Below are 576,716 nucleotides of genomic sequence, written 5' to 3' on the forward strand. Positions count from 1 at the left end.
ATAACATCAGATGCTGTTTGCACAGTGCCATAGCGGGTCGGAGTTTTCTGGCTTCAAAGGCAGATTTGAACTGTGAGATAAATTTTTTCTGCAGCTTTGCTTTCAAAGACTTTGTACCATTTTTCCTTTCAAATACTACCCCTCTGAGGATATGTGCATATGTAAAATGAGATGGTAACCTGAGGGCCACAGTCCCAAGTCACCCTCCAGTGCTCTCAAAGGCTGTCAGAAGCTCAAAGGGTTCTCCTTAGAAAACAGTAAATGAGATTCTGGCTCAGAAAGACAAGCTAGGCAGAAATTTCCTGCCTAGGTTTCTTTAGGAGTGTTTCTGATTCTGCTACCGGGTCCAAAGGGGTGGGACCAAATGTGAAATTGTTTTTTGATCAAAGTCTTCAGTGTTCCATCCTGCCTGTCAGCAGCTGTGCAGCTTCATTTCAGCAGCACTAGCTTTGTGAAACAGAGCACGAGCTGTGTGAAGTCAGCTTCACTTCTGAGGGGTTCTTACTGGTCTTCCAGACTAAACCTGTTCTCCTAGAACCAAAGACACTCTTTTGAGATCTTGATAACACAGGTCCAGTTTGCAGGTAGCACACCTAGCTGGGAATAAGTTGATTAAGGGTAGTTTTTCTGTTTCAATGCCACATCCAGCAGAGTCCTTCTCAGACCTGGTTGGCCTATTTGGATTTGAGGTGGCGTGCCTGGAGACTCAAACCCTTACAAGCCACGTCAGCACCTGTGGCAGTTGTTGTTCTAGGATGCAGAAATAAACTTCCCCATCCTACACAAATGCTTGGATGTTGAGGCCAGAGGGACTTACCAAGATCATTTTGTCTGGCATCTAGAGCAACATGGACTAAAAGATTATGCTAAGTAATTCTTATTTGAAGTTTCATAGCTGTGGTTGAACAACAACCACAATAAATATGCAATCGTGGAAAATCTACCACAATCCCTAGTAAGCTGTTCCAATGGTAAATCACCCTCACTGTTAAAAATGTGGACATGGTTTTCAGTCTGAAGGTGCTGAGCTTCAACTCCTGGCCAACAACATATTGTTACAAGTCTACTGAACTGCAGAACCCTTCCTATTGCATCGCTGATCCTTCTGAGGTATCTTTAACTTGTAGCAAGGGGCTGGTTTGAAAGCTAAATAAGTAGAACTCCCCTCCCATCTTTTGCTGTCATGAGGGATTTTTTTTTTGGTTTGTTTATTTTCACCCAGTTGCTTTTGTAACTTTCCCCTGAACCTTCTCAAATTTTTTAATATCCCCCTTGAAACCAGTTGTGAAGCTTTCTGAAATGTAAGTGGCTCTCTCAACATTCACAGAGCTAAACCACCTCCTTAGGCTTTGTTCCAAAAATTTCCAAATGCGTTCATGAAGTCCTTCCAGGCTGTATTTTAACCAGCCCTGAAAGCTACAACAGCATTTCCAAATCTCTGAGACCAAAGTCATATTAAGTGACATTAAGATGAAGCAACAAGCCCTTGAGCCCCCACATCAGAAAATTTAGAAAGAAGCAATCTCACAGCAGGAATGAGTGAGGAGACTGATCCGTCAACTTCTCCCATTTCTGCGGGTGGGCAAGGGCTTTGTAGCTACTGTCTGCTCATTCATGCTGATGGCTGCAAGTTCACAGGGGCTTTGCCATTGTGACTTTTAGCACATTTCCTTCTATCTGTCACTTTCAGGGGAGATGCAACATGTTCCAGAACAGCTTTCTTTTTAAATCAAAAAGCAAGCAAGTCTGCATACACATTGGCTGTTCATACCTAAAACACTGACCCAGCCAAGTAGAGTCAGCAGAAATGGCAGCTACATTTGCAGCTGCAATACCCTTGCAGTGACACATTAAAGAAAGGCCTGGACTTTTCTAAAACCATGCATCTAAATCCTATGTTTTCCAGTGGAAACATATGATCTGATCTCAGCTTATTTTGTGGCAGAGCCTCGTGGACGTACAACTAGCAATATAACCCAACCTTCTGCTTTGAATGTCAAGATTGTAGTCCAGAACTCAAAGAATTTTCCCCTCTTTTCCCCTAATAAGTACTTCTGTATTGCAGCAGCACTTCCACCTAGTGCAGTCAATGCCTACATGCAACTTCATAGCCTGCAATGGTGCAACTAAAAACCAGCCATGGCTGCCTCTTAAGCCAAAGATCTGTGCTGGTCTGGCTGCATGGGCCATCTTTGTTTAAGGAAGGAAGAAGAGAAGATCACCACCACACCCCAAATCCAGTCTTTCCCCATACACAGTGCCACTGCTCTCTGAGTATTAATAAACCAGGTGTTGAAAGAGAGGCTCAGCCTGAGGCATGCTCAGTGCTACACTTGTCGCTTGACCCACCTCCTCATCCTAGAGATTAATTAGGCCCGGCCCCTCCCTGCTAAATTGCCTCTCAGGCACATTGCTCAGTTTTCCTCCTCTTGCCTCTGGCATATTCACTCACTAACTTTTTATTTCAATATTCATGTTTTCCAGTTTGGAAGGCCCTCCACTCATTTTCAGTAGGCTGCCCCAAGAATTCTGTTCCACTAATGGGACGTGGGGGTGGAAAAATGTCTGGAACGAGGGAGGATGAGCACAGCTGGGTTGGGATGCGGAGATGGAGCTTCCAATCTCCTCGCTCTTTCCTCTCCAAATCATCCCCATTATGCTGTATTGGGAGAAATGCACTAGCTGAGCTGAGACAGCATCACTTCTCATCTCCTGCAGATGCCCTCTCACCCCTGGGTGTTCATTTGAGAGATACAAGTTCAGAGGTTCTCCAGTAGGGTTGTGCATGCAGCCAGCTGTCCCCTAACCTGGTTAGAGCTTACATCTAGGGGTATGGCTGTGATATTTGGCTGCAGGTTCTAAATCCTGCCTGGGGGAAGAAAATGGAGTAAATGTGAGGAGTAAAACTTCCCCACATTTTACCAGCTGGCTGGCGTAGTGCTATGTAACTGCTGCCATTCCTTGCCTTAAATGTCTTATTCTTTTTGTGAAGTTCACACACCTCACCCAGACCTGAGGATCACACTTTCAGCTTGGCACACCCTTGGCTAAGTTGAAATTTTTGCTCCTGTCTCCATCCCTGTTCATTTATGCCATCTGGAAAGACTGGAAGCTCTTGGGCCAATGCCTGCCTTTTGCTCTACGTGTACAGCAAGAAGCTCAGTTTGAACTTTAATCGAGATCTCTGGATGCTGTTGTAATACAAAAAGTAAATATTAATTAGTAGGATCAGCAGATTCAGTACCAGACGTATTGCAAGTCACACCCCCACTATATTTATGCATGCTGATATGTGAATGTGCCTGCAATGGTTAATACCCCCATATATTTGTCTATACACTGTGTTTTTCATGTAATATCCATTCCTTTCATAATCATGTGTCACTTTATTAAGTGATCCTGACTAAGACAGAACATTCTGTAACATAGTAGCACGTGTTTGGGCAGAATAGTGAAATTATCTTTGAAATATAGCACAGATGGAAAGATCAGATGACGATCCTCCTTCCCATTTCTCTAAATTTCTACTGTGGCTACTGTGTTTTAATATTCTAAGCCATCAACGAGTTCATTCTTCATGCCTGTGATGAACTAAGTTATGCTCACTGCTATCTGATCCTTGTGTGTGAGTTGCACATTCCAAAGAAAATCCATAATGGAAAACATAATTGCAGTAACAAGCACCCTACAGGGACGCAAAATTCCTCCAGAGGATCATCAGGGGTTAATTGGGTTCTTCTTTGCGCTGTTCCACAGAGCCATTCCTATTCATATCGACTGAGCACTGGAGGGAAAGCAATAAAATTACCAGCTAAAGCCCAGATTCCTGCCTGTTCAGTATGCCATGCTAACTCCTCAGACAGAGCTCTGATTGTATGGCTGAGCCAAACAGGAGGGCTGTTTTTAACACCCTTCTAACTTATGGTAACCATTAACTACAACCTGACTTCCCATTACAACATACCACTGTGAACACCTATTAGCAGCTAATTGAATCATCTAAAAATGGTCATAATTCAAACCTGTGCTTGTGTTTTCATAATGGTTCTCACAGCTTTTGCTGCAGTACAAAAGAATATGCAAATCAAGGCTCTGTTTTAAAGCTCAGGCTAAGATGGAAGTTTAAATGGAAATCTAATGGAGTGACAAAGCGGAATAAAGCCATATTGTATTTTTGATGTTACCCATGAGACATGATAGGAGAAACTAATAACAAGGCTCCCTATCTCTAAACGTTTTCCAGCTGTGAGCCACTAAAGAGCCAAAAGACCTCTCTGAGTCAACACCAACAAATGCGTACACTCACATCGTAATTTTCTGCAATTTCTATTCACAATTTCAAGCTGTACAGCATTTTTCATTCTCCCTTTTATTTAAAGAAATAGAAGCACTTTCTCTCAGAGGCATCATGGGTTGTTTTCCATCCCACTATATCCTGAAGCCTTCACTTTTGTTGTAGTTCTTTAAACATGAGTATGCTTTTATTGTAGTATGAAAGGCAACCAAGTACTTGTTTGCAAAGTGCAAACAAGCACAGTGTTATTGACAGGTTTGCACATATTTGCTGCCAGGGATTTTTAATTTGACTTACAGCTTTATTTTATAAAGAGTTTTCATTAAATCTATGGAGAAGCTGTTAGGCACTATTTTGTGTAGAAATATGGCTACTTCAGATTAGCATAAATTATCCTAAACAGGGAAATCACTTTAAACCATTTACTTAAACTGAAAGAAGAATATATTTCACCAATTGTAATAGAACACTTGAGAGCAGATAAAAAAGATATTGTACCTCAGACAGAGGTAACTGTATCTCCAGGGAAAAGACCTGCTCCCTTTTGCTGAATTACGGAATCACGGCGCTTCCATGCCCTTGCAATGCAAAGTAAGCTGCAATCACTTAAAGCTCCCTCAAGATGTAATTGAGGTTTGCATCAGTAAAGTAAATCCAAACTCGGTGGGAGGGCAGGGGAGGAAGGGATTTAGGCAAAACTATGGCTGCTCCCTCCTATGACGAAGCACCCAACACCATCAAGTCTGTCTAATGTAGATATCTATTTGCACAAAGAGGAGTGAATCTCATCAATATATATGTGAAGCCCTAAACCTGTCCCACCACACCCTTTTTACACACTATCCACTGGTCAGCCCAGAAAAGGGCTGCTCAGACCTGCAGACTTGGCTTCATTGCAGGACACACCTGGCATGAGGTGTGACCCACAATCAGCATTCACTCTGCCAGCTCACGTATCACGTTCTTTCCATATTTATTAGATGGGGCAGATGCTTATGTCTTGCATCAGCATCTGATGCACACTGTAGCCTTCTTGGAATAGCCATCAATTTTCAACCAAAGAAGTTTTAAATCACCTGCCATTTGTCAGACTGTTTCCCACCACTTAGCACAAAATATTTTGATGGATAGGGAATGGTGGATTGTCTCTCCAGTGAATGTATAAGAATTATGTGTTTTACATGGGAGATGGGAATTCTTTCCCGCAGACACACATGTGCAGCCCTGCTGCCTTTCTTGGAAGCTGTATACATACTTCTGAGCAAACAACCACCACATTACTTCTCACATGCTCAGAGATTGTGCTAGGTTACTTCAGCATGATTAATAGTGTGCCAAAAATAAGCAACTGAACCCTTATTTAGGCAATTCAAACAACAGTATTTTGAATGTCCAAACCTTTGTTTCAATCCTCACTTCTAACATTATAAAATCTGCATTTCTTAAAAACCACCAGAATTTGTCAGAGCAAGTAGCATAGGGAAGGCAGTGGCTGGGACATCTATGGCAATTGCCCTCTGGCTGCCAGATGGGCTTGTAACCTGTGTGTGTCTCACTCCAGTTTTGGGAAGCCCCTACTGCCCTTGTTACCACCAGAGCTCTAAGAATTTCTTCCATTAATCAAGCTGTGGAAACTTCTTTTTTTTTAAAGCAGAAGACCCTTCTTGTGCCAACATAGTTAATGACCAAGGCACCAGTGCTGCACAGTGAAGTCATCACCGAGTTGGTAGCACTGACCTATGGAGGGGCACAGCTGCACTTTGAAGCATGTGTCAAGAACCAACCTGTTTGACATATAGGAAGGCTCCTGCCATTGTGAAAAATGGCCTCATCCCATCTCCTAAACTGTAGTGAGCTACCAGGTTTCACATTTTTCATTCTAGCATAGATGGTAAAAAAACCCTCATTGGAAGAGGAAAATTGAGGGCAGAAGCAGACTGTGTGCCAGCCATTATTTCCTTTGGTCCCCACTCCACGGAAGAAAGGATTTTTTTTTTTTTTTTTTTCTCAACTCTGACCTACTAAGCTTTAGGGTCATGACCCCCATTTGGGAAAACCTGCACTTTCTCCTCTTCCTCCTCTCTCTCTCTCTCTCTCACACACACTTGGACGCCATGAAAACATTATCATAACGTCTGCTGACAAAACAATGCCTGAAGATATGTGTCAAATGCAAGCATCCAAATAACAAAGCCAACAAAACATTAATTTCAATCTCAAACACAGGTTAATAGAAAAAAAAGCCCCGAAAAGCTTTACATTTTTACTAGACAGGCATTGCAGCATTACATAAATTGACTGAAAATGACTGAAAATGAAATAAAATGACAGCACCCAAGAGTAACCATTAATTCAGGGTTCTTTCCTTTCCAATTCTTCATTCATTTTTCTTCCCCTTGACTTAATACTTGTATTTTTCTTCTCTCTTTTAGATGCTATCTTTGGCTATTTCTTTACCTCTCTTTTCCATATTTGCTTGACTTTCCTCTCATTTTCTGTGGAGCCTAGCTCTGGGTTCCCCATGGAGTTCATTCACAGTCAAATGTTTCTTAGTCAGCAAAACCTTCCACATCATCACGTTTTTCAGTGCAGTTCCTCCAGCTTTCATTATACCCTTGGGCTAAGGACCATGTGAGCCCCAGTCTGGGGAAAGGAAGTTCACTCTTCCTGCCGTCCATGACAGCTGCCTTCAAGCACCCCAGCTGGCTTTCTTGAGCCCAGATTGGGAAAACTACAGTCTAGGTTCAGTCCATGAGCAAATTTTCTTCTCATCTCAGATGTGCCATGATATTCAAAATTTCTGTCCTGGATCCATTGCTAGAAAGGCCCTGGTTATCATTTGCAGAGAGGTTCTCTCCACTGGGAGACAGCAACAAATAGAGGTGTACCCAGATCAGCCCTAGTACACCCAGATATACCATAAATCTGATGCAGAGATCCTGCTTACAGATATGTTTTACTCTCCCCTTTCTGCATCTGTATATAACTGCCCCTCCTAATTGAAAAGGAACAAAATGTTAGATGGTATCCCTGAAGAGCAATTCAAATTCCTGAGCAGCACTTGAGGGAAAATGTCCTGCTCATCATATTACTGAAATCCCCCAGCTCCATGCAAATTCTCAATTGATTCCATAATATTTACTGTTGGTCACTTTCAGGTCTTGCTGCTTTTCATCACTACTGATAGTAGAAAAGCAGTATTTTTCTAGTACGTTACTATTAGTCTTCAATGTGCTGTTGTCTATCTTTTTTTGGAATGCCTTTTTCATATAATGCAATTAATATTGTTTATCGCCTCCACAACTCAAGGAACATGGTGTTTGCTAGTCCAGAAAATATCCACTAGCCCTTGAAAAACCACACAGCATCATACATGCTAGGAATGTATTCATGCCAGTCCCAGTGGGGGCTCGTGTGCAGGTGCAAGTTAAAAGCTTGTTTTGGTCCTTTTCACCATAAAGCAGTAAATCTCTGGATCCCTTAATACTCCCACCCAGCCTCACAGCAGGCATGTCTGAGGAGACATTAGTGTAAGCATCTTGTAGTGCTGCTGAGGTACTTAGTTAAGCGTTCCCCTTTTGGGCCTCATTTTTGCTACTATGCACAATAACGCTCAAGGCTATGCAGCTGCACTCCAGTTCATGCAGGATCAGGTTCCCCTGCCCTCTTTCTCCTGGCTTAGCAATTCTCTTTTTTTTTTTTTTTCTTTTTCCTTTTCTACCCTACACTCATACATGAACATTTCAGAGCACAGAGCACCATTAAGCTCAAAGAGAACATGCACGAGCATTTCATAGCTCTCTGCACAGCCCTTTTGCCAGCCTTTCCTTTCAAAGAAGCTGCTCCAAAAGTTGACTGGAGCCAGCAAAAGTCTTCCCGTTGGCCTTGGATCAGACCCAAAGCGAGGGACACATTTAGATGGGAATGGAGGCACTAAAGAAAGGCAGCTTGCCTGCCAGCAGGCAAAATGCAGGGAGACCTCCATGAAGAAAGGAGTATTTGAGGGTCAGATTTGAGAGACGAGCCTCTGTGCGGCGGATGCTCTGCCAAGCAATCTGCGCTCTTCGTGACTTCCATTCAAGCAGCCTGTTGAGGCATTCAGCTTTGGCTTTGAACTGCGTGGTGAAGACAGAGTATGGGCACTGCCTCACTTTTTTTAATCCACCAGATTTATTTGTTTAATATATTTTTGCTGTCCTGTTTATTCTTTTTATAAATCTTATTATAACAAAGCAGGATTTTTAAATGGCAGTGGAAAATATGTCAACTGATGATGTTTGGGAGAGTCAAAAAGAAACCCAAGTAAAAGCCTGTATTCAAATTTTGTGAATGGGCAAATGGGTATTGTTCTTCTCACTCCCTATTTTCTTCTGGATGCACCAGTCAGCCCAGGAGGAGATGTCTCAGAGCAATTATTTCCATCTCTTTACCAACAAACAGGGCAATACAAGAGTCTTCACAGCCCAGCAGTTCCTACTGCCTGTTACTCAATAATTTGCAAGCACACACTGTTTTAACACCACCCAAGTCAAAACAGAGTCTTCACTCAATGCAGTTGTCCATGGCTCTCTGTTTTTCAGAATGGCCTTGCTTGAAAATATTTCCATTGGAATGATTTATCTACCTTGTTTAGATCTCAGTGCTATATACTCACATTAACATGCAGCAAATACAATGAACTATTTAATCCAAAAGAAAATCCAACAGATCCTTTTATCAGAGTTGTAAGATGATGTGTTTAGATGAATTGTCTAGCAAGGTCCTGACAGAGCTCTGGTTTGTTTAACATTTTCAGCTGTTATCTGGAAGCAGAAGTAGAAAAAATCATTAGTTATATTAGCAGTTGACACTCAGACTGGGGGAGACGAAAGAAAACAAGAAATTTATAGGGAAAATGGAAATCAATTGAGAAGGGTTTGAGAATTAGATAAGCATTATCCAAATGATACAAATTTATAATCACATATGTCAACAAGCAGACTGGTTACTTATCGTGTCGGGATAACCTAATGCTACCTTGGAAGATACTTTGCATGGAATGACAATGGTAATATCTTCTACCCAGAAAATGGGTTGCCCATTCTTTATACAGTATTTCAAATGTTGTAGAAATTCATAGAGATGTGGAGATCACAGCGGGGGGAAAGCACCTACCACTGAACAGGAAAGAACACAGATGAAGGAAAAACTTAAAGCACTATTGCATGTGCATTTTGCCCCTCCAGGCTAATGAGAAGAATTGAGTTCATTTACTTAATGACCACAAATCTTCTGCAATGCTCTGTTCTGGTTCATTGTGTACCTAAATTATGGTTTTCTGAACGGTACATAAAGTACAGTTCACTGCAACCCAGATTTGTTTACATGTGCAAAAGAAGAAGAGATATCTAGACAAAGGTAGCTGTCATGCATGAGATATCTCAGGAGCATCACTCCGTGGTGGAGTCCATGTGCATTACAGACTGGGCTCTGCATGTGCCAGAGGCAGAATTGAACCTCCCTGCTGGAAAAGCTTTCCTCAGTACTGTGAGCTCTTGCACTGTGAGCCATCGCAAAGTCCCAGAGACCTGCAGAGGTTGGGTAGGAGGCAGTGAGCCTTGTGAGTGCCACTGCCTAGCTGGAGCGAATCCAGCATATCACAGCTGGTGTGCACGAGCAGTGGATTCTGTCCCATATCCAGCTTGATGGCCATCAGACAGACATCAAATGAATATCTGAGCCTGAAACTGCCTATGAAACTTCCCTACTCTGGCTGCAGACTACTATTTGTCCCTGGCTCACCATCACCAGCTCACAGTCCCCTGTCTTCCCGTTCTCTATTTTCACTGTCAATGATGCAGTGGTTCCTGTCCCAAGCTCACTCCCTTTGCCTTTTGTTTCACCCCCACAGGCTCCCTGCCTCTATCACAATCCCTGGGCATATCCTGATCTTTCCTCTTCTGCTCTCTGAGTCTGCAGGACAGAATTACATGGTCTCCTTTTTCCCAAAACACTCCCGAATTCCTGTCCTGGACGTTCACTTCACAATCAACCAAGCACTCCTGGAAACCATTACACCTCTGAATACTACAGGGGTTTTTATCTTGCAGCCCTAAAGATACTCTCTACACAGCAATACAAATCTATGTTAAGATGATGAATATACAAAATCATGTCAAAATCTCAGAATGCTGCCTTGATGATCAAGGAACTACTAGAGTGCCTCAGCACATTTTGGACAGAAGTCTTGAGCTTAACCTCCCTAGGTGTATATTCTCCACAAGCTGTCTTGAGTTGCTAAAGCAGAGGTGACTCCAACTTGGTGCCATGGGCAGAGTATTCCATGACTGTAGAACAGCCACTGGGAATGAGATGGTACCATGGAAACTTGTTTGTGGTTTTCCCTTCTCATCCTTCAGTGAATCAGTTAGGGTTTGTACTCATTTGCAAGGATCTTAGGTTGGCAAGGGCCAACTGAATACACTGGGCCTTTGGACACCTCCATCCTCGCCCTGTTAGCATGTTCCCAAGACTCACCTCAATAGGATTTGCCCCTCTTGTCTCATTTCTTCCTCTTCCAAGTTAAGAAAGCACAAATGTCCAGGAGCTTTACTGAGGTATATGCACAGACCATCGAATAGCTAACATGCTCCATACTGAATTCCAGTGTGGCCTCAACAGGCCCATGTTGGGTTATAGTCAGGCTGTGTCCAGAACAGTGAACTAGACCATTGTGGCATCGGGACCAAACATGCAGGCCAGTTGGAGGAAGGACAGAGAACAGTGGGGTAGTGATGACCCTCCTAAAGAAGGTGGCAGCCAGCAAACCATCTGCTGGGTATGGTGTCTGACACACTCCTATTGCCAGACCAGACGCAAAAAATGTTCAGTCAGTTGGAATGGGCCATGCTCATGCCAGGGAATGTGCTAGCATTGTGCTAGTACAGACTGTCATCTTCCAGGGCCAAAGAAGGCTGCCAGTCCTTCTTGGATTCACTAGCACAGACTGAGTCTCAGCGTTTGATTTTTCTCACTCTGAATAATGACACAACAACATCCTAGAATGCGGTAACCACAAAACTAGAAAAGCTTCTGGTTGCATTCTCTCCCTGGGAAGGTGGGAAGGTATATACCGAGTATTTCCTTCCCACTTGATCTCCCCAAGATGAGATTCAATCCATCAGCACTTTTGCCAATCTGCTTGGGATAGGTATGAAAATATACTTGATTACTTTCTTCAGCAAAAATTTCTTTGGTTTTAAGGTTACTTTTGAAGTTTGTTCAGATTCTTCAAGAATGCTTCACCCACGCATCTTTCTCAGTGTAAATATATTTTTATATGTAAATATATTTTTACTAACATGCTTTGGCAAATGACACTCAAAAATTGCTTCCCTGACACCAGTGAAGTTTAGAAACAGCTGAATGCAACTTTGGATATATATATCTGTTAAGGACAAAAAGCTTTCCTCTCAGACCTGCAGAGTTACACATGGAACAAAATATATGGCAGATAGAAAGGCCTCACTTTGTTGTAATTTATCAGTGAGTCTCTCAAAACCAGAGTTGTCTACCTGCATAAGACTAGTATCACAAGCAGAGCAGTAGGTTCAAAGCTGAGTCTGACTTTACAGCCATTCTGGTCAAATGCTCCCTTCCAACCAGCTGTGACATCCACAAAAGCCACAATCTCCATTCTCCTTGCCTACATGTCACTGCTACCAGACACGGGTCTTTTAGCTCAAGAGAGTCCTCAGGCATCCTTAGCACTTTAAACCCAAGTAACTCAAATTATTTAAATTACAGGGTTTTTCTAAACCAGCTCATTTGACTGAAATGGTTCAAGAAGTTTTTATTTCAGCAAATCTTCCAGGAGATTGAGACAGACATTGAGAAGATAGATAACAATCTACAATTGAAAATTGCAACGTTTCCCATAAATGGGGTTCTTCGCTCAGCATCCTAGTTCTTAACACAGTATTATGTCCCCAGCTGGAGGATAGTTTTCCTGAGGCATCACCTCTTGCACCTTCCCACCACGCTTGTGGGGAGGTTGCAAGGAGAGGAAGTGCAGGGCAGGCAGCTATGCCTGAACTCTCGCTCTCACACATCTCCTTTGCCACTTTCTAGAGCCTCTCCTGGCTTTTTAGAGAGGCTGCTAACCTTACCTGCCACTACTGAGCCTACTCAGACCACTGCAGCTGCTCCCAAAGGAGCTGAGGCTGTGAAGGGCGTGGCAAGGACAAGAGCAGGCCCCAGAAAAGCACAGCTTGTCCTTCCCCTTCCTCCCTGTTCCTGCCCAGGATGGTAGCACTTGGCAGCACAAACAACACGGTCCTGACCTGCTCATTCCCACACTTGGAGTAATGTCTCAGGCAGTGGCAATGAGTGAAGAAAAGGTTTTAAGACAGAGGGGGAGGAGGAAAATGTACCTAGGATCTGGCACTTTCTGCTTCAAACTCAGATTGCTCATAACAGTCCTGGCATCTGCTGAGCCTGCTAGGGAAAGGGAGGCACATAGAGGCAGTGGCAATGGGGGTAAGGAATGTAATCTCTTAGAAGAGACTCAAAGAAAGGGGAAAGGGGAAGGCAAGCAAGCCTGAGACCCCAAAGCAGCACCTTACACATCAGTCTTCTTCCACATTTATTTCTAAACCTCATCCTTGAGCTGAGCTCACCCCTCAGAGAGGGTATTGGCTGAGGCAAGTGTGAACTGAAGTGCCCATGCTACAGCTGGGTCTCTACCACTTGTTTCCCTCTATGGTGTATCTATGCACTCACCGCTTTGCCACTTATTGTTATTGCACCATTTCCAGCTCGGGATATCTCCATCACTCTCCTAGCCTAGCTTATGAGCTCAGGACAGCAGTTGCTGTGCTGCCAGGACCCTATTTGCTTTCTTTATCTACCACTATTTCCAATACAACTGGCATGAATGAATAAAGAGAAATGCCACAATGCTCCTAGTTACTGATATGCTCCTTTCCTGCTGAAGATCACTGTGAGTATTTAGGAGATGTAAGATATTTTGGTATCTGAAACAAAGTCATATTCATCTGTATTGCAGATTAACATGACATCACAGTCCAGACTGCAAGGTTTGGGTTTGTCTGCTTGCTGCTGGCAACAGGATCAGTGAGTAGTTACCTAACCATGGGTCAAAAGCTGCATTGCTGACTCAGGCACTGAATGGGGTTTTCAAAGTGCCTAGGGAACTTGAGTTCCAAATGAAAGTAGCACTTGTAGCCACAGCCTCATTCAGAGTTATCTTTGGCTTCAATAGCAGATAGGGACAGAAAGATCTTGATTTCTCTGACTCACGTGTCTGTCGTGTCCCATAGATACTTCAATGAAGAAAAAAGCCAGCTAGAGCCCCAACATGCAACCAAAAGCAGAAAATACTTTATAACCACAGACTAGTCACTCTTACTCCTGAGCAGCTCTCAAAGGTAACTATATTTTGTCTTAACAGACATCCCAAGAGATAGGAGAGGTATTATCTAAAGGTAGGTTCCTGGAGCTCAGACAAACATCTAATGTATCAGGCTGTGATACACCCTAACCCACCTAGGGTTTTATGGATCAAAAGCAGAAGATAAAAAGGAGAGGTCAGCAGGTAAAAGTAAGCTTCATTAAATTATCACTAGATATTATATCTGTAGACTCAACCCAGTTGGAAAATGACCTACAAGTTGGCCACAAAGTTTAAAAAATCTTAATCCGTCAGTTTTAATAAATGAAGCTGAAAATGCTTTCCTCCTTTTCTTTGTGTTATTTTTTAACTCAAGATTGATGTATATTTTGAACTTTCATTCAGACTATGAATTCAAAGACAGCAAGATACAGAGTAAAAGTCAAAGAGGTTCAGCCATGAAATCAAGTCCTATAGGACTACTAAAATGAACAGGACTAGAGGGCTGGCTGATGCTAAGTGTCTTCAATCCTTTGAAGCCACTGACTTCCACTTTCTGAGGTAGTTCAAGTGCCTCATCAACTCTTTGGAACCTTACTGCCAAGATCACAAAAAGCTCCTGGGCCTAACTGGAAGTCATATGTAACCTTGAAAAAACAAACATATAAAAGGTAGAGGAAACCTTCTTTGTCCTAGGAAATGCAGAGAAGCCAGAGAAAGGAAATCAGAAATTGCTTTTTTACACCTCCAAAAAAGAAGGCTGAGACCTCCACTTGTGTGACAGCTGAAGACTCTTGGACATGTAAAATAGCTTGTGGCAACAGCCTGAAAGTGTCTTGCAATATCGTGTCCTCATTTTGCCTGGACAGATGATGAAACGGCATTGCACTAACTTGGCTCACTGCGGGCATTGTGCTCCAGCTCCACAGGCTGTCATTCCATGATGTGCTGCCTCCTGCCTCTGCTGCCTACATCTCCAGCTCTGAGCACAGGGCAAGGCACAAACTTTCAGCTGGTGTAAAATGGCAGAGCCCCACCAAATTCCCTGAGACTTCATTGATTTATGGCAGCTGAAACTATGGCCCCTGCTATGCTTAAAGTCTGAGGCAGGCTTTCATTGGACACGAAAGAATACGCTTTGGGACACTTTGAAACCTGTGCTGTGCGCAAGCAAGGAGCTAAACGATTCCCAAGATTTTCTCTTGAGCCATGTACAAGCACACATTGTGCATCGAGCACAGGCAGGCTTCACCAGACACACAGACACAGAATACGCTCCCTGGGATGTGCCAGGGTGAAGAAGAGTTTTCTAAGTCACTTCATTTTTACTGGAAACTCCGCGCCAGTCCTCCCACGTACAACGCAGTGTGCACTCCTCGTAACCAGCATTGTCTGAACTTGTGGTATTTTAATAAACCTTCCTGCCAAGCCAAAGACGCTCTAAGACACATCACCTTTGTCCAGAGGAGGATCCCAGCTGCAGTGAAGTCCAGAGAGTGTCAGCTCTGCTGCAAACCAACACATAGGTATGTCAAACGAGTTCTATTAAAAATAACTGCTCTCTGTACTGCCTGGAGTAGAAGGGGGCACAGGCTGTTTTGAGAGTGCACATGAGAGTGACAGATTGCAACAAAAAATCCTTTCACTGCACACAGAGGAAAAGGAGGCAGTAAAAATGAATGCCTCTTTTTTATTTCAGAGGGACAGGTTGGCAAAAGCAGGTTATTGGGATTGGGCTGCACAGAAGAGAGGAATTTTCTTTTTTTTCTAGAATCACGATTCGTCTTCATTATTCAGTCACTCAAGCTTCCTTGGAAGCAGAGTGCCACTGAGTTATGGCAGTCATAGATGAATTCAGCTGAAAAATATACATAAAATAATGAAAGAAAGTAAAGCTGGTCTTCTTGTGCAGCCCTACCAAGAGACAGCCAGACAAAAGTATGAAAAAATTGACTGTCTGGCCAAGAATGAAATTGCTGGCAAGTCTGTTTCAACCCTGCTATTAGCTTTCTTGCAGCTGCTTCAACTACCCAAGCAGTACTGAGATAAGTGCATTGTCTGAAGTCCTTTTTCTTTCTAATTGGGTAGTATATTTATTTGCATATAGCCCATTTCTGATTAAAACCTCATCTGCAAGAACTTAGGAGCTAACAGTCAGCCACCTTAAACAAAACAAAACAAAAATGAAACAAAACCCAAGGGTTTTGATTCCAAGCAAGGCACTCAGAAGCACTCCTGCGTTTCAGGGTGAGCGTCGCACTTCCTCTGTGGGCAGAGGCCTCTCCAGCTGCACTGCACATGGGGCAGTCCTGCAGTGCCGAAGGGGCAGGACACAGGCAGCTGCACAGGAGGTGGCTGGGGGAGGCTGTGTGCTCTTGCAATCTCTTTCCCTTGTGCAACAGATGGATGGGCAGAAAAGAGTGGCAGGAGTGGATCTGCGTCCCTGTCCTGGCACTGCAGCCACCTCCGTGACACAAGGAACTCTGAGCACAAACTTTGTGTGTTTCTGGGGCGACAGGGGGGCTGGGGTAAAGGCTGGCTTGCATCTTGTCCCTGTCCCAGGAAGATCGAGGCTGAGTGCTGGTGGATCGGGTCAAGAGAGGTCATGCTCAGGGTCTGGCCCTCAGGAATATATTTCGGACCCGATCTAATGCTGAAGTGTGACATTATGCCAGCCTTCAGGCTCACTCAGCTCACAGGCATGTCATTAAGGCTTCCTCTCTTCGGAGGTGTAAAGCACTTCTGTTGCAAGGCAGTAAAAGGGGGTACTGTCTCAGGGTGGAGCAGAAAAGGTTGTGGAAGATTTGCCAAGAAAGTGCCTGTGCTCTTCTCGGTCCAAAACACGGCAGTGCTTAAAAAAATTGAAAAGTTTCAAAAGGCATCCAGCAATTGTTTTTCAGGAAACAGAAGAAGCACTTATGGGTTAGGTTTTCCAAGTTAACTGCATTAGTAGATACACTAAACATCCAGCTTGATCTGGATGAGTCACACAGCAGAAGAGGAACAATGACCTGTGTGTTCCTCCGGTATAAATTGTTCATTTTTTTGCTGTCAATAAAGACTTTTAAAAATATAATTGCATTTGGGCAGTCAATTGGGAGGGTGTGGCTATCAGAAGATCACCCCCTCCCCCAGGGAGTCAAGTATTTGGCAGGGTGTCAGAATTTCAGGATACCCTAAGGCAGGCCACAGCACCTTAAAATAACTTCAACACACCTCATACCATGCCTGGATGTTGAATCACCCCAGAGATGTCAATCACATACTGCCATTCACGGCAGAATCACCTCAGTTGCTCTGAACCTCACTTCTGAACTCGCAACTTCCCTTCACAGGAATCAGAGGAGGTGTGGGTATGTGTGAGTGTGCCTGTGTGTGCCTGTGTGTGTGTAATTCCTCAGTCTTCACAATAACAATTCCACCCTTTCAGCCTCCTTGTTGGGAAACAGCCCTTGTGGAACAGCAAGTTCCTCTTTCACAACAGCTGCTGAAAGGAGGCAGCATAGCTTGGCAATGGCAGTAGGAGACAGCAAACCTGAGCCTTCCCCTTAGAAGTTTATAGGGCTTTTGATACCAACAGGCCTGTCAGCGTGATTTAACCCCACCTAGTAATCCTCAGCTTGGCCCCTTCAACTCGTTCAGAAGTATCTGTTCATGAGATGAGCAGGTCTCAGCTCCCTGAGAGCTTGGCTTGAGACACTAGGTCTGGTTTTCAGAGGGTCTAAGGTTCCCCTGGTATTACATTGCACACTGCTGTGGTGGTTATTTATCTGCCCTGGAACACTATCCCACAGGCCAGGATTCTGCCGTGCTGGATCCATATGTGCTATAAATCCTTACTGACTTCAGCGCACTGCTCAGCTTCCCTCCAGAACAGCATCCCCAAGCAGCACCCAAAACCAAGGATACAAAAGAGATACTACTGGTTGAGGTATCTGCCATAGTTCCTCATATCTTTTTTTTCCCCAGCTGTAAGCTGGGGGTGAATACAGATGTGTAAAGTGCTGTGGGATGCATAGGTGGGTGCTAAACACTTTGTACGCACAGCACAGTATGCATTGCCTTGCTCTGCAGTTTAGGAACACATGATTTTCCATGCTTCACTTTGCTTTCACACCATCCCTGAACTTGTCACCTAACAAATCACATCAATTTCCACGGAATTAAGTCCCAAAAAATTGCTTTCACGTACAAACAAAACCCGGATTACCGTGTTGTTCTTTCTGGAATGTAAGCAAACCACTGCTTCATATTACAGCAAGATTCATTGTTTCAGAGATTAACTTCAAGATTTTGTTGCAGAGTAAGAAGCCCCGAGATTGGAGAAATTGCTTTAATTTGTCCAGACCACTAGGTGGAAGTGCTGCTCCATCTCAGCCTTGACGTCCTCAAGGCCTCTGGAAGCAGCAACCAGAGCTAGAGCAGCCCTTGACAAAACCTCGTTCTCAAGGAAGCAAAAGATGAGGAACCAGAAGCCTCAGTCCTCCTTTTTTCCAAAGCAGAGATTCGGTTCCAGAGCACCCGATTATCTCAGGAAAAATTTATCAAAATCAACATATCATGGAATCATAACAGCAAGGTTTATGACAGTGAGGCGTAAAACCTAGAGTGTGCCTTCAGAAGGAGAGACAGACAAAGTTACCAAGCATGCCATAATACAAGCCATTTATGAATTATTAGTAATTTATAATGAGTTTTTAGGGGAGACTGCAGAACCTGGGGAAATGAATGGGCTTCCTTGGCTTTTCTCTAAAATAGCAAATGTCTTTTCTATCCCATTTTCCCTCTCCCAACTCCTAGGTTCTAGCCTCTGCCTATAAGCCCGCTTAGCATGAGGTAACACTATACCTCCTTCTTCTGCTCTCCCCAAAACAAATTATCTCTTATAGCAGCTGGCCAGGGCAGCATGTGCCAGAAGGCAAGTTCCAGGGGTAAAGTCCTGCCCTATGTTTGTCTGCTCAAAGCCATTTGCCCTGCAGTGTCCCTCAAAGCTGACCTAGTAAAACCAGACAAACAACTCACTCCTCTCTGCTGCCTTCTCCCCCTCTTCCCTATCTGCCTTCTGTGCTCTCACTCTCTCACCTCAGCAATTTCATTTTGCTTACTCTGAAATCCTCCTGGACCACCAGGCACTTCATATGTCCCTCACAGGCCAAAAGCAAAGCAGGGTAATCCTGAAGGGAAACACAAGAAAGATGCCAATACAGGAGGGTTAAAGGCGGGCTGAGCCTAGCAAGCATCGTCTAGACTTTCAGTCTCATGATTCAGTGTGTCTGATGTAAAAGTATTTAAATAAGAGTTATGTAAATAACATGGCAGACAGATAGATTATTTAATATAATCAAAGTGAGATAAGGCCCAGGCCCCAATCCTTCCCTGAAGTAAGGTTGCTTTGTGCCATCCTCACAAGGCAAACAGCCCCGAGGCTGGAAGACCCAGCCAAGGGAGGATCACCCCAGTGCAAGGAGATCATCTCCTGGCCTGCCACCAGCAGAGCAGCTCCTGCACAGCTCCTCCATCCCTAGCGCCAAGCAAAGGGGCATTCGTGAGAAACCTCCATATCTAGCTGGTCTCCGCTGCCATATTAGCACCTTGGAGACACTGTTATTTGGGATCATTTGGAGCAGACTTCCTCTGAGCTACACTGGAGGCTTTTGCCTGCAACTGAGACAGCTGGAGACTGCAACCAGTGATAACAAAATGAGCAAACTTATTCCTCACCTCCTCACCTTCCAGCAGGGTTAGCCTCAAAAACGGAGTTGAAAATGGCCCATCAGGCAGAATAGAACTTCCCTTTCATTATCCAGTTAGCACCTTTAGCATATTCATCTGAGTTTTACCTACTTTTTAGTGTCCCAGGGCATGTCTGCACCACAGAAGTTGACTGTAGGATGGGCCCTGCTGAGCTAGCTTCATATCCCCTTACTGGGGGACTGATGGCAGTGTAAACACAGAAGCAGAGGGTTGCTACAGTCTGCAAAACCTGCTGGAGAAGCCATCCCTGCACACAAGCAACCAGGGACCACAGCATCACACACAAGAACGAGGCTCACTCAAGTTTGCTGACAAGGAGCAGGAGCTGCTGCAGTGCAAATGTGCCCTCGTGGTGTAATTGCCATCAGCTCCCCTAGGACACAAACTTGGTTTGTTTTAATCTCACAGTGAGGTGATGCCGCTTCCTTAACGTTGCCCCTCTGTTTCCCGTTAAATGTATAGGCCTGACTCGACCGTCCTGATGCTAAAATCAACACACAGGCAAGTCTAAATAAAGTTTAAGTAAGGACTGTGCTACTGGCACTTTCCACAGTACCACACCCTCTTACCTCTTCTTCCCATTCAGGTTGCTCCTAGCTCTTCTGACTACATCTTCTTTTTTTCCCCCTTTTTCTTAAGTTACTTGGTATCTGCTCCATCTAATCTTCTCATCCACTTTGAATGGGACCAACCAGTTGTGCTTCCAGACACAACCTGACCCACAGATAATCCTTGCATGATTATGTCAGTCAAAGACAATTTATTTGTTTGTTTTTTTCAAGACAGGAGAGTTAAACCTATCAGGGACAGGTGCACTGAGGCATGAATGTGCTTTGTGCAGGTACACTGTAGTCTCCCTCCCACAGGGAATGCAGGGAGTTGGAGCAGTGCAATGGAAGCCAGTGTTGATCTTTTTTGCATAAGCACATCTGGCATGCATGGCTTTTGCACACACACAAAACCAAGATGAGCACACGTGGGGCCTCTCCCTCTCTGCCACAGTCACTCAGAGGTGGGCAGCAGCTGAATGCATCTTCTTTCAGCCTGCAGACAACGGTGACCATCTAAAGGCAGCTCGCATGAGGAACAGATTTGCTCAGACTTCCTCCACTCCTACCATCTACCCAAATTAATGTTGGAGTAGATAAGGTTGGAGAGCACTTCCCTCCCCTTTTTTAAACCTTTCCTTAGTTTTAATGGTCTGACTCATCAGCAACACGAAGATGACAAAATGTCTATTCTCCCTCCCTCTTCCCCCCCCCAAATATTTTGGCATGATTTTGCTATCAAATTAGGGTACTCAATCCATGCCAGCTGGAAAAAAAAATATATGGGCTCCCAGCACACTCATTGTATATGATTAGGATTTGGGGAGGGTGCGGAGCATAACATCATCATAGGCAGAAAGTGAAAACAGCCAAAGGAAACGCCTACACTCTTCCTTTACAAAAGCTGCTTGTTGTGTCTGTCTGAACAATTGTTAAAAAACCTGGAGGGGAATTAGAAGGGAAAAGATAACCGACTTTATTAAGAGCAAAAGATTGATTGAGCAATTGATTGCACTTAATTGGAATGGTGTGAGCAAGGGAGATATTTCAGGGTTGGTTGTTCTTTTTTTTTCCTCGTCTTGTAGACAGTCCTGCCACAAAACTGTACAGGCAGGAGACTGAGTTACCAAGCTGAGAGCTTAGGTCTGCTCCTTCTCCCAGGGCAATGCTTGCCTGGAAGCAGCTGTCTGGAAGAGCTACCCCTTCCATAGCACTGCCAATTGTAATAGTTGAGGCCTCGGAAAGAAGGAGGAACTTAAGAGTCACAAGGTTAAACTACAGAGGTTGGTTTGTTCATGAGTTTCTTCCCAGGGTTTTTTTTTCTTTATTTCTCTTTTTTTTTTTTTTCTTTTTTTTCATTTTGCTTTTGTGGTATACTCACACTCATGGGATGCTTTCCTCTCAAAAAATAAGGTCTAGAAATTCTCTTTTTTTAACAGAATGGAAAGACCCTCTTCTCATCATTCAGGAGTGGAGTTCTTAGAAGAAAAAATGTTATTCAATTCATAACAATAAAAACTGGAAGAATTACATTAGTGAAACCTCACAAATCAAAAAGGACCAAAGGGACACAGAGAAAATTCTTATCGGGAATATTTTCATGAAGTAAGGACTTCATTTTCTGGAGCGATGCACATATCAATGAAGCTGCAGCACAAGAGAGAGCTAGCTCAGAGTTTCACAATCTTTTTCCCCAAAACAGAACTCAAGGGGAAAACAATAATGTGCATGAACAGTTAAAATAAAAGCAAACCCTGAGCTAGCCCCTTTGAATGAACTGATTCCTGTTAATGTATTGTTATTACCTTACTATATATCACCTTCATTTTCCTCTTAAGCAGCAGGAAGGACAGACATTCATACTGCACAGATAAGAGTGTGATTTACAGTAAAAACAAAGGTTCCAGCAGCTAGGTTTGTATTTGCTTTGTTTAAAATCAAATTACAAGGTATGTGGGCCCCAAATTATCTAAACAGTGCAGTCGGTACACAGACTCACAGGGTCACTGGAGTTGGAAGGGACCAGATCAACACCACCTTGTTTTGCCAGGATGATGTGATGGCCTCACATTAATAAATACAAAGATTTCTTGCAGTGAGGGCAGGGAGTAGAACTGGATGGTCAGGATGCCCTGTGTAAGGCTGTGCTCTGCCCTCCCAGGTGCTGGCAGCTGGTACCCTGTAGAGCACATCCACTAATCTCATTTGCCTACTCTAAGCAACAACAGAGGTATTACCCAAGTACTTGTGGATGAGCAATCTTAGTAAGAACGAAAAACAAGAGAGAGCAGAGGGGCACCATTGCAAGAGCAAATGGCCAGTGTTGCAGAGACGATAATGAATGGACAGATGGCCATAGAAATGGTAAGACTGAGCAAGTGTCTTGTGACCTTTCTGCTCGCAAAAAAATGAAGTCTTCTGTCCTTCTCCTTCACAAAAAAAAAAAAAACAACAAAAAAAAAAACCCACAACCTGAAAGCGAAAATATTAGAAGCAGCCCAGATTTCTCCACTACCCTTTCTCATTTTCTACTGTGAGCCAAGGACTACATGGGTACAGCAAGAAGACAAAGGAAACAAATAATGCCTTTTACAAGGGACAAACCAAAATGGGGATGAACCAGCATGAGCTTGTCTCTCTTGGTCAGATATACATCTCCTGTGCCAGCTGCCACCCCTGCCAGCCTCTCACAGGCCTCATTCAAGCCTCCCCACAGCCACTTCTTTTCTGTCCATCTGCCAGGAGTTACCAGTTTCCCAGGTCTGATGGCTGAGCTGCTCGTTCAAGCACTCCCTCATCCATTCCAGCGAGAACACAGCAGGTCAGCTAACATGGTTTCTCATTTAAGTCTTTCCTAACCAAGTTCATTGGGACTGAAATGGATTGGGAAACCGTAAGGTGAGTGATTCCACCAACAGACCTGATTTAGTCAGCGACCTCTGGCAGGGGGACAGCGATCAGTCATAGGTAAAAATCAACCCTGACAACCAAGGGATTTCATGTCTTTGGGCCTTTACAGTCGTTTGCTCGGTGCCCACCCTGCACAGGACTACTGGAGCACTCATGCACACAATTCTCTTTTTCTTGCAGACGGCCACATCACTCTGCAGCTACAATTACCTGTACCTAGTGCTCGTTAAGTGCTTTGAAGATTAAAAGCTCAGATACAAGTGTTAAATATTGTAATTATTCGTACTACGTAACATTGGTGCACTGAAAGCAGGGAGGGGTTGTTTTTTTGTGTTTGTATGTGGGAATACCATGACAGCTGCTCCTTTCTGTATGTGAATTGCTGCCAAGGACCTTGATAAGGGATTGTGCTTGAAGGAAAAGAACTGAGTCTGGGAGTTTTCTTGGAGTGCTGCATACCACAGTGAAATTAAACTGTGCTCTTACCAAGCTTCCACTGTCAGAGCTTATTTCTGTATGTGCTGATTACCCTGAGCTGCCTCTGGCTCCAGGAGGAGCAGAGGTGACTCTCTGCAGCACGGCAGGTCTTGGTCCTACATGCAGCGTGCAGAGGGAAGCACACTCACCTCATCGGAGCAGCCCCTGCAAGCATCAAATCCTGAAGTCCACGTTTCTGGTGTATTCAGTTCACACTCGGGATTTTAGGGAAGAGCTATCCCTGAAAGAGTCCAGGGCAGATAGGAGTTTAGTCTCTTCTTTCTGTTAAGGAGACACCTTCTGACCTTCCAGCACAGCAAAAAAAGGCTTGAGCCTGACCATGGTTTTCCCACACGCTACACTCCTCTCCTGCACTCTCTTCCTGGCTCTGACTCACCCAAATGCCCAGGAGGAGCAGCCAAGCTAAAAGCCCCTGGCTTCACTCCGTTCTTCTTTATTGTCAGTAGCAGGTGGGAGGATGAGCTTGTGAGACCAGCACGTAGTTCATTACTGCCTTGCTACTGTTCCAAATTATGCCAGGAGCCGGGCTGACACCTACCTGGCTCTCTGTAGCCAAATACAAATAAGACTGGTTTGAATTTGGGTCATGTCTGAGGTCAAAGCCATGAGTGACCTCTTCAGTCTGTGACATGGTGTTAAGTGTATTTCTGTGCACTCCTGGTCTCTGTGACACAGCACATATGGCCAAAGGCTGTAGCACTTAATCAGGCAGTGCTTCTCTAGGTGCACTGGAAGTTCATTTGAGCTAAGATCGAAAAGAAATCCTATGAACTGCTGTTTACATGCCTCATACCTTTCCTTCCCAGTTCTGCAACAGCCCTGACCAGCTCTGAGCCTCCCTGCATGAGGAGGCAAGTAGATCCCATGGCCCAAGACGAAATGGTGCTGTGACCCAACTCCTTCAGACTTCAGGCAGCTTTTGGGAAGAGATGAGAACTTGGAAAGGCTGGGGAACAACTTTGCCTCCCCCTTCTGCACTCTCACACATACACAGTTCTGAAGATATAAAGCCACAAAAAGGGTGGCTGTTCCCAATGGAAGAGAAAATATCAAAGTAAAGTAAGCACCTGAAAACTTACCCTCTCAAAGAGGATAAATGTAAGCAATTGCTTATGGGATGGGCAGGCATGAAGCCAATAGGATCCCATTCAAGAGTAGTTCAAGAGCCTGCAGCTTCCCCCGACTCCCATAGGGCTTGAAGGTGCTCTGGGAAACCAGTCATGTTTCAGTCCCATGAAAAGCCCATGCTTTAATCTGAAACCTACTGACAGCAACAGCACTGGATTTGGGATTAGAGATTTGGGAGTGGACCTTCAGTGTTTTGCACAGAAAGTATATTTGTATGTCTTTTAAAAGGCTGAGGAGGACAAAAAAAAAAGTGTTAAAATATATATTCACTTTAGAATACTTTTAAGCTCATAGAGCAGCTTGGGAGAAGGCAGGAAGGTAGCAGAGGATGAAGGACTAGCAGAAAAGAAGCCTGGGTGTGTCACAGGGGAAGGGAAAGGTTGTAGGAGGAAGCGTGGGAGGCAATGCAGACAAGCTTACTAAATTGCAAGGCAAAACGTGGATTTTGTCCCCAAGCAAAACACCTCGGTAGTGCTGTCAGGTCAAGCTAATAAAGGGAGCTCTTCAGAGACTCCGACGTCTGTCTGTATTTCCTTTCTCACTATGAGGAAAAATAATTAATAAGCACCTTCTGTCTGGCAATCAGCAACCATTTACATCAGCCTATGTGAAGATGGCAGCCTTCCTGATCACAAGGCACACCTTCTCTTCAGCAGTGCAGCTCCTGCTCTGTCAGCCCTGCAACACCGCACCTGACTCATGAGAAGCCCCTTTCAGAAGGGGCTGAAGGTGGGCAGCACCCTCTGGACAGGCTATAAAGAGAAACTCACTTTAAAGGTTTCTAAAGTCTCAGGAGGTTTTCTGCAGCCATGAAAGCCGAGCTCCAGTATTGGCAGTCTTTACAACAGTGGATTTGCAGTAAAGTGTAAATGTTACTGGCAGTGCAAAATTCACAGTGAATTCAGTAACTAATAGCACAACTTCCTTTGTTTACTATGCAGAGGACACAAGAAAATTAAGCTAATCTGGTGCTTGTCCAAGCCACTGCTTAAAACATTTTTGACAAAAGCTGACCTCTTTGCTCCTGAATAAATATTAGCAATTTGTTTGCGCGTTGTGCAGCCAATTTGGTAGACAGGCAAGAAAAAAACGAGCAAAGAACTTATTCGGTCATTTTTTTCCCGCACCAATTGTCAAATAAATTATTCACAAATACAAGCTTCCATCATTCATCCAGCACTAGACTAAACACTTTCTACTAAACTTAGTTTTCAGCATCATGTTTCAGTTTATAGTTACGTTTTTCCCTAGGCAAAGTGAGCCAGTCATTAGACAACTCTCATAGGTTTCCACTAAACATGCTTGATTAAGTCTTTTAAGAAGGAGTAGGTGGAGGAAATTGTGCTTTAAAGTCAATGGGAACATTTCCATTCGCTTCAATGGGAAATGCGCTGGAAGAGATAACATTATTTTGAAGAGTTAATGAGCATATTTAAGTCTGTACAAAAAAAACCTATGCCACAGTAGCACACTGCACTTTGTGAGGGACAGTTTTCAGAGTAAGAAACCAATCTCAGCACTGGAACTGCCTAAACCAGCAGTTTTCCCTAACACCACCCCATGGTCCTTCCTGGCACATAATGCACACATATGAAATCCAGCAGCATCATCCAAGTTCTAGTTTTGCTCACTCTTCAGTGGCTGAACTTCTGTGACTGCATCCAGCATGGTGGTGCTGAGCTGGTACAAGTGCTCATCTTTAATTTCTCCAAGCCAGAGCCACAACTGATGCAATTTGGTTTAATGGCTTGAGGATCTGGCCTCATTTGAAAGGCAAAGAATATAAAAAAATAAAATCAAATAATTTTAAGCATTAATTTCAAACACTAATTCGAATATGAATTTCTGGTCTGATTTACTGCAATGCCACACAGCTGTGCAAGGTCAGGATGACACACAAGCAAGAGACCTCTGAGACAAAGTAACTTCATGAAGCTACTGCATTTGGAATTTCTACGGGTAAGCAAATTGAAAAACAGGCACACATCAAGAGCACACCTTCGCTGCAGGTCAGTAAGGAAACTCCATGTCATCATTTTCTTCAAAGGCATTTAGATGGATGCTGCTATTCCCCTAAATTTAGGAGAAAGAGGGACATGATGTACTATTCAGTCTATGCAAATCCATGATGAACACTACTGAGTGCAACACCTCGGTTCACTTCTGCAGAATGCAATCATTTTAAAAGAATGGTTATCATGAGCCCTTTTCTTCCAAAGGAAGTGGTATATTTTGTCCCTATTCAAATCAGTTCCACATTGAAGAGTATCCCCCAAGAAAATTATGCTTATTCATTATTGGCACATCAGCGCAAGATCCCTGGCACAGTCAGTGTACAAATGTAGAACACAAGGTAGTCCCTACCCTGCTGAGATTAAAATCTCTAAAGTCATAGGTCAAAACAAAACAAAACAAAACAAAAAAAAACCAAAACCAAAATAGACAAACAGGCTCAGCAAATGTTGAAAGCTAGAGGTGTGGTGGAGGGCTCACATTCCTTCCCTTATTGTGTAGATGCAAGACATGCCCAGCCTCTGGATGGAAACAGATTCATGGGAGAGACACAAAACTATTCCCATGGCCCAGGTTGGCCATCCCTATCACTGCAACCTTCTTTTGCAGAGCTCACTCCTATCCAGAACTGTTGTTTCAGTTGTAGAAGTGCCCATGGTGAATATTAGCACAACATAACTAGATGTAAGACTCATAACATTCTCTCCTTCACTCAGCACACTTGACAGGTTCAGCTCAGAGCTTTATAAAGGGCCAGTGTTTGGAAGTCTTGCTGTCTGCACTTTTTTTCCTAGAACCTGCGCTTTAGACCTTCAAACTCAAGGCCTGAGGAGAAAGGCAATAGTACAAAAAGCTATGTGACTCCTGCCAAAACGTGTCACTTCAAGTCACTCCGTCCAAAAACCACGAGGATCTGGCCAGAGTTGAGACCTGTAAAATACAGAGATATGTGGTGCAGAGCTGATAAGAACCTTCCCTTCAAATTTGTCCCAAAGCCCAAGACATTATCTATTGAATCAGACCCTGCGGGTACTTAGACGCCACTCTGCCTACTTTTTGGATCCCACTGGGATTTAGGCTGCAAACAGGTGCCAAGATGCTCTGACTCAGGCGGTTGCAGGCATGCCCAGCAGCAGAGCTACCCGTGCTCGGGGAGCACACGGGTAAGAGATGGATGCACCGACCAAGGTTGGATGTCTTCAAGGTTAGATGGTTGCTCAGCACGGGCCAAAGGGACATTGCCATGATTTTGGGCTACGTGGCCTGAACTCCACTTATTCCCTGCTGCAAGTGACAAAGCTCCCCTCTGAAGCTGGCCCTCATAAAAAGTCATCCAAGTTTCCTCCACACTGTTCTCTCCACTTAATTTAAGTGCGCCTAATCAGGAAATCTACTTAATTGGAATATCTCTGTTAAAAATCAGGGGTGCTTACTAACAATGACTGCATCTTGATCGGGATGGTAATATCACTTAATTGGGATGCCTTCAGGTGTCTTAGTGGTTTGGGTTTTTTATGTCTCAAGCTCAAGCTAGTTTTGTCTGTCTGCTCCTCATAAAACAGCTTTCAGTTCCTCCTTAGTAATGATACAGGCAAACGATGATGTAAGTTACTTTAACATTTTTTGCTTCTGGCTGTTAGTTGGTGTGGGAGGGGCAAATTACCTGTTTCTGTGGGTGTTCTTGCCACAGGGACGGTTACGGTAGTTGCAGTCTCCATCCCATGCAAACACTTCTGCCTCCGACAGCCTCCCTGTCACACGGCACCTCTCCAAAAGGCTCTAGTGAATAGAGAAACGCTGTTTTTGCTACCTGGCAAGCTCATCTAAACTGCAGGAAAGATACCAACCAGAGTGTGCTATACCGAGTATTCCCTTTGTACCTGACTGTATCGATGTCTGCAGTGTATACAACTCCTGAGAGCAAAAGTGTGTGCTAAAGGAAAGCTGTGAATCTTCAAACCAACAAACCACACTTATGCCCCACAGTTATAAATGTGCAATTATTTTTAAATGCAAGCCTTGGCTAAGAATCTCTGCCTCTACTTTAGGGGTTATCAAGTTAAATAGAAAACTTTTTTTAAATGAACTATAGAGGGTCCTTTTCTTCATACTACACTATCTTAAAATACCTGTACTTGTATTTGTCAAGTGCGGTACCTCTGAAGTGGTCATCTGCCACTGACTTTAGTCTGGCAATCTATTCTGCTTTGCAGAATGGGGGAAATGACCTTGCCTGGTTTGGCTGATGCCATCCTCATAGGCAAACATAGGCAAACATAAGCATAGTCATGTTGCCATCACAGTTGGCTAGCCAGTCTCACTGGGGCAGGAACTGGGGTGTGAACTGAGCAGGTGAGGTGCTGACATGCCAGAGCCATGCATCCAACACACAGAGGTCTAACGAAGGGGGCTAATGCCACCTGAATAAAAATGAAAGTCTGAAAGCTTTGCTTTTATTTGGTCAAAGGGACAATTTTTGGGGAGACATTGAAATACTGCCAAAAGTCGTTTCTTTTTCAGTACAACTTTTCTGTTCAAATCATGTCTACCAGTCTGTTTACAGATTGGCAGAAATGGCACTGCATGTGGACTGACAGAGACAGAGAGGGAAATAATCAGAAATTGCAGTTGTAACGCAGTCAGGAACTGCATGATGACTTCTTTACCTTTAAATGATACAGTGCCTCATTTTGAGGGCAGAGACCTACTAGAAAATGGGGCTTGCCTGGGGTCACAGCCCATGGAACTCCCTCAGCTGCAAGTTTCAAGTGTTTGTTACACAAGGTGCATTTAAAACACCACTTCTTTTGTACATTCCCTGTGGTCTGTGGAAAATAATAGCTGCATCTTAAGAGCTCTACTTTTTAAACTATTCTTTCACCTCTTTTTATTGTACTTTGCTTTTTGCAGAGTGAGACATTGTTTTCTGTATGTAAACAAGCACGGGTTACTTCCAGCAGTGCGCAAATAACTGCAAAGAGAGCATCTGTGGCTTCATAAAAGTGCATATGCAGATATCTAAGTTTTATTGCTTATGTACCGTAGGTCCTAAGGAGCCTTAGAGGAGACTACTTCTTTGGTGTGATTGTACTTAATAACCATAAATGCCTTGTAAAACCATTTAAATGCTTTGAAAGCCGTGAGCGCATGTAGCTCTGTGTGTGTGTGTGTGTGTGTGTGTGTGTGTGTGTGTGTATGTGTGTAAATGTACACATCTCTGTGGCCACTCTGTGAAGGCATCTGCCTCTGGGTTTACCAGACAGTTTTACGAAGCTGTTCCTTGGAGGTTGAACACATCAGAAATTGGACAGCAAGGGGGAGGTTAACAAACAGAAGTACTTTTCCTGGAAACCAACGCTTTTTCACTCGCAAGTTTTATTGGCAAGCCTGGCAACCAATAAAGACATTCCTTGGCAGAGGGAGGAATATAATGGCCTGGACGCAGCTGGCATCGCTCTAGCGCTCACCTCCGGCAGCGAGTTGCGCCCCGCGCGGCCGCGGCTCCGGAGGGTCCGCGTGGGGTGCGGAACCCGCGTGTGCCGGGGCTGGAGAGGGAGCGCGGCCGAGCGGCGGGGCCGGCAGGGCTCGGGCAGGTGCCCGGCGGGCAGGGGCGGCGGTGGCGCGGGCGGCCCGGGAGGGGGAGCCCTTGGCCCGCGCAGGGCCCGCCCGCCGCGCAGGTGCGGCCGGGCCGGTGCGGAGCCGAGCGGAGCATCCGCGCTCCGTACCCGGGGGAAGCGGCTTTGGTCTTTCCCCTGCTCGTCCGCTGTCCCCCGGGCAGATGTGGGCGGCTTGAGGGCCGGCCTCCCCCGCCGCAGCCCTTCGCGGAGGGCGGGAGGCTTTGGACCGGTCGTGGCTCTCAGCAAGGCTCAGCGCACTCACCACCACCCCCCACTTCTTCTGCCTCCCGAGAAAGCTCCCAGCCCTCAAAAACGACTATGGGAAAGGCAGGCAATTATGTATCCAGGGGCTGATCTCTATCTGCTACCTAATGACTTGCCAAGTACTTATCACTTCCCAGACTAGGAACTGTCGCTTCATTCTAATGTAAATAAACCCTTTATACAAATAAGTCTCTCTCTCGTCTGCTAGAGCAAGAGGTGGAGATGGAGCAGGACGGAGCTGCTGAGGTTCATACTCCCAGCTTCGTAACTCCCTGTGTGTTTTCATTTATATGAATCCAGAGAATCCAATGGATTGAGCCCCCCTCCGCCCTCGCTGCCCCTCCCAGAGAAAGGAAGGAAATAAGGGAGGAAAAGGAACACAAAAGGGACAGGGAACCTTGGAAAGTAAAAGAAAAAAATTAAAAGTTCCATGTCTGGCTAGCCTCTTGTCAGTATGGGAGTGAATTTTAACACACTCATCCGCTCAGATGATTGTGTTTTACCATGGGATGCGAAAGCTAGAGAACCTACCAAATAATTAAAGGTTTCTTACGCACTTGCGGGTTTCTCTCTCTCTCTCTAACTCTGTGTGTGTATGTGTGTGAGTGATAGTACTTTACAGAATGTACTTTACTGCAGAAACAACACAAGTAGTTTCCCCAGCCTGTTTTTTGTCCTTATTCTTAGTGCCGCCACATCTCTGTGACACAACCTGTGTCACAGAGACGAATTATAAGTACGACCGCAATAATTATCGTGGGAAGATGAAATGCTCCGACCTCTTGATGGTCTCGGTTGTTCTTTGTAAACTAAGTGCAAAATTCGCTTTCAGATACCCAACGTGAAATTAAGGTATTTCTCTCGCGAATGCCACGAAGCCGATGTCTGCTGCCTCATTTACTGCAAAGGATAATTTATTTCTCAGCCAAGAACGAGAGGCTAAAGATGCCACAGGGAATGAAGTGCTCATTTTCGTATTAAGTTGTGTTATTTATGTCTCAAGATAAAAGACGCCCTGGATTGGAAAACTACCTCGGTACATTTATGGAATTGTTTACCCACGTTAATAAAATAACAATCACGCCTGTTTGCTTAACTGAGTACCACGCAAAACAGACCTTGCATTTAGAGCTCGGCTTAATTGCACAGGCTTGAGATGGCAGAGGTGCTGGTGCAAGGACGAGAGGGCGGGAGGAAGAGATTGCTGTCACCCATGTCCAGCGGCTGCAAACAGAGAGGAGACTTTCGGCACAATAGATTTTTCTACCGGTGAAGCACAGATTTGATGCGATCACTTCCCTCCTTGCCCCTCTAAAGGATGTCAGCGGTTTTCTCCTGTGGTGTCGCCCGCTGTTTAAAGAACATGGAAAGCTGCATCCTGAGATGCAGAGACGGGCTGGGTGGCTGGTTTCAGAGTTACAGGGACACTGCTATGATGTTGAAGCCAAAAGAAAGGGAGAGAAGCGAAGCTCTGACTACGACTAAACATAAACAGCCCCGGGCTGGAAAGCAGTTCACCTCCAGGTCTTTGAGAGGAGCGAGGAGGACAACGCACAGCGAATTGTTTGGGTCCACCTGGGCTTTGCCCAGGTCAAATGGTAGTCCCGCCGCCTGCCGCTCCGATGTCATCTTTCTTTCTGACATCTTCCTAAATAAGGTTGCAAATGACCACACACGCGAACCCTCGGAGGGTTTCAAGACAAACGCGGCTCCCCTGGCCTGGGTCTGCCCGTCGGGGCTCCCTCCCCGCCGCCGGCGTCCCCCGCCTGGCTTCGGGGAGGAGGCGGCAGCGGCCGTGTCCGCCGCCCAGGGGCCTGCGGGAGAGGGGCCCAGGGAGGCCGAGGTGCTGCCGTCCTGCCCCGCTCCTGCGGCAGAGCCAGGCGGGCACCTCCAAGGCGGATGTCCCGCAGGAGGCCAGGCTGGCTGAGGCGGCAGAGTTAGGGCGCCGGGGAGAGGCAGCCCTGCCGTACGACCGGGTGGGTGAAGACCCAGAGCCAAGGACTCTTTCTGGGTGGTATCCAAAGACAGCAGGGGGAAAACTGATCTTCCTGCCTCCCTAAACCCGTTGCTTCCCCCCAACACGCACACACACACACAAGCCCCAAATTCCACTATGAACCTTCACAATGGTGACTTTTGTGCCTCGAGCAGAGAAACCAAAGTCCTGCTGGGTTGAGATCTGTAACTTAACACACGTTAGTTGCGTCAGTTCGCAATTATAGCATCAGAGTGGCTATTGCAAAATATATTAGATGCAAAAGACTTCGGATTAATGCTCCCCCCTCCCCTCCTTCCCTGTACTGAAACTTCTCGGTGTTACTCCAACCTTTGCCTGTGAAACAGCTTCGCCACCGTTAACATTGTCCAGATAAAATGAAAAAGCCACTGAAGGCTCCGGGTCTCGGAGCGGCACGTTAGGGACGCTCAAGGGAGCGAGCGGGAAGCCCACGGAAATTGTTTTTAACGGCAGGTAATACCGTGGGAAAACCGGATGACCTGGACTGCATGGAAACGTGCTAAAATGCCCTTTTTCTTTCTCTTTTTCCTTTTTTTTTTTTTAATTTTTCCCTCTCAGCAAAACAAGAAAGAGGTTTTGAAAATATAAAGTGTTGGAATTGACATCTAGTCCAGTGCTTGCACATTTATTAATTCTGCCGTGGTGGGAGGAAAGGGAAAAAGTGTAATTAGGCAGGAGCAGGTGAAAGATTCCAGACGATGAAATACAACAGGCTAAACGGGATAATGTATTCACCATTAAAGAACTGACATTTACTACCAAAAGGAGACCCGTTACGTTTGAATATGAAAAGGAGCAGATATTAAGCTACATAAATTTCCTTCTTCACATGACTTGAATCTCATTTTAAATACCTTTCTTTTTTTTTTTTTTAATAACCAACAGATCGGTGTTTCAGAGGAAAAACCATACCTGCTAAAATACCACCAAGCAAACGATGCGCCTTTAGCACGCTCTAAAGGCATGATCCCCAAAGCAATCGATCACAGTAAAAAGTGTGGAAAGGGGGTTTCAAATCAATGAAGCCAAAAGGGTTTTTTAACGTGTTTTGAGTGTCATGAGATCAGGATGGGTAATCCATCTCACAAACGCACCACACACACGTATTCCCCGTACAAATTCCACCCCTTAAAATAGATTTCAGCGTGATCCTTTTAGCTGATCTATTATTAACGTTAATGAAGTTTCAGAGGTATGGGCTACAAAGCGAATGAAGAGTACTGGGTAATATTTCCAACATCTGAAGTATTGGTAAAATAGATTACTGTGAAACAATATATACTGATTTCACCCGTGTTTAAAGTACGAAAAGAAAATCTCCCTTGTTCAATTTTAAGAGACAATTTAAATAAAAACTTGAAAAATAAATAATCAAGCCCTCACTCTCTGTTCCCTTTGAGTTCCCGTTAAAGTCTTATTCTGATTAGAGCCCAAATGTTGTTTCAGATAGTTAGACAAAGGCAAAGCAAAGCAAATCTTCACAGAAGAAACGGCTAAGCACTTAAGGGAACATTAATTTTGTTCTTTTTCTTACCCCCCCCCCCCATTTTTTTCTTCTTTTGACACACCTGACATACCACGGAATCCACTCTCGAGTAGACTAGGAACAAAATTGTGCCCTCTCCGTCTCAAATGAGTAAAGAGATTAAGTAAGGATCTGCTTTCCGTATCACACCCCACACCACGTAAGGATTACCTGAAGGGGTGAGCTACAGACCCCGTTCAGAGAAACGCGCCCGTGTTTATAAAACGTAGAGACAGCGGGCGCTTCATTTGCAGGCAGAGGGAGGAAAGACCATGGTGGCTGATTAATAAAAAGGAGCTTTGGAGGACTCGTCAAACCCTTGTCAACCGGAGGAATGCAATCTCTTCAGAAGCATTTGGTCAGGCAGGCAGCTGGCTGCAGGCAGGGTGGTGCTGCTGGAGCAGGGCATCCCACCACACACACACACACACACACACACAAGCACTTTCCTTCTCGTCCCCGCGGGCGTGGGGGGTGAAGGGACGCTGGGGTGAGCTTCTGGCCGCGGCGGACAGGGAGCGAGCCGGCACACCGGCATGGAGCCGACTGCCGACACGAGCGGCAGCCTGGAGGGAATGGGAGGACAGAGCCCGACCTGAACGTGTGGAGAAAATAGACCGAGGAGCTTGCACACATGAAAAAAAGAAAAAAATTAGAAAGAATTTTTTAAAAATAATAAGAGAAGTAATATTCGTGTGGAAAACACGCGTGGCAGACCTTGGGGTACGCGCGTGGGTGGAAGGAACTCCGGGAAAAGCATATACACATATACACACATACACGTATATATATACATATATATTGGTGAGTGCATGCACACGGTGCGTGTGCCCGGGGTGCGTGAGAGGGCGACCGCGCTCGTAAGGACACGGGTGTGTGGGCGAGCGAGCGAGGTGTAGGGCAGTGGGGCCCGGGCGGAGTCATCGCGCAAAATGCGCGGGCGCTGGAGGATCCCCGCGGGTGCGCAGCGGCCCCGAGCGAACGCGGGGCTCCGCGGCGCTCAAGGCGTCCGCGTGTGCCGGAGAGTGTGTGTGGCCGGTCCCCGAGCGCTACAACTCCCGGAGCTGCTGCGGTTTTTTTTTTTTTTTTTTTTTTCCCTTCTCCTTTTTTTTTTTTTTCAATTTTTTTTCCTCGGTCTCTCTCCCTTTTTTTTTTTTTTTCCCTCCTCATTCAGAGCCCGGGGTGTCTCCCGGCTCCCATTGGCCGGCCCAGCTCGGCGGGGCGGAGCTGAGCCGCCTGCAAAAGGAGGAAAAGAAAAAAAAAGGGAGGAAAAAAAAAAAAGGGAGACCGAGAGAGGAGAGGGAGGGAAAAAAAAAGGAGAAAACTGTAAGTGCGTAAAAAAGTTCTCGCCGTGGTGACGGATGCTCAAAAGTTCAGGAGTTTTTCCGATGCTTCCCAAAGCAGCCTGCGACTGAAAAAGAGACTGAAAAAAAGCGAGAGGGAGAGAGAGAGGGAAACTTTGCACTGGGAGATCGGGAAGGTGGATTTTTTTCTTCTTCTGCTCGCTTAAAAAAGCCAACAAAACACATCCCTCTACTTTTGTCCCTCCTTTGCAGACAACTTGTTGCAGATCCCCGTGGAACAAGGAACTGGGAGCGTGGGAGCCTCTTTGCAAAGGTTTTATTTTCTTAATACTCTTTCTGCGTTTGGAAGTTGCTTTCTCCGCTGCGATTACTTTTTTTTTTCCTCCGCCGTTTTCTTTTTTGAAATATTTCCCCCCTTTTTTGTCCCCCTCCTTTTTCCCCCCCTTTTTTGATTTTTTTCCCCCTCCGCGTGGAGCGCGGGAGCTCGCCGGTGGGCTTTCCTGGGCGAAGAAGAGGAGGCTTTCGGCGCTGCCGTCGTTATTCTTCCTCCTTTTTTCCGCGCTCCGCCGGGGGGGTGGGGGGGTGGGGGTTGCCCGGCCGCCCGGTCCAGCTCGGTCCGCGGAGCGGCGGAGGGGTGGAGGGGGAAGGGACGCGCTGTTTGGTCCGGCGGGGAGGGTGGGGGAAAGCTGACGGGAGGACATGCAGGCTCGCTACTCCGTGTCCAGTCCCAACTCCCTAGGAGTGGTGCCGTACCTCGGCGGAGAGCAGAGCTACTACCGCGCCGCTGCGGCGGCGGCCGGCGGGGGCTACACGGCCATGCCGGCCCCGATGAGCATGTACTCCCACCCGGCCCACGAGCAGTACCCGGCCGGCATGGCCCGAGCCTACGGGCCCTACACGCCACCGCCGCAGCCCAAGGATATGGTGAAGCCGCCCTACAGCTACATCGCCCTCATCACCATGGCCATCCAGAACGCTCCCGATAAGAAGATCACCTTGAACGGGATCTACCAGTTCATCATGGAGCGGTTCCCTTTCTACCGGGACAACAAGCAGGGCTGGCAGAACAGCATCCGCCACAACCTTTCCCTCAACGAGTGCTTCGTCAAGGTGCCCCGCGACGACAAGAAGCCCGGCAAGGGCAGCTACTGGACCCTCGACCCCGACTCCTACAACATGTTCGAGAACGGCAGCTTCCTCCGCCGCCGCCGCCGCTTCAAGAAGAAGGACGCCGTGAAGGACAAGGAGGAGAAGGACCGCCTGCACCTCAAGGACCATGCCCCGCCGCGCCCGCCGCCGCCCGCCGCCGCCGCCGAGCCCGAGGGCGGCCCCGCCGGGGGCAGCGCCGCGCCGCCGCCGCCGCCCGTCCGCATCCAGGACATCAAGACGGAGAACGGCACGGCCTCGCCGCCGCAGGCCGTGTCTCCCCCCGGCGCCGCGCCGCCGCTCGGCGCCGTGCCCAAGATCGAGAGCCCCGACAGCAGCAGCAGCCTCTCCAGCGGCGGCAGCCCCCGCAGCACCCTCCCCTCCAGCCGCTCCCTCAGCCTGGAGGCCCCCGAGCCCCCGCCGCCCCCGCCGCCGCCTCCGCCGCCGCCCCACCACCACGGTCCGGGTTTCAGCGTGGACAACATCATGACCTCGCTGCGGGGCTCGCCGCAGGCCGCCGCCGAGCTGGGCGCCGGCCTCCTGGCCCCCGCCGCCGCGGCCCCGCGCACCGGCATCCCGCCCGCCCTGTCCCTCGGCGGATACTCGCCGGGACATAGCTCCGTCTACGGCTCGCCCTGCGGCCAGGCGGCCGCCGGCGCCGCCGCCGGCACCTACCACTGCAACATGCAGGCCATGAGCCTGTACGCGGCGGCGGGCGGCGCCGACCGGCCCGGCCACCTGCCCGCCGCGGCCGCCAGCCCCGCCGAGGACCCGCTGCCCGAGTACGCGATGCCCTCGGGCGGCGGCGGCGGCGGCGGCGGGGCGGGGGGCGGCGGTGGCGGGGCGCTGGGGCACGGCGGGCTGGGCGGCGCGGCGGGCGGCCACCAGGAGGGGCACCACCCGCACCCGCACCAGGGCCGCCTGGCCTCCTGGTACCTCAACCAGGCGGCGGCGGCGGCGGCGGCAGCGGCGGCGGCGGCGGGGGAGCTGGGCCCGCTGGCGGGCGCGGCGGGCTACGCGGGGCCGCAGCAGGGCTTCGCCGCCGCCCCGAGAGAGGTGTTCGAGGCGCCGCGGCTGGGGCTCAGCGCCTCGCCGGGCGGCGGCGGCGGAGGAGGCAGCGGGGCAGGGGGCGGCGGCGGCGGCGGCGGGGCGGGGGGCGGCGGGAGCTGTCAGATGGCTTTCCCCGGCAGCCAGCCGCTCTACCGCACCTCCGGGGCCTTCGTCTACGACTGCGGCAAGTTCTGAGCGCGCCCCGTCGCGGGGACACCGCGGGAACTCCGCTCCGCACCGCGCCACCGGCCCCCGCAGAGCCCGCGGAGGGAAGCAAGCGCATCGCGAAAAGCTTTTGTACAGAGACAGCCCCAAAGCATGTCTTGGTTTGTTAAAGGACAGTGTTACTCCAATAACACGTAAGTTTTTTTGGTTTTTTTCCTAATTGCTTTGAGAAATACTTTTTTTTTCCCGTCCCCCACCCGGCGCTCTTCCCCGTCCCTTAAGGTATTGTCATGCCCCGTGTTTAAAAGGGAGCGAAAAGTCCAGCGTAGAGTACCAGCTTCTTTCCCCCTCCCCTTCCTCTTCTACAAGGACTTGTTTTAAAATGTAAATTGCGACATAGTAATTTATTTTTAATTTGTAGTTGGATGTTGCGGACCAAACGCCAGAAAGTGTTTCCCCCTTTCCTGAAAAGTGACGTTAAAATTGACTGAAACGCTGATTTTTTTTCACTATATATAAAAAGGGAAACTGTATTAATCTTATTCTATCAATATTTTTCTTTTTTTTGTTGAAAATATTCTGAAGGTATTTCATTGTTTGTTTATTAATAAATTACCATTCAGTTGGAATGATACACGTCTGTATATTTTAATGCTTTCATTTAGAGAGAGAGAAAGAAAGAGAGGGAAAAGGGATTTCATAACTAACTTTGTCGCTGGAACAGCTTGTTCCCCTCCGCACAAATTCCAAAGACCATTTAGGAACTGCCAGGTCGAAAAATCCCTTTTCAGTCTCTTCTGCAATACGTTCCACTTAGTCAGCTCGCCTTATCCGCTAGGAAAAAAATACTTTCCCATGGCAGCTCTGAGTTGGCAAATAAACAAACACGTTTTCTTAGCAATTAATGGCAAGATCTGGAAACATTTGACCATACACAGGAGTATGGAGACATTAGGTTGTTTTAAATAATATGCCTATGTAAGGATATATTAAGTGATAACTCCGAGGTAGAAGTGCATGCGCTAGATTCCAGACCATGTGTAACTGTATATGTCGAGGTATCGATCGCTCTGTGTGTGTTTCAAATGTATTTATATCTAGGATTTACATATGTACCTTTATTTAAAGAAGGATTACGTATTTATTTATACTTTCATATACGCAATGCATATTTTTCTAAACTCCAGTGTATAGCAGATGCCAAATAATCTGTAGTACGTGTATTCTTAAATATAATGCCAGCATATAAATCACCGCTTCATAAAATTGATAGCAAAGCGTGCAATCACATCAGTGAAGCCGCTCTTTAACACTCGAAGTACTATTTTATTTCGGGGGGGAGGTGGGGGGGACGAGCAGTTGGGTTAAAGGGTACTTGTACGGTCTACCCTTACACTTTCACAGCTCTGCATTACTCCCGTCCTTCAGGGACTTTATTAGTCTGTGTCACAATTGCTCGGACTGAAATTATTTTTAAAATATTTTGTGTGGGTGAATTTTTCTTATACAGTTGCTCGGGTGCTGTTTTAGTTTGGTTTTTCGTTGTTTTTTTTTTTTTTTTCCCCTCTCCTTACCTCCCTCAGTTTTCCTCAAATCGGAAAAATAATATATTACCAGGGTAGCAAATGAGTGCTGCACAGACTGGCATCTTGTCATATCAAGAATCCTACCTTCTGGACAGTTTACTATTAAGAACCTACGGTCAATGGGGATCACCTTCCCCTTTTGTAAGTAACCACCAAAACGCAATAAATCCATTAACTTAAAAGAATCAGCCTTGTCAGTCAGACTTGGAAATAAGTTTATTTGATTGCAGATATTTAAGGCCTAAAATTTGCTTTCAAGATAATACAGTTTCCTATCAGAATCTCTTATCTAAAGGGAACACTTAGCAGTAATTGCTGTTGCATTGTTAAGGCTTACGCTGTAAATAAATACAAAGGTATTTACAGTTCAACCTTATTACCTCGCTTTTGAGCTGCGCTTCCCTTCCAAAACAATAGTCCGATGTTTAGAAAACACCTTCAGCAGATGGAATGAACGGGAGGGAGTGTGTCATCTTTGAACGCGTTGGCTTAGAATGATTTTATTTAAGTATGGCACAGTCTTTGCCTTTTCGTGCTAGCACCTCTACAAAGATTACCGGCCTTATTTACATTTATTTGTTTGTTAAGTTGGGTAAGAGAACCTCAAACGTTTCATTGCTCGCTTGTGGTAAAGCTGATGAGGAGGACGAGCAAAGCTGAGCGCCTTTGCTCCGGGGACATATTTTAATTGCCTCGCCTCGTTCTTCACCAGTAAAGGGAGATAAAATGTTAGCTGTTTTCGGTCGGGCTCACCTTCTGCTCGTCCCTCTCCCAGTACCAACTGGGGGGCAGCTAAACTGGCGGCTCCTGCCCACCGCCGCCGCCTCGGGAGCGGGACTGGCGGGCCAGAGGCACGGCGGGGCTTTCGCTGCCTTACGCCCCCTCTCCCCCTCGCTGGAGAGGGGACCCTCAGCGGGGCAGCTCCCTCTGCCCCGGCAGATAGGTTTGCCAGCGGGGTGGCTGCATAATAAGGCCATTCCTGCCCCACGTCATGTATTTAAAAATTTTTTTTAAAAGGCAGAGGGTAGAGGCAATCGAGTCTGCTATTTGCCTGGTATTTTTGTTGCGATCAGGCGCCGGCTTTCCTGTAGTTTGGGTTTTCTCAGCGGTCCGCAGCAGTAGGGTGTTTGTGGCGAAAATAAGCAGGGGGGAAAGCAATTGTCAGCCCGGCTTGTTTAATAACCCGTTGCATTGTCAGTGGTGCTGCTCGGTCGGGGAAGCTGGGGGGGCCGTGCGTAGCTTGAACGAGCGCCGTGTGTAATTACCTCTAATGCTCGGGGCGGTCCGCGGCCCTGTGCGCAACTTGCGCTCCCCGTGGCGCTGGCTGCGAAAGGGGCGGGTGGTGCGGGCTCGGCGAGCCGGGAGGGCGGCTCGCAGTCAGGGAGGGGGCAAAGGGAAACTTCCCCCTCGGTCGCAGGTAGGTCGTGTCGGGATCTTCTGCCCCGGGAGGAGATCCCCTCCCTGAAGTGACGTGCGTGCTGGCGGTGGAGGTCATCTCCTGCTTCTCAGTGCGACGGGCTGGCTCACCTCACACGCGTGCTTCGTCTTTTTAAAAGAGTTTATAAAACACTGTTTTATATGTATCATAATAATAATCATAATTACAATAATAATCTTTTTTTTCTCCCCCTCTGCACAGAAATTGATCACAACGAAAATAAGATTAGCAGTACTGCTGTGCCCGCGGTAGGCAGTGCAAAGTGCGGGCTTGGCTGCGGGAGGCCAAGTGCGGGGCGCTCAGTCCGGAACCGCAGGTCCCTGCGCGACATTGCACGGACGGGGGTCGGCAGCTCCGGGCTCTGCCGGGCCGGAGCCTTCGGCGAGAGGCATTGCGGCTGCTGCTGGGACCGGGAAAGGCGAGCGGGCTGGCTAGAAACCTTGCCGGGCTGGGGCAGCGGAACTGCGGGGCACGGAGTGGAACGTCTGCCTGCGAGCCACTGTGAACAGCGTGGGGCACGACCCCTTGTTTTGCTTGTGCTTCCCTCCTCTTGCGCACAGGAGGCAAACCCGAGCGTCCCTTCTGACCTGTAATTGTCTCCCAGCAGAACTGGGCCTGCCCTGAACGCCAAAAAGAGATGCGGTCCGACCTTGCGCAGCGGTGGGCACGGGACATGCGCCCGGGCAGCAGCTGAGAGGCGTCTCCGTAAGGCCTCGACATCTGTGGTGGCAGCCCCTACAGCAAACGGGGACATTTGGCCCCAGCCATGCCTGCGGAGAGGTCATTTAGGCGTCAGGTTAGCACGGCGCTTTGTGGGGTTTTTTAGCTCAAATTGATTTTTTTCCCCCCCAAACTGTTGCTTTGCTTTGCATCTACGAGAAAACTAAACAAAAAAAAACTTTGGGTTTTTTTTTGTTGTTTTCGTTAGGTTTTTTTTTTTTTTAATGTAAATTTGAGGAACCATTCAATTTATGTGGTGGTTCTAGTGGTTTCTCACTTGTACTTGCTCATCTCTCACTTAAACTGTGGAAAATGTAGAGAGGAGGAATATTCTCCTTACTAAGTTTCCTCCTTAGAATTTCTTCTTAAAGTAATTACAGTTCCTATTATGTTCTGCAAAGGTCATAATCAAAAATAGCAGACAAGTGCATGCAAATAGTCGAGAGGACATGGATTAAAACCCCTTCTCTACCTCCACAGTCCAGGTCAGATGGAGAACATGGTGGGGCTGTGCTGTGGATGGGGACATTTGAGGGAGTTTTATGATATCTTGGGCCTTTCTGATAGCCAAGAAATTTGGGAAAGGTGTTTCGAAGTTAGCGGCAAGTTTCATAGTCGGGTTCAACTTCGTAGCACTGTTGGTAACTCTGGGGCTGCAGCGCTTTGACCAGCTGCGTGTAGGCTGCTCTGACCTCCCCAAAAATACGCCGATGGAGCAGGACGAGCTTAGAGTTTCGCCCTGTCCTCTGGAGACTTGGCTTAGGCGTTTAGGGCGGGTCTCGCACGGCGCACGTGAAAGCCGGTGCGGGTTTTGGGGTTCTGGGGGTTCCGCGAGTTCTGCGGGTTTTGCGGGAGGCGGTGCCGCTGCCTGGAAAGGAGCGGTGGCGCAAGGTCGGGGGCTGCGCGGTGCCCGCGCCCACGTAAAGATGAGCGAGAGGAAGAGCGCGCAGTCTTTATTACGTCGTTTGATTGCGTAGGCACAAGCGTGCAGCGCCGAGGCGCGCACATGGCTCCACTGCACAGCGCAGGAGAGCTGCGGTGCGGCCCCTGGAAGCTCTCCCCCGTCCACTTCCCGAAATAAACCATTTCAACAGCGACGGCTAATTGAACATTAGCTTTCAATTAATTTCACTCGTAATTTAAACTCCTCCGCGTACTCAGTCCATTTTCCCCCATCTCCCTGCGCTGGGATCGTGCGTGTTGGCTAAATTCATCTACGCTTTGAGATGCGCTCATCTTTTGATCTTTTGATTCGTGGGGGTTTTTGGGGTTTTTTTTTGTTGGGTTTGGTTTGGTTTGGTTTGGTTTGGTTTGGTTTTTTAGGGGGTGGGGAGAGTTGGGGTGGTTTTTCTTTAGTTTGGTGGGGTTTTTTTGGTTAGGAAGGAGATGAGAAGCACAGTGGTGGGCACTGTCAGGGCGTCCGAGTCTGAGCTGTCGCTGCGCGGGGGCACAGGTAGCGCGCAGGGCGAGCTCAGGCTTACGCGATAGGCTGCGCTAGAGGCTGGCGTGCCCGAAGTGTGGTGTAAGGGAACTGCTCGGAGCTCCCCGAGGACACGCGCGGGTTTCGATCCGGTATCTCGGTGACAAGCTCACCGGCTGGGAGGGTACCGGTCATCATTCCGGCACAGGTTTCCCCCCAGCCTTTTTTTTCCCTTTTCCCTTCTGCCTCGCCTCCCCGGCGTCTTGCTTCTGTGAATCCGCCCTAAAGGTGGTGCGGTGCCACGGTGAACGTAGCCCTCCTGGTTTAATTACGCTGGGGCTCATAAAGCCATTCGCTTCTTTCCAGAGTAATAAACAAACGTCGCGTTAGGTCAAGATTGATGGTGTCCATGCAATAAAAACGGGCCAGGTCAGGAAGGAATAAAATTCAATCAGAGCTCGCGGAATCATTTTTCAGGGGACAGAAAGACAGAAAAGGAGACGGGGGTCAAGGGAGACGATGTCGCCATTCACAACACACCAGCCGGGAGGGAGGAGGGCGAGGGTTAACGAGCGATTGTTTTTTATCAAGCGGAGCCTAATTGAACGAAACAATAGCCGCATGGAGCGGGGGTGAGGGCCGACTCCTTACCCGGTAGTTGCGGGGCAGGGCGGCAGCCCCGTACCCTGCTGGAAGCACCGGGGACCCCTCGCAGCACTGCTGCGCCCCCATTCCCCCTTAAAATTATCCACATGCGCCTGGGGCAGCGGGCAGGCCTTGTTCTAGGCCGCGGCTGGCAGGGCAGGTAGCGGTAGCAAACGATCGGGTGCCTGGGGACGACCCTGGGAGACCCCCTCATTTCCTAACGTGGCTGCTTAGACGGCCGGAGGAGTCAGCCCGAGATCTTCCGAGGGTAACTCGGGCTGGTCCGGCCGGAGCGGGAGCCCCCAGCGCCACTTGGAACTAACTCCTTTGAGTGCAGCTCGGTGCTAAGGCTGCTGGCGCCCAGCAATTTGGCAAGCGGCTGCGAGGCGGTGTTCGCCGGACCCCCGACGGCCGCGGGGTGTCGGGCTCGGAGGAACAGGCCCGTCGGAGGGCCGCGGTGTTCAGGGAAGAGACAGCAGCACAGCAACGCGGGGAAGTCCCTGCGGTCCGCAGGACATTTTTTCGTCCGGCCTGCTGCGCCAGTGATTTGTGCTGTGCTGGCCTGGGAAGCAGCCGGCAAAGGCCCCCTCCCTCCGTTCAGCAGGAAGGGTCTTTGGGTGGTGGGGGGATTTCTCCCTCGCACCCACAAGCCGACGCATTCATTGCACACACCTCTGCGACCTTCTAGGCCCGTAACTTGCGCCTTTCTTGGTATGTGTGTGCCACAAAATAATAGCTCTTAAAAAGTACTGGGATGGGGAGCGAAGGGAAGGCATCCTGAGCTACCGGTGAGAGCTCACAAGCTCTCCGGCTGAAAGAGAATTGGGTGTTCGGCAATTTTAATTTTTTTTTTTTTTTTTTTTTTTTTGCCCCCTAAACAAATCCAGCTTTAGGCGACTTGGGTGGGCAGGAGAGAACAATTTGTGAGCCAGAGAGCAAGTGAGCTGGGCAGGCAGCCGGCCCACAACTTACCTGCTGGAGACTTTCACCTGACCTTTAGGTGTCAGGGGGCTAGGCTGTGCCGTGTATCACCCCACGTTCAGGTCAGATGCTTTAGATTGCGTTCAGCAGAATTAAAACAACAACAGTGAAAACCCCAAACTAGAATCCCCCCTCCTTTCCAGCCCCCATCACCTCTGGGGAGAATCCAGGAAAACCAACACATTTAGAACCATTAACTCTTAAAATAGCTGAATTTCCTCCAGTAGAAAAAACGCAAATTATTACACTCATGAGTTCAGGATATTTATATATTATATGAATCGATGAATAAACAGGTCATATCACTATAACCATCATCCCTCTGAAGGCAAGTGCTCGAATCAGAAAAAAAAAATGCCATAAACGTTTTTCCCAAAACGTTCCTGGAATTTATTTACTTGCCAGGACATTTAAGCTGCCGGGTTTGATTTTTTCTTTTTTCTTTTTTTTAATAAATATTTAAAATAAGGAAAAAGAAGACTGTTTTTCATTGAACGATAATGTAAAAGCACTGATAATATCGTCCGTAGCAGAAGAGAATTGTTTAAACAATGTCGGTGCTTGCAAGATTGCGCAGTATAAATACATTCCCAGGGCAGTTTTGATGCGAGTTTCCAGTGGAACTCTATTTTTTGTATGCGTTCTCTACGTGCATTTCCCCCGGTCCGATTGTGAGAAGGCTAAAGCCGTAAGCTGGCGGAGGACACGTCGCCTTGCCAGCCCCGCGGCCCCGGGCCGGGCATGCCCGGCTGCCCGAGGCGTGGGACGGGGCGCGGGCAGTGGGACGGATCCCGCACACACCTCGCCCCTGCCAGCGAGGAGCTGCTCGCCGTTTTCCCCAAGCGAGGAGTTATGAAAGTGCTGGCGGCCAGCGCTTCTAGATTCGCCTCTAAAGGATGGGATGGATTTAAAACAAAATAACGAATTGCAGAAAAATTACGACTTTCTACCGACGCCATTTCCCACCCCCCAAGGGCTCCGCCGGGGGGGTGGGATGGTGATGGAGCGCGGAATGCACCGGTGCGAGCTCATTAGCAAAGCAAAGGTTGCAATTAGCGTCTGCTGCTGAGAAGCGACCTCTCCTCCGCCCGCCTCTCCTTAGCCCCCATCACCAAATAATTGCAAAGTATCTGTTGATGTTTTTCTTCCACCCGTCAAAACGTTGGAGCCCTGCCTGCTCCAGGGCTCCGTCCTGGTTTTGTTGTGTCTGGAGACAATGCTCCGCCAGCGAACCATCAGAGGTGAAGGGGGGTCAGAAGGGGAGGCAGGAGCGCGGCCCTACGAGCCGAAGGGGGCCTCCCCTTGCCGCCCACCCTGCAAACCTGCCACCCACAGCCGGGAGGGGCGGCGACCCCCGCCCGGTGCCCCTCTCCCTGCGCTGCTCCGGGGCAGCCCCGAGCACGCCTTCCCGGTCGGGAGAGTAGCGGGAAGAGGATGTGACCCTCATGTCCGCCCGGGGGGGATGTGGCTGCTTTATGTGCAAGGCGTCGGGGGGAGGTGGTGGTGGCGGCAGCTTCCATTCTCCCAATTCACACCTAAATTTTATTTTTCTAAATACCCTTTCAGCACTCGATGCGTCTCCGAGAGCGACCAGAGCCGGCCGCAGACCCTCTTCCCACCACCACCCTAAGCCGTGTTCGTGCCCGAGGAGCGGGGCTGCGCTGCCTTCAGCCCCCGATTGCTTTTACCCTTCAGGCTCGCGCTCCAAGCTTCGAGGTGTATTTTTAGATGGCGCTGGCGGTTTTGCTCTGCGACCCCGAGGAAAGCCCCGTCACTTTGTCTCGCCGGCCTTCCGCAGCGGGGCCGGGGAGGAGGGCGGCAGGCGGGCAGGCTGTGTCGCCGGGGGGCCCTGGGGCAGTGCCGACCCCCGGCCCGGCCCGCTGGTAGAACTGGCAAGGGCTTGTGCTGCCGTGGGGCCACCCCACCTCAGGCCGCCGCCGTGCTCCTTGCTGTCTGCAAGCCCACGAGTGGCCCCTGAAAGGCCTCAAGAGACGGGGGGAAAAAAAATAAGAAGGGGCTGTAGTGGTACTTTTACCATTGTCAAGACAGGTTCTGGGGGAGGGCAGCTGCCCGCATGGCGGAGGCGAGGGGCTGAGTTATGGCTGAGAGACGTGGGGCGGCGGCGGCGGCGCTGACAGGCGGCGGGCGCGGGGGAGCGAGCCCGGCCGTCGCTGCTCGTAATTCCTGGCGCTGCCGGGCAGGGAGCCGCAGGCAGAGCCAGGCCGGCCTTCCCCAGTGGGCCCCGGCCCTCTGCAGCCCGCTGGGCAGGAGCTGCACCTTGTCTCCTCTCCCTGCCCACCCGAGTCCCCTCTTCTGACGGGGCGCGCTCCCGGGCAGCCCCTACCACCCAGCGCTGCCATTGCTATCCCGTTTCTTCTCCCCGTACCAGCGGCGCGGGGAGAACTTTCCGCTTCCCAGGACGCAGTGGAACAGGCTGCCCGGGCGGGGATTCCCGGCAGGGTCCCGGGCCCGTATTCCCAGCCCCGGGCAGTGCAGTGTCAATAGGCTGGCCCTGGCCACCAGCCGGCCTTTCCCGCCAGTGGCACAGCGGTGCCGGGAAAGGTTTAACCCACCTTGTCATTTGCTTTGCTCGGTGCTGCTGAGGGTGGAAGCTTTCGAAAGATGCGAGGGACTGAGGGCCTGCTCGGTTATTTACTGCTGGAACTGCTCTTTTCCATTAACGAAGCTGCAATGTCCCCATATGAGAACACAGACCCGCAAGAGGCGAGATGTATAAGAACCCGCACGCTTGACGTGCACACGAAACTGATGTAGGCAGCACAAGTCTGTAACTGGGGTATCAGCTTTTGCATATACCGTACATACCATATCATCTCTGCAGTTAGAAGCTTGTTAGTGGTTTGTTTAGTTTTGTTTATAAGTTATTATTTATTTCGTTTTAAAGATGTGATCATGTGGTCAAAGAGCAGGACTTCAGGAGTAATTAAGAATCAGGCAGGAAGGGGGAATCGAAAAGCAGATCTGACCTTTGCCGAGTGGTAAAAAGCAGCCGGGCACTGTGCATTTTGTCCTGTCAGTACCTTTTTTTTTTTTTTGTCTCTACAAAGGCAGCAGAAAGCCACCAAGCACCAGGCCACCGCGAGGGACCGCTTGGTCTAGAATCAGTTTTTGCTTTCCCATTCTTTCCCCAGTTTGTTCCCCAATGTAGACGGAGAAACCAGAGAATGAAAGTGCTTTCTCTGGAGTATGCTACAGTGAGAGGTGCCAAAGAAAAAACCCTGAAGTCGAAGCTCCCAGCCCTCGGCAGAGATGTGTAAACTAATATTCAGATGTACCAGCAAGCCTGCCAGTGAATCGCTGTAAGCGAAAAAATAATTCGCAGCGATACAAAAATGCCTTGTCATAAAAGCGATGGGATACTTTTAACAATCATGATTCCGTTCGCCACCAAAGACTCGCCATCCGCAGCCTGTGGCCGCCCGGCCCCAGGAGCCACGGGAGCCCCGCTGGGCCGTGGCGGGGCGTGCGGGGGTAGCCGCAGAGCACGGCCGCAGCCCTCCGGACGCACACGCACGCGTGGGTGCCCAGGCACGGCGGCGAGCGCGTCCTGCAGGGGATGTGTAGCAGATCCACGCGGTGTGAACGCTGCGGGAGAGCGCAGCTAATGCGAGGACATGCACCCGCGGGAAGGGGGCTTAGTGTTATTTTACTCTTAAAAAAATCCAAACCAAAACAAAAAAAAGTGCAGCCGTGGAGTCGTACTTGTTCGAGGAGAAAAACACCCACGGAGGCTCTTTTTATAAATATACCCACGGGAGGTGAGTGGCAATGTGTGCCTGATGCCGTGGAGCGGTCCAGGCCTCCGAACTGAATGTCCGGGACCTGCTCGGCATTGCTCTGTGCTGGAGGGCGCCGCGGAAACTGCGTGCGGGCTGGAGAGCCTCACACGCGTGGGGAGATGCCCGGAGGGAGCGCAACATGGTCATCCTTCTGTCTCCGCACTCCCACTCCTCTCCGCCTTACGAGGGCTCGTACTCTGTGCACCTGTAGGAAGGGTCTCAAGCAGCGGCGGGGCTCCCGCGTTTCCCTTTCCCCATTCGCGCTTTCGAAGGAACAGCCCCAAAGGAAGCGGCTGCTCCGATGCCCGGGTGCGCTCCACTCCGCGCCGCGCATTTCCCACGGCACCTCCGGCAAATGTCGCCTTTGGGGACCGCGCACGGAGCATCCTCCCGGCTCCCCCTAGGCTGCTGTCGAGCTCCCTCCCGTCACCTGCATCTCTTCCATCATGGGACTGCTCCCGGGCATAGCTGCCCCCCCATCCCGCGATTGGCCCCCTCTTAACATGAAGGGTCCCTCCCGTACGAAGTCAAAAAGCAGGAGATGCACTTCTAGAAAGTGTATCTCCTGTGTGTCTCCCTCCTGTGCATCTTGGTCTTTGCTCACTTCCAGGTATAAAGTTAAAATGATGGGAGTAATTGGTGGGTGGAAGATCCTAAACCAACGGGAAATGTATGGGCTTGACGACCTCTGGATAACCCAGGCACCTTGGCACAAAAAGCAAAAAAATATTTACTCACCTTGAAGTTTCTATTTTTTTAAAGCTTTTTTATTTATTTTGTTTTTATTTCTTAAGTCATCTTGTGAAATGGTTCACGCTCCTGTCTGAGGTTTAATTATAGTAAGCAGGAAGAGGGTGGAAGGGGAATGGGTTGATTCTTTGGGGAGGGAGTCAAAAACCAAATCTCCCCGGATTGAGAAGGTGCTGGACAAAAAGGCTTTCTGTGACTCATGCACACTCTGAAATGAAGATCTGAAAAACATATACAAGCCTCAGCCTGACTGGCTTGAAAGCGATTCCAGCAATTAGGAATTAATTCAGCATGGTCAAAAGGCGATTTCACTGCAAGTTATATCAAGTTATCCAAACTTTTACAGAGTTCAGGTGCTGGAAATGGGCTGCTGGGATGGAGGTAAGGCGGCAGGAAAGAGAAACAAGGAGTGTTCAAGGAAGGCAGAAAGGGGAAGCTGTGGAGCAAGGTCAGGAGGCATGGTGAGCCCATGTTTGCACCAAAGGTCTGCTGATGTGGAGAGGGGAGGAGTGGGGAGCAGGGAATGCTTTGTTTCTCAAATAGGATTAAGTACTAAAAATGTGCTGGAGATCCTAGAGAATAGAAAGATGAGTCTCAATTAAAAATGAAATCAATGGATTTGCTGGCTAATCAATTTCTCAGGTACAGTATGATCCTTCCCCAGTTAATGGCAGAAAGACAGATTTAGCCCAGGCAGTGCTGACTCTGGGCTGATGTGTGGGGAAAGAGGCACTGGGAGGATGTAGAGGGTGGAGGCAGGAATAAAGTTGGTCTTTTACACACAGGCAGGCCAACAATAAAACCATCACAGGGAGGGGCAGCTGCCCACCCTGGTGGCTCATGGCAGTGCTGGCCATGGGCTGCATCTGTGGCATGGGTCCTGTGATGCCTGCTGGGCCCAGCCAGGGCTCAGGCATTGGGATTGTTCCTCATGAGCTCCACGTCAGCATCCACCATCTCCCTCACCAGCTCCTGCAGGAAGGAGAGAGACAGATGAGGGCCCCAGCGCAGGGACAAATGGGCAGCATGTCAGGAATGCCCCAGAGCATGACAAGCCCCACCCGGCCCCCTGCAGTGGAAGAAGGAGAGGATGGGGCTTTGTTGGGCCGTGCCCACAGCAGCCCTGGCCCAGGCCCTGTGTGCACTGGGGTGCTCATCACTGCCACAGTGTCTGCTTTCTTCAGAGCAAGGATCCATGCAGAGGCACTGAAAATGGGGTGTCTCAGGGTGCCCAGGTCACCCCACACAGAGGTGTCCCCCTCCTTTCCCCTCCCTGTGAATTGTTTTTAGAGGACATGAACACCCAGCAGGTACAGAGCACGCCAGGAAGGACACTCACATCAAACGTGACTCTCGGTTTCCAGTTCAGCTTTTGCCTGGCTTTGGTGCAGTCTCCTTGCAGAAAATCCTGTGGAAAAGAAGAGAGAGGCAGTGCAAGGACTGTTACCTTCCCCACCCTGATGGCCTCCCCATTGCTCCTGCTTCCTTGTGAGCTGAGCATGGACTGCACCCCACCACTGGACTCTTCCAAGGATGAACTATTTTTCTTGAAGATGCCATTTTAGTGGAAGCTCATATGCCTATTAAATCACCAGGAGGCAGCATCCTTTCACCGGGCTATTTCAGATGGAAAGAGTTATTCTTTGTTTGTGTGTACGCAGAGGGCTTGAACTCCAGCCTTACAGCCATATAACGGTGAACATTTTATAAGAAGTTATTGTATGTCTTAGTCATGCTAGTGAATGAATTGATTCAAATTCTTCCCCCTCTGCATTTGTTTAAATAATGTAAATCACAGAGCAAACATGACAACTAGTTTCTTTCAAATAAAAACATGATCACAGACAAATGATGCTGAAAGACTCTTATGGATAGGGGTAATATGCAACACCTATAACATCCAGCTTTTGAATGCATACATATTTTTTTTCCTAGAATATTTTGAGTATCCACATGCAAATAAAAGTCCAAATATCTCATAAATGAAAAAAAAAATGCCTTGAAACTATTACTGAAACCAAGACTTTGGTCATGTTTACCTTGCTATTGAAGTATCCTTGAAAGCGCTACCACACCAAAAGAATCCCACAACCAGTCATCAAGAATAATGTAACAAAATTAAACAAAGACAAAAGCTCCTTAATTGTATTTACAATTGAATGCAAAACCTGATTGTATCTTTCTTTAAAATTGGAAGAAAGTGTTTAAACAGTTAACTTTTCCAAATGTATGTGTTGATTGAATAAAATGTATAATCACTTCTCACAAGCTGTGTGTCTTTGTAGCAATAAATACTAACACTATATCTGTCTAGGTTTAAAGAAACTCAAACCCAGCTTGATTACAGAACAACAAAGCTAAGGCTGAATTATCCTCTCGCATTTGACTTTACGGTGGTAGCACAGCAGGCTTTCCAGAAAAATGCAAGGACTGCTTTCTCTCTCCCTCTTCCACCTTCTGACCAGCGGTGGAGCTAAGGAGCATTTTGTGAGTGTAGATTTTTTAAACTTGTAATGCTGCATGCCACATTTTTCAGATGCTCTCTGCTGATCATATGTGGTTCAGGTCATGTTAACTTCCAAAATCACCTCATCCTGTAGGAAATTCCTCTTCATAATTGTGCACAAGAAAGCTGGACAGCTTGCTTCCAAGAGCAGAGGAAATCCACCAAAGGAAATATGGCACTGAAGAAGGGGATGTGTGGAATAAGTCTCTGCTGAGACTTATTCCAGGCAGCAGTTTCACTACCTCAGTCTTTAGGCTAAAAAACATTTCATCCTGCCTTCAGAAGAGAGTAAACAGATGGATCAGAACAAAATGATATGAAAATATAAAAAACACCATGATTTCCTTAAATTAGACTAAATGATTTCCTACTGCAGCCCTATAATGGGCTTTTTGAAACTGCAGCAGACATTTGAGGCCAAGTCATGCAAAACTGCATCAACTTGAGGGATCCCCTGGAGGGTCGTGTGAATATGGATTGCAAAATCTGGTTTGAAATGGGAAAGACGCCCACTACCTTTGATAAAATTTAGATCAGACTCTAATGTGCTCATGTAGGTTTGTCTTTTATCTAGAGTTTAATTTACATACACGTATATATACGTGTGCCTAGAAACTAGGAAATCCTTCATAAAATAATAATTTCAGTATAAAAACAACTGCCTTTTATTCAGCCCTAATACAAGCCATTAGCGAGAAGTGAAGCTCTTTAATATCACCTAGTTTTAAGTCATAAGAGCTGTATCATAAAACTTAGATTTTCATTTTTATAAATACTGTGTAAATAAAACTTTTACATCCACAATCTGTGTATCAAAAACATACCTTGAAACTAAGCCTTATGTAAGATATTGGCTTCCCATAAAAAAAAAAAATCTGCTAGGAAGCACAAAATGAATTGCCATGGCCTGCTGTACGTAGCTGCATTCTGCCTTTGAACAGCTTGGGAGCAGTCTTCTAACTGTCTTGGACAAATGCTTTTTCTTAAAACAGATTATCTGAAAAAAAACCTAATTCCAGCCCTTTATTCAAAAACATAAGCACTCATCTGCTGAGTAGGCCAAAATAAGGTTGGGGGTAGGCTGCAAATCAGTAAAAGGGAAGTATTTGCAGTGCTGGATTATACACAGAGATCACACAAATAACTAGTGTGTTTAGGCATCTAGCTATAAAAACCCTCATATTTTTCCTTTACCTTTGACAACAATACAGTAAAAGTATTAGGGTATAATCTGCGAGAAAAAAAGAAAAAGGGGAAAATAATGGAAGATTTAATATATATGGTAATACAAATTCCCCAGCTGACTTGGGTTAAAAGATTTTAAGTGCCTCTCCTGAAGAAATGTGTCCTTTTGAGAAACACAACTTTGTTAATTTACTTGAAAACAGCATTGCAGACAAAATATCTCCTAGGCACTTTTAAAAAGGTTCATTTACTGAAGATACTAGGTACAGAGGCCAAATGAAACCATAATATTAACACCATATTGCACCTAAACTCAAGGTTTGATTGTACTCTTATTAGCCAAAGTTTCAACACTGAATGGAAATCATGACTGGAACAAAGCTAGTCCTGATTAAAGGATTGTATTGCAGTCATGTTTCCTGTATTTTTCTACAAGTAGCTCATAATATTAAAACAATAAGGTAATTACAATAAAATAAGAATATAAAAAAAAAGCTTCTCTTGGAACAGAATGGCTGCTTGTTTATATTGTTCAAGTCTTTCACTGAAACCAGCGATGCATCTGTCAGGCTTCCAAAAGGAAAAAAAATCCACAAACAATCCCACCATCCAAAAAAACCCCACAACCCTTTAGTATATTCATCATTAAAGTGTATTGATTTTTCAATACCAGGGCATCACTTTCTGGAACTACAACCAGATCAGAAAGCGGAGAAAGAGATCAGATTCCACTGGAGAAAACATGGATTTTAATTTTTTTTTGGGGGGGGGGTAGCAGGGTGGAAGAGTGGGGAGGTGGTTTGGTGAAATGGGGGGTGATTCTTGAAAAACAGCTCCTGCTGAATATAAACTGTCCCATATCCCTGTTCCTCATGGAAAAGCACCTGATGAAATGACACCACTTCATGTTTTCTATTCCTGCAGGATTACTTTTTCTGTGCCATTGTGCTTTACACACTGACAGGAAAAGAAAGCCCTTAGACTCCCTGAAAACTCTCAGGCTTTAGATACTGAGCTAAGAGTCTATAACACTGATTAAGGCTTTCTGTTGTTTTTGCAGCACTCAGATCATGAGCATAAAATCAAGTCTTTGCTTTTAGTTATCCATTTTGTAAGGAGCAAGTCCTTTTTTTCCATGCAAGCAGTTAATATAAGTGACTAGTAATGACAAGTTTTAATGACACTCTGCGTCAGAAACAATATCCAGGTAAATATTTAAAGGGAAGGAGATGGAAAAGACAGCAGTCAAATTCTCTGTTGCCGTTTAATATTAGCATGTAAATTCTCCTACGGCTTTATATGCAGCTCACTGTCATATGACTGCCTCTCAGAGAACAGAATGAGCTCCTATGTAGTGAATTTTTCTGTTTCACATTTTCTGCAATTGATGCTGTGTAACTGTGTAGAAAATACCCCATTATTACTAAATTTGCTTTTCTGATTATTCAATTTTGTTGTCCAAATGTACACACACAAATGCATATAGATAAGCAGCGAGAAATTTGTTATACAATGTGGTAAGGCATTTTAAAACTTGATTTTTAAACCATGAGACAAAAATGCAAAATATTTTAATGTAAATATCACATTTCCCGAGCTCGTGTTCTGAGTGTCGTTGCGGCTCCTATTTTGTCTTGTGCAGTGATTGATCTGGTTTCACTGTGCATCATATCACTGTCTCATTCAATTAATTTTAACTTCAAATTTAAAGCCTCAAGACAACATAAGAAAAAGGAGATAGTGTGGCCTGAAAGAAGGCCAAGGCTTCCTTTATCACTACAACTCGGTTGATTCCCTTTCAAATGTGCCTTTACTGAAGCCAGCACACAGTGCCAGCTTTTGCTTTCCCTTTCACTAGAATAAAACTGAGATCAAGTCCTCAGTAAAACACCTGTGATGGAATTGTGCCCAGCTCTGCTTGCTGAAGCACAGACAAGGGTTTACCTCTAAAAATAAACAAACTTGATCTAAGCACACAACAGTATAACTACATCTGAAAAGAAGCCAGGGTTACGTTCACAATCAGCACCACTGCTTGGAAGATGATTTGTTACCTCAGGGCTCCCATAAGCAAAGAGCACTGACCCAGCTTGGTGGAGGCTCTGGCTCGAGTGTTTAGTCTTGCACTTTTTCACTCAAGATGTGTTTTCAAAAAGGATTTCAAGAACATAGGGGCTAAAGTTTCCTGCAAACTCCACTAGTGTTTTATTTTCCTTATTCTTAAAACCACCACCTCTTAGTTTTAACATATCCAATTAAAAAAAAAATCAACAAAACAAAACAAATAAAAAACAAACAAAAAACCCAAAACAAAACCAAAACCAAACATAGACTGCAGGTTTGTGTTTTCATCATTACCATAGAATTCTAGAATGGTCTGGGTTGGAAGGCACCCTTAAGTTCATACAGTCCAACCCTTCCGCACTGAGTAGGGATATCTTCAACTAGATCAGTTACTCAGAGCCCCATCCAACTGGCCTTGAAGATTTCCAGGGATGGGGCTTCTTCCACCTCTCTGGGCAATCTGCTTCAGATGCTTCAGTGTTTCACCACTCTCATCATAAAAAGTTTCTGCCTTATATTTTTTCTCAATCTGCCCCCTTTAAGTTCAAAAATATTACCCTATTACCCTTTGTCCTATCACAACAGGGCCTACTAAAAATTTATATCACAGTGATGTATATACTAACATTTATCTTATGAAATAATCTCCCTTTTGTGTGCTTCTTGAAGCATTTTACATAGCATTTTACATAGCATTTTTAAAGAGGGTTCAAGTAGTAAATCTCAGTAGTAACACCAGCCTCACAGTATGTACATGCATCTGCTGCAGCTTATTGCTTGAAGAACAGCCCCGTTGAATTGTTGCAAACATCAGGAAACTGCATGCATGGCTCACTAGGCAGTTCTTTCACCATCAACCTTATCCCCCATTCCCTAGTGTTCCACTGCACTTGCCACCAAGCCCAGGGACGTCGTGTCTTAACCCACATGCAACGCTGGAAAACAGCTACTGTGACTTCTTCTGAGCACTCTGTTAAGAAAAGTAGAAATACCTCACTAAACCAGAGCTGTAGAGCCTGTAAACATGAGCCTTACTGGTGCAAAATTCAACACACAGCTCAGCTGAGCTTGGATCAAACCCCAGAAGGAGTCACAGTAACGAGCACTGTGCACTCCTCTGTGTGTTCCTCTGGAGATCCACAGGACAGAGAACACTGGCTTGGCTTCTTTGCAAAGGACAGTATTTGTTATAATATCTATAGTAACAGGGATGAAAACTTTGTATAATTATAAAACAAGAGACTCCTATCTCCATAGTAAATGTGAGGAGACTGAAGATAAAATATATAGAAGAGCGAAGCCCAAGTCTAACAAGAACCACAGTAAACATCTCCAGGAATTTAAGATGAGCCAAGATGTGTTGTCGCTCAGTTTTCATTTTTTCTTTCCTCTGTTCTTAGAAAAGCAAAGTTGTGGAGCAGTTGGGGTACCAAGGGAATAGAAGAATGCCAGTGAATTTGGTTCCTGATCTAAATTTGTTTTAATGCAGCATGAACAGACTGCTTTCCACTCTTGGGTCAGCAGTCTTTTGCAGAAAGGCAGTATTGTTCGCAAAGAACCACAGGAAAAGGCAAAAGGCAAAAGCAACCAATAGGCTGAAACTCACACATAACTAAATGCCATTGAAAATAAGAGGCATAATGTTTTTTTTCCCCTAGCATGTTTTCCTATGCAAATCCCCTCCCTATTCAGAAAGTTTAATCTTTACTAAAACCATGTTGAGGAGGAAGGGAAGAGGAAAGAATGACTTGAGGAAAGGACCGATTCTGCGCGGCGCTGAGCCCCTGACTATCCGGTGGACCTTGGCAGGCTGTGAGTGCTGGGCATCTTCAGGGTAAGGTCTTATCTCGGGACCCCCCTGTACTCCAGCAATAAGGTATCAACACAAACCACACAGTCAATAAAACCTGAGCACGACCTTCTCTTTTCCGCCAGGAACCAGGGGCGTTAGAACAGCGGCTTTATCTTATCACTTTGATAATCTTTAATTTGACCAGCTTCCAAAGGGTTAAGGCAAATGAACTCGGAACAGCAATAAACATTAGGGCGATAATAACAGTAATGGAGCTCCTCTCCCTCCTCCTCCTCGTCTTCCCCTCCCTCCCCTGCGCCTTTTCCACTTCGCTGCTGCCTATCAGCCCCAACCTTAGGCGAAGCCAGACCTCTCTCTCAATGACAGCGGGTGATAAGAGACTCGGAGAAAACAGCAAGCTGTCTGGTCTGCTCAGGAAGTCGGGGACGGGCGGTATTGTCCATCAGCGGGGCCACGCGGCGGCCGGAGCCGGGAACAATGCTCCGCTTGGGGAAATGGGCCCGCTCAGCGCCGGGCCTGGAGCCCCACCGCCGGGGCTGAGATAAAGCCCCCGGGCAGGGGGAGCTGGCCCCGGGCAGGGGGAGCTGCCCTGGGCAGGGGGAGCTGGCACCGGGCAGGGGGAGCTGGCTCTGGGCATGGGGAGCTGGCCTTGGGCAGGAGGTGCTGGCCCCGGGCAGGGGGAGCTGGCCCCGGGCAGGGGAAGCTGGCCCCGGGCAGGGGGAGCTGGCCCCAGGTGCCTCGGGCCCCGAATCCCGGAGCTGGAGGCGGTGTCCCCGCTCTGGAGGCCGGGGAGGAGAGACCTCGGCCCCGGGGCAAGCACTGGCGGAGCTGCAGGCACAAGAGCCCCTCGCAGGGCTGAGCATTACTCAGATCTGTCCATCTGCCAAGCGAAGCCTGAGAAAACATCTTGGCCAGTGCCGTCCCTCGAGCCAGATAAAATTCCTCCCGAATTACAGCCCGATATCCCCGAAGCCAGTGCTGAATTTCACTCACTTTGGATCCGGAGCCGTCCCGCACAGGTCTATGCCAAGGCATCCCGCTGCAAGTGGGACACGGCAGCTTCTCAGGCTGCCATGCATGGGGCAGTCCCAGAAGTGTTGCCCCCGCTGCAGGGAAAGCCCTGCTGCAGCAAACAGCAGAATTCCTGCAGCTGGCTGCAGGGTGCTTCCCTCCCTTCTAGTTTGCCCTGAGGCCCAATTCTGCACGCCTGGGAAGAGCTGGAAATTCTTCCTCAGTCTGGATGTAAGTGCAATTGTAACCTCAGCTCATGGTCCTGCAAAGTGCCAAAGAGGCACAAGATCATTTCTCGTTCACAGGAATCATTCTCCTAAATAAGCAGTGAACTTCTGGAGGAGAGGAAGAAAATCAAACCCACTCCATTGGCCATATACAGACCATAATTAAGTTCAGGTAATAGGGCTGGACACAATCCCAGAATCAGAGAAAGGTTTGGCTTGAAAGGGATAGTAAAGATCATCTAATTCCAACTCCCCTTCCATTAGACCAGGTTGCTCCGAGCCCCATCCAGCCTGGCCTTGAACACTTCCAGGGATGGTGCATCCACAGCTTCTCTGAGCAACCTATTCCAGTGCCTCATCACCCTCAGAGTATATAATTTCTTCCTAATACCTAGTCTGAACTCTCTTAAATTTTAAAGCAATCATCCCTTTTTCTCTCACTACTTGGCTTTCCTATAAAGTCCCTCTCCAGCTCTCTTGTAGGTCCCTGTAGGTACTGGAAAGCTGCTCTATTTCCATTTTCTTTTCTCTAGGCTGAGCAACCTCAAGTCTCTCAGCCTGTCTTCATAGGAGGTGTTCTCAAGCCCTCTGACCATCTTTCCACCCTCCTCCGGCCTTGCTCCAGCAGAAACTCTTCCTTTCTTATATGTTTTACCGGGCCATCCAAACATGCACATCACAGCTAAAATCTTTAGCTCTAAAATGTTTGCTAAAATGCAAACTAATAATTATCAAAGTAAGATTTTCCTACTCTTACAACAAAATAGAAATGCTCTTTGCAAATGCTGGGTACAGGTGGTACCACTCCCACTGACTTCCACTGCCCTGTCTGTAGCCTGGCTGCTGATGTGTGAGCTAACCATTCCATGTTTCAAACTAACCTGGCCATTAAGAGGTGTCTGAATAACGTGGATTTTACATGACATGGGTTAGAACCATTTGTGAATTTTCCTTTTACAGCAGAGGTTTGGAGGAGGTTGTATAAGAGCATAGCTCTTCAGGCTCCCTGGACAAATGCGTCACCTGCACATCACGAAAAGCCAAGACCCCGTGAGAAATGAACCTCTTTCATACAGATGGAGATCAGCTGTAGTATAGAAAAAGAACAGGTTTCTTATCTTTTCACTGGTATCTACCTTCAAGTCCTGCTTTTGTTCACTAATCAATGTGTTTTCTTGGTTTACCTCTTCTCCCCTCTGACAACTATTTTGATGGGGAGTAAGATAATAATGTCCTCATCATATGTAGTTTTATTGTTGCATTATGTATATTTAGGTGAGGGCACAATACCTTTAAAATTTTTACATGTAATTCTCACCATGGTTTTTTTTAATCCGCTCTGATTAGTTTTCTCATCACTCCCTACTCTTCACATTTGCTGCAAAGATCAGGAAATCACTTTGTGAGGTTGTTTGATTTCAGCTGGGTGTATTGTGCAGAAATGAATGTCTTCTTCAGCTGTCTGACATATCAAGATGAATAGGAAAACTGATAACCCCAGCAATCCATGCTACAATCCTACTTAATTTCTTCTCTTCTTCCACTAGAAAATACTTCATTTATAGCAACTTATATTGGAAATGTAAACAAATTTAGTTATCATCTCTGGTCAAATACCAAATGTTAAGTAACAAAACAGTAAACATTAGGACAGCTATCCAGCTATCTTGTATTTTACTTACAGATATTTATCTATCTACTTTTGAGCATTAAGCAGCAATTTAATGAGTGCAAATAGATGAACTGAGGGTATTACTTCTTCATAGAATTATTCTTTTTCTTTTGCAGGATGCATTGTTTGTGGTGATTTTGGTACCCCATGGACATTCACATTTCTGAAAAAAATCATGGCGTTTGTTATGTTAACATCAAAATTGTATGAAAATATTTTTTGGAATGGCATGCTGTTATATTTGCCCTAATAAAAATATTAATTTATTCAAAATGGAATTTTGCATCTAAAGAACATGTAATTGAAAAAATTCGAATTAAATCACCTATAACAGGAGTTGCTGTCTATGCTCTTTTTTCACCTCACCACCTGAAGTTGGGCAGAAGAGATGACACCCCCCACCTTAACTCTCACAGGGTTACATGAATCTCTGTCCCTCTGAAGCTTGTGGTGAGATCTGGGGGAAGAGGACAGAGAGGAGGTGGATATTTCTCTCTTCCTGTCTTCCTACTTGCTATGGATTAACCAGTACATAAGAGTTTACATGGAGGATGTTCAGTCATTTCTCATTGTTCGAAAAGAAATTGTAAAATACTCCCTCCCTGCAGTATGGGGGATGAAGAAGGGAGCTGCTGCTTCTCTGGACAAAGTCACAATCTGCCTTTTACTGCTGGCTGTTTTTTTAGAAGCAGCCTCCCTCTACACAGTCATAAACCCAACCTAATTTATGGGATGCATCACCTTATCCTCCACCCCTCACTGCATTCCAATTTCTCAATAAAACCCCCATCTGATCTGAAAATCCTTTTCAAGACAAAATATCTGGAGAGAGTTTAAGCTGTGAAAAGCTTAAAGGGAGCTCAAGAACTGAGATCTTTTTACCCAAGGGGGAAAAAATTCCAAGTCCCTATATGGAGGAGACTCAGAAAATTATACTGTGGGGCTTCTGTCTGCAAAAATGAAGCTATACTTGCCTGGACACAGTTACAAGACAAGCAAGAGTCCACAAAAGGGTTAAAATAAAACAAGGTAGAATAATTTCTGATGCTGAGTACGTCCCAAATGTATTCTCCTGTGCACTTCATAGAGAAGGAAGTCCAAGCAGTGGCCTTTCACATGACATCATAAAAGCCTAATTTATCACCAGCCACCAAACATCTAGAAAATCATAACATCCTTTCAGGAAAACCATGTGCAAGATAATCAGACTTGCTTTGATGAAAGATTTAATGCTTGAGTCCAAGTAGGACACTACAAAGAAGAAGCCTTTGCAGGTAGTAGCACACAACAATGCATGTCACATTAAATGTTTCAAACTCACACTTTATTCATTCAAAAGCTTATGCATTTCCTGCCCATAAACAAACATTGTTTTACTCTGCATGCGAGTTCAACTAAACCTGTTAAGATAAAACCTTGGCCATTGATCAAGTCCAGGCAAGGTAGACAGCTGAATATGTCTTTTACAGATGAAACACATGCTATTGCTGCAAATAAAGGCACTGTGCTCCCCATCCCCTCATCTCACAGTCCTTTGCAAGTGTGTTATGGATGTGGGCTGAGTATTGCCACAGCTTGTCTCAGCTTCTGAAAGGATAAAATCCTCCCAGCACGCTCAGCACCATGGCTGAACTGAGGGGTGCATCCCCCCTAACAAATTCCGAACCATTCTGCCAAAGACCTTGTCTCTCTATCCAAGGCTCTCACTGTTCTGCCTCATCAGTTTTTGGTGACTGGTGTAACCTGACTGTCTTGATGGAAAAATACTGCTCAGCAAGCAGCATATTGCCGTAAAATCAATTGGTTTCACATTTGCAAATGAAATCAAACAAGTCTGCTGTTTGTGTTGATTTGGCAGGCAAAACACAGCACAAAGCAATTAATGAATGGCTACAAATACCAGCTACATGGTGTTCAAGACTTCTTTTTGACCATAATGTAAGTTTGTTGGTGTGTATTTAAAGATGCACAGGGTTCCAATTGCCATGCAGTTCACTGATCCTACTGCTTAATAATCTGACCCTTAGGCTCCTGCTGGTCAATGGCCACAGGTTCTTCTGGTCTGACTGGAAAAATAACTGGATTTTCCACACCATTCTTGGTCGTTTGTTGTTGTATATTCTCTGATCTTCGTTAATAAAAATAACTTCCTATTACATTTCCTGCACAGGAAAGCCTGGGAAAAAAATAATAGTTTTTCCTATGACATCTTTCACTTTCAGAGCAGACATCAAACTCCCCACACAATCTTCCAATAAATCAATAAAATGCGTAGAACTATCTTATTTTCTTTTTAAAGATCAGCATTTTGTTTTCTTCCATCCTTCCCTTACTTTGGTATCTAATTTCTCTCACTTTTTTCTTGTTTAAATATTTCCCATGTTTTAGTGAAGTTATTTTCCTGTAAAATCCTATTTATCTCTTTTTGTTGTAAGACATATTTCTTTCCCAATTTGATGTGTCTCCCAGTCTTTCTCTTTCATTCAAGCTTGTCCCATTTCTCTTTTGAGCATCAGTCTCCTGCTCACAAACATCATCTTAAATCTGGCCTTACTTTCCTATCTCTCCTTCTTCCTCAAAACATGTTACCTCACACTGAGATTTTGTTCTCCTCATTTCTACTGTAGTATTCTTTTCACTTGAACTTTTTTTCAATTTTTTTTTCTCTGTGTCATCACAGATTTGTTCATTTTTCTTTTCCAGTGGTACTCTGCCACACACCAGCTTTCTCTTCCCTCAGGATTCTGTGTGGAACATTGCAGGGTTCTGGAGGACAATTCATATTACCAGTAACACAGCAGAGATTTGCTGACAGGGCTGAAACTATGTTGAAGTAAGTTTTAAAGATGCAATAAGATATCCTAAAGCTCACAGTGCCAGTCTAAGTAGGGATAAAAAGCAGATACATTGACTGCTATTACTGTTCACAGTAACTCCTTATAAAATTTCACAGATTTGGCAGTGCATTAGCCATATACACTTTAAAATCATGGTTAATATTCTCTGCTTCTTTCCAAAGCATCACCAAATGCATATACCACTTCTTGAAATCTGTCCTCTCAATGACCTTCTTCTCTTTAATACTTTGAACTAAAAAAGAAAGGAATTTTGGATCTGTTACCAAAAACTTCTTCACTACTTCACCCTGCAGCGGTCAAACAAGAAAAACTTAATTACAGAAGGAAAACAGCATTTTCTACTGGTCTTGCCCTACTTACCAAACATTCTCTAGTTCCACAACTAAAAAGCAAGCAAACTGTTCAGGCACACACAGCAGCAAGCCTGGGCTCAGAATACTCCAATGTTTTCACCTGTATAATGTTTAAAATGTGAGATGCCTCATCAATCACTTGACTCCTTTACAAGGAAAGTGTCTCTTGAGACCACTCACACAGGAATCATTTATTGCCAAGTTTCAATGTGAAAGACAGAGCTGTTCTTCAGACAAGCAATCCTATTTTTCATTCATGTTTTGGCAGGGCAGAGATGCCAGGTAAGGGTCCCATTATACATTGCACAAACACAGAAATGGCAGCCCTTTCTCTGAAAATTTATCAAAGTCAAATATCACCTCCTGGAATATTCTGTTAGAATTCATCTACAGCTCTCATCTCCTTTTCAATGCAGGTCACCAGTGAAACCTTCTGTCTTGATTTATTTTCTGTGACATATTCCAGTGTAACAGCAATACACATGAGCACACAAAGCAGTGAATTACAGAATTTACATGTATCTACCAAGAATCTCAGAAGCAGCTGAAGAAAGCTAGATAAACATCTTGGCAGCTTCATTCCACTTGTAACCTAAGCAAGACTTCCACTAGATGTATTATCACTCAGACAGTGCAGAACTGCTTCACAGCAGCACAGCAGTGACAATGAAGGACCACCAGAGAAGATACAGATTTTATGTAATAAAGCAACAGTAATGACATTGCAATGGGAACAAAGCTCTGTCACCCCCATCTTATGAAGCAGGATGATTTAGGGACTTGACCAACACCTTGGAATGAGAGGAAGGGAGAACCCAGGCTGTATCCCACCATTTCCCTCTGATCTTACAACAGATGAAGAAGCCAAGCATTCACATCACACTGCACCTGGCACAATTTGCCCTGCCAGTGATTTGCAGTGAGCAACCCCCCATGAGCAAACTGCTCCAAGGATGAGTGATCATACAGCACCATGATGCAGCAGGTGACTTATTTAACCACATATTTCTCATTTGTCTGCAGTTTCACTTCTATTTCTGCCCCTGGGTTTTTGTTTTTTTTATAGTGTCTTTCACATAAAAATCAAATACTCACCATAGCAAAACTAAAAAAGTACCATTGCTTCCTCAGCTTTTCCACCTCAGGCTGCTACGATTGACTTGAGAGTAATAGAACTTATGAGTTTATTGGCCTGTCTTTTCTGCTCTAAAGACTTAATTTTCAGATGAAAAACACCCAAATAGACCAACTGTATCTTTTACAACTAAAACAGTATTTTAACTCCATATACTGCAGCAAAGGCCCACAGACTTACTATTCCATACAGGCAGTGACCTGAGAGAGCTCATAGCATCTTTTGGCATACTTTATATTTAAATAATAACAGTCAGGATCATTTTCATCAACATGAGAAAAAAAGAAGTTCAGATCTAATCAAGAGACAGTTGTCTCCTGACACTGCCTGCTCTATGCTTGCTTGAGCACGTAGGCAACAGCTGGCACTTCCACAGCTTGATCATTACTACTGCTCTTCAAATTATGCCTGTCACACAGGTTAGGAAAACATGAGTAATTAAACATAAACAGCGTCATAAAATAATAGTAAGAAAAAAATTAATAATCATCCGAATGAGTGTTTGGGGCAACTCCCTACAGCACCTTGGATTTCTGCCCCTTCTGCTCAGACAGTTTTCCTCTGTGCACTTTTTAATTATTTCCTTCATGAGTCCTTTAAGGCAAAGAGGTTTGTACAGGCGGGAAAAAAAACACATACTAGAACCGATGAGAACAGTGATATGCAAAAGAGAGAAATGCCAATTAAATATTCTTCAACTACTGCAGGCTGACTCTGAATCGCTTTTGGCAAGGACTTACGCCTCACTATGAAACCAATAGTTTGAGATGCATGGATTTCAAAGGATTTTAAATGCAAAATTTCAGGAGCTGCTTGTTCCTTATTTGAGCCATGCACTACAGCTTGTCACCTGGTATAGTATCTATCTTCTGGCTTATCAGCTCCTTATACCAAGTTGAGCATTTAAAACTGTATGGAGGTCAATGCAGAAATTCTGCAGTCCTGCAGCCTTGGCAGTACACGTCAATGTATGCTGCCTTTTGCTTGAATAGTTAACAACCAAACTAATTCCTAGCTCAGTTCTCTTACAAAACCAGCATAAAACAACAAAACAATAAAGACTGAGACTTTGGACTATGTTATTAACAGCCCTAAGCAGGCTGTTGTAGCCTATTTTAGTGCACACAGTTACTGGAACTGAGCATGCAATTCTGGTAATTGCATACAAAAATGACCAGCTACATGAGTAACGGGACATTTGTCATCTGCAATTCTTTCTGTGTAGGAACTCTGTGAAACGTGTGATCCTTCATGATAGCAGACATGCAAATACTATGTAAGAGCAGTACTGTTTTCAGCTGCTTTACATCCAGAATAGTTATTCACATATTTAACTAGAAGGTGCAACCAACTTGATTTACTCCCACTTGGTCTGTGTTTTGCATGGGTATGAATTAGACAAAGTACAATGTAGGGAAGACTCGTGCCTGTCTACGCAAGAAGAAAAGTAAGTGTAGCAACAAACATACACATTCATATCCACATATTAAAAGAACATTTAGAGATGGTTGTTGTTCACATTAGGTAATTTTTGCTCATCTGTGTGCCTCAAGTTATGTATTTTCATACAAATTTCAGCATCTCTCTGAAATACCTACAAAACCTAAGTACTTCAACTTCTATATTCAAGGCTGAAACTGCTGAACTGACCTCATCAGAGGTGCTAACTAGCGTACTAAAAGTGTGCTAGCAATTCAATACACCTGCTCATGCTATCTAACAGAATATTTTTTGTGAGAATTGCTATTTCTGGAGAGGAGGGACTTGCACATTCTTATGCAATCTCCCACTGAAATCATCAGCGGCCTGGCCAAGAAGTGACTGAGTGCTAATAAATACAGCCCAGGTTTGTAATGTTCATCATCATTGCAGGTAGCATCCCACCAGGCTAAACTCATAAATTTGGCAGTAGGAAGAAACGAACTGTCCCCATGTGCCATTATTCTTGCTCTTTATATGTCTGCTTGATTTAGTTCTTTTTCCACTAACATGATGTAAAGACTACTAAACTCAAAAGCAGATTCTCTCCTTGGCTTCAGGGCTTGCTTTAAGTTTTCCTTCTCATAGCATAGGAGGCATATCCAACTTGGATCAAGTGTTGTTGGATATTCCCAGTATCTCCAATTGCGGTCATTCTAATCTTCCATTTGATGTTTTTCTACTACTTTTCTTCCATTTCACCATTACTTCCTCCCCATCTCCTTAAAGGCTCCATCCACTGTCCTCCTACTTCTCAGCTCAGTGCAATCCCCATCTTATGCTTTCCTAAGGCTTTTCTATCTTTGACATATATGAATATACTTCAAACTTTGGTCACATCTCTGAACAGGGTGTTCATTTTAGTTGGCTCCCTTCACTAATCACTTTTTCAGCAGAGTTTCTTGCCAGGACTGGGAAAAATTACACTTAGATTCATTAATTAGGATATAATAAACTTCATGTATCATTTAGCAATGTACCATATGTGGTAATTAAAAAAAAAAAAAAAAGAAAGGTAGATGAAACCAGAGGAGACCCTCTGGCTCATTTATGGACTCAAAGTATTTCTGGGAAGGTCACAAATCTCCAAGATATCTCCACAAATTAGATTTTGCACTTGGATTTCTAATTTAGCTGAAAGATGTGTAAAAACACATGCAGCCAGACAGCTCCTTGGCTATACATCTGAGGAAGCTCAAAGCATAAGTTATTACTTCCAAAGTCAATTGTAACTTATGCTCACTAAATTGGCTCCAGACCCACCCTTTACAGACAGTAGTATAGGAATAATTTATTCTTCTGGTGAAAAGCACCCATTTTAGTTAAACCACACCCCCATCTGGGAGCCTCACCAGCAGAAGTGCCAAAGGCAGAGGGATGCAGAGGTGCAAAGGACTATTGGAGGCTGGTGGAACAGGGGTGAATAAAGCCCAGTATGTAATAGCGTCTGTCAGCATGCTGAAACATATAACCTCTCCCTAACACAGGGGGTCCACAACACAAATCAGAGAGGAAAATTTGTTCCTGTGGTTCAATCATCACATTAGATGAAGAGGTTTCCTCACTTTTAACATCCATTTGATTTATACCAGAAGTCCTATGGATAGTGGTGAAATCACTGCAACTTTCTGCAGGTCTTGATCTAAATTCTCAATGTGTATCTTGTTTTCTCCCATCGAGAATGTGCTGTACATATGGATTTATTAAACAAGAGGTTCGAGAGCTCTGATTTTAGACACCTACCCCAAGGGCCAAGTTAATTGCCTTACCAGTGCAGGGATAAACAGCTCTTCATAAACTAGGAGCTTTTCTCTCAACTATTACACTGGAAACCTGAGTTGAACAAGGTACATGAGTGCAGCCCCTTGCAGTGGCAGAAGTGACTTGAAGCAATCTGTGCCACAAGAGATTTAACATTCCAACGAGAGATTGCTTCACTAGCTTTCTACAGAAACACTGACCTGCACACAAGGCTTTTCTTCCCCCAGGTGAGCTCCTGCATCAGCAGCTATCTGACAGGAACCTCCTCATGGGAGATCTTTAATAGCAGTAGCTGCTGAACGAGAGAGAACTACAGAAACAAACTTGTTGCCAAACTGTGCATTTAGTTGGAAGGAGGAGAAACAGATGGGGAAATCACTCTTCAGATAGTGTTTACTAGCACAATCAGCACCTGAGGCAGCACTTATTCAGGTGCTGAAATTACAGAGGTAAGTTTTACGATGAGAAATCTATTCCTCATATGACAGCTATATTTCTCATCATGGATCATAAAAAGTAGATGATCCATCAGATAACTACTTGATTGCAACGTGCATCACAGTAAAACCATCAACCTTCTGTTTTGTTTTATGACCCTGGTTACATCTGGAATGCTTTCAAGAAGGATGCTGATGTTCACTTTGGGTACAAACTGACTCAGGAAACTTACTGGTTTGCTACTTACATGGTAGTAGACTGTAAGAATAAGGAGGAATGGCAGCAGGAATACCTCCAATTTTGCTACTAGGAAGACCACTTTATTACTACCAATATAATTTTATAGAATATTCTTCTTGGATTGGACCATGAAAAGGATTCTTAGTTGTCTAACACTTTTCCTTTTTACTCTAACCAACTATTCCTATCAGTTGCCTATTTCCTCTTACATCATAGATCTTTCCCACAGCTACTAATTCAATAATAGTAATGGAAGTAATGAAGCCAGTATTTGTAGAACTCACCTAGTTCCATATTTCTGTAATAACAACAGTAATTTTTTATCTTTACACAGTATTTGTTGTAAGATAATTTCTAATTCTTGTCCCCCTAAAGGCAGAAAAAAAGATGAAACTACTATTCTAAGGTTGCAGAGCAAGCCACAAATAAAATTCCTGATTTATCTAGGAGTATGTAATAGAAATATGAGCTGTTCTGTAAGCAAACACCCCAAAGAGACATGTTACCAAAACCAATTTTTGCAAAAACTTTAAGATTTGCTCTTGGAGATTGTTGTGATCTCAGCAAAGCGTGAAAATTGGACAAAAAGTCGTCCTTGCTGATGTGCAGTCTGTCTCTTTGCTTGGCAAGATTACAACTCCATTAAACAAAACAAAACAAACTAACCCTCTGGTCTTGCACAACTCTGCCAGGAGGGCTTGCAAGTTTTCTGGACAATTGAGGTTGCTCTGAAATTGTGGGGTTGATCCATCACATGTTGAAATCAACAACACCGAACCATAGCTCAATATTCAAATCAGCTCTCCATGCAGGAACAGCATGTCTGTAACAAGCCAGGACATTGAGTCACTTCATTCTTGACCTTAACCAAATGGGTTAAAGCAATATATATTTCATACTGCCCTGCAAAAGCTCCTCTGTGCTTGGTATTAGCAAATAATTTTATTCATTCCAAGTAGCAGACTTCAGTCTATTTTTTTTTTTTCCTGACTGCATGATAACATTCAGATGTTTTAAAAGTATCCTTCTTCCCTACATGTGCCCACCCAAGCAGCAAGAGCAGGCCTTCAGCTAAAACCTGACAATGAAATCTGGAGAAAGACCAAACGTGGAAAACTTCAGCATAAACAACAATTGTTTTGGAAAATTGTGCGTGTACCAGCCTGGAGTAGGGGAATTGAAAAGGAACATGTTTTTGTCAGCTCAACAGACCTTATCAAGCTCCTACCTTCTTAATGGACCATGAGTCCCTTAAGCCTCTTATGGTACAGTCCAGACCTCCTCCACTGCAATTATGTTGGTCTGAGCACCCTTTCACCTGAAATCTCAGCCTTCCTTCAAGTGTCTGCAGACATCTCCTTATCCTGCATCTATAATTTTGGTCCTTTGGACTTGACTTTGCTGTCTTACCCTACAGATATTGGGGAACCGCAATGGATGAAGAGAAGCAAAGATTAAGTGATGGAGGAAAGTGCTCTACTCTGCATCCATAAGGACAAAACGGGCAGGAATAGGGACTACACTTAGAATATAGATGAACTGTCTCTGTTGAGAAGTAGGTGTCCTCACTGAAGGCCCTAGAGATGTTTATGTGTCATTAAGATGATGAAAGGAGCTTTAACACCTGCTTGTTTGTGTGCAAACAATACCCCTTCAAGACCTAGATCATGCTGCATGTAATAAAGTACTAATGGGATGGAAACAAATGCACTGGCAGGGATGAAGTGGGGCCTGAATTACAGAATGGAAAGGAGATAAAAAGCAATACATCTTCTTCCACTCTTTTGTTTTTTATCATAATTACCAAATTTAAGCTAAGCAGTGTAATTAGAAACTGGGAGTTTAAAATAAGCAATGAATGTCTTACCTGTATCCACAGAAAGTAAGCCAGATGCATGCAAGTGTTGCTACTGTTTCTACAATATTCAAGTTATCTAAGAGGACTGTTATTTCATTCTGCTGAGGAGACACTGCTACTTCAACTTAAAAATATTTCTATTTAAAAACTTATATTTCATTGTAAAAATATAAGACATTTGAAAAACAGGCCTATATCTACAAAATCAAGAAATACATTGGAAGCACATGGTTTTAGATGCCTCTCTTACCGCAAGCAGTAATTAGTTACTAGTTACTACAAATAAAAAGGACAAAAATGAGCCACCTTTCTTTTTCTTCCATATAGTTATTAATTTATTTTATTCCAGTTGTTCTCTACAGTATGTAGGCAGTGTCCTCACAAATGGGAAGACAGAGAGTTCTGTTTTATAAGGAGAAATTTCTTTTGCCAGATAATGAAACTGGAATTTGAAGCTTTTTCTACAATGCTTTTAAGGAGCTAGCCTCTATTCTGCTTATATTTTCAATTCTTGATACAACAGAAGTTTGGATACACTCTGATGAAGCCCAAGGAAAGGGAAAGAAATTTGCATTTTTTATTTTAAGTCAGGGTGTTATCTGATACTGCTTGCAGCTGGGGAGGGTCCACCCTGCACCTTTTAGTACAACATTCAAAATATCTCTTTCATTATAGGTAATTTCAGTAAAAAGACATACATTTTAGTTTTGCAAGATTCTGCACTAGGGCTTACTAGTACACTTTCCCCTTGAAGGCTCTGTCCCCACCCCTGCCACAATATCTCTCTGCCAAACCAGCCCAATGTTCTCATACTTTAATTGAGCCTAACTGGATCCATCTGCCGCATGACTCGGGGGTTACTCTGAACCTTAAATTCCATTCTTATGCCAGGTCGCTGAGAGTTGAGTCCTCTTTTAAGAGAATGCTGTTTTCTCTTTAAATTCTATATGAGGGGAATTTAAATTTTAGCACAGATGTTTGCACAGCAGTGAAGAGCTGAATGAGACACTTGACACATCTCTGCCAAACATTCTAAAGTCAAAGGTAATGAACATATGGCTGCTGCTACTCTGCCTCATAGCCTGCTTGCTCTTATTCATGATGCTCAAAGTCACAGGTTTACAACTTGCTGCACTTTTCTTGAGGTCTGGACCTGAAAGCGTGCTTTGGCTGTCCCAGAGACCATTTCTGTCCTTGAGCATCATGACGGGCAGGCAATGCTTACAAACACCTGCAAATGGAGATGAGAAATACTTCTGCCAAGTAAGTGTCTAAAATGGACACTAATGTAATCAGGCATTTCTACTTTCATTTCTGGCAGCCAAAGAGAAGGCAGCTTTTAATACGTAAAGGCCTGTGAGTAGCTGAGTATATGTGTGGGGAACAATGCTCACACAAATTGGAGCATATTACTTTTTCATTGGCAATTGAAGAATCACAGTATGATTTTGACGTAACTTGGCCACAGACATAGTTTTAACTGAGTAATAAACACATATCATATTTCTACAAATGCTATTATAATATTGCATAGAAGTGACTCCTGCTGATTTAACAGTGTTTGGAAAAAATAATACAGCATTTGTCTCCATGGAATAAAATTCTTCAAGATCCTGGCAATTAGCTGAATGAAGCAACAGAAGCAACAAAAATACTAGAAATGCTAAATAACTAATGGGAACCAAACTCAAGCAGCTTCCCCTGTGCCAAGAACCATAGAAACCTGATTTTGATTTTTGGCAGTTCTGCATTTAACAGAGCTCCTAGTGGTTTATATTGGTCTAAAAATTAGGATCTCTTTCCATGAGTTCAATCTTGCCACTCTTCCTAAAATGTAGTTTGAAGCAACAATTAATCAAATAAATTGTATATTAACTGAACAAATTACTAGAAGTGGGAAAGGTGTTTGGTATGTCCTGCTAAATGCTTTGGTTTGGACAAATCCTGGGTGAAAAATCTCGAAGTCACTGTCAAGTGCTGAACTATTCCACTAAAGATCTGTGTTCTCCAAAAGGCTGAAGGGCAATAACAAAGCATGACACACCTCTCCAAATATTTAAGCAACAAAGAACAATGGTATGAGACAATACTGCAAGATAGTGTTGCATGCAGGGAGTGTTGCTGGCCTTGAAGTCACCTCTTGAAGTGTGGTAACACCCTAGGGTGTCTCCTGTCATTGCATCATTTAAATATGAACTGCAAAAAAGAAACTTTAGACCTTTAAAGAAACCTGTTTTAAGAGAGGAATTATTAGCAGATGGAAGCTGGTGGAGACAGGACTTTGATTTCTTCAGGTTTAATTCCCACCAGAGTTTCATGTATGTTCAAAACGGTGCCATCTCCTGAAGGAAAGGAATACATCACGTCATTGCTCACTTTACAGTCATTTCATCTTCCCATGAGCATGCCCCATTTTGAGCGCCATCTCCTAACAACTTGCTGAAGCAAAGTGGACTTTGGTCACCGTTCTTCTGCATTGCTTGGTCCTGTGGGTATCCATGGCTCTGATCCATTATGACATTTGCACAAGATCTAGTATAAACTCTAAGGTGAAACTACTTGAGTATTTCAATGTCTTCATTTCACTGAGCAAATATTTTCAGGTATCATTCTATCTCAAAAGTTTTCCATGTTTGATTCCAAATGAACCTTTTCTATAACAGTATTTACATTTGGCTACCTGCTGAATGAAAGACATGGATTTGTATGAAGCTATGCTGGGCAGGAATTTGAGCCTATTTACTTTAAAACAATATGCTAGAAAAGATGAGACTTGGGATGCCAGCTGGCTGTATTTTATCTTGGGTTGTTTCAGATAAATAGGGCTTGTTTTCTAAGAGGCTGAAGGACATCTATGGGACCACTGCTTCACAGGAAGCAAAAAGGAAACACTTCCTTTTCAACTGCAGCCAGCTAACTGTGTTGAAATCCAAACATTCAGAATAACACTGTAATCAGGAACATGAGATGCACGAGTTTAAATTATACCAAATTTGAAATAGATGTGCAGTGGATCCCCTTGATTAAGAGGGTCATATTTTACCTGCTAGAAACTGAGGATTGCGTTTCCCATTCTTCTGCAAAGACAACTCTGACCACGCCTTACATTTGCCAAAATCATTACTGACAACACTCACTCTGCAAGTGGAATATTGCATGTGAGCAGGGAAGTAAACTCCTGCTTCATCGTGGGTGTCCACTGCTGCACACCTTGAGAAACACGCAGCATGAAGGCCCCAGCAAGGTGAATACCTCTGTTATTGGATACCAGTCATGGACAGGGAATAATGTTTCACCAAACAGCATAAGTACACCTCATAAAAGCAAATAAGGGATTTCTGTTTGAGTGTGATTTTTAAATCAGGCTTTCAAGAATGTGATGAGCTAGACTTGTTTTGCTGACATCACTGGACTTCCAAGAGGTGCAGGTTGTTTTTTTGTCCAAAGTCAACACCTACAGGACTTGTGGATTTTGCTGTGTCACCTTCATGCAACCACATAGGTCTGACATAGTGCTCCACAGAACCAGAGCTGAGCACCATAAGTTTTTCAGGTCAGGATGCTGGCTTAATTTCAAATACAAAGCTTGATGCATTTTCAGGTATTTCAGACATATTGTACACTGATCTTACACAGATTTCAGAGATATTGTACACTGATACGCAAATTTGTGAGTGTTAGCAGTGAATGGATGCACTAACTTCCTTCCCTAAAACTGAAACAAATTATATAGAGAGCCACTTCATGGTACAGATTGCCTTTCTGAAGTCCTAAACATGTTTAAATTGATGCCATTTTTGTTAGCCTTAAAAAAACCCCAACCCACAAACCATAAAATCTTCCTTTCAGCAGACTACATGTACATTTACATGAATGAAAGAAGAAATATACCCTGTATCAGCGTCAGCTGAGGATACAGTCATGCACAGAGATATAATCAAAGCAATAAAATGATACAAGCATGTTTTAACATATTTCTGTTTCACTTTTCATGTTTACTTAACATCAGCTCCATATGTAATGAAAAGGAATTGCCTGGCTTCAATCTTGGTTAGCTAATGAAGTATACTAAAGTGATACAAAGTTCTTGGAATGTGTGAAATACAGATATATTATAGAGTATCAATAAGCCAAAAAGCCACAGCATCAAGACAGGAAGAGATAACTAGGCAACATTTATAATGCTGAAATGTTACTTTTTACTTGCAAATGTATAGAGTTGACAGAAAATAATTTCCCATACAATGATTTTTATTAGTTTTCTATTGTAATTTGTAAATAATTAATAAAGAAAAGCTTGCAGCATGCAGGTATCTGTGGACTCTTGTCTATTAGCAATTAACAGATAGAGGCAGAGGCATTTCAATTTACAGGGAAAGTTCTTGGAGAAAATGGACCTGAATTGTTTAATCATCTTTGGCATGAGAAAAAAAAGATTGTAATGAATTCTAACATTTATTTGCAAACATGCAGGCAGTCCTGTATGGCTATTATGTATATGATGTCATCATGCTTTTAAATTGTAAAAGATATGAATGACTTAGCATATAAAAGAATCCCTAGATGTCATTAGGAAGCTGTGACAGTCATTCCCCCTTTAATTTTCCACAGAAACCACCAACAGCCAAAGTGGTTCTGGAACAGACAGCTAAGAAAACAGAGTGGCAGTGGGAAAGCCCTACTTTTGAACTCAGGTGAGATGAAAAGATAATTATACTGGCTGCACTGTTGGGGTTTATTTTAGCTGCTTGCTTAGCATACAAGTGGTGCAGCTGGAATGCTGCTCGCTGTCACCCCGGTAGGCAGACAGGTACCTTGGCTGCAGAAAACACAAAGTTCCTGGTGTGTCTGCTTGCAGTGAGGTGGCTCACTGCGTGTTGGGACCTGCACGGTCACCCAGCCTTTGTGTTGGTGCCAAGGGTGGCAATATGGTCCATTTCATGTAAATGTGAGACAGCCTTTGGGCTTCTGGCAGGCTGCCAGGGCAGCCCACAGCTCTCTTATGAAGATAATACCACTGCGATATTCTACAGAGATCAATTAAAATGCTGAGCCACTTCAATCTTCAAGCATGTGGGATCCCCTAGCTCAGAATTCCTAAGTATGGCAATTCTTAAGTATGGCAAAGATTTATCTAGTTATTGTAGCCACATGCACGGATGCACAAAAGAGCTGGAGCTGGAGTTACTGTCAGGAACTTCTAACTGAAAGCTCCAAAAGTGAGAAGATGAATATAAATACACAAAATTGGATTTTAAATGTACTCTGCAACTGGTCAGTGGGACCATTTCCACTGCTAACAAAACAGAACAGTTCTGCAAATCTGTCTTGCTCACCACAGTTTTCTGCTAGCTCTTGTAGAATATTGGCAGATTAATAATTTCTTTTTGCTTTTTCTCCAGGAGAAGCCATAATTTTCTCTAATATCATAGTGGGGTTTTGTGGAAATTAGCATACTACAAAATGAGAATGGCAAATAACTCCATTTCTAAATGCTATGTTCAGCAGCCAGATTTATTAGTGGATTTGGCAGCATTTGCCAACTCCTTTGCACATGAATAACTCCACTCACATTGTTTAAACAAATGAAACTAGGATAAATGAGATTAATTTGCCAATAGCAAATTACATTCTATTTAAAAATAAGAATTAACCTCTACCAAATCCACATGCTTTTGTTTATTTCCCATATAATTTATGCACAGAAACATTATAACAGACTATCTGAGATTATAGGTTTCAGTGCACTTAAGTAGCAGAAAATTGGAGGAGAGTCCTGCAACAGGGGTACCTTTCCAAGAACCTGGAGGCCTCAGAAGGAGCTGACACAAGGAGATAAAGCAACCCTGAACCTCTCACAGAGATCATGCCACTCTGAGGAGAAAAGAACTGTGTGTTACAGTCATCTTAGTCAACATGCCCAGCTCAGACTGAGGAAACATAAAGCTGGATTAACCCACCCTTGCAGATATTGCTATGTATCCAGCCATAGATGGGGATACTGGTTACTCTACCCAGTGGAAGGCAGAGTCTGTTGCAAACATGACATGAAACCTAAACAGATTATCTGTCTTATTGTTTCCTTTGTCCATCACACATTCAAACAAGTCCCCCAAACTCCACTTTGTTCTCAATTATTGCTTTCCTCAATTTGGTATATAAAGTTGATGTAAGTATGGCACTCCAGCTCTCACTGATGGACAGTGAAAATTATTTTATTAATACAACTTTGTGTTTCAGTGCCACAAATACTCTTAAAAGTGTTCCCTATACCCTCCCTAAGCTTGGCATATATGTTCCCTTTTAAGAAGCCATGATATCTCTTCATTTCTCCTTGGCTGTTTCTGCTTCCTTCATTGAATATGTCTTTTTCACTTGCCATATTCCCCTCTAGATCACCTCCATTTATCTACCTCTCTCCTCATATGCCTTTCTTAACATACATTCCATTTTTCCTACTGGTGTTTTCAGACTTTTGCTGTTTTTTCCCTTCCCCACTTCACACTTGTCCACTGGGGCTCCTCTTCCCTCTCTGTTTTCTGTCCCATCACCCTTGTAGACCATGTGCTTGGTACTCCCCTCCCAAGTGGAAAGCCTTCAAGATGGACTCTAATGCCAGTGGTGGCAGAGGGAGCACAGAGGATGCCTTGTCTCCTTGGTCCTTCACATGGGAAGAGATACTTGGAGCATGAAATAAGAATCAAAAAGTCTCCTTACTTGGAGGTGATACCATGGGTTAGGCCACCCTTCCAGCAGATAGGAGATCAATTACAAGACCATTAATCACGAGCTCTGAATAGGGAGAAGGGTAGCCAAGAACACAACTGCCTCCAGTGATTAATCCTTCCACACCTTTCAGGGCTGGCAAGGCTTGGGGACAAATAGCGACTCCCCTTGATAAAGCCCACTAACTTGGAGGTGGGCTCAAAGCATCTATCTCTTAAAAGAAAAACAGACCTTTCATAAAGGTTATCACTCGTCACCAGGAAAATTACATGTTGGCATTTTAAAGACTTTTTCTTGAAAAGTAATAAAAGTAACTAGCAGAAAAGTGATGTCATTTCTGACATTGCCTGTATGGAAGCCCCCAATAGGAAGTACTGTAAACCATTTCCCAAGCTGCTTTTACACAGGCCTAGGACTTAAAAAGAAAATTTAAGTGTTTAATGCTTAAACCAAATGTTTAATTTTCAACATCCCCATAGAGTCACACTGCAATGTGGAGGTTGCAGTTAAAAGCCCAGATTCCTTCATCTTCCTGACATGGAATCTACACTATAACAAAAACATTTTGAAATTAATGTAGAAATAGTTCTAACTGGAGCATTAACATATTTACTTCAGTCATGTGCATCAGGATCATTTATATCTTACACATGTGATGTGTAAGTATTCACTCTGCCTATACATATACAGTTGGATCTTACATATTATATATAAAAACACTCCCTTTCAAAGTATGATTCATTGGTTTAGCAGTTGGTATTTTAGCTTTTCCAGTCTGTTCAAAAGCAGTTTATACATTTAGAAGTATGGTGTATATAATCATTACCACTTTAAGTAGGGCCTCATCCCATCTATATGAGAAGACACATTGCACGTGCTAAGCTGAGCACTGAAACCTACTGAGACAATTCAAAGCTGTGGAAGAACTGTGAGCCATGCTTTGGCTAACGGTTTTCTGTGCCATGAGAAAGTGGTTTACTACCTGATTTATTATTACCCACAGTAAAATATATTCATCAGGACAAAAGAGTACAAAATGCTACCCTTTATCATGTACAAGAGCTGATCTTACAGCAGGGTGTGCCTTGGCCCAGGAGCAGGACTGTGCTTTCTCATGATTAGAGAGCAGATCTCACGGTCTATCCTGCCATGATCTGTGGCAAGCTGAATGGTCTCCCTGGGTTTTGGTTCCCCAAAAGGACTGGCAAATCTTACCAACCTAAGCTGCATGTTGAATTTTCTTACCCAAATAATATAAGATAAACACAGAGATCTGCTGACTGCCTAGAATGGCCCTATATTAGTTTGACATGAATGACAGGCATCCCCACCTGAGTATCAGCAAACCCAATGTAAACACATCCTAAGGAACATCCTTATGGAAACAGTTCACAAGCATGTGCAGAGAAAATGGAAAAAATGCATGGCCCCATCTAGAGTAAAGCTTCTGCCATATGTGATTACAAAGACTTGTAGGTTGAAACGAGGCTGGGTATATTGAACATTTGGGTCCCACATTGGCCCTTATGGATCTTCTAAATGTTGTCAGTCACAGACAGCCCACCCACATATGCTCCTTGAGACAAAGGAGAGTATACTCCTTTTTCGGGTGACAGATGTAACTGAGAACCTGCTTCCCTGTTTTGTTTGCAACCTGAGGAAATTTAATGGGACCTTTGCTGAAAACAGTTAGGTCAGATAATGAGTAACCTTGCAGGCTTTGAGGTCTGTGTTGCCTCAGTGTAAGCACTGCAGTATAAGCAAACTTGGGAAGAGAGACAATGTTGATCTTCTGTACCAAGTGGTTCCTCTGACCACAAAAAATGCCATGTGTTGGCTCAGATTTATTCAATTCAACTCGATGGTAGGATGGAGGATGGAGGGACCATGCTTGATGATTCTCAGAAATAACACATCCCATTTAACACCATCAGAGAGGTAAATATGTTGAATATGAATTAAACACTCTGACATTTTACCTGGAAAAATTAAAGACTTTTTGCTAAGTATGTGCAAATCATGTTTTTTTTTTTCCCTAAGTTTTATAGCATGCAGTGATTTGCTCAAGAAAAAAAAAGAAGTAAGTCAGTGACATACAAATCACAGCATCATCCCCTCTTAAGTCCCTGCCTCAAAACAGAATGTTACCAATGTCGATTGGTAACAAGCCATTTAAATTTCATTTTCTGTAATTGTCAGTCTTAAACCTGCAAAACTCAATATTCAACACCAACAAAACAGATGATTGGGGATATACAAGCATCATAAAGTCACCCCAAGACATTAATGATGATTGGAAATTATTTTGACTGAAATTTCCCAAACTGTTCAGCTGGGGACAGATATTTAACAAAATTCCAGCCAGGATGGAGCAAAATGTAAAAACTTTTTCACAAAAGAAATGTAAGTTATACGATAGGAAATTTTAAGTATAGTACAGATAAGGGAAAGAAGGCAATACCTATTTGTTGACAACCCTATTTGACCAGCAAATCCAGACATGCTCTGTATGAAAAAGCCCCTCTTAGGGTCTGAATTAGCATCAGCATACCAGACTTGCCTTTGATTAAAATCCCTCAGGATGTCTTTGGTATCGACATTCTCCTAATGAGTATATATTTTGGGGTCTGCCTGGCAGTAATCTTGAATATTTAAATTGCCACACACCAACTGGGATAGTGCAAGGCAGGAAACATGTAATTGAGCATTATGCCTTCTCACGTTAGGAGGGCAGCCCAATCCGTTATTCTGTCTCGCGCATTTCCTCAGCGCTGTCCTGGGTCACTCAGCACTCGCTCAAAGTAACGCCTGGCCAGCAATCAGCCACACACAGATGCACTTGGAAACCACCAGGTTTTGTCCTGGACTTGACATCCCCCCTCCCGAGCCTTTCCAATGGACCGCGCTCCTTCCTCCAAGGAAGACATCTCGGTCCAGGTTATATTGGAGAAAGGCTCTTCATCAAGTGGACTGATAACAGGGGTGATCAAAGTCTGGCAGTTGTACCTTATCTGCTGGGGATCATAATTCAGGAATGGAGCTGCCCCTCGGTTCGCTCCTCCCCGCCATTAAATTACATTCAATCACCGCGCGGAGAATGCAGCCCATGCGCTCGCAGCCAGATGTTATCATTACAGGCCTTTTCTTATAAACTGATGCTGAAACCCGAGTGGTTGATGAGACTAGCTAAGCAGTTGTACCTTTGACCTGATTGCATTAAACTTGCCCTATCAATTTAAGCTTAGTATAAACACCATTTCCCAGAGTCCCTCATGACTTCAGTAGTGAGAAGAAGCTGACTAAGCCTAAACATTTTTTAACAGCAATCTTGTCTTACAACACCAAGGGGATTTGCCATGTATCTGGGGCTTTATAAAACCATATGAACATGCTGAAAGAATTAGAGTCCTTTAAAAAAGCAAAATTGATGGTGACAGTCCTTTTAGAAAATCAGTTTGTAGAATGTCAGCACAAGAGGAGTTGGAAACAGGACTAAAACAGTTTTTAAAAATACAATAGATTTTTGTTTGTTTCACACCGTTGTTCCTGAATACTGAAAGTTAGAGTTAAAAAACAAAACGAATTAAAAAAAAATAAAATCTCAATCTGAATTCACCCTCTATTAAAAAGAATTACTTCCCAGCACTCCACAAACCAAAGCCCTTCCAGATATATCACCTATCTGAGATCTCCCATAAAATATGAGCATCTTTACCCTGGCATATCAGCTTTATTTTTAATAAAGCTTGGTCTATTTCACATTGAAGATAATTCAGATAATCCTATCAAAAGTTTCTATGTAGCAGCACATGAGCTATAGCATATGGTACAGCACATGGCCAACAAAGCTTGGCTAGGCTGAATAAAGGGGGGCATGTTTATAACTGCAAGGATAAGAATGAAAGTAACATCATGCTTGACTCAGCTGTACTGCCTTCTGTGGAGTGCTAAATCAGTGGTTTGGTAGTGCAAATGTTGGTAAAACAACAGGGGATAAACCAGTAGAACATGGATCTTCCCCTCACTAGGTTGCAAGTGCTCTGGCCCTGATGCAGAACAACTTACTTGAAGCTGAACAGATTCCTGGTAATTCTAGCAGAAGAATAGAAGTAGTCAAAGCTCTGCAAGACTAAACTTCTGATCCAGAATTGGAAGAAATTGAAGAAGTATCCAGGAGTGACATGACACATTTTAAACAGATGTTTTGTGCTGCCTGTTGGTTACACTAGTGTAACAAACCAGGCAGTGGAACTGCTGCTAGAAGTGCAAAGAAGAATAAGAATAATAAGAAGAAGCAGCAGTACATCAAGCAAAATGTGATGGTTCCATGCTTATAGAGAACATGCTTCAGAGCACTAAAATATAACGCACAAAATGGCAACAAAAAGATTACTAACTTGTTCAGACAACAAAGAATCCCTCCAAAACGAACATAAAAGCCCAATCCAACTAAAAACTAATGTTACTTAAATAATTATGGAGAAGCTTATTTAAGAACTAATTTACCTGAATCTCTACCTTGGTTACTCTTAGAAGCAGCAGTGTCTGACTTTTGTTAAACAAATACCTCTGCAGGAAGAAAATGCAGGCAAGGAAGAAAAAATAACCTGGTGCACAATTTTACATAATACAGATGCAGAAAATCTAGAACATAATGTAGAGTTCTTTTGTGTTCAAATTGAAGCAGGGTCCTTTTTTGCAAATAAGTCAAGTACACATTTAAATGACAAAAATTAAACTCGATGTTAAAAGACTTGCACAAATTTCTTGCCTTGCAGAAAGAATGTTTCTCTCCTTTTGGGATCAGATGAGATAGAGCAAACCCAGTGACCCTGACTATGAATTCTGAGAGGAAAATAAAAAAAAAGGTGTCAGCTATTTACTGTAAACTTTCTAAACTAATGTTGATTTGCTTAGGCATGCCCTGTCATTACAAAAGGTACTTCTGTCTCATAGCTTACAGCATCTGAGTAGCTTTTACCCTGCATTTGCTTGTAAGAGTGATCTAGCTGTGGCATGACAGGGAACAACACAGGCTAATTTGGTTAATCATGGAGTCGCTGGATGCTGGGTAAAAATCTGACTGTATGGTTGAGCCCAGAGTGAGGAGTTAAATCCATCTGGCAGCTGGCCACAAGTGGTGTTCCCCAGGGGTCAGTGTTTTGGGCCAGTCCTGTTTAACATTTTTATTGATGATCTGCATGAGGGGATCAAGTTCACTCTCAGCTAGTTTGCAGGTGACACCAACTTGGGTGGGGGTGTTATCTACTGGAGGGTAGGAAGACTGCAGAAGGATACAGGTAGGCTGGATTGATGAGCCAAGGCCAATTGTATGAGGTTCAAAAAGTGCCAAGCAGTGCCCTTGGATCACAGCAACCCAATGCAGTGTGACAGGCTGAGGGAAGAGTGTCTGAAAAGCTGATCAGGGGAAAACAACCTGGGAGTGTCGTTTGACAGCCACTGAACATGAGCCAGTGTGTGTTCAGGCGACCTTCTTGCCCAGGTATCATCCTGACCTGTATCAGCAAGAGTGTGGCCAGCAGGAACAGGGCAGTGATTGCTCCCCTGTACTCAGCACTGCTGAGGCTGCACCTTGAATCCTGTGTCCAGTTCTGGGCCCCTCACTACAAGAAGGACATTGAGGTGCTGGAGCAAATCCAAAGAAAGGCAATGGAGCTGGGGAAGGGTCTGCAGCACAAGTCTGATGAGGAGCAGCTGAGAGAGCTCAGGTTGTTTAGGCTGGACAAAAAGGAGGCTCAGGGAAGATCTTACTGTTCTCCACAATTACCTGAAAGGACGGTGTAGCAAAGCAGAGCTTGGTCTCTTCTCCCTGGCAACACGTGACAGGGTGAGAGAAAATGGCCTCAAGTTGCACCAAGGGTCGGTTTAGATCAGACACCAGGAAAAATGCTTTCACTCAAGGGGTCATCAGGCTTTGGAACAAGCTACCCAGGGAAGTAGTGGAGTCACTATCCCTAGAAGAGTTCAAAAAATGAGTAACAGGGCACTTTGGCATATGGTTTTATGGTCACCATGGCAGTGATGGTTTAATGTCTGGACTCAGTGATCTTAGAGGTAATTTCCAACCTAAACTATTCTATCATTCTATGATTTATCCTCCTAGTAACTGCAGTAACAACTAATCTGGAAAAGATGAGGTACAGAAGGGGAATAATAACATGTATGAAGGGGTGGCAACAGGTCAGAAAAGGGAAAATCTTTGGCTGGCATGAAGTTGTTGGTTGGGTTTGTCACTATCAGCCTAATAAATCATTACAGGTACTTTCTATTAAGTCAAAAATATTACAAAGAAGCTGAAGAAGTTTGGTGATGACTTAATTTTGAGAAACATCAGTACAGGGGGTGCTCAGGTTAGAAAAAAAAAACTGGCTCAGCTTGAAGTCTGCCATCAGTGAAGAGTTGAGAGTCAAGAGGAAAAAGCTTGAGATAATTCACTTAGAGACTGAAAACAAGAAGCTCACTGTATTCTGAAACAACTGGTGTAAAGAAGAACCTGGAAGGATGAGTTCATCACAGGTGACTGTGAATCAGAAGTGTTATGCAATCATGAAGGCAAACACAATCTTAGTATGAGTAGGATGAGCTATTTCCAGCAAAGGTAGGGAAGTATTAATGCTAGAATATGAGACACTAATTGAGGTGTCTTTTGTTTCAAATCCTGTTTAGCACTCAAAACTACTCTTGGTAGTGTTAAAAGAAAACAGTCTGGATTTGGAGCAGATAAAGAGAAAAGCTGTAAGGACAGTCAAGGAAACATAACAACACAAGGAAAAATTTTGTTTCTTTAGTAAACTATACTAAAACTTGAGAGGTGAAAAAACTATGTGCTATACCATCACTTGGCAGAAGATGCTAGAGCACTATCAAAGGAAAGAACTATTTAAGTGAAGGACAGTGGTATAAGAGCAGAGGGATAGAAGCGTGCTAAAATGCCAGTACAATGGGATGTTAGAAGAAAATTCCTACCTATAACATCAGGCAGGCTCTGGACTGCGGTACCGTGGGATTAGCTGAGGCTAAACATCCTCATGACTTTTAATGTGCAGTTAATGAAAAGGGTTTTGCGATGTGATACCTGCTGCAGAGACAAAGTGCAAGTATCTCCCAGCTTGCTGTTAACAGCATGGCTATGACATGAGCATCAGCATCTGGTAATGCTCTTACTCTTCTTAACGATTTAATATCTTAAATTTATATCATACTTTTCAACCCAAAGGATCCCAAAGCACTTAAAAATTGCAATTGATGTGCAGTCTGTGAAGAGTGGGCTTAATTCACTGCAGAAACAGAGCTGCAGCACAGGTGAGAGGCAGCAGCTGTTTAAAGCGTGGTTATACTCAAACTATAAAAAAGTGTTTACATTTTATAATAGGAAGACCAAAGTGGTCTTTTGGGGGAGAAAGTATTTTTACTGGAAAAATGTAAGTGCTCTGTATTTCCTATTTGCTTCTCTAGGCAGGAGCTCTGCTGTTGATGTCATAGAGGGACCAAGGTGCAGCAATCCTAGTAGAATGAAGGTAAAAACATTTCCCCTGTTCATGCTTCTACTACCCACGAAAATAAATTTGCTATGTGTAATGTTGCAAAGTCATCACTACATTCTTATTTTAAAGGGTTTCCTGCCTTCCTCAGGGGATATTATCTTGGGAGATTCATTAGGACTTGTTCAAACTAATCCCTCTAAATCAAGGTGGGTATTGAAATACCCTTGTGCAGGATCCATCAATGGGTGGGACAAGTTCAAGCTACCCTCCCTGCAATGCATGAAAATCCAAAAAATCAGAATGGACCTTTTCAGGCTACATGCAAAGGTGACCAGCTGTCAAATCCAAACTTTCAAAAATCATGATACTGGTTGATGAGTACAATGATTCTATGTTCCTTCTTCCTTGACTTTGGGATTGTTTTGATTTGCCTGTTTAAATAAAAACTGAGGATTTCTCCCCCGCCGCCCCACTGAAGGCATGGCATATAATCACACTATGTAAAATACAGCCATGACTTTTAAGGACTGTCTTGTGGCTATCTTTTACCAAAAGTGACTGGGAAGAAATGTGTGAGCTTATAAGGGTACCAGTGTAGTAGTTAAAACTTCACATCATCAGGTTTTGTTTGGCTTTTGAAAACAATCAGGAGAGTACACTGGTCATCCCATTATCACATATAAGTGAAAACAGATGTATTAAAGTCAGTTTTCTGTGAAAAGAAATCCCAGTGCAATTGTGATTCTCTACAGCTCTAAAGCAGGAGTAACATATAGGAACTGAAGAGAGACGAATATTGTTACTGGTAACACCTGACCAACAGGTAAATTACTAGTTATCATGAGTTCAAGGTCTCTTGCTCTAGAAGCTGCAAAATGACCTCTTCTTGAAAAATTTTCAGTAAAATTTCAGCATACTTAAATGTTCAGAGCAATCTGAAATCCAGGTAAGGAGAAATCTATGTTGTGTCGAGTTTAGATATTACTTTTTAAAAATAAGCCAAATTAGGAATTTCCCCTTTAATTGTAAGGAATGAAAGCTTCTCTACAGAAGAGCTGAATTAGTCATAGAGGTGTCTCTTGCACGGCTTTTTTCTTTTTTTCCCCTCCCTTTCTTCCACATTCCATAGTTACAAACGGAGAAGTCATCTACAGGTCACACCACTGCCTCTGGTGCTACTTAAACATTTTCTAAAAAGTTATCTTCACACCAGCAGCACACACAACCCATGCAGGTTGGATTTGCATGAGCAGTTGCTATCTGAGCCCCCCAGTTGCCACCCCAAGCTCCCATCCACTTCCTCCTCCTGGCTCCCATATTCCCAAGGCTAGCTGGGCTCAGCTGCTTGGCTGTCATGGAACTGCTGTTGGGCTTGGGGAAATTTTAGACAAGCTCAGTCCTTCCCAGGAGGCTCTCTTCCCAGGGAACATATGCTCCTGACATGACTTTATGCAACAAGGGCTTCCTTCCAAGCAGGAATAGATAACAGTAGACCAATAAAGATGGACCCAACCGCTGTGTCACCAAGCAGATTATCAAGAAAACATCTCACAAGACAAATGCTCGCTTGCTTTGGGCTGCTGGTGGGCTCAGCTATCTCCCCTTACTGAGCTGCCAGGGCCTTATCGAGCCTTTAATGAAGGCTTCCCAGTGGTGTTCCAGCAGCCCTGGACCACGCATGTCCATCTGCACCTCCTTTTTTCTCCTCATCTCAGGACAGAGCTGAAAAGCTGTCTCCTGCAACTTAGTGTGTTGGAGAGGTTCCTCTTGCCCCCAGCCCCTTTCTGAGTCTGGGTGGAATGGAGGAAGAATGGGACCTGGAGGCTCCACCCCTGGTCCCTGTGTGTCTCTCCTGGGTATCATTGCCCCATCATGTCTCAGCTACTTCCAAAAGAAAACTGTGGACAGTTTAGAAAACTCTAATCCTACTATTTTATAGCTGGGACTCAAAGCAAGTAGTCTTTTTCACCTTTGCCATGTGGATGTGTTCTACCATTCTGGTGAACATTCACCCCAGCCTGGTCAACTCATGTGCCTTTAAAAAAAAAAAAAAGAAAAAAAAAAGTGGCAGTTTGCACATGCCCAGCACAGATCTGCTAAGGATGGATAGCTTAAATTTCTGGGCAGTCCAACATCCATGAAACATCTCACTTGCTCTGGGTATTGGCTAGACAAAGCAAGCAGATAATCCCTGAAAATCTAACATTTTGTAAAGCTTCAAGATGTTTGACTTTGTACCTTAGTAAGGTTCCTTTAACTCATGTGTGGTTTCTATTTTTAAAATGTTTTTCTAATGTATTTTCTAGTGTATGTTTTTTCTCTGTGTACATAGGTAGACAGACAGGCAGTTTCTGTTTTGTAAAGCAGAAGATTCCTGTATGCTCTGCTTGCTTTAAAAAGAGCCTATATTCAAGAATGAGCTGGCAGACAACTCTGTTTGTTGGTTCATAATATTGCAAAGGGAAGATAGGAAATCAGTGATTTTGCCTAAGGGAGCAACTTAAGTACAAAAAGAAGAGAGGGGAAGACCAGACTAAAAACCTTGACAAAAACCTTCATTTTGAACTAGAAACAGAAAAGTGATCTCAAGCTGTCAATTATTGAAGCATGTGAATACTATTTAGAACACATTTTAAAAATTAAAACCGAAGTACCTCGGACCTAATTTTAAACAGGTTTTGCATGGTGTAACACCATTGATGTCAGCAGAATAATTTCCAAGTTCTAAATTTGTTAACATAAGGTTAGTACAAGGTTGCAGAGCAGTGGATGAGAATTGCTTTGAAAGCACTGTATGAGATGGAAGACTGTATGCTGATGTTGAATAACCTGCTAGGAGATCGTTTGCTTTCTGCCTACACAGCCAAGCTACACATTAATTAATGCTACCACAGAGACTGTCATCTCCTAAGGCATAGAGCAAAACAGTAATATTCTAACATTAATAATAATTAATATTCTCTCTTATGAATATTGTTCAAATAAAAGGATGTTGTATTTTAATACACATTTACCAAGACCATGTAAAACACAAAGCACCTGATTTATTTGCTGTTCTTCTGCCAAACACAGGTAATGATTGGTAAATAACTTTGAGCTGATGAACAAAGATAGGGGGTTACATCCTTAGAAAGCAATAGCAGCCTCCTCAGAAATTTAATTTGGCCGTGGTTCAAAAAGCCAATGTAAACAGCCTAGACAACCATATTAAACACAGCTTATTCACACTTTTGGCCCACAAGAGTTGATGAAACAGTGTTCTGTTTCTGCCTCCTCAGATACACAGGCACACATGCAATGCCAGTTGTCAAACACACAGCACGAGCCTCGGATGAGGCAGTGTCAGAGAGCATCTCTGAACCTCAGACATCAACCAGGCAGGTATTTTACAGGCTCCCTAACTCCTTCAGGACTTTGGGTAGCTGCAGATACACTTCCATCTCTTGCAGATTCCTGCACTGAACTGGTGAAACAGCATCCAAATTACAGCCTCAGCACCAGTTCTGAACACTGGAAAAACTCCAGAGTCAAGCTGGACCGTAACTCAGCTCCAGAGCTGTGAGGTGATGGCTGAACATGGGACAAAATACTAGGTCACAGAAACCAAATTAAGTTTGGAAAGTGGAACAGAGGCTCTAAGCTGAGTTGTTACCTATGTAAACTAGGGCTGCATTTATTACTTGGGAATGAGGAAGAAGGTGGAAAGACTGTGTTTCCATCAGTTCAACAACAAGCACAATAGGGAATGACATATTGCACTTGTAGGATAAAACAGGCACAGGAGCATGGAGCAGAGTGCTCACAGAAATAATGCAGGAATTAAGAATACAAAGCACAGGAATTACTAGATTATGCAAAGTGAGAGGGCAAAGCAAAATAACAAATATTTGATGCTGATACCATGGGAGCAAACAGTAAACCCTGGAAGAGTTGTGAGGCAAGATAAACTGAAGAAAAGCCAGGTTTTAATGACGTTTTATATAATAGTTTTTGAATGGTGAAAATGATATTTTATATAAAAGACAGTTCTAGTTACAACTGTACATGCAATGTAGTGCATTGAGAAAAGCAGGGGATTTTTAACAAAGGACATCTTAAGAAACAAAACTATGACAATTATGTTACAGAGTTCAGGAGACTGGAACACGATAAAATGAAAAGACATGCCTGAAAAAAAAGTAATTCAGAGAAATGTAGAGGATTCAAAAACAGGAAAAAGAATGAATAGATAAAGGAATAACTAGGAAAAACACCCAACCTGATTTCACAGATTTGAAAAGGCAATAGTGTTCTTGGATCAAGAAAACTACAACACCCAGTGTAATACATTAGAATCTCAGGAATGAAAAATAAAGGGAGCTGCAAGTAGTAGTGGAAAAAATATCATGAAGAATTGCATGCAATACAAAGGTTCAGAGAGGAACAAAGTTCCAAATCTGATAGATGTTAGAAAGCAGTGGCAAGATTTAATTTCCACCCACTGCTACCACAAACAGTAATTGAAGTAAACAAACAAACAACCCCTTGTTCAATTATTCAGGCCAGTTAATTTAGAGTTGTTTGTTTGCGGCAGGAGACTGAGATCTTTTGTTGATATAACTGAAATCATGCCAGTTAGAAGTTAAATCCTGCCTGCTAGACATAACTTGGGGTTTGGAGAATCATGTTACATGTCTCAGAGAAAACACCCAGCCCAAAAAGCCCTCAGAGATGCCAGGCCTGGTGAGGGAAACTCATATTCTCTGCTGCACTTTCTGTCTGAATTCATGCTGCAGTCCTTGTTTCAAGAACACCACAATCCAAATCTTTCTGAAGACTCAAGATCTCATGTCCTTTGTAGTACAGGGACTGTAGCTTCCCCTAGCACTTTGATGTGTAAATAACATTTATTTTTTCATTTCCTCCATTGTATTTCAGTGTGGTCCTAAGTTACCATCCTGACTTATTTTCTCTCTTCCTTGTCTCTTCTTTAGGTAACTGTACACTGCATGCGCTGCACACTGGCTAAAAATAAACATAATGACAGAATTATATCCAATACTGTCTTTGATTGAAGCACCATGCCCTGCCTTATCAAAGACATCAAGTTCCCAACTCTGTAATTTCCCATTTCTAGTTACAGCCTCATGATGCATATCTGCTTTTTGCACCATGGCATGATTCGAAGGATACACTTCAGTTTTCTTGCAAGTTGCTAAAAATAGCAAAGAGTCTGTCTAGAAGAGACATCCCATTCTGGCAAAACTTCCCTGAAGACAAAAGAACAACTCCCATATTTTCAGGATGGACTTGTTAGTGGGCGTGGTTACCCATTTCCCCATTCCATCTTGATGCCAGTGATTAAGTCAATGGGGCTTACATCAAGATAAAACTGAAGAGCATAATGCAAAGATGAGTCAGAACCCACATGCTACAAAATGTAAGAGGACCGTTTCACAGCAGGATTATGAGAATTTGGAACTCGCTTATCAGAAAACATGCGCTTCAAAGTGATTCCTGATCATTTTGGAATTGACATTACAAAATCAGCATAGGTTTGTTCTATTGTTAGTCAAATCAAAACTGGGGAGGAAACATGCCAATGCAAACCTCATGAAAGATATCTCATATTTGCTCTTGAACAATGATCTGGTCTTCAGGAAGGGGAAAAAAAACTTACAAGATTGACAATGGACTACATTGTTCTTTGGTGTTGCAGCATGGACAAATCACAGGTGTATTACGTAAATACCTGTCAAACTGACAATTAATATCAATTAGGCTTTAATCTGACATATTACATTGTGTGCAGCAAATGCAAAATCTGTTCAAAGTAGATTGTAGATATGTACCCTTCAATTAGACATGAGGGAGGAGGAAATTCTACTCTGTGGGAAAACACAGAATTTAACTCCTGAACTGCTAGAGATCTGTGTGGATGAAATTCATCCCTATGAAGCTGGCCAGTCCAAAGCTTTTTTGAGCCCTCGCAATTTCAAAAGTGTAAGGGGCATTTAAGTAGCCAAGTGAGAAGAAGCTGTTCCTCCTCTCTCTATATACACACAGTCTCAAGTGTGCAATGTTTAGCAGCTTCTTTTTTTGACAGTCAGAAAAGTCAGAATAGAGGAAATATGAGAGAGAGCTTTCTGGATAAAACCTCCTGAAGCAATCATTTTTGAGTTGGGAAGTAAGAGACTATTCACAAAGCTACATAGGAGATGGAAAAGGGCACTTTCATGGTATGTCCCAGAGCTGGAAACTGGACTAGAAGAATTCACATCTCTTCATTTACATAGGTAAGACCTACTGATACAGCTTCCCCAGATTTGGTACATTAAGTGTGAACAGCTCCCTGTGTTTAATATACCTTTGGGATTTTTTTCAGGCTTTACAACATCAAACAGATCCCTAAATCACTACAGTCAAAATCACCATACAATAATTTCTCCTCAAAGTGAGCAACTGCAAATTCATTACCAAAACTGAACCAACAGTTTATGCTACAATGGATTGTCCTGGGGTTAATGAGACAGAGAAGTAAAACACTCAGTAGACAGATTCTCAGCAAGATTCTCAAGCAAGCCACAACTGCTGTTATGACTAAATATGTCCAAACCTCAAAAGAAAGCAGACATGACTACAATATTTTGTGGCATATGAAGAATACATAAAGGAAGCTAAAAGCACAATACTTGCTGTCCCTGTAGAGAAATCATCCAACCTGTTTCATAGCTTTCTTCACATACTACGAACCTGCTTTCCCATTTTAAATTAACCTTTTCATTTTTTTATAACCTCACGTATTGCATCCAAAAGAGGATACTGACTACATTTTTACATAGAACTATTTTTAATGCTGTGAAAAGTTCCTATCCATGGAAGTTTCCTGAGAAAAGAGAGCTGGCTGAAAGAAAATACACTTCTCATTAGTCATAAAATATGCAGATGGAATCCTGTCTCTTGCCAGCCATCAACATAAGTGAAAATTTTCATTCATCTGACATCCCACTAGTCATGCCTCAAATTCATATGAGGTTTGGAAATGCAAACCTTCAGCAGGATGCCTTTAAATCAGCAGGTATGTTCTGTAATAAATTTGCAAAAGAATTACACTTTTAAATAACTCCACTGTCATTTAATAAACATTAAACAAAATCTCAGTAATTTTAATCAGGGCTGAACTAATGAATATAATTGAAAATATCCCCTTTCATTTGAGAATGTAAACACTCTTCCATCCAGTGATTTCACACCATGAGATGATGCTACACATTGCTTTCTGAACCCAAGGATGGGAATTACTTTCTACCTCTCAACTCAGAAGGAATGAAAGGGAAAATACCAGGGAAATACATAACAGCTTTATTTTCAATTTAAAAGAGGAAGGAAAAAAAGAAATGTGTCTACTGGTTATTAACTTATAGTATTTATTAAATAAAAAATAGATTGACAAAAAAGGGAAAATAAGAGCTTTACACTCTAACAAGAAAGCCACAGCTATATAAGAATATGGAACTTATATTTTCAGTTTTCTGTTTCTGTTTCTACAGTAGATGCTAAATTCCACCTTTTTTTTTTTTTTTTTTTGTTTTGTTTTGCAATGAGGTATTGTTGACTTCGGTGACTTTCTTATGTGAAGCTAAGAAAGGAGAATTCAGCAATTCCATGATTGCCTCTGGAGATGTTCAGCTCATGCCATGGCCATCTCAGTCTCTGTTAGAACAATAATCACCAATGTTTAAAATATTACCTTGTGAATTCTTGTTCCACTGCTTTACAGGCTTTCATACAGCTTCACAATAAACCTTTGGCTGCTGTCATACAGCAATAGGATTTTTGACCAAACATTCAAGAACATAAAAATCCCTCTTCCTTCTTCAGCTTGGCATTCCTAACTTCCTTGTTGATTTTCAGTGTGGTAGAAGACCTACTGAGATATTATTTTCCCTTCATTTTAAGATGTGGACCTCCAGAATATGGAAATTGAGTCCCTTGAACTATTGAGCAGCACTGGAGTAATTCCTGGTATCACCCTCTAGAGACACCTCTCCTGCAGCCTCTGCCTAGCAGTAGGGGAAGCTTTTCATTCCACTCTGTGCTTTCACAAAGCATTTCAAGCTGCTGTCCTGACACGTCTGAGGGAAGCAGGAGGAGGCCTCTTGCCAGACAGCCACCCCACGGTATGCAGCCGCCTGCCGCTCCCTGCTCCGCAATTACACACCCGGGTGGCCGCTGCTGCCAGCCCTGTGCAAGGCTCCCAGACCAGGGGGAGGACAGGGAAGGAGAACCAGGCCATCACTGCCATAAAGTCATATGGAGAAGGAAAAGGAGGAAAAAAAAAAAAAGAAAACAAGAAGGGAAAAAAAAAGGAATATGAAAAAAAAGGAAGAAAGAGAGAAGAGAAAGAAAAAAGGGCTTTAATAAGAATGCACGTCTTAAGAGTGCTTTCAGAATAAAAATACCATTCAAACAAATAGTGAGCCGCCTAATTAGTTAAGCCGCCCCTTAGATTAGTTAATCTCAGGGTCTCAAAGCTGATCATACTGAAGCTAATCACCATATTTCAAGTATGAGTTGCAGCAACTATGTCTGTATTATTCCTGAAATCCTTATTTTCTCAAAATCATCATTATTTCTCTTTCTGTCCTGTCTCTCAGTATAATGACTATTTTCCAGTATAATGACTGCTGTCACTGATCAAAGTTACAGTAAAAAATAAGCTAAGTCACATATACTTTTGACCTTTAGATGTTAAATGAAGAGAAGTTACATGACACTTCACTATGAAAGCAGTCTGACAGAGAGAAAATTCAAAGTTTTGCTACATTTGATGGAGCAATGTACAGCATCATCTCTTATTACTGCGTAGCTCCATGGCCAAAAAGTAACCTGAGGAGGGTTCATTCCACACGCTTCATATGAAATATGAGCTCAAGCCTAGGTAATATCCACCCCCCCACTTCATGATGAGCAGAAATTCTGGGATTCACAAAGGCTTTTCTAGTGAGCCCAGAGTCCAAAGCAAGTGGCATTCCCAGGAAAAACCCACAACACAGGACAGGCAGTAATGGCCTGCTGCTGCTTCCTCCCAGCAGGAGATGTATGGCAGCCCTGCACAGTGATCCAGAGAGAGCAGAGTGCTATCCGCCACAAGAAGGACAGGGGATTTAATAAGTTTGAGGGGGAGAGGAAAGGGATTCTTCTGGGCAGAACAGATCAGGGTTCACTTATCATCAATCTGCCAAAACCACAGCCAGATCCTTGGACCAACTCGGTGATACTTCAGGGCCACTGGCCATTGTTATATTGTCAGTATGTGACAATACAGGGCATGAACAGTGCACTTGAGTGGCCTCACCTTAGTGTAAGTTACTGCACATATTTGACTCTTCTTGGCTGGAGTGCTCATATTTCAAGTCCATCACCCACTGTGTCAGGTATGAACTACATTTTAGAACAGTTCATCAAAAACATCAACAGTCCAGTGCAGATATTCTTTTATGAACCTTTCTACAAATTATGACATATATGTCAGGTGGGTTACTTAGCAAATCTCTGCTACTTGGTTTATTTTAATCCTTGCTCCACAAGGTACTCATAGCTTCATAGTTTATAACTTCCAATTTAGTGAGAGAAAACTGCAAGAGCTTCTCTCCCGTGTTTTGAACAGGGGATTTTTCTTTTTACCTTGGGGTTCCCCAAGAGCAGAGCACTGCTTCTGCAGAGATCTGCTCCACCTAAAGGCAGGGTGATCATCTAACTGGAAGCAAAGCTGTATTTTACTTTGAGGTGTCTTTTCCTTCAAAGGACTCAGTCAGAGGATGAATTGTAACATTCTTGGCATCAGTGCCAAGACTATTGATTTGCTTTCAGCTGACATAAACCAACCAAGCTATTATATAATTTTTGTCTGTACAGATCTAAAAGCATAACCCATACTGATGGATTTAAAGTAGTTTATGGATAGTCATCGACTAAGCTGAACAGTGATTATAAATAATGGATCCTAACCCCTATCAGTAGCTGAACTGAAATACATTCATCTAAACCACTTTTGCTAGTAAGGAATTGCAAAGGAAACATTGTTAAGGTTGCTGTAATTAAGTTCCCTTTTAACATATTTAAAATATACTAGGCACACAATCTTGGGTTACTTAACTGGTACCACCAGTTCAGACTATCACCTATGCTGTGGTTTTGCATGCATATCCCACATCCCTCCAAAGCTTTTAACCCATTACTAGTTATTATTTTGGAGGAATGTGATACATAAATTTCAACATGTCAGACACAGTGTTCAACACTCCTAATGATCTATTACCCTCACATTATTGAAGTCCCTGAGGAAGTTTGGCAGATGTCATTCAATCATCAAGCCATCATTACTATGTTTTAGCTTTAATCTAAAGTGCCTAAGAGCTTTATGCTTCTTAATTCATATTCTATCTCTCTTAAGGAAAAAAAGGGTGGGGAGAGTGGGCGGAACGGGTGGAAATAGTTCACCTTAACTGGTCTAGAGTTTGTCATATTTGGGGAACATATTTTTGTTTTCCAAACAAGATTAGTTTTTCTTGTTTTAGTTATAAATCTATTCCCTCTAAAGTTCCTGTGAATCTCAGTAACTTAGTATCAATCTAGAAAATGTTAAAAAAGATACTATGGAAACACAAACAACTTCAAAAAGCAAGAGTTTTTCATCCAAATCTTCCCAATATATGAAAAATAGAGCAAAGTTAAGAGTTTGAGCACAAATGAGTTATTACCTATGACTCTGTCTTGCAGACTGCTTATTTATTAGTATCTCATTTTCTGATGACCTCTCCCAGGAAATCCAGAGGCCTTAGATTATTAAGTAACAGTACAGCTTTATGAATACCTCACTGTTTGGTACTTTGCTACCTCTGTTAAAGACAAGATTCAGTCTGTTTGTTGTAGGCAGTAATACCTCAAGCAGTGATTCAGGACGCCTGTTTTCCAGAGTTCTAAATTAATCTGGGCCACCGCGGATGTGTACGAGTCCAGTTGCAATTCCATGGGCTGGAACATGTCCAATCCACAACGAAACTCCATTTCAAGACAGGTAAATGTCTAAACACAAGGACCCTTATGCCCTATGCGGGCACATGCTGCCCAGCTTGAAACCGGCACACAGCAGGTTTCAAGAGATGATAGCCAGATTTTGTACAACACTTTCAACATGCATTAGAAGACATGGGAAAACTGGGTTCTGTTGCCTTAGTTTCCTAGCCAGACTTGTGGTAGGCAACATTTTTTCATATCTAATTTATAGAATTTTTTCTGCAATTTTGACTTTTACGTTTTGGTCCCATCCAATCAATACAGAGAAGAGGCCACTCCCTTCTAGCATCCTTCTACCTATTGAAAGACTCATCATGTTTCCTCTCTGTACTAAACATACCGCCAACCACATCTTTCTTTAAAACCTCTGTTTTCTAAGCTTTCAACTGGTTTTATTGCTTTTCCCCGAGTCAAAACCTACCCCCTTCTGCAATGTCGTGTGCAAAAACAGACACCATCCTGTTGTTGCAAAACCAGGCACCATCCTGGGCCTTGCCAGCACTCAGAAGAAACACTTCATGTTTTGGACACGATGTTCCTGTTCATCAGCTTCTGTAGGATACCTGCTTTTTCACATTACTGACAACATGGACAGGTTTCAGCTGGTGATCTCTTACGATCTCTCTAAACTGGTTTCTGGAAAATGGCTTTATACCTCTTGCTTTTCACCTCATATGGCAGATTTGGAATCTCCTCCTTAGATGCAGTACTCTGCATGTGTTCTCATTGAGTCATACCCTATTCATGTCATTCTCCAGTAGTCAAGATCACTTTGAACTCTGACCCTTTCCTCCCACCTCACCATCAGGCAGCTTTCTGTCCTTGAATGTTAAGATAATCTCATCTAATGCTGTTCAGATTCAACAAATATGCTGCCTGTCCCATCACTGAAAATACTGGAGTGACTTTTGTAAAGCCCCATTTGAAACTCGTTTATAGGCTGAAACTCTGCACAAAGGCAGAGTAATTGCTCAAATACTTCTTTGTGAAGATTTATTTTAAGATAATACAACTTCTTCAGTAAATCCTCTTTCAACCTACACCCTTCCCTAATCACAAATGAGTCAGGATACCACTCAGTCAATCAAAAAAACAGATTCTAGCCAAGAGACAGGATTTATTTTCTCTGGATGGAGAACATTCCTATGCAGGGTAGAAAGCTAAGTCAACAAAATAGTACAAAGGCCCAGCTCTTGCCCACAACTATCTTTTTTATGCAGACAATTGACACCAGGGTGTGATTCTTGGGAACGGCCTGCTGGATGTGGCTCCCAGCCAAGCCCAAGGAGGTACAGGCACCACTCAGGCACCCCCATCTTCCAGAGCTGCACACCACAGGCAGTGCTTCACAGACCTTCTCTGCCACCATCACTTCCTTTCGACAACTATCCCTCTCTACTCTCGTGACCCTGCCTGCTATATATGACACACTTCTAAGAAAATGAGAAAATAATGTGTTGAGTGTTGATGACCTTTTCCCATGCCCATTGCAGATAATGGTTCAGGGCTCACTGGACAGGTTCACAGGGCCTCCTAAAGCTAGCTCTAATTTTTAAATTGCAATCCAAATAGAAATAATAAGACTGGTTGTGTGTTAAAGACCAGCTTGAACTCTACCTGCAGCAATTAGAAAGGGTACATTGCAAAGGAAAAGGAGGAAAATGCAAGCACGAGCTGCTTTCTACCAGCTTTCTACAAAATGTCATGAGGATCCTTGGGGTTTTACAGTTTCCAGTACTCTTTATAATTATTTAATTAATTGGAAATTAGAGGTAATGGAGACCTGTTATTTGACTTGTTTAAAGTAACAGAAAAGAAATTAAAAGAGCAAGTTGGATTTTTTCCCTTAGGTTGATCAGTCTGAGGCAGGGTCTTTTAAGGTTGCTTCTGACATCTAGCAGCTTTCAAATATTGGGGGGGTGGGGATGTAGGATGGGGTGGATTTGAGTTAAAGTACTGAATTTCTATTTTCAAACCAATTAGAATGCATTATAGAATTAAATTACTGGGAGATTAGGCCTATCTGTGGCCATAGAGAATTTATGCACACAGATTGTCATTTTACCCTTAAGGAAGACAATTTACATTTGACTACAACACCTCCAGTATGCCCTTTCATGTGTCACATTACCTTTGTCTGCTTTCACACCACAGGTTCTTTAGGATGAAGGCATAATTTATTTTTGCCTTGTATGGTGCCAAATATATTGCCAGTACTTAAAATAAATAGCAGTAATACAAGCTCATTATCATGCAATTTAAGCCCTGGCAATCTACACTTGATCCAGGAAAGCCAGTTTTTTTCCTTGACACTATCTGTGCTATCTGGGGAGGGATTGTGCTAATACCTTCCATGTGTGTGAAAAGAGCCCTTGCTAAGAAGGTTTTCATGCTGGCTCTGAATCTGATTTCACATACCCTGTTTCACACTGATGTAACTGTTTTCTTCAGTACAGTTGCACTTCATACAGAACCTTCTCCCAGTGACCCTCTGTGAGCCAGAGGGGAGATGGAAACCATTGTTTCGTGAGTCAATGTGAATAAGCCTTACGTGACTTTATTTTAATTTTTTTTTATAATAATAGATGCTGCAGTTTTGTGATTACTTTCCAAACACTGGCTTCATACTTCCCCTGAGGACCAAGAAATTTGCAATTTTCTATTATTCTGTTTCCTACCCAGTACACTAACAATTTAGGCAAATTTTGCCTTTGTAGTATTTAATTTAAACAACTGGAAATGGGTCTGTGTTGTGTGGATTGTGCTGGAGCACAAGCATGTTTGCAAGAAAACAGGCTTTACAGTGCTTTCTGTGCCCTGCAGCCACAGACTCTTGAGACAGGAAAACACAGCACTAACCTGATGATCAAGCTACAGACAGCAGCATCGATGTGCCACAGACTTCTGGTATTCTAAATAAAAGGCAAAGGCAATGAAAAAAGATTAAAACACAAAAATCTGGCAAATCAGAAGAAATTTGTCTCATGCCTCTCTGTCTATATGCACATGTACAGCCACATACAGACAGAAGCAGCCTCTTCTATATATAAACTAATAGGATGATAAAGATACAAATAGATTTCCAGCTTCTCGCAGAAAAAAATGCATTCTGAAATGATTGATATTACCTTGTGGCGTGGCAACATATTATTTAATAGCAGTTTAAAGTGATACATGCTCTGAAGGGGCTATGCTCACAAGAGAAGCTTCTTTTGGAGACAGTTGCATGCATTACATCACTCGTGGCCACATGTGAATGTTATTTGTGTATGTTCTCTGAAACAAAATAAGGGGGAATAGACAAAGAGAGATTCCTCCCACACCCTGCATGCCAGAATCTCGTTTCCTATCCTCAGCTGGTGCTCAAGAGTCTGACTCCAGCAATAACAGTCTCCCACTGAGATTAAAGCACTGGCAAACACAGCTTATCTTGGTTAATGTATACTTAAGTTTTGTGTGTACAATATGTACATATATTTACATATATATAGACACACACACATATGTATATATTTATGTGTCTCTCTCCCTCTACTGATACACATATTGTGTTTATACACATTTATAAATATGATATGTAGGACATCTTTTGCAGAGAGGAAATAGTCCCTGGATGGAAAAACACTCGTAGATGTGTGCCCAAGCAGAGATGATACTTGACTTCAGCACTGCCCCCTGCTCCTCTGCACCTCAATGGACACAACCACTCTGAGAGACCTCTGTCTCCTTTCCCCAAGGAATGCTGGGCTCCACTCCTGCTGCAGAGCTGTGGCTCAAACCTGGCCACTCACCAGTAGTGTTGTTCTTCCACCTCATATGAACTGTATCAAAATGCCATAAAGCCCAAAGGCTCAGGGACCAATGACAACCAAAGCACCAGACCATGTTTTTGTGGAATAATTGAGCAAATGTGCCTGAAGTAAGCAGGACAGACCCTGAAGATGTTGCTTACTGACTAGTTTGTTCAGCATTTCTTGAGGCATTGCAACATTTACCAGATTTTCCCATGGGGAGAGTCATATTGGTAAATGCGGTTCACTTGATGATCCTCTGTAAGTTTAAATTAGTCTGGGCAGACATACTTACCAAGGGAAAAGACAAGAGAAAGTGATCCAAATCTTGTGGACCATAAACAAATACTTTTGTGGACTGTGACCAGTAGAAGATTTACTGGGACATAAACAGTGCTTATTTACTCCAGGGTAAAACAACAATAATGTTTCTGAAAGAAAGAATAAAATGTCTTGGCTAGTAAATGACAGCTCATTAGGAGTGTAAAATATAGGCATATATACACAAATAGTTGCCAGAAATTAAGGGTTTGTACTTCAGATTTATGTGACATCTCTTCATTATCAGAGTAAATTAATTTACCCTGAAAACTAAATGGATCTGTAAAATGCACGTATGCAGGTGCTTAGAAGATACAAATAAACATGAAGGGACCTTCATAAAAGTGAAATGCTAAAACTGCCAATACTTACTATTGCATCATTTTGAGGGAAAAAAAAAAAAAAAGGACGGGATGTCCATAAATAAAAACTGTTATTTTAAAACTGCTGAGAAACTCAGGTATAAATATATACCAGTGAGTCAGAAAGTGAAAGGGAAATATGTGGAGTTTGATCATACCCTGTTTTAGGTGGATACAAATGAGACAGAAGAAGGGAATTAAAGCCTTTAAGAGCCTGAAATTCTGAGACCAAGATTCAGACCTGTAAAGTACTAAGCCAAAGAAACCATGCTAGCATATCTGCTGGAAAGAAACAGTATACAGCAAACACACTTCTATGCTGGGATCAGCAAAGTTGGAAAAGTTGTGAAGGACACGTACGCAAAAAGGAAGTACAGTGGAGAGGTACAGATAGAAGAAAAAAGAGATTATGGCAAACAATTGCTCTTTACCATCAGTGAATGCAATCCAAATCTATAAAACAGCTGGGGTTCATCTGACTTTACAACACCAAATGCAACTGTAATTCCTTGGGGGTAAATATCTGCACGTGAGGCATTGCTATCAAAAACAGCAAAAAAATTTGGTAGGTGAAATACCTACATATGCCATACATATATACATGCATAATATATTTTGGTAAGAAGCAACCACAAAGTCTGAGAACATTTAACATGAATAGCATCAGATGCACTGGTATAGAACAAAAAGAGGAAAGGAGGGGGAACCTTGAGCTCAAGCTATCAGTCTCTTCTTAGCAGACAGTCACTCTGCCCCCACTTTCTTCAGATGTTTCCCTAAGCTCAGCCAGTAAGTGAAACATCATTTTACTCAAACAACTATTTCATCCTGGTGACAGCATGTGCACTGCCATGGATATGTCTTGGCTTAAGCACAGACCAAAGTCCACTGCTAGAATACATATTTGGAATGAAATCTCTGTTTCCATAGTGGTCCTCACCACTCACAAAAGCTCCTGATTCCAAAACCTTTTTCAAGAGAATTATATATCTAAGATTTAGTTTTCTGTGGTGGACTTAGTAGTATTAGGCTAATGGTTGGACGGGGTGATCTTAAGGGTTCTTTCCAACCTAAATGATTCTATGACTCTACTTAATTCAGGACAGACTTTCTGAGGCTGAAATGTGAGCAGCTCCTTAACTAATATGACTTTCTATAATAAGCACCAGCAGGGATGCCTTCCCTTCATCCACTGGCTGGATTTGTTTTCCTCCACCTTGTCATAAAACAGATTCTCTCCATTAGACTGTCAAGGTGAACAGCAATTGCAAAATTTCGCAACTCATAATTTTTCAGTGTGCTCATGATATCACCTCAAGATGGTTGGGAAATGGTGCTGGGAAAAGGAATCCCTTACCTGTAAGTCTCAGTTCTAATCAACCTTGCTGCTTACAAGCCCTACAGCTTTTCCATCCTTATGGATGTCCAAAGCCTGCTTTGAGTTCAGCACGGGTGCTCACGTACAGAAGTATTGCCAAGATAGTTTATGAAATCATCTCTTCACACAGATTTTCACAGGGTTTCTTTAAGATTCTGGTTCTTCAAGGGATAAAGTAAAGCTGCCAAGGAAAGGCCACATGGCATTGAAAATCACAGCAAAGATGTGGGAGAGATAAATGCCTCACATACATGGAAACTAAATGGCAAGCATGGCTCTCAGAAGCAAATGTGTTTGGTTGCACCTTCTGAATGCTGCTAGTGTTAAACACAGCCAGTCCTCACAGTCAGATCTTCATTTACCAGCGTACTGCAGCTCAAGTAAAGCATAGCCTTAATTTTCATTCTTGAAATTTGTGTTGTTTCTGGAACAGCACTTCAGTTTGAAAATGCATTCTGTAAACTGGAAATCAGAGCCTATTAGCACATTTAGAGAAATAATTGGATTAAAGCAGCAGGGGCCAGCAGGGATGGAAATTATCTATCCTTTAAATACATCTTAGTTACAAAAGCAAAATGTGTGAAAAACATTTAATGCTACTTCTTTAGTGCAGCCTAGCCATATGAAAGGCAACTTTCAATTTTACAATGGGCTTTGTGCCACCAGAGATATGATAGAAGGGAGTGGGAGGGAGAAATGAAGTTCAGCTAACTAATGAGTTGGGACTATCCGCTGTTTTTGGCTGAAAAACTATTGCTCAGTTAAATATAGCAGTTATTCTCCTGGCAGTGCAGAGATGAACACCTCATGAAATGAATTAATGACATTCCTCTGGTTTGATTTCTCATGATCTGTAAAATTTTAAAACTGATCCTAATTCCCAGATCTTAGTTTCTGTGCCAGATTCACCAGACAGGAAAATATTAATCTGCTGGGATTTTTCAAGGAATTTTCTACATCTAGAAATGCTGAGAACATGTTCCTCTAAAATCAAGTAACAGCTATGCTGCTCTCCTCCTTGCTTTCAAAATTACTTTAAACTTCTGCAAGTCTACAATGCCTGTACCACTCAGAATACAGCGGCTTTGGAAGGAGAGGAGGTAAAAAGATTCCATTTTTTCCCACTAATCCAGATCTACTTGGTGCTCAGTCCAGCACTGGAAAAGTATTGCTTTCACAGGATAGGAGCACTCAATTTCATTAAGACTCCATCTGAGTCCTGCCTGGGACTTTGTGCCACTGCTTTGACTGCCACGTCCCCAGGCCTGCTTTGCACCAGGGAGAAATGAAAACATGCAGTGGGAGGGTGCAGCCCAGCACGTGTCTCTGCAGGCCAGGACTCAAGACAAGTGCTCACAGGACATGAAGGACAAGGTGGGTGCAACACTGAGTAACAACAGGACAGACTGAGCTCTTACTTTAGAATCTGTTTCAGAAAGTTTGAAAAACAAATGCCTGGGACTGCAGCTGTGGCAATCTCCATCAGTCCATGGCTACTTTGGATCCCAAATATACTAGTTTGATTTTCCCACATCATACAAGAAGTGGGGGAAAAAAAAAAGTGGAAGAAATTGATGTCTGAAATTGCAAGGACAGAACATCCACTATGACCAAGTGGCATTTGTGCAACTGGGAGGAGGCATAAAGTGTTTAATGACAAGGTTCACAAAGCTTGCTCAGTTTGTGGATATTTTCCAGGAAGAGAAGCTCTGAATGGGCTGTGTCAACAAAACTGTCACAAATCCTTATGCCTGCCTTTAAAACTGCATTGAAAAACAAGTAAAAGACAGTACAGCCATTAAAACCAGTTAAAGATCCTCAGACCTCTCCAAACACTGATTGTACCTTGCTTATTTACACATAAGGTGCTACTTAAATGCTGTTGTCCATATAATGCTGAAAATTGATGCAGAGTGGTAGCCAGGCTGGCTTTTGACTTAAACATGCCCATCTGAAAATAATGCAAAGAACTAGCTAAAGGTTAATACTGATAACAACATTTTGCCTCCTCAAGGCAGACATGATGTTATAAATGTAAAATTTCCAAGTTTTGTGGGGCGTGGGGGATTCCTTAAAACTGACGCATCCCTTCCCTTGGGCATTGTCAAATCTCAAACTGAACTGGGAAGCTAACACTTCTCTTCCTACACTAGACAGACTCAAAAGAGAGAAGATTCTGCTGGAAACATCTATGTTAAGCTCTGCCAAGAAAGCATGTTTTCTCAACAAGAAGTGACTGTCTCTATTAGCTTTGTCTCAGACATGTAAACAAATTATTAATTCAACTATTTCACATGTTGGACATGGCACTAATCACAACTTTGATAATGAAACTCCCTCCCACTTTGTAGTTTATAGCTTGAGGAGGCCCATGAAATGCATAATAAAATACTTAAGAGCTCATTGAGGGAATTGAGCACAACAAATACCTGGAGGAAGGATTATAATCTATTTCCTTTCCACAGAGTCAACAAGGCTAAAGACTGCCCACTTGATTGTGTCCCTTTCCTCAGGGCGAGTCAGAGATGCAAGACAAAGTTACTTTCTTGACAGAAAACACAGGAAGAAAGAAAGCAAAAAAGCAAAAAGCAAAAAAAGCCTGAATTTGCAGTCTGGATTGGTCATGCCTGGTGGCAGATGTGGTGGGCTGGTGCTGCATGGCATTTCTTGTTGTCTGGCTTTGCATGTGTTCAGCCTAAGTGCCCCGAGTCTGGACCTTTTTCTGAGCAAGCCAAATTAGCCTTAACCACATAACCACACAGCCCCATCTGTGACCTCTCCTCCTGGATCTGGAAGGACCCACCCTCTCCGTGAAGGACAGCTAATTGCATCTCCATGATAATTGAGCCCGAAGACTGCTAGTAAGTAGAGGCTATCAATTGTGTTGAAGTATGACTTCTGCTTTTTGTGTTCCAGATTACTATCCACCAAGGATTTCCTAAAGCTGTTGGACTCTAGCCCACATATGCAAAGACAATCTGAAGTGTTAAATGAGATGCTGAGTTGTAGCTCTTGCTATGGCCAATGCAGATTATTTCCACGGAGGAAACCACCTCCTTTCTTAATTGCAGGGAGGTGTTTCACTTGCTCATTTTACAGCCAGCGTTTGCATCGCACACAGAGATAGCTGTGAACTTTGAAGTGTAAAGTGAGAATTAAAAAGTTTCTAAGATTGCAAAGAGCACAGTAACTTAATAAAAACTTGTTTAGGAAGCCAAGCATAATGTATGTTATATTACACCAATCCTAGATCAAGAGCTTAGGACTGAAAACACAGAGAGAATTTAAAGTCACAAAAAGCTTCTCAAGTTGAAAATCTTGCTGAAGAAATGATTATTGTTTTGTTTTTCCAAAGAAAATGTGTATTTTTAAGCTTTTTTTTTTTTGAGAACTATTAACCCTTTCACCCCAAAACGCAAGTTAACTTTGACACAAAAAATCTTCAATTTAATCTTTAAAGTGTGCAATGGCTCTTCTGCTTGTCTGCACAGATGTCACAATTGTCCAGCCTAGGGTCAGAACTGCCACTGAATACATGCAGAATTTTTTACTTGTACTATTTTGTGTCAGCCAACTAAAATTTGGTATTCTTGGCTTATAGTGCCTCCAAGTAAAACACCAGCATTTTATCTGAAGGAAATTGAATACAGAAATCAACAGAAAACACCATTTAGTTCATTCAGTGCCACCTCAGCCACTACTGAAAACAATTATGCTTGGGCAAGTAAATATACTACTTTTCTTTATCATGTCAACAATGCCTGTCAGTCAGTGTCACCTGGTGTGGAGAACTGAGGTCACTTCCGAGATGCTTATATTAAGAACCTTTGAATTGGGTATGGCTGGTGAAATAAAATACTTGTTTTCCAAAGGATGAACATTTACAGCTAAAGTAAGCTTTCCCTCAGTGTCTCTTTCCACTGCTCCTGGCTGCAGAGGTGTATTTATACCACAAGGCTGCTGAACTGGAGACCTTTTCATAGAGCTCCAGCTTTGCTGGCAAGAATTTCAAGCCTACGGGCCAAGACACCGGCCATCCCTTCCTTCCTCTGTGAGTAACCCTGGAGGGGATGCCTCACTCACAAATTCTTCCCTGAAGCAGGACTCAAGGTCCCAGGGAACTGCCTACAGTGTTCCTCTAATAGCAGTGTGATTACTGTCAGGTAGTAATGTGGGACTGAATTTGGGAGTGAATTAAGCATGGTATCTGATTTTTTTTCCTTCAAAGCTGACTTACTTCACGATCACAGCAAATGAGTGAAAGCATCTGAGTAGCAATGAAGCTGCAGCATGAGGCCTTCTAATTGCAGCATTTCATCAGAGAAAAAGCAGAGGGAAAGAGGCAAAGCTTTCCAAACTGACAGGACAGGACAGAGTGTTTGTGTGCATATGTGTGTGTGTTTCTTTAAATAACCAAAACAAAAAAATAAAATTGTAACTGAAATTCCCATTCTTATGCTGCCCAGACTTAGAATGGACTTACCATTCCCCCTCCTTGCAGTCATCCCATCAAAAACCATCACTGAGGGGCATAAAGCATTTTATTGAACACATCCACTCTCAAGGAAGTAGGATCCCTTTTGTGAAAACACACCATGCAAATGAGACCTGAGGTCCACCGAAGGCTGTGCTCAGGATTTCAGCCTCCACCTGACCGATCATTTCCACACTTCACATCTCTGACCACTGTATGCTGCAAGACGGTATACAGCAGGCACCAGCAGCACAGTACATTTAAATCAATTTCACCTGAAGAATGAATGGCTCCATTTGTAGTGTATGTCAAGTGTTAAGAGATCTGTTTCACAGCCCACAGCTTACAACCACTTCAATTCAATCTATTTTCCTAAGAGGACGTACGCTGTTTGTAAGGCTACCTTCCCATTCTCCACTAACAACAGCTCCTTAGGCTCTCATTTCACTAACCTTTGCTGCCTTGGCCAACAATTACAAGCAGGAAGGGTGGGATGTACTTAACCTGAAGATCCCCAAGTCCAAATATCCCTGTAGCCAGAATATTTGTTCTAAATAATGCTATCACCAAACATTCTCAAGCTCTGCTCTTCTACAGCACAGGTATAAATTACTTGGCTATTTTTGAGCATAACACCAAGGAAACCAGGCAGGAAGCTCAGTAATAGCAATTATGATATCTTCAACACTTGTGAATATCTTTTGTCATTTGTAATTTCTATTTCCGATGCCATCTCTACTTAGCATTTTTTCTAATGTTCCAGTCATTAGCCAACACCCATAAATAGAGGTATTTATTTTTAATAGTGCTCCCTGGTCAAAATCCCTTATAAAATTCTGCAGTTTTCTACACTAACAGTCCCTAGTGCTTTGTTTTACAGAAGTGTTAGGATAGTGCTTCAGGCAATTACTCAATAGTATTGGAGTACAAGAGTTGTTAACCTATGGCTCTGAATCAGCAAAGCTATAAATATACCCTAACACGTTATTTAATTAAAAGAATGGTAAACTTCCAAACATCTGTGTTTCTTCAGATAACCTTCTAGAGATACACCCAAACTGGGACTTCAGAGATGGCTAATGAAAACATCTATCAGGAGTAAAAGACCAAATAGAAATATTCACAACTGTTTGTAATTCTGTCAGAGGAAAAAAAGTTTCCTTCAATAAAAGGAAAAAAAAATTGTTTTTCTTTTTATGTAGTAAACAACAGTTTTCTATGTGTGCTTTCAGTCTACTCTGAAGCCATGTGAAATATCTTGTCAAACAAATCTGAGAAAGTACCAATTTGGCTGTGAAGTTCTGTCATTTTCTGTTTTGTAATCTTGTCCATGGCTAAGCACAAGAAACTGTATGTACAAGATACAGACTTCGTAGCTCTTAAGAGAGTGTAAGAAACACTTTCCAAAAGGCACTGTTTGAGTTCTCATGAACCTCTTTTTCCCTTTTTTATGACTCCACAGCAACTCAACTGGTTGCAGACTGTAGAGCCGTCCCTCCAGCTGGTGTTTGCCTCATGACAGAGTTGCACATGGATTACAACTCCCAGCAGTCACTGAGCACTGTTTAAATGGGATTTAAACAGAGAAGAAAGAGAAAGAAAGCACATGTATGTGCACAACACATGCATTTCATCAAAAATGAACACCAAATCAAGTTCTGTTTCACTTACCAATACCTGGGAAAAAAAACAAACCCAAGAACAACCTATACCAAGAAGCTGGACTCTTTTTCCTCTTTTCACCAGTAGATCTCCAGGCATGTGCTTTTTTTGTTCTTGCTGTGGGATTCTTGGAGATGTTTTTAAAAGGTATCTCCTAGAATAAGACCTGAAAACCTTCTGGTTCTGCAAAAAGATCGAGAAGACACTTGCATGTTCAGCTAGTTGGGCAGCAAAAACAGAGAGCAGTGTAGGTGCTGGGGAGCAACAGAAGGGGGGAGTTGGTGTTCTGGGGCAAGAGTGTCATATTTCTCTTGAGAAAAAAAAGCATTAAGTGAAACAGAAGTATTTTAGCTTTGAAGAGATGTAACAGTAAAAATGCAATGTCTAAATACATTTAGAAAGGAGTGATGCTATTGGAAAACAGGTGATTAGATGACCAAAATGCAGAGAATGAAGTGTAAGGCTAGGGAGAACAATAAAGTATATATCATATAAAACTCCCCAAGTGCCACAGCAAATCAATGACAAACTGACCCTTAACATAAATTTTCGATTTTTAGTAGAAAACTACAAGAGAGGTATATTTGGATCCATTAGGTACTTGATGTACAGACTGGGGAATGAGAGGCTGGAGAGCATCCCCATGGAAAGGGACCTGGGGGTTCTGGTCGATGGCAAGTTGAACACGAGTCAGCAGTGCCTCGGCAGCCAGGAGAGCCAACCCTGTCCTGGGGGAATCAGGCACAGCATGGCCAGCTGGGCAAGGGAGGGGATTGTCCTGCTTGGCTCTGAGCTGGGGACCCTCACCTCCAGTGCTGGGGACAGTTTTGGGTGTCACAGTATAAGAAGGATATAATGCTATTAGAGAGCATCCAAAGGAGAGCTACAAAAATGGTGAAGGGCCTTGAGGGGAAGCCACACGAGGAACAACTGAGATCACTTGGCTTACTCATCCTGGAGGAGGCTGAGGGGAGACCTCACTGCAGTTACAACTTCCTCACAAAGGAAAGTGGAGAGGCAGGCACTGATCTCTTCTCTGTGGTGACCAATGACAGGACCCAAGGGAAAGGCCTGAAGCTCCATCAGGGGAGGTTTAGGGTAGGTATCAGGAAAAGGTTTTTCACTTGGAGGATGTCTGGGCGCTGGAACAGGCTCCCCAGGGCAGTGATCACAGCTCCAAGCCTGACAGAGCTCAAGGAACACTTGGACAATGCCCTCAAGCACATGGTGTGACTTTGGGGATGGTGCTGTGCAGGACCAGGAGTTGGACTTGGTGATCCTTGTGGGTCCCTTACAACTCAGGATATTCTATGGTTCTATTCTGTGATTCTAACTGCATCTTTTTGAAAGAGGAAAAAGTCAGGTATACGATGCAATCCATATAAGGCCTGGATGAAATCACGTTCACTGCCTACTGTTTCCAGCATTTTGAATCTAAAATATGTACGCCACCAGGACTGTTTGTGAAGATACCTTGCAACTGCTGAAAATATGCACTGGTTTGAAATTTATAGTAACAGAGTTACCAGTGTAACACTTGTATGATACAGCCAACAAGCCACTACGTCACAACATTTTTTCCACATGAAGAATAAATTTGCAGAATTGGCTAATGAGCTGATAGCAGAGACTGGAGTGCCAGATATTCTCATTTTCTTTGGATCTTCCTTTACTGCAGGAACATGAGAGCTTTATATTTAAAAAATGTGTCAGTACAAATATGTAAGTTTACAGTTGCAGACCATTAATTTGAAACGCTAATGCAAAGAAAGAAGTGCCTAAAATTTCAGAACAGACTTCTATTGATCCACCAAAGAGTGGAAAGTACTAATAAAAATACTGTAAAACATTTAAAGATGGTATCCAAAGAATTTCCAGCAAGAGGACGAGCTCCTTGGGTCTCAGGGCACTGAAAAGCTGTCTTGTTATCCAGACACCAATCTAGGCTTGGTATGCTTCCTTCAGCTTTTGCATGCAGGTGAAAGTCAGCATTTATGGGGCAGAATCTCAACAGCTATAATAAATAGTTTCCCACATGTGTTTCTTTAAATTCTTTGCAAAGAAATGGTGATTATTACAGCCTGTGTCTGAAAACCTCTGCCACCACCCGGGATCTTCCTGTTCTAGCTGTTCTGCAAATCAGAACCAAAAGAAATTTTCCTGCACAAAATGTTCATAATCCAAGGCCATGCTGCACATTACAGAACCAGCTAACAACATGAAGTCATACTGCTACCACACAAACAGGTTTTTATATGAGCTAATTTACCCTGCTTCTGCTGCACTGAAGCATTTCACACTGTTGTGACTGGATTTTTCTCCTTTGCTCAGCCTCAATCATTAGGTCAAGATGCATTCCCATGCCCACAGTAAAGGAAATGGAGCACAAATAAGTAGAGAGACAGTGCAAGAAGACAACAACAAACAACAGTGGTCATCAAGATGCTCTAGAAGTCACAGCACATCACTAGTACGCAGTGATTTTTGAAGGCAACGAGAGTTTTCAGGAGGGATCTGAGGGTACAGAAAGAGGAATCTGCTTTCTTTGCAGCAGCATTCAGTGGGATGTTTCATGGAGAGGGCAAAAAAGAAGCAACAAAACAGGACGCTTGTAAGCTGCCTCTCCGCAAAGCACCACCTTTTTAGGCAAGATACAAATTAATTTGGGGTATGTGAACAAACCAAAGCAAAACACTGTATGGGACATGAGGAAATTATTTTGTCAGCATGCCTGAAATTTGGTTTTGGAAGGAGCCATCTCTGTATCTATGCCTAAGGCCATGAGAATATTCAAGGCCACTTCATATTCAACAACATGATACTCAACGGGATTATTTCAGTTCAGGTCCACGTGAGATCTGTCAGGCTCAAGGTCCTACATATTCTATTCTTTTGAAGAAGCCTAAATGTGATGCTGAAATATACTCAATTTGACACAAAATCAACACAGGAAGAGTTTATCAAAAGAGGATATTAGTCCTTTCTTTTCACAGTGCTAGGCTTAACTGTACAATGTTTCTGGAAATGTTTAATAGAACAAAAGTGAAAAAAAAAGAAAAACAAAAAAGCTGCAGGCACAGCTGATGTAAATGTCTAAGTTGCCTTTTTTTAGTTTGGTTTTTTTTTTTTTTTAATAATAGTTTTTATATTGCCTAAATCCCTAAAGTCAGAGTTTGGAGTATCCTGGACTCTGTCTGGAGGCTTCCCAAAAATCACTGCTTGTCAACACCCTTTTCACAGAAATGAGTCTGTTTGTCTCCACCACTGCATTGTCAAGTCATCTCTTCCCATTAGCATTACAGTTTAAATTGCTATCCTTACAGAGATGTCTAACCCTCCCTTTCCTTTTTCAGAAATTTCTCTAATAGTCAAAGTCCAAGTCAAAATAATTTACATCAACAGAATGTTTTTCTTCAAGGTGCATTTCTACATAGATCACTGTAGTTGGTTAGATAGTACCTTTTATGAGAAGATTAAAATATGGTGAGTTGATAGCCATGAATAAAAGGGAAATGCAAAACATTCTAACTGGATATTCATTCACTTTGAACCCTGATCCAAAGTGAATGTTTTTCTGCAGAGGATCTTGATATAAAGTTCATTTCTCTGCCTTAAGAATCTCCTTATGGCATTTGGAAGTGATACACAGGTGTGATACCTCTACTGGAGCATGCCAATCTCCTGAGCTGTCTTTGACAGGTTACACAGGAACCCTGAGAAAGCCTTCATATCACACAGTGTCTGAGGACACTCTAGAGGTTCTGAGGTTTTGCTCTGCAAACAGTACCTCTCTGAGTTCTTGGCAGTTAAATAAGACAATGAGGGACAACCCAGATTCTGCAGGCTTTACAGAAAAAAACCTGGTCAGCATCAAGGGAAAAATTGGTATACAAACCAAGGAGGCAGTCATATCTAATGTGCTTAGTTCTTTCTGTCTCTCCACCATTGGCATTCCTTGGTTGGTGTGTGGAAAAAGAGTTATTGATTACATTCCTCTGACCACTTCAGCAGGCCCTTTCCTCTTTCCGTGATAAATAGGACAATACTTGGTAGACCCAGCCAAAAGCAACAACGACTCCAACCACTTTGTCACATTTCTAAATGGTCCCTCCCAGCTCAAAGTCCTGGTAAGTCATAAGTTGTCTGCATGCCAATGTGCAAAATGGCCATTTGATGAACTCTGGTGTATAATGCTGATCTTTACAAAACCCACAGCAAATATACAAGCTGTCACGTACCTTCTGGGTTTTTCCCAGAAACTTATCACCCAACAAGCATGGCCCTGAAACCTGCTTTCTCTGAAGGTATATCCCAGCTGATGTGGCTGCTGGATGCAGGTGTTTGCATCCATGGTATTCTCAGTCATAGCAAGATATGTTATCAAGGGTATCAAAGATACCAGGCATTACTCTGGAGTAGGAAATCCTTCTCAAAGCCGTATTTAAGATCTTAATGAAGTTAATTTTTTCCCCCCTCTTAATTCCATTCAGCAGTTAAACCAAAGCAGAATTAATTGTGGTTGCTAATACTAGAAGGCAAAAATAAGAATTTTTCTTGTGAGCTCTCCAGCACACAAACTGTCTGTCATCCATCACCAACTCCCTTTGGCTGTTCTTCAAGTGCTCGCAAGTCTTCACTGCCGTGGATCTCTATTGTGGTGAATAACACATTTTCCTGTGTTTTTGTTTTAACTCTTGTGTCCCCCTGGCCCTTGGACTTATTTATGCCACACACCTATTGAATTATTATAGAGGTGGGTGGCTTACCTATAGGGTTAGTCATATTCTAATCATGACAACTTCTTGTTTATAATACCTGAGCTATCTCACTCTTGGGATTTATTTCATCAGATAAGATTCATCTTGGCCTTTATTTTAAGCCCGGAAGCCATCCAGAAGGCATCCAACAAATATGCAAAATACAAAGATGATACCAATAAGCACCTTGGGGAGGAGACAGAGAAAGAAAGGTCAGGAATAACACCTAAAAAATACTACCTTGGATACTCATCTGCAAGCCCTTTCAGCCAACTATGTGCAGAATAAAAGACTGTGGTAATTTTACAGGATTAGCACTACAGAAGAACTGTTTTTAGTGAGGAGCAAATGTCACAATGTGTGATCAGTGGTGACACTGCAGTATAAGAAGAGGCCCCAACAGGCTTTGTTTCATAGCTATAAAAACAATGGACAGAGCAAACTTGGCCCTACCTGAGCTTTTCCTAAAACCTCACGTTTCCTCTGTTTCCAATTTCACGTTCATAGCCCACTTTTTAATCTCCACCAACACATGGAAGCAGAAACTTGGATTGAGAGGAAAATGCTGCCAAAGATTAGAGGGTTGGAAATTTACAACTGTTATCTGAGGGAAAACTACAGTGGCAGCCAATTACTTTAGTCAGAAGTCTTTGTTATTGTAAAGAAGCTTCAATAGATGATTTTGCTTCCAAAATCAGAAGACAGAAGCATAGTTTTTTATCAGTCAAACAGAATTAAAAGTAAGAGCAAAAGCAATTAAACTTCTAGTTACCCAGTATAGAAATGTTTAAAACTAAGGTCTGCAACCACTAATTCAGTAAGAGATGTAGGGAATTATATACATGAACTTGTCACAGGCCACTGTAAAAAAAAGCAGGCAGGTGTTCTATTTTAAACAAATTTTTTTTTGTTTTCATTACTGTTATTCCACCTTCCCCTTACAGCTAATCAATACCAAGCATGACTGCAAAGTAGTACCAGTTCAGCAATTTGGAGGAAGTAAAAAAAAGCAAGAGTGCTTTCAAAAATTACAGAACAGTGTTCCAAAAAGGAAATCTGATTTAAAAACCCATTTCTGTCCAGCAGTTGAGCGGTCTGTTTTGAATTTCAATGGCTATCTGTAGCACTGAGGTTTCGGTGTCATTGCACACAGAAAATGCAATGTGATGAGGATGGTGCTGTCTTACTCTACTCCTAACCACAACCTGGTCGATAAATTCTGAATTCACAAGGCAGCCGAGAGCTCTGCAAAGACTTTTAAAATGTACTGGCAAAGCTGGAAGGCAGAAATTTAAATGAGGCCAGGTTAGAGGTTTCAAAGGGATGAGTGACTGATCCTGTTTCATGTTATGCCAGACAATGCTAATAGTTTAAACACTAGCTCTGTCAAACAAGAAATAGATGTATTATCGTCTGTGAATTATTAAAATTGACTTCACCTACTCACCTTTAGAATTTTCTGACTACAAGGAAAAAAATAATCAAGAAAGAAAAAGTCTCACAAGAGAGGCATGCACTCTTAATCTATTACTAATGTCTTCTTGAATCCTGTTAATATTTTTCATATTGTCTGCTTTGGTGAGCTCAGAGACTATATGTGAGGAATGAGCAAAAATTCCAGCTGATCCAAAGCATAAAGCTCTTAATGTTTAAGTCTCTCCTGCCCTGCAGATAATTACTGTCTCCTCTTTCACCCATCCAGCTGGGTACATCAGACAATTTGGGGAACATCCAAGATGGGCATGAAGAACCATTTCCTGATTCATGATAAATACTGTAGATGTTTTTGACACACAGATAATTCTTCTCGGGCTTTATTCAACAACAACAAATCTCCTCCCACACCCTCCCTCATTTTTTAAAAGTTGTCTGTATCTACAAGGCTCAATTTTCCCTGCTGTTCAACCATACAAGCTCTTCTTGAACACAAGGGAAGTATTAAATATACTAAAAAATAATTAACAGTGGAAAAGGTTTTTAAGCTCTGATACGGTCTGAATCATCGCTATGAGTTTTTTCTGGAATACAAATATGGACAAGAAGTTATAGATGCTGATCCTCCACATCACTCAAAAAGCACTCCTCAACACCATCCTCATCACAGAGTAGCAATAACAGCAAAGGTCTCACCTATTCATGCCTCCCTCACAAAGTTGTTAATTTACAAATGATGACTCTAAAGGTGATAGAGGGGAAAGGTGAAAGTCTATTTTTTTAAACAACCACTTCCAAACTTCCACCTCCTTTCAACTATTTTCCCTTTTGAGAGAAATTGCAAATGGTGAAGGACAGGGATTAAATTAAAAATCTCTAGGATTAAATTAAAAAAAGTCTTGACTCCCCTAGAAAATTACTTTCCTTCCCTCCAAATTAGGCTTTTCTTAGCAAAACTAAAGGGACAATTTTGATTTCTTTTTTAGCAGAATATTTTTTGACTCTTTTTTTCCCCCAGAGGTGAAGTTAAAACGTCCACATTTTCTAGGGGAATAAACTTCAGATAACTAAGTAAATAAAAGAAATCGATCAATGCTTACTTTCAATTTTGGACTGTGAAACACCTGAAAAATCATGAAATGAGAGCTTTTGTAGACAAACCCCCACACCTCCCTAGTTCCTAAGAATGCTATGCCTTTATGCATATAAATGCATATAGTATGCTGTAGCTATGCCTTTATGCATTTCTCCTGACCTGGTGCAAATGGCCCTTTCATACTGCCCTGGACTGTCCCTTGGAGGGACAACTGCACCCACTCTCATAGCATCTCCAGCAGTAGCAAAGTAACAGTGACAAATACTTTGCAAGAGGTGGCACAGGATTTTGAGAATCAGTGGCTTGAAGAAGAGAAATACTAGGTGCCATGGAATACCCAGGCTGGAGACACCTATTTTCCCATGATTGGAGGATTCCATGCTGAGAAGGCTGATATCAAGGCCTCTGCTGACCCAAACCCAGCAGAAACTGCTATTGCCAACACTACAACCAACTCATGGCTTCTCAGATGAAACACATGAACACTCTGGGGCTGTCATCTTCCTTTGTACACCCACTCACTCATAAAATAAAATACAAACAGCTGAAGGCAAGCAAGCTCTGGCTAAGGCTGGAGAAATCAGACATGAGCCTAGCCCTTAATTCCAGATTTGCTGAAGGAAACCTTACTTCTGTCTCACATCCTCTGTATTCATATGCCATTTTAATTTTTGTATAAACCATGTCATTTACCATTCTCTGCTGCCATTCCAAAACCCTTGCAAATGGCACAGCACACTCAAAAGAAAAGGTTACAGTGATGTGGGAAATGCAGTCAAAATGAAAACAGTATTGTTAACATATTGCTTGACTTTTAAAAACCCATTATAAAATAAAATAAACAGCATTTGAAAGTGAGACAGATCTTCAGACACGCTCCCACTTTTAAATCTGAACAGTAATCAGGTGTATAAGTGACCTCAAGCACTTCTGACACCAAGGTCTTCAGAAAACCATGGTAGGAACAGATTTGTGCTGAGCCACTCCACCACTCTCACTGGAAACTGCAAAATGTGGTCTGAACCACAAATTGGCTCTTTTGAATGTCTGATCTCACGTAGAAAATGGGGAATAGGCTGTAGGTGGTGGAGACTGCTGGCAGGAGGGAACACTTAGCAGTTGTGACAAATGTGTCTTGGTGTTGCCTGAGCCTGGACTTCTGTCGTGGCTTTTGCCTGCTCCAGGCTCTCTCCCACCCTTGTGACTTCCCTTCAGAGGCTTTGCATTTCCCACCACATCTGCTGGAGTGTTTGTATGGGACAGGCATAGGACAGGCAGTGATAAGAAAACAAGGGTCCAAATGAGGGTGAGACAACAGAGAGAGATAACAAGGGGGTGGGGAAGAGGCCAAATGGTGGGCCAGGAGAAGGGGGAGGCAAGGGGATAAGAGGTGAGATAAAAAGAGACTTTCTGTGCATGAGTAAACATGAATAAGTGAAGAGGTGCCCCCCCCAGTGCCAAGAAGGCAGATAATAATCACGAGCTGGAGTAGTTGATTAAAACTACAAACTGCATGAACTTGGTATAATTCCTTCTTGCCTGTGAAGCTACCCTAAGAGAACCTGACTAAAGGAAGTGTCTTGAGCAATTTCAGCATCTCTGCTCCCAGGCACTGTACAATGGGGCAGGCAAACGAGAAAAATCAGCTGGCACCTCCTGAGTTCCCACAATTTTGGGCTGGCCTTCTCAATTCCCATTACAGATAAATTGCTCTCCTTCATATTAAGAGGCAGCAATGCACGTAAGCACACTCTTGGCTACTAGTATGGAAACTGTCCCTATTAACTATTCATGCCCTTGAAGTGAAGCACTTGCTTGGATGCCTGGCTGAATCAGGTAGGGTCTAATTAAGGAGGCAGACATCCTTCTATCCTCATGCACCTCTCCCTCAGCCTTAATCCTCCAGTCACCTAAGTTTAATTTAAAAATCTGTTTTCAGGAGTTAAGCCCAGATCTGTCACATCCAAGATTGCCACTAATTGCTATGTGTCAACAGCATTTAGAAAAATGAGCAATGAATCAAAACCACCAACCCTTCTGCCTGGATGACAGCTTTATCTTTACACACCAGCTTTTCAAAGGGGTTGCAATCTCTTTACCCACCCAAAATGGAAAACTGCATTGCCCAAAATCAGTCAGAGATTTCTTCAGCCAGTCTAAACACTTCCAAAGAAAAACTACTCATCTCATAGATGAACATACAGTGGGACACCCAAGGTGCAAAAGCACTCCAACCTAGACCCCAGGAGGTAAGGATACCTTCTTCCTCTGGCTAGCCTTGTCAGATGGTTGTGGCATTAGGGGATGGGAAAGCAAAGAGCCTCAGGAAGATCAATGAAGATGTGAAGGTCACAGCTGACACATGGCTGGTTTCAAAACCTCAGGAATGACAGCAAGGGAAGAGGTGGTGAAGGAAGAAGGGCAGCAGAGCCAGCTGTAGAAGTTGCCAGAGAAATGTTTTGTTGGAGGCACAGCAGAGGAGGAGCAGGATGACGCAAAGAGAAGCAACTGACTAAAGGACAGTGTATAAGCAGCGGTGTCCAGAGGGATTCCTTTATTGGATGTGCCAATCTAATACTGATGTAATGAGCTAATTATGAAGCAAAAAGTCAGAATTTGTGTGGGAGGGCTGGAGGGGCACACATTAGGTATCTGCTCCCACTGGAAAGGAGGTAAGCTAGGGCTCCTGCTTAGAGTCTGTTAAGAGGATTAAACAAGACACAGAGCAAGACTGGACATGAGCCTGCTGAAGCTTCTCCAGTTTGGTGACCTAACGAGAGGAAAACTTGATAGCAATAATGATCTTCCTTTCTTCTAAGGAAAAACCATGATGAACAAAATTGGGATGAGATAAAAAAAGTAGAAAGCTACCTGTTCAAGGATGGTTGCATCCCCTAGGAACGACAGCAGAACGCAATGCCATCAGGCTCTCCCCTTTTCTGCTGCTTAATGATATCACTCGAGCCGTGCAGTCTGTCTGCTCTGCCATACATGTTTCAGAGGCAGAAACACAGTGATGCTATTTTCTTGCAAATCTTTTTTTCACAGGCTTGTTGAGAAATATTTAAAATATGTTAAGTGCTTCTTAGATGCTATAGAGAAAAGTTACTACTAATCATTATTTTACTTGGCTGAATTTGACATGTATATTTTCAGAGATACCTCGGAAATGCCTGATATGTAAGGCCTTAACTAAAACAAACAAACAATCTACTGCAGGTTTTATTAGCAGGAGGGACAAATAAAAGGAAGAGGATGGCAAAGCAATGCAGAGATAATGTTGAGATTAAAGTAAGGAACAATATAAACATTTCGGCTGAGACAGAAGCAAAGTCAGAATTAAGGACATCAGAGACAACAGTTTTCAGATGTTGACATACATTTTCAGAACAAGGAGGAAAGAAAACAGATAAGACTGTCAGTTTTATGACAGTTCACAACTTCTTTACCTGACTGCTAGAGGAAAATAGACAGGAAAATAATCTGAAGATTATTCTTCCTTGAATGCACCCATTTCATTTTCACGAGTATTAATAAAGGCCACATAGTGACATTGATGAGCAAAAAGATCCTTGAGGAAGGGAAGCACGTGTTTCCTCATGCAGATATCTGAACAGTTTACAGTCACAGGCACTCTGAACTTAAGAGTAGGAAATGAAGCTTGTATGAAAACTAAAGTGGAAGTGTGGAGCATTTAGGGGTTTGTGATCATGGTTTCATTAGACTCTAAATGCTCTTTAGGGCAGGAACACTTAGAGAAGTTCAGAAATGTTTCTGACTTTAAGAAAGCTGACTTTGGGAGAATGTGATATGCCCCAAGGAATTTTTACTGGAATCCTCTGAAACATGGGAAACACAGAGCTGCATTTTTAAAAAACATCTGAAGAGACTGAAATTTAAAGCTGTCCCAGTTAATTCCAAGGAAGAAAAAGGGTAACTGAGGCCAAACACAGTTGAGCAAATATGCAAAATTTATATAAGCGACACACATAAGACTTGAGAAGATGTATATATATATATCATATATATATTTCATTTATATCAGTGCTAGAAAGAACTGGGAGAAAAATTGCTTAAGGCATGTAGCAAAAGGAAGAAGTTAGCAAGTTAGCTAACTAACTTTCTCCTTTGAAGAAGAATAATAAGAGGCCAGATGACTACTTAAATATTAGCATCACATTGTGACAGAGTTTCCAGGCTTGCTTAAAGGAAGGAAATTTGCATAGATGATGTATGTACATCCTAAGAGTTACAGCCATGCCAGCCCATAACAAATGTGATGCATGGATTCAACCTGCAGTTCCTACACCAGGCAAGGTGCAGGGCAACTGCAGAAACAGGTGGGAGAAAAGGGGAAGAATTCTCCGTAACACATGCAGAATATTAGATTTGGGAAAAAAACAACATCTACACATGGTTGAAAGGCTTCTTTTATTTTTCCCCTTTCAAACAATGATGTAAACTCTTAACTGAGAGATATATACATCTACATTCTGTGATGACAAGACAGACCAGTGATACCTGGAGTTAATGCTCACTGTTGCAGGAAAATGCAATGAAATGAAGCAAGCTCCTATAAAACTGTTAGCTTAATATCTGCCATGCAAAAATAATAGAAGCACTTAAACATCTTAATGGACAAAATTTAATTAGAAGCAATTGTGCAATTCTTGGAGGAAAATTTGTGCGTACAAATTAATAGCAATTGTCCTGCTGAAAGATAAGAAAATTAAAGGCAGACCCTAACTCTGTAAAAATTACTGAACTTTTGGGGTTGAGAGACCTGATGCTTATGACATTATGTGCTGCAGGGCCGCTTGCTTCCAGCTCAGCAAGCAGCTCATTGAATTTCAGTTTTAAATTTTGGAAAAAAATTCAAATTACTTTAACATTATTTTTGTGAATGCCAGTAATTATTTAAATCCAAGTATACAATACACTAAGTTGCCTACGTAGAATAAGAACATTCAGATTCTAAGTAGAAAAGACTAGTGAGATAATTTCTGAAGTACTTACATTTCACAGGTGAGTAAACTGTACTGGAAAGTGAACTTTACATGCCTAGAGCAGAAGGTGAATGTAAAGCATGACTTTTCTAGCCATGTGCTTAAAAAACTTGAAAAATAAGTGAAAGCACCTTTTGTAGTGCATCAAGTTCAGTACAGAAAGCAAGTTTGCCATGAAGCTCCTGTGGAAATTGTTGATTTTAAGAAAGGAACAAACAAATTTTTTCCCCCAATCCTCGCAGCAGGTTAGCCTCTGAAAACATTTTTAAAAGGGTCAGAAAATATACTGATGGGAATTTGATAAAAGCTGAAAGAAATGATACTGATAGGTTTGCATTTGGCAAGACACAAGGAAGGAAGAAGAAAGACAGGCATTAGAAGCATTAGCAGGAACAATTCCCAAGGCCAGTAAATATCAAGGGGCCCCACAGCAGTCAAAAGCAGAGTGAGGAGATTTAGAGCCAAGGCATTCAAAGGGTCTACTTAGTTTGACCAGAAGACTGTCTCACATTTCAAGGTTTCTTCTTCAGTACAGCTAAGCTTTTCAATGGGAGGCCTTGACCTCAGGGATCACTAACTGAAGAAAACAAATGTGTTTTCAAATGAATGTATTGGCACTGTCAGAACTGACTGTACACAAGATTAAATTATGTTTATTTTCAATTTCCAGAATACCATGTTAAATTTTAGAGAGACAGACAGACGGAAATGTTTCCAAATAAGACATGAGAGTCTGAGCATCAGATTTTCTGTGTCAGCTGTGATTCAACAGCAGAATTCCTGTTAACTGAACTGGCTAAGCCTCCTCCCAAAATGTCAACCTGAGGCTTTCTTGCCTTCAGCAGTATTGGTACAAGTGGCAGCAGGGGACACGTGCTGTGAGTCCATTTTAGTTATTTCATTGCTCTTCCTTGCTTTCTTGTGATTGATTGGGTTTTGGTCTTGTGTTTTGAATTGCATAGATGTGATTCCATGAATGAAACAAACAGTAGTTTGCCTGCCTTTGACAAGGAATGGAAATCAAATTAGAATTTTAAAAAAAAGGAGAAAGCGATTCTGGGTATCCATCCTGAGATGATCTAAAAAGTAAACTCATTGCAGAAAAAGGATATCACATCTCCTCATAGAGGAGTTCCCTCATAGTTCCTCTGCATGATGCTTAAGACAAAGGTACTTCACTTTGTCCTTCTACCTTGATCATGCCTGAGCAGCTCCACAGCCTTCCTGGGTTCCACAGGAACCAAGTCAGGACTGCACTAGAAGCAAGGCAAGATGGGGGTACTGGAAGATAGAGATGGAGCCCTCATTCAAGGGAAGGTGGCCTATGAGAAACCAGGTAATTTAAGAGAAACATCAGACATCAATTGTGGTTATACACAGTCCTATTTCAAGCCCACATTCCACTCTGTATTTGAATTCCTCCCTATTCTCGTGTATGGAGCCACTAGAAATGGCGAGTATTCCTGAGGGGTGTGTGCTTATGCACTGGCCCAAAACCAGTAAGTATAATGAGCTGAATTCAAAACCCAGAAACTGTGCTCCCAGGGGGAGACTGACAGGGACAGAGAGGAAGAAGACAGGGACAGAGAGGAAGAAGGCAGCACTATTTCAGCAGAAAACATCTGAGCACATGAATATTGTGAAACTACAGCAAGGACTTCCAAGGAGCTACATAGTGATCATGAATTTTGAGGAGTGAATATGTACTTGTTAGTAAGAGGTATGACAAAGCAGGAAAGTGGGTCTCACAAAGCACAGACTTGTTGGGTCAAGTGTCCTTTTCCTGTTTGGCAAGTCCTTTTGTCTCTGTCCTCCTTATCATACTGACACCTTACCACAGCACAGAATGACAGACAGCTCTTAATGACTTCCTAGCATTTGATTCTGATACACAGGTCCAGCCCTTTAAAACATAACATGAAATTGTCTATTCCCCTCTGAATTTCAGTTTGAGAACCCATGCCCACTTCCAAACATGCAGCCTCCCACTCCTACCCTGCAATCTGTGTCAACAACACAAAGGTGCTCTTGTCACCCCCTTGCTCGAATCACTCAGCTCTTCTGAATGGACGCACTGACAGACGATGCTGTGTCAGTAGCCAGTGGGGTTTGTGCCACTTTCCCCAGGAGAGGAGAAATCCTCTGCTGGATACACTCACTCCCACATAGCACAGCTGGGGCTACTGTCCCCTGTGTCCAGAAACCAGGCTTCACCCTGTACCATCTCTGTGCATTGCCACCACCCTGCCTGGTGGTATTTCCTGACCTGGAAATACTGTTGGTATTTTCCCTCTCCCAGAATTCTCATTAGATGATTGGAGCACAGGGGTTAGGATTTGGTCCTGCCAGCAGTATGTGCTGGTTTAGCACCCCTGGCAGATTTCACCGAGGCATTCTTGGGAGTAAAGATGTATCTGCAAATGAGGATTAGCTGAGTGAGGCCCTGCAGAGCACACGAGCACATCTAAACCAGCATTTTGCAGCACCCACAGTTACAAAGATGTACACTGGAGAGGGGATACTCAGTGGCTGGAGTTGAAATACTGCTGTGAAAGTGCCACACAAGGTGATAATTTATAATCAAGCCCACAGTGCCCACCTTTTCCTGCCTTCCCTGCTTGCAGCTGGAGAAGGGATGACCATATTCCCAATCACAGGGAGCTGTTTTTTGCTTTGTCTCGCTTCCCATAGGATGTTTTAGCCCCTGAGCACCGCCTCTCGCACTCAGGGAGGGTGACCAAAGAGGAGCGGCATCTCTGTGAGAGGGCCACCCGCTCCTCCCTCCTGCTCCTTGTTTCTTCCCAGGTAGCTGGCTGTGAGGGGCCAGCAAGCAGGCTAATTTAGAGCTCTAAAAGCTGGCAGCGGGAGTGCAATTAAGCCGTTTTCACAGACTGCTGGCCAAATGCAGCAATTTATTGGCTGAGTGATTGGATTATTCATTTGCAAAGCCAAGTGAGGGCTTTTTCTTACCACTTCAGTTGGCCTGTAGTACTTGTGATTGACTGTCACATGAATCTTGCCAGTCTCTTTGCATCGTCCCACTTCATTTTCATTCTTCCCTTCCCACCTGTAAAGAAGATAAACATTTAATCAACCCATAATTACTTTAGTGCTCTGATCTTACCAACATTTGGCCTGCTTTCATTTACTTGAGGCTGGTGTCAATTCTCCCTGCAGGACAGTATAAACTCATTAGCTAAAGGAACAAAGGGAGAGTTTAGACTTGAATAGAGTAACAATGGCTTTTGAAGTCTCTTTGTTTTGGTTTTTGATTCAGTGGAAGGTCTAAAATACAGGACTTCCAAATTAAACACATAACGCTAAGGGAAAATAAAATGCCCTGATTTCAGAATGTCTCATGTATCTGCAAATAAATATGACAGTGAGGTTTTTCATTTGTGGATTGGTTCAAAGCTGTTTTCTTAAAATATTTTTAATTCTTGTATTTTGGCCAATACTTTCAGGAACTCTTTAATCTGTTAATTTTATAGACGTGAAGCTTTGTTTGAATAGCATTAAGCTGCATAATTTAATTTGTGCTTAACTAGAAACAACAAAACAAAAACAGTTCTTGGGTTTTCGGTCCTACCTCGACATGGCACTCCACATACATGTGTTGTTGTAAACTCTACTTGCTACCTGTGAGCTGAAAGCCAGCTCTCTTTGTCCAAATTAGTTTCATATGTGTTGAACAGCCTGCAATTTGCTGTAATTTATGTGATCTGCTTGCACTGTGAACCATTTTCTTAGAGATTGTCCTGGTTTCAGGAGCAGCAGAAGAGGAATGGCTTGGTGGGTGACCAGCTCTGCCTTTGGGGAGGTCAGGCTGCAGCCTGGAAGTCTGGGGACAATGCTCCCACTCCAAGTAAATGCTTCAGATGACACATGTAGGAACGTACATTGGTGCATCAAACTTCATCCACTGAATATACAAAATCTAGAGTTATGATTCAAACTCTATCCCCTCTTTGCTTTTAAATATATACCATGGGGCTCTGAACCAGCTTGACTTAAAAATGTGATGATGATATTCACTAGCTTTTCTTACGTTTAAGTAAAATGTGTATAAATTAAATCAGCACTGTGATTTAGGCTATTTAGCCTCAGTCACCAGCAATGAAAGAAAAGCACTGCTAGCTTCCCACTTACTAACTGTTCTCCCAGCTCTTGGGATTTTGTCACAGATATGATTTCTCCTTGCTCCCCTGCCCCCTCAAGCTCCTAGAAGAATCTAATTCTATGACAATATCAGCCTTCATTTTTGAGTTTCTAGCCCTGAGGGCTAAGCAGAAAAGTCTGAAAAAGTGACCTCTGTGTATCCATGAAGGTTTAAACACTGAAAGGCAGAAGGAAATACCAAATATGCATTATTGCAAAGTTTTAAATCTCATAAATTTTTAAGCACAACTCATGACTTTTGAATGACTAGCAAAGCCTGTAGGATGCTTGATACTGGGAACATTTCACATTGAAATAATTTCTTACAGATAACAGTGACTGTGAAGTCAGCTGTTAATGGGCATGCCATGATGCTAAAGATGATTTATAATCTAAATTTTCTTTCCTTCTTTTTTTGCAGTTGCTCTGTTGTGAGCCTGAACTGTGAAGTTTTCATTCAGAAGCCAAAACTAACATTAGTCCCTCCCTTTAAAGGGCAGAGGGTAAAAATGTGCAGGACTCAAATGAGCTTAATAGAAAACTAACCGTCACCAGTGAAACAACAGGAAGCGCTTGGATCAGGAGACGTCAGTTGTTGTTGGAGGTCACTGAGCAGAGAACCCCATTTAACACCCAAAAGGCTCCAGAAGGCTCAGCCGAGCCAGTAAAGACTCACTTAATGTCGCTATCAAAGTTATATAACAATAGAAATAGCTTGAGAAGAAATCTCCACCCGTTTCGTCCAGCCCAGTAATGTGAAAAGTTCACAAGGAGGAAAAAAAAGTGCTTCTCATTGTGAACAAAGTAACATTTGATAGCTGCACTTCTAATTACTCCTGGCACCTCCATGCTCCCAGCTGGGATCGTCATACAGCTGATAAAAGGAACTGGCAGGGACCAGCCTGACACCAAGACCAAGACATCCATTTTCCCAACCAACTCTCTCTCCCCTCTCCCAAAACCCCACCACAACCACCCTTAATTTATAGTCAAATTGCAGTCAGAATTGTTAGCTGGAAAATGTCATGCCAAATTATCCTGAAGCACGAGCATGGTGGAAGGGGCACGGGGAACCCCCATGCTATGTTGCGGTTTCTGCTAGCTCCAGCCCAAAGACTACCAGCTTTCTGCTCCAGAGCTTTCTGCTCGTGCCAACGGAGGCACGAAAACAGCCTCGTGCAACTTGGGGGAAACACAAAGGATCCCTGGCTGGAGAAAGTCTGGCTCATTAGGACTGGGCTAAATTTATAGAGGATGGGCAGTGAATCCCCCGAGCCCAGCTGGTGCCAAAGCCCAGAGCCCCCGCACAGGCACCTGCTGGCCTGGTGGGGCTTTGCCCAAAATGCTGTTCCTTGAGCCTCTGCAGCGAGCCCACTGCCTGCCCCATGCTCTACAGCTTCACCCTCCCACCGAAGCAAGGGATGCTGATGGCCTCAGCCACGTGCCAGCATGTTCTGCACCTGGAGAAGGATGGGTGAGACCACAGAACTGCTCCTTACAAAGCAGGTTTGATGCCCTTCCATGCCACTGCTGGAGATGGGTGCTTTGGGATTGCTGGGGATGATAGTCAATGCTCAGATCTGGTGGACTCCACTGCTATCAGTGACCTCACAATTTTCCATAAAACTAAGATTCAAATGCATGAGCAGGTTTTTGAAAAGTTCTTCACATCAAGAGCTTTTAAACTCTGGATTTACAGTGGGACGGAGTGCATTTAATTCAAGGCTGATTTCAAATCTATTAACATATCACTGTTGCTACACTACTTATTACCAGTGTTAATGAATGCTCCTTTGGCATGAGCCTACACCTGGCAGGGTGTGAGGTGGACAGGGAAGGAAACAGGGGAACCAGAATAATTGAGGAGGGGTGGGAATAGCACTGCAATGGACCAAATGGTCTGGCTGTAATTGAGGAGGAAACAAGTCAAAGCACATATATTTTTGAGGCAGTGAAGAAATCAAATAAAAATGAAAATTTTCACAGAAGCAGAGATAAACTGAACAAGTATATGCATTTCATCTCCTTGCTTTTTCTTTACAGGGAAACAGAACCCATAGCACTAAAAAAAATTCAAAACCACTAGAGGCTACAGCTGCTCAGCTTCTTTATGAAAAATAAAACTATCATGGTCACCTTTATAATGAAATAAATGCCAATAGAAAATATTTTCACACTTGAAACTGAACAGTAAATTAAATAAAAGTAAAACTGTATGAAGATTTTGCTTTTCTTCGACAGCTAATATGATATACTGTTTGTGTAGATTTCTCAGATCTGTGGCCTGATTTCTGCAACACACAAAGTTAAGCCAAAGCACTTCATTCTGTCCTGGCACATTATAAACAGCAAAACTGACACCACATAACAGACCATTAATATCTTTTGCAAGTAATCTTTTGTAGGGAAACTTTAAATATGACTCTTATGCTCCTTTGCCATCAACTCAACTTGCCAGCATCTGATACATCAAAGTAATCATAAGATACAGGGATTGCTTAACCATGACCTTGTGCTTAAATCAAAAGCATGCTACCATAAAGGAATGTATTAATTTTTTTTTTCAAAAACTCTGATGAATCAGGTATTCGATGTTTTTTTGGTTTATTTTTTTTTACTAGTCCAATAGTCCAAGCATTGTCAAGCTCTGATTTAAAAAATTTAATTGCAACTCCCCATATAAAAAGATGATAAAAAAGAATACATACTAGGTTCCCTATATCTTGTTTCTTTTTTTTTTTTTTCCTTCTTCTTTCCAGTTCATTGGAAAGATTTTGAAGCTCTGTCCCTTTACTCCAATTTGTGAAAGTTGGTGTTGGGAAGAAACTGTTTTGTCAAAGAATATTAATGCTTCTGTGAAAATCAAAGCATTCTGGAAAGAAAAATTTTAGTTTCAAGTAAGTTCCATTAGTGTCAGCCTAATACAAAATTATATTTATGACACCTAAAAGAGAGGCTTTTACATTTTCAGAATGGATTTTTTTCTTTCTTTCAGAATGGCTTAAAAAATTCTAACTTAAGTTATCCATTTTTTAATGGAGGTTAGGAAAAAAACAAAGAAGTCTAGCAGACCTGAAATCAGATATTTTTAAAATTGCATTTGTGACAAATATTTTAATTTAATTTTGGGGGGGATATATGGAATTTCCCATGAAACACCACATTTCATTCTAACCTAGAGTTTCTATTGGAGAAACTCTCATACCTCTTATGTAGTCACATAATTAGACTATTACAGTTTTCAGGCATTAATTTCAATGCTGAAACAGTTATTGCGTCTGCCTGCAGATAAAACCTTGTATCAATAAGAAAGTAATGAAGGCCTGCTCAGCTGAAAGAATTAATTCTCCAGCTGAGGTGAGTTGAATGCCCCCCAAATACATGCTCTGTTTTGAGAATGATGACAAAACTGGTGCAGTCCAAAGTGAGGACTCTTTTTTGTGGGGGCTCACCCAGGCCAGCATTCTTCACTGACATGGCTGGGTTCCTTTCAACTACCTCTCTCCAAAATGCTCCAGTTGCTGTATGAGATTCTGTTCCTCTCCTCTTCATCTGAAAGTTTCTCATTTTCTTTTCTGATTTAAATACAACACACAGCACCGGCCAGCCAGCAATTTTTGGTGGGCAAAAGCCAGGTCTGGAAATAGCAGCTGTTTTGCTGATGACTGCTAGTGACTCCTCCTCCATGTCCCACATGCTTTCCATTCTTCCAGCAATGCTTCAAATCTCATGTGTTCCTGTAACCCAGCCTTCCATTTTAAGACAAAAAGAAAAAAACAAACCAACAAACAAAAAAACCCCAACAAACCAGAAAAACTCTTCTCTCTCAGTTCAATCTCAGTTCAACCTTCACTGTCTCTGAAGAGGCCACAGGAGTTCACCTCAGAAGACCTTGTAGCTGATCTGCAAACTTCCCTGTTTTAGGCTGATCTTCTATAAGACCAACTAGCATGTTAGTTAAGATAAAATTTGTCTGTAGAACCAAATGACTACAGTAAAATATTCATTTTTTCTGAATTAATTCTGATCCTGGAAGCAATGAATATTTCTGTACCAAATGTGCATGCATTTCTATATTAATAAAAACCACAATAAATCTTTCTGCAGCTTGAACAGGTTTTTTTTTCTTTCTCCCTTTTTTTTTTTGTTTAGTTTCCACATTTGCAGACAGGAGTCTTTGTAGCAGTCTGCAAAGAACTCTGAGTGCTGTAGTGGTTTCAGGCTATCTTTGCAATCCTGTTCTAATTTAATAAGATTAATGGCAGAAAATTAGTCAAGACAAGCGTTTGCCTGTTTCGTTTACCCTGCTGTAGTTCAAATTATAGGCGGGAAGTGTTTCCCCCAAGTACTTCTTAATTAGTAATAGGCAGAAGGGAAAGTAAAAGAAAAAAAAATGTAATCCTTACAGGGGAAAAATATTTGTAGCTCTGAGGCTTTCCTGTTAGTACAAAGAACTGAATTTGAATGATTCAGAGGACTATATAAATATAATTTGAAATTTCTCCCTTGAAAAAGAAATGTAAGAGGAAAAAAGCCACACAAGGTAGATAAACTTCCATGAACATTTCACAGTCCATTTCAGAGAGAGAATCCGTCTTATTGCAGCTGTACATTTCATTAGTTACAAAAATGTAGTAAAGTTTCTCTCTCTCTTGTTTTGGCTAGAAGATATAGTCCTGACATGTGCTAATGACTGGCTAGGACAGAATATTATGTTATGTTCTTGGAAAGACTTTTTAGACTGTCCTGGATTTTCAGCTGTACAAGTTAATATGAATTGTTAGGAAGACAAAAAACCTAAAAAAATAAAATCAATATTTTTTGTTGGTTGATGAGGCAGCCAGGATCTCTTCTTTCCTGCTCTCTAAGGTTTTACATTTGCAACTTTCCCTGACAAAGTAGGGATGGTTAAGAGCCCCTGCACATGTGCCCAGTTTTCTCAGATGTGGTATGAGCTCTGCCAACTTTTGTTTCTCATGACATCTATCCTGGACATTTACTCCATCATTTTGTCAATTTTGAAAAGCAGGTTGTACAGCAGTACTGGGAAGCTGTGCCACTGCTTATAGCAGAGGAAAAGGCTGCTAGAAATCTACCAGGTAAGTTTTTGAGGTTGAAACATTCCAGAATACCTGCAATCCTGCAAAAAACCCCCCAGAAACCTCAGTTAACTCAACCAAACTTTGAGAAACAGTAATAGGAAGAAAGCAAATAGGAACTTGTTTAGCCATTGCACTCTAGTGCACTAGTTTTTAGGTGCTTCATAAATTGTAAAGTTGCAGATCAATGGGACTCAGCAGTGGGGTCTCACAATGCTAAAAGGAAGAGTTTTTCTCCCAGGCTGCTCCCTGAAGGAGATAAATTTAAACTGGAGGAGGTGGGAGAAGAAATTCTTTGAGGCTTTCAAAGAAAGGTTACCAGACTGAGCTTACCAGCCAGCTGGCCAAGGAGGAGCTGTGTGTGCTGCAAAAGCATGGGTCAGGCTGACACCTGGAAAAACTAAGGAGGTTCTTAACAAAACTTCCCAAAACCTGAGGAATATTTTATATCTAGTGCAATTTTAAAGATGAGCAATGGCTACAGGATGAGTAGTGGGTGTGTTGTAATGTTATTATCACCTTGGGAGCAGGGGGAGAGAATGGCTGGTTTATCTGGGCAGGCTACATGGAAACTGTTCAGAGTTATGCCACTGTCAAAATGATCAGCAACAAAATTATCACTAGCACTTAAAATGTCACCTCAGTCCCCACATGTATAGTTAGTTATTTATCACCTGTAAATGGCTTAAGGAATTAAAAATTTATTCACAGGAAAGAAAAACTTCAGAAGAGCCAGGGGGACTAGAAACCCAAGCCCCCATTTCTAAAACAATTTGTGTTCCTAAAAATCCATGTCACTAGGTGTCATGTGAGTTCTTATACAATTTTTGCAAATTACTGTTATTGATTAGTAATAAAAAAAAGGCAACTATGCAACACACAAAATACCTGCTGGACTTCACATTTGGAGTTATGAAGTTTTTCTGAGAGACCAGATTGTGACTGATTCAATCCAAATACTGACTGAATTAAACATCAACATAAATGATACACAGTCTACCATATGGAGCCATATGTGAGCAAAAAAAAAAAAAGTGAACAGGACACAAAATTTTGAATGTTAGGAACAACTAAATCTAAAGTAATCCTTTAATATCCCCTCTATAACAGAAGCTATTAGTAAAGGTACTTTCACTTTTATTTCTGGCCTTGTTATTTTCTTGAGGACTTAATTTGCTTTCTGAAAAACACACGCTGATTTGTCACTCTTGGGAATTGCTGAGACTTCTTAGACTAACACCAAAGCAGGATATTATTTTTAAACTAAGTGATAAATTCAGTTAAATCAAAAGAAACCATCAAAAATGATGATTTATTTATCTGCAAATAAAGACATTCAGCTAGGTACTGACCTTTACATATCAGCCTCTAATTATAGGTAATCAAAATTTAAAAAATTGAAAAAGTTGTTCACCAAACATTCAGTGTTGCTTTGACAAATAATAATAGACAGGGACATGGTAGTTCTCAAAATCACTAGAATTCTTACTCATATGGAGCAGTTGAATTAGCTTATAAACACAAGAAACAAAACTATAAAAAGAGAAGAAAAATTAAGAAAGACAAACCATTTATTAGAGCTCCTACTATCTCCCCTTTAGCTTCTCAAACCACACTCATGGCGAGGTATATGGGACAATGTATGATCACAGGGACATCTTGCAATCAAGAAATGTGAAAACATGGAGAGAAGCTTATTCCCCAAACTGAGATTTTGGGTCAGAAACACTATTTATACGGTCCCTCTCTCCCTCATCAGAATTTCTTTTTCTGGAAGTTGATGCCAAAAATTGAAACCAGACTAAAAACTCATTGAGGAGAAAATGTTATTACCTCCCCAGCCACCCACTGGCTGTTCAAATAATATTGTATATATCTGTGCACTTCGGCATATTTATTGAATTTGTCAAGTTTTTGTTCCCAAGTAAAACTTATTGGCCCTGTCAAAAGTTCACCAGCTGCACAAGTGACTTTGATGGCCTGAGGAACAGCCCTGGCGCTAGCGTCATGGAAGAGCCTGTGGCTTTCCTCTCCCTTTTCCAGCTGAGATTGGTATGTTGATGCATGGGGCCCAGAGAAGATACAGAAGGAGGGAAATTGAAAAAATAATAAACAATAAAAATATAAATTACAGAAAGCGCTCACCAAGCCATCCTGGTTTTATTATACAGCCTTGGGAAGGAATTTTGTATTTTCAATCAAACTATGTGGAATATGCATTGTAAACATTCTGCACCCACTGCTCAACATTTCTACGGCTTAGTAGGAGAAGGGCTGATAGGAATATAGAGCAGTTTGCTACATAAACCTTGCAGTGTGGCTGGTGGGCTGCCACAGGGCTGGTAGGTGTCACCTCTTCAGATCACACAGGATTAGATCAGGACTGCAGAGATCTGGGGCACAAAACAGAGAACTGGGCAGAACAGCACTGCATGCTGGAAGGTGATGATCAGCACCCTGGTAGTAACATCTTTGGAGAGGCTTCCCTGCCCCAAGACAGGGAGAACAAAGAATGAAAACTTCAATAAAAAAATTATGATTAACTCATGTACCTTTTAAACTTATGATCTAGAGGGAAACACTAGACATATGTGCTGTGGCAGCCATTCAAGCATGGAAGGTCTCATATGTTACAAGTAGAAAGTGAGGGGAGGAAAAAAAAAGAAAAGTGTAGACAAAAAATACTCTGTTTTGACACAACAAATGTGAGAGGCTAGAAATGTTCAATCTGTGGCTACTCTCTCATCCTCATACTTACACAATGGTTTTCCCAATGTGCTTAAATGACTTCTCCACAAATTCACGGACACTGTGGACCTCCCCAGTGGCTATGACAAAGTCCTCAGGCTCATCCGTTTGCAACATCAACCACATGGCCTGCAGAAAGATAAACAAAGTCAGATTCAGTGCACATGTAAGTGGCCTCTTCGGTACATGATATTGAATTACCGCATTTCTGATTTGGAAATAACTACACGTACACACACATACCCCAAGCTGGGGAAATTAGCACTTTCTTTACACAGTGGCTATTAACCAGTTCAGTGCAACTCTGAAAAGAGTTCAATTATTTCTTATTACAGAAAACAATGCTGTATTTGATTTTCAATTTGTTTCACAGCGGGAGTTTCTGCAGGGGAGACTTTAATATGTTTACTTTTGAACACTGAATCTTGGTTTAGTGCTCATGAGCATGGGTTCACTTGTTTAAAGCACTGCATGAATTGACATTGATATGGGGAAAAGAGCAAAATTTTGTAATGTTTCAGTCCAGAATGCTGTTGTTGGTCTACTATAGAATGATGTCAAACACACTGAAGCATGAAAATATGGATCCTTTTCGCTGTTTCTTCTGCCACGTTTGCTCTGCCTAAGCTGAGATTTTAATTAAGAGTAAGTATTTAAAAAGGTATTTAACCAAGTTAATCCGGTTTCCCTGCTGAATAAGTGTTGAATGTTACATATTAAAGTACTGTAGAAAAAACTTTTGACACAGGAACAGAGAAAATCCTGGTGGAAAAGCAACACAGCCATTAACATCCGTTTCAGAGGACTTTTTGTGCAGCAAGAGTTTTGCAGTATCTTTTGAAGCAAAACTTCATTGGATTGTCAACATATTGGCATTTCATGGGACCAGCTTTTAATTCCCACAGCAATGTCTTTCACAGAGTCCTCTCCCACAAACAAGTAATGATGGGTGGGCGCCATCTCAGAGGGCTGGCCAGCTAAGTCAGCATGAAAGCTGGAAAGCAGATGGAAAAGAGGTATTCAAAGACATGTGTGACTGGTCTGAGACATCACCGCAGGTACATTTCAATTTTCTGATGTGCAAGGCAGTGCTCTAGTGACTGGACTGTTTGACTGCATAGGAGCTGTAGGTGTACAGAATAATTATTACTTTAGATCAATCAAATGATGCAAACGCTTCATTTCCTTTGGAGAGGAAAAGGGAATACCTGTATGGCATGATCCTCATTTAATAAATAACCAGAAAAGGGAAACAAAATAATTCAACTCTCTCTCCATATGGTAAAAAGGACTGTCATCCTCTCACATTGTAATCCATGATGCTATTTGCATTGACCTCTTTGCATCAGCTTTAAAGAAAACAACTTTAGTAGGTCCCTTGACAGTAGTGGATACTCTGCAAATCAGATTAATAAAAGCTTTGGGATAGCTCAGGTTCTCTTGGTAAATACCACCTGAAATATTCAGTTTTTCCTCTCTATTCTCAATAAATCAGTGTCCTGCATAGAAAGGCAATACATTCCACTTAAATGGTTCTAGGTGCAAGCCATTTTTCTTTATAGTTATTATTTTATGCATCTTCCAAAGTTTTGACAAGATTTTATTAACATGTTCCTTTTGAACCTTTTTACTTCTGGAACGTGCATGGAAGGCTCGGTTTTGGGCAACTGCTGTGTAAGTCCTTGACATAAATTATAAATTGTGCTTTAGGGAGATGACCTGCTGGGCAGGACAATGGCAGCAACTTTATTTTTCCTTTCCAGGACTGAACATCTTAGCCAATGACGCAGAAATACCCAACTGGCTGATGAAAATCGTCTTGTGGGGAGGAGATCTCTTAACTTGTATCTCTCATATGAGCTTTTTTGGAACACTGGGGTTTCCCTGCTGATTTGAGAGGTCACCGTAAATCACCAACTCCTGTTTCTTCATGACTGAACAAGCTTGTAAGATTCACAGAAGCAGCAGCTGCACAGAAAGGTAACAGGAATATCCAAAATAAGTGGTTGATAGTTTTGGTTCTCCCAGCCTGGTCCCTGATATCACAGACCTTCAGGCTTCCTTAAGCAGTCTAGCTGAAAACAACACACTTCATTGTATGAGAGGGCACTATTTGGGCAAATAAGGATATCTAACATTAGACAGTCAGTCAGCCAGGGGCAGTGGTTCTCCTCCCAACTTTGGTGGATGCTTGCCGTAATAATGAACTCCTTTTCTTGCCTTGACACTGTACTTAGAGAGAGATGCGACAACAAAACCTCATTTATCGGTAAAAATCCCCCCTTACCCAAAAATACTACACTGGTTGAATGAATATGCAATTTATCATAAGCACCTGCTATTTACTATGACTGTTAGCAAAATAATATTAATGTATCTAAGCAGAAGCGGGATCAGATTTCCAACAATTTTTTGCCACCCCTCTACTTTTAAACACCTCAGTATTGTAATTCCTTTGACACATTTTCAGTGCAGGCACTTATGCCAAGACATTCAACAATCCAGAGAGTATTTAAGGTATTTGCGCGTTACTTTTCATATTAATATGAAATAGAGTTGAAAATTTCTCTTCACTCTAAAACACACCCTACACTGATGGAGGCACTGCAAAATACTAACAAAAAAACAGCTTTTGAGAGTGGGTCCAATGAGGTTTTATGCATTTGGACTTACCAACTCTTGTCTACCATTTCAAAAAGCAAGCAATCACTGTCTTAGCAATGCAACTTAAACTGTAGTAAATTTCAATAGGATCAACTTAGAAATGATCAAACAATGCAGACAGAGTTGCTAAAAGTGATTTTTGCTTCAAATCCTACCAGGAAAGAATGTTTAGATTAATGGTTACTTGAGAATCTATCACTGTGGGTTCCTTTATTTTTTCTGGCATTCACAATTGTTGGCGCTTAGAGTTACCTCAATCCAATCAGGTATGAAAAAAATTAACATGCTAAAAATTACAAAGTAAATGATAGCTCTGTTTTGCTTTGAGGAAGGTGACCAAATGCTCTTGCTTTGAATGGGTCAGAATGAACAGACTGTAAAAAAATGCCAAGGCAAGCCAGAAGAGAGAAAAAACACGGAAGAAGTTCCACAGTCAAAATTATATTTCCTCAGGTACAGCCCATGACAACCAATAAGACATCCATGTACAGGCAGTAGCTATATCCCTTCCCTGCATCAACTGCCAGGAATGTGATTCTCCTCACATCAGAGTAATAAAGGTCCTTGACCCTTGAATTTCTAGGCATTTCCTTTAAAATTCATATTGTACCAGACTCGAGGCTGAGAACGAGAGGAAAGGGGGTGATACAGCTCCAGGTTTATTTGTCATTACTGAATGGCTTACTGGTTTTAACAGAGGGGAAAAGCTTTGTTTAAATTTCCACTGAAAGTAATTAATGGTTATTGACTGGCAAATGAAGAACAGGTGACACTCTGAATTAGAAGATAAATGATCTCATGTTCTAGCGTGATAATGGGTTAGTAATTGCTACAAAGCCTCAGACTGGTGCGTCCCATCATAATGCTAGATCATGTCCAGAACACAAAGGCCTCTGTGTGAGAGGTATTCAGCCGTTCACCTCCTGATCCAGCTGCAGAGTGATTTGCTCCATTTATTCTCTGATGGACTGCACAACTGAGGCAAAAGTTCACCCATTCTCACCTTCCTGTTCACATGCTGAACCACATGACCCATGACATGGCTGAACTGGGATAAAAACATTGCCCAGCTTTGGCTCTTGGCTATCTTTTAACCATCACAAGGTCGTATAGTTTAGGAATTTGTCTGGTGCAGGAACTGAGAATTGTGGATTTTCCTGTATTTCTTAGCAAAGGCTCTTTTGGATGGGCTGAGAGCAAGTAAAGAAATTACTTGTATTCAGTTCTGTCACCCTCTCCCTAATTTTTTGCTCAATCCAGATAACAAAATATGGGTAGATGTTGAAAATGAGGAGAAAACTACCATGGTCAAAATTCAGGCTTTGACTCTCTTAGAGTAAGACTCTTCCCTTAATGGCAAAAGTGACAAAACTTTTTTTCATATTTGAATTCTTTTTGGCTCTGGTCTAGCGAGTCACAAAGTCTAAAGGCACTTCTATGTCATTTACTTTTAAAGACACAAACCGAACAGGAGACACGTAGCTAGTCTAGCAAGCAGACACACTTTTATGATTATGTGGACTAGGATATCTGTTCTGCATGCCTGAACTCCAGCCTCTGCCAAAATTTTTCCTCTTTCATCTTTCCCCTCTACCCTTTTCTCTATATAAACCCCTGCCAGTAGTAAGCACCATTTTCAAGCAATGTATCCAAAACATGAACCAGTCTTCTCCCTGCCCAAATTTCTTTACTTATGCAGTGTTTGCACCTGGGCTAGTAAACAGGAAAACCCAAGTTTGACTAACAAAACCTCCACACAGATAAATTTTGTGCATGCCACTGCTACTATGCTTGTGATGGGTCTGCTTGTCTTGAGAATCTAGAGTATGTTGTAGACGTGTTTCACCATTAACTTCCAGCCTAGCATCCCAGTAAGAAAACATTTATTAACTGGGCTGCCATCCATGGATAACAAAGACCCGGTAGCTGAGGTTATGTTTAACTCCATATATTTGAGACTTTTGTTTCACTGTCTGCTCTTGTGCTATGTATAGTTAAAATGGGCTCATAATCAGGTATCTTCCTATTTAAGAGCAAAAATAATTCCAACTTTTTAAGATTTTAAAGTACATCTGATGATACAGCTCCAGAAATAAAAGACATCTTTTTTTTTCAAAAGAGTAAGTATAAAACCTTTTCATATGTCTCATCCAATTCAAGACCCAAAACAGATATGACTGAACAGGTCCCATAATGGGATAAATAAGAAATGGTCCCGTTGGTATTAATTACTATTGCCCTGCACTGCTGCATAACAGTTTTTTCCAAGACCTGTACTGTAAAAAAACTCCACTTTTGTACATATTCCTAGGTGTTGTGCAGAGAAATTCTGACTTTGTGTTTGCCACACATGGAGAAAAAAAAATCTAACCAAATCAGTAATGTTTACTTTAGGAGATGGAACAGATAGTTGCAGCTTGATGCATGATGCATTGTCTGTGAGTTTCAGAGGCAAGGAAGCAGAGGCTGGTGAATGTCTAGCTCAGCTTACTTATCACTGTGGAAGGAATGGATTACCTCAAGGCTGTCAATAATCAGGCAGCAATTTCTGACTAAGTCAGAAAACATCACCACCTGGAGAGACCCAATAGTACATTATCACCATTTATAGAAATTCTGCCTTTATGGTATTCCATACTCTATTGTCTAGAAGTGGGCAGAAGCATTCAGTGGGTTGGATATGGTACTTTAGTGATCCCAAACACAGCTATCCTGCTGGGGTCACCACTGAGAAGGAGAATTGAGCATTTTGGGCCAAAGTATGATGAGCCTTTACAGGGATGTGGGAGCAAAGGAGAGCTTTCTGCCATATGGCAAGCACAAAGGCCTGGCATGACTGCTGTTCCTGTGTGCATCACGAGGGACTGTTCCATTTGTGCCACAAAAGGCAGGGCTATTGTACCACCTCCCTCCCTGCATTGTCCCAACTCAACTCACTGGCATTGATAGAGGCTGCTTGGCATCTCCCGTGCTGAGCGATGTGTGGAGATGCTGTGCCCACGCACTTCCTGCCTGCCTGGGATGTCAAGCAGTTCCAGATGCCATCACCCAGCTCCTCCTGACACAACCCAGCTGACTGGCTGTGGTTTCTCAAGCTGCTACAGAAATGACCACAATTGATGATCGTGCCTTAAAAAGTGAGATGGGACATTGACTCAGAGCTCTGAACCCAAACTGACTCCTAGTTTATCTATTTACTCACTTTTGGAGGAAGAAAAGGTGCTACACTGAGTCACCCACATCTGATTGACTTCTGCAACTGTTAAAAGAGTAGGTGTGTCCTGGGTGTACCTGGTAGGCATCAGAGTGTGTTATCTAAGCAGATTATATAAAGACACAGTGAGACTTGCATATAATACACAACAGAGGGGGGAAAAGGTTTCCTCATACATGTTTTGCACACAACAGGGGCACAGCACACACGGTTGAAAAACACCAGTGGAGCTGAAGTGCAGCATAAAAGTGTTGTGATCAGAGTAAATTGTAAGCTGCCTCTGTCTGACAGGGAACATACAAAAGCATTGGGCATGATCCCATGCTCCCTGCCACAATGGGAGTTCAGTCCAGAGTAATGACTATTGCTTTAGTACTTGTTTCTGACAATGTTATAGGTCAAGGCAAGCACGGCAGGGGGACTCTTGCCAAAGAAAACCGCAGGGATGTGCTGCCAGGCATGCCAATACTCCCAAGAAGCCAGTGACAGCAGGATTATGGGAGTATGCATAGTCAATGTACTACTATGCTTTTTTTCCCCCTAAATTACAGCTCTTCTCGCTCAGCTACTTAAAAAGCAAGGGTGCACACCCAATAAGTAAGAACCTTACTGGGCTGTCACAGTTTGTATTTGAAAAGCAAACATAAGTTCAGGATTAAAGTCATTGTCTCTCATTGCAATTGGTGACTTTTCACATGCTCAACCCTTTCTCAAAACCTCCAGTAGAAGAGGTACTTCCCTAGAAGGGCAGGACACATGCCTCTTCCTTTCCTCTAAAGAGTCATCATCCTGTTTTGTCAGATCACCAAAAATCACAGTGTTGGTGCAAGATCTGTTGCCCAAGGAATCTCCATTCATGGAAAAACCCTTCTGAACACCATTCAAATACCTATCAGATCTCATCAGTTTAAATACATTTTGATATGCCTCTTCCTTAACTGTGTAATGCTGAACATAAGGACTCCAAAGCCTGTGTACAAAGTTTTTCCTTCAGCTGTGTCTTTTCTGCTCACGCAGAGGAGACATTGAGTATTTATGACATGGCAGCTGCTTCCATTCAGAAGAGCGACATTTGCAAACCATAGACATCGCTGACACAAAAAATATAAAATGGGAACAGATTTGAGATGAAAACATTTTCCTCTGAGAGAAAAAAACACGTCATTTGATAAGAAACAATGGAAAATTTACCTTAAGAATCCCAAGAAAGCAAACAAACTGCAAGTCTCCCAGGAGACAGTATGTGATAGGGACTCATTTTATAAACTTTCTCAGATATTTTCAAAGTTACAGTTGAGCAATTTCCACAGAAGCAATTTGAAGCATGCTTGCTGATTTAGTCAAATCCTATGGTTTGGCTCTAGAGGTGAACTTGTTCAGAGCAGGGCTGTGTTCAGGTCCATGATTTTTCCTTTCAAGTTGAAAGAGTATAGTTGATACATTGAAAGATAATAATCCAACAATTATAAAGTTACTAAGATAATAAAATACCTGATAATCTTTGTGGACCATCTCAAATGAAAACAATATCAATGTCTCTTGAAACAAAAGCCCTCACATCTGTAGGAAATACTAGGAAATACTGTCTAACTTCTCTCTCGTAAGTAGATAGGCCAATTGTTTTACAGATCTCAGGGAGGACTTGTGAAACTTTAGTAGGCAGTTCTATTAATAAAAACCACAAGAATTATAATCCAGATAAACCTTAAAGGTCAACCTTCCCTGTTAACACAACATGATGTTTCTCACATGGACCTCGGGTGAACACAAAGTTCTCATTGTGTTATCAAAAACTAGATTACTCCTTTTTTTTTTTCTTGTGTCGCTGAATGTCAAAATATTGTTCTTTCAATATGTGGAAGTATTTGTATACAGTTTTATAACTGATCTTTAGTTGCTAGCTGGAGGCAAAATAGAAACAGTAAAGCTGCTTGTTGGGAAACTTCAACCAACAATGAAAATTAATATAGTCCTTTTTTCCTGCCAAAAAATTTTGAACAGAGTTTTAGGTCCACAATGGTTTGTTTATTCTTCAAATGGTTAGATTGGAAGTGACATGTGTGACACAAAGTAAATTAATGAAAAAATACAGAAAGGATGCACATATGCTCTGTTTCTTTCATTTTAATTTTGGAGGATATTGTCGCAATTGCTAACAAAGAGCTTCCTTAAATTCTGTTTAAGAGAAAAGGGAAAGAAATTCAAAGCTAAAGAGAGGAAAAAAAAAAAAAGAAAAATCTGAATTGCAGAAAGTATGTGAGAGTTTTAACCACTCAAATTTGAATTGCATAGACAAGACTATAGAACAAATACGTTTCCCAGGCTCCACCTAGCAGACAATTCGGAAAGATTTTTGACCCGCTTCCCCCTCCCTTTTTACCCTTCCAGAATTAATTTTCCCTGCTATTTTTATATGAATGTAAGACAAAATACCTCTTCAGAAAGAGGCAGACTCCCATTTGACAGGATTACTCACCGCTAAAGTAAAGGGTTGTACCCAGGTTGTGGTGAGGGCAGAGAAGTCTTAGGGACCGATGCCAGGAAGGGCTGGTTGGGGCCATGATCTAACCACAAGAAAACACATGAGGCTTTCAAGCCAAGTACTGGCATGTTCACTGGAGCAAAACTATCAGCCTCAGAATAATGATCACAATGTAGATATTGATCACAAAGTGTTTACAGTGCAACATTTGACTATAAAAAGATCCTGGTTCCTGCTTCTAACACCTGTTTACCTCCTATTTATTTCCTGGATTGCTTAAACACTTACAGCTAAGCAAGCACAAGCTGACTTGTGCTCCTTTTGATGGAGGTCAGAGGAACAGCATGATGTATGGGCGAAGTACTATTGATCTTCACAGAAACAAAAATGCTGTTATCCACAACTCAGAAAATTATTTTCACTCTCCAAATCTTCTTCTCCTTTCCTCCCATCTTTCAAAACTCCTTCTGCAGCTTGCTAGCTTCAGGTTTGTAGGTCTGCCCAGTGCCTGTCCTGTAACAGACCCTGACTCAGGTTAAACCACCAGTTGTACTGTAAAAAAATTGCTAAGAGCAGCAAAGAACTGCCAGAGCACAGGCAGATAGGCTCAGAGATAATAAAGCAGCACTTCATAATGTTTATACATGTCTGAGGGTGTAATTGGGAAGGAAGAAGAAGAGCAATCCTTTAAGACAGTAAGAGTAACAGAGCAAGAGCGCTGAGGTAAAATTTATGAACAGTGTTATTGAAAATAAAATGCAGGGAGAAAGAATGAGTTAATAACATAAAATTAACCTGAAATTTATTTCATAATTTAAATTTCCCCCTCAAATTTCCAGAGTTCTTGCTTCACACTTCTGAACTTCATGCATTTTCTCCTCAGACTGCTAAGAGTTTCCAAATATGTTACATTCCTGAATATTAATCTAAAATAATTGAACTGAAATGTTAATTTACTCCTCTTGAGGAAAATACTATAGATTTGCTTCATAAAAATTAGAATCCTTGTCTGAACAATCTGTGTAAATAAAGAGCCTGCTATCTTAAACACAACACTGAACTTCACTTTCAGATTTTATTGCAGTTTTCAGTGCACTGGAGTTGGAAGAAAGATTTCCACCATTAAGTCATTGTTATTTATGAGACTGTGATAAAATTGCACATCAGGCACTGTTTTACTAACTACAAAAAGAAAGAAGTCACCTGAAAAAAGAGAAGAAGGATGCTAAAGTAATGTCATTCCCAGTACAATGGATTTTTTTCCTTTTCCTTTTCAGGTGACAGCATTTTGGAATTTGATGCTAAATTCTCTTGGCCGTACAGACTGAGACAAGCGCACGACTTTGATGCCTCAGGGACCTGGTAATGCAATACAGAGGGATTTATTTTCTTTTTTATTTTTACCTCATGTCACAAGTTCAATTTTAGGCCAACAGTACCCAAAACAGCCACCATGTGATATAGCAGCTTATGCAAAGAGCCTGGCAGTTTTAACCCAAGCCCTGGGACAGAGGAATCTGCCTCTGCCTCTCAGACTTGCTGCCACAGTGTGAATGCCACAGTCGCTCTGACTGATTCCTCCGTGCTCAGGGTCAGGTACCAGCTCATGGTCTCTGCCATCCTGAATTGGGGCAAGGAAATCTCAGCTAGAAAACAGCAACAGCAAAATGATCCAAGAAACCAAAGGATGTGTTTTCAAAGTCTGGCTGTGCAGTGCAGATGAAAAAAGGCAATGTGAAGATTACTTTAGAGCATGCTCAAAAAACCATTTGGAGGGCATTTTGCATTGACCTTTCCTTGGCTTGCTCTGGCCATTCTGATTCCACCGTCACTAGCAATTACTGTTCCTGCAATGGCAGTCAGTCCCACCAATTCCTGCGTCAGGGAAAGGGAAGGATCTGCATTGAAACCATAGATACGGCTGCTCTCCATGGGCTAGTGTCAGAATGGAATAGAAAATTTTATTCAGTTTGTTCCCAGCAATAAATACAATCCTGGCATCCTGGATAAATCCTTCACATAACAGCATGTGTTCTTTTATGCACCCTGGGAGCGATTCTATTTAAAGCCATGGAATTGTGGGTGTGAGACTGTAAGCACATCCACTTACCCAAAACAAAATTAAAACCTGTCTTATATTAGAGTCAGGAGAGCTGTTACGAAAAATGCAAACCATATGAAGTTTTAAGTATACTTATGTTTTTTATCTGTCTCTGTGTAGCATATACAATTGACTTTCACTGCCTGACATGAAGTGATGACAAGTGTTTTACCATATTATTACAGAATACCCCAGTAGCATTATCACACTTCAACTTTTGCTTGCAATAAATCTCTGCTACATGCATGTCAGAAGTCATTGCTCATATCACATCCAGACAAATTAAGGGCCCTCCCTCCTCAGTGGACATGAACGAGACTCCACACACACGAGGTATCCTGCCATTACGGCTGGAATAACTCCTGCAGGTCAGACACCGGGAACGACGTTCCCACAAGCATTACTTGGCAAGGGCCAGAGGTCTGTTCTCAGGCAAATAACAGTGGCATAGGCATGAGTCATTGCAGAATGCAATGGATTTATCACCACAATGACACCATCATCCCTTATATGCTGGTTTCCATATGCAAGTCTCATTCACTTTTTTTTATTCTTCTTCTCAGAGATTTATAACTCAACTGCTGAAGCATATTTCACATGAACACAATTCTCTGTTCTGTATATTTTTTGTAGCAGCTATACCATAAACCATATTCTAATTACAAGAATCCAGCTTTAGGTCCAGCCTGCTAATTTGTTTCAGTTTGGTCCAACTAAATGATGAGCAGCATCCCAATCTCAGCAGTGTTAATGACTCTCTTTGGGGCCTTCACTAAAGCATTTAATCTTACTGCCCAAATTCTGCTGTCTATGAAGCCGGAGTCATAATATTTATGCAACTAGAGTGCTGCAAGAAAGTTAAGGGTAGACACACATTTCATGATGAAGTTCATTATTTGTTATATAATTAGATTTGACTTTGCACTTTTGTAGTGAAAGCTGAGAATTCAAACATTCTACCTCAATATTGACTAGCTGTGGACTAATTAAAGACAAATTAAAGGAGCAAGGAAATGTAAATCACACAGAAATCATTGTTAGATTACAGTCTCCAAAATTCAACAAAATAGACATTTCTTGAGATAGTGCACATTTTTGTTATGGCACAAGAAATAAGTGTGTTCAGGTGTTCAAAGATACTAATAATCAAGCTAAATTGGTGTCTTTTTCTGTCTTGCATAAACTTCAGAATTTTTTCCCCCTTTTTGCAAAATAATTGAAGGAAACTTGTAAATTACCTCTTTGAATAATTTCCCAGAGAAATATTCTGTTCTGCAAACCATGCCTAATTCTGGCTTCATGTGAAATCAATTTCATTAACTTCTACAGCCTTCCAAGATACAAGAGAGGAAAGTGGGGCGTGCAGTTCACATCACTGTAAGTAGCTCTCTGATGCCATAGTCTTTTCTGCATTTGACCCAAGAGGTAGTTGTAAAACCAGGTATGAAACAAAGTGTTGCATCACATGGTGAAATAGTAACTAAACTTATTATTAAACCTCCTCACTTAGTGTTCTTCCCCTTTTCAGCACAAAGAAAATAGCAAAGCATGAGACCATGTGGGAAGGAAAGGAAATAAAACCATCTTGAGAAGCATCTAAAGCCTGAGACTACTGTATTCAGACCTCCCTCGAATCCTGCCCCCTCTAGCTGCCACCTCTCAGTCCCCACGCTGACCCCCTGAATCAAGCCAGATGGGACTGGCAGAGACATGTCAAGGAAGTGCTGAAAAGGTGACTTGGGTCTCTGGCAGCTAGTCTGGAGCTCATTTCTATGTGAAATCTCTAGGGGCTCCTGCTTTGCAATTTCTCAGGAATGTTTAATTCTCCTCATCCCTTTGCTGAGTCTCTCTGGAGAGGTCATGGAGGCCTGTGACATCCCTGGAGGGCACTGCCTAACTAAATTAGCATGAGATAACTTTGGACTCTCTTCCAAACAAGAAAATGCAAGGGAGAGAATTTCATTAAAAGCAGAAGACTAGGTGATCCAAGTTAATCCCAGCCCAGAGCTGCTGCAGAAATGTTCTCTGTTTATATTTTGACTTTACTCTCTGTTACAGAGTTCACTGACTATAATGGAAGCTGTGTTAAGTGCACAACTTGACCTCAGTTGACCAAATCTTAGTTTCATAATAAAGACAAAAAGTGGGTTAGGCAGCTCTAAAAGGTCTGATTAGTTACTGTTTTGCCTGGTTGTGTGTGACTACGTAGGGCACTGAGTGAATGATAAAAAAAAATAAAAATCACGGATGCACTTTATTCTTTTGATGAGCTTTTAAATCAAGAAACATGAATGTTTTAACATGCAACACTACTGTAATGCATACGTGTGTAGGCTTAGCAAATACAACCAAGTCCCAAACTTGCATTTTGGGGTTTTTTAATGACTTGTCTACACAGGGTTTTATTTAGGTTCTTTCAATGGGTGATGGGAAAAACGACAAGCTGGAGGAGAGAGAATGGCAACATCTGCACCCTGTTCTGCAATAATGCTTCCCATGCAACTCAAGACCAGGGTAAGTAAGACACAAAGATAGATCAACACACCCACCAATATCCCACCTCATCTTCAGCAGTGAAGCATTCCTAGCAACCACCGTAGCAAATAGCTCCAAAACAAGGATTTGATTGTCTGTATACAAACAAAATGGGGAGCAAATCAGATTTTTTTGACTTGGGCTGTGGTTGCTGCAGCTGACACTAGGGAAACAGGAGATAAAACAAAAATGTACCCAAAAAACCTCCTTGCCTGAGCTTCATCAACTGGAAGAACTGAGCTGGTGAGACCCAGGAATTCACACTTCAAAGTACTGTTAAATATATTGGTAGTAATAAAGTGAGACCACCTAACTCAGTATAATATGAATGAAAACCACATTATCCTTGAAAACATGAGATTGGAAAGGGAAATCTTTATTAAATGCTGTTTATAAGCCAGTTCTGCATAACAGCATGCTTTGGCAATATTGGGACAAATCCTCCTCCTCCTGAGAAGACAAGAAGAAAAGGAAAAGGTACAAAAGTTCATGCAGTTCACATTAAGGACAGCCCAATGTGCTCTCTCCCTTCAGGAAGGAAATATTAGCATGGCCCCTTAGCTATACTCTGAGGGCAGTGATCTGCTGGGAAACATGATTTCCAGTCGGCAGATCTTGGGGCACCAGTAGGCTAAATCAGGGTTCTTACTCCTGTCCCAATGGTCGCTTTTTCACAGGGACTGCCGCTTTGCCATGGGTGCCACCAAGTTTATACATGTGCAGTTAAAAAACAAATTTTCCCACTGAGCTTTTCCAGAAGAACTGAGTGTCTATTTAGTAAGTGCTTTTCCTAGTCTTCCTCAGAAAGATGAAATGATATGCCAAAGGAGAAAGTTATTCCAGCACGGGAGAGAGACTGGAGAAAAAGCATGACAATAACTTCCTTCCATAGTGAATATTTTTACCCACTCCTTAAAGCCAACTTCATCGCCAAAATCACACCCTGAAATCAGGCATGTGGGCCCAAATCCAGCCCCCCTGGAGTCAGTCAAATCTCTGCTATAGGCCTCTGTGAGGATGGAATTTCATTCCGTACATAGGAGCCAGTCACGGCCAAAGGCGAAAAAGAAAGGGTGTTTTCCACGCAGGCTCTGCTTTTCTGCTTTTGTGCCTCTTGGGAGACTGGTGCAATTAGATGCCTATTATTATATACTGGAAAGGCATATTTGCCGCTACATGTGAGTTTATGTACTTAAAAAACAGAGGGAAATTTTAAATAGAACTTACTCTCTTTCAAACACCAGACTTTATATATAAACAGTTCAAAGTTGCTACAGACTGGTAAGCAAATAATTAGGGAAAAATAAGCATGTGAAATATATGAATCACTGGCAGAGAAAGAGAGCTAAATAAGATTCTAACCCCTTTTAAATGCCAAAACAAGGGATAAAAATTCATATTTGTGTCCAAAAAATTAATCAACCTAACTTCAAATATTTGAATCAGAACCACAAGGAAGAAGACTTTATAGCTATAGGCTTTTTTCTTCATTGTAGGACTTCCTGGAAAGGTGCAAATAGGAAAATTAACCCAAAGAGACTAAAGGTGTGATCTCAACAAATCCACTTATACATGCATGAAACCCATCCTTTGTCACAATTAGACTTCCCTTTTTCATCTACCTAAATTCAGAACTCTCTTGTTGTGTGGAAAACCCACATGGGGGTTTAATGCAACTGAACTGATTTGCTGTACTGTTACATTCAGGTTGATTTTCCTGGACCAGACCCATCAGCATACTGCCCTATGAGAAACATGTATGGTGAGTGATAGACTCTTGGAGTTCTTACTAGAAACACTGAATTGCCTTACTTTTTTTCTTTATCTGCAGAGGGCTCAGCTTGTGTTCTGTCTCCCTAAAAACATATTTTCTCCTTCTCAAATTTTAACTGGATACATTAGTCTGCATTGTCCTAAATTATCAGCAGCAGTATTTTAAAGTATTTGCCAAATAATCTGTTTTATTTCCTGAGAGAGCAACAAGATGATGGTGAAGAAAATCATTGCATTTTGAAATTCATCATGCACAGGAGGGCACATCCTCAGATGTCATATGCATATCCTGGTATGTCAGTTTGTCTGTAACTTCTTTCAGATATTTCTGGGTAAAAGTATCACAGTAACCCAATTAATTTTCACCACATCTGAACTTTTACATGCCTCACCAGAACACACTTAGATAGGGAGGAAAGATTTTGTCTTTATGTCGCAGGGTAAGAAAGGAAGATGACTTTTTTTCCAACTCCCCCAGCAATTCAATGCCTGGAGGAGAAACAGGAAAGAAACCATGGTGACCTCTCTGAACTTAGGGAAGCAGCTGCCAGCTCAGCAGGAGTAGCATTGCTGATGGACTCTAATACCTACTGCTGGAAGAAGCCTTTAAGCCCCTCTTGCTCTCCCCGCCCTTCTCTTTATCTTTGACATCTTCTATCTCTAAATTATACAAATGGAAGAGCAAGAGAGAACTTTCAGAAACCCCAGGAGTCAACTTGTTAGTGGACTGCACAAAGAAGTCACAAAGTTAAAGTTTCCAATTATCCGTACAACATCAAAACAATATAATTGCTGTATTGAACAAGCAAAGCATAACTTTGTTTAAGGAATGATTTATGTATATTTCCACTTTCTTGAACAATTTGTCTCTTGACATATTAATGTTACTGCTCTCTGAATTCAAACTTCTAAAAAATGTTTGTGCTTCTAAAAACGATTTAAACTTGGGAGATGTGAAACAAACCTACGTTTCATGTGTAGGGAAAAATTTCACATGAAAGGAAAATACTGACTTTTCTAATTCTAGATCTGTAAGTACCTTTGAACATTTCTAGTTAGTCATCGCAATGAAGTTCAGCAACAACATATTTCCTCCACCTTTGAGAAAATGAACTTATCAAAAGAACAGAAAACAAAATAAACAAATATGGTGAGGGGAATTTTTTTTTTTAAGACTAAAAGTGTGAAAATGTCAGGGAAACCAGAGCAGAGCTGACATCCTGATCCTGAGTATTTTATTACACAGATTTAACCTCATGCATCAAAGGGGACTCATGCACAAATGTGGAGGGGAAATACAGCCATGTTCCAGTACCAACAGCACAGAGATGCCACATGACACTGAAACATGACTGCTGGTCAGTTAAGGTTCCTATTTGTTTTCCCTATTGTGAAGCCAAAATAAATGTGTCATCTTAAGGCTGGGTATGAAGAGCATTAAGTGAAAGCACTTACACTTGTGATGGGTTAAGTGCACACACCAAATCTGCTATCTTGGATCAGTAACACGAGGCAACATGCAAATCTGCCTTAAGTGCCTGTTCTTGTTCCGTTTTCTTTTTCTCTTTCATTTTTGTTGTTTGGGTTTTATTTCCCCCCCACCGGCTCACCCCCATCCAAGATCCAGGAGAATCAAGCAGCTTCATCAAGCTCAGACCTTTAATGAAGTAGTTTAGGATCTGCATTAAAAGGAAAGAGTTGATATAGGGCTTGGAGAAAAAGGCAGATGAAGAGGAAGGGGGAGGAGAGGAGAATGTTTTCTGGCATCTGACCCAGGTTTAAAACTGTGTTTCATTTTCTTAAACAAAACCAAAACACTCCTCCAACTTTGGGAAATCCTTAGAAAAACAACAAAAACATTGTTTCAGAAGGCAATTATGGTTGCTAAAATGACATATCATTTATGAATGGAAGTACTTAGAAGAGAGTAAACTAATTCTTAAGGACAATAGCAAACACACATTGGACCTAAATTTGCTATTTCTTTGGCACTGTTACATTGACAATTAAATTATCCAAGATTTGCACTACTGTAACCAAAAGCAGAGCCAAGATCATTATTTCTATCACTGACAAAGAATTACTTATGTAATAAGTAACTGTGCAAAAGTCTTAATAAAACCACAGAATGAATGATTTAATCAGTAAATGAAACACAGACTGATCAGAAAATTCCTAATAGTAGTAGGGGTGATAGTAGTAGTAGGAATAGTAATAATAATAACAATAATGATAAGATTGTGGCCATACATTACAGACACAGTAGATTCAAAGGGATGTCTCTGTCAGGTGTATAAGTCAAGAATTTTATTGCCTTAACCTGTGAAATGCTACCTACAAAAATGTAGAGCTCAACAACTGAATATATGCTTTGAAAAACTCCTGTAGTTAATTAATAAATTAGCATAGGCTAATGTGTGCAGTTTAACATCATCCCAATAGTACTGGCACAGAAATCAAAATAATAGCCACTAAAACTCAACCAGTTCATAAGTCACATTTAAGACTGTATGTTGGTATGAAAAGTCCAATTTTTAGTATCTGGTAAAAGTAATGCGCTTTTTTATCCTTAAGATCACATTTAAGGCTTTCCAATGACATCATTTATAAGGACTCCAGTTCTGAAAGAGGATAAATACTTCAAATCGCATTTTCCCCCAGTCCCCTCTACTGTACAGCCAACCAAGTTCACAGCAGAAAATTTTTCCCCTCTTCTTACATATTTAGTGTGAAAGAGACAGACACAACTTTGTGTCTTGTTTACAAATGAAACAAGGCTTATGCACTTCACATGCACTTGGTTGTGTGTCCAATAACTCCTGATTTCCTACTGCCTTATTTCCATCAAAATTTGGCAAAGGCACAGCTGTACCAAAAATATTAAATTACTGCAAGTCTGGCCAAAATAGGAGTTGACAAAGGGAGAGATACCCTGTTGGATCACTAAGGAAATGGCCAAGCCTGAATGTAACCAGGGAATGCACACAGGAAGGAGCTATTACAAAGGATCAGAATGTATGGGAAACTTCAGACAGAGACTGGAGTTTGTATGATACTAGACACACAGTCATGTGTTATAAAACAAATGGCTTGTTTACAGAACTACATCTCCAAAAAATGAAGTTCAGACTTGCCAGCTTTGGAGAAAGATTGTGCAGGAGCACAGTCTCTAGGGTTATTTTAATTTGTTTTTCTCTAAATGTTGCTGGCTTTGTACAACAACTAACACATAATAATTACAGATGGACAGACTGAACATACCTTACTCAACACACCTGACCAGCAGTATGAAATTTTGTGTGAATTTCCCCACCAGCTGCTCCTATCCTACCAAGGGAAGTGCATGAGATGATGGAAACCCTTTGCTCTTTCCAGTCAGCTGGATACTTCAGCATCAGTATCCTCAAGAGCAGACAAAGAGGGTTGGGAGAGGTGGAGGGCAGACCACGACTGGTCTGGAGGGCAGCAACAATTGCACATTGCTTCCTGCAAGGGTTAAGCCAGGAAACATCTCCTGTCTTATCACTGCAGTGCATGAAGCTCTGCTGATAGCATCTGCTTGTTCACCCCTAGTTCTAGGCAGCTTTATGCATCAATGATGTAAACATGACATCAAAGGGGGCACCCACTACCCTCCTGTTTTAAGTGGATTGACATATAGAGGTTATTTTGATCAAGCATATGAGAAAATGCAGACAAGAAATTGTTGGCAGTTCAAACTGGCTTTCATTTCCTGGTGTTCTGTGAATAAATTAGTTGAGCGACATTACTTATTTCCCTTGTCCTCCCCAACTCAGCCCAGAAAGCTCTCAGTGTTGACACCCCTAGAGGCTGCACCCATGACTCTGTTTGTAAAGGCTGGACAGTGGGAGTCTATAACATCCTGCAACCACTAGGGAAGAATAAATGTCTGCCAAAGAGCTATATAAGCTGTCATCAAGGCACCTGGATCAGCCCTGATCTCACCAGCAGGCATTGCTGCTCAACTGGAACACAAATTCTTTGTACATGTGCCAAGACATTTCATCTCTTAATTGAAGTAAAAAAGTCCATATATCTGGGTCTCAAAAGGAAGCCATCCTTTCTTTATGCAATCCCAACAAACTGCTTTCCAAGCACACCTTCAGTCATGACTCAAACCTGGGAATGCCACTGAGGAAGAGGAAGGATGCACTACAGCACAAACACTTGCTAATCCAGCCAGATTGCTGTGGGCTATTGGGCAGGCAGTTAGAGGTACACTGGAGAATGTACCCTGTCTTGGGGTAAGAGAAAGCTGGCAGGTCTTTCATTTTTTATCATATTGTGGCATCCAGCAAAATCCCTTAGAAAAATTTTACAACTAGCTAGTATATAGCATTTTTCCATACATCAACAATGTGAAGAGAAAGTATCCAAGCTGTTTGGAACAGTAAGCTATGTAAGTGTCCTCTAAAAAGTATTAAGCCATCATCTTTCCATAATAATTTCACAAGCAGGATACTTCTTTCATAAGTATTTTTCTTTAGATGTTGTCTGTGTGTGTTCAGTTTGCAGGTCCACACCATTAGAGGCATACAGAGGTTCTTGTCTCTTGGTAAATACTATGTAAATTTGTTCCTATGATTACAGCACTTGCTAAATTGAGCATAGTAATTAGGAGGCAATGCTTACTTTATGAATTTTCCATAGCAGGTTTGATGCTCCAAGATAAATCTCCAGTTCATCAAAATAGCTGTGCTTGTGCTTAATTTCAAACATACCTTTACTCCACCACAATTAAGCAAAAGACTTGAATACATGCTTGTTGCTTCAAGGGGATTAAATCTGTTGACTTTAATTAGATTTATGCCCAGACTGAAGTTCTTCTCTGAACTGAGGCCTGTGAAGTACAGCGTTTTGAAAGAGGAAGTACTGAATGAAAACTAAGAGAGATTATTCAGATTATCATTTGAATATGAAATAATACTTTATATTTTTCATATTCTGTATGCATCAGCTATGTAAACTATACGTCATCATTCATAAGGAAGACAGTAAATGCTTTTAATTTATTTAGTAATATCCAACTCTGTTGTAAAAAATCTCACACTTATATCAAGCCTCATAAATAGCAAGTCAAAGCATAAAAAAATCAAAGACTTTTTCTTGTTATTTAATTCTAGGAGGGGATACAGAAAGGCTGTTATAGATAATAATATTTCTTAGGCAATTACTTGTGGCATTTCAGGACAATGTCTTGATGGACACATGAATCTATTTTAAAAGATTTGAATCTATTTTAAAACTTTTGTACACAAGAACTGCATTAAGTACTTTAAAAAAAAGTGTTTAAAAAATACTTCCTAAATAATGACCAGTGAAGTAACCTCCATAAGAGAACTAGATACTAATCATAATTTGAAATCAGACAGACAGGAAATTGCCGCACCCTACATTAGTGAATGCATCCAGGTCCCATGGTAGTCTTTACAGTGAGTTTAGATTGTCTATGGGAAATGAAATCATGTGCCAAAGGCCAAGTAAACCCGAAATTAAAATTCACAGTTATGTCTCCCTGTTGCATTCATAATCCTGCTTATTGCCTCTTACATCATTACAAAGTGTTCTCCAGAACAGAACAACCCACTGCTGTGCTATGTATACCACCACACGCTATAGGCTGTCCAACTTCTGCTCCAGAGGCCAAATATCACCCACTCAGTTTTAAAAACCATGCTCAGGGTCATCATTCATGTCTACGTGGTGGTCAGACTCTGGGATACTGCATGCCCCAGAATAATCTGCTGCTAATTCCCAGGCTTGTTTTACCACAAGCCCTCTAATTCACTTTTGAATATTATATTCCATATGATGACATCAGAGCCTACATGCTACATGCTATTACAGAAATAAAAAAATGCCTCTTCAATTCTGTATAAGTTATCATTGCAATCACTTGTCATTTCCACAATGTCTTTGTGGACATGTGCATATATTTTATATAGTTTGCTGCTAACTTTTCTTTTACACATATTTGTAATACCTACCACTTCTCCAAAGTTCATATTCAGTGGTCTCAATTCCCTTCACTGTTGTTTGCAAAAATGGGAATTAGAAACTTTGATGACCTGGTGAAATCACTCACTCAAGAAATTAAACCAAACAATAAAACTAAGCAGCCTAAATATTGTTTAGCAGAAATGCGGCACCTGCAATCCATTACTGAAAGAACTTCATACCATAAAATATAGTGATCAAGTTTTCAGATAGCACAAAAGATGTTAGTAGAGAATGAAAATAGAGTAAGTTTATTTTCTTCTGATTCTAACTTCATTTAGATTTTGTAGTTGGCAGCATGTCAGGACCAACAGGCTTCCGGCAGGAGATCATTATTTTAAAACATTAACTCCCATGTTAATGTTTGATTTTGCTAATGTTTAAATTGGGATATATTTCTGAGCAGGAGAACGAAGGGGTAAAAAGATCACACACAATGCTTTTTCTCCAGTAAAAGTGGCCAGAAGTGGTTTACAGTAAAAAAAAAAATAAGCTAACATCATGTAACAGATATAATAAAATTCACACAGGTAACTGTTAAATCCCAGGTGCAAGAAAGACAAGAAAATACAAAGAAAGAGCTTAGTGATAACAGAAACAATTTATTTGCCATAGGAACCTCTGCCAGACTCCTGCTATCCCACTCTTAGTGAGGGCTCCTGCAGAGCATTAGCCTCAAAGCTGTGCGTCATTGGAGAAGCAGTGCTCTGGAAGAGACCTAAACCTCAGTGCCTGACTGTGGGAAGTCATCAGAGACCCCACCATACTTTTAATGAATAAAGATCCTAGTAGCACCTGGGTTAAATAACTGGCAAGCTAGCATGGAGAGTGTGAGAGTGAAAAGTCAGAGATGAATCACAAATAAAAACAGATTGTAGAAACAGATATTCTTGCCTCTTGAGTTACTCTCAAACTTAATTCCACAAAATAGCTGATGATCTCACGTAAGTTCACTAATGCACTCATCAAAATAAGAGAGTAATTTTCTAAAAAACCCTACTGATTTTAGTCACAAGGCACCAAGGGGCTCTGAATTGGATACCTCAGGCATCAGAGTACACAGGACCTACTGCATGTAGTTCCCTATTGTGCCAACCACTCCTGCAACCACACTTGTCCCCATCATCCTCACACTTCTGACTGCATCACACATATTTCACTCTCTGTTGATAGCTTTGTGTAATACTACAGCCATGCCTCAAAATTCAACTCACAGCTCATCTAGTTTCCAAGTTTTTCCATAATAGGAAATGTGATTCATAGGTATCTTCAATTACATGTACCAATGTAAAACACTAAGCTGTTGCAATAGCAAAGCCTGGGTACCAAAACTTTTCCAAAATTTCAGGGTGGTTTTACAGAAGAAAGGACTTCATGCCATGATTTTCCAGTGCCACTTTGTGTGGGCTTCAAGAAGGCCATGTCTCCAACATTGATACCCTGCTACCAGCAATCATGGAGTGCTTGTCCTCTGCAAGGAGAAGTCTGACCAAAATTCCATTCTTATTTTTACATAACAAGCCACTCTGCAGAGAGATACTAAGTTTATGTACAAATACAAATGAGGCTTTATCCACATTTCAGAGGGCTGATGTTGCTGAATCTTGCTTACGGGCAATCTAACCAACCTAAGACAGCAGAAAACAGCAAACTAGGACAACTGCTTCTGAGATGACATGGACTATTCCCATTACTTTTAGTCAGCATGATTCAAAACACAAACTTTCGTTACATTGCATTGGGAACTAGAGTAAATATTATAATTTTCTTTCTTAGCTTCTAAAATTAGCAATGCTGATTTTCGTTCCCATTGTGCCTTTGCAATATGAAATGACTGAGTATTTGTTGAACAAACTGCTGGAAAATTACAGTAAAAATTTGAAATATAGAAAGCACACAAATACAGAATACTGCAATTTTTAAAGATTTTAACTGCCAGAGGTATAGCACTAGCAAGTTGTTTCTACTGTAAAATAACTGGTTTGCATAAATGCATTGTGTTAGCCAGTCAGTAGCTCAATTATTACTTTGTTGTCTTGGGTCTAAATATTGGAAGTAGAAGTGTAACTTAAAACAAGAAATATCTGTCAAGCAGGAAAGCTCAAGATACCTTTTAATAACATACCAGAGAGCTGTTTTATTGTGTTGCTGCTGCTGCTTCTTTTGAACTCCTAGATAATATCAGATGAGGAACATTATACTGTTCTATGCACATTTCCCTCATCACCACAGTATCTGAAAAGCTTCCAGCAGTTCATTAAGCAATATGACTAACCTCCCTCATTTGTGGTTTTTCCATTCTCTCTCTCATCCTCTTTCCAAGGGAACAGCTCTGCATGCACGTGTGTGCACACAGTGTTTTGGTGTATTGTGTTGGTTTGTTTTCAATTTTAAATTTTATTATGTGCATGCTACCCTGCATTTATAACAAGGGGATACATGGCTTTATCTCACTTAACTTCTGCATTTGCTATTTTCCTGTTACTGAGTGGAGCCTGCATTCCTTGTCCTGCCTCCTTGCTTCAGCAAATATTCTCTGGCTCTTCTTCCATCCTCCTAAAGTAGCCATACACAACAAGTGGGTGCACAGCACAGAAAACACCAAGCCAGAGGAGGAGAGTGGAAGGGTGGAACAAAGATCCCATAACTTATGCAGGCCACGACATCACGGCTGCTGACAGGTTTCGCATTTTGTAAGACGAGCTACCACAGAAATGTCTCTCTCTGCTATTAAAGTGAGCATTTGAGAGTCCCCCATAAGGGCGTCTGTGAAGTTGCAAAATCTGTCTACTATGCATGAGGTGCAATATACAGGGATTTTGTTGCCATTACACAACTGTGTGGATGAAGATAGCTTTTCACATAAAATGTAGATAGGAAAAACTTCAAAAAGCTAAGCCTGACTCTTCTCCTCCATTGTGCTAGCATATGCAGAGCATAACTTCACTAACTCAGCATATTTCTGCACAAGAAGAGACCACATCTTGGTAGCATATGTGTAATTTTTTAAATCCAGAGTGAAAGACATCAAGATAGGTAAATATTTAAGTGATGTAAGGATTGTGGAGAGCTATTGCAATTTTTATGCATTTGTCAAATTTGGTATCAAACCACTGGGGACAGTTTCAGTTCCTCCAGACAAGATTTCTGGTATCATCACCTCTCTCAATTTAAGTTCATATGCATGTCTAGCTGTAATAAGCAATATAAAAGTGCCCTCAATTTCTGCAATTTTTTCCCCAGTATATCTTGAAATGGCTCAAGAAAAAGCAGTATTTGGTTTTTTTTTTGTAATGGTGAAAATGAGTGAAAGAAACAGAAGATGACTCATCAAGTCAGTCCACAGATCAGGCCTTAGCCCCCAGTGAAACTTCAGGGCTCATACACCAGTCTGCTCCTAAAGCAACATAGTCACACAAGACTGTGTTAATCCTAACAGAATCTGCTTTAGAATGAAAGAAAAATTACTCTAATGTTCACTGGTGCAGATGCAAAATTAGCTTAATTTCTCTTTTTTTTTTTTCCCCCCCCTTTTCCCCTGAACAACAGGGACACAATTGTTTTTCCCACAACATGTAACATCTCAGCCACTTACACCTTCTTTTGGTCTGGACATACTGTAGAGGGTAGGCCAATCCTGTCCTCTTATTCATGAACCAGATTTTTGCACCTAATGGAAAACAAAGCACTGTCTCCACCAAAGGTATCAGGAAAGGATGCGACAAAGATGATGACACAGAAAGTACAAGCACAACTTCTTCAGTGGGAAACGTGTGTTGCTACAAAGCAATACAATAATAGATGCATGAACAATTGTTTTCATAAGTAAGCAGGAAGAGAAAGGCCCAAAGTAACCTGAGGTTTCTTGTGGGTCGTTTCTTTTTCTTTTTCCTGAAAGAATAAGTTACATATTGTCCAGTCATGTGCTGGCTTAAGCTTAAAGGACCTGCATGCAGAGTATTCACACTGGGATTCTGCTCTTTTCTCTCAATAACATTAGTTCAAATATTGAGTTGTGTTGCCACTGGGAAAATATGAACATTTCAACAAAGAAAAATAAATTGCATTTGTGTTCTCACTTCAGCTCCCAGATTCTTGCTGGAGAGGAGCCAGGACAGTGTTTCAAGGTGCTGACCATCTCCTTCCAGCAAAACAGAACAGATGGGACGGAGCTAGGCTGGGACTCTGCAGCTAGATGCAAACACAAAAGTCTTGCATCAGAGTAAGACTCTTTTCTCCCCTTACCCTCTCTACTTTCAGTACCTTGGATTTCAGAATATGGCTATCTAAACACAGCAGCTAGGAGGTAGCCATGGTACACTTGGCTTCTGCGCTGCTGCAGTTCTGACACTCTCAGGAAAAGCAAGGTTTGCTTCCCTCCTTTGCCACCTGCAACCTCAGAAAAACCCCTGCACCATTCTCAGATGTAGCTTCCCCCAGTGTAACAGGAATAATCCCCTCCTCCTGAGATACAGCTGTATACCAAGTGCTCCACAACAGCCTGACACTAGCACTTCTAGACCGTGCAATAGTGGAGAGGGCTCCACAATTTGCTCCTGTGCATTTGGTGTCAGTGGGCCCCGCCACTCTGCCAGTTTCTGCCAGATGTGCACAACCACCACATTTGTAAACACAGCCCTAGTGCATATCCACACAAACTATTCACAGGAGCTAGTTAAATAAAACATGGCATTTGCTGGCTGTAAGCATTGGAGAGAGGGAGGGCATGAAACATGAGCCTAATAGGAATTGGGGAGCTGGGGTGAAGAGGGTTACAATCCACATTTACAGAACACTCTTGGAATACCAAAAGCTTTCCTCTTTATAATACAAAAACTTCGTTCACTTTAGTTCACTCACCATGAATAACGAACTGGGGAATTAAAAGCTTTAAACCTGTTAAAGAAGGAATATTAACTTAAGTATAAATATGGCTGAAATAATCCAGACAGTTTTATGACCTTACACCCCCAAATGAAGGTGAAATGCAGAATTCTTTCCCCAGGAATAGTGGTAAACACAGCTAACAGATGGAAGAGTTGAATGGAAATTTCAATAAAGTAGACCACAAAGAAGCATTTGTAAGTGCAGGGGTGCTCACTTAAAAAAAAAGGGGGAGTTAAAAAAAAGAAGCCTGAAAAATGGAACTTTGTTTTATTTTGATAGAGTGCCAAAACAGTACTGCATTCCTTAAAGAGCAGAATAAAGGAACGAGTTAGCCTGGCCTTCTCAACACCTCAGCAAAAGCCCCCATGGGTCTCATTTTGCTAGGATGACTATTTATATGACAGGTAAGGGAATAATTTTGTTGGATTCAGTTACACTAGGCCTCCCTGACCCCTGGGTCAAAAGAGCAAATGCAAAAGTGACAATGTGGATAATTGCCTGTTTAGGATAATGGAATACTGATTGAGGGTCAATTATTATAACACCTGAAAGATAAATGAGCTGATGTGAAAGGTTCAGCAGAGGTAGCAAACAAGAACTGTCTGCACGCACCATGCCATGGCTAATAATGCAGAGTACAGACTGCTGTATTTGATAGCAGGGAAGCACATTTCCTGAGCTGAACTACTAAAGTCGAGCAGTTTCCAAGCCCTAAAAATATTTTAGTTTGTAAAACCTGCCATAAAATAGAAATTCACCACCACTGCCCAAAACTGAAGGATTAAGGTAATATTATTTGCATGTTACACAATTGATTTCCATTATAACCCTTGACTGTGCCACATATCTCTGAGTTATTCTTTCTTCTGTCTCCTGAGTGAACTTAATTCCATTACTTCCATTGCTACACAATTAAGAAAACAAGGTTTGACATTTGTATGTCTAAATCCAACCAAAGGTGAAACACCATTCAGGCCCTTACTACAGTGAGACACTGTGGTTCATAGGATTTTTAAAAAACTGAATCTTGTCTATAAAATGTTTAGAAACTTCTGTGCACGCGACTGTCTTGGTTGTGTTGTTGGGCATTGCTTTTGCATGGTATGACTCTTGAAATGCTTGTTCCTCACTTTGGTCTTCTTCCTATTTCCTGTGTCTCACAAAAAACAAAGATTCTTCTTTCCCCCTCTACACATCATGATGGTATAGGGTTTAGGCTGGAAAAAAAAGCATTTTCAAGGGGAAAACACAACTGACCCCTCTTTAGGGTTGCAGTCCAGTTAGAGGTCGGTCACAATTCTCTCCACTCAGTGTTTTGTCTGGAGAAATGGAGGCTCAGAGGAGATTTTCACTCTACAACTATTGAAAGGAGGTGGTGGCAGCATCAGGGTCAATCTCTTCTCCCAGGCAACAAGTGACAGGATGAGAGGAAATGGTCTGGTTCAGGTTGGATATTAGGAAAAATTTCTTCTCTGAAAGACTGGTTAAGCATTGGAACAGGTTTCTTAGTGAAGTGGTGGAGTCACCATCCCTGAAAGTGTTCAAAAAATGAGTAGATGTGGCACTTTGCAGTATGGTTTAGTGGGCATGGTGGCATTAGGTTGAAGGTTGGACGTGATGATCTTGGAAATAATTTCCAACCTTAATGACTTGAGTAAGCAGACAGTGAGTGTCCAGACACATAGAAAGCACACCTTGGTGTGCAAAAAGTGTTTCCAGATCATTTGAGATGTCCATCTTCTCATAGCATGAGATGAATGAGCAATGAGAAACACATCTCTATGAACAGTGGAGCTCTGATAAAATGCTCTCAATGTAAATATTCATGCCTCAAAACTATGCCACAGCAAAAAGCGTTATTTGGAAAATATTTCACTCAAGTGAGATGAAAAGGTCTCAGGAGATCTGCTGTAATAAACCCACAACTCATTATTTCATTTATACTCATCATGTGAGCTGGGAAAAGATGAATGACCAGACTACAAGAGGAACTTGCAGTTGATTCTCATCTCTGTTTTATTTGATGGGAATAGCACTATTACTTCAATACCATCAGCTGCAGGAAAAGTAATTTTGAGGCCAAGCAGGAGTTTCAAATCCACAATGAAACTCCCTTTTCTATATGGTAAAGGATTAAAACTAATCAACCTCATTACAAGCCAAGTGCTCTGCTAGAAACACCCCCAGTAGAAACAACAAGTGTGGAGGGTAAATCACATGACTTCGGGTAAGAAAACAAAACAAAAAATTCCCAACCCTGGGCCACCGATCAAACACTGTCTCAGAGTGACTAATTTCTGACTAGAACCCTACTGCTTTGGTTTTCCTTTCCCTCAGACAAGATGAATCATTGCATGAAGGCTGACAGAAAGAGAAGGCATCCTTTTCCTTCAGCTGCCAAACCCCTCATGATTTTCCTGTATGACAAAAGTCCATCCGGCAGCGATGAGAGATTCCTGAAACTAACTGAAGTCTTCAAGGCTTAAAAGATTATTGAAATCTCTTCCACTGTGGGGATAAGCTAGCTCTTATTTCAGATGATGTATTTTCTATTCCACTGCATTCAGCTTCGGCAGGGAGCATATCCCTCAAATGTTCCACAGTTCAGAAATGTCTCTCATTTTACTCTCAAAGCTATTTATCTTCCTTGAAAATTTCCTACCTCTATGCTTGTGTTATTTAAAAGTCCTTGTAGCAGTAAAATCGAAACAAACCCAAACCTCTACAATCTGGGCTTATAGAAAGAGACTTGCTGTTAAAGAAATAAATCCTATGATGTTTCCAGTTCCCATGCAAACAAGGTGCTTTTTGTCTCTTTGTCCCACACTTGGGTACTGGTACTCTGAGAGGCATCTAGCAAAGAGATACAGTGCAGATTTCATGGAGACCCAAAAGATCAAGGCAGGGCCTCTTCTTCCTTCCCACCTATGTATGGGGCACCCATGTTGCTACTTAGGCTATCCTAACAAAGCATCCACAAACAAAACTTGTTCCTAAAAATAATTGTGAAGAACCATTCTGGACATTTCAAATTTTCATAAACTGTGCTAACTGTTAAACATGGGTCTGAATTCTCAGAAGTTACAGGAATTGATTACAACAAAACAGCACAGAGCCTGGTGGAAAGCACCATTACGTTTTGTTCTATAAAAATCCCACAGGGGGTTCTTGTTCTGAGGCTACTTGAACAACATTATCAAGTCTCCAAAAGCAGCTCTGTGTGACTGCTGTGTAACATCCACCAGGTAAAACTGGAAAGTGACAGTCACGATTACATCTGTTTCTTGAAAGAAACGCAGCTGCTGAATGACTAGAGAACAAGGTGTGAAGCCAACTGATTCTTTAGCCCAACTCCACAAAATTGCAAAGCAAACTTTCCTGCAATAGCGAGACAAATAGCTTAGCCCCAAAAGAGACCAGCAGTGATTTTTCAATGTATGAGAGAGTCCGTGGTGCTCTGATTTGGTGCTTCTCCCTTTCAAATAGCCCCCCAGCCTGTTCCACTGCTCCAGAGAAGCAGAATGTGTGGGTAGTTTGCAAAACCATAAATGTCAATGGTTCTCTCAGAGTTAATACCTGATTCCCCTCTTCATGTTTTGGGAATGTTAGATTCTGCCTTCTTATTTCCCAGTTACTATCTCATTAACTGAAGGGGGATGCTCCTAATGCTGAGGGCCTCTGTAACAGGGATCTGGGGTCACAGGAGCTGCCTCTGAATGTTGGCATTTTAGTTGATGTTGATTCCCTGATCAACAGCTCTTTTACATGGTACAGATGTTACAAATGAGCCACTGGCTAATGTCAGTCTGCTTGCACGGCACAAGCCTCATCAATCTGACCAAGCTTGGACCTTTGCTTCTCAACAGATGGCCACAAGTTCCCTTCCATAGGAGGAAATCTCATCCAGTCCAAATGTCGAAAACCTTTTCCATGTTATCAGGGAAAAAAAACCCAAAACCTTGAAGTATGGATGATACATTTTCTCCAAGGCCATCTTCCCCTGGCCCTTGGAACTTGCTATAATAGATAAGGTATCCTAGATACCAAGTTTGAGCCAGATTCCTTAAGAATTTGGTCACTCTCCTAAGACCTTGGAAGATAATTGGTTAGAAATTAGGATGTGTAATTGGTCAGTTTCTGTTCTTTGTATAAACTTCTATTGGTTGTAGTTGAATCCTTCCTGAACCTATAAATATAGGTGTCTGCCCTTTGTTCTGAGAGAATCCATGCTTGACTCCCTTCGCATGAAATAAACTCTCGTGGAAAATTATCAAGTGTGGCCTCCGGTCTTTCTCGGCTGATGAAAAATGTTGGTTTTCTGAGAGATAGCTACATGTTAGCACTCTCTGGTCCTGGCAAATCCATCAGGGACCGAAAGAGAAAACCCACACTGAAGGTGTCTTTAAAGAGATTCAGTAGAGGAGAAAGCCCTCCAGAGTAAAGGAAAGAAAATCTGGAGTGACAGCAACTATCCAGTGTATGGATAGTTAAAGAAGAAAATGAACCCTTGAGTGTTTCAAATGGAAAACAATACCTGCCCTTTAATTAAGAATGGAAGATAAACATGATCTATTGTATGCAAAATACAACTCAAGTGAGCAACTTTGGAAGAGGTTGATAGGAAACATATCTTTGGTAACAGACAATGTAACTAAGGCAAACCAAATGCTGAAAAAACAGCAGGAAAAAACATCAGCCTTTCTGTAAAATAGAAATAAATTCTTAACATCCCATCTGCAGCTAACTTACATTGCTTGGAAGATGGGAATAAATCAAAATCAAACAGATCTTTATCAATAAAAAATTGATAGACCTACTCTATAAGGACAAAACTCTGAAGATCACTCATGAAAACTTTACTCACTCGACATAACTTTACGTAGACTCAAATTTTGGGGTTTATTGGGCATGCTGCAAAAGACAATAGATTATTGTATTTTTAGAGGAGACTTTGCAGAATGATAGAAAACTAAGAGTTTTTTTTTTTTCCTTTGGTAGTGGTTTGGGAAAATTCCTTCCCAATAATTATTTTGATCCTATTTGGCTTCATTGTAATAGTAACAGTGGCAGGAGCTTGGGGTTTTTTGCTTGGATGTTTTGTTTGGTTCCTTGTTTTTTTCATCACTTCATTGAGTTGTCTTATTTACATGTCATTGAACAGAAACATCCTTCAACGTTAAAGCTGAGATGTAAAAAGGACATTCCAGTAATTAACTTGAGCTCCAAAGTAAACATACTGGAAGGAAACTAGAAGAAGAAGCTAAAAGCTGATCAGATTATGTACCAGAAAATGAAAAATCGTGGTTGAAAACCATTTTTTTCCCTGTAGTTTTTGTCACAGATGATGTTTCTCCTGGAAAGAATAGTTTTGTAAGCAGCATCAATGTTATTGAAGACATAACTGAAGCTTCACAGTCTGTGTGGTTAAAAATAAACTTACAAGTTGATTCCTAAACAAAAAACCATGCTGTATTTATTAAAAACGAACAAAGTCAAAGCAGCATCCAGAGTGTTTTTAGAATTGCTACCAATATTCTACACTTTTTTTTCTTTTTCTTTGTGAGCAGTTTGATGCTGTTGTTATGCTAAACTACTTACAAAACCATGATAACAATGACAGAGAAGATATACATGACTGACTCAAATGATTCTCAAAGACACCCTCCCATCCCTTACGTGAAACCAAAACGGCAACTGTGGGCTGCATTCCACCGTGAGAATTCTCAGTCAACTCCACTGCAAATGTACCCAAACAGCTCTCTAAATCTTCATCATAAAAACCCCAGATATATTAATAAAGAGAGACATCTGGAACAGCATTCTAATTTAGCTTGGCCACCTTATTATCTGTCATCACGACTGTCCCCAGGCTCATTTCACTTCTGATTCTGAGTCTTAAATCTATACACCCCACACCTTCACACCTCTCCATCTTCTTCCCAGCCTGCCTTGCATGATCCTTGCATCAATGAGGAACCCAGAAGGCAGGATGGAGAAGTGTGACCTAGGAAGGAGGGTTTGACTTGCTGTGGTTGAGAGACGTCAAGAAAATAAACTTGAATGCCACATGCTGCTGAAGGGAACTGCTGAAACCAAATTTTCTGTTGTTTTGTGACATCTTATGGGTTTAGGGGCTATGGTGATTAGGAGATGATGAAAGAAGGAGCATGAAACACCAAATTTCAGAGGAAGAACTAAAATTAACATCAATTAACCCCCTGTTTAAAGGGAGACTTACTAGAAGAAATGTCAATTAGCAGCTAGAGTGAGTGCTTGAGTCTTTTAAGTTTTTAATACACAGATTACAAAGAAGACATTTTCCTGATGTTCTCCATAAGGTTAATATTCACAGAATTAAAAAAAAATGGTGACCTGCTCCTGCTGTGATGCGCCATGCAAATTCTGAGAATGCAGGAGAGGCAAAAATTAATTAGCAATGAAGTGACAGCAATAGAAAAAACTTCTGAAGGATAGGCTTAAGTTTTCACTGAGAAAAGATCAGGACTGTTTTTGTCTATCTTTTTCAAAACAGTATCTTTAAATGGTTTCTATAATAAATAGGATATTGTAACATCTCAGATGTGGCTAGTACACAGTCTCCATTGAAATATCTAAAATGGACAGGAAACTTGAAAATGGTCGGCATAGGTTCCTCAGCCATGCCACAAACCATTTTAAAACCAGCATGCCAAGAGGGAGCAGAGGTAGGCAGCAACATACTAATTTATACTTACATGTAGCTTAATCTGCCATAACAGAAAATGGATCTTCGGTTTTCCTCTAGGGGTAATTTATTTTAACAATAGTCATTTACTTCAACAGGTCTGTATCAATCCCTTTCCTTATTTACAGAGAAATAAACTGCTTGCTGTTTAGATAACATTCTCTTCAGAGCAGGCATAGCTTATCGGAGCTGCCTGCTGCGAGCCCAGTCCAGGCTGCAAACAATACACTTTTACCAACTCTACTGCCTTGAAATCTGACAAAATAAAGCAAAGCACAAATTACTTTCCGAGACTTTCTTCAACTTTCCTGGGCATAGCTACGAGAGACTTGGTCCATTTATAGCCAAAGTGAGACAGACTGAAAGTATGTGCGTGTCAACTGGCTCCTGCAGGGAAAATCCTGGCCATGGGTTGGGCATCCTGTCTAGGAACTCAACCAGCCTCTCATTGAGGTGTGACATATTCTTCCAATGGACTTTTAATCCATTCACTCAATAAAATGCACAGAGATAAAACCATCTGAAGCCAGGAGCAAGAAAACAGTACTTTGTGCCACTCTGTTCTTTCATCACTTTCCATTCACTCACCTCTAATTTACCCTCTCCTGCAGACCTAACTCCATCACAGTGACCAAGTTCAATGAACTCTTGGGGCAGGGAAAACAGCTTTGCTCAGTTGCTCTGCATTTGCCTGCACATGAAAACCTGCTGATGTGGTCAGCCTGCCCTGGAGGAGCAGCCCTCCGTGCCTGCCCGTGTCCGGCAGGAACGGCAGGGAGCAGCGAGGCAGGGGCAGTGTCCCAACTCCAGCAGCTCCAGCTGCCACCAGCCACTGGAAACATGTCACATGCCATGCGAACTGTCTGGTGTGCCTGTCTTTTTTTTCATACCATGACCTGAGCCAGGTTGGCAGCTTTAATTATTATCTTCCCTTCCAGCTGGCCTATATCCCCTTATGTTTGAGGCATCATTCTGGATTGGTCTCCAGGTTTTGAGAAGCCAAACCCTCTCCATGGTTGACACCTCTGCAAGATGCCTCAGAAAAAAATCCTGGGTTGAAATTCTGTCAGGACAATGAAGAAGAGGTTGGCCAGGTGGTTTCTTGTTGCATTGACATCAAATTTAGAAAAATCCAACCAAGCAAAACAACAACAACAAACACCAAACAAACTAAACCAGCTAAGAAAACCCACCCCAAAAACAAAACCAAAAAATCCCCCAACAAACAAAAAATCCCCCATTTCTTTTAGAGAAATTAATCTCAAAAGCCCTTGGAGGTCATGCAGCCAAAGGCTCTGCTTCAGGGCAAGGGCAGACACTCTGTAGAGCTCTCATCTCTGCTTTGATAAACAGCCTGGTCTTTGCACCTCCTACACAAGACTAATAAACTCTTTAAAATATCAAAATCACTATTACCAGGGGATATATCAATAACCCAGGGATTTCACTGTTGGCTGTGTAGTGGCTTGCTGTGCTGTGACCCACTGCCTTCAAAATTATAATCCTTTCACTAAATGAGACACAATTAAAAATAATATAATATTTCAAAGGACTAAGTGCTCCCATATGGAGATCAGTTCTTTAAGCGTTGTAATTTGCCAACTCTTAATATACTGGAATTGTTTTAATGAAATATCCTGTGCTATTATGTAAGTACAGTATTGTTTCCATTCACACTTCTGTTCTACGCAACTATTCCAGATGTTCTACCCACCAACTTGAGATGGAAAAAAAAAGTATACACACATGCATTCATATTTAAATATGTACGTGCATACATAAATATATATGCGCATAAAAATCAACCTAATAAAATAAAACCTAAAATTAAATGTTTTTGCACTTGAAAGAAGTTTGCTGGGCATGTCTTAACCTTCTTTTAACAAACCTGCCATCATATAACTCAAACCCTTAAAGTTTCACAGTCCTAAGCTGTAATAAAAACAAGAATAAAAATTTACTAGAAGGTCAAAAACTGTCAAGTATAAGCAAAAGAAAATGCAGAGATGCAGAAGCAGGAGAAAGGTCAAGTGCTTCTGAAAATATTCAGGTACTGTACCTCCAAGTATATTGCAGCAGTAGGTGACTGGTTACTGCTGTTTTATTTAATAAGACTTCACATAAATTCCAGCTGCTAACCATGTGATAAGTCCATCTCAGAACAGAAGGGCTTCTATTCTCCTGCCACACTGTGATCCAGACTTCCACCCACCTCACTGGGAATTACAGTCGTTCTGAGGGCTGATCCCATGGACCGTTTTCCTGTGTTCACATTTGATTATAATGCGTGAGCTGTGTGAACGAACAATCTTAGGATTTAAGGAAAAAAACACCTCATTTTATGTAACCCTATATGTGGTATGGTAATAATTCAGGGGCTCGACTGCACTGCAATTTTCTCAGTGCTTTAATGCAGTGATGGCACTTTTTTAAAACAGAGGGGAAAAAAGGAAAGAAAATGCACACATGAAGAAGACGAATGAGATTAAAAGATTATTCATAATTTTTGACTTTTCCCCCCTTGCCCCTTCTCTCATTTCGCTTTTTTCACTGTATTCCAGTTATCCTGCTGCTAAATACATAACTCTTCAATCTATATTAAGGGTTCAGTACTTTGGAAAATGCTGAGGGTCCTAACCTTCCAGCTTTTTCTGTCAGTTTTACAAAGGAAAAATACTTTTTTTTTTCCTAGGCAGTCTGTGCAGCTGTTCTGTAACTCCTATGGCAGTGTCAGGTAGTGGTAGGTTCTGCCATACAAACAAGTATTTTTCTGTGCAAGGAGGAGAAGGAGGAGGAGGAGGAGGAGGAAGAGGAAGAGGAGGAGTAGATGGACTGGAAGATCCACATGGGACGTTGCTGTCCAGCTCTCACACTATGTGGCTGATATGTACATCAACTAAATGGGAATGAGGAATAAGAAACAGTGCAGATGCTGATTTATTAGCAAAAAAAAAAATTTTCCCTTAAAAAGGGTACTTTTATTTTTGTCTCTTCAGTGGTCTGTTTTTTCTCTTCTGTGTGTAGTTTTTGTACTTATTGATAGTTGAAAATAAAATATTTACAACTGGGAAAATAAGGAGATACTTCCTGTTTTATAGTGGAAGTTTTGGAAGATAAAAGCAGTAAAGTAGTTTTAGTTACATTTTTCCCATCTAAATTGTATTTTAAAAATGACAATTCTGATGGCAGAAAAACTATTCTATAAAATATTTAGTTGTGAAAAAAAAATGAAATTAAATATTTACTATCAGTGGCTGCTTCTTTCAGAACAAAGTAAAGGTACAAAGTAAATGCCACATATAATTTTACTCCTAACAAGAATACAGTGTTGTACATGAAAGTGCTATGTAGTGTTTTTTCACTTTAACATTTTTAATATCTTTGCAATGTTTCTTTTAAAGGAAAACTTAATTATTTCTCACACAGTCTATAAGCCTTCCTCTGGAGACCTACATGAAATATCTGTAACACAAGCTGAAACTACATTTAATAATGTCCACTGTGTGAAATTTACTCTTTAAAAAGTAAGAACTTTGAAATCATTCCACCTTTAGTGTTTAAAAAAACCCCCACGTGTATTAATGGCAGGCTTTTTAAAACACTGAAAGTGCAACTTGTCAAGAAAGACTGAGACAGCCTGGGAAGGTGGGGAAGACACCCCTGACCAGTGACCATAAGGTCACAAAGAAATCCAGACCTGGAGATTCATCTGTAAACAGCTAAATGAAGCACACCAAACATGCAGGCATGAACTAAACCATGAAAAACACTAATCTCAGCTATTTGTGGAAAAAAATAAAATAAAATAAAATAAAATAAAATAAAATAAAATAAAATAAAATAAAATAAAATAAAATAAAATAAAATAAAATAAAATAAAGCCCAGGTGCTGTTCCAGATTCATATTTCTGTGCTGCAAGCTTAGTTAATCTCCAGCTACAGCCCTTTTGCCTCTGGAGTCAGCAGCCAGGGAACAGTTTTTACTCAGGTGCAGTCTCCACTCAATACTCCCAGCATCTCTGAGCATGAGCATGGGACATTTTTGTCAGGCACAATGCTCTTTTTGCATTTTTTTCCAGGGTCTGCACAGTGAGCAACTGCAGACCATGCTGTGACCTGGTGCAGAGTCATTCAGGGAAAGGGTGGGAAAACTGAAGGAGGTTTGCTGAAAGGGTGACCACAGTAGTTTGGGATGATTATACAAACGGCTCTGCATCTTTTGATGTTTCCTCTTTTCTAATAATAAGATGGTCATCTGCACGCTTTGCTTTCTGAGAAACACTGCTTCATTTCTCTCCCATAAAAATGGTCTGTTTCCTCTCAGCGAACAAATTAGAGGAAGAGACTTACAATAATTTACAGTATATTAGACAGTTATTACTGTGCAATGATATAAAATGGTGATTATACTAAGTGAGAACTTTGGTAAAATTCATATACTAGAAACAAAAGAGTAAATTGAGGTTTGGTACTGCATGTCTGAACTCAAACCATCCAGGGCGACACATATAAATTCCAAATCCCAATCACCTTACTCATTCATGTAGTTTCATCATGATTATTCAAGCACTGACAGACTGTTCAGGCCATAACAAATAAAGAAGATGAGAAATTAAAAGGCTGGCTTTTGTGACTGTGACAGGCACCATTTGGTCTCCTGTGCCAGGTCATCATAGCAAGACTGTGGTTCTTGCTGTTGTGGCCTTTGCACACACTGAACATTTCTTAGTATGACTTAGAACAGGAAAATAGGAGAGATAACTTGTTAGCTCCTGCTTACTACCAAAACATGAGGCAGAGATCTGTTAAATGGGACCTGCTTCACAGAGCTGATAAAATTCAAGAGTTCAACAGTGTCATAGCCTGGCATCCATATTAAACCTTATTTTTTATTAGTTAATGCATGTGCTACATTTTAATGGATGCTAATGTAAATAGATGTGCTTATTATGACTTTAGTGCACTCACAATAGCTTAATAAAGCATTTTTATTGTCATCATTTATGGCCACATTCTTTTCGCACTTAGAGTGGTGCAAGTACAAAATAGCCCCCCAGAAGTCAGGGGTTTACCTAGGTGTAAATCTGTGGTTACTTTAGATGTTTATTGGCCTGAAAGGAGACTCTGGCTCATAGAATCCAAATATCACTTTGATTTAAGCGCTGCTGAGTTTAAGCAGACTGTAACCAGATACTGAAGAATCACTCTAGCTCAAGAGGAGAGGAGCAATAACTTTCAGTAGGGGAGAGTTCTATCCTTTATATAGCTTTTTAAAAAAATTATTTTAAAATAAGATGTCTTGCTTTGACTATGACATAGGTATAAAAGAAAATTAACTTCGACAAGGTTATCAAATCATTTGGCATCAACTTGCTGCTTCTTGGTGCCTTTTACTTACTTAACCCTTGAGAAAGCAGAGTCTGCCACAGACCATTTTATCCTCCTTGTTTTTCAGATCAACTGTTGATATTAATAGCCCAATGCATTGAAAAAAAAAGAGAATTTTCATCTCAGGGAGGGTTTGTACACAAGAATGTGTAATGAAGGATTTAGGACCACACAAAGCACTGCTGAAATGCAACTTTGCCTCAAATGAACACAGCCAGGTTTAGGAGGCAAAATTGATGTCAGAGGGCATGCTCTGGCCAGGAGAGAGAAATAAAGAAACTTCTCAGATGCATGGGGAAGACCAACAGAAAAGCATAAAGCATGGGAGGTCCCACAGAACTCCAAGTAAAGCTGCAGAAACAAAACCAGCCTGACATTTTACAAAAAGTCATTAGATTGTGAGCACTCAAAAAAAGCTACTTTCACGTCACAGAAAACAAGTAACAACAATAAAAAAAAAAGCAGCAACTCTAGGAATGCTGCTTCCCTGAGCCAGAGTTGGTGTGTTGATTAGGAAGAAATTGGTACCAGAAGATCAGATGCTACAAAAGACAGCACCTAACTGAATGCATGACTCAGCTACCACCAAACATGTTTCTTGAAAGGCACGACTGATCACAGGTGTGCATGAGGGAGAATATACACTCAGAGTGGCAATGTTCTTCATATATAGGGATACAGATGCTGAAACAAATCCCCCCAGCACAAATAAGGGCATGGTTCCATGACCTGCCAGCAGCAGCCTGGCAGCAGCACACACACAAAACCACACAGAAAATACTGTGTTGCAGTTATCACAGTAAAAAACCCCTACACGAAGGCATTTACCACAGAGCAGCTGAAATGCCACAGTTATCTTCTGGTAATGCACTCTATATCCAAGACTGGTCCTTTCCACAAACAGTTTTCCCTCGTGTCAGCAAGCTCAGACAGGAGAACATGTTTTCGCTCTAACCAGTCAGGGGTGCTTCTTGCTTTTTTTCCATCCAAGCTTGCTCGATTTAATAGCTCTTCCTCATACAAGACTTCACCATGACTCAGAATTTATGAGGAAAGTTTTCTAAAGTAAAGGGACGAGAAGGTGCCTGGTTTTCAGTGACTACCAGCAGCACCTGGCTCCTACATGTGCTGTTGAACATCTCCCCAGACTGGCCTGTAAAAAGGAGGCTGGAGAACAGGCAACCCAGCAGGCACCTGCTGCAGCCAATATGCCCACGGAGCTGTGAGAAATTTTTTGCAGTGAACTCCCAAACAATCTATGGATTTCAGCTTCGTTAAAAATATGAATTTCAAGCCAAGTTTGCCGAAACATCTGCAGAGATCCACATATCCTTTTGCAGACTTAGCTGAAATTATGACTTCAGGTAAAAACCACAAGAAAAATGCATGGTTGCTGTTTCTTCCCAAAGCCAGGCAACTGATGGCAGTTTGGCATCAAACCCACAAGCCGAATGTAAAGTGCAGGATAGGAAAAGTAAATGAAGGAATTTTTCCTATCAACCTGTGCAGTCCAGAGCCTCATACTGTTACATGCCTAGGAACATCAATTTGAAAGGTAGGGAAATAATGAAATACAAAAGAAAGACAGGAAGGTGAGGTGAGAATCTTCTGATGTGCTAATTAATTCTTGATTAACTCTTCCGCTGTAGGCGAATACGAAACTATTAAAAAATCGCACAAGTGCTTGTGCAAGCTGTAGGCTCAAATTCTGGTTTCTGTTAATCAGGCAGAAACCATTTATGCTGACTATGGCAGAAATAAATTATTCAAAGTGATGTAAGCCCATGAGGCACAAACAAGAACACACCATTTTTTTGCTATTTTAAAAAAGTTTAGACTCCTGAATTTGAATTAAATCAAAAGAATGAGGAAAAAAGATTGTTGTCAAGAACACCCTCATCAGATTAATCTTTTAACCAATCTAACACTGCAACCAGACTGAACCTAACTTCTTCTCCCAGCTTTTTTTCAAAGATAATGCAGGAATATTGGACAGAGAGGGAAGGCAGCAGATCCTCCAATTCTTTCAGCAGAGCAGTTGGGGAGCTACACTCAGACCCTTTTCTTCTTGGTGGACGGGGCTGCACATCTCATCAAAGCACTCACGTTGATTACAAGGTCTTATCATCCCCCTGCAGTCAGTCATCTGTCAACAGCACAGAAGGTCACACCTCTCATCTGTCAGTACGTGATGAGACTGAGGATTTCTCCAAATGAGCGATCTCCAGTCCCAGATGGAAACAGCAACCCAGCACTGCTTTGAACATCCTGGTTTGCTTGCATTTCCTGTGCTGCCCCACCAGCTTCTCACTCCTGGAGTGCCACAGCACCCCAGTTTGGAAGCAGTCCTGAATTCAAGTCTGGACCTACCACTGACAGCATGTCTTGAAAACTGCTCCAGCCTCAGCGCAGATTGCAACTACACATGCAAATGGTGTGTTTGGCAGAATACCCACATGCCACTATCCCACAGCACAATTAAAAAACCTAAGGTGAAAAAGTTGTATCGATTCCTCGCTCTCACACCTACACAGGTCCTTTGTGGCCGTAGCTATTGAAGGTCTACCTCTTCAAGGAAATACTTTGTGCCTGAAACCCATCCTGCCTAAGAGGCACATTTTGTTTCCTCAAAGCTTAGTTACTCCCACACAAAGCTACAAACATTCCCTAAGTCTTTGGAAATCCCAGTCTTGGCTTGGCTTTGTAGGGACATTCTTGAGGAGACTGCCATTAAAATGGAGCACTCCCTTTCCAGAGACCCAAGCTAGGGCCTGGAGAAACACAGATCTCTGTGGCCAGGTGGAGAACTGAATATGACCTCTGCAGTTCACACTACATAAGCACAGCTCTCACTCCACAGTACCATTTTGCTCAGAATATAAAGAAAACACATGTCATTTATTCACAATTTTTGCACTAATAATTTCCCAGAAGCATGCTTTGCCCTAGGCACAACACAATACATTTTTTTTTCCTGCAAAGAGGCAGATGTGAGCTGAATCATTGGAGAGATTTTCTGAATTGCTTGCTTTAAAAGTACTTCTTTTAACACAGTCACATGTTTTTAAGCCCAGTTTTATGGATGCTTTCTGAAATTAGTTTTAACAGCAAAAGCAAGTTGGTGTGATGTCCATTACTTTCAAGATGAAAAATGGGTTTGCCAGATATGAAGCCAAATAATACAGAAGTCTCTTGCATTTTATAATTTTACAAGCATGCCTGTTTACTGAATCACACCTACATAAAACTGAGCTGCAGAAAGAAAATACACACTTCTTTCACCTCCCATCTATCTCATAAATAGGAAAAAACCTGACCCAATCAACAAACAAATACCTGAAACTACTGAAGCTAATTACCCCTCAAACCCCTGCAGCCCACAGATTTCACCAAGAAGAATCTAACTTTGAGTAATTTTTTTCCCCCATGGTTCAGCAGGAAGAATTCAACCAAATGTTCTGATTTGCTTCCATGTCTGGGCAACTTTCCAGAACTTCTAAGCCCAAGAGGCAACTTCTAGTTCTATCTAAGTTGCATTCCTTTGTGCTACTCACCTGATTCCTCCTTGATGCCTTTTGCCCAAAATACAAAGGCAGTTGCAATGAGAGAATCCTTCACAAAAATGGTGCTGCAGTGCTGTCTTTAAAAAAATTGAGAAGCTTACAAAGAAATTGTGAAGGAATGACAGTACTCCAGGAATCCAGAAAACAGTCACAGAATTTTGCACACTGCATATATGTGTACCTTTTTTTAATCAGCTGATCCCTCATTTCAAATAACTTCCTCTAGTCAAAACACTTGCAACACCTTCTCCACTGACCAGATAGATGGATGCAAAACATCATTCTACCAAGCTTTACCTCCTTGTCATCTGATTATTCTGGAATCTGATTAGTGGTTGTGTGCATATCAAAAGGTAGCATGGAGATAAAATGGCAAAAGTCAGAAAAAAAGGAATGACCTTGTTTTTAAAACCTAAACAGCTCAAATGAAGATAAAATGTAAAATCAGTGATCTACTTTTGAGCACCTCTAGAATTTTTGAGATGACCTGCACAGAATCCTAACACAGCTAAGGAATTTTCTTCATCTCATGATTCATATATTTTTTTACTCTTCCAGCTTCCTTACCATGTTTCCATATGCCTGTTTCACTTTTAAAAACTCCTGTTGTCCCATAAACAGCTTTCTGCTCATATACCATATGCCTCAAAACCTTTTCTTATGACATGAAAAAAAATTACCAACAGAAGAAAAATACTCTCCCCTATATCCATTTGCTTCTAAGATATTTCATCTTAATCTTTATGAAGGTTCTCTTCTAATCCAAAACCCTTGAGGCATTTTAGAAGGCGAATGAGTGATTAGAGGCATTCCTGCTGTAATTTATACACTTTGTAAACTCTAATTGTTCTGAGCCAAAGATTTCTTTTTTCCTAAAGTGACAAGTTCAGTAGGTTTCAAGGTGTAAAGCAAGATGTATCCAATAGGTCAGACTTTAATAGATTCTGGCCTATATGTGCATGTGTGCTGGGCTTCTTAATTCAAAATATAGACATTTCAGTGGTTGGGGAAAAAAAATTTCAATTACTAGCTGAAAAATGCTTTTCCTCAAAATGAAAATTATATTTTGAATTTACAAAAACCTTGACCAGCTCTAATGTTAAGTAATTTGCCTGAGGTCATTTTAGAGGCAAATATGAAAGAATACAAATATTAGATCTAGTACTTTACTATTAAGTTTTAAAACAAAGCAAAAACAAAACAAACAAACAAACAAACAAAAAAACATAAAATGCATGTTGCAGATTCACTGACTACACAATGGAGTAGCATAACATAGGGTTTTTAGTGGCACTTGCTTGGAATGATCCATAAGAGCTCATGTGTAGCTACTCAAGAACAGCAGGGTCATTTTAAACTCTGAACAAATAAAAACCTTCATACTTTGTCAGCATGCATTATACATGTGACAAAGGAGAAAACTTCAAGCATGATAAAACCGTGCAAATCAGCAACACTAGGGGCTGGCTGCATGGCAAGAAGAAATTAATTTGCATGGAAATGTACACATAATTTATGTGCTCAAGCACACACTATGTATAGAGACGTGAAATATCTCAAACTAGCATGCAGAAAATGCAAACAATTTATGTTTTTGCCATGGGTACAACATACTTTTCTTTCTAATTACTGAGCAGCTGAAATCTTATTTCTTCAGCCCAACATAATTTCATGCTTAATTTGTAGGAAGAGAATGCCCAATGACTGTCTGAAGGGAGAGAAAATATGGGTAATATAACAGTACAGGACCTGCTACTCTGCTGTTTGGCAACCAGAGGGGCCTGTGTAGTTTCTACCCTTCAGTGCATCAGAGTGAGATTCCAGTAAAAACACATGTTAAAGGGGGGGAAGAAGGGAGGGCTGGGTGTTCAGCTGAATGAACTTACTGTTACCTTTTTTTTTCTAACTTAAGTCTTCTTTTTCCTGATACTGTCTGAATTTGAAACATCTAATTTAATACATTGAAGGGCCCCGTCTTCCTTTTATTTCCTGTCTGTACTGGAGCAGTCGCCTGTTTCAATTATGACTTTCTCCAGCTCCTACATTTTTCGTGCTCCAGCTGGCTCAAAGTGCACTTCCTTGGAAGGTAAAATGCACTAACTGTGCTGATCAGAGACTGATAGCTGGAAAGCCACAATCACAATATTTAATAGTTGAGCTGATAAGTGGAGGGGTTAACAAAAAAAAAAAAAAAAAAAAAAAGAAAAGAAAAAGAAAAAGAATAAAAACCCCAACCCCCCAACAAAATATTGAGCCTAAACAAAAGGATATTGTATGGCTGCATGTTCAATTAAGGGTCCATTTTATATATATATATACACACACACACACACACATATATATATGCATACATACATAGAACTGCAGACTGCTTACATAAATTCATACTTTTATGGTAAATTTCGTCCACTTCTATGCATGTGTGTTAAATGCTTCTTTCCTGCTTTTCAGTCACTTAGTGGTGACTGGGGACTAAATCGGTGCAATTATTTCAAAGAACAGGATTGTGGGATTGATATGGCACTACTGCAAAACTGTATCCAGCTAAAAATAAGATTGTTTTGTAGTCAAGATGGAGAGGAAAAAAAAGTCTCTGAGCTGTAAACACCACTGAATGTATTTTTTTCTGCTTTATGAAAACCACAAATCTTTTTTTTTTTCCCTTTTCCTTCTTACTCATAGGGCAGTTTAATTACAGTTTAATCTCTTTCAGTAAGCACCCCTTGAGACCTTATTGTCAAAGTACTGTATTATCAAGGCTACAGCTACAATTTACTGCAGTAGGTGGGGGCTCCCTTTAGAACGGCCAGAAGGTATCAAAGAAGTCAAAAGAGAAAAAAAAAAGAAAATAGAAAAGAAGTAGTTCAGTTACTTTATTATTAACTAACAGTGCAAAGCTTTAATGGGCCCTAGAGGTCCTAGTTCAATAATTAGAGAAACTCTGTAAAGCCGATGGCCAACACTCCCTCCATACCATGCTTGCGTCAGTAAATCTGAATGAAAATGTGAAGTTAACAAAGTTGTTCAGTGCTCCATTTGCTGTGGCACCTTAGGAACATGGGCTTGGGGAGGCAGGGGAAGACGTTAATGGAGCGAGTTGTGAGGTGTGAAATGCGAAGCAGAGATATGCTGGTTTATAGGGCAGTATCGAAAATAAGCAGGAACTAGTAATTTAAATTAAAAAATACTCTACAGATATTTACCAGCTTTGTTTTTAAATGAACTTGAAGGTATTTCTCCAAGATGTGAGAATGACTTTGTGTGCAGAAAACTAAACTTAAGTTTAGTTTAGCAGTGTAGAGGATGTTGCATCAGCTATTTTCTCCTGCTGTTTATACTGGTGCAAATATTAAGAAACAAATGCAGCTGAGAAGAGAAATGGTCCAGTATGAAATTGATGGCGTTACTGAGGAGAGCACAGCTACCTGATCTTCCAGGTATGGTTTAATTCTATGTTTGCATAGGCAATCAAATTATAACCAATGCACACAGAACACAAACATGGTGCAGAGAAATCTAAGCAATGCGTTACTAATCTCCAGGAACGATACTTTTCCAAAAAATTTTTTGGTTAAAAAAACCCAACTGTACCTTCCCCTGTCTGCTCTCTCACAAGTGTTTACTGCACATGGCAGGAACTTGTTGCCAAGCACACAGATATGATACGGTATGTAGACAGTGACCTAAAGGGAATATTTATTTCTGTGCAGTGTAGTAGGTTATGGTTACAGCTATCAAGCTGTTTCAGTCACTGATTTATTCACCCAGAAGAATAGAAACAATATTTTTCTAAATCTGTTTCCTATTAACTTTTCCTCCCCCCTGCAACAGCCACCCCCCTTCAAGATTCCTAAAATGGATGAAGTCTCTTCTTTTCTCAGCCACAAACCAAGGTATACTGTATATAAGAATTCCCTCATCCTTGAGGCAATGATCAAGGAACAGGATATCCTGGTTAATACTAATGCAGGAAGAAGGTTTGCTCATTCTCACAGACTTTTCAACCCACTGGTGCCTTCAGAATCAGCCTAAGGCATGCCTTCCTTTTTGTCTCTAGGAAGGAAAAAAAAAGAAGGCGGGGGACAGGGCAGAGATTACTTTAAAAGCTAAATCCACCATGTGACAAGGTAGAATGGCACTGCAAACCCATGCAGTGTGACAGGACACACCATGTTTGATAGCAGCAAGGAGACACATTGTGAGTGCTGCCTATTTTCTAAGACCCATATGTACGTATGTATGGTGCCCTATCCCCAAAAGTGCTGAAGGCCAGGCTGGATGGGGGCTCTGAGCAACCTGGTCCAGTGGAAGGTTCCCTACCCATGGCAGTAGAGTTGGAACTGGAGGATCTCTAAGTTTTCTTCTTAGCCAAGGCATTCCATGGGTGCATGACTTCTTTGATTGTATGATTGTATGAGCTGTGCTCCCAAAGCCTGCACCACTTCTGGACAGAACTGCGTCTTGAGAAAAACATTGCTTAAAGTAATAACAGCAGCCATGACTACAGAAGATGTTCCAATATCTGGCTGCAGAATGTGGAGAGGCAACCAAACAATCTGCAACTGTGGGTGACAAAAAAACCCCACCAAAACCTGCCAAAAAACCATGCACAAAAACAACTCATAGAAATAGCAAGACATCTTCTAGTCCCTCCTCACATGCACAGAATTGGTCTCTTAAGAAAAAGCAATTCATTCAAGGAAGAGTCAGTAGGACAAACCAGTGCAAACTATCTATTTTAACACATGCAAACACATACCTCACCATTTCAATACCCACTATCTTCTTGTCTCTTCACTTCTGTTAAATTGCCATCAATTAACACAGATGTTGAGGAGATAAGGTTTTTAATAACTGCCTTTATTTCCCAAAGCTAATGTTTATGCCAGCAGCACAACACCTTGTTATTTTAATTCATTTAAAGGCATTATGCAAATAGCAAGATCTAATCAAGTGACAAACATGTTAGCCGCATGAATAACCGAGCACCTTTTGGTCTTACTCCTCTTTAACACAGATGATGCAGGGGGGCTCTGGTTATGCTTGTTTTATATTGGTATAATCTCTCTAATTGAAGAGGAAATAATCCTGATTTATATCCATTTGAATCATGAGGGCAACAAGAACCACAATAATTTAGGCATTATAAAAGAAAAAAAAAAACAAAAAACAAAAAACAAACAACATAAAAGTTTTTCCTGCTAGATACAAATCACTGTGAAAGAAATGAAACCAAACTTATTTACCTACACACACAGCTATGAACTCATGCAATGAGATTATATTAATTCCCTATAGTGTTGCAAGACTTCCTTCTAGTGAGTCAAACAACTCCATTACAAGAATGAAGTCAAGGTGAGAAAGGAATTAAACTTCCACAATCAGTTCAGGAACAGTGCTGAATTCACTCTTGCTTATCAAGGGGTGATTTTGCACTAGCAATTTGTTTCTCCCTCAACATTATTTTCCAAAATTTTTTTATGCTAGTGTAAGCCACTAATATTTTGGCCAGTTTCTGCACTGCCTAGACCTACTAAAAACCATGCCTCATAAAATGAGGATTTAAATCTTCCCAGAATAAATGCATTTTATTTCTCACCCTTCCCCCTCCTTCCCCACCCAAGGTTTCTACTATAAATGGCTGGTAACAGCTCAATCGAGTGCATAAAAGCAATTGAATAAATAAAACTATGAAGTAAGTGTAAAATATTAGTGTCCAGACATGCAAGATGTATGCAGGTACTACGAAACTTCCACAGCTGTATGTGCCTGGAACTCATGCGGTGCCACAGGTTTAACAGGACCCACTACCAATAAGAGTTTTATTTGCTTAATAAATTACATTCAAAAGCACAATAGTCCAGGCTCTTAGCTGTAAAATTGCCAAATATTGTCAGTGATTGCTCTCTGGTTATAAATAGTAAAATAATGTACAGCTCATTAGATTTTTGATTCCCTATGCAATTCTCTCTAACCATTACTCAGAAACATATAAAAAGCAACTCTACATGACATTTTATGGAGGTTATAAATTGCTATGAGGAGATGACATGGGATAAATCTGTAGGCAGGGTGAAAGGGACTCAGCCAAACCAAATGTGTAAATTAAGAGTTCGGGCAAAGTGTAGGACTACATGAAACAATACTGAAATCATAAAGACAGATGGATAAGGATTAACTGCAGCAAAAAGAGGTTTACACTGATGGAAAAAACACCAACAGACCTCTCTGCTGAAGATAGGTAAGTTAGCTGTGCCTGGTAGTGTACAAAAGTCTTAAAATCAAAAGCACTTCAAATAATTTTAATGTTCAAAGTAAGATTAATTAAACCTGGAGAAGCTTTTGTGCAATGGCCATCTCACTTACATGAGACAAAATTGCAGGATTTTCTATTTACTTTTCAAGATGAGTTTTGGCAGCTCTACAATAATTTTACTGGTCCATAGGGAAGATAGTTGTTTCACTGGACAATGTTCCCAGAAAATTAGAGACATTTCTTGTTTCTTTTTAAATATAATATCTAATTTTTTTAAGACACATATAACAATGATTTTCTTATTATGCATTTACATACTTAGCCAACATATGAAGAAATAGTTTGAAACTTCCCAACACATGCTTACAGGAACCATCACACTATTTCCTTTTAGTATTTGGAAATCTGGCAGAGAAATTTTTCTTTCAGTGCACATCTCAAATCTCCCCAAGTGACAATAACGTCCGGAGAATACTGCACAGCAATTCTTGCAATCTTGCAAAATTCTGGGTGCTTTTCACAGGCTAGAATTCCCTCAAGTCCTGGATGAAATCCTGAGTCTGTGCTCATTTTCTTATACCTTAACAGAGGTCAGAGGCAGGAGGGGCATCCATAAGGGACATGTCCATAAGGTTTAACAGGAATAGGTCTCACCTTAACATCAAGGCACTCAAGCCAAGCCAAGCACTGAGGTTTGTGTATTTGGTTCTTATTGGATATTAAATAGAATTACTGAAATGCAAAAATTCCCACAGTAGCAACTCTATTGTCTCCCATGCTTCCCATGGAGACTTAAAAAAAATTAAAAAAAAAAAATTTTTTCCCTTCTCTACATGTACAGTACAGCCCTCTTTAGCTGGGGTTGAAGTTGGCATTTTCTGTTCAAATTGCTCCATCATGACCTCAGTCCTATGCAATAAATGTGAACCCAAATAATACCTTGCTCTGTGTATTTCTGCTTGGACAGTACTGCTTGGACAGATCTAAGAAACTTATCTCCACTATGAAACATGGCAATTCTTTTGGACAAAACCCATGATGGAAAACTGGAAGATATTTTGACAACCTCATTCAAAATAAAAGACTTCACCAACTTATATCATTACAGATGTAGTGGAATGAGAATAAAGCAAGATAAAGTTTTTAAGGTGAAGCTATAGATTTTTATGAAGCCAAATGATTCAATCTGAAAAAAAAAAGACAAATTAACAAGGTCTGGGAAACACGTTGGCAGCGCAGTTGCAGCAGCAGGGTAGTCCAGAGGAAGAACAACAGGCTGAATGTCAGGAGACTTTGTTCTATGTGTAGCTCTGCCATGATTTGACCTTTGGTACCTCTCTAACCATTCTGTCTTTCATCCTTTATCTGGCCTGTCTATAACAGATTGACAGTCCTTTGGGGCTGAGTCTACTCTCTTCCAACATACTTGTGTGGTGCCTAACACAAAGGAATCCCAATCTGCTTTTAGCACTGTGCAAACACACAACTGAAAATGCAGTTTCTTCCTCTGGGACCTTGCAATCTCAGCCAAGGGACAACAGAGAGATACATCAAACAGATGAAAGACACAAGTTAACTCAGTGCTGCAACTGGTCTGTCTGAAAAGGACAAGCTGGTTAGCTTTGCAAAATACGGCTTTTGCCTGATTTTGAAGACCACCATTAAATCTCTCTGAACACTCCACCAGTGGCCATTTTTCTATGCTCTTTAAGTGAAAACAAACCAACTTTATGGTAGAATAAATGGGAGTCTTTCTCAGAAGATTTTTATTGCTTACAAATTTGCACCATGGAACTTCAAACTGAAAATGGCATTCATTTGGTGTATTTTTCTGTTTGAGCAGTCTAGTTCCAGTCTTACATTATACTTTGTTAGTGGTTGTCTTCATGTGTCATCTCTTAGATCTAATCTGAGAAGAGACTATCCTGCTGTTGTACACATACTGTGCCCAGACACTCAAGATCCTGGACTGGGAGACAGGTCCCAAAGTATCACCTCAATGTAAAAAAGAAAAGGCAACAGTTTATGGAAAAGCTCAGCAAAATACCAACCTCCATTCTTGTTCATACACATGTGATAGAGAAACTAGATTTGTGTCATCTGAAAACATTTGAAGCATCTGAATGCTACAGTGTTTATCTATAGAAGTCTAGAAAGTCCAAGACACCTGACAAAGGAAATCATGTGGAATATGCAATAGATTTATTCTAAGGGAAAAAAAAAAAAACTTGGAAAATATCTGGTGTGAGCTGGGACATTTCCTATGCTCACACACATGCCATGAATCCCAACCGAGTCAAGGGCAGCAGTAAGGGTATTTCGGAGGGAAGAATTTTGCAACCTCCTAGTCAGCTAATTTTTTTTCATGTTCGAATTAATTGGATCCTGTCACTCTAAGACCTCAAAAAATCAGGGCCTTTGTAGAACTTGTTAACTGACATCTCTCTCATTCATGAAAAGTGTAATCTGATGGGCCAGTAAAGAGCTATAAATATAACTTTTACCCAGCTTCTTTTTCATATTCCTGGCTTCTGGCCACCTGGATTTGAACAAATCCATCACCAGAAGATTCCACATGTTTGCTATTTGAGCAAACATCTGTTGGTTAAACTGCTGTTCCCTTGGGAGTATGGCCTGGCTCTTCCACCAGTCAGTTTGGTGGCCTGGTTTCCCTTGTATGCAAATTCACACTGTTTTTATGAGCTCATTCCTTTTCTCTCCAGCAATGGCAGAAGCCACATCGTGCTCTGACGTCAGCCCAGATGCTTAGCTCAGTCCTACTACTCCTTTGGAGGATTGCTAGCTTGCTGATTGTCCTCTTAAGGACTCCACTGACAATTACTTTTTCATCACGTATTTTCTGAAGGATTTACTCTTTTTTTAATGCCAGGGAATAATCTATACCAGAAGTCTTTCTGTCAACATGGCAATTTTATAAAATATTGTTTCTTATCAATTATATGTAACTGAGTACCACACTAAGTCTACTTTCATGACTGCTCCTAAGGTCTTCCTCCTCTCTTCTGTTACTCCACTTCTCCACCTTCCCTTTTGATTTGCTTGAGGCTTCTTGCCCTTTTTATCTTTCTGCTCCTTCCTTCTCTTTCCTTGTAGCCTAGGCTCTCATTAACCATCTCCCACCATCTAAAATGATTGGTAATAAAGCAAATAAGGGTCGATTACAAAATCAACAGTCGTACAACAAATCTCAAATGAAACACTCACATATACACGTGCCTTTCCGAGCTACAGCTTCAGGCAGTTTGCAGACCCAAAAAGACAGGGTGGAATTGGTTATAGGCTGTGCATTCATGAGTCATATCAGTGGTCTAGACATCACTTCTTTAAAACTTTCCTCTGAGGATTCAGCTGTCTATGAATGAAATTAGTCTCTGTGTACATGGCAACATCAGGCAGACATAGCACAAAGGCTCCTACTCACTTTCTGGTAAAAAGGAGAGCATCCAGTGAGAAGTAAATGTTGATTTTATTCTTCAAACTGATTCTGTCCACTCTTTTATTGAATTACCTACATCTACTGCCAACATGCAATTTCATCTCCTATCCATTCTATCTTTTTCACATATGCCTGTCCATTTGAGAAAGTTCTTGTGTAGAGAACTATGATCAAGTTTCTAAGGATGAGATACCTACAGCATCCTATTTCAGACAATGGATTCTCCATCTACCATTACCCAGCATGATTTTCAGGTTTAGAAACATGCTGGAATATTTGCTCATTACAACTGGTTTGGAAGTACTGCAAGTGTCTTTACAGAAGTTTTAAAACATGCAATTTTTTTCTCTCAGTGTAACAATGCTGGCTATTGTAATTTCAAGGCAAAAAATCATGAGTTCTTTGCAGAGATGCTTCTGTTTTATTTTAAAAAGCAATAATTGTCCCCTTCTGAAGACATTTGAAAGGGAGGAGTCTTCACAACAGGAGTCCCTGAGGGTCCTCAGATCAACCTGCATTGGAGCAGTCACAAGATAAAGGCCAGAAGCACTAAATGCAGAATTTGTCCCATCAATCAGTTTATCTAAACAAACTCTTACTGGAGTTTGAGAAGGCCAAAGAGTAAGATTTTATCTCTGTGCCAGAACTACTTTTCTGTTTGTACATTTTTTTGTAGAAGAGAAAAATCTGAAGGAAAGTAAACCACGTAACTTCAGTTTCCCTTTTAATTTTTCATCTACTTTCAAAAAGTAGTTTCTGGATTTTGTAGAAGAAAACAAAGTAAAAATGATTCCACCATTGACTCAAATTTCTTCTAGCTATTAGAAGACATTTGCTAGTAGCCTGGAAAAGGAAGTTTGTATATCCATATGAACATTGAAGGAAAAATCTCTGAGACGTGTATCCCTTTGAGAAGGATGCTTCCCCAAATGTTCCTTTAGACTTATTGTAATTTGCATTTCAGCAGGAAGGGAACTGCATCCAACTCCAGCTAATGTCTGCTTGTCACAGTTTTCATACAAGGAGCCAAAAACTTTGGCGCCCCACAATTCCTCTTCTTCACGTTAACTCACTTTTTGGCAAAGGGTCGTACAACGGAGCAGAGGACAGAACATAAACCAGACAATTAGCTGAATTCCAGAACTGACTGTGCAGGCAAAAAAGAAAATTAGAAGTCCTCACCACCAGCAATGCATTTTGCGGGCTGAGTTGTCCATTAAGCACTGTGGCCACCTGGGTTAAACTGCAATGAGTGCTTGCTGCCAGCTGGCCTTGTCATCACTTTCCCTCTGAGGACCAAGGGCTGTGCAGCGGGAGGAACAGACAGATGATAAATTGCAAAAAGAATTAGAGGACCTGTTGTCCCAGCAATTGAATTTTTTCAGGCCAAATAAATGAACGTTTTTCTCTTTGAAGGGAGCAAGGCAGCACATCTGCTTCAACCTAAGAGCAAGAATAACTGGGAAAACCTCACACCCTCACCACACATACATGGAAGGGAGGTGCACCTATCAATCTAACACAGCTGTCTGTGCCGAGGGTGGGAGGCTCCAATGGCTGACTCAAGGAGTCTTTTTCTAAATTTATACTAGGTCTTATACTGTTTTAAACAAGATCACCGTGGCCTTGTGAGCTGAGCAGCTTTAAACCTATTTGGCAACATATTCCCCCTCCACCCATTTAGGGCCAGACCCAGCAAAGTGTTTCTGCTTGCACTTCTCTTTAAAAGTCTAATATAGGTCCCTTGAACTCAGAAAACTATTCTTGAGCTTAAATGCTTTGCTGAACACCAGCTGGAACAGCATCAGCTCAGCACTGATATGGTCCTCCAAGGGCTGCAGGGGTGTAAGTATAGCTTGGCTGCTGGCATTGAATTATAATGGACTCTGGTCATCCCTACTGACATGAGAAGTCATAAGGGAGTCAGAAGATGAGCAGCTAATTTTAAGGGCTACAGTTATACATGGTTAATTGGTCACTACTCACACTACACCTTATACTGCTGTCAGAATGTTATGTTTTTGCCCAGACTTCTTTTTCCAAAAATGTTTTGGCAGAAAATCTCCCAGGTTGGAAAGAGACACAGAAGCAATGAAGCCAACTCCTAGAATCCAAATTCCTAAAAGGTGTGTTATGGAATGAAATCTTAGTATAACAAATGAGTGTGGCTGCTTTGGAGATACTTCCCCACAGCTTGAAACAGAGATGTGGGAATGTCTATGCTTGTACTCAAGCTGTTTGCATGTACATTTAGTAGAACTTTAATATTCATCACTCGGCAGAAATTGTGCTGATATTAAAGCAAATATTTCAAGAGAAGATTTATGCCCAAATCTGCTTCTACTTAAATTGTTTCTAAAATATGAGTTCATTCACCACGTGCCTGAAGCAAGGACCAAAATGAAACAGCTGGTGCAGGGGCCAGAGAAGAGAAGCACAGGCTCAATGAGCTGTGCTGCATCAGCACTCTTTTACATATGACTCTGCACTTCTGAGTGTTTTGCCACAGACATGACACCAGTGGTGTAAATTCAGGTTTCTCCCACTTCTCTGATTTCATCAGCATTTGAGAAGGGAGGCCAGAGAGAGCAGGAGGAAGGTGCTACCAGCAGCCCCCTCTGTCACTGGAGCATAGCAGAGAATTCAGACCAGAGAAATTCACATATATTGCAAAATGACAGACTTGCTTTAGCTTACCGTTGAAACTGATGCGAATGATTTCATCTGCAACAAGCCTCCATCATTCCAAACGAGCAGAAATCCCCTCACAACGCCGTTGTGGTGGTGAGATTTACCAAAGAGACAATAAATGCGCAAACACTGCCAGGGTCTTACTCATTTAAGCAGGACCTAAACCTGGCAAATGGTCCCATGAAGTTGACAGGGCTGCTCGCAGAGCAAGGCACACCATGGGACAAGGACCTTCCATCTCTTCTGGCATTAAATTATCTTTGATTATGTTTGATTATGCACAGAGCCCCTCCCCATGTGCACCACAGGTAAATCTCTGGCCAGTTCATTAGCTGGGAACACCTTTCTGCTATCTTTTGTAATTATTCTCCTCATAACATCCACCAACAACAAAGTTTTTCCAGGTTACAAGTTAACCACCTGCTGAGTGACCAAAATGCTGGCCCAAAACTTCAAACACATTCCATTACTTTCATATGTGAGTAATTTTATGCTCAGAAATAATGTCACATGAGTCATAATATCCTTTGAATTCACTGTCTGAAGGATCAGAGCCCAGAAGTATCCTTAAGTTCAACAGTTGCCATGTTTTCCTCTCAAAGAAAAAAACAAAAAGAGAAGAATGCTCTGCCTGTTTGCCTTTTTCAGGTAAAACAGACAGAAAGACTGAGGTTTTTTTTAATATTTGACAGGTAATAATCACTAGAAAAATTAATCTTGTACTTGGAAAGTTTTCCTCTTACTTACGCGGATAAAAAGACAAAAAGAGTAAATTTGATTGCTTTTCTTTAGCACATGAAACTCAACTCAGTTTCACATATTAACACAGAAAAAATTTTACAAACTAATCCAGGCAAGCATTCAACTTATAAAATATAAGTTACATTGGCATTCTAATGGGAAAACTTTTAATAAAAACATGATACTAAATACTGGAAAATCAGCACTATGCATGCTTGTAACAACCTTTATTCAATTGTTTTTTTTAATTTCCTATAACTTACTTGACAAGCTGGAGTAGACCTTCTTATCTGAACATAGAAATATAAATATTCAGTGCTATTTTCAGACCCTTACTAATACAAATTGTACTGAGAATTTCAGAGCAGTAGTAAGAAGCTGCAATTAATCGGGAAAAAAATAAATTAGTATAGTTCATGTGAGAAAACTGTTCCAGCATGACCTGCCCTGGCTCTGATTCAAGTCAGTCTTCAAACATGCAGTTAATTGCAAGCACAGATGTTTTTGTAAATAGGAAAGGAGTAGGCTACCCCATGAGAAATGAGTAAACTGCATTGCCCAAAATTAGAAGCATTTGCCCTGATCCACACCACTGTAAATACAGAAGCTGGGTATCTGGACCTCTAATCCAGCCATGTCTTCAAAAACAGATGACCAGGTTGACCATCATAAGCAAGTTTGAAGTTTAGGGATGCAGTCACAAGCTACAGAAACCACAGGCTATTTGTAGACAAAACAACTACAGCAGCTATTTCTTGCAAGAGATATTACTCTGTTCCTGGGACAATTACAAGGTAGAAGTTCCTCAGCCACACATTCTTTTTAGTATCTTCCTGACAAGCAACAGCGACAATACGAATAGTTATAATTAACTTAGTTTCAGGATCCAAAGAGTCTCCTAAATCGGTCATCTGGAATACACCTCCCTGCTTAGTTCAGCTAGGTCTGGAATTCTTCGGATAGAGAGGGTTTGGAAAAAATCTGCTTCTTTGCAATATGAAAACCTTGAACCAAAATAGCTTTTCCCAAAGACTTGTTTTCTTCTCTCTCTCCTCTAAATGCTCAACACAGCTTGACCAAAGGAAAACTCTCCTGCCTAGGATAATGGCTTGTTACTCAAATCTTTTGAGTAAAGCTGTAAGTGCGCCTTCCAAGGATAGCAAATAAATCACTGATTCTATTGCCCTTGAAACAATTATTTTTCTCATTTAATTTCCAAATTTAAATCAACATAATATTTCATGAGATATACCCCTTTAAGTTTCACACAAAATAAATGCATGTGAATGATGTTCCATGCATACTGCCTGAAGACTTCAAGAGGCTTTGTGTTTCAGAGATAAGTTACAGACTTCTCTAGCACTGGCAATCGAAGCAATACCTAAACAAAAATTCTAATTACAAATGAAAATTTGTTACAGACATTTTATTTGCAGTATAACTGCATGACTTCTTCTGCCCCATTATGAATAAAGGTTTTACAAGCCAAAATTCACCAACAGCCCCAACAGGCACATGAACAGCCCTAATACTCAGCTGTGCCATTGTATTAGTGTCTGAAGAAGATGACTTTACCATCCAGTGGATGCTTCCAAAGTTTTACAGCATGTTTAAGTCTGGTATGAGACAGTTGTATGAGACAGATATGCTTATTTAGAAAAACGCTGACAAACCCTCAGCCAACATATAGAGCAGACTCTAGAGGAGGCACAACCAAGGAAGTTTAAAGTCATGTTTGTGGTAAAGCTGGAAGACAGAGTACCAAACACTTCTCAGACATTTGTCTCCAAGGCCGAATTCACCTTCGTGTTAACCAGTGTAGCCTTAAGAGTACAAATGTTGGTATCATGCATTCCAGATGTAAGACAAGACTAACATGCCATTTCTCTGATGCAAGCCTCACTGACCTTTTAAAAAATGCTGGGAGGACAGGGGATGACTAAATGACTAGCTAGCATTCTTTCTCTTTAAACTAAAAAAGGACCTTCCAATAGAACCAAACTTCTGATCAAATTTAACAATCATCTACAGTTACTCTTTACCTAAGAGAGAAACTAAGATATTTTTGGAAATAACATAATTCATTTGTCAAGATGTAGCAATTTAATGCTACCAGTTCCCATGGTTTTCCTGAATTAAATGACTGCTCTACACAGCCATCCTGAATGTGACATCCTCTGAAGTTTATATACATTTCTAGTTCTTAATTATGGCATTGCTGGATCAATTTTATGTTTAATAGTAATTATATTCAATGCTATTTTTTCTTGTGTTTTATGACAGACTAATCTCCAAACACAGAGAAGGATGACTTCATAGTGACTAGCAGACAAAATTAACACATGAGAGTCAGCATCAGAACACACTATCAACTGATTATCAAATTAATTCAGGTTGTCTTGCTTTCCCCAAAACTCAGGCTTTGAAAGGCTTTGAATTAGTCCTAGTAAGTGTTCACATTGAAAAGTATATTTAAATGGCTATAGAACCCTGGTGCCCCTCCAACTTCCAGTCCAGATATTGTAACCTGTGCAGCTTTACTGGTTAGGAGCTGCACCACCAAGACCCAAGCTAGAGCTTCAGCAGTTACTTCTAGCAAATATCCCTTGCGTAACACCTATATGAAGTTTTAACTCCTCAAAAACTATTTGCAAATCACATTGAATGAATAGCTAAACTTGAAACACATTTTTTGCTATTCTGTTGATAGTAACAAAACTTAAGGTGGAGTTAAGAGCCTCTGTTTATGCCCCAGACACCGGGCTTAGTGCCATCATACAGTCATACAGGTCATTGACAACTGTAGTAGATGATAGTGGCTTTGAAAGAAAATACCCCATGCACATATGGCTAGCATGTAACTGTTCTACACAAAATGCAACAGTGCCAGAAAGAAAAAGTACTTGTGACTTAAAAATTTAAATTATATGCTTGAGTGCAGGCAGAGATGTGAACCAGGTTAGCACAAATGAAAATGCAAGACTTTTGGTTTCCATTTTACCAACAAAGAATGAAAAAGAAAGTATGTTCAGATCAAACTGTACAAGAGCTTTTCTTTATTTCCCACTTTGATCACAGTGAATGAAGAGAGCATTTTGTGACCATCTAGGAAAATCCCTTTTTTGCAGACATGTTACTAATACTTTTGATGATTGTCCTTAAGCTGCAACTTTATTCTTGTCTCCTTCATTTATAATTTGTCTGCATCTACTTGTGTTTCTATTCTGTGCTTGAAAATTTTCCTGAGTGTTTTGTCCTTTTGTACTTAGTTTAATAGTGCAGGAATGGGTTCCCAATACTACTGTGAAACAAATAATAAATTAGGCTGACTGACTAGAATAGTCAGTCTGAACAAAGTTATCTGCATGTTCAGGATGTGGCCCATCAGATAGAATGCAAAATAAGATAGCATGTGTTATCTTATCATTCTTCAAAGTAATTTATTCCTCTACCCTCTGAAAAAAAAATAAAACTCTTAGCTTTTGGCTCTTAAATTTGAGAGATTATGCAGGTTATGCAGGCAAAATCCAGATTGAGTACTTTGAAAATAAAAGATTCTGCAATTTATAGAAAAATAAAAAATCTGAATGGAGAAAGGCCTTTCAAAGTGCATGCTATTTTTCAAAAACACATGTTCCAGTGGATCACTAATATTACATTGTCCCTGCTAGAGCCAAACTGTACAAGTAGTCATAATGCAGTGGATCAGAGATGATGGCGATGACCTTAGTAACAGCCATTGTAGTAGGGAAAACGTGATGATCGAACCAGGAAAATGGATGGGGCAGCAGGCAAGAGAGAAGGGTGAATATGGAACAGATGCAGCAGGAAAAGATCGACATACTTTTGAAAAAAAACCAACAAAAATCAGACTTTATGGACTCTAAGAGACTTTGTGAGAAACTAAAAGAGGTAATTGTTCACATTCCAAACATTTTGATATACAAACTGTACAACCATCGCCCATGAATAGCTCAGCTGTTAACAATTTTTTCCCCCCAAGAAAATAATCAGGCTTCATGCCAAGCAACTTTTCTCAAAGTGAATAATATTTTGAAAGCCTGTTCAAAACATAGCTGTGAAATAATAAGTTTTTAAAGAGGGCAAGTGACTCTGAAGAGATTCCAGTCTGAGTTTGAAAGAAGACCCAGCTTATAATCCAGTTAAGAAGAAAGCACTTTCAGACTTTTACTCTAGTGGAATTCTCAGAGAGTCTCCCAGAAAAAGCCAGTCCTGCACGCACATCTGTTTCCAGTGTGATGCTGGTATGCAAACTATTGTCTATTGGAAGTGTGTTGTGGTAACGTTTGCCAGGGTTAAAGACTGGGTCAATTTGATCAAGAAGCTAAAATTAGCTTCTGTGTGTTTTCCTGAAAAGAAAAAAAAATACTGTAAAGCTCTTTGTTTTCCTTCAGGTCTTGTTCTCAGATTTCTGTTCGGCTGTGTGAACTACTATAAAGCAGACGGTTCCAAAACCTACTTCTTTCTTACTTGTTCTTTTTAATTGATGCAATAACAGTAGCAGCCATTAGCATTGACAGAACTGAACAGTCTGATTCTGTATTTCATTCATCACAAGAGTTTGAAATTCAACAAGGCACTCAAAATCCCTACAGTAGTAAGACAGATGCAAGGAAAAAGTTTTGGCTACTAAAACTAAAACAAACAGAATAATTTTAGCTACTAACAGAGTTGAGAAATAAACCTTCTACATTTCGGACAATGATAAAATTGCACATGTTCCTGGAAATGTTTCAGCGCTTTGTCTTTTAGCTACATGCACTTTGAAGTACACATCACTTGTATCTGCTGTACTAAAGTCATATATACAGGAACATTTTTATGTTACAGAATCACAGAATTGTTAAAGTTAAAAGGAACCTCTGGAGATCATTCAGGTCAGCCCCCCTCCCAAGGCAGGGTCACCTGCAGGTGACACAAGAACACGTCCAGGTGGGTTTTCAATGTCTCCAGAGAGGGAGACTCCACAACCTCCCTGGGCAGCCTGTGCCAGTGCTCTGCTACCCCAGACATAAAGAAATTCTTCCTCATATTGAGGTGGAATTTCTTGTGGTTTGGTTTATGGCCATTGCTCCTCATCCTGTTGCTGGACACCATGAGTTTGGCACCATGCCCTTGGCACCTGCCTTTGAGGTATTTATACGTATTGATGAGATTCCTTCCCCGTCTTTCCTTCTCCAGACTAAACAGGCTCAGTTCTCTGAGTCTCTCCTCACAGATAAGATGCTCCAGGCCCCTCATCATCTTTGTGGCTTCTGCTGGACCTCCTCCAGTAATTCCTCATCTTTCTTCTACTGAGGAACAAGAACTGGACACAGTACTCCATTTTCATATGAAACACAGCAATTAATTTATACTTAGAGTACCTAATTAAAGGAAACTTTTTATTATGAAAATATATCCTAAATTAAACACTGGTGATACTGTACCTGTTAATGAAGGGCTTTAAGTAAAAATACTTAAGTTACTTAAAGACAGAAAAATATTTTAAAAATTGCATCAAAACTGTATTTTTCATAGATCATTTGGTTCGATTTTTACTGGCTTCAGAATAGCACACTGAGTTTGTGAAAAGGATCCCCCTTCTCCAGAAAGTTAAAAAAAATCGAGGCAAACTAATACGGACAAATTTTTCTTATACACACAAAGGGAGGTTCCTAAAATGCAGACAATAGAAATATTCATTTTAGAGCATTATAAAGACAAAGATGAAAGAATGAGAACATACAATAAAATAAAAAGAGCCTGGGGTTAAAAAAAATCTGCAAAGGTCCTGCTCCTGTAAGTAATGTCACCTGAATAGTCTGATAAGTATTCATAATCCCAAGAACTCAAGTGGGAACAACTTTACATGTGTAAATATTTCTAAGTTCGAGGCATCAATGCACAAAGTGTAGCAGTAAACAGTTACTGTAAAATACTTATTAATTGGTTGGAATTTCTGTAATTTATGAGACAAATTTTATTTGCCAGAATATGCCCTATTAAAGTAATTGCTCTTTAAATAGGATTTAAATATGTCAGTATTAATGGCCACAGTCTTTTACTAAAGAACAATCTTTTAACACTTAAAAATTGGTTGGTTCTCATAAGGCAATGTGCAATTATGGGTGTATTTCTGAATAAGCAGTAATTTAAGAACTCATTTGCTAACTTATCATTAAAATGGCAAAACAAAGAAAATGCTAGTCTAACATATAGTCAGTGTTCAACAAGCTACCTTGAAATTAGTGAATATGTTTTTTATTTAAACAGCTCTAGAAGCTGAAGGACCAAACTGAAGTTACATGAGGAGAAGTCTTTTTAAATACTATATGCTCATTAACAAGTCTTTGTGTTTGTTTTTGCATTAGCTGCACACATTGGTGTACCTCAGTTGGTCCAAATACAGACTTGTCCTCAGACACTTACAAAAATGTATATAAACTTTCCTATAGACCTTCAAAATTTGCAGGCAAAATTTGAGCAGAGAAAACTCAATAGGTAAGAAGTTAACATCTGTTATTTCTGGCTTTTCCTACCATATGTGTTCTGTTTCCCTAATTTTTAAAGTTTTACTCTAATTTATGGATATCCAAGTCTAGTGCATAGACATGATATACTATCTGTGTTAGCTTCACCATCCTTGAAAAGAGAACTTAAAAAAACCCCAAAACATATACTGAAGTTTCAAATCTACTCCAATAAACTGGACTGAGAAATTTTACTCTTACGAGAGATAAGGATTCTACATGTGATATTGCAATTCTGCTAGTTCTATGCAAGTCTTTTTGTGGTGAGTATTTTATGGTGTACTTCCCCCTATTTCTTAGATACAAGTTATGCTCTCCAGAGCTGATTGTGTAAGATCACAACACTCTAGTAAAATCGAAGACCACCTGCTTAAGGGCTTGAAACATTTGGCTCTACATGAAACATCTTCCTGCAGAGTTTTCCCATGGGCTCTCCGGGACGCAAATTGTAGCTGTGGAGTGCTTTTCCTTGGGGAACAGAAATGCAGGCAGCTTTTTGCTTTCCTGGGAATGTTCACCAAGTCCCTGGTTCTGCTGAAAATAAGCCCACGAAAGTTGAGAGAGAGCCTGAGGAATTCTGCACTATAGAGAGTTCAGCTACATGGAAATGTCTGTCCAGAAACAGAGCAACTTCTTCCAATTTCCCCTTTCAAGACACATTTCACGCAACTGTCATTTATATGCTTGGGCATGATGTAGAAAAAAAATCTAAAAAATATACTATGTGATCATCAGTGATCTTTAGAGATCTTAGTGATCTTTATCAAAATTAAAACAGGGTATAGCCCTGATGGAAAATGGGAAACCAAACGCTTTCTTTCATATTTGGGAATGAGTTTGTGTACATGAACAATGTACATCCCATTTTTCAATAGTCTCAGTTCACCTATCTACCTGCAACTGGGGTAAGGAAATCAATGGACTCACCTTTTTCTTCCAGTGGTCTCACCATTTCAGGTAATCTCAAGGCCTTTTCTGGTTTCTTTTAGGGACTGAAATCACACTCTGGCACAGGTACCAGAGACAGCTGTGAGCACTCAAAATGCTCCCTAGTTGCTGGGGAGGGGGCAGCACATCCCTCAGCACAACCCAGGTGCTCTATGGTTCATCTGCCTGGACAGAGAATGAATTTCCAAGACTCAACATGATTTTTATGGAGATTTTTGGGACCAGATTTTCTTCTAGATACCACAAACAGTGTATTTGGAGTTTCAAGGCTCGATTACTAATTGCAACCATGATTTTTGTACCTACAGAAGAGGGAAGTAAGAAGAACCCTTGAACCTAGACCAAAACCTTTGCTACTGCTTCCAACTATACTAGCTTGCCTCAGAAAAGCTGATCTATACGTTCAGACCTTGTCTAAACTTAAGTTAGTATTTTAGGTTACAAGACATTCCCTCACACTTTCTCCTGCATGTCATTATACATTTCTCTCCTTTTCAGCTACTGAGGAGTATGCAGCCATTATTTGCTTTGGATAAGATACCTTCTCATTGTGCATTTCTCTTTGTGTGCACTGCCCTGTTATTAAGGTAATTTGAAACAGCCACGTGCAAAGTAACAAGGGAAATCTCTTTCAGTCATGTCTTCATCCTATGGGCTCAATTGCCTTCACTATTATATAATTACAGAAATGTTCATGTTCAAATGAAATTCTATTTTTTCTTAAAACAGACAGGTTACTAAAAGAAAAACTTTTTTAACTACAGTATTGGCTCTCACATATAAATACTAAAAGGAGGAGGGGAAAAAAAAGATTTCTAAATTAGATTTTTTGTATTTAGCCAAAGTAAAACACAGTGGAGCACCAAAGGGAAAGCTAATGTAAAACCTGCTGAACAACTTCTGTAAAAGCATCATTTGATGAGCTTTCTGAGAAAAAACATTCGAGAAAAATGTTATGTGCCCCTCAGCTCTCACCCCTCCAAAAATGAAAACCCCAAAGCCCCAGCCCCCACAAAAAAAACCCAACAAAACAAAACAAAAATCCAGAAGAGGGGAGAGGCTATTATTTTCTAAGGAAGAAGAGCTAACATCTTCTGTCTCCACATCCTCAATACAGATTACCTATTTACACAGTAAGGTGTGAGGGCCACACAAGGAAGGAAGTCTTCAGCTACTGAAGATCATTAGCAGCAGTCAGGGAGGCCACTGTCAGTGGCTTTGGACTAGTTTCTCTGGATACTCATACAAAGCATGGAAAATTATCAGCACCACTGGGCCTCTGCCCAGGTCATCCTACAGCTGAACACATGAAACGTTATGCCCTGAGAATGAATGCCCTGGAAGAAGCCCAGGGGTGATTTGAGCCCCTGCACACATTAATCACCCTGAATGTGGTCTCATGCTGGGATTCACAGCCAAGGCAGCCAGCAAGGTTGACTCCTCTGAGAAGGGGAGGCGTCAGAATAATATTAGAAGCATCAAATGTCCTCCCTTTCCCTGGTATGGAAAGCTCATCTAGGAGGTGTCAGGATAAAACATGAGAGCTGCAGTTGTACTTAGAGACATGAAGGAGTGATTCACTGTTTCATGGCACAAGTGGAGGAGGAGGCTGCAATAAAAACTTTTACAAGGTGAGATCTAAACTCTGAACACAGCAGCACAAGATTGCAAAGACTTTTTGTCTTTTCTCAGGAAAAAAAATGCCAACCAACAACTGAGAGAGCTGAGTGTGTTGTAATTAAACAGTAAATTTCTTGAAATGAAAGCTCAAACTATGCTCCTGACACACCTGCTTTATGAAAGTTACTCACATTCATTTTTGTTGATCTGTTTACCCTTTAAGAAGGAATTCAAAGGACATCAACAGGAAAAGTATGCTGCAAACTGTTACCCATGAATAACCACATTTTAATTATTAAGGAAGTCAACAAACAAGATGGAATCAAGCAGATATAGTAGCATTTCCTTCATATCTCCTAGAAGAGAAAAAAAGTCAATAACTAAACCCTTGGTAAATATACAGTTCTGAGAAAGAGAAATTATTTAGATTTTATAAACAATAAAGTATAAGTGTGGTGGTAAACTAATTCCAAACAAATATACGGTAATTAGTTGGGTTTTTTTTTAAAGGTTCTAATAATGGTAAGCCTTCCAGTAGGATTACTCAAAATGTAATGGGTAAAGGCAGAAATACATCTGCCTGACAAGACTTGATGAGCCAATAATAACATTAGTATTTCACATAAACATTCTATTCATTCAGCATTTCAGTCATTTAATGACAGCTAAAAATCATAGGAAATCATCACAAAATGACAAATTACACAATTAGAGCTCTAAATTTTCCCAGAAAAACAGGAGAACCAGAGAAGGAAAAATGTATTTTTTGTGACCTGAACATGCTCCCTTTTCTAGCAAGAAATTCAGGACTATTTCTTACTTCTGCTGTCCAAGCAATTTCAGTGTCAAACAATCCTGTCTTGTCCAAATCTAACAAAAATTTAGCATGAAGCCAGACCTAGCTCCCACTTAAAACCCCAAAGTTAAAATGTGCTGAGACACCACTTTGACTTTAGTATAAGCAGGAATGTTTCATTGATGAGAGAATAGTGCTTTTAGAACTAGTGAGGGGTAGAACTGAATCATACCATTCTGTGCTTCACTGAGCTGCAGAATAACAGAGTGCTCTACAGTGCTCATACAGTTCAACAACAACAAACCAATCAAAAACCCAAAAACAACCCCCTCCGCCCAAAACAGAAGAAAAAAAGCAGCAGCTCATATTCAACATTTGTTCCATGTGTGCAATGTTCTTCAATATATATATATATATATATATATTTTCTAGTATTGGTTTAAATGACATCTCACTCAGACAAAAAGAATATCTTCTTTTACATGAAATGTTCCTCCATCTGTTTTCCCTGCTCAAATAGTCTTCTGAGATCTTGACTACAAACAATTATGTCAATTTTTTCCAGTAATCTCACAGAGATTTATAAATATAATTCCATTCATAAGTGCTGAAACAGTCTCTGAAAAATTCACAGACGCTGCACACCTTACTGATTGTGGACATTGGGAAGGATCACTTCTAGGCTTGTCTTGTTCCTATGCTCCTTTCCCAAGCTTTCATTATTGGCCTCTGACAGTGACAGGGCATTTAGCAAGATGAAATTCTGGTTTGAGCCAGCATGGCACTTCCTGTTAATAGTTAATACACTGTTGAAAGTTCAGTATTTGCATACTAGCTACTCTCAAGATTTCCTTGCAATGCTCTGTGATGGGACATTTCTCTAGCCCTCCTCACTCCATCTGCAGACCAGCTGGAGTCTTAACCTGATACATCCCTGGTCTGATGTTGCTTTAGCATATATTTAAACTGACTTGCACACAAAGCTTTTGCTGACTATTTTAGTTCGTCTCTCTGTATTTTCCCTCTGGGTAGGAAAGCACTGTCACTTATGTCTGTCATTCTGCTGTCTTCGTTCAAGCAGGTTTCCAGAAGAATGTTCTGGAAGCCAAATGACTTTCTTTGACTGCAGTTAGTCTCGCTCCTACCTCCCAGCAGAAAACAAACTCTGTCTTGGCTCTTTCTGTTTCCTTCCTGTTTCCACTTAGCTTTCTTAACATTCCAAACTTTTCAAGCTGTCACTTGCTGTATTGCCAGGACCAGGAAGAGATGGCAGGACAAACAAAAGAAACCTGGCTGATGAGTAAATATGTATGGGTCCCAGCTAAACTCCCAGATAGAAAAAGCTGTCTTTGGACTGTCTTAAAGTCCAAAACCTGTTCCCAGCAACCAAAAAAGCCCAGACAGAGCTGTCAGAGTTTTCATCCACTTCTGAACAGGAATTAAGCCCGCCCTGAACAACAACAAGAAATGGAGTGCAAGAAAAGACAGACAGGGATTTTAACAAAATTGAGAAAATTCAAACAGAGACAGAAGTGGTATGGATCACAGGACTGACATCCTGAAAGAAGGGAACAAGCCATTCTAAAATTACTTAATTATTTTAAAAATAGAACCAGGACAGAATTGCACTGAAACATATTCAGACTTCAAAGTCTTTGCATGTGATTACTCTTTACTAACTTTATGGATTTTGTCCCTGAAGACCTTTAAAGGCCAGAGCACTGTCCTCAAATATACGTCTGAACTCAAAATGACAAAGAGCTTCAGAAGAGGTTCTTGGCCTCAAGAAGCCCGCAGCTGGAGTTTGGCAGCCATCAGACCATAACACATGCTAGATCTGTTGAAGAAAGTTTTCAAATGAATAATGTAATAATGGTAGTGTGTAAAAAAAAGCAAAGCTAACACAATACTGATCATTTGACCCCTACATGATGACAGTATTATGTACTTTAATTTTATGAGCCATACAAATACTATTACATATTTTAAAACATGCTAAAAAATAAAATTGCACTGTGATGGTGACAGTTTATTGTTTGCAGGTGCACAGTGCTGGAGGGCCTGGCTCTTTGAATTAACTCATGCCAGCACAGGCAGATACAGACAGCTGTCAGTCATTCTGCAAAGAACTAGATAAGTACCCCTGAGATGATGCAACTAATAGGACACAACAACCAGAACTGAAAAGCACAGGTGTACTCTAGAGGGTAGATGCACAGAAGTACAAAGCTCTAGGAAAAGTCTTTTACAAACAAGTTTTTTGGTTGCCCTTGGGAGAATGTAGCCACAGGAAACGCAACTGCTGTGCCTGGTACTGTCCTTATTCCTGTGTAAGATTACAGTCAGAATTACTAGGCAAGCGGCAGGTATGGACTAGGTTGTCACAGCCTTGAAAGGTGTGATAATCTCATAGCTGACAGGAGTATTTCCATGACGCATGCAGAAGACATGCTGATCTCCACAATTCACGAATGTGAACTCTACCCTTGCAACAGTATATCCTGTGAGGAACAGAATTAAGGATGCCTGTCTTCTCACAGATTTATAATTTTTAATACCCTTCCTCATCTCAGCTGTTTGATCCCTCCCTCCTCCAAAAGTTCCTCATGCTCACTATAGTGGCTGTCCAGGCAAGGACAGTCTCTGCTGGAGCCAGGGGAGAGCATAGGTGTGTGTCATCCACTGGACAACTCCTGTTAAACAGAAGGGACAAGAGCCACCTTGTACTTACCATTCCCTCTGTAGGGGCAATAATTTCAGTTCCTCTTGCTCCCCTGGTCAGTGATTTTCAGACTTGAAGAAAATTAATTATCTGTGAGAGTCTCATTTGAAATTGTCTAGCAAGTTCAAAAGCCCCCAGGGAGAAGGAAGGCACAGAAAAAACAGTGTGATTGCCTAAGCTTTGTTTCCTTAGGAAACCAGCCTAAATACACATTCAAATGAGAAACACCAACTATAGGCTTCCTCTGGTCTGGTCCCTTAATCAGCAAATGAATACTTGCATGGAAACAGAGGAGAGTATAAAGAAGTTAATTTCCAGGGAAGGTTATTCCTTTAAGACACCACCACTGTTCTTGGCCTCTTTGACTAACAGCAGCATCAATACATGCTGCAGGCAGGTCTTGCTTAGAGCATATTTAAAATTAGACAACTCCAAACACATTCAAAGGAGCTGGAAGGCTAACTGGCAGATCTGGGTGAGAAATCACTGTTTTGTTACTAATAACCTTTCAGCAATGCTAAAACTTTTCCACTTTACACCTGTATGAACACAAGCCTTTTGAAGTTGAGAGAGTGAAGCCAAACCAAGACAGCATCCCCTGGACAGATCTATCCCAGAACCACCTGTTGCTCAACACATAGAGAGTCTGTACCCATTTCTTAAATCTCTAGCTCACTGAGAACACATCTGGGATTTGAAGCCTAGCCCTTCAGATGTGTTGTTTAAACACCTTAGGGATTATTCTCAGGTTGTACCCATCCATGCATCTTTTCTGTTGGAGCTATGACATCTTTGTATAAATATTTTCCAATTTTTGGACCAAGGAGCACGGAGCTCTACAGCCCATAGACCAGATGTTTCAGGTGGCATGTGGGAGGTCAGTCTCATGTAATTGCCTGCAAAATTATTCCTATAGAATAAATCTGTGAATAGACCTGTAAATACCCATTTTAGGATGTTCAGTAATATAGCAAAATGTACTGTTGTAATGTGAGATCGAATATGTGGATCACTGGTCTATAAAAAACAGTACTGGTAGAGGCAATGAAGACTTGACCCTGTTTTATTGGCTGCCACCAGAATTTGCATGTTCCTGCAAACGTTTGATTGAAACAAACCAACTTTTTTTTTATTGTGATAACATATTTTATCAGAAAAATCCTGAGCTCATCTAGTAATCTGAAACTGTAATAAAAACCAATGCCTTCTCACCCCAGGGAATGAGGGTAACACTTCTCCAGCATTCCCATGCTCTTTATGGTACTGTTAGAGGAAAGGTCCAAGATGTAATTTGATTCCTCCAGGCCTGAATGCTGTTGTAGTAGCAGATCACTCTGCCGGCTCCAAATTTAAATTACTATTTAAATAAATTAGAGACATTTTAAATAAACATTAGAAGTTAAAGATTAATCGCATCAGTTTATCAGGTAATGAACAAGACTGTGTGCAATTTTTGCTCTAACAGGAATGCACCCAGTAGATTATTTAACTTTAATACACACAGAGAAACCAGAAACAGATTTGCCATCAAACACCCTCCCTGAACCAACAAAAGTAATGATCTTCTTTCACTGACATGAAATGAAGGGAGAGGGGATGATTCAAGGCAGGGCCAGGGAAAGGGGAATTATTAAAGTCCTTATATAAATGCATGTTTTTTGCACTGAACATTTTAATTTCATCGCTTTTTCTCCCATAAATTTCTAATGACTCTACCTGTAAACCCCTCATTTCCACCACAGTCATGCTTTAACTCAGAATGGAAGACACCAAAATTACATAAATCTCCAACATAAAGTAACATTTTGTGTGCAAAGTAAGAGCTGTCATGAAAAAGGTAATGAAGAAGAATAGCTCATACAGAGGGCTCTAATGCTATCCAGCTGCTGCTATATGGCACTCACTGATAAGACTTTGTTTTAACTTTACAATAGAGAAAGTTTGGGAAAGGTTAAAAATCAAAATACAGGAAGTAAAACTCTTTATACTTCATCTGTTACATTTCCGCTTAAGTAGCATTTATTTTCTTACATAATTTAGTTTTCCAGAAAGAACATGTATTTGTGTCTTTTGTTGTTTTTTTGTTTTTTTTAAATAAAAAGAGAAGAAGCGTTTCAAGTGGTGCTTTTTAGGTACATGTTTTTAGGCAGCAATCCTATTTTTCTTGGGAGCTCTAAAGGAAAGGATTGTGGAATAATGGAGTAGCACAAAAACTCCATCACAGTTTTGGGATATTCTCATCATAACAACACTGTGGTACTGGTACCATCCTGTATCTTCAATTAAAATTTAAAAAATTAATTCTTAATTAAAAATTGCCAGGAATATGTAAATAAACTGCTATTATTATGCTTCTTTCTTTTTGCTGTTTAGGCAACAACCACTGGGAACATCTTGCTGTCAGACATTTTACCAATAACTGCGTTGGTGACTACATTCATAAACCAAGTTTTTCCACAGGACCATATAAATAATTTTTAAAACTATGTATGACAAATAAGCACAGATGTTAAATGCAGATAAGAATGACAAACCCGGATTTTCAGTTTTACAGAGGAAATACTTCCATGTCAAGGTGCAAATGCAGTAATGTGCTGCCTGGCCACTAATGTGGCAAACTAGGATGACCTTGATTAGAATCAGTCTAGAAAGAAAAGTGAAACTGACTAAATTATTTTTGTTTCCTAGAGGGGAAAACCATAAAAAACTGCAAAAAATGTCCCTAGAAAGAACTTGCAGTGTTAGTATTTCAGTGGCTATATCATGAATACTTGGCACTTTAAAATATGTCTAATTAATCATCTCTGAAAACTGCTTACCCCATGTAGCAAAAGTAAATCCCTTCCCCTATTTTTTTTTAAATTTTATAATTAATGTTCCTATAAGAGAGGCCAGAAGAGGCAGATACCTATCCTATGTCAAAAATGACACAAGCTGACAATGATTGCCAGAGAGCAATGAGAAGCTCCATTCTTCCCTTGCAGTGCATACGCAGTATGTCATTAATGTTAAATACGTAGGCTGAAGGAGAACAAAGCCTCAAGGAGCAGAGCAAACTGCACTCCAAGAAGGTTAGCATGCAAACCCCTTCACACAGCACAACCATTTACTGGTAAGCCAAGCTAACGTGTGGATACCATCATTTAAAGCATTTTTATTAACCATGGTGACACTAAAGACGTATTTCCAAATACTCAAGCCGACATCAATGATCTCTGAATCAAACACTACTAGCATCTCCCTGGGGAGAAGTGGGAAAAATGTTGTTGTAAAGACTCTTAATGGCAAACCTCTGCTAGCAATTACACCAAGAGACAATGAGCATTTGGCAAAAAAAGCCAAGGCAGCTTTGTTGGGGCAGCTTAATGATGTAGGAGCCAAAGAGTTAAAGTGAAGCTGCAAAGTCGTGCAGAGTGCTGAAACCTTCCTGTTGGGAGTTCCTTTCAGAAGGACTGGGAAAGGAACAGTATTAATAGCTATTGCTGGGCTGCACTTTCCCACAGGTCTGGACAGGATCTCCACAGCAGCTTTTGCCTCTCTGAAAGGAAGACCTGAAACGACTGCAGACATTGGAAACCTCTGGGCCTCACAAGGAGGAAACAGGAGGACCTGAGAGACAAACCAAGGGCTGTGCCAGGCATTATGACTGCCCACAGCTGAACGGCCACAGAGGAGAAAAAGGCAAGGGGAGGTGGGTGAGTGGAGAGAGAAACAGTGAGGAAGAAGATGAGAAAAAGGCAGCAAGTGAGCAACAGCAGCGCTGATGTCAATGACAGGTAGCCATCACTTGGAGACCACTCAAACAAACCCACTCGTCCCCTGAGGAAGCCTGCTGGTACAGGAAAGTATTAAAAAATCCAAAAACCCTCAAACTAAACAAAATTCCCCTAAACAAATAAATAAAATTGCTCAAGTTTGTTACATGTCATCCCATTTTGTACAGCTGAGTCAAGGTTGCTGTTCTCAAAGTCTTAGCTCTGTGAGGCAAGCAAATGCAAACTGCTCTTTTTTTTACTGCAGGTAGGAGGATTCTGACAAAAACTATAGAGACCTGCAAGCATACAGAGATTGACTTAAATTTCTTCATGGTGACAGTAAGTTTATTTGTCTTCACGGCCACTTACACGATTACCACTCCAGGTAATTTAATCCAAGTTGGAGCTGCAGACCTGCGATGCAGCACAAGTTGCCAGGAGGAACTACAGTGTCAAACACCAACACATCCTACTCAGTTACAAGCAGCAGTCAAGCTTTCAAGTCCCATCCCTGTCTCTACCATTGCTGGTCACCTTGGGTATGAAGAACTATGCTTAATATTGTACTTGAAAAGAGTCGGGAACTTTTTCTGCACTGGATACAAATACCTTTGGTTAACTTTTTATTCATGACAGTTACTTATTATTACATTAATTTGGCCCAGTTTGCACTCTTCCTCTCAGACCTGAAGATTATTAAGTCCTATTTGTCATACTTGTGAAAAATAATGCATCTTATACCTAAATATACTATTCTCTGCATGATTACAAGAAACCCTTGGTGATGCAAAATTCCAAATGAACTAGAGTCAAAGTGAGAGCAGGCAGGTTCAGAGAATTTTTTTCCATGAACTTCTCAAAATAATGAGACCATTTGATTAAAGATTTTTAAAGCTCTGTTCCAGTATTAAATAATGTCCCCACATCTACAAATCTTGCGAATGAATCTTTTCTCTAGCCAGAGCTTGTGCTAAGCACCTCCTTCAGAACTTCCTTCTGCTGAGAAACATAAAAACTACTGAGTCCTGGTAAGAAGAAATTGGTGTCTAGGTCAGGTGATCACCTGAAACACAACATAGGAGATTTTGCAAGTAATAAATGCTGCATCAGATCTGTGCATCTCTTTCCAGTATGCAAAATCATGTTAATTATCAACCATGATTTCAAGTGTATCTTAAAAATTTTGGCTAAAACATTCCATAAAAACAAGACCTTAGCAGACCACCAAGGAGAGCTTAATCGAGACAGGGTTATTCAGTGGAAAAAAACATCTTGGAAGGGGGAGCAGGGAAAGAAAAGAGTTTGTCACAATCATTAAATGCAGACGTATCTGTCCATTTGATTTCTAAATGTAAAACAACTCAGAAAAATACAAAACCACTATTACAATTTTAAATATTTCTTACATTCAGATTCAGGGAAGAGTTGTACATTGTATCACAATTACCTTCACTTTTGAGATTTGAGCGGAATAGCCTAAGGATGTTTATTTTGAACAGCAAAATGCTGAGTGAAATAAAATGAAGTCACTGTAATGATTGGGGGGGACTTCTTTTTCTCTTTAACCTACAGAAGATACAGTCTTGCTTGGTATTGTGATGTCTATGAGTAAGCAATCATTCTACCCATTACTATTATGTTAACAACTGTAAACCACCTACAATTACTAGCATGATCCCTAACCTCTGAGAGGTGGTAATCCAGTATTGGTTGTTAGCTGTCAAATTTATTTCCCTTTGGTGAAATACACCCTGGATTTAATTACCAGTCATTCTTGATACTTTATGGAGTTGAGCTCAAGTACTCTGGCTCTGACATTTAACCCATGACCCTTAAATATTTACCAGCTTTACTGGTTGTGTACAATTATCCCATCAAGTATATCTCAGATCCATCATTCTGCCCTTGACTTACTACTCCAGTCACTCTAAATCAGATATATCTTCTTCCTTCCAATGAAAAGGGAATGCTTAGTTTCCACTCTAAAACATGAAAAAATTAAAAGACACATTTGTAAGGTGGTGTGTGGTGTGGCCAGCATCTGCTAGCTGCACTTTTACTGTGTTAGAGGATGCCTTGCATCAGAGGGACAATAAACTTCAACCAGTGCAATGTTTATTAACAGAAGCATCAAACAAGATTTCTGTTACTGATTATGAGCTCAGTGTTCCTCTCCGGTAACAGGAGTGGAGTGCAGGGTGAAAAACAACGATCTCTGACATGCTTAAATGATGACACTGAGCCCACACACGCTTTTCCATGAGGTCATGTTCCCATGGGTGAGAAGATGACAGTACCAGGGAGTAGCCGTACTTCAAACAACACAAATAACTTCTCAGAGTTAATGCTTCTCCAAGTTGTAAAAAACTCTCCCGATGCTCTGCTTCTCGAGAAGAAGCAGCTCATGGCCCTAGAAGAGCCATCAATGTAGGAGGGAAAGTGTAACATGCATTCTCCCAGAGGCAAAATCTGCCAGCAAGGCTTCCAGGTCTGGAAGCAGGGCTTGAAGCAGATACCCACGGCCTTTCCATGGCCATTGAAGCTTCCCAGGTCTGTGCAGAGCTAGAGAGAGAATTCAGCTGAATAAAATCTTGTGCAATGGCCTGGGTATGTTTTGCCTCCCTCAAAAGGCTATTGAGAGTTAGTACAAGATGATTTTAGCTGATAGGGATAGCAGGTTACTAGATTATCTTAAACCTTCCTTTGTTAGCAGCCAGCCTAGTTTAAGATGCACGAACTTTCCACTGCCAGTGTTGCTATAGACTAATATAAATGTGAAGAACATGGCAAAAAGCACAGAAAAACACTGGTCAGCTATAAACAGTCCTTTTTAAAGTGCAACATGTGACAGTGTTTGCATATGTACATGTACATACTCAGCTTCTCAAGCAGAATCTGAGCCTGAAAATATTTACAGTTACCCTTGATTTCCCTCAGCATGAGTTGTCACCTCTAGGGGAATGCTCCCATGCTGCAGCATTAAGCATATATGCTTGTAGTGACAGAGCCACTGACACACATAAGGGGATTTATAAGTAGTGTTCAGCTTTGGAATATTCCTCTAACACAGTTAATCAGCAACCTGGCTCACAACTGTGAAACCTAACCTCACTACTTCCCTTCCAAAATCCAACCCACTGCACAAAACACATATTAAGAAGTTTTCGAGTTAATTATTTATTTGTGTGTAGTTATCTTACTTCCAGAAGTGTTTAATTTACAGGTAATTTGCACTCCATACAATGTATTGTATACAAGTATGATAGTCTAGCTGCCTTTAAAAGTTGCATATTTCTTCTATGCATTACCTTTGGGGAAAAAAAAGCGTTCTAAAATAATTTTTCTTCTCTTATAAATAAATATATAAAGCTTATTTCTAACAGGTGTATGAAATGCCTCATGACCCTCAAATAGGCATACATACCTAACTCACATGCAAAGGAAAACAAAAATTATTATTCAACAGCACTGGAATGTTCCAGAGAATTCAAACTCAGATATTCTCTGTTGAGAGTGACTATTAATTCCCCCCTTCAGTTATTTCTAAAAACCACAATAAAGTTTAAAAAATGTAGAGCAAGATGGCTCTTACCCTACTAAATCAGTATAATTTCCCTTCTTACTATTTGTGTTCAAGGAATTCCACTATATTTGAAACCATGGTTTTAAGATGTAGAACAGAAATATTAGGACTCTGATAAGGGGTACCTTGTGTGTGTGCTTTTTCAGAAGTAATTTAAATAATTGTTCCAGAATCTGTTTTTGCATGCAATAATTTGAGAAGTAGGAAACGAGACGCTGGCATCATGGACATAGCTATGGAACTGCAAATATTTATGGGTTCAAGTCTTTCAGTTGAATCAGACTTCCTGCAAATGCTAATATAAGCCTCACTCCCAGAGCAAGAAGTCATAGGATGGAGATTCAGACAAGGGCATGAAAATGCTAGGGAAAAAATATTGTATTTCATTTTCCCAAGGAATTCCTTTCATGCATCTCAATGGTAGTTGGTCCAATAAGATCAGCAGAAACAACCCAGATCCTTCTAGAGTAGTGCAGGCTCAGGGAAATCTGCCCACTCCCTCTGCTATATACAGAGTAAGTTCCCTGTAAGACGAGAGTCATTATAACTATCATTTCACTGTGCACTTCACAACTTCAGAAAATAAAAGCAATTTTGGGCTCAATTCACACAACTGTCATTACATGAGCATTCACCATATGAATGGCTTCAGATGTCTTGGAAAAATTAAAGTAAAAACCCCAAATGACAAACCCCACATTTACTTCTAGACTTCTCCAATTTTAACCAAAAATACAGCCTTCTCTTCAAATAAAAAACCAAAAAAAACCCCATATAAATAAAAAAACTCTCAATTGTGTCAATCCAATGCATTTTTACAAGCATGAGTTATAAACAATTTAACAATGACCAAAAAAAGAGAGAAAAGGAAATTCAATCCTTATTACCAGCATCTAAATTTATGAGTGGGAAATTATATCTATGAGATTATTAACTGTGCCAGAGAGAAGAAAGAAGTACACCAAAGTATATGTATCACACTTATATCACACTGAGCAAGTGAAAAACCAAGAAGATGACTAATGAGTCTGCACTGGTATAGAACTGTCTAAAGACACAGAACTATGAGAAGCTGAATCTTAAAATATCTGACACGTGTGATATATCTAATTCTAAGAAAGAAGTCACATCCAACTTACCAAATGATAGAGAACTATGGAATAATTGAGACTGCAATGGCCCTCTGGACTTCTTTAATCCAAACTGATCTAGCCATATTTTCTGCAAAGGCATTTTCACTACATCCTCCTTGCTTCTGGTTTCTGTGTGTTCTCTTGAAACCACTCACTATGTGAATCCTCTGCCTGGGATTTCACACTTCAAAATGTGTTTATGTCTCTCTGGAAGTCCAAGAGATATCTCAACTGCAGGAATACAGCTTCTGACAACATATGCTGATTTTTCTGCAATTTCTGAATTCTGCATACAAACTTATTTATGGAGCCATTCATATTCAAAAACATGTTCCAATGTTTCCTCCCTGCTCCCCTCTCCCCCCACCCAATGTCAACACAGTCTAATTTATTACAGTAGAAGAATGAATTATTGGCAACCATCTTACGCAAGGATAGCTCCCAGAATACACGACTTTCCTTTGCCAAGATTGTAGGGGCTCCCAACATGCTACAGCACATTTCAGTGGTAACATAGATGTTCAGTCAATAACCTCTATCCCAGTATTCTTCTGCATCAGACTTGGGCAGCATTTTGATAACTTACAAAGTATTTGCAGTGCCTAATTGACCCACTGCTGAAAGCACACACAAAAAGAAGACCCATTATCAGAGGCAGGAGAAATTGCTATCAAGTTTGGTTTGCTTTGGTTCCCTTACCCATGCCTAAAAGACAGATAAAATTCACTGATTCTGCAATGTATTTTGCATTTCTACAGTAAGAGAGTGCATTAACAGAAGGAACAAAAGTAATTCTCCAGGATATGACAGAAAGGTTTATAGAGTTAAAATATAACGTCCATAAATTCCTGATATTCCATGATGTCCCTATAGTTGTGAGTTCAAACTTTTATTCTAGAAATGTAAACCATATCATGTTTTCCCCTTTACAGCTGGAAGAAATTCTTGACTGAGACCAAAAAGTAAACATTATAACATGGCTTGGGTCTGGATAGTACACAGTGCAAGAGCTTTGCAACTGAACAGGGTCCTTGGTAATTTCAGTGATATATTAATTAATCCTTCTGACAACTAAATGAATTACTTCATGGTGATCAAAAGCATGAAAGAGAGCATGGGATCTCCAACAGAGATAACACTTTGAATAGCATTGCATTCTAATATTAAAGAGATTGGCAGCTGAGAAGCTCTTACCTCTTACTTATCTCAAAGATGAGGCCAGCTCTGAAGCAATCACGACCTACACAGACCCACATAGCGTGGAGTGATAAAGGGATGCCAAGAGAAACACACAGATCTACTCACCTTGGTTAAAAATAAGAGCATTAAAGGCAAACTGAGGTCTGAAAACCTGGTGGAAACATGCAGCCATGTTGCAAAAACTACAGAACTGATTAACTTGGAGACAGAAGCAACCTTTCATTCTGGGGTTACAAAAACCAGTGCAGTTGGAAGCACACCTAATCCTTCTCCAACTCCACTCTCACCTGATCCATAAGGAAAAGTACAATCCTATATTTTGTAAGTACACATGAATCCTTCAGCTATTGCCTAGGTCTCTTAATTGGTTCATCAATTCCAAAACATCATTTGTTCTTTACTGATCACCTGAGCTACAAAATCAGAGCAGAGGCTGTCCTCTGTCTGTCCTTTCTCTTGTCTTCTCTTGTCTTCTTTTTTTTAATGGGAACATTGTAGGATACTCAGATAATCCTTGGAATGGTTAAAACAAGACTTTAATCAGGGTAGTCTTAAGGATGAAAAACATGAAGGCATAGAACAGGTAAGATTATATGAGAAGCATTGTCAGTGTAGATATAAGGAGCAGAGAAACCATGAGCAAGGAAACCGCCTATTTGTCTTCAACCAAACTAATCCAGTTTGTTCTCTGACAACTTTCAGTACAACCTATGCTGCCATAGGATCCTGCAGAGGAAGCACAGGTATCAAAATAATTTCAGCCCTGCATTGATAAGCATTGATTGAGAAACAAGGATGGGGAGAAAGTGTGCCCAGGTGAAGCAGAGACTTCTTGTGATCCTCATCAGTACTGATACTGTATATTAGCCAACAAAGCTGAATCATAGGATGGCTTGGGCTGGAAGGGACCTGAAAGACATTGTAAAGACATTTGGACAAAGTTCCAGAAACGTCTGTTCCCTGTTCCCTTTCTCCAAAGTTGCTTGATGTATGAAAACTACAAAAGGTGTGGGGGCACCATCTACAACCACATCATCTGAAGAGGAGTTTTACAAACTTATACTGGCATCTGGAACACCGAACTACAGCTTTGAAGAGATTATGCAGAGTACAGGTGTGGAGTTCAATGTTGCATACTAAATTCAACACATTACAACACCATTCAGGTTTTCACCATGAAGGTATTGTCCCCATCTTGATGTTTCTATCCTATTCCGTTCTCCACACTGCAGATGACTCCAGAGTTTCAGACACCAGACAGCTGTCCTACCCAATCTGTGGTTCCCCCAAAACAATGTCAGTCAATACTCACAAGTACAGCACAGAAAAATAGCATTTGTAATTGATGCTGCAGTTACATACTGATTTTTCTATAATCCATTTCAAAATCTGTTGTCTCCAAAACATCGTAAGGAAATACCCAAAGAATTCTTGCATCTTCCAGCATATCCTTATCTGCCAAACAGGGCAGTAATTATTTTCCGGTCTTACTGAATTCAGTTTTCTAAATGACCATTAAAAGGCTCAGATGCCACAGAATCTGCCTGAAATGACAGATTATTACAAGGTCACTAAACAGCTCCTCGTGAACTTCCTGATATTTTATAAACTAGGCTGCCTTCACATATTGTGACACATGAATGATTGCAAAACTCCTTGCAACAAAGAACTTTTCAAGGCCTTTTGTCTTTAGTACTAGAAGTGCTTAGAGCGAGACAGAGTTCTCTGAAAATTATGAGGTTTAGTTTTTCACAATGACAAAGTTGAATCTTAAAGAGTTTTTGTTCTTACTGAAAAGCCTTTCAATATAAAGTGGAGCTACTAGAATCTCCTGTAAGTGATCCCTGGATGAAGACATAACACATAATGCATTTCTTCTTAACCTTTACACCTTCTGTTCCATGTTCACAAAATCCTTCCAAACTAAATCAGGGACATGACAGAAAATGCGCTTTCATGCATTCTTGATTGTATCATGAATGAAGAATTTCTGTTAAAAATCAGTATGTACAGTTGTAAAGATATTTCTGCATTAAAAGCATTTTCCATTTCAAACAAAGGAGAAATCACTCTCAAGTTGAAAAATCCTCTCTTTGTGTCATATTATCAACTAATAATGGCCTCAAAATGCTATGACTCACTAAAAAGTAATGCTTTTTCTTTTATAGTACTACCCCCTCACCAAATCTGGATGTTTTCTGTCTTTAGCATTGATAATAAGATCCTGACATGCTGAAATGCCCTTTTAAAAATGTCCCCCATCACTATAAAAATAAATTTTTAAAAATTAAAAACTCTACCTATGTGTTAATTGATACTTTCATCTGGGTCGGTTTTCAATTAATTTACAATACTGTTCTGTTTATCAGAGTGGGAGCTGAGCCAAGCCCTCTGTGCATCTGATGAGCCTCACAATAACCCCGAATGCACCTGTTAATTTTGCCTCTGGGTAAACAGTTGAAAACTCCTCAGCTATTTCCTCAAGTTGGGTGGAAACAAAGAAACATGAGATTAAAAAAAAAAAGAAAGGGCTAGATTAGGGAATTGGAGATGCATTAATTTAAGAAAGGAACAGGGTCAAACTAGGGGCTAGGAGGCTAATAAGCACAGAGCACACAGCAAGAAAGCTCACAGCAGGGTAAGAGTTCACTTAATTTATTCAAGCGATCTATTCCAGACGCAGTAAATGATACATTATTGGATCCAGACCTGCAACTGCTTACTAAGACCAACCTCACTTAAGTGTCATTACCCTCCCCTTTAGAAATATTGCTATTACCCAAACCTGTTCACAGTGAGGGCTTTACTCAGCTGGCAATCCACTAACTTTTGTTCTTTATGATGCTCCCCCTAACTCCCCCTCTCTGCTGTGGGAATTAGGCATAACAACCACCACGCTAACCGCAGAACACCCAAGTTGATACAACTCTATGAGATTTTTAGTACTTTATTACACCGAAAACCAATCCTATGGATAGCCGACTATAAACAACAGCAAATGCTATATCAAGCAAGCAGTAAGTGGTTAAGAACTTAGAGGTTTACTAGGGGGTTTCAATCAATCAAAGTCTTCTTTGTACAAATTAGAGAAAGCTGAAAAAGAAATCAGAGAAACACTTATCATGGAAAATTTTAAAGGAACTTCAATTTTATGCCTTTTTCTTTGAACAAAATAAACAAAGGGCAGATGGTTTTACTGTAAAAGATTGGCCTTTTTCCTCTCCTGCTGAATTATGATTAATGTGTTTACTAAGCCAGAACAAAAAGGAGCCCTTTTATGATGGCAAACTTTCCAGTAGCTGGCTATTGATATCCTTAAGAATATCATTTAATTCGGCGATCAGGTTACACAAGATTTCAGAACATATTAAAACTGCATTGTACAGACAGAAAGTGTAGGGGCTGTGAAGCACATGGAAAGCATAAACCTTTGCGTAGCAGGAACTTTCTTCAGTCCTTGGAAACTGGGCAAGGTCACAGGCTCAAGACTACTTTTAACTACCTGTCTTCCCACCCCAAAGACACGACCCACTCTGATGGGTATGCTGGCAGGGGATCTAAAATGAAACGTACCACAAGCCCCTGCAGCTCTAGCTCTGTGTTTGGGCACTCTCTGAAGCTGGACAGGACTTCACAAAGAAGGTCACAAACCACCCCTGCTTCAGGTGGGAGAACATGGTGCATAAAGGGCTGCATTTATAGATTACACCACACGTTTGCCTGCTCTTGCTTCTGTGCTGAATGGCACAGAGGGCAGCTCTGATGAGATTTCACAGGGAGGTGAAGTCCCTCTGTTAGACACCTGCCTTAACTTGCATGTGCAGTAACGTTCTCCTGCTGAAAGAGAAGGAAAGGGTAATCTGTCACAAAAAAAGATAAAAACTTAAAAGTTCCTCCTGCCTTCCCCAGGCTAAAATTTAGCCCTTCCTCGGGCTAGATAACACTTAGCTTGACACCAAACACAGAACAGCTGGAATAGTGGGGAGCTACTAAAGGTTTTGTTTGTTAAAAAGTTAATTGAGTGAAACTCATATATTCAGCCATTTGTTTCCCATGTTTGTTAATTTCCCACACTTAATAGCTTTTGCAAGGTCCTTTGCATTTCTCACAGGGAGCAGTCAGTTCTTTATCTCTGGAAATTAGCACCTCTGGAAAGAAAACAAAAGTACCAGGCAGCTCCACGGAAGCCTTTAACGTGTTAGAGAGTGTTATGTATCTTCCAGATTTGGTATCCATTTGCAGAACTGATTGCTAGGCCATTATGGTGTCAACCATCATGATACCTTATCTGCAGCAGAAGTCCAAGGGTGCTTCATAATGCTTTAAAGAAGACGGCTCAGCTCTGGGATTTTAGGCTGTGACACTCGAGGAAAGAAAATTCCCAAAGCAGGATTCGTATCTGTAAAACAGATATGAATAAACCTAGAAACAACTGGCCCTAGGTCTTTGCTTTGCACACCTCTAGGAGACAGCATTAGTAATGGGAGTCCTGGTGGCAATTTGCTTTTCAAGCAGATCTATCCAAATGGATTATGTTCAAAGTATTGCCATTGTAAGCTTTTTAAAGCCACGATAACATTAAGAGCTGCTCTTTCTAGATTTTTTTAATTTGTTTAATTGTTACTTTTGATCTTTTAGCATTCAGATTTTCCTGAATACTCAAGGGCTGCAAAACAAAAAGCTGAGATCTTGAAATACTTATTGAGCTCCAGGAGTTGAGGCTTACAGAAAACACTACATATCGCAAGACTCACATTAAAATCATGAGAGCTGGAAATGCTGTGTGAGGCTTTGGTTTCTCTTTACATGAGGTACTGAGAAAAACCAGTACATAAAAAAGGTGATTAGATCCACCAGTCAGATTTATAAATGTAAGGGGTCTTAGAATAACCAGAATATATTAGATTGATAAAGAGTATTTACTACATCTGATATATCTGCAATGTGAAAAAAAAAATAATTAGAGTATCATGTACACAGACCTAAAACTAAAGCCATTCATTTAAAATTCCACCAAGTTTGTATGACTCACATAAGGGGAATTTTTAATTTTAAATTATTTTTCCCTTCTGATATCAGTGCCAACTCTCCCCGACCTCTTAACACAATTAGCAGCAGACAATGCCACCACTGTTTCCAGGGCAAGGACATAAGCTAGGAACAAGTAATGTAACAAAGCTGTTCGTGGCTCTACAGTTAAAGGTTATGTCAGCGTTTGCATGATAGAAACCCTGTTCCAGAGGTCAGTAAGTCTTCTGGAAAAGCTCACTCCACTCAGAAACCTGTCACAGAGGGTTCCTCCCGTAAGATTCATTCTTTCATGTGCATGTATATCTGTGTGTGTATGTATATATACATACATATATATATGTGTGTGTGTGTATATGTTATGGGTAGCTATACAGAGACCATATTAAAGGTTGCAGGATGCTCTCAGCTTCAAGTAGAGTTCTCCTTCCTCTCTTTTAACCCTCAGACATACAGTGTGAATTGAAAATTGTAAGGTTCAGGTCCAGGACTAGAACAGTTTATGTCACTAGGACCCCACTTGATCAAAGAGTTCATACTATACACCTCTGCTTTTTGCCTCCCATGATCTGGCTTTTTAAAATGCAGCATTTATGGAACTTACCAAAATTTGCAAACACGGATATGGGGATGAGCCAACACTCAATTCTTGACACTGAAATTCTGGGTTAGTATCTTTATCAATGACCTGGAGGAAGAGATGGGGTGCTGTCTCAGAAAATTCGGAGGTGACACCAACCTGGGGGAAACAGTTGATACTTTTCTTGCCATTCAGAGGCATCTTGACAGGCAGGAGGAGCGGGCCAAGAGGAACCTTGTAAAATTCAAGCAGGTCAGATGCAAATGGGACAGATTGATTGACTGTTGAAATACAGCATGGCTAGGTAGAAGCCCTCCTGAAACAGACCCCATGTCCTTGTGGCCAGTAGGCTGAACATGAGCCAGCTCTGCGCTCTGCCAGTGCTGGATGCTAACAGCATCCAGGGCCATATCAAAAGTCCTATAGCCAGTAGATGAAAGGAAGCGATAATTCCCCTTTACTTAGCACTTGTTATATTGCATCTGGAATGCTATGTCCCGTTTTGGGTCCAAAAACGTTGAAAAATGTTGAAAAACTGGAGTGAGTCCAATGAAGGACTGCCAAGATGGTCAGCTGGAGCAGGGAAAAATTTTTGTGATGAGGTGATACAAGCAGTAGAACAGGTTAAACAGGGAGATTTCACAATCTCTGTACTTGTGGCTTTTAAGAGACCCATCTAAACAAAGTCCTCAGTGACTGGAGTTAAGTCAGTGTTGGCCCTGCCCTGAGCCGGATTGGATTAAGTTCTGGTTGGGTCTCTGGTTGGATTAGGGCCTTCTGAATTCCCTTTCAATTTAAATGATGCTCTAACTCCACTCTGAAGCACATTGGTGAGACTGTGATTTCACCATCCTGACCCAGATTATGGACAAATCCAGGTGAGGGAGCTTTGGTTCACAAACACATCTTCTTCATTCTCCTTTCACCCTTCTCTGTAGGCTGTCTGATCATGCTCTCCAGTGTGCTGCAAGGTGGTAGACAAAGTGCTAGAGCTATCATGGCATGTCTCCTCCTTTGTTAACATACACCCATGACATGGAAATACTACACTCAGTAGTGGAGGAAAGGTTATTTGTCATCCCAACTTTAAACACCTCAGCTTGATCTCTCCTATTTTCCTCTAGTGTCAACTAAGTGAATCCTATCAAGTGCCTGATTTAGTGTTTTTTAATTACTTTGTGGATAGTGATCACTGTCTTCCCATCAACAAGGGAGGGAAAATAGATGGACAGAGGCACCTTGCCAAATTAGGCTGAATGCTGTGAATCATGTGCAAGTCTTTATCCTTGCTGTCACACAAATCAGTGCTTACACAGGTAGCAGTTTCACACATTTCTGTGTGTCTCTCCTAACTGCTCTCTCCAGTTAGGGATATATATTTCAGCCTTTTGAACTCTGAGAGCCCTGCAGGCAGTGTTGGCATCCAGACAGTTTCACAAGGAAACTTTGGACTGGCATGAGGCAATGAACAATGAGGCAAGAGGCGCATTTGCCAGCAGAGCACCTGGCTGGTAGGAGTATTCAGCCTAGCACTTCTTGAGACTGAGACTGAACCCCTGATGCAACCTTGGAATTACTCAGTTCCTTTACTGTGGCATGACCTGGCCTCAGTAGGCTACAACCTTTGCCATTGTAGCTCACACAGCTTAAAACAAGCTCACACAGCTTAAAACAAGAGGTGTCATAGAGATGAAAACAATACAGATGGAATTTTCTTCAAGAAGGATGTAAAAAACAAGCTTGACTATCGTGACAGGCAATGCTTTTGCAGTACATCGGCCGTGAAGATTCCTGTTGGCATCAGAGACTGAGATTTGAAATTATGAAATAGCTATGAGATTGTTTACAGCGGGCATCTCCCAAACTTGACCAGTAGCATGAGAAGAAAGAGACAGATGCTTGTCTGAAAATTTAACAAGTGGGTGCTGAGCATGGGTGTCAGAAGTCGGCTGGAGGCAGGAATAAGACAGTCAACAGTAACAGGTAACAGGGTGAATATAAAACATGAAAAGCCCTTGAAGTGGAGACAAGTAACACTGGTCTGATGCGATAGAAGAGAGGAGCCAACTTAAGACGTGTGACACACTGAAAGCAGCAACTGAGGGAAATGATCTTCCCGGAAACATTCTGAGTGGATGTACACAATTTTATATATTGTGTTCACCAAGCCCACGGAAAATGCTGCTGTCTCATTTACGACATGAAATTATTTCAGACAATGTGCTGAGTAGATTTACAGAAACTAGTATCTCTTAAAAATATGATGCACAAAGATTCAGCAAATGTAGGCTGAAACTGCTGCATCTGACTTTGTCCGCCTTTTTGGCCAGAAAGCTTCTTATGAGCTCATTCAAAGACTGGATAAAGAAGCCACTATCCCACTTAATGTCTGTCAGGCCACACCTGGAATACTGTGTTCAGTTTTGATCCCCACAATGCAAAGAAAGCTGAAACCAGGCTGGGGGGGGTCCAGAGAAGGGCCATGAAGATGATTGAAGATCTGGGTAGTCTGAGATGTGAGGAAAGTCTGAGAGAGAAATGGATTTGTACAGCCTTGAGAAAAAAATAATTAAGAGTGACCTTATCACAATGTCCCAGTAGTTAAAGGATGTCTGCAAAGATGGAGACTCCCTTTTTGCAGGGAATCACAAAAAAAAGCAAAAGGTAATGGCTGCAAGTTATTCTTGGGGAGATTCTGATTGGACACAAGAGGGAAATTTTTCACAATGAGAACAATGAGCCATTGGAATAATCTCCCCAGGAAAGTGATGGATTCCCCAACATTGGGCATAGGGTTTCTCTGGACAGGGTGCTGGGCTGCCTAGACCTTGCTTTTAGCATGGAAATTTGCAACAGATGATCCTTGAGGTGTTTTCCAATTGGTTTTCCTGAATTCTACAAAAAATACATGGCTTTAGCAGTGTTCATCTCAGCTAGCAGAGATTAGGGAAGCAAAGATAAAAACCAAACCATAGTGAAGTTCAAATGGTTTGTGTATTCCACACAATTAGAACAATTAGAAATGGTTAAAGCATTTTGTTTATACCAAGTGGAATTAGGTAGTTGATAATTCTTACCACACACCTGAAATTTTACTTCATTTTTTAATATGAATTAGTATTTGTCCTGCTTCCAACATTACAAGGGCTTTTTCTCAAAAGAAATAAGCACAACATTTTATTCAAAACTTGCTCCTATTTTAACTGAGGTCTTGGACTATATTTGTCTGTATGGGTACAGGGTCAAGATGCACATAAATGTTTTTTCTTACCATTCACATGGGCTAGAACATAGAACAGAGATGCTTTTTAAGCAGGCAGCTTTTAGGAAATGACATCTCAATCCTCAGATCTGTGGTTTAACAGCCAGTGTAAGAACAAAGCCAAGGATTGTTACTTTGACAAATTGCATACTTTTCATACAAACCAGTTCTGAATTGCAAACATAAATTACATGCCATAATGCGTGTGTATACATATATACCCACTAAAATCCATAATTGCTATTCTAAGGCCTTTATAAATTTTGGGAACTAGGATTTTCATGCAGCAGGTGTTTACCCCATTACAGGGTTTTGATAACCTGAGGATGGACTGCAACCAAGTTCCATAACAGGGGTGTGGATGGGTTAACTCTGCAACTACGGCACCACTTAAGTGCTCAGCAGTTAGAATTACATGTTAGGTCTCCAAGGAAGGTGAGGCCACAGGGTCTAACAAGGCACCCTCCCCTTCTACACTGTAAAGTAGGTGAGAAGCTAAGAAAACATGCATGAGTATCCCACAGGGGGAGAGAGGTGAGAAGATTCCCTTGAAGACAGCTGCAGTAGTAGCAGGAAGCCAGCCAGGGAATTTGTGAATAGTTTGGGACAAACTGGCAGGGAACTTTTCACCAGAAGGTGTTGCAGGATCTCTGGGGTGGTGGAAACATCTGGGGTGTGCCCTGTGCAACGCTTCCAAGGGGGTGTTCTGCTCTGTCTTGGCCCAGCAGCAGTGCCTTGGGCAGAACTAGTTTCATTGGGCTTTACATAGGGATGTGAATTCCATCCTCAGTGCCTCGGTATGGAAGCCACATTGATCAAGGAAAGAGAGGAGAGGTTCTTAAGGAGCTGCTGAGGTGTGAAGAATGAAGATCTCTTTAGCATAGCTTACCATGAGAAGCAGGGACATGGCAGGCTACTACATGAGAGCATCAGAAGCAGGGCTTGTAAGCAGCTTTGCAGCTTTAAATGCCCCTCAAACCCACCTGCAAGCCAACCAAAGTGATTTCATTTCCATCTAACAGAGGGGCAAAGGAATCTTGTGAAGAAGGGGGAAAAATTTATTCATAGTTCACATATGTATATTTAAAAATAATTTTCTTCTTGACACAGCAAAATAGTAGAGCATGAAAACAAAACCTGGAACAGTGACTGCACTCTGAAAGGTGACAGGACTCACCTGTACAGTGTGCCATGACTGTTCAGTATGGATGGGAACTGGATTGGGAGAGCAGCACTGATGGAGAAGGACTTTTTCTGCCAGTGCTACACAGAAGCACGCCATGAGATGCAAGAGTTGGGCTCGTTCCTGAACTCTCACAGCACCACCAAATTCTAGCAATAGATTCAATATTTGGGGGCTTACGTTTTCATCCTATGCCTAATTCCAGGAGCAAGTACAAGAGAATTTGTTTTCAAAGATAAATACGTACTCATTGAGGTTTTGTTTTGCAGAAAAATTCCTGACACAATGAATCCTATAGGGTTATGAAATAGCAAGAAGACCTTTGGCAATATTATTTTTAAAATCTCCTAATTTTTGTAGGCAATATAGAGATTTTTTTTTTTACAATTCAGACTCAAATTAGAAAATTTGAGTGATTCTGGTTGCATATTCATCTGAAAACTGAATTTTTCTTTGAAAGACAGTCAGATAAAAAATACAAAAATACACCTTTTTAAATAGAACTTCATTTTAATATCCTGTAATCAACTTCATTCTATAAGGCAATGATAATTATTTTCAGCCTGATTTCTCGTGTGCCTTTAAATATTTTTCAGAGTTATTTTGGCTGCCAGTCTGAGACACTAATGATTTTAAAAGAGTTTTTGCTGGTAGTGAAAAAATCTTTAGTCAGCAGACAGATAACACACATGTAATGGACTTGCTGCTAGCGTCAAAGTCATATACAACTGCCACTTTATCACATACTGTTTATTTTTTAATATCTGTGTATAACTATAAAAGAACATACTTCTAAGCCAGTTCTGGGATTGCCATCCTTACAGAGACCATGGATTTGAATATCCCTGTTGAGTACAAAATGCAAAGCCAGACAAAATGCAGTTATAAAGCAATGTAAGCCCTTAAGCAATAATAAAAAACAAAGAAACGTACTTGAGATGTTACCCCTCATTTCTTGCAAAGCAAGCTCATATTTAAGTTCAGATGGGCCAGGTTAACAATCACTATTTTTAATGTTAAAATGCCCTGGGGAAGTTATAAACTCACCAAATATGCTGCTAAACTTACTTTATATTGTGTGCAGCTGTATGGCTTCATACCAGTGACCAAACTTCCTAAATGGGCCAGTGAAGTAAAAGATGCTCTCCCTTCCCCCCTCACACCCTTTCCCCCCATCCCCCACAACAATGACTTACTTGTCAAAGGAATTTAATTTATTTCAGTAGTTTGTCAGGCTACTATTCAGTTCTGACTTTCCCTACCTCTCTTACCCTAAGTTTTTGCATCTGGTAAGGTCAGGATGAAGGAACAGATCAGGTAGGAGAAGTACTAAACATGAAATGACACTTTTTCCCTTAGAGCAGTCATTGCTACGAAACATTAAGGTCAGATTTCACCTAATTTTAAATTAGCAATTACATTGCTAAATGTACTGCTTAATGTGGATTGATTTTATGTTCACATTAGAAGACTTTCCCTAGAACCATCCAGCATAAACAATTCCACAAAACTAGTTATCAAGCTAAACCTCACATTTTTCCTGGTTTTTTTTAATTTTTTTTTTTTCCTTTTGATAGATCAACCCTATAAGCCTGCAACATTTCTTTCTTGCAGTAAATGTATTTTCCTGCAAATGCTTCTGTAGCCTGCATTGGAGGTCTTAAAGGAGGAGGTCTGGCTTGTGGATTTGGGTTTTGTGAAGTTAACAAGGAGGCTGTTATGAAAAGGAGCTTTGGCACGCCATGGCTCATTGGCAGTGATTAATTGACCGACATAGTTTCACATGATCCATTCTGACATCTAGACACAGACCTCACCTAGGAAATCACCAAGTGGATATCGATACTGCGTCGCCAAACTCAGCATCACAAACGCTATAAGGCTATTTTAAGCTTTACTGGCATAAACTGGCTTCTCTTGAAGCCTCAGCTAGGATAAATGGCCATCAATGAAATAATTACTTAAAAATGGATCTCAGGCTGGATAATAAAAAAAACCCCAAAAAACCCCAATGTGGTCAGAGTGGTAAGGAAAAACCGTGTCAGGCTGTAATGTCTTTAAGGAAAACAGGCTCAGCAAAACAGCAGACTGAATGCAAATTATAAAGATAACTGTTATCAACAGTGCAGCCAGGGGAAAATGCCTTCCTCAGTATAGTTTGAAAATTTTTATTACTTTTGACGACTAAAAAATTATGATTATTGTTGTGGGTTTGGTTTTTTTTTGGGAGGGGCGAGGTTTCCCAACCCCTCCACCCCCGCCCCTGCCCTCCCCTCTTCAAAATTCATGCATTTCCAAAGCTCCCAAGACACCTAGATAAATATAGACAACCAGCTTCTGGCTAGGTTCAAAAGAGATGCTTTTAAAATCATTGGACAACTTCTGTACTTCATTAAAGCACAGAAGAAAATTTATTTTGTTACATTACAGCAACCCATTTCTCATTGTAAAGAGATAGCTTACTTATTCAAGAAGAGCCCTGATTAAAAGCAGAGTTTTTAAAAAAAAGTTCAACAAGTTTAAATACACCATTAATGCTTAAAACTGATTTGATTAGAAGCCTTTAAAACTCCTCCCATAAGATACACATATTGTTAAAAAGTAATTCTGTGTGTTTCATGTACAAGATCAATCATCTGCCCTGTCCTGTGGGTGACAAAATCCTCAGCCTGCTGTTGGCAGAGAAGTGAAGGAGAGGGCAACATGAAGTCACAACAAGGCATCCTGTCACTAAATAAACACTGTTGTGGAACGACATCAGATGAAGGAATGATGAAATAAATGCAGCTATTCCAAGTTTGCCTATTTGAAAACAAGTGGTAGGAACAGCCACCATAACGCTCAGTGCCTGGCCTTGAGGTAGGATCAGGGTTTCAATCAGATTAGCCAAGGACCACTAGCACAAAGAAGGTTCTTCTCAGATGTGCACTGACTTGATAAGCAGTTTACAGGTAAATAAGGAGGGCAACATTTGCATCAGCATTAACAGTTTAGCTCAGGGCTGCTCCTAACCTCAAAGTTCAGTGTGTTGGTTCTTTACATTCCATGATTGGCTCTGTGAAGTATTTTGTACTTATTATTTATCTATTTATTTATTTTTTTTACTTAGAGGGTTAACAAAGCCTACATAACAACGAACGGACCTCAGGTATTACAAGAGAGAGGCTTTTGGGAATACCGACCATCTTCCTTTGTTTTGGGTTAAAACTGAATCAGCATCTCTGGAATTGCTGATTTCCTACTTTCCTTGTTCCTACTCTTGCACTTTCCAGTGCTGTAGTCATAGAAAAATGTATTCCTATGGTCCAGAAACCATTTTCCACCTAGAGTCATTGCTTAATAAAAGCCTGCAGATAGAAAAAACTTATTTGCTTTAGAATACCTTTTCTTTTAAAGAGCAATATTTCATGGAAATGTTTCTGTTTCAGGGTGGAATTTCTAGAGGGTGTGAGAAAGAGTTCAGCATCAAAATGACCACAAGTCCCAAAGCTCCTCTCCCTTCCTTTAAAATGAAATTGTTGCTCTCTGACTGCCTTGACTCTGGTGGAGTTCTAACGGGACAAATGCATATTTTGAAGGCTGAAAACATATATGCCAGCCATTAAACTAGATTTAAAGCACCTCCTAGAAGAAAATATAGAACTATCCCAAATTCTAGTACAGTAATTTCACGAATACAAGCCGCACCAATTTGACTAAGATTTTGCTCCTAAACCGGAAATGCGGCTAATAATCAGGAGCGGCTAATACAACCTCAGAAGTGCCTGCCAGAGTGCTGAGCCGAGCAGCTGCAAAGTCGGCATTTTGCGATTGTTACAAATCGCTACTTTGTTGCACCGCGGGTGGAGCCTGGCTCCCTGTAGGCAGCATGGGGGGCGGGGAGAGAGGCGGGAGAGCTCTCTTTCCTCCTCTGCCACAGCCCAGGGGAGAGACGGGGGGGGGCCCGGCGCCGCCATTGCCACGGCCCGGGGAGGAGAGGGGGGACCCGGGCCGCCCCTACCGCGGCCCGGGGAGGAGAGGGGGGACCCGGACCGCCCCTACCGCGGCCCGGGGAGGGGGGGGGAAGCCCGCGCCACCATTGCTGCGGCCCGGGGAGGGGGGGGGAAGCGCGCGCCGCCATTGCTGCGGCCCGGGGGGGGGGGGGAAGCGCGCGCCGCCATTGCTGCGGCCCGGGGAGGGGGGGGGAAGCGCGCGCCGCCATTGCTGCAGCTCGGGGAGCCGACAGGAGCCCCGCGCAGCCATTGCTGTGGCCCGGGGAGCCGACAGGAGCCCCGCGCAAGCCATTGCTGTGGCCCGGGGAGCCGACAGGAGCCCCGCGCAAGCCATTGCTGTGGCCCGGGGAGCCGACGGGGTGCTTTGTCCCCGCCCGCCGCCGCCGCGGCAGGAGCAGGGAAACTCCGTCCCTGCCCGCCGCCGGCGCCACGGGCGCGGGAAAGCTCCGTCCCCGCCCGCCGCCGCTGCCGTAGGAGCGGGGGAAGCTCCGTCCCTGCCTGCCACCACAGGGCAGCGCCGACCCGGGGTGACCGAGCCCAGGGGCAGCGGCGGCCGGCCCCGAGCGGCAGCACCGTGCTGGACCACCTGGCCCCGTCAGCGGCCCATAGCGGGCCGAGCCTGCACAGCCTTAGCTCAGCCAGTAAACCCCGCCCTCCCGCGGTTCTGTTACTAATTGCACGCGGGTCCTCGCTGCGAACGACAAAGCGGCTTATATTCGTGTGCGGCTTATCTATGGACAAAAACCGAAATATTTGCCAACACCCAGAGATGCGGCTTATAGTCAGTGCGGCTTGTATTCGTGAATTTACTGTAATCATTTTCATTAACTAAAAGCAAAACCCATATACAACACAAAAAATTATAGAAATCCTGTTTGTCCCAAACCAGAAACCAAGTATAAAAGAGAACAGGCACATATTGAGCCATCCTATAAGATCCTATAAGATCCTATATAGACTCTGTCTATCACAGAAAATCTGAATCCACAAGCAGGCACCAAAGTCACTGGAACAGGAGCTTAAGGAGCAGACTCAGACAAAACATGAAGCTGAGGACTTCCAGTTCCCTCTAAGGAGATGATTGGCTTTACTTCTAACATTATACCATTACCGTATTATACATAGATTGAAAGTTACCTCTGTGATGTGTTGAGGAAGGAGATTGACCTGGAGGAAGGAGATCGATATGGAGTATAAACAACTATGAAAGAAGGCCAAACAATTAACCCAGTCTGTAAAGTTTGCAAAACCAAAAATATCTCGTTTAATTTTATAATGCAAATTCTTCTTCAAATAAAAACATCCTGTCTTTTGCAACGGTTTGAACTTCACAATGATTAAAAATCAAACTAGAAGACATTGGACAAAATTTAAGCAAGAAAGGGCAATAGTGCTGAGCCAGTGAAATCCCTGTTGAGGGCTACTGTGCAGGCATATGAATGTGTGAGAACTCTGTGCTTAAGCAGTAGCTAATAAAAAAAAAGCCATTTATGGAAATTTCTTACATGTTGTAAATAGCTCATGCATGTTGCAACTTGTTATAATTTGGGGATTTCACTGGCTATCCCCCAGTTTATTCAGGCAGAGTGTGAAAAGCAGTGTGCAGAAAAAAGTTACAAGGTCCTTTAGTAAGTAATGGGGATTTTTTTCAATTTTTCCAATGCATAACAAATAAATTGTCTGGCTGTGGTGGTGCTGGGTGTAACAGGCAGTAATGTATAGCCTAGGCTGTTTTTGGTTAGGTGCTGTGCTCTTGCCTATCTCCCTGGTGTTAGGCTGCCCCTGTATGTCACTGCTGAGGTGGAACGACACAGTGAGACCTTGGTGGACCCATGCAGTTCTGGGAGTATGGATCCTGCCTTGTCTGCAATAAAAGTAACCATGAAATGCAGCCTACACAAAATAGACACCTGGGCACAGAGGGCAGGAATGTACCAAGACTATGTATAAGAGATAAATATAAGAGAATGTATAAGATATCTGTTTTGCAGAAGTCGTGTTCCCTATGCTCAGTCAGACATGGGACAGGCTCCTTTTGCTATATACTTGCAGATGTATGAACAGAGTGAAGCACAGAGTAATGTTTAAAAGTATCTTCATCTGCCTACCTCTTCCTAGAGGCAGAATTTTTCTACAAAGGATAAAAAATATCATTACATTTGCAAATATTAAAACTATTTGGCTCTAGACAAGATGCAGCAGAAACTTTTCTGTGTACAGTAGACAATTGCCAAACGATTTCAGGAGGAGCTGGATCAGGACTTCACTGACGGGGAGGGAGATAGTGATGACAAGAGGAAAGAGTGGCAGTCCTACAGAATACTCCTCTATAAGTCAAACCAGTGACAGGCGTTCCATCTGATGATCCTTTCATTAAACAAGGTCAAACTAATGTAACATTATTGGAATGACTTTAATATGTTACAAAAAAGACGTTTTTACTACAGTGGCTTCTATTGTATATAACAAATGTAAGCAAAAAGTAATGGGAAGAGACAGACCAAACAATTTCAGTATAGACTTTAGAGACATGTAACACTCCTCAAGGCTTAGTCAATGTTATCTGTGAAATCAGACAAACACTGAATTGTTTGTTCAGCTTGAACCTAGTTACAACCAAATAACAATCAAATAGTTCTGTCTTAAGTACTTTTTAATATTTGTACAGAAGTAGTATGATATGTGCAGTTGCAGTTATTTAGGAATCAACTGTTCCAAAAACTTGATCCAGGAGCATTTTTCTCCAGTTAGTTATAATAGCTTTTAATTTAAAATACCTATGCCAGTTTCTCCTGGGACTTAGTAAAAGTAACTTAGTAGAGTTCAATCTCTACTTCTGCTTGTGCAACATTAGAAAAGCTAATCTGTTGAGGGTTCACGTCTAATGTGAATGTTTCTAACAGAAAAGTTTAGTTGGACAGATTTTGATAGAGTAGCATTTGCCTACAGCAGAAACACGACTGTTGTAGACAATAATATTAAGTCATAGATCATTACCTGTTACTTGAATGCTCTTGAGCAGAAAAGACTTTGCTAGAGAAACTAGTACAAAATATCTAAAACAATACCATCTGCAAGAAATAAAATTAATCAAGGTAATAGAGAAGATATTTAGAGTTCAGCAAAGCAATGCAAGCATGCATGTACAGTAGCTAGATGGATAACAAAATAAAATGCACCTAGATGAACCCAGTTGAATACAATAAATATCTATTCCTTGAATTAGATTAATCACAATATAATATTAACTTGAGAATGAGAACAGTGTAGATCCAAGGAATTACAACTTCACATAGTAGAAAGAAAAATGACAAAACTCCAATTTTAGACACTAAACTTAACAATTTCTATTTCTTATCTTTAGTCTTGATAACCTTTGTTACCTTTATATCTTTCAACTATGCCTACCTACAACCTGGAAAATGAATTAGAGTTGCCTATTAGTCATTTTCTGGTCTCTGAATGTTAAATCATACTTTTGTTTATTCTAACCTTCACATGAAAAACCGCTGTTAAAAATGTACAGCCCAATGTTTTACTCTTAACGGGGAAAACGAAAAAAAAGTGACAGGTAAAATTAAATGTTTCAGATGTTTTCTTTGGAAAGTTACATCTCAACTATTTTGTGGGGGAGGATAAATGAGGCGAGATCATTTTAACATACTACCTCCATAATATATGCAGAGTGCCTCAGGAAATGTAAGAACTGTTGGCCCTATAAATGAAAAATTAAGAGGAATACAACTATTTATTTCATTAGTCATCTATATTTCTACTTAGAATCACTGAATAACCTGAAGGTTCCAGCTGGCTGAAGATTCCTTGTGATCTCAGAAATCAGGAATACTTAACCGATTTTTTAAAGATAACATTCACTTTATTTTTCACTCAAGACACTGTTGTACAAGTTTCCTGGAATTTTAGAATATGTTAAGATACATCCATTATTTTTACTTGCAAATATACACAACAGTTTAATTTTAAAAACTGCATTTCACTTCCTAGTGTACACCTTCGTTTCCAGCACCCAACCATTTCTACCATGTATCTTTCAAAATAATTCAGGTAAATAATTTTTTTTTAATAATAATTCTAATAACTGCTCATTTTCCACTCCCATTTTTGGAGTACATTTATCAGTATAAAATACACTATCTTAAGGAAATACATCCACTATTAAAATCTAATGGGCTCCTTGGCTATAGGAACTGTGACTGCAACCTCCAGTTACACAGATGACTTTCATGATGGGAAAACACCTTGAACATCTGTTCATGTCTTTCATTTGGCACTTTATTCAAGAAATTATTGGTCAAAATACTTTTACCTCTTCTAAATTTCAAAGGCACAGACTGTGATAACTGGTTTTGCAATCAGATATTTCAAACCATCATTGCAGGCTTTCTTGTTTTTAAGGAGTTATATTTAAGTCTGAAATCACAGAAAAAATGTTGCCATGCCTCTTCCTTTTTTTTCTTTTTGTTGCAATATGCTATTCATAAAAAACATCTGAATTAAAAAATATTTGGAGGAGTCTAACATTTTAATGAGTCATCAAAAGAAAAAACCACAAACCTTTTGGAGCTTTTAAGACACTAATAATGACTAAAAAATTTGATTTTTAATAACCAAATCTTGTAAGAAAGGTATGCTTCACCTAGAACTCAAAAGGCAAAATGAAATCATATCACCATGGTGAACAAGCTTTGTCCTTACTTCTGTTGTTTAAAGATATGTTTATTCAAAAGTGTATTGAAAATAATATTTGAAAATAATTTAGGAATGAGCAAGTGTTAATTACTATGACACATATTCAGAATATTTTTTCTAAGTTATAAACAAAATTAAAGATGGATTATAGTATACCTACTTGTGCTGGGAATCATATAAATTTCTTTTTTAACAGCTATATTTACTTTTAACAGCTACAGAGAGCCTTAAGAAATCATGACCATGGTCAAGAGACACATGTGCATCCATAAATTTTCATGCACATTTCATGGCCATGAAACTTAGTACTAGGTGCCTTGTGTGAAAAAAATTAACATGGCTTCAGAGCAAGAAAGGAAAACATATCCAGTGTTGTATTAAAAACAATAAGCTCAATATTCTGTGATGCATTTAGAATAAATCATAGAGATTTGCAAAAACTGCAAATCTCCATCAAGCACATTCACCCACAGTCCCACTGAAGTTACAGGGCTTGTTCTGGTGAGCACAGAATAATGGAGGCTTCAACCTTCAGTATCTTATTTTTATATCATCTATGACATCCCAGATCTGAAGGGCTATGCTTCTAAAAGCTCATGGGAGTTGGACTCAATCACCCTTATGAGCCCCTTCAGACCTGAGATATTCTATGATTTCAATCTTTTTACAATACACAAGACCAGGAAAGAAAAATAATCTAAAACAAGTAAATATTATGGCATGTTATACAATCATAATCATAAAAGATTTACTCAAAAGAGTGGAAGTCAAGAAACAGAACCAAAACTGGTGATGAACTTCCTAAGAAAAAAGGAGGAGGGCAAACTTTGGGACTTTTAGCACCATCTTTAAACCAAGAAAAAGACTTATCAGTCTTAGTGGATACTCACTAATCTATCAGATTGGAGATTTGATCTCCACCTTGGCCTCCACTGTAATGTCTGTAAAAGAGATTCCTGTCAAGACCCAGGTAGTGGATCTCCTGTTAACTTTTCTAGCATGTTGCTTTTTGACTGGACAAAGAGCACAGAAATATTTTATACACTGTGAATTCAGATGATCTTTCACCCTCTCTGCCCCCTGTTTTAAATACAGTTGTTCATGTACAATTTCTCTGGGTTTTACCATAAATGTGACTTGATCCTTGGTACAAGATCAGATTATTTTTCTCCTGTTTCAAATCTGTTTGTATTGATTGTGCATTATGGAGGAATGGGAAAGTTAAGTTTGAAACAGTTTTTCTTTCAGTAACTTGACATCAGCTGTTACATGCTTTTTCACAGCTTTCACACTAAGCCGTAGTTTTAACAAACTTTTGAGTGATTATTATTCGAATAATGCCTACATTTAGGACTGTTTTTTAATGTTTTAAAACTTGAAGCAAATTGCACTAGCACTTACTTGTTACTTTTATTAATGCACAGCCCTGTTTTAGGTGCAGTTCTGTGCTGCTTCTTACCCTGCTACTCCACATATGTGGTTTTTTTCCCACTTCATTCGTATCCTTTTTGCACTTTTTGCATGCTTCTTTTTTGCATTCTCTTTTATTTTCACACCAGTCAGCTTTGGGAAAACTGACAGTGAATGAATGAATGAAAGTGTTGTGAATCATACCTAAAAACACCTGGTAAAGGTTTATTTTATGGCATCAAATAAAAATGCTGAAAAATACCTGTCAAACGATATTTTTTTAAAACTAGAAAACCAGAAGCTTGAAACATAGTGGAGAAAAAAAAAAAAAAAAAAAGGAAATAAAAAAGAGGTGTAAATTTACAAGAAGGTAGGCAATGGTGATAAAAAGCAATTTTGGGAAAGTTAAAAAAAAGAACAAGATTAAATGACATTAAAAAATATCCAAGTCTTCATTTGATTATCTTTAATCTAATTATAAAAAGGAGCTGCTTAGTTCCCTGCAAAACAAGGAGACCTTAGATGGTTTAAGCAGAAAAAACAGAGGCTAGTGCAGCAAAAATAGTGCTAAATTAAAGCACTTGGAGGCCAAGGGCTTTGAACCTGGGTTTAAGCAGTCATTCCAACCTTGTGAGGCAGGGACTACAGAAGTTTGGGCTCCTGCTAACAGAGCCCTCATTGTTTCACCAGGCAGCTAGAAAAATGCTGCTTTATATCTCCTCACACCACAAGCCCAGCACACATAGCCTAGGAGGAGAAGGAGTCTGAGGGTGTGCTATCCATTGAAATGCCATTTTTCCGCTATAAACCACCCCATGCTCCAGCCCTGGCTCGCCAATGGCGCTAGTGGGATGTTATGATGGTGCATAATTTATAACTGGAAACTTCTGATTTATGTGGGATTTGGGGCATTTGTGTGCCCACCTTCCCAACCTTCCCTCCTTCACTCAGCCCTGGGCACGTCAAGGTGAAACCTTCAAACTGCAGAGCCAAGGTATCCGCTGCGCTAGTGGATAAACACTGCACAGTTGAAAGTTCAGTTATTCCACACCTGTTTAATGTGTTTATTCAGTAATTAAAGATTAATGCTTATTCCAGACCAGATAAATATATGCTGTACACACACTTGCATTCTGTAAGGAACAAAGATTTAACTGTATTGGGCTACTTCAGGGTACTAAAACACGCGTTTTTAAAAAGTCTAAGCCGTGTCACATGTAGGCTGTGCTATAAATTACAATACATACATTGGTAAAAGATGCTAACACTAAGTCAGTTGGAAGAATTACCAAAGACAGTTTAGAGACAGGTCACTATTTATTTGTATGGCTCATAATTACAGCTATTTGCAGACATGGCTATGGTTCATTGCTATTCTGTAGCAAACTCAGTTGAAAGCATACATGATGATGTTTGCATCATTTAGACTTGCTGAACCTGTAATAAAATGTATTAGGCTGAAGTGTTCCTAAATATTTTATTTATTTATATGTACATATATATATATAGATAATATGTGTATATATATTTATAATTATATATACACATAGTTATATATATATATATAGCTACAGACAAAAATACTCTTCATATGTATACACACAGAGAAATTATATATATGTGCACACATATAAATTAAGAACTCTGTAATAAGCTTTCCATATGCAAAAATATACATAAAATGAGACCTCAGTGGATGCATCGTCAAAGTAGTACTTTTGCCATATTTGAAACAAGTTCTTCCTTAAAAAAGGTCCAGTTTAACAAACAGATGTAACATAATGAATCTCACCTATTTTTAAATTTTTTTTTTTAATGCATAAGAGAATGGAGATACTCTGCTGGTATCCTGTTACATTTTAAGGGAAGCTCTACACATATCTCTTGTATGGCTCTTTTGAAAAGATCTGTTTTCCTGGTTCCAAACTCGCTGTGTATTCTGTGTAGGTTGGAAGCAATATCTTTACAGTCATAGAGGACCATGGGAATAGCTGAATCATGTCTGTCTGCTGAACTCATACCAATTATGCTAATTCTATAATTTCAATTACTTGAGGTAATCAAATACAATTTACTAACTCCGCTTCTTATAAAGTTCATAGGTTTATAAACAGAAGCATCTGAATAGTAGAAGGTTTTAATTGTATCATTTGGGATGTTATGGTGCTCAATTAAACCTACAAAGCTGGCAAACTAGCATGCTTGCCATGCTGAAATTAAACCACTGCTAAAGAACGCATCATTAAAATATATTTCGAGTGCTTTTATTATTTGTAGCTCCAAATCAGGACAGCGGCTTATGATGTTCTTAAGGTTCAATCAAGAGGTCTTAATGCATGCTCTGTGTTGGATTCTGCTTTGCACTGGTAACAGAACAGTTCCAGTCTCTTTTAAGAAGGAGGGTACAGCCAGTACAAACTTTTTTTAAGCTTTTACTCTGCATGCTCCATCATGCTCTTGCTCTGTTTTAGTAGGGGCAGAAAGCTCTGTACATCTGGATGGGGAATGGGGCAAGACCTGCATGGGGTGAAGAATAATCTCCAGCAAAGGGCCCTAAACCCACTCACAGCTAGCAGAACAGAAAAGGGTCTGGAAAACTCACATGTAGCAGTCTTCTAAGTCTGTTTTTTAAAATTGCTTTTGAATATACCTGCTGATGCCTAACACTCTGATGCAGTTGTTTTCACAGAAGCTGTATACATATTGCTTTGTCTAGCATTTTCTGGATGACAGGTTAAACAAGTCAGGAAGAGGACAATATGTGTGAGTGCACATGTTCAAAAAGAACAAGTTTGCTAAAGCATTACTGTAAATTTCCAAACTGCCTCCTGTGTGCAATGGCACAAATTTCTGACTGGTAATTATTCCCCCCTTTCTCAGAAGAAAAAATAAAAAATAGAACTGTTTTCAGCTTTAAGAAAATACAATCCAAATTGTAGTGGTATACACTTTGCCGGCATGGGAAGTACATGTGCATTTGTAGCAGTGTGTGTACAGCCAAGCATAGTGGTCCTTCTTGGAACCATAAAGGTAAATGTGAGAATAAAAACCATTAAATGCAAGCCACAAAACCACAAATTAAAATCCAAGCAGAAGAATTATTTTATGTTCCGGACTTCTGAAATGATGAGTTTCTTTCCATCACTTCCACAACGCAGTGGACAGAAGGGAAGGCAAACAGAAAGGAATTATGTATCACAAAAGTCCTGACCTTTTCTTGGCTTTCATAGTGTGCTTAGAAGAGCATAGAACATAGTAACTGAACACAAACAAAAGGTGCTGCAGATTTAAGCCTCAAATCAAGGTTTTAGTTCACAGAATCCCAGGCTTGGTCTGAAGGGACCTCTCGAGGCCATCTGGTTCAGGACTCTGCTCGAACCAGAACAACTTCAAAGTTAATCCAGTGTCTTGATTAAAGCATTTTATCTGGAATAATCCAGCTATTCAAATACCATTCTGGTCAAGCAGCACTAGGTATCTTCACAGAAAACAGAACTGCAGATTTATACTGTACTGTGTTTCCACACTGAAACAGAATGGCAAAGACATTTTGCTTATTTTAGCAAAAAATGAAAGTTGTTAGCTCTCTAAATTATGTTTGATGCAATTAGTTTGTATGGAATTAGTGGGAGGGTTTGTTTTGTTTGGAGTTTTGATTTGTTTTTTGTTTGTTTGTTTTGTCTCAGGTAGTAATAGGACCGTGGAAATATAAAGCCTAAACAGAGAATGAGTTCCAGTGAGTTTGCCACTAGAGCACATTGTAGTATGAAGCATGTGTACAGTAGAGGCAGATGTAAATAAAGCACATTCAAAAGTCTCCAAAGTTATTCACTTTTGCATACGTTTGGATACCAAATCTATGCTTTCCTATGGAAAAGTATCTATAATTTAATTCTTTAGCCTCTGAGATTTTATTTTTAGCAGCACAACAGATCAAACATTTAAGTATTTTGTTAAAAGCACACAGGTGAAAACTACATATGTATGTGTCTTAGGGTAAAATATGTGACTAACGACCAGTCACTGTTGACTTATATAAGTCTTGCAAAAATACAAAAATTTCAATTGTAGAACTCATAGTTCAGAACTGGAGCATATTATTTATTAGTAATTAATTGAATACCATAGAAATGTACTGTGATTAAATTATAAAGGCACAGCAGAAAAGGACACTGAAATCCAGCCCATGCTAAATTCCCCATAAATGCGCTTGGTACTACTGTTTGCCAGGGCACAGAGGACATGAAGGGACCAACCTAGTTGTGTTAAGCTAACAAAAAAGACAGAAAACATTAAATCAGACAGATTTCTCTGCATTACTAGGCATGTTCACCTTCTCCACCCTAGGCAAATGCCTCCTATCTTGCCTCATCTGCAGTCAACTACACTGGATTAAGCTGAATCCTGAGATTTAAACAGAGAAAGCACTCTTCACACTAGAGAGGTAATTTGAACAGGCATTTAATTACTGCAGCCATCCAAACAGCAGTGAGGTAAAATGTGCTCTTAAGCGGGGAGAAAAGCAACAACCCAAAGCCTCCAAACATGTGAAGAAGTCAAGTCTGTAGCAGCTGGGAGCTGTTTGTGACTTTCTTGTTTCACTCCTTTAGACTTTGGGCATTTTTACTGCCTGTTATCCCAGTGGTAATATGTAAGCATGAAAATAGATTACACTGAGAAGAGGGGCAAAATAGCGGCCACGCAGTAAGAAGCAGAATTGTAGTAACTGATAAATATCAGTAATTTTCTAATAAGCAAAAGGTTTCTAGAAGTTAGCAAAGAAACTGTTAAGATAATATTCTCATACAGTCTAATATTATAAAGTGCAAGCATTCAAAAATTGGTGCTTTAAGCTATCCTACCCTGCAAATTTGAAGAAAATTAATATGCATTATGGCTTGTAAAATTTTCTTCTTGTTTTTGTGCTTTCAGTTTTTACTCTATAATCCCACGTGCAAGAATCTGCCCCTCTTATCTTCCTAATGGAAATTTGGATTTTCATAAAAACATTTGACTCCAGTGCTGAGGTTTTAAGAAAAACAAGAAAATCCAAACACTCTCTGAACTACTGAGAAAAATTAAAAATCTGAAAATGATAGGGTTTGGTTCAAAATGTCTCTCATTTAGAACCAGATCTTACCATAAATCTCACAATTTTTTATGCAAGTTTCCTGTCAAAAAATACAGGATTTGGATGTATTACTTTGCAAAGGTGAACCAGCTAGAATATTCACCATGGCTGTATTTATTTACTTGTACAGCTAATGAAATTATGGAAAATTCTTCTGTAAACACAAGCAAGTTTGGAATGCCTGAAAGTAGGCTTTTTGCCAAAATAATAACAATAATAATAATAATAATAATAATAATAATAATAATAATAAAAGCCTTAAATAAACCCAGACCACATGGGAAGAATATTTTATTTCACTGACTTCATAGGTCCCAGTGTTTCGCTCTTATATACGAGTTCATTGCCAGTGAGCAGAAAGACATTTTCACTATTATCCTTAATTCAGAATCTTAAGCAAAGCCTCAGTTTCTTTAAGCAGAAGTTGTCATGTGTCTCTCAGTGAAACACTGCCAGGCCCAAGGTAAAAACAAGTAAAGGAGTCACTGGGAAGTACCCATTAGGTGTCATCAGAGCTGCCTGGAGCCTTATCTCAAAATAACACCAAGCTCCCAAAGCTGTCAAAAACTAGATAAAAGCACAGAGGATCCCACAAAAGATTTTCAGATAGATTCTCAGAGCCCTTGTGCATAAAACCAAACAAAACACCTTTCCCAATTTTCCACAGGAAACAGATAAGAGGCAGAGTGAAACAGGCAGCAGTTCAGCGGGCTCAGCAGCTTTCCCAGGAATGCCAAAGACAGAGGTGCAAGTGCCTGTGGCATTTGATTGAGACGAGATGATAGAACCTTTGTCTTTGTGATATGCAGTGATGAGCACAAACACCAGCTCATTAATCAAGCCAGAGCCTGATGGGCATTGGCCTCTTTTGCATACTGACCATAATTCTTATTCTTGTCAAGACTGATAGGCACAACCCACCAACACCTTTCCCTTTGGATGAAAGAACACATCAGATTAATTTCTCACTCAACCATCCAGAAAACACCTACGTGACTGGAGATGCAAAAAGATAAAGAACTGTAGGCAAGCCCCTAGCTTGGAAAGCTTTTGCTGGTTGGCTTTGGAAAAAAGCAGAACATATTAAGAATGAGCCATGGGAAACACGAGGTTGTCCAGCAGATGCAGCTGAAGGAGAGTCTTCTCTCACATGAAGCAACTGCAGTGGGCACTGCTGAATTAACATGACCCTAAACCTAAGTGACTGCCAAGCTGGGAACCAGTTTAACAGTAGGAGCACCTCGAAGTTGAGATAGGAGGAATGCAATAGCAAGGGTCACTGCAGGAACAGGCTTGTAAGGGACTGGTAAGGTTTATTAAACACCACTCATCACTCTTTGTTTTGCACAATTGTGGGAAAAGAAGATTTTATAGCACAGTGATCCAGTCTACATCAGAATTCAAATGTGCAAGACAAGTCCTGTCTCTTGGAAAGAAATCAGCCTGTAGCTGTGAGAGAAACCACATTTGCTTCTTTGGCAAAATACTGGGGACTCTCCTCCCACACAGAAGTCAGACAGGACTCCTATTTAACTGAAGATGCCAAGAATGTATTACTCTCTCTATATATATGTATATATATATATATATGTCACTGTTCTTCTACATTCTTTCTAAAGGCACCTCTAACATTATACGTGCACAAACACTTATAACAGCACCACTCTTGTGCTTATAAAGGAAGAAGCCCAGCTCCTCACAGACATGTATGGGAGCGCACTACCTGAAACACACAATCAGAACTAAGACTGAGGGTCAGAAAAAATACACCCTACATATCTGGATAAACTGTTGAAAAAGCAATCAGATTTATTAAAAAACCCCACAACAATATTTCTCAAGCTACATAGTTTGCTGAGAGGATATTCACTTCAGATTGCATTAGACAACACGATATTTTCAGTAACTAGCAAACAGTTAACCTCTTTTTCCTCAGAATTAATCCTACACAAATAAAAAAAAGATGTTCTACTATAAAATTTTACTCAGTTGTTAATTAACTATTCAAGAATAAAGTTACAATCTTGTTTTATAAAGAAGAAATTATTACCGTTTTTATTATACTTCAGGAAGTGAGTTGTAGTTTTTTTTTTTCCTTTTTGTAACCTGCTGCCCTGTCAGGCCTTATTATTTTCACAAAGATCTGACAATCATGGGGTCATATTTGTTGGCTGCTTGTGACAACATTCAAAAGGGGCACTATATATCACCGAAACAGCTCACAAACTGGCTAGTCACATTATTTATTATGAGCCACACATGTGACAAACTATTTAACTCAGTGACTCCTAATAAGTCAAAGAGCAAGCAATTAGCTAACGCAGTATGAGGGCTGTTCGTGGCAATTTATAGATGCTCTCAAGCTGTCACAGCACTTCAAAGTGCCATTAGGGGGGGAACCCCTTAATGACTCACTTGATATGACAAGCAATACACTGCACACATGGCAGCGATGAAATTGGCAGCCAGTTCTGTTACTTGAAGCTTCTTCCCCTTTCCTCAACAGCTGTTTACATGTTTGCAGTCTGCACTTCTCTCCTGCGAGTCGTTCATGCTGGAAACGTGGAGAGGGAGGCACTGTGTTCCTTTGCAATGGAGCAAGAGCTGTTCGAGGCTGCTCTGTGGGTACATCCTCAGGTCAACAAGAAACTCGGAGAGCTGTATGGCTGTTAACTAGGAGAGACACTGCAGGTAAAATGCTGCTGGTTGCACATAATTTCCAGCTCACTACAGGAATGCACTGAATCTCATGGAAGCTGGGATCCTTTTCCAGTTGGGATTACTTTTTGGAATAATTATGCTTTATAGTAAACCAAACCAAGGACATTTGTAGGACATCTGAAGAAGATGACCTCAAGACGTTCCATCTTCAACCATTCTCTGAAAGTAAAAATTATCACTTTGGATTCACTCAAAAACTGGGAAAGATCCAAGATCTAGAGCTCAAACCAGTTTCTCAAGCTTAGCCGTTTCTGTATTGAATTACAGTAAATGGTGATTATCTTGCATTTTCTTCTTTGCACCTCACTCACAAACTGTATTCTCTTTCTACTGAGTCCCCTCTTGTATTTCTAGTGGCACTCAGTTTATCAGCTTCCTGGCTGAAGGCACCTTGGTGAGTTATGGACCAAGGCTGAATCAAAGATCTCGTAGGATAAATCTATTCTGGGTGCTCCTGTCCATATGGACATAGTGACAGTGTATGAGGAGTGTAGGAATTAAAAATAATCTGGCAGAATCAGGCTAAAAAAATGTGGTGGTGATTAGCAGATACTCCATGTTGGAGAGTGGGAAGGTAAGGAGAGGTGAAAGAGGGAACTCGGGAAGGGGGTGAAGAAATTATTACTTCGCAGAAACTCCAAACAAAGGTTGGAGAGGAGAAAAATACAGCTTGAAGTCACTGTTACCCTAAATACTGTATCTGCAACAACGAGAGCATGACAAAGCTGTGCCTGGTGAAAACCAATAATTATGCAATGGGAATGAATGGGTGACTCTGAGAAAACACAACATGCTGCCACAGTTGGATGTGACTGTCCTATTTCAGAGGGTGAAAAAAGCAGATGTCAGACCTGCTTTCAAAAGCAGTCACTCCAAGCCATCCAAGCAAAGCCTCCCCCACACTGAGACGTAGCAGGAGCAATTAAACCTCCCTCTGCCACACACATTCCTTTTAAAAATGCAAAGAGTCATTGACTGTGCTTTAGCATTCCTCAGCAGCCACAGCTGTATTATAGCAACTCTGTTATTCCAGATAGCTTGAGGGGAAAGTACCTGTACAGAGGAGTGTTAACCTCTGCCTTTAATTGCATGCTGACATCATCCATGAGACTTAACTTCTACTTTTGACATAACATCAGACTTTCAGTGCAAAAGCTTAATTTAGTATACCATGCAAAAGTGTTGAAATCCTCTTCATACAGAAATCAACAAAGTATTTGGCAGGGACAATGCAACTCTAAAAGCATAAGGAAATGTTTTATCTATCAGATAAATTTTATATTTCCAAATTCCTCAATTCCTGAATGTGCATATTGGCAGGAATACTTTTATGAATAAAGTAGCACAAGAATGTGTTTTCCAAAAGTATTTGTGTTTCCCAGTTACTTGGGAAGAAAAAGCAACACATTGAAATCTTCATATATTAATATAATAATATAACAATCTGTAAATGATATGAAGGGGGGATTGGCTGTGGGTTTGTTCGGTTTTTTTTTGCCAGTGTTCACTAGAGTCCTTAACTACCTGACATTTAATCATTCTTTTGGCACCTTTTATTTTTTTATATATTTTTTAAAAACATTTTTGGTATCAATTAGTTTTTGTCAAGGTTTGCTTTTCATCCCATGCATCTATGCCATGCTGCTGAGCTTTTAAGAAGTTACAAAGTAGAACTATCCACACACTGTGATGAAGATCATTTTACTGCATTAACGTAATAATACATCAATCAAATTTCAGATATGCAGGTATTACTTATTTTGATATTCTAACTTACAAAAACTGTTATACTCTGAGGGAAAAATATTTCTAGGCAAACCATGTTTGGGCAGGGGGGAAGCAGAATATGGATTTCATATACTGAAGGACATGAACAAAGTTGTGATTTTTGTTGTCACTCTTGGAATCTTTGGTGCTTTCCTTAGACCTATTCCTCCCAGGGTCATGAGATTGCAGAGGCCTCTCAGCTTTCTTTTTAGAAGAAATAAAAATAAAACAAAAAATTATGAAAGTCTCTCCAGTTTCAAGGGAAAATTTAGAAGCATAACTTGAGCATTCCCTGAAAGTGCCAAAACCCAAAAAGGCAAATAAATCAACACTTACTCTTTTTAGGTTAAATAAATCATGAGGCTTTGTTCTAATCTTCTCATTTTGAAGATCCACTTCACTTTCAATTTATTTATTTATTTAAATACTGGGGAGGAATCCATGGTGAATGTAACAAACCGTAATATGGTGAGTAACCCCATACTCCTCACAGGTATTTTTCAGCAGGACAACAATTTCCAGTGAGAGTCACAAAATTTAGTCATATTTTAAAATACTTTCTCTTGAATCATCATGACTGCTTTTTCCCAGCATCTGATCTCCTAGTAATCAAGGAAAACAAACAGCCTCCTTTTGCAATCCATTTTTAATCTGTGGAGAAAAGGACTAATAGAACAATGGTGCCTATTCAGTAACAGTCAAAATATTATTCAAACACTAAGCACTAAGGCAGAAATCCTTCAGGCTCTCCTGTTTTCTGACAAAGAGCCCCAACTTTGGCAAATGCATGTAAACTACATTTCTGAGGTGAGCAAAGTTAACCTCTGAACTTTGCCTTTAAGATGTTCATACTTTAAAAGCAAAACATAGTAATTATAGAAAAGTGAGCTGAAAACTCCGGGATTTGAAGGGAAGGGTAGATGGCCACATCCAGGTAGAAGAGATGATAGTCTACACAGATAATCACTACATTCTTACTTTACACTTTATATTTTGCCACTTCTATTTGGCAGACGTAAGATTGTGTCCATGGCAATTTACTAGCACCTGTAGAAGTCAGCAACACAGGTTTTTCCTCTGAACTAGTATGTAGGGTATAGATTAAAACCTGTCACTAAATGAGACTGGCTGAAGCCTTTTGGCTGAGGTGCAGGGACAGGTTTTCAGTGATGATAGCCTTGGCTGTGGGATTTGTGATTTGCAACTAAAAGCCACTAGAATTAGAGAAAATTGTGCGTTAAGTTTGGTGGAGTCTAAATATTCTGAAATAAGCTTTCAACAGGTAAGTCACATTTTCCAATTAATACATGAACAAGAACAGGTTAAGGTCTCCTCTCTGCAATTAAGTTGTTCCACTTTGCCAGTAGTGCTTTAAGCAGAGTCTCTTGCTGTAGTCAGTGAGTTCTTCCTCATGGACCAAGTGCCTACATCTTCCATCTTTGCAAGCAAAGAGCAAGCCCTTCAGACATGTCTATAGCCTTTCACTGTCCTGTCAAAACTCATCATCCTCTCTTGAATGCAATTGGTTCTTCATTACTTATATTATTTTCTATACTCTGACCAGGATTTTTTCCTAAAGTAAATTTCTTCCTTCACCCACCCCACCACATCCTTTATCCCATTTTCCCTCAGGCATGTTTTAAAAAATGGCTGGTTCTGACTGCTAACAGCATTTCATAAATCCCCATCTGTTTGTTCATTCTCAGGTCCATTATTCAGATCAAATTGAGTCTTCATCTTTCAGTAACTCTCTGGATATTCTTTGCTCCACACGTTCTTGAAGTGCAATGTCTTTATTTAATGCCTACTGATCTCCTTTCCACACTGCTATATTTCTTAGCCTGTCTCAAATTACCACACTGGTATGTTCATTGGATATTTGTCATAGCAAGATGCTATGTGCATAAAGAGCACACATACCTTGGAGATCAGGGTAAAAAGACACAAAAGAATGTGGAAAGCACTGTTAAATGATGTTATGAATAGTATCTGGTCAAATTCATGGCACATTCAACCTCATGAATGAATCCTGAGAACCTCAAAATCCTTAGCACTGCCTCAGAAGCAAATCTTCTGCACTGCAGTGATAGACAGCAATTCAGCAAATTAAAAGGGAAAAATATTAGCCACTCTGCTCAACACAGACAGCTTTCAGGCCAAACAAGGTCTGTGGTTAGGCAGATGGCCCACATTTGAATGGGTCAGCTAACTTCTAGCTAAATGCATCATAGAGCCATGTTCTCTCTCCCATCAGATATGGCTGCTTTACTACCTTCTTCCAAATATTTCAGGATATTCAGCCACAGAAATCATTAACTCTGCTACCGCAATGCTGTGCAGAAACCAGTCAGCCTAAACTACAGTCAAATAATGTTGAGTGCCTGCACAGGAGTTTATTCGCCCAGATAGCACAGAGTCTGCATCTCATTTGTGAGGAGAACTCTTCATGAATGGAGCTGTCTGCTGTGAGAAGGACACCCTGCTTGCCAGAAGTCATTGCTGAAATGCAGTGCTGCACTGGGTAATCTGGGGTTCAAATGGGTGCTGCAGACAAGCTTGTAGAGAACACTGCAAGAAGTTGCTGAAGAAACTTCCAAGGGTTTTCTTCCCATCAAGAACAACAACTGACCAAAATCATAACACACTGAAATCACCAACAAACTTAAAAGGCAAACAGAACCCATATGCAACACTTCTGCATTGTTAGGTTTTGGGGTTTTTTTCTTCTTCAATGGCCCTGAGTAGAAGAGAGAATATCATCTTTGTAAGAAATCCTGCCAGGTCAAACTGAAATCTGAGGATTCATATTACACCATATGATCAAGAGCATCTGCTTTCATCTCAGGCACAGCAGGGACAAGGCAAGAATCATCATTCAAGATCTGAAAAATGAATCAGCAGCAAGTGTGGCACAGCGAGTACTCTAGTGGGAACGGAAATAGAACAGAACTAGCAAATATTGTTTTGCTTGTTTGTTTTCCTGCTTGCTTTTTTAATAAAAGAATCTGCAGTGTTTGTGTGTGTGCCTAAGTGTGTGCATACAAATCTATGTAAAGAAGAATAGGTTATTTAGAGAGAGGTTTAGAGAGAGGTTCTTTAGCTCTATCAAATCAGCCCTATTCAAACCTAGACTTTCAACACTGAATTTTTTAATGTATGGTAAGTATGTCCATAAAGAACAGCCAATTTCCCTTATAGTGCCGGATCAGCTTCAGCTGTATTTGAAAACCACACAACTGAAAAAAAACCAAGACCAACTTTCTGTAAATCCTTGGGTTTGACTTCTTGTGCTTCAGGACATAAATGAAACTCTATAACTGGGAAAGAGGAAGACACTTCCCTCATGATGAATTTATTCCTTAACAGCCCACTCCAAGTTTCTTGTCCTTGGTAGGCACAGTGAGCTGGCAGCCCTAGATTGAGGAATGACTGAGTTGGGCTGCTAGAGCAAATCATGTATTTAAATGTACAAATGTTTGTCCCTTCAGTAGTCTGGGTGAGACTTGCTGTATTCAGCAATGCAAAGAAACTTTTAATTTTGCTCTGTTTTTAAAGAACGTGAGCACGTGCATGCAGGTCAGAAGGATTTGTACCACACTTTACAGCAGTTTGTGGAGCAGATTAACTAGATTTGTCCCTGTTGAAAGGATTATATAAAGATTAAAACATTCAGAGTGGAGAAAAGTATGTAATACAGGAGGGTAATTTACACTAAACCCATTATTAAGGAGATGAACACATTTAATTAAAAAAAAAAAAAAAAGACAGGACAACCAAACCTGAGTCATGAAGCAGTGAGATGATATCCCTTTAAATAAGGACAGTCTTCAAATAAAGCTGTGGTAGAAGTTATTTCTTCACCAAAGTGGCATTTTTGCCAACAAGACTCTTGGCAGCCTTCAAGGGTCGACACTAGCACAATTGACCAAATATGGTTGGGAATTTGAAAACATTGAAGATATTAGCATTTGTTCCTGAGTCTAACATAACACAGTCCAGTCTTGCCACCAGAGCCCATAACTATTAAGTGATAACTTAGGCACTGGAATGCAAATAATCCACTGGTTCACATTAGAGTAATTTCCATTTGTTGATGTTCCCAGTCCCCTCCAAATCCTGGCAGTACCTTACTTGACTTCTGAGGGGAGCAATCTACAGGAAATGTACTAAAAAGAAGTTAAATTACGAGAGCAGAAATCGGTGGTGGTTTACTTGCAGAGAAGGGAAAAAAAGATGATACATTAAACTACACTGTCCAGAGTTACTTGACCTCAAACTGATTGCTGTTAAATTGCTTGAATTGACGTTAGTCATTTACCTACTGGCAGCTACTCAAGATTTATCTTTACAGGCTACAAGGTTTCATCATTTGTCCTTAAACTCCCTGCCAAATGTTAACTTTCAAAATACTGGTTTAACTGTGAAGTGTGGGGAAGTTTTGCCACAGTCAATGAAAAATGAATGCAAATACAAGATAAAAGATTAAATACTTAAATAATTTGGCACTTCTCCTCTGTGAAGTTAAAAGACTTCTCTGAAAGCTTAATGGATAAAGTAGGATAGTGTAATAACTTTTAAAGAACAGTCTGTGATCTGAAGTCATCTAACCTAGAAATGTCATAATGGGCATCTGTGTTGGAAAAATAGTCAGGGTCTATAATTTGTTAGAATATACTACACAAAAATTAAATTATGGTGGAGATAAGTTTTATGCTACAGAGATAAGTGCAATAACTCCTCATTTTAAAGAGAAACAAGAAAAGTCACCCCAGGGAAAAATGAAGTCCTCCCACACTTTTAACTACACCTTTATCTAGCACATATATCAGTTTTATATGTCCACACATCCCAGCAAATAATTGCAATTTTTAGTTTAAACCTGCAATCAGGCAGATACAAGAAACAGGAAGATAAGCAGAAAAAAGCACCCCATGAATAGTGCCCAAAACATGGATTTCAACAGGCTCTGTAGTTGTCATCAGGGCATTTTTTATTGTGGAAAAGTAAAAAAATGTACAAAATGACAGCAACTTTACTGAAAACTTGTTGTGCTTTCTCCAACATTATGTTTTTATGGAGAGTGAGCAGCTGTAGGAGGATTCAGAACTTCGCTGGAGTGTATCCTGAAGATATGCCCGAGAGACCATCAAATTTTTCCTCTAAGACTCTTCACAGCTGACTTTATTCCTTTCTTATTCAGGCCAGTAAGTGATGAACACAAAGGTAAAATGCAAGTTAAGTAGCAGACACTGAACTTTGAAGAAACAACCTCCACACCAGCCTGAGTTCTCTCTCCCACAATCCAGTCAAGTGGAGCATTAACCAGAGGGATGGCATTACAGCCCAGCCCAAGGCAGAGCACCTTAGCTGAACTGTGCCTGAAGAGCTCAAAGTTATAAATATCTTCATAGTTTCATGCATTTCCTGAGCCAGTGCTCCCTGAAGAGCTTAACAGCTCCGACAGATCATTGTACCTGAAAGAGGTACAAGGGTACATTTTCCAGTACCAACAAAAAAGGTTTTGCTTGAGAAAAAAATGCATTTTTTTTCCAAGTATGTGCCGTATGCTAGACCAAATTATTTACTGTGCTATTCCCCAGAGCACCAGAACCAAAGAAAAACTGAAAATCCTGAAGCCAACATTTAAATCACCAGAATATCAGTCTCTAAAGACGTTCCACTGGATGTTAGAAAACCAGAGTCTGCCTGGAAAATGTTTGGGCTATGTTTCTCCCCGTAATTTTATTTAAAAGTAAGTTAAAAAACCAAGCATTTCTGCATTTCTGAGTGTGTTTGTAATTTCAAGAGCAACCTACTACTCTAGGCACTTCAGCTCCTGAATGCTCCAGCTTCAGATACTGAAAAAGGACTTGATTTCCTCAACTGGATGGTCCTCACATTTTTAACAGGCAGTTTGCACACCAAAATGGAAGCATTCAAGATCTAGAGCACTAATCTCTTAAATTAATACAAATAAAATTTAGGAGATTGTTACATTTATGTTCTGAGTAGGGAAAACTAAGCATATCCCAACTGCCCCTTCTTAAGATCACTGTACATTAACATCGGTGTTCTCAATATGCATCCCATTCCAAGCTCAGTAAAGGGATTGTCAAAACTTCAATGACTAAAAAAAAAGGTCATTGTGTCTGGATGTTTGTAAAACAATAAAGCTCTTTAGGGGTCAAATACACTATAAAATTTTTAGTGAATGGGATGCTGAATGAAAAAAACTCAAATGTGAAAGGTGTACTGAAGTTACTGCTACTGTACTTTCCCACAAGCAACATTTCAACAAATTTCAGTTGAGTTTCCAAGTAAGCTGTGAATGCCAGTAATGACTTGGATTTATCTGTATCAGACAGCTCCATCAGATGGCACTATGCAGATGAAACCATAACTTTTGGTACAGAAATACCATTGCAACATGAAGCCAAGGTATTTGAACAGGCATTAAAAAAGAATTGTTCAAAAAAACAAGTGATCTGGGTATACCTTCACACTTAATAAATAAATAATGTTTTATTACGAACCCCTAGAGATTTTTGTAAAGTTGGAAGTAAAAAAAAAATAAGCATCCTTAGATTAAGTCAATAGTTTGTTGGATCTAATAGGAGAAAAATGTTTCTATTTTTTGACACATTTGCTGTTTTTCCCAATTTACTGAAGTTCTTCCTCAAGAGTTATTTACTTGAGTAGTACTCAGCCTTTCCCTTCTTTCTCCCCCTCCCCTCAAACTCCTAGAAATTATTTGAAAATGAGAACATCACATTCACTAAAAAGCAGAAAATAACATTCCCATGGAAAAGGTAACTCTGCTTGATATCTTAACTGAGAGATTAGATTTGAATGCCTCAATAGTCTATGTAAAGTTGGTTGTCACAGTCTAAACCAGGCTTCAATTTTAATAAACGATTATTTGCATAACATCCCCCTTTTTCTTTGGCATAAAAACAAGTATATGACTTAGTTTCCCATCAAATATGCTAATTGGCTTAGTCACATTTATCTTCCTAATCTATGTTAGCAATTATTTTTAAGAAACTCTGCTTAATGCATAAAAAATTGAATCAAATGACCACATACATCTTGTACACAGACTTTTCAACTGCTTTTCTCATTTCTTTTTGGCTCCAAGACACTATTCAAAACATTTCTAGAATAACAGGACCATCTTTCATAGATAAGAAAAAAGGGTATATTTGCCTCAGTAGAGAGATAGAGAGAAAGAGTATAGCTGTATTTTAATGCCAATATTTTTTCACTTTCTAAGGGAGATAGAAAAAGGTATGTGCCCACAGAATTCAACGAATCCTGGATTTCCACTTCCCTCATTTCCCTGCCACATATCACAGCTAGAAGAAAATGCTAGCTTCCAAGAAAGAGGGCAAATGGGAAAACAGACATGAATCCCACAGGAAGTCTAAATTCTCTGTTTCTAAAAGGAAAAAGTCTGGAATTTTATGCAGTTTTAAGATGCAGATCTTAACAAAAATTAAAATATTCCACAGAGAATTTCTGAAATACTTTTGTGGCCAGCACCTTTTATCACAGGTAATTTAAGGGACCTGTAATAGAAACTCAAGGTATTCAAGGGCAAAAAATGCATAATAACATTAACAAAATTAAAAGAGCAATAAAAGGCAGTGAAGGCTGTGGAGAAGTATATAATGCCACAAATTCAGGATATAAAACATTCAGCTATCTCTTTGCTTAAAAAAAAATCAGAAACAAAAGTTAAGTATCTTCTCTTTGCACCTGCATTTTAAAAAGAAGTGAGTTTTTAGTTGAATATTGTTTTATTCTATCCTCACACTGCCTCTTTCAGAATGTTTTGCAGTGTGCTACTACCTTTAATTAAAAAGCAAACAATATCCAACTATTTCTTACAGCTGCAATGTTGTTTCTAGACCAAAATGTCACTAGCATTCAACAAAGCATTGCTCAATGTATTTTTTACTGAGAAAAGCTCATTGGAGTACCCATTTCAGAAGAACTAGAAGTGAAGCTGTCTTCTCATTTCCTTTGGGCATGTGAAAAAGAGGAAGAAAAGATGCTGAGAGAAAGAAACCAAAAACTCAGCCAGCAAGATCCATGACAAGCAGCTGAAAGAGGGACCTTGGGATAACAGTGCCATCGTCAGTGTCCAACTTTTTTTTTTTTTTAAACCAGCTCTCACATTTTTTCTCCATGATAAATAGCTGTTTCCAGAGGTCTCCTCCCACTCCTCCCTCAGTCTCTACACAGCAGCCTTATTCCATGTGTCTGCTGTATTCTACTTTCTCATGTAGTATTTTCTTACCCTGTTCTCTTTGCACTCCCTCCCACTTCCCATGTCTATTTAAATGTGACATGATCCTCATGCTGCTCAGTCCAGCTGCATGAAAAAAGGAAAGAACTTGCCATGATCTCCTTCAGGTGTTCCTGCAGAATTGGGACTGTGATCTTGGTCTGGGTCTGAGAAAATGGGCAATGCATAAAATAAACATCTATTTCATTATCTAAAAGGTTTGCTCAATCAGTAATTGCTTCTCACACAGTCATGCTTCAGAAACAACTCAGTAGTAGGCAACTTGCACCGAGAGCTTGTTGAGTGACAAGGAGATCTCTAAAACATCTGGGAACATAATTGGATGATGAGCACTTTTGAAAACCTGTCCTCAGTGCTTTTACCTCCCTGAAAAAGTGCAGATATCTGTGCATATTTTAAAGATGTTGATTCCCACAGTGCAGCTCTATGGGCCAGCTTCTCAAAGCTGACACTGAAGTTAACAACTAGCATGAGTCAGCTGTTCCAAAGTGTCAATTGCCCCAGCACTTTTGCAGCAATGTGCTAGATGTCCATATAATTGAGATTACATGGAAAAAACTCAGAGATCATCATACTAGACATTTTTTCTAAATTACAGTTCTTCGCTGGTGGAGTGAGTTGCCAAAATCCTTTAATAAAAATAAGAACTAACACAGTACAATAACAATAGCCAGAGCCTATTCTGCCCAAATGCAATAACCAGAATAAACAGTTTACCCACATAATAGTTCTCTATAAAAATTGAAAGAAATAAATCTACAGAAATATTTGAGGTTTTTTTTATTTTAACATATCGTACATTCCTAGGCTAATTTGTTTAAAGCTAAACACAAGGGACAAGGAATTTTATTTTTTAATCCTGCATTATTTTTGATGTAGCGATTTAACTTTTCATTATTATCTTTTACCACGAATTTCTACATTTACAACAAGAAAGCCTCCTCTTTCTTTAATGAAGAAAACCCTTACACAAGTGTTCACCAGTAGGCAAAAGCTTAAATCCACTTCATTATAAATGTTCATCTACTTAACAGTACAAGATTACCATATTTTTAATTTTTTTAAAATCCATATACAGACACTGGCATCTAATTTAAGTTTTCATAGCTGGCACCTTCTGAAAATATGATGATGAACATGGTTTTAGAGGGAATGTAAGCTTTAGAAAGCAAAGAAGGAAAAAAATGTGCATGTGGTGAAGGTAATGATGCATACAGGCATACATTTGAAGGTATCAGTAAATTGTCAGTAGCAGATGCCAAGATTTCACTTTCCTCTCTTTTGGAAATCAAATAAAACAACTAAAAATGGATCTGATTTTCCTTTAAGTGCTGCATTCTAATCCTACTCTTATTTGCAAAGTATTGGGGAAAAAAATTCCACACACTCAAAAAACGTATGAATGTAGCTGAGGATGGTCATATGAAAAACTGCTTTTCCTCTTCTTCCTGGTGGTATCTTTGTGACTTCCATTAACCTTAAAAACATATATCTCTTCTTACCTCCACTAAATTGTAAATTAGTTATTTACATACAATTACAAATTTTAAAAGACTCTTGGTTTTCAGGTTTTTTTCCCAAATTCTACCACAAACAACAAGAAATTAACCCATTTTCTTAAATACAAATATGGTTCACTGGACAAAGTGTTATGTGAGCAGGTAAGTCTCACACTCTGCCCCCTAATTATTGTGATCTCTATACAGGATCAAAAAATATTTACGTAATATCAGTGTATGTGCATACTTACTTAATTGCAAGACCAGACTCTTGAGTGTTGCCTATTTTGGAATTCTGGGCTTGCCAAAAGGCTTTCATTAACATGTCTGTCTCTATAAACTCCAAGACATGCTAAGGTTTTCTATAAAAGTGCAACAATAAATCCATGCTTAATCAACCCTTTGTTGAGCTGCACACACATGGACTCTGTAAAATACAGCTCAGATCTAATGGCAGGACCTCTGTTCATAGCTTCAAGTTCAGTGGTGTTTAAGACCTGGAAGTGTTGCTATTTTTTACCCTGAGCCATGTAAACATGAACATTTGATGCCTTGGACTTCTTTGATTAGACATGCATTCTCACCACACAGCTGCAAACATTTTTTTTTCCTACTATTGCTCCCAGATAAAACCAAGCGATTTTGCCTCGATACTAAACTCAATCTTGGTCTTCACTGCCAGTTCACCTCCAGCTGCCTGTACAGAGTTTCACACTAAGCCCCTTGTTTATATCAGCACTGCAATTAAGCCCAGGCCAAGAAGAGAAGTCCCTCAGAGGGTAGCAGAAGTGCAAGGCTAAGAATTGATTTTCAACTTCTGCGACATAGTCCATACACATCCTTTCAACCCCAGGGAAAAAATAATCCTCAGCCAGATCTCCTCACAGCCCACCTTTTTTGTGTGCTTGCAAAGGGTTTGATTTTTGTTTTGTTGGTTTTTTAAATTTTACTTTCAGTGGCCAATCTGGGGGCATTTTTCACAAGTTGAATCCTGTTTCCAAATTGGCCAGTGAAAAGCTTTAGCCATGCTGAAATCGTTTCCAGGGTTAAATTGGGAAACCTGAGGCAGCTGGGCAATCTTACAGCTGGCTGAACTGTGGCTTGCAATAAAAGGCAGTGTGAATAAGGTATATTGAAGCTAAATTGGATTCCTGTGAAGGGCCATTTATTCTGAAGGGGGGCATGGGGGGACGCATTAATGAACAGAAATTAAATTAGCTGAACCAGGCTTTAAAAAATATACTGAAAAATACCTGACCTGCTAGGAACCTTTTAACAAAGCAGGAACTTTGGGCTAGCAGGACCAGCTCAGCTCAGCTTTATTTCCTTGCCAAAGGTACAGATGTCAGAGGATGTACAACTACTCCACCTGATAAGAAACCAGGCTTATGGATGGATAGATGGGGCAGTTTTTATTTCTGTAACCTGAAGTCAATGCAGGACAAAGTCACTGCTGTGGGAAATCCAGTGTAAACCAATATGTAGCCCAAATACAGAGGTCATTTCAGCTGATGAAAATACTTAATTAATCAGCAGATACCTAGAGAAAAATAAATGTGCCCTTTCATCCTTCTTGCCAATATTCTCTTCACTGAAATACAAAGAAATCATGGACTACCCTATTTTGGAGAGATTATTGATTAACTTTGTAAATATTAATATTGTAATTAACTAGAATAATATTTTACTTACAATCTAGTCTGGGATCTTTTGCAATGAAAGAAATGCTACGAGACTATTACAAAGTGGCTGATTTCAGAGCTGGAATACTAAATTTCTTTGGGAGGATTTGGTTTATTTGTGGTTTTTGTGGTTTTTTGTTTTTTTGTTTTGGTTTAATTTTTTGGGCAGGGGGTATGTTGTTTGTTCGGTTATGTTTTGGTTTTTTCCCCCTGATTTTTATTAAATGAAATAGTGAAGCTGCAGATTCCTGAAAAGCTGGAGCTACTTCACTGATATAATTAAATTCACCATAAAAGCCACTTGGCTTTCACAGTTTCCCTTTGAATTGCAATCCACATTACATCTAACTTTTCTTTCTATTGCCAGGGCTACTACTGTTTTTGAACTCCTGTGAATTTGTATGTGTGCTTCCAGAATAACAGTGCTTGTAATTAGCTATAATAGTGCTGACTGACTTGACACTTCACATCTTAACTACCATTGCTAGTGAGCTTAGCTTTGCAACCACCTCTGTAAGGCATCCACATTGTGTCCATTTTACAGACATGAAAACCAAGAATGAAGACTGAATTGTATCTTACCCAGACATTTCTTACGCCTATTCTGCAGCACTCCCTTTGGTGGCCACAGCATTTTTAGAGTACAGGAAACTCTCTGAAAATTATGCTCAGGGATTAGATGTTCTCAGTCACATTTGCTGAGACAAATTTCCAGAGAAACCAGTATTTTTTTGCCATTTTTTGCCCAAGTGTGAGAGCTCTTTTAGGGTGGGGTGACGGTTTGCCAGTTTCTCCTCTCTTCTTGCCAAGAGGTGCCACTTTCCTCCTCCTCCCCACCCCCTGCCCTTCCAACTGAGTCATAATATGAACTTGATGATGGGAGAAATCAGATTTTCCATCACTCCACAGTAATCTTTACCTTGGTATTATTCATCATCCTCCCAACCCAAGTTCCAGCCACAGGATAGTCAGTTTCTACAAAGCTGGTCTCAACAGAAATACCTACAGTATATCTGGAAATAGAAGCATAATTTATGTATCTGTTTAGTGACACTTCTCCTGGTATACTAGTTGAAAATTTATTGGGGGAGTGAGTGAATAAGCTGCAGGCATCACAAGCCATAACAGCAGCTCAGCAAACTCCTTGCAAGTTGGCATCACATCAGATATTAAAATGCCTCAAGTATGGAATGGATACTCTATAGATATTGTGGCAGGCTGTAATCTGGAAATGTAATTTAATCAAATAAATTGGGTCATACTATGCATGCAAAACATACTGCATTTAAGAATGGGCAAAAGTTAAAATATCTTCATTTTATTTTGTTTTTCAATGGAAATGTATCATTTGTACATTGAGTTATTGCTTGAGTTTTAACTGTGGGCAGGAAGGAAAAAGAAAATTATTTCTTAGGGTCTCTGCAAACACATATATTTGTTGTATTGATTGGCTCTTATGGTCAATGTTACCTGCCCGAAGGTGGCAATAAATTCTTCTAAACTTTACACCTCCCCCTGCCTCCAATTCAGTCTTGAAGTTTTCATACAAATTTCCTAGAAGAACAGAACATTCCAGACAGACTTTTGTATATTTGAGGATCTCCTGGTTGAAACTCTTCTATACCTAGCTCTCAATTGAATGTCTAGGAAGAGGCTACCGGGCATTTTTCCCTGTGTTCTGAAGAGTACAGATCCCTGTTCTGAGATGAGAAGGATGCAGTTGAGAACAATACTCCAGGACAGCTCTGGCATGCTCCAGATTTAGTGGCTATAGCATCCTAAGTGAACCCCTAGTCAGTTTAAATGCATCACAGTGCAAAAAGCCCAAATAGACACACTGCATGTTTCTTCCCAACAGGCTTTCCATGTAGATCATGTGTTGTGAAGGCTGTGGGACAGAAAACACAGGTGCAGGAGTATATAAATTTGCATTGGGAGCTTGCAGTAACCACTACTGCATTTTCCTCATGTTTGAGAGCCATGAATTTCAAATTTTCTTTCCCTGAGTAAAATCCAGTTAAAAGAAATAGAATTCATAATAACTTGAGCCAAACAACATTTTTTCCAAACTGGAACATCCATATGCAAGCACATTAGTGTGTGCCATGGCCCAAAGAACAGTGGAGAAATGTCTGGTCTGGCCCACCTTCCTGGTTTTTGGAAAGGACTGCACTGCTTTCCAAGATAGAAAGTTGAGTCAGTAGGATTTATCCAGCAAGGAACCCCTATCTGGTGTCTTGTTGACTGAGCTACTGCTAGATCTTCTGTGCCAATGGCAAATTACTGCTTCATTCTAACCACTTTCTATCAGTTTATTTAAAAAACCCAAAATAAATAAAACAAACCAACCACTACACAACAAACACATAGAGGGTCAACTTTCCCAGCCCTGCAAACCAGACAGAAAAACTGCTGAATAAATCTTAAGACTGAGAAAAAAGATTTTCCTGGCATCACAGAGACCTCTGAGCAGCATCACAGCTTCTGGAAGACACACAGTGCCTGGAGGGAGGGAAGGAGGGAGAAGTAGTCCATACCTGATACCTGTATCACCTGGCTACTGGAAATAAGTCCAGGGGCTTAAAACAACTTGGGAGACTGCAAGCAGAGTGCAGCCAGCCTGAAGCACCATTGCAAACAGAAAGACGCTGCTACCCCTTCCTTACGACACCATGGGGCAAATTCTGGGCACAGCCAAGGACCCTGATTGTATATCGAACACTAACTATATATGCTAATAACTTACAGGTTGAAAAATTACATTACACATTGCAAACAGAATATGAACTCAGGCAAAATTCTGTGTAAAACTTCACACCGGGGCTCCAACATTGCTTGTCAAAAAGTGAATTGGGGTATTTTTATTTTTTTTTTCCTATTTTCTGTGTTAGGTTAAAAATGCAAGAAAACATTCCCTGGTAATGGAAGTACCAAGGGACTCCTGATTATAATGATACGAACAGGCAACATCATGTAAAATTTCTGAAACAAATTTAAAAAGCCAAGTTACTAAATTTAAAAAAAGTTAACAGATCTACTTGTTTATTTTTCTAATCCCTACATGTTTCATTATTTCACCCATTATGATTTTCATCACTTCTCTGTTTTGAAAGGAATTTTTTTACATAAGACACATTACAATAAAATGAAATGCATTGACATGCTTCTCTTTCTTCTGAGTTACCTTCTCTAAACTCTTGCTAAATTTCTCCTAGTAAAAACATTATTACAAGGAAGGGACTCCTCACCACCCACTCAACTCCCAGAAACCAAGGGAAAAAACTCAAAGATATTGTTTTTCTAATTTGACACTAATACTCTTCAGACCTAAAAAAGTGTTCCATTTTAAATGGATTTATAAAAATTAGCTCAAACAATACCAAGAGCTAACTTCAAGCTTATACTAATTTTTTAAAACATGGTATATAGGACAAATAATTAACTACTTTTTTCCATCCTTCCCAACTTTCACATTTAAAATGCTATTCTTTTTAAGGAAAGACGGCTGTGGAGTAACCTCAATTCTCCAGCTTTTAACACATATCATACTTACTATGGAATTCTGATGTTAGAAATAAGTACAATCAACCAAAAGACCTCAGTCAAATTGATTTGAAGCAGGAACGTGATTTTCTTTTCTTTCTTCCCTCCAGCTAATGATGAATTATTACATTAAAATATATATTCCAACTTCAAAGAAAAGCTAGTAGTTATAAAACACAGGCATTCAGAATTAAGTTTGAAAATATTTGACCTTTTGCACACAAAAACTAACACCTACATGAATGAAGTACTGTAGTAAGTGATGATATATGATGGATCATTTAAAATGTGTGTATGGAACGATGCACATTTTTTAAGGCAGGGGCAGATGGTGGTTACAGCTCATCCAACATTTTCCAATTACTTTGTTTTTTCAAAATATATCCACACCATAAAAATATTAGAAGAGTCCTTGAACTTTAATAGAAGCAGTACTTTTCAAATACTAAAACAACCCTTTAAAATATATTTCTGTTCAAGTTTATGTTCAAAAAACATAATCCATAACAATTCAGACAATCCTCTTCACCCTCTCTTACACAGTTTAAGAGGTTGCAAAGGAAGAGAGAATAATGTGTGGTTAGACCCAGAGTTGCATCCTGACACGTTGGATAAAAATTTAACCCTCTTTTCTTAAATAAAACATAAAAAAGTTGCTCCACTCTGATCTGCTTTGAAGACAGGCCTAGTCAGATGCAGGATTTTGGTTTTGCCCAAATTCTAACAAAATGTAAGAAATTTGAGACTAAAGATAACATGAAATCCACTACCTCAAAGAATTTAAAAGTAAAATAGGGAAAACATACAAATACTATACAAACACTATTAACACTTTTATATAATGAAATTAATATTTCTCTCTATCTTAATTCAGTTAGATAAAACTCTAGGATGAGATTTCAACAAAATGCACATTGGGCTGACAATGGAGCACATTTTCAAAACAAAAAATCAAATAAGAAATATGCTGGAAATGGACCCCAGTGTGAAGTGAAACAAAAGTTCACAAACACAGCTCCTTTCCGAGTTAGGCTGTAAACCAGGAACACATGGAGAGAAGAAAAGGCTGTTTGTATTGTTCCAGGAAACTGGACCAAGGATTATTCCATAATTGCATTAAGCAAATACAGTATAATATCTTACACAGTGAAAAGTTCAGAGACACCATAGGCCAAGTGATTGACTGATCACATTACACTGAAGTCCTGTAAGCCATTAATTCCTTAATTACTACAGTTATAAGCATTTAACACCAATGCCATTGTGTTCAAGGGCAAGGAAATGGGGAAATAGTATTGTGAGACATTTGCACTTTAAGTAAAATTTTTTTTAATATGCACATTTTCAGGTTAAGGTCCTGTCATGCATATATTTAGGATGTTCATGATTTTATGAGTTGCACACAAAGTCTGAAGCAAAGATAAAAGACAGCCTTTAAACGCTCTTATTGACCTGATAGAGCTCACAAACACAGACACACACAGACACACACACACACACACACACAGAGACAGGTTTAAAGATGAGTGTAAGTTACACCAAGCAATTTCCATACTGCAGGCATGACTTACACCTTCCAAAAATCACATTATTACTACCCTTATTGGCAAAAATAACCCCTCAGGCAATGCCTTCACATGGGTTTTCAAGTCAACAGGAACAATTGGGCATAATGTCACTGAGACCCCAATGAGAGAATGAGGAGAATTTTTCTGCTTTCAGCCCTGCAAAATTCTTCCTCAGTGTCTGTAATAGAAGTCAATAATGCATCTCCCAAGAAGTTTGCCCTGGGTATGCCCCAGATAATGTCTGCTACCACGTTTTTACACAGACCTGACTGCCTCAGGGCTGCAGGGGAGATGGGAAGTACTGTACTACTATAACTATCCTGATTAAAGTGAGGCAGATCTCTTGAGCAGGTTCAGCTTGATGTAAACCTCCAGCTGCTTTCAGAGTCCCACCATGGAGAGAAAGTAGCTGCACAGTACACACAACTTCCTTGTCTGTCTGTCTCACAGGGACACACCATCCAGGCTAATAACCATTGAAACAGGTTATGGAAAATTGTCTGCCTATAGAGGTGAATGGTTCTACATCTACCTTATTCTAGAGGGCTGTGTAGCCATCATAAATTAGCATAATTCTACTGCTTTGAATGAGATTGACTTTCATCAACTGAATTGCCAGTTCTCAAAGGAAGGAAGAAAATATTTATTTCCAGAAGTGCTAAGGACAAATTCCCCAGCACCCCTGACAGCCAGGACACACTCCTTGCGCTGCCCACCTGGGCTCAGCATTGGGAGGTTCAAGATTTAGCATTACTTCTCACACTAGAAAGCTGTTGTCTTTTCTTCTGTACCGCTCATCTCTCTTTAGTTCTGCAAGTATGAAATAAAGAACATCCCTGGCTGCCTCCCAAAGGGGTCTCAGCCTTCCCAGCAGGAAGGACGGTGACTGCGATGAGAGGGCCTCCTTTACAGGGAGGGCAAAGATGAGGAAAAGGGGGGATGGGATCTCAGAAGAGTGGACAGGGATGGTAGGGACCACCCAGGAGATAAAGAAAACATGGGGTGAGGGGAAAAGCTGGGGAAGCTCCTGAGCATGTACAGTAGCTAATTGTCAAATTTTAACCATTTAGCTTTCTAAATCTTTCCCCCACCCTTTCCTTTACACTCACATAGAGCAGAGGCATACTTAGTGTTCAGAAGTAACAGCTTGCAAAGACATTTAAAATTAAAGCAGATTTTTAAATTTAGCAGGGCTTTCTCAGTGTTTTCTAATCCTGGCTCAATGGCTGAACTTTGTTAAAATTTGTTACAAACAAGAATCTTAAGAAGTTCCCAGACTTTGATGGGCTTTGCTAAAATTAAGCCGAATGAAATTTTATAGGAAAATACAGACTAAAAATGATACATCCATGAGGAGGGACCATAGCAGAGCTTCTTGTACATATTTCTCTCTAGTAAAGCTCTGCAGGACGAGTGTCACAAAACCTAGCTCCCTGTGCAAGCCCGAAGTTTCTCTTCTCTGGTGCTCTCTGGTGCAGGCTTTCCCACACACAGTAATGCATTCTCAAACATGGCTTTACAGCAGCCCCCGAGAGCAGAAGGGAACTGGAGCACCAGGGGCAGACCAGCATCCTGAAAGCCAACCATTGTTCCCAGAGGCAAGCAGCCCCACAAGGCACACTGACTCCCTGTCTCCAGAGGGAATGCTGGCACAGGGCTTCTCTCCACTGCCCAATAGGCTGGGGCACAGAAACACTGTAATTTGGTGTTAATTGGGTCAACCCCCCACTTTAATTAACATGAAACTCCAGACCTTTCCCGTTCTACCTCCTGTTACATTTTATTATTGCTTAGGTAAACCAAACGTACTGTGGTGGTTCCTTCACTTCCTTGACTGCACAAGTCCTTCACAAGAAGTTTCCCCTTCTCCCTTCTTGCTCTGACAGCATACTGTCATGGCTTACTCCACCCCTGGGTCCAGGGGCTCCATTTCGATCCAGACCCAGACACTCCAACCTTGCCTGAGCTGTGCTCTAGGCATTCCTTGGCCCCATCCTGTTCTCTGACACACTGGTTCATTCACTGTCTCTCCTGGATGGTCTCTGGTCCCTCTGTTGCTCCTGACTGGAACCCTAGATGAACTCCAAACCTTGATTCATCACCTTGCCTTGCCTGGGGCTGCTGATGAGACCTTGTTGCCTTCCCCCATCTCTGCCCATCCAGCTCAGACACTGCAGACTGTGCCCTGGTTGATGAGGGCACTGCCTGAGCTGGGGTCCCTGTCAGTTCCCAGCCTGTCAGCCTCACAGTGCAGCTCCATTCCTGCTGCTCCCTGAAACCAGCAGCCACACCAACTAGACAGGGACCTTCTCCTCTGCAAAACACCAATTAACACTCATGGCATATTTACTCTTTTAGCAGTGGAAATAATTGCAGCAACAGCAGTGAGATTCGGGAAGGGTCTGCCATCTATAACAGATGTGGTGAACAGGTCATCTGGGAGCGGGGAAGAGAGCAGAATTACAGCAGAACTACTATTGGAAGCAGGGTATGAGGAGGGCAGCATAGGTGAAGTCTGATGAACCAAATAGACAGCATGTGAAAGTCAAGAGTGCACAAAACACGAAGGGGCTGCAGCAAAGCCTTGGAAAAGGAGCAGGGAGACTGAAAGTGTCTCGAATAATGCTGAGGGCATGAGACAGGATCATGCACAAGGCAACACAGCATAATCTGTCCTTTGGTGTCCTTCGGTGACCTGTGGAGGAGTGTGTTCCCACCCAGCATTGCAAGCTTCTCGGAGGCACAATGACTCAGCAGAGGAAAGTATCAGGTTCAGTCAGTTTTTCCTCACTGCCCAAGAGGAGGGGCTGCTGAAGAGCAAAACCTGTTACTCACTAGCCATCTGACATATGTGTCACAGCCAAGGCTTGCCATGGTTCTGCTTTGCCAAAGTGGCACGAATCCGTATCTGCCATGTGCAGAAAGGACGAGCCACGGAGGCAGCAGGGCTGGGAAGCCTGACACAAAACTTCCCTCAAGCCCTGGCTTTCATCAGACCTTCTTGGGGCCTTAACAAGGAACTGATATACTCTTGGCTCACATTCTGCAGAAATAAGACATTAATCTATGCCTCTTGTCTAGGTCCTTATCTCCCGTTTTTGTGCCTCTTTTGCAAGGTGACACTCATTTAACGTGGGCAGAGGCGAGACTAGAAAAGATGTCGTGCCTCTAAGAAGATATATAAGTAAATGAATACACAAATCTATCACATCCATGTGCATAGAAATATCCCATACCTAGGAATATCTGGGCATCAAAACTGACTGCTGCATAAACTGTGACTCACTTCATCAGACTGAAGAGCAGAGGGCAGCGCTGCTCGGCAGATCTCTCCCGCCATCCCAGACCCACTCGCCCAGGTCCATGAAAATTTAACACTGCATCTCAGCATATGTATGCACTCCTTACTTACATGCAACAAATTCAACGAAAATGAAACCAATTATGACATTAAATGTTGGACTAATCTTATTCAGGAAATCATTTAATTCAATACAAACAATGAGGTACTATTATTTTAATTTTTTTTCCCCCAGGAAATTGTATTTCTATGCCTGCAAAAGAGAGTGAGAATAACCATACATTGTTATATGGTTCCCCACAACTGATCTGCAACACTCCTTAAGTGCCTGTCTTTTTTAAAAGGGGCCATTTCATGCACACATTTCAATTAAATCACTGTACCTCTGGAACCAAAGTTGGAGTTTTGCAAAGGCCATTATACAAGCAACATGTACATTAAGCATATTTTATATATTTATATTTAAATATACTGAATTTAGAAACGTGTATTTGCATATCTGTCACTATCAGAGCCACAGGAATCTTCAGCTAAACTATTTTAGTAAAGATGAGTTTCAGGAATTTAATGTAAAACAGGCATTGAGAAAGCTCAGTCACTGAGCAGGCCACATATATATGTATGTATGTGTACATATATATATATATATATTTGACCATAAAAAAGTGCAAAAGTTCACTCACTGTGCTAGTTTTATTCCACTCCTGATTAATGCTGAACATTTTAACAATTATGTTCTCTGAGGCTGTTGGAGATCTACACATGCAGGCTTTGTATTTTTATCAGAGGTGCTCTAGCATAGAGCTCGTCTTGTTTTCTGCCAACATAGATGCTATAAAATCATGCTTGATTCAGTTTATTCCTTTCCTCCCCTCCTTTCTTCCCTTTTCCTCAGCCTTATCCTCCTCCATGTTCTTGGGTGGGCAGATTCATGGGGAGACTTGGTTTTTAGCGTAGCCACCACCAGGCAGTTTGTTACTCTCCTGAAGCACATCTGGGCTTTATATCAGGCCTTTAATTAATCCTCAGTGAAAGCCAAGCTATGACATTTTGACTGGGCAGGCTCCAGTTTTGGACAGGTCTTGATTTATTGCGACTGAGTCTCAACCTACTTTGATTTATTTCAGCTTTGGGGAGGAGGGCAAGAACTGAACAGAAAAGCACTGTTGGATGCAGAACATGTGATGCATGTAAAGGACCTCCAGAGTACTGTGGACCAAATGACAAACAGCTCAGACAATTTACAATAAAAATTAAATAAAATAAGCACCACTGATGAAAAGATTTTGGTGAAAGAAATCACTTAAAGCAACAACAACTACCACTATCAAAATGAGCAACAACAAATAATAAAAGACTTAGTGAGCTGGGATCAAACGATTTGGCAGAACGTGCCAACGAAGGAAGCTCATGCCTTATCTCTAAGTAAACAATAAATCCCTGGTCACTCATTAGTGTTAATCACACCTCTCATCTGCATTCAGCTAAATACAGAGAGGCAGGACCAATGCTTTCCTGAGGAGTCTCTTCCAAAGAAAAGGATGTTCTGCTATTGTCTGCCAGCTCGCCTTGGGTGGATGTCCTTTTGCAGGTCTCCCTCTCAAACCGCACTGTGCACGACACGAGACGTGCCAATTCCTCCGGACAGTGGGAACAAAGGCAGCCAGAGCCAAGCTGTTCATCTAAATAAAGCAACAAACATCACAGTAATAGCAGCCACCGAAGAACAAATCCAATCTGCTCAAGGTATAAATCTTTCTTGTTTCTGTGGGTAAGCCTGCTCTCTTAGGCCCTTTTCTTGTTCTAATTCAAATTCTGTTGGACAGACAACTTGGCAAGCTCTTTCTGAATATTATTGTAGCTACTTCCAATTAATTCCTGCTGTGTGTACATTGCAAAAGAAATCAGTATATTGAAAATTCTAATGGAAACAAGTGATTTTATTGTTTTCCTTTAAGTATTTTTGTTAAAAATTCAAATACCCTTATGTATCCCCCTTTCGTATTTTCTTCTCACCAACTGAAATTCAGTCTTTCTTGTCGTGTTTTTTCTCCTCTGACTATGGGGATTTATCGCTCTATCAAAAGAGAAGAAAAAATGAAGTTCCAGCAACTGAAAAGCAAAATAATTTTTAGTGTAAAAAAACCTGGTACTTTATATTTGCAGACACCTGTCAGGCTTTGGTGCCTAACACACATCTAGCAGAAAAGGATGTTTTTGAGAAAGACTGGGCATCAGCTGCTATTAAAATTTCAGTAACACCTCAGATGCTTCCTCAACAGTCCCCACACACAGGCTTGGAGGACAAATCTTTGCACTCCTGTTCCCTGTAACACAAGACAGAAAGAGCAGCAATGCATGCACGCACATGCAGGCTTGTTTCAAGGCATCTGTGCTGTCACAAAGCAGAAAAGGACAAAAATTTCGTGTGAAAATACACGCATCATCCTTTAAAATATTACAACCAAGGGGCTGAAGACATTAATAAAAAAGGCATCTATATGTTAATTTTCTAGATTTCAGGGTGAAATCTGGAAGAAAGTTCTGCTGCTCATGGTTGATGTGATGCCTCTGTAAGTTAAGGCCATAATCCAGCTGTGTGCTTTGCCACCATGCAGGTAAGCAGTAGGATTCAAAGTTAAAGATCACTTGGGTCTTCTGCTAGTTAGAAACAACTGCAGGCGTGTTCTAAATCTAATCTGCATCACTAGTAACTAGTTTCATCATGTGTAAAAAGATTATTTTAGCAGCAGTGGGCTGACAGGCTGGGGGGTTGCACAGGGAACCTGCATTTGCTGTCTTCTTCCCCGCTAACCAAGTAAGCAGGCTGACCTGCCTCCGGGTGTCAATACAAATTACTAATTCTGCAGAAATGCAGAATATTCATAAGATACTACCTGCTCTTAAAATACTTTAAAAAGCGGAAAAAAAAAAGAAAAAAAAGAAAAAAAAACAAAAAAAAGAAAAAAAAAGGAAAAAAAAGAAAAAAAAGAAAAAAAAGAAAAAAAAGGGTTCTCCTAGAGATGAGGTACTAATTAGCCTGGTCCTTGGAAGGGAAGGTCCTTGGTGCTGCACCTTGGCATTCCCAGCAAACAGAACACAGCAGAGCCCTACTCTATGGCAGGCTCCTCCTTGCAACCCAGTATCACTTCTGCTTACCAGTACCATCAACTCAGCAGTGCATACCATGCATAGGGCATGCAGGCCATTAGGTGTTATGGGCTGAAATAAAACATCAAATAAATGTAAATACAGAACATGCTCATATCAGAGCAGTGGGGAAGACCATTCTGTCTCACGCCTCCTGACACCTTTCCAATATTCCAAGATCTGCTTGTAATCTGGCAGATGAACAGTTTTAAACCTGCAGTGTTTTTAGTAAGTATCTACCTTGGATATCAGTTATAATACTGCCAGTAAAAGGAAAAGGCTATACAAAATATTTTTCCCTTGTCAATTATTTCCCCTTTAAAATGAACATGATATATTTAAAACTTTATGCTTGCTGAATTTAAAACACCTCAGACAAAGAGAGAAATTCCCACCAGACATGGAAAAGTAATGTTGGTCTGGAAATAAATGCAGCATAATAAATTAATAGGAAGGGGGAAATGTGCCTGTATTGCATGAGAAATATACTACATTAGCAACACAAAGCATTACTTTTTCTTGTAAAATTAAGTACAGTGCAGCAAGATCATATGATTTGTACCAGCTTTTCATTATGTCAAAAGCAACATGTGTGCCTTGTATTAGACCATTAGGGTCGTCTTGATAAACTATTACTGTGTAGAGTAACATCTCACTTGGTAGAGGTTAAGGCAGAAGTAGGAGTTCATGCTCTCTAATGCAATTTACTGCTCCTTAAAGAAACCTGCAAAGTGCACTTCGAAGAAGAAAAACCACTTGATAATAAAAAAATAAAAATCCAACCCATTTGCAGATCAAGACATAATAATACACAACTTGCACTAAAAAATATACTAAAAAGTGTACAGAGCTTGTTATTAGGAGCAAAGCTAAGGAGTAAGCAAATGTGCTTGGACTGCTTTCAATTCTACAAAAAAATCCCAGTATGTCGTCCTTGCAGAGAGGCAACATTTCGTATGAATAGTTACAGATCCCCTAATTTTCTTCCTTAAATCCAGTGCCAGAGATCCTTTTAAACCCACTGCCAAACAGAAAATTTGGAAGCACATATGTGGGCCTACTCACTTCAGAAGCACCACTGAAATCCTTATTCCACGAGAAGCAGTGGAACTGCGGCTGAGGCTGCTGACACCAGGAGTGGAGCTGTGGATGCGCGGGATGCGTGAGGAAGGGTAACTGCTTGGATCCCTTACGCCCGTCAGCCTCGACCCTCCTTCAGAGCAGGGAGCACTGGGGAGGTTTGAAGGCTCCACCATGCCAGGACCCTACTTTTACTTCATTCTCTTCTTTGAGGAGGCAAATCTGTGCCAGTCACGGTGCCGAGCCGGCTGGGAAGAGGGGACAAGGAAACACCAGTGTCGTTCACCCACCTTGCAAATGCCATGCTCGTCACTCCTGAGGAAACACACAGTGCTCTCACTGCAGAAATCATGGGGATTTTGAGAGGAAGAGAGAAAGAAATCAAGCACAAGACAGCAGTAAGCTTTCTTCACATCCTTAACGTGGTAACCAAGTCAGCCATCTCCAGGGAAAGCTTAAAATGGACCAAAGAAGGCCAACTGGAAAGTTCAGCTGCTCTATCTTTGGATCATTAGTGTTGGTTGTTAGGTCAAGGCTTCATCCAAAAACACCTACAGCTAAAATTCAAGTATTTCTGCTATAACTAAAAGTGGCATATTAAGTGCACCCTGTGGGTTTAGGGAATGTTTCTTATTCAAAAAAACAAAACACAAAAAAGGTTATTTTTTTTCCATACCCAGATCAGGAAAGAACAGTCACTCTGCTGATAACCAATCTTCTTAATAATGCACAGAATATTAACAGCTAGACTACAATAAATTGAGCCCTGACATTTTAATTTATCTGAAACATTTCTTTTTTCAGTGAAATGACCTGAAGTTGGAGGACTAAAATCTTTGGTTCTGGGAATGCATTGCCTATGATGTTTTACTGGCTTGATTTCAAATGAAAACAATTATTGTACAGTGAAGATGTTACCACACAGACATAACAACACCATTAACTATTTTTGACTTCCAGTGTAAATTGAACCATTATAGGTTTTAAAAAATGTTGTCATTAAATTTTAATGATCTGTTTTAAGGGAATTTTTTTTCCCCTTATTAAAATTCAAACCAACTATTCTATAGAGCTTTCTCAGAATGTGGTAAACTATTCTAAGCTTCAAATAAATCTGTAAATCATAGATTAGTTAATAAAGAGAAACTATCTGGGTTATTACAGGTGGGGCTGGTAGCAGTACCTGTTATTAATGTTGCCTAATATTTACCAATAAAAGATGCTGCTTCCCGTTCTTTAAAATGTTGCCAAATACCAACTGACTGAAAAAAAAATTCTGAGTTCAAATATGGGCACACCTGGTTGGCTTTGTTTCTTCCTGTCGCCCCCCCCCCCCCACTGATGATGGGAAAAAGAGCGAAGAAAGGAAGGAAAAATGTCAGTTTAAGTAATTTAGCTAATTTAAAAATACTTTTCATTTGCATTAAACATCTTTTTTTTTTCATGAACTAGGAGTTTTCTTGTTGTAGTGTAAGTATTTGAAATTTTGCATGCAGAAAGCCTAGAAAATGTTTATGAGAACATTTCCTTCACGTTTGCCTTAAACTTGCCCAATTCATAAACTTTAGGTGGACTACCAAGGGGGAAAAAAAAGGTGAAATCCTGATTTACAAGCACTGAAGAGAGACTTGTGAGAACTTTGCTGTTAAATTTTGTAGATATTCACTCTATGGTGAGCACGCTCCATGCCCTGATGGGGCAGTGGTTTCCCTCCAGGCACAGCTGCAGCCCTGAGCAGGCTGGCTGGTGCATTCACTCCTAGGTCCAGGCAATCCCATCTCCCTCAGGAGATTCATCTCTTTCCCACAGTCTCTTCTGGAGTTATCCCAAGTTAAAATCACTACAAGTCTGACTGGAAGGTGGAACAGACCTTTTTTTTATTTTAAAAAGTGTAGCTTGTTTTCACCCTGGTGCTATAGTGCCACTAGCTAATGAGCAGACCTTGTCCTGCAGCATGCACTGAGGTGGACTGCAATGATGGTGCATTATCTGCATTATGCAGTCTCTCTGCTGACATCTGTATGCTTTTTACAGGACTTAGAGCAAGTCAGATAGCTCCTAAGTATGGACCCTGTCATAATTTTCCTTGGGTTTTCACATATTAGCAGTCAGAGCAGACTAAAATAATAGGAACACAGCACACATTTACAGTTATTTATGCGAAGTGCCCTAATTTGGTATTCTCAAGAAGAACAGGCTGCAAGAGCAGAATTTGTCAGGAGGTCTCTTGTAGTTGTCTTATTTGATGGAAGAGATACTTCATTCAAGCCACAAAGGCAAAATAGGTCAGTGTCAGAAGTATGACAACAATACATAATTTATCAGTTTGGAAACCTTATCCTTGAAAGAAGCCTTAGTCTAACCTTTCCATCACTCCAATTGAGTTGTAAGACCACCACTGTAACAAGACAACTTAGAAAACCACCGGGGTGGCCTTGATAATAATACATGTATCATTGTTGAGGCACAGGAAACTAAACCAGATGGTTTTGCTGAGGAAAGCATTTCTTTCTGGCTTTGTAAAGCCTAGAAACACTAATAGGTCAAACATGAAAGTGCTGAAAAAGAAAGTTAAAGGAAAAATCTCTGTAAATAAGAAAAAAATGTATTTACATATGTGTTTCCCTCACAGAAAATACATCTGCAAGAACATAAAAAGGGAAAAATGAAGCTACAGTTCTCAAATAGATCACGGTAGTTTTCTGAAAGGTCTAACAACAACAACTTTTACAGCTGGACTTATAGTCCAGCATTGCTGGAAATCTGTCGTATGATGTGTATTAGACAGAACACCTACATATTGTAATTAAGAACTTTTTCTTGTCTCATTTTTATGTTTTAACTATGGCGACTATTCATGTCTATTGCAACAAACTACTTATTTTCTTGTATGATCTCTTATTACCAATCATCTCCAACTTAAAGAAACTTAAAAAAATAATGAATCTCTCAAACTACATGAAATTGAAAGTAATTTCCACAAAAATCATCCATGCACAGAAACATGCAGTCACATGCACACATTTACACAGGATGCACATATGTGTGCATGCACACATGAATAAAGGGTGTTCAGATTTTATCATTTATGCTGTAGTTATTTAAAATCATATCATTTGCAGACTTCAGCATTTCAAAAACCACGAAGGACTTGGTTTGGGTTTGTTTTCCTTTATTGCAGACATCATCCACATGAGTAAAATTAAGATGATAGTGTGTTGCTCTGCTGAGAATTGCAGCTATTTCTAATAGTCAAGAAGTCTAATCTAAATTACATGCACTGAAGGAAATGCATTATACGGTCTTTTAGTGTGCAGTGTTATTTACCAAAATGTAAGCCTTTATTTAGCACTGAAAAAGAAAACTTTCACTATCACAGGAATTCTAAAACATGTTCTCTCTTCATAAGGGAAGCTTTGCCCGTATTTCCAAAATCTGAAAGATATTTGAGAACTATACCCATAGTTTGTTGGCACCAAATCATGCTCTAATGAAAACAAATTAGAATTATTTAAATTTTAACTTTTTCTCTGCTTATATGGGAGAATGGAGAAGAAATGTACACTGAGGAGAGCTTCACTATATGCTTATAATTTGTGACGGTTCATTTTGGCACTGCACAGATACAGCCTAGGGAGAAATGTTCGGTCTTCAGTCCCACTCTGATGTTTGTAACTAAAACCAGAGAAATAAAAGAGTGTTTTCTGAAGCCAGAAGTCAAGTGGGGCCACAGGTGCCCTACAGAGCTGAGGAAGCTTCATGGAGCCTACCTGGCCAGCAAAACAGAGAGAGGAATTACACCAGTGTGTCACAGAATTGTACTTTGATTCTGTATGAGACACATGGTGGGGGGACACCTGTTAGGTGGCCAGTGACACAATCTACTACTTCATATAAAGACAAACTATTTTGTAGGGTTGGAATATTTCAGTTGAAGTGCAACACGTACAAATCATTTACTAAAATAATGATGCCATGACTTGACCTTGAAAATCCACTTATCTGTATCCTTTCCCTATAGTCTCAGTCAGAGGGATGATAATCAATACCTCTTGGGATCTGCTCCTCCAGTACTCTTTTGTGTCCTGAAGAAGTGCCTGTACTGCAGTGCCAGGGGGTCATTTCTGGGTGAACTTCACATTTTGATTTGAAACCTGTTGAGACTGTGCTGTAACCACTTACCCTGGCTGTATTGTATCCTGAGAACTGGGTCATTATTTGGGCAGATGATTGAATGTATTGCTGTGTCAAATGTCACTTCCTTGATCCTGGACACCTATCTCCACAAGTCCTAAATATTTACATGAGGAAATCAAAAAATATTCTGCCCTTGGCAGGAGCATACTTCCTGTGGGAAGATGTTGCTTTCTCAAAAACATTTCACCATGAGTCTTAGTTCTACATTAAACATTTTTAAACTATTAGAAAGAATCAAGGCTGGAATGCTCATTGTCTTACTGGCTTTGCTGCACATGCTTCTAGAAAAGATACTGCTTCAGCAAGTACCTGTCAAGAGTTTTATGAATGATCAGCAGCAGTTCCAAAGGGGCACAGTCTATCAAACTTTTCTCCAAAACATTCTTACAAGTCCTGATGCTCTCACAATTACTTCACCTAGAAGGAAGCAGTTTAATGCATAATCACCTCAACTGGAACAGATTTGATTTAATTTGATGATCAGTTTGCCTTAATAGAGCCATTAGTTATGCCACCTCAGACAAGTTGATGGAAAGAAAAAGTTCTGTGTGTTTGGAAATACACAAAATACCTGGATGACTATACACTCATACTGAAACAAGCCCATCACTGAGGGTTTAAATTTTTTTCTTCGCTTTCATTAGAAGATATTGACTTTCAACATAAAAACTAAGCAGTAGGAAAGGAAAAGCATTTTTCACTTCAGTACATACCAAAAGGGTATTCAGAGACATGCCTTAAGCTCGTGAGCCAATCTCATAACTAAATGAGGTATTGATAGTTACACAAATAGATACAATTGCATTTCCCATTATAACCAACAGTCCTTAACAAAGCAAGACTCTCACAAACAAGAATTCAGCTGGGATGCTGAAAGGATTACTCAGAAAAATTTTCAAGTCTTAGCACACAAAGGTAAAATGTATCTCAAAAGACAGTGCTACAAGAAAATAATAAAACAAAAGTAGAAATGCCTTGGCCAATACTCTTGCTAGCTGGCTCCTTTTCTTATGCACAAGACTGAAGTAAAATTCTAAATAATTCTGTCTGGCAAGAGTTTTTATATTTAAACATATGCACAAACATACAAGGAGGGATTTCCCACAACAGCAGTGGTAGCAGTTGTTTCCAAGGGTCAGTTTCTGCCTATTATAATGGTAAGTAGAAACATCATGAATAAAAGACCAGGTGATGCTAACTAGAGATTTAAACAAAGATTAGACTTTACTATCTACATTTCAACATGTGCAAAATGGTCTAAGACCATAAAAATGACTGTGTATTTTCTTGTGCATTTAATCACAGATTAACATATGAATCAGCACTAGTACCAATTAAAAAGAAAGTAAGATGGAAATTCTCTCTTTAAGCAGTTTCATAGTTTCTTAATATGCTTGGTTGGCCTGCACAATAACTTACTATATTACTTATTTATAAACAGTTCTCTTTTGCTTTGATTGTTTTCTTTTACATTATTTAAATATAAATTAATGGAAGCCGATTCCCATACATTCTAAATATCAAATGCACCCTGATTTCACCACGAATGTAGGCACATAGCTAGTTTTACGCTTTTGACTAGACATGTAATTAATTGAATTGGAGCCAATTATGACCCAATTATGACTCCTCTGTAATTATTGTTTGACGTACTGTTGGATTTCTATTGAAGGCAAGAGAAAATATTTCTGATCTCTATGAATACCTAAAGACTATTAAAACTGTTACCTTAGACTCATTATTTTAGTTTTGTAAGATCAAGATTGAAGGGCTTTTCCACACCTTTTGTCAGTGCAGTATTTCTGCTGTTTGCACAGCACTGAGGTTTGGGCAGTGCAGTTGCAGAAGAAAACCTGAGCATCAGCCGGTGATAAAGAGGAAACTGAAGGAAAGGCAGCAAAAGCCTCAGCTGTTTTTACAGAGGCTGGTGTGTCTAGGTGGTGGCCAAAAAGGCCAATGGCATCCTGGCCTGCACCAGCAATAGTGTGGCCAGTAGGGTGATTCTTCCCCTCTACTCAGCACTGTACTCAGTACTCTTAAGGTTTGCAATTGTGCTAATAATTGAAAATTATAGTAGATAGTCTGCAACAAATAAAGGGTATGTTATCCTCACAAAGCAAAATAGCACACAGAAGATTCATATGTCAAAATCGCTTTCCCTCTTCCAACTCAAAGGCATTGATCATTGTCTCTAATACAATCTCACGAGACTTGTGCTGGATCATAGCAAAGTAAATAATGGAGAAAGGGAGAGCAGGAGGCAGCAACAATTTCTGTCAATATGTTAAGAGTTACTAATTTTGGGTTAAAAATTATAATCCCACACCAAAAATTTTCAATGCCTACTTATTTCTATTCTGTTCTCTTCAAACACTGAACGGAATCCTTTCTTTCCAGTGTGTCGGACTTCCCAGTTTTAATTCACCAGCATAATGCTGCTGTACCCTGTTGCTGCAGGTGGCAGTTCAAGTGCCAGGTCAAAATCCTAATCAAACACATTTTCCAGCTATTCTTCACTGACACGAACTCATGTTTAAACCCCAAAATTCTGAATCATCTGCTGCTAAAGTTACCCTCAATCCATCCCTCAGTGGGCACCTACATGCTTCAGTGCAGACATATTCTTCCATGCTTTACTCTATGTAAAGGAGTTTGCCCAAAACCACAGTGGCAGTCAAGTGAACTCAGACAATGAAAGCTCAAGAGTAATGAATTCTGCTTGTGCTTTGTAACCACTAGACATTCTCAAGTCCAACACACACAGGATACTGTCTTTCCATGAAGTCAATGGGAGCTTGCTCATCAACGTTCATGAGATCAGGAATTGACCCATAATATTTCATAAAACAACAAAAAGGAATGTATTTATGGTTTTATTATTATCCCTAATAAGGAAATAAGAAGAAAGAAAACACAGTACATGGTCTAGTCTATATGCACATGTGTTACTTGTATTAATATCGATGGGATTTAAAGCTACATATGGAGAGGATAAGATATATCCCTATGTGTTCAGCCATATGCTTAAGAAAGCTCCCAAAATGCTTGTAAATATGATCATGCTTTCTAACATATTATGTATTTATTTGAACAACGTTAAATCTCTAAGCCCTACTTTCCAGTCCATTAAAGCCTCAAATAATTGTTTATTTCCAGTTTAAAGTTACCCTATTTTTTAGCCTTTAGAAGGCTGCCTGTAACCACATTTCCACAATACTCAGGGAATTAGAGAATTGATAATAACTCTCCCATTATCTGAAGGGATACCTCTGTGGGATGAGAAATACTCAAGATGAACTATACTTTAGCGAGGAATTCTTTCCAGAAGATTTTGGGACAGGCCCAAGATGTGTAGCTGAAAGGCCTGGAATGCTACTTGCACAAAAAGCATGTGTTTGTGCCATAGACATCAGACAACTACATTCCTTCTGGAGGCCAAAGGCCTTGAAAGCTAGTCATCCTTCCAGATAGACTTGTTCTCATTTCCTTTTTGGTTTTTAAGGTTCGAATGATAGCCCTGACAGGGCTGAGTGAGCTGGGCCTGTTCAGCCTCAAGAAGGGATGACTGAGAGGAGACACATGCCATCAATTTCATCAGTGTCAACAGGACGGGTCCAGGCTCTTGGTGGTGCCAGGCAATAGGACAAGAGGCAAAGAGAAGCAACTGATACACGTGAAGTTGCAACTGAATATGAGGAAGAACTTCCTTACTTCGCACTGCAACAGATTGCCCAGAGAGATTGCGGAGTTGCCCTCGCTGGAGACGTGCAAGAACTGTCTGGACACAGTTCTGTTCAATGATCTCTAGGATGATCCTGCCTGAGCAGGAAGGTTGAACCAGATGAGCCACTGTGGTACCTGCCAACCTGACCCATCCTGTGATTCTGTGGACACAGGACAAGGGTCTGACCCAGAAGGCACAAGACAGTTATTCTGGATTCCCCTTAGGGAAGAAGACTTCAGGATTAATACCATGATTTATGACCTAGTGCATCTTGGATTGAGACAGCCAAAGTCTTTATTAAATATCCAATGCTTGTTAACAAATCATATTCATTATGTTCATGCAAGTGATAATTTTATTTGACTTATCTTTTACTTCCTTTCAGTTGGAAATTGGTAACTGATTTTATGATCGCTCATGACCGTAGTTTTATGCATTAAAAAGATGACTGGGATGGTTTACTGGTTTAACGGCTTCAACCAATATTGTAGGCACAAACATAGAACCAGAGTCATGGAGGTGCAGTCATTACACTCATGGTGCCCTTAGCATCTCACATGCAAATGCAGCACAGAACCAAAGACAAATTCATTTATAGCTGGCTGCCAAAAAACATCTTCTTAACCGTGCTTGATGCAACCTTTTTGGTACCAAGGCAAGATGGCTGTTTACCTTTCTTAATGTTATCCAGGACATCAGTTTATAGAGGTATTATGATTTTGTTTTCCTGCTCTTTTTGATCATAAAGATTTGAGAGCTCAGCTTTTACTCTATCTTTAAAGTCTCAATTTATGATAAAAATCAGACTTTTGCCTACTGAGATACTTCTTACTTTGTAATATAGAAAACCAAAACAAACAGTCGTCATCTTTTCAAACTACATCAATGAATGGTGAAGTCAAATCCGGTTTCCCAGCAAGGAATTATTAAAAGACAGAAATAGTCCAATGACCACAGGAAATCTTTAAGCACCAAAATGGGGACAAAAATCTCCTGGGGAAAAGACAATATTTCCTACATGGTCATTCACGTCTCCTTGTAATACAATACAGTGGCATTGTTTGTTTGTCTGCTTAAGCAGATGGGTAGAATAAAATTAGAAACAAATCCTGACTACACAAACATTTCAAACACTAAATGCAGGATTATGTGTTCCAATACCTGCCATCACAACTATGGTGTGATGCTTCTTTAGAATGGATAATTAAAAAGGCCTTTGATCATTAATGTGACCTAATTTTTGCCTTATTTAAAAAAGGTCACCAACCTCCAACAGGATCTTTCAATTCAGGTCATACTGCATCTTGCTCAAACCTTAATATTGGTCATAAAATTTGTTGAAAGAATAGTAGAAATACTTTAAAATAGATCCACATTGTAGTCAGACCCTTCCCCAGGAATTCAGACAAGGAATGTAAACCCAAAGATTTATTTTTCTATTCAGGTCATGCATGGGGTAGACTGCTGTGTTACTAAATTCCCTAATCTGAATTTAAGAGCAAGACAAAAAAACCTCAATAGGCAAAAAAAAAAAAAAAAAAAAAAAAAAAAAACCAACAAAAAAACCCACCAAACTTGTAATAGCCCTCTGTGGACCATAACCTGAAGTTAGAGCAATAAGCATTATCCCCTCCACAAAGATGATTCAGAAAAAATCCCACAGCTTACCTCAACGTAGTCTCTGGCATGGCCCCAGTCTCTCTTAGCATCCAGATTGCCCAGGCTGAAACAATCCAGCTGCCCAAGGTGAATCTTCGCTACTGACCGGCTAATCTTTCGAGTGACAAAGTTAGCCCCTGGAAGAGAAATAAAAGGTAGGGTCAGCATAGTCACAGTGGCAGAGAGCTAGAGAGCTGGCCACAGGAGACACCTTGTACAGCTCAGCACATGGCACTTTCAGGCTTCACTCACTCCCCTTGCACCACCTAGACCCATGCCATCTTTTAGCACTTGAGCAAGCTAAGAAGCTTCCAGTGCAAGTGTCACATTCGTTGCACTTTCACAGCAAACATCCTTCTTTGTGGGACTTCTTAAGCATTCCTAATTTGCTGCCTCAGTATTCACTCCAGGCATAAAGCCAAAGAAAATCATTTGGAATGTCAGTTCTTAAACACAAAATGCAAAAGGTTACATAAAGAAGACAGACATCTTAGACCACCCTCAAGTTTTCTGTTGCCATTTCTTTTTCCACTTTAATTTCTTTTTTCAAGGAATGCACATATCTAAATAAATGTGTTTATTAATAAAAAAAAATTGAGAACTATGCAAATACCACATATTCTCCAAAGATTTGTAAAGGCTAAATGCATTCTACTTTTCTAGTTGTTTGGGATTCTTTGTCCCTCAGGTTCAGTTACATAGTGAAATTCCGGTTTCAACTTTTTCAGTAGAAGATTGTACTTCATTTTACTGTATTTCACTATGTTGTTCACTCTATTACTCTGGAAAATTTGTGCATGCATTTCTGCTTCCAGTGAAGCTGCATTAAACAATATTTTTTGTTACTTATTTTCAGATCTTGATTTTCAGATTATTATGGCTGTGTTTCTTAAAGGTGGTCATAGTCCCCTCAAAAGCAGAGGGAGTTTAGGCTAAACAAGCCCAATGGCATTTGCACACTAATGAGCCACAAAAATTAAAATTACATGCCTTTTTAATAGCTAAAAAAAGATACTATTAGATGGTGACAGATGATACCTCCCCCAAATGAAAAACAGGAGAGTTAGTGAAAATGTCTGTAGTAATAAAATGCTTTTAGCAAATTTCAAAAGTCTCAAAAGTGTAGCTTATACATTCAATGCATACATGTAGTTTTTTTTGCATTATGGAACTCTGCTCTTTAGATATGTGTCTCAATATGTTCTGTATCCTGTCAAACAAACAGTAGGTTGCTGCAACATTATTAAATAATGTGAAGTGTCTTTTGCAGACTACTAGTTTTTCCTGTAGTGCCAAGAGCACTGCAGTACTTTTCTGTGTCATTTGACTCTACTAAAAGTAAAAAAAAAATAATAAAAAAAATAGCACACCTCTAAGAATCATGTAGAATGAAGAACTTAAATAATTCAGATCTTACCACAGGATTAAGATAAAATTTTAAATTTTCATCAGCTGCTAAACTACAGTAATTTCACGAATACAAGCCGCACTGAGTATAAGCTGCATCTCTGGGTGTTGGCAAATATTTTGTTCTTTGTCCATTAATAAGCCGCACCTGAGTATATGCCGCTCTGTCGTTTGCAGCGAGGACCCACGTGTAACAAAGTTGCCAAATAGTAACAGAACCATGGCAGGGCAGGGTTTACTGGTTCGGCTCGGGCTGTGCAGGCTCAGCCTGCTCGGGGCTGCCGACGGAGCTAGGTGGCCCAGCTCGGCGCTGCCGCTTGGCAGGGCCGCTGGGGGCCAGCCGCCACTGCCACTGGGCTCGGTCACCACGGCCCGGCGCTGCCCCGTGGTGGCAGGCAGGGACGGAGCACCCCCCACTCCCGTGGTGGTGGAGGTGGGCGGGGACGGAGCACCCCGCCGCCTCCCCAAGCCACGGCAATGGCGGCACAGGGCCCCCTCGTCTCTCCCCCAGGCTGCGGCAGAGGAGGGAAGGAGAGAGCTCTCCCTCCTCTCTCCCCACCCCCCGTGCTGCCTGCAGGCAGCCAGGCTCCACCCGCGGCGCAACAGAGTAGCAATTTGTAACAATCGCAAAATGCCGGCTTTGCAGCTGCTCGGGTCGGCACTCTGGCTGGCACTTCTGAGGTTGTAAATGTCAGAAAATTATACACATATTAGCCGCTCCTGGGTATTAGCTGCATTTCTGGTATGGGAGCAAAATCTTAGTCAAAATGGTGCGGTTTGTATCCGTGAAATTACTGTAATTGCAATTCCGGTTATTAGCCATTTAGGCTATATCATCAAGCTGTGACTGTTCTTTAAAGGATGAAAATCATATAATTTCCATATCTCCTGAAAAGGTGTATCTATATAAAGGAAACTTCCTAAACAGTGTGATTTGCAAACTTTCAGAAACAAAATATACTCCAGAGTCTTTTTCAAAGCAAATTTCTCAAAAATTGGACAGCACCAACACTGTGACTCTGCTATTTGAAATTCTGAAAGCAAAGTACTGTAGTTCTCCTGTTCCTGGCTGGACAGGCTTGCAGCAGGAATGGAGCACTGGCTTAACAGAAACCAGTGACAGAGTCTCTTTGGCTTAGTCAGACTGGTACCTCTCCAAAGATTGTTTCCATTTTTAACTTAACAAAGCACTTTGAGACCTTCACACAGATTATTGCTAATTAATTAAAAACAGATTCAACCTATGGCAAAAACTTAGTAGGACTAGCTCAGAAACTTCCTAACCACCATCAAAATAATTTCAGTTAGCATTTTTATTCAGCAAATAACAGTTGAAGGAACAGGTTTCTTTCTAGGATAAAGTGGATGGTTTAAAGTTTCAGGCTGCAACTGAGGAATAAGCAAAGCTGAGTGCTTTCAACGCTGCATTCCCATTTGCAGCAAAAGCAATGAGAGTTCTAGTCACCATCTGCATTAACGCAAGTTTCACTGTCAACCTGCACAACTAATGAATGTCAACTTTCCTTTTGTAGCAAACACTTCCTCAGCATAATAAAAGAAAAGAGCCAGCATGTTAGGGTGTGTGAGAGGAAAACATTTATGCTATCAATTTAACTTTAATTATATGAAAGATATCACATAAGATAGAGCTGATTTGTCCAGAACAGCACAACAAATACTCATAACTGCTCACAGAGTCAGTGTTAACTGGAATATTAGAATACCAGAATTGGAATATTCCTCAAAAGGCTGAAATGAAGAACTAGAGAGCACCACAATGAAAAAATGAAAACCTTTATTTTCCAGAGATATTCCAGTAAGGGTTCCACTAAATACTACCAACCCTCTTCTTGGAAGTGCCTCAGCATTAAAGCTGTGGAAGAAAACTATGCTACTGTTCATTCTGAGAAATGCAATCAGAAAATTTTTTCATGCACCCAAGGACTGAATGGCACATTTCAGAAGCATTTAAATGATACGGTTCATAAATAATGTTTAAGTACTGATTCTCTTCAAACACAGTATCTTAAAATATCTCGTCTTACACTCTGTGTTTGATCCCATGCCATTAAATGCACATCATAACTAGAATTTAAGTTGGTGCCTGCTAGACTCATACATAGTTAAGGCTATGTCAGCATTTCTACTAAAAAGCCCTGTCCTAGAGGTTTGCAATTTGGCTATGACATTGCTTTGGTCCGAAATAGTAATGTGTTTCTCCTCAGGATTGATTCTATCTAAAAGGTCTAGACAAAATACTACATATATCTTTGTATAACTGAATACAAAGTGATTTCACGATTATAAGCCGCACCATTTTGACTAAAATTGTGATCCGAACCCATAAGTGTGGCTTATAATCAGGTGCGGCTTATAATTGTGAAATTATGATTTGAGGCACAGAAATTGTTAGCTTCCTTCTTCGTCAGGAGGTGGTGAATACTTGCTAATGTTGAACACACAAGATCATTTTTCTCCACAAAATGGTCACTCAGTGCTGAGAAGAGTATCATCAGAGTTGCTGGTGTGTTAACCTTCATGTTGATTTTCACCGGATCAAGATGATGCAGCAGCTAAAATGCCACCAGTTATCACAGGTGAATAAGATCTAATTTGCTGTGCTACTAACCATACTAATTCACCTGGAAATGTGTTGGTGGTAGTGAAGCTACCTTAGACTGGTGGGAAAGAGAGATGTCAGAGTCCCATATTTGTCTCCTGGCTCTGCACTTCTTCCTCAGTTCAGAGAGGTTCTGTAAAACACAACTCATTGCTCATACCTAGTACCTTAGAATACATCTACTTAGAGTACACCTTAGAATAAATGTGAAGTGTTCAAAACTCAATCATATGGTTGATATATTTTGACTTATTTGAAATTTGCCTTTTCAAAATGTGTGTGGGTGGCAAATGTCTGGGAGCTCACTTTCTTACAGTAACCCAGAGAAGAGTCACTCTTGCTGTCTGTAGGGCCAAGCACGCTGGGCTAACTGCCTTGCATATTTATCTATGCAGCAAATACACCCAAACCATCATGAGCCACACTATGCTCTGGTTTGCATTGCTATTGGCAGCACTGGAATTGCTGCAACACAGCACTGAAGATGTGGCCAGGTAGAAGAGATGTGGCCAGACCTAGCAAAGGGTGCTTTCGGGTGTCATTTCAGCAGTTCCAAACAGCCCTGGTTAAACAAGGTCTGACAAGCTCTTGCATTTTAAAAGGGGCCTTTAACAAGAGTTTTCATTATATTAGCAGCTTTTTTAGGAACCCTGTGCATTAGCTTACATTTGTTTTCAAAACCCAAGCCCTCCCTTTGAGATCGTTAGCATTCCAAGAGGAACCATAAGGTCTGATTTACAAACCCGATTTATCCTAGACAAGATTTAAAGCAAGGATTCCTCATCAAGTCGACCTGATCTGTAAAACTTACTGCTTGTCAGCAAACCACTGCAGGAGCAATACTAGGATGAAAAGAAATAGCAGAGGTATAATGCAATAGCTTTTGCTCTCCAGCCCAGGCCTGTCGCCCATTGTGCTGCCTGGCTCAGGGTGGAAAACAGCTCATCCCTTCGAGAAGGATGCTGCCTACATCTGGCAAAGATGGAGTTTTGAAAGCTGGACACATCTCTCACTAACACATATTGAGAACTATTGCTTTAGGAGGCATAGTCTTAATGCAGCTACAGTTCCAAAGCTGGATTGCCCCAAGACAGAAAAAAGATAAATCTTAGTCTCTGCATCAGTACCCCATTGCTTTTATCAGCACTGGGGTTTCACCCTTTGTGAATCATTAGGGAACTGCCTGTTGGAAGTAAGTGTTTTTCTCCAGAATCTGTGGTTTAGAAGAGGCAACCAAATGGATGAAGCAGCTCTAAGAGCCACTTTTGTAGCATCTGTTTCTTTTCAAGAACCCTCATTTTCCAAGCTCTCAAGACTACATACAAAACCCAACTAATGTTAAAACCGTGGTCTTAGGAAAACTGCTCTCCCTGTAAAACAGTAGTTGTTACATACCTAAGAAAATCCATTATTAACCCTAGCAACACCACAGAATGACAATCAATATTACAGAATTCAATAGCAGTCCTTACCTATCAACTGAGATGCAGTCCTAGAAAAATCTATCAAGTTCTTGTAACACCTTTTTCTTCATTTTGCATAAAATATGAATAAAAGGTTTCTGTCTCTGAAGACACAGACACAAGAAAAAGGTTGAAGTTTTTGGGGTTTTTTTCCTCCAGGTTTCTGCAGTTCTGGCATGGATTCTGATGCAAGCCTAACATGTTCAAACACATCGTTTACCCAGCATTTCTACTAACCCAGAGAAACATATTTCTTTTAACATATATGTGTTGTAAATGATACATTTAATGACATCATTAAAATGTTTTGATTGCCTGAAAATTCACATTGCTCATCATTTCCATTCTATGAGAACCTTTTCTATTTTTTGTAACAAGCTGAAATGAAAAAACAAAGCAACACCCAGATCTTCTAAGAAAAGAAGCCTTGAATCTACTTACAGTGATGAAAATCAAGAATAATTATTCCAAAGCAAATGGATTTATTGTCATTGCAAACCAAATGAAAAATCAAGTTAAAGATCTTAAAATTAACCTTCCATATTTTGCGTTTAATGGAATTTTAAACTGTGTCTTGATCAAAACCACTGATACAGTATTGCATTTTGGTAAAACTAGTAGAGCAGTTACTTAATATATGTTAAACACTTATGCACTTAAATTGTGAAACCATTAGCAATTTAAAATAAATTGTTCTTACAACAACAATTATACAAAGAAGAAACAAGACTTTTTGGAAATAAAGGGAAAATAGTGGTCTAAAATGATTTTTTTTTCCTTCTGCTTGTCATCCTACAAATTTTACTCAGCAAATACAGCTACCTTTGGATGAGCTTGCCATAAAGCCCACAATCAGACTTTTGCAAAATGAAGTATATATGAAATAAGGGTGATACGATTCATAAGCAATTCCTTGTAAAGTAATGCATGGGAAACATCTTCCTGACTGGAGCAATAAATCATTTTATTTCCTGAAACATGAGATACAGTGCTTTAATCCTTTCATTTTAATCCTGTATAGCATAGCTGGAAATACTTTGTTCCATCATTATACATTCAATCTTTTTCTCTATTCTTTTAAATTTTAGGAGTAGCTTATGTTAGTGGTTTTCTCAGGTTTTTTTGTATATTTGCAATGTTTTTCAAATATTTTCAGTTTACATATCCCTAATTATTTTCCAATGGTAATCCATCTTTCTCTAAACAGGAAAGATAAAGCTTCTGATAATATTATTTAAAAAAAGTTTATTCTTCATCAATCCCTTGGGAAACAATTAGGTAACAAAGAAATCTGCAGATTTCAGACTGAAAGCAGTGGTCCAGTAACACAAGGATAAAATTGTCCCTCTTTATCAAGTAACTTTCATTTGGAAATGTGTGATTTAAATAAAATGTTGTGGTAGTAAATCCTTTAAATACCACTAACAAAGACATCAATCAGCATATAAACTGAATTATTTTGTTTAGTAATATATTGATACACATTATAATCTTTACAATGCCAAAACACACTAATTCTCCTTGGTCCCATTTTCCATAAGCACATCAGTTTCCAACAGAAATGTGGTACCAGTTCCTTGGGTGCCCATTGTTCAAATAATGGAAAATGAACTGCTAAGTTACTTTCATGTTTCAAAAACGAGGAGGTTAAGGCAGAAAGATAAAGGCATTGAGAGGTGTGAATCAGCAGGGGAGGGCAGCACAGCGGAGGGGGCTGATGCTCTTCAACCCTAGAGCACCTCTGCCCCTGCCATCCACTTGCACACAGAACATTTGGACAGCTGAGGGCAACAGGAGGTCACTGAACTATGCGTGGAGGGAGCACAAATTATTGCCTTTTATAATCTGAGTGGAAAAGGAGAGTGAGAGGCAGTCTTGTGAAGAACAGCAAGGTACAGAAATGTGGAGGGAGCACAGAGAGTAGGAAAATTTTTCTATTTCCCAATGGGTGAAAAGTTAGCACAAGGCCTCCCACAGGGGACAACTAGTAAGCCCTGTAAAAAGTAGGGGACACAAGAGTAAGGGAAGAGACCTACCAACCAGAATCAAAGGACAAGAATCACAGGTGGTGTTTGCCACAGCCCAAGCCCCTGCCCTCCCCAGTGACTCAGTGGTGCTAACCCTCCACTGGGCATCTGTCATCAGGGCTTTAGGCTGCTCATGGCTGTTCTGCATACAGACAGATATAGGTTTCCACCTCTCATAAAACAATGACAGGATAAAATCTGTGACTACACAGCAGCAGTTCTCTAAAGTGACTGTGAAAAAATGATGTTTGATTAGCAGAAAATCTGCATGTGTAGGATGTCACACAAAGCCTTTAGATTTCACAATTAAAATACCACTATTTGGGACTAATTACACTTCTCAGATCTATCATATGGGGTTGTTAAAAGGACAGGGTGATATACCAGCAATAACGGTGGGCCAAAATGTGTTATTTTAGAATATTTCCTCCATATAATTTTTCTTAAATTAAAATATTTTCCCCTCAGGAACTGTACACTGAACAGGAAAAGGTGAGGCATCAAAGATTCTTATAAAGGAAAACCCAAACATTAATACTGAAAACAATATATAAAAGTGTTATTCCTGTTCCCAAGTTTATGTTGCTAATGGCACTTACATAAACAGAGCGGCGTTTTGCTTACAGAAAACTTAACCTTTTGCTCCAAACTATTCACTTTGGTTTTTTAAATCGCAGTTCATATACACTACACTGTAAAACAAAGGTAAATGTCTTTAGCCACTCTGATTTGCTAACAGTCATTTAAGCTGTTTTTTTAAAATTGTACAACTGAGGTTACTGAATTAAACCTCACACTTCAGCTGTCACAGAATTAGGCAAGCCCTTGCATGTGTGAGCTGTGGGTAAACATGAGTGTGCTTGCCCATCAGTACAGACTCTTTACATTGTTAAAGCTTGTGTAAACAATTGTAGTTAAGTACATGCTTTGTTTAATTGGTGCTACAATAGCTAAAACTGTACGCAACCAAAAGGAAAATCCAGCACTTGTACAAAATTGAATTACCCTGCAGTCTTAGGCAACAAAAAACCCTGATGTACAAAACCCCCTGATTTTAACTTCCCTTGTTTAATGGCTATCGCAGCTCAGACATCTGTGCTCTTAAATTTAACACCCTTTTCCTTTTTCTCCCCGTCTTTCCCCTCCTCCATCCTCTCAGCAACCAGTAGCACATCAAAAAAGTTGCTGTTTGATGGTTCAAGCTGAGACATTCAGCCTTTACCCTTGCACTCTCTTGAGATGAAGCAGGCAAGGCTTTTAATCTTACCTGGTGACACATGACTGACTAATACAGTTTCTTGGACCTTCTGACCTCTGAGGGACTAAATCTGGTTGGTCTCTCAACCTCTCCAGGTGGCTGGGACATCAGTTTGTGGTGGGTCATGATGTAAACAAAGCACTGCACAGCTTTTCCGCGGCTTTCTGTGCACCCGCAATTGTGCTAACTTTTAATGTGCAAATTTCTTGAGTATGAAACGTATCATTTCACTTCAAGTCGGGGGAAAAAGGAATTTTCCTTTACTTTTACTGTAGGTTAAATACTGTAACAAGAGCTAGCCTTGGAACCAGTCACAGTGGCAGATTTGCTGAGTCAGTGCTGATGTATGTTCTTGGAGCCAGAGAAATGGTCTGGCTTCAGCCAAGCAGCTTATTTGAAACTCTGCCTCCCACACAAGCTAATAAAGCAGTGCTAGACGGGTTTGACACTTATACAGCATAACTCAAGATGTTCCTAATCCATGTGCCTCCCTTTGGAGCTTTGTTGCTCAACCATTTTTCTCCTAGGACTTTCTTCTGGTTAGCTTTGCGACAGTGGTAGTCCTCAAGGCACCCTTTAGGCCCTCAATACATCATTTGGTAAATGTGTTTCGATTTTACTAAACCACCGTTTGCTACAGAAGTCCTGGAATCACCAAGAGGGGGTCCTGAAACACAGCTGAATCATTTTTTCAGGGAGCTGGAAACAGCTGAAGGGAAAGAGCTCATCAAGAAGTAACAAGGTGAGGGCCAGAGAGAACTAGAGGGAAGCAAAAAAAAAAGCAATCTCAGCTTCTTCAAATACAGGAGGCAATTTTTTTCCTAGTACAAGGTACATAAAATGCAAGGTGTTACATTTCCTTCCATCTTCCATGTTATGAGTAGTTGGAGTTTCAGCTAGGATGTGGTGAGAAATACATCTCCAACAACACTGATGAGCCCAGCAAGTCAATGTACAGATTACCGTTTGCACAGTTCTACAGTTACAAGAATGAAATCTTCAAGCTACACACGCCCTTTCAGGCTCATAACAGACTAATCAAGTAAACACCTGGCCCAGAGGTTATAGCCAAAACAAAATCTCCATATTGTGTGCTGTGGCATGCGGTCAAGCTGGTGTGCAACCCAGGCTATGAGATCAGCTCTCGGTTCTCTCAGCCTATTCTCCTTGTCCCTGCTGTCCCCATTTCCCAAGCTCTGCTTCTGCACAGGGACAAGTGGTTCAGCTGAAGACCAAGCGGACAGCCCTGAAAGTCATTATTTTGGATAAAACCTAAGTAACAGCCCTGAAATGTTTTAACAACAGACCCCTGTAAAAAAACCTGCAATGGATTGTGTGGAGCAGGTGCAGGGGAAACCCAGCCCTAAAGTAAGCCCCCAAGCCCTAAAAGCTTGAGAATGGGGTGAAAAGACATGATGACAGTATACCAGGAAGACCTCAAGCCAACAAAGACAGCATGTCCCTTCTGGTCCAAAGACCTTGGCCATGTTTGGTCTAGCTTTGTTGACCTCCTCTAATTCAGAAAGCCAATAAAAACACTATTTCACCTATCTGTAGTTACTGCTGGTTGCTTAAACTTCCCATAAGAGCTATGTCTTTACTGCAGTGCAGGATGTGATCACTCTCAGAGGACCCTGAAGTTAAGCAAGGGTGCCACGGCTTCCACACCCAAGCTCCAAACTGGAAATGCCACCAGACAGAGCGGCAGCTCTCCCACAGGCAGAAAGGGTATGTCAGGAGGTTGCATAAAAACCATTGCTGAGAGCAAACTCCCCTCTGGGACAAAGCCTGGGCATGTTGCTAATTTTCACTCTAAAATGAATAAGGCACAGAAAAAAAAATTGGACCTTTATTCAGTGAGAAACTATTTTGAACACAATCATTGAGTAAAATTCTAACAGCTTTTTGAAATGTACACACATTTCAATGAATATTCCTTTTTACTAATGATGTGTCTGAAATGGAATCCCACTCCTGAATTCTTTCTCTGTGGGAATAGAGTTTCTCTAGTATAATTAATAATATAAATAAATATGCAGCTATAAACAACAGAGAACTCAACTTTCTGGCAAGATAAATTGGTGCAGTTTTGCTGAAGTCATATGACCTAAATTTACAAAGAAAAGGCCAAAATTAAACATACCACCATTAACATATCCGATCACCACAAAAGTTTTGCACAAGAAAATATTAAATAAAACATTTGGATGCAGTGGCAAAAAAACCAGAGTGTCTACATAGTTCATCCATTTAGCACCATTCAGATTGTCATGCTCACTACTGTTTTAATAACAGTATTTTTAAGAATACTTCTTCCTTTGTGGACTCCTGAAATTCATTGTTATCCTGTTTTTGTGATATTTCCCATTTAAGTTAGTTTATACTTCCTCTAGGAACACAAGAGGCAGTCAGATCACCTGCTGTTCTGAGATGTCTACAATACTTGAACACAATGGGGTGAAACCAGGACAGAAAGTTAGCCCAATTCTGAATTTCCTGGCTTTGTATTTTTAGTGAGACCTTTCACATCATTTTAATATCTCCATAGGTAGCTGTGCATGCACTCAGAAAAACACACATGCACATGCACACTCTCTGTACCAAGCCGTAAATTCTAGCACCAATAGTTAGGATTATGTGTTTCAGTGTTGATTCTGAATGCTCAATGACACAGTTTTACAGAACATCTCTAGATACCATACTGTAATCTTTTTCCTAATAGGATTGCCCCCTGTCCAGGGAACAGACTTGATCTGAGAGTAAAAATGGCTGTCTTGTGAGAAATGAAGTAGGCAAGGGTCCTATGGAGCCTGAAGCTAACCAAAGGTAAAGAACTTCAGAGAAAGAAATGATAGATTCACAGTTCAGTCTGATTAATGCTGTGGCAGGAAAATGAACAAAAGCCTGGTTCTTGTGCAAATTCTGAAAGGGTGCTCAGAAAGTCACTTAAATCCAGGTTCTCATTTAGTCACTGACACACATCTCCTGCTATGTGCTTGTTACCAAGGCTCAAGGAAACAGATGAGAGCTTTATTCTGAACATGAACTAATCAATCAAGACTTTTTTTGGGTTTTCACACCTTAATTCCCCTCCTCCCCAAAAACCAGAAGGTAAAATGTCAAAATTTTACAAGAATTTGAGAAAGTATCTTGATATTTCTGAAATAATAAACCAGAAGTACCCTGGAAGAATTAAAAAATAATGAAATCACTCAATAGAATAAATAAATCTGCTGTAAAAGAATGTTTTTCATGTTCTCTGCCCATCATTCCACCTTCTCCCACCCCAAGACTGAACATCTAGTCATTCCAGTGAGAACTCTCCATCCCATGCAAGGAATAAGGAAGAGGGAGCCCGTGGGGAGAAAAACCAAAAGTGCAAACAAGGGCTTTATCAAAACATATAGGAACCAGTTTAAATTTGTAGAGGCACCCCTCATTCAGTCATTACACAATTTATGAGCCAATCAAATTTGCAAAGGTCCTTTCACCCTCCTTTCATAGTTTTCAGAACATATTCATATGTACCTCATTTTTTATGCCCACACTAAGGTAAGGAGGACTTCAACTGCTGTAGCCACAGAACGCTTAAATTTTCTGCTTCAGTCTAGAGCACACTTCCAAAACTGGACAAAACTGAACTTTAAATAGTTTCCCAAAGCACACTAAAGAGTTCATCTCTCAAAGGGCAGTTTATTGACAGGCTTGAGGAGCAGAGAGGGAAATCACTGAAATTTAACCCTGAACCCCACGTGAACCTAGGGACTGGGACTGCATATTTTCCACTGTCCTGCCATCTGCTGCTTCACTGCACATGGTAATCTTTGGCAACCCCACTGAGAGCTGCCTGGGCTATGGCTCTGTTCAGACAGGGTGTAGAAAGAAAAGACACTGAGAATGTCATGGCTGACTGACCAGACTACTGAGATCAGAGAGATTATGCCTCATTTGCTCACCAAGCCCTGCCAAAAGCAACACCATTTAACTGCAGGTACTCAAAACCCAACAGGCATGTTTAAAGGAAAAGTAGGCTAAAAAAGAGGACCATTCACAACGTGCATTTGTTTGGGACACTGTAGCTATGACCTTTTGGCAATTACTCACGAGAGTTTTAAAAGAAAGTCGACAGTGCCCAGCATTTCAGGTACAAGTGGTATCTGGCAGAAAGTATCATACCAAATTTACAGGGCACACAGACCTGAGAGATGACTCAAGGTAGGGGTAAACAAAAGCAACCTAATAGCCCAGAAAACAGAGATAAACAGAGAAAAAAACCATAGCTGTTATTTTAAAACAGCCACAGTCTGTTTATGTCTTGGCTGTGAAATGCTGCACAGTATGGGAGTGCAAGGGTTTGGTACTTTTATGCATAACCTTCATATGTCATCTCATGACAGGGGACCTCCCTTGAGCCAAAGCCAAATCTACATTTGTTCCCCAGAGCACCCCCACTAAGCTCCAGATGCAGCAGGCAAAGAATCAGCTCTCAAACTCTGATTTCCTCTGACCAGCCTCTTCTGCATAAAGGCCCTCAACACTTCCAGTGATTAAATATCAAATGTGTACACACAGACTTACTGATTTTCAAAATGATGACTCTAAAAGCTGAGGAATATTTCAGAAGTGTCTTAGAACTGCTGAGGTATATTTTTAAGGGTGTTGGACCTGCAAGAAAATTACTGTAGGATACAGAGTTACTGTAGGATTTTTGAGCTTACCATACTGACAAAAACCACCTGTTATTGTATCTCTCTCCCTCATCCTCCTTGCTTCTGCCAGAAGTACTAGAAGTAAAGATGTAATTCTATATATGTGTCTACAACAACATCCTGCCCTACTTCTTCACTCAAATACTGATCTTGGAAATGGCAATGTCTTCTTTTCCATCTGTTTAGGGAAAAAAAAGGCACTCCGATAAGATAAGCTTCTCCAGAGGCTGCGTGACTGTGGTTGGCAGACATCAGGGTTGACAAATGTTCTTCTAATTGCAAAGGGACACTACAAAATTGTCCTCTGATGTGGAATAGACAATCTCTGTCACCCTTTCTCCTTCCCTGCTGCTCTACCGCCTCCACTCTGTCTGCCTCACAGGGAGATCAGGAAAGGGACAGAAAAAAGCCACGTAAAAGAAGAGGAACAGGCATCTTTTCCCCAGATCCAGTTGTGTTGGAGCCAACAGGCTCCGTTGTTTTGATGATTGCATCTCATTTGATCCCTGCTTGACAGAAGTGCACAGCAGAGGTGGGAATGGCTTGCAGATTTACAGAGAGAGCTTCTGAAACCCTCAGGCTGTTCCCTCCAAGGCAGGGCCCTTCTTTCTGAGAGTTGGAGTCAAAGAACCTTGACACCAACCTCCGATTAGTAAGCAATGTGGTAAAATGAGTAAGGCAAAGAGATCAAACATGCTTTCCACTGTATTTATTCCAACACATATCTTGAAAAAGAGTAGGTTTGAAGCAATAAGCTACCCACTAACATTCTCTGTTTTAACTTCTCTGCTGCTAAGCCCTGCTGAATCAGAGCTCCCGTTCCCACTCTCCTTCTTGACTCATAACCTCAGTGACAGCCACGAAGCTGGGCAGAGGCACTTTATAAAACGTACTAAATGGAGCAACTTTCAATAATAACAAGGACTGGCAGGTAGCCATGTTAGAGGAGGAAAGACCTAGTAGGAATGTCCTGCAGCACAAACGTCTCTGTTGTTCTCATTACTGCAGAGGAAGAAAATCTCTTTAAATGCTTTTGATTCAAATGATCACTTGACAGAAACAAAGGACGAGACAAATGGCTGTAAAACAAGGCAATTGGATTTCCTACTGCTACAATATCTTACTTGGCTCCCATGACACAATTTCTCTGTTATTCTGCCTTGCCATGGTAAAGTAAACTTACAGGCTACCCAGAAAACAGATGAGTGTAATCAGTCCTTTATAAATTATATCCCTTCACTCAAAGAAAGCAAATAACTTTGCCTGCTCTATAATAACTGTTTCTAATACTTCATTTATTCTTTAAATTGTTTATAAAACACTTCAAGAGAGGTCAAGATGAGAGGGCAACAATAATTGGAGATTAAGGAGACTCTCTAAGTATTTTGCACCTGTGAGTAAACACTTTGGTAATTATTATGATGAGAGATAGATCTACTAAAAACCCCCAACAGCTTATTTATGGTTTTCTTGGACATACATGTTATTTCATCTGTGAGGGAGCCCCCATCTTTTCCAGGGCTATTTCAATTCAAATTTAAGCAGCTGCACATATGTCTTATGTCATGTGACTGGCAAGTCAACAACAATAGATTTAACCTCATCTCCTATGGAAGGAACCTAAAGAAATAATGAGCCACTAGTAAGTCATATTCTCATGAAGTTTTTTCCCAAGCCCCCTAAAAAAGCAGGGACTTTCCTCCTCAGAGATACATATGTTAAAGCCCACAGAGTCAAGAACAAGCAGAACTGAACCTGAAGGACAGAGAAGTGAATTAATATGCAGGACTGGTGTTTGGGTAGGGTTTCAGAAAGCACTTTTGAACTAAAAGGGGATATCACGTCCTTTTGCAGTCTCTGTGGCATGGTTCTGCCACTCTGGTTTCTGTTCTTCCTGTGGCCATGCTCAGCACTAGCAGTGGTCATGGCACCATTCTGGAAAAGGGAATAGAATAAACTCTGTAACACCATCTCTTGAGCTGATGAGCAGCACAGCTGTGCAGATACCTAACGCAGCTGAACTCCGACACATCAATTAATACTAAACCACACTTTAAAAGTACATATGGATAAAATTATATAAAATCCTTAAACACTCAACCCATTTGTTTCTTCTAAAATAGTTACAATTTAGCATGTCAGAAAAAAAAACCTGCTTCTTAATAATTTTTCTGCACAGCCTAAAAGTTGCTAAAGAAACCACTAGTGTCTTCTAACCTCTCTACCAATTTAAAAGAGAACCCAAAACAAGTTCCTGGAAAATAAAAAAGAATCAAATTCTGAGTAATTATACTGAATAATAAACTTAAACATGAAAAAAAATTGATGAGGAATTTAAGAGTAGCCAGGGCTACAGACATACCAGTTTATGAAAACAAATTTTTAAGTTATTCTTAAGAGTTTCAATGGAATTCAGTAAACAGTATTTGTTTCATGACAAAGTACAGTCGCATGGATTATAAGCCGCACTTCCGGTGCATCGACAATGTTGCTGTCTTTGTCAATAGATAAGCCGCACCCCGAATATTAGCTGCACTTTCGTTCGTCGCGAGAATCCGTGCGCAGCTTTCACAAATTGGCCAATTAGTAACAGGATTGCGGCATAGCAGGGTTTACTGGCTCGGGGCGGGGCCAGGCAGGCTCGGCCCGCTCATGGTTGCCGACGGGGCCGGGTGGCCCAGCTCAGCGCCACGGCTCGGCGGGGCTGGCCGGGTGGTGCTGATGCCGCCGCCGGGCTCGCTGGCCCCCCTCTCCCGTCAGCACCGCCCCGCTGCCGTGTTCGCTCGCCTGGCTGGCAGGGCTGCCACCGCCGCCGCCGCCGGGCTCGCCGGCCGCCCCGCGCCGCGTTCGCTCGCCCGGCCGGCAGGGCTGCCGCCGCCGCCAGACTCGCCGGCTGCCCCCTCCCGTCTGCACCGCCGCCGCGTTTCCTTGCCCTGGCCGGCACTGCAGGCCCCCGCACCGCCGGGCTCCCCCATGCTGCTGGCCCCGATTCTGCTGGGCTTCCCCCGCTGCCAGGCAGCCCCACCCGCCGGCCTTCCTGCTTCTGCCATGCTCCCCTGCACTGCTAGCCCCAGTTCTCCCGGGCTCCCTCACCCTGCTGGCCCGGGCTCTGCCGCCCCCCTGCCCCGCCCTGCTGGCTCAGGCTCTGCCGCCCGCCCCCCACACTGCTGGCCCCGCCTCTGCCAGGCTTTCCCACCTCTGCCGGGGCCGGCCGGGCTCCAGCTTGGCTTGGGGCTGCCGCGGGCTCTCACTTCCGTGTTGGCAGCTTTTAGAATTTTGTTAATGTATTAGCCGCCCCGGAATATTGGCCGCACTTCCAGGTTTCCACCAAAATTTTGGTCAAATTGGTGCGGCTTGTATTCGTGAAATTACTGTACTCTGTCCATTTTTTATAGTAAGGTTATAAAAATGCAGATCCAACATTCAGATTCTATATAATTTCTCTTTATTTCTTTTTAACCCACATTTCCTTGACCTCCTCAAAGGTACAGTTATGTAGCTCTAGACACAAACACAAGCTCTCTCTAAACTGCTTCAGCTCAATACCAAACCAATAGAGATTATATCCACATAAAATGGTAACTGAACCACAGCTGTTACCTGAACCAGATCCTTTGTTTAGCCTAATGCAGAATTGAAGCAAGAAGAAAATATCTCATTATTAGATCAGAATAATTAACAGAGAATTTTCAGAAAAAGTTTCCTAATCACCTAAATTTACATTTAAAAATCATTCAACTTGAACTAATTCAGAAATAGCAAGGCAGGTAAGTAATTACTGATCTGGCCAAACTGAACCGACTTGTCAGAGTCTATGAAAAAGCAGATCCAAACCAAACAAATTTCATGCTGCTTCACTTGGGGGATTTTTAGTTATTAGTATTTTTCAAGCATTACAAGTCCAGGAAACACAATTATGTACAGGAAACACAATTTTTCTTTCGTTTTAAAATGAATTATATGAATCTTAGCAGTGTCTCCCACAAACATTATTGTAGAGTGAAATGGAAATGAGGCTATATTTCAAGGTAGCTGCCATCTACATCAGTACATGGTTGGGAAGTTCTGCTTTAGATGTAGAGAATTAGAAGGCCCTCTTAAAACTATAATATTATGTTTATGTCTTGAAAGCTCTCTGTGAGGTATCCTCAAAATATGTACGACTTGCAGGGCTTTGAAAAATCTGAATGGCCTTGTCACTAAACAGCAGGTTTGAAAATCAGATTAAAGCAACCAAGATTTTATTAAAAAATAACTTACTGTATCATGTGCCCACTTAAGTGTTTCTTTCCTGACAAGGCACAGAAAAATAAGAGGTGTTTCTGTTAATCCATTGAGGATCAGTGTTCTAATTTTTTGCATTTTAGTAGTCTCAATGAAAAGCATATTTTAAAAACTGTTAAAACTTTCAGATTTTTTTTACTCAATCCTTTTATTAAATATTAAACTATCTGATTTTAACCAGTAGAAACAACCATTATCAGTTAGAACAATTTTGATTCATTCTTTTACAGAAAATGTTACTGAACACACTAATTATTCCACCAGACTTTCATGTACAGGCAGCCATTTTCAAGCATCATCCACATACTCACACACATGCATAATTATGGAAAAAATGAATGAAAATTCCCTGTGGGTGATGACTCTGTGGGTTTCTTCATGGGTGTTGATGCCTGGTTATCACTGTCTATAAATGTGATGGTAAACCAGATGATATCACCACACCACCAAACCCACAACCAACCTGTAGGACCAAAGTGACAGGAGACACTTAACTTACTTGCAAGTAGACCAGAGTTGTGCAATAACTGCAGCACACTAATGAAATCAAACCCAGAATTGCTTCATCCCATGATTTCAAAACAAAGAGCTTCTTTAAGGGCAATTTAAGATTATGATGCTTTTCTCAAGAAAAGCATCATCATGAGACATAGCGAGAATTTAATAATGACCTGTTATTCACTGGCTTACACTTTCCTGATGCCATTTTGGCAACAGACCTTGGATTCACCAGCACAACAAAAACCGATGCCAGTTCTTTAGTAACACCAGCACTTTCAGAACTAGGTAGGAAAGGTAGCATTTGCCTGCTGCTGTTACATGAAGTTGAGCTTTCAAATTCCCAGACTTGGTTGCTGTTACACCAATCTTGCCCTGTTATTTGTAAATATTGCAATATCTTCTGGGACCATGAAATATGCTAAAAATAAAACAATTGTATATTTGATACATTCTTTTAAAAAGTTATTTTTGTGCAAATCTCAAACAGCACATATAATTTTCAGCAAAATTCAGATGATGGACAGGCTATGGCTCAGAACACAGGGCAGCTATTCAGAGAAGTAGAAGCACATCCACCATCTAGCTTTAGACCATACAAAAGGGCGGGATTTGTCCATAACACACGAGCTGAGGATGCTTTACCCCCATAGAGCATGAGCACAAGTCACACTACTAGCACCAGTCCATCCCATTCCCCATTTTCCCTAAAAGGGTCAGGACTTGAAAAGAGGGGGAGACATCCTGGCTGAAAAATACATGTGAAAATTAGCAACTACTGGCCTGATTTTCAGTGGCAGATACATGCAATACTTATGAAAACAAACAGCAGGGGGGAAAAATGATTATTTGCATGATACCTGTTATAGTCACAGGGTTGACTTTACATTTAAGGGCGTTTCAGTAAAAATGTTCAAAATTAAGTACGATACCAGCGCCATCTCAAACCAACAAGGTTTCTAAGACAATGAATATTTTCCAATTTACTCAGTTTTCAAGAATTACATAAAATTTGGGGAGTTTAAGAACTTTTCCTGACCTTGGGAAGAGCACAGTGTCTCCATTTACCTTGAAGCAGTGTGGTAATGTCAATGAGAGACCTTGGTGGTTATTTTTACAGTCTGCAGCAAATAGAAATTCAGTGTGAGAGCACTGACTGCATGACACAACACAAGTATCCCTAATGGATGCACACATGCCTACCAATGACTCAGAATATGGGCATGAGGTGGGGCTGAGAAGAGGAAGGTGTCAGCAAGAAAGCACAAAGAAGATTTACAACTTAAGAAAAGCAACTGTTTCAAAATTTTTAAAAAGGAAATGGAGCATAAAATATTTCTGAGTGTTACTGATGTTTTTCTTATGTCTTCTGGATTTGTCTTAAATCCAAAATGAGCTACAGATTTTTGCAGATTCACATTGGCTACACCTGGGATTACTTTAGGATTTTGTAAAGTTTTGACAAATATTCTCAATCCACCTATTGATGGATATTGCTGCAATGAATAAACATCTTAAATCTCTTTCAATGTAAGGATTGTAAAATAAATGAGGAGGGAAAAAAAGGATGTAAACGGAAGGTCTGAGTCGCTTTACTGGATAATTCTTTACTACTTAAAATTCTTTGCTACTACTTACTATATTCACATATAAGATAATGAAATCAAGGACTTAAATTCAAAAATAAAAATCCACCAGTATGCCAGCAACAGTTCTATAGCAGGGGGTCTCAAACTCACTTGTCCTAGGGCAAAAAATTCAGAGAAAGTAGAGAAAACATGATACTGTATTTTCTCTCTTGGCTTGGGTCTGATTTGTTTTCCTGTACCAAAGACCAACCCTGAAGGGTTTCATGGGAAACCTGCTAAGTCTCTATCTTAGCAGCTATCATTCTATAGGGGTGAGATACAGTACAGATCAAAATACGCAACTGATATTGCAACATCTAAATAGCATCGGGTGTCTGGTTTTATTACAATGCTTTGGGCCATAGCTTTCATTTGCCAATCATTGCCTAACAATTAAGTCGAACATAATTAAATTTTAAGAGTCTAAGAAAGGCAAATCCTTGAAAAGGAAATATTTTAACACAGTTGGCAAGGTGTGCAAACATCAACAGTGTGGGAAACACACGAAGCTGACAGTATATATACTGCTATAACTCCTTGTAACAGAGGTTAAAATCTGTTCAAAAATGCTTGCAATTAGATGAATAAAACTGGCAAAAATCAGCAGTCTGTCAGCTCTTGGGATTTTCACCTATTTCAGTGACAACGGGATATGCTTATAAATGTAAAACCCTTGTGCATCCCCAGAAAGTACATAATGCATGTAATGGTCTGAAATCCAACTACCTACACATACAATGCTTGTCTGGGTGGTTGTGCTTCTTATTTTTAAACACATTTCTAGGAACTGTAAGCAAAACACTCAGTGAAATCAAGACAGTGAAATCAAGACAGAGACTCGTAAGTTCAAACCAAGCTCTGACCAAATGCACTAATCCTCTCAGACAAAGCAGCTTACCTTCCCACAATTGCTATAAAATCCCACTGCATGATGAACCTTATCAGAGGTGACATCCAGTGACATTGCATTTCTCCCTTATTTGTTTTTAATGAATCCTGCTAACTTTGTTGAGGAATAATCAGTTGACATTTCCTTCTGCAGTGTTTTTTTAACCAGTAATGGTGAAACTAGTTTATTGTGAATTAATCTCTCCTGTTCAGTCTCCTGTATCTGAAATGCCTCAGTGGGTTGATTTCAAATAACTTTCTGAAACAACATGCACTTTCAATAGATTTTAATTTTTTTTTTTTAATTATGCATGGCTAAGTAGAGGGAATAGAGCTCTCAACCTTTCAGGGAGCTATTTTAGGGAAAACAGGAGGCACATTGCTGAGAAAATGTTTCAGGTACTAAGATGGGCAGTCCCTCCATGTGTACAAACTGTGACTATGATCAGGCTTTCAAGTTTCTGCATCTAGCAGATGATGCCCAAAATTTGAAGGTTGTAGATTGAGGCCTACAGAGTCACATACTTAACATCTTTGCAGGGATACCCAGGACCCTGAAGATAAGCTGTAAGCAATTTCTAATAGCTTTTACTTCAAAGTCTCAGGAGAACACTGATGTTGGATTACACAGCAGGAAGAAGACAAAGAAGTACAGTAATACAGTAATTTCATGATTATAAGCCGCACCATTTTGACTAAAATTTTGCTCCCAAACCGGAAGTGTGGCTTACATTCAGAAGTGGCTAATATATGAACAAATTTTGGAAATTTCCCAACCCGGAAGTCCGAGTCCACAGCAGCCCCGAGCTGAGCTGGAGCCTGCCCGGCCCCAGGAGGTACGGTGGTGCTGCCCAGCCCCAGGAAGCGTGGTGGCAGTGGCAGCGGCCAGGCATGCCACATCCCCGCTTCCCAGTGGCATTGCCTGGGCATGCCCCTCTCCCTCTTCCTGGTGGCAGCAGCCGGGGACACCCCTCTCCCTCTTCCTGGCAGCAGTGGACGGGGACACCCCTCCCCTTCTTCCCGGCAACAGCGGCTGGGCACGCTGCTCCCCTGCCTCCCAGCGGCAGTGGCGAGCGGGGCCGGGGCCACTCCCTGGTGGCTGCCCCAAGCAGGACCAAGCCAGTAAACCCCGTATTCTCATGATTCTGTTACTAATTGGCAACTTTGTGAAAGTTGCACACGGATCTTCGCTGCGAACAAAAGTGCGGCTTACAATCCAGCGCGGTTTATTTATGGACAAAGACCTAAATGTTGCCGACACCCGGAGCTGCGGCTTATAATCAAGTGCGGCTTGTAATCGTGAAATTACTGTATATCACATTAAAAATGTATGTATTTGACAGAATTTTAATCATAGTAAGACACAGGTCTTCAGTAGTTTAAAAAAATCATTAATACGGCAACGATACCTAAAATACTAAACATTCACTACTTACAGAGTATCAGCAATGTGAGATAGATTCATTTATACAACATCTCTTGCAGTAATGATGGTACCTTTGCTCTTTTTTTGATTTCTTTTTCCTTTCTTGCTTCTGTTTCAGAATACAATGATATTTAATGAAGCACAATAGAAAAAAATAATCATGTAGATGCAACTGCAAGCAAAAATGGCTCAAGGAATTTCTTGAAAAAAACAAGAAATACAGAAGAGATCGGCTGTGGCTTAGTCTCCATATCTGGGGAAACTGTAATCTGCAGTATGCTCTCTTGTCCTAGGCTCTGGGTACCACTGAGCCATGACCTAACCATGCATTCAAAGGAGGTGTTGTTACCCAGTTAAAGAGGTTTCCTTCAGAGAGGATCTCACATGCAGCAGCTTGGACTGCATTCCCACAAAATGGGAATGCACAGGCAGTGGAACTGGGGTGCATCTTTCGGGCATGGCCTCTTACCCATCAGCTACCAGGGTCTGAGATGACCACACTGTATCTACACTGTCTCCTATACTCTCCCCTCATGTTCCAGCAATGGGATAACTCAGCTAAATGGACTTCTGGTTGAAACCAGTTCAGTTCTGACTTTCTACAAACTCTGCATTCACTTTAGGCTGGTTTGTAAAACGCAAAGTTTAAATTTCGCAGTTCTTTCTTGTATTTCACTTCATATTCTCATTTATACATGCACAAGAACAGCACAAGAACAGTCACATTTTCCATTGTGGTTTGCCTGGGGAAAAATAAATGTAACAAAGGGAAAAAAGAGTGGGTAGGCACATAAAACACATTATTTCTCAAAATCCTATTACAAATTTGTATATTAATGAAGGCATAAGAACACTACAGGTGAGATACACACTCTACCACTCCATTTCCCATTTCTGACTTGCATAAATTTTGTAGTACTTTATTTCAAAGTTTTTGGCTGATTTAATTTAATTAAAGAAATTTTAATTTAATTTAATTAAAGAAAAAAAAAGTCTAGAAGTTTTATTTTGAGAAAATAATACTTATATATATTAATGTAATTTGAGAAATGTAAAGAATTACTTGGTAATTCTTAGTTTTGGCATTTTGTAAATTGTGGGGATACTTTGCCCTTTTTTTTTTTTGAGATTAAAAATAGGTTGAAATCAATCATCGAAGATAGCAAAACTTGTAATCCACTTTCTTCTCAACACAGTATAAGCCACAAGGGAGCATATGATTTAATGACAAAAAGATGCTTCTGATAAGATAACAATTTGCTCAAGGAGAGATCTGAGTTGTGAATGCAGCTGTTCCAAAAAATCTAAACCCACAGGCAAGAAATTACTTATGTTTTGTACAATCTATATCCATAACTACTTAGATAAACTGGTGATAGATCCCAGAAAAGTAAATCAGACAGAGAAGTGAAGAATCAGGGCTACTTTGAGACTAAAAAGGAAGAAAAAAAAGATGGTAAAGATTACAGTAAACTATTGTTGCAAAGACTGAATCAAAAAGATTTCAGTAGTCAGACTGTTCAACACAGTATCTTACTTCATCGATGACTCACTTTAGAAAAATACCTTTTTATATCATGATTCAGTTCAGTTCAGTTATTTCATTCACATATATGACAAGTTCCACGGCACTGACCTGGATTACCTGGATGCCCAAAACTAAGGCCATGCAGAAATGGTTTCACCCTCCAGTTCTCATTACAGATGTCTGGCACTGCTTTTAAAATACAGTTTAATGAAGGCAAACCCACTCATATTTTGGTGTGGTTGCACTACCTTCATATCTTAGTGTTGTCTAGCGCTAGGGAAGTGGCACTAGAAAAATAAGGTTAATATGGCTTATTAGCAACATAAGAACCAGACAAAAAAAATCTTCACATATTTTCATGTGCTCTGATCTGTACTAATTGGTCAGTAGCAGGTTCAACATCATCATAGTTAACTGAAATCACTTATCTTGTAACACCAGATCATTTTCAAGGGGAAAACACACGTACTTAGGCAAAACAGAGGAAAGTTATTACCTGGCAATTTTCTATTATTACAGTCAATATTGTTGCAAATCCATTTGTGCAAATAGACCCTAATGCCCACATTTATCCCCAGTGATGTCTGACTGCATGTGTAGATAAGGGAACACCTGCATGGATCACTTAGCAGGATCAGTCTCGCAGCAGGGGGAAAAAGCCAGTAAGAATGCATGTCTCCAGGACACTGCATGCTTTCTCTGTTGAAACACGCAAACTAAAAAGCATGAAATGATCTTGGCTGCTCTGTAGCACACAAATGTCTGAGTAAGTCCTTTTACATTGGCCGTGGTACCTTGCCATCAAGTTTTCAATGTGGAAGGCAAACGATCCCTGATGACACCAGCCAGCCTGTATGTTTCTCATCTAGCAAGGAGAGTCACAAACAATACTCTGTTGACTTTTTTCTATTTAGACACACTCACGGGTTTGGAAATTCTGCATTAAATGGAGGAGATGTATCTTTGCACTGAAAATTTTACACACTTATGTCTTTCACAGGCCTCAAATTAGAAAAAAAGCACCAAGAAAAGTCCTCAGTGTTTCCAGAGGTACTAGGTTGACAAAGCTTCTCTTGCACTGAAAGTGTTTTAAGAGATTAACAATTAGTCTCCAACCACAGACATGAGAAAGGGAAATCTGGCAGATGCTGACTACATCTCTATACAGTAGATGCAGAAGAGCAGCTGCTCCAGCAGGAATTGCACAGATTTCTTGAGAAAGTCAGGAGCAGATGTCACCATCTGCTTCTGCCTTCTCTATGAAATACAGGCAAAAGGGAGACTAAAAGCTGATTTAAAAAAAAAAAAAAGGTAACAACTACATAAAATCAAAAGACATACAGATGCATTTACAGTGAATAGGGGAAACACTCACCCCCTTCTCCCTGGCAAACCTGAGACCCAGATGCACAATAAAAGCAAAGAACACTCCCCATTCTATTTAAGATATGATTTCTTTTCATTTTAATCTCACTACTTGTACTTTGACAATGTTCAGCCTGCAATCTAATACCTAGCCATTTCCACCCTGGCTGAGAGAGATCACAGAAATGAGCAGTTGTATCCTTTCCCTCTGGCTATACAGCAATGGTCTGATGACAACTGCTTTACCAGAGTTGGTATCAGACACACAAAAATTCCCTACTGAATGATCTACACAATGATGTCATGTGTAGAGGCAAAGTATTACTTAGGGGGAAAAAAACCAACAAAAACCAAACAAAACTTTTGTTGCATTGTGTCAGGAAACATGCTGTACATGTTTGTACATCTTGGCTGATTAAGATCAGATGAGGCAAGCAATGAAGTGGTTAACCAAATCAGAAAGTTATCTCAGACATCCAAAGACACATCTTGTAAACCTGAGACAACTTCTTACACAGAACTGGAGAGACAACAGTAAGGGCTTGTCTGGGGTGGAAAAAAAAAGGCACTGTCAACAAGCAGTTTGCTTTCCCACTCAGAACAGGAGGTATTAGTGAGATCCAGAGCCCAACAAAAGAACAGGAATCTTTCCAGTGAAGTAAAAAAGATTTGGATTAAGCCCCAGTTTTCCTGAAAACTAGACTTGCTAATTGCCTCACTCTTCCACTGTCAAAACCGTTGTCTCACTGAACAGAAATATCCTTCCAATATTGCCATAGGGCAAACATTTCCATGCTGGTAATACTGGGAGACATTTCAGCTACCACCAGCAACTTGATAGCCCCCATTTGGTGTCCCATAGCATTGTTTGGACGGGGAGGGGAAAAAACAAACATTATTCCAGAACAGTTTTTTAGGTTTTCTTTTGTTTGTTCATTTTTTAATACAGATACTGCCTGTAGCTACTGTAGAGCATATTGCTTTTCAGCTCATGTCATACTTAAACAATAAATAAGCTTCAGAAATGGAAAATCCCATTCACCTTGGTATGACCATAAATAAGGAAAATCTTGAGCTATACCTGGATAAAATGGATGAAACTAACTGAAGAAATTAGCTTTAGCAAAGTATACTGCTAATAGAGGTCTTTTCCCCAAAGGAAGCAAGTCATGCTTATCTTACATTACCAGACTATTACTGGAAGTACTATGCCAGACCCTCAGATGGCATAAATCAACACGACCCTACTCACTTCAGTGCAGCTGTGTTGATTTATGTGAGCTGAAAAGTATGTACCGGTCAAAAAGTGACTATTTCATCTTACAAAACTGTAAAAGAGACTAAGTGAAATGAAAGGAAAATCAAATGAGAAGCAGTACATATCATATAAAGAAAATAATAGACAGGAAAGTACTACAGAAAGGCTCAAAGTAGATGTATATTTTATTAAGATTACTCTAAAATAGCCACTAATTTTATTTCATATGAAATTTTTGATAATATTTTCTGCTGTTAAACACACATATATCTCTTGAGTATAGATCCAAGTACTTGTGCAATTTAATAACGCTGTTCTATTCCCAAATTAAGATATAAGGCTCAGGCAGTGGGTTCAGCCAAACTAGAATTTATCACTGGTGTTTTTGTAAAGTCACTCTGTTCGTCAGAACATGAAACATCATACTTAAAAGGAAGCCCACACAGTGAACTTAAGTGCTCAGCTTTACACTGTGGAGTCACATCTCAGAACTACTCCTGTGACTGTCTTTCTCTTAGAGAGTGAGATAAAAGTAGAAAACCAAATGTTCCCAAATCCAGCACTTCTCTCAAGCCTTTGTTATTTTGAGAAATATGAAACCTTTCATATTAGACTTAAGCACTCTTTACCCTTATGAACCCTGTGCAGACTTCCCTGTTATTATCCAGGCTATGTGAGACTAACTACTGGTGCTCCTTTCTGAGTTTAACTGGGAAAGGCTCAGAAGAATTGGCATTCTGAAAGAAGAGGTGTAGATTCCTGAACTGCTTTTATAGGGAAGCAGCTCTTGAGATTAGACAGTGGTTCTTTTCACTAGACTTGTGCACTGCTGCCCCAGCACTACAATATCCGAACTTTATACAAAGAGGGATTGTTGCAGATGCACCTGGCCCCCTTATCCAAACTAGCAATAGTTTGGTACAGGCCCAGAAGGACATAAACACCTGAGCTGTAGCTGGGCCAAGAACTCCTCCAGGAAATCCACAAAGGGACAGACTAATGCAGAGTGCCTTGATGCTTGGAACACATGAATAGTGGGTGGTTTATCCAAGACTCAGTCAGTGAAGAACAAAGACAGTTGAGGGTCCAAAGGGTCTCATGCATACCTTCCCCATCACATGTAATTCAGCAAAAAGCCAACCACTTTATCCCATAAATATGACAGCCTAAATGAGCCTTCTTTGAGCTCTCTCTGCAAGGCAGCATGGCTGTGTGGCAGTGATCCCCCACTTGAGTTAGGACACCTCTCAAAGTTGCTCCTTGAGCCAGAGAGACTTTTCTATTAAAAACTTTGGATAAGTGTAGTTTGAGTACTATTTAAATTGCAAGTGGACTGCTTTGCAGTGCCTTTCCTCTTGATCTGGGACTCTTCTCAAGGTTTGAGATTCCTTACTTGAGACTGAGATATCACAGTGGAGGGACCCCTTATTCACAACAAATGCTCAGTAAGTTGCTGACAGCATGTTAAATTAATACTAATGAATGAAATAATTAATTTTTTTAGACATAAATCATTGTAAAGGTGTGAGACTAAGACTGGAACTAGCTGCACCTAAGCTGCATGGTGACTCAATGAGTCTCCCTTACATTTTAGCACTTTTAGTCTCTGTACAAATCATTCCAAATTGATTCTAACTCATTATTCCTTTGTATGCTTAATCCATGTGGTAATAAAGTGAACCTTGCCATCAAACTTTGTTAAGTCACATTTTTATAAATTCATATTAAGCCCATTTTTGCTAATGCCTTTGTGGGTGATTTTTTGAGTGACCCCTAACACTTATTTATAATACCGATCATGAAGGAAACCCTTTACAATTGTTTGTTCAATTCAACATCAGTGACCAGCTTGGCAGACAATTGCAATTCACCATCTTTCAACACAAGCACTTGTACTTCAAATACAAATACTTCTATATTTGATCACAGCCCACAGTGCAGTCTCTAAGGTATGAAAAATGCATTTTGTTCATCCTTACCATTGCCTTCTTGTGTAGCACTTTTCATGGATCCCTGGCTACAAGTAATACTAGATTGTCTCTCTACAGTTTTTTCCCATAAATACATTTTGTGTAAGAAACTTACAGAATTTTTTAGAAGTATGATTTAAAATTCAGATATGCACTGTCCACCAGGACTGATAAATTCTGCACCTCAGCAAGTGGCACTGCTGCAACCTTCTGCTCTTCTCTGATTCCCGGGCATTAGGTTTTGTATGGACAAGATGTAAATAATATCACCATCAATGGGATGTTGCACTTGATGCATTCAGTGTAACCCTAAAACAGCTGAAATGGTGGTATATAGTATTGGAAGAAAATATGTATTTATTTATTTAGGTATTCCTAATCTTTGAAATCAGTACAAAAAAGGCTAAACTATAAATAATTTTAAAATTTCCATGGATATTACCAGCTTTGCATAGGAGTTTGAAATTCCAGTTAAATCCCCTTTTCCTCCTGAAGTGCTTTTGCAGTCTTAAAAAATATTAGTAAAGTGATGAATGGCTATCAAGAAGCAATCTCAAAACTACTGTTATTTCATTTTCTTATCTGTATAGTTTTCCAAATCCAAAACCACTATGCAAATAACACTGGTCTGTGGTTACAGTTGCTTTCATGGCAAGTACTGCTGCTAAGGCAAAAAGAGCCAACTGAAACCATTCCTAGGACAAGATTCCTGCTCATGGCATAAAGGGCCTAAAACTGCACCCAGCACACACACAATGAAAAGTAAAGCCTGAGAATTCAAAGCACAGACTTGAGTTCTCCATGGGGACATTAAATGTGTTGAAAAGAGACCTCAGATTGGAAATCCAATTGCAGTTGTGTTAAAGCAGGAACCAGCATCAGAGGGATCAAAATAGCAATGAGTACTGAAGTTTTCCTCCTCCAAAATGGCACAAGTCGACACCAGAGCATCAAAAACAGTACATGCGTTTATAAAATTTCCATCTCATCTTGTAACTCCTTAGAGTTGTTAGAAATCATGCCAAGCTAGTATTTTTTATTGCATATTCCCCCATCTTTTACAATGGTCAGAATGTTTTGATTGCATAGTGATAACTCAGAGCAATTTGAACATTAGTTTACAGCACACTATAAAAACACTTCAGCAAACTCTTTAATAGAAAACAAAGTATTAGGGCTTCTAAACAAAATAATCTAGTGAATATGATTCTCCTTTAATTTTGAACTTGTGCTTCCTTTGCTCCAGTGAAGTGATACACCAGCTTCTACCACCAATTACTATAAATGCTGCCTACCCATTGTATGATGAGGTTTCACAGCTGTGACTCCCAAAGACTGAAATTAATATTTAAATCCTATTGACATGGACTCCTTTTTTCTATTTTTTTTCCTTTTAAGCAGAATTGAAATTATGGTCTGTTTTACATAAGTATCATATAAGCATGATTAAAATTCTTATATTTTGTGGCAAGCTATAATTTATATAATTGCATTCCTGTAAAACTTGAATTTATTTTTCATTTAGAAACAGACCACAATAAAAGCCTTCTGCACTGAGAATCCAGTTTTCTGTATTAATTTGAAGTTTAATTTTAGAGTGTTTTCTACAGTCACAATACTCAAAGGGCAGAGGAAAACTGTCATTGTAAAAGAGACTTCTAATCAACCATGGAGTCTTACTCAAACTAAATACCAGCATTAATTGTTCATAAAGTACTGCAAGCAGAAAAGGGATGATTAAGTGGAATTTAGGCTGCATTGCTATTAAGGATTAAACTGAAAGGCATTTTAAAGCCATGTGTTAAAAGCCATCTTGTAAAATGGTATGGGTCATAATTCAAACCTTTTTCAAAATATACCAGGCTGTACTAATTAGTCTTATGAACTTAGAGCATCTATTATTTCAGCCTCTCGATTTGATATTTATACGCAAATTAAAATCTTGAGTATGTCACACCCGAAATTGCATCTGTTATGTAGTTACCCAAATAAATGTTTAGAAAACCTGCCTTTTTTAATGTGTCATATTAACATTTTTGCCTTTACTTATTATCAAGAGGGACACAAAATTAGATGCACACACTTCCTTTTGGCTTTCATGAGCTTCGAAATGGAATACAACGCTTGAAAGGGAAAGCCACTGCTCTTGAGCTCTGAGACTGCCAGGAGGGCTGCATCAAATGCCATGAGGAGCTGCAAGTCATGACACCTTCCCTACAGAATTCTGGCAAGTTTAAATTAAACCTGTGGATGCATTGTTCCATTTTTCTGATCAGATATCTGCAAAGTTGGAAACAGTTTCACATTGATTTTCTAACCTCTTCTGGGGCTCTCATGATTGAAGAGGATGCCATTCACAGCAAAGAGATTGTAGGCTTCCCTGAAGTTCACCACAATCCAGTAGGCATACAGTTTTGCTGCCCCTGTAAAAATAATTTTGAAGTGTTATTGTATAAATGCTTGGCACTACACAGTTCAGACACACACACAAGTCTCTGTCACATGCAGGGTGAAGTCCACATTTCAGCAGCAGAGTGCTTTAGCATTTGATTAGTTCCCTGTATGTCCCAAATTTTATATAGGAAAAAAGCCAAAACAATCAGCCCAATAAACAGCAGATGAATGGGAAAATACTCATATTCTGAGCAGCCTCTGAACTGGCCAGGAAACATCAGGGCACTTTCTCACTTGTTTTCTTATACACACTCAAGCACAGCATTTTTTTTTACAATATAATTAACACAGCTAGAGCGTGTGAAATACGCCACTGTAGTGACCTCTGTTAATTAAAAAAAACCTCAACCCAAAACAAAAACAAAATTACTTTGGAGGAATAAAAGTGAAAATCTGGAGCCTTAACACTCAAATTGATTTGAAATTCTATCACCAAAATCCTCCATGCCCATTGCTTTAATAAGTGTTTCGAATTTCATACGGGTTCACGAAGGAAGGAGTAAGCTCTTGGGAGTCTTTCATTTAGACAAGAAAAAATATGAAACCTTATCACTTCAGCAGTACCTCACAACCCTTTGTGAAGGAAGAGTCACCCTACCCCCCTTTCTTCAAGAGCTCTTCACCTCTGAGTTGAATGAACAAGGTCTTGTGAAGTGAGATGCTAATTTCCAACCCCCAGGCAATGGCAGCAAATACTTTTTATATAGTAATTCATAAAGGTATGCCTCTCGACATGTCTAGTCACTTTAGCTCTATCATCATTCTAATCTCACACCCAAATTACTTCAGCCTTGAGACATGAGCAGGGAGAACAGACAGACAGACACTGCACACACACCATCAGCGCTCCTCACCGTAAGGCGATCTTGGGTAAAAAGGGGTGGTCTCCTTTTGTGGGATTTCTTGCACTTTTCCAAAAAGTTCACTGGTAGAGGCTTGGTAAAACTTCACAGAGTTGATAAGGCCACAGGTCTTAATAGCATCCAGGAGCCGTAAAGTGCCAACCCCATCAACGTCAGCAGTATATTCTGCTAGGTCAAAAGAAATCTTGGGAGAGAAAGAAATAAAAACCCACCAATTTTACTAGGGCACCAGAACATGCCAAAATCATGTACAACCAATCAAAGCAATACATCACTTGCCACAGACCATCTAGACACTTTTTTACAGAGTAGATACTCAGTTTACAAAAGTACCCTCAATGGATTTCTAAGAATAAATAAGTAGTTCCATAAATAGCCAAACCAAATGACTGGTGTTCCCTAGGATTATTTTCCCATGTGAAGTAAGGGGTAAGCCTCCCCATGGTGGGAACATTATCAGGCACTCTCTCATCTCCACAGCTGCCAGTTTCCACAACACTCACTTGGGCTCAACATCTTTGACATACTTGAATTTGGTTATAATTGCCCAAAATACATTTTTAAAAAGTATAGGACAGAGAGCATGACAGCACCCACATGTATAAACCCCATCTCCCCCCGCTACTTGAAACAAAGTCCACAGTTTTGCAATTTAAGCAGACATCAAAATTCAGAGAAGAGTAGAAATACCTACTATCAAATGAGACTCCCAGCACTACCTGACCAAGGCGTACCAGACCTGTGGCTTTTGCACAGATCTTAAAAGAACATGAAATGTGATAGCAAAGGGTGGAGGTATGAAAAAAACGCTGACAACTCCAGTTGACGTATTCTTCAAAGTATGATAATAAACTCATGCCCACTGGTGGGCCAAGATCCCTTTTTCTCTCCCCACTCCAATATTTGTAGTTATCTTTACAATGAGCTTGTCTTGCAGCCTATGCCACAACCATCTAAGCACTTTCAGAGTGTTTCAAAAACATATTAATTATTTTCTTTGCAGTTATGGAAGGAAAAAAAACCCAAAAAGCAGCTGGAAAAAGTAATCTGAAGGTAAGAAGTGTGCTGTGACCACCCCAATCTGCAGACAGGAGAAAACATACTCAAAAGGGAGCTCACTCATTTTTTTGGTGGTACAAGCTGGTTTTTTTTGGAGGTTCCTGGACAAAGTTCCTGGGCTCTAAAGAATTTTTTCCTACCAATGCCCATCACAGCAGCATGTTCCTCCTCCCTTCTACGTCTTCTCTCCAATCCAGGGATTTTGCTTATGCCAGATTTTGAAAAAACATTCCCTGTTTATACTACAAATGTTATAAAAAGTAAAGAGGAACGGGCTTTTAGAGCAGCCTCCTTCATGGCCCTGACCCAAAGAATTATTCAACCTATGTCCCCTCTGGCTGATTCAGACTGATAGCCCTGTATTCATTCCTCCTGTTAACCCACTTCCCCTATTCAGTAACCACTGGAGGTTTAAGGCTTATTTACACAGCAGACGGGAAAAAAAAAAAAAAAAAGATTAATTTGAATTTTCACTTCTGGTTAATTTAATACAGGTATGAAATTATCTAAATTGTGTTGCTGTGCTCCAAAATAAAAAGTTCACATAGAGTTTTGGGCTGAGATAGGTAAAGATATAAACAAAACCAAACCTTACTTTTTCTTTTTTTTTGAAACAAAAAGAGAAAAAAAAAAACCACAAAAGGAAACCCGATATTTTGTCTTATTAACCTGGTATGACCCAGCTGAAATTGAGCACTGATCTACCAAGAAGGGGTGTGCATTTTTTGTTTTAATCCATTTGGCACAAAGATGACAGCCACTTGAGGTCTCAACTTCAGGGTCGGAGTAACTCTTAGAAAAGCATCTTAATGAGTAAATGGTACAGTCAATAATGTACTAACAAACATAAACTGGTGTACTAATCACATCTTCCAGCTCTCCAATGAAAGGCAAAATACGTAATAACTGTAGCAGAATGAGGAATCTACCTATATTAAGATATTGTTTCCAACAAATAACCAGCTGAAAACATCACCCTGAAATGCCAATCATTGCTTCCACATTCTACTACAAAGTAAATGGCACATGGAACTAAGGCAGTCTAGGAGATCCATGATCATAAAACTTCTTAACCAGAGGGAGCAATGAGGCCCAGTAGCAGCAGTGCTGGGAAATGCTCTGTCTGGCTGGTGTAGAGACCAGTTTCACAAGAGATGGTTTTCCCTATTGCCTGATGAATGACCTCAGCATTCACCTTCAGAAAACACTCCCTGGGGTGTGAGGTAATTGTGCCCCCACTCTGACTGGGTCTGAGTGTCCCCAAGCAGAAACCACCAGTTCTGTGTCTGTTTTGTAATGCAGACTGCTGTTCACCAGAGTCAGGACTTAGACCACTAAACACATTTCATTTTGGAGTGCAGGTTAGACAAAAATGGCATTCAGGAAAATTTTAAAAATTGTTGTATCCACTAAAACATCCAACACAAAAAATTCTAGACTGTTAAGAGACCCTGTGGAAGGTAGGGGCAGAAACATTACAAATACAGATAAAAGCAACCCAAATTTTAATTTGATTCTGATTCAAAGTGAAAAATGTAAAAGGCTTTTATAAAATACTTGATCAATTAAGTAGTTATATATAAATCAGGGCAGAGATGGCAGAGCAGGAAAAGGTGATAATTTATCCCTTACAACATAATTCCCCTCTCCTAATACATGTTATTTTTTCAAGACTAGCAGAAAGACTGGAACTTAAAAAAAAAAAACAAAAAGAGCAAAAAAAGGAAAAAAAAAAGCAGGGCTTCATTAGGAGGGATGTGCAAGAGAAAACAACATGCATGCATAACACACAAAAAAGGACTGAGTTATAGAAACCAAATATAGAACCAGATTCAAGAGATGTTATAAACAACCTTCACTGAGTTCAGCTGGACTACCCGAAAGAACAAAAACTTCATGGATATTATTGTAAAGGTAGGTGTATAAGGGCAAAAAACAAGTCCTACTTTATGACAGATACCTACAGATGAGCATTTTCAAACTGCCTAATTTATGACAACTTTCTTAGGTGCCGGAATTAGGAAGATTTTCCTCCTCTACACCAATAAAGACAGCAGCGAGAGCAGAAAACATGCAAGAGATGCTCTGATCATGCTTTGGAGAAACTATTTACACACACTCATTTTTTAATTGAGCTACAAAGACAGATGCTCCATTCTTTCCCCAAAAATCCAACTCTTACTTACTCTCAACTGTGCAAAGCAATACCTGCAACTACAACTTGTCTTGAAGGAAGTATTTGTAATGACTGGACTGAGAAAAGAAGCTTCTGCACCCAGCAGAAACTTAAAATCTGAAAGTTTTCTCAAAGAGTATTGAAGTAATGGATCCAATACTTTGGCCTCTTTGGACAGATTTTGTGCCAAAGGGAAATCATGGCGTACCAACAAAACAGAAATTGTCTTCTTGGAACACATGAGTCTGAGTGACCTTGGCACTTGCTTCCCATGTCCAGTGGGGACACCATGCTTTTGCAGTTGTCATTGTTGAACTCTGGAGACACTATAAAAGAAGATTTTTCAGGTATATCTATTCATTCCATTCAATGGGTACTGATAAGTGTGCCATTACAAGAGGACAAAGAAAAATAAGGAGACACCTGACAAAAGTATTTCAAGTTCCAGGTTTTCAGGTTCTGAACACCCTTCAGAATTTCCTCAAAGAATACTAAAAAGTAAATAGACTCCTTATGTACATGAGAATTCTACATGCTGAGTATCTTTTTTCCTGGATTCATCCCTATACAGTATATTTCAAATACATTTTTAGACAGGAAAAAATTTCCACAAAAAGGTTCGCCATAGGATGATAAAATTTTCCTGAAGAAAAGCATAGTTTCATTATTCATTAACACTTCTGCAAGCACAGAACACAATATGAATACACTGTACCACGTAATGTCCCTTTCTCCATGTGACTACAATCAGGATGAGTTTTGTGAACTGGTTCCTACCTTTTGAAAAGGGTGAAACACTCTTGTGTTCCCCTCTCCCATTTATTTCACTTTATAATCACCAGATTTAATCTCTACAAGAGATATTACTTAAATAGAGCAATGCTTTGAATACAATGTTTCCCAACTGATCATTCAAAATCAAGCTTAGCAAGATCTTCAACAAGATTTAAAAGCTTAGTGAAAATTATCTAAATGAAAACATATGGGTCTTACCACATTCATGTCTATAAACACTATATATAAGACCTCATAAATTTAATAATACTTGCTTTTGACCAATGTGTTGTCAGTAATGGTGATACCCTGAAAGTTATCAATTCAGTGCACACATAGTTTTGGCTTTGTGGTACTCTTCATCTCTGCTTTGTCATTTGGAAGAATCCAACAGACAAGCTGTGATCATATTAACTGTTAGTTTTCAATCAAAGAAAACCATATGGTAGCAGAATGTGCTTCAATGCTCTACGTAAGGAATATAAAAAATTATTTGAAATTTCATCTCTTCCTTACAGTCTTCTCAGTTTCAGAAGATGGGATTTCTGGAAGGCTGGTGTCATAAGAGGGAAGCTTATGTGAAGCCTTAGGAGAAAACAGGATAATATAAACGTAAATTATTATTCTTTCAGGAGAGGTGGCTAACCTAACCATAACCGCAATTTTAGCCTCTTTGCTTTTTGAAAAAACCTGTGGTAGATTCTTCAGGTTTATCAAAGGAGAAAATATGTGTATCAGGTCATTAAAAAACGTTTACACCAGAAAAGCAAATCACAAAGCAGAAAAAGTGCAGAAACGTTTCAAGTCTCACAAGTTTCACAGTGATTACTTTTTTGCATTCTTTAAAATCAATTCTGTTTGCTTTGAATATTCAGTGTGCCTTCCACTGCCAATAAAAACCACTGGGATCACTTACATCATCTCAGTAAACAAGCTGCTCAATCCCTAGGAACAGGCTTGTAAAGCAAGAGATTCCAGTTGCTAAATCTAGTACAGACTATGGGCCAAGAATTCCTGTAAAGTCCTAACACACTGAAAAAAAAATCCTAGGGATTTTAGGAAATATAAAGTACCTGGGGAAGCTGAGCTGTGTTTAGGGGATGGGAAAGAAAACATCAGGTAAGCTGCTAAGAGAATGTGACAATTCCTCTTCCACCCAGCCTCTTAACACAATGAATACTTGTCCTCCCACCCAATAAAAAACCTAATACAAGATACAAAATCCCCCAAACAATTATAGATATTGCTATACAGAAAGACAATCAATTCAATAGCTCTGAACTGCTTATTACTAAGCAATACTCTTGATACATTAAAGCCCTATTCAATTTCTTGGTTAAACAGGACTAGACTAAAAAAGTAATGACTGAAATTCTGGATAAAATGAACATGCCTTTTGTAGATTTATCTTCTTTCCTTTTTATTTCCTTGTTCTCTCATTAGCAAGACAGAAAAAAAAATAAATTATCTATATAGAGAATTTGGACAACATGATTACAAAGGGAGAATTAGCAAAGAAAAGATTTTATAAGTGAAAGCAGAAGTCAACATTGTTTCCTAAAATTTATGTTAGCCTAAGACATTCACAATATTACTGCAGCAAGAGAGTTTGGGTAATGTGGATTTTCAAGTTGTTTGTGATGCAAAGGAATAAGCAGTGCAGTTGATAAAACCAGTGCTTATTCTTCTACTTCCCTACCAGTGCTTACATTTTGATCCTCTGGTGGAGTTTCACCATGGCTCTGTCCCATATTGTGCTGCAGGCTGAGTGACTGGAGAGACTTCTTGAAGTGGTGAAAAATTTGGCTTTGACATCAGTGAGGCAGCGTTTCACCTTCACATCTAGCTGTGGCAGCCCAAACCAAAGCACAAAAATAACCTTTTTGCTGTTTGGAGATTTGAAATGATCCTTGATGATCTTCAGGTTCTAGAAAAACTTCCTTTGCGCAGCTGAAATACTCAACGATCAGGATCAAGAGCCCCCCATACATATTCCACAGCATATGTTCACACAGCAATTTCTCATGGCTCATCTTGAGTGTGTTTTCCTTACAACTCTCCTCCAGATTAATGTCAAATTCTTGATGCAAATCCACTGAAATAATCTTTAAAGAGAAGTAACTTGGCTTTATTAAAAGAGATACCCTTTTTCCCTCTTAGGAGCAAAAACTGCTTTTCGTTGTGTGGAAAAGAGAAAAAATAAAATCTACCCAAAGCAGAGAATAAGCATTGAGAAATATTCCTTGAGTAGGTAAAGTTTCAGATTTATCTTGTCCTCTATCAGTAGAGGTTGAAAATTGGATTCATTATTCAGTTTCTTTGGCAAGTGATTCCTCCTTGGCAAACTGCAGGTGCAGCTGTAAATTGAACTCCCAAGGTCATCATGTTCACCTTTGCCTCTAAAGCAACCTGCTAGTTCATGTGTGACCAGCTAAGAGCTATAGAAGAACTATCAGTTCCCTATAATTTTCAAAATTTTCATGCCACAATCCTTCAGTTGGAATACCCATTCTCCATTTTAATAAAACAGTCTCCTACATCTTGTACAGTTGTCTTGACCATTGGATTCAAAGGTTTGTTTGGACCATATCTCCAATAGAAGTAATTTGCAAATTGTTTACTCTGTTGCTCATTACCTATCTACTGTAGTGAATCAAGACAATTTAACAGCCTAGATTAAAAGGGAGCTGCCCAGAGACAGGTCAAAAAGCAATGGACACAAACTGGAACATGTGGAATTACCATTAGATATTAGAAAAAAAAAGAGAGTTCGCAACATGGGTGGTCTCACACTGAAACAGGTTGTGCAGAGAGGCTTTGGCAACTCCATCCACAGCATCTCCACCCTTGGAGATACTCAAAACTCAATCAGACATCACCCTGAGCCACCTGCTGCAAGCTGGTTCTGCTTTGTGAAAAGAGCCAGTCCAGATGACATTCAGTCATTGCTGCCAAACTCCATTATTGCACAATTTTAAGAGAAGGAGATGGGATTACAGCAGTGTGTTTCAATCTTCAAACATGTAGCAGCATTCAAGGAGTTGAACGTGGATGTACCGTGTGCAAGAATGAGGCCTGGCTTTATAAAAAAAATCAGTAATTTCTACTAGAAAAGTAGAGGGTTATTCACAGCAGCTTTTTGGAGACATGCAGTTCATCTTGCTACTCGTCATATCTCCTCCAGAGCTTCAGATAGAGGAATGCTCAGATCTGATAGTAAAAAAAATACCAAAGTGGAGGAGGAAAAGGAGGAGGGATATCACAGTACATGAGATTCAGTATGGCCATAAACCTTTGTCACAAAAATGTAACCTCCCCATTAGTTTTGCTTATCTTCTCATCCATTTGTTATTAATTTGATGGAACTGGGGGATTGTCAGGGTTATGTGATGCAAGGGATTTATCTTGCAGAACAATCTCTGACCCACTGTTCTAAGTCTTCAGTTTCAAATTACAGAGATTAGAAAAGAAGCTTTTAAAAAAGCAGCACTGATTCTTTATTCATTGTCAGCATGATTTTGTTCAGGAATAGCTTCAACAATAGGCACATGCACCCAAACTTTTAAGCACATGCAACATACAGCAAAGTCAGGATGGGTTTCGATGTTTCAAGTGCTGTGGCTTCAATAGCTAATGACATTGTAATACCCTAAAAGCTTTCTTACACACTGAAGTCCAGCTGTGCCAGAAGCTTTAAATGCTATTTAATAGAAAGACAAAAAGGGGCAACTTGCAGAGTCACTAGAGAACATTCAAAGGGAGATGTAAAAAGATAGCCAATTCATTTTGCTTTATATGTATCAGGGGAATAGAGAGCTATGAATAACATCCATGCAGGGAATGCAGTCACTTCCAAAGAACTAGCACCATTCTTACTCACTTTCACATATAAAGACATTAATTTAAAACACAGAGGTTATTTAAAATTCTAACATGACATCTATACTATAGTTTGGGCTTTTTTTTTTCTTCTTTTTTAACTTCTGAAGCTTTAAAAAAAAACTTTCATCCTTGCTTCCTTGATGCTTTCAGAACACATTGAAAGGTGCTTTTCACAATAGTGATGATGCAGTGTGTATAATCACAAGCAAAAAAGGGAAAAAAAAAAAAACACCAATCCCTAGAAAGAGCAACCAGACCTTCACCAATTATCTGCTTTGTGATTTTGATAGACTTTCAATGGATGGCTAGATAGACACTGAATAAAGCCATAACCTAGTATGGCAAAGGTTTGTTAGCAACAGTCTCTCCTCTCTTTGTGTTCCTGGCCAACAAAACTGCAAAACACAGCTTAACACAATGGACCCTCCCAAATATTGACAGAACTTCTATATTGCCTAGGAGCCAGAATTAACCCAAAACTTTGCAAACGACTACCTTGCCTGACTCTCTTGTACCTCCTACTAATGCATAAGGTAAAACATCTGTAGGCTTATGGAGTCTGTCAGAATTTCTGCCTTTTCAACCAGAGAAAAGCTATGTTTGCAGCATTTTTTATCACTGAAGATTACTTCCCAGACAGCAAGTCTTTATTCCAAATAGTACTGTTAAAGAAAGTTTAAAAACAGTTCAAAATTCAGCTTCTCAGATACCTTTAAAGTATCAAAAATACTTCTCCCCTCATGACAAAGTAAAATAATATTTCATAAATGGAGTTTTTACATATTTTATTATGGCATAAAGTCATTTTTCCTTAAGGGCATTCAATCTGGAAAAAAATGTACTGAAACTATGCCGATCCTTTGTAGAATCACTTAAATTGATTTTGAAAAACTTGAGAAAATTTGCTATAAATTCATAAACATCTTTTAAAGAAAAAATATTTTTGTTAAATTTTCTCACCTGTCTACCCATCATCTACATTATCAATTGTTTGCCCAGTTCTCCAAGTTATACTTTTCATTATTTTGGGATGGCTTTCTGTGCTTTATCCAACTCATAACTGATGCTGCACAGGTCATGATAAAAAGATGAGAAAAAAACACTGACTGCTATTAAAGTCCTATCATTCATTCTGAGCAAGCTGTGTACACTTTGAATGAAGCACCTGTAGAGATATGATATATACTTTATTTTAAAAAGCCACTTTCTATAATGATTAACAAAAGCTTGAACCTTTTACTCTATGGAAATATCAGTGATTTTTAATTTTGTAAAATTTGAGGCATTTTCTCCTCCTCTGAACAAGAAGAATTGTTTCCTAAAAGCTGAATAAGGATTGAAGGAGCTTCCCTGCTTCACAGGGATGCTCCAAAAAAAAAATTAATTACATCAGTGTGCATGTATTACTCATTAATGAGACCATAAACCCAATCAGATAGACTGCCCATGAATATGGGCCCTGACAGGGGCCAAGACACAGCCAAGTCACTGCAAGAAAACAAGTTACCATTTCACTGTGGAGCTGAGGTAATTCTCTCTGGAAGCACTCTTAAACCATGCATGATAAAACAACTTATCTTAGCTCTCTTTTATTGTCAGCTACTCAAAAATCATGATCATCACAGCCTAAGGGCAGAGAGGTTCTCAGCTCTGACCACGCGTGGCAGCTTGCGGTGCTTCACTTGAGAAGGAGCTTTCAGAACAGGACTTTGGGGAGACAAATGAGAACATGAGTTTTTGAGGAAATGAATAAGTACGTGCATACACACACACAGACACGCAGAAAAAAGCAATGACTTCTTGTCAGGGAAATGGTAGAACCACACATTTAAAAAATGTTAGATGTGGCATCTGGGAACACATTTTGGTGGTGAAGATGCCAGTGTTAGATTAGTGCTTCCAGTCAATCTTAGATGGCTTTTCCAGCCTAATCAATGTTGTGATTTCATCTAGGCAACAACCTCTGCCTTGAAGTACCCAGGGAGGGGAGTTCAGAGCTCAGAGTCCAACACCTGCATCTGTGTGGCAGAAGAGTTCTAAGTACTCCATCTCAGAAAGCAAATTATGTCTGCCCTTTTTGTGCACTTGATAGTAAAAGTACCACAGAAACACATTTTCTAAATAAACACTTTCACTTCATTCCTACTTCTTGTCCACTCACTTCCCTAAGTCCATATTTTCCCCTTATTTGACACCACTTACAATGTTTCTTAGTGTTACATCTAGTAACAGACCTAGCCCTACTTTCTGGTTTGCCATAAATCAATTAAATACAACACAACCCATCTTTAGCTAGAATTCTTTCAGCCTACCTCAGACTTCTATGTAATTAATCCCCAGGTCTTTTCTTTTTTCAATTTTACTGCATATGCATTAAGAATTAAATTGGGATGGCTAATTGCATGGTGCAAATTTGGATGGATAGGTATCTACCGACAAAAGTCATGCTCCCACAGCCACCACCTTCCCTGCTCCTGCTGCAGTACTTCATCAGGAATGACTGGGAAAATGAATAAACATGCAACAGCATGTCATGAAATAAGTCACCAGGGTTTGGTTTTTTCAGTTTTCCTTTTTTTGAACTGAGCAAATAATTGCCTTTTCTTCCAATGCATAAGGTCATCTTCTGTGAAATTTCACTCTGAAATCTAACTCAAAGAAAAGACAACAATTTCAAAACCCAGCCACATTCTTTTCCTTTTACTTGTTCTTGGGAACAGCTACTTAAAGATACTTAAAAACATTGTTTAACTAAATAAAAGAGTCTGAGGTTTTCACTAGCCCTGGAACAAAACCACCGAATCCTTCAAATTTATTAAAATTGCAACCAACAAACCAAAAAAATCCACCCACACCCCTTGAAATGCTAAAATGGGTGAACCCTAGCAGAGGAGCACTAATGCCCTTACCTGTAGTGCATGTACAGGCACTACATATGATTAATTTTAAAATATGGGTATTAATAGCATCCACAAATACAGCTGATGATGGCTTTGTTGTGAATGATGTAATAAACCTGAAGAAACTGCTTTCAGTAAACTCAGTGTAGTAATTACACACCTCAAAGTGGACTGTGATAATTCTTCATGCTGTCTAGGAAGCTACAGGAGTGGAATACCCTATTATTCCCACTTTCAGTGCTCAGATTTTAGTGTGGTTACAGTACTTTGGAAACCACGAGCCTTATATTTTCTCCAGTTGCAACCTTCCAGGGAGAACACTGCCGTTTTCTGTGTGACAGTGAACACACTTAACTCCAAGGCGATCCCCCACATAAAATGTTCTACTTAATCAACCCATCTGTCTCAAAAGGATGTGGGGTGGTTGTCTAGGAAGAAACCTGTGGGATGAAATCTGAAAAAAACAATGTGTCTCAACAGGTATGTGGAGGTAAGGGGGAAAAGGTCAAGGGGCAGAGAGCTTAAAGAGACGAGACCCTCTGGTTAAACTTTATTGAACAAGCAGGATGATACTCTCAGAGAATAAATCAGTCTGTTATTTTTTCTGCTAGTGTTCCCTTTGCCCTACTTTATTCTTCCATTTATTATGGACTACTAAACCCTCTTCACTAAAACTCTCAGGAAATAATGTATAGGCATAAATTTTGAAAGGCAGCTTTGGCACTCATGAGCCACGGTGATTATAAATCAAAGCAGAACATTGCAACTGATTTGTGTACTGTAACCCACAGCCCTAACCTCAACCCTGCTCTTCACCTATCTCTTGGATTCTGACACAGATAAAAGGACTGGGAATAATAGCTGCTCTTCACTTGAACATTAAGGTAAACCATTCATGAAAAAGGAATATGGTAGTCAACTGATCACAAAAACTCAACAAGTTTGTGAGTTTTCCCTCTGACCCCTAAGAACAAACACTGCATTTCTATATTGCCCCACCTCTGCAGTGTGACAGCATTGCAGTTTTTGTCTCTAGCAGTGCTAGAAGTGACAAAAGACCATACTAACCTCTACAATACAGTGCTTCAGTTTGTCTGCACTGTAGGGTGGCACTTGAGGTGCCAGAAAAGGTCCTCTCAGAGTAGCTTTGAGTAAGACTTGACTTATGTATAAAAAGGTTTGTCAGCTTTCAAAGTTAACTTGGCAGCCTCATGATGAGGCATACTGGAAAATCACTGTGGAAGACAAAACCATGTTGCCAAAATGTACTGAACAAGTCATTGGACACAATCAGTGGAAACATCACATTTGACAAATAAGGTGAAGTCTGTAAAATTGTGAACGACTGCATTTTAGTTTTAAAAGAATATATAGCTCAGGTAGATGCCATGTTCCTATTGTATGCAAATATTTTATTTCAATTGGCACTTTTCAATCATGCTTTTTCTTTTCTGAATGACTCATGGATATCTCAGTCAAGAAATGGCAAGATTGGAAGCACATGCCAACAAGGTGCATTTATCTCAAGAAGAGATAAATGTAGAAGGAGTCATGTGAATCTATCTCAGGATTTTTTTCAACCTATCTTCCTTTCCAAACACATTTTCTCTTCATGCCTGCAAGCCTTTATAAAAAGCATAATCAGTTTCCATGTCCTTCCAAGCAAGTCAGTATTCACAAGTATTTAACTGAAACTAAAAAAATTGTGTTTCCAGACACAATTGTCCATCAGGCAAGGAAAAAAAAAATCAAGTTCAGTCTGTAAATTTTATCACATAGTATTAGGCCAAAGAAGACGTCAGGATACTAACTTGCCCACAAATTGCAAAATAGAAAAAGAGGAAATTTTTAGAGCTCCTACAGGCCACTCAAGAGAGCCCTGCTGCACAGGTCATTACAGGCAGTGATTATCCATGAGGGAAACATGCTGAATAGCTGTGAAGTATGGCTGGATGAAAAAAATACCAGAAGTTTACATCTATGATTGCACAGAACTTTGACAGCAGCTAAGAATGCTACGTCTCGTGGCTGCAGTAGGAGTTTTAGCTAATTTCCAGTGTGCTGACCCAAGCTGCTCTGGGGCTTTGAGCATCCTCATCTGGGACGCAAAAGGTTCTATCAAGGGACCCCAAAACATTGGGAGAAACAAACTGGTGCTGCCTGTTTGCCAGAGAAACAGAGGAAATTTCTCAAGTGTCATGGGAGTTTGGAAACATTAGTTAATTTTTGATCCTGTATCACTAGTATACCAAAGAAGCTGGGCTGGGAAGGCTAAAAAATGTAAATAGTGAATGGTGATGAAAAATTCTGTAATTGGTAAAAAATTAAAAAGCTTTGGCATGAAAGCAAAACCTCAGCATGTGCTTCACTTTCCACTCCAGTAGATTTTAGCACCTCTCATGTTGCAAGAGTACTCTCTCCACACACAAATTTAAGCTGATATTAACTGCAGTTGCATCTGAAAGTATGTATTTTTCATACCAGTTACGTTCTAGGCAGTAATCCCTTTCTCAGAAACTGAAAGATTTAAATGAAGTCATCGTTGCTAAGTGCACTAGTCAGCCATATATCATGTTCTCAGAAGTACAAAGAGTACTCAAGGGTGAAAGTTTTTTATGATAATGTATGATTTCTGCATTAAATACAGAACTGCCATTATATAATTTTAGTATCTTGCCAACCTTTTTTTTTTTTTTTTTTTTTTGAGCAGGAGTAGGAGGGAGGAAAAAGGAGGTTGAATGGAACTGGAACAGTACTGTTTGTACCCTGGTGAATATTAGGGAAATGATAAATGATCCCTAGGCACACAGACAGATTTATGCAATAAAAGTAAAATAGCGTGGGGTGGAGCCTTCGTGTGAAAATCTCATCCTTGGACAGCTAAAAGGTATGAAATGCACCCAAGTGTCTCAAACCCCTCAGGGTTGCAATTAACTCATGATAACCACACCCTCAAGAACCGTCTCCTTTGCTCCTCTATTGGGTGGGAGGAAAAGGAAAAGGAAAGAGGTGCATTTCTGAGTATGAAAAATGAAAGATTGATAGTTTACACTAGTGAGCCATTTAAAATCAAACTGTTAAGATTTCTTAGTTTTTAATTTTTTTGTAGTTAAGAGCATGAGAAGAGACACATCACATCTCATGTCAGTATGAAAAAGGAAAAAACAGGTAAAGAAAAGCCAATAAGGCAAATACACATAAAAAATCCACATATATACATAAACCAAACTTGTTAGTAGCTCGCAGTTAATACAGTAATGGGATTAATAAACATAACAAACAAAATGTGATGAAACCTCATTCTGCAAAGACTATTACTCAGAAAATTCAAATAAACTGAGCTATCCCTAAACCAGCAACATGGCTTGACAATCCCACCTGCATGCACCTACAAATTTCTTTTCCTCTTTCTAATGCTGGAAGATATCATTAGAGAGTACTAATGTTTTATACTCTCAATATTATCCTGTATAAATCTGACCTCTTTGTAAAAAATTAAGGGGATAAAGATAGGAACTGTTTTATTGAGAAAAAAAAAAGAGGATGAAACCATTGTAGATTTCTTAGCTATGCTGGCCATACAGATAATCCTCAGATTCAGACAAACAGACTTGGCCAATATATATCCAACACAAACTAACTGGTATCTACAGTAATTTCACGATTATAAGCCGCACCATTTTGACTAAAATTTTGCTCCCAAACCGGAAGTGTGGCTTACATTCAGGAGCAGATTATATATGAACAAATTTTGGAAATTTCCCAACCTGCAAGTCTGAGCCAGTAGCAGCCCTGAGCCGAGGTGGAGCCCACCCAGCCCCGGGTGGTGGTGGGGCAGTGGCGGCGCAGTGGCAGTGCTTGCCAGGCCCTGGGGGGCGCGGCGGCGGCACTAGCCAGGGACGCCCCTCTCCCTCTTCCCAGCAGCAGCGGCGGGCACACCACTCCCCTGCCTCCCGGCAGCAGCGGCAAGCGGGGCTGGGGCCTGTCCCTGGCAGCCGCCCCGAGCAGGGCCGAGTCAGTAAACCCTGTGATCACGCGATTCTGTTACTATTTGGCAACTTTGCGAAAGTTGCACACGGATACTCGCTGCGAATGAAAGTGCGGCTTACAATCCGGTGCGGTTTATTTATGGAGGAAAAACGAAACGTTGCTGACACCCCGGAAGTGTGGTTTATAATCGGTGCGGCTTGTAATCATGAAATTACTGTACTGCTGTTTTTGGCATATGGAAATTAGAAGGCATTTTTTTAATGCTACAAGTTTGCCAAATTTATGAAGAAAACCCTTACAATGCTTGCAAAGTGTAGTGATGTGTCAGTCTAGTAATATATTTACAGGGCATTTTTATCCTGTAGAAAGAGGAAATAAACAATGAATTTTCTTCCTGAGGTGAGAGAACGCACAGATATTCAATTCCCTTTACTGAACTGATACTACTGGTTCTCTGCACAACCAGAGCAAATACTGTGCAATGTATCATCACAGGAACTTGCCACAGACAGGTAAGGGATTGAACTAGATACCATGCCAAAATTACAGTAATCTGACCCTAGGAGCCTTGTATATCCCCAACACTGCCCCAAGATTTTAGTTTCCTTTTCCATTTAACAACCACCATCACTTCTGAAATTACAGCTTCCCACAAAATTCCAAATTCAAACTCCAGCCAATCAATGTATTTATATGAAATTCAGTATCTGGAAAATTAGTTTGCTCATAAAATTTTATGTAAAGACATTTCAACACGCAATAGAGCAAATACATACTGCATATCAGAAGTCTGTTTCAAATATTTATTATTTTCTTATTCCCTAGAAATTCTAAAACTGAAGCTGTTTAAGGAGCAGATGTGATGCAACAGCTTCTCTAAAATGCACATCCTTAAAAGTATACAGTTTAGTTCAGATTAATTATTTGTCTTTTTACATTCTGCAAATTCATCCTCAAAACCTCCCTCATCTGAAAAGTATTCTGCTTGCACTGGGAATTCTCACCTAACCTTAAAAATATAGAAAATTTTACAGTTCAAGACAGCAGTGGAGAGGATAACAAAATTTTTTAGCTGTCATGTTATTTTTCTCACATTTCCCTTTGCTATTCATCAAATCCTTGAATGAAGTCTTTCACTGTAGCTGAACTATGACTTAATGATGTTTCTTCTATTGTTACAAGAGGGAACGACTGCCTTGACAAGGAGGGGCTGAGCTTTTAAAATGAAATAGGTATTTCTAACACAATGAGTCTACAGTTCATCCATCATCCATTCACAGTCCTGTCTTAACAAGGAAAAAATGAGATGGACTCTATGGTAAAGATGAACTAAAAATTTCACAGCTGGCAAGCCTGAGGTACTGTTTTCTCAGTAAAGACTAAGGCCACATACAGAGAAACTGATTGACTGTTCACCAGGTTTTTCTTTTGTTTCCCCTTCTCACTTTACTGCCTCAGTGTTGAACTTTATAGAAACCTGCTAAATATAGGAATTCAATTTTTATTATTTGATTTTTTCTCTTTCTTCAAAATTGTATCAAACTATCCACAGAATCACAGAACAATCTGAGTTGGAAAGGACCCACAAGGATCATCGAGTCCAGTTCCCAGCCCTGCACATCCCCAAGAGTCACACCAATTCATACATTTAAAGTTAGGGTTTGAAATTAACTTACCATATTCCAGTGTAGTTTGAAAAAAGGATTAATCTGATCTTACTACAAAATTCCACTTATGATGTAAGAAAATGTCTTTCATCTCCCTTTCTTTGCAATCTGAGGTAATGTTTCTGGTTTTGGAACAAAGGACTGCAGATATTATCTTTGATAAACAGCTCCAAATATGACAGCATGTTGTCCAGACTGCAACTCCTCTTTAAAAGTCTATATTCATATGCAATATGTTAGGAACAATAGCTCAAAAAGCTCAAATTTCTCTAGAATTTCTTACCCACCTTACTCTTTATGTGTCTTTATTTACAGGGTTTTACTGAAAAACAAATAAATGATGTAAAATATAAATAACCTCACCTTAACCAGAGCTAATTTTGAACCTTAAGTGCATACACAGGTTGAGCAAAGTTGAGGAGTTCCCCATGGACACAGGGTTTCATCCTGGGGGAGCTGGTGGTTGGGTCAGGATCCAAGTTCGTAAGAATTCACCTTTCTAAGGAGAACACTATCACCAAAAATGTGGTGATGGTCACTGTCATATCATCACATATGATCATCAAAGTTTAAGCACATACAATTGGTGGTGGTATTTTTAAACTGCTGCTGTAATCTGCCCTCCCAAACCCATAACCCCCCCAAGTCAGAGAAATTAGTCAATCTGGATCCAAAGTCTGGAGTCATTAGATCACGTTTTGGCAGAACTTGACACTCAAAAAGTTGGTTGGGCACACAACCAGCACTGTGCATTGACAGGATACTGCCAGGCACATTTCAGAAACTCAGTGGTCAGACTTAAGAATCCCATACATAAAAAAAATGAAAAATGCATACAGTTATGTGAGCAGGAGTCCTTTCTGGAGTGTAAGCTTACCATATCTATTCACACACTGAAAAATCTTGATTGCACAGCAATTAAGGAGCTCCTCAGCACCAGGCTAAGAAGAATCATCAGAAGCCTTGAATTGCAGCAAGCACCCCAGAGAGGTTGGAAACAGGACTACAGTGAGGATTTTAGTAATAAGTATGAAATGGACAAACTCCACATGACTTTACCCTTCCATGCTTCAAAAAACAATCTTTCCTATTGCTTCAATCAAGTCCTGAGAATTAAGAAAATATAATGCTGTAATGTTTCACACCAGTCCATCTTGGCAGACAGACTATTGCTCTCTGGCTGTAGAAGTGTCTGCTTTCAAGCCCTAAGCCCTCGCAGCAATTATCCTGCTCTCAGACTAAACCTACGGAGCATATTTCAAAAGAAGTTACATCTAAACAGAGGGGATTCAACAGTGATCAATGTTCCCCAGGCCTCGGTGGCAATAAACTATTTACTGCCTTAACCTTTCAAGTTTGCACAAGCGGAGCAGGCGAGAGCCCTGTGATGAATTAGCCCAAGTGTTTGGATGAGAGCGGAGCAGTCGCTGCTGCAGATCATCTGTCCAGCAACAGCGCCCGTCTCGCAGTCCTGCAAACAACAGAGTCTCCAGAGCCAGGGCCTGCCCATCCCTTCTGGGGCTCCACTGCCCAGACAGAGCTTCTGCCAACTTTCACTGTGATGATTTCGGAAAATAAAGCACATCCAAAAGCTGGGCAGGATCCTGTAATCATCTTACTGCCCCCGTGATGACTACCTTGCAGAAGCACAACAGAGAGAGGGTATCAAAGCGCACTCAGCGCACTCGAGGCTGCAGTAGCTGATTTAGATCTGCTTCCCCTCTCTTGCAAGATTGCCAAAATAAATTCAAAGCGGGAGAAAAAAAATCGCACCTATTGCATTAGTGTCGTTGTCACCAAGGCTTTCCCACCACCCTGCTTGCTGAAATACAGTAAGAGAAAGTAATCCATTACAGATGGCTGAAGACACCTAAGCCTTGGCAAAGTACTTCTGTGAAGGCTGTCTTCACAGAAGTTAAGAGTTAGTTTTTATAAATTTCAAATGGAATTACTTTGCCTGTAATTTAAATGCAAGACTAGCTCTTTTATCGTAGTTGTCTTGGTAATTCCAGGATTATTAGGATAGGCTTTTAAAACCAGCGAGACCTCTGTGGGCCTTCTGTTTTTACAGTTTCAGAAGAATTTGATTTCTAGGACCATTACCTGGAAATAAACCAGGTGATCATTCCCTCGTCCTTCCAGGTGAAATATCTTAAGATGTGTTTTTCTGTTTATATAGATGTATGTATGTGAAATCTGTAGGCCAAGACACTGCATATATAAATACTACAGTTAATTGAGGTTTTCTAAATCTAAGGAAATATAAAATCAATTCTGTGTTTTGATTTTCCACATAAAAGTTTGAGATAGAATTTTAATTTTTATTTTAATTTCTAAAGGAAACAAGATTGTTTGTTTGTTTTGTTTGGGCTTATTTTTTTGTTAAACACTACTTCAGTGTTTATAACTCAAATGCTTTACTATGAAGTGTGCTAGTGTAAAAATCTGGAAGCTAAGCCAGAAACACCAGCAACAGCATAATTTCATACACAGCAAAACATAAAAAACCATAGCTGGTATTATTTAAGCCTGTAGACAAAAAGCTGAAAGAAGCATCAGCTATTCTAACTGATACATGCATAAACCCAAGGAAAATATGACTACTGAAGAAGAAACACATGTTGCTGTATTTACTATCTTCATAAGCAACAATTATACACATGTAGTTAATACTACCTAGAATTCCCTAGTATAACCAAGTTCCATATAACACAGGCCATATGACTTCACTCAGTGATTCTTACACCAAGCTGTATAAATAGCTAGTAGTTATTTATATCTATTAGGCAAGCATCCAATCTTGATTTAAGGACTGCATGAAATGGAGAATCCTTCATTTCCTTTGGTAAGCCGCTCAGATGCTAATTGTCCTCACTTTAAAAAATTTGCACCTCTTCTCTAGGTTGAATTTGTTTAACTTTAGTTTTCAGCACTGGATCTCCGAATAATTGCCTGTGAGATTAAGTACCCAGTAATACCAAACATCTTACTCAATGTGTGAGCAGGATCAAATAGCTGCTTCACATTTGCTTTAATGAGGTAACTCTAGTGGCCTCCTAATGTCATCTACCAGCAAGACTGCTTTTCAGGCCTAGAGTCACTTTTGCCTTTGCTCTGGGTTGTTTCCTATTCTCAGCATATTCTGGAAAGCACCTGAGATGTTCTCAGTTTATATGAGCAATATTGGTTCCCTATTTCTACTCGGAAGCATCCTGTCAGGGTTATCAGCTTTACTGCTTTTCTGGCACAACACTGCCCTGTGTATAGTCCAGCATACACTGTAACTTCTCAATTCCTCTGCATCTCCTACTGTCCAGCAAAAAGAGATTTTCCCCTGCTTTTCCCCACCTAAACTGCTTTCAGAGACAAATGCCCAGTCCTGCAGAGGATGGAGCTTGGCTAACACATCTGCTGGACCCTAACTAGCTCCTCACAGAGACATCTTGGGGACACATTCGCAAAACCTTTTCCTAGACTAAAAACTCTATCTTACCCAGTGCACTCACCTTTCTCAACCCAAGTCACAAGAGATATTAAACCAGTTTGATGAAACCTTTTTTTTAATTTAAGAAGTTAGAAAAAGCAATTGATTCTGTCCGCAAGCTGAAAAGCAACTCAAAAGTTTATAGCAAGTTACTAAAAAACACCCCACTAGATCTGTAAGTGACCAATCTATTTGGAAGACTGAAAACTTGTTTTCAAAGAAAGAGATAAAAACAGGGTATCTTTATCTCAGGGTATGTGAGAATGAAGAAATAAGAAGTGCCTCAGTATCATGTTATACAGTAGTTTCACGAATACAAGCCGCACGGATTATAAGCCGCACCCCCGGTGCCTCGACAATGTTGCTGTCTTTGTCAATAGATAAGCCGCACCCCGAATATTAGCCGCACTTTCGTTCGTCGCGAGAATCCATGCGCAGCTTTCACAAATTGGCCAATTAGTAACAGGATCGCGGCATAGCGGGCTTTACTGGCTCGGGGCGGGGCCAGGAAGGCTCGGCCCGCTCATGGTTGCCGACGGGGCCGGGTAGCCCAGCTCAGCGCCACGGCTCGGCGGGGCTGGCCGGGTGGTGCTGCCGCCGCCGCCGGGCTCGCTGGCCCCCCCTCTCCCGTCAGCACCGCCCCGCTGCCGCGTTCGCTAGCCCTGCCGGCGGGCTGCCGCCGCCGCCGTCCGGCTCGCCGGCCGCGCCGCGTTCCCTAGCCCTGCCGGCGGGCTGCCGCCGCCCGGCTCGCCGGCCGCGCCGCGCCGTGTTCCCTAGCCCTGCCGCCGGGCTGCTGCCGCCGCTGCCCGGCTCGCCGGCCGCCCCCTCCCGTCTGCACCGCCGCCGCGTTTGCTCGCCCTGGCCGGCACTGCAGGCCCCCGCACCGCCGGGGTCCCCCACGCTGCTGGCCCCGATTCTGCTGGGCTTCCCCCGTTGCCAGGCAGCCCCACCCGCCGGCCTTCCTGCTTCTGCCATGCTCCCCTGCACTGCTAGCCCCAGTTCTCCCAGGCTCCCCCGCCCTACTGACCCGGCTCTGCCGCCCCCCTGCCCCGCCCTGCTGGCTCAGGCTCTGCCGCCCGCCCCCCACACTGCTGGCCCCGCCTCTGCCAGGCTTTCCCACCTCTGCCGGGGCCGGCTGGGCTCCAGCTTGGCTTGGGGCTGCCGCGGGCTCTCACTTCCGTGTTGGCAGCTTTTAGAATTTTGTTAATGTATTAGCCGCCCCGGAATATTGGCCGCACTTCCGGGTTTCCACCAAAATTTTGGTCAAATTGGTGCGGCTTGTATTCGTGAAATTACTGTAATTTTACCTTATTTCAAAGAAGTAGTTTCTTTGGTGACACCAGAAATGTTTTAGACAGATGGCTAATGATTCCTCAGCACACATCTTAAAAAAAAATAGAGTAATAAGGCTTTCAAGTTGTGGGTATAGGTCTGGGAAATGCAACCAGAAGTGTTGTTTCTCTAGGGTTTTCATGAGGGAAACTGGATAACTTGAAGTAGTATATTCTTCTTTTTTATTTAATCAAATGATATGTTGTGAAACTTCATTGTTCATCTAGATTTGTGACCAGAGCAGATATTTTCAAAAGGCAGTTTCTGTAACTCTGCATTAAAGATAGGTGTACACTGGTACCTGGAAAATCTCAGAAAATGGACCTTGAGCACAGGGCTCAGGATTCCACCCAGCAGCAGAGACTTACACAGCTGCAGATGGAAAGTCCAGTTTCCAGGTGGTCATGACCCCCATCATGGCACAGATCTTGAGCAGAAGTCAAAAGTACGTCACTGTAGCCACCAGAGCTTTCCTTCCAGCAGCGCCACACAAAAGCTGTGAAACAGAACTAAGTCCTGGCTGTGCCTCCCAGAAAAGGCAAATTTGACAGAAATAAGACCCCAGCAAAGACTGCTGCATCAGCTGCATCTCCTTCTGGCTCTGTTGGCATCAAATAACCACCCATTCACGAGCAGAACCGCTTTCAAATCTCTGGAGCTGATTTGCCAGATTAAGCCGCAATGATGAAGATGGTTTACTTCATCAGTATCTTTATTGAATTAGTGACCTCACTTGGATTGATCCAAAATTAAGGCAAATTAAGACAAGATGACCCTCCCTCCCAGGTTTTGTCACAAAGTTACGCTCCTGTATTTATCTCCTGAGTCACATCACAATACTCCTCCATCTAGGGTCAAAAGCAAAATGTAAATTAACAGCCCTGAAGGTCCTGAACTTCATTAAGTTTGTCACAATGCCTTGTAAGACTAAAATGTTCACTAGATCTACACAAAATCCTGTTTAAGCAAGTCAAATTTTACTATGGTTCACATCAAGTCTTCTGTGTCCATTCCAATTTCATTTGCAAAGAGGAACACACTGGAAGTAGCTTTTTTTTTTTTTACACTGCAAGACTGTCATTACATAATTTAAAAGCAAATGAAAGGTTTTCCCAGGCACAGGACATCTCTCTCTTGTACTGATGAGCTCCTCCTTTCATTTGCATTTGTTTCATTGCTTCCATGTCTCGCCGACATCATAGGATGTGCTTTTTACCTAACTTCATTATAACAGTTTAGTGATTTACCACTCCCCAGAAAAGAAAAGAAAAAAAAAGTGTTTGAAAGTACCATGAGATGCACTTATTTTCTGAGTTAATGAGAGGAAAGAGCTCTCCTCAACAGAGACAGCCATCTCAGTTTGTTAAGAACATGAAAATAAGAAATGCTTATTTTGCTTATTTTGAGACCAAGCATTGTAGGAGTGAAATAATTAAAAATTTCTTTTCTCTTTGTTGGCATTTTTTGCCTCTGCCATTAAGGGATCTGGAGAACACAAATGAAGTAAACTTTTGAATGCCTGTAATGTGGCCAAAAATCATTAGAGCAAAATATATACACACACACACACACACACACATATATACACACATATATATACGCACACAGGGCCTCAAATCTAATTTACAGAAAGCAACAGCACACCACCTTTGGGGTACATGGTAGAATAAAGAATGTACAAAGACACACACACATATTTGCATTTGCATGTGAACACATTAGCATCCCACAAACACATCCAATTTGTCATATTCTGACACCTGCAAAAGTTGAAGAATTAATCAGTGTGAATCTTCTAAAAATTATTTGAAAGATTTTTCAATAGTATTGTCTATCAATTTTTCAGAACCTTTTCTCTGGTTAAATAGGAAAACAAATGTGTTAAAAGTATTTTTTTCAAACCATAATACGCATTGAAAAACATACAATACCTATGGAACCATTAAAACTACATCATCCAATGGAAAACTTTAATAAACTTACTCACAGTGGGTTTTTTTTCACATCCTTCTTTACAATTTCAATTAATGGCAATTAGCCTCTAACTACTAGAGCATTTTTCTTATGGAAGCAATATCTTCCCACAAATAAGCCAAACAGAGGGGGGAGAATCAGACTTAACATACAAGTTTCCACAAGTTGTGTCAACATCCAATATCTGCTTTGGGCTTTAAATATAGATGCCTAGGAATACATAATGACTGTGTTCCAAAATAGCAGCAGGCAAGTTCCATTAGCTCAGAAAAAATAAGAGCATCTCTACATAAATTCAAACACCTCTTTTTTGGCACCACAAGACAGGAAAATCGCATTATGTGATGAGTAGGTGTTTAATTGCTCCAGTGTTTTCACTAGATCTGTGTAAATACAACTTGTATTGTCATATACAGTGTGAACAATAATTTATAAAGAGTTTCCTAAGCTATATTAGGAAAGCACATTACACATTAATAGGCAAGCTAGGCTACATATATCAAAGGGAAAAAGAGAGTAATTTGTCACTTTCCAACAGGTGCTAAAAGCCAAACAACAGAATGATACCTGCTGTACTCTGAAACATGCCCATTATCCTCAAGCAATAGCTATTTATCCAAAGAACCCCTCCAACTCTCCCAAGAGGCAAAATCTCACATTGCAAAGATGAGAAGGCAGTGTAGCAGTCCAGCACAAGCACCTGCTGACCTGTTCTTCCCTTCCAACACCAAGTGAAGGTCATCTGAGTCTCAGCCAAAATCCTGCACCCCGCAGAGAAGTCAAAAGAGGAACATAAAGTACCTGAGGTTTGTATTTTATAGCACAAGTTCATGGAAGCGTCCTTTTGTTCTCTCAATATCTGCAGAGCCCCTTGGCTTTTGAACTGTGTATAGAAGTATCACTTTCCTTTGCTTGATGTAAAGACACACTGTTTTGGTTGACATATAACAAAATTTTAAATATAGAGCCCTGGAGGTCATAAAATTTGGCAGCAGTTATTTTCACAGTGTTATGGCAAGCCCCAGTATTCAGATGTCAGGTACTGTTAACACCATTTCTCACAAAACAATTCCAAGGTTAACCTGAAAATCTGAAGAAAAAAGGGAGGCCCAGAAATTGAATATCTGGCAAACTTTAGTAGAGGAGAGAAGAAAAGTCTGTGCTGACTGAGACATTTACAGGCACATTTTCCCTTATTTCAAGATGAGAAAAAATGTGGTTTTTAGGGACTTCTTCTAAAAGAAAACGATAGGTGGGTTTTTTTTTTTCTGAATTGTCTGCTTTTCTGAAACATAAAAGTGAAGGTTGTTACTCTGACCCTCTGGCAGTGCTGATGCTCACAGAGAAAGAAGGCGAGGCATGGATGCCACAGCACAAAATGCTTGCAGCAGGAGGCCTGATCCAAAGTTTGGGGAAGCCAAGAGAAGTCTTGCTCCCGACCTCATGGCTTGTTGGATCAGGCCCAGGGAGTGCACGAGCGAACAGCCTGTTCTGCTGGCTCCAGGCACGGAGGGGAAGCTGTGCACACATAAAGCAGCGCTGTGATACGGCTGCAAAAAGCCCAGGAATAATCACATAAGAGGTTACTTCAAGAAATGGCAAAGAAGGAGTTTTGTCTTGAGGTTCTGGGAAGATTTCTGACACTGAAGTAATTGCTGTATTTTAAGCAATAAACCACTGTTTCACTGTTACTGTATCTATAGCACAATCTACAGGACAGTTATTTTTTTGTGCTTGGTTGTAATCTGCAACACATTCTACAACTGCATGGGGAAAAATAACTGCTTAACACTTATTAGAGGGCATGTGTGTACTCTAAAGCTTTAAAAAGCTGTATTTTTTATGGTTTCTAGAGCACAGGAAGAAAGCACTGACAAAGGTTTCACATTTTTTTCAGGGCTTCCATAAAAAAAAAAAAAAAGGAAGAGAAGCACGTTCATTGAGGGGCTCTGCGTGAGCCTGCAGCAGTGAGAACTACCACAGCGATCCAGATGGAAAATGCATCTCGGTCTCCATGCTGCTCTTACAGGTTTTGACTTGCTGAAGGTGGGTGGGCAGAACTTGGAGAATTTGGCACCTGCATGGCCAGAGTCTGTAAAGTTAGCAATTTGGCTGTACTGATGATGAGGAATGTTGAATAACATTGTGACCAAAATCAACTGCCTAGGTCAGGCACATACACGTGCAGCTTTTTCCTATATTCTGTGCATCCTACGTGGTTTCTAAGGGGTCCAAATACCAGAGGAAATAAGTGCTTATCTGTCAAAGAGTCAGGAAAACAGAACAACAAAGGTGGAAGGGATTTAAAAAAATTCTTTTGCTGTCCTACCCCCAACTGAGAAGAGCTTGATGCTTCCTCTTACTCCCAGCTGTTCCTAGTGCATTTGGCTTTAATCAGGTGCAGGGCAGGAACTCAACATCCTGTTGCCTTGCTCTGATTAGGAGGAGTCAAATTCTACAAATTGGCAGATTTCTTCTTTTAGTGCTCCTTATTTGATGAATCATTTGTTTTAAAGCATTTGGAAAGGGCCATTACAGAGGCAGTGGACCCAGCCTGTTGCTGCTTCCAAGTCTATTTATAACTGCAGCTCTAAGGAGTTTGAGCAGACTGCAGTTTCTTCTCCTTAACACACAGAAAGAACCATCCTGTGAAAGCAATGGCATGAAGGGGCAGTGATAAAAAGCCTGAGGCACCCGTAAGTGGCAACATGCTCATGAAAACAAGTAGAAATGTGATCAGAAGCTGTGTCTCTGGGGTTAATGATATTACCTTCAATGTCAATTCTGAATAACATCAGATGGAATATTTAAGTGATTTAAGCTATTCCTCTCTCCTTGCATTTTACTCCTTTCATACCAGGATTTTGCAGCCATAACAGAACAGAGTAAAGCTTGCCTTCTCATACTGTTAGCAGTAGCAATTCTGTAATTCTATAGTTGTTGAGGATAGTCACTGAATTAGTTGATACAGTTAGAGATAGCACAAGAGCAATTATTTTTTAAAAAAGTATTTTCTGTCCAAGGAAAGATAATGGCTTCCCTGACAATACAGTCAAAACTACACTTAGAAAAGGTGTACAGAAAACAAATAACAAGACCATTAAAGGTGTTTTCCCTCCTTCAGCACTGACAATTAAAATGACAAAGGAACTAATGTTTTACTCCCACTCCTTTTCACTTTTTTTCCCCTCCTGTTTTAATTTGAGAGAAGTCAGTCAAAGAAGGGATGACACTCCACCCTGCTCATGCACAGGATTTCCTCTTCCTTCTTTCATTCTGCTTTGCATTCTCACATTTTAAAAACATGAAAATATAAGACGCTGACTAAAATGGAAATGTATGCAATTGAAGAATAAACTTTCAATATTAATCTTACTGTTTATAGAGGGATATTTCTCCTAAGGGAGTACCCACACTTATTAAAAACAGTCTGAAAACTACAGATATCCAAGTCAGACTTGGATACCAATCAGTTTGGGTTCATTACAAAGCAAGGAATTGCTGGAAAGGACTAGTTTATATGTTACTAAAATTCTTTGGAGCATTGAGTCTTTGCTTTAAGTTTTTATCAGCTTCTTATTACAAGCTGCTGCCCAATTTTATCATAAATCACATGTTTCCATGTGTCTGTAACGATTCAGACTATTGTCAGCCACTCAGAAGTTTAGGTCTTGTGTTTACTAACTAGATCTCAACCACGAAATGCTATTCCGTACAGCGAAAAGTAGACGAAGGGACAACATCTATCCTTCAACAAACCCACAATTGCTCCTAAGAAGGCAGCTCCCAAGTAGAAGATATGCCTGGTGTAGCCAAGTGGTCAACACCTGACAATCTAGAAACCCGCAGAGGAAAAGTGAGATTAAGACCTCTTAGCCGCAGCTCTCTTCTGATAAAAAGCAGCTGCAATACAGAGACAACTACGACCAGCAGGAGAAAAATTTTCCAGCTCCTGACCTGCACTCTCAGCTGGGTCCTTCATGTTTAAAAAGACTTAAAGTTTGCCATGGGGCAATAAGAAAAGCAGTGTGGTTCTGTCTTTCAAAGAGAAGCTAAAATAATTTTCTGGACCATGTCTGTCCCCCACATTTCAGATACACAGATAAACAAGGTACAGAAGAATAATCTTCCAGGGCTCCATCCACCCTTAGTGATAATTCAGGGTTGAAGAAAAGAGCAGTGAGAACACAAATTACCACACAGAAAAATAAAGATAACTGATAGGAGATACTTCCAACACATCTCCTCTTTTGTTTAGAGTATAACTACTAGAAGCAAGGTTGGTTGCCATTGCTGCCAGTCTACAATCAAGTAAGAAATGTAAAAAGATATTTTATAAAACCAAAGTGCAGAACCACTGTACGGGAACTTTAAAAACTTGTCTTCAAAGAAAATTAGTATCATAGTTTCAAAATAAAATATCAAGTTTTATCCCCACCTGTATCTCGGTGAAAATCAAGCAGCTACTTATTGCCATTTCATAATTTTAAAAAATCCTATCTATTAATCTCAAATGCAGGGCTGGTCAGTAGCAGAATATCATATTAACTTTATTTACTTTGGATTCGAACTCATTTGTTTATGATACATTTTCATTATAAGAGTAGGCATTTAATTTTGGTATTTTTCTCTTTTTCCAAGACTAATATTTCCTCATTTCTACAACTGATTTCAGTCAACTGATAGATAAACAATATCCAGACTATATTTAAAGCTTGGTCATTAGAGTTATTCTTGTCCTGTTATGCATATCAAAATCAAGCTTAATTGCAAACTATATTCCTGTTCACTTTCAAAATGTGCCATATCAAAGGACAATTTTGATGTTTGGGGTTTGCTGGGATTTTTCTTTTTTTCACTCTGAAGCTCTCAGTAAAATAGAAAAAAACCCCAAACAAACAACCAAAACCACAAGGAGAGGGAAGAGCTGCAAGGGTTTGGGCTTTTTCAGTTGGAGTAGAGCCCCAAAACCAGGAAGGAGGCAGCAATGTCCTTAGTTATTTCCAAGAAGGCTGAAACAGAAGAAATTTGAGAAGCCTTTGCTACTCTACATTCTTTTTAACATAGCAGTACAAATTACAATTAAAGTGTACTATCATCCGTATTATATTAAGTTCCTTATTATATTAAGTTCAGGTTTTTTTCGAGGCCTCTTTCCTGCCATAAAAGGTATATTTAGAGGTTTGGAGGCCTTTTATGTTTTGTTTTGTTTTAACAAATGTATACAGTAATTTCACGAATACAAGCCGCACCATTTTGACTAAGATTTTGCTCCTAAACCGGAAATGCGGCTAATAATCAGGAGCGGCTAATATGTGAATAATTTTCTGACATTTACAACCTCAGAAGTGCCAGCCAGAGTGCCGAGCCAAGCTGCTGCAAAGTCGGCATTTTGCGATTGTTACAAATTGTTACTCTGTTGCACTGCGGGTGCAGCCTGGCTCCCTGCAGGCAGCACGGGGGGCGGGGAGAGAGGCGGGAGAGCTCTCTCCTTCCCTCCTCTGCCGCAGCCCGGGAGAGAGACGGGGGGGCCCCGCGCCGCCATTGCCGCAGCTCGGGGAGGCGGCGGGGGACCCGGGCCGCCCCTGCCGCGGCTCGGGGAGGCGGCGGGGGGCTCCGTCCCTGCCTGCCATCACAGGGCAGCGCCGGGCCGTGGTGACCGAGCCCAGTGGCAGCGGCGGCTGGCCCCCAGTGGCCCCGCCGAGTGGCAGCGCCGGGCTGGGCCACCTGGCCCCGTCAGCAGCCCCTAGCTGGCCGAGCCTGCACAGCCTTAGCTGAGCCAGTAAACCCCGCCCTGCCGCCATTCTGTTACTATTTGGTAACTTTGTTGCACGCAGGTCCTTGCTGCGAACGACAGAGCGACTTATATTCAGGTGCGGCTTATTTATGGTCAAAAAACGAAATATTTGCCAACACCCAGAGATGCGGCTTATACTCAGTGCGGCTTGTATTCGTGAATTTACTGTAATTTAACCATCAAAGTATGTATGTATTTCTTCAGATATAAATGTCCACAAGGCTTTATATGATTAAATGAATCATTAAAATAGTTACTGATACATATCAAAGGGAATATTTTTTTCAGAGCCAGCACAATACACAATACATTTGGTAAACAAATGCATTATTTCATAAATGTACCTTATTTTTATAAATCGCTTGCTGACAGAATGAACAGCCTCTGTAAGGCAAGACAGCCAGCTGGCTAGATTTTTACATCCCAGACCATTAAGCTAATCATGCAGAAGGACCCTGGAAGCTTTTGAAACGAAAAGTACGATTTTCATCAGTGTAGGTCAAATTCAAGTCCTGTGTATGAGTGCAATATCCTATACAATCTATAGCAAGGCTCCTATTCTTGAAACAGCAGCAGCACTACTCCCTGCTGTCCTCATCTAAAGTGGAAAAGCTTTCTTGTTCTCTGATCCACTGAAGTGACCTCTCCAGGCTGTAGAACAAGACTTTAAGAACTGAAATTTATGTTTCAACACTGGCAACTCTAGCTCAAATAATTTGGACTTGTATTTTTGAAGGATATGTATTCCAAAACCAGACATTTTCTTATACTTAAATTTGTGGGGAGTTCCTCTGAAAGCTTCACATACTTACAGCTAGGTCCATATGGCAACGTTACATTGTTGAAAGAATCAATATTACTTTTATACATACACACAGCGTAAGATCCAAATACAGTATCATTGCACACTCTAGTTTTCTTCACACTGAACAAACTACACACAATAGTTAAAGTCCTAAGTAAAATTTAATAGTTTTTACACATGCAAACTAGCAGCTGGTCTGAGTTGTCTCTTCCATTCAGGAACAAGAAAGCAAAAATAACAATATTTTCCAAATAAAATAAAAAAATAATAAAATCACTGCAATACAACTTCAGAAATAATAGTGATTTGTTTGATTAAAACATTCCAAACATTTTTCCTTAAAACATATGATGAAAGACATTAATCCTTCTTAAAGGAATCCTAAAGCACATTTTCCTTAAGAACCCTGTATTGCAGTCCTAAGAAATGGGGTGGGAGGGAAAATCTTCCGATTTTTTTCTTATTCTCTTTTTGCTTTAGAGCAAACAGTGGCAGAAGTGTTAAGGTCAACAGCCAGTCAGTTTGTGCCTTGCACATGCACACCCATTAGTCAAAGTGGATCTAATAAGGCATCTTGTCTCACCCTCTTGGGGGTGAAGAAGGGACAGAAGGGCACATGGACTTCCTCTGCTGGCAGCATCTTACCTGATTCCAGAGCAAACACCCACTCAAACCTGTTAAAGGAACAGCCCTGCTTCAACTTGCACTACCTGCAATCAGGTCAGGATCTCACCCACAACTTAATCACCCACCAACCACCTAATCAGAAAAGTCTCTTTCCTCCAAACCCCATGTGCAGAAGGCAGCTGTCTCAAAAAGTGCATCGATGTCATTCAAGAAGGCTGGCACATATTTTGTCATGTACAGGTTGATCACAAAACAGCTCCAGTGAATTTACAGCACTGAGGCAATAGCAATACACATTTCAAAACTGCATCCTTTTCCAGCAAGGGTCAGAGAAACTTGCTTAAAATTAATGGAGGCACATGTTTTTCCTTTCTCATTGTTCACTTTTTTAAACATAGCCCTGGAATGCTGGCACCAGGACCCAGCTGCTGCCATGGACTTCCACACAAGGTTTGGGAAAGACACTAAAAGCAACAGGTTAAGAGTTTTGCACTCAATTATAACATTGATTCCAGTGGGTATAAGACTTCACCTCAATCCCATTGGTTTCTCACTATTCCCTAAAGAATCAGAAGAATTAATTTTCTTTCAATTTCTCTTTATACTGCATATTGAAACCATTTTGTATTTAATTTTCTTCTTTTTTCATATCTCACCTATATCATTTGTAGCATTTTTGTCCCTGTAATAAACATCCCCAATTCTTGACTGATGGAATGGCTCCCACGTTGGTGTATTCTCACTGGTAAGTGGAGAATGAAAGTCCTCTAGGATGAGAAAACTTTACCATGCAGGTTTCACACTTCTGGAGAAAGTACCTTAAGCACCAGGCTTTATACAGAATAAAGTAGGAGACTATTTCTGCTAGGGTTCTGAATAAAAGTGGTTATTACTATATAGACAACAAAAACTTTAGTAAGAGGCAATTAAGCACTTTCTCTGATTCACCCTCTAGGGCAGAATCCCTCTCTCGAGTAATTAATGAGGCACCTATAGAGATCCCCTCCCTGGGCAAAAGTCAGGAGTGGGTAAAGTATTTATCAGTGCTGTTACCACCCTCTAATGTTTCACACATTGGACAGTCCAGTTGATGGAATCACTCATGGCAGGCCCACATATGCATCTCCACAAATCTGGGCCAGGAAGAATCCTCATCTCACCTTGGAAGGCCCTGAGCATAGATACAGGTCTCACTTCAGGAGAGACCCTTTAAAAGGCTTTTAAAAGAAAATATTTATGAATTGCCTACATATATGTACCATAGAATTAAAAAAAAAAACCAAAACAAAACCTATAAGAGCTCCCCCTATAACAAATTGTCAAACAAAGCCACCAGAAGCAGCTTGGCAAATTAAATTTATGGAAAATGTAATTAACAAGTTTTCATTTACTTTCATTCATCTCTGATTAGTAAAATACTGCATCAGTCATGAAAGAGAAACTACTTACAACCTAATTTCTATCCAATTACAGTAATTTCACGACTATAAGGCGCACCCTTATGACTAAAATTTTTCCCTAAACCCGGAAGTGCGCCTTATAGTCCGGTGCGCCTTATCTGATCTACAAAGTTGCGAAATTTGCCACCCCGGAAGTGAGAGCCGCGAGGGGGGGCGGCGCCGCGGGAGCGCAGAGTAGCCATGGTGGGGCAGCCGCGGGCAGCCCCAGGCACGGGGAGCAGCGCGGGCTGGAAGGCGGGGGGCGGCCCCGGGCAGCCCCAGGCACGGGGAGCAGCGCGGGCTGGAAGGCGGGGGGCGGCCCCAGGCGGCCCTAGGCACCGGGAGCAGCGTGGGCTGGAAGGCGGGGGGTGGCCCCAGGCGGCCCTAGGCACAGGGAGCAGCAAGGGCAGGAAGGCAGGGGGCAGCCCTGGGTGCCCCAGGCACCGGGAGCAGCGCGGGCAGGGAGGCGTTACTACTTTGTTACTTTGTTGTGCGCGGCGGCCTGAGCTGAGGGGCCACAGCCCGATAGGGGCCGACGGGACCGCAGTGCTGGGGGCAGCGGCGCCACAGCTGATAGGGGCAGGCGCGGCCAGCGGGGCTGCGGTACTGGAGGCAGCGGGGACACAGCCCGATGGGGGATGACGGGGCCGCAGTGCGCCGAGCCGAGCGAGGGATGGGAGGCAGGGCTGCTCCGCGGAGCCGCAAGGGGGAACAGCATGGTGCCACAACGGAACCGCGAGGTGGAACGGCACGGCAGCGGAGCTGATCTGAGCGAGGGACAGGCGGCAGGGCGGCCGTGCCACCAAGCCGAGCAAGGGACAGGTGGCACAAGCAGGAGCACCAAGCCGAGCGAGGGATGGGCGGCATGGCGGCAGCGCCGCCGAGTCGAGTGAGCGACAGGTGGCAGGGCGGCCGCGCCACCGAGCCGAGCAAAGGGACAGGCGGCATGGTGGTGGCGCCGAGCCCAGTGAGGGACAGACGGCATGGCAGGAGCGCCGAGCCGAGCGAGGGAACGGCACGGCAGCTTCGCGGAGCCATGAGGGGGAACAGCACCACGGCAGAACGGAGTCGCAAGGGGGAGGCGGGCCCGTGGCTGCGCCAAGCCGTGCCAGCCGGCACTGGGGGCGGGCGGGAGTGCCAGGGCCCACTGCACGGGGAGGGCGCCTGGGGCTGCCTTTGAAAGCCTACACCGATCTGTGAAAAATGTTTCCAAATTGAGCCCCTGCCAGTAAACTCCACGATCGCGGGTTTTCGTTACTAATTCGTTACTTTGTTGCGTGCGGCACAGATCTTCGCGGCAAAAAAAAAGTGCGCCTTATAGTCCGGTGCGCCTTATCTGATCTACAAAGTTGCAAAATGTGCCGGCTCCCGGGGGGTGCGCCTTATAGTCCGGTGCGCCTTATGGTCATGAAATTACTGTAATTTAATAATGCTGTAAATTCAGTGCCTGTGAAATTAATCTCCTCCACATTAACTGATCTGTCATAGAAAAATCAAGCATAAGTAGCTTACAGAAAGAGTAATTTTATGTTAAAGTTAAATCAAATAAAATGACACAAATAAAGAAAAAGTAAATCTATGCAAATAAACATGTGTACTGGAACATACATTTGAATTTTCAAGATAAATGTTGTAGCAATAGCTGACTATATGTTGGTGTATGTTGGTGCTTACATACAGAAAAGGCATGGGGTAAAGTTTTGTATGTAGTTGAATATATTGGGACAATTCTTGGTCATAAGGATCAAAGGAAAATAAATGCAGGATTGTATTTTTATGAAGAATTTAGAAATCTACAGAGAAAAGCTCTGTACAAATGTAGCAACTGTCCTTAGATAGCTGATCAAGTAAGCTCTGCTCAGTTACTCCCTGGAATTCAGCTCCCTATAGGCCATCAAAAGGCATACCACACTCAACTGGACTTTCATTTATGCTTTATAATGGGAAAATATGACATGTTTCCCAATTTAATTAGCAAAGAAGTTTTTTTTCTTCATTTCCAAAGACAGCTCATGTAGCTGCACTGAACAGGGAGTCGACTAAACAATGCAGCTTACTAGCATGGGACAAAAGGTCATTTGGAAGGGATGTGCCTTTAAGGACTTACAAAGGCTTCATCCTCAGCCCTGTATTAAAAGAGGAAGCATATCTCAGTAAAGGAAGGATGCTCACTTTAAATAAGGAAATGAGTTTGCAGGATGTACACATGCTGCTTTCTATTAATGATAAGCAAAGTCTACAGAAAAAGCAAAAGACTGCTCCAGTTTTGGCAGGAGTCATCTTCTTGTGGATTACCTGTAAAGAACTTTAAAATAAACAGACTGCAAATAAATGTCCTCAACCTCTTTTTTTAAACTGATTTATGTATGAATAATGGAGATTAACACACTCTGATTACTATACTCTGTGGCAAGATATATAATTACAGACTAATGATTTTACACGTAGGCCAGAGACGACAGCAGTGGTTTGGGGCAGCAAGAATTAGTGGTTGCAATATTTTTTCTTCTTCAAGCTGAACTTCACAGCTAGAGAGTTTAGCCAGGCTTAATGTCTTCTAAGGATTTGCAAATTTCTCTCTTCAAGTTTAAAAAACCATCAAAAAGTGATTAGTATTTTCCATTAAAAATCTGCCATTTGTTCAAACATAATAAAGAACTGATTCTGTTTTGCAGCAAGGACTGACTATCTGACCACAGATTTTAAATAAAAATAGAAGATACAGAATGTTTTGCTATACTCTAATTTCACTCTTCTGTGAGGGAATATGACTTGACCACTAAAGCTTGAGAAAACGTATATCATGCATATAATTTAAGGAAAATTGCTTTAAGACTGAAAAAGGCCATGAATAATGATGTACAGAAATCTTTAGTATCAATGTAATTGGTTTAAAATATACATACACACACCTGCACACACACATTCTTTAAATAAATACGTAAATCTATTTATATGCACATTCAGATTCAGGTAGAAGGGTGAGGTCACTGCCCTTGGAAAAAAACCAAAACAGTTAATGCAAAAAATCAAATTTTCTATTGCCCTTCAACAATGACAGGATTCAGTGTTGCCATCCATTATTATTATTATTATTACATCATAAAACATTGAGCATTTCAAAGGATGATTTTTTTCCTGCCCCCTCCAGTATCTTTAGGATGACCACAAATTCTGGGTGGCACAGCCATGCACAAGTGGGCAACCTTCCAAACCCTGAGCCGGTACAGCCTAGTGTTGGCTCGCAGCTGGTTGAGACAAGCAGGGAGGCATGTTCCCTGCGCAGCTTGGACATCACACCCAGATGGGCCCTGCTCCTGCTCCCTCTGTCTGTGAGCCACTTGGCACATCCAGGCTAAGAGCTCCTTAACAAATGACATGCACTGCTTCCAAGATAGACATCGATGCACACTTCAGTGGAAATTCACCTCTGTGTAACCGGCAAGAACAAGGCTTACACTCCTTACACCACAAAAATCAGCCTCTTTCTCTTCATTGCCTTTTCTCATACTTTTTAGCACATTTCCCATCCAGTCTTCAAAACATTAGTAAGCTACACGGGGAAACCATCGTGGCATGGAATTATCAACAACTGCATGCTAGAACAGCCATAATCCTTATTTATCCTTTTCCACCACGTCGCAGAAACAAGTGTTACAAAATCAGGAGCACAGGCTCAGACACACACTGAATACTAAAACTCAGGAATAACACAAGTTTTTTCTTTGGGTACCAGAGCCTGACAGTTCTGGAAATGGTGCCAGGATCACACACAACACTCTCATGTTATCTGAAGTGATTCTGGTTTTAAAGAAATGGTTTGAATAAGACTTCAAAATACCTAGCTCTAAAAAGAAAGAGTCTCATTACAAAAAAATCATTTGTTCCACCAGCCTTGGAGGTGTCAACATTTCCATTATACACTTGTGTTTAATCTTTATTATTCAGCTGTAAAAGTCTGCTGTTAGCCTGAAACTTGGCATAAAAACATTTTTTTAAAAATTCAGCAAAAGTCAGACTGTGTATTATATTACATAAGTGTTTGGTTTTTTAAAAAAGAAATAATTACCAGGATAAAGCTCTTCTGGGTGCTTGTGTAATTCCAAAACAAACAATTTTCCTTGAAAGTGTCTCCAGGTATTTATGGGAGAGAAGGAAAGAGGGAAATTAAAACTGACCAAGCAATTTCATTTATAAATATAACTTTCTGTATATATTTTTTTCAAACAAGCATTTATGAGGATTTCCAGCAAGCAGACTTTACACACATGCATGGCAACCAAATGAATATGGATAGACCACAACAGGTCCCAAGAGTTGTTACTGTCTATTGGGTCAATAATATGCAAATTGAGAAGGATTTACAAGCTGGACCATAATGGCTCCTCAGGACCCATTACTTTCTGATGGGTAAATAATACATGTTTTCTAAACTATTGCCATGCCAAAATCTGTGTTTGCCCTTCAGGCTGTAAAAGTTCCAAATAAACCAATAGGACCTGTCAGATAAATAATACATTTAAAGAAGCAAAATACATATTTAACTAAACATGCAATGCACTTAAACACTGACTGAATGATGAATACAGATGCCCATATATATATTCCATACATTTAGATGTTCATTGGGAACAAATAAGCAAGAACAAACAAAAAAGTTACTAAGTTTGAGGGGAGTTTTCTCCCTCATACATGAACATGTTTACAGACATTTCTTTGAAATATTTGTCAGAAGTTAAACCCATTCAGACAAAGAAAGTGAAAGCCACTGAAACCGTGCACATACAAGAACTACAGACATTGCAACCTTTTGTCACAGTCACACTTCTCAAGTTGTCTGCATTTAATGGGATGTTATTAAGCCATTTTCCTGACCATGTCTCAGGATGCTGCTCTCTGGACTGTCTGATCTCCTCACACTTTCCTCTCAGCTTTGGATGAAGAATGTGAGCAAAGCTAGGAGGAAAGCACAGATCAAAAGTGTGAGAATTAACCTGATGATGTTGGGAAATGCAAACCCAGTGTTTGGGAAGGAGAGATAATGCACAGGGATGGTGCAGAGAGCACCAAGGAGGAAGGAACAACGAAAAAACCCACAAGGGAAGAAGCTGATGGCAAAGACAAAAGGCAAAGAAGGAAAGATGAAAGGACATGAAAGGATCACAGGCAAGAGGGGAAAAAACCAACAAAAAAACCCACCAAAGCAGAACAAGATGTCCTGTAGAATTTGAGATTCTGCAGGGAAACATTTGTCTCTACCAGAAGCCTGGTAAATTGTGAGACATAACTGAACAACGAGCAAAGATAGTGAGTTGAAGTATAATACCAAAAGCAAGCTTGAGAAGCGCTCAAATGGCTCACCTTTAGTTTGGACGTGCATTTTCTGGGGACATTTTAAATGCAGAGGCAGTCCAGCTTATTTAAGGATACAATTTCCTTAGCATGATGTCAGGAATGCAAAAACATGGAACACTCCTTATCTCACAGAGACACAACACAATCCAGTCATAAAATTACTGGCGAATCTTAATTAAAAGTAACCAAATTATAGAACAGTGTGGTTGTGACTGGCTGGATGAATGAATCAAAAACTGCATTTAATAGGAGATGAAAGCACAGAAATGCCCAGAAACAACAAAAAGACAGACTGTAGTTGGGAAAAGTGCTGTGAAAGGAGGACAGGTGATGGAGACTCAGAGCCCCTGCTTCCAGGAGAGCTCTAACCAGCAGCAGGCAGCTAAAAGAAAGGCTGCAGTGGTTCACAAGGAATTCAGTGTTATTTTTGTCCTACAGCCCAGGTAAACCTTTACATTGGGTGAGGAGGGGATAGATACTGAAGCAAGCCAAATACTTGAACAAGACCTACATTTAGTCACAGCAGCAAAAACGTTCTTCTGTTTCCCTTTGGCTGTTTGGAGAGCACTTCCTAAAGGGAAGGTGGTGAAGCTTGTAGTGCTACCCTTCTCAAAAAGTAACCTGCTGAATAAAGAATTTCTTTCATATCTGCAGGAGTAACAAAGTGAATGAGATTCTCCAAAGGGCACTTTGCAACCCTTTGTGCCTTAAGCTAACAATAATTATTGAAACAATAGGCCTGGGCAAATCATTGCTTGTTCACTGCTCCAGATACAAAGGAAATTCTGTACTTAATCTCTACTTCCTTCAACAGCACTCAGATCTCACCTTTGACATTCAACAGAATATGAAAAGGAATTTTTTTCTCTATTTTAATTCATTTTTTAGCAGTTTCCTTATACTGCACAGTAATATTTTAGCAGCTAAAATAGTTCATATTTTATAATAAATTACATCTGGTGATGCATTGGGGAATATACCACTTTATTAATGTATTTGCCCTGCAAAAAGAAAGATGAGATTGTTGTGTTTTGACAAGTTTTTTAAAAAGAAATTAATGGTCATGCTCTGGGGTATAAAAAAGTTTCAGTTTAACCTCCACCTCTCACAACTTGTCAATAATAAAATCAGCAGGGAAAAATTAAATAATAAATATTCCTTTCTGAAAAACGTATTAATCTTTTCTGGACAGCTCTCAAGTTAACAAGGTGTTAATTAAACTCTAGGTGTATTGATGCAATATCCAAGCACTTGTGTCCAAAGGAATCTACCACCACTCACAGCCATCTTTATACAGCATCCAGAATCATGGACAATCAACCCTCTCGAAGACTTTTACTATGCTTTAAATACTCTTGAGAACAGCCTCCTGCATGGTGTATATAGCTCACAAATACTGTTTAAAGACGTAGGATTTAGCATTAGTTTCAAAATTAGATTAACTCATCCATCAGGGAAAAAGATTTACTGTCAGATTTTAACCTTTCCAATTACTAGCTCACACATCATGTAAGAGGAGATGGTAACATGGGACTAAAAAATGGCAGGCTATAATTTTATTTTTAATATCTAACCATTATCAAGCTAGATCTAGATCTTACAACCACTGAACAATTAAATTATCTACAATCTGCTGGGCAGGGAAGTAGAAGAGATTATTTTCTGGATCCAAAGGTCACTTATCTAGACTCTGGGCTCACCAAGTGGCATCACTGTACTTTCTTGCAGTGGCCATGACTCAAGATATGCCAACCTGCTACAATCCCACTGACTTCCCAAGGCTGTCATCTGGCACTCCAAATACTCAAAACTCCTGATCATTGGGAGTTGCCCTTATCCTTTGAGGTATAGCTATTTAAAAGTACATTTACCCTCCCAGCACAATCTTTAATCCTCTGAAATTTCTGATGGAGCTGTATCAGTCTGAAATTCAGTAGAAAAATCCTGGTCAGTCTGTCTCCACTGTGGCAAGTGCCCTGTTATTTCCTAAGATTATTTAAAAATTACAATTAACTTAAAAATGTGTTTGGCTACTGAAGTGGGTCCTTAACCCTTCTTCCATGCCCCTCTTGCTTCCAGTTTTCTGTCTGGAACCCACCATAGCAAGGAAAGACTGCTGTGACTCACCTGAAGATGGTCCTGTCTTAATGCCCTTTCATCTAGACTCCACATTTGGTGACCAAATGGGATATTTTCCTTTATGGTTCTATTTCAAAGCTTAGGATAGCTGCCAGTTTTATTTACATGATATGTGCATCTAGTCTAAACTAAATTTTTATAAAATCATTACCTAGAATTAGTTATATGTGCATCAAACTCATGAAACATGTTGTGGGGGATATGCCACAAAAAGTCTGATAAGTTACACAGGGAAAAATGACAAATGATCTATATTGAAGCACTGTTTTCAGGAAGTATCTAGATAGCCAGCAGATATACTATCTTTCAGGTAAGAGATACCTCAATAGCCATTGATGCCTGGGCCCTTTTTGAGTACTGGTTTTATAGCACCACATCCCAGGTAAAACTTGCAAAGTATTTCTGCTGTAGCTGCATAAATCCATCCAGATTTTGTCTCTGACAGCCTCAATCACTGTTTCAAGCTGGTGTAAGCATACTTGCACATTCTTCCCCATCTTGTAGAATACAAGGTTTATAAAGAGTCACATCAAATAGTTCAGGTGAGTTCCTTGGATTAATATGAAATGAGCATTTTAGGCATTTCTTTGGAAGTCTTTCGGAACCAAGACATTAAAAGAATGCCATTTAGTAAATTTACAAGGGGTCAAATAATCAGTACCAAAATTAAAGTTCTCCACTCTTCTCTATCTCTTATTAATTTGCTATGTTCAAGGAAAGGAATGAAAACACTGTCTGGTAACAGAATTCATTTGCACAAGTTTAAAGACTGATACATAACTAATTAACAGGATTTCTCATACTTCTGTCAAAGTAAACCAAAATAAATTGTTTTAGACTTCATTTGTATCCCATGCAAACACTGAAATTCTGAACAAGTTGAACATTTAACACTACCTCCTCTTTTTCTCTCCCCAGGAAAACCCTTCTCACGTAGAAAAGTAGTTTTGGAAAGTCATCATAAAACTGTTCCAGGAGAAACCATGAACCACAACCTGAGACTTAGCTTTGCCACCGAGGTGACCAAACAGAAGGTGTTCAGAAGCATGCAGCACAAGACTCAACTCACACTGGTGCAGGGATAATCTCTTGGGCTGCCTGTGGTCTGCAAGGTGAAGCATTACGCTGTAGCGTGCCAGAAATCAGCATTCAGTCAGCAAACTTCACCCAGCAGAGAGACGTAAAAGCCTGACAAGCTTCAGAGGGACACTGGAGCCAAACCTGGCCTCATCACCACTCTGCTGGGATTTGTCCTGGCAGAGCAGCATTCCACTCCTGCCACTTGCCTTCTGCAATTATTAATCTCCCGAGGACTGGTGCAGTTTGGAGGTTTTACGGAGCATTTACGAGCTCAAGGCCAGTGTACAAGGTAAGGGGGAGGAATGGGGAGTGAAGCAGCAGGGGCCAGGGCAACACACCAGCCCTTTTCTGGTGAAGACCCCAGTGCTATGGGCACCCACTGAGAATGAAGAAGGTTTTCAGCAAGTTGCATTAACCTTGCTGGGAAACCATCCTTCTGTATTAACCTCTGGCTGATGCAGGAGGTGATTAATAAATACCCAATGCCCAATTCAATCCCACACACCTCCCTCTAGCACAAAACTAAAGAAACCCTTTGCTATTCCTCTGGTTTTTAATCCACCCGAGACCCTCTTGACTACTGGGTGGTCTGTTAACCTACCCTGCCGCCCCACAAGTCTCCAGACACTTGGGTTTAGGTCTGCTGGGCTGATCCCCCACATTCCCCACACTGGACCTCTGTTTTCTGGTGTCTCCAGGTCCAGGAGCAACTTGTGGGAAGCTTAACATTTTCACCATTGCACTCAATTTCTGAAGAGCAGGCATGGTTTTAAGTCTTTCTCCACCACACCCCCAAATTCAGTGCATTTCCAGAGGGTTAGGTCCACGCCTATGAAGGCTATACTTTTAAACTTGTGCTTAAGTAAGACAGCAAACATTGACAGAAATTAGTTCCCCCACTCTAAATGTGCTCTGAACATGCCCCTTAAAAATTGTTCAAACTCAGTCTGCCTTTGAATCTATTTCTATTTCCCACATAACCACATTAAAGAATAGAACAGGAATAAATAGAAACGAAAGCACACACATTTCACAGCCTATATCTATGTTAAGGATATACCACTCACAGAAATACTGATTGATCTGGCCTGCTATACTAGCACTTGAAATAGATACTCTGATGCTGTCCAGAAAGGGGAGATGGCAAAGGCTAGGGATTTACCAGTAAGCAAAAAACCCATACCAGTGGTCTGAAGTCCAGTCTGTGGATTCTGCATATATTAAATGAGTACACATACGCTTAGTTGTAATGGGAAAACCAGCTTTTTTTTATTAAGGGAAAAAAAACAAAACCAAAAACAAAACAAAAAAACCAACCAAAAATAAATTAAAAAAAAAAACCCAGAACCTTGAAGTTGTGCTTGGATTCTTTTCCCTTGAAGCTTATAGGAAACAAACCCCAAACGTGAACAAACCCCACAGTACAATGCTGTTCTTGTCATGAGTTCTGAATCAGCACCACAGCACATAGTGCATGTATTGAAAAACATCTGTTGGGTGACAGACTGCTAGCTGGGAAGTTCGAGTTGAGTGAAGTGGTTAACCCACATCCCTTCCCCACTGATAAAGTGCTTTGATAAGCAGGCTGTAGTGGTGAAAGCTAGCAAAAGAGCCAGCACTGAGACTTTCAGGAATGAATATAAGACTTGTTTTGTAGAAGCAACCTAAATCTCTTGCACAGCCCTCTCCACTTGTATTTTACTAACCCATCCCCAGTTACTTTTAGAACACACTCCTCCTGATTGCAGCAGAACCAATTCTTTGATAAGTCAAAGCAATATCCTGTACATATGGGAAACAAAACCAGAAAACTGCTAAAATTTCCCCTGTATTTTAATGTTCTATGGAAGTATTTTCTGCAATTCAAAATGTTAGTAGTGGTGTACCATTGAAAAAAGGTCTGGAAAAAGCACGTCTGGAGTAACCACAAGCAAGAAACATGTGGGCATAATTTTTTCTTCCTTTTTTTACTAACAGAAAGTAATTCAAAGATTTCTTGGGATTAATTTCTCGTCTTTGATCTTCAGATAAACATTTTTAGAAACAAAATTATTGAATAAGTATAAATGTCATGCAGATGAACAAAAAAAACCTGATTCACCTTTTCACAAATCTTACATTTTATAAATATGACGCATAAGTAGCGCTTAGTATAAAAAGGCTCCACTAATAAAAGGTATCTTCCTCTTAGCATGTCATCTGATTTGTCTAAACAGTTCCTACACACATACAAATTCATATAAGATTTCTATCCTTACAATACAATAACATAAAATTTCAGTTTAGTTAGAAGTAGGCACACATATAAATAAATTATTATCTATATAATAAGGTTGAAAGATGGCTGAACTAGAGATATGCCACACTCAATATTTTTCTTGCACAATGTCTTGATATCTCTATAGGTCTGGCAGCCAAACCCTTTGAAAAGAGAAGAAATAAATTGCCTAACCATTGTTGCTTGACCCAAAGGAACCACACTATTGCTTTAACATACAGTTATTCATCCATCTTTGCATAGACATGCATGTTAGCCTACATGTGGAGCAAGACATATTCCTAGATAAAAATTAAACCTTCTTCAGATGTATGCTATTACAAACTAATTTAAATTAACATCTGATTTTCTGCTGCTAATGCTGACAATGGTACAGAGATAACAGCAATACAAAATTAGCAGGAATTATTTCAGAACATTTTAAAATGTGCATCCACAGTACTATTTATTAAATTTAAGTATTTTTGCTTAGTCTTTCGACACACCACTGTCTGATCAAATCAATCAGAAGTAATTTTTCTGTCTGCATTTAATCAAACAAGTAATTTCTAAATATCTACATTTAGAACATTTGCAGAGGCATCAAAAGATTACTAGACAGGGAATACAGAAATACAGGTAGAATTCTGAAAAGCTAGTTAGGAATTACTTAAAGGAAAAATCCTACTAGACACTCTCTTCACAATTAGTAGCTAGCCAGACGTTTTTGTTAGCATAAAGCATGTTAATTTTTAAGAAAAGCTAGGTGGAAGTGCAAGTGCTGAGCAAAATAGTAACAGTGCTCCCTATATTTTAACTAAAAGCATATGGTGCTAACATTCAGAAATTTTACAGTGTTTGTTATATTGTGTTCTTACCAAGAAAAGGGAGTGCTCAATCATTTTACTTCCTAAGCTTTCTTAATTACCTTCATTAAAAACTTGGTACAGCAAAACCAAAAAGTGGTTCAGGTTCTTTTTTTTCCTTTTTGCACCAGAATAGAAGAACAGAAATCTGAAGAGAATGGATTGTGTACAGGCCTAATTTAAAACCACTCTGTTTATTTAGGCAAAATAAGTCCCTGTTGAACTGATTATTGTTATTCAAGCTAGCACACTAACAGAATCGATTTTATATTGCACAGAGTAACAGAGACCTCACTGTACAGCTGGCAGGATGTGTACTAAAGGTTCTGAACACTCTGATCCTCTGTGAAGGGTAATGCCTGTGTCTCCAGACCCTAAACTGTACTCTGGCTTCTTGTCAAGTGCTACTTGTCACTTGTTTTAAGTTAGATTTTTAATTCTGACTCAGGGGCAAGTGCATTTTCTATGTCAGGAACAAGGCCTAACAATATGCCCTGTATGTTACTGTAAAACAAGTAATGAAGGGCCTCACCAGCTGCTTATAGGACTGGTCATATTAGCAGGCAGGATGCTCTTCTTGAAACTTCTGAGGTGGGCAGATTAGATGGGAAGGACCACCAAAATTCTGCTACTGAGAGAAGAAAATTCTTGCTGTCATGCAGCACTTGTATCACTGAGGTAGGGTGGAAAAGATGGAGCAGGACAATGGCACTAAGGTCCTAGTTCAGATGGATGTTCACTGGTGGAAACACAAAGCAAGGACAGAGATACCCATTACTGTCAAAACTAAACCTTTTTTTAGGGAACTCTGGCCACTGTGAATGGTTATGCCTCTAGCCTTCTGAAGTACTCATATCAAATGACTTGTGATCATGAAAATATCAGCTTTCAACATAAAATACCATAGTTATGGCAGGGTCAAAACAGAAGACTGACCATTTCCCATTTTTCTTACAAATACAATCATGTTAATTATCTAGAAGAAGCCTAGAAAACCCAAAGTAGATCTTTTGAGTCATCACAGTTTGAAGACCAAGATATTGGACTGGACTCAGATTTCCTGATTAGTCACAGCACATTCAGGGGAATATTCTGGTATCTAGCTCACAGAGTAGCCCAGGCACCCTAAGGAAAGCACAGAAAGCACAGACTTGAAACTTCAAAGATCAGATTCTGTGAGATACACAGCCCTGAGGAGACATCAACACTGGGACAAAGCAGAGGTCCCTCACAGATTTAAAAGGCAGTCCTATTACCTAAGAGAGGGTGACCAGCAATGCACTCGACCATATTTATGTCTTGTTCCTATTAGAGAGCTTTCTTATGAGATTTGTTTTCTTGGACAATCAGACATTTTGCTATCAAACTTATTCAGTTCCGTCTGCAGAGTTAGGAGCTGCATGTGCTGCAGGAAACGTCACCCTACACAGGCAAACTCTTTCTTCAACATAAAATATAAATGCTCACTTTACTGTTAAAAAAAAAAAAAACCAAAATTAAAAATTGAATAACTCAGAACTAGAGAACTACAGAAAATTCTAACTGCTGTGCCACCACAGGAGACTTTAAAAAACAAGTAACAGAAAACACAACCCACACAACTGCACTGTCTATCCTCTTCTCAACCTAGCTCCTACTAACACAAAATAAAATTGCATGGGAAAGGGTTAAGCAGAAATGAAATCTTCAAATATTTTGCCATCTCACTACTTAATGCATTTTAAGGGATAAACTGATGAAGTAAGCAAAAATTCAGCTATTGATGACAATATTATGCTTGAGTGTGAAACCTGTCCTCTACACATCATCTTGCAAGACACTCTCTACACTCAAAGCCAGCCTTCTTCTCCAAAAAAGAAAAGCTACTTGCCTGCTTATTCTGACAAGAATGGGTTTTACTACTGCAATAACTACAGAAGAAGTAGTAAATCAAGTCCAAAAATGATAGAATAAGGATTTTAGTCCATTTTGTCACAGTACTTTTATAACACAAAACTATGTTGCAGTTTAGCACGTATTTGATGGAATTAGAAACAAATTAGGAATACTGTGCAGAGATTACATAAAAGTCCTAAAGACCTACCTAGGGACACTTTTAACAAATAACATGCTAGGTCTGTGACATAACTGTTGGGCTGTCCAATGAGACCTCTGGAATTAAGACTTTGAGAAAAAAAACATATGCTTTAAATGACCACATGTAATTAGCTGAGTTATGTGAGAAATGTAGCATGAAAGACACAGCTACCTATAGTTAAAATTTCAGTAAAATTAAATAGCTGTAATTATCCCTTTGAAAAAATATCTTCCCTAGTTATCTCTTCTTGATCTTATGCAAAGGAAGCACACAATGCAAAAGGGGCAATAGAAAACTCATTCACAAAGCACAATTAACTAAATGTATTAATTCTACCTTCTACTGAACTGCATACATAGCATACTCTGACAAGATATATTATTACACTTATTTTCTTCACACTTCACTTCTGATTTTGACCTATTTTTAGTTTAATTTTATGCATTGAACTTCATAGAAATCTACCCTTTTTGGACAAATTAGAAAAAAATTATGACATTGGCAGGATGAAGACCTCTTCCCTTCAAGTATGTTATACTCATGTGCCCTCTGTAGAGTAACTTCACTGCCCACATTCTTTCTATTTCTTAAGCCAAACAATTAATGATTAAGCTCTTTGTTACACTCTTAATCCTTCATGTAGAACCAAGGGTCTGTGCACATTCATGTATAAAATTTCCACTGCATCAATGGTAGAATAACAGAAGTTGGAAAAGACCTGTAATATTTTGAAAGCAGGACCAATTTCTATCAGGTCAACCACAGGTATGGTCTGAGTATCTCCAAGGACAGAGTATCTGTGTAGTAAAGATAAATCTTATTTCACATCTTTACAGGAATTAGAGAAAGATGCAAAGTAATCTGCAAAGAAAAGAAGGAAATATTTATCTACAATAAGCAAAAATAAGACTTCTTTCAGTGATGTCAGATCAGTTCCAAGATAACAAATACTGACTTCATAGTCTCCCAAGCAGCAACACTTTTGGTCTTCTGAAAACATGAGCTTGTCAGAAATTTCTCTGAAACTTCACAACTGAGTCTAATAAACACATTGAACTCAATCTGAGCAGAAGATACTATCAAAGCAAATGTTTTAAGCCATTTTTCACAAAATAAATGTATGCCAAGAAGCATGGGAAAAAAAATCTTACACTTAGTAACTTACTTTTATTACTCATGAGGAAAATAAACTTGAAGATTAATAATGCTGTTACAGCATATCATAATTACCTACTTCATTATTCAAGTCTAGATTCTAGATTCTCCAGGGTACTCACATACCTAACTTTCATGGAAATACAATTACTTTTACCAAATCTGGCCACAGGGAAGGACGTTTCCTCCTGAGTTTCAGAGGTTAAAACTGAGAAACTAATTTGAAATCACACCTCCTCTTATCATATCACCAGTGTGCTCTCATTCACACAAAGACAGGCTTGCTTCACATGCTCTACTCTCAGGTTTTGTCTTCAGCTGGTTTTTGGCAGACATTAACCATTTGTGAAGTCCAGTATTTTCTGTATTTGCATTCTACTTAAGGCTGTGGGGTTTTTTGTTTTGTTTTTCTCAAGTTTATTTTAAGATATAACTCAGGGGTTTTTTTGCCAAATTGAAACAAGGAAAACTTTTTTCACCCCAATGTTTAAAAGATCCTAAACTACAGCCATTCTAGAAAAACTGCATTGCCTACAGAATTTCAAGTAGCTGCAACAAGATATGACTATGTGGGTTACAGGCCAGGAATGTGGATTTGCTGATCTTACCAATAATCTATGCTTGCTGAGCTTTAAAACTTTCCAAATGCTAGCACTTGCTTATAATTAACAAGCTTGAGTACTGCCTGGGCCCATAAAAATAGTTTCCAAAATCTCATCAAATCAAGACCAAACTCGGGCAGACCCAAGTAAAAGATGACAGTATCTGCAAACCATTGTGCCTGTTGAAGCCTGCAGTGAATAGATTAAAGGAAGACTATCTGGTGGTACTCCATCTAAACCAGATTAATGTCTGTCTTTTCACTTGGAAGACACCTGCTATCCCACTCTTCCTGTCCCTACTGCAACTATTTGAACTACTGTTCCTGAAACATTCAACCCACCAAGAGAAGGGGACTCTTCCTTGGGATTAAAGGAAGTTCTATTAGCAGAAGTGATGTCTCTCAGCATCCCACGATTATGAGGAATCAAATAGATGAGCTGGATATAACCAGAGCACCATGCACAGCATCACCACCTCTCTGCACAGATATTGTTCTCTCCCCCTGATCCCTGCTGCTGACCAGGGGTGGTCTTCAGAGCACAGCAGGTCTGCATGAAATTTCCATTCTCCTCACATCAAGATGCAGGTGCCTTCATCCTGCACTCCATTAAAATTTTCATTCTTCCTTCAGCTTCCCAGTAGCTGGTTGTCAGTGTTCTCCAGGAATTCCTGTATTGCCAATATCTCCCTTGCTCCCTCCTTCCTCAGATCACCGAGGGACAATGTAGGACTCAGCAAGAGGGAAAAATGCAGAGAACATCACTGTCCTGGACTGGCAGTGAGGGACACAGTTAGATCTCAGATGAACCATGAGACAGGTTTAGGGCTGCTGGGAAAGGGATTAGGTAAATTTTCCCCAACTTTTCTGATAAATGCCAACACAGTGCAAAGGTTCCTTTTCATCATCCATACACCAGCTGATTTAACATCCACCAAAAATTACTATTATATAAAAAACAGCAGTATGGAGAAGAATGAACAAACTTTGTGAAAGTTTAAAACTACTGAAAAGCAAGGAATATCCTTGCTTACATCTTACTACACTTAACCTTCTTCAGTAATTAAAATTCACTAATTTATAGTCTATACCTGTAAAAAGTGGAATCCTGTACCACAAAAAAAAAGAGTAATTATCTCAATTAAGATAACATAAATCCCTGTTGGAAAGATACACACAAATAAATAAGTCACAGTTCTGAAATTAACATTTTTGGTCATGAAAAGAAAATATTTACAGGATATGACAGTATTAGGCTGCCAGTTTATATTGACCCCAATCCCTGTGCAGTTTAAAACTAACTTTACCTCACTGCAGGGAGATGCTTTTTCAACAGACAATAACATGGAATGTCAGTAATGCATCCAAGGCTCAAAAGATTTTTTCTCCTCCTTTTCTAAGGGAAATCCCAGTCAGAATCCTTTCTAAGGTAATTAAAAAATTTTATATATATATATATATATATATATATATATATATATATATATAAAGTAAATCAGCTTTATTCCAGTCTTTTAATTCTGATACATGTTTCAGTTACTGGCAAAGAATATGCAGAGAGTATGAATTGCTTGGCTTTGTTACATTTGGGAAAATTCCAACGATTAAAAAAAAATAAATAAGATTCAGAAACAGTTTGAATGTGTAACAAAACTGATACCCAAGTCACACCCCAGATTACTGCTCTTATGCAATTGACATTGGCCAGAATCCATATAAAAACATACATCTTTTGGCTTCCTGCTCTGAAATTTACACTGTCCCATTTCAAATCTGTGCTTTTATTCTTAAAGCCAGAGCAAGATTATCATACCACAGTGAGAATACCTCTGCAGAAACTCAATATAGTATATTTGCAAACCTATCTCTCCCTTTTCACCCAAAAAAAGATACTATTAAAATTATGAATCTACTGTAGGACTAGTAAAATGGTTATAAAATACAAATTGAAAAGGCAGGGAGAAGAACGTCAATAGATTCTACATTTTTAATTGAATATTTGCAAAAGCAGTACCATTTCTCTGGTAGCTATGTTTATGATGCAGCTTTTAAAATCACACTTATTTTTCAAATTATCTTATTACAAATCTGATCTTTTATTACAAACCTAAACTAAATGTAAAATGCTGAGCAGTAAATAGAAGACTCACCCTGCATATTTGCTAACTATTTTTCTTTGGTCAGAGTCTACCACTACCTAAATTGAAAAATTGTATTTGTGCTGATATTAGTGCATGGGGGTTTTGCACTGTCTCGTAGATTTCGTTATATTTTCACAGCCAAGGAAGTTGTTTTGAAAGATATTGGTCCCACTACTTAAAATACAAGCCTGCAACATGAGAAGGAAAAATGTTAACAACATATGTACCTCATATCACCAAAACATCAAATCTGTTACACAGTTTATAAGTGTGAATTGTACAGTTCAGAATTAAACCAAGTAGAACAAATACTAATCTTCCAGGACAACTGACAGGAAGTATTGGTATTATTGTTACAGGTAGTGCTGATAACAACAATAATAATAACAATATATAATATCTACATTACAGAAGTGTAATCCCGAGTATTGCATTGTTATATGCTCTTATATGCAGAAAACGTGTTGTTTTCTATTTTCTCTGCATATCAAGAGCAACTTTAAAATAATTAATTTAATTTAATAATTTAATAATAATTTAATAATTTAATAATTATCTGAACAACACCTTCTTGCTCTTCCCAATCTGCTTCCTTTAAAGGCCAACAGTTTCTGTGACCTCTGTCTGTGCAAGCCTCCCCAGATATGTGCAGGTTAACAGCAAATCCATGTTGCACATGTTACCAAAGCACATCCAATTCAGAGCCACACTCTCAAAACTAAAAATCTGCCCTAGTCAGAATGTGGACAGAAGATCACCAAAGGGCTAACAGTGAAATTCAGTTGACACATGATGCCAAAAAGGACGTAGGGAGTGCAAGACCTCCATTCTGGCATGTTGGTGAAAAAAAAAAAAAAATTCCCAGCACTTAGAGTGTAATAACCTATAACCTAGTACATAATGTTGCCTTTATGCATGCCTCACTCAAAGGAACTTTTGCAGGTATTAAGCACAAGAAGCCCATTTCTAAGCCTCTTGGTGTACAACAATTACCCTATTGTCACTGAGCCCACTGTGCATTGTAAATCTGATTTTGTGCAGCAATCTTGCTCCAAGCTGTCATGTCTGGGTGTGACAACTATGATATTTTCACTGTGCAAAATTCTACTTCAGGGATGACAGATTCACCTCCACCTTCCTCTCTTTCCTCAGGTCTCCCTCTCTGGATAGCAGAACATTTTAATCCAGGCACCCTCACAGCAGAGTGATGACATCATGACCTTTATTTACATTTGTTGTCTGAGATGCAGGACCTGGCCAGTGGTTTAAGGTGTTGAAAGGTATCACTGGTTCACTTCTATGCAGGTGTTTCAGAACTGATCCATCACATTTACTGGGCCAGACTCGGTGAAAAGCCAGTCACTTAAAATATTACATTAAAATGTGCTTCTAGTCATCATTTCTAAAACGTTTTCCTCAAATTCTTTTGGGAGTAATTTGAAATGCATATTTTATGCTCAGAAGCAATAGGCCACCAGGTGGTTTTAACTTTTCCTGATTGGGTTGTTTTCTATTCAGACTTCATTTCTCCATCACTTTAAGCCCTACAGTTTAGTGACAAACCAGCAAAGGGAAAAAAAAATAATTAAATATTTCTAAGAAAAATACAGAGAAATAGCTAACATTTCAAGGGGTTAATATGAAACAAAATTCCTTTTAAAGTTATTATCAATGTACATTTTCTTTTTTAATCCAAGAGCAACAGAAAATAGTATCTTCAAACCGGGTAATCAACTTGCCATAAAAACATGTTGGAAAAACCAATAAGGTTTATTAGGAAGTTCATGGTCTTGATTCACATTTGGCCAAAATCTTGCTGCAGAAGTGGCAATAGATTAGTTAGAGGACTATTCTTACTATAATAATGCAGAAGGAAAATTATAATCTTATTTAAGTTTGAAACAGTTAGTAAGCAGCTGCTTACATAAAGATTTTTCCTAAATAAGCACATTTAGGAAAGGTCAGTTTGAGGTTCAGGAATCAGGTCAGCTTCCAATGTTTTCCTTCAAAAGATTTCATGAATAATGGTGATAAAGCATCAATCAAGCACTTATGGTGATTCCTATATTTATTCTATTCTAAACCACTATATGCTGAAAGTCGTGGATAGAAGTAAGAAGTTGCCTTTTTCTGTTAGCAATTGAACTCCTCCAGAGAGAAAAAGCCTAATCATCAGAAGAAAAAAAAACAACACCTTAATTAACATCAAATATTGATTTTGAACCAAAAAAAAAATTAAAAAATCCAGAGAGAAATTCCAAGGTCTTGAAAGCATCACTCTCTGTTTGACTTTTGCCTGAACAAAATAAGCCAGGGGATTTGCCATGCATTTATTGTACTTCATCGCACAACACTGCAATTTGTTTTTTTACAAATAAGGAGAAACAAAGTAGGCAATGATGTCTGACATGGTTTTTTTCAGACAAATGACAAGAAAAATGGCTGTTGACAAAAAAAAAGGGTTTGTGTGTTAAGAGTCCTTGCATATTTTCCATTAGCAGCTGTGTGTTCATTCCTTTCAGCAAGGAAGTCTATTTATTGTTAGGTTTTCCAAAGGTACGTCTTCTTTTAGAATTGGTCTATTTATTAGAGAAATGGAGATAAATCAACAAATACAAAGAAAGCATAATCCACAGCCAAATGTAGTCAAAACCATTTTACAGACCAAGAAATGGCTCATGCTTCCTCAGACAAAAATTAGGGGAATGATGTCATCATGGGTAGGCTGAAGCTCTCCAACAAGATGGTGGTTCCACCATCTAGATGGCATTGCCTCTGTCTTTTAAGTTTGGACACTCCAAGTTCCCTCTCATTCCCCAGCAGGTGTTTTAGCCTCTTCACTAAGTATCTATCAAGCCTTGTTACCTACAGTGCATATTTTGATTCCCTGTTAAGTTATATGATCATAACAAAAAACAGGGCTGCTTCCCACTGCACAAAATTCTCAAGTAATGCTTGAAATGCAACTGCAAGATAAAAACAACTGGGGGGTGGGGGGATGAGTTTTCTGCAGAATTTAAGCATCTGAAAGATCTAAAGCTAATTTTGAAAGTAATCATACCCCTACTGTTCTATTTAAATGAGTGGGATTTTCCCTTTTTTACTCAAAACACTATGAGTGGGAACATTTCATTTTAAATGCCCAAAGAGATTTCATGTTTGATTTTTCAACATGACATATATCTCAACATCTACTGCTTGCAGTTAACACTGCTGAAGTCCATTTCAGGTCACCTAAACCAAAAAGACCATAGTACACATTCTGTTTCAGTTCCAGATATTCTGTTGTCCAGGATTTAGGATTGCAATTATTTCATTAAGCCACATAATGATCTTATCCAAAATTGTAAAGATCTGTATGGCTAAATGTCTCTCTCTTCAAAATGGGCCTTAAAGTTTTGAGATGTCAGACTTCTAAAACTATTAATTTTGTCATTATGCTTTGATCTGGAAGCTTCATTTTTCATAGCTGTCTCATGAAAACATCATGATCATAACAGGGTCACTCTTTCAGCCTTGCATTGATATTTTTGAGTAGTACAGACATATTATTATATATTCTTTAGAAAGTCTTCTGCTGAGAAGAGAAACACACTGAACTTATAAAGTGCTACATACATATTAAACACATTTCTCTTACCTTGGAGAAATTCACCAATTTCAAATCAGTATGAAATTTGCCACCAGGCATGTTGGACTAGGAAATTTCATTTTCATTGCGCTCTTACCCCATAGTCATATCAATATGCAATTTATTACACTGTTTCACCAAACGTTTTAGATCATCTCCTAGTGAGTGTAAAAGAAACTATTGATTTGATTACATGGAATTTTCTTGTTTTCAATATAAATACTAATATAATGAAAAAATTATCCTCAACAGGTGTCTCCAACCCTTCCATTGTTCTTCTGATGGCCTTTGCAAGCAAACCCTCCTTCTCAAAACATGCTGCCATAAATTAAATTCATACATAATCCTCATTGAGATAATTTGCAAAATAAGTATTAGAAAACATATACGAATTCGGTTTTTATGGAATGCTTCTTGATCTGTTTTTAATACATTACCCTAGTTCTAAGTCAGTAGCTTCCCCTGCATTCAACAGAGTTGTGAAGTTTTGTACATTTGCAAATATGAACCCCAAAGTTCTAGTTCTCATGCCTTTTAATTCCAGGTTATTATTTATCAGCATTTTATGCATTGAACAAAATCTTTAGACACATTAGTGGACACAGGGAAGTAATTTACTTCTCAGATCTATATGCTCATTTTGTATGTCACTCTTTCAACTTAGTGATCATCACATCAGTATGGCAACTTTGAATGTTCTTTGGATTGCTAACATACGTACCACTTATATAATTATACAGCATATGTACCATACCCTTAATGCAGATCACATGGAAGAGCAAACATGCATCCCAGCTGCTTCATTCCACTACTTTATTTGTAAGTGCAACAATTTTGTTTGCTGAATTCAGTGGCCATTTTCCACCCACCTGATTCTGGTTTTTGTCACAAATTCTAATCAGCTGCTTCTTTTCCTGAATTTATTTCAATGAAAGCCAGAAAGATTTGTGATCGCAGCAAATGCTGAGATTTTCACCCATCTTACTAAGCACATGGATTAAAAAAAAAGCAAATTACAATGGCATAAACCAAGTACAAACTTCTGCCACATCAGTTTTCACAGGTCGCTGTATGCACCAATTGCTTCCTTCCAACTCATTCCATGCCACACCAAGTCACTAATCATCACACTAGAGGGGTATGCAGCAGTTAAGAAATGCATCTTAAATTCAAGCACTGGCTTACTACAATTCATTCATCTGCCTACCTCATTGTAAGGAAGGAAGGCTTACTGAAGAACATAAGATAAGCAAGAGATGCTTATCAGATGCTGTTATTTGTGGTGTTCATTCTGACATGCACTTGGAGGGTTCCCCTAGCCTGTGGATTTTAACAACACTAAAACAGTATTAAAAAGCACATGAGTGTTCAGCAGAGGAATGGTGAAATAAATCCCATGTTTTACACATTAAGTTAGATATAAAGCCTAAGTGAAGTACTTTTCAGGCATTATAATATCATTAGCATCATTAAATTGAAAAGCTCTAGTTCCTGCTAAAACATTACAGAATTTACTTTGAATGAGTCACAATGCTAGTTTTGAAACACCCCATGGTTGGTTTCTGAATGTTAATCTTTGGCAAAACCTCTTAAATTTACTTTGAAAGAAGAATATCAACATAATACACCATGGTAAGGTCCAGATATGTGAAAATCATATGAACCTAAGAATAGAAATTTCATAACTGAACTAGCTGTCTACATTAAGTATAAATTCTCAGACAAACAGGACTTATCAAAAGGTTCACAGAGTAACCATCCTAAAAGTATCAGAAAGCCAATGCAAGACTTATTCTAGGCTGCAACTGCAGAAAACAAGCTACACAATAGATACCTAAGACAAAAACAAAAATTATAAAGGGATTAAATCATTTCACAGAAGCCAAATTTGTTAATGGTATTTCAAATGAAGAGAGGCTGGAAATCACATTTTGTTCATCACCAATTCACTTGCTACCAATCTCTTCTTAATTTAGTGACCTGACTGCTGGGAGCTCTTTCCAATTCCTTGCTAACTCAATCATGTATTAATTTATTTCAAGATGCAGATAACAGTAGTTAACTGGAAACTCTCAATTAATCCACAGTATCAACATTACACAGTATTTGGTTATGATATTAATAGACCCAGAAGACACCAGGTTTCCCATTTCTCTATTCCTGTCTGCTTCTTGTATCAAAAGTGGGTTTGCCTTACCTACTCAGGACTTTTACTGAACTCTCAGAAAACTGAGTTCTTTATATCAAATTTCAAGCTTTACCTTCTTTCTCTTGATAAAAAGAGTCTAAAGAAGCTAACTTCATCCAGAAATTCTCTACACTCCTAGAGGAGTTCAATATCCATCTGAATCTTCAGACTGCCCTTTGCTACCCAGTCTGTTCCAACATTTGAGAACTTCTTTTAATTATGTTAAGCCTAACATAACCTGAACACAAGGGGTCCTGAGCAGATCATTCACATCTCACTAACATCACCAAACTAAAACTTCATGGTTTTTTCATTTGCATAGAAAACTACCCAAAATTTCAAAATACTAATATCCTTTGATTTAGGCCATTTTGAAAGAAGTTGTGAATGCTCCTTCCATGGAAGTGTTCAAGGCCAGGTTATATGGGGTCCTGAGCAACCTGGCAGAGTGAAATGTGTCCCTGCCAATGGCAAGGAGGCTGCAATGAGATAATCTTTAAGGTCCTTTGCAGTCCAAACCATTCTATGTGTTTTCTCTGTGTGAAAACTTAAGGTTATTTTAAAAATGGGGACAATGGTTGATGCAATACTAAAACAAGGAGCACAAGAGCCCAGCCCTAGTATGGGCCTACAGATTTTTATTCCCATGAAATGGGGGTTCAGCAGAAGTTCCTAGAGTACTTCTGAGGGATGTGCTTCCCCCCCACCCCATGGCAGCAGTCCCTAATGTACGCTGTGCACCTGGGAAGCCTAAAGGTGTGCCAGCTGGTAGGCTCATCGAAATTTTTGGCTGTACTGGAGTCCAGTGGAGGCTCAGCTGACTCAGTACTCCAGGAAAACTAAATAAACTGGTCCCTTACCTTTGACATTCCTGACTTAGAGAAGACTTTACCTTTGACGTGCCTTTACAATCACGATATGCAACAACAAACGTACCAACGGCAACAGCCTAAAGAACCATAAAGCATAAAACTAACAGCAGCATTTCTTTAGTCACCTACTGGCCATCATTTCTTTCCTACTTACACTGTTATAAACATGACATTATAGCTTGTTTCCTGCTGGGTATTCTTGCACAGAAATAACAAACGTGTACTCTGCCAATATCAAAATCAAAACCAACTGCTTGACTCCAACAAACGGACAAGAAAACTCCAAATACTTAGCAAACAAGTACTGAAGCTGCATAATTTAAAATCCCATCCCTACTCTCAGAGTACTCCCTTCTCTGCAGTTTTAGAGGCACAGTTTTAATAGATGCTGCGGAAGAAAACATAATTTAAATATTTTATTTATGGCTGTATATTCTACACTAAATGTGAAAGCGGAAAAAATGTGTGCACACCTAAATATAATGGGCAATTTACTGTGGAAAAAAAAAACATACAAAAGGAAAACTTTTTAACTCCTGTTGTACAATTTGTTTCAGAAACATGTTAACAATGCAGGAAAAAAGCCCTTGATGTCATTTATACAGCTAACTCTTGCAGGCATGTTCCAAGTCCAATAAAGAAGGTTAATGCTACAATAGCAGTGAGAAACATGCAAGTCAAAACACAATCTGGGAGGAACAAAGCACCCCATACAACCCAAATTTCAGCAGCACTAAATAATATCCCACCTGTCAGTATGTCAAACAGCTTGGCGTGTTTCCATTACAAGACAAAAGTCACTTTTGTTTGTGTGTTCAAATGTGCTCTGAGCAAAAGTGAAAAAAAAAGAGAAAAGCTTTTGGAGAGTAGAGACAGTTCAGAGAGGTTAAAAAAAGCCAACTGATAAATAACAATCATGCTTACCACCTTTGTGCTTATGTTCAAAAATAGCATTTTGGTCAGCCAGATGGTACAAATATAGTTAAAAATACACATAATGAACAAATTTAGACATCACTGATGCGTGGAAGATAACACGGGATGGAACATGCCCTGCAACTTATAAAAATTAACTTCAATTTACAAATGGGATCCAAACAGAAATGCCTGTCAGTGCCTTGTGTTCCATTTCTCCAGATTCTTTTTGTGTGCTGATTTATAATTTTACCATAATCAAGAAACAGGGGAAGAGCATGAATTATTGCTGCTTTTTTATTGTCAAATATAATTTCACAAAATAAACTGATTTTTCTTTTTTGCTTTAGCATAAATAATCTGTTCCATTTATTTTAAATGTGAACAATGAACGTGGATGATGACAGAAGACATCACTTTTTCATCAATACAAGATGTACCTTACTAAGGAAGCTGGTGACATGTCACTGGTTTAAAAACCCTTTGTCTGTTATACTCTCTGAGAAGTGACAATAATTGCTTTATTCCAGAGCACAGGCTGTCAGATTTCTTGGTTCAGGGGACAAAAAACATCAGAGTTGGAAAATGTAAATGGAAAGATAGATGGCAATATTTCACCATTTTGTGCCTGATGCCAAAGAACTTTACAGATGTGAATTATAAGCTTCATTGTGGAAGACAAGTAATAGTTAGTAATTTAATATTTAGTCATTCCTAATATGAAATCAGAGGCAGCCCCTGATTCATTGCATTAGCTTATAATAAGGGAAAAAATAATCACAGAAGAATATAAAAGTAATTTTATAATTGTAAGAAAGAATTTTAAGTTAACCCAAGTTTAGCAAAATTTAGGTACCCTTGATTAACTAAGAATTCTGTGGTTGTTCTAGATCCTTTGTCTCAGCCATAGGTTTCCCCTGAGAGTCAGGGAGTTTTCATCTGAGCCTGGAATCTGCTCCATCCAAGCAGATTCTGCAAGACCCAGAGAAGCCCTTGCTCAGTTAACAGATGTCCTGCTGCATGGAGGGCTGTAAAAATGGGCACTGTAAGGTTTGCAGAGCAGCTCAAGTAACAAGAGGAACATCTCTCACCCTTGAAGTAGCTACTTTTCATTATCCTTAACCTGATTTACTAATTCTGCAAATTTTTCATGGAAACATAACCCAGGATCTTACCTAACAACACGGTAGGCACTAAGCAGCCTAATAAACACACTAACAGGCATGATCAAACCAATCTTTCTAGATACCTACCTTAATTCTTAGATTGAATCTCTTTTCTCAAAGATTACTCTAGGAATAATTGAGCACAGCTTTGGCAAGTTCTTAAAGCAGCTATATCTGCACACTGAAAACTGTAAAATACAACTCATAATCTACTATATAATATCATGCAAGAAGCATAGGTTTAGTAATAGCGCTCACCTTTTAGCTGGATGTTTTGCCAAAACATTTTCAGAATAGTGGTGACCATAGAAACACTTATGGAAACAATTCAGCAACAAATGTGACTTTATTTCCCATAAAGAGGCATGAGGAAGTCAAGAGGACAGTTACACTGGCAGCCACCAAATTGTTATTCAAGATGCTTTTACCTATTTTAAAAGGGGAAAAAATGCTCTACATTAATTCAGGGTCAAAAGCAAAGCCAAAAAATCTTTGATCCTGTCATTGCTCCATAGCAGCAAAACTTGTACCTATTTAATCTTTTTATTGTTATTATTTAAGGTTAGTAGGCAACTCATGCGTATCACTGAACTAGAGGAAAGGAGTTAGCAAAGAATCAATTATCTCACAAGGGAACACAAAGCATTTATGCTATCCCTAAAGAAAACTGCGAAGATTTAGAACATGAGACAGACACATAAAAAAGTGTACTTCATGTCCAGAAGGGCAGCCTTTGTGAAATTTATCTCACATCATGAAGGTCTCAACCAGAAGATGAGTTTGGCTGTTCTGCAACTGAGACCTCAGAAGAAACTTGTATAGTAATATACAATTAAATTGGGTAAAAAATCCTTTTTTAAAATAAGCTGTCAAATATTTATTTGCATACTTTCTGTTATGCAAGCACATGCTTATTAATTAGAAGAATCCTAATGCAAAAAAATGTTTCAATATAGGAGACCACACTTCTCAAAAGAAAAAAAAAGAAAAACAAAATCCCAAAAAGCAATAACACACTGAGACTCTGGCAGAGCCAGAAAGCAGACTAGTTGTCAGTATAGCATAAAAATACTTTCAAACTTCTATTTTGAAGCATGTTAATCTTACTATATCTATAGGGAGCCACATATGCACTGCATGCAGAAAGGAGTGAGAAAGTGAAATCCCTGGCCCTACAAAGGTCGCTGCTAATGAACATGGTGGGAGGGAAGGGAGACAAATCAGAGGGAGAAGGGGAGCCCTCATAAACTGTAAGGTTTAAGGAATGACACTGGAGCACTTCCAAGATAAATCTCCATTCTACTCTGTCTTTTTTGGGAGAAGCAGCAGGTTCTTCACACCGCATGGAGCAAAGATCGCAAAATGCCAAGAACAACAGGCATAATTCTTTCAAGATCATTCCATCAGGATTTTGCAAATGAAAACAGATTGAAATATCTGGAAAAAAAATTTGCTGAAGAGAACAAAATTTTCATTTTGCTTCTCTCTCACCACCAAGTTAAATCTACTTTCCCTCATCTCACAAAGAACTTCTAAAAGACAAGGAAAAATGCTGGCAAGTGAACACCAAACTACCTCATCTAGGTGAAAAACCGAACTGTTCGCTAGCTGTCTTTTTAATATTTTATATAAGCCTTTCCAAGTTTTTATTGGTTCTCTTCATGTACTTTGACTATCAGAGGCTCTCTGATCTTGGAATATAAGCTAAGAGTTGTGGTTTTACACCACAATGTTTATATTAGGCTGTCAGTGCACAAAGAAAATGAATACAGATCCCACCTGCAGCTCCTGCTGTAAACTTATGTACATGGCACATGTGTGCAAGATTCATGAAAAAACCTCTGCTGCATCCCTGGGTTCCCTGGGAGGCCTCTCTCTAAACATCTCCAGCTACATTCAGTCTCTGTGATATCCCAGTGGGGCAGAACCAGTGCTGGATTTAAGCACATTAATTTCTGCTACGCCATGCAGAAGTTTTGGACTATCTATGGTGCAACAGTTTACCTTTAAGTCCTCAAAGAAGCAATCAAAGGGCCCAAAAAAGTTCAGGAATATGTCTATTACAACAGGTATAGATGAGAACTGCTCTTACCTGGTTTTAGGACATCATTCTGTTTATTAACTCAGTAGGAGTTACATACTAGCAGCTCCCCCTGAGTTTTATGCCTCTTCTTAAAATTCCATCTTATGGCAGAGACCCCAAATACTCATTAGAACAACTGCTAAGAGTCTTCAAAGTTTTATTTAGTTATAGTTATTATTTCTCTCACAACCCCCAATCTTACATGCTTTTGATTTCCAAAGTTTGTATTTGATTTTTAAGCCAGATTCATGATGTTCAACTGCATGAGACTGTCCATAGTATAGCAATTAAAGGCTAACTTATATGAAGGATCAGAAAATGAAAGCAGCTAACCAGCCCATGACAAGTTTTAATGTAGCTTTTCTATTAAGTTCTCTTGCTTGCTTTCTTGAAAGTGAATTAAGAAAAATGAAACATTTTTCAGCTACAGACATAGTATAACATTAAAAATGTGAAGAAATCTATTTTCATTAAAGAAAGAATTTCATGATTTAGTGGTTGTGACAGTCAAAACAAGTACATGTGTGTCTTCTTTTCTTTCTTGGTCTAGAGAGGTCAATGCTCCCCATGTCAGGATTCTGAGACTGTACACTAGCTTATACTGTGCTTGTAGGACTAAATTTATAACTGGAAAACACACCAATCTCAGCAAGCTAATAGAAGTCAGCTGACAGGCATGATATGGTAATACAGTCAAATGAAAATCCATTTTTTAAAATTACTTTATTTGTAATACAAATTGTGGTTTGATAAAGTTCAACTAGGACCAGAGCTACCACTACAGGCAATTTTTTCATGTCAATAAAATCTCTCAACATTTTTCTTTCAAGGACACACCTTTTCAGCTGGTCTCAGCATTTTTTGAGAAACTTGACAGGTGTTTTTTGCATAGAAGAGGTGAGAAAAAACATACTTCAAGAGATTAAAATTTCATTCTTACCATTGTTTGGCAACAAATCAAACATACTCATTATATACCTGCAAACAGGGCAGCCAATTTAAAAGATGGTACAATAATGTATGGAGAAAAGAAGTGCTCCAGTAAGCAGAGAAATGAGTTTTACTGTATGCAGAGCAACTGCGAAGAGATCTGAACTGTTTAGCAGATAATTCCAAACATTATTTCTCCCTAACACTACAGTGAGCAGAGTATCACCTCAATCTGGCAAAAATTAGGGGAGTTATCTATGATAGTCTGCAGAAGAACGTTACTGAAGCACGTCAGAACAATGTGGTCATTTGTTATCCTTACCCAATTTTAGTGCATGACATCAAAATACTCTCTTGAGCAAATAAGGGGATAAAAGCAAGAGAACTGGAAGGCAGATCATTGCTTTTTAAACACCCTATTCTTAGTATATAGTTTTTTTAAAAAATCAGAAAAAAATCACATGTCTACCCATCAAGACCGCGGAGAAGCTTTCCAAGAAGGAACACAACACACAATAAGGTCTTAAATACCAAAAGCCAAAATACAACAATGGCTAAAAACACATGAAATTGAGTAGCTGGATTGGTAATACTAGAAAGTCTACCTCAAGGTATGTGTAACAGGCTGAATTCTAGCAGCCCCAGCAGGAGTACTTATAAAGCAGAACTGGGGCACTTCCCTGATGTGAACACTGGCTTAGAAAAATACTTGTCATTATATTTTCCATTTTAAAAGTGGCTACAAAAAAATGTGGTGCAGGAAAAGTCTCCTGCAGCACTAGCAGTGCCACCTAAGTATGGCAGGAACAAGATGTGCATGCTAGCAGGCAGTGTGCACCTGAATGCGTATATAAAAAATACCTCTAAAACATAGATGCAATGCGAAATATTTCTAACTGATGAGCCATGTTCTCAGGCAGAAAGCTTTTTTTCTGCAGCAGAGAGAATGCCCCCTGAAAATGTAGCACCCCAAAAGAGATAACTGTCTATTCTGCAACTGTTCTGCAGGTGTGGCACTGACACCTTGTAACCATCCCTGAGGCAACAGCCTAGGGGTACCACAGCGTGAAATCCACCTTGTCCCACACGTTTTACTACCATTTAAATCTGTGTGGCTTCAGCGTTCTTGTTCTCAGTGAGATGTGAACTTGAGTGACAGGCTAGGACCATATAAAAGCTATGGAAACTTTGTTTTTCTCAGCATGCCCTTTCCCCTCTCCTACACCCCCATCCTAAACAAAAGGCATGGAAAAGGAATAAAATAATTGCTAGGACAAGTTATTGCTTAGGGGAAAAGTAAAGACAAGCAAGGGAATGAAATATTCACCCACCCATACAGTGAAGAGATAACATCATGGGCAGCACTGTATTTACCTAATCAGATGAGCATTAATTGTGCTTGTATGGCTGAGGCAAGCTGACAGCTGCTTCCAAGCACCATCAAGAAACACACTTCGTCATATGGCAAATTTACTCTTTGCCAGATGTTAAAATGGAAATCTCTTTACGATATCTTTAAACATGTATAAATTTCACTTTGCACAATAAAGGCAGCTTTAATGCAGCATTCCATCCGGTGTATTAATAGTAAAATCATACTTGTCTAAACACAACAGTTTTGGCTGTTGTGCCTCAGTATCATTTTGTCCTGTTAAGAAGCTTACATGTGCTTGTTCATCTGCCATGATCCAAAATACCTGCCAGAAACTTTTCTTGTTCTCTTGGCCATATTTTTTCATGAATGAACTCGCCAGTACATTTCAAGGTGATGTTTTGTTTTTAAATCACAAGCATAAAATTGTTTTAAATTTCCCACATCTCCCTTTATATACACAGAGGTTCTCTTTACTCCCTCTTCTCATATATATAATTTGGCAAGAGAGGGAGGGGAGTATTTGTTTGGGTTTTTTTTTTTTTTTTTTCATTTTTTGGTTGGCTTTTACTTTTCCCATGCATCTGTGGTGGTTTTACTCAAAGCATCAAAATTCAAGTAAATTGTGGAGCAGATCATTAATACTGTTACAAACTTACTGCTTTTTCGTAGAGGAAAAAAAGTAACCTCATATAAACTGAGTAATATCAGAAGACCTAAAAAAAAGCATTTTTCTAATGAAAGGAAGGTGCTCATCTACTCCAATAGAACCATTTTATTCATACCAGCTTGCTCCTTAAACAGTAAGTAATGTTTTGTTTTGATTTTTGCAGCTGAGTGAACTGTATTAATGGCTTCTGCCAAAATAAAAAGCTCAGGGGAGGAACTGAAGTCCTAATTTGTATAATCAAAATTAATTGGTAGTTTATATCTTTAGGGATTATAACAGGCCATTATATTTCATTGAAGACAAAGGACAATACAAAATTTTTAATTAAGCTTTCACATTTAGTGGTGAAAAACATACGTTTCAAAGCTTTTCATTTTAGATAGCCATATAATATGTGTGTGTTACAGTCAAAAGAGGGAGCAGTGGGGTGGAAAAAAAGCTCCTAATTACATCTTCATGAAATGAAGCCAAGTGACAAAGCAGTTGCTGCTGCTTATTATACATAGCTGCTTGGCTATACTGAACTAATTCTTTAGCACTATGATTTTCACACCCTGGTTTATAGGCCTCTGATAATCCACAAGCTCAAAGCTAATGGTCTACAGGACCAGATCTCAATTAAGTGTTTTTAATTAGAAACTCAGCAGAAATACACAGAGTCCTCCATGGAAAAGGCAAATGGCAAACAGTGCCCACTGGCACAAACAAGATGGGAACCACTGCCTCAGTATGATGTCAAAGGGTTCCATGAAAAAATAAATGGCAGTACAAATTTCACCTGGTAGACTGGCATCAGGATCTCAGCCACATAAACTTCAAGGAAGGGTTGGGCTTTACAGCACGTATCTAGGAACTGCTTTGCCAAACCACCTTAACACTAGGAACAGAATTGTCTAATAATGGTTGGATAGCCAATGACTCTTCAGGTCCAGAGAAAGATGTGATCAGAAACAGAAGCCAGGTAAGTGGGAAGAGTTGTGCTGATAATTACTGGCCTCCACAGAAAGATCTCACTAGACTAAGGATGCCCACTTCTAGAAAGCCCCTGTCCCTCAGGTAGCTTTGCAGCAAGCACACCAACTTTCAACCAGAGAAAAATGAATCAACATACGGCAAGCTCCAGCTGCCAGCTCATCATAAAATTTTTGAAGTAATAAGAGAATACCTGAGGGATTTAAGGTATTAATTTAAAACAGCCTCCAGTTTGCCCACACAGATATAAAACAGAAAAACGCTTGCTCATCCTTTTACGAAATCCATCTCAGATTATTTGTTTAAGAACATTTTGTCTGCTGTGTTCACAGATCTTTGCCTTGGTCTCATAGCCAGGGAAAACCCTTAAACGCCTCCTCATTCATGGAGATCCATAACAACACCACCTTTTTTGACGTCTACAGAAGGACAGAATTGTCACTGAAACAGACAGTGAAGATGTCAGGCCACTTTCCTATGAGTAGCTAGAACAAGGGCAAATTGAGTAAATCAGGAGCTGTGATTTTTTTTTTTTTCAGGAGTTTTTAAGCTTATTTTTTTACCACTTCAAAATAAACCAACCCATTTCCAAAACCCACAAAAGCAAAAGAACCCTTATATTATAACTCTACAATCCTGCAATTCAGGTCCCTGTTGCTCCATTAAAGTATGCCTTTATACTTAAAACAATTTTGAGTTTTCTTCCTTAAGGTTCCAGGCAATGAGCTACCAAGTGCCAAACTGTTCTACTGATCTTTTGAGCAATAAGAATCTTATTACTAGACAAAACAAGACAAATCCTACCACCAGAAGTGTATTCAAGGGTATTTCTAGCCAGAGACTTTCCAGCTAGCTACACTCTTTCCAAAGAATTAATCAAAATGTGTTAATTCATCTGTGGAAGCTTGATGTGACAGTAGCTTTTCTGTGGGTTAGAAGAATGGAAACCAGGTCCCCTGTTCCTGCTTGGTGAGTCCTCATGTGGAATCTATGTATGCATCTTTGTATAGATTTGTTGAATCCAGTCGTAGCATTAGGCAGTTGCCTATTCAAACCCCAGGCTGCAGTCACACTGCTCTTTACACTCCCCAAAGGAATAACATCAGCAGCAACAGCAGGCAGCATCTTCTCAGGAAAATTCTCTCAGTCCCAGATGGGCTGAGAGAAGGTTCCTAAAACATTTTGCTCTTGTGGCTTTAGAACTTCCAACAGGAGGACAAGGGGAGTTTTGGTGGCAGCAGCACACTAAGAAACAAAGTTGGGTCTTGCTAAAGCTAAGTTTGTTCTTTGCCAGACCAGTAGCAACTGCAGAGGTGAAGTGCTGGCACATCTTCTGCCTCAGCTATGTCTTCCCTCACCCAGTTGGAATGACAGAGCAAGCATCTCCAGGAACTTCAGAAAAAATCCGTGCACCTCAAGATGGCACAGACTGGAGTCATGAGAATGGAAAAAACAGCTTATTTTAAACAATACCTCCAACATTTTTTATCTGCAAGTGCATATCTTTAGGAAGTGACAGCTTTTCCAACTCCAGGAACAATTGTCAAGGTTTGTTTTTCCTTGCTGAATTATTCAGGGTACTAAGATCCCTCATTATTCAAGAATTTCTTTCTTTCTTTCTTTTCTGATGATACAATCACCCCCAAAATATTTTAAGGTTTAAGAAAACATCTTCACATTTAGGTAAGACCAGCATAATATATCGCTTTCATATGCCAAGAGATGTCTACATGTTGTTCTAGTGAGCACTTTATTTGGAATTTTGTTAATAGCTCACCCTCTGTACTTTACCATGTCATTGCTGCTGACAAAAAACAAGGAAAGGAACACTCAAAGACTCTCTAAGAATCTTAAGAGAAGATTTTATGAGAAATAAAATTTTAAAAACCTGAAAACCAGAGGATTTGTTCTTCAAAGTCTGAATCAGCTTTCGTAGATGTGCAGCAATTGCTTGCATATTGCAAACAAGAGCCAATGAAAATAATTTTCAGTTTATTTGTACATACAATAAATCAGTGAAAAAAATCCTAACAAAGACAAGACTTTATACAATGAATTTCAAATATTTTAACAAGAGAGCATTGCACTACACTGGGTATGAGAACTTCAACTGGGTTTCAGCTCCCAACAGACAATGGCAAAAGAAGAGTTAAAACTCAGGACTGCTGCTTTTTTAGCCTAGTATTTTAGCCATTAGAATATGTTCTCTACTTATCTTCTTTTTGTTCTTAAATACCTTTTTTCAATAGTGTTGATTGCTCCAAGGCTCCTATCTGCAGAACTCTAATGAAACTACAAGGAGTATTTAAACTTAAGGTTGAATTATCAAGTATTTTCAGGATATAGAAAGCAGGAAACAGCAACACATTATGTAATGCAGCCATTATATACTGCCATAATAAATATTTAGAAATTCCAAGACTCTCTAAAGAAGCCTTTCGTGCACAGTATCAGCATTCATCCCTTCAGGGTGTAACATGCAGACTGCTTCTCCACAGGGAGTTTTATCTTATTTCATTTTCGTACTGCATTCCACCTCTATGTCGCCAACCAAATTGTTTCCTGTTTTATTGTACAGAAGACCAAGAAAAAGTTTAGTAGTCACTATCAGCTTTTAATGCATAGTGATCAAATTACCTAGGGGATCTAATATATCTGTTGTTGTTTTACTGTAGGAAGTCAACAGGGTCACAAAAGGTCCAAAATAATTTATTTTTACACCTAAATGTTATGCCTAATATTTAAAAACATTTTAAGAGCTATTAGAGTTGCTTCATTTTCATAGTAAAAACTTCAAATTTATGTTTTTATGGTTATCAAATGCTTTGCTGACTTAAGAAAGGGCAGCGTCACTTAATTTTAAATTTTGCTTTTCAAGAACAGCATTGGCTACAATACAACAACACGGTATTAACACACACAATCTTCCCTCTGGAAAAGGAACTGTTTCTCTAACTGGATAGCATGAATTTAAATATTTATTTAAATAAATTATATCAAAATAATAATTTTGGTTTTTAAATGTCCCTATTCTCACATCAAATCTTAAACAGAAATGTATTAAAACTCCCTTACATTGAATTGTGATAAACTGAGTAACAGAGGCTTCCTGCAACCTAGCACAGCTCACTAGATCAAGCAGCATCTCAACAATATATTAACTCAAAAGGTTTGCCATATCAGTGTTACACAAAGGCAACAATCAACAAAGTCTTAATGGCAGTGACTTTGTTGGTTTGGTATGTACAATTCACAAATAGCCAATAATCAAAACATGAACCATAACAAAATATTTACATGTTACTCAAAAGTAAAATGGAAATGACAGTTCTCAGTGCCAAGAGGACTTAAGCAAGGTCATGCTTACTCTGTACTAGAGATGGTTATAGCAAAAGTGTTACTTTTCTGTCTGTGCTTCTGAGAAGAGTCACGATCATCTTGACTGCTTGAATTAACAATTACTACTGGTACATTAAACAAAGCCATGTCACCACCTAATAAAACAACAACTGATTTGCTTACTCTTCAAGAGGAAAATACCAGTTCTCCTACTGACACTGCTGCAAGAAGAGGAGGAAGAAATCATCCTTATTTGCTCCTGTGAATGGATGAGGCTCTGGCCATGATCAGGAACACACCAAGTAGAGCACTGATCTAACCCCATTCAGCAAGTACTGCATGCACCTGTAACACAAACCCAGGTGTGCACTACTGTCCCCAGGAAAAAAACCAAATAACTCAACATAGAAGTCAAAGCGGTAAAAACAAAACCATGGCTTTTAAAAAAATAAAAACAATAACAAAAAAACCCCAAAACAAACAAACCAAAAAACCCCCAAAACAACAAAAACAAATAAACAAAAACAAACAAACAAAAAATCAATCCCTTGAGCTTGGGGTTCAGCTACATTATGACTGGAACGTACTATTAATAGTGTCTGACACAGCCAAAAGAGTTACCACATTGCAAAGTCTGGATTATTCCCACAGAATTCAACACTTGAAAAAGTCTAAAGCATTTGTTTTTCCAGAACAGTTAATAAACATAACCTAGTCATTAGAATATGCAAGCATACTTTCTAAAGTGACCCATGCAGTACCTATTGCATGGCTGTAACACACACATTCTGGCAGGGAAGCACATGCGCTTTTGAGACCAGCCCACCTTTGAACCTCTTCACTGTAGCTTATGCTTTGAAGTAGGAAACCATAAATGGAAGTTGTTGCTTTCTTCACTTCATGTACAAGATGAAAGGTCCTCACAAAATGCACGTCAGATGCCACAACACCAGATCTTACATGAAAGGCAGCAGAAGTGACACAGAGGAGTTACAGCTCTTGTCACATGCAACAACAGATCTGGGCCAGCAGCACAGCCCAACGGGGCACAGCAAAAACACACAATCCTACCTTAGTGATGCAGTTAAACACTGATGCTTTCCACTGTGAAACAGAGCCATTTTCTTAGAGACAGATGGATCCTCTGCTCTGCACAAGTTTGTTTCCAACGAGCTAACTCAGGGAAGAGCAGTCTCTTAGCTACAGATATGGTGGAACAGGCAGAATTGTGGGTACCTGTCTAAAGTAGGGATTTGAAAAATGTTAAGACTTTTAGGTGAGAAGAGAGGAGGCTTTGGTTCTACATATTATGCGCAAAGACACTCCTGGGTTGGTGTAAAGGATTAGAAAAGCAGTTTGTACCCACTGTGAGCTGCTCAGCAAAGACCTTATGTCATCACAGGTGAAGCAGGATGCTGGTTACTAGGTGGTGAAACAGCCTGAGGGCAAGTCAACAAATTACACCCAATTTTGTCTTCAGCCTTGAGAAACATACTGTAACTTTTTTCCTTAAATTAAAAGAAAATATAATTTATAGGCAAATAATGAAGCACTAACTGGAAAGCAACTCCAAATCCAGTGCAGTAGTCCTTCCCATTTACAAATTTTACAATGAATACAAAACTTTAGAATCAAGTTTAAAAAAAGAAAAAAATAAGAATAATAACTTCAAAGGCAGCTTCTTATTTAAAAAGATCCCAAACACCACCACCAAACCCCCAAAAAAACAACAAAAAAAAATCCAATGAGAAAAATACTATTCTTGTATTACTACACAGGAGTTTGTAGTTCCTGTTTTGGTTTGTTTTAAACAGAAAGCCAAAATCATAGCAGCATCACAGCAAGCAGGCTGTGTTAAAAGCTGTAAGAAGGAGCTGAAGCGATACTTTGCTCGGGTACCAACACCAGTTGCACAGCACACAAGTTGCTGCATGCTTGGGATCTTTCTCTTCTGAGCAACACCTGAGAAACATACAGGAGAAAATAATTCCACAGCCTTCTGTGACACTAACCATGCATGCTAAAAAAAATTATAATCCTGTGTCACTTATAGAATTCAACCAAATCTGGAGTATTTGAAGGAGATCCTGCTTATTACAGAGGGCTGGGATCAGATGACATTTAAAAGTCTGTTCCAACCCAAACCACTCTGATTTCATATCTTAATTAATACACAATCATCAGCATCTCCAATGGCTTTCTTCTCCTCCTCATATCTGCCTACATATAAACACAACTGAACATTCCTGGCCAGGGGACTGTGTAAGCCTACAGCTAACTTGTACTTAGGTTTGACAGACAAGTACACGTTTTTTCATTTTAAAAATTGAATTCAATTCAAAAATCTTGTTCTTAAAGTTGCCTGGAGAACTTTTACCTTCCAGGAGCAAATAGAGCCTAGGACCTGTCTCTTCCTAAGCTCTGTACCTCTGCACTGATGATCTGTGGTTCCTGTCTCCTGGGATGAAGCCCAGAAATGCCTCTAGTAAACAAAAAAAATGCTCTCAGAGTTGACTTGGCACAAAAAAGGATATCTAGCTCAGGGTGAAGAACCTCTTCACATAACTATGAAAATTATGCCAGCTCCAGCTTTTGCATACTCTGTGCTTGCGTAGTTATTGTGAGCTGAGGTCACAAATCACGGTAACGGAGCAAGTGCCTCTAACATACTGCACAATTTTCTGATGCAATTTCAGTTTTTTTAAGTAATCTGACAGAAGACAAACATCCTGGAAAAGTATTTTCCATTCTCTATCATCTCTTAACTATACTGCTCCTGCCAACTGTTTATCTGAAAGCTGATTTTGACAAGACAGATAAACCTACAGAATGGTGCTGTTTACATTTGTGCTTTTTATTTGGTAGTGTTTTTATTGGGAGCTAATGCCATTGTTTTGGTTTGGACTTTGGATTTTTTTTACCTTTGGTGGTGTTTGGGGGTTTTTTTTGGGTGTGGACTAGTATTTCTACCTGCATTATCTCATTGGTCCCTGCAACTATATTCAGGATTCCAAACGACAAATGCAGAAATCCAAGCTGTGGAGGACTCTACATACAAATATATAAGACAGTTAAAGTACTGCTCTGGATGCAAGAAGACTGACACAAAACATTATCCCCAAGGAGCCTTCATTTACATTTAAAACCACCTTGATGGCAATAGACTTATTTAGAGATCAGACAGATAATGGAAAAAGTATATTAGGATATTGACTGGGGGGGTTGTGCATGAAAACACCTCTCAGTAAGCAATACCCCTACACTGAGTCATTTTGGTGCTTGCAGAGCATTTATTACTTTTTATTTTTAAAAAAGGTAATACTCACTCCTAGTCCTAAACATGAGATAATGGAACACTTTCCTAACCTGCTCTGAGAGCAGGAAACATGTAGAACATCAGTTTCTCTCTCAAAGCAGAAACACAAAATAGTTTGGGAGGGAAGGGACCTCGTAGGTCACCAAGTTCCAAACCCCCCACTGTAGGCAGGGATAATGAAATTCCAAATTTCATCCTACTGGATTCATACTGTTTAACATACAAAGAGGTGACTTCTTTTCATCTGCATCTTGTATCCCCCTTCCCACTAAGGAATTCAGTCAACCTGTAAATTAAGGACCTGCAAAACTATCCTGAAGTACGAGTGAGCTGCTGCAGATCACTGAGCTTTCAGTATCTGTATATTTTGTATTTTTACATCTTATTATTGTTGTAGATAGTTCTATCCACTAGCCCCCCTGGGATAAGGTTTGGCCTACTTTTCAAGAGTAACTTGAAGATTAGGAGGTGGGAACAGATGGTTTTAGTCAAAGCCCTTTAAATCAGTTCCAAAGTGTAATATTTTCACATACTCCCCATGTTTACCACCCATCTAAAAAATAAAAAGAACAAAATAAAAAAGTGACAGAAAAGGAGAAAAAAAGATGAAACAGATTAATTCATTTGGTCTGGCTTTTGTTCTTCAAAAACTTAGTAAGTTTTAGTACATAATAAAACGCCCAATCTACTGCACTTGTAGTATTACCACTACATTTAGCACATGACATGACAAATACTGAAAATCTTTAGCATTACTAGCATACAGAAAATACTTTTGATGATACTCCAAGTAATTAATCTGTTGCCACACAGTGCAACCAAGTCTTGTAATGCTGCAGTTCAACATGGATGAAATGTGGTATCTAATAGTAACAATTTAATAAACAGTTAACAGAGCACTCTTAGCTCTTACGTTATCCTCTAATAATTTGACATCTTTTGCACAACAGTTTCTCACACAGTGCTGTAAGAGAAAAGACCAGGGAAAAGGAAAAAATAAAAATTAGTAGATAAAATGCAACTGAATAATAGCAAAAACACAAGAGCGTAGATCATGCGGCCTCCAGGTCTCATTGTCTGTCAGGCAAGTAGTTTCTTATTTAAATTACAACATTTTAAAAATAGTTACTTATATGTTTCCAAGTTAAGAGAAATACAATAATTGGAATTCTGTGGGATTACTACCACTTCATGAAGAGCCTTTAAGTTACAGTCATTAGCAAAAATAACTATTTCCCTATATAACTATTTTCAATCACAGTTGCTAAAGCAAAGTTTTTAAAAACAAGCTCTAGTTATGTGAGAGGATGGTCAAATACAGTAACACATGTACTAATAATAATTTCAGTAAAGGGAAGAAAATGTGAACAGGTTCCCTTGGCTCTCTGAAGAAAAAAAACTAAAAAAAAATTGACACTTAAGTTTCCCCTTATTTATAGGCTATGCTTACAAAAATAACATCTGTTCTTAAGTTCTTAATCCACTCTCCTTTGCAGGAAACATTTTTAACTACAATTTTATAATGTACTGACAAAAATGATATCAGATGGGCAGATTTAATTTAGCAAGTATACAGTTTCGGATTTTATGCAACTCTAATCAAATTGTACAGACTGCTTCATGTAGGCTAAAAGCTAAAGAAAGCAAAAAATTAAGCACTAATGCATGAAGATCAAGAACCTACACGAACCACCACCAGCACTTTGCAAATACCATTCCAATTGAAGCCAAGAAAAAGCACATCAGAAAGCTTAGTCTGAAGTAAGACCTTTGTGTATTAGTGGAAGTGAATGAAATATATATTTCCATTTAATTACTTTGTTTAAACTATGCTCTGCCATTACAGCACGATACTGATCCAGAAGAGATGCTCCAACCACAGCAGAGCCCACTTGGGGTTTGGAAGATATGTGGAGGAGCATCCTCTGTGCTGGAGGCCTCGCCACACACCCAACACAGCAGGTAGAGAATAACACAAACCAACCCAGGGACACCTCAGTAAAGGTGTGCACTGGCAGCCAAGTTTGCTCACATCCATGTGCACTTTGGGATGCTCTTTTCAAACTCCTAGGCATATGAATGAAAACTACTTCAAACAGATTAAAAATTACTTGTGACATTTTTACTCGTAATGTTTAATGACACTATGGAAAAAGTTCCTCTTCAAATATTAATGGCAGAGTGTCCATCCTCCACACCTCACAAAACCAAAAGTGTCAGTTTATATTAAAAAAAAAATAAATCTAACCATAAATTAAAAGTTAAACTACATTTAATTAAGTTTCAATTGCTTCCTTGCCTTGAAATGTAATTGCATTTTCAATATATTGTCCTTGCAACCTTTAAATCTTCAAATTATTTATACTCCATGGCATTAGAAAGCCACGTTTCACTTTGTTAACAGTGCACTTCGTCAACATGTTAACATCAAACAGTAAATATGCATATGTAACATATCATTAAGAAATATACCCCTCCTATAAAAATATTAGTATTTGCTTACAAAAGAAAAGTCAACTTTATACTTGCTGATAGAGAGGATAATATATTGCAGGCAATTCTGTTTTATCAATGGGTCTCATTATATTAAACTTTTTTTGCTTCCCCTCCCCCTACTCTTTTGTTTCAAGGCACACCATTCATGGATTAAAAATATTTCAGCTTTATTAAGGAAACCACTGAATCAATGGAAAAATTGCTTTGTGAATGAGAACAGGTTTTCATACTAGATACTGTTACATGGATTTTTCAACCATTAAATTGCAACAATATCACTGTTCCTAGGCTGGTAAATCTACACTGATACTATCATAAATAATTTCTATTGATCAGTTGTATGTCAGTATTGGGAAATTTTGACTTCAGTATGACTTGATGTTAATTGCCAGATTTTCAATTATTTATTTTAAACTGAATCATTGGAGAGAAAGTTCAAATAATTTGCTTTGACTTATTCAGTAAAAATAAAGAATAACCTACACTAATATTTATAGAGGAATTCTAGTTCAGTACCTTAACCACAAATGTAAGGCAATGAATTACAAGTAATAAACTACTTACAAAATTTAAACACAGTTAACAGTATGCAATTCTCCAAAAACCACCCAAAGTTTGTCTTCAACTGACTTGTACGACGTTCTTTTAAATAATAATTAGCATTCAGCATTTACAGTCCAAATTTCAAACACATATTCCTTATTATAAGTATGAGAAAATATAATGCAGGAACACATACAGTAGCATTATGGAATGCAACCATTCACTGGAATTTGCAGCATTCAGTAATGGTACATCTAAATGTGGCAAAATGAAAATGCACAACACCTAGAAATACTAATAGCTGAACAAAATCAAAGTATTAGACAGAGTACAGGAACAAAAACCTGCAAGCATGAAATGCTCCCAAGCACTATAAAGAATTTCTGCCAGTGATGTGAATCGCCTTCAGATCACACCTCATGACAAGCCAATCAGTCCCTTTTTTTTTTTTTTTTAAACGTATTGCAACCAGTTTCAGGAACATCTAGTACATGAAAAAAAACCAGACAAACAAACTTGAAGTGTTTTAAAGAATTCCTTGCATAGTACTTTTGAAAAGAATTCTCATTTATCAGCTATTTACATACTGTACTGTTTCAATTAATTTGTAGCTTTTAAAATCTGCAGGAAGGATTATATACCTTTTTATTTCAGACAAACTTGCAAAAACTGCTACTGTAATTCTAGTTTAGACATGGGAGAGACAACAGTATAGATCAGTATCAGAGAAGAAAAGCATCTTATCCTTTACACAATACAAATTTTATTCTATTTTTTTCAGAGGAATTGGGATTTAAGATAATGTGAATATAGCAAACTAACTGAAACTTTTACTAGCTCCAAAGACTTAGCTATGCTGAATGTATGCAATGTTTTCAGGAGCATTTTTAGAGCCTTGCAATTAAATTTTACTGCCCAGCTAACTAAATACATAGGTTGCCTATGCCTTGTAATTAAAATACATCATTTCTGGTGGATGTTCTTTGCCACAGCAGAGTTTTAGAAACAAGTCAAAGGAAAAATATTACACCAATATAAAATTAGAAAAGCTTCACAGAACTCACAGCTTGTTACACAAACACACACAGAGCTTTAAAAAATTCAGGAATATTAAGCATATTAAAATCTTTAAAGCAGTGCTTAAAGCTTCTAGCATCCTTTAATTTGTTTTTACATCCTTGTTTGATGCTGTAGTCTTTGTTCTGATGCTATGCCAGTGAAATTGCATCACCATGAAGCAACATTATGCAAGAATGTCTGGCTAAAATTAAAATGCTATTTCTCAGCATCACATACTTACAGGAAAAATGCAGTTCAGACATTCACAATTCAATTATGCTAGCCAATATATTTGGTAAATACTTAATGAAAAATAGAGTAATGGAAAGCTAGTATGCATAGTTGTATAGGAATATAACCCACCAGACTAATCCTGTTGCTCTAGCCAGTCTTTTGGAGTCCAAGTCTATCATCAGAGATGCTCAGTACAGCTCCATTTCAAAAAGTTGGAGCGATAACACCTAATTGAAATTTGGGAGCTCTGAATATACAAGGCAGACAGTACTGGATTTTTCTTTTTAATTAAGATTTTTCCAAATAATCAGCTATTACATAAAATATACCTAACCTCTACAAAAGAAGTTGCATGTTAGAGCACAAATCGTATCTAGGTGTTCTCTCTCTCCAGACCTGAGTGTTTTGTACAAGAAGGGGTAAGTTCCTATGTTACAGTTCTTCAGCCTCAAAAGAAAACCAAGACATTTCCTGAATAGCTGTTTGTTGCCTAACAAAATGTAATGCAGTATCATCACAATAAGATTAAACTGCAGCAACAGTATTTAAACCATTCTGATTCCTAATTTCAATAGATTATCAATAAATTACCAATAAATACTGTTGACAAAGCAAACAATCATCTCATTAACACGACACACTCAGTTAATACATGCTCTTTGCTATAAAAATAAAAATGAACACAACATCAAGAGATCCTAAACATCCCAGAATGACAAATTTCACTTTTTCCTAAAAGCAACATTTATTGACAAAAATGAAATAGCAAAAAAGAAAAAAGTCTCAATACGGTTCTATAATTTATAAACAAATAATGTTTCATCCTCCTTCAATTTTTAAAATGCTCAAGGGAAAATCGATTGTGCCCATGGTCTGTTGTAACAGTGGAATTAATCTGTTCTGTCACTCCTGGCCACACAGCCATTCTAAATCATAGGGGTTCTGTGAGTTTGTGCACATCTCACTGCAACAGCTCTTCCACAGAAATCTTTTGTGTGATTTAGGTTTTCTCAATGCTGTTTTATGCACTAAGAAAATAAATGAAACCATTTTCTACTGTAGAAAATATCTTCTCTTGTTTTGCATGCCTGTAAAACACCGAGAAGCTTTAAGACACACAGTCTATTTCACCCAGAGATGAAGGAAGTCAAGAGGATATACGTACATTTTTAAAGTTGCATAAACCACAAAGCCAAACTTACACAGAACAAAGAACAAATCTAGCATTACTCAGCAAGAAGACTGGAAACATGCACACACACATACACCCCGACAGTTCTAATGAAACTAAAGGGAAAAAAGAAATACTGCTTTGTTATGCAAATACACAGTTTCAAAATTGAGAAAATTAAATGATGTCATTCAAGCTAATATCCTTGCCTCAATAGAAAAGTGGCAAGAGACAACAACAATCCTCCCTCCCCAGCAACCCCCTTGCAAACATTTCAATGAGGTTTGGCTTCAATAGCAGTCTGTAGCATTTAGCCTCAAGAAGAATTACAGAGAAAGTTTTGGAACTGCTTATTTTACAAAGTTTGCATTTGTTTGCCAACCTAATTCATCAAGACAATCAGTGCAATGCATGTATTATTGCGCAGTCACCGATTTTTCATAGCTTCCATTTCTAGTGTTCAGAACAGCAATTTAGTAAATGGTTTGTAAAAATATAAAAACACAACCATGTTATTTCTTCCAAGAATTTAATATGTCTCCATGGAAGCGTGTTCAGAGACACAAGGAAAAAAATCAAATTATATAACAGATTCAACACTTAGTAAAAGAAAAAATGCATTAAAATAGCTTCATATTATTACTCATCCAAAATATCACATGCATTTCCTTAATTTCATAGCTTGACCCACGTTCATATAGCAGATAGTGCACATAATTGTTATGCCTAATTTTTTCTTAAAATTGCCACTGTAAAAAATTAAATAATAATAAAGTAAGCAAATTAATAAAAAACCAAAAGACACACAGACACGCTCATTCATCTGCGTGAGCAGTAATTTAAGCACAATGAAAAAGCTCCAAAAGTCAGAGCTATTATATTAATACTTTTCACAGGGTATGACGAACGATACCGAAAATCACCTACACTCTTGCAGGCCTGTGTTACCCTCCAATCTCAGTAAACTGCAGCAGCTAGCACAACACTTCAAAGTGAGTCAAATATAATTTTCTTTAAACCTGTAAAAAATAAATTACATAGTGGTTTGGGTTTCTTAACAGCTTGATGAAGAGGGTGGATGGATCACTAAAATATCAAATCAGTGGAAAAAAATGTAATTATATGAAAAACAAGTTCTTATCAAAACAGAAACCTGCCAGATATCCCCAAGTTGCTGCAACAGTTTTTCAGGCAGCAGGGTTAAAAAGCATGTTTACAGAAAGTAAACACTTAACAAGGTCCGTCATAAATATAACCAATAAAGCTAATGCTCATCTAGGATGGTTGCACTCAGAGCTGAGAGAAATAAAATGCATTACAAAATAAGATAGCACCCCATATTGACTTTTCTAGCCTTGACACAATTTCTACACCCATCATGCTATACTACTAATAATAATTTATCAACTTCTTTTCTATCTTTCACTATGATAAAATAGATTAAAATCTGAGGGATTGAGCAATCATCAACATCAAAGCCTTCAATTCCACCTTTTATTTTGGGATTACCCTACTCCAAAATTTTAGATGCAGATGAGCATACAACAAAATATGTTAATGCCTACGATGACTCCAGTTATTTTGCAGCCATTAATTTTGTACTTAATAAATACTAAGCCAAACCCTGGACTAGTTTTATTAATCAAACACTTCCAGAGACAGATCTGCAGTTTGACCCATTTTAATAGCAAATCTAATTTTGGGGATCAGAGCAGAACAGACTGCAGCTCTTTTCCTAAGAATGCTGACATTTAAGTAAACCTTCCCAAAGAATGCTTGCCTGATTGAGGACTGACATTTCCTTTCTCTAACTCACTTAAATAAAACATAGGCTTTCTGGCCAACTCCTACAGTACCCCAAGGCAGCTGTATATCACTTTCAGTTGCAACTTGTGAATACTTTCTTTTTCTTTCTGTCTCTTTATTTTGACATGCATATTATGTTAGCTGATTTCAATCATGTTGCATGAGTGGATGACATACCTTAAAAGATTAAGTTTTGCCACCTGGGACTACTCCAGAAATTCAGTACCTTATAGCATCTCATACCCTTCTTCATCCTCTCTGCGCCTGCACTATCAATAGTAGCTTTCTTCCCTATTTTACGCCAAACGACAAGTCTTTCAAGGCTGCAGTTGATACAAGTCAGTTTGAAGTGACATTCCCCCCCACTCCCATTCCAGGATGGAGCTGCTCCATTGTGTACAACGCTCTGCTGCCATCTATTTGACACAAGAAATACAGCGCTGTGAATGTCACAGCTGGTTTTGCCTTCCCTTTCCCCCACCTTTCTCTTCCCTTGCAGCAGCTGTTAGAAGAAAACTCTCAGGGAAGCTTTTGATCCTCCTCCCTGCTCATGCCCAGAAGCAGAAACCACTTCAGCAATTACTTTCGTACTAAAAAAAATAAATAGCCACAGTAACAGCAGAGATTTGGTTATTGCAAACAAAAGTAGAATTACATGATATACCACTCTTCTCTAAAAAGGGAATCCAAGTTAACAAACTTCCATTTACAGGCCAGTTCTAAATAAAATACGCTTTAAAGCAATTTTAAAAAAAATTTCAATTTAATTATGCAGTGGCAGAGATCATTGAGAGTTTGATTTCAGCAGGTATCCACACTTAACTGGGGTCATGGCACTGAATGAACATGGATTCACCGGCTGTCCCCCTTCACTACACCAGACTTAAAATTCAGAAGTCAGTTAGGAAGTCAAATCACAGAGGTTCAAAGTAGAAACCACACACAAAGCACGAGATGAAGGAGGTGGTACTTTACCCGTCATCAGGGTCACAAAGATAAACACCACTTCATTCATCACAGCATTCAGCCTGCTTTGTATGTGACTGCCCAAAACAAGAACAGCAGCTGAAAAAAGTCCCGTCCCCAGCTTGTATTTGTAAAATATCATGCAAGAGACACCCACTGAAGCCACAAAAAAGCTCTACAGGAATCTATAATCTTCAATTACAGATCCATGACAGTGTACATTCTGCTCTTTAAATACTAAACCATATGGAAAGGTCCTGTCTCAGGGCTCAGTCTGGTCCTTTTCACATCCCTGATCAAGTACTACTTTTTTTAACATGGCTGCTTTCCCAATACACTTAAGTAACATATTTGTAGGAATGTGCTTCAGCGTTTACCCTGGAAACGATTCATAAGATAAAACAACAAAATGAAAGACTAAAAAAGTGCAAGCTTTTCACAGGAATTATGAAAAATGTCACTGTGATCCAAAAAGCATATGAGCTCTTGTGTACTTTTTTATAGAGAGGGAAAGAACACCTTAGTTCAGAGTAAGAGTAGGAAGAAAAGGAGGGACTTTGTTGCTGTAGGGAGGGTGCAGGTGAAGAGAAAATGAGAGATACGGAACAGGAGGCCACACAGGCAATACCAGCCTGCAGCAGAAGTCATGAGAGTTCTTCTCATAACATAAATAATTTAATAGCTGTTAAAATATACCCATAAACATAATGCCTTAATTTTCTAATTGGTATTAACATAAATAGTACTTGGTTTGGAGAGCAATTTGCTAATGCTCATATTTCCTAATAAATACTAGTACCACTGAGTGCATTATTCCATTGTTCTTTTTATGTATTCATAGCCTTTGCAGCTATACTACATATAGTTAACTATTAATCTGTTTAATAAAATTAATAGTTGCACTAAGTTCTTTACTAACACTAGGTTTTAAATCTATTTAGTCTGACAATATAAGCTGCAATTACAGGATTGTATAAAGTTGCCATAAATATTTAGTTGACCAAGTGAAGAGACGTATACAATTCCAATTGCTAACTATTACTGGAATTACCTTTTCTTCCAGGCCACACAGAATCTGTTTGAACAGGTACTGCACATATTATACTAAAAGCATTGGCCAAAATATTTCAAGTGTAAGGCTACCTAAAACCTGACCACTCAAAAGGAATTAGATTACTTAAAGCATTAAAGGTACACACAGTAAACCAACACATACAAGCATATGAAAGAATCGCTTGAGAGGCTTACTCTGCCCTCTGGTGCACTCCATCCCACAAGGACACAGCATCCTGTACAAAACTCAGGCAAGCATCGAACAATTGCAACAGTCTGAAGCTGAAGCAGTCAAAAGGGTGTGCTGAACTAAATTAAGACAGTTCAGCACCTTGCAAGATCACCCCCTGGGTAATACCAGCATGAGCAAAAGCACTAAAACAGGATAGAAGGTAGCCCAGCTAGTTTTTATTCCTTTGTATTTACAGCAGAGAGCCTAATTGTCTTGGCTAAGGACCAAGAACCCACCATCTAAAGCCCTGTGCAAATACAGTATTTGCTGGTTAGCACAATTTTCCAGCAAGGTTATGCTCCCAAGGTTGGTGTTATGAGCTGCCACCACCAGTAAACAGAGGACAGGAGAGTGACAGGTACCTGAGCAGGTCACAGAGCCACAGCTCCACACAGGGCTCCTACACCAAACAGAGGCACCCTAGGACAGAAGGCTCTATATTTGTAGCCTGATAGCATAAATCAGGTTTGGAAACTCAACTTTTGGCTAACAAATTGAACAGCCACACATGTTAAATTAGAAGGAATTTGATATCATATTAAGACCATAACATGTTCTATAAAGCACAGCTATAAAATTCTCTAATGACATAAAATTAAGGTCTGTTAGGCATGCTTTTTCCTGTGAATAAGTTATACTACATCTCTACAGAGTATTGCTAATATTCTTTAAAATTAACTAGACTAGATCTTGTTACACTGAACAGCCAAAATACTCTTCTATAAAACATACAGAAATCAATTCATTTTCTCAGAAGCTGTGAGCTTCTGTGACATTCATAAGAAGCCATGCAACAATAAAACAACATACTGAATGATAAGAACCACAAGGTACAGTACCTAATCCATGAATTATGCAATTATAAGCCTTGCTACTAATGGAATACTGGAAAAGCTTTACAATTAATTCTTTGAATTATTTAGCCTACAATTTCATATAAGCAATATTGTATTAATGTAAAAAAAGCATAAAAGTCCAACTGCCCAACAACAAACACTATTTTTTACAATGAAATAGGATTGCAGGATCAGAACCAAACTATGTATGTACAGTTAGCACATAAAAACAGAAGTAGCATCATTAAGATTTACTTGTTAATGATATTTATGCGTGATAAAAACCCTTATCCAACAAATTAGAGAGGTGTATTCCTGTTCAATGGACCATACTACTAAAACACATCTCCCATGCAAAAGAATTATTTCCAGAATTAATACATCAAACAGACAATGACAGCAATCAGGAGGAGTTGTTTTGCTTTAGTGTTACTGAGATATTTAGAACTAAGGAGAACCAAACTGAAGAGTTTCCAACATAAGGAGCTTTTGTAGAGAGCTATTCTTCAAGGAGGGCACATTCCCAAATCTGGCTATTGAACAGCACGAAACTTTGAAAGGATGCCAGAGCTCTGCAATCAGGAGACTTCAGTACTCAGTTCCATGTTAAGTTATTTAGTGCCTTGACTTTCCTCATAGTTAAGTGCTCACTGTACATGTGCAGTGAAAGTGAGACTACCTCAGAACTTCTTGTGAGGCTGCCTCAGAACAACACCATCCTCTCCAACACAGACTCTGTCAGAGATGGTTTTCAGCTATACTAACTGCATGGATGGAAAAGTGATGAGGGAAGAGTACTGCCCCTATGAAATCACTGATAAAACCTGCAGGATAAAGTGAGCAATATATAGTTTTAATTATCAGATTCACTTGTGTACTAAACAGGAGCTTGCCACATTCCATGCCATGACCCAAACACTACTGTCTTCACTATGAAGTTGCACAGCATCATCTCCCCCCAACAATTATCACAACCACAATTACAATTGCAGGAAGAAGCATTCCATAGAAGACTATGATAGGAAATGAAAAAGAAGATCTGTTTCCCATATGGTTCATATTCCTCAGACTGCAAGGAGTCTGGGGAGGCAAACAGGCATGTAGCAGTAGATAAGGTTTTCTTCAGGTAAGCTAAGAAAGCTTATTCTCATATATCCTGCTCCTCATGGGTGAATTTTACCATCCTCACATCTGCTATGGGGACAACAGCAGGTGCAAGCCAGAAGGTTTCTGGAGGGCATTGATAACTTGATGTGGGTGACTGAACTGGGCCAGGATATTTAATACTACTAGGACATCAAGCCATGAATCCAGCCCACATTTAACTGCTCAGATACACTGAAAAAATTTCAAGTGCTAAAAGCAAGATATCTTTTACTGAGGTTACACACTGCCATTTTCATTCTGAAATTTGTCAAAAAATACTTGCCAGCTTCACTAGTTCAGTACAACTCAAAGCAAACAAAAAAAAAAATTTACAGTGCAAGCAAATACTGATGTGATCATCTGTCTTTCAAGAAAAAATAGTTACAATTTTATATCTATGTGTGTGCCTCCTCTGAAAGACTGTGCAAAAAGACATGTACATCATTTTAGGCAACCTACATTTGGATAATTGCTTTTGAAGACATTCAACAGAGGGATATGAATCATAGAGTTACACATAACAGAAATTGGCTTAAGCCATCTGCATGCTACTATACACAATAATAGATAATTATTTGGAATCAAAATACTGTAAACTCCTATAAAACCAAATTAAATGAAGACCAAAACATGGTCAGTTCACCAGATTCTCAAAGAACTACAATTCAAAGCAGGAGGACATATAAAGACTGGAGAGAGAAAATGGGGCTGAACCGTTTATTTAGTCATGAAATGAATGTGCTACTGTTTTCTGAACATCCCATAGTAAAGCCACAGTACAGAGAGCTAATCCTTGTTTCTCATCAAAACAGACAGGAATGCACACTGGATAATTTGTTCCTACTGATGATATCATTCTGTTAAGTTTACTGCTTTTAATAAGAAACAAGTTTCAGTCTTCTCTCACTTTCTTCCACGTACAAGATCAGATCAGCCTCCCAGTGACCTACTTTATGAGTCAGAAAAACGTCTTCTCTGACAGTATTTCCCAGACTACTGTGGGTTCATTCCAAGAACCAATTTCATCTTCATTGGTTTCCTACAGGAAACCAAACCAACTTCCTATGATTTTATTTTCCTTCATTTCAGCATGGCTCACATAAACTAACTGGAAGTGAGAGTGATAGAAAACTTTATTCTGCATAAACACAAGCCAATACAAACACCACCAAAAAAATCCTGAAGACGTCACCAGTTCAAAGTCAGAATGTGAAGCAAGCTAAGATTAGAAGTTCTTTTCCCTCCTTCCCCAAACATGATGCACACAACCCAACCCAGTAGGTTTATATAACCACAGGCTAATGCTAACAGCTGTTTAGGTCTCTGGTGAAGACATTCACCTGAACAGATGGCCAAGTTCTACTCCTTTCAACACTGGGAATTATTTTAGAATGCTAAACACTGTTGGACTGTTTTTAAGTCCTAAAATAACATAGTCAAGTTCCCTGATCACCTCAGTCAACAGACTCGGGGTGCTTACCTTCTCTCCTCAATTGCAACAACAGAAGTACTACTGGAGATGCTAGGAAGCAAGCACACCTTGAAGAAGTTCATCTAGACTTCCGATAGGACTGCTAACATTGCCTAAGTATCAGCCTGCTTCATCCAGGTCAGCTTCCAATAAGAGCCATTTTCATTGTCCTCCAGGACATTAGGACATAAGATTTCCAAAAGCCAAGAATCAGTGCCAGATGTGCATTGGCTCAGAACCACAGAGTAGTCTGAGATGGAAGGGACCTAGAAGGATCAAGTGAATGCCCATATGGGAATCCAACCCACAACCTTGGCATTATTAGCCTCATGTTCTAACCAACTGATCTAATCATGCAGTGAAACATTTGAGGAACAATCCTTCCCATAAGCCATGGCAGAATCATCCAAGAATCTATAGCAGCAGCATGAGTACCACTATTACCCCTTCACGCCCTCCCAGTGCTGTGACCAAGCTGTTGCAGCTGCAGCAGGCACGAGGAGATAAATTATGTTAGCATGGTACCAACATTCTAGTCCCAAATTAAGTGGGAAAGGTAATTCCCACAGAGATTGTTATACAGTGAATCAGTTCAAGAAAATGGATGCTGGGACACCTAGCTGTGGACTGCAAATACCCAGTATAGTTTGCTGGCTTAGATTTCACTCTGCAAAGCAGCGGTTCAGTTATCTTATGGACCATCTTCTGCCCTTGAACTCATATAGCCTTGTTTTGACTCTGCTGTATGTGAGCTAATAAACCAGACCCATGTTAACACAGTTAATTCAATCATGCAAGCAAATTAAAAGCAGAATTATTCTCATTTCATGCCTGTATTCTGCTGTGTGTGTTGTCAATAACTGCAGCTTTTCAACATGATTTCCTCTTGCTGCGTTTCAAGGCTTACAGTGATAGGAACCACACACTGATTTCTGTTGGAAGGCTTACTTAGACAACTAAAACCAAATTGATTTTCAGGAGGTTTAAATACTCCTTTCATTTCTCAAGAGGAATATTATCACTTTAGAATGTTTACACATTGCACACAATAAGGACAGGACATATGACTGACGCACAATTTATTTTAATGACAACTTGCTACCTGGACATCAGCTTCAGCTTGTAATCATGAAGCATGAATGAGGATTTTGCAAGTAAATAGTGGCCACTTGTTAGTAAGCTGAGCTTTTACAGCAGTGTAGGTTAATAAACATAAACCACAAAGTTACTGCCTCTAGTATTCATTTTCCATCCTTTTGATGTAGCAGTACTTGCCAGGGTCAAATCACTAGTTTTAAATGATCCCTTTTCATTCCGGTTTCTCTAACTTGATTTTTTGTAACTAAACCCCCAAAAGTTTTGTAATACTGCAGGTAGTAACAGAGCTGTTTTCTCTGTTTGTAGGTCAATATTTCACAGAGTATCATCTGCATGAAAACTGGTATAGGAGAAGCCTTTATAGAAGGGCTGCATTCTGACATATGTAATGTTTAAACCAAATAATGTTGTTTTAAGTACTGCTTGGCCTAAGAACACTGCATAATTTTTCAGCTAGGACTGATCAGCAGCGAAGTCTACAGCCAAAGTTGTTTCACGTGGCAGAAAAACCAGATTTTTAAACATGCAGATTTTGTTGACAATAACAACTTAAGCCCTTTTCTTCTGACATCTTTATATACTGAGTAGCAAACTCATGCAGTAATTTAACACCACAGCAAACATGACTGTCTTGATTGAAGGCAGTGTTTACCCAATGAGATTAACAGTTATTAAAATGGTTATAAATGCTGCAGTCGAAAATAATCAAGGTAATATACCAACACCACCACAACACATTCACAAAATTCTCAGTGCTAGAGAAGATTACTCACCTTGACATGGCTCTGAGCTCCCAGGTTGTAAATCTCAGAGGGTTTGACTTCATTAATGATCTTCACAAGGCAGGTGCTGTCTGTGAGATCCCCATAGTGCAGCTTCATGTCTTCAGAGTTTAAGAACACAGAGTTAATACACTTTAATCTTGGAACAAGATTGCATTCTTGGTCCATATCCTATTTCAGGTCAAGATCTGAGTAAACATTTATTGGAAAAAGTCAAGAGATCATCAGCTAAGCTTGGTTTTGCTCAGTTTCTTTCTCCTTGCTTTAACCAAAAAATACATTTCCCCATAGGACTAATGAATAGCATTTCAGATTCTTGTTTCAATAATCTTATTTATCTAGCAATATTTATATCATTTGTTTAATAGCTTACACTTCATTTTCCCAGGTTTATAAATAAGTTCAATGTCAGATACAGAATGCCAGTCATAAAAATAGGGCATTTTCTAGTTTGGGGTTCTAATCTTTCACTCAAAAATGTTTTAATAACTTCCTAAGTATACATCAATAGCTTTTTTCTCTTTCCCAAAATGTTACACATTGCAGTTTCTCACTGCGACTAATTTCACAACACAACCAAAATGTGTAAGGTTTTACTAGATAAACACTTAGGTAATATTACAGTACAACCTGCTGCATTTGTTAGTATTGTTTTTCCATTTTAAAAAATACAGATGCACACTGGAAGGGAATTTAAGAGAACAATTTAACTGTCAATGAAACATGGTATGTGATACTATGCATCAAAATCTCAAAATTGGTTAGATACAGACATTATTTATCCTTTCCAGATGTCAATGTCTTTCTAATTTTTGAGTAAAAAAGTAGGTAAGAGCATGAAACCAGCTCCTGTCAAATTTTGTAGAGGAAGTTGCAATGGTTTATCAAATTGTCCTTGTTTTCAGACCCAAGAAGATATTGCAAAAGTGAAATTCACAAAACATATTTTCTTTTTGCTCATATTTAAAATAAAATTGAAAAATCAAACAACCACACTTATTCAAAGATCTTTCCAATAAAAAGTCATAACTATGATAAATTATCTGCTTATATTTACTTGCCATATTTATATAGATTTTAATTTCATGCTAATGACCTGATTTATTTTTTTTCAGTCTTGAAATACCAGGCTTATTACAAGACACATGAATCCACAGTACATTTTTAATTGCTGTTAAGATACGTGAACTTTGTTATTATTTATGCTGGTTTTGTGTTTTTTCCTTTTTTTTTTAACAGTTTAAAACAGTAAGGAAGTTAACAGATCACACAGTTCTCAGATGTTCAGCCCTGTACATTCCCATAAAACATGTGCATGAGGTTCTTCAGGTTGATAAAGTAATACAGCCATGGTATATCCTTGATGTTTGTTTTCACTTCCACATCAGTTGAAAAGGACATTCTGAAGAGACTTCAGACCCAGCTGAAGCTGTGGCTAACAGGTAATGCCAGGCAGCAAAGAGGTACCAGAGCCTGTGTTCCTCTTTTCCTCTTCCTACACCAAAGACAGGCAGTCCTGCCACAACCCCCAGGCCAGAAAGCAGTTTCAGAGTTTCCCAGGGGAAGCTGGGCTGACCCAGGAAGCAGGGACACCAGCCCACCGTTACCACAAATGCAATGCTCTCAAGGAGAGTGCTCATTTTGGTCCACCATCAAGTCTTCAAAGCTTCTGGTCCAAATGGCCTTTCTGAAGGAGAGCAGGGAATGAAGCTCTGTTCCCTCCGGACCCATGAAAACAAGGGTGTTTCAAGAGTAAAAGGCTAAGCAGAAAGACTTAGTAGAAATGGGGTTGATTTGGTGCACAGATTCATAAACACAGATCAAATGTCAGAACCTTTGGGCTTTAGTAATATTATCCAATCTAAAAACCACCGTAGCAAGCAACAGCTGGAGGGCTTGTTCTAGGATACGCCTTGTATTCCTTCCTGTGCTCCCAACTTTTTTCATACAAAGAGGTTCACTGTCTATGAAAAGCGCCATCTTGCAACATGCAATTGATTCCTCAAAGGAAAAACACATATGGCAAAAATAAAATTAGGGTTTGCTCACATCAACCACTATTGCTTCTTTGCTTCCTCCAGTACTGCCTGGAAACCCATTGTTTTCAAACAGTTTCCATGGAGCAGCCTTTCCTGAGATTCCAAGTCCAATTCCTTCTCCTCCCATTCATATGGCTATATTCTTCAGTTAAAGGAAAATGAGATAAGAAGTGGGAAAAAAAATTAATGTCTACTTTCTCTTTTCTTCCTTCCATCCCTTTCCTTGAATGTTTGTATGTGCATTTGTTGTGATCTACATTGTCTTCTCAAATCACTTTTCACAACTACAAGATGGTCCTCACAATGCACAGGTTCCTGTTCGATCTCATTTTCTTCATTCTACTTTGTGAGACAAGAATGCAAGTCATGGGAAACAGCTCTTACATTGTTCTTGACAGAAAAACAGGTTTGAGTATTCTTCATAAAGATATTTTGTTCAATTCTACCCCTCTCTTAATCAGATATTTTAATGAGCAGTGTACAGTAAGAGCAAATAATCAGAGCAATACTGTCAGAAATAAAGCATTTTAAAAATAAAAATTACAAGAAAATACCAAAGGAAATCTATAAGTTGCATGATATATTAAACTTGATAAAATTAGGCTCTGTTTAACCATGGTGTGAAGCAGACTTCACAGGTGTGATTTTTTACACCATGGAGATACTTCTTGTTAACAGTACCTTAAACTGGACTATTTAGGACAGCTTGCACAACTCTACAAAATAGTCATAGCATGGAGAACTGTGTGTTTGTTACAGTGCTCAATCCTTCCGCTGAACTGGAGCCATGCAACATTTGAGTGTTTCTCATTTAGAGACCAGTTAACTTCCTCAAGAAAAAACAATCTTTTGCCATATGTACACTGAAGGTAATAGTTTCAACTTTCTAGATTACCACTGGTAATCTAGAAAGTAATCTAGCAATGCCTTTCCTTCAGGTAAAGTAGGTAATCCCTTCCTTGGGTGCAGGAATTCAGAGGGTCCAAAGATCCATTCTTGTCATCAATAAGAACTGATCATGTCTTATTCATGCTCTCATACAGGCTGTGTCCAAACCTTCACCTCCAGCAGACACCATGGAGCTCATGAAGAAACACAAGTGGAGTACTTAAGACAACTGCCATAAAAAACCCCATGTTTAAGCATTCTGAAATCTCAGTATTTTTAACCTCACATAACATTTTCCAGGCCCAGCCATTTTCTAACTGCTACTGCCCAGCTATTTCTGAACTGTGGTAGCACTTCTACACAACATAAAGTGCTTTCCTGGGTCCCTCTCATATTTTCCACTTCTAAAAACTCAAGAGTTTTTAAACACACAAAAGTACACACATAAGAGTGTCCATATTTCATGTCACATCTTCTTCAGAGAAAAAAGGTCATTTTTCTTCCTGAGAGCAGCTAGCTAACACTAGCAGAAGAAAACTCAATTCCCTTCCTGTTCCCAGAGATCTTTCTTTACCAAACACAAAGCCCAGGCTAAATATAACATATACCACCTTAAATACAAAAGCCAAGTCTTACTTCCTTCAATGTGAGCCTGCGGGTTCTTATACAGATGTTCAATCCGGCCTGTATTAAAAGAGCTGGACCGACGAACGATGCCATGCACCTGGGGGTTGAACAAGGAAAAACAGAAAAATGGTCAACATTAAGAGGAAAGTGCTCATTACCATCACTGAAAATTCTGGTGTACATGAGTCTAACCCTTTTATCAGGTAAACAGATCTCATGTCTGTTCCTAAAGATGGACAGTTGTCCAATTTACAAAAATGCCACTGGGAGATGAGTTCAGGTGCTGTCATATTTACTTTAGCACCATTGAGTGGTTTCCCCTTCTCTCTTGCTCACATCACTAGCAGCCCAAACATCACACACAGAACAGAAAACACACCGAATTGCCCCAGAGCACCATCTCCTAGTGAACGAGGCTTGACATTACTGGAGTTGGAGAAGCAATATGTGAATGCCAAGAACCCCATTGTTCCTTGGTTGTAGAGAAGTCTTTCTGGAGGCAGAGAAAGGCATAGAAAATGCAGCAGCAGGAGATGGGGCCATGGAAAGGACAGAGTGGCCAGAGAAGGGGAGAAAAAAAAGGAAACAAGAAGAAAGAGAGAGCAGCAGCTGCAAGGGCCAAATGTATTTTTAAAATGAGCTGTCATTCACTTTCTGGGGTGCTGGAAGAACAGCCAGACAGTCAATGCTGTTTTGTAGACCTCATGAGTCACTGTTCTCCAGTGGGTTACAAGAGACACAGACAAGCCTAAGGCTGAAATCCAGGTTGGGAATTTCCTTTAACCTGCGACAATAAATAAGCTGGTGAAAAAAAGCTACACTGGTGCTGACTAACATCAAAGAAAAGACTGTTTGTGCCTAATACATTAGACAAACTTTTCAAACATTGACCCTGTTTCCTCCTGTCCTGTAAGACAGTGCCATGATGCCTGCTGCCAAAATTAAAGTCAGCTTTGGTTACCAGCTACAAAAGTCGTGCTCACCCAAATTAAATCAAGCTCAAGCATCTGACTGTCCTCCACCTCTCCCTGGCTTTTACTTCTGAAAGTGATCCATTGTACTTTGACACATCCTAGACTTGGTTTGTTGAGGCCATCCCTTTATTCTCCCACTTGATGTTAACTTGTGAGAATATAGAAGCAGGAAGAGGCAGTGTTAAGAGTTTTGGTTTTATTTGGGGATTTTTGTTTTACACATAACACAAGCTATGGTTTTTGACAAAGAAAATGTTTTTCATTTCAGCTTAAGTCCAAAATTTAACCAAGTAAAAAACTGCACACAACTGCAGATTGAGATCAGCTCGCTGACTTAAGAACGACATTTTGGTGGCAAGATTTAAAAGAGCTCAATAACTTCATTTTTACAACTTACAGGTCCAAATTTATGATGCCAATTTCCTTGCAGAAAATCTCTTGTGTGTCCTGTCACATTGCTCACAATATACCATGTTCGACAATTCAAACAAAACTTTTCACAACTGAATAAAACATTTGCACTTTCAGGATCAATGAGGCACTGAGAAATGTGCCCCCAAAAGAAATTTCCATCAAATAATATATTTATGAAGATACATTATAAAAAACATGTAATTAAAAGCCTTACCAAAATAATTCTTTATAGATTGTGATTATAATTTTTTAGGGACATTAAGTTTACAGAAAAACACTTTCAAAAACAGACACTTTTATAATAACTGCACTTTCACAAATGATGCTGAAAATATTCTGAATACTCAAACTTAATACTTTGCTGAGTAAAATATCAGACTTTGCAGTTTTCATGTAATTAATTATTCTGAAGGAAGCAACAGAGGATGTCCAATTAAATATTAAGAAAAAATTTACTCATGGAAAGGGTTATCAAGAACTGGAACAGGCTGCCCAGAGAAATGTTTGAGTCACCAATTCTGTAGGTATTTAAAAGACATGTAGATCTGGCATTTAGGGAGATAGTTTAGTGGTGGATTTGGCAATGTTGGGTTAACAATTGGACTGGATGATCCTGGAGGTAATTGCCAATCTAAATTATTCTGTGATTCTTCTAGCAAAATTAAATACTTTGGTTTAAAGTTCTGATGAGAGACTTCTTGAGCACGCAATTATTTATCTCTGAATTAAGTCATGCTGAAATTCACGTTCGTCTGAATGGCTGACCAGTAAGTCAAATTTTGCCAACTCCAAAGCTTGATGAAAGACAGGCCTTGCAAGAGCTTTGTGTCTGCTCATGACTGTGATACAAACTTTTGACCAATGAGATGTGCTAAATGCAACCATCCCAGGACTTCAAAAGATTCAGACAAATCCAAAGAGCCTGTTAGATCCAGCAATAACAACAACAACCAAAAAAAAGAAAAATAAAGAAAAAAAAAAGAAAAAAAAAAGTGAACCCGAGATTTTCATTTTTTTCTTTCTTTTTCTCCCACTCCTTATTCTGGTATGCACATACAAGAGCAAGAAAACCAGCCAAATGCTTAATCCATGACAGCAATATTACCGTAAGAAAACTGATGAAAGGTGCCATTGTCTGCATGGGACAAGTGAAATGTAAACTCTGTGACAGGCCAAAATGTGTGCAAACTGGTTAATCTAGTTAAGAATGTATCAGTGGATTTTTCTCAACAAAGACAAATCTTCAAAAACATTGGAATTTTAAAAAAAAAGTCAAATGAAACATCCCAGTTAAGGAGGCAATCAGTCCTGCTCGTGTTCAGTTATTTAGGAACAGAGATTTCTAAATGTGAACATAGGAAAGAATTCCAATAAATTGATGGAGAACTGAAGAACAGAAAGAAAAACTCTACTCAATTATAGCAACCTTTGTATTGTTGAATGGGTTATATTGCATTTTCTGTTATCAGTTCCCATCTTCATTGTGGACTGTGGGAGAATATGTGCTTTTGCCTCCAAAGAAGCAAAAGCAACCACAATGATATCCCTTGGCCCCAAACAGAATGGATAAAATAGACAAAATAATCAATTTACAGCACTGAGAAACCAACTTCAATAAGTAGATTAATTAATAAAGCAAAAGAAAGGATGGAATAAGCAAGGCAGGATTAACCTGGTACAGAAGTATGGGAAGCACAGACTGGCTGAGATTTCTCACTAAGCTATGAAGCAGTATCACAACAGAAGTAATAGAATTCAATATTAAAACAAGCACTAACTTTTACCAAACCCCCAAAAAATACTACGTTGTCGGGAGATTAATTTCACCACCTTATTTCTTTCCATTATCACGCATTTTAGAAGCATCTTGTATGACCAAGAAGGCAAATATTCTTACATTTATGCCCACATCAGTTCAAACCCCTCAAATCATACCATAACAATAGCAACAATGTGATTGTTGCTTTGCTGGACCACAAGAAACATGATTTTTGCCAGGGAAAATTATGCAGCAAGAGGGAACCAGACTCTCTTTATTTCAAGGAAAAAGTAAGCAAAAATCATGTGCTAAGCAATAATTAATTAATCCAAGAGAAAAGGCAGAAAGCAACTGTACCAAACTTGTACAACTTGTTTGGGATTTGCTGTTTGGGTTTTTTTCAGGGTTTGTTTTTTTTTTTTTCTTTTTGAACAGAGAAAGCAAAATACAAGACTTTCATTGTTGAAATACAACTGCCAAAATAAAAGGGCCTTTACTGTGGAGAGAGAGGTGGGGAATGAGAGCAAACAAAAGATTCTTATTCCTTTATGTGGTACATTGCATCATAAATTATTCCCTAATTCCTTACAGCTTTGGCTCACACAGGTCACTGCTTATCTGAGCTGGCGGGAAACATGCAAAAAACAGTTATACCCCGAGGAGAAGAGGGAATCCACCAGTGAACATTAGATGATAAATAGGACAATAACCTGGCATGATTACAGGCCATGTTGCACATTCCTCTCCGGAGTTTTGATTTGTTATCTAGGACTGGAGTGGAAAACAGACACAGAGAAGGACAGAAGCAGAGGAAGCGGGCTGGAGCAGCAGCATCCAAACGACTCCATCAGCCTGCAGCCAGGCACCGAGTCACTCACCTCATAGCCTTTTTCCAACAGGAACTCAGCCAAGTACGATCCATCCTGGGAAGAGCAAGATAGAGGAAAATGTTAGAAACACACTGAATAGGCCTGGGAGATTTGGACTGCTTAAGATCTCTAAAGAGGGAAGAAAAAAACTTATAGTGAGTAGACCGAATAACAAGCCTATACTTTGATTTCTCCAGATTCATACATTGACCTAAAAATACTACAGACTCTCTTTAGTTAATTTTAGACTATGAAGCAGTATATTTTAAGATAACTTGCTTACAAATGCTGGTTGAGAACTCCCATCTCTTGAATCTCTTCCCAAGTTCCATTATAAAGTGCCTGGGGACTATCTTTCCAAAATATCCTAACCACGGTCACTGAATTTGAACTATTTTGGAGATAGGGAAGGAAAACCTTGTGAAAAAAAATAGTACAAGCTTGGCATTCTCTGCAAACCAATGTGGCTCTGTAGCACCTTGTCACTCTGGCGTCTCCCTTGCCCAGGCACTCCTTCTACAAGGCTTCTGAAGGCAGCAATAATTCTGCCTGACCTACTGAGTTTTCAAAAACATCCCTAGCACACCTTATATTTTAACTACATAATAAAAGCCATTTTCAAATTTTAAATATATATCATTGAAGGTTGAGAATTCAGGTCATTTAATTTCAGGGATTTTCTTTCCCCCCCCCCTTTAAAATCCTTGTCAAACTTAAATTATTGACCTCCTCAAAAGCAAATACTTTAAAACATGTGCTAGCACATGTTTTCCTGAAATAAGAGGATTCTCCTGGCCTGACTGTTGCCAGGATTACCAAAAACAGTAAGTCGTATCACTTCTAAAAATGTGAACACACTATCAAACACCCAGCAAAGTTTATCTCTCCAAAAGAGTTCTTACTAACCAATTACCAATGCCCAAAGTCTTCAGCTTTCCCTGATTTCTTGAATTACTTGTTCCTTTAACATGTGAATGTATTCCCAGACCCAAATGACTTGCTACAAGAAGACCATAAAAACAACGCGATGCCACCTATGCTTACAGGTTTAAACTCTGTTATGCAGATCTGCTCTGTCACAATCATGGCCAGAGACATTTAAGGGAAAAACTAAACATACATCTCTCTCTGTTCATCCCTTGAAAGCATGTTTCTCCAAACATCCTTCTTTTTACCTCATATTAAATGAGATGGTTTTGCCTCATAGAGAGCCTAGGAAGAAGAACACACTAAAGTAAGAAATTTTAGATGCACTAGGAGGCCCTACAGAAGCGGGACTGCCAAGGGAAATTGCTTACTGCATTGATGGCAAAATCCTGGATATGTGCATGCAAAATGGCACAGTACAGCGGACAAGGGGCACACTGCTCTATGTTTAAAAGTGCAGCATTAGAAAAGGAATTGCTTCACGGCACAAATGCTTCATAAAGTCTCCCACATTCTTGAAGGGCTTGAAACCAAGAAAGGTTCAGCTTCCATCTTTCTCCCACCACATGCACAGGTGTGTGCACAGATCTTCACAGGGTTATAACCCCATAACAGCTGTCTATGACACCAGTTAATCAGAAAAATAACAAACCACATGTGCCATGGCTTCACTAGAAGAAAATGTACATCAAATGATAAGAACAGGGCCCTACTGAAAGGATCATTTCAAAGAATATTCAATGGAAAAATCTGGATAAATGTGGGTGCAAAGGGGGAGATGACAGCTACCTTTAATGCTTTTATCATCTTTTTCATTAGTAATTCCTCCAGGATTTAGCAGAGAGGGGAAAATTTCCTAGTTCTCCTTGGCTGTTCAGTTCACTACAACATATAATTATAAGTAAAATTTTAAAAGGAGGTGAAAGTGGAAGACCCAGAGAGTGCAAAGGAGATGAAAAAAAAAAAAAGCTGTGATTACTTAGGAAGTTGATGGGAAACAGACTTAACTAGGATTGAACCCTGTCAATAAGGTCTTGTTCTTCTCACCCAGGCCATTGCTCAAAGTTTCCAGTTACCCTGGAACATTTTGAACCAGCAGTGGCACTTGCTTCCTCTGCACTTCCTTTCCAGGTCTATCAAGTGATAGGGCAGGGCTTTACAATGAGTGGGAAACAGGCAGCAAGTGTGAAAGCTGCTGCTTTCTGGCTCTGGCACAGCACAGCTGATTCAGTGTAGGGCAATCGCACACAGCGCGGATCCATGCTGTCCTGCGCTGCGATACCGTATCGCACACGGCCCCCGGCTCACGCTTCCCTTCCTTTTCCTTTCAGTACAGCAGCCTGCCAGGGGGGATGGCAAACACAACAGCCATCAGAGCCTCAAAGAGCTTGCAGCGGATCAGGACAGCACACTTTCCATCTTCTCCTAACAAGGTCAGGGAGTAAATAATAATTAGTAAGCTTTGTAAAGTGATTTAAACCTTTAGCCATAGGAGACTATATTACACATATAAATTCTATTATCAAAGCTATTGATTTTTATTTATACTACAAAGTCTTCATGATACAGGAATCCCTGAACCAGAAAAGGAATAAAGGAACTACACAAATTCTCATATAAGTGCTATTATACTTCATTGGAGAGTTTACAGTAGTTTCACGAATACAAGCCGCACGGATTATAAGCCGCACCCCCGGTGCCTCGACAATGTTGCTGTCTTTGTCAATAGATAAGCCGCACCCCGAATATTAGCCGCACTTTCGTTCGTCGCGAGAATCCGTGCGCAGCTTTCACAAATTGGCCAATTAGTAACAGGATCGCGGCATAGCGGGCTTTACTGGCTCGGGGCGGGGCCAGGAAGGCTCGGCCCGCTCATGGTTGCCGACGGGGCCGGGTGGCCCAGCTCAGCGCCACGGCTCGGCGGGGCTGGCCGGGTGGTGCTGTCGCCGCCGCCGCCGGGCTCGCTGGCCCCCCTCTCCCGTCAGCACCGCCCCGCTGCCGCGTTCGCTCGCCCGGCTGGCAGGGCTGCCGCCGCCGGGCTCGCCGCCCGCCCCGCTGCCGCTTTCGCTCACCCCGCTGCCGCTTTCGCTCGCCCCGCGGCCGCTTTCGCGAGCGGCGGCGGCTCGCGGCGGCGGCTCGCGGCGGCGCTTTCGCGAGCGGCGGCGGCTCGCAGCGGCGCTTTCACGAGTGGCGGCGAGCGGCGGCGCTTTCGCGAGCGGCGCTTTCGCTCGCCGAGCGGCGCTTTCGCGAGCGCCGCTTTCGCTCGCCCCGCCGGCAGGGCTGCCGCCGCCGCCACCAGGTTCGCCGGCCGCCCCCTCCCGTCTGCACCGCCGCCGCGTTTCCTCGCCCTGGCCGGCACTGCAGGCCCCCGCACCGCCGGGCTCCCCCACGCTGCTGGCCCCGATTCTGCTGGGTTTCCCCCGCTGCCAGCCAGCCCCACCCGCCGGCCTTCCTGCTTCTGCCATGCTCCCCTGCACTGCTAGCCCCAGTTCTCCCGGGCTCCCCCGCCATGCTGGCTCAGGCTCTGCCGCCCTCCCTGCCCCGCCCTGCTGGCTCAGGCTCTGCCGCCCGCCCCCACACTGCTGGCCCCGCCTCTGCCAGGCTTTCCCACCTCTGCCGGGGCCGGCCGGGCTCCAGCTTGGCTTGGGGCTGCCGCGGGCTCTCACTTCCGTGTTGGCAGCTTTTAGAATTTTGTTAATAGATTAGCCGCCCCGGAATATTAGCCGCACTTCCGGGTTTCCACCAAAATTTTGGTCAAATTGGTGCGGCTTGTATTCGTGAAATTACTGTAGTTTTACCAAAGTACCCAGCTAACACTATTCAGTTTATAACAAATCAACAAAATACCACAGCACAGAAGCAGGTGTCTGCCTCTGGACAAAGCAGTCTTGAAAGAAAATTGCCTACAAGGATTACAATGAGACCTGGCTCTATACAAATACGTCAGACCGGTTTCAACAACCAAAATACTTCAACAGGACTAAATACACCACCTCTGTTAAAACAGTTCCTCATCAGCACACTCTGGCACCTCAGATTTGAATCTCTGTGGTGTCTTCAGCCAAATACTAGTTTGAAAGCTCACACAAAGAATGATACTTCAGCTGGCTTCCAAGACACAGCAGCAGGTTTCCAACTGCAGCTGCCTTACAACATGTCTGTAAAATTCTCAGACAAAAGAAAACAGACACATAAACTAGCATGAGACAACTTTAGGATGCAATATTTTATATTTAATACAGTAGTTAATGTCAAGAACTTCAATAAGTTTTGACACACTATCAAAGAAAAACACTTCCAACGTGGTGAAGAAATTGAGACAAACGAGTTAGAGTGCTTTGCCAAAATCATCTAGAATAAAAACAAGTATCAAGTTCGACTTGATCCATGAACACGATAATTTATACAGAAAACTGAAAACAAGTGTAACTCAATAGCCTGTTTAGCAATTCAGCGTCCTTTATTTTGCACTGTTTTACACAGGCAAGTTCCATCTGAAATGAACTCATCTGGGATTTATGTTGACATATCCAGGGAAGGCTGAAAAGCATCTTAACATACAAGCCATCTTCATTCTCTTTCTTTGATTTGGCCAGTTCCAATACCCTTCCACAGAGCTCTTGGATTCAAGAATTAGATAATGCCCTAGCTGAGCATTCTTAATCCAGAGAACTCCCTCTACCCCACAGCTCCTCTCTGCTAACAGAGGACTGGAAGTACTAGATTGATGAAGAAACAAGGGAAAAGAGATCAAGGGGGAAAGATCAAGAGGAGGAAGGGGTATACACTTCTTTTATTGCTACTCCTAGAGCTCCAGAAGTATATGGAGTCCTTTTTCAGAAGGAGGGAGAAAGAATCAAGGACCCAACATAAATGATGCAAGTGTATTATGACCATACCACTGAGGAGAAAGGGCTCTCAGTTGTGGGAGAGTAATATAAACGTCTGAAAAGAAACACTCCATAGTATATCAAGTATTCAGAATTCATCACACCTTTGAAAAAAAAATGTGTAATGGTTTTCCACATACCACAGAAGAGATCAAAGATGCTTATAATTATAAAATTCAAAATTGATTGAGGTTAGTGCCATGCCCTTGGGAATAACTACAAAGATGAGTTTGTAGAAGTTCAAACTAAAGGGGGTATGTCAATTATCAAGGTCATTCTTAGCAGTTCTAAATTCCTTTTGAGCTACAAACTACAGTTGTGCTCTGCTGAAGCAAATTTTGGTAGGTTCAATTAATCTGTTTGGGGGAAACTGCATGGAAAAAAGAGGCACACTTTCATCCACAGGACATGGGTTTTATTTCCCAAAAGCATCTTTCTGCATCAGGAACAGTGCACAGTCGCCATTTTCATTTAGCCTTGTTAGAGTGAATAATCCATCTCCCCATTAAAATCTACAGAACCAGTGCCACCGGTGACCTTGAAAAATAAATTGTTGGTTCATCAACTTTTAAACTTTTGCACAGCTAGAAGCTAATGCCATTTCAGAGACTTGTTGAACTGAAGTGTGGTGACAGATCCCTTGGGGCAGAAGATACACATCACTCTAACGCAACATCCAAATGATTTTAATAGCAGTCTGTAACACTATTCCTTTGTTCATAGCACTCCAGAGCAGTCTTCCTTAAAAATGAAAAATCCATGAGAATAATAAAGTGAAAAGTTATTTTCATTGAAAAATGCACACTTCTAATAATTTCCAGTGATTTACAGAGGAAATCAGTAATTTTTTGCAGATACTATAAAAAGAACAGTGCCACACTTTGTCTCAAGTCTTCAAGGTGATAATCAAGGTAAAGCATTAAAGCATTCATAAAAAATTCCCCATACTGAAAACAGGAAGAACTATGAACTCTGAAGCATTTAACTGATTTATTAAAGCTGCCACCCTCCAAATGCAGTAGTTATTTTGCTATTTTGATTTGTATTCTGGCCAAGTAAGAATATAAAAACAAGTATCCTTTTGTTCCTGCTGTCAAAAAAAAAAGTCAAAGGCAGCAAATGTAAAAAAATAAAATCTTTGTTTTAAAAGATTGTCCACTTAATCAAAGGTTCTTGTAATTCATTAACTGCAATGCAACAAAAGAAAATTAAGCAGGAGGAAAAGTTAGCAACAAGAAAAGCATTCTACTTATATTATTCTGTCCTTTCCAATTAAGATTTGTTTAAAGGCAAAAGAAAAGCAAAGTTACTTTGGAAAAATGAATCACTGTTATTTCCTAGTCAGAGTTCCATCTGACCTCACATACTATTCCACTGGTAAACTATTAAATTACATTAAGAGCTGCAACTGCAGTTACAGAAGAGCAACATATTCTTCTTCTCTTTCTCCCTCCAATTGTCTTTATCTAAAACAACATTATTCACACCATCAATATTTATAGCTATTCTACTGTGAACCTCAACAAAGACCCTTCATTCAAAGGGCAAACTTTGCAGACATGAACAGAATAAACCTCTTTATTTCAAGTTTGCTCCTTACCAACCAATTTGGCTTAACTTAAGCCAACAGTAAGGTATGCCAGTTAAGTGGTGCTGATTTTTTAAAGTGTTGATATTTAAATACATAAAACCTTTACTCTAAACCCGTATGATATTCTACAATAATCAAACAGCTTGTATCTATCACACAAAACTCCCCCCAACATGCCAGCTTGGGAAAAACAAATTACACCAACAGAGTATACAAGTTTTTTCCTGATTGCAGGAACCTGTGGCACATAGCATGCTGTACACAAGCACACCATAAATTTCCCAGTGATGACAGTCAGGTGTTTGATGGTTTTTTAGAAAAAAACTGAAAAACATGGCTCTAAACATTCAGGCATCAAGATACTCAAAACAACTGCTAGCTATTTCTTAAAAAAAAACCAGCCAGTTTTTTCTTCAAATATGAATGTCTACTATTGTATACTAATTTATTAGCACACTGATATAAACCAAACCAGTTAGGAACTCTGAATTTGAGAGAAATCTAGCTATACTTTTCTGTCTCACTAGTGAAAACATAGGGAGTAAAGGAACGTGTCTATAAACCTGGAAATGCAAATCATATGGGCAACACTCCAAACGAAAATTAAAACTTCTATGTAATGGGAAACCCGTCAAAGTTTTAAAAGTCACAAGATTATTGTTTTGCCCATCCCTATTTCCTCCTGCTTTCAGAAAGGTATCAGATGGTCTTTCACCTTTCCAAAATAGCAAGCGCAGCTCAAACCAGCAGCAGCCACGAGCTTTTTACATCTTATCCTCGAGTACCCAGACTAAGCCAACAGCCCCATTAAGTGACTCACACTGACTAGGGGGAAACCCCTCAATATGCAACAAATGCAAACTAACCCCAAACACTACCCAGTGGAAATGCAAATATACAAAATCTAGTGCAGAGGGTGAAGAAACTAGAAAACCCAGGACTAAGCTGCAGGTTATGCCCCCAAAAAGAGTAACTTTGATATCAAAATTTCAAAATTCAGAATTGTCACAGTAAAAATGCATAAAGCCCTGAAATTTTGGGTTCGGAAGGAATTCTGTGACTTTGATATTTAAAGGAAATGAGTAATTCTATGAAACAGCACCAGAAAGAAAAATATGAAATCTTGGCATGCCACCTTTCACATCCTACACTGGAAAACCAATAACAGCAGCAGTAAAATGGCTATCACTAATTTGAGGAGGCCATCTGAACTTACGACCATAGCTCAACACATCCCACCAGAAATAATGGACTCATCTCACTCCTAAAAAGAGTCACATTTTTTTTCTTTATTTTAATCCCTTCTGCAGCAGCCTAATGCAGCTGCTGAGGTTAAAGTTGTTTTCACCACTGTAGCACCAGGCTCTCAGACTGTTGGCTCAAGCAGGCTTTCTTCTGCTCACCTCCTGAGTTTGTTACTTTAAGTTTAGCCCAAGAGGTTTCCTAACAGAGTGTAAGGTCAGTTATTTGAGACAAAACAAAATAAACACCTCACTTGCTATCTTGTTTGCATGAGATCAAAGCCTGATAAATGAGAGGTAAATGAGCATAGACCAGGAAAAAGCTTTCTAATTCATTCTTCTGCACTCAGCTTTACAGACAGGTATGGTAATTTTGTATGAAATGTGGTTTGTTTATAGATAAAGACAAAACCAGAAATCATCTTCCAGTTGGAGGAGAGAAGCAGTGCACACTAACCCAACTCTTATTTTCTTAAAAGTTTGCATAGAGAGAAATTTGAAAACTTAGTGTGAAAGGCTTGTTTGTTATAACTTTAACAGTTCTCAGTCTTGCAATATTTGCTTGGGTGGAAGAAAAGTGCTGATCCTGCAGTGATACGATCTGCAAATCATGGGAGCAAATACTCTGATCTGGACATTTCAAGTTCTAGGAGACAACAGCTTGCCTTACAACTGGTCACAACTCTCTTTGGTATTGCCTCTCCCAGTCTGCATGGTCTGAGCCCAGTTTTTACTTGTTCTGGCATTTTCTGAAGAATAAATAATTTTTTTCAGGAACTCTGTTTATTTATGCAATGTACATCTTTTTATTTCAAGATTCTCAAACTTCCCAATTTTCAGCTGAGGTCTTGAAAAGATGGGACTCTAGCACTTGTCAGAGTTGTGGGTTCAGAGTGGTCAAGAGACCAGACAGCCTAAGTGTGGTCATCAACAGCCTTAGCTCTGGGCAGCTCAGATTTCTCTTTACACCTTTAAGGGATAGAATAAGAACCAACAGAACCCAAACAGCTATCACAGCAATAAACTTCCTAATATTCTGCAGTGGAATAGAAAGGGAGAAATGTGATTGAAATTTCAAAACAAACAAACAAGAAAAACCCTACAGAAATGCCAAAGCTAGATTCTTGTGAAAAGTATAAATACTTGGACCAAAATGCTATATATTTGTTTACTGTCTTTACTTAACTATTTGTAGCACCGTGTGTTCAGGAGAATGGAAGAAACACTAACAGGGGAGAGAAATTTAGCAGGAGAGCTCTTATGAGTTGTTCCCCAGAGTTTACTGTACACACATGCACTTCTTCCTCACAAAAGAGGTATGTTATCCATTTTGAGTCCCCCCTATACAAATCCAGACTTGAGTTCCTTGGGGGGAAAAAAAAACCAAACAACAAAACAACAAAACAACCCCACCCAAATAATAAGAATCTTAAGACGACAAATTCTTATGCCTTCCAAAACATTGTCCTACCAAAAAAATAAATGTAGAAAAACAATTAGGGAAGTCAGCGACACATGGTTTACAATGACTTGAATACAATTTTTTTCCAAAGGTAATTGCCAGAATTCCATGTTTTGCAAAATCTTTTTATTATGCCAAGGAGCAGTTTCACATTTTTTGAATATTTTTAAGCAAGAGTAAATATGCTTTTAAGGTTTTGTTGGGTTTAGGGTTTTTGGTCTTTTTATAGTTTAGGATTTACTTGTTTTGGGAAGTTCTGTTTAATATACAATATATACTGTATACTAGAACTGTAAATAACAACTCTGTAGTAAAACATTATTGAATTTAGTCAGACAGTGACTACCTTCCTCTCTAAGCAAAGACAACTTCTAGTGAAGATGCTTAATTAATAACTGCACTCATGTTCAAAACAGTGAAATATAACCTGACTGAAATTAGACATGAGACCCAATATCTCTGTTCCACGTGACTGCTCTTGCTAATCAAGGGCTCTGATGCCACATGGACTGAGCTTCCTGGTGGCGAGAAGCCAAGCAGGATAAGGATTATCTGGGCGATAGCAAAAGGATGCAGTGTTTTTTCAGAGAAGGCTGCAGAAGGTCATCCTTATATTTACAGATACCATACAATGCCTTGTGTACCCAACTTCACAGCTTTCCCTTGTCAGCTTCAAAAGGGGAAAAAAACCACCCAGTTTCATTAATTGCCAAGGTTCTTGTCTAAGGGAACTAGAAAAGGCAAAGTGAGCAATCGCATTTGCTTATCCTATCTGTCAGGAGTAGGATTTGGAATAGACAACTACCACAAAACCACCAGCAAAATACCAATTCCTTCAATTCAAAATACAGTATTAAAAATCACCTGCAGATTGAACTAGAAAAAACTTTGTATCATCTTCAAGTGCAGTAATCAAAAGAATTCTTTCAGCAAGGTAGTTTTCATGAACAGCTTCCTAATTAAGGTAAGGACAGAGCAAGATCAAGGTAAAGCAACTCTTTAAATAGTTTGAACATTTCCTCATTTTAAACAATAGTTGAAATATTCCCACATCAGTCTTGTTCCAATGAATTCTGCAGTTTTGCACAGATCTCTAAAAAGAGAAAAACTACTTAAAACTTCCATGAAGAAGCTTTTAAGAAGCATCAAAACAGATTATTTTAAAGACCTTGACACAAACAAGCTTCTTTCCTTTACTATTGCACAAAATCTGAACCTAATTAAATTTAACTGTCTTTGCAGGCTGTGGAGAGATGGAGTACATGGGACACATTTTAATAATTTTTGTCTGTATTCATAGTGATTTCCTTTAATCTCAAGGTTTCTTTGCAGTTCATTTGAATGGCTTTGCACCCTAGGAACTACAGGAAATTCTAGGGAAACCTCCCTGTCTCACTAACTTTGTAAACTGCTCTGTTACATTTACTCCTACCAAAAGCCAAACACCACAGGATCACAGTGTTACTTCTTTGAAATTCATAAATTCTTTAATTGCCAAGGGACATAAGGGTATGCTTTAACTGAATAAACACAGTAGGTTTTGCAAAAAGGCCAACATGAAGAAAATAGTATTTACCTTTTTTATTACAAAGTCATTACCACTTAAAAATGGCAACATCCTATCTTTAAGAAACACTTAAAATTTCCATAGCAAGCACAGTAAGAGAACTCTCAGTTTTGCTAAAAATGGAGTGTAAACATGACATCAAAGTGTAAGGGGGCCTCATTTTCAGAAACACAGGGATCCAAAACAGTCCATTTCTTTGAACAATACTCTAGGAGAAGATGATCAGATCTGTATATATATAATAAATTCTCCTATAATTAAGTACACAGGTCCTCCTTTCAATGCTATTCAGAACTGCAGATTAACACCACCATACAGGTATTTGGAATAGTCTTCAGGTTTCATATTTGCACCTAACATCTGTCTTTTGCCTGAACTCAGGCAACACCTCCCTCAAATAAGGACAACAAATAGCACCTGATACCATTTGAATCTTCTTATCATTGAATCACCACAATATGCTCCAAGTCAACAGAAAAAGAAGCTTCCATACTGGACTACATCATACATAATTTGAGCAGTGCTTAAAGAGTTCTTTATCACCACATCAAGTAAGTTACTCTGCATCAAACCATCTGTCTTGCCCCTCTGCCTCACTCCAAGAGATGAGGCATCATCGATTTTCCTCACATCCTTCCCATCAAGGGTTGTTTAGAGAGCTTGAAGAGGCATCATAAGAGGACTTTTGTTACCTGATTTATGACCCTGATCAAACTATACAGACCAAAGCACCCTTTAAATGATCACCCTTACTCTTCAGCAGTTGAATTCATTTATTTGGGGCACCAGAAAATACACTGAACATGGCCTCAAAAGTATGACTGAATGCTTTTGTATTAGTGAACATGTTGGCAGATGCGTACAACCAAACAGCTCAACTACTCCATCCTCACAGGAAACTGCTCAGACAACATCACACCAGGAGGCATCGTGGAGGAAGCCGCGTGACTTACCACAGCCCACAAAGAAGTGTGCAACAAACTGCTGTGAGATAATGGCAAAGCTCCCCCTGCACGATCCAAGGCATCACAGGTACACCCCTTGTCTCTCCCCATCCATCCCAGGGGTCAGTCACACTGCCTGGCACACAGCACTGCATCCCCTTCACTCAGAGCTGCGATTCATGCAGTGGTAATCTGTGCCATCTGCTGTGTACAGACCATCCATAGGCACAGGCTGTCTTCCAGCCACACACACGCTGCTCTCATGGCAGACTTCCAAAGAAAAACTGTGGCTTCATGCTTACACATCTTGTTTGTCAATATTGCTTTGTTTCTCCAAGAACCTGGCAAACCCACGGGCCCAAAAGATGCTTGCTAGTGCACAGCTGCCTCTTTCAGTGGGATACCTACACATTGCAATTCAAGCATTCCTGGTGTATCTGGGTGATCTGTGAGGGAAACAAACTCTAGATATTATAGAAAGTTTGTTGCTAAGACATGCATACAACAGTTCTAGATAAACATGGAGAACACTGCATTTTTTTTCCCCCGGATATTTGTTTTATTCCAGACAAAGTTTTACAAGAAGGAATGTTCAACTTCAAAGAAAACCCTTCTGGGATTTTGCACATACTTCTGTAGGACAACCTCAACCGGGCATTCAGCCATCAAGTGACTAAAATTTGCATCATAAGGTGAACAGCAGGGGTCTCAGGGAGGGGGTGAATAGAGAGGTGCTCATCCTGCTGAACTGTAACAAAAAATCCTCCAAAATTGCTGGGATGGGACCAGCAAAGATTGAGCTTGCTACTCTCCAGCTGCACGCAGGAAGTCATTTGTAATGAAAGCTGCTATGCTGATTTATTCAGATAACGAATGCTATGTCTCCTCACAACTCAAGATGCAGGTGTCAGATACCTATTTATCTATTCTTAACGAATTTCATACTACAAGGATGCCAAGCTTTTCTTTTCCTCTCCATGCACATATACATATAATATATAAAATAACATTTATATATATTATATACATAATATATATAATATATAATATAGATAATATAATAACATACAACATTGAAGATTACCATATCTCATCAAGTAAAGAGCATTTTTATGTCATCTTGTAAAAAACAGCTTTGCTAGTAGTTTCCTTTAGGTCAAAGCAGTAGCTAGGCTCACCACTACCTCTTGAACAGCATCAGGAATCATCTGAGTGTGAACTCAAATGCCTTTCAGGCCTATCACAATTCAGTTTTCCTTTAAGGACACACAGAAATAAGTTAATGATCTCACTGGATCACCCCATGCCCTTGATGGCTTGATTGTTCTGTGCTTCACTGATGCAGAATCACAATGATTGCATTCATGTGCGGTATCATGCTGCTTCCTTCCCCCTTTCAGGGAAGTCAGTGATTTGTGAACACTTACTTCAATTATATTTAACTTTTCACTTCAAACTACGAGAAGTTCACGAGCTTGAAGCTCCATGATGCTGATGACATTCTGTAGGAGGTGGTCAAGAACACAGGGACTGGCTGTCCCAGATGTCCACAGGAGAAACAAACATAACACCTCTGGTTTACAATCATCTCCATGCATCTGTGCTTTCCTAAAGCCATAGAAGTTAATAAGGTTAAGAGCATCTCTGTAAGGCAGTTCTTTACTTTGCCTATGTTTATTCACAGCTTGAGGAAAATTCTAATTAAAATGCATCCTACAATACAACTGGCCAGTCTAGTACTGCAAGACACTAAAAGAAATTGTCCTGCTTCTCCTACAATGTATAGCAAGGTTGAATAAAACAAATTGTTCTTATTGATGCCACGCAATTATAGCACAAATTGCAAAGTAGTTTCCACAACTGTTGTGCCATTCTCCTGTAAAGGACTAAAACTTTAATAATGCAACAAGAGGTAAAGATTTAGTTGTACTGTCCCTCCTAGTTGAAAGCATGCAAAGAATAGTCCTTTAGGGCCTTGACTTTTGCCTCTGGCATAATTTTTGTTTGATCTCACCCAATCAACTTGAAGCCTTTTTGCCAAAGCATAAGATGAATGATTATACATAATGTTGCTTCAAAAACACTATAGCAACATATCCAAACAGTCCTGAAAACAGGTATCAGGCATGAAAACTGACTAAATCATGGCTACAAGCACAAGTCCCAGCAGAAATTCTTAGGTAACTTACCCATTTGTGAGGAGGAAAAGTGGAAAGGTTTTTTAACTGCAGAAATATTGGTAAGTGGCATATTCAAATATGGTTTTACAGAACAAGAATGAACACTCCAATGTTAAGATTGCTGAAAACTCTGGTGGCTGCACCAACACATTCTGAATTGAAAAGGTTTGCTGAAATCCAGAAGAAAAGCTTGACTGAAAAATGAAGAAGCCATTAAGGTAACACAAGCCTTATCAGCCTCTATCAGACCCACTACCATGGCTCATCCAGTTAACTGATGTTTGACATGGTTTTGTGGAACAATTTTCAATCGATTCATTTTAATATGTGATTTTTACTAATATTAATAACATTTTATACAGAGAGATGGGAACTAAGACTTATGGGGTAACCAACTCAGGAAACAATACTATAGCAGCTGAAAGGCTCAGAAAGAAACCTTCAGCTTCCCTGTCAGTAATCATCAAGTACATCGGGAACAGCTGGCAAGACATTCTATTGCACCTCATCACTTCTTTTTCTGGCCTTCTCCCTTATAAAGTTATTTCCTCTTGATATCACCAGACACACAATGACTAGGTTAAAAAATTAAGCTTGCTGTCTAAAGCAATCCTCCCTGCTTCTTTGCTCCATCTGTTCAAGCCAATAAAGGAATATTGCAACATTTTCTGAGGGTTTTCATCACTATTTCTTAGGAAAATAAACTTCTTTTTAACTCTTTGAGCAACTTGCCCATGAATTGGAAATACTTAAAAAAATAAGGCAGCTAGAATTTATGTATCTCTGAAGCTATATATGTTATGGTGCACTACATTTCTTATGCCAATAAAAATAAAATTAAGGACCCTGCTTATCACACATATAAAGGTTGGAACTTATGAGTTAAAGGGGACAAGCAACAGAGAGAAATACAAGTATGCCAGACACTGAACAGGCATGTCTTATCCTTAGAATTGTTCTAGTCCTTCAAGTTTCAGAGTGTCATATTTTGTGGGCACAGAAAGAGTGGGAAATACTTCATAGTGGATCATAGGGGGTAAAAAGATGAGGGTATGAACTATTCAGTTTAATTTTACTGCACATACACTGCACAAAAGTTTTTTAAAAGCATACCCAAAGGCTTTTATCCCCAAACCTCATCAACAGCTAAGAACTACACAGTATAAAACAATATAATAACTACAAATACAATCCTTCAGACTGAAGAAAAATAATTTTTTAATGCTCACCAGCAGTAATAGCTAACATAAGTACTAAGTACTTCCTCAGAAAGATTTCAGTTCAGCATAATTAATATGTGGCTTCCCCCTTCTAGCTAAGGGAATGAAATCCTTCAGATTAGAGGAAGTCTTCAGATTTAGTCACAGGAGGTTAATAGTTCAAGCGAAAAAAAAAAATCATTTCAGATGAAGTAATCAAGTCTTTCCTTTGTATTTCAAATACAAATCAAAATATGATGTGATGCTAGCATAACACTGAATCCACAGAATCATGGTAAGTCAAATTATTTATAGAGACATAAAAGATGCCCTCTAAAATAACCCAGAGGTAAAATATCACTGTGAGTGCAGTGCCTTGGTTATCCATGGCCATCACCAATATTCAGAGATGGAGCCATAGAGCACTGCACAGTTTAACAGGTCAGCAGCAGAGACTGCAAGTACCTTCCTGCAAAGCATTCATCAAGACACCTGAAGTCATTAGTCTATTTTAAAACTTGAATAGACTTGACAAAAATTATATCACATACCATGGAGACTAAGAAAGACTTAAGAAACAATGTCAGATCACAGACACCCTAAAACACTTTCAAGATTACCCACTGCATTTAAAAACAGGTGTTATCATTTTTAAGATGCATATGAAGGCCACATTGTCCCTTTCTGAAAGCAGGGAAGCTTTCTCGAAGATTCCAATTTAACCTGTCACCTTCATACTGTTCTACAGTTAATTTTCATCTTTATACTTAGGATTAATTGAATAATTTCCCAACATGATGATTCTCCTTTTCCTTAGCCTCATCTGTAGAGTACTTGTGTGGTTGTTTGAGGGGGTGTTTGTTTGGTTTTTTGGCGTTCACAATTTTTTTAAAGCTTCTTTGCTTCACCAATGGTAGACTGCTGGCTCAAAGAGGTACTGCTAGACCATGAGAAACAGACATTCTTCACCAATGTGTCCCCAGAGCAGAAAATGCTCAGCTACAACTTGATGTGACAGTTTTGGTTTTGGCACAATATAACAATCTTTCAGTCACTTTTCAAAATTACAGAGAAACAACAAGCAGGTCAAAGATCAGCTGTAAATTAACACTCACTTTAATAAAAAATAATTTCAAAATAATGACATCAGCTAAGCCACTCTCTTGTAGACATCTTCTCACACCTGCAAATATAAAATACACAACAGATGTTGGAGAAACCAGCCTAACTCCCTCCTCCCCCACCACAGCTGAAATACTGAGATTCTACAGAAGAACTTACACACATACACTTTCCTGTAAACTGATTACACTCATATCTTTTCTAAATATTTTTTTCTGCTGGGATGCATATGCATATATAGAAACCAAACTCGCACAAAAAGCAGATCTGAAAATGTTGATATGGTTCTGCTCCAATTACAGTATGGGACAGGAAAACTAGAGGAGCAAAGGAGCTCTAACCTGGTGCAAAACCTTTTTACTAACTTTGCAATCAGTCAAGGAAATAAATACACTTTATTGATTCCAAAGAGAGCTGAACTTCCACAGTTTGTAGCTGACAGTAATTAAAAGCTGGGTGGATGGCTTGAGTTACAAACCAGTGAGAAGGAGCCCACAGCTCCTTCTGGATGTTTCTGGCAAACAACTCATCAGCATTTAAAAGGAAACCTCTTGTACCCTCAATTCCTACAGAGGATTCACTGACATGTCAACCTACCTGAACCCAGCCAGACAACTGAGACTGGTCTCTGACAGTAAACAGGTTTGGGATTTTGTTGTGTACATTTTGTTTGCTTTCTTTAATTAAGAAAACCCTATGCAATACAATCGGCTTTTCAATTAAAAAACCACACTGAGGATAATCCTTACATTATAAAAATGAGGTGGCAGGTGGAGTATATGTCAGGACAAAATGAAATTTTAAAAAAGGCATTCTCGTTATTGTTGTGTCAGATTTGAATTGCACTGAGTACATTGGGGGTTTTTGTTGCTATCCCTAAACAAAGTCAAGCAAGACTCTCTAGGATTTAATTCACAAAGAGAAAGGGAGAGTCAAAAATTGCACACCTTACTGTCATTGACATTTGTTAGATTAATGTGCTTACAGATGTTTCTTCAAGTCTCAAAATCTTTAAATCTAAGACTTCAGGAATATAAAATTTTAAGGAAACAAGTAATTTGTAAAAGACAGACAAAGGCTGACAGGTTCTAAGTCACTAGTATCTTCCTTTTCTTCGCAAGCTCTTATTTTGCATGTCAGGGTTCTCTGGCTTCAAACACTGAGCCCTTAAACCAACAGGTAAATCACAAGTAAGCTCTGACATTTTCAGCTTCCACTCCCCACTGTTTGGTTCTAAACAAGTCTGCATAATTCTGCATGGTGCAGAAGAACATAGTATTATTGGTTTGAAATCACAAATTCCAAAATAATAATTCTAATTGACAAAATGCATCATGCAGATATCAAAGCCATTTCCAGCTACTCCTTTTTAACCCAAAGGTACCAGAAGCACCTGAAAAACTTCTAGTTTTCCCTAGAAGGGCATAGCAATGAAGCAGGAAACTTCCACATTTCACTTCTAACCCTGTTCCCCAAGACAGAAGCTTCAGTAGAGATCTCTGCTCGCTTTCACAGGCAGCAATGGCAGGAGTGGTTTAATCAGGGTCAGTACCGCCCTGGCCAACCCATCACAGGCACCCTATTCACAAAACCAGCAGCCACTTCAATCCCACAAAGCTTTCAGGCTTTGGAAAGGCAAAAAGTAGCAACAGGATGAAAGAGGTTTCCATCCATAGACTTCAGATAGCATCATTAGAGACTTCTGCATTTGGGGAATTTCATTTTCAAGGAAAAGTCAAAGTTATAATGGCATCTAATCTCACTGTAAATAAGACTAAAGGTTAACACACAGAAGCTGCCAAGCACACCATCTCTTGGCAACAACACTTGGAAATCTGCAAGCTAGGGATGCCAGGTCTTTTTATTTTTCTTTTTTATTTAGCATTCAATTTAGATTACTGATTAAAATCACCAAAGAACACGTCCTCTTACACATCCTGGAAGAAAATTTATAGTTCTTTCAACCACCTGCACTGTCATTTTTACAATACAGTCTGCATCCATAGTAATTAGCATTGCTGGTATAGACATCAACTAAATCTCAACTTTTAATAATTTTTCTAGGCATATGTTCTAAAAGGTTTATCTGTTAGGCAAGAGTTGCTTTATTTATGCAGTGTTTGAAAAAATAATGATTGGTTTGACTCAACCACACACCGGTACAGCATGCTCTGATGCAGCAGCTACTCCTGGGGTATAAAACAAATCCTCCTGAAGGAATTTAATGTAATTTACCAACATGCTCTTGGCCATTCAAGGTAGTCTATTGAACAAGATCCTGGGCTGTTGCATTAATTTAGCCAACAAAAACACACCAAGTCATCCTGTTAAGGAGATTCAGCTTCCATCCTGGAGAAGTAAGTGGATTCCTCACTATTTTTGTTTCAGGGCTCCTCAAAACACCAAGGTTCACATACTTGAGCTGCTCACACAATCCAAATTTCTTTCTCCATATTGTTCTTCCCTTCAGACAAAGCTTGGTATGTCATAAAAATATCTAATGTTGAGAGACGCTAATTAGCATAATTATTTATTAACTATTAGCAATTAATAGCATACATTTAACTCCAGGAAAGAGACTGTATTTTATGCCTGCTGTCATGCAAAAGGTTTCAAAAAACAAGTATGATTTTACCCGCTTCTTTTGAACTTGCTTCACAGCAAGCTTCAAAACTTTTTTATCAGAGCAAACCTTTCAGCACTTTTAAGTTATTGAAATAAGCTCAGCTATCCTGTGAAGAAGGCAAAATGAGAACCATTTTCTTCCAATGACTTTACTATTGAACCACTTGAGAACATAAGCTTGCAAATAATTTCCATGTTGCTAATCCTAAATATTCTAACTATTCTATGAATGGTATAAAGCATATCTCCCCACTGGAACTGGAATAAAAAGAGAGAAGAGAAAAAAAATCTACAGCTCACATAGTAGCCATTGTTTGAGTATCAAAAGTAGAAGCCAGCACTGGCATAACTCAATCTGCTAAACTATTAGTTTATCTTGATGAAGTTTAGTTAAATCAGACTGCTTTGAAAGTGTATGCTAAGAATATTAAAAACAAGAATACTCAGCAGCAGCTTCCAGAAAATAGCTTCCAGAAGACTAAATGCAGATTGTAGACACAGCTTTAGATGGAAATTTAAGTGTAGCTATGTCTTGCAAGGCCAAAAAGTCACATTTAATTAGGAAACTTAAGTCTTACTAAAGAAACATACATACCAAATTAATTTTTTTATCTCTACATAAAAAACATGTTTGACAAAGGAAGGGATTGTTTCTGAAACTACTGATCCCATGTCTTGATAAAAGACTAAGGTAAATATTACAAGTTTTCACCAAGGTGGATATGCTAGAGAGATGAAAGCATATCCTTCTTATAAAGCAAAATAAAATTAATATACAATTATTTAACAGTCTTCACGGAACAGTAGTGTCAGAACGACAATTCTCAAACACATAAGCAGATTAATATCATCTTTTAAATATGTTTATATTCAATATGAAAGCTGAAACAATTCACTTTTAAGCAACCAGAGGTTAAGTTACAATGAAACACCAAGAACATATTCATCTGTTCCAAAACAGCAACAACCAATTCTTCAGTGACTCACAGCCACTAGTATCAGATTTGATATATCAATAGAAACTTCAAAAAGTGAGACAGTAAATTGCCAGAAAGATAAAAAAGACTTCATAAATTCATCTGTATTATTCTCAATCTTAATTACCAGGTTTACAATACTCACTGTATTTAAAAACCCCACTGCCAGTCCTCCTTTTTAACAGTATTTAATTTTACTGTAGCTTACACTTTTCAGCTCATCTTTTCAGGGTCAGTTTCCAGTGTGGCATACTGCAGGATAATAAGAACTGGGCATGAGTCAGTTCAGGAGGAAGGGAAGGCTCAAACCCACCAGCAAAGAAGGATCCCAAGTAGTGATGGTTGATTTTGTGACAGCAAGCAAATATTTTGCTGTTCTTTAGTGAATGAGGTGAGGCAGGGTGGGGAGGAATCAGACACATTTGTCAACTCAAACTAGGAAACAAGAAAATTTCCCCCCACCAAGAACAGGTGTAGCAAAGGTATTACTAACAAAGATGCAGATTCTCATCCAGCCCCAGTGGGCAAAGACAAATGTCAGGGTACAGACAGATATCTTGAAGTCTGAGTGGGCACTTGGCAAGGATGGAAGGTAGCTCAGTTCATTCTGTGCTGTTGATTCTTTTCTGCAAGCCATAATGCAAATAAGCAAGAGTTGGCCCTTCAAAGCTGTATGGGCTGAAGCAGTCAGAAGGCATCCAGGAACACCAGGAAACTGGCTCACTTCACAAAGGGAAGAATAAAGGGAAAAAAAAAATCAACAGGCAGAGGCTGGTCAATTGTGGCTAGAAACCAGGAAAAGATGGGTGGCAATTTCAACAAAATTTTGGGAGAAGACTATCCTTAGAAATCTGCAATGTCAGTGAAAGGCACCCTGAATTTTTGTTTCTAAAAGAGAGAAGTCTAAAGCAGCTGAAGCAATGCTGCTGCATGAAAAGAACGGGAAAAGATGCATAGGTCACAGATTCAAGTTGTCTCAAGTTGCAGATCACTGTATTATGAACACCAGCTCTGGAAAGGCACACAAAAATAGCAACCTTGAACCCTCTTTACCTTTCATTTTCTCATGTTCTTAACATGAGTGTATTTCCCCAAATTCTTCCTGTGACAATAAGACAAACTACTGACATTGCTATGGCCATGTTAGGCACTATTGAATGAATAGTCTTCCAGCTTATTCCAGAGAATACAGATCACATAAAACTTGTAAAAAAATTAAAATCTGCTTTGATGTCTACTAACCCAATTACAAGGAAAACATCATCCTTATTTCAAAAGCATCCACACAACTCTTGTCTCATTCACAGCTTCAGACAACTACAAGGTTTATCAAGACCATGATCAAACTTCACCCAACATTGCACTATTCTCTAGAGTTGCAGTAGAAAACCTTTCCCTATAGCTTTAGCTAAAGCAGAGGACTTTTATCCAGTTCCTACAAGAGAAAGGTCATTACAGAACTTCTCTACTTGTAGAAAATATTCTCCTTTCTTTCCACAAGTGTTCTTAACCACTTTACAGACACTCAAAACTGCAATTTCTATCCATCCCTAGACAGAATGTGTTGTGTAAGTACAGCAGATTTAAAATTTTAAGTAAATATCAATAACAGAACCCAGAACTATCCCTATATCTATATATGTATCCATATGACAATTCCTTGTAGAGGAACAGCTCAGAGCAAAAAAATCAACCCATTTGAATTGCTTCATATCTCAACAATATGAAAATGTTATCCTAACAAAGTCCACATTGACAAAAAAAACACTCAAATCTGTAAAATGAGAATTCCCTTTTTACTTAAAGTAAACCAATTAGGATTGTAGGTTTTAAAGTAAACTGTCAAAGTTGTGGCATTTCCCAAATTTTACTCCCAAACCAGGTTAGACTATTTACCCTCTCTTCCCACAATGAAACAGCACAAACACCAAGAATCTGTTCTCCAAGACACATGGTACTTGTGAGTAGAGTGTCACAGGCAGGATGTGTCAGGGCCCCAGGTAACATTTAAAGCCTGACCCAAAGCTTCATAAAATTGGTAACCACAGAGTATGGAGAAAAATGAATAAAAGTTATTTTAAACATTTCATTAAAAACAAACAACCCCAAAAACAAACCCAAAACCAAAGCAATCTACAACGAACATAAGACAAAAAAACCCAAAAAAACAACACACTCCTTTCAAACCTGAAGCTTGGTGACTTCTGTTCTTGACACAGAAATCTGCACTTTTTACATATATTTTAATTTTTGGGTGCCTTGCAACCATGAACAGCAAAGCTAAACATTTTTGTAAGGTTAACACCTCTATAGCATCATTATTTTCAAACAGCAAAGTACTTTCTGTATTTTAAACACCCAAAAGTAAAAGAGCACAAGTTCAGAGCACTATCCATCTCACTAGAAAAAGATGATATAACACAACATAACTCTACTGTAGCAGATCATACACCATAAATATTAATCAAGTGATAAATACTTCCCAGGAAACATAGAAACAACCTAATTTGGAGTACTTGTACTCCAGCAAGATTATTAAAGACATCAATTATTTGACTATAGACATATGATAGTGGTGATACAAGTTCATATTGTACAAAACAGAAGCAACACATGTGAGTCAGCCAGATTTTCCTACCAGGGCTCTAATGTTAACTTGTTTATTTGAAATGAGAAACACCTTTACCATTAAATAAACAGTGACTGTTTCCCTGTAGGAGGGGAATCCCCATTCCCTCCCACACTCCAGCTTTTCCTACAGCATCCTTTCAAGTCTCATAATTTTAATACTGGCTCTTTTAAATGCCAGTTTTTCCTTTCTCTTTTTGCCAAAAGACTTGTTTTCCTTTAGCAGACAGAGTTTGGAAAATATTCCTTCCTACATAGTTGCAAAAGAACATGCCACACTTACATGAGATTCAAATCTATCAAAACTCTTAGCTACAAAAAACTAGTCAGGTCTAATACAAAATAAACTAAAACCCAAATCAGGACAATTTCAATTTTAGAAGAAAGTAGATTCCAACCATTCCTGTCACCTCTCTTGGTCTTCAATCTAAGGAGGGGAAAAAAAAAAAAAGTGATTTCACCAGAGGCAAAACATTTCAGGTTTCCATAACAAGGCAGGAAGGTATGATTAAGCAGTTGCCTGTGCATGAGATGCATTTTTTTTCCTGCTACAAAACAGAAAGAAAAAGGTAATTATAACACAGAACTCAAGTATGAGGCTCTGTGGTTGAGAAAAAAAATGAAGTAATTTTAAAACGTTTGCCAGACGACTTCAAGCATTTCCTTTCTCATTCCAGGAGCTGGCATACAAACTAGGCACACCTTATAAACCCCACCACCTCCTGGCCCTAATACATTCCAGTTTTTGCTTCATTAAAAAAAGAAAGTTAAATAGTGTATGTTTAAATATATGCCCAAACATTTACACACTCACATATCTTATCGCAAAAAAGACTGATAGTAGTACTAAAAATAGATGCACTCCTTGCTTAAGTGTGAGAATAAAAGCATGTTTTCACTTGCAATTAAAGCACAATGAATAAAGGCACTGAAGGAGATCAACACTATGTTCACAGATTCAGGGCATTTCTCCATAAATGGCACAAAAATCTCCAGTCATCATTTGATCATTGGTGTATTATTTTCTGTCAGATGTGGTGGTCTGCTGCCACCACAACAATATTGCCTTTTACCTGAGGATACCAGTGGCCTTCAGAAATATACTCTCAAAAGCTTACAAGTCAGGAATTTTCAAACTCTTTGCTGCTTGAAGTTTTAGGGTCTGATTCAGTGACTTTTTTTTAGAAAAACTGATTTACTGAAATCAAGTAAGTCTCCCTATCGATTCCAAAATCTTCAAGCAATGATTAAAGAATATATTGATATACTGCCAATCCAGAAATTAAAGTGACACATTAACATCATTAAAGTACAAATGTACATTAATGTACATCAGTAAGTAACGTACAAAATTACAATCCTGTAATGAATTTCAAGTAGCCTGACCAACAGGAGTCTGTTCAAGGATAGTACAAAGAGTCCACAGTGGCTGCTAATCAAGGGGCACGAAGGGCAGGGGGAGAAATAGAAGGAAGGAAACAAATAAAAGGATTAATTTTTCACTTAGGTTACATGGAGTAAAGCCATATTAAAGTCCGTTGTTATGTATTATAATAGGAAGGAATTTGTCACCTTGTTGGATGTGTAAGCATTACCAATGCCAAGCAATTTTCAGTTGAAGAGACTTCATTTTGGAAGGGTGGGGAAGGAAATGCTTTCTTCCATATCAGACTTGAATATAAAACCATTTACCTTTCATATATTTTAGCTGAAGCTCCTTGCCCAGTTTGTAAACTTACATTGAGAGTCACCTTCCCTTCACCCCTATTAGAGTCTGTAATTTGCCTTTGCCTGGGCAAATAACACAAGATCCATTCATCTGTGTGACAAACATGGTTGTATGGAAACAAGTAAGAGACTTGACTTTCCTTGCCTGCACCCTGAGTAGGCATCTAAAATAGCTTTAATTGTCCCACCACTACCTTCATTACAGGTTTGGTTGGGTAGAACTGGCCACGTCAGTGAAGGAAGAGCTGTGGTTTAGTCTAGACACAGCATTTCCCCTTTCCTTTACCATGGTCCTGCTTCCAGCAAAGATCCTTTAGTCGGGAGTTTAAAAGAGCACATTCTGTGAAAGAAAAAAAAACAACCAACCTGCTAGTTCAAAAAAGGAAGATCTCAGGACAAAGCAGCTGTGGTACAGCCAGATTACCCTTCCTGAGGCTTTCCCTATGGCTAAAAGAGTAGGACTAAGCATCCCAGAACCACCCTCAACACTGACCTGAAAAAGGAGATCTTTGTAACTAGTCTATTACAAGGGCAAACATCCATGTGTAACCAAACAAGCTCCACCCCAAGGGCTCCACTTCTACTGAACTGCTCTCAGCTTCCAGTTCCTCTCAGGCCCCCACCTGTTTCTTGAACACTAACATCACCAGCGCCAAAGCAATTTGAACAGCCTGCATTCAGCTGAGGCACCAGAGCCATTCTTTAAACACAGGACAGGACAAAAAGACCACTGCAACATGCTTTGCAAAGGACTGCTGTGCTGACCCACTCCGAGCTGCCAGGCTGCACGTAGCACAGCGTCCTGCCAGCAAGCTGGTACAGGGCTGCATGACTTCTGCTGCCTGCTGTCTACTTTTTAATATTTCCATAGTTTTAAAACTTTATTATTTATTTCAAGGCACAAAAATAAACCAGAAGATTGGGGTGAACGTCATCATAATTAAACCCTGACTACAGCAGGAAGACTTCTCTTTAAAAATACTACTCATTGCTGCTGGATGAACTCCAAATATACACTCCATGTGCATTCAGAACTGGAATTTAAAAAAGATTAGTAAGTGCTTGTTTCTGAGCATGCCATGTCAGTATGATTCATGAAACATGATCATCCTCTCATATTGGAGCAACAGCACAGCATTTCAGTATCCAAGGTGCCTTTGCTGTTCCTTCCCTCTTCTCAATTTTAACACACAAGTTTTCATCCTCAATATGGTAGTCCTTATAAGCTATAATCACTCCATTATTTTCCAGAGCTACTTGAAAAACTTTTATTTTCTACCAGCTGTGAAGTCTAAACAGCCCACTGATCAGAACAGTTCAAAATTTAGGGGGTATTTGTAGGATACCCATCTTTTTCAGCTTGTTCTGGCCTGCATTCCCAGTGCCAGAAATATCAGCAGCTGGTGCAAGTCAGATCATCAGGTACTTACTAATTCTGTGCTGACAAGATGTGGTCACAACATGAAGAAGCAGAAGAGATAATGAAACCCAGGTCTCCCCACCACAGATTTGTATTTCCACAAGATCCATAAGATCTGCACTTTAATGCTGGAAAAGTTAATTTTTTTTTTTCCTGAATCTTCAGGATCCTCTCTTCCCCACCTCAATAGCAAAAGTCATTTCCCCTATCCCACATCAGCAACATCAGGAAGCATTAGCTATTATCAGCAGGGGACAAATCTTCTTCCATTCCAGGTCAGGCACCACTGACACTGCTGGTTTAGCATTCTGACTGGTATCTAAGCTAGAATTAATAATAAGTTTTACTAGGTCAAAATGGAAATTGTGTGGGCTGAAAGATCATCTTGTTCTCTGAGAACTTCCCGTAAACAAGGTGAAACTTTTATAGTTACTTTTTGGTCCCAGGCTTACTGAAAAGATAAGGATACCATGTACCCTATTTCTTTCTGCAGCTGCATGGTCATTTTTATTTTAACTTGTTTGTAAAGAGTTCACCTTCCGGTGTCAAATACTATTACTTTCTTTTCTCTCCATACAAAGAGTAAACCAGCCTCTACTTTGAACGGGCTTAAGCAAGAAGTTTCAATGAGAGCATCAAAAGCGAGTAACAAACCACCTTCAGACGAATCAATTCCAAAAGGTCTGACCGGAGAACAAACCCATCACAACATCACCCGAGCACAGGTGGACACCTTGCTGTTCCCCCCCACCGAGCGATGCTCTGCGGTGTTACAGCGCCAGCGCTGCCCCGCGGGCTCCGAGGCTGGCGCAGCACGGCCCGAGCGCGGAGCGCTCCCGGAGCGGCGCTCCAGGTGTCACAGCGCTCCTCTGGAGTGGCGCTCCAGGTGTCACAGCGCGGAGTGCTCCAGGTGTTCCAGTGCTGCTGAGCGCTCCTCTGGAGTGTCGCTCCAGGTGTCACAGCGCTGCTGAGCGCTCCCCTGGAGTGGCGCTCCAGGTATTACAGTGCTGCTGAGCGCTCCCCGAGCGGCGCTCCAGGTGTCACAGCGCTGCTGAGCGCTCCCCGAGCGGCGCTCCAGGTGTCACAGCGCTGCTGAGCGCTCCCCGAGCGGCGCTCCAGGTGTCACAGCGCTGCTGAGCGCTCCCCGAGCGGCGCTCCAGGTGTCACAGCGCTGCTGAGCGCTCCCCGAGCGGCGCTCCAGGTGTCACAGCGCTGCTGAGCGCTCCCCGAGCGGCGCTCCAGGTGTCACAGCGCTGCTGAGCGCTCCACGTGTTCCAGTGCTGCTGAGCGCTCCCCTGGAGTGGCGCTCCAGGTGTTACAGTGATGCTGAGCGCTCCCCGAGCGGCGCTCCAGGTGTTCCAGCGCTGCTGAGCGCTCCCCGAGCGGCGCTCCAGGTGTCACAGCGCGGAGCGCTCCCCGAGTGTCGCTCCAGGTGTTACAGTGATGCTGAGCGCTCCCCGAGTGTCGCTCCAGGTGTTACAGTGATGCTGAGCGCTCCCCTGGAGTGTCGCTCCAGGTGTCACAGCGCTCCCCGAGCGGCGCTCCAGGTGTCACAGCGCTGCTGAGCGCTCCCCTGGAGTGTCGCTCCAGGTGTCACAGCGCTGCTGAGCGCTCCCCTGGAGTGGCGCTCCAGGGTGTCACAGCGCTGCTGAGCGCTCCCCGAGCGGCGCTCCAGGTGACACAGCGCGGAGCCACCTCGTGGCACAGCCCGGGCACTACAGCTCCTCCAGCTGCCGGGTCTGCTCGAACCCACGCAAGAAAACAGCATCAGAGATGTTCGGCTGCAGCATCCTAGTGAAGCAGCGGGCCCTCAGTAAAGAAAACGTGAATTCTGCAAGTTGAGGTGCCCAAGACCACCGAAGTGCTACTGTCAGTCACCCTTTTCTAAGCACTTAGTTACTTCAACCAATAGCTCCCCATAAAGCAGCCTGCTTTGCAAGTTCTTATATAAGCCACATTTGGTCTGTACATAGGTAATGCCTCACGGATGAGACAACTGCAGCCCATGACATCAGCTGAAAAAATACTCAGCTACATGAAATTCCCCCCCAAAAGAAGAACAAAAGCATGTTTTCTGAAGACTGACTGCCAAGTACTTTCACATGCAACAGTTTCCATATATTTTCATGTACTGTCTTCAAAACAAAGTCCTACAATCCAAGGTTGCTCTAAAACTGTTCAATTGTTGGGCCAATGTAACTTAAGCATATCAAAGACAGAAAGTAAGTGTGGGTCTCCTGAGGCCTCAGATAAAAAAGAAGGCATTTTTACTGCAGAAGATCCTTAGGTATGAATCCATACATGCGAACTCTCCAAATTCCCTGCACACACAGAATAACCAACAAAGACACTGCCAGGGCAACACTGGTTACTGCAAGTCAGCTCTCATGTAACAACCCATTTCATCCCACAGTGATTTATTTCCACTTCTACACTCTAAGACAGTACCAAAACACACAGCTGGTTTTCATATAAAATGAGCATTGTGTGACCAAGTGGTAATGTAATCTTCTTACCACTCCACTGTAACCATTACTTCAAGAGATCCTCCTTGGAATGATTATAGTTTTACATTATTGCCCCTTTTGGCACCACTGAAAGACAGTAGGCTTTTTAGAGTTAAGAAACCCCAAACAAACCACAACAAACCCAACACCTCACAGATCCTTGTTTATCACTATATACTACCCATACTGTTCATAAATGGTTTCTGTACGCATACTACATATAAGGTATAAAGAAATACCAACATTCTAACTACAAACTTATAAAAAATGAGTTCCAAGCCTCAGAACACAGGAAAATGCATCACACAAGACCCTGGCAGAACACAACACACCACTTATGCACAAACAAATAACATAGACAATCTCAACACAGTACAACAGTACCAAGAAGCCGTAGTCTTTTCATCAGCCCCAAAAGTTTCAAAGTAATGGAGAGGACTTAAAAGGCTTTAACCAGGCTTTCTAGTCTTTTCATAGACATTAGAAAAATGCTAATAAGTAGCATTGTTGGGATATGGCACACCAGATACTTCACTGGAACACCCACAGTGCAATTGACAGAAGAATAAAACTGTCTTAACTGTTTCCCACTCTATCCTTTACTGAAGTCACAAAATCACAAATACTGACCTTCTTTCTAGTTCCTTAAGTCTTGAAAGAGATGGAATGAAGATAACCACAGCACAAATGCAGAGATGCTCTAACACAGGCTCCTGCCCATTTTCTACCACTATCTTCATTTTGTCTGCTTCCTTCCCTCCCTACCTACTTCCTACAATTTATAAAATCTCAGGTTTCCCCACTTCTGCAGCAAAAAGTAATGCGGGTTGGTACAAGCAAGACAAGACACAATTGGAAGCTGCAATACAAATTGGCTTGAAGCCCACAACTGAAGAGAACAGTTTAATCAGCTCAATCTAAAAAAGCTTTTCTCTCAAGTGACGGCTTCAAAGCTGTTAAGTGAACAGTTAAAAAGAAAAACTAGGGACAGGTCTTTGAGTGGGCTCAAGGACAGTCCAAGACACCTTTCAATATCAAAACATCCAGCCCTATCCCCATAGCTTCCAAAAGCCTTTCAGACAAACTTGATTTACATTAGTGGAATTCTTCAAAATCTTCTCTACATCCTAATCTCACTTAGGTTATTAATTCAGAAAATTCAAACCATTCCACTGTGCAGCTATCTAAACCTGGGATGAAAACATTCAGGACAAAAGCCACCAAGCTATTTAACTGATTTGTGCAGTCTTTCAATAGGAGGAAAGCATCAGTGTTAAGTTTGTGGATTCAGGTTTTAACTACAATGTTAAAGAATTGCTTTTTCCTAAGGCTGGAAAACACACGTTTCTATGTTTTCAAAATCCTCACAGATTTTGAATCCCAGAGCAGGACTTAATCACCATAAAAGATACCCGCCCATCTACATAACCATCACCAAAAAATATGATTAGGTTTAAATATCTTCATCCACACTTCCCAAACAGCTAGTCACAGGCAGTCATTGTGAAGGCTGCTTTCACACAAAACGAGGAATTTGTTTTAAGATCTGTAGCTTAGCACTGTTGCTCAGGAAGAAAAAGGCTCATACACACACAGGGTTTCTGCACACCAGTAAGTAAGCAACACCAAAATGCCTGTTAAACCTTTCTAAAACAGCTGATTCACATCTCAACTGCCTTCAACATCTCTAATCTACATTTAGAAAATGTCCAACTCTCTTCAATAAAAGGAAATGCACCTCCTCTGTCTAGACATCCAATTTAAAAAGAGAGCAACGCTTTTTGGATTTCAATTAAAGAACATGTATGCCAGAAACTTCTTTTATCTAAATTTTTTGAAACTCATACAGTAGTTTACTCATGAAACTACACCTGTAAATACAAGCCATCTATTTATTTTCCTTTCAACAGTAAGTTTAGCGACCTGTTTCATGTAAAAATGCCACATAATCCTACATTGTAGGCTTCAGCTGTTCACAGTTACATAAATATTTATCCCAATAAATTTACTGTGGGTCGTTAACTATTTTATACACATTATCTAAAATTCTTTTGTTCTAGAACTGAGATTTTTCCAAGAACCCGTTTGATGGAAAGGCATGGTTTCATGAAGAACACTTCAACCTGGACAATTCTCTGCAATGCTGAAACAGGTCTGGAATTTAACTCTACTGGTATGTCAAGGCTGATATGTTAATACAAGCATACATTTGCACTTGGGTTGAGAAATATGAAGCTTTGAAGGGTTAAATGAGGAAAAAATAGGCACTGCTTGCCAAGAGACTACCTGAAAAACAGCAATTCCTATGGCTATGCTTTGCTTTTAACCCTAACTTCTCCAAAGCTGCAGAGGGGTCCAGGCAACATAAGGCTAACAGTTAACAGATAAAAGCTATCAACAATGTCAGAATAATTTAGATTTTTTTTCCCCAAAAATAAAAAATATCCAAGAAGCTTGTAGTGTGAAACTGTCTTGAACTGTACATTCCCACAGCAATGAAATCTAGTTGATAACTGCATTCCCTGAATTAAGCAATCTCATCAGATTATGAACAATCAAGTCACTAAGATCAGGGGAGCAGGGGGAAGCTACACATCTGTTTGTGCATTTAGTGGCTTGGGCTTTTATGAAAGAAGTAAGAATACGACATCACAACTTCAAGTTTATGCTTCAGAAAAGTAACATTAATTATAGAACCAAAGTAATTTACCGACTTCTCTATCAACAGAAAGATAATCCAGCAGATCTAGATCATGACATAATTGCAGATCAACTTTCACAGAAAATTTTATTATTGTGGTTTTTAGCAGCTCCTTTAAGTTTTTTATATCACTTAATTTTTCATTTTAATCTACCTTCTGAATTTATGCAAACTTCAAGGAAAAGATGAAATATTTTTAATTTCTACTCTCAGAGTGTAATTTTCAAGAAGTCAGCTATATTAGCAAACACATTGTTTTCAACTGGAGCATATTAACACTGAAGAGTAATTTTATTCTACAGTAAGGAATAGAGGAATCCAGAAACTAGTTTTCCCTTTAGCAGATTATCCAACTACAGCTGACATATAAGTACTCAGCAAGGGAGCTGTGGTACAGTCCCAAGTCAATAAATTTAAGAGCAAGATTTCATTCACTACATTTATTACAACAGTTTTGTCTTCATAAAATTGTTTTGCCAATAAATCTGATAAAACAAAGCTCAAACTAGAAGCAAGCTGTTTTATAAAACATGAATGGTAGGATACATTTTAGCAAAGTGAAATCTCCCCACAAGGGAGCTGTCAAATATGTAATTACTTTTAAAACATCTTAAATGTTTCTAAAACTATATATGGCATGTAAACCAGCCATTTTATTATTAAGACCATACTTGGATAAAGCTCTATGCAGTATCTGTTTCATTGCTGGCTACCAGATGAGTTTCTTTAGACACAGCACAACAAACATGCTAAGGATTATTAAAAATGGCAAATTTCAGGGGATATTTGTGGTAAGAACGAAAAATACCACTCAAAGACTAACATAATTCTGGCCACAGATATTGATTGTACTGGAAGAATTTTCCTAAGTCTAAAGTGTTCATTGCTGCTAGAAATAAAGCCAATAAACCATTTACAACAGGAGAATAAAAAAAACACACACCCAACAACAAAAAAATCTCAATCTTGCAACCAACACCTACACAGAATGGGAGATAGAATTATTCTGTTTTATACCCATGCTAGCCAGAGTTTGTTCTCATGTATCAGATATTATTCAAAAGTGCTTTTAATATGGCCATTTTCATAGTCTAACTTCAGAAGCATTTTACTGCAAAAAAACCCCAAAACCAGCAGAAAATATATTTGATAGGAGCTAGATCAGGTAAGAATACCAAGCAGCTGCATTTTCTGGCAAAGATAACTGCATGGCAAAAAAGTTTTGTCCTAATTGAAGCTGCCCACAGCTTTTAACCATGAGACAGTCATTTAGTTTAAGTGGCTATTATATTCATACAGAAAAACCTCAGATATTTTAAAAATTATAAAATCATCTCCGGATTCAGTGAAAGATTACCATTCATCATGATGTCTCTCTGAAACTACTAGGAGTATTACTTGGCATAAAACCAGCTTGAGTCTTGAGCTAGTTAGGACTCGTCTGATAAAGCTTTTTACAAGGAAAAATCCAGGTAAATCAAGCTTTTCATAGGATTATACTAGGGAGAACTTTTACTAAGAAAAACATCACGGTTTGCTAAGCACATGGGTTTTTGCTTTGGGTATTAGCCACTCCCAGACTTTGGGGGAGCATTTTTATATGGTCCTTACAGACAGCCAGTAAACACCATATTTACTTGTTTAATCTTAAGCAACTAGTGTAAAAAAATAATTTGGATGATTAAGTGGAAATTTGTTTCAGAGATTCATTTATCAGAGAGATAAGGACCAAATTGCGAGTTTCACTGAGCAGACAAGAAGCAAATATATTACAACTTTAGATTCACGCAAAGGAAAAATAAAGGAAATATAAAGGAAAAATAAAAAGAAAGAACTTATTCTTACCAAGTTGATTACAATATGTTAAAGTGGGTTGCCCTCACTTCAGCAGCCAGAAGCTGACAAATTTCACTTTGCATACAAGCTATATCACAACACAAGCAAGAACATATAAGCATACTGCCCACATCATTCTTTGTGGTTTAATCAAAGTTGATTCACAATTATGCTCTCTTCCAACCCAAGCCCTAGTGCACATGTAATTACAGATTAATGAGATACTGTAAGAGATGTTGCTGTGATTTAAGGTGGCAATTTCTTAGGTGAACTTTATCCGGTGAAAATGTTGTGACAGCAATTAAAGGCTAAATGGAGAAACTGCACTCAAGCTGCACTACCACCTAGAGACCTCAACTATCACCAAGAAAAGTGTTCAGTGCAGTGTTGCCTCTCTAATATACAATTCTATACTCATTCTATACAAATCTTAAATAATTATAAATTTATTTTGCACAGATCTGTGAACAAATTGACGTTGCAGACCTGCAAAAGCCCCCTCCTTCCTGATGACAGTCAGCCAGAACAACCTACTTGAAGCCTCAATATTCATTGCTGTCCAGGCTCTTCATTCCCATAGATCACAGGAATTTCCCAGGTTTCTAGAAGAAGCATTCCCACATGGATCTGCTGCCAAATCAATCGAAGGTGCTGAGCACACATTTTCAACACAACAGGCAGAGTATAAACAGCAGTCTTTGACTTTTACACCCACTATTGTGCTAAGCTTTTATTTAAAAGCCTGTAAATGTAAGCATATGGAAGGTGACAACAGTGCTGAAAATCAAGGTCTATTAAACAAAATTGTTGCATATAAGAAAAAAGGTGGTTTTTTTTCAATCACACCACATTTGCCTGTTAAGCACAGAGAATATTTGACTATGATATGTTTATTCTAAGTGTTTTCACTTAAAGACCACAAATGTCTTTGAACACTCGAAAGATAAAACACCACTTTCACTGTTTTAACTTTAGACTACCTGTTACCACAGAAACTGCTACTCAGTCAGCAAGAAAAAATAGCTTTAAACAAGTCAGTAACTCAGCAAGAGAAAATAGCTTTAAACAAGTCAGTAACCCACAAGACAAAATCTGTAAACAAGTCAGTAACTGTTTAGAGAGCAAGAGGTATCTCCCTTCTTTTGGGGGCTTGTGGCAGTGGGTGTGTTCCCCTGAGAGAAGGGTAACAAATTAAGGAAGATAATGAAGATGCTCACAATGCCTAATTTTTCCCAGAGTGAGGGAGTAAAAGAGAAAGTTGAAACTGTGACAGAATTCCAAAGTCCAGTTTATTACACAAAGATGCTTGAACCAAGGTGATGCCACACAGTAGTACAATAACCTATGTAAAGAAATGTGGTTAAAACCTGAGAGCAGTTCATGTTTTTCACTACTTATAGCGGTTCTGATGCTCAGAATAGTAAGCATCCACTAGGAAAGGATAGAGTTGTCATTCATCACATACATAGACACCCAAGAGAAGAGACTAAAACATAGAAGAAATAGGCTGGACACCTGATACTTTAGGATTTCCAAAGGTAACCTCTATCCCCCAATCATTTTTCATTCTAACTGGAATCTTTCAACATCGGTAAAACTGAAAATAGTACACTCAATATGTCCTCAACTCAGTATAAAGTGTTTCCAAGTTGAAAATGGACCTCTGGGATAAAGCAAAATGAAAAGAATATGTGAGAAACCAAACAATGCAGCATCACTCCATTTATCATCCCATTATAGTGAAAAATATACAACTTGCTAGAATCATCAGGGGACAAACAAAAGAAATTTTGTACAGAAAAACAGCAAGAAAACATTAGACTGTAGAAACCTGTTTCATTCTGCACGTTTGTTTTCCTTTTAACACACGCAAGTCAGCCTTACTGTGAAACTACAATCTGCTTTTCAAAATTCTTTATCTTCCGGCACTGTATTTTACAAAATGCTATCAATAACTCCTTTCAGGACATTATTTCAACACAAGAATTCAATATTACTGGAATAAAACCAAAACTTATCTAGCTCAGCTTATGCAATAAGGTCCAAGAATTTCTAACATATAAAAAGTCAAAGCAGTACTCAATTATGGTATGAAATTTAAATCTGAAATAAAAATTCAACTTACAAGGTTTGAGCCAGTTTTAAAGTATTATTTATATGACTTCATTAGGATCCTGTCCACTGCTTTGTCTAATTAAAAGCTTGCCATTTATATTTCTGCAAAGCTTCTACAATAAATGAATTAATCCATTATAGCCCATGTTGTCTTGACCTATTCATATAATATCAATTGCAAGCAAAAATAATGGAAACCAATCAGACAACAGAAACCAGCATAGAAGGACTTTCATTCCCAGGCAAGGCTGGAAAAATAACAGTCAATAGTGGCAAGGCACAACCACAGACTGTTCATCTGATGCTTGATCATAGTCTAAATATCCACCATGTTATATATTTTTGAGGTCTTATAAGACATATTTTGCACCTAAAAGTTAACTGCAAGTTCCTCTACGAACACCTGCTAACAGCTCACAAGACAAAATCAGTCCACCATTTCCAGAAAATATGAGGCTAAATTAAATTCTGGATCCAGTTCTCTGTAATTTACAAGTCTTTACAAAACACTTGCCAAATCACATGCCTTCTCTATTTTAATATTTTAATACCATTTTCAATTGTATTTTATATTTTATCTTACTAAAAGTATTTACAAGTCTTACTATCAAAGCAAATAAAAGGAAAGAACAAAGTCCTCAAATTCCCCTTTCCAATCTCTAGATTAAAGGCTGTGAGTTGGTCTGATGAATGGTTGTGACCCAAATCAAATCCTGAGAAAGGTTCCCTATTGTAAGGGGCCAGGAACCTCACTAAGGGAAACAAATTGACTATTAATCTCTTATCACAACTTTTACACAGTGATATTTTTCTCTGTATTTATCAATATTCCCTTGTTCTGTTACACCAATCCTTTACTATGGGAAAAGCAATACTTTCAAGTGGAATTGGAAGGACTCATTTTTAAATGGGTGTTCCTTTCAGACAACAGAACAGTTTTCAGAATACTTCAATTTCTAAACTAATAGTTATTCACATTAAAATATACCTTTTCAAGTCTTGAAGCTCCAGCTTCTTATTGAGACTGTAAAAAACGCTATCTAGAACTGGCGACATTTTTCAGGACATTTCACAAATTTTCCATAGCAAGTTCCTCTGCTTGTAGCAATATTGTAAGATTAGGAAAATAATTACAATTTTCAGGTTTCTAAATAACAATAAGGAATTCAACTGTTTTTTTTTCCCCCAGGGGAGTGGATTTATTAATAATTCAGTAGCCCTGCTATTGTATTTCTGATTTCTTAGCTCTAGTAAACTGACCCATGAACTTTGGGTGTTGCACACTACCAGTCTTGGTAATGTAACTTTCAACACTCCAGTGAATGGTCTTAGCTAAGGTAGTTCCTTAAATCAAAGTATTATTATTTAACAAAGGTCTTCCAAAAAAGCAAAAAGAAGCTATGCATACATCTTTTTTAAAAGATATGCATATTTATATTAAAACCTTTACCCTAAAATATTACTCTCAGTATAAATTATATGTTCATTATAATGACTTAACTTCTCTCTTCTTATTTGAGGAAAGTGTTACCCAACCACTTGAACCTACAGCCTGCCCCCATAAGACTGAACAGGAGGTCAAAGCCCTAATCTTGCTTCCCTTTGCTGTATATTTGGAAACCATTAAAATAAACTGTGAATAAAAATTATAATTAAGAGTACCAGACACACACCATTAAAAAACTCTTTTTGAGTTAGTGTAGCAATGCCACCAGGAGCTCTTCAAACTTGGTTACCTTATCTCCAAGTTCAGTTTGCCTCTGTTGAGGAGTGAGAAATCACTGTTTCCAAGGGAAAGGGGAGGAAAAAAAAAGGGGAGGAAAAGGCTCTTCTGTGCCTATAAAGATATTCTTAACAGCTCTGGTGTGAATATCCAACTTTGAAGAAGAACCTGTTTGAATAACTATTTTGTTCTAATTCTTGAATGTTGCTGGCTTTAGGGCACTGCTAATTAGAGTGCAGTGTCTGGTTAAGGTAAATTAATTGACCTGTACAGCAAAGGACAAAACAAATCATTTACTGCCTTAATGCCTCTCTCTCATACATGCATATCTTATCTCTTAGAAGAATAAAATATTTCTGAATAATAGAAAACTTATGTTCTACTTCTCACGTTTTATCTGAGGCAGACAGATTTTTAGTGGGGTTTTTTGGCTGGTGTAATTTTAATACAATTTAAATGTATATACTAAAGTGTATGTACATGTAATTTCCATGTAATGAAAGCCCTTGGAAATGAGTTGTACTACCAGACTCAAGTTTGCAAAAATTAAAGCAGGACAAATCCTAAAAAACTGGAGGAAGCTGTTACCTAGACACCTAGGATTTTATTGAAAACTTTCCACAACAGCTGCTTCTTCAGCACGTGCACAGAGAATATTTACTTCACTTGAAATTATTCCACTTGTAAAATTTAATAACAGTTCCTACAAAGTTGAAAGCAACTCTAAATAGAAATTCTTGAAGAAAAATTAGCTTTCTAATCTATAAAACATAACTAGAGATAATCTTGCACTTGATGGTAGGAAGGTTTCCACTCTGAACACCTCTAAAAGGTGCAAAGACAGGAAGCAAGCTATGAGAGAAGCCTCTGCTTATCTCATTTAAAACCACTGATGATTGTCTGATGGGTGGCACCTTCCCTTTCTGTTGTTTTTGGTTATATCCCACCTCCCAAGCTGAAAATCCCATCTTCACTCCTCTCCCCCAAGAGAGTTAAAGCTGCATTAAGTAGAAAGATTTCCAGCTGCTGGTGCTTCAGTCAGTTTAACTGATTACAGATTGACTCCAGCCACAGGAAAACAATACCATGCAGTAAACAAGAAAAGGACCATTAATTCATAATGCTAAGAAGAATAAATAAAACCATCTATGATTTTTTTTTTCAAAAAGAGTAACATTCTCTTGGTTAGGAGAAGTAATACTACCACAGGTAACACACAATCTATAAGTTTAACCTATATTTAATAGTCACTATGCTTCATCATGTGTAGGCTTTGAAAATTAAGTCATTTTCTAAAGGACTGAGATGTATAGAAATACCATTGAAAGCCCACAAGAATAATTAACTGACTAAAAAAAAAAAATCAAGGCACCCCCAATTTTAAGGAAAAGATATTCCAATTATCTCCCAAATAACCTCTGGGTGGGTAAAGGGAAAGTAAGGTAGAGACAGCACAAAAGAACCTGTTGGCATGTATATTAAGAAGAAAACATGTCCACTACGAGAGACACTGTTGCCCACAAAAAGACTCCTTGTTCACCACAAATACAAGTTTTCACACATGAAAATGAACCATACTTTAGATCACTCAGGAACAATTCCAGCTCTAAGGGATTGCAAAGTAACATTCAAAGACAAATAAAATGCTTTGTGCATGATGGGAAAGTATTTGAGTGAAAGAAGCCCTCAACACTTTCTGAAAAGCCACAGATTTTATCTTTGCAGTTAATATAAATGTGGTTTTGCTCATCCTCAAGTGTTTAAATTATTGTTATAAACTGTGGCAAGCAAATTAATGTCACAAACCTGCAGCAAATGTCTTTGCTTTTACACTCCATTTTTTTTACTGCAGACCACTCTTTTTACAAGTGCACCAGTATTACCAAAAGCAAGCCCAAACAAACTAACAACCACTCATCAGACACACACATCTTCAGCGTATAAAAAAGGGCAAGAGCTGACATATTCAAAGTGCAGTTGCAAAAAGATTTGCAAGTGCTTTTCTTGTGCCACATTACTCAGGCCAGTCTAGACATTGGACAAAGCTGGCCATTCTCTGAACTGCTTGCAAAACTTGCTTAAGAGAATGGAAAAAAAATTGTCAAGAAAATAACCCTAAAAAATAAAAATCCCATTCTAAAAAAGCATTACAACAGCATTCACAAGAGTCTCCCACAGTGGACCTACTGTATTGTCTAATGGAATTTGGCATTTTTCTCTAGAGCCAGTCAATAACAGGAACTCAATCATAAATGTCCTGCTTTCCGGTGAGCATAGCAGCCTCGGCTGCGCAGCCTAATGAGACAGGGGCACACCAGTTTCAGCAACAGCTGGAAGAAAAGTCCACCAGAGAAGGTTAAATGCTTTTTGCTTGTTTTCAATAAAGCCAGAATTCTTTCTTTGTTAAGCAAAATGAAAAAAATAAATAAGGCCACAAAACCACAAACAACCCATACTCCCGATTCTCTCAATATTGCAAAAAAGGGCAGAAAAGAGCAGGAAAGAAGAGCACAGAAGAAGAAAGAAGGGAGAAAATGGGCAAAGAAGGGTGAGAAACAAAGAGAAGAATGGAAGAGAAGTAAGGCAGAGAAGAGCAGAGATAACCTGACATAAGAGAAGGGCAAAAAAAAAACAAAGACAGAAGTTTGGAAAAGTTCAAAGAACTTTGAAAAATTCAAGGAAGACCAGAAATTATCCTTACTGCAGACGCAGTTCTTCTGCTAAGAGCTCTTGTACCTAGAGCACCACATGCATATCTGGTGCAAGTTACCATGCTAACAGGAACATACTTAACTTATTTTGGAAACTACTAGCTTTTAGAACTGGAAAGAAACTGAAAACAGCTAGTTTTTCATTAGCCTAAAGACATTGCTACTATAAAAAAAAGGTAACCAGTTTGTAATATTTTCTTTTTAATATTCTTCTTATTCCTTTTTAACTCAACTGAGTTGCGACACAGTTCATTAAGCAGATTAATCCGTTTATTGGCTTTTGACAGGAATCCTGTAACATTCATGGGGAAAATGGAGTATTGTTGAAGGAGCAGTAACACATAGCTCACTCTGTGTATACCATGTGTGTAAGAATCACTTAAGATCTGAATGAAGAATGACTTTATGTGAAGCTCCCTCCCCACAAAAAAAGAAAAAGAAAAGACTTGCTATAAATCTAAATAGCTAGAATTCTGACTCCTACTAAAAGTGAAAAATAATCAGTAACTTTACCATGTGCATAAGTTTTGGTATTAAAGATGTCATCTTAATTACAATTAAAGCACTGAGATCATTTCCTATGAAAAAGCTTTTCAGGTTTATTAGTTCAGTGGAGAGTTTTCAATCTCAATCTTAAACTGAGAATCAAGATTTAGAGCAAAGGCATTTTCTGTGGTTACACAAAGTCTAACTCACACTCAACATATTGCAGTCACTTGGTTCAACATAATAAATCTACAAGAAGTTTCTGAACAGTATCAAAACTGATTAGACACCTGTACACACACCTCATTTCATTTAGATTAGAAATGCCTGTAGCAGCTCAGAGCCCTCAAATATTTGTGTGGCTAAAATTTGTACTCATTTAAAACAAGATCATTTTTGACTGACACCTTTTTGATTAGTGTGAGTTCTCTATTTCACATTTGTCAGCTTGCAGTTATTGTCAAGAGGGGTTCAAATCCCCATTTCCATCTGCACAGTTACAGTGAAGTAAGCAATGGCCATCGCAAATGCAATTTTAACCAAAAAAAGTAATTTTTTCTTTTGTTACTAAGATGTCAGCTCAAGTTGGGCATATTTGTGGGTGAAGACAAGTCCATAGCTCACATTTCATTGAGGTTGATCCCTGCAGGCTCCGTCCATCCTCCCACTGGACATTGGCTCAGTACTCAGAGCAACACAGCTCCATCCACTTCTGGCAGGGTACGTTTCCAGACTAGGGCTTTGTCTGGAGCAAAACATTGTACTTGCAACCCAAATAAACCATATACCCCCACAGGAAACCAGAAGACGGCATGCAAGGGAGAAAGACCCTGTAGATCACTGCCTCCAAACCAGGACTGTCTCGCTGACCAAGGCTCTCCAAGTAAGCTGGACAAAGGCTATGATTTCTTTTCTCAGAAGATGAAGGAAACAAAGTGCATGGACCAAGATGCATTTCATACCTCCCTCATCGCTGAGAGGATGAGAATGAAGACAGGCAAGCTGAGGGAGAAAGCCTTAGCTGGATTCAACATCTACCTTATGGAGGAAGAAGGGCACCTTAGTTGGAGACTGCCAAAAAATAGGGTCCTTAAATTTTGGAGACAGAGAAAAGGAATTGCACTGTCCTTTTACTCTTCTCACTTTTTCTTCCAAAGGACCTCTTCTCAACTCTTCATCCAACATAGCATCAAGTACAGTGGTCCCAGCACTCTCTATAGTCAAAGCGCTCCTGGCTGCCTCACACTCTGCTTCCCACATGGTTCTTCCACACCTTTTCCTCTCTCACCAATGAAAAGGGTAGACAGTGATTAGAGGACTGAATCTGGCTAACACATCATGTAAGGTACTTTGTGGATATCTTATTTTGCACAGAATATTTTTTTGTCTTTTGATAATTATGTACCAGTTGCTTTAAAAAGTTAATAAATAAGCACTCACTGTTTCTATTTATCTAGAATGTTAAGAATCACATTCAGATTTAATTACATTAGTACTGGACACTTTTGCTATCCTCCATGTTTACAATATATAAGAAGCAATGATTTTGCATTCTCAGAATTCAAAGGCATCAAGAGAAGATACTCAGAAAGGACACCCATTTATTACAATTGAAAGAAATCAAATATTTCTAACCTATTTAAGTCCAAAACTGAAAAGGTTAGCACTAAGAACCCCAACACACAAGATGTCAGTCATTGTACTACAGCACAAAGACTGCATTTGGCATAATACTCCTATACAGAACCAAAGGAAGGTTATCACTGTAGCACATGTGGTACTTGTGGAGCCTTTATACTTGAACTGTGATAAACAACGTCTGTTTCATTTTTTAAGTAGTTCAGAAATAGCAATAAGTAATTGTTTTTTAACAATTAAAAAAATTGTCATAAAGCTGTTACTGAGAAACCAAAAAGTCATATGAACAGCCTATCCCAGGCAATTTCTTGATGGAAAGAATGCTGCTCCATTTTAAACTTCAATCAAAACAGAGCATCAGTCAGTCACAACATATCAAAGATTTTTAAAGGATGAATTTAAACACATAGGGTATTCATTTGATAGAGACATACATACCTGTCTCCACAGTGACAAGCTACATAGAACTTAAGGGGATGGTTTTCAAACTAGTAGCTAACAAGGTGTCTTTTCACTGTCAAATACAAATTGCAACAAAACCTTAACTCACGTCAAATATAAAACTCCACACTTTTGATACCAGAATTGGCATCCTGCAGTTAATTTCCTCTAAAAGACCAAAAATTGTCTTTTGCTTCACCACATACTTTACAGATTTCACTAGCACCACAAAAGGGGCCCTGAATTCTTTCTAGTTTGACTGCTCTGCCAACTCAGCTGCTGTGGTCTTCACCACACACCTGTCCTCTGCCCTCTCTCCCTGACTGCCTCCTCGACTTAGCCAACATCTAGAAACAGCCTCTTTACCCAGGCTCTTGTTTAACTAGATCCTTGGTGGGATTTTCACCATCTACTTCAGCAGAGGCCTTCTGCCTTGGTTTTATTTCAAAACTACCGCTCCCCATTTCTCTTCTACATAATGCTGATCTACTTCTAACAGCCCTCATTTGAATTACAGCAGAGTTCTGCCTTCTGACCCAAGCTCTCAAGAACACTAAAAAACAGAACAGATGGTCTGAGATTCTACTTCTGTTTCCCAGTCTCATCATAGCTTAGTGAGGAAAAGAAATTCTGTCAAGCCTTACCTCTGATAGTCCAGAAAATACTTCACAGACCCACAAGGATGCAGAGTCTCACAGAAGAAAATGGTTATAAGGACTGGAACATAGTCAACATGGAGAGAAAGCCTTTTCAGGGGTCTGACAAACAAGACCACAAAGTCCCTATTTGTCTGCATGAACAGACTTTCATAAGAGTTTGTGAATACAGCCAAATCAGAGACCAAATCTCTTGTCCCAAGAAAGATCTTGAGACTATGCTCCAAATCACTCACTTCACCCTAAAGTGGTACGAAGATTATGCACCACTGTAAAACATCCTCTGTCTTCCTCACACTTTTCTCTCATAGTTGGTTCATTTAGATTGACATGTTATGAAACAGATAGTGTAGAAAATTTTAGGATTCACTGTAAAAGCCCAAGAAGAACCACAGAAGGCAAAATGGGACAAACATATAACAGGAAGTTTCTAGGAGACAGTGCTATCAAACTCGCCAATCACAGCGACAGCAGAACCCTGAAGAAGATCCCCAATACTCTGCATCAACGCCACAAATATTGCCAAATATAATCTGCTTTCGCCATTCCTTTCTTCCCTGAAGCATTCAGATATCAGCAATTCAAGTCGACTTAGTGTAAAACTGTATTTAACAAATAAAGTACACAAAAGCAATAACTAAGCATTAACCCCTGTCAACAAACACACACAACAGTTCCTTTTAGACCTTCCAATTATAAAATACTGCTTTATTTTGTTTTCTCCACTCTCAGTTTCTATCCAGTTATCCATAAGCAAACCCTACTTACTGAGAAACTGAGGATGAATGGAAAAGTAACTCAGTTCACATGAGAAATCTGAAAATCCAAATGCCAGTGTTGTAAAACATGAAGCAATTGAATACATAAGAAAACTGAATATCATCCAAGCATATGTAAGAACACAAGGATTTCATCCCACTCACACTAATTTCATTCTTCAAAAAAAATGAAATTGAGTTTTCTCTCTTTGTCAAGACAACATAGCTAGGATCTTTATAACATGTATTTTCTGCAATAATCACAGCAAATATACTTTTTGCCAAAAATACAGAAACATTTCTATTCTTCAGAGTCCAAGACTTTTTTAAAAAGGCTGCCACTATGCCAAAGTAATACATACCTTCTGCAACAACATATTTTGTATCCAGATGAACAAGATTCATATAAAATTTTCAATAGGTAATATTCAGCAAATGACTTGAAATGTTCTTTCCAAAAGATAAGTACAATTTTCTGCTGGAACAGAAACTTTATCACTTCCTGAAACTACACTCAGATGCAATAGTCCCACAGCTCCTCATGGGTGGAAGAAGTATGTAAATCTCTGCACATCTGGACATGCTAAATCGTTCATAGAAAAGAATCAAATTGTTGTTGGCTAACTGTGTCTTTTTTAAGCATGCAAAAAAGTCAAGTCTGGGGAAGAAACTGGCAACATCACAAGTCTCAGAGTAGGACAGATAGAAATATCATTACTTGCTTTGCTCATTGCCCAGCTCTACTTCACTGCATAGCACTCCAGCTGTGACACAGTAGAACTCTGTCTAGAAAGACATGTACTTCACAACTTCATATCTGGAGAGAAGACTGCCCATTGAGGAGTTTTCCTCCCTTCCCACTCAATTTGGAAAGCTGAAGGGCTGACATCAGCTGTAAAGTTAGCCATCAGTTTCTCTGACAGCTTGGAAAGGCAGGGGGGAAATGGCGGCAGCTACAGCTGCTCGATGACAGTGCTTCTGGCAACAGGTTCCCCAATAACCAAAATCTAACAGCACAGGAGGTGAGCAGCTAATTTTCATACAAAACAGATAAGGTCCGAATCAGAAAAGGCACAGTGCGAGAAAAGATCTGAGGAAAAAGGGGAAGAAAGCATACACACTGGAGGGATAACATTTCTTGCTGCTTAAAAATACATTTCACTTGTGATAAAAAGTTCAGGTTTAGGCATGACCAGATCTTTCCTGCAAGCACAGCCATGCATTTGCAGCATGTTGGGAAGTACACTTATCCAGGCATTGTCTTCAGCCAGACTGAGGTGTGCAGCCACTCTTTAAAAGCCCACTTTCAAACCAAGGAATGAGCAAAGCATAGACAGTGACTTTAGGCAAGTGATTTCTTTCAAGCCACAATAAAACATTAGGAGACTTGAAAAGCATAAGGACTGTTATGATGAAGTCTGTGTATATTGCATCCTCTCTTAAGGACTAGGAAAGTACCAAGAAAGTTAGAGTTATTACCTGATTTTCCCCCTCATTAAAATAAACCTTCCCCATGCAAAGGGCTCATCTTCCTCTTCAAGGTAGCCCAGCCAGACCCATTGTCTCCACACTCCAGGCAGAAAACTTGTCTTTGCCACTCTAGCACAGCTTTGCATGCAGGTGGGGAAGGGGGAGAGCAGTACAGGGTTACTGCATCATCAGTCATACAGGGTATGGGAGCATAACCTCCACTGAGTATCTGTACTGCATCATGCTGGAAAAACAAAAAAAATCAGGATAGAATAATGGACAGTACTCTCTGCTAATTTTCACACCAACATAAAATAAAGTTCAACAAATGGAGAACAGCCATTATTGGATTCTGGGTCACGAGCCTCCTGTCCTTGGCAGAAAAAGATGGGGAACACTGCCCCAGTCCTGTTTCAAACAGTGCTCTGCTGGCAGATTTGAGATTTTCTTCTTTTCCCTATGCCATTAGGCCCTCCCCACCGATGACAACCATTTCTTACCTTGATTCTTCACACACAAAATGTTTATTTTCCCATCACAAAGAAAACTGGCAAAAGTTTCCATGCCCATATCAAGTTTTGCTGCATTTAAGGGTTTCCAGTGAAGGAGGAAAGAGCATGGACCCGACTTACTCCAAATTCCACTCTCTAGAGGTCTAGACACCCAACAAGGTCCTCTCACAGCTGTCTGAAAGAGGTGTTCTTCTTGAAAGTGGTTAAGGAAGTGACACAAAGCAGTTTCTGTCTATATAAAGCCTCATTACTTACTAAAACACTCACTACAAGGCTCAGCCACCAGTGTTCATACTTTGTCATAAGGAATTCACAGGAAATAGCTTAAAAGTGGAATCCTAAAAACAGCCAGGTATAGCTGAGGTACTGAGAATGATGATCAAATCACAGTAACACAAGGAATCAAGTCAGAATTTAATGACACCAATCCAGAACTGCTGATGCACAGCAGCAATATTTACCTTAAGGCAGTGTGTCATGTTTCACCTTTAACCACTACTTTAGGAGTATCAAGTTTATCCACAGCATTCTGCAAACACCTCGACAAAGCAACTCACTTATTTAAACTTGTAAACAAGCTTTATTGAAAAATACTTTTTTGTTCATGAACAACACAGTTTCACTCTTGCATGTTTCCACTGAAAGGGACTAGTCCTACCTTTATCCACCATTCCCACTGCCAGCTGTACATTCCTGCTGTTTTGCCAACACACAGTATACCTGTGTGGCCAACCAAGGTCACCTACAGATAAAGACCAAACAAAAAGTCCTGAAAGCAATTTTAGGAGTCCTCATCTTTTCCTAGCTCTTAGTTTACTAGCAACCTTCAGCATTGAACACATTCCATTCCCTGTCCTAGACACAGACAATGCAAAACCACCTCTCATGAGCTGAGGATTTCATTTGGTTTGGCTTGATAGCAGCAATGCTGACAGGCCATTAAACAACCAAAACTAGAGGTAGGAGAACCAGAAGCTGTCTCTAGTACCACCCCCCCACCTCCCAATATTTCCACTGGATTAGTCACAGCCTTTTACCTCACAACTAACAAACAAATGTGACTAAATGTATTAACAAGATAGCAATGTTAGGAGTATTAGATCTGAAAGGCTAGGTCTCCTTGCTAATTAAGCCATTCCTCCTACAAAATCTCTTTAAAACCAAGTAAGAACTTCCAGCTAAATCCAGACCAAGTTCTTCACTATGTAAACTGTTTAAAGGTGCAGCTATATACACACACATACTACAGCATCTGATATAATTTTGAAATACATATCAAAGCATTATCAATTGCACATAAACTTCATATGCATTTTCCAAATGTCAGCAAGCTCAGGTAGAGGCCAGGAAGAAGTGTAATCAGTACCACACCATGTCTGCTAGCCATGTTTCAACAGCAGTCCCAGAGAGGTTATAACTGGAGTTGAACACTGACTTGTTTGCTTTATAGATGCCAGGAGCCACACACAGAAAATTGCTCACTTTTGAAACAAATTACTCTCAGTTCAGTTTCTCCAGAGGTCAAGATAATTATGTCCTGGTGTACTATTGCAGTCACCAGCACTACCTGGTAGCGGCAGTGTGCCAGTCCTCAGCTGCTTTAAAATGAGCCTCAGTGATAACCGTACAAGGGAACAACAGCTTTTACAGCTCGCTCTGTGGAGAGTGTTTCTCCAAGCTGTCTGAAGAGTGCCTATAGCCACCTAAGCTGTTCCAGATTCATGGTCTGTACACAGTCACTCCTTTGTCCTCCCATCCCTACCACGCACACCAGACCCAAAGGGGAGCAACAGAAAGCCCTGCAAGGGGAACTCTGTCTTCCATCATCTGCTCTGCTAAAAGCATGAGACATCCCTTTCTTTGTACACCCAGCAAGAACAGGGGAAAGACTTTACTGCTATAACAGTTTCCCTTGCTGGGGTCTTAAAAAGAAGCATACCAGCCTTTCTTCACAGTTTTGCGACACCTGGTATTTCCTCAAAGAGAACAATGCTGCAGCTACACCTCCTACGCTGTCCTGCCAGCCCAGCAGCAAGGACAGAGCAGTAAAACAGAGATACGCTTTTTCCAAGACTGACAACATCAGCTAAAGTGGGGCTGCCCACCATCACAGGCAAGTCAGTTTCTTCCTGCTTTTCCCCCAAACACAAGGGTGCATTGAAAAATTAAAAGTAATGAACATTTTCAACATATGGATTTTTATGACCCAAAAACCTCAAAAGGAAAAAGAGTCAAAAGGTCTCTCTTCAAAAATTAATCCTGGAATTAACGTGGTTCATTTGAAAACTTACCATGCGTTGTCTTATAAGAATTATTACACATGAACACCTGTAAGGAACCAGCCATTAACAGTACCAATGAAACTGTCACACAAAAACAAAGTAGTGCTACTTGTGGCCCTGCGATTAAGGCTGTGTCAGCAGTTTGGTTTTCATGACTTTAACACCCAGCTGTAAAAACGCCCTTCAGTAGAGGCAAGCTTATTGCACCAGTATCCACAGGAGCGGGGTTTCTGCTTTCAAATGCAAGAATGAACTATGTTTTCATACATGATCTCCAAATAGTAAAATCCAGAATCTGCAAATTGTTTTGGGAAATAATCATTGCCAAATAGGACCACACCTTGAAAAACAGTTTGAAAAATACTGCAAGACAGAAACTTGGTAGAGCACAAGAAACAGAGAAATAAGAATGTGTGATGTTCTGTTTTGGCATGCGTTCTTCAAGAATTAAAGGTATTCCAAAGAAACTGCCTGCTAATGCACATTTCATAGCCATAGATCTTTATAACTTGGCCACCTTCTGCCTAGACACAGAACAGCATTAACAGATTTATGTTTCAAAAGGCACCATTTGAGATTCTTCAAGCAAGAAATCCACAACCAAACAATGATTAGCCCTGGGCTTGCACAAAATTAAAAGCCCCCTTTAAGATGACAAAAGACCCACATCTGACCCAAACAAGCAGGAAAAATGCAGTATTTCAAATGCATGTTAGGGGGTGTATTACTCAAGGTTCTGCAATAAATCAGCATCTTCTTTTAAACAAAAAACCAGAATGTGACTACAATCCAAAATAACTACCTCACAGTGTGTTTTGATGCTTCAGGCACAGCACCCTGTTTTGCTATTAGGTTTAAACTACAATAAACATTACAGATTCACTTAGAAGGCTAACACCCTTAACAGCCTCAGTATGAAAAAATGTCACTTAGTGGCAATAAAAAGATAATTTAATTAAACACTGAATTTTAACAGTCTGATTCCCACACACACTCATATACAAACTATGAGTTATGTTTCCTCCACAAGCATGACAAAGGTAATACAGTCCTTCTGTAAAGATAGACACAAATTAGTTTTTCATCCTGGCCTTTCCTACATTTTTTATCTTTATGCTACATTAAAACAAAGCCTCCTTATTGAGACAATCAGAAGAACATGTGGAACTAGACACACTTAAAGGCAATACTGACAATCTGACAAATTCTGTAGATTTATAAATTCCCCCCTTCTTCATCCTTCCCTCAGTCCCAAACATAGGAGAGGGAAAGATGAACACACACACACGAAGTTAAATAATTGGCAAATGCCACTCTCACAAGTTATTTGTTAGCAAAAATAATTTTAAAAAAATATTCGAACCCACTAGTACTGAAACATCAAGAACTGATCTGGATATAACTGGGGACATTTCACAGAGTTTATTGAATTGGCTCACAATATCACAAAATGGCTCACTAGGAATGAGGGCTTTCATTTCCCTCAAAAGAATTCCTTTTAATTGGTTTTTGACCACTCTTTCAATTTTCTTACCATTTAGGGCTATGAACTGGCCCTATCCTGCCCTTCAACACACAGAGACAATACAGCAGCTGCCAACACTTGTAAGTAAACACAGAGAAGTTTTACAAGGGGAAGATGGACAGCATTTATATACCAAAGTACCACAGTCTCTGTGAACCAATAACCAACTCTCCAAAACTTCTGGAAGCAAAACCACTCCATTTCTGCATAGAAAGCTGGTTTAACATCAAAGCCACAGCACACATGAGAAAGCAACATAAGACATTACTGAGGTCAGGCAAACTGAAAAATGAAACACACTGCTGAGTACCTCAAAACAGAAAGTGGATCAGAAACAGAGAGGCTGTGCAGATGATGCTCAACAGGCAAGCAGGGATTTGGGAGCACTGTTCCTCTTCAGATCAACTCCAAAGCAATAACCTTACAGTACCTGTAAAAATACTTAGTCCCCATATCTTTAGTTGCATATAAACACATTTACCGCACGATATGCTTTTTTTTCCTAGAAAAAAAACATTCCAGTAACCAAATTCAATCACTTTTGTTTATCCAGTAAAGTGTTTTGGATAAAATCATCATTGCAAGATGAGGTGGTACTCAGGACAATAAAAGTGCAAGTCCCATCAGGCAGCAACCCCAAACACCCATCACACTCAGCAGAGCAGATAGTGAAGCCAGGTGCTGTGAACTGTATTGGCTATAAGCCTAAGTAGGCACCTGCATTTGCTTAAACAAGCCTGGGCTCTCACTCACTGAAACAGCTGCCTAGACAACATGCTCAGGTGTTGAAACAGTTAAGCAAGAAGGTTCCCAGCTGAGATGACAGAATCCATCACCAGCAACACCTGCCTGTATAAAGGAAATGAATTGGATTCGACTAATTAGTGGAAGTTCACTGTCACATGTTGAAATCACACCAAGTAATTCTGAGAAACTCAGCCTACATAACCAGTGTCAAGAGTAAGCTGTATATCCATCACTGCAAGTGCTTGCTACACAGCTTCCCCATCAGTTAATGTATTTCAAATGCATGTGCACACTCTTATTTCCTGCTTTACACACCCCTCATGTCTTCTAAAAATAACTTAAACCATCATTTCACAGTTCTCTCAATTTATCAAAATAAAAACCATGGCATCATTAGGGAATTTTTGTAGTCTTAAATTTGCTTTCAATTTGCCAAGTCTGTGTTGTACTTGTCCTTAACTGATCATGACAACAGACAGATGTGAGATTCTTGAATACAATGGAAACTAAAGGTTTGCCTGTGACAAAGCTGAATTGCACTCTAAAAGGAACTAGCAATCAGTATTTCCCATATGAGTTACTCTCCAATACTAAGAAAAATCTGATCTCTCCTAAAGTTTAAACAAGTAAAGCTACAGGCAATGAAATTGTTTGAAATTCTAGCAAGACTTCACATATCAAAAATAGCATAATAATGCATTTCTACAAAGATGGCTTTTATAACATGACTAAACAGCGATTCAGCATAAATAGTAGAATGTGAAAACACAAGGATAATACCAATGGAAATACAGCAAGTGTCATTTTGGAGACACAGTCAGTCTTAATATTCTTATTTTATTCTTGAATAATGAAAATCTCTCAAATTACTAAAATGTCTTCTCACTTCAAAATGTAAAAAAAGAAAAATACAGTAATTTCACGATTATAAGCCGCACTGATTATAAGCCGCACTTCTGGGTTTCAGCAACTTTTTGGTTTTTGTCCATACATAAGGCGCACCTGATTATAAGCCGCATGTTACAATACAGAGTGTGATAAAAGGTATCTGTTCTATCACCATCTGTTGAGGGTGGGGACAGTGATCCTTATCTCAATGGCAGATAATTTGCTAATGGGCCATCCATTGAAACCAGGCAAGGCATTGTTCTTTATCTTTTCACACCCCATCCTTCCTCCAGCCAGTCATTGTCTGCTAATGGCCCATTGAGTCCCACTGCGTGACTGATAAAATTACTGCATCCCATTGAAAGTTGCTCCAGCCAGGGGGAAGAGCCCAACATTTCTTACCAAGATAAAAACAGAGGTTTTGGGACAATAAGGTAGCCCCTTTCTCCACTGGACTCCAGAGGAAAACCGGATTTCTCCACATCACCACTGGACCTCCAGAGGGAAACTGCACCTTCTGCAGGAGCACTGCTCCAACTGAGCCACATCTGTCACTGCAAGGGGACTGCAATCACCATTTAATGGGACTGCTACCAACACCCTGCCTGACGGTGTCAGGTTGTACTCTGACTGTGTCAGGGTTTGGAGTTTGTTTCTTTGTAGTACTGTATTTCTATTTTAATTTCCCTAGAAAAGAACTGTTATTCCTAATTCCCATATTTTTGCCTGAAAGCCCCTTGATTTCAAAATTATAATAATTTGGAGAGAGGGGGTTTGCATTCTCCATTTCAAAGAGAAACTCCTGCCTTTCTCAGCAGACACCTGTCCTCCAAACTAAAACAGCAACTTTTTGTTCTTTGTCCATATATAAGCCGCACCTGATTATAAGCCGCACTTTGGGTTCGGACCAAAATTTTAGTCAAAATGGTGCGGCTTATAATCGTGAAATTACTGTACTTAAACAGTTACACTATTTATTCAACTATAAAGTGCTGCAATAAGAACATAGAAACATTAAACATCTATCAGATACCACAAGAAATTAAACACACGAAACAAAATCACAGTTACAACTTTTCAGTCTCTGATTAGCTGTTTTTCACAACTGTTTTCCTAAAATGAAGTAGCAAGGGCAGAAAGCAAGGTTTAACTCTTAGTCTTTGTAACTTCCCTGCCTTCACATATCAGAATAATTACCCAACTTTATTTTGCCTTCAAAAATAAAATTACATATTTTACTGAGCCTGCAGATCTACAACCACAGAGTACCCACTGCTTTTCAAAGACCAGTGAGATTCTGGAACAGCTTCCAGTATCATTGCAAATTCTGAGGGGAACAAAACCACATTTTAGCAATGAGGCTCTTAAAGTCCAGGCTTGGGCTTCAGCAGAGCAATGCTTGACCAACAACAGTCAAATCAGCACCACAAAGCTTCTCAGCTGTACCATTTTAAGCATCCCCATGGAGCAGGGAGACCTCAAAGACACACCAAAAAGGTAGAAGACTACAGTATTTTGCAGGCAGGTTTGAAGAGTTCTGTATTCCTTTTGTGTTGTTTATCTTGTAGTATTTTAATAGTATTTAACTTCAGAGGCAAACAGCATGCTAAATTTTGGCAGGAAAACATTGACAGACTATTACTGTGTAATCATGGAAAGAATTACACTGACATCAAAACCACAATTATTTAGCTGTATGAAATCCAGACAGTATAGCCAGAAATTTCAGCTTTCAAAACCAAACCTGCTCCACAGTAATGTTTATGCTCTCAGAGAGATATCGGTGCTAAAAAAAGCAAGGACAACAACCAGCAGCCAAAGATATAGTGTCTGTTTCTTATCCTTTCAACAGAGAAATTTCAATTAAGAGGAAGCTATGGGTCATCACCAGTATCACTGATGAAGCCACCCACTGCTAATGCATCTAAAGAGATTCCTCACAGACCAAGCAAACGCTAGGCGGAAAAAAACCAAACAAAATAACCACACTCCTAACAGCATGCCTGTAATTTGACAACTAGCAACTTCGTCAGATATTGCTACCTAGTTCCAGAATAGCACCATCTGAAGTTTACAGTAAGACTTAAGAGTAACAGTCAGAAGGGACTGCAGCATATCAAACTAGAAACAAAGTTCAGAAAAAAATAAGGGGCGGGGGGAAGTCCGTATAGGAGCAGTCAGAAATATTCCCTTCTTGACTTTGCGTTTTATTTTCTGCAAGACATATATACCAATCCATATGCCTAGGGAAAGGCATATTTCCATTCATAAAGTGGTTCACACATCCTAGGATACAAATAAAATAAATGTCTACTATTTTCTAAACTGGGGCTGGGGTGGTTCAAGGCTTCCTTTGCAATATAACTATATGCTACCTCAGACTGCCTCTGAATACACAGGAACAGTTACCATTTACCTGAGGCATAATCAAGAGCCAAGAAGCACCTCTTAAATAGCTCTGAAGGTGTCAGATATGCAGCAGAAACAAGGCATCTTCTCATTACAGCAAAAGCACTCAACTAGACACTTAACATGGTATAATTTTTTTTTTTCCTTTTGCATTAGAATTCACCACACAGGCTGTAAGGAATTCTCCTTTGGGAAGAATTTCCAAGCAGCAGTAAATTGATCAAATGACAGCTGAAGCAAAGCCCTGCAGAAACATTTCCTAAAATTTGACTATACCTTGCTACATTTAGTGGTTAGCCAGATTTTTTCTAGAACAAGCATATTTTTTCCTGTTATTTCCAAGGTGTTCAAGTCTGGCAAATGCAGCACAAGCTGGTTATCTACTTGGATACTCCTTGCAAAAGGCCAAGATCTATGGCATTCCACATCCAAGAAAAGCACATGTTTGCAGCTGACATACCTGTTGGACCAGTGTACTTAGCTGAGCATTGTAATGTAGCTGACAACATCACAAGGAACTTTGACTGCACAATGCAAATGTACCATTATTCATCAAAATGGGTGTCTCAAAATGGAGTTGTCTCAGGGTACACAGTATCTGATGCCCTTGAATGTCACTTACCACTGAACTAACTGCAACCATATCAAAGTCAATGGACGTGTTTTTACTTAATTTGCTTGCTGTCAAATAACACTAAGTTATAAGGAAAAATTCGTATTTCTCATTTAAAAAAAAGAAAAAAATGAGACTTTAACAAGAAATACGCCACCTGCCTTGGGTATACTGATTTGTGTGTATTTGAGACTAAATTAAAATTGTTACTACATTCAAGTTGCATATGAGGAAGTTCAGTTTCTTAACACATGTGAAAAGCACAGGTGACAAAAGATAAGCCAGTTCAGATCAATTTGTTTGGCAGGCTTTACAAAAGCTTCATTGTGGATTTAGGCTGTAAAGCCTGTGAACACCCTCAAAAGGAACAAGCCATTAGGACTTTCCAGTAACAGGAACAGGAAACTGGAGAGAATTCCACTCTTTCACCTCACCTTCTATAGTTTTGCTTAACTGAAAGATCTGGACTTAACTGCATCCCCCAGATCATTATGCATATGACCCAAAGGAATTCCTTAGCTGAGGTTCTGAAAAAACAATCAGTGGATTCATATGAAATAGGCAGGAGGTGACAAAAATATTAAAGAGAAAGAAAATCTTTCTTATTTTCCTTACTTAACTAAAAAGCAACCAAAGTAGCAGCAAGGAGAGATTTAGAGCAAGAGAGAACATACACCTGTGCAAGAGGAAACAGAACATCCACCACGCTGCCGCCTTGCTCTTGTGCCGTCATCCACCCAGTGCTTCAAGGAAGCCGTGCTTTCCAAAATAAGCCTGACTTGTGCTGCGACAGGGTAGGAGAATCTGAGCTAACTGACAAGCTTGTAAGAACAGTCACTTAATCAGGACTCTACTCCAGACCCAGAAGTCTGGAGAAGTTGGGATAAAGTTGCTAGGAATTGCCAAGAGAAAGAAAATACTTCCTTCCTCCCAGACTGAATGAAAGCATAAGTAGGTGCAAAGAAAACCAGCTTGGTACTCCTCAAAGACAAGGTGTGAGCAACAGGAAGCACCATTAGGATAAACACCAGTATCACAACTGCACTGAAAAGCCTTTTATTCAACCTTTTATTTACTATTTATAGGGATCACAGTGGTAGCTTTTGATGTGTTTCTCACATAGGCCATCAGCAGGTTCAAGTACTCCACTTTTCCTTGCCCTTCTGCATAGCTATCTATTTTCTAAGAAACCGACTCCCTTGTGCAGAAAGCTCAACAGACAAAAGGATCTGAAAGAGATAATCAGAGGGGGGAAAAAAAAAAAGACCAAAATTTAGTGGTAGAAGATCAAGTCATATGGAAAAGATTTTTACAAGAGTTCTCTAGTCAGATTGGATTGGCTGTAGGTACATAAACAGGAGGCTTCAGCTCTTTAAAACTTTAGAAAATAAAGAAATACAATTTCTATCTACACCAGCAGTCACCAGTCTTAATTAAATGTAAAAATCCCAAAACAATTAAAGATTAAACAAGCTGCATGCTGCTGGAAATGGGATATTCTGTTCTTCTGGACAGTCAGTCCAGGCAGTAGCGGCAAATAGTCCCCTAAACACAGGATCAGAAAATGTCATGAGAAATGTTGCCTGGAGGAAGTCATCTTCCCAAACCCTATTTGGTTACCATGTGCAGAACTGTTTCATACCTCAGCACCATTAACATGAACTTCAGCATTTTCCTTTTCCTGGAATACTTTCAGTATTTTATCTACGTTCACAGCAGCTATACAGTACATCACAGGATACAGTACCTTATGATTCACTTGCTGTTCTCAATGTTTTTCGATCCACATCCTGCACACATCATGTTGAAACACAAGGAATCAGACTGCCTGCACTGGTCCTCGAATTGAAAGCCTGCTAGCTGAGCCAGGCTATCAGAACTTCCCTCTCCAGTATACAACTAAAGAACAGACTTCACTGGCAGTCACAAACACTGAGCAAAGCTGCACAAAGGTGGAAAGAAAAAAAGGAAATTAATATACCAAGACACACATGAACTAATCCTGTATCAGCAATACTTTTTACTGTGAATATCTTTTAAATAACTTATGTTCAAATGCCATCACTAACTGCATTATTCTGAAATGCAATGGAATGCAGATGGGCTCCCCCAGGCAGGCACAGAGAGCAACCAAAGTCCTGGACTACCAGTTCTAGAAGACAAAAGCCCTGTCAGTCTGCACATACTAGTGTAGAATATAAAACCATATGAAAAAGTAAAGAATTGAACCATGTATTTGTAGATGGCTATTAATGCAGAAGTTGAATTAGTCTATCTAGTAGCCCACCTCTTCCAAAAAAGGAGTCAAGGCAATCAAAATTCAGGCATCTTTGTATAAATAGTATCTCTGTTTCCTGCAAGTATTCTAGTCTCTCATTTCAGTATTTGTTATACTGCTTTATACTGAGTAAAATACCTTTTTCTCAAGAGTTTTGGATGACAATCAATAGCAGCATTTCTCATTTATATCCTGTAAAGGGAAAATACCTAGATTATATTTTAGAAAAGCTTAAATTTCACACCAGAGCCACTATTCATTTACTGCAAATTATTTTCAACAAGCTCCTTACACCATCTTGTCACAAACAGCAGGTTTTCCATTTCAAATCCTGTGAGTGGTAAAAATATCATACAACCTTATATTGAAAGGGACTTCTGTGCAGTTCAAGATCCCTGCTGAAGATGGGGTCAACTAGTGCAGGTCGTTTAGGGCCACATCCAGTTTGGTACCTCCAGGGACAGACACTCAACTTCTATAGGCAGTTTCTTCCAGTGCTTGACACCCTCATCATTTAAAACAAAACAATTCAATAAAAACCACCCCAAAACAACACATACCCTCCCAAGTTCAGAAAAAGTTTCTGGCATTTAAGTTTGAGGCCAAATTCAGTGTTCCAACATCTCTGCATCCTCAAACTATGACAAGGATGTTCAACACATGTGGAATCCTCACTCAAGACAACTGTCGGCTACTTAGAGACAGAAACTGAAATAGAGTACTTGGCTTCAACCAAGACAATATTTGTTTAAATGAACAAGCAGCAATACTAATATTTAGCTTTACTCAGAAACCAAGACTATTTGTTTTAATGAGAAGGCAGCAATGCTAATATTTACCTTTAGTCAATTTCAGCAAAGATTATCCTCCTATTTCAATGTGAAAAAAACAGTCCCTTTGATTTTATCCTTCTTCTGGCAAACCAACATCCTGTCTCTGGTACAACAGGTTATAATGTTTCTCTACATCTGTTCTTCAGGTATATATACGTTCTCCAGTGACAGAGATTCCCACCTCACCATTTGATCACAACACTGAAAGAAGCTTTGAAAAACATTGTTTAACTCTTTCCTCTACAACTCTCCTCCAAGTAACATTTACTTTATTTTAGTCACAGAGTATCAAAGAGTTTTATAGTATATGACTCCAGCTATTCATTTCATGGGGTTTTTTATTAATACTAAGCAATGACTCATGTCCTGTTATTACTGTACTTTGCCCCACTGAGTCCGTCTTGCTCAGTTTCATCTCAACAGCCAAATTTTTAAAAAACCAAACAACTTGACCTCAATTAACAACAGCAAATTTTGTTGTCTTGGTATCTTTTTTCCCCCTCTTGATACAGCTAACCTTTCTCAAACCATGAACCTTTCTCAAGCTGTGGCATGAAACTTGCAGTTTGGTCTGTTAGAGGAATGGCAAAGGCTGTAAGCAACTGAACTTCCGATACAAAAGAAGACCCCACGCTTTACACTCTTCAAGCTTGGTTGAAAGTTCTGAGGTTGCTGCCTTAAGTTTTGCCAAATGGAAGCTATATTTGACAGAACTGCAGGCAAAGGAGCAGAGGCTGGAGCAGGATTGCTGCTGTAAGAATTCTCACAAGGCAGAGACACAACTGCTTCCTTCATCTATAGTTTGCAATAGCCTCAGGGCATGCACTGACACTGAGCTCTGATGTATTGCTTCACACAAAACTGAGCTTTGAAGGGACTGCTGAACTATGTTGGTCTACCTTGCTGTCCTTCCTAGAAAAGCACCACATGCAGATAGGTATTATTTACTGCTCATAATCCAGGGGCCAAGTGGGAAAAGTAGAAACATCAACATATAACCTCATAGCTAGGCTCAGACAAATTATTTCTTGGTACTTCTCCAAGAAGCCAAATATCTAAATATTTCTACAACTATCAATATAAGACAATCAGACTGATTGCAGCGCAATCAGACATTCTGAATAGATATTTAAATGCAGTTTTTAACAGATATTTAGTCACAAGGTCTAGAAAACAATGCTTTTAAAATGTATGATTTAGTAGCTTCCAGGATTAAATGACAAACTATGTTTGCATATCTAGAATTACATTGTTAGTAACACTAGTATTTGAGTCAAAACTGCCATTTTTACAGAATAATTCTTAAACTCACCAAGGCTTGAAAAGTCCAGCACATTTATTTTGCATTGTGAAAGCACTCTTACAGTAAGAGTCACATTCAAATTGTTTGGTTTTTCTAAAAAAAGTATTTTTATTTAAACACACACCACAGGCCTGTTTAATTTAAAATATTTATCTTTAAATGAAGAAAAAAGTGCTATGTATTTCTCTCAAGCAGTCTACCAACAGACCAATACCTACGTGACACTTCAGAAATGTTTCCCCATCTAACCACAGCAACTGCCTCACTCTGGAAACCATTTTAGCAAAACGGTGAAAATGTGGTTCATCCCACTGCTGTGGTGTGAGAAAGATAAGAGAAATCTCAATACTGCAAAAGGAATATATAACACCACTGCCTAAATACTTAGAGTCTCTTATCAGCAATGCAAGTGGTAGAATGATACTGATTTCACCATAACTCCAAGGGCAAATGCAGAATGTATAGAGGTTGATATATCTGCTTTGATTTAACAGAAACTAAGGTTCATCCCTTGGAGTCAGAATGTCCTTTAATTCCTAATAATACAATTAGGAAATTTGCTCTCCTTTGCGGCTTCACTGTGCATACAGCAAACTACTCCTGTTATTTGGCCAAAGGTCAAACTCACCTTCCTATCAGTAACACATTCACCCTTGCAGATACCTGTCCTCTAAATATCTTCTATCTAGGAGAGAAGCAAGCCACCAGAAATGACTTCATTAACTGGTACAGTTAAGCTGGCAAATGGCATGTGCCTCCAGTCTCTCACTAAACAGAACTTGTGCAGACAGCCCATCTTTCTCTGGCACGCTGTGAAGTCTCATGAACCCCATTAAAGTCCCCTAATCAGAAGTTTCAGTTGTGCCTTATCTCTATGTTATGCTTCAGCTAAAAGCTGCATCGTCAGTCAATTGCTTCATTATCAAGTATAACTCTATCTGACCTCAACTCTTTCTCCATCCTAGAAAGAAAACCCCAACTTTTGTCAGTAGAAAAGATGAACAATCCACATGTTCATGGTTACACAGAAGTGCTGAAAAATAATGATTTCAGCACTGTGATTAAGCACACTTGCTGTGGCATCATCTCAGCTCTGGAAGGGCTGCTACAGTTCAAGCAGCCCAAGAGTACTCTAACAGCAAAAGCCCTGCCCCACAATTCCCCAAAACTGTCACGGTCCACATACAGCTCATTACTTATCTTTCACCTATTCTTATGTGCCAGGCCCTACAGGGCATTATTTCAGCAAACACTCTCAGAGTACAGTGGCCACACACAAACAAAAGCAAGTTTCTTATACAATGTAACTGTACCAGTTTGCTTTTTGCTGTAGCAGAAAGGGCACAGCTCAAAAAATGAGAGTTCTGTTCTACACCACCTTTAGTCTGAAGAGATCCAAGCCTTTATCTCCCACCATGAAAGAGCATCAGTTAAATGAAACAGACCAACACTCTCCAGTACAGGTGTTAAAATAGTTGCCTGGAAAAGACAAAGCCTGAGCTCTACCTTCCACTTCAGCAGATTTGTACATTTTACACATGGTAACTAAGTTTAAAAACACATTGCATTATTTCTTCAGGGACAGGGAGATGGAAGTCTGCCTTTGGCACACAGGAAACAAAATCCAAGTCTCCCATTTCTGGTTGAGACCTCTTCAAAGAGGGGTAAGGAACAAGTAGTATGGTGGCTTCCTCATCTAAAAAAATAGATGGACCAGGAATCCTAGCAGCAGATCTCAAAATTATGGAGAACTGAAGGACCCCAACAAAGGCCTTTCCTAGCTCTGGTTCTCCACGTGTTCCAATGACAAATAATACACCTGTCAAAAGTTAAGTTAAGAAGGAAGAGCTGCTTCAAAAATAGACAAAATAATATAGAGAACACAGTACTGAAAGAATCATGGTGTTGTAGCTACAGGCCTCTAACTTACTATCTTTGATGAAGAGAAACGTACTTCTGCCAACAACCTGGAAGACTTTTCACACAGCACCAAGAGTCCTTGGGAAAGATCTGTGCTCTTGCTAGAAATAAACATCAAGCAAAAGTGTTAGTACACAGATCATTAGTTTTTCCTCTTACATCTCCTTGTCTGACAGCCAGTGGAAGGTTTCTCCCCAGCCTGCTATTGGCAGATAGCTGCTAACCCATGGGAAGAGTATGGACCAAAAAGTGTGGCAAGAATACACAAGACCAGGCATAATGAGATGAAACACAAGCAGCAGGTGAATGTTCAAAGCACAGTGCAGGTTCTCTCAGACAGCAGATGAAAAGCTAGTCTCTGGATTTACTCCCTCACAAAGAGCCCACTGGTTCTTCTACAATAAAATAAAAAGAGAGACAGCATTGACTGTCTCAAAGAGCAACATGTTTGTTTTGATGTACTTTTCACAGTACTTTTTCATGTACATGTTCACGTGTACTTCTCAACAATCCACACCAGCACCTCACAGTGGATCTGTAAGCATACCAGGACAAGTCCCAGTTGAAGGGGAAGAAGTTCTTCCACGTATGAAGCCATCAATGACTAAACGCAAGCCATAGCTGTTCCATTGGGATTCCAAAATGAGCCTTAATGGCTACTATACATTACTGTACTTAACAAGTTATACCAATCACAGGAGATACACCCTCCAAGCAAACTCATTCAGTACCAGCAAGTTCCTAGAGATAAGCAATGTGCAAGGAGAGTAAATTTTTCCAGGTAGTGGGAGGTATCTACATTGCAAATAAGATGTTCCTCAAATATGAGTAATCATGTCCAGGACAACTTTTCATTTAGCACCCACTTGCCAGCAAAGACAGAGCAATGCAGATCTCTGTGTGCACAAACAGTCCAACCAAGTATCCCAGCTGCCTACTGGAAGTGCAGCAGCACAAGCCACAAACTGCACATACCAATCCTCCTGCACACCTCACCCAGTTAAAACTCACCACCATCATATCTTGTTTCATCATGCAGAAGTTGCTCCAAGGGAAACTGTGATTTCTTTCTCTTTCCATGCCATCTTTCTCCTGCACCTTCTGCTCAAAGCACCAGGACTCTGAGAGCATCATTATCCCTATGAGTAATATAGCCAAAAAAATTGGAGACTGCAATGAACGTACACGAATACAGAACAAGCGGCCTGGGGAAACACTTTTGCCATCCATTAAGGTTTCAGTATAAAGGAGTACTGACAGTAAATGCATGGCTGCTCAGTGTGTCACAGTGACAAATGACAAACGCCCCTTCTGAGTGACAAGCCTGCTCAGGTCGCAGCCAAGGCTGGCTGCCTCACACCTGCACTGGTACCTTCCCCTCTGCAGACCGTCAGGATGAAGAGTCCCAACACTGGCTCCTCATACTGCCTTTCCTAGGTGCGGCTCCTTTCCCAGCGATGCTCACTTCACACCTCATCTCTGTACAGGTTTAGCTGACTTGTCAGGAATTCCTGGTACAGGCGACTACAGACAGTCCAGACACGAGACATAAAAGCGCCGCTCGGCATCTCGCTCACCCCAGCTGAGGAGCCCTCCAGACCCCGGGGCAGACAAGCCCTACCCACGAGGAGGTCTGCCCGCCTCTGACCCAACCGGGGGCTGCCAGAGGGAGCCCCAGGAACTGGCGGGACCATCGGGGAAGGGAAGCGGGCACCGGGCTGGGAAGGCACCCGCGGGAACGTGCCCCGGGGCCCGGGAGCGAAGGCTCCGGGCAGACCCAGCCGAGCCCGCCGCCGCCGCTCTCCCCGCCCGGCCCCAGCCACGGCTGCCCGAGGGCGCCTCGGGGCGGGTCCTTCCCAGCCCCTCTGCCTCCGAGAACGAGGGGAGCCCCCGCCGTTACCTGCCCGGTGATGCCGGTGATCAGAGCCACCTTCCTGCCGTTCATCTCCTCGCCGTCGTCTGCCGGCGCGGCAGCGGCGCAGCCACACGCCTCCTCCGCCGCGGGCTGTGCCATCCTCCCAGGTACGGAGGTATCCCGGGGCGGAGGCGCGGCCGCCGGGGCGAGGCTCCCGGCGCTGGGGGCGGGCACGGAGGGAAGGATGCCTGCCAGCACCCGGGGTCACCTGCCCTGTCCCGGCCGCCGCCGCCGCGGCATTTCCGCGCTCCTGCCCCGCCCCACGGCTGCCGCAGGTGCAGCCCCCCCGCAAGCGCGCTCCCGCCGCGCAGCTCGGGAGCGCGCCCCGCGCTCGGCACCGCTCCCGCCGCGCGGCTCGGCCCCGCAGCCAATCAGGAGCCCCGGCGCTTCCCCGAAGGGGCAGGAGACGCGCAGGGACCGAAAGCGGGCGCGGTGATTGGCTGAGAGCTGGCGGCGCGGGGCGTGGCCGGGGAGGAGGAGGAGGAGGAGAAGGAGGAAGAGGAGAGGGAGGAGGAAGAAGAGAGGGAGGAGGAGGAGGAGCGGGGCCGCTCGACTTCCTGACCGCGTGTCGGGCCGGGGGATGCGCCCGCAGAGCTGCGTGAGGCGAGCGGGGCCGGGCGCACAGCGCCCCCCGCGGCGCGGAGGAATCACCGAGGCAGCGCCGCGGGGACCGCGCTGGAGGCACCGAGCGCTCCCGCTCTGGAAACGCTGGGTTATTTAACGGCGCCTGGAAGGCGTCTGGAAAAAGGAATTTACAATAAGTATTTCTTGTTCTGATGAGGCACTGGACCAGCACGGCTTTTACCGAGGCAGCAGGTCGCTGTATGTACAAGGAGGAAGGTGCCTGCCCGTGATTCGCTGTTATTCCATGAAGGATTTCCCATCAGTTCACTCACTGCTTGCCTGGATGATGGGGCCTCTGCGTATGCAGATGACCGTGCTGTTAATTTTTCTGTTATTACGCTGCATGATCAAAAATTCTTCCGTATCTTTGAAAACCCATACTATATTTAAAAACAACAACAACAACAAAACAAACGAAACGGAATCTAGGAGCGTTCCCTTCAAATGGAACCGCACTCTCAAATTGTGAACACTTTGTTGCATGCTGCTCCCCACTTTCTCGGTTTAAATCCCCTTCTTGCCGCCTTGCAGTCTGTGATGCCGTGGAGAATTTGTATTATGTCACGGTTGTACCATTCCTGCCTCCCGTTTCTGAAGCCTTTTCTCAACAAGCACATGCAATTTTGTCAAGTTAACAACATCGGTTACTGCTCCATCCCACTGAGTACTTGCTTTATGGATGTACAGTGTCAGATTCAGAGAGGAGGGGCCCCACAACTGAGCACCACCCTCTCAGTTTTAAAATTATACATGAGAAATAAAAGAATATCAAGTTCTGAGTGTTTTGGAATTCTGTATACCAGAAATAAGGCACAAACCTTTACTTGAAAACCTGGGATTTGAGATTAGATTGAGTTAGGGGCAAGTTTTCTTTACTTATTTACATACATCATTCACTCTCCTGTTAGATCTGAGCTGCATAAAACAGTGCATGTGTCACAACCTTAAAAATTGTCCTTTATGTGGCCAGGTAAGCTTGTCATTTCTAGCTTTCCCTGGCAATCCATTCACTGGCTTGACTTTTTTCTTGTTCTGCTCAAAAAACTGGTGAGTCAGGCTGACAGTGTAAGTCATGAAGCAGTGGTAGAGGAGCCCCTGGGGCCTACATGTGCAGCTAAGAGCCCTTTTTTTGATTACTTTCTCCAAGCAGAATTTTTCCTACCCCAATCATCCAGTATCCCACAAGAACTATTTTTCAGATGTAGCATTTTCCTTGACTATTATTCCCAAAAACACTCCACTGAGGGGGAAAGCTGGCTCATACCTTTCATAAATTTCCTGATTAATCAAGTACTTCAGTTGACCGATGACCTTTTGCTTTGATTTTACTGTCAGGTGACAGACACCTCCTGCTTGTCCTCTGTTCAGGGCAGCAGATCTCCTTCCTGCTCAGTGGCTGCACTCCTGAGTGATTCAGAGAAGACTCTGCAGTCTGTGTCACTTTTGTAAGAGGAGCATCCCATCCAGACTTAGCTGAAACGCTTTACCAGGGTTCATACTTGTATTTTTGGTCAATAGTAATACTAGAAACAGGCAAGTGAAACCAGACAGGGTGTAGCCCAGTTCAGGTTCCAGCTGACTGAAGAAAAAAAAAAAAAAAAAAAAAAAAAAAAAAAAGAAACCCACCAAAAAAGCCCCTTTTAACTTGTTTAAATTTCTGTCCCATTTATAAGTCTGGCAGTAGTAGTTGCAGACACAGTTAGCCAGCTACCATAATCCTGCTAGGTCTGCCCCTGGCATGCACAGGCACATTCCAGGTTTAATGCACAAAGACTGTTCTGTCACCAAAGTCTTCCAAAGTACATTTACAGAAGAGACTGAAGGCTCAATTGTGGCCCAGGTACTAGATTTTACCTAAGGTGCTCTGGTGTTGACAGCAATTTATGTCAGACTGCAGTTGAAAACTGGACCAGCATCCCCCAGGGACTCCAGGATTAATATTCACTCTGAGTGCTAGGCTGCACTGATGTCTCCTTGCTGCCTCCAGCACCTGTACCATGGCATATGCTACCTTACTTAGAGCTATGTCTGCCCACACTGTAATCACTTTCTCACACGTCTGTGTGGACCCAGCTCTGGCTTCTAAAACTGGCAAAGTTCCTCCTCCCATGGAAAGAGGAGACAGCAGACTGATGCACATCTGCACCTCCAGCCCCCTTGGATCCCTGGAAGAGGAGAAGCTTTGAGTGAGCATGGGTGTCCAGTAAAAGTTTTATGCCCAGCGAGTAAATGGCAAAGTCTGAGGAGACACAAAGAACAGCATGTGCAGCATTACCTTAAAAGTTGTCACCCTAAGAACTGAGGGGAAAAGAGATAGGACAGATATGAAGAAATTCACTTGGTATTGGTGGATAAAATGAGGTATCACAGGAAAAGAAGGGTGGAGAGCACAGCTAATCAAAGCTCAGCTGGTTAAACTGGGAAATAATAAGAGGGAAAACGGGAGAAAATAAATGGCATTGAGAGTAAGGAGAAAAGACTGAAGTAGATTAGATTGCAAAAAATATCACCTTAAATGTTAAGGAAAAGTGAAAAGGGGAGAGAACATCTGTACACTGAAATCTTATTACACTTTAATACTGTATTGCAGTCCTGATGATCTCAATAGTTAAATGGGGATGTGACCAGATTGCCTTTGAAATTGGGAAAGGTATTATGTGTGGCTTAAGAATGTCTTATGAATCAGTTGCAAGTTCTTGCAGGAGATAAGTAGCCTTACTTCAGAAGTAGAAATACTGAAGTAGAAAAGTAGAAGTGATTTAAAATGCTGGTTTTATTCACTGTAGGAGAAAGGTATCCCTGATTTTATTACAATAATAGCGTTGCTCATGCTAGAGCTCTGGTAAAAGTTGCCACGATACCACTGCATCCTATTCTGTACAGGAGTTAGAAGTTGTCATGGGACTGAGTGGAGCCCTCTTTCTGTGAGTCATTCAATGCAACAAAGGGGAAAATGGACTATTTTTGATTTTCTGGGGTTGTTCTGAATGATCCTTATCCAATAGTTTAAGCAACTTCTGCATCATGGCTCTGTGAACTCCATTAAAGCAGTGTCCAGGCATCACAGAATGCTGACTACAATGCATTTTACTTTGCTTATCTGCAGCTACCAAATTCTTTGGATTCTGTCCCCAGCTGTGAAATCCATGGTGGCATCTAGGGGTTGTTCAAAACCCCACAAGGTCTGGTTGCAGAAAGGGAGCCAGTGGAGGATGGGTAGCTCATCCAAGTGCACTGTCCTTTCTGCAGAACTTTTGGCTTATACAGGCAGGCAAGCAACGTAGGCCCAGTATAATGTACAGTAATTTCCTTATTATAAGCCGCACTTCGGGTGCCAGCAACTTTTCGTTCTTTGTCCATACATAAGCTGCACCTGATTATAAGCCCCACAGAGTATGATAAAAGATATCTATTCTATCACCATCTGTTGAGGGTGGGGGCAGTGATCCTTATCTCAACGGCAGATACTCTGCTAATGGGCCATCCATTGAAACCAGGCAGGGCATTGTTCTTTATCTTTTCACAACCCATCCTTCCTCCAGAGAGTCATTTTCTGCTAATGGCCCATTGAGTCCCACTGTGGGACTGATAAAATTACTGCATCCCATTGGAAGTTGCTCCAGCCAGGGGGAAGAACCCAACATTTCTTACCAAGATAAACAGAGTTTTTGGGACACTAAGGGAGCCCCTTTCTCCACTGGACTCCAGAGGAAAACTGGATTTCTCCACATCACCACTGGACCTCCAGAGGGAAACTGCACCTTGTACAGGAGCACTGCTTCAACTGAATCACATCTGTCACTGCAGGAGGATGCAGCCACCATTTAATGGGACTGTTACCAACACCCTGCCTGATGAGGTGTCAGGTTGTGCTCTGACTTTGTCAGGGTTTGGGGTTTGTTCTTTGTAGTACTGTATTTCTATTTTAATTTCCCTAGAAAAGAACTGTTATTCCTAATTCCCATATTTTTGCCTGAAAGCCCCTTGATTTCAAAATTATGATAATTTGGAGGGAGGGGGTTTACATTCTCCATTTCAAAGAGAGGCTACTGCCTTTCTCAGCAGACAACTGTCCTCCAAATTAAAACAGCAACTTTTCATTCTTTGTCCATATATAAGCCGCACCTGATTATAAGCCGCACTTCGAGTTTGGACCAAAATTTTAGTCAAAATGGTGCGGCTTATAATCGTGAAATTACTGTACTATAGAAATAGTTTATCTTCCTACTTTGCTGTTTTAAAGTAGTGGCAGCAAATAGTTGTATTCCTTGACTTCCCAGAGCTAGGGAGCTGTGCAAAGCATGCGTGAAAGGAGGGAAGGGTGAGTCCTGGGGAGATCCATCACAGTGTGAAAGAAAAGTGCAGATGTTGGAGTGAGAAGAAGGAGCACCAGATCTCATGAGGAAATAAGGAGAAGTGAAGAGTAGGGAGAGACTAGAGGAGGAATGGAGGGGAAGTCTCATAATTGTTTTTCTAACTGTTATCTCTAAAATTTGAGGGCATGTGGAGTGATCCACAGCTTCAGTGCCCTGACATGATGACTTAGCAGGTGGGGCAGAAACAGGAGGGATCAAGGATGATTCTGGAAAGACCCTCAAGGCCAGGGCCTGGAGATAAGCAGCACTTGAGAACCACTTGCTTCTCAGGTGGTTCTTTTGTGCCTGACAAATCTTGCACTTTTCCCCAACAGGCCGAATTTCTTTTCAAGACTTTCTCAGTGGAAAATGAAGTTGAGTCATCAGTGCTCCAAAACTCTGCATTACAGAGGGAAAGAAATTCCTGGCCGTACTGACTCCCAGCTGGAGCTCTTTGTGTTCAGCATTTGTGGCCTGTGCCCAGCCCACAAAGTACTAACAGTCTCTTTTTCCTCTGCACAAGGGCTCGCCTGCTTACTTTTGAAGGGGTAGGTAAGACTGGTCAGACTTGCTAAATTCCTGGCAAAGATTCATCCTTTGAAAGGCAGAGACCCAGTTCCTGTTGGTGCTGTCATGATGTGATTTTTACAGCACTCTGCACAGCCTGGTGTTTCAAAGGCAGAGGTAGTGCCAGTGCCATGTTGGTCTCTCACATCAATCTCCAACACTACCAAGAAATTGCGTTACCCTGCAGTAAAACAGATGGAAAAGCAGGATCCAGGCTGAGCTTCGTGACACTGGTTATATCCTTCCTAAAAGTTTGTGCCTGGGAGACTCAAGTCTGGAACAGCACCATGACCAGGCATGCAAATCTCAGTCCCTCCTGTGCTTGGTGCAGGAAAAGCATGGGTGTGAAGAAATGGGGATGATGGCAGAGCTTTATGCAGCATGGTGGGCTATGTTTGGTAGCCTCAGGCACATGGGCAGGGCTGATGTTAGCTGGAGCCTGGCCCTGCTGCAGCATCTCTGGGCAGAGGCTGATGGTATGGGATTCTGGGCCATGAGCAGGAGTGAAGGAACCTGTCAGCAGGCAGGGACAGCCAGGGCTGTGGATACCTTTGGGACTTGGATAGAGCAGCCAGGGACCCAAGCCAACCCCTGACTCTAAAAGAAATACTGTGTTGTTAAAAAGGAGCATGACGGTGACAGTCTAGTACCTCCCTGCTTGTGGTCCCCAGGCAAGCCAGCCCTTGGTGCAATGTGTTCCTCAAGCACACGGAAATAATTAACAAATGTTCCTTTGTATCTCAGCCAGCACTGGAGGTACCTAATTATGGGCATTGTTTCTGTAAGAAACACCAAATAAATGTCCCTTTCCATTCCCAGAAGGGAGTAAAGAGCCACGAGTACAAAAAGCATCAGGCCCAGCAATGTGTTAGCATATGCAATTGTCCCTTACAGCTTTGTGAACTGATGCTAACTGGACTGGAGCCACTAGAGTTAAAACACCTGAGAGAAGAAACAGGTTTGTAACTGGAAGGAAAAGGAGAATTCTCTGTGCATGACTGATTAGAAACACTTTTGCCCTACATGATTATTTCAGTACGTACTAGGAGTCATGAGACCTTTAAGGGAGATGTTGGCAGCTCTTTGGGAAGTCTAGTGATTGGAGTTCAGAAAACTATAAAAGCATAATTTTGCTAGACGTGAAAAGCAGGTTTGCATATTTTAGAGACGCTCACAAAGAGAGAAGCTGAATCCCAAATATCCAACTCCCAACTGCACTACATGCAGTGCTTCCAGCAAGATAGCAGTGATATGAAAATACACCATACAGAATGAATGCTGTCAACATTTAATTGATAGGTTTGAAAAACCACCAGAAATCACTGGGCCTGATGAGAATGAGAAACATCAATACAAAAATGTGATTGATTAAAATCTTATTTGTTGGACTTGGTTTCTTTTTTTCCTGAAGAGGATATCAGAGAAGGAACTGAAAGTTCTATGATAAGCCTTGAAAGTCTGCCTAAAGAAAGAGAAAAGAGCAGCTACTGGAAGGCCAGTTTTTTCCCAAATGCCAGAACTCATGCACGTACACAGACAAACCCATGTATCTCCATCCATGGCCGTGATGTGTACCAGGATTCATCTTTTTATTACAGACATTTTCTTTATGGGGAGTAAGTTTCAACAGTACAGAGTTTGTAGCCCCATTGGAATTGTTTAGTCCACTCACTAATGTGAATGAGGACATCAGGGATTGCTGTTCTGGAAAGACATCAGAATACAGTACAAGAGTTTTCTTCTGTCTTACACAAGTTCTTCCTTTTTTTGACCATACATAAATGTAGTCTAATATACACCCAAATCCTTACATAAATCTTGTCCAAAAGACTTTTAATCAGAAAAGAAAACAACAACCCTACATTTCTCACACTATAAAAAAGACCACCTTGGGAAAAAAACAATGCACTCACAGAGTGGTATGGTGTCTGTTAAGAGAGTCCCATTAAGCAAGTGTTAGCTATTCAAAGAATTAACTGAAATGGGGTGGTAAGTCAGCATCTGTTCCTTGTCACTGAACTCAGGGCTATGGCAGAGAGCGAAGAAAGAAGTGAGTTACAAAATTTTTTAGCAGGAAAATGAAAAGAAATCACTGCCCTGTAGTCTCGATTATTTTCTTAGAAGGTGGGGCAAAATACCTGTGTTTGTTTTTCCGAATTGTCTCCCCATTCATAGAACACATGAGTAGAAGAACATAAGAGACACAAGATATGGGACAGAGAGGACTCTGCTTTTCTGGAACTATTGTTTTACAACAGCACATGTATTTGGCTAGATATATGGTATTCACACTTACGTATCCTTTTGAATTTTATTTGTGGCTAAGTGTAAGGTAAGAATTAATGCTATTGTTTTAACATGCTTATTTCAAGAGGGTAGAAGCTGTCCCACAGCCTTGTGTGCCTGGGACGAATTGTTCTGTGATTAGTTGTGACCAAACCCAGAAAATTTATACACAAAATTACTTCTTTATTACCCCCATTACAATGCATTAACTGTTTGCTAGGTGCTGACAGAGTGAGATCTGGTAGCTCTTGTTTTGGTTTGTCACAAAAAGTGCCAGCTCTGAACTAAAAAACAGAATGTGCTGGAGCTGGTCAAAGACAAATGTGAGTGTCAGTGATGGGGAAATGACAGAATTCACATTTCCTTGGGACTAGAAAGATGTAACACTACTGTAATAGTCAACAGGATTTCAAGAGTACAAATTTCAGTTATCCGGAGAGTCATTAGGTAACATTTCCTAGAAGACTGATCCCAGGAAAAAAAGAGAATTTAAAAAGAAATCATGTACCATGAAAGAAATTTTATTAAAGGTGCAACTCCAAACTTTCCAGGTGCAGGCAATGGTCCGGAAGCAGAGTAAGTGACCAATTTGGTTATATCCCTTTGATGCCTAACATGGGAGGAAATTGTACAGGAAGTAGAAACTGTATCAGAGTACTAAAGATTATTTTCAACAGCACACAAGAGTAACACCAGATAGGCCAGTGAGATGATAGTCCTGGCAACTATTGCCTGTGAAATTCTTCTGTCGGTGCATTAATGTGGGAAAAACAGCGTTAATGAACTACTCAACGGAAGAGCAATTATTAGCAAATGACGTTGAAAGACAACTTATTTAATGTCTTTTTGCTGAAGTGTGACTGACAGTTAAGATCCATAGCAAAGGAATGGATCTAAGCAAGGTGGTGTTTTCATTAAACAGTCTAGAAGATGGGATAGTAGGACTTCTGTGAGGCTGAGTAGGAATGTAAATAAGTTAGATTAGAAATAAAAATTATCTCAAATAAAGTGGTCTATAGGAAAAATCATATTAATTCAACACAGACTAATTCAAAATAGTGCATTTTGGTGAGTGGGCTGCAGAACTAATAAGTTTAAAAAACAGAATAAGGAAGTATGACATAAAAATAAGTGCAAAACTTTTAATGGAACCAACAAAAGCATATTGTTGCTGCTGAACTGAGAAAACAGTACAGATATAGGTGTATAATCTATAAGTAGGTGAAATAATACTGATGCATAGTTTAGTGTTAGGGTCTCAAATAGGGCACTGTTTTTGCTGCAGGATGTTCAGAAGCTGGAGGAAAGCCATGAAATTATCAAAATTCTAAACAATTTGGAAGTAAAGTTTGGGAAAACAGTGGGGTCTTTTGGCATGGGAGTGAATGATACTGTCCAGGAAGGGAGGACCAATACACTCTTCAAATGCGCAAGAAGCTGCTACAAAAAGTTAGGGAGTAATCTATTTTCTGGCCTCTTTATGGATATAGGGCAAGGAATTTTAGGGTTAAGAATCTACAGCACTGAAATAGATCTGCATGGGCAACTTGTAGCAGCTCCACAATTTAGTTCCCTGATAACAGACTCAATGAATATTTATCAGGAATGACCTGCAACAGTTGCCCCTGGCCTGGATGAGTGACATTCTACTTGATTATTCAAGAATGCCTTCTACCTTACTTATTTACAGTATTTTGATAGGAGTGAGATCTTGACCTCTGCTGGGTCAATACCAAAGAATCCCATTGAATTCCCACAAGTCCTCAAGTGCCAGGCAGGCTGTCATAAATGGCAATAACTAATCCTACAGCAGCCAAAGGTTTGTTGTGCTCTCCTGCTCTTAGTAGACTCTTTAGGGTTACATATTGGTAATAGAGAGGCAATCAGAGAGTGGGAGACTGAGTCCCATAGATTGTTCCTGTCTCATCCAAATCATCACTTCCCTGTTGCCTGATACCACCCTGTTTTTTCAGCTCATACTCCCAAGGCTGTTGCCATAAGAAATGAGGGTATGTTGTTGTTTTGGTTTGGTGGTTTGTTTATGTTTTGTTTTGCTTTGCTTTGTTTTGTTTTGTTTTGTTTTATAGGGCACGTTAGCAGTGACATTTTAGATACCCTCATATCTGGCTTCTCTAGGCTCAAGACACCAGATCTGCTAATGAAAATGCTCCTTCCAAAGTATTTCCTTTGTTGTAGAAAGCAGTGCTACACCCATAACCTCCCTGAGTGTAATTGAGGTTATCACCACTTTTTATTGCTGCAGCCCCTTTGCCCAGCAGCAAAGGACCACCAGACTCTCCAGCAGCAAAGGACCACCAAAGAACCTGGCACAAAATGTTCAGTATTTTATTTGTGTTTTATAGTCACTACATGATTATTGAAACAAAAAGGTTTTCTTGGTTAACTGAGGAAAGATTTGTTTGGCAGGACTCAAGCTGTCATGCTAGAGTGTTTGGCTATAGCCCTGGTGACACAACTGGTCCATGTGTGCAAGGAAGTGACAGCATCAGCTATGTCCCACCTCCGACTCTGACAATTTTGGAGACTATAATTACTTGATCATCTTTGTCAGATGCTTTCACTGACTCATGTGTTACAGACTATGAGGTAGTGTCTCTGCTTTCTGGATCAAATTAGCCATTGGTGTGGCTGAGCCAGATGCTTAATAGAAGCATCTGCTTAATTCTGGTGGTTAATCTTTGAATACAACGCTGCTCATCATCCAGCCTGTTCTCTTTTCCTTCCAGGGTGTTTCTGAAGAGCTGTCTCTTCTGGCAAGGCGAAGAGCAATTGTACAGAAATCCCTACGGCTTGGGTAGAAGGATGTGCTTTTGCAGGCATGCTTTGCCTTTCAAACCAAGTTATGAAACTCACGGAGCCAAACAAGAAAAGGTATTTCACCAGACTTCAAGAAAGTTCCTGTAACCACTTCAGGATGAGCACTCTTCTGGCTTTGGGAAAACAAGAACTAAGGGACAGAAAGAAGGAAAAGAAAGAGATATACAGGAAAAAACTGATTAACCAAGATGGGGCTTCTCTGTCACACATATATCTACCTCATCCAAAATTATAAACAGGCTTTATTGTCCTTGGTGGCAACTGAGCTAGCATTTATTTAAATGCAAATGTACATCAGGTCAGATATTGGCTTTCTGCAGAATTGGGTGGGGATTCCCAGGCTAGAGCCTCAGAAGTGGCCTCAAACTTCTTTGGATAAATCCTGCTTTTTTCCATTCCAACATCACCTCTGCTTTGAACACCTAGGGATGTTTCTGGTTGCCTGCTGGCAAAATGGCATTGGAAAGAAATTTGTTAAATTAGCACTACTTGCTGCCAGAAAACTTTTTGACTGCAAGGTGGGAATGTGAGAAACCTCCCACTCTGCACATGGGGCACACATTCAGCTGCTATGCTCCACTGGAAAAAATCCGCTGTAATTTCAGACAGAAACCACAGAGGTCTGACAAGGCCTGTAGGAGACTCCTGGAACTTTTAACCAAATTGTTATTATGGTTCTAAGTGGTTGGACTTTACCTCCTAGTCTGCATTACTTGTCTAGCAAAAGTCCTTCTCATGATACACAACCAAACTTCCCTTGACTAGGGCACCAATGCATGCTATAACAATCTAAATAACAGGATCTTAACAATCTAAATGACAGGATCTACACAGAAAAGACTATTTCAATTTTTAGGTGGTCTTCATTTTTCCAAACAGGATTTCACACCCATATTTTTGCCACGTTTGCCTTTCAGTAAATTTCTGGCAGGTGCAACCTTCAGCCAGGGAAATGGAAACCTCATTTAAAAAATAGGAATAAAATATTGGATGTAAATAATGAAAATATGTTTATAATCTTTTTCGTTATAAGACAGCAAGGTGTCTTCCTTTGGGTTCATTCTCCAAGTGTCTCAATCCTCAACACAGCTGGAACAGTCGACTTGCTCTTTGGGATCTTAGGGGAAGAATTGCAGACCTGGACTCTAAATCACACCTGCAATAGCAAACACAGTCGTCCAGTTTTATCACTTCCTGAGCTCCATGAGCTCTGAATCAGAATTTCTTTGATTCAAGTTCATCAGAGAAGTAATCAACGAAAACTACAGTAACCAAAACACTGTTTGGCAGGCTGAATAAAAAGTAATAAGTAACCCCATTTCATCAGCCCTAACATCAGTGTAGTCATTTAAACACTGAGCCTGTGAACCAGAAGGTTGGAAGAAAACTACTCCAGTCAATGGAAAGACATTCACTAAGTTAAATGGCTTTGTATCAAGCTTTTACTGGATAGAGCTATAAAATATTTCCTCCAGAAGTTCTGCAGGCTATTTTAGTCTATCCACACTGTGGGGAAGGAAACTAGAAAACAATAGCTGGCCAGACCAGGAGAAAATGCATAAATAAGAGCAATGGAAAAACAGCAAGGTAAAATCTAAATGGTAAATAGTTGAAGTATGATCAGTATGCTTAACTGTAGCTTGAAGACTGCTCTCCAGTGGCTGTTCAGTTGTACTGATTCATAACTCTACATGGAACTTCTGCAGGGTGCATAGCATTTCTAAAAAAAAAAAATTAAAATTAATCCTAGATGAGGTATTTTTAAAACAGCAAATTAAGACTGGAATTCTAAAATGATTCAAAGTATAAAGTATCAAGCGTAAGACATCCCATTTCTGTTAAAAGGAGAGTCTTTATTTTAAATGTCTTAAAAAGAGCAGTCAATTTGCCTGCCAAAAAGATGTTTGCACTTTTGAATCTGGATATCAGCACATAATATAGTTCTAGTTAAATTATAATGTAACATAATTTATTGTATTAATAAAACACAAAGGATTCAAATCAACTTGCACGATGTCTGAGTGATTCACTTTCAGTCTGTTGAGTTTGAATCTCGTTTTAATACCAGCCACATCTTTTTTTCAGCTAGAATAGAAGTGGTTTTTATTACTCTGTTAATTATGTGAGCCTTTAAAACTGTGGTTTGGAAAACATTACACATCTGAGGTATTTGTGCAAATTAAGGGATTAATGACAAAGAGCTGTTTTCTTTGTTTTTAAATGGAGTCCTTGAAAGGAGTGTGCATGCATGAAGGGGAGCTGAACCAGGACTGGTTTGTGTCTGTGTGCATTCTCCTCCCTCCTATTTCCCATGCCTTCTCCTCAGCAAGATACGGATCATCTTGTGAGTGTTGTGTGTGACAGCTGGCTGGCAGATTACCTCCGCGCTCACCTGAGCATATCCTCCAAGCTAAAACCTAGTTCTTAGGTGTTAAAAAAGAACATATATGTACCAACATATGCACTCAGTTGTGTAAATAAAAACAACAGCTTTGTCCCTTTTTATCTTTCATAAAAAGATTGCTTACCTTACTGGAGGCCAAAACACAAACTGTGCTTTAGCCAAATAAAAGTTATTGAGCTCAACAGAGCAACTAAGTAAAATTTAATTGCCTGTGACTTAGAGGTTACGCCATGTGATCTAGTCCCTTTTGGTTTCCAGTTCCACAAACCTAAATGGAATTTAAGTGGTGCTTTTTTTTTCTCTAATTAGAACATTGGTGAGACTGGAGGGGCCTATCTAACTTCAGCCACATGTAGGTGTGGATGGATGGCTGTATTTTCGTTGGGTAAAAGGCTGCCCTTTTGCATTGTGTTTGGCTTCATTTTTGAGGTGGCTGGATATCCAGTCCAAATACAAATTGGCTCAGAATTAATTTCCACTTCCTATCCTTCCTTTTGCTTAAACAAATATAACCCAAGATTCAGCTTGCAGAATTCCTGGCTTTGTGGGCAGGGTTGCAAGGCCATTCAATAACCAAAGAGCACAGTACATAAGGAGCATGCAAGATGTATCCAGAAATTCTTTGGTATAATAATCTTACTCAATACCTCCAGTCAAGAAAGTTAATAATTATTTCCAAGTAACTTTTGCCAGACAGCTGTTCAATTGCTTAATCACTTATGTGCTGACTCAGGAGTGAGACCTGAGAGGTGTTCCAGAGAAGATCCCTACAGAGAAGAACATGAAATAGATCAAAGCAGATATTGAAATACTCACTGTCATAGTTCCAAATGTATCTTCCAGGTCAAACTGACAGAGAAGAAACCCTGGAAATAATGAACTTGGATTTTTAAGCAGCCATCAGAATTCAGCGTCTTACCTGGGTCAAGTCAGCTCTTGAAATCTTATTTCAAATTACTTTGTTCAAAGGCTGAGAAGGACTCAGTATGTGACAATCATTCAGCATCTAACTTGCCCATAAGGCAGAATTTACTTGATAAAAAACCTTCTCAGAAGTTAATGGGATACTTTATTTGTGGAGCTGCTCATTCATGGCGGTTCCACCTACTTAGCAACAAGTAAGTGAAGAAAATATTTGAAGACTTGTTATCCACCACTTGTGCCAATACATGGTCTCTACAGGATACTCAACTTTGAAAACTTCTGTGTTAAAACTACTACCATAACATATTAAGGATGACATAAGCAACACCTAACGCTTGCTTCAGTGTGGACTTCATTCTAAAATCAAGGCCAGATCATGTTTTAAAAATTTCCCCTAGAATTATCAGGACTCCCTTCAGGACTGAATCACCTGTGATTCAAACAGAGTATCGTGCATTTGCTCCTTGCCTATTTTTTCAGATGGAAATAAAAAGTAACTGGAAAACATCCAAGATCTGCCAGAGAGATAAGGCAGCTGTAGTTTTTAGTATTAAAGGCTTGCTAAAACTTTCAGTACTCTGAGTAATACTATGAAGTCATAGAGGAAAAGAACTGGAAGTCATGGCACAGAAAGGCTGAGGTTTGGGAAGCTTAGAAATTTCTACTATTTGTAAAAATTAGTTGACTGGATAGATGCTTACATCCTGACTGTGATGCCTTACATTTTAGCTTTCATATTTTTCAAATTCTGTACTGCATTAGTATACAACTCTGAACTTCATATAAAGTGTTAGCAAGTTCTCCTTACAGTTTAGTTAGACAAAACAATCCTTTTCCAGCCCAAGAACCAAGGACACCATTGCACTTCAGGCCCAAAAAGTTTAAACAACAGCGAACAGAGGAGAGCAATCTGGGAGGATGGGACTCCACAACTTGTAATTGAACAATTAACCCAAATATGTAAATGGACCAAAACTTATAAAAGTGTGAAAACTCGTGACCAACCATTGTGTCCATCTTGGGTGGAGCCATGGCCAGGCTCTTGTACTGCCAAGGTGTATCCTTTGAAGGCCTTTTAATAAATACCTACTTTATTCCTCTAACACTGTCTAGCTTCTGTTCCACGTAGCCTCTGAAGGCTTCCTTGAGCATACCAGTTAGTGAATTAGTTGGGTGTAAAGCTGAGTGCAAGACAGTTCAGTATCTTCTTTATTGCTCATATTGAGTAGCAGCAAGTATGAAATATCCTTCTATTCCCTGATTTTCATCCCCAGAATATCTTTGTTTCCCTCTTGCCCTGGTACCTCCTTCTGTGGCAGCAACTGGCACATCCCCCTTCCTGCATTCTCCTTCTCATGTCATGAATGGGGCACCTACTTTGCCGTGGAGTTGGATAGCTACATTTGCAGTTCCCCTTTTAACTGACTATGAACTCCTATTCTTTGTGAGAAAATCTGTCTTAAATGTACTGCTCTGATTGTTCATTAAATCCATCTTCCTCTCCCACAACAGGTACAACGTTCCTGCCACAACTACCTTGCCCGATATAGAGGATTTGCATCCTGGTCTGTGCTATGCTCTCCAGCGCTACTCTGTCTCTGTCAGAAAAGAAACGTTTTCTAATGTCCGACTGGAATACCCTTGCTGCTGTTTAAGATCAGTGTTTCCCTTTCTAATTGCCACGGGTGGAGGGAAGAGATTATTTCCTTCTCTGTTGCAGAAACCTCATGTGATAATACTGTAAATGAAACTCACTCCAGACTTTCTTAACACTGAAGAGAAAGGCTGCTCCTTGTATATTACAAATTGTACCTGTATTTCTGCTACCCAGCACATTCTCCTGCTTTGCAATAGCACAAAATATTGATTTTCACTTGGTTTATCATCCACAGGTGCTCTTCATCCCCTTTCTAAAGAGAAGCATGTCATTTGTTCTTTATCATGTTTGTATGTATATGTCTGATGGACCATGCATAATATCCCGTCTTTCACTTGACCCACTGAATATCATCCCATTTTTTCCACACCATTTCTAGGATTTTTTGTAATTGTTTAGCCTCCCCAGCAGCATGCATCCTCTGTCCCAGCCACCAGCCTACTTTCACTTGAACACATACTTTTTAGTCTTGTAAACTGCTTAGGAACATCTTGAATAGCTCTGGTTCTGGGGCAGATCCCTGTCGAAACTCACTCAGTATGTCTTTCTAGTTTTCACAACCAGCCACTGGAAACTACTCTCCAAATGTAGTTTTCTATTAGTCAACCTTTTGTGCTATGCTGCTTACCTTTACAGGTCATTTTGACAGATATTTGAGACAACTGTAATTGAAGTTTTATTCCAGAAGCACAACTTGTACTTATTTTCAAGAAACGGCCAACAACACCCAGGTTTCAAAGCCAAATGATAATATTTTAAATATTTAAATAAATAACAGTTTAATTTCAGTAGTTATTTGGCAAAGCTCTCAAGAATCCTCAGAGGATCACTGAGGTTTGTGGGTTTCTGGTTTCCAAGAAATGATACATCTGTAATTTGCAATATGGGTAAGTAACATGTGACTAATGATTTCATTTTTAAGAGTACTCAGAGGGTAAGTTAGGGAATTGATTTTCAAGATTACAACTGAGACTGAAAAAAAAAAGCCAAAATAAAATACCTATATTCTGTTCAAAATCAAACTCACAGTGTTGTTAAACATTAATAAACTTTTACTCATAACATTTGGAAGAAATATGTAGCAGTTCCTATGTATGTTACAAAATATCTTCTGATATATGTGGAGAAACATATTTTATCCTTAATTTAAAAACCATACGTTGTTGTGCATAGCCCTTTCCATTTATTTTTGTGAATATTACTGAGGCAGTATATTCTATTTGAATCAGAATTTCATTACAGAACAATGTGTCAAATGAAAGCCTTCATAAGTACATTTTCCCCCCTCACAATATGCACTGCGTATTACAAAACATTTTTCAGCCGTATCAGCACTTACAATCTTCATTTGCAGATATAAAAATGTTAAAGTCAATGGTACAGCAAAGTGCAATAGTACTGAAGGTGGGGACATAAAAAGTGGGATTTGTAATTTTTTTAGGAGTCAAAGCAAACTGCATTGGAATGAAGACTGGAAAACATCCCAGATGCTCCAGCTGGACTGAATAAGTGATCTTCATCTGAAGACTCCACTTATGTGAAGCTGGAAAACACCAAGATGTGACCAAGGTAGCATAAAGCCTTACCCCAGACAGAAGGATTTTGTGTAAGCATCTTTGAAATAGTGTAAATTAATTAGGAGCATATGTTCAATGTGTTTTAGTAAAATAACTCCTTGTGAGGCCAGCAGCTGTAAAGCTAGTGGTCTTGAGCCCTAAATGACTTTTGGAAAAGGCAATCATTTACATGCTTTTTAAAAGTGCTGCATACCTATTTAAAACATAAATAGATTTAGGCCTGAACAAATTCTTGTATAAAGATAGACAAGAACTACAAGTTTCATTTTCTTTTCATGACAGCAACAGGCTGACTGTGGAATATGTAATGTTTTCTTTCAAGTGATTTGTAATAAAGGTTTGAACTGTTATATACAGGGGTTACGGGTTGATTTCTATTCTGCAACTCTCTTCCCAAGGCTTTATGGAATAAACTGTAGCTCTTTAATGGTGTGCAGAGGTATTAGCAGCCCCCAACTTCCTTGGAATTGTGGTAGGTGGTGGGCATGAAATACACCGGTCCTTCAGGAAGCCTGGCACCACTGAAAGCTGGTGAAAATGCTGAAATCCCCTTCTTTGAGGGTTAGATGGGTTAGATTTCAAATAGAAGCTGGTTTGTCCTTACTAGTGGTACACAGGAAAAAGGTAATCCTTTGAAGGCTCCTGTTATTCACTGTAAGAAATTGCCACCATGGTTCATTGCTCACAGAACTTTTCATTTCACCTCTCTGCTCTCTTCCTCCTCCTGCCCCGCAAGTCTTGGGATTTATTTCTTTTATGCCGTTAGTGCAAATGGAAATGTTATGCTCTAACTCTTGTTATTTCAAAATTTCCGGTAGAGTAACATTAGAGAATTTTTACTGAATTTCAACTGAATTACACTGAAATTGCAAAATAGCCACAATATGCTCTTTTTGCTCTTCAGGACTTCTGATCTTTCTCTGTTCCCCTGCAGGTATTGCATCTATCAGCCACCCCAGGGGAAGACAAGATTGCAAAGTGCAATTGCCAAAGAAGGACTTGTCCCACTCAGCAAATAGGAGACATAAGAGGTTTAGAGTTTTGTTACTGCCGTCCTGCCAACCTGTAGATCCTTTGCTCTTAGAAGTATACCCATTACAAAATAACATCTGAACTGTTCTCATGCCGGAGAAAAGGTCTATCTCCTCATACTTTGGTGTGACATCTGTACGCTTTTGTCTAAAGATGCAGAGTTCGTAGGAGATGTTGTTCACAGGTATCAAAGAAGTTCTCTTTCTCCAGAGGCAAGCATCCTTTTGTTGTTCAGCTTCCTGGGGTGCCACAACATGTGATAGATTTGTGCAGACCTCTCTGCTATGGACAGTGGCTTGGCCAGTGCTAAAATTTATGACAAGCAAGAGTTCAGAGGTTAAAGGACGGATTGTAGACTCAGACTGTCACTGGACAATTGGGTGACAATTGGATTTCAGCCATGGGGCAGCATGTACTACATCCTAAGGTGTGATGGCAGCTGTGGATGTGAACATTATCTCAGTGGGCATTAATGGATCAGATCCTGGATCAGTTGTAGAGGTTCAATCAAAAGCAGTAAAAGACAGGGCCAGTGATGAAGCTGGAGACAAAATACAACAGGGGTCTGAGACCACCATCCAGAAGACAAGCTGCTGACAGCAAAGGTGTGAGGTGCAGCCAGAAACTTTCAGAAACAGGACTGACACACCCATGAGACATGTTCTGGGTGCGCAGACCTGAGCAGAAATGGGTCTCCTGCATAAGAGGCAGAGGTGTGTACACAGGTCCTAGGTAGGAGCTGGTTAGGGCTGTTGGTGCCCTGGTAAGGCTACAGAGCTAGGATATGGTTGGTGATGCCATGCTTTGCAAAAGCAGGGTCATGGCTAAAATCCAGCTTGTGGAGTCACAGTGGGCAGGATTCAACTTTCACTGCAGTTCACAGCTAACTAAATACGGACACCCTAAACACAGAGGTAAAATAAACTAATGGCCACTGTGGCAAGCCTTGGTGCTAGATGTCTTGGCAACCAAAGGAAAGACAAAGCAGAAACATGGACATTACAGATTACTGAGACCCACTTTCCCATTCTAGAATAGAAATTGCTCTTCTTCCCATCTTTCTTCCCCAATTTTATTCTGTTACCTTGTTTGAAATTGACCTGAGCTTCCAGAAAAGTCCCTAAGTCTCAAAACCAAAATGAACACATTTACTTCTAAAGTTCAAAATTGCTTCTAAAGCTCCTGATTTTCCTACCCAGCTTCCTCTGTTTTTGTGTTCTTCCTTTTTCTGCTACCATTCTGATTTCTTGTAAAGAAAGGGCATTTTCCAGGGAAACAGTAGTTTCCTCTTCATCTCTGGGAATGGTGAGTATCAAAGCTGGCTTAACGAAATCCTGACAAATCAGAATTTCCCTCTATCTCCCAAACAAGACATGATGCCAAAATCAATATATGGACAATACAGTACTTCTGGAAGAAGGCTTACTTTGGTATGTGACACAAAGGACTATATCTTTTAAAGTAGCAAAACACAGATAAGATTAATTTGCTAATTTCTTGGGAATTACCCTTTTACAAAAAAGAAAAGTTCATGTTAAGGTTTGTGAGTGCTCTGGGATAAAGCCAACACTACCACCTACTGGTCTCATCTAAGAGTTTTATCCTTTTTCCACCTTTTCCCTTTTTTTCTTTCTCTTCCTCCCTCTTTTTTCAACTTTTAAAAATTTTCTTTTGTTCCTTTTAATTTTCTCTTTTTCTTATTGATTCTTTTCCTTTCTCTGTTTCCGTTTTCCTTTTTTTTTCTGTATTTCTTTTCCTCTTTTTCTTTCAATTTTCAGACTGAAATTTCTATTTTCCTTTGGAGAATCTAGAGATTCACAGTCATAAAAATAACTGCAATAACCAGCAAAGACAGTGTTGGAAAATAAGCATCCTCAGAATGATGTATTTGTTCTTTTGTGACCCTTGTGAGATAACTCGGGGTGCGTTGCTGCTGTGAGTGGAGCAGCTGACATCCCATCACTGTACTCTCATAGAACAAGTAATAAGGCAGAACTGACAATGTCTTCAAAGTATGAAAAAACACCTTTGGGATCTTTTTTTTTTCCAAAACCACTCCATTGTACTGAAAGTCCTGCTTGTCACTCACTGCAAGTAAGGTGAACAGTATAATTTGGGAATTTTTTGTTTAATTATTATGTGGTGACAATTAGGATCCCCATGTTTCCCAGTTCACAATTCCATAGCGGCTCTCATTTGTTCTTGAGGACCCTTTATAGCTTATACCAGCACACCCTGCCAGAAAAAGAGTGCCAGTATGCTGACTCCAAGCAGTCTTATTTACTTAAATGACCACCTAATGGCCATGAGTGGCTTTGTTTTCTTTTGTTTAAGCAGACACTTGAAAATGTAAATATGGGCTATAAAGTCTGAAGGTCCCACAGAAATTATTTGTCCCAGTTCTCTCAGAGTCATCTGTTTTGCTAGTGCAGTTGTCACAGCTGCAAGACAATGAGTAATTCTTACTAAAGAAACTCAGCTCAGCAAAAATTAATTTTGCCAAGTAATCCTAACATATGCAGGATATCTCCCACACACCTTCCTAGGTACTGTTCTTAATTTTTGCATACAGTAATGCTTCTGTATTTTGATTTTCTTCACTTATGGTCTGAAAGCCAGTAAAAATAATGAGATACATGAGGGAAACACAGCATTTTCCCTCAAAGTATTTCAATTACTTTCACTCTTTTATTTCCTCATTTTTGTAACCCTTTAAAGATTACAAATTATTGCTAGAAATGTGAGAGCAGAAACAGAAACATAATTTTAAAAAGCCCCCTAATATTTTGTTTATTATTTAAAAGTAACTACTATAAATGACTCTCCATGGTTATTTGTGTTCCGCTAGTGGCTATGGGCTCCAAGCAGGAAGCACATGGGGATGGAATGAGTTGCCCAGATTTGTGCTGCAAGTAGAGCCAAGCCAGAGGCCGAACCCACAGCTCAGGCTCAGACTCACAGCCGATGCTTTGGACTGTGCCTCTCCCCTCCCAGCCAAAAAGAACATTTCCAGAGACTTTAGCAGCCACTTGCGCGAAACCAGCCATGCTTTGCTTAATGAACATGAACTCAGGGAAGAGTGTTGCTGCCTAATAAACTATTTCATTTAGAATACCTAAGTGCCCGTGGAAGGTGGATTAATCACCTAAGAGTCATATTTCCAAAGTTATTTAAGCACCTAAATGCACAAAAGACCATTGACTGGGTTTTTCAGATGTGCCTCCCTGCTTCAATCCCTTGGGATATTCATCGAACAGTCTAGGCAGCTTGGTGCTTTTCATCACCTGGCTGGGGTTCTTACTGGGAAAGAAGGCCTCCATATCATAAATAGGGTTCACAGGCAGTGCCAAGGGTTGGCTGGGGCTTCTGCACGCCTTCCCTTCTCCTTTATCTTGGGTTTGTACTGATTGCTGTCTTCAGCTCTGCTAGAATTTTGAAGGTCCATGTTTTGACCAGGTTATGCTGTCTACAATTCACTATGTGTGGGCTTTACTGACGTGCTTTGGAATTCATCATGACCATTTTCTAATCTTTTTCTCATGGAACAAGCACTGACTCATTGGATGGAACAGGCAAGCTGCTGTGCTCGTGTCACCTCCAAAGTCCTGGGCTTGTTTTCAGTGTCCTGAATAAATACTGCAAGCAGGATGTGACATCTATCCATCCTAGCTTTCCACTGCCAGCTGTAGAACTGAAGATACGTACAGGATGTAGGGACTGCTCAGGAACGCACAGGCTCCCACACTTCTTGTCAAAATGCAAGTGCCTTTGGTGACAATGCTCAGGCAGGTACAATACCACACAGCTTGGTCTCATTTGCACTTTTAAAAGAAAAGAGATATCAGATCATCACCTATGGTGTGATAGCATGGTTTCTTCTTGCTGAAGTATTTGTTTTGTTCTGTTTGTGTGCCAGTCTACGTGGTACTGTGGTTCCACTGAAATTCTCTAACCTGCATTTACATTAAAAGTAAACCACACAGTAAAATAAGAGTGTTCAACCTTCTCAACATGCAGGAACTTTCCTCACCCCTGTTGGTGTCTAAGGCTGCCAGTTTGGGTGAAATATGTGTTACTCTGCATCCTTACTGGGTGCCGTGAGATACATCTGCTGAGCCCGCTCAAGGGCAGGGAGGTTGCAGGAATATCATCTGGGTTGCTCCAGGATGAAAGGTATCTTAAAGGCAAAATATTTTGTTTAATTGGGTAGGCTTCCAGCTGTATTAATAAAATATTGGTTAGCAATGTTTATATATACAAGATTTATCATGGTAAGGTTGATTCCAAACTGAGATTTATCGTGTAGGAAAATGAAGAGAAATCAATCATGCTGTCAATCCAATTTCATTTCCAAGCACTTTTTCTTCTGAACCAGACAGGACCCTGGAAATATACATTTCTTAACCAGAAATGTCCTTCAAACTTAGCCCTGACACCAATTTGAAGCTCAACTTCACCAACTGGTTTTTGATGCAGTGCAGAACTTGAGTATTACTGGCCCAATTGAAAGGGAATCCTGGCCCTTTTCAAAAGAAAGAAGCAATGTTCTCTTGTTCAAAGAAGCACACTAAAAGCCCTAAGCATGGACTGCTGCTGTAAAGTTGGCCTCCCTGCTCTTCTGCTGTGAAAGCTTTTAGCTCAGTACTTTGAAAAAGAAATATATTTTGGGATGTGCACATTCCACCACAAACCTTTCTTAGTGAAACCACAAGGTTTTTTGTGTTTAACTGCCAAAACCCAGGAAAAATTTTACCGGTTCAAGGAAATCCAGACTTTACAGTACAAGCATGCACAGTTATGGTTCACAAAACAACTTTGACTTAGGTATTCATTGGCTTTTTGGAATAATTGATACAGTTGTGGTTCTAGATGAAATATACCAATTTTTAAAGACTGCATTTTTTATTTTCATATCTCTCTTGGTTTCAGTGAATCTAAATCACTACATTTTTCCTTTTGGATTATAGATATAACTACCATGGCTATCTGGAGGTGGGAAGTCAGTTGCCATTGAAATGCTAAAGCAACCTAGAGGGGAAAACCCCCCACATTTAAAAATAAGTGTCTTTATTTTAAATCTGTCAGTTCTGAACCCAGCAACTTTGACTGCCTATATTCTTTAACAAATGCAAAATTAAATAAAAAATACGAGAGACAGTGAAGTTAATTGCTGGAATTGACACATATGAAATTGTTTAGTCTTGAATCTGACAAGGATGTACATCAGTTTTCAGTAAACAAACATGGTGGGTATTATTTCTAGACAGGATATGTCAAGTTTTATGCGTGAGGGCGTCTGCGAGGGCTCATTCATCAACTTGACGAAGGTGTAAAAGGTTTTAATGACCTCCTAAATCTCCTTCCCTGACTGTCGTGGCGAGATGCCTTCCAAGGTCGGTCACTCAAGCAAGCAGGTTCACTTGCATTGTAAACAATCATAGATCAGACTGAATTATAATTGCTGCTGGACTCCAGAGCAGAGAGGCCTATATATATCATAGCACTTTCTTGTCAGGGCAGTGCAGGTCAGCTGTGTTTGTTCATGGATGTATTAGGCTTTGGTTTTCCTGAGCCTCTGCATCTTTGACAGTGGTCTTGCTTCCCCATTGTATTTGCTGTCTGGACAGGATGTTCTACCAGAGGAAGTGCTCCTTGTGGAAAAGGCGTCAATTACTTGTCCAACTGACCCTCACTCCTACTACCTCCCTTACAGGCACAAGATTGATTGAGTTATTTAGATACGAGCTTACATTTGTTTTATAGCTTTGCCAAGTGAGTAAAGCAGTAAGGCTTACAAGTTGCTGACTAAAGCAGGCAATAATGCAAATTTCCATTTCCACCATATGTCATCAGCCATTTATGTTATATACAAGATAGTTTTTGAACGGAAGAAACATTAAAAAGGGCATGGCTGGTCAACAAGGTTAATTAATTGCTGTGTTGGCAGGCAGCTTTGTTTGAGAAGGCTGTGATGCTGTAATCATCTAAGACTTTCAAGGTTTTGCTGAGGAAATGGGTCATTGAAAAATACAGGATTTTGCATAAATTGTCTGATAAATAAAAGAGGAGGGAGAACATTCTTAGCAATCTAGTGTAAATATCAGTAATCAGGAATATGATACATTAAAATACATACATGTTTCGGGTACATTTCCTCAGAATAATCTATTCCAATGCATAGGAAAGCAAACATCAGAATACCACAGGCAGTTTTTAAAAGAGCTTTTGGTCCCTGGGCAGAGTTCTGGCAAGCAAAGGAAAGTTCTGCTTGATCACACAGCATGTGTTATGAACTGTATTTGATTTTATGGCTTTCCAGAAAGCTGTCCAAAAAGAAGGTTGGTAGGTTGTTTTCTTGGGTTTTCCTCCTGCTATTTTTTTGTGCAAGGGGTCTCAACCATCCTAGAATGTGTTTTTCCTCACCCAGCTGACCTAGGCCAGGGAGGTATTTTCCAAGAGGGTCAGCAGCTCCCGAAGCAGTGACTAGAGTGCAGAGCTCACTGGTTCCACTTGGAATGTTTGGGCTTTTGCCTACCTCTGTCTTCTGGGCTCCTTATTTGTCCTTCTCTTTTTGAAATTCGCTTACTGGTTTATTTCTTTATTACTGCAGCAGCTGCATTTGCTCTGTGCCATAGTATGGAGGCAAATGTACCATGGCAATGCTAAGTATCTTTTTCTAAGATGGCACCTCTCAGATGACTGTTAAGGATTTAAGAAAATAGGCAAGTGAAAACTTGATATGCAGGCAACGCTGTTTGAAACCCCACACCTACTGTAACCCATGGAGAAGGAAGATCCCTTGTGAGATAACCAAAACCCACAAAACCAAAGCAGGATCTTCCACCCCAGTGAGCCTCTAGGGAAGGGATGTGATTAACTTCTCCCTACAAAATTCACCATGCCTTTGACAGTGTAAAAAGAGTGATTTCACCTGCTAAAGAAAATTCAATCACTTGGTCTTAGTGAAGCTGTACATGGATCAAACCTCTCCCTCTGGTGTAACATGAGTAAAGCAAGGCAACCTCAAGCACCATTTATGGTATGTGTGGAAAAACCAGGCGCAAACTACCACAAATAAGAACAATTCTGCTTTCAGAAGGACTGCCAGTTGGAAATCTCTTGGAGGATAACTCTTTGATGAGGCTTCCCTTACTCAGGTTTGGATTGTTTGTTTTAAGCAGAGTGTGTTTAGGAGTTTATAAAAATTATCAATGGGGATGGAATTATGAGAATAAAATGCAATTATTTGTTTTCTGATTTTATATCTCATGTTTCAGATGAAATGCTGTCAATGCTTAGGCTTATTAGGGAACCCCAAAAGGGACAAAACCACTGAGATTTTTATGCTAGGCTGCAAGACTCTCCTTATGTTCAGTTTTGTAACTACTCAGAAGACATGGAAAAACCTGAAACAGGATCTGTCTACTGGATATTTATAACACCTCAGTGCCAGTCTCCTGAGGCAATTTTCGAAAAGGTGTAGTTTTTACTTCTTTACTTTTACTACTGTGTTTTATGAAAATAAAATTAAAGCTGAAGAGATCTTCTCAACTCACAAACAAACAACAGAAAAAAATAGGGTAACAGAAAGGATGGATTGAAGCTTTCCTTGTGCACCAAAAATGTTGTCTTCATCAGCATGCACTGTGAAATCCTTTCATTATATTTCTATGGCACGGGTGGGTTGTTTGGCATTCTGTGATTGCTTTATTGCAAAACCTTTTACTTCAAGTCCTATTTAAAACATGTGGTTTCGGCACATTCTGGACTATCCAGTGGGAGTTTTTAACTTTACCAAGATTTAATTGAAAGTAAATAATTCTATTATTTTTGCATTGTTATAACCTGAACACTTTCAGATGTCTTACATAATTACACTAATTACTTAAAGGCAATGCAGGCTACTTCACAAGGATTCATAATGCCTTCAGAAATTAGGTCATTCTCATGGTTTTTATTTTTAGTTAAGGTATGTTTGGCTCAACTTTTAAAGAGTAGTAGTTTTCAGGTAACTGGCCAGACAATGTAAGAAGGCTGTTTTAAGACAGCACTGTCTCCCTAGTCAGAAGATCGAGTCGGTTGTAGGATGCACAAATTCACCAGCTCTTTCCCTCTATGGTTCATTTTGTAGTGCAGAATTCAAATAAGAAACATTTGGAAATCTGGGTGATTTCTTTAGGTTGGTACCAGATATAAAGACGTATGTGGTGTCTAATTACAAAGCCCTATACCTCATAATAAGAAAAAATCCTATTGTCAGAGTGGGATGGATCCCCCTGCTGTTAAAGTCACCTTTGAAAACTCCTACAGGGTGACTTTAGGTTCTCAAACCCCCTTCATACTCACCTGAGGGAGCTCACTCACGCTATGGAGAATGACAACATTTATAGAGAGTTCAAAACCTTTCCCACAAAATATCATGGCTTAGGAATTGAAGTTGAGGAATGAAATTGAGCTTAACAAGGGAGCTTTCTCTTGGGGCTGGGAATTTAGGCATTCACTAAAATCAGTCATGAAATAAAATTTAAGAAATTAAAAAAAAAATCAATGGATTTTACTTCAGCTAGGTGTACAGGCTGTACAAATCTGCAGGCTGTGTCTTCTGGATGCCTGTGTGTTTTGCACAGGCACAGGGAGCCAAGTACAGCACACTAGTCTTCCTCTTCTGCATATATCACACTGGTGCAGTACCGTTTTCTCAATTGTCTTCTCTTGATATTAAATTCTTTGCATTACTTTAAAAGCAAAGGAACAAGACATTTTCCTAATGTCTTTCTCTGCACTTATTTTGAAAACTAAGAAAACAGATCTGCCACCCAGTGCCTGCCAAGTTTGGGTCTGGAACTATTTGTAGAGTAGACAGTGCTCTATAAATGCATTTTTTTCATATATGACAAATACATATTCTACACTCTCCACAGTCCTTTTCAACCACAAACACATATGTACTGCTCTCTGGAGGCTCAACAACAGCTATTGGACCCTGGGCTCCTTCAAGAGCTGGCATAAAACAGGCAGCCCTGTGTGTGCTTATATATGTGTGCACATATGCAAGACATGAAAGTATCTCAACTTCTATCGATTGATTGCACTTGCATCATTATATACTATATAAAATATACAAATATATTATATTTGCATTTCTGCCTAATTGCATTTTCTAGACTTTCTTTGTACCTGTTCTATCACAGAATCACAGAATGGTTGGGATTGGAAGGGACTCTGGAGATCATCCAGTCCAACCCCCCTGTTAAAGCAGGTTTGTGTAGATCAGGTTGCACATGAGCATATCCAGGCAAGTTTTTAATATATCCAGAGAAAAAGTCTCCACAACCTCTCTAGGAAGCCTGTTCCTGTCCTCTGGGCTCAAGCAAATGGAGCAGGCAAAGTGCACAGTGCAGTGGCAAATGATGCCTAGAGTGGTGAAAAATAACCAAGTTACATTTCAGTATTTAGGGCTTGTATCCCATGTCTTCTGAGGTAGTTTCCCAAAAATAGCTTGTGGAATTATGGACCATTACATGATACTGGAAAAAAATTATGTAGCTTCCTGTGATGCCAGCAAAACTGAAAGCATGTCATGAGTTTATACTTAGTGGATATTAATAAAACATGGGAATTTCCACTTTTCTTATTTCATGGCATATCTGTCTTTCTGAGCATCCCATGACTATATACCAAACACCACCGCTTGCTGAGGTGTATTTAGTGAAAGAGTTTGATCCCAGTCTACTGCTGTGCAAAGGTGATGGCAAACTTGGTGCGTGATGTGTCAACGCGCAGAGTGCACCTGAAGGCTGTGCTTCCCCAGTTCATGGATGCAAAGCTCCTTTTCATCTTTCTTTCTAGTTACAGCCTTCTGGTATGCTGAAGCAATTACTGGTATAGAAATTTGCAGGGGGTGGGGATAGGGGTGGAATTACTCTAATGAACGGTCAATTGAAATTTCCCCCAGCCATTGGTCAGTATATTTAAAGAATTACTACTGTAATTATATTTTATGAGCATGAGTCATTTTTCTGTTTTTAAAAAAAGTACTTCAATTTACCCATCTCTTTTAGTACATTTCCATTTGGTGTGGTTTGGCTGCATGGAGAAATGTGGCAGCTGGTTACTTGAAAATATTTAACAAAGCACCAGATTCCTCAGCTCTGGCATACCTGTGGACCACATATATGGATGTAATTGCAAACATCTGTCTACCCACCCATGTAACAGCTAAGAGGAGTCATTTAAGAAGGTTAAAAAAGTCAACTTTGAGGATGAGAAACTGCAGATTTACCTGTTTGTATGTTTATTTATTCATATATTTCCATATATATTACCAGCTAATGGTCTTCAAAGACAAACTCCTTAGCCATTTTCACAGGAGGGATGTCACAATGCAATATGTTGCAGTACCACAATATATACCCATTAAACCAAGCAATGATAGGTTATGAAAAAAGCATGAAAATTTTAAGCGCCTTCCTATCAGTTAAAAAAGAACTTTCAGTGGTGATGTGAAACAACAAAGAGGAAAATGAGAAATGAACCTTGGAGCGAGATGTGTGATGAGCTTAAATTTTGTGAACTGTATAAATTACTTTAGCAGTCAAAACTGAGATTGGGATCCAAATTAATATTCTCACTTACAGTGAATTGTATACTAGGGAGCACTGATGAGTCCACGCTGGTCCTGGTTTGATCTGACCTTCAGTCCAAGCTCATCCTGACCCACACATCCTGAATTCAATGGTTGCCTTCAAATTAAACAATTAGTAGAGTCACCTCAGTGTATTTTCTACACTCCAAAACTGGTTGTTTTTATGATCTATTTTCAGATCTCCTGGAAACAAATCTTTCACAACAGCTTGAATAATCAGAACCAACATCCTTGTCTGAAATCATTCAAGCTTTGGGATGCTTAGAATCTAGGCCCACAATAAAACTTGCTGCTGTCTACTATAATCACATCAGTTATACTCACTGGTTGTCACACTCAAAGCATCCCTCTCCTTTAATCCACCTTTGTCCCTCTACTACTCATTCAAAAAGCAGAATGGCGGATTGTTGAAATCCTCAGATGTTGTAGACATGACTGAGCTATCTCCATAGTTCCTTGGACTGGAAGAATGGCATATTTGAAAGTGACAAAATTCTGGGCAGCTGTTCTGCTTCTGCAGGAGCAGGGGGGAAGGTACTGCTTCTTGTAGACTTTGATCTCCTGGGTCTATAAGCACGGTTCAGATGGATAGCTTAGAATAGCTCCAAGGTTGCTTTAAATCTCTTCTAATTTACGTTAGGGTACACAGTGAGCCTAGGGCACATTCTGTAGCTGGAGCAAAAGTGATTTGCAACAATCTTCCTCCTTGCTGAGTTAATTTGATATATACTGCATAGATACTTTGTCCAAGATACGAAGACATAGCTCATATCTCTTTCTTTCAGTGGGAGACTGTCCTTGTAGAGCAGTGCTGCCCTGTGAATCTGACGAGAGCTCTTGTTAATTCACCTGAGGCAATTTAAGACCCTGCAATGCCTAGCTGACCACACAGATCCACTGTAAGGGACTCCTGCTTCTGCCAAAGAGGCAGGGGAGTGGAGCACCCCAGCAAGATTATTCAAACCCCTTCATACTGAGACTTCATCCATATGCAAATATTTTACAGCTAAAACTGAGTGCTCAGTTTGCTACATATGCAACCAATCCACAGTGAACTACTAAACTAAATACTAAGTTTTTCCTGCCCATTTATTTTCTCCTTCTCTTGTTGTTAGACTCCAGGTTCTCCTGAAAGGAAAGGGACATCTGTCTGAAGAAATTTACCCTGGGCAGAAAAGAGGTTGAGCACATGGCTTTCCCTGCTATGTCTCAAGAGTCTCTGAAAACCCACACAGGTGAAAAAAGATCTGTCAGTGCGGTGTTATGACAAGCAGAACATGCATTTGCAGCCCAAACAAAAGTAAAATTGAGGATGTGGTATGGTATGGTATGGTATGGTATTTTCTTGGACTGATAATTTCTGGCTGGTCAAGGTCTGAATGCTTTGAATGGACTTCATTTGCCATTTGGATGTACCTCATGTTGATTTACAATTGAAATGATACTGTAACATCATTGCTCACTGTACAACTCCAGAGGTGCGTAATACATAAATCTGCACCATGTTAAAAGGCAAGCTGGAAATCAGCTCTAAGCATTTATTTTGAGGCACAAATTCTAGTTTTTGCCAAGCCAAAATGCTGTCTCCCATCATAAATGCTACACATAAATACTGTGTAATGGGAACAAGGTGTCAGCTAGAGGCTTGCAGGTTCTGCTTAGTTCTTAACCTTTTTTTCCTATGCCTTGACAGATAGCACGACAGCTGTGCTACTATTAGGCTGACTAAAATGCTGTTTTCCAAACAGATGCAATGAGACCTCGATCTATATCAGAGAGAGGCATAAGATCCAAGGAAGGTCATGAAACCCAGGTACAGTTCATTACTGATCCCGTGATGGCCAGTTTCTTTGTAGAATTGAACTTCCACGATTGTAATTTCTGTTTATATAGAATGACAGGACAACCTTCACTGTCTCATTTATGGATAACTATTGCTAGAACAACTCCAGAGAACAATAATTATAGCTCTGGAAAGATCCTGAAGTGTCTAGCAAGGATTGTGTCCCAAGTGGACTGAAGCTGGGATTCTTTTCCCCATATGCATTGGTTTAGTTATTTCAGATACTTATAATTGTAGAAACATTGGGATCATTGGTCAGTAATTTGATGTCAACCATGATTTAATTGTAAGTAACCATTTCATTAATCGATAGCTATGGAACGGAGTCTGTATAATTAATTTTAAACTCCAACATCCACCTATTGTCTGAAGGCAGGGGGTTGCGCCAATTCTCCCAGCATGTGCTCCACTTTGGAAACTAAACTAAAGTCACAGCATGAGAACATAACTGGGCATGAAAAACCTGTATTCAGGGATTTCAGTGCAGATGTAGAGTGAAGAAAGCATCTTGCCACAGAGAACAATGAAATGCTTTCACAGAACAATTGAAATAACTTTCCACAGCGGGTGAAGGATAATCCTGTGAGACCAGTCAGCACATGGCATGGATTCAATTCCCTGCTCTTTGTGACTCTGTATAAATGGGTGGGACCCAGAGTTTTAATTGGTCTTGACATTTATCAGTAAACTATCTTATTTTTATTTGTTAAAGGGATTTTCTTTTTCTCACTGGCATATGGGCAAGAATCTTGAAGACTTTGAGGTCCTCTGATGCCATTTCCAGAATCACAGGGTACTCTCTGCTTCAGAACTTTCCTACCTTTCTATCCAGCAGGATTACTAGATAGCACTCCTATAAAACTGGTATGAACACCAGATCCAATTAGAGTAACACTTTCAGTTCCTTCATTTTGCCTCTAAGAGTTCAAGTGAAAAAAGACAGACCAGAAGGAGTTGTTTCATGTTTAACCTATTCAGTCAGTGTGATTCTGACCTCTTTATAATTCTTGATTAAAGGATGGCCCTAATGAGGTGTAACCAGTGTCCCTGCTGAACTGATTTCACAAAAGTCAACAGTGAGCACATCAATTAATGAGCAATTAATTAAGTGCTGTTGAGAGTGCTGCTGACTATCCCCCTCTTCACCATCTCTCATGATGATGGGACCTAAATCAGAATCTGGTAGAAACCATGGCAGAAGTTATTTTCTTTTCAACATTTTCTGTTCATCCCCTCAGTACTAAGGGGTTGGGAGGATAAGACCAACCTGTTCCCCCAACAGTTAGGTGGCCAAGAGGAATGGCAGCAACATTATCACCTATCAGAAAGAGCACATAGGAGACATAGCAGCAGCAGGAGTTTGTGGACACTTCTCCACAAGTCCCACCTCTTTGCATTGTGGGTCTTTGGACTGCATTTCAGTTTTGGGGTGAAAGAGGCCCCCAAATGCCTTGGGGAAGACATTGGTCCTGGGAGAAAGGACCAATGACTGAGGACAAATGGATTTCTCAGAAGTGTGCTGTGACCTATTCCTTGGCTGTCTAAGAGCAGAAGGAATGCTTCTGATGAGTTCTAATGCTGAAGAATTCTGAATTCTGAAGGAATGCTTCTGATGCTACATGAGCTGGGTTTGTCATTTGTTACTAGCCTAGTATGCTTTACTGAGTAAGGACTGGACACATCTCCCCATAATTTTTCCTCTCTTCTGTTTGGAGGCTTTATTCCATACTTGAATTTGTTCATCTGCTAGTGACACTATTTATCCACACAGAAGCACCAGATAACGAATCCTACTAGATCATGAAAAGTAGCAAGCAAATTCTCAGGTACTATAGAGCAGAGTTGATCCACTGGTTTCAAAAGAATTGTGCTGTATGATGTTCTGGCCTGAACTGTTTTGGGTGGGTTCAGGATGGAGAAAATCCCTACAGGTAACCGAGTCCAGACTCCACTGCTTCTCCTTCAGTTTCACCAATTTACCAAGCAGTTTGAATGTATAGATAGGTGGGGTGTTTTCCCCCTTCTTGTTGCTTCAGTGTCTGACTGTCCTGGTTATTAGAAATCTTATTTACAGACTAAATTGATGGATATTATTTCCATGTTATCTCCACATTGTCTTGTGGTAGTCTCTTTACCCTCATTAGTTTTCCACTAATTGGTGCAAATAAAGAAGTAATAAAATTGATCCTCATACTTGAGTTACTGGATTGAATAAATCAATGTCATTAAGGTGGTGTGTCCTCTAAGAAGCAGAGCTACACCGTGACACCACTAGCTGAAGCCCTGGAAGAAATAAAGTTGCATTTGGCTCTGCCAGTTTATTCCAGCAACCTGGGAATACTATTGATGTGACTGCATAGCTTTCAGTTCTCAAACTAGGTCACTCTAGCGACCTACTTTGCAACAGTTTTTGTTTGTGTCCACAATCATCTCCCCGAAATAGGTAGTCTAGCTTTTTGTCTGTTTTCACAACCCTGTTCCCGATTAAATATCTTTTTTCATAAACGCAAGTAATGAGAATCATATATTGCATTTCAGATGAAACCTTGAAATTTTCTTAAAACTGCTGTACAAATATTTCACCTGCTACAACCTAAGATCACAATTACATCCAACTTGGTGATCAAGTCATTCTACATTTCAGTGGTATATCCAGGCACACGTCCCTCTTCTCCCTTGTTTCCAAAAGAAATTACTGTTATTCATCCTGAAGGGCTGGATTTTGCAGTGCTATCCACTTTCATTCCATTTCTATTACTTCTGTTCTCATGCTCATCCAGCTCTCTCTGCATGGTATTCTAGTCCTCCTCTGAATTGACAGTGCCTTCCAACTTTGTGTCATCAACATATTTCATAAGCCCACTCCTACATTTTGAGCCAAAACCGCTCCTTGAGGAGCTCCATTAATAGCCTATCTCCAGCCCAATACTTTCTCTCTTGACACAGAGTGCTGTCATCTCTTTAACCAGTTTTTGAGCCATCTTACATTTTCTCTTCTAATTCCCCTTTTCCTTACCTATGCAGACGCGTTCTCACATGGCACCAAACCAAATGAATTCAGAACACTGTATTTCCTTTGTCTAGGAAAAGCAGTCATCCTGAAGAAAGCTATTATGTTAGTCTGGCATGACCAGACTATGACCAAACCAGACTAAAAATGGTGCTTTCCATCTTCCAGCTTATCTTTCTTCTTTTCTGCAAAATCTGTTCTACAGACTTGCATGTGGTTGCAAACTGAATGACCCCATGATCACCAAATGAGCTTCTCCTCTTCTTATTTCATTTTGACAGTTGGGTATGGTGTTCTTTAGTCATGTCCTCTGTCTCAAGTGTCCCAGAGGAGGAATTTCTAAGGAGCTAATGACTTCTTGTGCTGTTTCTCCAAAATTTCTGGAGTGGAAAGTAACCTGTGCCCTCCAAAGCAAGTTTGATGTGGCACTTTGAGCTCTATTCTAGCACCACAGGACTAATTCCATATGGGCATACTGTGTCTCTCTCTATTGTGAGTGTCAATGTGCACAAAGGGAAACAAAAGGCACTGTGTGTCAGTTTTAGGAAAAATCATTATTAATCTCCACCCTGGCCTAGTGCATGTCTGTTCCCGTGCTTCTTTTGTCCTCAATTCCTAGTTACATGGACAATTTTTTTTATATGTATTTTTTAAATTTCCTCTGAGAGGTCTAACACAGCTTGACTTTTGGCAATTTGTAATTTCTGCACTTTGACCTCTTAAGATGTTGCATTCTCTGCTGATTAGACTTCTCATTCTTTTTAGGCTTTCTGTCATTATCCATGTAACTTTTAAGGTAGGTTTTATTTAGTTCCTTCCTACATGACTCCTTCCTACTTTTACCCTTACTCATGAAACAAGTTCCAGGTATTTTTTGGAATTCTGACTCAATGCAATCTCAATTTTAAGTAACTGTTGCTTTTCAGCCTCTATCAAGAAATGAATGACTCCTTCCTGAGGTAATTAATCTTCACATATTTAATGAACCAATCATTATCACTCCCAGCCTTGTATTGTTTCCAACATCTTTTGATCAATGCAGAGCTTGGAATACCTTTGGTCCAGACAAGTCTCTGTTCTGTGCCTGGCAAATAAGGGAATGCAGAGACACAGAACAATGTTGCAGGCAGTAAAAACTACAATAATAACCTTATTAAGACTTTTTGTCCTGAGGTATACATACTTGTATTTAGAGAAAGAGTGCATCTTAATGCAAGACTAAAAGTAATCTATCAAGTTTATATTTAAATCCCATTAATAGATGCGAAATATGGCAATGGGTCTTAGCAATTAATTGTACCAATGGAAGGAAATTAATCCTCCTCTATCAAAGCTCAGAGAAAAAAAAAGTGTTTATACTCAGCAGTACTAACTTGGCCAGGGGGGCATGAAGATGTGCTTTGAGCAAACTACTGGATAAAAAAGTACTATTTTTACAGAGCCATACTTAAGACCATACTTAAAGAATATTTTATATTGACATGAACTTAAGCCCCTGGTAGAGATACCCAAATCCCATTCTCAGTTTTTATTTTCTGCTATTACTTTTAGCCAAAAAGTGAAGACCTGGTTGAAAGAGTGATTTCTTCTGCTTGACTGGCTGCTACTCAGAAGTTGGTACAAAGGTATTGGACAGCACCAAGCATGGAAGTTGCTGAGTATTTAACAAGGGCTCCTATTGTGAGAGATACCTATTGGTAGTAATATGACTACTTAAATTTAATCTTTACTGTTTGCATCTAGACCTAATCCTAATTAGAGCAGTGGTGAAGGTCTTAACTGTTCTCCATCTGAAGAGAAATAGCACAGGCTAGCATGCAGAATGCCAAAGCCCTACAAGGTGTGTGCTATTTTAAGAAGAAATGTTTAAGTAGAAATGTCTGAGGTGGAGCACTGAGCACTGCCATAGGGCACAGGCCCTGACCAGCAGGAATGAGGTATGGGCAGTCAATCCTCAGCAGCTGATGTCAGGATGGGGCAGAACTGCCTTTCTGATGTTCATAAGAATGCGTGGGCTACAATCCTTGAGCTGTACAACAGAGAGGAAGGCGGAATACAGGCTTGCTTCCTTCCAGGCATGCTGTCAGCTGACCTGTTTGAGTCTTTTCCAAGGACTGTACTCAAGGGAATGGCAGGAGACATCCTGCCTCCCTGAGGCATCACAGCTGAAGTGGTTCACATGCACAGCATGAAACACAAGATTCAGTACAAGGTTGTGCATAAAATGAGATGTCTCACCCCAGAAGAATATCCCCTAACTTGTACATTTGCTTAAATCATTGTTTCTTATCACATACAGTGTCTTTGGGAAAATCATTATGAGTCATTAGAATATGTGTTCCAGAGTCTTATCCATAATTTCATTATAGCACCCCATATCATCATGACCATGTTATTTCACACAATTCCCCCTAGTTAGGCAAAGCAGTATCTTATCTAAGAAGATACCAAACAGCCTCTACTAAAAACAGATACTACAGGGCAGTGCTTTTTTCAGGCAATTTTTAAAAACCAAAACCAGCAGTTCAGCTCTTAAACCTCCAGCAAACCAGTGTTTCCATAAACCTATGGCTTTTTGTCTCCTGAATGTGAATTTTTTTCCTTCTCTAAATGTGGAAAGAGAAACACAACAGAAAATAGAGTAAACTTACTGTGTCCTACTGTATAGACACCAAGTTTTTATTTGCACCCACAATATGCAAAAAAAAAATGTTGCAGCTCTGACACTGGCAGACGCATTAATTTCAGAGAGGCTCTTGTTCTGACTTACTCTATAGAGAAGTGTGATCAAGTGGCTGCAATGAGTTTTCTCTCCTTTTTTCTCCTCTCTGCCAGAAAATACAGAAGCCAAAATCAGGATACTACAATTTTTTAAATGTATATACCCACCACCCACTGAAATTATTGGGAGAAGCTTGAGTAAATCCCTGGTTAGAGAGAAATCAGGAGTATTTTTAATTGTGCTTTTAACTGAAGTGTTTTAATTCAGATTTATGGCTAGAAAGGGTAGATTCTGCTCTCAGGCAACCAGTAACAAAAATGCAATCCAGCTACTTTGCCTGGATCCTGGAAGAATGATTTGCAAGAATGATTTGGATTCAGGAAGCTGGTGATGTGCTAAAGGAAAACACCAGGTTCTGCAGTGTTTGAAGCTGCCTGCATGTCTCCAGCCAACCTGCATGTCACACATGTGTTTTCTGGCTGAGGGAAGCTGTGCTGAGCTGCCACGCAGTACCTGGGGCACAGAGCACTGCTGTGACAGGTGCCTTCTATAGAAGCAAACATATTGCACTGGCGTTACCTCACCCAAATGCTGTCTGAGAGCAGGGCAGAGAAACCTGACCACTATTCATCTACCTGTATTTCTGATTTTATTCCTCTAAGCTTTCAATCACTTCAAAGTCTGATGGCTTCAAAACAATGACGGGCATAATTCCTTTAAATTTTAGGAAACATGCCATAAGAAAACAATGACTGCCAAATATTTTTAATTTGTCAGGGATCGTCCTTAATCCATGCTGTGAGCAGGAGCACAATTATTCTCATTCAGAATTGGACACACTGGCTGAACTGGAGCATGTGCTGATACGCCATATAATGCTAAACCTTAAGCCTTCTCCCAAGTGCCTCTGAAACTTGAAAGGTTTAAGCACTCATTTTTTTCTCACCTAAGGGCTGGAATAAATTGTGCGTCTCATCTGGTTTTAATTTCAGGCAGTGTTAGCAGAATCTCCAGCATTGTAGAGGGGAATTGGCTGGACGCTTCCCTGCCAGAGTCAGGGACAGTACCCTCCCAGAGATTGGTTTGCCACTGCACAGACATTCTGTGCAGCTGATGCAAAACACTATTTGGAATATGGAAACAGCCAGCATTTTTTCTCTGTGGCCAAGATAATCCCTCGTTTCTGCCACTTCACTGGACCCGCCCCATGGAACTGATGTGAGAGTTTAGCTCAAGTCATGGTGCGAGTCAGACAAGGCCAAATTCTCATCTTGGCTGTACCCACATATCTCTATAAAGTAACACAGCTGAACAGGTGTAATTCAGAGAAGAACAAGAAACGATCCTTATGCCAACACTGCAAATTCAAGGCTTTATTTTATCACATGTTTTCTTTTTGTAGTCCCATTTTTCAACGACTGCAGTTCTACTCAGGTTCAGCCACCATGCACAGAACTCTTAGTGGCATGGGAACTGCAGTTTGGACCTCACATACTCCAGGCCCTTAAGGAGGACCAAAAATATCCTCCAGAACTTTGCAAATGCTCAGTATTCAGCTCAGGTGCCAGAGTCTTACAAAGTGCTCATTATAAATCTTGTGGAAAATATGACAGTGTAGTGAAATATCTGAACTGGAGCAGTTCTTTTCTAGAAGTTGGATTTTCAGCGTGCCGTGCACTGCTCTATTTTCAAATCCTTATTTTAGAAGCATGGATTTTTATCAGAAAGTTGCTAAGTAATTATCAGGGTTTGGTTTTTAAGGGTTTTTTTGTTGTTTTGTTGTTTTGGTTTTTTAAAAGAAACTAAAAATGTAACTCCCACCCCATATAACTGATTATCGTAGAGAGGGAAAGCATGAATTTAGTTTCCTTCATATGACATGTCAGGTGGACAGCATCTTGCAAGCCAAAGACATAAACACTAGCTCACCCACATAATTTTATTACTGACTAAAATAAAACCATATGATGTTTCTGTATCAGTGCCTGAAAAAATTAGTTCACTAGATTCTGGCACTATAAAGTGTCCCTAACACTTTTGTTCATACGCATGCAAAGTCCAATGAAAAATGGTGATAGTTATTTTCAAGGAATAGAGGAATAACTGGAAAGCAGTTAGCCCAAAAGAGAAATTACTTCAGCTGTTTGCCATTACTGCCATCAATGTGAACTCAGAAAACATTAAAGTTGTAGTGTATACAATAAACTAAATTTTATAGTCTTATTCTATAGAAAGTGAAGTACATGAAAGGACTCAGATTAAGTTCAATGGATTTTGGAGCTGTCTCTGTGCTTCACACCAAACATTACAGATACACATTCAAATTCTCTGACACTCTGTATTTCTCACAAAACTTAGAAATGGTGCTACCTAGTTTCAGGAATAACTGTATAGCCAATGTTGCATCTATCCAGAAGAAAAATGCTTCCATCTGTTTAAAAGAAAGACATTGTTTAGTTATACTTAGATACTTTTACAAGAAGAGTGACAGCAGAAATATATGAATCCTGGCTACAGCACTGTTTAAAAAACTACTGGTATTTGACAGAGCAAAATATAAGTTACATACAAAACCTGCTATATCAACTAGCACTTTAGAAAATAAAATGCCATGGTTTATGTAGTATCTTGTTATCCAAGGATCTTGAAATATTTTACAAATAAGAATGACATTGAAGAATTCTGCGTCATTACCTCCACTCCACAGAGTGAAAGTGAGGTACTAAACTCAGTTGAGCAACTTGCCATGTTTGACAAGCACAGCCAGGAATGGGGTCTGTAATGGTATTGCCTTATTGTCTCTTTCTTACATGGTATTTCCTATCTCTTTTCACAGAATCTGTTACTACAGATCGCATCTACCATAGCTAGAAACAGCTGCTTGTGCCCAACACCTTAAAATTAGCAGAAAAGTCCATGAGACTGACAGTTCTGGAAAAAAACCCTTCATTGTTCCAGGTTAGGAAATGAAATGTGACTGTCAGGTTATATACCTTTGGGTGAGGCACTGGGGAGCAGCATCACAAACAACTGCAGGGCATTGTGAAAAAGCCACACTAAGATTTCAAGCTGCATTGCTTGGCACCTGAGCAAGGGGTTGGGATAAGCTCATGGCCCATAGATATGGAATTTGAGCAGCCCTGCTCTGATGCTCAGGTGGCTGCAGGATCTGTTTTATGTCCCCATAGCATTGAGGGGTCTCCTCAGCTCAGCCTTTGTCAAACCAGATGCTTCTCCTTCCTCAGCCCTCTGGTGCCCCCCAAAGCAGCACCAGATTCACACACATGCACACACACATGCCCTTTGCTCATGTTCCCAGGAATATGAATCCAGCACCAGGACGACAATCTGTATTCAGCAGAAAATGTTCTCTTTTCAAAGCTTCTCTAAGACTTTTAGTCCTCTCAACCTAAGACCTCTCAGGTGAACTCTTTTATTAGACATGACAAGGTGCTACCCACTGGCTCCTGTGATTAACCAAGTTGTCCCTTGATGGGCAGTAGAGAGGATGAGAGATATCCAGTTCTTTTCCCCACCAGGCACATGTGGCCATTGCATAAAGTGGCAAATCCATATGTTTAAAGCTAAGGTCTAGTCACGTCTCTGTATACTGGCTGATCAAATGCCTGTGAGCATTTTTTTAGAGAATAATTTTGGTTGCAGCATGTCAGTTTGCTTGCCATTAGCAGTTGGGCAAATGCTGGTATGATCTTCACTCACTGCTTCACACTGGCTCCGACAACTTCTGTGCATGTGTCTGTTTTGCCTACTCATTCTGAGACATCACTGAAATGAGATGTGATGTTTAGGTATGCATGACAAAACTGTCAGACAGAGTTTTCAAAATGAAAATAAGATGTCCAAGAATTCCAGAGGATTTATAAGCTGCAAAATAAACCAAAATCTGGACATTTTCTGAGCCAAAAAGATACAAGACAAATCCTATTGACAGGACACAACTATTTAGAATTTTCATTCATAACAAAATATTCAGATATATAACCAGAGCCAAAAGAAAACCACCCAATTTTTTCATTGCAATTATTTTAAATAAAGTGTGTCATTTTTTTTCTCTTGGTGCCTGATCTTTGGCACCAAGATAAAATTGTACTTAAAATGGAGCGGTAAAACACAATTAGCCTTTTTATTTAGCAATGGCAGTTTCAAATCCATTCAGCTCTAATAAAAAATTGTGGAGTTCTTGAATTGACAATAAATCACAGATTAAGATGCCTAACAGATACAGATATTATTTCTATATTTTTACAAGAAACACTTGATATTGTAGCCTCTCTGCCTGTTCTTTGTTCTCCTTACTCCTTCACTCCCTCAAAAAATTTGATTTATGCCACCATGGTCAAAATTTCATTACCTTCTATTTAACCCAGTGGAAATAAAACCTGTCTTGAGAAATCTGGAATATGTGAAAAATCAAAGTTTGCTTTTTGATCTTTTACTTGACGATATTGAACAGAAACTCCTTTTCTTTTCTCTCAGAAGCAACTACCTTGATATTTTAATTTATTTTTAAAATTTCTTCCAGCAGCAAGGAATGGAAGATTAAAGAAATGGAATATGGTTTATAAAACTTTTTTCCACGGGTGTGCCCTATATGACAGGCTGTGTCCCTGAAACACCTTGGCTCAAATCTAGTAGCTGTGGGTGTGGTGATTATTTCCTGGCACAAGGAGGGATTTCAGGAAAGCACTGACTCTGCCTTCTCCACCCAGGCAGGTTCCTGACCTCTACTTACAAGTGACAAGAACCCCCATGTGCATAAATCCTACAGAATCCTTTAGGCAAAACCACTCACAGTGTTTGCATTGTGAGACTGCTGTCTTGAAAATATAAATGTATGCATAGCGTGCCTGAGGGTACCCAGTTTTGAATTATAGAGTGCCTTGTGAGCAGTCGTGGCATTTGGTTTGACAACACTCCCCCTGCCTCCCTCCCCACTTCCCACTCCTATTTAATATTCAGCTTTTCAAAAACTTGTTACCAAAAATATTCTGATAGATCTGTGGTGGTGCTGACTAGCAAGAGCTTTGCAATAGAGAGTGAAAGACCACTTTATAGACTCAGCTCCTTCCTGGAATGGTACTTTTTTCCTTTCACTGTTTTTCCCCCTCTCTTTTGGCAGATATATTAAAAAGAAAAAAAAAAAAAGAGAAAAAGAGTGTATGGGTTTATTGCTTTATGGGGCTGTTAGATGGGTAGCCACAGAGATCAAAGTGCTCTCTCTGCTGAACAGGTGTGGCATAGAAAGTGCCAGTTCTCTCCTTTCTAAGCCCTGCACTGAGGGGATATATTTTTTGGACAAGACTTTACACAACCAAACCTGGAGAGAGCCTGAACTAAAAAAAGTTTCACTAAATAGAAGGAATGGACACAGGAGCTGTGTATATCCAGAGCAGGCTTAGATAAGTGGTCTGACACTAAGCTAATTCTCACCCCATTCCTTTCAACACATCTAGCTTCCCCCAGAATTTTACAAGGCAACTTTCTTGGTAGTAAGATCATTAGAGAAGCTATTTACAAGAGCAAAAGAGACTATTTACAAGAGTATGTAGTGACAGGACAAGTAGGAATGGCTTCAAACTGAAAGAAAGCGTATTTAAGTTAGATATTGGAAAAATATTCTCTTCACTGGAACAGGCTACCCAGAAAAGTTGTGGGTTCCCCATCCTTGGAAGTGTTCAAGGTCAAGTTGGATGGTATCCTGAGCAATCTGGTCTAGTGGAAGATGTCCCTATCCATGGCAGGGAAGTTGGAACCATATGATCTTTAAGTTTCCTTCGAACTGAAAGCATTCTTATGATTTTATGATTCCATAATCACTGGGCTACTGATCTGATCTTTGTGTATGGTTAGACCAGATCTGTTTGACTCATACATGGACCTCTTGTTTTCTTTTACTAGAAAAGAACAACAGAACACTAACTGTGGCCAATACCAAAAAGCAAAACACTGCATCTGTTCAACAAATTACCCTTCCCTCTTCTTTCTGGAAGAGACTAAAGTATTCTGATTTATCCTGTCAAGGAGGCTGTGGTGGTGAAGAGGAGCCAAGAAGCAGCAGCAGCACAAACTGGAAAAGGACAGGCCATATTTTAGGCACAAACCAGAGCAAGACTGCCCCGAGGCTGAAGTTTCTGGGGTCTACCGGTACCAAGTGACACAGAGTTTAACCTGCAGCAGTGGAACAGTTGCTGAGAGCTTTGATGTCTTAGGAGGATCTTGTGAAACATCTTCACCAACTGGAGCAGGGCTTGGATCAGCACAGGGGATTCATCAGGGGACAAAGCAGTGAGCCAGCAAGTCTGGTCTTTGGAAGCCTTGGAGTTTAAATGGGCTATAGTAGAGCCCTGCCTTTGTTTAAGCAAGTCCAGGAAGAGAAACATCCTGGAAAGATCAGGCCAGAGGCAGTTTGGTTTAAGAAAAGGAGGTTAGGGGAAACAAAGACAAGAATGAGGTGCTGAAATGGGCTGTGCCCTCCAAAGCATCCTATCTTTAAATAATATTGGCTGGAACCCAGGATTCCTGATCATTCCTCTGCTTGTCAGTAAATATCTGTGAAACCCACATGAAAATTTGTTTGATTCTCCTTGGGTACAGGTCTACAGCGCCATCCCTTACACTAGGCACATCACACTAACTTACATCCCTGTCACAGTGATTTGATTCACCACTACCACAGCTTACCATTTCCACAGCTTACCATTATGCATGGGGGAATATATACAACACACTATCATCAAAAAGGATGTTACTGACTTTTGAAATGAAATATTCAAAAGCAAGGAAATTTCTGTACAGACTACACCCACACCCTAACTCATGTGAATGGATTATGATTGGCCTTTAATTGCACTGAACTGAATGATCTTGGAGGTCTTTTTCAACCCTTAGTGATTCTTTGAGTCATTGGTATAAACCCCCTGTCTTACTCAGAAATTGAAGCTTCCATTTCTGTACAGTAAGTATTTATTTGGGGGTATTTGTTACCCTGTGCAAATAATGAGAGAGGAAGCTAATGAGGAAAAATTTCTCCATGTGAGTGCCTCTTGTAAGGCAACCTCTTAGTTGATGTACATGTGTGGTGTTTTACAAAGACTGTTCTGAAATAATTTAATGTGTTGTATCATGAAGTCTCTTCAGAATAAACAACATGGACCAGGAAGGCAGGTTTTCTGAAACACTGCATTAGAGACAGTTGATTACACAAAACCCAAACTCCTTCATTAAAAGGGATTGGGAATTCATGTCAAGCAATCCTTTTCCCCATCTTTGTCCTGGTCTCCCAAATATTTTAGAAAATGTGTACAGTAATTTCACGAATACAAGCCGCACTGTTTTGACCAAAATTTTGCTCCCATACCGGGAATGCGGCTAATATTCAGGTGCGGCCAATATGTGAATAATTTTCTGACATTTTCAACCCTGGGAGTGCAAACCAAGTCAGTGCAAACTGCAAAGTCAAGCTCCTGCCAGTAAAACCCTGCATTTACTCGGTTGTTACAAATTGGTTACTCTGTTGCGTGGCGGGTGGAGCTGCTCCATGCAGTCAGCACAGGGGGTGGGGAAAGCGGGGCAGCTCTCTCCTGCTGGCCCCGCGGCTTGGGGGAAGCAGGGGCAGCTCTCTCCTGCTGGCCCCGCGGCTTGGAGGAGGCAGGGGCAGCTCTCTCCTGTTGGCCCCGCGGCTCGGGGGAAGGAGGGCAGCTCTCTCCTGCTTGACCCCACGGCTCGGGGGAAGGCAGGCACTCCCTCCTGCTGGCCCCGCGGCTTGGGGGGCTCCCGTCCCCGCGTGCCGCCGCCGCAGGAGCAGGCAGGCTACATCCCCGGCTCCCATGGCCGCCACAGGTGCTGGCAGGCTCTGTGCCCCCCCTGCCGCCGCGGGGCAGCGCCGGGCCAGGGTGACCGAGCCCAGCGGTGGTGGCGGCCGGCCCCGAGCGGCCCCGCTGAGCGGCAGTGCTGAGCTGGGCCACCCAACCCTGTCGGCAGCCCCGAGCCCTCATGGCCCGAGCCGAGCCAGTAAACCCCGCCCTGCCACAGTTCTGTTACTAATTGGCAACTTTGTTGCACGCGGGTCCTCGCTGCAAACACAGAGCGGCTTATACTCAGGTGCGGCTTATTATGGACAAAAACCAAAATGTTTGCCAACACCCAGCGATGCGGCTTATACTCAGTGTGGCTTGTATTCGTGAATTTACTGTATATTTTTGTCAGGCATTTTAGCACAGCTGGAAAGTTGTCTTGGCTTATTTTTCCCCCATCACTTCTGGATTTTTTTGGGTTATGGAGTGTAAGCAGAATGCACCCAACAAAGCACCTAAGCACACACTTAATTCCAAGCTTCAGTGGAGTTACTGATGTGTTCACAGTTAATGATACTTATATTTACATGGGTTTGTCCTCCTGACAAAGAAGCCCAATGGAGAAGGGCTGAGAACTCTACTGATGTCCAGGGAGTTGAACATCTGACTCCCCAAATTCACTCCTAAACTTTTTTAAAAAGCCCTGCAATTCTGGGCTGAGGCCCAGGAGAGAATTCTCAATTCCATGTCAGTATGCTATGATTCAGTGCTCAGATCTGATGTTATTAAGTGAATGACGCAGCCATGGCATTTATTTGCCATGACTTACAAAAAGAAGAAAATCCCCCTGTGTGCAAGCACGTTGAGTATTCACTTGGTTGTAAACTGGCTGCTCATTAACAGTTTATCTGTGTTTGTTGCATGGCTGATCCATTTACACCCAGACTGCACATACAGGGTTTTACCATAACTTGTTCTCTTTTCTTTGCACACCATTGTCTCCACAAGGAATGCATGTAATTTCGAACATGGAGAACACTACTAATTAGAGAAGAAATGAATGGAAGGAATACCAAGGGAAGACATAGGAAGCTAGATTGAGTCACTCTCCCATGTCTCATTTCTTGGTTTGAGAAAAGAGGAGCAATGATACCAATTGCCTCTGAGTACTCATGAAAAGAGCCCGAACAATGTATCTCAATTTATCTAGGTTCATATGACAGTCGCATGTAAATGCAGCATGTATGGGTATGTATGGTTTGGGTAAATCTGAATCTGTTTTCAAGAGGACTTTAAAAGGTACTTGTCTGTACCATGTCATTTACAGACTGTCATCTGCCACATACCAGCCTTTTGTTTGAAAAGATCTGGCCATCATACCTATTCCAGAGAAACTTCAAGATTTGGGAGAAATGGTGGGAAAAGTGTATTTTTTTGTTAAGTTTTGGTTTTGCTTGATTCATGCTCAAACTTTCCTAAAATAGTCACTCTTGGAAAGAGAACAACTCTAGAAAAAGTTCAGCCAAGAAGGCTAAAGTTTATAAAAATAATAAATAACTGAAACTGGGCCTTCAGAATGGAAATGTTTAGATGAACTTAATATTAATGCTTTTACATATTGGGGCTTCACTGGTTTTTTGAGTCAGAAATACAGAGTGCAGGAAATGAGTGGGAGAAAATCACTGGGTTGGTTTTGCTTTTTTTTTTTTTTAATGAAAACAGGAAGAAAATAGAATATGACATGTACATTATGTGATGCTGAAACAGTTCACTTGGACCAATGACACATCCTTCAGCTACCAGTGAATCATTCTCGATGAGTAAAGTGAATTGCAACTGAAAGTGGAAAAGTTTTGTCAAATTTATACCAAGTGTTCACACCATGCTTCAGTACATTAATACATAGTAAGCCCACAATTAGGTACTTTCTGCTGTTGTGCAAAGAGGGAGATTAAAAGAAATAATGAAATCATGTAAATATTTTAATTTTCTGAGGTTTGTAGAATGATACTATTGATAACATAGGCATCAGTAAAATTTGGAGAAGAGTTGGGGATAATAGATAAAATTAGAGCTCATAAAATTTTGGGGATATCATTTGATATGTTGCAGCTACATCTTAAAATGTGTTTTTGCTTACTTGTGGTGAATGTTACTTGGAAATACCTGTTTGTACATCTTTGATGGTTACTTTATTTTCATGGAAATGCTCAGGTGCTCAGTTAAACACTTAACTCCTAAAACTAACAAACACAGAGCTTCCAAAATCATTTGAAGCATACATACTATGATGCAGAAAACTCATGTGAGATTTTTCCTCCTATTAATTTTCTACTGACAAATATGTTCACAAACATTAATTGGAGAGCAAATAGAAATACTATTTATCCTATTTTCCTGAGTTTTATTCATGTGAATGCCTAAGCCTGTTATTTGGAGCCTTTGCCTTCTCTCTGGCAATGCTGTTTGATGTTCCACAGTCCAGCATGAATAATCTCCCCACCAGGAAATACTTTGAGGTTAATAATAGGTAAAAATGGCCAACCTCTGAGTTCCCCCATGTCTGTATTAGTGTCTTGAACTGAGTAAAGTGTGGTCAAAACCTGAAGGGTTACATGTATTTTTTGCTTTGCAGCCAGTGGAGGAGGACAGGAGAGGAGAGGAGAGGAGAGGAGAGGAGAGGAGAGGAGAGGAGAGGAGAGGAGAGGAGAGGAGAGGAGAGGAGAGGAGAGGAGAGGAGAGGAGAGGAGAGGAGAGGAGAGGAGAGGAGAGGAGAGGAGAGGAGAGGAGAGGAGAGGAGAGGAGAGGAGAGGAGAGGAGAGGAGAGGAGAGGAGAGGAGAGGAGAGGAGAGGCCCGCATGACACTCCACATAAGCTCAGGAGCTGCCTGGGCAGAGCAGAATATAAAATGAAATCTCAGTCACTGATGAACACTGCCTCACCTCCAGAGACACAACAGATGTATGGAATAAGGTTATGGCAGTCACCAGTCTTTCAGCTCAGGGCACACTTCTATGGATGTAGCTCACATTGCTCTTCCATGAGATTTGGAAACAATTATCACCTGTCTCCACATATTTCCCACGAGTCTCCTCTTCGGTTTCCATAGTGGTAATCCTCATGGAAATTAACACTTTTTGTGAATCAATCTTATCACCTCTGGCAATGAGTGGAACTCATGGAACTCATCTGGGCTTCCCTCAGTGGCCATCAAGCTGCACCCTGATCTTCCATTTGCCCCTTTAGCATGAACTTCAGCAAAAATAAATCTGACTTGCAAAATGGGCAGCCAAAATCTGCTCTTACCATTAGCATTGTCAGAGGTATAAACCAAGAATAACCTGCCAGACACATCTGAAGGCCTTTGAACCTGGGGCCAAAATGGCAGAGTCAGAGGTCTGGCAGAATGCATTCACCCATGTGTAAGCAGGGAGTGGACTGAAAGCCCTGGCAGCAATCAGGAGTGCTCCCAGAGTCCAAGAACCATAAATGATGGATGAGTTAAGTGGCATGAGGGTCCAATTAATATGCCCCATTATTGGACAGATTTTTCTAGCTCAACTCTGAAGGCTCTGGATTTTCTTAACAGACTTCTGGCAAAAAATTTCAACATTTAATATTAATTTCATCTGAAACAGAGGTAATTGTCTCTATCAAATACTAAATCAGTTTCTATTAGTTACTTAGCTGACCGTGCAGTTCATAACTTGAGATGAGTGTGTGAAGCACCCAGGAAGCTCTTCCTAAAAAAGGAGGAGATGGAATCAAAGAAAGCAACTGCTATGGTTCTCAGCATGGTGCTGGGAAGAGAATAAACCTTCAAGAGAACAGAAGGAAAATAAAAATAATTAAGAGAAATCATAAATTAGGGAATTTCAATGTAGTAAACTATGTTAGTGAGGCCAGGAGAGGGGAAAATTTGAATCCGGGTCCAGTGCTGGCATACATTCATCTAATGCTTCTGCTGCAGAACTTCGCATAAGAAAACTGTAATTTTTTTCTAAAGCTTCTTAAGTGATGTGCGTGCACATTCCTATGACCTTTATTTGGAGTTGAATGTTTGAATATCCCCCAGTGGAACTGAAAATCCTGCTCGAAGTACTGTGCTATGCAGATAGGCCAAGCAGCTCATGTGGAGATGTAACACTGCATAGATACAGTCGGTAAGAAGGAGGAGTAGCAGAAACACAATTTGGGGTGTGGGGATGGGCTGTCCTTCTGAATTTCATAGTCTTCTTCCACCTCAAATACTATACTAGCTAGTCCAAACTTAGGATTCTGATTTAGGCAATCAGAAGTTAAATGTTGAGATGCGTATACACAGATACAGAACTAGCATGTTTTTTCCCATTTACCATTTCTTCCAGTTTTGGGAGACAAAGATGTCAATGAAAACATCACTTCTAATCTCATTTGAAAACACAGCAAGCTCCTGGGCACAGTAAAAATACAAGATATTTCTCTGACAAAAGTTTTGAAAAGTAATGTTGTTCTCCACACAGTCGCACACTGTGCAGGGCACAGAAGGTTCTGTCACAAAGTTTCATTCCTGTTGTAAGACTGCCCACATGAATGTGTCACCTAGGGGCTCCAACTTTCATCCAGATTAATAGCATTTGCCTGTGGAAGCCCTTTGCTTGTGCACTATACATATAGGTTGCAAATCACTGAATTTACATGCATATATGTGCCTGAATTGACCATTTGCGTTTGTGCACACACTGGCAAGGACAAGGAAGCAGCTACCAGCTCTTGCAAATGAACAGTAATTTCACGATTATAAGCCGCACCATTTTGTCTAAAATTTTGCTCCCAAACCGGAAGTGAGGCTTACATTCAGGAGCAGCCAATATATGAACAAATTTTGGAAATTTCCCAACCCGGAAGTTCGAGCCAGTAGCAGCCCCAAGCCAAGGTGGAGCCTGCCCAGCCCCGGGCAGCGGGGCAGCGACGGCGCAGCGGCAGCGCTGCCTGGCCCTGGGGGGCGCGGTGGCAGCACCGGCCAGGCACGCCCCTTTCCCTCTTCCTGGCTGCACTGGCCAGGGATTCCCCTTTCCCTCCTCCTGACAGCACTGGCCACGGACGCCCCTCTCCCTCCTCCCGGCGGCAGCAGCCAGGGATGCCCCTTTCCCTCCTCCCGGCGGCAGCAGCCAGGGACACCCCTCTCCCTCTTCCCAGTGGCACTGGCATCAGACACTCCTCTCCCTCCTCCTGGCAGCCAGGGACACCGCTCTCCCTCTTCCCAGCAGCTCCAGCCGGGCAAGCCGCTCCCCTGCCTCCCGGCAGCAGCGGCAAGCAGGGCTGGGGCCGCTCCCTGGTAGCCTCCCCAAGCAGGGCCGAGCCAGTAAATCCCGTGATTCTGTTACTAGTTGGCAACTTTGTGAAAGTTGCACACAGATTCTCGCTGCGAACAAAAGTGCGGCTTACAATCTGGTGCGGCTTATTTATGGAGGAAAAACGAAACGTTGTTGACACCCCGGAAGTGCGGCGTATAATCGGTGTGGCTTGTAATCGTGAAATTGCTGTACTCTTTTCTCTGCTGCCTTTGAGATTTTTCTTCCAAGAGATACAGCTCAGCAGGGACCAATTGCTTTCCCATTAGCTTTTCTACATTTAGAAAACATAAATTAATACAGACCGCATTAACACACAGCTCTCTAGATTCATTACAAAGCCTGGAATTCCCTCCAAGGAAAGCACCAATGCTTTGTTTTAGATTACTGTAAATCATGACTGGCCCATTTTGACTTTTGACTAATGGGATGTGGTACTGGAGATGACCTTTGACTGGACAGGGTCAGATGTTCAGATTGACTTCTGCTGCTGTTGGCTCTGTTTGCAGAAAGAACCAACACTGCTGCGAGCTTCTGTGGAACATGCTTTCCACTTTCTCCTTCCATGGTCCTCAAAAGCTGCTCCCATTGCCAAGAGGTGAGACCATGCAAAAGGGTATGATCGCAAATGATGAAAGTGTAACAAGTACCTCTCAGAGAAGTGGCAATAAAACTAATAAACAAGGCTAAATCCAACCATGCAAACTTTTGATTTTCAAATCTGTCTGATTTCTAGCTTCCAGAAATCCCACACATTCTGCCGACATTGCTTAGGCCTCAAGTTTGCTGAAAATAACTACAGATTTTTATTTTGTTTTCTTCTCTAGGGACATATTTGTTTGCTATAGTATAGTTTGTTATATGTATTTAGTTTGCTATAGTATGCTTGCAAGACCAAAATAACTTCCTAAAATCGTAGTCTGTAGTCAGAGGCAGAGGTCTTAGCTAATCCTGAGAGTCCAAGCTGTACTCTAAGACTGAGTAGACAAGTCTTCACGTTCACTGTGTGATAAAACCTCTAAGGATTGTTCTGTATTCATGAATGTCACAAGCAGAGACAGCATGGTAAAGAGACCGAGTGTGTATGAACTCTGAATTCTCATATGGATTGTGATAATGATAAGAACATAGGAGGCCTTTTCATTAATGCATGGATTAAATAGAATGAGTGCTTGTGAGTGTAAGGTCCATGTTTAACCCAAAGGAGTGATTCATCACAGATACACCAAGTGGAACTCTGACCTTATTCTAGTTTGGATGGTTTATTGGGTTGGTTTTTGTTGTTTGTTCGGTTGGTTGGTTTGGGGTTTTTTTCATTTGTCTAATCATAACTAAATTAAATCAGTTTCAAAAAATTACTTACAGTTTGTCTAATAAGCTCTCAGGCTCTGGAGACTGTGTTTCATAATGAGTAAATTCCAGGGTGTTTAATATCTTATGTCAAATAGGCAAGGACTTTTTGAATCCAACAACTAACTCTTTGTGTATTTCAAGCCATCTCTGAGTTTGCATCCTGGAATTGCAGAGACCTGGCTATCCTGGGATTGCAGAGACCTGGCTCTAGGCTTTTCTTTCAGCAAAACTCAGCTGTTAAACACCTCAGGACTCATGAGGGACCAGGTTGTTCTTTCCATTGCAAAATGAGAAGGGTGGAGCTGAGGAGGGGAGTCCTGGGAGACATTTGTGTGGGAATGGGCTTGCCTTTCTTCCTGCCACCAGGGGGGAGATTGGAGTTACCCAGCGCTACATAAACCCAGCCTGTCCCATATGTGTCCAAAGCCCTAGCACAAACTAACCACTGGAAAGAGATGTTTTATTGCCTTGGCAGGACACTGTTCTAGACAGCTGCCACCTTTGCTCATTCCTGAGGCTAGTATTGGGAATGTTAGATTTTTGGTGAAATTTACTTCCCAGTGCTTCATTTTCACTTACAGAGACAAGATATCCAGTATCTTGGAAGGTAGGTCTCTTTCTGTTTGCTTTCTCAGTGCTTTTGAAAGTACAATGTACAAACAAGGTATCCAGTTGCAGACTATCACCTACCAAGAGTCCTCTGCGTTGGGACCAAATGCAAAATAATGGGCCTGAAGTAAAAGCCCACAGTCAAAAACTTTGGGGTTCTGTGCAAAAACCAATGTATAATTTTCAACAGAGCAAATAGTTTCTACTTGTTCAGTCCACGCTGTACTTATTGCCATTAGGGACCTGGTATCTTTTCTCAGACGCATATGAATGGATAGAGTCAGTGCCTAAAGGAATTCCAGTTAATGACTCCAAGGTCATTACCTTGTGTTCTTCCTATGTGAGCTCTCAAGCGATTTTAGTTGACTATATTACCCTTTGCTTCTCCTGCTAGAAACAATCTCGCTGGCAGTGCTGCTTTTCCTCAGCAGAAGTAGCCACATTTCAATGACGGGTGACGTGAGCTCTGCAAATACAGAGCCAAATTCCATGGTAAGGCAAGAGCAAGCATTTATGACAGCAATGGATTTGTGCCTGGTCGCACTGTGGCTGTAGGAGGCTGACAGATGATAAAATTGTCTGGGGTGAAAAGCATTACCAAGTTTTGCTGATGTAGCTATGGTAGGCAAGTCTTATCACAAATCTGTTTAAGGGTCTCATGCTAAGTCTTTAAAAACACCAGGTATTTACACAAATATTTTTCAGAATTCATCCATAAGTTATTTGCCTTTCGTTCTTTGTTCAGACCATTCTTCCCTCAAAACAAAAAGTGATAGTTTGTTAATTTTAAAGCACTGCTTGCTTTACTAAAAGCTATTGAAAATTGATCATTAATGGTGTTCTACAAAAACTAGTATTTACTTTGGAGATGAAAGGGCTACCTGCAGCATTATCAGCCCTGGCTTGGAGATAGACTGCTATAAAATGTGTCCTCAAAAGAACATTTGTGTGTGTGTATGCGTGTGTGTGTGTGTGTGTATGTGAAATTACCCAAGTGGAAAAGGAATTTTTGACATGTAAACAACTATTTGTCTCCTGCAGTCTTGAGCATAGACCCATTATCTTATCGTTCATTAGCAGCCTATTGAATTCACATAATCAGTAATAGTTTCTGGAAGTTGTTTGGCAAGCAGAGATGGAAATTACTAACTCACAGCTGGGTAAGAAAAAATGGCAAATACACACGTTGTGTTTGCTCTCTTCCCCCCCTCTTCCTTGGACACTGTAGATTTATTGCCTCACGGTATTCACAGATGATGTTTTCATAGTCACTAATGAGGTCCCAGCAGTTTTTTAACAATAACAGGACATTACTACTCCTAAGATATATTATGTGTTTTCCCCATTTTTCTCCATTTTGGTTGAATACTCAGAAGTATGCTAGCTTAAAAATCTCCTGGTTTATTATTATTATGATTGATAGTCAGGTCATGTGACATGAACAACTGCTGAGGTGCAACTTTTCAATTGCTAATTTGTATAAAAATGTAAAATACAATATTTTAACATGCTGCCCATGGTTTTGTACATAAAAATGACAAAATGCTTGTTTGGTGGTTTTTGTTTCTACAAGTGGAAAGGCAACAGAGCAAAGATCGATTTCAAATAGTGTTGTGCATTCATTTTTCCTACCTGCAGGAATCTGGCTTCAGAGACAGAGATACACAAGGTAAAATGAAAATATTTACTGGAAATAGTTAAAGTTAATTTGTTTGGAGACCTATGGTCCTTCTATGCTTATTCAGCAAAACCAAGTCATTCAAATACAGATTCAGAAAACACATAAATATTTGCTTTATTTTATGCACATGTTTTAGTTATACTAACCTTCAGATAAGCCTGAGAGTTTTCATTTTCATGAATTTGAACTTTAATGCATACCTCTTCTACAATAAAAAGTTGTTTCATTTCGAATACTTGGTAGAATGCTGCTTTCTGATGTTAAAACAGAAGTTGCTGTCATTTAAAATCATAATGCTTAAAGGCTATTAAAGATGAAGTCATATTTAATGTGTGAGTATTTAATGAGCTATAATATGTAAACCTACGAAAAGCTGAGTTTAGGAGATTAGCCTCTCATCCATAGTTCTCTGAAGTATGAATTTTTCTGTCTTCTTTGCCTGTGATTTGAAATCCTCACTCTGAAGTGTGAACCTAAAGAGCCTTCTGCTAGACAGACACTTGCAGCAAGCACTTTTCATAATACCAAAACTGTCCAAGGTCCCAACTAATACAACATCTAAATGCCTAGTGACTTCATGGATATGGGGCTATATACACACGCCTAAAGTTAACTTTGGGTGTAGCCTTTCACAGGTTTGGGACCAAAGAAGATGTTTGGTGGGAATGAGTTAAGCTACAGTCAGGAAAATTCCTGGGACTGCTATTTTTGCAACTAGTTCATGCATAATTAGCTTCATAACACCTTCCAAACCCCTCAGGTCTGCACACAGACCTGCTGGGCTCTTCAAAGAGAACCTGAAACAGAGGATGAAGTCCACAACCACTGAAATCAATGGGAACTTTCCAAACTGGTTTTATTTCTTTTTTTGTTTGTTTTTATTTTTATTTTAGTAATTCTCCTCAGTCTACCTCCCTCTCCCCTACTCTCTTCCCTGTGCAGATGATTTGGTAGGCAAGGCAGTAGGCTGAATGGATGAAAGAGGATGTGGGATAGAGCGTAAATTCTCATAACCTGGGAAGCAAAGAAAAGATTTTCTTTGGTCCAATTTCTGTACCTTTTGGTGCAAACTAGATTTTGCCAGGAATTTTAGTTATTTCAAAATACTCTGTTGTATAATTTTGTCCCTGAGAGATACAGAGATGAGGGGCTGCAGCTCTGGTTTTGCAAACTTTGATCCTGAGTCTGTAAGGAGATCCTCATGGCCAGGCATTTTGTTCTGTTGCAGTTGGATTAGATGACAGTTAGTTGGATTTTGACGCTGTAATTTGTAAGCAAGGACTCTTCAGTCCCATGCTCTTTTTCAACCAGCTGCCAGATTCAGTCAACAAATGGTTCCAATTTTGCCCCACCTCAAATTCTTATGAAGTAAATTTTAATGGAAAACTGTCACTTTGAAAACCCAAAAAACTCTGTCAAGGAGCTTAACATTTCATTAACAGATATATTTGCAGCCATTATCAGCAACTTGCTCCTGGCAACCACCCAGGCACTCTCCTAGATACAGTGGAAGTCTGCCCTTTGTAGCTGTTAAAGTTGTAATATTTTCCTTGAAAGTAACTTGTAAGAGTCTTATCCCCAAACCCCTAGTATCTCCTCCTCACTTTGAACTGCTTAGACCATTTCTAGTCACTGAAAAAGAGCCATAATTGAAAAGAACAGAGATGGGGGAGGAAAATCATAGAAACATAAGGGAAAATAATTTTCCTTTTATTTGGAATTAAAATGTCTCTATCAAAGTTCTTCTGTTTCCCCTAGACATTATAATCTCACAGCTCTTATCTCACCTGCCTGACAGTGTTCAAACACACACCAGGTTTCCATTCCCATTTTGGAATAATTTTTCTTTTCCATGAGGCTCTGCTACATAGGGGAGGAGAAGAATTTTGAGCATTTGGTGATGCTTAAAATTAAATAAAATACAAAGTTGTTTCATGAGTAGTAGAACTAGTGAAGCCTTGTCTCCTACAGAATTGTCTTTGTTCTTCTGCCTATCACCTCAAAAATGTGCTCAACTTCCTATGACAGTCCTATTGGAGATAAACAGCATTTACTGTGGCTAGTTCATGTTAATGCATGGGCTGACTGACCAGCTCTTTGCAACCAAAGAAAATGCACAAAGGGTGAATAGCAAAAGTTTTCCCTGCTGTATTGTGAGAGGTGGGAGCAGAGAGAGAGCTCTTCTTTATCCAGCTACCAGTTTTCTTGAGATTTGTGAGCTTCCTACCCCTTTTCTACACAGTCTAGGAAATGTGCAGTGGATTCAAAAGATGCTGACAATTGGTAAAAACTGGCAAATACCATGATTGCAAAATCTTAATCTTTGTACACATAAAAAAAAAAGGGGAATAAAGTTCCAAGTGCCTTACGTGGCTCTGTCCTTTGCAGGCAGTTGAAGTTCTCTTGCTCCCAGGAGAGTCAGAGACTTCTGGTTCCTGCTGAAGTCTCAGCTCTGAGGTGGAGAGAAGATGCTGCTGCTGACTCTTTCCAAAACTGCTCGCCCCACAGGGGCCAGGGCTTCCTCTGGTTATGAGACAAATGGTGACATGCTGACACACAAAGTGCTGGTGTGGAATCATCCCACATAGCATCCATCTTGTACAGAACAAAGCGCCAGGAAAAGCAGTGCAATGCAAAAATGTGAATCCATTTCCCTACCCCTTATTCATATTTGCCATAAAAGAAAAATGTTTTTTCTCATAAAGAAATCTCCAAATCTCTTCTTTCAGGGAAGTGTTTAGAGGGGCTGCTTTGGGAGGCAGGGTAAATCATGACAGGCTGGTCATTTGCAGAAATTCTTGTAAGGGAAGTGTAAAGGCCTGAGGTAAATGTTTTGCTGGAAACAAGTCCCTCTAGACCAAGGTGTCTGCAAAGTCTTTGCCAGCCACAGAAGGATGCTGTGATGGGCAGAACCTGCCCAGATTAGACGTGGAGGAAAGATGCTTGCGTCACTATTTGAATTTTAAATATGAAGGGTGTTTGGAGGTGGGTATCTGCCCCTGGATGATATGGCGAAACTGTTCCAGGATGGAGTTTTACTGGTAAGGATGTCTTTGTTTCTGAGCGCTGCCTCCCCTTGTTGGTGCTTTGTGAATTACAGGAGTGGAGAAAATACAGTGCATGAGGCCCACAGGACGGGACACAGTCCTTCCCTGAAGAGCCCTGCTCCTGCACAGCCTGGTGCATTGGTTGCCTTCTGTGTCTCCCCTGTCTCATTTCCATTGTGCACAGGCAGAGGTTGCCATCACATTTTAAAGCAAATGCTTCGTTTTCCTTTGTGGCACACTAAGGGACAGCTGCCACAGCCTGATGGTGGGTAGGATGTGTGGTGGGACAGCTGTGGATATGGAGATTCATCCTGTCCCTGTGTTTTCCTCCATTCCATTCCATCTCCAGTACTTATCAGCCTTGGCCAGAAGCAGGGGGGTGAGAACAGCCCCAGGTTTGCTTCAGTGTCTGTATGCCTTTACCTAAGCTGCTTCTATTGATTTCTCAACACAGCCACAAGTGCTGCCTGCTCCAAAATCTGTCACTGATTTCTGAGGAAATTCCTCTTGCCTGGAGATGCATCAGCCAGGAAAGTGGAGTCTCACTAGGCAGAAGTAATATTTCAACAGAGGTCAGTCAGGCTTTTCCCTAAGAGCAAAGCAATTATAGTTTTCAGGTAAGTGCCTAAAAATGTGTTTCCCTGGGGCAAATGTCCATTCCTGTTTCTGGCAGAGGACTCAGCCAGTTCTCATGGATGCCCATCTTTCTTGGCAGAGGCATGGGGACCCCCAATGAGAAGAACCCAGGGAAGGATTGGGACACAGCTTTGATGGAGAGAGCTCACTCCTTGATAGACCCTGTGCAAGCAAGTGTCCTCCATTAGCCCTACCTCCCCTGTGGGGAAACTGAAGCCAAGAAGTAAAGGCTGGATGTTCACAGTGTATTTTAAACTTAAATGCCCTGATTTGGAAAGGCCCAAGGCGTCAGCATGTTCCATTGCCCATGGTTGGTAGTATAAGGCTCCTCATATGTCAGATCCCTTATTTAGGGCCCTAAATTTAGAACTTGAACTCCTAGCAAGATGAGAAATATTAACCATTGGTTGTTACTGCTATGTGCACAGCAAAAGTGTACAGCTGTGTTGCTGCTCGCCTTTCAGGCTGTTTGTCCTTTCAGGCAAACTTAATCCTGTCAGAATATTTCTTGTCCTGAATTAGTAACATTAAATGACTATAATACAATTTCTGATATTAGCTACCATCTCTGCTGTAAGACAACGAGGTGTTATAAAAAATATCCCAAATGAAACTTTTTTTTTTTTCAGAACCACATTTGCATCTTCAAAGTGCAACATCAGTCAGTTGAAAGTCTTGAAATTTTGTTTTGATTTTACAGCTGCAGGACAGGCAAAGCATAGTCTTAGACTGGACGTTTCTCCAAACTATGCCTTTTCTATTACAGAGTCAATCTGTTTCCAAAGCTCTTTCTTTTGTTTTAACTGGAACAGAGGAGAAAAGATTAATAAGATTAAAATGGAAGAATAATTTTCTCAGGTCATTTACTTCCTCTCTTTAGTTTTCTGTAATGATGGAGAACAAGGCAGTTAACTTGTTCTTACTATGAGTGTTCAGTACAATATAGTATTACCCAAGGAAAAATCTTTCATTTCAACTACTCAATTATTTTCTAGTTATGTCTGGTTCAAAAGAAAAGGCAAGACTGATTTGGCTTGGTTTGAAGAATTGAACGTGAATTGACAATTTGCAGATTTGGACACCCCCTGGCCTCCCACACACAAATTCATAAATACAGGGATAATATGATAAATATATCTGCTGATCATTTAAAATGCCAGATAATTTAAAACTGGTAGACCTCTGCTTAGAGACTTTCTTTCCCTGGCTGATTCAATATGTGCTGTTACCTAAAGTCCAAATCAGCCTCACACAAAGTCGCTGAAAGCTTTATGTGCTCTGAGAACACACCACACCTAATTGCAGTAGGACATGGTTTCCTCGCCCTAAAGAGAGATTGCAGAGAGTTACAAATAATAGTTCAATTGCCCAATGTATTTGTAATGGATTAGCAAAATTAACAAATGATATCTTATTTCTGGCTCCTTCTGGTGTAATGTAATTCTTTCAAAAGAATACTAGATGTTCCAGTTTAGTGATTCTTCCTCTTTTCAGGGAACAAATATACACGTTCTTGTTGCTCAAGTCCTTCACACTAATCTTCAAAAAAATAGTTGGAGACAGGACAGCTTTTGTCCTAACTGTATTACTATTGTCCTAACTGAAATATTCAGTTTTAGATTTACTTTCTGATAAGAGGAGTTTTGACAGCTGGGGGGAACAATTTTAAGAAAACTGAATTAAGAGGGGAAGATGTCAGACCATCTTCCCAGAGCAAGCCAGGAGTCTGTCAGGGACTAGAGCTTTGCTCACAGTGGTATCAGCTTTTCATTGCCGTCATCCGTGTTTCTGGCCAGGGTTGGTGGTGTCTGTGTGTGGTTACACCCAGCCACAATTATCCCAACAGCGGGAGGGAACACCTTTTGTCTTCTTTTTTTTTTTTTCTCCTTCTTTTAAACCTGACCTTCTTCCATTGGAGTGACCGCTTCAGGCTTCTGCTTCTGGTTGGAAGGGTGGGGTGAATGGCTTCCTCTTCCTCCTCCCTTCCCGTCCCTTCCTGTCCCTTCCCGTCCCGTCCCTGCTCCCAGCTCTGCTGTACAGATCACTTGGCTGGGAGAGGCAGAGGGGAAGGGTGTTTCTAATGCCTAGTGACTGTGAGTATAGTTTGCATGATTCCTTTTTCAGGCAGAAGCAAAGCTCAAGGCAGGGAAGAGTGAAAGGGAAAATCCCCAATATCCAGGGAGATGCTGGTGCCACAAACAAATCCAGCAAATGGCAAAGACGCCTATGTATCCTGAAAAATCTAAGAAGCAGTGAGGCTCCAACCAGCTGCCCTGAGGTGAAATCTAGAGCCCTTTTCCCAGTTAGAATGCTGCCAAATCCTTTCCAGACTCACAGCTACACTGTCCCCACCACATTTCAAACTAGGCAGAACCATTTCCCTCACAACTCACAGTCAAAAACTAATCAGAGCTGAGATGCAAGCACTGGGGTCTACACTGTGTAGCGTGAAGTGTTTTGAGGGTGGTAAAGGAGCACCCTCACTAGGAGAAGACAGAACACCTTCATTTTTTCATAAAATGTAAATGAAAGTAGAGGACTCAGCTGACAACTTTTTCTGGTGCTTTGAATGCTGTGCAGCAGTAGAAAGCCCAGTCAAATCTCACTCTCACCATTCCTGGGTAGCTGAGGTAGTAAGTTTTCTACCCAGTCAAATAAAAACAGTTTTGTCTAAGATCTAAATCACAGTTCTCCTCTCATTTTCAGGTCAGCCTTTTGCAGTCTGATGCAATCGTGGCAAAACTTACTGGCTGCTTCAGTCAAAAGCAGGCTGTTTTGAATCTCCTAGACCAAAAATACAATGTTTTTGAACAAGTACTACCTGTTCACTTCCAAGAACACCACCAAGTCCATGAGGGATGATATGATCACCTCTGACATGAGAAATGAGAAATGATTACCAGAGGCTACTCAGATAATTCTAAATTGCCCACATGGCACGATTCTCCCTCTGTGTCCCTTTCGAGAATGCTGGCATGCATCAAAAACGTGGTCTTTGTCTCTGTCCTGCTCCTGGATGCTGGCAAAAGGTGGTGCCAAGGGGAAATCTGCTCTCACAGTGAAGCCAGCACAGCCTGCTCTCTTTCAGAACATGATGGAAAATGTACCTCTTTGTTCAGCGTTTTTACTGAGTGTAAAAGTGTAAAACCCTTGACGGTTTGCCATCTGGATGGAAACTGCTCCCTGTTCAGGGGAAGACAGGTAAAAAGCAGAGCATGTGTGTTCTGAGTTTTGATGTGGAAAATATTCAGTCTCTTGGGTGATTACTACCATATTTATGTGCAATAACGGTAACTAATATCAAAGAAAAATAATAACCTGAGAAGCATCACCAGTGATGCTTTGAAACCAAAGTGAGTCAACAGCTTTCTGAAAGAGGAGGCTGAAAATGCACCACGTGTTACGTGCAAAGCGACTTTGGAAGCGCATGTCTCTAGTAGGGGGGAAAAAAGGTAAAAAAGAGGGCAGAAAAAATAGGGTATGTGTTTGTAGGGGGCAGAACAGCAAGGTGGTGTGGGAGACTTTGTGGGGAGGATGGCAAGGAAAACGGCAGGATGTAAAAAAGAGCAAAGGACTTTTGTGAGCTTTCTGGCAGATTTTGGAGCAGGTGGAATGCAGAATGTTTACACAGTTCATATTTCAATATACTAAGAAAACATAGGGAGTCAGGCTCTAAGCTGCTATTAAGCTCCCCTCCCCTCCTGCCCCAACCACTTCTTTAAAATCTGCCTTCAGATCTCCAATGGAACTGCTCTCTGCTGGGCTGGTGGCGCTGGGGCAGCGACTGTGCCACCAGCTGAGAAAACAAATTTGAGAAAGAGAGTGTGCACTCGGGTTAACAAGCCTTGGGTGAGCGAGGTGTCCCCTCCTGCCCCGCTTTCCCTGTTCTCACCTCCTATTCCCCAAAGCCCCTGGAAACAGCACACTTTAGTAGGAGAAGCCGTGAGGAATTGAATGGCGGACGGGCTTCAGAGCAGCAAGGGCGGAGGAGAGGGGAGATTTACAATGTTCCAGTTTTGACTTTTTGCATAATGAAAACCAGAGGTCTAATAAAATACAGCAGCAGTGACACTGCAGTGGGAGGGGGGAAAGGGAAAACAAACTTTTGGGATAAAATAAACATTGTGTACTCAAGTAAGGGGTCTATCTCTATTCCCATCTATCGATACAGGCATAGACATATTCTCCTTTACTCATTCAAATTAAGAAGATTAAAACCAGGTAAACAGAACACAAGATAGGCAGAAACATTTCCTATTAGCAAATCAGTCCTCAGCAAACTAACCAGAAAAGAACATGGCCACAGGACCATATGAGTGGCGCAAAGTTGTTTTTTCATACTTATTTGTACTTAACCGTATTCTGATCCTGGTTATTCAGAAAGGGGCCAGTTTCTGGAAAAGTTCTTGATTCATTCAGAATTATATTGGCCAGGGGATTATTGCAGTTACACTTTTACTAGTTTTTAGGGAAAAATTTATTCTCGAGGTTGGAGCAGAAGAAATTATAGAGCACATGTGACTTCCTCAGTGAGCTGGTTTACGTCCTGTGGGATAAAAATACCATTGTACAATATTTTCTATCATTGATATACATACTGCTTTTCATCTTAAAGCAATGTGGAAACATTATGATCAGGATATATTGGCCAGTTAGAGGAGCTGGAAGACCTGTGCAGGATGAAGAGCAGCATGCACCCTTCAGAGCTCATGCTTAGCTCATTCACTTCAGGATGCAAAACTAAAATTTCTCCATGGGCACGAATGTGGGGAAAAGCTGAGCATGGAAAAAAGGGGTCATGATTTGCAGCCTCTGCCCCTTTCACCTGATATTGAAGTTTGGTTTCCGAATTTAATTCACAGGTTTGTTTCATTCTCAGTTCTGGGATGCTGGGAAAATCATTTGACTTCTTTAACTTCTCCAGTTACTCATCCATAAAGCAGATAGTTTTATTTGAGCTGGGAAGCTCAAGTAGAATTTCTACTTGAAATTTTTACAGGAAAAGTAATATAAAGAGAAAACAATTGCCAGAACAGCAGTAGCATCAAGTCATACTTTACAAATCACAGAGGACTTCTTTGATGTGCGTTTGGTAATTTTATGCCATTTACTTGGATTCTGAGATGACACATTCTTTGACCACATGCCATATAATTAGTGATATATTCACTAATAAAGTCACAGTGTCCTGAAGACAGTGAAATACAGCACTGGAAATTCAATAGCTGTATCCTGCATCCTGTTCAAGACTGTGAGCAGGCAGGCTGACTGACTTGCTGTGCTCCTGCTCTTAGATCATGTTTGGCTAATGCAAGCTCAGCCGAAGAGCACCAGTGCTGACTTTGGGTGTCCTAATACATCTCTCAAATTTGAGAGCAAGACTTGCCATCCATGGATTTATCATAGCTTCATGACTTCTGGCCAGTACATTGAAGAAGACATACTGTGCTCTGCCTAATTCAGAACATACTTTGGAAAAGAAGCAAGTGCTTAATGGGCAGAGTCTGAACTCCTCTGGCCAAAAAAACAAAATCCCTGATTTTTTCCTCTCTCCTCCCCCTTCTCTCCTCGAGGAATTTAGTACAAGATATCATCTGTGGACAAGAGGCAGTAAAACTCCCAAGGAACACGAGTCAAAATCCAAACTTGTGTTATTACTTCTTGTTTTTAATTTAGTGCCCAAAAAACAAACTGAGCCGGTGTCTCCTTGTCCTGAGCTCTGTGTGTGGGTCTTGCTGCCTCGCAGGGACATGCTGTCACCCCAGGAAAGACGCAACTGGAAGTCTGTACCTGCAAGCTCTGCGAGAGCGGCACCTCCAATCCAACAGCACCCTCCGCTGCCTGCTCGGGTAGAGAGCAGCCCGCTGGATAATTCCCTCTGACAAGATGATAAAACCCAGCCAGCGGAAATCATTCTAATTACCACAGATTATCCAGCTGTTTGAAGAACACAAATTAATATAGATGATGGTAAGTAAGTGATTGGAGTGCCGCCATTCCTTTGAAATAAAAGAAAAAAAATTATGAAAGGGAATGACATTTTGAAAAAATGCAACCCACTTTGGAGTAAAATTAAAGATGAAACTGTAATTAGTCTACTGTGTATATTCTACTATGATATCATTCCAAAGAATGTAAAATTCTTTATGGTCAGGATTTTTCCCTTGTACTGCTACTTGACAATACTTAAGAAAATACAAGTCAGATGTGCTTTCTCACAGTAAACCTCAGCCATTTTAAGTTAGAGTGGCTTATAGCCAGAGAGCTATACACATTTATGAGTCACAGCTCCTTTCAGTCAAAAATGCAGGACACTAAACATGACCAACAACTACTATTTCTAGGCTGGGAGACCTTTCTGGAACAACAGTGGCAAGAATAGTTGAGAAAAAGCATTGTAAAAATAAGCTAATTTTTCTTTTCTTTTTTTCCCCCCTCTTCTCACATAATTTTCCCTCCTTTTTTCTTTCTGTTTCACATATGTCTCTTCTCCTTAAAAGACTCATGAACGAGTTATGTATGCCATCATAATTTCCTGGTGTAGCAAGTGGAACAGAATTGTCACCAGAGTCACCTCGTAAGCAGGGAATGAGGTGCATGTAGCAAAAAATGTTCGTAAATGGCAGGAGAGGGCAAGAAAGTGACTGACAACCATATCTAGAAGAAGAGGGAATTGATGGAGATGATTCATACAGTGAGGAAAAGGTTCCTCCTCCAACTCTGTGGAACATCTCTTATCTCCTCCTGTCAGACTTGCAATCTCTCCTTTTGGTTTTGATTTCTGCTGCACTGCAGCCAGACACTCCAATTCTTGGGCCGTGAATGCTGCAAACCCACAAGTACCTCAGCAGCTTCTCTGTTCACATTGCCAAGGAGTGGGAGCATAACACAGATATTACACAGAATTTCCTGACTTCCAGCAGAGAGCATCAGTTCCCAGCAAGGCAGACTTTTCCCACTGGGGAGGCTTCCCAGTACCAGCAGCAGGGAAAAAATCTCTGTACTGCCCCATCTGGACAATAGGTGCAGAGCCTAAAGTAAAGATCTTTCTGACTTACTAGTTTGTTTCGTTTGCTGTTTGCCTTTATTTTATTTTTTTTTTTTAGGCAATGCTGGAGCTGGTGACAAGAGCATGAAGAGGTAAAAACAGGAATTTAAATGGCAGCAAAGACAAAAGGAGGCATCTCGTAGACATAAAGAAAAGGATGAGGAAGATGAGTAGCATTAGTAAGGCTTATCCTAAGAGTTTCAGATATCTGTATTAAACTCTTTCCAGAAGCAGAGCAGAGAGTCTCTTTGGGATGTGCATGCTTTGCTTGGGGATTCTTGTCTCCAGAAGGGTCATACCAGCAACTCCTCACAGATGAGCCATTGCTTTGCTTGCAGACCTTGGGAAGGGCTCTGGAAACAGTTTCAGCTCAGAAGAGGCAAGGTGTGTGGCAGCTCAGGTGCGTGGCAGAGTAGCAACCCTGTGCCAGCCTTCCGGGAAAAGACCCGCTGCAGGTGCAGGAAGTGCATGAAGGAAAGTCTGTGGGCACAGCTGGATGGTCACTCAGTCCTCAGGGACAGTGGGTGAGCTCTGGGTCCAGAAGCAGAATGACCCCTGACAGCAGGGGTGTGCAGCTGTGGTGGCAGAGCCAAGAACTACTGTACCTCCCCCTCTTGCTTTCCTGAGGCTGTGCTTGACCTGTGCCACAGCCAGTGGAAAAGTGGAGAATGCTGCAGTGGCACTGGGGCTGCTTTAGGCACTGGTAGCTCTTCAGTTGCAGCAATGTATAGCTTGGTATGGTTGCTTTGTACCAGTGCTAAAGGAACCCTTGGTTCATGCCTCTGTGGAGACAGTCAGGTTACTACTGATACCAAGGAGAAATAAGACATCTCTGCACCAAAACACACTGCTTGCTCTTCATTTAAATGTCAGGACTGCTGCCTAAGTGTTTATCATATGCCCTATTTGTAAATAACATTGAAATGATCAAAGAGAGTCAAACTCCCATGAAAAGCAGGAAATACAGCTCCCCATGGCTCCTTTAAAAATGTCAGGAGAAAAAAAAAGTGTCCTATTTAATATTCCAGAAGCTTTTCACATAAACATAAGTTGTACATTCAGAACTTACTTCCTGCTGCACAGAAAGCAAAGTACATAACTGAGAAAACCCCATGCTCAGTCTGAATTTTCAAAATGCCATTGTGCAAGATTTTTGGCAAGACTTTATCCAGCTCAGATTGCCCACATTTAAGTATGAGTTTATTCAGACTGGGACAGTTGTGGAAGACTTAAAGCTCAGGGTAAGGAAAACTTATCTTTCCAGATGAGGTCAAAAGAGCTTGTCTTGTCTAGTTTGGACAAAAAAATAGAAGGTTGAAATGTGTTCACTTTTTATAAACACATCAAGGCAATAGACACCAGGACAGCCAACAAGCTATTTAAGCTAAAGATGTTGTCAGAAGAACAAATAGCAATAGACTGGCCCTGAATGCATTCCCACTGGAAATTATGACGTATTTTCTAGCAGAAAGGGCAGAAAAATTCTGGTAAATCAGTAGTAGCAGTTGAAATGTGAAGCTCAAACTGTTTATGGGAAGGATTTTGTGCCAAAATTGCCTGAATTGACAGCATCAAAGATGACTCCTAAGGAGGTCCTGCCCAACTCAGGCTTCTCAGCTGGCTGGTGATTCGGACACCTTCCTTACTGAGTTCTCACACAGATCTGATGGAAGGACAGTTTCCTGAAAGTGTGGAGCCTTGCAGAGTGTTTCGCCCGGGACAACCTTAAAGAGACAGCCAAAAAAGTTAACACCATGAATTGACCTATTTTTTTTTCTCTTCTCTAGAGAGCTGTTCTTTTGATGACACATTCAGCATCAACATTTATCTTAGACACTGCTTGAAAGGGAAGCACCTGACACACTGGTAGTTAGATGTTAACTTGTTAACAACAATGAGTTTTGTTGCTCCTGCCCTAAGGCTAATTTAAATGGAGTAATGAAGCATTCCATTGCCTCGAGGAATCTGAGAGAAGTCTTTGAACTAGAGGAGGCAAGAGGAGGTATTCCAGAACTATACAGGTAGGTCACAGCAGCCTGTATTAAATCCATGTTTCCTCTGGTCTGCAATGCCCAAAACCTATGAGAAGACAGCAAGTTACCTGCATATTTATATATTTATACCTATATTTGCAGTCACTTGAGTGTGTGCACACATCATACGCTGTGATTATTACAAAAAGCAAGGCAGGCAATCTTGACAGCAGAAATTCAGTCCGTGTTCCACTAGCATCTGCTGCCCTATAACACATAATTATTTTCTGGTTTTAAAGTAGATTTGAAACAGTTTTGTTATAAAACTGCATACATACTCCCTCCAAGCCTCCTCATTCTTCTAGCTATCCCATAATTCATAACACTCTTAATCAATAATTTGAATTACAAAATGATGGGATCAGTATCTGGGGAAGACTGAAGAAAGATGAGCTGTGGGTACTGGCTTGGGAATGTAGTGTCTGTATCACGAGACTACTACTTGTAGCAATGAAAGAAAGCAGGCAGAATTATTCACTAACTGTTCCTGGCATTTAGACATTTTGGTGATGTAGACTGGGTTTATGCAAACCCACACATGTATACAGTATCTGAACAGATAGGTCAACATGAGAAAACATGACTGCCACACACATCCTTGATAACTTATGATGAAACCCATATGACATCCAGAAAGAGGCAGCATATTTTTAGGAGCTGGGATTGGCATTGCAGAGAGATCACTATTTATTGCTCCAGTTATAAGTAAAACTGAGGGCATTCATAGTTGCAGAAGAAATGTCAGTGAAACATCAGCTGACTGTAATTCTCATTCCTCTATCAGTAAATTCACACTGCTGCACACCCTGCGACATGACAGTCCTTCTAATTTATGCTCAAATCAGAGCTCTCCACAACAGTAACAGCCCTACAGGGTAATTTTTTTAAAAAAAGGAAAATTATAAATTATAAAAAATTATAAATATACTCTTTCAGACAGTTTTTCAAGCATTGCACTCCTGCTTGTTTTATGTCTATGTTGAGGTCAGCTTGCGTGGACTCGCATCAAGCACTGTTTACTGAATGCCAGAACTAGATTAAAAGTTCCAAACCTGGACTTTCCACACATTGAATTAATGGCATCTCAGAGGCCCATTTCAAGGTCCACTGATAGGAACGTGCTTTATTTTCTTGCTAAAGACAAGAATTTTGACATAATTTTCTGAATATCACACAATGTTACATTTTGTCCCCAAAGCAGTTATATCAAAATACAATTTACAAAGTGAGGTATCTGTGTGTGAATCAATTAATAACTCAGCTGTTTGCATGAACTGTATCCATCTCAACAATATTGGTCAGCTCCTTATATTAAAGAAAGAAGCTCCCCCCATGTGAAAATTGACCTTTAAATGGCTTGTATAATTAATCAGCCAGGAAAGCAACTGGTGAGGGCTTTCTATTAACTATAGGCAGTCTGGGGTTGCAAGGCACTGGAGACTTTGTCCTGCAGGCAACTGTTAAAGTATAGATGTGTTTTTAACCATCGTTGTGCAGTTGATTTGCCCTCAAAGAAGCACATATGCAAAAATGCCATTAATTTTCTGTTATCACTTGGCAGCCTTACAAACAAAGTTAGAAAGTATTGTGACTGTTTTGGGGAATTTATCTTCTCTTCTAATATTGCTTTTGAAATTTAATTAAGATCCAATCTAAGATCAACAAGGATATGAGAATTAAATAAAAACATTTGCACCAATGTGAAAATCTTCTAGGCAGGTGGTGTTTCTAGTGAATTTGTTTAGATGTATTTATAATTTCCAGAAAAGCAAACATCTGTCTATCAAGTAATAGCTGCATTGTTTCACCAAGTTTCTCTCCTACAGGTGGTCGCTGTGGATCTGCCTTGTGGAAACACTTTGTTATCTCCTTCATTGTTCTCATGCTGTCTCTTAAAAAACTAAAAGTGAATTCAAGCAGAAGAGTGGGGATAATTTTTTGTTTTCCGTGTGCAGGAAGAACAATTCCAAAATAAATTACGTGTAGAATGAAAAAAAACAACCCTGAAAACAAAGCAACCAATATCCAAAATATATGGCGCATGTGTAAATGAGCCACAGCTAAAACTGGTCATATTGAAGGCCTTCCTCCATGGTCTGTTTACAGAACACATATCATTTATTCATCTTGCTTTCCTGAAGTAAGAAGATTTGGCCCATCTACCTAAGTCAAGAGCAGTGATTTTGACTCAATTGGTGTTTTTAATGTTGTATTGTAATTCTGAGGCCATTGGTATGCCTACATGCTCCCTATTTGAAGCATCAATCCTGCTCCAGTGAAGATTGTTGAATCAGGTGAGTTTTAAAAGCAACTCATCTGGACCCTATGGCATGTCTGTTCATTATGTTTCTAAGCCAAGATGAAGTGTCCCATCTTTCCAAAGGATTCAACCAGCTGCCAGGTGATTAGATATCTTCATCTTGGGGCTATTGATTAAACAGCCTTACCTGAAACCCTACACACAGCAAATGGATCTGAAGGGCTCATGTTTGTTTTAGAGCTGTGTTTTCTAACTCCCCATTTACCAGGTACCTCCTCACCTGCCAAAATAATTCAGGTATTCAGCAGCACAATAAATTCTCACTTTTCAGTCTTGAGGAATATTCCATACGTCCATCATTCACTTGGGAAAATGTAACAAAATTAAAAGTTTGCTACCAGGAAAAAAAATCAGATCACTATAAAATGTAAACTATGTCTGAAATTTTACACAGAGAGATTGGATTTGCTCAGGTGAATATCAGCCTTGTTTAAGATAGCAAAATTAAATTTTCATGTAAAAATTAAAAATGTCTGGCAAGTTTCTGCTAAAACTGACTTCAGTTTAAATGTATTATGCTAGCTCCCTCAAAATGGTGGTTCAAACCAGATCAAGGCACAAAACAGGGTAGTCAGCAACCCATGCTATGCTCCAGATACTGTTCTTTTTGGCTCTTTTGCCCAACAGTGGACTTTTCCCTTCTTTAGGGTCAGCTCATCTCAGAGTTAACAGGAGCAGGAGGTGAGATCATGTTCTCTGTTGTTTACAGGCCCAGTGTTAGACATGAATTTCTTCCACTTCTTCATCAATTTCTTCACATTTCACTGATTGCTTTCCTTGGTTATGGCTGCAATAAGATTTAGAAGAAACACAGGTTTAAAAGTGTGTTATAAAAAAGGGGCATTTTGATTTCAGCTTAGCTCCAGGTGTGGGTATGTGGAATTAAAGCACCTGTGGCTTCCTAGAGTGCAAGACCAAGGCCATCTTTCTTTTATGATGATGGCTTTTGTTCCTTCTCTTCAACAAAGGATACTGACTCAACAATAGTCATAATCTTCAGCTTGTGTGATCTGAAGAAGCATACTCTCTTTCCAATCTCTCCTGTGGGAAATGTGGGGTCACACAATTTTATCTTTTTTATAAAGCCATTTCTTTCTTTCTTTCCCCTATGGCCTTTTATTACCCTTTTAGCTGGCCACATAAAGACAAGATGATGTGTCAGTACTTGAAAGTGCTGTGGAAAAGATTTAAAGCTGGCTTGGTGACGAAGGGCACAGCATCTCAACTGAATGCCAAGTTCAGAGGCAGTGCTGGCACTGGGGTTTGCACTGACATCTTTAGAACCATGCTCACTTTCTGAATTTGACCCAGTCTTTTTGGCGAGGAAGACAAACAATAAGCAAAGAACCAGTGGTTATGAAACTGCACAGTTATTACAGCCACTGAGAACTCAGTTTGTAACACATTGTAGTTGTAACAAAAAAAAAAAATCATAATCTTTGACTAAATTACTTCACTTGTTTGACAGCTGATTCCCATTAAGCTTTTGTATGGATCATAACAGTAATCTTGATAAACCTCTGATAAGGTGTCCAGATGTCCTAGGTTTGCCAGTTTCTAATTAGCAGTCCTGGGGTCCTGTCAATTAAAGTTGGTGTTTTGTGCCCAGGGCCATAAAGTGAAAAGTTTTCTGCATCTGATGTCAATTCTTCAAAGAAGGACCCCCTTCTTACCATTGGATATTGAGTCCCAGTTGGAGAGACTGCAAATTTGATCAGCCTAACAGAAATTACAGGCAAGCCTGGAAACAATATTCTCTTGTGTATATCCTAAGAAAGTGCCATTCTTCCTCCACGCTTCAACTTCGCCTATGGACAGATGTGCCCCAACCTTCCTGGGGAGAGACAGAGATTCACCTCAAGATGACACACTCTGAAAAGTGGAACCATGGAAATTTAAAATCCCAGGCCAAATAGTTACAGTTTAAAAGCTGAAATGAGAAGGGCAAGTTGGCTACAACCCTTCAGACATGTGCTGGGTGGGGGGAATTACATGTGGCAATAGTGGCAGTGAATTCAACCAGTCCTTTCTTTTCTCTAAATACCTTTAGATCCTGTAAACCCCTCATCCTTCTCTCCCATAGCTCTACAGGATAGTATTTCAAGAACAAGCTGACTTGCTGAAATGGAGGGCAATCTAGCTCTTGCCATGGTGTTTAGAGCTTAGAGTTTAACTTAAGAGGTTTCGGTTTCTCAGTTCCTGTAATAAGACAGACAGAAAGCAGTAGATGCAAGCTTTTTCATTATGCACAATATTGTAACACCTCTCTTTTAGTGGCGTCATTTGCTTATCCTCTACTGCCTTTAGTTTTTATCTACCATAACATGTCTATTCATATTGGAGTTCCTAATCACAGTGCTGTGAGAGTCTTCAGAAAATAAAAAAGCAGCTGTAAAATCCTAAAAATATCATCTCAGGCACTGCCTTTTTATCCATTTTCATAAGGAGAGAGCTTTTGCTGACAATCCCCCTGTGTTTCCATGTCGGGCAACCTGCCAGGCTGGTTCCACTGCCATCTTCTCCACCCTCTTTCCAGTCTCCTCACAGCTGCAGGAGAAAAGTGGAGATATTACAGAGCACAGAGTCATTAGAGTTGTCGCTGAGATTATCAAGCTCAGCTCACAAAAAAATTTCTCAGCAAGGGTGCTGAATTTTCACAATGAGAGGTAAATTTGGGTGCAATGAAAGCTCTGCTCAGAGCCTGGGTACCCTGTGAGAGGAGAGGAGAGGAGAGGAGAGGAGAGGAGAGGAGAGGAGAGGAGAGGAGAGGAGAGGAGAGGAGAGGAGAGGAGAGGAGAGGAGAGGAGAGGAGAGGAGAGGAGAGGAGAGGAGAGGAGAGGAGAGGAGAGGAGAGGAGAGGAGAGGAGAGGAGAGGAGAGGAGAGGAGAGGAGAGGAGAGGAGAGGAGAGGAGAGGAGAGGAGAGGAGAGGAGAGGAGAGGAGAGGAGAGGAGAGGAGAGGAGAGGAGAGGAGAGGAGAGGAGAGGAGAGGAGAGGAGAGGAGAGGAGAGGAGAGGAGCTGCAGTGACATCCCATGGGGACGCTGCCAGGAGCACAGGCACAGCACTGGATACAGACACACTCAGCTCAGGGATTTGGTGTGATTCCTCAGCAGACCTGGCTTGTTCCTGTTTAGTTTCAGCAAAAACTTGCCCAGCCAGCTCCACAGAGGAGAACCTTCAATAGGAAATGTAGCTTGCCAGGAAAGTTAGCTGGTCTTGTGAAATCTCAGAAGGAAAATGAGGAGCCCCATTTGTCAGAGTTATAAACTGATAAAATTGGAACCTTGCCTCAAAAATAATATTAATGGTAAATAAAATGCAGCTTTTTACCAAGTAGGCAAGCTAAGCAAAAAATAAAACAATAACAGTAAAACTTCTGAATGTCTCTCCCATCATTGGCTCCATGAAGCCTGTTGATGTGGGAAGCAGAAGCCCTGCTTTGTAGAGATGTAGTTTTTCACTCAATGTCAACCAGACTCTATTATGTCCTTCATGTACACGTTAAGCTGTGCAAGGACCTCACTGAGCAATTTTCACTCGTGCTGCTGCCTGGTATCAAGCTTGCCACAAGTTTTGCATTCTTTTTTTCTTTAAGTACAGTGAGCTACAGTAGTCCAGACCACAAAAGACTATTGTTGAATGTGTTAGAAAAAGAAAGATTTATAAGCTGTGCCTTTTTTTTTTTTCTTTCAACAGATAAACACGAACATGAAAATTATGGCAAAAGCTCCTAAAGCCCGATAATTAAAAAGAAAGGTTATTCCCCATGGCAAGAGCTACTAAAGTCTGCAAGATGTCCCACAAATTGAAACTGACTGTGAAACTTGAAAATAATAGGAGTACAAATTAGCTGTATGTGATCATCCCCTTTTGTTTATCCAAGGCATATTCTTTCCTTGTTGCTTTTGCATATGTTGTGTTTACAGTGTGAAAGAGCCACACATTCCTAGTGTTTGCCATCCAGTATTTCATATTGGGAGGGTGGCAGGTAATGCTCAGTTCCTGATTTGACTCTTACAGCCACTGCAACTGCTTATCTCAGAGTGAAACAGAAAGAAGCATTTATAAACCACATATTTCTCTCCCAAAATATAATATCCACCAAACCTTCCTTAATGCAGTGCCATAAAAAATTAAGCAATGACAAGACTAAAACTCACATTTCATGATTTCTCCAGTGAACTAACTCTTTTTGATGTACAAATTCGGTTGTACAGAAAACAAGCTCCTGTGAAAACTTCTTGTCCTTCCCGATTTCAATGACATATGAAATAATATTTTTCTAGTCTTTTCCAAAGACATAATTTCTAATTTAACAAAATGCTAAGGACCAGCCCAGCTCCTGGATAGATCTGCTTTTACTATGTTCTTGACTCTCAATAAAACAAAAGACAAGTTTCTCTCATGGTATGTTAGCATTTTTTCATCAGACCCTTGATGGATTCAGGGATTAGAGTAACAGGAGTTACTGAGAAAAGCTAAACAAAATCCAGGCAGGATCAACAGGCCTTTAGCAGCACTCATGAGTATCTGAGTTTGGATTCAGCTGTATTTGTGGAGAACCACAGAATAACTAGGTTGGAAGAGACCTCCAAGATCATCAGGTCCAACCCATGCCCTAACACCTTAAAAATTCTTGTTCATTTTTATCTTGGTTTATTGCCCTCCCTGGCATCTCCAGTGTCCAGCACAGCATGGACACACACCTATCAGGACAGTCCAGTGCATTGGCAGAGATTTCCACCACTGGCAACTGTAGTTCAAACCCTGGTTAAGGTCAAAAAGGAAAAGTGACAGTAGGGGTCTAGAGCTATTCCCCAGAGGAATTCTTTCCACACCACTGGCATGCACAAAAATACAGTCTCCACCACATGAGTTTGGAAGTCAGGGGTCCAGAGAGTTCCACTCCCTGCAGCACTGAAACAACAGGGCTGCAGCTGCTCAGGATGGCATCCTGTCAGGTTCCAGGTGATGCTCTGCCTGGTTTTGAGCGAGCCTGTGAGTCCCTCCCTTTCACTCCTGTCACTCTGCCACAGAAGATTTCGCCATAAACAAACATGTTGGCAAAGCCCTCCCAGAAACGTCCCCAGGCCTTCAGCAAGCACAGGAAATTTGTACAGAGGAAGTTCTGACCCCAATGCTGGGAGCTGAGCTGTGCAGGGCAGGATGATGGCCTCTAACCAGGAGCACTGGGCAGCAAAGCCCTCTCACCTATTATCACTTCTGACTCACCCAACCCATTCCCAAGGATGGGTTTCTCACTTTCCCAGAGAAAAACACTTAACACACTCATACATACAGGCAGTGGTGCTTCATGAATCTCTCTCTGCTAGCATCACTGCTCTGCAGGGCCAGTGGGGTGAACTGAGAGCTGCAGTCACACAGCTCCTGCAGAAGCACACATCCCACTCCTGAAGAGATCAGACACCCCAGCTAACATCCTTAACTTCCCCTCACCCGCATCTTTTGTAACCCTTCCTCTTCCCCCTCCCCCATGTTTTATTTTTTTAACTGACACTTTTCCTTAAATACCTGGGGCTCCTTCTCTAGTCTAACTTCCCTCAGGAATGCTGCCATCTCTGTCTCTTTTATGAACTACTGGACCTTGGCATCCCTCCAGCACTACAGCATTAAGAAAGACATTTTCTATTCAGCAGCTCTGACTCCATCACATATGTCTCTGTAGAGTAGGTCAGAAGGCAAAGCCTGCAGAGTGCAATAATATTTGTACTGCTGTCTAATCCTAGAGGGAAATTGGTAGGAGGGAAGCAGAACCAGCTAAGAGAATGCCAAGTACCTCCAAACCGCAGGGCTCTGCAATAAAAGGGGAACAAAGAAAGATGGCTCTAACAATACCCACAGTGTTTCTTAATCTAATTATATTTTTACTCTCATTTTTGTCATCATAAAAAATGCCCCACATAGGCTTTTGTTATCTTTTCCCCTTCCATGGGTAAAGTTGTTCACCTGGTTAAATAAAAAGCTGCTAGTAAAATAGTCCAAATATATAGCAGATGCATAAGCATGCCTTGAGAAATGCTGAAGACATAAAATCTGATTTTTTTTCCCTCCCCCATAGTTCTTTTCTTCTTCCTGTGGTGAAAACGTACAATAATTTCACGATTACAAGCCGCACCATTTTGACTTAAGTTTTGCTCCATACCCGGAAGTGCGGCTTGTATTTGGGAGCGGCTAATATATGAAAAAAAAAATCAGAAATTTGCCAACCCGAAATGCGAGCATGCAGCAGCCCCGAGCCGGGGCAGCTCCGCGGCGGGAGAGGGGGAGCTGAGCTGGGTTGGTGCAGCTCCGCGGTGGTGGTGGGGGGGCCGGGCTGAGCCCGCACGGCCCCGAGCTAGTAAACACCGTGTTCCCGCGATTCTGTTACTAATTGGCCACTTTGTGAAAGTTGCACGGGGATCCTCACTGCGAACGACAGAGCGGCTTATAATTGGGTGTGGCTTGTGTATGAACAAAGAACAAAATGTTGCCGACACCCGGAGGATGCGGCTTATAGTCAGTGCGGCTTCTAATCGTGAAATTACTGTACATCTCTCAGAAATGTCCCTGTTTTCTCTTGGACTGGTGCTCCTTCTTCAGGCTTGAATTATAGCATATATGAAAGATGGCTTACCCTTACCAGTACCCAGAGTGGGGAGACATAAAACAGCTCACTTATCTATTAGAAGTACTTCTGTTGGCAAATTTTATCTTAAAAGTTGAAACTAGAGGAATGAACTACTGTCTGTAGCTTCCTGTTCCTGAATATGAAAACTAAAAAAAATAACAAACCTCTTCCTAATTCTTTACAGAAGGACAGAAGTATAATCGCTAAGTCACAAAGATCCTAAATTAAAACTATCACTTTAATTCTGTCAGTTTGTTGGTTTAAAAGAACAGAATTGTGCAAAAAAGAAAAAAGACAATCTCTCCAGTGAGAAATTTCTGTAATCCCTGTGAAAAGGCTTTCAATAAGACAGTAGGATGTAGTATCCTAGTAAGTATATGACCTTGACTGTTTTCTTCCACTACCCTTCCCTGGAAAAAGCAGTTAGAAATTATGAAATCACATCTCTTAATTCTTCTCATTTCCTTTGTTCTTTCAGTTATTCTTTCAGTTGATTTCAGTAAGTGTTCTCCATCTAAAAAGAGTAGAAAAAGGTAGTTACCTTTCTTCCCTCAACACCAATGTGTGGTTTCCCATTTTCACTGATTCTGATGAAGTGAAACACCCCAGGTTTAGTTCAACTGCCCAGATATCTGCCATTGGAGACAGCACTGAACATCGCCCTCGGCCTCCTGCTGCTGGAAGTCTCAGCACACTTCAGAGCTCTGTTGCATAAATTCTCTAATCCGCTCAGCAGGATCAAATACACTTGAGAGAGATTTCTGGTCCAGAACTATTGAAAATAGATCCTGTCATCCCAGATACTGTTATCTTCAGAATCACAGAAAATCAAGAAAGGACAGCCTTGATATGGCTACAGATTTCTTAGGCTTTCACTTCAAGTACGCTTTGAAGCACATAAAGTAGGAGCAGGAGAAGAATGTTATATAAATAAAAGATCTTTTCCCCTTTCCTTCCCAATTCTTCTTTAACAAGATTCCTGATCTCAGAGTTTCTCAGGAGTATGCCACCATTCTCAGTCTGTCATTAAAATATGTTTGCTGTTCTGCAGAGAAAAAGTACCAAGACATAAGCAGCATGAGGGGTAAGATTTAAGCGAAAGAAAATGGCAGAAGTGTCACAATCTCTTAATTGAAGAAATAAGAGATGAAAGAACTGATTTATCATCTCTCTGCTGAGGTTGGAAAGCTGGATATGCTGATCTGAGGCAGCATAACATTAGTGCCTGTGTTGATACGTAATAAGCTGTATAGTCCATTAGGATGTAATGTGGAAAGAAATAATTTGGTCTGAAGATAAGATATGAAATAGAGCTGTGGTGAAATACATTAAAGTTTTTTTGAGGATGGGGTGGAAAGCAATCACATTATAAAAGAAATGAAACATTTGAAACTAATTTTCTTCCTTTTCCAAATGAGTCAATGAAAACTAGATGCAAACTTTCCTCTCCTGCCAATTATGTGAAATTTTGGCTTCCAAATAAAAGAAAAAAAGGAAAATACAATCAACATCATTTTTTATGAAAGATGTGGATCAGCATGCCATGTCTTAACATTCATCTGTAATGTTATAAGCATGCAAATATAGGTTCATTTTTTATAAATCACTGTTCAACTCTCATTAGTGATGGCAGATTTCAAGATATGAGATATGCCGCCCCAGCCTGACAGATGGAGCTGAAATCTTTCTAGTCTTCGAAAATGAATCAAAATTGCAGACATAAACTTGGTGGAGGACATGAAAAAAAAGAGATTTGCCTTTGGTTAGATACAGAATTGTACCTGTCCTAATGCAGGGTTTGTTCCTCAGCAGCATCCATACTCTAGTATTGTCCTTTGTTTTTGTTTGCTGACAATTTGAGCTGAAAACTTTGACTACACACCGAGGGAAAACCAGCAGTTTGGAGCTGTCTTAGAATTGTTTGGATCTCCCACAACAAGAGGAAAAGTCTGGGGCTCTTCCTGAGCTGAATGGAGATGGCTGCTCCCTTCTGCCTCCTTGCCCTGGACCAGAAAAGCCCTGTTGCAGGTGCCTTCCCTGAAACAGTGCTGCACGCAGCTCACAGGATGCCAGCACAGCCAAAAGAGCATGCAGGGTTTAGCACAAAGCAGAAATATATGTGAAGGTGGGAGGGAAATGTCACAGTGCTGTAACCCATGTAAAAGCCAGAGCACTGCCCATCTACTCTGCCTTGCATTGCACTGGGCTTTGAAGGCTGCAGATTGCTCTGTCATGATTGCAGAGAGAATTTTGACTTGAGTTTTGGCCTTGTTCCAGGAAAGATGAAAGAGACTAATTATTGACAGGTTTTGCAATATTTTTTACATTTGACTACACATTTATGTCACAAGTCACCTAGGTATCCTCAACTGATTTGATTCTCATGATGTTCTGATTAAAATTTAAGAAGGCCTGGTAGATACATGTGGCTTGATTTTTCAAAGATGCTCTGTTTCTCACAAAGAGACAGCTTGCTCATAAAGCTAGAATAAACACAGAAGCAAGAGCAGGCAGGAGCAAAACGCCAGGAATTACAGTGCACAGCAAACACAGCATGGAATGAAGTGATTAAGTTTTCAGATGTGTTAGGGTGGCTTTTAAGTCCTCACTATTTTCAGTGACCTGCCTGAGCACCCATATCACCACATAGGATAGAATAGGTTTTTCTTCTAAGAATAAACTTGTTTCCTACAGATCCTTGGGACATCTTTTCCTCCTGAGTGCTACTTCACACGAGGGGTTGGGATATGTACCAGATCTGCAATAGGATGTCAAGTAATACCTATTTGCTGAGTCACCTCACAGGGTCACACAAGAACATTTTGCTCTGCTAATTGTTGTGATATCATTAGCTCTTCCCCTTCACAAGCATCTCACTCACCCACTAAAAAATGTATACACAGTCTCGTCCTTATCCCATTTCAGTTGACTGGAGTTTAAGCTCCGCACTGTTCCTAGCTATTCGGTAATGGGATCAAGCATAAAACAAATCTGCTCCTGATTCTTCCTGTCAACAAATGAAATAAAGACTATAAACTATCCTCTTCCTAATCTACTATTTCAGCATGTTAGCTAACATAAACCCATTCCAGTGACCCATGTAATAGCCACACTGACATTTTATGCTTGCTTTCTCAGTACCATATGTACATGATTAAAAACTACAAGGTATTTCTTTATACAATTCTATTAATAGCTTGGGGAATTTTTGCTTAGTTTTTAGGGCAATGTGCTCTGAGTTTGAAGGGTAGCTTGCATTCTGGCATCAGAAGCCACTGCAATATACATTTCAGTTTCCTTCAGTCAGCCACAGCAAGAAAATTGATGGCCTGCTCTCTGGGGCTCATGTGTTCCTCCTTGGCTGCTGTCTCCCACGCTGCTGGTGTATATCTGCTGTTTTCACTGGAAAAGAATGCAGGACATTCAAGCTATTCCAAGCAGCATCCCTGATGTCTGGACTTCATGGGAATGTTTCACACCGCAGTTACTGCTAACTGCTAACTTTCATACCTCTCACTGGTTCTTTTGGCAGCTCCCTCTATTTTGCTCTCTGGGCAGGCACAGGCAGCCTTTGCTGCAAACACAAGGTGCATCACCTACTATCATGCTGCTGCCAGCACGGAGACCCAGCTGATTGCATCCTGCTATATGGGGGGGAGGGGGGGGCGAGGGGGGAAAGAGGGAAAGAGAAAGAAATAGAGAAGAATTTTGAAAAAATAAAATCCATCTTTGCTGTAATCTCCAGGAAAGGCTTTCAGCTCATTCCAAGGAATAACTTGGAGTTTCAGCACCTTAGTGCAGTTAACAGGTATTTAGGCAAATGTGTGTGCATGTAAAGGAGAAGTAAGGAGACTGCAGCAGCTGTGTCTGAGAAATTCTGGCCCTCTTCATGATCTTCTCTGTGTTATCAAAAAGCTTTTCAGAGCAGTTGCTCTCTGAAGACTGACTGGAAAGGCTTGGAGGAGGCAGGGGAGCCACAAATGCACCCTGCCACCTCTACCACTTGCACATCACTTCTGTGACTAGTGCTGTCTGCTGTTAGGAGGTCAAAAGTCAGGCTGGGTTAACCATTCTTTATGGTCTTACAGCTGGCAGCACATCAAAAAATCCTTAACACTGCCTTGACATTGCAAGAATGAAGAAGGGGCATGGGAAGAGAGGGTTTATATTTGAAGCTGTTCCTGTAGTTGATTTGATTGATATCAGAGAGATAATACAGAGCTTGGACGCAGACTGACTTTGTCAGAGTTCATGGGTCTTCAGATGGAGAGCTGGGTTCGGCTCCTCAAATTAGGGGCTAAAAAAAGTTCAGATGCTGATTTGGTTTGCAATTTTCATGTAGACTGTGAAAAATTAGGGCTTTGGACAGAATTCACATACTGCAGAGAAAATAAACTATTGTTTATGTCACAATGAAAAAACCAAGATAATTATTATTAGGAAGCTGGATCTAACTTCCATTCAAAAACTCTGAAAATCCCACAGGCTGTGGTGAGAAAAAAAACAGAGCAAGGCAGGAGTCTTTCAGCAGATTATTTAACAGGCTTTTAGTGATGTTTTTTCCTTCCACTTGGAGTGCTTCTATATAGTGAGATAGTTTAAAGTGCCATAGAAAAATCTACTGAGCACTAATCCTTTCCTCAAAACATCTCAAACCCAACGGCAGCTCTCAGGGAGGGGAGCCTGCCTCCAGCCCTGGCAGGTCCACTGCAGCCACAAGCCAGTTGCTTGCATTCTTCCCAGCAAGATTTTGAGAGCTGTCACCCTGATCTCCCTCTGCAGTCACCGGAGGGAGAGGTGCACATTTCCAGAAGGCAAGATGGATATTCAGCTCTGACAAAGAGTAGTTCAGCACACAGCACTGAATTCAAAGGGTGTTTGGGTTATCTACATTCCTCAGGAACTCAATAAAGACACCCAAATCAAATGCCATTGTTCTTCTGTAAACAGTGAATGGATTAGGCATCTTTGTCAGCCATGAATTGGTGTAAACACAAAGAATAAAAAGATATAAGGAAACTACAGATATGAGAAGGGACAAAAAAAAATGAAAAAAGAAAGAACTGGGTTCAGTCCAGTTCAGATTTTTCCTGCTAGTATAATCATCATCTCACTGACAGAGAAGAAAAACACAAAGGCATTAATGGCTTGTTTGAGGCCACACAGGAAGCCTGAGAGAGGACTGAAAACTGAAACCATATCTTTAGGATCCAAATCCTTAACCACAAGGCCATCCTCCTTTTCATAGCTGTCTGTCTTGGGGAAGAGAAATAGAGTAATTCTGAATCCCAGGGGCTAATAAATTATGTTACCATGACATGCAGAATCAGTGCTTTGTGCTGGTGTATTTTTTCTTACTTGCAATTTCCTTAACAGGGATCACTGAGCTGCATTTATTGGAGGACCAGTACATAATTCAGTGGAGATAATACGTCTTACCATTTTCATTCGACCTATAAATGAGCTCAGTGCTCTCTAAATCTATTGTCCAGTGAGTAATGGCCCATATTGCCAAACGCCCCCAACAATTTATCATCATCTGCAATATATTTTGAATCGACTTCTGACAACAAAGGCTGCTGCAGATGAGGTTGAATGACACAGCTGGCTAAGGGAAGCTTGGACATGCTGCCTGTATGTCTGTCTGGCAATAGCTCCTCATGTTTCTTATCACTCCTAGTGCTTTCAAAGATTGTAAAGGAGTGGAGAAAGGAATGAGTTTTCAGAATTTTTTTTTAAACACAGCAGTCTTAGGATCAAAGGTGAGGTGAGACAAGGCCAGTAGGGAGAGGTAATGCCTTATTTTAGGTGCATAAAATAAAAACATCTGGCCTAATAAAAGATACTAGCTCTGGCCTGTAGTCTGGCTGGAGGTCAGTACCAGAATGCTGCTCTGCTGTGGTACACAGCCTTCACTACCTGGCATTGCAGCCATACACAAACCACTTCTTCTCAACCCTGAGAAGTGCAGAAAGCCCTACACACTCATTTTTACACACAAATAAAGAGGTGGAATTTCATCAGCCCACACTGAAAACCAAGTATGTCAGCATGGCTCAAGAAAATTATATCTCTTCTTCCACATCCAACTGTGTTATTAGAGGTTTTGTTGTCCCCAGTTAAAGAAGAGACATGTATTGATGAGGTCCTATCTATGCACCCTTTTCTATTAGTTCGTGCCCTTGAGTAATTCACAGGCATTATAGGACCTTCCAAAAACTGCAGAGTTGCTGTGACTAAATGTCATGCAAATACATGTGACTATTGGACACCGTATTGGAGGGCTGTGTCTGCTTACCAGTAAGACAGGTCAAACCAATTAAACATAAACCATTTCTCTAGGTTTGAAGTTCTAAGACAAACCACATGAAATGCAATGAGAGAGATGGTGTCAAACTTTACACGCAGGAAATGTCTTACACTCATTTGAGAACGAAATAGCTGGCCTGCACATCTTCTGAGCCATTCAGGGGAGGCTCTCTACTTTTGTAGCCTCCATCTCTCCAGTCTTGTGCCTGTTTCAGGCTCAGGTCTCAAAGCTGCTCAAGAAGGACTTGGTCAGATGCAGACATTGTTTGCTAAGCATCTTGGAAATATGCAGTTTTGTGAACGTTTTGCCTGGCAGCTACTTCCACACTTCCCCACCAATGGAAAACAAATCTGAGTGCCAGAGGCTGTTCCGTAAAAGTTCACTAATAAACTTTGAACTGTGTGTAATAGGTATCCTTGTTAGCCAGTGTGTGTTATGTTTGGCTGTTGAAGTACCTTAGCTTTCACTTTATGCAAATGAACCAGTCAGAGACATTTGACAAAATCTTGGATGGCCTGGCAGTATGGCTTTCTGGACTCTTTGCACATGAATATATACCCAAATTAAAGTCATCAGAGTTTGGTTTCTCTGCTGACATACATGTCACAGAAATGGAAGGTCGCCCCAAACAGGCTCACAGCAACAAGACACACTGACACCTGCTCTGGTTCCAGATTAAGAACTTTTAGTATTGAAAAGAAGCCACCTCACTGCCAGACTGCTGCAAGTTTAATGCCATATTTCCCGTTAACTGTGTCATATTGAGGAAAGCCTTATAAACCTGAAGAAATCTATAAAGGGACAGTGCCTCAAATAGTTGTAAAATTTACATCAACTTTAAAAAACTTAATCCAGATGTTTGTGACTGGATTAATTACTTGTAAGTGTTCAGGTAGTGCAAGTCAACAATTTCTTGCTTGAAAGTTGTTCACAAGGGAGCTACTTTCTCCATGCACCATTTCTGCTGTGCAATTCATCACCTAGGCCCCATAATCATGTTTCTGATTCCTTGCTGAGTAACTAAACACGTTCAGTCCTGTGGACATATTTAAATAGGAACATAGGGAAGAAACAAGCGAAAAAACTAGTGAACAAGTAAAAAAACTAGTGAAGCATGTTTCAAACACCAACACCCTAAAGTAAAAAAGTCATGGCCCAAAAACGTATGCAAATGAAGGCTTCGTGCAATCATTGAAATCTGTGTCATCAGTTAACCACAAGTTTGGTGGAGCTGGACAAGAACACAAAAATTTGGTTACAAATGCCGCTCTTACTAAAACCAAAGGTGTCAAACCTGTTCTACTTCAACAGAACATGGTCAGTACAGATATCTCTAGGCAAAGAGAGAGAAGAAAATAATCACTCTTCTCCTGCGTAGTTCTCTCTCCCATTAGACTGAGGCAGTTTTTGTCACATTGATTGAAAGGCATACTTGAGAAAGGTACCGCTTAGGTCTCATTTCACTATAAAATGTCCCTGGCATAAGGCTAGCTATAACTCTTCTAAACTATCCATTTTGAATGACTGTCATTCGGAAAGAATTTAGTGGCTTTGCATTTCATATAAGGTAATAGTTTCTAGAGGATTTGGGGGCAGCAAATAATAACTTTAAATGGTCTCAGGAGAAGTCTGGATGACGCACATCATTCAAAGCACCTGAGAAAGTCTGTCTTTTACCACCAAGTTTAAAAGCATCTATTAAAGCATCTATTACCTTCTTGTTCCTGTCTAAGCCAGTTCCTCTAACACAGATAGGGACAACTCACCCTGTAGTGCCCTACCATTGCCCTCTCAGCTACAGCTCACACCAATCTTACCCAAGTTAGCAGCAAAGAGAGGTAGGAGCTGAAAAGCAATGCAGTGGACACTCCTGTAGATGCCCTGGGGCCATTTTGAAATAAAGCCAATTTTTATGGTATTACTTCTTCAGCTGATGCTTTACAAATCAACATCTGGTGTGGTGATCAGAGGGAACACTCTCAGAAGATTTGAAACCAGTTCTTGTGATGAAGTGAATCACGATGGATCCATCCACTGGCAGTTAGCGCAGCCTTCCAACTTTCCATAGTCTCCTATTGAGGAGAAAAAGTATTTCATGCTGTGTGCTGCTAATGGAAGTGCTGCACAGTTTTATTGCATGCTACTGTTCAGCTTTCATGGAAATATTGCAGCAGCACCCAGTTCTCTGCATGTGTGGGCACGTGTGATGTTCTTTGAATATTTGGAAATAACATATATATGAAAATTCCCAGGAATAAAATGTTATCAACTCAAGGAGAGTCAAATTTTCCAGGCAAGTTCAGTTCTTTCCTTCAAGTAAGAAGGAAAGGCAGGCAGAGGAAGCAGACAGGTTTAAAGGGCCAAGTACTGTAGCATTCAATTCCAGTAAGTTTGCATGGGTTGAAAGTGAGGGCAGTATTTGTCATGTGGATGGTAATGCTTCAATCATCTCACTGCTCTGGCCACAATGAAACTAGTGAGACACATGGAAGAACTTTCTTCACTTCTCATTTCTTAAATTCTTTTTAGTACAAAAAGCTCATGATAAGACAGCAGTTTTTTAGTGTTTCCAGGATGGCTGTCTACTCAAAACCACTTAATCTTAGTTGTACTTGGAAGATGGATAAAAATAAGGAAGAAAATAACTGGGTTTGGACGTGCTAACATGTTATTTTACTGGTTTTCAAATACTTTAACTAACATAGCTGTATTCCAAGAGCACTCCAGCACAGGCCACAAAACCAGAATAGGTTACACACAATTTCTAGGCAGAGACAGATAAATAAATCTTACTATAGTACACACTACAATTTGGATGGAAAAAGCATCTCCCTCTCACTCCATTGTGAGAGTCATAGCCAGAATATGTGTTCTCTGTTCTCATTCTGTCTTTTTATGATTCAGCCATCTAAATTCTCATATAATGTGGAGTAGCTGCAAGAGGACAAGACAAGGAAAGGTAAACTGGAATTAAATGCAACATTCCTCAAGGAAGAATGTCTGCTCTGAAACACGTGAAGATATGATATAGTCTTTGTTCCCCTTGGCGCCCTGATGAGCAACCATAGTCCATGCTGTAGGGCACAGATTACCACTCAAAAGTCCACTTTCTGTTTTGCCAACAATTCCAAATATGCACATTCATTTTTAGGTCAGCCCAAGACAATTTATTTCTTTTTCGCCAGCTGACCAGAACATCAAACCCTCTAAACCTCAAATTATTTATATTTTCCTTGTCTCCAACACTGAGTGCCACCAGAGTGAGCAATACATCTCTTGAGATTACACTGCTGCCTTCATCCATGATCACTTCAACTACTGATCTTCATCCATACTTTCTAGAACAGAGTTCAGGACAACTTATAGGAGGAATAAATGTCAGGTCCAACCAAATTATTTCAAAAGAAATATTTAGTGTAAAATCAAGTATCTACTGGACCCAAGAATCTCCAAAATTATAAGAATTGCTTTAAATGTGGTTGTTTCCTCTACTGGGCCTTTATTAAGCTGTATCATCAAGATGGACCAAAAGAAATGAACAGTGAAGTGTGCACAGAGGGTGGTAAGGAAGCTCTTCACTGATGATAATATCTGTGTTTGAACTGCCCACAAAGAAGACTTTTAAATAGAAGGAAGATATGTAGGGGAAGAGGTGCAGAGGACAAGAACAGGCAATTGCAGATAGAAGGAGGCTTTTTTTCATGTTTTTCTTCTCATTCTTGGCCACAGACCTATGGAGTGATTTAAGAAGGGTGTAGAGCTCCAAGAGGAAATATGCTCTTGTAAAAGGGATAGTACAGTTATGGTTCAACAAGCAGTTTTGTGTCCTTGGAGACATTCTACTTTATTACCCATGACTGAATTATTCTTTATCTTGTTCTGAAACTCAGAATGTGCCTTAGAAATCTGATTGAACCTGGTTTTGATTTTGCTCTTGCTCCAAAATTCTCAGCTTGCTGCCTGTTTTGGGTCAGCTTTTAACAAAGCACAGAAGCACATACTTCAGTACAGTTGATGAGAAAAGAAAGCTTTTAAATTCATTTAGCCTTATGCATAGTTGACAAAACAAAAACCCAAGAAATGTTGAGAGAAAAAAATTATTGTAAAAAAAAAAAAAAACAAAAGAAAGAAAAGAAAGAAAAACAGAACAAGAAAAAAAAAAAGAGAGGTAGTGTTTAATATAAATAACTGTACTTCAGGGGGAAAGGCTACACTTACAAAGGTGTTGCAGGAGAGAGATTTGCACACTGATGCTGCCTTCCTGAAGCTCTCCATCTGGAGCTGAGCAGTCCACCTCCAAAGAAGAATCCTTTCCAAGGCAACCCTCAGTTCCCACCTTGAAAACTGTTCTCCACTGCTGTCCTGTACAAGAGAGCAGCTACACTTCAAATTCATAACGGTGGATTTTCACACTTCAGGACATGTCCCCACCATTGCTCTCATGCTGCACTGTTCACAGGGTTACTGGACCATCCTTGTGCAAGTTTGCAACCAGATGGTTGTCCTCAAATACAGTGACTAAACAGCACATTAAAGAGTTCACAACAGAATGTGTACTGCACGTATAAACATAACATGAAGAATGGCTAGGGATGTAGCCAGAAGGAATAATACTGCAACTGAAGGGGATGTCCCACTTCAAAACCTCACTTCTTCCCCCTTCATTACAAGGAGTGAGAAATAACCTTACATACTGAGACAGAATGTTAATCTTTATATGAAGCATTTATTCTTAATTTAAAGTTCAAACCTCTAGACTGTAGCCAACTCTCATTAATTTTTATTTGTAACAAAATTCATATATGACAAAGTAAATTTTAAAAAAAGTAGAGCCATGAAGATCTGGATAATTACAGCTGAGTCGTACTGACACCATAAATCATGAAAAGCTCTAGAAATACTTGTAACTATGTCACTCTAAATTTCCCTTTGGGTATTCTGTGCATTATTGCACACACTCTCTCTATAAATGCAGATTTTAAAACCCCATGAGTTTCAAATGGCACTTTATTAGGGAGCATTTAAATCATTTCTGAGAGTAAGATCAATTTAAACATGCAGAATTTTTATTAGTAGCACAGAAGAGGAGTCCAGCTGTTCCTATGGAGCAAGCGTATGTGAACCAGGTTTCAGAGCAATTTCTGCTGTGCCAGCCATGGTGTTAAATGTTGGCCAAGAGGGACTTTTGCAGAATGGAGCAAACTGAGTATGCAGCACAGCTGAGGAAACAGTGCCTCACATTTTGCATTTCGTATTAGAGTGACCTAGTCCCTGAATCACCCAAACAAGCCTGTCAGAGCTCTTGATCTTGCTGCAGCAGGCACTGTGCAAAGCACAATATGAGAAGCTCCTCAGGCTCTGAGAACATGAGAGAAAGAAGGTGACAGAGTGGGAGGTATCAAGTCTAAAGTATTTGTCCATCAGAGAAGAGCATCTCTGTTCTGGGAAGCAAAGAGTTCAGCCCATTGCAACCAAATCACAGCCTGGCACATTATCTGTTTTAACCAATGCAGAAGCACTGGATTAGGCTGAATTTCACAGTCAGACTCAGGAGCTCCCTCTCAACCACCAGGAATATGCCTCCTAATTTTGGAATCACTGTTACAGTGCAGGTAGCTAAGTCATCACAGGGTATCCCCTGGAGCTACTAGATTTTATACCAGTTATGAATTTAGCTACCCCTGGAGTAATTTTTATTTCCAGCAAGGCATTCTTCTTCCAATGAAATATATGCCTTTTTAAACACATGAGGAACATTTACCAGAATAATATATCTTTTACTCTGAATGTTTAAAAAAAAAAAAAAAAGTCAGACAGAAAAATGGACTAGATCTGCACTAGCTGGGCCCTGATGGCAATTCCAGAGAGAAATGTTTTAATTGCCAAAGAAAGTCCCTTTTGCCAAAAATCATGTCTTTATGGAGCTTGTCAGAAGTTTTCGATTTCAGTCCAAAAAACTGCCAGAGTGAAATCCAATCACTGATGACAGCAAGATTAAAAGTGCACAGACTGGCTGCCTGAATAGCAGTTAATAATAGAACAAAAATGTGGATTTTACACAGTGGATTCATAGCAAAAATTTTCATAGGACATAGATTTTAATACCAAATGCCCATCATTTTGTCCCTTGGCATTTCTTTAATACATGGAAAATGCTGGACTAGAATACTGAAAAACAGAGTAATTACTCAGAATATATTTCCTTTTCTCTAGTGACAATTTAACAGTTAATAAAATTAATTAGAAGTGAGTCCTATTGGAAATACAACAATGCTTGAATCCTTCCCAGTCTGGAACTCTGACCTTGAGTCCATACCATACCTTTTTCTTTATACTTTAAAAGGTTACAAAGCACTGTTTGGATAGACAAAGCAGTAGTTTTACCACAGAAGTATTAAAAATTAAGAACTAGAATGAAAAGTAGTGTAATTGTGCATTTTAACCCCTTTATGTCCACATTGATTAAGCATTTTACTTTCAGTGAAACATTAACAGAGAACAATGGAAAGCCTTCCCCCTTAAGGACATGGATAGTAATAGGATGGAGAACAGAAATAAGGAACCACTGAGCGCAGAACAGCAAGACAGCAACTAAAGCCAAGAATACTAGTCAAGACTTATCTATGCATCTTCAAAACTAAACACAACCAAGAGATTCTTTTCCTCAAAAGAATATTTTTGAGAGATAACATTGATTAGTGCTGCAAATAACTGCACAGGTTGATGAATGCTCTATATAAACGTATAAAGTCCCCTGGGGTCCATAAGAAGAATCTCAACAGTTGCAGAAAGCTGAAAAAAAAAAAAAGACAAAGTGGCTCCCTTCAAGTCCATTGCACTGGAGTCATAGCACAGAAAGCTATGGTGTGCCATACTCTGGGGACACAAAAAGGTTTGGGCCCTAGATTTAAAATCACTAAAGGAAACAAGGACATCTATTCTCCTTGAAGGCTGAAAGAATCTATTCTTTAAAGCCATCTAGAGATGGAGAATAATTTTAAAGTTTCTCCAAGGGAGATTAAAAGGTACCAAACAACAGCAAACCCTTTACAATACTTTAACCTTATTAATTCTTATTCAGCAGCTGAGCTGTTGTCAATCCAACAGGTGGTTTCTCTCATTTTTCTCTCATTTTTATTACTGTGATGACTGTGACTGCAAAGAAAAAGACAGAGTTGTTATTTTTTATTTAAATGAGAACAACGTCCTTATGGAGACTTCATGTCCTGCAGTACCTCAAGAATTGAGGTGACTTTAAATTAATAATTTACATGAAATAGCAATATTTTAAAACAAGTTAGAAGAAGAAAAACCCCAAACATTTGCAACATCCAGTAATTTCAATTTAGGTGCGCTATCAAATCTTTATTTTTAGATTCATCTGGTTGAAACTAGCATCATACACTTTCAATGAGGGACTTTGGGTTTTCCCTCACACTTCTACATGCTTTTATTATTTTAATGATGATAATACACTTTCTGCCTCAGTGCAAACCTTGGTGAATGATGATTTTGCTTAGCAGTGCCATAATGCCTTTCCACCCTGCCATTCTGTAAAAGATGAGGTAATAATAACTCTTAACAGAACTTGCTCCCAGCCATCCTGCAAGTGAAGCATTTTCTGCTCATCTCCTCACTACAATATCATGGATGAATAATGTGACTTGTGAAAGCCACCATGGACAAAAAGTACTGCCCTTCTGTATCTCTTTTAGAATCTTGGTGACTCAACTGTACTATGTTTCTCATTGAAAACACTTTCCTTCTTCCATATTCCAGTGTCCATCCCTCAAGACTGTATATTAGAAATGAAGACCAAATTTTAACATTCAGGTTTAAAATCAAGTGAAAGACCTGACAACATAGTATTTTAAGCATTTTCCAGAGACAGATCTGGTTAAACCCAAATGTGTAGGGCAATGCAAAAGACATTATTGCCTTGATTCAGTAAAGAATTTGTTTTCTTACATGGCTGGCTGTCATTATTAGGTTCCATTACCTTAGACTTGTGATGTAGGTGATGAGCATCATGCAACTTGTCTCTTACAAAAATATTCAGAGATAGTTAAGTAAAACTTGTTGCTTTATACATCTGAACTGCCCTAAAATTACCCATACACACAGGGAAAAAAAAGTGTCCCTGTAAGTGTTTCATTGGAAATATATCTCTTCTCCTGCCCCTTAATCCTACATCCCTACCTTAAGGGGTGGAATTTTCTTGATTTGAATCCCACTACAGTCAACACAGGCTTTGATATTTAACTTGGCAGAGCCAAAATTTCACCCCTAAAGGGTTAAAAAAGGAAACTAAAGAAGAATTAAATTATGAAAGTTAAAATGAAATTATGAAAATATTAAATCAAGAAAATAGGCAAATGTACTAAGATACTTGCAATGTACCAAGATAACATATTAAGCAGAGAGACAATTCTGTGCATAGTACTTTACACTACTAATTAAAAGATGAATCACTATTGGAAAATAAATGCAGATTTTACTTAAATAGAAAATAAACAACATTAAATTCAGTTGAGTTATTCTCTTTTATCCATTGAGGAAAGGACTCATCAGTATGTTACTTCTTTCACTCTGGGCTATTCCTTGGCCTCTCAGGTCTCTTTAACACAGAACTCATCCTTACATTTGTGCTCATACATAAGACAGAAACAATTCTTTGGGATCTTACTGAATGTTATTGCCTTAATTTTTCACTCATTCAATATTTTCATTCAATTCTCTTGTCCACTGCTCACAATCTATATTTTGCTTTTCCTTCCTGCACTTTTGAAGATGAATGTAATTGAAAAGGTGACACTCTTTTATTCCTCTCTGTTTGTTGGAGCCTTTGGGAAACCATCTTTGATAGTTGCAAATTTCATTATTCCCCTATCTAGGGAAAATCTGAAAGAAAATTCTCAGATTGCTTCTAAAAGGATTTAGAAACAAGTACTATGAAAATCCTGAATGGCATTTCACCTGCAGAATTGGTAATGTGCATTTCAGTTGCAGAATTAGTAAGTGCTATAGACTCAATTTTGCCAACCCCTCCCCCTTGTTAAAAACCATATTTTTTATTCAAACTAGCAGAGTAAGCTTCTGAAAGAGCACCCTTTGCTAAAAAACATCTTGTCAATTTTCAGACTATGCTGTACTTAATGGCAATTAGAAAGAAGAATCAGTCTTTCTTTGTTCAGCGATGGATCCTTTGTAGACACAAAATATGCAGCGATTTGCAACATTTTCAAGGAGCTCATCAAGATAAAGAGAGATGACTGTTTATAAAAGGCTTTCTTTCTGTAACACAGATCTAGAGGATACACAAATCCACTGAAGGAACATGCTACTAGGAGGAATGGGCATTTCAGAAGGGAAGTCTCCACTAATTTTCCATGACAGTAGAAACATTCTCAAAAATATGCAAACATACCTGCCACATCATTCTGTCAAGACAAAAAAAAAATCTTCTTTTCTAAGACGTAAATCCAGCTCCTTCCAGTCAAGCATGAATCATGCAGTTCATCACAAGATGTTTCCTCTAATAGAGTCAGCACAGAGCTTCTTTCAGCAGACTCCACCACAGACATGTGGATTTACACAGGTCTTTTTCCAATGGCAGTGATCTCAGAACCTCAGCAGTGTAGCTACACACATTTTCAGTCCTACTACATGAGTTCCTTCAGCTGAGGAACAGGTAAGGTTACTCTACTGATTTATTTCTAAGGGTATGATGTACCCCTCTGGAATTCAAGGCACTTCAAATGAAGGTTGTACTAATGCACAAGAGTGGGCTAATACCTTGATGAAGGCTTTTCAGTGTGAAGAATACAAACAACAGAGCCACAAGAGTACTTCATACAGGAGGTAAGTGCCTATCTCAGATAAGCCAGCTCTTTTGCCACACTCCACTGACTGCATGGATGAGCTTTCCACTGTGACAGAATTTTAGATACCATCTCACATTTACACAGCTATATGCAGAAACCTGAAGCTGTGTTTTATCATGGAGCTGAATCCCACATGCATTTTCCATCCTGAGACAGCCAAGCACCATGGTAGTTGTGCCCTGCAGTGACTGAATCCCTGTCTTGCCTTCTCACACAGCCCAGATCCTCAGCACATCCTTCCTATGCCTTTCCAGGAAAGGGCTGGCACCAGGTCTGAGGTTTATCAAACCCAAGCTCTTGTTGGGCAAGTGTCACATCCAAGCCTCGAGGACTCTTGGAGCACTGCAGCATTACTTACAGTTGCAGCATCCTTGCACAAGGATGAGCATGATTACCTGCAGGCAGTCTGGTTTAAAGTCAGGTTCACCTCCCTCCTGCAAGCACTTGAGCAATCTCTAAGGTCCTGAGCAGTACTTCAGCAGGCCCTCAAAATGACCCAGTGTCCAGTAAACGTGTTGCCACCTCTTTCTCCATGGTCACAGAATTACAGAATGACTAGGTTGGAAGAGACCTTCAAGATCATCAAGTCCAACCCATGCCCTAACACCTCAACTAGAGCATGGAACCAAGTGCCACATCCAGTCTTTTCTTAAACACATCCAGGGATGGTGACTCCACCACCCCCCTGGGCAGACCATTCCAGTACTTTATCAATCTTTCAGTAAAAACTTTCCTAATATCCAACCTGTATCTCCCCTGGCACAGCTTGAGACTGTGTCCTCTTGTTCAGTCGGTTGCTGCCTGGTGAAAGGTATTTCAGGAGTCGTTTTGAGACACTCTTACTTCCCTTTGGGCACTCTTACTATCATTTAGCATTCCAGAACTGTTTAAGTGAGAGACAAGTCAGCACAGCCTGCAGACCAGACCCTGGGTTGCATGGTAACTGGCATCACAATGCCAAAAGAAAATAGATGACTCCTAAGTCTCAGGAGACCTAAAAACCAGTGTGTAACAGCTTACAGGATTGATTATTCTGCTTATCCCAAGCTTTACAATAAGCAAGGGCCTGCTGTCATGCCAGTGATGTAGCCCACATGGAGCAATGGATCTAAATTCACCTGGTTCATATATCATTGGTTTTGGTGCAATATACATTGATCCAGTTTGCTCTGCCACATCACTCATCACACCCTGAAATAGGGTTCTTGTTGGACTTCTTTTTGTTTCAGCTATTTCACTGCATAATGTGACCTTATGATACATTTTTTAAAAAATATTTTCATATATGAACCATATTTTTCAATTTCTGCTTTCAGTCTACAGACAAAGAATGGCTATTCTGTAGTACAATAAAATCTATTTACTGGTATTGGAACCACAGAGTTACTGTAAGTTTCACAGCTTTCAAAATGTAATGTAAATCTTCCCCTTCTTGTTTCAGCCCATAATAATTTATTGCCATAATCACATCAACACTGTCTCACTGTTTCAAAAAAAATTTTTTTTTAAAGTTGGTTGAAAAGCAGACTGTGAAATACTTGTTTTCAAATTTAAATTTTAATAAATTGCTATTTAACAGAGCATCAAGAAGCTAGTAACTAAAAAGCAACTGAAGTCTGGCTGGCAGTTTAATTCTCTTTTTCTTTTTTACTGGTCTCTTTCTGTTCTCTATTCTGACTCAGGTTCCCTCAAACACAAATACACAAATACATACTGGTATTGACTACTGAAGATCAAAATTCTGTTTCTGTAATGTTTGCAAGTATAAAATCCCAGACAAGAACAACAAAAGAGAAAAAACAAATCCCACACCATAAAGAAACCCAAGAAACCCCATATCTCAAATCCCAAACCCTTCAGTTCCTAAGCACACAGGAGGTATGCTGATTCTTTGGGCATGTTGGCCCATAGCTAGATTACTAACTTTATTTGCAGTGCATACCTGGAGCTTGACCCAAAGCTCTTTAATATCCATGGGTTCATTCCCACTGACACTCTCAACAGGATTTGAATGAAAGCTTTGCTGTGCTTCTCAAGCTAATCTTGTGCAAGCCTTGCCAGCTCCATCTGTCTTCAAACTTCTGCAGATTAATCCACCCTTTTCAGCTCTGTACCTATCACTGAGGAACCTGACTCTCCCAAATCAAAGTTGTTTTACAACTTGAAATCCCCGTCTGGGTTTGTAATTTGGTGTGACTGACATATCTCCAAACTGGTGATTTTCTCTAGGCCTCAGCATTGTTTCTTCTGCCACTTGTTTACGAGGGACAGAGGATTAAGGAACCCTCTCCAAACCACTCAAATTACACAACATACCCACCCCCAAAGTCCCTGCAATAAGCAAGAGGTGAAGAAATGATATCCAGAGATGCATATTGGCATAAGAAGCCACTGCTGTCTGTCACAAATTACTGCCCTTTAATTATGGTGCAGGAGGTGGGCTGGTACTTCTCAATTTGTTCAACACAGAAGTCACCATTTGTCATAGAGTTATTTAGCAATTTGGAAAAAAAATTAAGCTGGATGTAACACTGAACCCATGTGACAAAGAAATTAACACCAAATGGCATTCAATATAATTTATTTAGTTTTAAATTTACCTGGCCTTATTATTGAGGTAGTAGATTTTGCTCAATTTGTGTGACAAGATCAGAGTAAATAAGTGGATTTTGACTGGTTTTACACTGCAAAGGGATTGTTGTTCATGTACTTGTCAGCCCAACTTCATTCTCGTTTCGCACATTCTTGTTTCCTAAGGAAACTGGGGTGTTCAGAAAGGAGAAAGAGTTGGATCTCCTAAAACAAACTTACTGGAAGAAAATATGTCAAGTTGGGTTGCTAATGCATTTTTTTTAGTTTCTTTTGCTCAGTCCTTTATTTCAGCTTCTTTTCTCTTCTTCCTTATCTTACTCCTTTGCCCTCTCCCCTAGAGCATCCATCCTCTCAGCTGAAGCAAATGTAAAGCCAATTCTTTGACTAACTGCTAAGGAAGGACAAAGTGTCTAGGGAAGGTTGATACAAGGGAGAAGGGATGCTGGCAGTGGGAAGGAAAAGAGAGGGGAGCTCTCAAATATAATTCTAAAATATTATACTTATTCTCTCTAAAATTAATCTATTGTTTGGTTGGTTTTTTGTTGGTTGGTTTTTTTTTTTTCTTTTTGGCAGGGGGTGGTGTTTAATTTTATTTAAAGATCCATTTAAAATTAGCTGTAACCAGACAGCTGTTGTTCCCTTTATGTGTCTTGTTCTGCTCAGGGCATGTATATAGAAGAGCACATATGCATTTTTCACACTTGTATTTTCAAGAAATGTCTTTGTTCGGTCCCTAATTTTCTCTATTCTGGTGGCACAATACGGGCTCTTTCAGTTTGCTGCTGCAGAATCAGAAAAGTTATCCTTGCACCGTAGAATATAAAGTCCCTTTATGATCCTTGATTTTTCCATCACCTAACTCCTTGGCGAGCATTCCACGTTTTCTTGAAAGCTATTTCCTTTCTTAAACAGTCAACCTAAATTTAGTAAAGGCTGGGATGCTGATGACCTCTACTCCTATTTATCCACAATTAGGTAATTCCACAGCCACTCTCAGTGCTCCTTCACCAAGTTATTTGTCTTTGTGTCACTGTGTTATAGACTAGGAATGAACTGATGACTGCCTGACTAGCCAGATCTCATTTGGAAGAACAGACCTATCAGACCTTTTAACATCAACATTATTCAATCCTGAGTCACACAAGTTGGTTATCAGGAAGAAGTCTTGCAGCATTTTAACCTCATAATATATCAGCACAGACTGATTTTGAGGTGATACAACCTTTTTCCCACCCAACTCATTCCTCAGCATATAAAACCAGATCCCAGAAACTGGCACTGCAGTGCTCAATCAAAACACAGAAATATTTTGCTATGACTATTGCTAAAATTACATCATAGCAGACATCCAAGTGCAGGGTAGGGGAATAAAAGAAAAGAAAACAAAACAAAAAAAACCCCATCAAAACAGAAGCAAATCTATTCTTTAAAGTATATGGCTTTCTTATTTAATTTTTCTCCTCTCCTTAAGCAATGGAAATTTTCACCATAATCATTTATTTTCCTGATTTTGTGGCTTATGGGAATAAACATTTTTTAAGAGGACATCACATTTCATTGTCTCTCTGAGTCAGTCTGACAGACTTACCTGCTGTTTTGTGTTGGTGGCAAAGCCCAGTCATCTCCATAGGGCTGGAGGCAGAGACACTTATTTCAAAGCCTCAGACCTATCCTGACCTGAATTCATAAACCTCAGTGGCTTCACTTCAACCCACACATAGCCTGTCACATAACTCATGCTACTATTGCATATCTATTGCTGTAGGACCTACACAAAAGGGTTTTTCTTCCTCAGACCTGAGACTCCTGCTTGGCATCTCCCCTAAGGCAGAATCACCAGGGTGGCAGCAGAAGAGTCGCAAATTAAGAACCAGCTCAAAATAAGGGAAAGCCACATGGAAGCACATCACACACACACGAAACACTCATCCCCAGGGCAGGATGGACAGAGACACTGCAAACTCAGCCCTTCCTGAAGAGAAAGGTCACCAGTGAAAGCTGAAGGGGGAAAGAGATGAAGAAATATAAAGGGGCCTTTCTCTCCTGAAATGGGCTTTTTTTTCCTATAGGACTCAATCTTTCGGTATGTACCGGCTTAAAATCTTTTGACTCTAATGAGATTTGTCCAAGAGGACTTCAGGACTCAACTCTTCAGACTGAGGGAAGTTACCTAAGGGAGAACTTGTAAACTACATTCAAATGAAGACATACAAGTATGATGAATATACATATATTACCCTAACATTATGTATTACAGCTGCCAAATTTGCATCTTGCAGGACCGGTATATTCTACATCTGTGATTTTCAGTGCTTTGGTAATACAAAGTGGCTGAAATACACCAATTATTTGACTGGTAATTCTCAGCAAGTATTTCTACCACCACTAAAGATGATACTCTTAGCAAGTTTCTTTAGAGCAAGAAATAAATATTTGAACATGACAGCATTTCCAGGATTTTTCACTCCAGTATCATCATATAGGGCATATCAAATGGCACGGCAGACAATAGTTGTGGGATTGATCTTGGTGCCTAGGAAGACCACAGAAATGTGCAGGAGCCTCATCCTGTGAGGAACAGAGAGAAGAGCTCCCATTTGGATATTAGGGCTTCAAATACAGCAACAAAAGTAGTCATACTTATTGCAGTGATGTTTTAGGGGAGTTGCTATGTTTTCTCTTCAGCTGAGAAATAGCTTTTAGTCCACCTACACACACATACACACACACGCACACACACACGCACACACACAAAATCTTTCCCTTTTGGGAAGGAATCCAGGTTCTGAATTAATTCAAACGTAAGTTTTATTTACCCTGCAGGACATGTAAGCAGTAAAATAAGTTACATTTACCCTTCATTTCCAAAGCCAAATAAAGTCAGGGAACCCTTTAATTCCTATCAGCAGCCTTTGCTCTTCTTTTCCCTGATATTTTCTGGCTAACAGGGGCTATCCTCAAAAAGGCCTTCAGGGATCATGGTCTTCACTAGAGCCTCTGACACACAGTCACAGAATTAGGATATAGCAAGTAACACAGGTGGAAATTCGTAACCATCGTAATGACATGTGATAACAGAATGATGGCTTCAGGAAAAAAAAAAAGGGGGGGGGGGGCGGTGGGCACTATTTCTACAGTGGAAGATGACTGACTGATGAAAATGGAAAGTCTTAAAGAGAAGCCAATTTGGGAAAACCCCCAAACACTGAGACTTTCTTCTGAGACAGTCATATTTACAAGCAACAATTACGTGCCCACGCTAACCACTCAGTGTCAAATATTTAAAGCTGAGTTAACATTCACTCAGCTGGAGCAGAGGTACAAGCAGATCAACAGCAGCTGCTGCAGTGCCCCGTTGCATTTACCCCAGGAAAACCATGAGTCCATGAGTCCCTCTCTCCCAAGACCCCAGTAGCCAAAGCTGGACATGGAGCTGGGCGGGGGGAACCACTGGCCTCTCAAACCCACTTGTCCCAGACACTGCTCAGCTCCTCCTTCCCCTCAGCTGCTGTTTGAAGGGCTCCAGTTCCCCAAGAGGCCCTAAGACCCCTTATGTTAGGTCAGGAAAAAAGCCAAAATAAAACAGACTCTGATTGCCAGCTGAGAACAAGGGCTTACTGCAGGAGGAATGGAAATAATTCCTTGTAAAGTGTTGTCTCTAATAGGGGGCTGCTGAGAAATAACACTTCTGGGTGTATTTTTATTTGATTCCTGGAGCTGGGCTCCCTCTGGGAGCTATAACTATTGCCCCCACACTTGGAGAATCCAACTTTGAATCTCTAACTAGTGTAAAGCTCACTGTAAGTTGTTTAAGCACAGCAGATATCTACAGAGTTCTACCCTGCCTTATGCACTTGTTTGAACTGCATTTCCAAAAGCAGTTCATACCCAAGCCTTCATGCAATCCCACCTTACTGAAGCGCCTTGAACCTTATGAACCTTGAAAAAAGAAACATTCACAGAATAGTCCCACATGCTATTGCTGAGTAGCATAGAGAAACACGGGGAGATTGAGCACAAAATCCAGAGACAGGACAGTGGAGGCAAGTTTCACCACATAAGAGCATGAAATAGCAACCTTAATTGGAAAGAATTGCTGATGGTGCCTACCTCAGGAGAAGGCTCTGAACTGAAGTGCCAAAGAGAGTTAAGGCACCTCCAGCACCCAGGAGAAAGGAGCAGGGCTGAAGGCTGATCCCATTCCATCCCAGATCCTGCTAGCCAGGGACAGGCATTGCCCTGCTTGTCAGGGGGCAGGAGGAAGGGGTAATGAACTTCGTTTGAAAGGCCCACATACTAGATTGGGAGCATTGGTTCTTAATATACTGTTCTGAACTTCACTTCTGCCAAAACCTGAGCTTTTCACAGCTGACTTTCAGGCACTTAGGTAGTCTTTTGGATCTATCATTGCAAGGTTTGCCAAAGATTGCATAGGAAGGCTACACCAGTCCAAGGTCTTGAACCTTGGGTCTCCTGTAGTCCATACGGAGGTGTTAATCACCCTGTCTTTCTTCCTCCCCAACAGGTTCTTTTTAAGAGTTACCATCATTAAAAGAGAGAAGAGTTATGTCCCATTATAAAGTACATGACCAATCATATAGCCCAAATTTAATGCATAGCAGCCACTTGCATTAGCCTGCCAGCAAGCTTGTGTGACAAAGAATTATTCACAAGATGGCAACGGGCCATCTTGAACTGGCAAATGCCTTTGAAATCAGAAGCTGTAATTACACATGGCTTGGTTTGGGATAATTAGCTAAATACGGGTCTCTTCTTGGAGAGAAGTACTTTCCAGCCAACAGCGTATTTGACTTAAACAACAGCTACGAAACACAGTAGAGCCCAGGAAAATTAAGATCTCTCCCTCTTCCCGGGTCTAGCTTTTCCAGCTTTGTCCCTCATCCTGAACCTCCCAGCAGGACAGCAGCACATCTGCCTGACTCCATACACACATTGCCATCCTGTGGCCAAGTCCTGCCAGCACAAGTCACTGTCAGCAGGAGGCAAAAGAAACTCCTGGGAACCCAAGGCTGCTACTTCTAGAAAAGGAAGGTGCCACATGGCACAAGAAACATAGGTCTTTACAGTAGCCAAATCTTGAGATAGAAAAAGCAAATCCAGCCACCATTTTTTAACCTTGTAGTTCAAGGTACAGTTGGATTTGTGATTCAGGGGACTACTGAAAAACATCTGAACTCAGAATCATTTAGGCTGGAAAGACTTCCAAGATCATCGAGTCCAATGACAGACCACCACGCCGTGAACGAGATGGCACTAAGTGCCATCCAGTCATTTCTTGGACTCCTCCAAGGATGGTGACTTCACCACCTCCCTGCAAAGTCCATTCTGATGCTTAAGGAAACTTTGCATGAAGGAATTCTTCCTGATGTCCAGCCTGAACTTCCCTCAGTATAGCTTGAGTCTCTGTCCTCTCATGCTGTCACTAGTTGTCTGGGAGAAGAGACCTCCATGCTACAACCTTCTTTCAGGTAGCTGAATAATAATAATAATAATAATAATAATAATAATAATAATAATAATGTTGAGATGCAGGTAATGAGAGTAGGAGCTTCAGAGAGAGGGAGAGGGAACATCAGATTCCAAAATCTTCAGCAAAACCAGAAGCAGGCAGTACTGAATTGAGCCCACATGGAGCATCAGTGAATAAAAACCAATCAGGAAACGTAAACACAAAGGAAAAGCCTCAACATGACAGATGACCCAAAAGCCTCTGGAAATGTGACCCCCCCTTAGCAAGAGGCACTTGGAAGGAGGGCATGACTTGATTAGGGTGAGTGATAGGAGAAAGAAAGCAGAAGCTGGGTGGGAGCCTGAGGGTCGCTGGTCCTTTTCAGAAAGTTACCCTGGGTGTTGCATCCAACAAGCCAGGGCAAGGGAGACGTGCAATTTTAGTAAGGCTATGTTTTGCTTGCCTAATTCTTTTGGCCTGCGTGGAGGAGGCAATATTCCCCTTGCAACTGCTTAGGAAGGCAAAAGGAAAATGTTGATTAGCACTTAGCAGAGGAAGTGGCTTATTTGGCCTGATTATAATCATGGGAACTTTCTTGCCTCTGGTCCAGTGACCACATTGGTAGTGTTAACTGGAAAGCCAAGTAGCTGGTAAGGAAACTGCTGAACCGAGCTTAGTCTGATATGGCTTGTGTAATTTGCCTTGAAAGGACACACAAGGAACATCAACTTACTTTATACATCACGCCCTTGGTGGCTTTCCCCTGAAAAAAAAGCCATTTTACAGCTCCTTATTGGGTCAAAATGTGTTTCTTTTCCCTGGGTGGCTGCTTGGACAGTGATAAGGTTTCAGCAGGGTTGCTTGAGGGCAAAATGTGGTCCTGGGATGTGCTGTAGTTATCAGTCTGTCTATGAGTCTATTACTAAATATGCTGAACTAGATAATCTTATCTAGAGAAACATTTCTATGTGTGTGTGTGTTTAAAAAAAAATTTGCAGTGCTATTGACATTCATTTCAGTGCAGGGTTCCACAGGCCAGGAGAAAATTATGAAATGGTATTTTCATAATTGAGGTATTTTATGGTTGTGTTATTAAATGCTGGAACACCAAAATGAGATTTTTCTGTTAAATTAACATCTCCAGTCAATGTACTATTTAATTACAGTAATTTCACGACCATAAGGCGCACCGGACTATAAGGCGCACTTTTTTTTTGCCGCGAAGATACGAGCCATGTGCAACAAAGTAACAAATTAGTAACGGAAACCCGAGATCGTGGAGTTTACTGGAAGGAGCACAATTTAGAAACATTTTTCACAGAGTGTAGGCTGTCAAAGGCAGCCCCAGGCGCCCTCCTCGTGCAGTGGGCCCTGGCACTCCCGCCTGCCCCTGGTGCCGGCAGGCGTGGCTTGGCGCAGCCGCGGGGCCGCCTCTTCCTCACGGCTCCGTGCTGCCGCGATGCTGTTTCCCCTCGCGGCTTTGCGGAGCCACTGTGCCGTTCCCTCGGTCAGCTCGGTGCTCCTGCCGTGCCGTTCCTTCGCTCGGCTTGACGCTCCTGCCGTGCTGTTCCCCCTCGAGGCTCCGCGGAGCCACCCCCGCGCCCGTCCCCGCTTGGCTCGGCGGCACAGCCTCCCTGGCGCCCGTCCTCTCGGGGCACGGTGGCGTGGGCGCCATGGCGTCTGTCCTCTCCGGGCACAGCTGCGCGACCATCCCGGCGCCTGTCCCCGCTCGGCAAGGCGGCGTGTCCGCCCTTTCGCCCTTCCCCGCTCGGCTCGGCGGTGCACCCGTCCCGGCGCCTGTCCCCACTCGGCACGGCGGTGCAGCCGCCCGGCCGCCTGTCCCTGCTCGGCAAGGCGGCGCAGCTGTCTCGGTGCCTGTCCCCGTTCGGCACAGCTGCGCGGCCACCCCGGCGCCTGTCCCCGTTCAGCAAGGCATCACAGCCGCCCCAGTGCCCGTCCCCGCTCGGCTCGGCGGCACAGCCTCCCTGGAGCCCGTCCTCTCGGGGCACGGTGGGGTGGGCGCCATGGCGTCTGTCCTCTCCGGGCACGGCAGTGCGGCCGCCCCAGCGCCTGTCCCTGCTCAGTATGGCGGTGCAGCTGCCCCGGCGCCTGTCCCCGCTCGGCAAGGCGGCGTGTCCGCCCTTTCGCCCTTCCCCGCCCGGCTCGGCGGTGCACCCGTCCCGGCGCCTGTCCCCACTCGGCATGGCGGCGTGTCCGCCCTTTCGCCCTTACCCGCTCGGCTCGGCGGTGCACCCGTCCCGGCATCTGTCCCCACTCGGCACGGCTGTGCAGCCGCCCGGCTGCCTGTCCCTGCTTGGCAAGGCGGCGCAGCCGTCTTGGTGCCTGTCCCCGTTCGGCACAGCTGCGCGGCCACCCCGGCGCCCGTCCCCGTAGAGCAAGGCATCACAGCCACCCCAGTGCCCGTCCCCGCTCGGCTCGGCGGCACAGCCTCCCTGGAGCCCGTCCTCTCGGGGCACGGTGGCGTGGGCGCCATGGCGTCTGTCCTCTCCGGGCACGGCAGTGCGGCCGCCCCAGCGCCTGTCCCTGCTCAGCACGGCGGTGCAGCTGCCCCGGCGCCTGTCTTCGCTCGGCACGGCGGCGTGTCCGCCCTTTCGCCCTTCCCCGCTCGGCTCGGCGGTGCACCCGTCCCGGCGCCCGTCCCCACTCGGCACGGTGGTGCAGCCGCCCCAGCGCCCGTCCTCTCGGGGCACGGTGGTGTGGGGGCTCCGGCGGCGCCGCTTCTCGGCGGCCGCGGGGGCTCGGCCGCCGCCGCGATTCGGCGGCCGCAGGGGCTCCGGCGGCACCGCGATTCGGCGGCCGCAAGGGGCTTCCCCGCCGCCGCTTCTCGGCGGCCGCGGGGGCTCGGCCGCCGCCGCTTCTCGGCGGCCGCGGGGGCTCCGGCGGCGCCGCTTCTCGGCGGCCGCGGGGGCTCCAGCGGCGCCGCTTCTCGGCGGCCGCGGGGACTCCGGCGGCACCGCTTCTCGGCGGCCGCGGGGGCTCGGCCGTCGCCGCTTCTCGGCAGCCGCAGGGGCTCCGGCGGCGCCGCTTCTCGGCGGCCGCGGGGGCTCGGTCGCCGCCGCTTCTCGGCGGCCGCGGGGGCTCTGGCGGCGCCGCTTCTCGGCGGCCGCGGGGGCTCCGGCGGCGCCGCTTCTCGGCGGCCGCGGGGGCTCGGCCGCCGCCGCTTCTCGGCGGCCACGGGGGCTCCGGCGGCGCCGCTTCTCGGCGGCCGCGGGGGCTCCGGCGGCGCCGCTTCTCGGCGGCCGCGGGGGCTCCGGCGGCGCCGCTTCTCGGCGGCCGCGGGGGCTCGGCCGTCGCCGCTTCTCGGCGGCCGCGGGGGCTCCGGCGGCGCCGCTTCTCAGCAGCCGCGGGGACTCCGGCCGTCGCCGCTTCTCGGCGGCCGCAGGGGCTCCGGCGGCACCGCGATTCGGCGGCCGCAAGGGGCTTCCCCGCCGCCGCGATTCGGCGGCCGCGGGGGCTCGGCCGTCTCCGCTTCTCGGCGGCCGCGGGGGCTCGGCCACCGCCGCTTCTCGGTGGCCGCGGGGGCTCCGGTGGCGTCGCAATTCGGCGGCCGCGGGGGCTCCGGCGGCGCCGCGATTTGGCGACCGCGGGGGCTTCCCCGATGCCGCGATCCACCGGCCGCTGGGGCTTCGCCGCCGCCGCTTTATGGCGGCCGCAGCGGCTCGGCCGGCGTCGCCTTTTGGCGGCCGCAGGGGCTTCACTGCCGCTGCTCCGATGCCGCCGCCGGGCGGGCTCTGCTCAGGGCTGTTGCGGGCTCGCACTTCTTGTTCCCTCCGCGCCCGGGCCAGGGCCACCCGGGTTCTCGTTTCCCCCTCGCCCGGGCCAGGGCCGGCGCCGCCCGGCTTCTCGTTCCCCCAGCGCCCGTGGTGGCGCCACCCAGCTCCTTGTTCCGCCCAGGCCAGGACTGGCGTTGGCTGCCTCCCTCCCCTCTTGGCTCCTGTCGGCTGTGGCCGCCCGCTCCCGCCCCCGCTTGCGACACGGTGCTCCCGCGGCACCGCCCCCCCATTGCGGCTTGCACTTCCGGTTTGGCAAATTTCGCAACTTTGTCCCTCAGATAAGGCGCACCGGACTATAAGGCGCACTTCCGGGTTCAGGGAAAAAATTTAGTCAAAAAGGTGCGCCTTATAGTCGTGAAATTACTGTAATAGCATTCACCTCAGCATGGGCTGGAAGCCCTTCAGCACGGGCAGCTAGTGCTTTTCCAGGGCCTGCTTACATGTCAGCATAGAGCAGCCCAAGGACTGGTTTAGGTCATGCTTTACACTTCTTTTCAGTGCACATTTTAGTGCAGACTACCAAAGCTCATTAAAGCACCATGTGGGAAAATGATTTTGTTTGGAAGATGCAAATAGAAAAGAATAATTAAAAGGTAACAGAATACTGGTCCACTTAGTGCTGAAACAGACACCCTGGGCTTAGGAGCACCAAATAAAATTACCCTGAAAAATATCCACATAATCCTCCCATCTTCTCTTTCTCTTTAGATAAGAGTGGGGCAGAATATTCCAGGGATTTAAGGCATCATTTGTTTACATGGTCATATTTTAATCATCTGCAAGAAGCTAAGGTTACACAACCCCAGCGTTCAAACAATCCTGTACCTTGCTGTTTATAGGAAGTGGGGCCTGACATTCATAACGTTCCTGGGCTGCTCCAAGGGGACAGGAGAAGAGGATGGAGGTGGAGGAGGAGGATGGAGGAGGAAGAAAAGGAGGAGGAGGAGGAGTTGGAGGGAAGAAAAGGAGGAGAAGAAGGAGGAGGAGGAGTGGGGGGAAGAGAGGAGGGAAAGGTCAGCTCCTTTTTGAAGCATTTCTGAGCTTGCTGGAAGCTTTCAGCGTGTGGGTGGTAGGTGTATCGGCTGACACGGGGAAGTGTAAGCGTGAAGCTGGCCACCCAAGACCTCAGGGTCACTGCTGACACTCCAGATCTCCGAGCTGGGGAAGGCACCTGCTCCCTTGCCAAAACAAACCATCTCCCGCTATGGGCATACTTGAAAAGACCTGCTTTTGTCAGCCCAGGGGGAAGAGGGAAAGGGAGGGGGGCAAGGGGGAGGAATTAGAGGGATGTGGGGGCTTTTGGTTTTACTTAAACAGTCTCAAATATCCAGTTTACAATGCAGCGATGTTCTTCACAATTTATTAAAGGCGAGGGTGGGGGAAAGGAGCTGAGGAGACTGGACTCCAGATCTGGTGAGCATTAATATGCATTGTGCTAGAATTTCATGAGGCAAGCGAGTTTTGTAGCCCTTGCTCTGGTGGTCCTCTGCTGACAGGATCTCAAGCCGCTATTTGTTATCTTTAGGCCTGATAAGTACATCTGGTTTTGATTCAGGTGGCCGCGAGCTTGTCTCAGAGTTGAAAAGGGTGCTTTGCTCAAATTGAATTTTCTCACAAATTTCAAACTGGGATGAGAACCAGAAGAAGCTGGGCCCTGTCACACAAAACTCCCGTTTTGCTTGCTTGGCCCTTGGGCTCGTAAAAACCTGGCACAAATCAGTTTCACCTGTTTGGCTAAGTGAGTACATGCTAAAAGTAATAAAGCTATTAGTGCAATCAGATATTTCTCTGCATGTGTTCTGATGTAAAAAGAAAAAAAAAAGAAAAAAAAGGAGAAGGAAAGTGGGGAGGTGAACTCTTCTCAACCCTGCCTGTCACATATCTCGTGTGTCCCTGTAAATTAGTTGCAGAGAGGCTGCTGCTGGTTCTCCACACCTTTCTGCCTGGGCATGGTATAGGCTGGCAAGGAGACCTGGCTGCAAAGAGCTGCTCAACTCCAAAAGCACTTGAGTCACTGTCTGAGGTAAAGAGGGAACCAGGCTACATGTCTTCTTTTCATGCTTTCCAGCTTTCTTTGTAGCAATATCAGGCTTGCCCACTTATAGGCAGTGAAACCACAGCTGCCTCTCCAGCTTCAGCACCTGGGCATCCTGAGTCCTCCTTCCAGCAAGAGGACAGGACTTGGGTGATCAGCTCCTGAGATATGTTTGAAACAGCACACATTTCTGACACCATTTCCCAGAACAGTGTATCATCATGTCCTCACCCCCAGTGCCTTTTGTGACTTACAGGAAAGACTCCGGTAAACCTAGGGATGAAAAAATTTCAGAGGCTTCTGGCCCCTCACACAGTCCAGTGACATCTTAAATTAACTATGCTCTGGCAAGACATTTTCTTACCCATAAATTTGTGGCATTCCAGCACTGTCTCCTGCTCACCTGAGATGCTCTGTAAAACACTCAGTGAGCCTGCTGAGCAGAAAACACCACAAAAGCACACTCTGGGACTCTTCACCTTGTCATTGTCTGTGCTCCCCTTGAGGAACCTTTAGCACAAAGCATGGAGCACTTTTTTTTGTTCTACTGTCTATTTTCCAGGTCACATTTTACCATTTTTGTGGTACTTTGTTTTGTCAATCATTTTTCCTTGCAGTGGCATCTGTCTCATTTCATAAGAAGTTTCACCTGCCATGAAGATTAGCAAATTACATTTGTGACTCGTATTCGTCATGCGACCTAAAGGTAGATAGCCTCACCTTAACAAAATTACTCAAACAAGCACCTTTGTATAAAATAATAATCCTCACACAGTTATCTTTAAATTGCATCAAAGCAATTCCCTAACCTAGGCCCAAAAAAAGGAATAAAAGAATTATACTGTTGGCATTTTTTATAAGTATTTCTCCATATTTTCCAAAATGATAATGATATAAAAATACAAAAATCTGTGTATTTTCTTGCAGAGAACGGTGTTTTACTTGAGGAAAAAAAAATTGAATTTTCCTTAGAATATTTTATATGTTAGCATGTTAAAAAAAAAAAAAAAAAGCTGAATGTTCCCCCTCTGAAACCTATAACACAAGAGAAGTGTCTGCTTTCTGATATGAAAGGCCAAGAAAATGCTAATAGCTATGACTACCCATTTCTTCCAACATTCAGTAGCTAATATTTAACACACTAATTTATGTATCCTTTGGGGTTCTCAAAAGAGACACCCTATTTGCATGCTCCATCTGTGTACTCATGGTCTGAGAGGAATTCCCTTTTGAAGTGCTGCATAATGAAGATATCACACCTTGCCATTCTAACTGCTCCTGTGGAGTGAGCGTTTCTGCACAGTTCCCAACTTCAGGAGTCACCTCCCAGCAAAGGATGCTGGCATGAACACTGGCCATAAATCAGAGGAGCTTAATCTTAGAGCCAAAGTCTTTCTGTCCATCTAAACCAATTATTTTTGGGACCTATTTCTGTGAGTGTGACATTCTCCAGCGAGCCAAGGGAGACTGAAAGCCATGGAGTATTCTGGTGATTCCTTCAGTCCCTTCCAGGCCCCTTGGGTGCTTTAGAGCAGCTGAATAACCTCTTCTCTCACGGATTTACAGGGTTCCCTACAGCAGCTTTTGGCAAATAGAGACTCTTTCATCTTTATGGGATCCTCAGCGTCCTAAATGCAATTTTCTAGAGATGGGAATAAGGCACGGGCCTCACTCCCGTCTGTAGGATGGCAAGAATCGTGACAGCATTCTTTGTAACTGGGTAGTACAAAACTGATTGCTGATCTCCACACTTGCTGCCCTGAACACCTCCTCCCACTTGTTCCTCAAACTTCTAGTCCAGCTTTCCCAAACTCCAAGCAAATGCAGCTTCTTATCTTTCACCCATTTCTGACATCCTGCCTTGCCTTTGCACCCGACCTATTGAAATGTTTCTCATTCTTGTGGTGTTTCTCTAGGCTGCAAATCACAGAAAAGAATGGGAAAAATCAAAAAAGAAAACAGTCCTAACTTCTACTAGTGGGATGCTCCCCTCCACCCACACTAGCCTTGTTTAGGTGGCTGTGCACACAGCATGGTCCATTCTAAGCTGACAAAGTTCACACAGGGCAGCAAAGCCAGCTCACCACGAGGTCACCATCTAATTAGCCTCAGCAGTGATTCTTGACCCCTCCACATGATCTTCAGGGAATAGACAGAGCAAAGGGAAAGTCATCGAGTTTGGGGCCTTTTGCCTTCCAAGTCATGGGTACAAGTGTCCCAGCTGAAGAGCAGCTGGGGAAGATCAGAGCATCGTTCACGATGGGCAGGCTGAGGAGACAAGGAAAGGACAAAGCCCTGCAAGCAAGTCAGTGTCCCCACATCTGCGGGATCTGGGATCATGGCAGCAGAGTAACATGGGGCCGTTCACCCAGCCTTTGTGCTGCAGCTGACACAACTCCACCAACCACAATTTGTCACCTGCCTTCTCTCAAACCCATTCTAATGCTCACATCAGATCAGAACAATTTTTCCTAACTCCTCTCTGTTTTCTCAGCTAACATATAAGAATCTGGCAGAATTCATTTAAAAACCAAAATCTCAGTACTTCACTGTTTTTTCAGTAAACTGTTTTACAGTGATGCATGCTTTTCCTCTTTACGTTTCTCATCTTTCTTTCCACCACATATTTTCCAACAGTCACAGTCTAACAATAAAAGCAAAATATTTAAAGTACTAAGGAAAAATCCCCAAGTCAACTATTTGAACCGGTTGAAATAGATCACATCCACAGATAGGACCTATAATCAGTAAGAACACAAAAATTTCAGCAGAAACACATTTAAAAAATTAAAGTATTGAACAAAACAGGTTGGAATAAAGTTCTGTTTTCTAGGTTTTCTCTCTACAAAATATTGTGCTGGTTTTTTTGCTTTTTATATATCGCACAAGTTTTAATTCTGTACATTTTGAATATATATATTATTTTTTATATATTACTATTTTATTTTGTAGACATTTTTCTTTCAATAAAATAAAAACGGAAAAAAAGATCTGTTTTAATACATCAGAAAGATAATGGAAATGGTAGGATATGTGATAAGTGCAGACAGAGTAAAAAATATATTTGCTTATTCTATGAACCAATATATGTCAGTAGTATTACACAGATTTTTAAAATTTTTTTTCCCCCAGAAATCAACAGAATTTAAACCTCTACAGAGATTTTACTTTTCTCTATTTTTTAAATAGATCTTTAAGAGTAAACACAAACATAATTACTTTTTGAAATAGGATTACTGTTCAAGGGATTTATAATATTTAAAAGGTGAGAAGTAAATCAGAAGTGAGTTTAGGGAAGAAATTACCTATTGTACAACACTAGATAGCCAGAAAGCAAGAATAAGTTTGTTTACCATAAATCTCTTTCTGTAGAAAAATGAATTACAATGAATAATTTAATAATTCTAAGTTAGACAACACTGCTACAACAAAAACCACATTCAGAAGTCAGCAAATTTTAAGATATTAATTTTGAGAGAAGAAAAGGTAGAAGGAAATTGATTTTAGAACATATTTTGTTTGGTTTCTTTGGTGCAATCTTGTGGTCCGAGGAATTTCACAATCTTTCAGCTGATTTAATTTCCTATTTCATTTTCTTAGACCTCAAATAATAACAGACTGTTATTCAGTATGTATTTTATTTATGGATTATGGTAGAATATATCATCCTATCACTTCTAGAGACTTTTATTAGTAAAGATCCCTTTTTCCTCCAAACCAGCTGATCTTCACAAATGTTTGATTTTGGCCATTGACTTGGATAAGATGCACAGCCAATTAGCAACCTTGGTCCCCTAGTTTTATGCTCAGAAACAGCTAACCTTGCTGGAGAGCTCTATGAAAAAATTGTTCAGACTATTCAGGAATTCAATTGATCCATATGAATACACTAAATTGGAAACGTTTGTGTGAGATACTGAGCTATTTATCACAATTTCTCATAAAGGGGAGCAGCCTTGTTAACCTGAGAAGCACAGGTGAGAATGACCAGAGTATCCCAACCTCAACTATGTTCTTTGTGAAAGGCATGGAAAAGATGCACTGCAGATACACAAATTGTATCCAGTTCCTAACACTGGCTCCTGCTTTAGTCCAGTCTTGCTGTTGTTTTGACTTAAAAAATATGTATGTGTGTATTTTAGTCCCTACCCTGTCTTTTGCATCCCCTCTATTCTAGCTGTGCTGAAGTACCCCATGAAAGCACCAACCAAAACCAGGCTTTCTCTTTGAGGACTCCCAGCTCACCTGGAGTAAGCTCCTGGGTATTGCTAAGAGATTTTTTCCATCCTTGGGAATGTACACAGTAATTTCACGAGTATAAGCTGCACCCTTTTGACTAAAATTTTGGTCCCAACCTGGAAGTGCGGCTTATACTCCAGAGTGGCCAATATATGGATGAAGTTCAGAAATTTGCCAACCCGGAAGTGCGAGCCCGCAGCAGCCCTGAGCCGAGCTGGAGCCCATCCAGCCCCAGCAGCAGGGCAGCGCCACCGAGCTGTGCCTGCACGGCCTCGAGCCAAGCCAGTAAACCCTGCGATCCCGCGGTTCTGTTACTAATTGGCAACTTTGTGAAAGTTGCACACGGATCCTCGCTGTGAACAAAAGTGCAGCTTATAATCCGGTGTGGCTTATATATGGACGAAGAACAAAACGTTGCCGACACCCAGAAGTGCGGCTTATAATCAGGTGTGGCTTATAATCGTGAAATTACTGTACATCATTCAGAGAAACCATTTACCCTGTAAGCTACACCTGAAGGTTTCATTGGTCAGCCTTGGGAGTCAAATTCATGTGGGGCTGACATGCCTGCTGCAGCTGAGAGGAAAATAATCTCAGAATGTTTTTGTCTTTGTATGTGTTGGGGGAATTAACCTTTGTATGAGCAAACCTCTCCCTTGGTGCAATTTCTAGAGGGGCACTGAAAGGCAAAGTGGGATTGGTGAGGGTTTACCTTAAAATACCATGCTGTAAAGTGTTCAGCAGCCGTTCAGCAGCTCCTCCATCTGCCAGGCAGAGGGTAAAGGGAGAATTTAGCTTCTCCCGGTCCGAAAACCCCATCTCCACTTTGTGAATAAGGGTACAGGAAGGTTTATGAATCCCAGATTTAAAGCCAGACAGGGACACTGCTGCCATTTTAGCCTGACCTTGCATATATGTTACAAGACAATCTGACTCAGCAGTATTATTACAATTAAACAATTAGTGGTTTTTTTCATTATACCTTGGACACTCCTCCTTCACCTCCAGAAGAAGGTTAAGTATATTGAAAAGACTATTGTTCTCACAAGTCCTTATGCTGAGTGCACAGAGTGGAGTGTAGTACAGGCTGGAGAGAGTTATAGATGGAGTTATAGTTTCTTACCATTCATGAGTTCAAACAAAATGCATTTGCTGATGCTTGTTTTTATGGCACTCAGCTCTTTATACTGCGATTTTTGCAATGTCAAAATGCTACAAAAATGAAGCATACAGAGATCAATAGTGAAAATAGTTTGTGACATATATACTTTAAAGCAATAAAGAGCCCCTTGAAATTAGTGGCCTGACTATGCCCAGAGACAAAGCAACTAAGGGTTTAAAGCTGAAAACTTGGGTGCTAAGAAAGTTTGGTAGATTTTAAATCCAAACCAGTTGCAACCAGATTCCAACTAGCCAGCCTACTAAAACCTGACTGCCATCTTGGGGCAGCCAGAAGAGGAGTAGCGGAATAGTGTAATTTGTGCACTATAAACCTGTCTGGGTATTTCTGGCACTATTGTTAAATTAAAGTTATATTAAAATGAAACACTTCACCGTTTAGCTTTCTGTCTGCCTGGCAGGTTTTGCACAATAAATCTAATTGGAGAAAACTGGCTCATTTAAATTGGTCATTGGACATGGTATTTCTGCACCATCAAGAAAATGGCTGCACATTTTTTTAATTGTTTCCCTCACATATAATTTTTAAGCAGCCTTATAAAAATGTTTTCCTTGTTTCACTCCCCACTGAATTAAGAATGCAGATGAATAGTTGCCAGTTGGCCTATGTGATAGTCATTCCAGCAGGCAGCAGTGAGAAAGTATGAAGTGGTTTTTGGAACCACTACCTTTCTTTGCAAAATGCACTAGACTTTGCATAGCTTGAAAGAGATGCCTTTTATTCCCTGCAGACCACTTCCTCCAGCTTGGGAAGAAAGAGGAATTTCCTAACTGGTGAGCATAAAGGATAAACAATACGACATCTTACATGTACTGCTTATGATCTGCTTTGCAAGTAAACAAAATTCTGCTATTTCATTGAAATTTAAGTGACTTATGTTCTCCAATAATCTTAGCTGTGCATTAAGATGGGAGTCTCTTGTTGCTGTAGGCATACAGGGTATTTAATCCTCTCCTCATCCCCTCCAAACTCTGCCTGTCTCACTAGCATCCACTTGCACACACATATCCATTAACAAAATGATGATTCTCATGTTGTTGCTTGGTTGTAGTCCTTTCTTTGGGGACTGGGGGAAGTCACAGTTTCGTGGAAGACTTCATCATGCTGACACACACAAAAACGTATGAGATGTATGGAAAGTAATAACAACAACCAAAATGCTTTGTGCTGCCAGTTTATCAGATAAAATCTGCACAAAAAGATGCCAGTGCTTCTCTTCTGGTGCTGAAGAGAAGGAAGGGAAATAAATTCCCACTGGGGCTGCACTCCCTGCTGATGTCTCTTGAACTGTAGAAAGTGAACAGATAAGGAGACAGCTCTTTTATTGTGTTGTATTAAAACTAAATAGTTTTCAAAATGCAAAGTTAACAAAAAAAAAGAAGTTTTGTCAGATGAAACAGGAAAAAAAAAAAAAAGACCAGAAGTGAGTGGAGGCAGGACAGTGACATGGTGTGACTGAAGGCACTGCCTTCAGAAGGGGGGGTTACAGGAGCCCCCTGCCCTGCTCCACCCACCCCCTGCCTGTGGGGCACAGAAGCTCCCTGGGGCCGCCAGGGCCACCAAACAATTGCTGGTTTGTTGCAGGGAATGGCTGCTCAGGCCGCCAGGCCCAGCTGGATCAACACTCCCTGCTCCCAGACTGGCCTGGGGAGCTCCTCCACAGGGTAACACCAGGCAAACCTACAGGAAATGTGAATAAATGAAGGTTTCTAGAAAAAAAAAAAATAGCCTCACAACTAACTTTCTACTGTGGTGCTCACTTGGTGATTTCAGCTCTCAGACAGCCCAAAAGACAGGCACACCTGGGGACCAAATCTCAGTCCTGACCCCAGCAGAAAAGCAGGGGCCTCACACTGATTTTTAGGAGACACTACAACATAGAAATATCTCCCTGCTCAGCGCAGCTCCTTCCTCAGTGAAGTGGACGAGTGAGCACAGAGCCCATGGAGCACACCCCTGTCCCAAGGCTCTGCCTTCAACACATCAGGACTTTGCTCAGCAGCTCCCAGCCTGCAGAACAGGCACCATCGATTTGATCCATGTTTCATGAAGCTCCACAGGGCCATTGCAAGAGGTTCCACAGAAATACCAGAGAAACCTGGAAAAGACACCTTTTTGTAACAATTTTCTCTTGCTTCTGCTTTTGAGGATTAGGTTTCTTTCAGTGTGCTCTGGACTGTGTCTTCTGGCAAAAGCTGGCTTTATCTAGATCTAATTGTTTTCTCAATTAAGCCCAGAGAGAGAGATTTTGCCTCTTGGATTACCAAACTCATTTTAAAAAGATAATTTAGTGGCTTTATTTAGTGACATTAAAATTAAAATTCAACTTCAGTTTTTGCCCCCATGCTGTGTCTTGTAACGAATAAGTTGCCTCCTGGGAGGAGTAAATTTCTCTCCTGTTTTTCCTTAATGGAAAAGACACTAGGGAGGAGGGAAGTAAGAGGTGAGTTGAAAAAAATCAATCTTTTCATCTTTGGACTCTAATTAGTAGAATTAAGACTAGGCTAAGAAAAATACAGGGCAATCTTGACGCTCTAGCACGTAATTAAGTGCAAGCTCTTCCTGCTACCACGAGGCTTCTAGTGCCCAAAGAATGCTGTGAGGAACAAACCAGTGGTGAAGATATCTTTCACCAGTTTGGCAAGCACAGCAGCCTGTAACCTTTCTAGTGTTAAATTAGGTAGGCTGAGTCATGGGCAGCACTTTCCCCTCTTTCCTGGCTTCCCCTGTGGAGCTGATGGGGTTGTGAAGGTCCAAGTGGAGGGGCAGATCTGCTGGCTCCCTGTCACACCAGTGGCCTCCAAATGCAGAAGAATCACATTATTTAGCTCCCTTGGGCTATTCAGCTTTATCTATTTCTTCTTTAGATCCTGTCACCTACTCTCCTTACACCAGATCTCTCCCCCATCCCTTTCAGTGTTCTCAGAATTGCCAGCTTCCCAGCAAGCCTCCACACAGCAGCCAATAGAGAAGTCCTGCCCCCAATATCCCTACCAGAGCAGAGAAATTCCATGGGCAACTGAGTAGCCTTGCACAAATTCTGCTCCTCCAGAGAGACCCGGTCACTAGTCATTTGAAGTTAATAATTTCACTTTTCTCAATGTCCTGGAAGTTTCCAGTCTCAAGATGCTGCTAAGCATCCAGATCTTGTGTTAATCTCTGCTGTGGTGGATGGGTTTTAATGTTTCTGAAAATCAGGGTCTGGGTGAGGCAGGCAGAGGTCTGGGGGAGCAAGCCAAGAGAGCAGCAGAGCATCTGCTTCTTCATAGAGAGTTTTAAGGGGACTTACCCTGTTATAAGTTCCTTTTCTGGATCTAATTTAGGTCTCCTTTCTTGTGCTTTTCACAGAAAAATCTGTTCACTGCAGCTGAAGTCAATATGAAATTTGCTTCACGAGAATGTTAGAAACATTGAATAGGGCCTTTTGTTCCCATATTTATTATTATTTTTCAAGACATACAGTGATACTTTATATGCAGATGACAATTCAGCTTTAGAAAAAGCTGGTGAAGAATTGAAGTGCCAAAAAAATTTGTTGAAATCATTTAAAGAATGGCAATTACATTGATAAAACTAACACCTGAGAGCTGAAATTAAGCGATGTGGTTCTATTAGCACTGCTATTAAACGATTAGTAAACACACAAGAGATGACTGTTTTATGAAGCACACATTGTTCTCCAAGTTCATAAATAGAAGATTGGAGAAATGATGATAGATTGGGCAATGGTAATTTTTAAAAACACAATTCCAAAAGTTTAGATGGTACACTTCCTTAACTGAATCTTTACATATATTTTTAAAATATTAAGACTACTCTCAATGCCTGCCTTACAGAACTACTAGCAATTTTGTCTTCCTAAAAAACTTTGCCTTTAAAATATGTGACTCATCACATACCCATTATTCCTCACTCTCTGTCATACCCATTTATTCCTTTTCACACCGCATCTCTCTCACTGGCAACTCCTCACTTGTAGTTCAGACATTGATCTAAAGAACAACAGAGCAACGACAAAGCAGGTTTTTCTTGATGTCAAGAGTAAAAAGCATTTTAAAACTTCCAGCTGAGGAATATAATAAATTTGATCATTATATGTTCTAATATTTTAGAAATAAAGGCAAGTAATATGTTCACATTTAAATATTAACCTTATTTCACGTCTAAGTACTAACTGAAATTATTATTATTTTCTGGAGAATATTTATTTAAAAGTTGAATACTTCAAAATTAATTCTTTCAGTAGCTAATTGATTTTTTTACTAAGATGAAAGGCAACTACTTCAAGAAAAATCTTTAAGACTATTCCTTCATATTTCTGCTTCTCTTCCTTGTCTGGTCCTACTTAGGACCATTTTTCCTTTTTCTTTAGGCATGCTTCAAGAAATGATGCTCATAAACACAAAAGTTGCACTTTAAAATTGAGAGTCAAACACTCTTTGCTAATTTCAGGCTTTACTGTGTAGGGTGAGCCTTTTTCATGTTAAGTGCTGCACAGAAAAAAAGGAGGCAAAAATTTCATCTCTGGTGTGAGTCTTCAAAGGAGCCCCAAAATTATTCTGTCCCATAAGTGTGGCTGTCGAATCTGTAGTGGTGGGTTGAGAGGTGCAGTGAGGCCTCTGAAATGCTTTTCAAATATTTTTACAAGAAATGGAGAGATTATGTCCTTGAGAATTTCATGTGCCTTGCGGAGGGCTCATAAATAAACAGCTTTCAGGATAATGTTTCACACTTCAGCAAACCCAAGAAAGGAGAATATGTTACTCCAATGATTTCTAAGGAAAAGTGTTCCTCACAGAGCCCCTTAAAATACAGCAGTGCTTTCTGTCAAGTTTTGACTGTGTTTCCTTTGGTGTGGATTAATTATCTGTATTTTTTTGTCTCTTCAGCCACCCTAGACACATATGTACCTATAATGTTATTACTGAGATTTCAAAATACTGTGTGCTGTTTCCACCCTCAATCTTTTGCCAAAGTGTTTCTTGAAACTCTCAACATTTATTTTCTGGTTTTTGCTTGGTTTGGGGATTTTTTGGCTTTTGGGGTTTGTGGTTTTTTAAAAACATTTACTATTTCTCTCGATTTTGAATTTGCAGCTCCATCACAGTAGTAAAACATGCACCATAGTCACAGATCATACACACATCTGTTCCCACTGCATATGAACAAGAATATAGCAAAGAAAAAGGTACCTTGTCATTAACTTACAGTTTAAGCAGCATTTACAGGGAACACCACAGAAAATCCCTACCACAGAATCTGCCGAATGCCTGCTTAGATTTTGTCCCAAATATTCAATTTATCCAGCAACAAGATAAAAGGGGCTTAAGTCTCACCTTGCTCTATAATTTAAGAAACCTCTGTGCTGGGCACGATGATCCCTTTCAGTGCAGTGGAGGCTCTTCTTAGGGCTCTCAGCTATGACTTCTGAGTGACTTCTGTCAACTTCAGCAGATTTAAATCAGGTTACAGTTATGAGTCCTGTTTTTATTTGCTGCATACTGCTGCTCCTAAGTGGGGTTTCCTGACAGCTTCTCAGCTCCTAATTCAGGCTACCTGTGAAACACACAAAAGCCTGCAGTAGGGATCAGCTGACCTCTCATTTCCCTTAAGATGAAAATTAACAAAGAATATGAACATTTCTGACCGAAACCAATGCTTCATGTATGAAGGAGAAAAGTCCATGGCAAATAAATGTGACAACATATGTGACAGTATGCTGCTTTCTTAGTCTTTCTCTTTTGCTGCTTCCAGTTTTACCTCCTCGAATTTAAAATCTAGTCAAACTATGCTGTCCCAGTCCTGTGCCTGTGTCATAGGATAAGAAATGCATATGCAAGCAGATGCTTATTTCGTTACATTGATGTATACATTTTGGATTCATACCTATGTTAATGCAGATATAGCAATCCTCATCAACATGGAACCATAAAGCTATTTGTTTTTTCAGATTGTTGGTAAAAGCACAATACTTCTTTCACCATTTTAAACTTACTCTGAAAATAATTTTTTTCACCCTATCAAGATAAAAATTTTTGGGAAACAAATATTTTATTCAAGGCATTTTGTTTCCTGGATTGCCTTGTGCCAATTGAAATTTAATTTCAGTAAAATGTATCTTGAAATAGTTTCCTTTTTAGAAGAAAAACTGAGCTGTTTTAGTTCGAGAGTGCAAACTCAGTGTTGTAAAGTTCACTCATATTCTATAGAGGATTTGGGGTTTTTTTCCCAGTCAAGATCCTTCACCAACATCAGGAAACAGATCAAACACCAAGGATGTGGAACTTGAATACAGAAGTACTTTTAACTTGTGGTTAAACCATCCTGCAAGATTTGTTGCACTACCTCTGTCTCTATAATTTTTAGTGCATGTGAGCTGAAAGAGGGATAGTAGAAGGAAGAAAAAACTTTTTGAAATTGAAGAGCAAAATTTCAAAACCACTGGTATCTCAGAGGGACAGAGCAGGGCATTACGGGGATGACACCAGTGACAGTGAATTTTGAAAGAGAAATGGTGATTTTAGTGACCTATCAGTTTGCCCAGCTGTTTTCTAAATGACAGCTATATCCCTGTCATTTCACAGAGCTGATAAGGTTGCTTGCAAGCACAGGCCTGCAGCAAAATTTGGGAAACCTTCCTGAAACTCTGTTTGTCCCTTAACCTGCAGGCACGACTCATGGGAAGGAGCGGGGCGCTGGGGATTGGCACGGTGGCAGATGTGGCTGTCGTTTGTCCCAAGGTATGGAGAAGGCCTGATGGAGCCCTGGTGGCCTCGGCTGGCTGGCTGACCTCCCCCTGACTCGGGGCAGGCAGAAACAGAAAGATTTTGTGCTCTGGCGGAGCTGGGCCTTCCCGTGACCCAGGCGAAACCCTCCAGCCGCTTTCCCACAACGCCGCGCCGAAGCCTGGCTGCAGCTCTCCGTTTATTTTTTCAGGTGAGTAGAGGCTGTATCAAGTACTGGTTTCTCAGTTGCTTTTAATTAGGCTTCTGGAAGCCGCTCTTTCATCTCAGGCGAAGCCTGCGTCACTTCGCTCCAGCTATTTTCGGTCCTAAAGCCGCGGGTTCGCTTTCATGCGGCTAATTGAAGGCACACGGGAAAGCAGAAAAGGGCTAATCCCAATGATTTGAGATATTTTATGGTTAGGGTGAAACCACACGTTTTTTATCTGCAGAGAACTGCTTTCTAAATTTTAACCTCCCGATTGCTTCCCTGAGGGCAAGGAGGTGGCTCCCAGGAGACACCGGCTGTAATGACACAAGATCCCCACGGTCCCACAGACGGTAAGGGGAGGTTGAGCAGGTGATGGGGACCTGATGTGCCATAATAGACTGGCTTTGATTTTAGACTCATGCCCCTCTGGTCATCTCCTCATCTCCCAGGTACGCAGCTGAAGTCCAACAAATTGCCAAGTAAAGTTCCAAGGCACAGAGGAGTTCAAGGCATGTGACTGCCATTAACTTTGGCTGGATTCCTGATGGGAGTAAGTTTGAAAATTAAGCAATAAAAGGCATTTCATGAGCTCACAGGGGAGATTCATAATTACTGCCTGGGATTGTCCACTGCAATTGCTGTGCCTGAGTATTCATCACTCTGTCCTGCTACGTGAGTACACCACTTGGGTGTGCAAAAGGACATCAGGACTCCAGAGCTGCTCTGTGCTGTAGTGTGTTGCTGTTTGTGTGGTGTGTTGCTGGTATTCCCTCACACCTGCCCACCTGCTCCCTCAAGCACACACCTGCGTCAGTACTGCAGCTGCCAGAGACTCCTCTGCTGCTCAGGTGCTGCTTATAGCCCACCTTATGGACAAGATACATTTCTCAATACATGAAGAAATCATTGTCATAACTGCTTTGGAGCTATGCTTATAGACACATACACTTTAGAGGCAACTGGG

The 576,716-nt window shown here is 40.6% G+C and overlaps 2 protein-coding genes and 1 long non-coding RNA gene across 3 annotated transcripts; 1 reads left to right on the forward strand and 2 right to left on the reverse strand.

Moving 5' to 3' along the window:
• The first annotated feature begins 35,933 nt into the window (after window positions 1-35,933).
• Window positions 35,934-41,440, forward strand: FOXC1 (forkhead box C1). The gene is made up of 2 exons (XM_033051185.2): window positions 35,934-39,351; window positions 40,850-41,440. The coding sequence occupies exon 1, from the start codon at window positions 35,963-35,965 to the stop codon at window positions 37,652-37,654; it is 1,692 nt and encodes a 563-aa protein (XP_032907076.1). The 5' UTR covers window positions 35,934-35,962; the 3' UTR covers window positions 37,655-39,351; window positions 40,850-41,440.
• A 7,513-nt stretch (window positions 41,441-48,953) lies between these two features.
• GMDS (GDP-mannose 4,6-dehydratase) lies at window positions 48,954-458,547 on the reverse strand. Its single transcript, XM_033073709.2, has 11 exons — window positions 458,315-458,547; window positions 396,571-396,615; window positions 392,555-392,642; window positions 388,983-389,092; window positions 303,059-303,251; window positions 302,069-302,173; window positions 271,431-271,558; window positions 131,150-131,268; window positions 122,105-122,201; window positions 50,304-50,372; window positions 48,954-49,936 (listed from the first exon to the last, which is right to left on the reverse strand). The coding sequence occupies exons 1-11, from the start codon at window positions 458,426-458,428 to the stop codon at window positions 49,874-49,876; spliced, it is 1,131 nt and encodes a 376-aa protein (XP_032929600.1). The 5' UTR covers window positions 458,429-458,547; the 3' UTR covers window positions 48,954-49,873.
• Window positions 451,133-457,099, reverse strand: LOC117003671. Its single transcript, XR_004419531.2, has 4 exons — window positions 456,425-457,099; window positions 452,497-452,550; window positions 451,828-452,022; window positions 451,133-451,309 (listed from the first exon to the last, which is right to left on the reverse strand). It is a non-coding gene; the product is annotated as an uncharacterized LOC117003671 (long non-coding RNA).
• Window positions 458,548-576,716: the final 118,169 nt, after the last annotated feature.

Source organism: Catharus ustulatus, chromosome 1 (genome assembly GCF_009819885.2).
Source record: "Catharus ustulatus isolate bCatUst1 chromosome 1, bCatUst1.pri.v2, whole genome shotgun sequence".
NCBI classification, from domain to species: Eukaryota; Metazoa; Chordata; class Aves; order Passeriformes; family Turdidae; genus Catharus; species Catharus ustulatus.

What these genes read in the sequence shown, in the direction of transcription:
- GMDS (XM_033073709.2), bottom strand. Translation starts at nt 458,428, where the DNA reads ATGGCACAGCCCGCGGCGGAGGAGGCGTGTGGCTGCGCCGCTGCCGCG. An exon ending in TGTTGGAAAAAGGCTATGAG is followed by an intron (nt 392,643 to 396,570) that starts GTGAGTGACTCG and finishes TTCAACCCCCAG; the next exon opens with GTGCATGGCATCGTTCGTCG. An exon ending in TTACCCAAGATCGCCTTACG is followed by an intron (nt 302,174 to 303,058) that starts GTGAGGAGCGCT and finishes TTATTTTTACAG; the next exon opens with GGGCAGCAAAACTGTATGCC.
- FOXC1 (XM_033051185.2), top strand. Translation starts at nt 35,963, where the DNA reads ATGCAGGCTCGCTACTCCGTGTCCAGTCCCAACTCCCTAGGAGTGGTG.